Here is a 576,716-nt window from a genome sequence, read left to right on the forward strand (position 1 = left end):
TGGCAGCTCGCTGTGGGAAGTCGCTGGACACATCACAGGTGCTACCGTCACCTCTTGCAGCGTCTGACGCTGCAAATGTAGGGGGAGCACACTCTGGAAAACCATCGGGCATAACAGAGTTGCTACCGTTGCCTCTTAGTCCGTGCTTGGCCGCAGCCACGTCCGCAGAGTGAGTAGATGCGTGCTGAGCTTGTAGCGTACCATCTTCCTCGACGCCATGCTCACTCTTTGACCCCTTTCAAGTGAAGACACGTCGGTGTTTATACACTCTTGGTACGAACGGCCAGCGGAACATCTACTGTTAGAATGATTTCAGTGTTGGCAGCGGTGCCCCTCTGGCGCTCATTTCGACTGCAAAATTATTTATATTGTTGTTAATTGAAAACTAAGAACATTTCTATTTTTTCAGAGTAAAGCTGCATCCTGTTTATGTTCTATAAAATTCTCAGTTACACGACTGTTAAACTTTGACCTCCTGAATTTTTCGAACGGAACCGAGGGTAAGTTGTGACCTCTTTTCTAACTTTTGTACCTTGATCAAATTACAGTATCGTCATGAAAGTTGCTACAGATCCATTATTACGTGTATTAAATATAGTGTTGTCATTTTAGCTTTGTATCTTCATTATAAAGGTTAGTTAATGTAACTCGTTTTTACATTATTTGGTCCGAAAATTGGTTTTTACCTGACAAGTCAAAAAGTAAAAGAGGTAGCTTCGTGAAAACTTCTGCCATATATTTTTACATAAAACAGACTTTAAATGGAAAAGTAAAAGTTCCTAACTTTAATGTTATGTGCTTTTGAAATTTCGTAAAAAGTGGATTTTTTGGGGAAACTAATCAGCAGAACGCATTGAGAGTCAAGTTTCACACTGACATAGTTTTACACCATCTGATCAAGTTTTGTATCGTTATTTAATTTCATTTCAGATTATTGTCTACAGTAATCCTTGGTCTGAGGTGCACGGCATGCACTTGATGCGGCCAGCTCGACCTTGGCCGAGTTATGGGGAGGAAAACCCATCTCTTTCAGTCTAACAAACAATGATCACTCACTCCAGTCTCCTATGCACAGAAATAAAGTGAAGACTGACAATAAAATAATAAGAAACCAGACAGTCTCTCTGATGGCCAACCTATAATTCTCAAACCAGGTACCTCTACAGATGAGTTACCACATTTCATCATGGTTGCTACATCTTGTAGGCCCCTAGTCCGAGAAGCAGGGACTTTCGTCAACTCCATAAGCTGATGAAACACCTGGCACAGAACGTATTCCACAATCATAAGTAAACAGCTGCAAAAACTTGCTTGTGAACAACAAACATATCATCTCCCATTGTAACCATCAATGACCTGCTCATAAACTTTTCAGTCATATTCATTGCTAATAAACAAAAAGAAAAAAACTAAGAATTTCTGACCATAAGCAACACGCGGCACTAATGATACCTAACACAAATATGAATCCATAACTGCCAATACACAAAATTGAAATAACTCACTCGACACTTTCACAGTAGTGAAGATGAATAAATTCTCATTGCTCTTAAGATATGTGTTTTAGAGCGCATGTTTACTTTATATGTGTGTCTTGTTCTTGGTCCATACGACCACCTATAAAAAAATGGAATACTTTCTTAACACACAATATACACAATAAAAGTAAACCTTACATGCTGCATACTGTAGAGAGTTTAGCGATGAAGTACACAAAATAGGATATGTGTATAACCATTTGCATTACAGTACGTAACTTATCTATATGGTAATGAGAAAAAATGTAATTTCAGAATTGGCAAGCAACCAGGTTAAAATAAGAAGAAAATAATTAGATGTCTATAAAGAGATCCATGACATTTCATTAACCTTTAACTCAAAAGGTTATTTTCCAGTAATGTATGGTATGAGGTGCAGCCTCTGGTACCCCTACGTTTAAACTAAGGTTTAAGGCATACATCATTTGAAAATTTTAATTCAATTTATATAACATTTATTTTTACAGTTATTTAAGTCCTGTTTAAACACTCCTTGTTGATTTCATTGCATCAAATAAAGTCTGCAATATTTTCTTCTATCACATAAAATCACAAACTTTTGTGTTGTTTTTTAAATAGTATACCTAAAAAACTGTTAGATAACTGAATTTCACAGTTTGAAAAATTATAGTATCTGTATAGCAAGTAAGTTTTCACATAAAACTAAATTGCAGGGTTTAAATTTGCATATATAAATTGCACTCAATAGGTATAAAAAGGAAGTCTACAGGATTGGCATTCAGTGCTGGGTCTACAATTTTATTTACAACCACTTAGAACACATTTAATTTTACTTAACAGTTAACATATTTTGCTAGAGAAACAGAAAGGTTTTGATCACCATAGGTCTGAAGTTCTTCCTCTGAATGATCCTTTATTTACTTGCAGAATTGAAATCAATGGGTGATACAAAATCATTGTCATTTTCATCTATTTCTTAATGTATACCACTGACAGCTTTCTCCTTCTATCAATAGTTTCATCAAACTATGGAGTGTTAAAAATGATGTGTTCCTGTGAACACATTTTGTGCTGTACTCTAGAATATGGGTATGTAGTCCACAATGCACAGTCTAGGAAACCCATCATGTGTCAACAACCAACAAATAAGGCGATAATGCAACTGCCAATAAAACATTCAGGGGTTAGTGACTTAAGGAGGGTACAAAGGAGTATAGAAGCATTCCACCAGAGCTTACCTTGGAGAGTGAGTTCAAAAATTGTCATGTGGTCTGAGAGACCACACCTCATGAGTTAGGAATTAAAAATGGTTGACTGTAACATTATACTGTAACTATAACTAATTTCTTATACTGAAGTCTATTTTCTGAATATCTATATGCACTACTTTACTGGTGTAACAAACTGGTATAACTTTAGCTAGTATGATTGGTTCGTTGATTCAGGGGAGGGGACCAAATATCTAGGTCATCGATCCCATTGGATTGGGGATGGATGGAGAATGAAGTCGGCCATGTTCTTTCAAAGGAACCATCCTTGAATTTGCCTGAAACGATTTAGGGAAATCACAGAGAACCTAAATAAGGACAGCTGTATGTGCATTTGAACCATTGACCTTGTGTTCTTTGTATGGAGCACAATTTACTTATTACCTCTTTATCTAGATTGTGCACCAGAAGTGACCACAGTTTGCAAATATTCTGGATAGCATCCTAACAGTTCTATGTCACTTAGAATATATCCTATCATATGTTTTCATGACTTGGCATTTTTTAAAAATATTTTACTTTAACTTTGTGGTTTGATGCCCTTTCTGGTGCCACACTCAACAGGATAGCTTCATTCAAGTGCACGGTCTGTCTGTGAATCATGTAAGTATTCTGTGTTATGACTATTTCTGATCTTATTTCCTAAAGCTGAGATTGGAGACCAGTCCAGCAGTTGCCTTTATAAGTGTAGAAAAATGCATAAAAGCCACATTCAGGCTGGCTGATGTACCAGACTAACAGTCGTTAATCCACTACATGAATTTAATCTCAGTCTGGTTCATATTCCTGTCTGTCCAGTTAGTGTTCTTCACACTGTTCTATTTGGGGAAGTTGGCAATTCAGGTAACAGTTAAACTCTTAGAATATAAATAAATAAGCAAATTGAAAACTAAATATGTAAATTGTAATGTTCATCAGAAAGAGATGTATTAATTGTAAGAGTTTTCCTTAAAGGTGAAATATATACAAGCTTACCACAGGTAACTACTTAAGGAAACTTTGGTTTGAAAAATAAATATTGGGTGTAATGAAAGATGATGTATGTAGTTCTAAAGACAGAGCCTAGAGAGGCATAACAAACTATACAGTATCCATATTTATATTTGAAATAAGTTTGAATTACAATGATATGTAAGAAAGTGTTTCTCCATTGTTTTCTGGAGGCAAGTTGTAATTCTAGGTAAGTACCAGTAGTCCAGACCAGAAATATTCTTATGTTCATGGAAAATATTCCTTCCACCTTCAGTATGAATTTTGAGTCACAAGGTAGAGAACAAAGATAGATTCGACTGACTTTACACAGCAGGAAACCACAAGAGCATTTTCAAGATGAATCAACAGTTTGCTCACATGGGAAAGCACACTTAATTCTACAGTTGTGCATTTTGTATCACGTATTCCAAAAGCATGGTATGAAAGTAGTTCATATCACTCCAAGGATAGATTATGTGGGTACAGAAAACATCATAGTTCAGCTATGGGAAAATAATGAAAATGATAACAAACAGAAAATCTTTCAACATATAATACACAATTTTATAATGAAATTAATTTTTCTTTTAAATACAGCATTAGGAAACAAAACCTGTTTCATTTAAATTTCGAACATTTACATAACTGTCAGGGCCTATAAAAATCCATTAGAATTGTTCAGACATTTGCAAGAAACACTATTCACATTTTCACAGTATTTAATGAGTATTTACTACAAATATAAACAAAAGCTTAATGATTAGTAACACAGTAAAACCTTTACGGAAAAGCACATAGACAAAACTTCAATAATGAAGTTATTTGATAAATTCATTTCAGCACAATATACAAGGTATTGTTGCTGCTGTCATGAAATATCCTATGCTGTTTTCCAGAAAAGGTTTAACTCTATTACTTATAATGTACAATATAAGTTTAGAAGAATATATTACTTCAGTCATCAAAGCAACACTAATTCAACTTTGAATTAATGTCCATTGTAGCGGTGAACACAGTTCAGATCAGCACAACAATAAGCCAATTATAATAATCAGCTTCAGTTTCATTGTTTATTTTGTATTTCAACAGGACTGTAAGCTGTAAATGGCCACATTATTTTTTAGTCATGGAACAGCTTTGTACTTCCTCTTCATTTTCACATTTTTGAGTGTCTGTACTGAAGGCTGTACCATTTTCACACATGAACCTGAAATCTAGTACTTGTTGGTTATGGAAACCATGAGAACAATAGTGGAAGATACGACAGTCTAATGGGTCTGGATAGTAGCGATAAAGTTCTTTACTGGAGCACACAAACCTTGAACTGTCATGATTTGATTTTTGATTGGTTTGGGCATTAATAGCAGATAGTGTGTATGTGGGAAACAGAGATTCAGTAGTAACTGTTTCAGATGCATCTTTCAATGACTGTACCTTGGGTGTTATTGTTACATAATCCACATTATTTCCTGATGATGTCGGTGGAATGTCAGTCCCTAATACTTGTTCATCTGACTTTGTTTTCCCTTCACTACCCTTAAATTTTTGGAAAGTAATTTGTTCAAGGGAGTTTGGCTGTTGTAGGTTCTTCTCAGTGTGTTCAGATAGAAATCCAGCAGTTTGAGATACATGTGATAAGTGATCAGTATGTTTATTATGAAACTTGTAACTGACAGGAGACAAGGTTGTATACTGACTTTGCACATGTAAACAGCCAGCATTTCCTTTGCAGCTATCTAAGCCATCAGTCTTTACTCTGAAGTCGTTTTCTAATACAGCCTGCCCAAGAGCAATTTCTGTAGATGGCACCACTGTTATGGATTCTTCAGGATGTGTGGAAGTATCTTGCTGAAAAATTGGCTCTGTCTTTTGTTCCACTTTGAATTCATTCACTGTACCTAAAATTCTTAACATATTTCCTGTGTTCTTTGTTGAGTCTGTTGATGTTATCTCATCTTTATTTGGGATAAGTTCCTTATCTGTTGAAAAGTAATTATCAGATACTGATATAATGGGGTCATTTTCACTTTTTATGAAAGTCTCAGTTGTTGTATGTATCTCATCATTTTGTGTTTTCTTAGTTTTATGCCTGTTGTTCCTAACTCTAGATTTGTGATTGGCACCATCTTTTGATCGAATGACTACTGGGGGAAGCAGAGGAGTTGAGTGTCTTACATGATAGGCTAGGTGTGGCTTGGGTGGGTGAAAAAGGTTAGGAATTTGAAGAGTAGAAGTACCTTGTGAAGTTGTAGTACGAAGCGTTGTATTTTCAGATGAACTGTTTCTTTTGGCTTCCTTACCATCATTTTGTAATGGATTTTGAAACTGGTTATTATTTTCATCAGATTCTTTTATGTGTTTTTCAGTATATTGTGGAAGACTACTTGAATTAAATTGTGCAACATTTTCTGAAACTAAATTTCCAGTGTTTTGATCATCCAGAGTTGTGTTAAGAACCACAGGCAATCCATTTTCTAGTAAGACATTTGGCCCAGAAAACAAGTCCGTATCCATTTTGTGACCATGATCCAATAGTGATGGTAAGGTGATGGAATGGTCTGTCCTCTCTTCATGAAAATTTGTAACTTCAGGAAGTTTAAGATGCTCAATATCTGGAACCTGAGTTTCTGTAACGTCTTTTACATGTTCATAAGAGCTTGTTTCATTAATGGCTTCTGTGCTGTGCTGATGCATGACATTTTCTTTCTTTGCATCACTTATATCTTTTTGTGACCTTTCAGTGGAACCAAAATTCGTATTCAAAACTTCCTTGTACGTCACATTAAGCTGAGCATCATCATCATTTGAATCAGAATCATAATAATCATACTTCTCATCCACAAGTGAAACAGGTTCCTCTAGAGATATTTCTGGACTTTCAGTCACAGGGACACTCTCAGATTTCTTATGTTTGTTATTCTCACCATCATGTTCACTTGTGGCTTTCTGGGAACTGCTTTCCAAGTGTTTATTTTGGGTAATTTCAAGATCCTCTTCTATTTCTACTGCTGGTAAGTTATATTTATCCTCAGAATCACTTGCATTTGCACCTGTGCTAGGTACCTTTGTATAAGATACTGTCAATTCAGTTGTAGAGGAGTTTGATTTTTCAGTAGATGTAAGTGAGTGTGGAATGGAAATTTTAACATCAGGGGAAGATTCACTATCATGAGCCAGACCAGAAGCTGTTGTTTGTTCCATAGGGTAATTAATTATTTCATCTGATTCGTCTTCAATGTCTTCTATGTAGTAATCATAATATTCATATTCGTCATTATAGGGTGCTGATGTTTTATTATTTTTACTGGGGAAATGGGCTAATTGCTCTTCTGCTGAATGTGGTGAGGTTTCTGTATTGTGAGTATGATTAGAACTGCCAACTGTTCCCTCCTTGTTTGTTATGTGTTCCAACTCATCTTTATAGTCACATGTATCATTTTCTGCACAAATTTTCACATTTTCTTGATTATTACTGGACCTGCTAACGGAAGGCAAGGTAGTTATGGTTCCCTTAGAATCTGTATCACTTTTATTGCTATCTGCTATTAGAAGCTCATCTGAAGAAGTATGGGCCAAATCTGTTGTTACTGTGTCAATACTTTCATTATTAGAATGTAAATGTGTACTGTAATCAGCTTCAAACTTACTGGAGTCTTTGTATGCTGTCAAATTTGCATTTTCCTGTTCAGGAGGTACAAGGTCAGCTTCATAACTGTCATCTATATAGTCATAATATTCTTCCTCAGTTTCATTGCTTTCATCAGTAACTTCATGTTTTATTCTTTTGTGAGATGAAGGTGTGGTTGGTGGAAAATCTAGTTTCAGGTCCATTTTCATCCATTTTCTTCTGTTACTTTGCTCAAACTTATTCTCACTGCTTGACGTTTTTGATGGCTTACTGTATCTGAGCAGGGAACCTGCAGCTATTGGTGTACTTGTTGCATTATTCTTGCTTCTGGAACTAAAACTGTGAATTTTTGATGAAATATTTTGCTTTAAATTGTCAGACTCACCACTGGAATAAGTGAATAAGTCTAGTGGTTTCAATATTTGGCTTGTATCCCTTTTGTTATGTGTGTGCTTCCTATTTTGTTTCCTGACAAAGCTGTGCTCAGGTTGTGAGTAGAGTCTGCAGTCAACATCTGCCCAGTTGTCACAGTTTCCCTCACGCTGATTGAAAACTGTTTTGTGTGGGCATACAAATGTGGATACTAGGGTCATGACGCCTTTCACCTTCTGACAGAGATGAAATCCCTGGCATTGTGTTTCCACATCTGCATAAAGGCCTTCTGTGGGCTTGTCTTCACAAGTAAATGAAGTTTCTGGCAAGCTATCTACCATATAGTCTGGACTTCTTGCAGCACCTGTAACATGAGATATTTCAATTTTATTGACTAATTTAACTAGTAAACGTTTCATAGTACTTGAGCTGTGACACGATTTATCCTAATTCTGTGCAGATATTTAACTAGAGTATGTGGTATTTTTCTTCAAAAGCAAAACAGAGAGCCTTGGAATTAAAAATTTGGGTTATGCTTGGTAAAACAAAAGGTGTTATGTTTTCAAGAAGTATAATCTTAGCATATATTTTACTTGTATAATTAGTATGCTTATTATGAAAATGCATTTAGAAAGATCTGTATTCATGCAAGACAACTATACAGTTTTATTAAAATTTTGTATTTACAAAAGATTCGCATTGTATGTAGAGAAAGATACAACACTCTGGAGCATGACAGAAAAAGTTAAAAAACCATAAGTGTCACTTTAAAAGGAAAAGCAACTTAATGTGGTACCGTATTTACAAATTTATGTGAGTTGGAGCAAATGAACTACTCATGCAAAGAATGAATTACCATTATCATTAATTTGGGGCAGATCTAATTCATTTTTCCTGAACTGATGAAATTCAATTTAAAAATTGTAAATGGAAATCACAATATTGTGTACGTTTTACAGTACTGATTTATTTTGCTAATTGATTCTCAGCTTATAAGGCCTTTTACTGACTGCCATCATCAAAAAAGGTAAAACATTCATCAACAACATTGAAAAAGATGTTACACATCAAGAATAAGGTATGAGCACAGAGAAAATGTCATCTTTGACACTGCACTGATAATGCAATTAAAAATATTAAAGTTAAAATGTAAATAAATATAAAAGGAACAAGCCAGAAAAACACTAACACTAAACTTGCAAAAACAGGGCCTATACAACATTTTAAATGAAATTAACAATCCTAATAAAATAAAATTTGTATGTGACAATAATACTTAAGAATAATTTGATGAGGTATTCCATATGGAAGATGATACAGAAATAAAAGAATATATGGAGTACATATACAATTGCAGTAAAATACAGGAAAAATGGAGGAATTGAGTGGAGTAGACAGAACAGAAGCATTGGAAAACTGTGAAGATTAAATCGAGTTTAGAAGAGGTGAAGTACTGAGCAGTGTTTTGTTATTCAATATTAAATCAGGACTGAGAATCAAATGTTTTTTAACTTGCAGGGCTTACAAAAATTAAGTTTTGGCATTTGTTTGCTAATTGGAGAACATGGGACTGTGGCAGATAGCTGTTCCCCTTGCTCAGTACACGCTCAGAAAATGTGGACTCATAATTCTACAACTCCTGCTGCATCCATTTTCAGCCACCGTAGTTGCTGTGTGTCTGCCTGAGTATCACAACCATGACAAATAATTTTGCATACCTCTCTGTTCGCTACTAATTGGATCATATCTTGCAATTTAAAATACACTGACTGGTTGGTTGGTTGGTTGACTGGAGATTAAGGGACTAAACATAAAGGTGATCGGCCCCAAAATACACTGAGGTGTTGCGTTCCTCATATAGTAGGAAATTCTATAATTGCAGGATTTCAGTGTTCTGGTTAAACTCTGTGATTTCTGTCCTAGGTGTGGGGTTGCACACCACTTCCTGCAAACATTGGAGGCAGCAGGAGAGTGAGAGCATATAGGAGGGGTATAATTTTCTATTTTTGCTTTCAGTGCAAGATGTGACCAGCCTGGATAGCCAAGGGCATTAAAGCACCCACTTCTAGGACAGGGGAGGAGTGCTGGCCCTGGATCAAATCTGCCTTGCATATCAATGATTGGGCCCAGTGTGCTGGCTTGCCAGGATGTGGTGTTTAGGTGGTTTTCCCCATCCATCTAGGAAAATGCTGGGCTCATTGCCACATCCCACCTCAGATACATGAGGTGTAAACACTTTATAAAACAATGTCACATTTGACCATGCGATTACAAGACCGTCTGATTACTACACAGGCAGTAGCTTTAAAAGGATTTTGGGAATGACAACCCCACTGTAACAATATCTACATAAGAGTATGGTTGGTTCTCCATGAAACTGGAGAAGAATCATAACAGTCCTGACTCAACATTGGCTGGATAAAGGACACCAGAAAGAAAAAGAATGCAAGATGTAGTCAGTCGGGATAAGGAGTATAGCCTTTGGTTGAGGCAGTACATTTCATTGTGTATAATTCTGCTTTGAAATGTTCTTTGGATATGGAAACAGATAAGAGATGGTGCACCATTGAGTGGAAAGTTGCGTGTTTGTGAGTTACGAGGTGCTGGGAGTGAGAAGGTTTTTCTGTGTCTGTATTTGTAGTTTTCTATAAATTTTGAACAATATGTTTGTGTACTGATGTCAATAGTTAGACTGAGAAAGTTTATGGATTTGTTGCCAATCTCTATCGTGAACTGATTGTCTTCTTGTTGACTGTTTAAGTTACGAAAAAATGTGTTGAGCTGTCTTGTAGTTACTGTCCACATACACAGAACATCATACGTATATCTGAACCAGTGTGTGGTATTTGCACTGAAAGATTTTTTATTCAAAGAAATGTTGTTCAAATTAATGATGAATAGTTCAAGAAAGTATGGACTTAGAGAAGACCTCTTGGGTAAGCCATTTAACTATTTACACAGAGGCCCTTGGAACTGGGAGTAGTAGTGCAGAAGCATGCCTAAGTGGCCAGTTTTATATGTAGTATCTCTTGTTATGTATTAATTTTACTTTGCAGGAACTGCTAATTTAAATTGTTGTATCAATACAATTTTTCCAAGTGTAGCATTAATGTTTTTCTGGTTTGTCCCCTTTCTACTTATTTATAGTTTAACTTTTACATTTTTTATTGCATTATGACTAAACTGTCAAAGAAGATATTTTATCTGTGCTCATACCCATTCTTGATGTGTAACATCTTTTTCAATGTTGTTCATGATTATTATACTTTCTGTGGTGATGGCAGACAGTTAAAATCTGATGCTGACCTTGCAAGCTGAGAAATGGTTAGAAAAATAAATTGATACTGTAGAGCATACACAATATTGACCTTTCAATTTATAATTATGAAGTTGTACTACAAGAAGTGACAGAAGAATCAGTTAACATACCTACTTTTCTGAAATTATAATCAGAACGTTGCCAATCAGGTAAGGAAAAAAGTCTGTGCAAATGATTAAAATGACTCAACAAAAATGATGCGGTGATGTAATGTAAGGTGCAGCAGCTATAACTTGAGCAAAAGGTTCTGTAAAATGATGGAAAGAATCTTAGTTAATAGCAATTCAAATGGTGCAGCGTATTTGATTGGTGTCATGCTATTTTTTGTGTCTGAGTGGATTACCAATTATGGTTCTGATGCAGAGTAAACAATGAAAGTGAACAAGTGCAGGGTTCTAGGTTATTTGAAGGAGTGTTGAAGCCATAATTCAAAGCTCTTGGATTTGAGTCCCCAATAAATAGTAGACGCTCTTAGCATACAGAACATGCATTTGACTTCTTTCAGACAAAAAAGAGGGCTAGTGAGATGGCACAGTGCTTAACACAAAGAAACCATATTCATGAGAACCTCGATTTCTATAGCTATGTGGCTTTTCTAATTTATTTTAACTTTGGAATCTGTACATGCCTTCAAACTATGAGTGAGAGTGAAACTTCATGGCACGTTTTAAAAAAAAGGTGCCAGACCAGCACTCAAACACAGAATTCTGCCATCCAGGCCTAGTAAGGTCACTCGGTAAGAGCACTGGCTGCTAAAGGCACAGTTCTGAGTCTGAGTCCAGGTCTGGTACACATTTCAGTCTCTCAGAAAATTTCCAAGCAGTGAATACTCCACTATTAAGTGAAATATTTATTCTACTGATAGTGTGATTGCTTCTTGATCACATCCATTGCCAATTTTTTTCCTTGATCTCTCTCAAATTTGCAGAGCTTGGTATGTAGTACAGCTAAAAGAGGTAAGAGACATTATATTGTGCATACAGTGATTCAAAATACTGTCTGCCAACTTCACCAACACATGAAGCCTATAGTAGCAGAAAAAAAGGACATAAATTGAAAGAAATAAGAGTCCACAATCCATAATATTTCATACTATTTTGAAGATCCCGAGAAAAATAAGATGAAAGTAGTGGAAAACCATTAGTAATATACTGTTTATGATTTTATGTTGCTCAGCAGGTATTTAACAAAAGTAGCGTCAGCATTTCGCTATGTAGCAGTATGTCAACCACATGAGGGATAGATTTACAAGTCTTTTCGTAAGATACCCAAAAGTGTTGTGGAATATGGTTCTATTTACATTTCCATCACTCCCTCAAGTCTTATTAAGGCAATAAATATATTATATTTACGTTTCAGTTATCATGGTGCAAGCATAATTACAGTACATTTGTTTTTAGTCAAGTCCCGTGTTATTTTGTCCTTCATGTCATAGTCTTGGAGGCATTGTCTATTCTACTTGGAATGGTGCTGCATGCAAGTCTTCAGATTTGGTCACTTACACATAGAAAGTAGCAGCCTCAGTCGACAGTCACTCATTCACTGTTGGTGAGGGTTTTTCTCTGCAATAGGCAATTTTAGCTTACTAAATTTTTATCTTTGGATGTTACAATTTACAAAGAACTTTTGTAAGCAAGGTTATATTTGAATAATCAGTGTTACATGACTGGTTGATTTGTTACATAATTCATGCTTCAACTTTTAGAGGCTTTAGTTTATTGTAGCATACTACTGATGCTATACGATAATTTTTTCAATTTTTGTAAATTATTTGTGTTGCAGTAGACACATAAGGGGATACATTTACAGCAACTTTTATCTTATATTACACTGAAATGCATTATATTGATCTGCTGGTATTTACCTTTGGCTTGTCTCTTTGAACGGCGTACTTTAAGGGGCTCAAATCCAGGTTCATCATTCATATCTGTATAAAAAGGTGAAAATACCATACAATATACAATCCTGTATTTAGTAACAGTTACAAGTTAAATAACATTTATGCACATACAGCTATTACATCTAGATAACCACCACACATTTTAACTTAAGCTCACAGTGAGTATTCCAACTTTTATCAAATTTAAAATAAAGTGGGATGAAGGCAGTCTTCAACATGAGGTAGGTTTGATCATGACAATATTTACTAAGTATTCTTCACTAGACATGGTGTGATGGAACATTCTGAATGAGGAGGCACTGGATTAGAATGTAGAAGGAGAGGGGTACACGTTTCTAGCTACTTAAACTGTTTTTATTTCTAGAAGAAACTTGGCATTCTTAACATTAACTAATGGTTACCAGAGACGAAAGGGACTATAAATGACAGAAAAGATTTTAGCATTGAGAATCAAATTCCCAGCATTCAGATTTGCAATCCAGTATCCACTGAGGCACCTAGCGGCACACATAGCACACTCTCTATTGCCACTGAGCTTGCTGCTGAGCTTTACCTCTCCATCTAACTGATGAACTGATGTTGACAGTGTCCTGGGCTTTCATTCCATGACAGACTGCAGGCAGGACCTTGGTGCAAAATCAGGTGATCATGAACTTTATGCTATGACCCTTGCCAACAAAATAGTTCCTTACATCATCTAGATGCAAACTCGCAACCTCTTTGTTAAAAACCTCTGTACAACTGTGACCTTGGTTACGCAGGTGGGTCATCCCTCTCAAAGTCAGCAAAAAACCCATTTTCTACTGCCACAGCCTATTTTGTAGATTTTGCAGCAGGTGGTGGTCCAGTGGTTGCCACATCTGGGGAATGAGGTGGAGGTTCCAACAACCCATACTCCAATTGACTCAATATTTCAGTTCAAAAAGTACCTTTATGGATTGGTTCATTGTTCTGATGGAGATGGTTTTTCGCCTTTCGCATTGCACACCTCGTATCAGTCATTTTTTCATCCATTTTGCCGCAGTGACTTGTGTAGCACTGATTCCCCTTTGTATCTAAGAAAAGACCGGTAGGCACAGTGCCACTAGCTTTTTGTTTCTGGCATAAAAATTTTCTCCACAGCCAAGGACACTAACGCACGCCTGTGCAGTGATGTTCGACCTGGAGGTAGACAGTTGGAATCCTGGTGGTGCAATAAATGTTTATCGTCACTATTTGACCAGCAAGGGCAGGAGAGGTGGTGGCAAGCAGTTCTCAGTCGTCAGTGTTTGTGCCAATGTGCTGGATTAAATTCCAAACTTCTCCCCAGTGTCTCACGAAGTGAGGATACGGATCATGGTCTGTGATACGTCAGGACTGTGCTATATGCTGGGACCTGGTTTCATCTCATTCTTCTCTCATCGTCATACAACACATGACATCACACCACACTGGGTGATGTTGTGAAATGGAGACAAATTGGAGGACATTATCCATAAGTAGATACGTGGTGAGTAATGTCATATGACACCATAGTCAGAAATGCATTCCAGGTGAGGTACACCTACTTGAAAGTGAAGATAAAAGATCATGGGCAGTAAAAGTTTCAATGGTTGAAAGCACAAGTGAGAGCACACCAGCCAAGCGGGAATGTTCTGCCAGTACTAGTGTTTTACCTGTCAGTGAGCCAGCGCACCATCATGTAATAGCCACTTTACCCTCTGTACCACCAAAGGCATGTCTTCTAGCAAGAGAGCCAGGGTCACTCGCAGGAGGTGCACATCTGCCTCACCTGTTAGGTGTTGTGGATGGATGATTGGTCCCACGAAACAGTCGCCAATACTCACCGCCCACACACTGAGGCTCAACCTGTGTTGATATTTCGCTGCCACCCACTGGTGGGTGTCACGAAGGTTGACAGTACCGCCTCTCGTAAAGGTAGCCTCATCTGTGGATAGGTCCGATGACAGAAATTCCAGCACCACAGTGGCCTGTGTGACGAACCGGCCACAAAGCCATCGTCTCAAAGACAAGTCTATAGATAATACTGTAATTATGGACAACGATCTTCTATTTTCACCTGCAAGTGGGTGTACCTCCCTTGTAACGCTTTTCCAGCCATATGCTCACATGATCTTATTTGTTCTTATCCTCCCAGAGATTGTTTCAGGCAGTTTGTTCTCATTTAGCAAAATCATCCTGTGTACACACACATGTTACAGTCACACACACTCAATAGATACACTGAAGACACAACTCTCATGCAGAATGACAAAAGGGAGGAAGAAACCCCTGTCCAGTTAGGTGGCTCAGTAGCCCCTCGGATTCTCCCAGGCAACAATGCCGTACGTCTGTCTTTTTTCTACAGAGTGAAGTAGTGGACCCACAAGTTACCCCAACAACAAAATAAAGCAGAAAATGAATTTTATTCTTTTTAAAATGGTCCAAAGATTTCTATGAAATTAATTAGGAAATTTGTTTCCACGTCTGATTTAGGTCAACACAGTACAAATGCAGCACTTATTTGACACAAAGCTCTCTTCTACTTAATTACCAGTATAAAATGTCTCGTAATCCTGCTTCTAATATGGCTATGGCGTCAGGTAATCCGCATGTCTTTTATTCGTGATAATATATGGAAGTTATCCACTGACGAGACAATAGTCATGGGATACCTTCTAATATCATGTCGGACTTCCAATAGTCATGGGCTACCTTCTAATATCGTGTCGGACTTCCTTTTGTCTGCGGTAGTGCAGCAACTCGAAGTGGCACGGAATCAACAAGTCACTGCAAGTCCTCTGCAGAAATATTGAGCTATGCTGCCTCTATACTTGTCCATACTTGTGAAGTGTTGCAAGAGCAAGATTTTGTGCTCGAACTGACCTCTCGATTATGTCCCATAAATATTCGACGGGACTCATGTCAGGTGATCTGGGTGGCCAATTGGGCAAACCATTGCTCGAACTGCACAGAATGTTCTTCAAACCAGTCGTGAACAGTTGTAGCTCAGTGACATAGCGCATTGTCTTCCATAAATATTCCATCGATGTTCGGGAACACGGAGTTCACGAATGGCTGCAGTTGGTCTCCAAATAGCCGAACATAACAACTTCAGTTGGACCAGAGGATACAATCTATTCCACGTAAAGGCAGCCCACACCAGTATTGAGCCATTACCAACTTGTACAGTGCCTTATTGACAACTTGGGTCCACGGCTTCGTGGGGTCTGTGCCACACTCGAACCCTACCATCAATTCTTATCAACTGAAATCAGGTCTCATCTACCCAGGCCACGGTTTTCCAGTCGTCTAGGGTCCAACCGATATGGCTACGAGCCAGGAGAGGCGCTGCAGACGATGTCGTTCTGTTAGCACTGCCTCGGGCATGGATGTGTGTGATGTCCTTAGGTTAGTTAGGTTTAAGTAGTTCTAAGTTCTAGGGGACTTATGACCTAAGGTGTTAAGTCCCATAGTGCTCAGAGCCGTTCTGTTAGCAAAGGAACTCGCGTCGGTCGTCTGGTGCTGTAGCCCGTTACGCTAAATTTCGTCGCACTGTCCAAACGGATACGTTCGTCGTACGTCCTACATTGATTTCTACGGTTATTTCACACCGTGTTGCTTGTCTGTTAGCTTTGACAACTCCGTAGCTCTCGGACGTTAAGTGAGAGCAGTCGGCAACTACTTTGTCCGTGTTGAGAGCTAATGCCTGATATTTGGTATTCTCAGCACACTCTTGACATTGCGGATCTTGAAATATTGAATTCCCTAACGATTTTCGAAATAGAATGTCCCATGCGTCCAGCTCCAACTAACATCCTGTGTTCAAAGTGTGTTAATTCCCGTCGTTGTGCCACAATCACGTTTTACACGACTCATCTGAGCTCCGCGAATGAACTGCGCTTTTATTCCTTGTGTACACGATACTACCACCAACTGTATATGTGAATATCACTATCCCGTTACTTTTGTAACCTCAGTGTAATTAAACATTCGCTTCGTGAGCCAGTGTAGGCGGCTGGGTGCCAAACGTTATAGGAATGGTGTTCTGACAGTGGACGTGCAGCATTTGCGTTGCTGGTATGTTAGTGTCATGACCTGCTGTTAGGCGCCGGTACTGGTACGACGACGTAGGGTTGAAACACAGGCATCAGCGTGCATTACAGTTACAGACAGTCAACATGGGTGTGTACAGGTGAGCAGGGCTTTACTCGTAAATCTGTTTTATCAAAACAATAGCAATAGTTCTGCTGCCCTTCGCGAATATCGATGTATTAAGGGAATGTGTTTGAAATCTTATGCGATGTAACTGCTAAGGTCATCAGTCCCTAAGCTCTCACACTACTTAACCTAAATTATCCTAAGGACAATCACACACACCCATGCCCGAGGGAGGACTCGAACCTCCACCGGGTCCAGCCGCACAGTCCATGACTGCAGCGCCTTACGCCGCTCGGCTAATCCCGCGCGGCTCCGATTTACTTCCTCATCGTTGAATCATTCCGAGCTTGTGCTCGGTCCCTAATGACCTTTCCTTCTGAGGACACTTTTTATCGAACAAGTTCAGGTTCACTGATTCGCTACACTCGCCGATGAAAACACGAAATTCCCAAGTACAACTCGACCGCCGCGCTCGGGAACGCACTTTCGAATGGTCTGCAAGCTTTCCGTACCGGAGAAATAGCTTCGTTGGTCGTGAAGGATCACTAGCTCCAGATTTCGGAAATGATACCCACTTGAAAATACAAACTGTGCCTACGACTTGCCACCAAACTCCACGAGGGGCTGCCGGCTGATCGCTCGATTTTGCGAGTTCCAAACCGCACCGCGAAACTTTTCAACATATAGGCCAGTCAGCCAGTCACACACGGGAGCAAAATGTAGACATTCTTATTAACCATTCCCTGCTCCTGCTTACTCAGTGCTTCTTTAAGACGCTGCCTCCTGGCAGAACTTGAAGAACTTTGTTTGCAACTGATGCCGGAAACACTAGCAGTTATGCGGAAATTACAGCCCCTGTAAGCCAAACATGTAGGCTATGGCCGCAGCCCATTTGGGAAGATTAGGAAAAGATCGTCTCATCTGCTCCAGGCTGAAGAAAAAACTCATCCCCGCAAAGTTGGATTCTGGCCCAGGCGACTACAGTATTAAACATGGCAAGCACAGATGGGCGACTAGCAAAAGACATGTTACGATATGTATAAGGGAGTCAAATGAAAACGAGATAGATGGCAAAAAGTAAGTAAACTGTTTATTACTTCAAAAGTAATCGCCGTTAAGTGTTAATATATTTATACGACTGCGAGACCAGACGGAAAATTGTTTGCGGTTGCCAACGGAACCGTGATCGTACCCATGCGTGAACCTCTTCGTCCGAAGCAAATCGGCGGTCACGAACGTATTTCTTCATGGTTTCAAAAATATGGAAATTGAGAGAGATCGGGACTGTATGGAGGATGTGTTAATGCTTCCCAGTGCAACTTCTGAAATGTATCCGAAACAACAGGGCGGGCATTTTTCTGGCAGGTTGTTGTTTCGTTCTGAAGCCCTTACACGTCTTCCATAGAATCCCTATCTCTCCCCGTGAGATTTCCATGCTTTTGAAACCCTGAAGGAAGACGTTTGTTGCCGTCGATTTGCTTCGGACGAAGAGGTTCACGCCTGGGTACGATCACGGTTCCGTAGGCAACCCCAATTTTCCATGAAAACATCGACCATCTCGTCTCACAGTCGGATAAATGTATTAACAGTCATGGTAATTACGTTTGAAATAATAACCAGTTTACTTACTTTTTTGCCGTCTGTCTCGTTTACATTTGACTGACCCTTATAGTAACTATTTCCGTGACAAACTACCTTTGGCTTTTCTAAGAAAGTAATACGGAAGGTAAGAACACTAAAACGTCAAATCTCTTCCAACAATCCACATAATCCTTGCCAAGTTTGTCCACACATTTCACGTACCGGAAAGTCGATTTATATTCGTCCATCATAATAAGCCTAGCGGTTCTAGGCGTGCAGTCCGGAACCGCGCGACTGCTGCGGTCGCAGGTTCGAATTCTGCCTCGGGCACGGATGTGTGTGATGTCCTTAGGTTAGTTTGGTTTAAGTAGTTCTAAGTTCTAGGGGACTGATGACCACAGTAGTTAAGTCCCATAGTGCTCAGAGCCATTTGAGCCATTTGAACCATAATAAGCAGTGCAAGAACCCGGAGTTACCAGCCAGCGGAATAGAAAGCGACAGCTTCTCTTCCGCTAACTGCGGAAGCTGAATGACCCCAGACACACAGAAAAGTGACAGAAAATATTAGTAATGCTACAAATCGGATGAGACCTCTGAATTCACCCACATCATCCTTTCCTTTTTTTCTGTGAGGATAAACTGATAGTGTTACCATTGTGCGACAAAGTATGATTGCAGTGCATCTCATGAATATTGGAGACCTTAATCCCAACAAAACACTGAATGAAAATCAACGCACAGTTTGATGACAATCATTACTACCTTAAGTATATACTAGAAAATTTCTATGACAAATTTTTGCTTTGGTCCAACAGACAATTAACTTTGATATGTTTACGTACCTTCTTGTTGCGTGGGCTGGAAATGGTTGTTGAGGTGGTATAATGACGTGGAAATGCTGCAGTCCACAAATTCGCGTGCTTGACAAGTACGACTCTGCTGGTTAAACCTCGTGCCGGGACCACACATAAACTTGTTATCAGTGATCCTGTGTGAAACATAAAAAGTCTTCTCAGCGCAACGGCACATTTTATCGGCAAAAATGATGCAACACAAAGTTTCCTGGCACCAGAAATTTTAATGTGCACCACACTGTATACGAAATAGTGTATTGTTGTAATGATTAGAGAACAGAATATTTCCACAAGCTAATGTGGACTGAAGTCGAGTGATATTGTACTGTAACACCATAATTAATTCTGTGAATATTTTGCACTGATTAATTCTGTTTAATGTCAAGTATGTATTTTTTTACTATGTAATGTCTTTGACTATTGTAATGAAGTCGAAAGTTGTGTAAAATGTTTTCCCTTTATTATTTAAATTCTTTGTATTACCTGAAGGGAAATGTTCTATAATTATGTGGCTTTTGTGTTGACATGTTAATGTATTTAAATATTAAGATTTTTTAAAAGATGTTTGTTTACAACTATGTAGAAGCTGGTTCATACCTAGGGACTTGCACTGTATAAAATGAAAAGCAATAATATTTCCCATTTGTAAAGGAAGTGAGTTGGCGCGCGCCAAAATATAGTTGGCGCGGACTAAAAGGTGTATGTAGCGCTCAGTGTGAGCGCCAAGTGAGAGAACACAGTCAGTCGGCAGCTAGCCACTGGATAGTTTTGGTCTGAGCAGCAAAAGAGTGAGCTGTGCATGGGCCGGGTGAGGCTTCCAGTTCCTGGATGTAATATGGAAAAGCCTCAGATGTGTGAACGACTATAAAATGGTGCTCTATTAATGGAAAAGACTCTAATGTTGGAGCCGGCCGCTGTGGCCGTGCGGTTCTATGTGCTTCATTCCGGAATCGCGCTGCTGCTACGGTCGCAGGTTCGAATCCTGCCTCGGGCATGGATGTGTTTGATGTCCTTAGGTTAGTTAGGTTTAAATAGTTCTGAGTCTAGAGGACTGATGACCTCAGATGTTAAGTCCCATAGTGCTCAGAGCCATTTGAACCATTTCTAATGTTGGAAATGTCGTAGCCAGGAAGAAGGTAACAGAGCCAATTACATCCAGAGGAGAGACCAGTAGCCGTTATGTACTCGTCGCCGATTTGCGCAATCACTTCGGCAGTTACAAGAGGTCAGAATTTTGTAAAAGTATGAACCAGTACTGTTAAGTGTTGTTTAATTTGCAATAATAAGGTAAATTCTGTGAAATTTGTTTCCGATCCTTGATTTGGTTCCTTTCATGATATCTCTTAGGATCCACTCCACATAAATACTGACATCCGAGTAGCCTGTGTTTTAAAATCTATTGAAAATAAATGGTTGATTATTTGCACAATTCTGAATGCAAAAAAATATCTAGAGATACTGTGGTTCCCATTGAAATTAAGGGAGGAAGTTAGTGTTGCATTTATGAAAACCTCCATAGTGATTGATTTGTTTTATTTCAAAGTGTTTGTGCTTTAAAGATTAACTGCATTAGATTCTGTTAGTGAAAATTACTGGTTGTATAAATGACAATAAGACAGAACGTTGTCTTGAAGTTAGAGTGTAAATGCATTTAATGTCATACTCTAGAACCTGTATGAAAAATCACTGGCATTAACTGTTTTAAAAGCTATGCAAGTTGAGTGAAATTTGTGAAAAAAGTAATGCCTAAATTTGCATCTACCAAATCGTCTCAGAAAAATGTTTTTAGTTTGCTTTAGTGTAATGGTCAGTTTGAGAAACTCCATTTTAGTGTTGCTTAATAAGAATAAACCTACTTCAATAATGAATATACCTATTAATTGCAGTTGAAGTAAATTTTGAGTTTTGTGTGCTTTGTGTAGTAAAAATTGGAAAGACGGTTTGAGGGCCACACCTAAGTCTTTGCCTATAAAAGATAAAGTTACAGTAACTACTTTTATTCATAAAAAGTAGAAATAAGTTTGCTTTATAGTGAGTGTAAAAATCCTGTTGCCGGTGACTTTTAATTACATTTGTACTATATGAAAAACAACTATTGAAACAGAACCATGTCCATGTCCATTTTTGATTTAGTAGTGTCTTTCACAACATTTGATGATGAGATAATTTATATGTGACAAAGTATTACTGTTGAGAAGAGATAAAGTGTCAGTTGTTCCTGTGAGAGCTTGCACATACTATTTGTGACGGCTAGTATTCACTGTATCACTTATCTGATTATAGTACAGTTTCATTGCGCTTCTTTGGGTAAGAAGTAATAGTAGCTTTCCTTTATCATAACTCCGTACAGATTATATAGAAGTAATGTTCCACAGTACTATGCCTAATTAGGCTGGCGACCGTATTTTATTTCATTTAAGTAAACTTGGTTACTTGAAACATTTTCCAAATTTCAACCTTTAGCTTTCTGGTTTCTTCTGTAGCAGTGAATTCAAGTTCGATGATCCAAATCCATTAGGTAACTGGCGGTCAATTTTACTTAAATCCTCGCAGAGGGTAACATTTACTGCATCTTAATACCATATTTGGTAATACTCGTTGTGCTAGCATAACAAACGGCGCAGTATGTGTTATATTTGGCTTCCTTGTGACAGGGCTAAAATCTTAGCGTCACTAGGTAAACTGCATAATGATATAACAAACGCTGTAGTAGTGTTATAGTACTTCTAAGATTGCTCTAAAATGAAATTGAAGTAGTATAAAACGCGCAATGCCCTTAATAACGTCGAGTACTGTAGAGGAAGAACTTAGTGTCGAATTAACACTGAAGTCATTACAGCAAGCAGAACGCTGAAACAATGCATCGAAGCACGAAGTTTGGGTGTGCCTAGAGGTATGGTCGGATAAAACGCAAAGTTGCAAGATCGAATTGATGTTGGGCCAACAAATCTACATGACTGAAACTATAGTCATTACACACAAACATTTTGTGGACTATTATTTGAGGAAAACTGGGAAAATATGTCGGGATACGTTCTTTACCCAACAGTTACGTTGCCTAGTGGAATTTTCATCAGTGAATAGGAACAGATATGAATGGAAGGTCCAATTTTCAAATCTGGACAAATGGCGTGAGCTGAAGACAGTGTAGGTTTCTTCCAGATATACACATTTATTCGTATGTGAGAGTTTGTCTCTTAACTTCGGAATTTCTTAGGTTTGGACTTATAATTTAATCTATACTTACATACTTATAATCTAATCTAAGCCCTATCATTGAATTTTCTTTTTGTTGTTTTACAAAAGCACCGTATGTCGTAAGAAACTGGACAACATCCAGTATGTGATGTATGAATGAAGTTTACCACATAGTTCTTCAACTAAGATGTTTGAGCTGCACATATTCGATTATAAAAACATCTTTAGTTGTTGTATACAGTAATTAATCGCTATGAGGGCAAAACCGTTGAAAAATTATTATTATTATGACCTATGTGCTGCCTCAGCAAGTGAGTTCAGCTTTCTACATAACTAGCGATATTTCATCTAATGAACTGAGAAATGCGATCTATATGAAATGATATGACGACCCGCCCTCGAGTACGAGGGTGGTGTGCTCTTGGGATGAGATGTGTCCTTTGCCCATCGGGTTGCCTCTATGAAGGGGCACGGCAAACGCATGGCATCTTCGTGCCGCTCCCCTATGCCACGGCCCATTCCAAACAAGGGACACTCCCCATCGTACCTTTCTCAGATTTAGTGGTAAGATGGCAAAAACTGAACACAGATGAAGCATGAAAACAGGAAGAAGGTGTACGGAACTGTGAAAAAAAGAAACAAGATATAAACAACGAACGGTCAAAGCTGAAGACGTGCAACACTGAGCGGAGTACAAGAGCTACGGCGTCGTGGTTATGTGGCCAGGGTAATGCGACACATCCGTGTCCAAATCTCCCTCGTGTCCCATTATTTTTTTCACAAAATTATGAACTGTCCTACCGGTCGTTGACGTGTCGGTTCGATTTATTCGTGGTTTATGTGTCGTGGTTTAACGTCCGTTTGCAACAGCGAGATGTAAGAATGGGTCTTATAATGAAGTTGATTCTGCACAACTACTTTTATTAGTAGCCGAAAGGAAGTGGCTCTCGAATGGGAATCGCAAACGTTTGGTGACGAAGCGACAAGTCAGACAAATCCTCCACCGGGAAACACGTCTGGGTGCCATATGCGACATTGGTGACAGTATGTGTGTCATATGATTGAAATTTCTTGACTTATACGTCTGGTGATTGAGTGAGATACGCCTTCTTGCCCGATTTAGGTGTTCGTATGAATATGAATGTGATCACTCCCGAAGAAATGATATAAACATAGTAGTTTGTCACAGAAGCTGCAACATACGAACACAACAGTTTCACGGTCACACACGTTTCCCTGTGTTCTACCAAAACATATGTTTTTAAGGTCTTTGACTTTGCGTTCCGTTTTGGAAGTTTTAACTCTTGAATTCCTTTGCTGTAACATAGTTCACACCCGTTTACTAGTTGTTTTCATTTCTGAGACAGGTCTAAGCGGTATCTCGCCTGCTCTCACTATTCATTCCATTTACTTGCGACGGCAATATACTCTTACCACGTGACTCATATTCTATAACCAGTGTACAGTATGACAATTGACAGGACTACAGGAAAAGAACAGCCACGTCAGTGACGGGACGGACGGTTAGTAATTTAGTGAAAAAAAGGTGGGGCACGAGGGAGATCCGGACACGGATCTTCCACTTGGCAGTCCAACACCGTGTCCACATAATCACGATATTGTGCATCTTGAGCTTGAACAGTTCACTGTTTCTATTTTGCTTCTTTTTTCACAGTTCAGCAGACCTTCCTTCTGTTTTCATGCTCGATTTGTGTACAGTTTCTGACGGGCTATGCACTGGGCAACCTTACTACAAAATCTGAGGGGGGTGCGATGGGAAGTTTCCCTAGTAAACCACCATCCTTCCCCTCCTGCTCCCCCTTTTTGTACTGAATTACTTGGAAGTAAGCAAACCAGAGAGCTTATAAACCAACTGTGTTACAACAAACTCATGTTTAGCTTTCCCACTGCACTCGCGTTCGGGAGGACGACGGTTCGAACCCGCGTCCGGCCATCTTGGTTTATGTTTTCCGCGATTTCCCTAAATCGCTTCAGCAAATGCAGGGGTAGTTCCTTTGTTGGAAGGGCACAGTCGACTTCCTTCCCCATCCTTCCGCAATCCGATGGGACCGATGACCTCGCTGTTTGGTCCCCTCCTCCGAATCAACCAACCAGCCTTTAGCTCTCCCAGTCAGAGATCAATGTTTAGTCATGAGATAATATGCACTGCAGCTTTCCAGTATATACAGGGTGTCCCAGGAGAAATAGCCAGTATTTAGGGATTTGACGGGAACGATCATTCGAAGCATGAAAGTCTAGTAAATATGGACTCTAAAATGCATGTCTTAAGAGCTATTAGCATATTTTGTGTAGTAAAGATGTTTCACATTAGCGAAGATGAACAAGTGCTCATGCTCGTAAGGTACGTACTTCGTAGCCCAAGTGTGCCGGACATATTTTTCTTTGTTTGGACCGTGCAACCACCTTTCAATATATGGAATGCAAAGAGCTTGCACTAGAAGAGATTTGTATCACAATCTCAAAGATGGAGAAGTAGACTTTTTTTGCTTAGAACGATCTTTTCTGGCATATTCATGAATACTGACCGTTCCTTCTGTAACATCCTGTATGAGTCGCGTTGGAATTATACCTTGTTGCCGGCCGCGGTGGTCTAGGCGCTACAGTCCGGAACCGCGCGGCTGCTGCGGTCGCAGGTTCGAATCCTGCCTCGGGCATGGATGTGTGTGATGTCCTTAGGTTAGTTAGGTTTAAGTAGTTCTAAGTTCTAGGGGACTGATGACCACAGATGTTAAGTCCCATAGTGCTCAGAGCCATTAGAACCATTTTTTATACCTTGTTGTCCTGCATACACCAGAATGTCGGTTTTTCAACGTTTGCAGATATATTTCACCTAAATACTTCACTTTCTCAATGTATTGGTTTATTGGATATGTGAGTTTACTGTTCACAGTGTCAACAGCTATCGCTGTCTGTTGTTTGGTCGTGTTTTGTTGGCATGGTGGTGTCTGTATGCATTTTGATATTCGTTTTTTTGTTATGTAGGTGTGTGTGTGTTAACGCCCCCATAAACGATCAAACATTTTGTCAAACTTAATTATGCTTGCCAAACTTAATTATGCTTGCCAAATATTTGACTGTGTACGGTACTGTTTGACGTGGTTATCAACCAAAGCGCGTGTTTGACGTGTTTGAGAGAAATTTTGATTGAAGGAAAGTTTGACAAGATGACGGACGCTGTGTCGATGATCCGTAGCATATGTTTAATGAGAAATTGTTGTAATACTATTTATCTCATTGTATCGTGATTTCCCACAACTATTGAAACTACGATAAAGGTCAAAAACAAAACAGCACTCACTGTTACCAAAATGGTAGACGTATCACATTTTTCCCAGCCACGTATTACGCTGGAAGAGGTTATGAACAAATACCACTATTTCACTCATAAGATACAAGCAGGCGTGCAATGGAACAACTGAAATCGAAATTCTCCGTTTCTTTCACAGACGATGTGGTCCATTTGTCGCCACATTATGACATTTTAATGAATTGTTATTAGAGGAGCAAGCAGAAGGGAATATGGTTCAAATGGCTCTGAGCACTATGGGACTGAACTTCTGAGGTCATCAGTCCCCTAGAACTTAGAACTACTTAAACCTAACTAACCTAAGGACATCGCACACACCCATGCCCGAGGCAGGATTCGAACCTGCAACCGTAGCGGTCGCGCGGCTCCAGACTGTAGCGCCTAGAACCGCTCGGACACCGCAGCCGGCAGAAGGGAATAAAATTTAATTTTCGCACACATGTGTCTTATTTTTCAATGTGAGGGCGAAGTAACTCTAAACAGGTTACCCATTAAACGTTTCACTGTCCACCCGCAGAAAGCTGATGTAATCATGAGATCCTAAATGTAACAGTTCCGTTAAAGGTTTTCATGTGTATATTTCTCTCTCATTTTAAACCATTTCCTGGATCAGCGTCTCGTTTTCGTTTTGTTTAAACACAGTGCCAGAGTAAATGTTAGAAATATTTTACCTGCATTTATGCTCATTCACACTAGTGACAAAATATATCTTACACGAAGAGCGTCTGCATCAAACGTAAGGTTATATTGAGAAACTTGCTTGGCACGAGTACGAGCTTGTTTGACACATCCATCGCTACATAAGAAGCGAATTTGACTAATAAGTTTCCTCTTTTATGACGGCCTTAACAGATTTGTAAAAGTTTCATCGTCCACTCGACGGAAGGTGATGTAATCATCGAGTTCTGACAGTAATATTTCCTTTAGGAGATTTTCATGGCTAAATTTCTCTCTCATTGTTTTCTTCTTCTTCTTCTTCTTCTTTACACACAGCCACACAATGCCAGCTTTGTCTGTTTTTGAGGCCATTCTCACTGCTGTCAAAATACCCACGTACACGAATAGCGTCTGATTGAAAGTGAGGTTAAACTGGCAAACTTCGTTTGTACGTGTACGGGCTTGTTTGACAAATCCGCAGCTGGTCAAGGGCTCGTTTGACAAACAGGTTTGATCGTTTACGGGGGCCTTTATAGTCTGTGTGGTTTGGGGATGCTCTGGGACAAATATATCATTCACTAAGAGATACATATAAACGTTTCATTAATTAATGTAGACCTAATGCTTATACTATCGAAGAAAAAAATAGTTAATTTTTATCACTATGTCATCTCGTGGTCAAAGTTATTTTGCGCCAGTACTACAGCAAGATGCATTTGTATTAGTTATTAAAATTTACAAAATAGTTGCGATTATATTAAAAAATGTATATAATCAGGCACACTAAAATACATGGCAATTACATTAATGCATGTAAATAAATAAAACTGTGTTCAAAAGTGAAAATGTTAAATATTTTTAGTATGTTGTTACACAATTTAAATAAATTGTATGAAATACACCTTTTGTATCTCTATTCCACCGGAGCTGCAATTTATTCTTTCTTGTTATTTTATTTTTCCCGCTACTAATTCTGAGCATGGCTCATTTTCAAGCGATGCCTTTGTTGAAGGAAGCCATTATAAATATGTCCCTATACAAATATACGTTTGCTACTTGTATGGACATCATTTACTTACATTTATGGTTTCATTAATATTATGTATGAACTATGACATTATTTTGCTTTGCCATATTTATAATGCATCTGCACATCTGACATATTATCGATCTATTTTTATTCCAGAGACATATTCTGTGGTTAAATTTTCTTAACTTTGATGAAAGTCCATTTCTACTGAACGCGAAATCGAGGGCTGACTTTTGTCATGAATTTTCTGTGTACTGAGAAGAATTTTGACAAAGTTCTCAATGTATTTTTGATTTATAAGTTAGTTTTGTTCATTTAAAATGTTACGTGGATTTTGTCAAATCCGTCTCCTCTAGAATGTTCATACACTTTCCCTATTCCACTCTGTCTAGAATTCAAAGGTTAGTGCTTATGTGTACCGTAGAGTGTCGTTTTGCTCTAAGAGGCGGGCTACGTGTGGAAAGGTTGTTCACGATTTTGTTTATATGTTCTTTGCATTTTTACTAAATTTTGGTCCTGATAAACCGACACATAGGCTAGGCGTTCGCACTTCGCAAGTGGGAAAGGGGGAGCGGGGTGGGGAGGGGAAGGACAGAGGGGCCACTTGTTCCCCGCCCTGCTGAATCTGGAGTGCAGAATTTTTTTTTTTTTTCGCTACAGCATTCTCATACACTTCTAGGAGTGATTTCCCCTGAACCTCTCGTTTATCCATTTGTAGTACAACGTAATTTGTAACATGACATGTTTCGAAATTGAGCAACACGTTTATCTAAAAAAAAAATAACCATTTTAGAGTCTTTTGTCCTGCCTCCCGTCCCCTCCCCCCCCCCCCCCCCTCGCCCCCGCATTTAAGTTTATACAGGGTGTTACAAAAAGGTACGGCCAAACTTTCAGGAAACATTCCTCACACACTAATAAAGAAAAGATGTTATGTGGACATGTGTCCGGAAACGCTTAATTTCCATGTTAGAGCTCATTTTAGTTTCGTCAGTATGTACTGTACTTCCTCGATTCACCGCCAGTTGGCCCAATTGAAGGAAGGTAATGTTGACTTCGGTGCTTGTGTTGACATGCGACTCACTGCTCTACAGTACTAGCATCAAGCACATCAGTACGTAGCATCAACAGGTTAGTGTTCATCACGAACGTGGTTTTGCAGTCAGTGCAATGTTTACAAATGCGGAGTTGGCAGATGCCCATTTGATGTATGGATTAGCACGGGGCAATAGCCGTGGCGCAGTACGTTTCTATCGAGACAGATATCCAGAACGAAGGTGTCCCGACAGGAAGATGTTCGAAGCAATTGATCGACGTCTTAGGGAGCACGGAACATTCCAGCCTATGACTCGCGACTGGGGAAGACCTAGAACGACGAGGACACCTGCAATAGACGAGGCAATTCTTCGTGCAGTTGACGATAACCCCAATGTCAGCGTCAGAGAAGTTGCTGCTGTACAAGGTAACGTTGACCACGTCACTGTATGGAGAGTGCTACGGGAGAACCAGTTGTTTTCGTACCATGTACAGCGTGTGCAGGCACTATCAGCAGCTGATTGGCCTCCACGGGTACACTTCTGCGAATGGTTCATCCGACAATGTGTCAATCCTCATTTCAGTGCAAATGTTCTCTTTACGGATGAGGCTTCATTCCAACGTGATCAAATTGTAAATTTTCACAATCAACATGTGTGGGCTGACGAGAATCTGCACGCAATTGTGCAATCACGTCATCAACACAGATTTTCTGTGAACGTTTGGGCAGGCATTGTTGGTGATGTCTCGATTGGGCCCCATGTTCTTCCACCTACGCTCAATGGAGCACGTTATCATGATTTCATACGGGATACTCTACCTGTGCTGCTAGAACTTGTGCCTTTACAAGTACGACACAACATGTGGTTCATGCACGATGGAGCTCCTGCACATTTCAGTCGAAGTGTTCGTACGCTTCTCAACAACAGATTCGGTGACCGATGGATTGGTAGAGGCGGACCAATTCCATGGCCTCCACGCTCTCCTGACCACAACCCTCTTGACTTTCATTTATGGGGGCATTTGAAAGCCCTTGTCTACGCAACCCCGGTACCAAATGTAGAGACTCTTCGTGCTCGTATTATGGACGGCTGTGATACAATACACCATTTTCCAGGGCTGCATTAGCGCATCAGGGATTCCATGCGACGGAGGGTGGATGCATGTATCCTCGCTAACGGAGGACATTTTGAACATTTCCTGTAACAAAGTGGTTGAAGTCACGCTGGTACGTTCTGTTGCTGTGTGTTTCCATTCCATGATTAATGTGATTTGAAGAGAAGTAATAAAATGAGCTCTAACATGGAAAGTAAGCGTTTCCGGACACACGTCCACATAACATATTTTCTTTCTTTGTGTGTGAGGAATGTTTCCTGAAAGTTTCGCCGTACCTTTTTGTAACACACTGTATATCCCTGACTGGTTGTAGTTTTGAGTTTTGTCTGCATTACGCTCATTTGTAGTTTATATTCTGTGTGAGAGCTAATTTTGAGATTACTGTTACGAAATGTGTAACTTTTTTTTTGTAAAATATTCCCCAAGTATTCAAACTTAATTATTTTTTGATTCTCCTTCCTTTGTACTTTTGCTAATTTTTTTTTATTTTCATTTGCATACTTGGCCTTAATTCTCTTTCTGTATATTTTATCGACTGTATTAGGATTATAGACATGATTGAATGCTACAGTCTTAATAATTCCAATTCCGTCCCCATGCTTTTTTTTGTGGAAGGGGCTCTAATGATACACTATAGCATGGCATGAAAATATGCAGCTTTGTGTAATGATGGGTGAGACGACACTATACAATCAGTTGAGGCTGGTTTATGAGACATACCCTGTTTATGGATACCATTATCATTAGTTAGTTTCGTGTCTAGGAAGTTTATAAGCTTGTTTATTTCATACTGGACGGCAAATTTGATCATCTTGCGCATTTTATGATTTTTTGGTGGAATTCTCTTATTTCTATTAAAATTAATGAGCATAATATCCACATAGTGTTGGTAGTAACTGAGTTTATCAGCCCATTGGGCCTGTTCTCTGAAAAAAAACCTAGGAGATCTAAGAAAATATTTGGTAGGGTTACTGCTAGGCAGCTTCTCATAGTTAGCCCATCATTCTGCTGTTGTATCTCTCCTTGGAAAGTTAAGTAATTGTTTGGTACTGTTTCTAGGAGACTGATCAGTTCATATAAATCTGGCCGACTGATCTCACCTAATTTTAATATGTTTCTTCTTATGATGTTTATGATTTGCATAACTGGCACATTTGGTGGACTTTGGCATCTAATAGTATACGGGGCAGTCAAATGAAAACCAAACACCCGCTACCATTGGACCATGGAATGGTTGCATTCAAAAATAGCACTACAGTGGGAGACGAGACAATCAACTCCTATTTCACTGAACTCGGTTGGCTACTGAAGGATCCACAACTGGATCCACTCTTGCACTTCCTCGTATGACTGAAAAATGTCCACACACGTCTTTCTTCAGGTTACCAAATATGTAAAAATCGGTTGTTGACAGATCTGGGATATACAGACGATGTTGCAATGTTTCCCAGTTTGTTATGTTACAAATTACGTTGTACTACACTGAAGTGTAGCCTACGTGCGACAGGCAGTTGTAGTGGGACGAAATTAAACGTCACCCATCCACCAAGTCAGCCCAGTTTGCAGGTGACTATAAGTTTAATTTAGTTTTGTTTAGGTGTTTTCTTATTATTTGTAATAAATGTGAATTATCTAAAAGTTTTGTATTTTTTTTATGTGTTTCATGTACGGAGAGATCGGCGCAACGAACGGGGACAGCATCTTCGTTGCCGCGACCAGAGAGGAAATTGCTGGCCGCTATACGTCGCGGGTCGACAGCCAAGGAGCAACAGAAGATCCTGGAACCGAGTTGTTGCGTCGTGTTTCAAAAAAATTAAAAATGAATTTTTATACTCTTTTTGTACAACAATGACGTCATAATGATCTTAACCTTATTGAAAAGTTAGTCACTGTCTGTCAACGCTCAAGTTCACATCTGTATGTGTAGGAAGCTAATAAAATAGTGTATGCTATTAAAATTGAAACACGTGTCTTGAAGATTTATTTATGAAGAATTATGTGAACGGATTAATAATATATTTTGACAAGATTATTGATTCAGACAGCGTTGGCCGAAACTTTGAGTCTAAAAAAAAGTTTATTTAATGTGTGATTCTGATATCGATTAGATCAAGATAACGTGTGTCAATATAATTTCTGAGGAGAAACAAACGAAATTTAAATTCAAAAAAGTTTACGCAAACCAATTGGCCCGAGTGACGTAATTCTATGCATACGACTCAAATGATGTTTTACAGTCTCGTTCAAGAACCATTCTGAGACAATTTAAAAAGAATATGAATCATTTTTGAAGTGGGTTGTAACTGACGTAGGTGACGAAGTCTGCACATGGTCATATACCAAACGAAAACCCAAATACGCGTCGTTACACCACACCGTGGCGACCTTAGAAACAGGACTTGTGTGCAACTAAGGCACACAGGTACGAAACAAAACATCAAGAGTCCTTCGGAAGTCAACGCGAGTTTCTTGGAGCCTTCACCAGCCAGCGGCGACTTCGCGGGTGTGGGCATCTGACGGAGTGCAGCCAAGCAGTACGGTCACGCAGTTGTTCCACGAGAAGGCGCATCTGTTGGGCAGCAGCTGAACGCTGCAAACCTCGACAACCCTTTTTCCCCCTAAACTAATAGGCCCAGTACGTCAGCTGCGGGGCGTTCCTCCGGCTGGTATTAGAGGTGTTGCTGAGGGCTTCGCCTGTCTACGGCGGTGCCGGGCGTGGTTGCAGCCAGCGACGTTTTCGGTGTTCGACTCAGCGTCCTGCCGGTTGCGGAAACGGGGTCGCAGCATCTCAGCGGCTGCATCGACGGCTGTTACATCTGCAGCCCATAGCAGCACACTGATCATCGAGAACTACAAATTACAATATTAGTGTCCGGTGAGTTTGTTTCAAGTTGGAAGTGGAGTGTTGTACATAGGAAGTGTGCTTTTATAGGATTGTTGATTACAAGTCTGCGTGTGTAAATAGTTAATATCTTACAATAATGTCGGGAAGTGAAATGTCAGACGAAGAGCAATCTATGTCCGATAGGAGCATGAGATCCCTTTTTAGGGCGATAGCTAAATTAAAACAATCTAACGGTGATTTCCTAGCTGAATTAAAACAGTCTAACGAAGAATCTACTGCTAGATTAAAAGAGGAATTAAAACAGTCTAACGAAGAATCTATGGCTAGATTAAAACAGTCTAACGAAGAATCTATTGCTAGATTAAAACAGTCTAACGAAGAATCTATGGCTAGATTAAAACAGTCTAACGAAGAATCTATGGCTAGATTAAAACAGTCTAATGAGGAATCTACTGCTAGATTGAAACAGGAACTAAAACAGGAATTAAAACAGTCTAACGAGGAATCTACTGCTAGACTTAAAGGGGAGCTAACAAAATCAACAGACAGGTTGCAGGAATATCTTAATGAAACCAGTCGAGAATTAAGTGATAAAATAGAGTCTTCTAAAGTTGAAATGCAGGAAAAATTAGTAGGACTTAGTAATAAGATTGCTGATAATTGTAAAAGGTTAGAAGAACATATCCAGGAATCGCGCGAGGAAAAAGCAACAGAAACTGTTCGCAGAGAATTATTGAAATCTATTAAAGAGGTCTCTACCAAACCTGTAGAGATTTCTTCAATAGATAATGTAGAATTAGAGACATTAACTCATCAAGTAGAAAAGGACCATACCGAAATCGAAAACATGAAATTTTTAATTACTGAGATATGCAGCAATCTTGAGACTGCCAAAGATAGTAATATTGACGAAGGTACAGAGCGTTCACATCGTGAACACAGTGAAGAATCGATATTAGCTAATCGCGTATCCAATACAGAAATGCGGATACAGGAAATTACGAAACGGTTATCGGAATTAGATAATAACGAGGACATTTCAGGTAGCAGAGGTAATAACATAATCAGAGACAACAGTCGCATCGAATTTGCTAGCACGGATGGCAACAATATGAATAAGGCAGTCACGGCAAGCCAATCCGATGCAACTCCGTCTCTGCCAGCTAAACAAAATCCGACTATTTCTCTCGCAGAATGTCTGGATGACATAACGACAAATTCAAATGTAGCAAGTCGATTTCCTGTATTCAAACCAGGAGGCGAACTGCACCCTAAAATCTTTATAAAAGCTTTTGAAACATCATTATCTCCTAAATGGAGTAATGAAAAACGCATTCAATTTGTAATAGGACATTTAGAAGCAGAAGCTGCGGAATGGGCAGTACTGCATAGAACTGAATTCAGGGATTGGGATGATTTTGTTAAGCAGTTTAAACAAAATTATTGGTCAAGACGAAAACAACAACACTTAACTTTAGAGTTGTTAGCCCCTCCTCCATATTCTAAACGGTGGAGAGGTTATAGGAATTATTTTGAATGGAATTTAAACCGTGCTAAATTAATTGAAAGTCATCTAATACGAGTCCTAAGTAGTAGGTTACCGTATTACATAAAGGAAAGAAAAATGTTATTCTACGAATTATACAAAACCTTAATAATGGGGACGAAACAGTTAACACCCGGGGTGTGTGGTTATATTTTAACGACTTGTTGTATTGGAAAGCACAGAGGGAACACCAGAGATGGAAAATCTGCATTCCGGAAACTGTTGTGGACGAGTTAATTACTTATATTCATGAAGGTTACGGGCATTTTGGAATTCATAAATGTATTAAACATCTAATGAAGTATTATTATTTCAAAAATATGTCACGTATTGTGAGAAGTATTATTAGGGCTTGTGAAACCTGTCAAAAGGTTAAAGTTAATAACAAATCCAAGCGTTATAAATTATATGCTGTAATTCCTCGAGGTTTGTGGGATCTACTATCATTAGATTTTTTCGGCCCTCTGCCTCGGAGTTCAGGAGGATTAACATATGTGTTTGTTGTAATGGAATGTTGGTCCAAACATGTGAAACTGTATACTTTGAAACGAGCGAATACAGCAAGCGTTATACGCTGCCTCACCCGAAATTACTTTGTTAACTGGGGCATTCCTAAACGACTTATGTCTGACAACGGTAGTGCCTTTATTAGTCAAAGATTTCAAGATATGATAAGACAATATGGAATCAAACATATCTTAATTTCGAAATATCACCCTCAAAGTAATTTAGTAGAAAGAGTCATGAAAGAATTAGGACGATTATGTAGAACTTATTGTGCACATAAACATACTCGGTGGGCCAAACTAATGCCTGAATTCGAAAAGATATTAAATGAATTGCCTCACCTAACGACGGGATTATCACCTATAGAAATTTTAGGCAAACGAATTATAGGTGAGCCTTTACTAGCTGCTTTACCTTGGCCACCAGTAAATGAGATACAACAAGATATTCCAGACGAAAAAGTTTGCGAACAGATTGTAAAAAATGCCGAACGGAGAATTAAAAGTTATAATCAACAGGCTATAGAACCCTCATTTCAGGTAGGAGATCTTGTGTTAGTACGATCTCATCCTAAAAGTTCTAAGATCGGTAAGGAATGTAGAAAATTCTTCTTGATCTTTGAAGGTCCATATGTTGTACATAAGATTGTACATCCCAAAGCATTACTTCTTATGGAACCTTCATCAGGTGTAATTAAAGGATTATATAGTGTTGATCAAATGAAACTCTTCATTCCTAAATAAGTTAATATTTAGTATATGTTACACACGGAAGAGCGTTCATAGTTTATTCATGTGGAGTTTTCGTGATAGTTGCGTATTATTTTAAAGAATAGAACAGAAAGCTTAGACAAGTGTCCTACAATAATCTACTGGTACTTCAAAAAGAGAAAGATAACCCAAAGGGGGATTTATATGGAAGAAATTTTGCTCTTAGGTCAAAAGGAATTTTGCATATTTCAAATTTACTCGGATAGTAGGAACCAAAGGGGATGGTTAACAGTTTTAGGGACCATGGGCGTCCAGAGCTATATGGCTCACGAGAACATAGCAGAGTGCCTTTAATAGAGGTTTGCAATAGTGTTAATGTAGAACACACCAAACGGGGCTCTCTCGCTTGTTTCTCCTAAATAAATGGCCATTACCCAACAAGGTGTCCGAAGGTAAAGAAAGCCGTGCCGAGATTCTAAAGAGAGTTTTGCTTGATTTCTTCTTGACCTCAGGCATAAATAAGGTATTAGGGAAGAGAATGACGTAAAGTAAATAGTACTATTAGTTATTGTGAGAAACTTATTAGTAATATACATTCTTGAAAAGAATAACTCTAGTAAATAAATGAAACTGAAATTAATCTATCACAATTTGAACGCTCTGTCCTAATGTACAACGTTAAAGAACGTACTAAATTAGTATTTATTAGCAACTATTAACTGAAGAGGAGCAATCTCCCTATATTCGGTTACGAATTACCATAAGAGCACAATTAAGAGTAAATGACAAATAGTCACAACGGTATCGTGTTAAAAGGATTAAATCTATCTAATAGCAAGGACTTGAGGTTACGTAAAATGTGAGGAAAATGTATTAACAGTTAAATATTGTATATTGAACAGTTTTAATTCCGGTTAAAACCTGACAAACTGAGCTTGTGGGTGGGGTATGTAGTGGGACGAAATTAAACGTCACCCATCCACCAAGTCAGCCCAGTTTGCAGGTGACTATAAGTTTAATTTAGTTTTGTTTAGGTGTTTTCTTATTATTTGTAATAAATGTGAATTATCTAAAAGTTTTGTATTTTTTTTATGTGTTTCATGTACGGAGAGATCGGCGCAACGAACGGGGACAGCATCTTCGTTGCCGCGACCAGAGAGGAAATTGCTGGCCGCTATACGTCGCGGGTCGACAGCCAAGGAGCAACAGAAGATCCTGGAACCGAGTTGTTGCGTCGTGTTTCAAAAAAATTAAAAATGAATTTTTATACTCTTTTTGTACAACAATGACGTCATAATGATCTTAACCTTATTGAAAAGTTAGTCACTGTCTGTCAACGCTCAAGTTCACATCTGTATGTGTAGGAAGCTAATAAAATAGTGTATGCTATTAAAATTGAAACACGTGTCTTGAAGATTTATTTATGAAGAATTATGTGAACGGATTAATAATATATTTTGACAAGATTATTGATTCAGACAGCGTTGGCCGAAACTTTGAGTCTAAAAAAAAGTTTATTTAATGTGTGATTCTGATATCGATTAGATCAAGATAACGTGTGTCAATATAATTTCTGAGGAGAAACAAACGAAATTTAAATTCAAAAAAGTTTACGCAAACCAATTGGCCCGAGTGACGTAATTCTATGCATACGACTCAAATGATGTTTTACAGTCTCGTTCAAGAACCATTCTGAGACAATTTAAAAAGAATATAAATAATTTTTAAGTGGGTTGTAACTGACGTAGGTGACGAAGTCTGCACATGGTCATATATCAAACGAAAACCTAATACGTCGTTACACCACACAGTGTGGTGGCAGGCATCATCGTGCAACAAGACGATTCCATCCGACAGCATTCTTGGGTGTTTTGACTTCATCGCACGTTGCAGTTTCTTCAAAGTGTCTTCGTAGCACTGTGCACTGATTGTGTTTCTACGGTCGAGGAACACGATGAGCAGAGGGCCCCTGCAGTGGAAGAAGGTCATCACGACCTTACCTAACTTGTGTGAATACTCTTGAATTTATTTGTCGTGGGAGATGTGGGATGTTTCCACTATTGGCTCTGCTGTCTGCCATTGCTTTCGAAATAGTGACACCATATAATGTCACGGTGACCTTCTTCTTTGACTACAGGGGCCATCTGCTCGTCGAGTTCCTCTAGGGTGGAACCACAATCGATGCACAGTGCCATGAAGACACTTCGCATAGAAGCGACGTGCCACGAAGTCCAAACGCTCAGGAATGCTCTCAGAAGGAATCAGACTGTTGCACAATAATGTCTACCCCCTCACTGCCAATCAGAGGAAGGCTACACTTCAGCCATACGGTTAGGAAACTCTACAACATCCTCCATACAGTTCGGCTCTTGTACTATGTGATTTTCACATCTTTGGTGACGTGCAGAAAGATGTGTGGAGGTCGGTTTCAGTCGGACAAGGAAGTGCAAGAGTGGCTGGGCCTGTGGATCTGTGTGGCCGACCGCATTCTACTAACTGTCTCGTCTCCCAGTGGGATAAACTTCTTAAACGTGTGTTGCTTACTTGTGAATGGAGCCATTCCGTGGTCGTTTAGTAGCGGGTGTTCGGTTTCAGTTCACAGCCCTTAATAAGATTTTTTCATTTAATGGATTTGTGTATCCTTAATCTGATTTATCTGCCCACAGTGTTCCCAACTGTGTGTCAACATCGACAGTGTATCTTGGTCTTCCCTAGCTATCGGTTAGTGACTTTTATGGTCTATGTCAGATTACAGAGATGGGTTTATTTGTATCGATAAACATAAAATGACAAGTCCGATACGTACTTGCCGTGCCTGCCCTGTGAGCAGATGTGGAACAGCTGACAGTCGGCCTCGATGTCCGCGTAGTAGCCTCCGGGAACCTTGTCTGCGCAGCTGAAGCTCGTCTCGGGCAGTGCTGTCGGCGGCTGCGGCTGCTGTACGGTAGTCGCCTGCTCGTAAGACGTCTCCGACTCGTAAGATGTCCTCGAGTCGTATGACGGAGGACGCGAAGAAGCGCGCCTCTGTGCCGGCTCGACCTGCTGCGACCGGCTCCTCGACCTCTGCCTGCTGGCGGGCGTCGGCTGCTGGACTCTGCCGGCAGGTCTGCGAGAGTCTCCGCTGTACGGGCTGGCCGAGTCGTAGCTCTCTGGCTGCGACTGACCTCTGCCCGACTGCCTGCGAGCGTCCGCACTGTAAGGGCCGGCCGAGTCGTAGCTGTCTGGCTGAGCTTGGCCTCTGCCCGACGGCCTGCGAGAGTCCGCACTGTACGACCTGGCTGAGTCGTAGCTCTCTGGCTGCGCTTGGCCTCTGCCCGACGGCCTGCGAGAGTCCGCACTGTACGGGCCGGCCGAGTCGTAGCTCTCTGGCTGCGCTTGGCCTCTGCCCGACGGCCTGCGAGAGTCCGCACTGTACAGGCCGGCCGAGTCGTAGGTCTCCGGCGGAGCTTGGCCTCCTCTGCCTGACGGCCTGCGAGAGTCCGCACTGTACGGACTGGCAGAGTCGTAGGTCTCTGGCGGCGCCGTGCTCACGTCCGCGTCCACCGTCGTCTGGAGCTCGCTCCTCGCCGTGGCTGTCGCCGCCGCCGCCGCCGCCGCGGGCTCGGGAGCGGGCGACGTCTGTGGCGCGAGCGCTTCCGGCTGTCTGGCCGCGGCCGGCCGCCTGCGGGAGACCTCGGCGAGCACCGCCTGGTAGGGCGAGCGCTGCTCGGCGCACGCGGCCCCGCGCCTGCACGCCGGCGCCCTGGGGGAGGGACTGGGGCTGGGGCTGGGGCTTGGGCTCACCCTGCGGCTGGCGGGGTAGCCCCGGCTGCCCGCCGCAGTCCGCCGTCCACTGAAACCCCCGTCTACTTCGTTCGCCCGGCCGTAAGGTAGCTGCTGCGTGGCCGCGCGGGGTTTGATCGTCGTCTCTGTCGCTAGTGTAGTCGTCTGAACTTCGTTCGGCTGTTCCGTAACGAGAGGCCCGGTGTAAGTTCGCGGCGTCGGCGCCAGCGTCGCCGCCTGTTGCAGCTGGCCGATCCTGGTGCTCCTGAAGAAGGCCTCCGCGGTGGGCAGTGCGTCTTCCTGGGGCCTCCTGCGGCGTTCGTCGGGTCGGCCGCGCGCTTTGGGCCTCTTCTGGAAGTAGACGTCCGCTCGGGGAGCAGCCGCCTCCTGCGGGAACACTTCCGAACCCTCGGGGCTGGGTCCCTCCTCTCCGGATTCTTCCTTCAGAGCGTCCAGCGACGGCCTGAAGCGACCTCTGCCCCCTCTGCCGGTGGCGCGTTTCTGCCTCTGCACCTGCGTAATATCCGTTCGTATATAAATGCTTTTGTCAACATATATAGAAAGTGAATGCCTCGCATCAATTGAAAAAAGAAGAGACTTCGCCACTATTCCGGAGACATAACAATAGTCACAAGAGAATATATGTAACTTTAGTGAAATTATCCTGTACTTAGCTGAGTACCCAGCGTTGCCCAGTTACGCATTTATTCCAATCTTCTATTAGTCCATCTCCCCTTCCATCTCTGTCCATCTCCTTCTCGCCCCACTCTTTGTCCTCTCCTTCTCCCCCTCAGTTCCATCCATCTCATCATCTTTCCTTTCTCTATCCGTTTCCCCTTCCCTTCTCTGTGCCTAAATTCTCCTTACCGTGTCTCTGTCCACCTCCTCTTCTCCCCTATTTGTGTCCATCGCCTCCTCACCCACTCTTTGTCCATCTCCTCCTCACCCCTCTCTTTTTGCATCCAATCCTCTTCCCTTTCCTATCCATTTCCTCCCCCCCTCTCTCCGTTCACCGTCCCCTCCCTCTGCCTGTGTCCATCTCCCCCTTCCCCCTTTCTGTCCATCTCCTCCTCCCCACTTTCTCTCACCATCATCACGTTATCGCCCTGACACCAGTAGCAGACTGGTGTTTCTTACCCCTGGAGTAATTATTTCGAGACAGAAAGTGATATGAGTACTATGTTTGGTCGAAATCGATTTAGGGATTTAGTTTAGAATGATCTTTTAACCTGGAGTTTTGCCAGAGTATGCACATTCAAAAATCACGCAGTAGCAATGAGAATAGTACACCCAGAGGGGCGAAAGATACAAACGTGAAACTTTGCCAATAAGTGCAGTGAGATCCAATACGCACATGATCCAAGTTTGTGCCAGTGCATAAGCCCACAGACCCTGCAGTGGTGCTACAATAGCGCAGGGGGCCCTATTTGAACGGCGCGTAGTGGACGAGTCGTACACGTGACGATCACACTCTGACTTGAGGAGGGCGTTAGCAGGTGCAGAATGCCAGGTACACCTATTAGACGGCGTTTCTCACAGTTAATCCAAATTGGCAGGGGTCTAGTCATCGACATGAAAATCACAGGCTGGTCGGCATGCTGTGTGGCTCACCAGGTCGATCGTTTGGAGTGTTTCATCAGATGATGTAAGGAGCAGTGGACAAGAGATGGCACCCACATGTGACGCCTGGGTTCCGAGCGACTAGGGAAACGACGAGGCAAGACGATCGAAGGACCGTGCAGTAAGCGATCAGCTATCCTACAGTGACTCGCTGTGCGAGCCGATGTGCGGGTACCATTCCTAGACGCTTGCGGGTGCGAATTTTCAATCTAGGCGCTCTTGTTATGTTCTACCGTTAACTCCGAAAAAGCGGCGACTCCATCTACATTGGTGCCAAGCTAGAACGACGCGGACTGCCGCAGATTGGCAAAACGCTGTGTTTTGTGATGAATCCCGATTCGTTTTGGGGACGATGATAACGCATATGAGTGTGGAGGCAGCCTGGTGAACAGTACAGTTCTGCCCACGCTGTCGCAAGCCATATCGCCCACACAGTCGACGTAATGGTCTGGTGGGCCACAGCCTACTGTAGCCGGTCCCCTCTAATTGTGGTACGTAGAACGTTAAAGGGCCAGTGTTGATTACATTCTTCAACCTCGTGTGAGACCTTTTCTACATGGTCTACCAGGGACATTTCTCCGACAGCTCGAGTTGCTCGAAACTTCTTCCACGGCCGGCCCGCTCCCATGAATTGTGCCCTGTAGAGCATGTGTGAGACCAGCTGGAAAACCAGATGATACCGTGTCACTCTTTATACGATTCCGAAGTAGCTGTTCAAGATTTGAGGACCGATCTGCCTGTGGGCGACATCAGACATCTAATCAGCTCGATGCCGGACCATGCAGCGGCACGTATTGCAGCAAAGTGTGGCCCAATGCATTGTTGATGTTGCACTGAATTTGTGTACATGTACTCACTGTATTTGTTTACATGTCACGAGTATGAGTTCAAGTGAATCTCTCATACGTATCATTATGTTTAAAAAGTTCATTTTGATCCGATGCTTCCCTTTTCGTGCACTATTTTCAGTGTTCCTGAGTGTGTATTTCACATATATTTAACAGATTTCATACGTATTTGTAGACATATTTCACCTGTATCATTGGCGAATTTCGCCCTGCAGTTTCGTTTTCACGTATCTCAGTGTTTATGACGTCACATCTCCTGCACTATGTATCGTACAATGATACAAATTTGCAGGTACGTTCAGTGGTAAACGTGAATGCTGTATGAAAACTGTGTTGTGAATAGAGACAGTGATAAAGAAACATTAAATTAAAATGGGATGCCTGACGCGGCAGTTTTACTGCATGAACAGCGAAAATGTAGTAACCATCATAGTTTTTTCCTCTCGTCATTTTGTGGGAGTTTTGAGCTAGAAAAACTTTCGTAAAGGTCTGAAAATATGTATGAAATTTGTTGAAAGTCAGTAAGTGTTCTAAAATGGCTCTGAGCACTATGGGACTCAACTGCTGTGGTCATCAGTCCCCTAGAACTTAGAACTACTTAAACCTATCTAACCTAAGGACATCACACACACCCATGCCCGAGGCAGGATTCGAATCTGCGACCGTAGCAGCAGCGTGGCTCCGGACTGGAGCGCCTAGAACCGCACGGCCACCGCGGGCGGCAGTAAGTGTTCTCATTCTCAAGGTCTGGATGAATAAATTCCAGGGAGCTGTACTCCACTGTCGCCCATTGCCAACCACTCTCGCATTTATTATTCGTAATAGTTTGTTTCCTTTGTCATCAGTAGTATTTCAAAAGAACTTAAGTTCTACAACCCACAATTGACGAATTGCTGAGTGGTTTATCAGATGACGAAACGATCGATCCCGAGCCGTTCTATTGTTAATCATTTTATTATTAAAGTCGAACCTACGTCATTTGGCAACATTGTCCGTTATACACTAAGGAGACAAAATTCGTGGGATAGCGATATGCACATATGCAAATATCTCGTACACAAGGTATAAAGGGTAGTGCGTTGGCGGAGCTGTGATCCGCGTGAAAAGGTTTCCGATGTGGTTATGACGCGACTTCGAACGCGGAATGGTAATTGCAGCTAGACGGCCGGCCGAAGTGACCGAGCGGTTCTAGGCGCTACAGTCTGGAACTGCGCGACCACTACGGTCGCAGGTTCGAATCCTGCCTCGGGCATGGACGTGTGTGATGTCCTTAGGTTAGTTAGGTTTAAGTAGTTCTAAGTTCTAGGCGACTGATGACCTCAGAAGTTAAGTCCCATAGTGCTCAGAGTCATTTGAACCATTTGAGCAGCTAGACGCATGGGACTTTCCATTTCGGCAATCGTTAGGCAATTCGGTATTCCAAGATCCACAATGTCAAGAGTGGGCCGGGAACAGGCATTAGGTTTCACCACGGACAAAGTAGTTGCCGACGGCCTTCACTTAACAACCGAGAGCTACGGAGTTTGCGTAGGGTTGTCAAAGCAAACAGACGAGCAACACTGCGTGAAATGACGCCGTATAAATCAATGTGAGACGTACGAAGAACGTGTCCGTTAGGACAGTGCGGCGAAATTTGGTGTTAATGGCTACAGCAGCAGACGACCGACGCGAGTGCCTTTGCTAACAGTACGAAATCGCCTGCAGCGCCTCTCCTGGCTCGTGGCCATATCGGTTGGACCCTAGACGACTGGAAAACCGTGGCCTGGGTAGATGAGACCTAATTTCAGTTGATAAGAGCTGACGGTAGGGTTCGAGTGTGGCACAGCCGGCACGAAGCGACGGATCCAAGTTGTCAACGAGGTACTGTGCAAGCTGGTAGCTCCATAATGATGTGGGCTGTGCTTACATGGGATGAACTGTATCCTCTGGTCTATATGAACCGATCATTAACTGGAAGTTGTTATGCTCGGCTATTTGAAGACCATTTGCAGCCATTCGCGGACTTCATGTTCCCAAACAACGATGTCATGTCATCGAGCCACAATTCTTCACAGTTGGTTTCAACAACATTCTGGACAATTCGAGAGTACGGTTGGCCAGTTGGCCACCCAGATCGTCCGAAATGAATCCCATCGAACATTTTCAGGACATAATCGATAGGTCAGTTCGTGCACAACATCCAGCACCGGCAACATCTTCGCAACTATGGGCTGCTCTGGAGGGAGCATGGCTCACAAGGGGAGGCCGCCAATTGTGAAATTCAGATTCGATTCATACTGCGCATAATAAAAGCTCATGGCCAGAGGTGTAATGTGGCAAAGCACCAAGATGCACTTCTCAGCCGTTGTCGAGAAAACCGACAGTTAAAAGAAACCGTTGTGGTGAAATACTCTCTACGGTGATTAATGTTCTACAGCGTCGTGGCGCAGCGGTAGGCGCTTGGGTTCGTGATCAGAAGATCGCCAGATCGAATCCCGCGGCATGCAACTTTTTTTATTATTAAGTTTTTTTGTAATTCAAATATATATTTGAATTAAATATATATATATATATATATATATATTTATTTATTTATTTATTTATTCGAATTATTAATTTGAATTACAAAAAACTAATAATAAAAATAAGTTGCATGTCGCGAATTAATGAATTGCTTATGCATGTTGGTGAAGGCGGATCGCTCTCCAATTGTACCGCCTCCATTTTTCCGTTTGTTTAACAGGGTGTACCAAAGCTCTCACGCCCGCACTGATTTTCGACGATGTTATAAGTTGCGCTAGGGACCGCATCTACCTTCTTTCGAAGTTAGCACGCAACTACGCTGTTATGCGGCGGCTCGTTTCGGCCCATTCAATATCTGTCCTTCAAGTGTAACGAGCGAGTAACGGAGTTTATATTTCATACCTGCCACAGCAAATTTGTGTTCGTGGGGTCTCTATTCTAATTCGAACGTTTGACTTACGCTATACGTATTCGTTTCGGAATATCGTTTCTACGTCTTCCGTTAACTATACGTGGTAAACATTATGAAGACAATTAATAACATTTGTGAAATACAACTTTGTTTGCGGAAAACATAATGATGTTCGAAGTCGCCAGTTTTTCCACGACAAACGACTTTCAACAACTTGTTATACGCGTAATTGTTGCAACTGATTGCCGGGAATTATATATATGTGTGTGTGTATTTATATAAACATTTGAATTATAAAAAACAAATACTAAAAAAAAATTGCATGGCGCGAGATTCGATCCGGCGACTTTCGGATTACAAACCCGAGCGTTTACCGCTGCGCCACAACGCTGTAGAAAATTGTAAATCGTAGTGAGTATTTCACCGCAACGGTTTCTTTTTAACTGTCGGTTTTCTCGACAACGGCTGAGAAGTGCATCTTAGTGCTTTGCCACATTACATGTCTGGCCATGAGCTTTCATTATGCACAGTATGAATCGAATCTGAATTTCACAATTGGCGGGCTCCCCTTGTCAGTATTTCTGCACGGGACTTGTTGAGTCCATGTCACATCGTGTTATTGCATTACGACACATTAGGACATCCGTTACCTCAATGTACATTTAACGGAAATACGAGTGTGTATTTGTAAAATAGAACTTTATAATTATCCACATCAGGCAGGTAGGTCATATAGGCAGTATCACAGTAAAGGCAGTCTTGTAGAATCGAACTGCGGTGGTCAGAATTAACTAACTCACGCAAGAAAGAATTAAAAAGTAGATGGTTCCATACTGCAATTAATTTGAAATCCACAATGTAATGTAAAATTAAACAGGACTAGTTCAATTTTTTTTGCATTTAAGGGAAATAGTTGACCTGTTTGGGTTGCTTCGCGATGCGCGGAACGTCCCTGAAGAACGAGTCGAGGGCCTCGTCGTCCGCTTCGTGGTACTCGCCGTACGGGTCGTGCGCCGCCAGTTCCGGCAACTGCCGGCCCGGGGCAGTCGCGTTGTCTGCGGAGAACTGCGGGGGGTTTAGCCCCGTGTTGATCCCGAAGGCGAAATTATTAATAGGCACCCGAGAGTGACCTTCGGCGACGAGGGCGGGCGCCAGCTTGCCGACGACGCCCTTGACGCTGGACACGCTCCTGGTGGAGGACACGATGGCCACGGAGGGCGTGGTGAAGATGTGGTGGGCGGGCTGGTAGTGCACCACGTGCAGCTGCGGAGGCTCGCCCACCGGCGGCGCGCTCGTCGTGTGCACCGACACCGACAGGCTCGCCGGGCTCGAGTACTTGGCCGTCGTCGACGAGAACACGAACTGCTGCGGCTCCACCGACGTCTTCAGCGACTGGAAGGCGTCCGCTGGGTTCAGCACGCCGCTGCTTCCTCCGCCCTGAAACCGAACGGCCGCTTGCGTTCTTCCCTCCTCCTAAACGATACCTAAGCCCCAAAGCCAAACTCTTTGATTCCAGGAAACTTGGCAAGAAATTAAATAATGTGCACACATCGTTCTGCAACGTGTACTACCTTTTCTTGTAGTTGGTCATTAATGACTTATCTTGTAACATTAACGTTCTGTTGTTTCGTCTGAAACGTTACTCACAAACAACTTGAGAAATGAGTCATTGTCTTATTACATATACAGGGTGAAAAGTATTTAAACCGACAAACTCTGGGAGGTTGTAGGGGACATCAAAACAAATATTTTTCCCTGATGTCATTTTTTCATATGAGGATTATTTAAACCGGTGGAGGCCGCATTACGCTCGTCAGTTGTTAGAGGCCGTATTACGATCTTCGTTTATTAGAGGGCGTATTACGCTCTTCAGTTGTGGGCAACTGCTGGCCGCCAGTGTAGTAATGCATTGTCTCTGTTTACTAATTGAGTGATACACCTGGAGTGAGTACACTGATATGGTTGGTGCGTACTACGTAGCGCACCACAGCGGACGAGCTGCACAGCGAGTTTATCAACAACAATATCCTAATCGCCGTATCCCGCATCATACGACCTTTGCTGCTGTCTACAAACGTCTGCGTGAGACCGTGTCAGTTAGCAGATTACCTGGACAGGGTCGCCGTCGCACGGTAAGAACGCTGCAATTTGAGGATGCCGGCCGCTGGTGGCCGAGCGGTTCTGGCGCTACAGTCTGGAGCCGCGCGACCGCTACGGTCGCAGGTTCGAATCCTGCCTCGGGCATGGATGTGTGTGTTGTCCTTAGGTTAGTTAGGTTTAAGTAGTTCTAAGTTCTAGGGGACTTATGACCTCAGCAGTTGAGTCCCATAGTGCTCAGAGCCATTTTTTTGAGGATGCATGTGGAGCGGGATCCTTCAATCAGTGCAGTTCTTCGTTAATGTGTGGGTCGGTGTTGTTGGGGACTGTTTAATTGGGCCGCATCTGCTACCTAGGCCATTAAATGGCAGGCACTACTACAATTTTCTCGCCAGAGCATTGCCAGAATTGCTAGAAGATGTCCCGCTCCCTACAAGACAACGAATGTGGTTCCAACATGACGGGGCGCCGGCACATTTCGGTCGTCGTGTGCGTCGATTCCTGGACCGATGGTTCCCAGAAAGGTGGATTGGCAGAGGTGGTCCTGTACCATGGCCTGCTCGATCCCCAGATATGTCCCCTCTGGACGTTTTTGTGCGGGGCTAGATGCGCAATCCTGTTTAAGCAACTCCTGTTGCATCAGAAGGGGATCTGGTTGCCCGGATAGTAGCAGGAGCAGGAACAATTCAGGACACTCCTGCGGTTTTGCCCGTGTCAGACAGAACATGGTCCGACGGTGTAACCTTTGTTTACGTGTCAATGGAGGCATTTTTGAAAATCTAATGTAATTGAAATTGGGTTGTGTTAATGTGTTATCTCTTGGTCATAAAAAAATGGAAAAATGTTTGTTGGTTTAATTAATTTGCGACCAGAGAAATCTTCCTCTACCGGTTTAAATACTCCTCATAGGAAAAAATGACATTAGGGAAAATATTTGTTTTGATGTCTCCTACAACGTCCCAGAGTTTGTCGGTTTAAATACTTTTCACCCTGTATACTCCGCAAACCATGTCACGGTATAGTGTTCGTCTTATCCATTCTGGACTGTAACTACCCGCTACATGCCAGTGACTACACTGCTAACGAAGTTGTCCGATTTGATGGTGTATCAGTGTGGACAGTCCGAAGTGCCTACAAAGGAATGGTATACCATTTGCAACCGTGTAACACGACGGATAAACAGTGGTCCTAAAAAAAATCGTAACCGACATGGACTGGAGGCGAGTTCCACGTCTTATCAATGGAAATTGGTTTCAAACGCGGCAGGAATTGCTTCTGTTAGTCAAACTGATGATGGTCGATGTAGAGAGGATATAAAATGTAGACTGACAATGGCAAGGAGAGCGTTTCTGAAGAAGAGAAATTTGTTAACATCGAGTATTGATTTAAGTGTCAGGAAGTCGTTTCTGAAAGTATTTGTATGGAGTGTAGCCATGTATCGAAGTGAAAAGTGGACGATAAATAGTTTAGACAAGAAGAGAATAGAAGCTTTCGAAATGTGGTGCTACAGAACAATGCTGAAGATTAGATGGGTAGATCACATAACTACCGAGGAGGTAATGAATTGAATTGGGGAGAAGAGGACTTTGTGGCACAACTCCACTAGAAGAAGGGATCGGTTGGTAGGACATGTTCTGAGGCATCACCAATTTAGTACTGGAGGGTAGCGTGGAGGGTAAAAATCGTAGAGGGAGACCAAGAGATGAATACACTAAGCAGATTCAGAAGGATGTAGGCTCCAGTAGGTACTGGGAGATGAAGAAGCTTGCTCAGGATAAAGTAGCATGGAGAGCTGCATCAAACCAGTCTCAGGACTGAAGATCAAAACAACAACAACAACAGTCAATGTAGCACTTTTTCAACCGGTTTCCGTGAAAAAAATTGCGGAGGGACATTTGAGTAGAGTATCTTGCAGGGGGCCATTCCTGAGAGCGGCACATAAAGGGCCAAACAACACACAAACTGGCCGCTTTTCAAATGGTACGAGGTTTCCAGTACTATGACGACCCAGTGAGGCATTTAACGTGCAATGCACGGTTGCTGCAGTTAAAGTCGGAGAGACCTTCGGTAAAGGTTTTCGTAACATGACTTAGACGCTCTCATTAAGGTCACCATCAACATGAACGAAGATGTTTATTTCAACATTCTTGGTGATCAAGCGTTGACGCTTCGACATTTTCATAAAAATATGCTTGCTTGGGAAGAGTGATAGCAAACAAATTGTAACGCATCGGAGTAGGCAACATCAACTTTTCAGCTCCCAAGACAAAGATGTGGACAAAAGCTGGATAAATTCGGAAGCATTCTGCAATATGCCTTATACCAATATGTACCGAGCAATATTGTGAGTGCTGGTAAAAGTCGGACGTGGTACAATGGCCGTGTTAGAAAGTTGCGTCGAAAGCAAAGTCTAGTTGACAAGTAAAAGCTAATGGAAGTCAAACGAGTGCAAGGAGAGTAATTTGAGAAGCGTTCAGCGAATTCGAAAGCCAAATTTTCACAACGCTAAGAAGTATCGAAATCATCTATTCAGTTACTCAGTGATCATAATGGGACCGAAACGTAAGGTGATGGAGAGAGGGCCGAAATACTGAATTCAGTATTCCGAAATTCTTTTCCGTGGAGGATCATAATACAGTCTCTCCTTTCAATCATCGCACGAATGCCGAAATGACAGATATTGAGATAAGTGATAGCAGAATAGAAAAGCAACAAATATTGCTAAATAGTGGAAAGGCATGGATTCTACAACGATTATGAGGAAGATCTTGCTCCTCTTCAAGCAGTAGCTTGTCGAACGTCACTGGAACTACGAAGGGAACCAAGAGAATGAAGAAAAAGCACAGTTCATTCCCGTTTCCAAGAAGAGTCATCAAGCTGATGCACGTAATTATAGAGCTCGTCGCTAACATCAATCTGTTGGGGAACTGTGAAACATGTTCTGCGCTTACGGATTGTGATGTTTTCTGAAAACGAGAATCTCCTCTATAAAAAGCAACTAGGTTTCCGTAAACAGAGATCTTGCTAAACACAGTTCGTTCTGTTTGTCCACGACATACAGAGCGCCGTAGACAAAGGCGTCCTGATTGATACCGCATTCTTTGATTTCCGGAAGGCATTCTATACAGTTCATTTAATGAAGAAATTACGATCTTCTGAGAATCGGACCAGATTTGTGACTCTATTCAGAACTTTACTAGAGATAGAATTCAATAAGTTATTCTTCTTATTTTTCCTGGCCTTTATCCCGTGTCGGAATGTTAGTGTGGGTTTGGCAGTGTTCGTGGTAGACGGTGACTGGGTGCCCTTCCTGTAGCCCCCACTCCTCCCTTCCCCCGGGACGGAATGTGTGTACCCCATCTGGCTGTGTCTAGTGTTACCTCATGTCAAAGTTTGATAACGTTTTTTTAAGTGTTTGTAAATCGTGTAACTGAGGAGGGACGTGGATACTAGCCGGGCATTCGACTAGTCGTATATGGGAAACTGCCTAAAATGCACACCCAGCCTGGCCGGAAAACTGGCCCTCGTCGTTAATCCATCTGATGGATTCGATCCGGTGGCGGTGCGCCTTTCGGAATCCAGGAATCGGCGTGCTAACACACGTGGCTATGCTGGCGGGTTCAATAAGTTATTTTTAACGTAAAAAAATCTGTAGTACCCCAAGGGAGTTTTACAGGCCCATTACTGTTCATAATATATCACACACTGGCAAGATCAGTCACACAACTCAAAAATACAGTGCTTGGGACAAATCGACTTAAAGAAATCTGTAAAACTTATCCTGATGTGATATAAGATTCCTTTAAATTTCAGGTAAGTAATTTTGCCAGTAAATTCCATTCTAGTCTATATAACAGTAATAACTATCAGCATGTAGTTTTATATTCGTCGAATCTGAGGTGCTATCCGATAATTATTAATTAATTCTTTGAGTTGTGTCACTTTTCTTGATTTTCTAAAAACATTTTTCTTTTTGCTATGAATCCTCACGTAACAATTTTCACTTTTACACCATAAATAATATATGTACCGTAATATAATACGACATTCGAACCTCCATCAGGCAACATTAGCACTTAAGTAAAATAAAAAGTGAAAAGCAAGCTGAAAATGTTGTATTACAAAAATACAAAATGCAAAATTGTAATTTATGAAAATTAATACAGTTTATAAAGGAACATCAATTAGGTACATATTAAGGAACATAATTGACGAAAACACAGAATCATAAATAGACTTGTATGATGTATGAATAGTTCTCGCGGAGAAACGGGATTGAATATGAACTTTCTTTACAACAGAAATTTCCATTCTTTTTTCTTTGTACGCTGCAACGCACGAAATTTCGTAATATTTACGATAGCTGTAATCGTCAAAGCAGTGTCTGTTCCGTCAGACGTATATGCGTGTCTGAAGGACATTGTAATGTAAGATACGGATACTGTTTTAAGCACAGACATTGTAATTATCAATTATATTAAAAATTACATTCATCTTACTACATATATAAAACGTTTCACAACTCAGAATGTGCCACTCTGTTTGTACGACTCGTGCACACCTGCGAGTTGCAACGTTAACAGAGATGGGGCCCCTCCACGCCCGCACCAACGTGGTGACCAAACCAAAAGTTCTACTGTCACCTCCGTCAACATGTTAGTTATCTAGTAAGTGGATCACAGGATGCTGGGCTGTGATGTTATCCGTGCGTCTGAGTAAGACTACGCATTAACACGATCCATCAGGTGATAGGAAGATCTGCAGCTGATAGGCACTTGGTGCAGGGAGTGGCAACTGACCCTTAACATAGACAAATGTAATGTATTGCGAATACATAGAAAGAAGGATTCTTTATTGTATGATTATATGATAGCGGAACAAACACTGACAGCAGTTACCTCTGTAAAATATCTGGGAGTATGCGTGCGGAACGATTTGAAGTGGAATGATCATATAAAATTAATTGTTGGTAAGGCGGGTACCAGGTTGAGATTCATTGGAAGAGTGCTTAGAAAATGTAGTCCATCAACAAAGGAGGTGGCTTACAAAACACTCGTTCGACCTATACTTGAGTATTGCTCATCAGTGTGGGATCCGTACCAGATCGGTCTGACGGAGGAGATAGAGAAGATCCAAAGAAGAGCGGCGCGTTTCGTCACAGGGTTATTTGGTAACCGTGATAGCGTTCCGGAGATGTTTAATAAACTTAAGTGGCAGACTCTGCAAGAGAGGCGCTCTGCATCGCGGTGTAGCTTGCTCGCCAGGTTTCGAGAGGGTGCGTTTCTGGATGAGGCATCGAATATATTGCTTTCCCCTACTTGTACCTCCCGAGGAGATCACGAATGTAAAATTAGATAGATTAGAGCGCGCACGGAGGCTTTCAGACAGTCGTTCTTCCCGCGAACCATACGCGCCTGGAACAGGAAAGGGAGGTAATGACAGTGGCACGTAAAGTGCCCTCCGCCACACACCGTTGGGTGGCTTGAGGAGTATCAATGTAGATGTAGATGTAGATGTAGATAGGTAGTGGACGAACGTTGAAGTGACTATGTTCTTACCGGGGCGAAACATGAAGTAGCCGACAACAAAACTGACAGAATTGTACTATAGTTGGCAAATTGCTAGATAGAGATTTGACGTTTTTCGTCCACGTTGGCGCACATCACATGTATTTTTCGGTGAAAAAAACTAAAAATTGCCGTTTTCTGACTTGTGTCACATTTTTTGCAGGGGTGCGATATGTAAGTGAACTGGTGAATAACGTTTGTAGCTCCACGAGGCTTTTTGCCGACGAATCTGTTGCCTACAGTAAGGTGGCAACGCAACAAGACTGTAGCAAAATACAGGAAGACCTGCGGAGGATCGACGGCCGATGCAGGGACTAGCTGTTGACGCTAAACGTGAAAAAATGTACACATAGGGCCTAAATAGGGCGAGATATCCACTGTTGTTCGATCATGATATTGCTGAAAACTCACTGAAAATAGCAACAACCGTAAAATATCTAGGCGTAACCATGTGGAACGATCTAATGCGGAATGACCAAATACAACTGTAGGAAAACAGATTCCAAGCTGAGATTCATTCGAATAGTCTTAAGGAAATCTAATTCATCTACGAAAAAAATGGCTTACGAAACACTTGTGCGACCGATTCTTGAGTATTGTTCATCAGTCTAGGATTAACAGAAGGGATGCAACGCAAAGCAGCACGTGCCGTCATTTAGTGGGGACGAGAGCGTTATCGAGATGCTCCACAAACTGCAGAGAGGCGTTGTGTAACATGGAGAGATTTGCAGCGTACGTTACAAGAAGAATCGAGCAGTGTAATACGAGGGGCGCTCAGTAAGAAATACTACACACTTTTTTTGAAAGCAGGCTGGTTTTATTCAGGACTCCTAACGGCACATTATTCCGCAGTCTTTTGGCTACAAAACCCTGGGAGGGCCTGTATGCCACTGTACTGGTCGACATCAGAGCCAAGTCTTGCTGAGTCAATAACCTCCCCTTGATACACATATTGCTTCATTGGGCCAAACAGATGGAAGTCGGAAGGTGCAAGATCCCGGCTGTAGGGTGCACGAAGAAGAACAGTCCAATGAATTTTGTGAGCTCCTGGGCAGACTTGTGTGAAGCCTCACGTTGTTATGGAGAAGGGGAAGCTCGTATGCATTTTCGTGGCGACGAATGTGCTGAAGTCGTTTATTCAGTTTTCTGAGGGTAGCACAATACACTTCAGAGTTGATCGTTGCACCACGAGGGAGGACATCGAACAGAATAATCCCTTCAGATTCCCAGAAGTCCGTCGCCACGGCTTTACCAGCTGAGGGTGCGGCTATGAACTTTTTTCTTTGGAGGAGACGTGGTGTTGCGCCACTCCGTGGACTGCCGTTTTGTTTTCGGTTCGAGGTGATGAACCCATGTTTCATCGTCTGATGATGTTCGACAAAAAATTATCACAATCGACCCCGCAACGCGCAAGCAATTCCGCACAGATGGTCCTTTGTTGCTCTTTAAGGTCTTCTGTTAGCCAGCGAGGTACCCAGTGAGCACACATCATTGAGTACCCCAACTGGTGGACGTGTGACAGCACTGCCAACAGAGACGTCCAGTTGTGCAGTGAGGTGTTTTATTGTGTCCTGTCGGTCGCCTCTAATGCGAGTGTCCGCACGTTCCAACATTGCAGGAGTCACAGCTGTGTCCGGCCGGCCGGCACGCGGGAGATCGGACAGGTTTGCATGACCTTGCCGCGAAGATGACAGAGGCCTCGCCCAACGACTCACCGTGCTTTTGCTCACTGACAGGTCTTCGAGGACATTCTGCAAGCGCCTATGAATATCTACGATGCTCTGGCTTTCCGCCAAAAGAAACTCAAAGAACCCACCTCCGTTAAAGACGAAAGCAATTTTGAAACCAATTTCCTTTGATAAAGCGTGGCATTCGTCTCCAATCCATGTCGGTTAGGATTTTTTTAAGATCACTGTTTCTCCGTCGTGTTACATGGTTGCAAATGGTATACCATTCCTTTGTAGGCACCGTGGACTGTCCGCATTGATACACCATCAAATGAGACAGCTTCATTAGTAGTGTAGTAATGGGCATGTACCAGGTGGTTACAGTTAAAGTTCAGCTACACACGGAGGTCCAATAACGGCTGTAATTATCGCACGACAACGAAAATTAGTAGGTATTCTAACGCGTTAACGCAGAAGCGATTTACGCTCGATTAAAAATTAGTTCCGATTTTGGGCACCATGTGCCAATCTGGCGCTGTGAATGCAAGGAAGACGTATAGACACGTATCTGTATGGAATGGATTAGGAACAGGATGTGGGCAGAAAAAGTTAAACAAGTGAGAGAGGCATAATGTTGATTTTATTACACCACCTATCGGAACTTCATGAAGATATAGGGACTGAAGCGGAAATATTCTATGCTGCACCACGACAGATTCCGCATTCTTTAGCCGAAATTGGCCGAGAGAGAAAAGAGTTGTATTATTTATTTAACTTTCCTCGTGTATCATGCCACATACTATGGCTATTTCTTTCAGCCTAAAAACGATCACGAAATGAAGACCACAGTGAACAATTTTTTTTTTTTTTTTTTTTTTTTTTTTTGTAAATAGTCTTCACGGGTTTGCTGCCGGATCACGTTGTGCAAATTCCACAATATTTCCTCGGAGCAACTGTCCGACATCTTCAGGTGGTTCAGCCTTGCTTGTGGATAGGTATGTCGGACAGTTGCTCGGGGGGAAATATTGTGGAATTTGCACAACGTGATCCGGCGGCAAACCCGTGAAGACTATTTACAACACATCCATCAGGAAAGCTTGAAGAGTCACAATTTTTTTTTTTTATTTGCAACGTTTAGCTACACCTCTCAGCTACTTTTGTACCTAGTTGTTGCTTCGACTTGGACATCTGTGGCAGCGTGGTGCCAACTTTCCAATACCCTGGTCGTAGAAGGCAGCCGCCTGTGCTTTCCGCCAGTTCCCTACGCTGGTCTGCGGCTCGTTGTCTGTGCCAAAATGCTGTCCTCATAGCCAGAGGTTCATGTGAGATGAAAATCAGAGGGAGTCGAGTCCAGGCTGTCAAACACTTCCCATCGGAAACTCCGCAGGAACGTCGTTGTTGCACCTGCAGTGTGTGGCCGAGCATTGTCAGGAACAAAGAAACACATGACAGTTATGTTATGTGGGCTGTATGAAATCAGGCGGAGCCTCTCAGCAGCCGCTTCACACTTTGGGTGAGACACTGTAGTTCTAAGCATCTTTAAGTGCTCACTGTGCACCCAGAACTGAAAAGTGCGACATGACGCGATCGACAGGTATACTAGAGATACTGCACAACACATCTGCGCAAAGCTTCATCCGATTGCACCATTCGCGGATGGAGAAGAGAAGGAGGAAACTGACAGTGCTGTCACAGGTATGTCCCACCACACAGCAAAACGTATTTTGCGCATTATACAGAATGTCCCGTAAAAACAGTGACAAACGGTAGGGACAGATTCCTTACACCAAAACAAGAAAAAAAGTTTAGTAAACTTCAGCTCTAAAGTGTATACCTTACAAGTCCTGTGCACCTATGCATTTTAGTGCCCATTTTTACTAGACAGTTATTACTTATTTCTGTACAAGATACCTATCCCTAAAGTTTCTCTTTTTTTGGGGGGGGGGGGGTGGGGGACACCCTGTAATGTGTATGTAGATTAATGTACTGTGGATTTTGCAATATTCCTAGATTATGACAATTTTGTTCTTAAGGTGGCGCCAACTACACCTACGACTACATCCAAATCTACATCTATACCTACACTCCGCAAGCCACCCCGGCGATGGATACTTTGTGTTCCACTGTCACTCCCCCTTTTCCTGTTCCAGTCGTTTATATTTCGCTGTAAGAACGATTACTAGTAAGCCTCTGTACGGGCTCATATCTCTATAACGTCATCTTCATGGTGTTTTCGCGAGACACGTGTAGGAGATAGTTGGTCGACTCTTCTAGCAATGAACACTATCCATATTTTAACTGTTGACCATCCGTGATGCAGAATGCCTCTCCTGGAGCGTCTGCCACTGGAACTGACTGAGTATCTCCGTGATACTTTTGTGCTTACTAAATGAACCTGTAACGAAACGTGCTGCTCTTCTTTGGATTTCGTCTACCAATCCTGTCTGGTGCGAATCCCAGACTGACGAGAAATATTCAAGTATTGGTCGAACGAGTGTTTTGTAAGCTACTTCCTTTGTTGATGTGGGTTGAGGAATATTCAGGAATGCTGTCGCACCTCAATTGGCTCGATAAACCACTCTATATTAATATCAAAGGAAATGGTTCGCGCTGTTTGTAAGAACAGTTGAAACTTAAGTGGCTTCAGTAGGATGTGACATGACTGAAGAAACTCGTGGACTCTCTCGCCGAATTGAGGCGGTTGTTGTGGCTAGAGGTGGTGTGACAGGGTGTTAGCGTGACGTCCCCTAGGGGACTGCAGATGGCGGGGTGCACCTACCTGGACGGTGAGGTGTGGGTGGGGATGTCGGTCCCTGCTGAGGGCGGAGTGCACGCTGAGCAGCGCCGCAGCCACCGACGGCGACGGCGTCGACGAGTAGTGTGTGGAGGCGGGTGTGCGCCCCAGCCCTAGCCCCAGCCCCAGCGACAGCTGCGCCGCCGTCGTCGGCGCCGTCGTCGTCGTCGTCGTCGTCGTCGTCGTCGTGGAGGGCGTACTGCTCACCGTGGGGATCGTCACCGGATCCTCCTCCGTCTCGTGGTAGCTGCGCCGGACACACGGATTTTACTTTAAGCGCGGCCTCACAACCATCGAGAATGTATTAGGTGAAACGTGTTGTATTCTTACACTGCCATTAGGTTACCATCAGCCTGCATAATATAAGAGGTCTAACCGAGGCCGATTCGAGAACTTTTATCCACACAAGCGACTTATCATTTGGCGTCTCCCACCCCCTTGTCCTTCGTACACTTTCAGTTTTCGATACTAATGTGAGACGCACTGTATACAAACGTTCCACTTGGGTACCCCTCTCAACTTAGTGCCTCAAGAGGCCACTGTATTGTATTGTATGTTAACCGGGGACCTAGAAACGACGGAGTGGCTCCGGCCCCGCCGCAGCCGCAGTGGTCCACAACCCCTGGATGGCCACCGCAGTCCACTTCACCCCTCCGCCGCCCCACACCGAACCCAGGGTTATTGTGCGGTTTGGTCCCCAGTGGACCCCCCAGGGAACGTCTCACACCAGACGAGTGTAACCCCTATGTTTGCGTGGTAGAGTAATGGTGGTGTACTCATCCGTGGAGAACTTGTTTGTGCAGCAATCGCCGACATAGTGTAACTGAGGCGGAATAAGGGGAACCAGCACGCATTCGCCGAGGCAGACGGAAAACCAAATAAAAACCATCCACAGACTGGCCGGTTCACCAGACCTCGACACAAATCCGCCGGGCGGATTCGTGCCGGGGACCAGGCGCTCCTTCCCGCCTGGAAAGCCGTGCGTTAGACCGCACGGCAAACCAGGTGGGCTAAGAGGCCATTACTAATTATGATATAATCTGTATAGTTGTGACACCTCTGGCGTCCCTCAGCTTGGCGCCCCAACCGGCGGCCTGGGTCGCTTGGGCCTTAAACCAGCTCTAGTCTAACACAATTAATAGCGAAAATTGACACACGTGGAAGTATACGTTAACATAACACAAAATGTTCTAGTAAACACTGGTCCACAAACGATCCGTTTGCGAGATAACTGAGAATGTGTGGTGACAAGCCAGGGCTGACTTCAGTATGAAATATTGTGCTAGTTAGAACAAATGTGTGGTGTGCATACTGTAAGACCTTCAGTACACACACCGTCAGATTATTTGACCTGTCGCTCTAACGAAGTAGGCGAGTGTCAGCAATATGTCTCGTGGTCTTATCGTGGCGTGTTTATCTTCTGCCATTAGGTCAGACGATAGAAATGCCAGTTGCACACTTAGAGTAGCGGATTGACGGTGACCAACTTTAAACAGAACTTGATTAATTTTCACACACATTTATTATAATAATAACAAGCATAAAAATTACTTAACTTGGTTCTGGGTGCTATTTACAATTGACAATCTGAAGTTCCATTGGTATTGGTACGTTAATCTTATTCTCACATACATCTCTGATACTTGACAGAAGTGTCTATACATTTATCTTCTTGGCTAGGTGCAGGAATATGGTAATCTTGTTAGGCACAGACTGAAACTTGACTATAGACTGGTACAGACAAACGTAGAACTCGTACAGACTGGTACAGACTAATGCAGATTGGTACTGACTAGTGCAGACAAATGCAGACTGACTAATCGGAGGTCTGTACACTCGTTATAATACCTCGCGCGTTCAGATATCACTGCGCAAGTGTGATCCGCGAGGAGAAAAGGTTCTACATTAGCAGCAATCTCATTGGCTGCGTTACATATTAATATGCGGATCGACGGAAGCAAAATTTGGTCCGTCTCTATGGCAGCGCCATCTCGTAGCGCGGAGACGGACGAGCGCTGCGCCTGTGCTGTTGTGCTTAGCGGGGCGCGCTCTAGTGGGAAAGTTGTGTACGCGCTGACTACGCGGAACTATGTACACAACAAAATGTATTTTAAATGTAAACATTTCAGTTAAGTCCCTACATGACTGGGCTCAAATTTCTCCCGTGGCCTACCTTAACGAGAAATACAATGCTGCTTTAGCGTGTTACAGGTTGAAATTTATTGTATATCCGCCTCTGTAGCCGAAACCGCCAACGCACGCCTAGGCGGTGACGCTCGACTCTTCGGTAAATAGACTCAGATCCTGGCGGTGGATGAAATTTTCACTGCCAGTGTTTGGCCGGCAAGGGAGGGAAAGATGGTGGTGTAAAGTTCCTGATCACCAATCTTTGCTCTAGTGACATGGATTAAATTCCACACCTCTCGACAGTGTCTCACGAAGCATGGGCATGCAGAATTGTTAATGGCGATCTGTCTGTCGGATTTTGACGTTAAGCTCGGCGGTGCTATTCGAGAGGAGTAGGCTGTGTGCCGGTACTCCCTTCTCTCATCATCATACAACGCAAACATAACACCACGCTAAAAACGAATTCATTACAATCATCTACACTCCAGAAATATACTTGTGACACTACTCTCACAGCTGGCCAGAGTGGCCGAGCGGTTCTAGCCGCTACAGTCTGGAACCGCGCCACCGCTACGGTCGCAGGTTCGAATCCTGCCTTGGACATGGATGTGTGTGATTTCCTTAGGTTAGTTAGGTTTAAGTAGTTCTAAGTTCTAGGCGACTGACGACCTCAGAAGTTAAGTCGCATAGTGCTCAGAGCCATTTGAACCATTTGAGCCATTCAACGCTGGTTTTGTGAGCTTCCCTGATCACCACAGTCACCAGATTTCAATATACTGAACCTTTGTGGTCTACCTTGGAGAGAAGGATGCTTGATCGCTATCCGCTTCCATCGTGCTTATCTCAACTTGCCACTGTTTTGCAGAAAGAATGGAACAAGATTCCGTTGAAAAGCATAGAGGACCTGCATTTATCTATTCCGAGACTACTGGTAGCTGTTTTGGATGCCAGTGCGTTTCCTACACCGTACTAGTCATGTTGACGTGTTGTGTGTTTGGTGTTTCCTTATTTTTGTCTACCCCTGTACTTTCACCCGTGTATTTGTTAAGATACACCCTGTCTACCAAGCAGTCTCTTCTTAGTGCAAAAGCACAAAAATAGTGATTCTGCGCCAGTGTGTATCTTGTACTGTGACCCGTGTGAAATTTGTGTCTCTTTTGTGGTTGTTACTATTTATCTGCTGCTAAAGTGAACTGAAGACCTGTGGCTAGAGTGACAGCTTCCTAGTGTTTACAGGGAGGGATGGTAGTAAAAGTTTGTTCCTCTACACGCCAATGGCATGCTCAGCACAAGAATTAAAAAATTGTCTAGAATATTTGTTTGACAACACTCTTTGCACACTATCCCTGTGACAACGCTTATTCACAGTGTAAAGTGTAATAATCAACGTTTTTTCTGAATAAACCACCGATGGTACATTTGGTTGTAGAATTCTAATATAGTATATCAGCAAGTTCTCTCGTTTGTACATGATGACTCGTTTATTCTGACACCTTTTAAAACGAAATTTTACAAAAGAACAGGTTTTTTCTGGGTTTCCTTGCTTTCTTTGAACTCCACTTCTCAGTGATACAAGCTTTGAGGATTTCGCAAAGTTGGTACGTATTTGTTTGTACTGACCTTAATACTGCAGAATTCAAATGGTTCAAATGGCTCTAAGCACTATGGTACTTAGCCGGTCGGCGTGGCCGTACGGTTCTAGGCGCTTCAGTCTGGAATCGCGTGACCGCTACGGTCGCAAGTTCGAATCCTGCTTCGGGCATGGATGTGTGTGATGTCCTTAGGTTAGTTAGGTTTAAGTAGTTCTAAGTTCTAGGGGACTGATGACCACAGATGTTAAGTCCCATAGTACTCACAGCCATTTGAACTATAGGACTTAACATCTGAGGTCATGGATCCCCTAGACTTAGAGCTACTTAAACCTAACTAACCTAAGGACATCACACACATCCATGCCCGAGGCAGGATTCGAACGTGCGACCGTAGCAGGCGCGCGGTTGCGGACTGAAGCGCCTAGAACCGCTCGGCCACAGCGGCCGGCGCAGAATTTGCTGCATAATAACACATTTATTCGTATTACCAATGGGATATTATTTGACCACGTTCCATCATCTTTTCCGTCAGCACTGTCTCTTGTTTCTCGTTCTCGTGGTCCGTAAATTTAATGTTAACAGCAAGCCGTCGTGTCTGCTCGCGAAGGCATTCTCCACAGTCGGTTTCTGCGCTTGCACCGCGAGGTGGCTGCACTTATTCACGTGATCAAGTTGGTTCTGACTACAGCTGGGGGCTACGGTTAAGTATTACATTGTAATTTATCCACTCTCAACTTCTTTCGCTGCTCCGTTGCACCATGATGTAGTAAACACAAGTCACTAAGCATTGTTACAGCTTTGACCCATAACACTAGTGATGAGGAGTCGATTAATGTTTCCTGCGTGCTGTCCTGACCAACGAAAAAGTGCATTGGTAATATCTTCAGTTTCCAATGTTTGCTATCTTATACAGTAGTGTCTTTGGTGCGCGCTAGTCAGTTGTTGGTAATCTCATAAATGCAGAATAAGCCAGTACGTAAAATACAAATATCAGTGGAACAAAACTCAATTTGTTTGCTTTTCACACTTCAATATGAAATAGTTTTGCCGAGAAGTAACAGAAGAGTCTATTAACACGAATATATGAAATCATTTTTCCTGAAAGTTCTATTGAGTTCCATCTATGGAAGTCAGATATATGTAGAACATGTCATATGCTCTCAGCGACTTACCAATACTAAGTATAATCTGTTATGCCAGCACCCTTAATCGTACACTTGTGTGAGCGAAGGTGAATATGAAAGTGTTAATGGAGTCGAATTGGTCCTTTGTGAAGTATACATATTGGTTCAATAAAATACAGCCCAGTAAGAAAAATATTTTTATTGAAAAACGTTTAGTTACATCGGTCTTGTACCGATAAACTTGGAAGAGAATGTAACCAATGTTGTCCTTAGTAAACCCGTAAATGCATCAAATACGTGATTCAGTTCCTTGAAGAAAAGTAAGGGAATGATGTTTTTAGGTAATGAAACACATGCAGGATACAGGCTTTCGCATTTCCGCCAATATCAGTCTCGTAACGCGTTATTCTTTGACGCTGCAGTGATTGCGCAATTAACCGTAATGATTAACTATGGGGATTGACTTAAAATTATACTGTTTGTGTGGTATCGATAGCAATGATGCCACGGAATAGTTTCTCAAGTTGGCACTACGAGAGACACAGAGGACAGCGCCCTCTAGCCGGTGCTGTCGAGGTCTACGAGCTCCGCGACTGCTTCGGCCCATTTAATCGGTGCAGCCAGCCAGGACACTTCGCTTCAGCATCACAAAATGGCTCTGAGCACTATGGGACTTAGCAGCTGTGGTCATCAGTCCCTTAGAACTTAGAACTACTTAAACCTAACTAACCTAAGGACATCACACACAGCCATGCCCGAGGCAGGATTCGAACCTGCGACCGTAGCAGTCGCGCGGTTCCGGACTGCGCGCCTAGAACCGCGAGACCACCGCGGCCGGCTCAGCATCGCACCTACGTACAAAGTTATGTAATCGTTTATCACCTTGTTTTTGCACCAGTAAACCACGTTCTTGCAGTACCGACTTGTATTACCTTTTCCCGTTCCTACCCACGCGCCGTTCCCAGGCGGGATACAAAAGTTTGTTTACAGATGACGCATTCCAGAGTTAGAAGTAGTATAGTATGATCTACCTTGAAAGTGGTTGCCTCTTATGTTGGTGATATTCGGATCTAGTTATTAATTTTCACTAATCTGTCGCAAAGAAAGTGTGTGAAAGAATATTTGTTATGGGTTATAATGAGTACTGTATTTTATTGCGGATGAGGACCGCGAATAAATGTGTGTGTTTATGGTTTCAACGCTAGTGTTGAAGAAGTTAACTTCAGAAGAAAATTGTACGTAAGAACCAATGGATGTTTTTAGTTAGCTAGATGAGCAACAAAACAATTTCATAGTAAAGTTTTTGAGAAAGGAAGTTTCAGTTATTGACAAACAGGATTTTCAGGGCTGCATAAAATATTAAGCTGTATGTACTTTTGTTGCATATACTTTTTGCTTCGAAAGTCCAGTGTTGTTTGTTATTCACAGTGACACTTTCTGAAGACACTGTGAACTCCGTATAGGAGCCATGATGCAACTTGCATAACTAATCCATCACGCAGGAACTCCAATGCGACGCGTCACACCTCAAACAAACCCTTTAAGTACGATACTACAGTGCCTGTGTTGTTAAGAAGTTCCTTCGGGCATGCATGCTTGTCCGATGGAACAGGCATTACAGCGACTACAGCCCTCGTGTTATACATGAAATGTATTCGCAGTTGAAGACACGGAGATCCATCAGCTATATAATGGAATGACGACACTGAAAATTTGTGCTGACTGGGACTCGAACCCGTATTTCCCACTTTACGCGAACGGTCGGCTTAACCGCTTTGGTTATCCGTGCACGACTCACGACCAGACCCAAACATCCATAAGTCATCGTTCATGAGTCACGACCTTTACTCGTACAAACATTATGTTGTGTTGGCTGAAGGGCCAACACTGTGTTACTAGTGGAGGCCGGAATGCACGCGTTTTAGCTCACGCAGGCTGGCGTGAGGAGGGAAGGACTATACTGACGTGAGGTCTGGAACATGACAAGGAATTGGAATTCAGAAAGCGGACGTAATTAGTTTGATACTTAACTTTAATCCATTAATGATGAACGTCGCTCTTGACGGTACATGATTCACGGCGCTCGGTCTGCAATCACTGACAGTGGCGACACGCGGGTCCGACGTATACTAACGGACCGCGGCAGATTTAAAGGCTACCACCTAGCAAGTGTGGTGTCTGGCGGTGACACCACACATTATATAATTTCCGTACAGGGAGAATAGTTTAGTTGAACGCCGTTACTATGTATCTCCGAAGGAACATTGCATCGTACCTCTTAACAACGCAGGCACCACAATATCATATTTATCCGCCGAAAACAGGCAGCAGCTTTCATTTAAATGTTCTTCCCCTGTACGGGAATTACACTATGTGTACAAATAGAGGTTGTGACACATGAATGACGACATATGGAATTTTGGGTCTTGTCGCGAATCGTGCATGGATAGCCAATGCGGTTAAGGTCTGGGCTCGAGTCCCGCTCCGGCTCATTCCATTATACAGCTGACGCTGTCCGTATTCGCGAATGAGAATACATTTCATGTAAACCCCTTAAGGTTTTAACTGCATGGTCCTAGGATTTAAGGTTTAGTTTGGACGTTGGTATGTCAATCAGTCAGTTTTGCAATTCCGTCCTTTTGACTATGTTTCACATATTATAGAAGGGCTTTATGTGGCTGACAGGGTTACTCACTTCTCGTGGTTACTTGAAAAACTTCCCATTGAAGCCACGGGCTTTTTCGTGAACTCTTATTTGATATACCAATGTCGTGCTACAAGAGTTTTATCGTTCGCGTATCAGTTTCCGAGCGATAAAAATGGCCGATTTCGAAATTCAATCCGTAATTCCAAAGAAAAAGGGTATATCGAAATTGGTACTACTTACCGACAGTAAAAACTCAGAATGTAGAGGCCGCGGATAAATGCAGAATAAATCAGTGACCCAGACGGGTAATATTTATCGTGTGAACGGAATTGGTATTTGGTTCAAATGGTTCAAATGGCTCTGAGCACTATGGGACTTAACATCTATGGTCATCAGTCCCCTAGAACTTAGAACTACTTAAACCTAACTAACCTAAGGACAGCACACAACACCCAGCCATCACGAGGCAGAGAAAATCCCTGACCCCGCCGGGAATCGAACCCGGGAACCCGAAATTGGTATGTAGCGAAGACACTATGCAGCATAGAGAGCTGCAAGCAGAAAAGGACCTATAGGCTGGATCAAAAGATATTTACAAGTGACCAGAATAGATGATTGTCCCATGCAGATAAATATTTAAAAAATCGAAAAACGGTGTTCTGATGACATTCGTTAGCTCGGAAATTTTTAACTATACGTACGAGTAAGGTTATACATTCGCTAAAAATCCCCCGTAAGGAGCTTGTATGTAGCCTTACCTGAGAGCAGCATTGTTTCCGTACAGCTCGAGGTTGAGGTCGTAGAATCCCTCGGTCTTGCTGCAGTCCACTTCGTCAACGCGTTCGCAGACCCTCGTCTCCTGGTCAAATACGGTGCCGTTGAGGCACAGGAACTTTATGTCGGTTATTTCTCCTGTAATCACACAGCACCATTTTATCATCGTTTTCTGCGAAAGGTCTATAAACATTAACACAAGCTATCTTGTTCCCATCAGATCGCGAGCACAGTTCCACACAAGCAAGCAAGCGGGCAGTGTATTAATAAACTTTCGTTAAGTTATGTCGTACACCCTTTAGGAAAAGCGTTTCCGGCGGAGTCTGATAAAACTGGAACACCGCTTACCTGTGAAAGTAGGTATTAAAAGATTTTCCTCTCAGAAAATTATGAAAAGAATCTGCGTCTTTATCCTCACAGAGCTCTACATCTTTAACCTCACAGATTTTCTGTTGTGGTGCTTGTAGACCAACCTGTACGTTTCCAGCTCTACCGATGGTTTCTGAATAAAGTGGATCGACACATCTGTACTCTCAGGTTTTCATTTCTTCACATGAGGCGTGGTTGAACCTGCCTGCGTATGTGAACTCACAGAACTCTATTCATTATGCGCAGAAAATCCTTCCAAGAACGTTGAACAGTCGTTTCATAATGTTAAAAATGTTCTCTTGGGGAGCAAGTGTAGGCCGTGTCTTGTAATAAGAAGTGAACTATTCCCATAGGCAGTGAATAGAAAAGCCCTGAGATGTAAAACAATGCATTAAGTAGCCTGTGAGCATTTAAGCGCAACTGAAGCTGGATGTTGCATGGCTAGCATTTGAATACTGAAAAATAAGTAATGATTCATTAATAAACTGACCAATAATTAAATAAGTTTTTGCTTCTTGCTTGCAGTGTACAGCAGTGCGCATGAGGATGTCCCTTCAAGCATATAGTCATTGATTCTCAGCATGAAAGATACGCTGGACCATCAAAAATCAACTCATAACTTATGAACATCATTTCCATCTAATGTCTCGGTACGGTGCCAGACCACTCCACAGTACATTAAGTTAGCAGCGACCACGGTAACCGTAGTCGCCGACCTGCCTTTCTGAATGTGAAACCTTATTTTGTGATAAGAGAGAATACTTACTACTAATTTTTCAATACAGCAAGTGGCCTCTGATGTGTAAGAGTATTCATGGGCAATGATTAGAACCAAGAAGTTAAAGCAATATGGCGGCGAAGCAGCATGGCTCTGACTGACAAGTAACAAAGAAATGACTTCGGTTTAAGGGCAAATAATACAGATAATAGTTACAAAATACATAGATATATAGTTGATTTACAAGTCCACATGGGTTCTCAACGCAATGCAACATTCGTGAGTTTCACAGTGAACAACTGGAATACTAAGTGCCGCACGGAGGGGCCGCGCGGTCTGTGGCGCCATGTCACGGATTATGCGGCCCATCTCGCCGGAGGTTCGAGTCCTCCCGCGCGCATGGGTGTGTGTGTTGTTCTTAGCATAAGTTAGTTTAAGTTAGACTGAGTAGTGTGTAAGTCTAGGGACCGATGACCTCAGCAGTTGGGTCCCTTGGGGACTCACGAATATCTGAAAATTTTGAATATTAAATTCTCAGTATACAACGTTTAACAAGACACCAAGTCTTTTATAATTCAGGAGAGGATGATAAATCTGAATCTACAGCTTGACGGATTGAAATTCGTTACTATAATTAGCTCCCAATCAGTCCAAATTGATCAATCTACGAGGATAAATTTCGCCATGCAGAAGAATAGTGTCACAAACCTGAAAGCAGAATAATCTTGAGCAAACTGCGATGAAATTTAGCTATAATTTCCCAAATTTTCAAACCATTTCACCTAAGTTTCTCCACGACAAGTAACTGAAATTACATACAATTTGAATGAAAACAAAATCTGATGTGTAATATTCCTTAAGCTAAAAATAACTTGTTTGTAAGTATTTCAGAAAAATAAGAATAAAGAAAAAAACACTGAGACTACCGCAACTGTGGCGAAACATGTTTGGGTGATAAAACAAAACAATAATTTCTGAACAAAGGTGGACCTATCCTTAATTCATTACTGCTGAAATGACCTCATTCAATATTCAATTTCTTCATCACTGTAGAAATTCCAAGCCAACTCAAACCGACACCAGAGCCAGTCTTCACCTGTACCAGAGCGCTACACGGAACAGAACGGCACAGCATGGCAGAAGGCGTTTAAACAAGGACCAACTCGCAGCTTCGAAACCAGGGAAGCTTCCCATTGGCTTATAGACGAACTGACCTCCCAAAGATGCGAAAGTTTCTCAGTGGATGTGCAAAGAGGTTGATTAAAAAGCTTATTTAGATCAGCCGAAGCTGATTATAACAGAGATACGTGAAGTATTCCAAAGATAACTGTCGCTGTCTACCAACGGTAGGAAACAAATATAGTGGCTAAAAATGAATTTTTCTGGATGAACAGGCAACATTCACAAAATTCGGGCCAGTTTTACGAGGGCTTTTATTTTCGTTTTCGTTTTGTTTTATTTTACAATAAATTTATTTTTAAGTTTTATAAGCCTTCTTGTTCCATTCTCTTTTCTCCTTGAGCCGAAAAACTCACAAGCTCGCAGTTACTCAGATACTGCAAAACGTTTTTTGAAAGCTTAACCATCTGAAAATAAGCTAGACTGCTTGAAACTAATACTGGGGCAATAAATAAATAACATAGAAGGTGATTGTTTGTGGTGTTATTTCTGTTTATACTCCATTTCCGCTGTATATTTCATATGTTTTGTCCTGTCACTAGCTTGGTTTCCTATCAAGTGCGGCCTCTCTCCACATACTTTTATGTCCCATGGAGCGTTAGTGTGACTGATGGTAATGGCATGGAACTAGTCATTTTAAACTCATATTACACATTCATATGAAAATACGGATAGCTGCTGGGCGGAGTGCCCGTGCGGTTTGAGGCGCCACGTCACGGATTGCGTACTTAGTATAATTAAGTGTAAGTAGTGTGTAACTCTAGGGACCCATGTTCTCAGCAGTTTGGTCCTTTAGGAACTCACACACGTTTGAATGTTTATGGATACCTGCTACAAATTAAAACATTTTTCCAAATACACTCCTGGAAATGAAAAAAAGAACACATTGACACCGGTGTGTCAGACCCACCATACTTGCTCCGGACACTGCGAGAGGGCTGTACAAGCAATGATCACACGCACGGCACAGCGGACACACCAGGAACCGCGGTGTTGGCCGTCGAATGGCGCTAGCTGCGCAGCATTTGTGTACCGCCGCCGTCAGTGTCAGCCAGTTTGCCGTGGCATACGGAGCTCCATCGCAGTCTTTAACACTGGTAGCATGCCGCGACAGCGTGGACGTGAACCGTATGTGCAGTTGACGGACTTTGAGCGAGGGCGTATAGTGGGCATGCGGGAGGCCGGGTGGACGTACCACCGAATTGCTCAACGCGTGGGGCGTGAGGTCTCCACAGTACATCGATGTTGTCGCCAGTGGTCGGCGGAAGGTGCACGTGCCCGTCGACCTGGGACCGGACCGCAGCGACGCACGGATGCACGCCAAGACCGTAGGATCCTACGCAGTGCCGTAGGGGACCGCACCGCCACTTCCCAGCAAATTAGGGACACTGTTGCTTCTGGGGTATCGGCGAGGACCATTCGCAACCGTCTCCATGAAGCTGGGCTACGGTCCCGCACACCGTTAGGCCGTCTTCCGCACACGCCCCAACATCGTGCAGCCCGCCTCCAGTGGTGTCGCGACAGGCGTGAATGGAGGGACGAATGGAGACGTGTCGTCTTCAGCAATGAAAGTCGCTTCTGCCTTGGTGCCAATGATGGTCGTATGCGTGTTTGGCGCCGTGCAGGTGAGCGCCACAATCAGGACTGCATACGACCGAGGCACACAGGGCCAACACCCGGCATCATGGTGTGGGGAGCGATCTCCTACACTGGCCGTACACCACTAGTGATCGTCGAGGGGACACTGAATAGTGCACGGTACATCCAAACCGTCATCGAACCCATCGTTCTACCATTCCTAGACCGGCAAGGGAACTTGCTGTTCCAACAGGACAATGCACGTCCGCATGTATCCCGTGCCACCCAACGTGCTCTAGAAGGTGTAAGTCAACTACCCTGGCCAGCAAGATCTCCGGATCTGTCCCCCATTGAGCATGTTTGGGACTGGATGAAGCGTCGTCTCACGCGGTCTGCACGTCCAGCACGAACGCTGGTCCAACTGAGGCGCCAGGTGGAAATGGCATGGCAAGCCGTTCCACAGGACTACATCCAGCATCTCTACGATCGTCTCCATGGGAGAATAGCAGCCTGCATTGCTGCGAAAGGTGGATATACACTGTACTAGTGCCGACATTGTGCATGCTCTGTTGCCTGTGTCTATGTGCCTGTGGTTCTGTCAGTGTGATCATGTGATGTATCTGACCCCAGGAATGTGTCAATAAAGTTTCCCCTTCCTGGGACAATGAATTCACGGTGTTCTTATTTCAATTTCCAGGAGTGTATTTACAGATGTTAATTAGTAATTCCTAATCACTATCTTTTACATATTCCATAAATGGAAATACTTCTACGGAATAAGTTTTGGTGGCAGCATAGAGCAACCCTTTTTGTGCTAAGCGCAACCTTAATGTGAAATAATCGACATCGTTTATTCTTCTGGTACTGTGATCATGTGCATCTTTTGCGTTGCAGTGGATTACGTACATTAAACTTCGTGAGGGAATACATGTACTATGAAGCAGTGTTCAAAACGCGCATTCCTTAAATAAATATCTGCAAGATGTCGTCACCGTGTACCACGTGTTATTCTTACAGTGAGTTTTTGAGGAATGAAAAGTTTGTTTCCTAAAAATGAATTATCCCGTAACATTATTGAATGAAAATAAACAAAATATGTCGACCTAATTATTTGCCCCAGCAAAATATGTCGACCCAATGATTTGTCTCTCACCAAGAATTGCAATGATTGTAAGAGAAAAAGTGGCTGAACTGAGTTGTTTTAAAAGCTCAAAAATATGTTATTTCTTGCTTAAATTCTCATTAATATGGATATTTAAAATTTGTGAAGTTTCCACTCTAGTTTCTATTAAAAGTAGCGGCTGTACCGTAAACTTTAGATAGATAGAAAATTATATAATGTATAACTTACACTGTTTGTCAATATTTACACTTATAAATCCGAACATGGAAGAAAACCATAGAAATTATTGTTTATAAACTATGTCAAATAGAAGAAAAATTATAATAGCATATTTCTCCGAAAATTTACCTGTGATATGATGTATCATATGTGTATAAAAGGTTAAAATTAGGAATTTCAGCAATTTTCGTGTTCAGTAGTTTAACTGACTTCATTGGTGCTTCACCGAGGTTTCCTGGGTGAACAGCAGCATTTTGGTGGGGATTCTGTGTTGGATGTCGTTGGAGGTGGTCCAGCTGTGTTGCTCTGTGTTTCAAGAAAGTTTTATCTGATGAGCGGTGAAATAGCCACTAGTTCACGTGTGTGAATTATTCAGAGTTCCTACTTTCCGACATAGAAATTTTTCGGCGTCTGATGGACTTGTTATTCTTCAAGTCTGTGGATGTCCATCTTTTTAGAGATGGTTGCGGGATCAGGCTGTTCGTTACAGGATGTCAAATTAAATTTCAATATTGCTGATCCCTGTTTTCATCAAAACCGAGATAGCGGATTTCTGCTTGGTATAGCGATCATCTGCCGACCCACCTTATGACAGTTGATCGCTGTAGCAAGCACAAATCTACAAATTTCAGTATTTCTGGCCCCTGTTTTCATCAGAATCGAGATACTATCTTCCTATACGTCGGTCAGAGGACTGAAGATGGCGCAGTAAAACGCTGAAACTGGTAGCCAAATAAAATAAGTTTGGAAACTAGACGACTGAAAGGTATTTAATTTGACATCCTGCTTTTTTTCACATTGCCTGTGATACAAGCCGCACTTAGAAGGTCTCAGTGTGTAGCCATTGTGGAATTTATAATTTGAGATACTGCAGAACTTTAAAGGTTTTCTAAAGCTAACTCACTCAATTAATCGTGGTCTATTCAATCGCCTCCATGATCTTAAGAAACTAGGTCAGGCTCTGAAATTAATTTATTGTGAACTGTGACTTCTATGTTCTTATTGGATATAAACTCGAATTTGTGAAACTTTTAAAAAATATACTTGAGTGTGTACGTGATTTTTACATAGCAAATCCTGCCTGTATTTATATTAAATACGTTTGTGGAACATTGAGTACATGGTCACGAATGTGAGTTGGCACCCCATAACCGAGTCGTAGGCAAACTTGTAAGTTGAACCACATTTACGGGGCCTCATTGAAGTATTTGTGCTGTGTTATGTGCGGGTGAATCATTCCCTGTAGTATCACGTGGGCACTCTGAGTTGATACAGAACTTGTGAACATTTTAGAACTTTGATTTTCGGTGAGTTGATGAGAGAGATTGTATTTTATATCCTCACCCACACCACATATACATTCCATGCAACCCGTACAGTTGCTGTTCCCAGTTCACTGGAGCTCAGTTCGTCGTATTTCTGTTTATGGGGACGTTCAAAGGCATTATTGTACGCCTAACCCATCGATAATATGGAGTATTTAGAGAATTATGTAACCAATGCATGTGAAACAGTTCGAATAGAAACAGGTGACTCTGAAAGTGTGTGTGATTCACTGCGAAGGAGGGTTAAAGAATGTGTCAGGATGCGTGATACGGATAACACATGCAGCACTGCTTATAGTATCTATTTCTATGTAACAGAAAGATGGGAATGAGAGAACAGATTTGCCCATTTCTCAAGAGGTATTCGTTTGTGGACAAACCACTACAGGAGCTTTTGTTTTAGTTTTGACTACTGCTACTTCCTGTAGGAATATATGACATTTTTTCTAAATGTTCTGTGTATATGAGAAACAATAGTGGACTTAAGACTGTGCCTTGTGGAACCCAAAAAGTTATGTCCCTCCAGTCAGAAGAATCTCACCTGCCTGAATTGTTTGAATTATCATGTACAGCTCTCTGCATTGTTTTGGCTAGATATGACATTATCAACTGGTTGGCTATACCATTAATTCCATAAAACCTCAGTTTATCTGGTAGGATACTGTGATTCACACAGTCAGATGCCTTAGATAGGCCACAGAAAATACTAACCGATCCTATTTTGTTATTTAATGCTTGTCAAATATGATGAAAGAACGTTTAAATGACATTTTCAGTTGAGCACCTTGTTTGAATTCCCAACTGTGAATTACTAAATACCTTATTGTTGCTCAGCTAAGATGTTATTATAGAGTACATCACCTTCTCAATAGTGTTGGAAAATGATGTCAGTAGTGAAATGGGTCAGTAGGTATTGATATCTGTCCAACTATCTATCTCATAGAAAGATTTAACGATGATATATTTCAGTCTCTTTGGAAAATGCCCTTAGTTACTGATAAATTACATACAGGGTTTTAAACAAACTTTCGCTACTTGAGACATTCTCCATGAAGAACTAGTGATCGTAGGAAAATGAAATTTTGTGGACACATTTGTAAGGACATGCGGAAGAGAAATAACGAATAAACGACTGAAAGAAACGCATTTTAATTTCCACATGAGGGAGTTCAAATCTGGTGATCTTGGTGGCCACGCAGTTTGGAAGGGTCCACTAATGATTCGGTTTTCTCCAAATGTGTTACGGAGTAACCGAGTGAGCTCACGAGCAATGTGAGATGGGACTCCATTGTGCATGAAAACAGTTTAGATCACAGCACATATCTCCCATAGACCAGGGATCATATGCTGCCGAAGCAGATCGCAGTGATGTGTGCCGTTCACGATGCATATACTTGGATCTTGGGGTCCGAGCTCCTCAAAGAAAAATAGACCAATCATGAACTATACCGTGAAGTCACACCACACAAATACGTGTTCACTATGTAGGGGAACTTCATGAACGTTCGTTGGCGGCGACAATCGTGAGTGTTCACTGCCCCAGTGGGCGTAAAGCGTGCTTCAACACTCATAAAAATGTTTCAAGGACACATATCGTCAACTTCAATCCTTGCAAGAAATGTTAAGAGCAAAGTTTACTACAATATGTGTGTCACGTGGCAAAAGTTGATGAGTAATGGGGAGTTTGTACGATCACAATTTCACAATTGTTCGCAACACATTTCGAACCGTCGACCTTGGGATGCTCAGCTGTCGTGACGCAGCTCGTGCACCGCTTGTAGATGACACATTACGTCCAGCATTCTCAGCCGTGGCAACAACACTTCTTCAGCAATTTGTTGTGCGATTGGTCGTCGGTCCCTCCCGGGAGGAAACCGAATATTAGCCGATCGTTCCAAACTGCGTGTCCACCAAAATCACCAGATTTTAACCCTGTCATGTGGAAACTAAAATGTGCTACTTTCAATGGATTATTCGTTATTGCTCGCCCGCATGGCTTTACAAACGTTTCCACAAAGTTCCAGTGACATAAGGTCACTCGTTTTTCGTGGGGACCCCTTTCAAGGAGAGAAGTTTAATTCTAAGCAGCCTATATTTCTAAAGAGATAGCACTTAATAAATGGGAGCAAGTCTTTAGTGCTCTGTTGGAAAAACCATCAATCCAGATAGCTTCTATTTCTTACTCTCAGAGGGAGAAGTTGGTGAAACATCTGTATGACTGAATTTTGTGTGGCTTGCTTTTCCAACATACTACTTCGATATAAACTTAAGTCTGTTGTCTCAGTTACCGATTTCTGACATAATGTATATGTTACTTGATTTTTAATAATTTTTCTTAGTAATTGCGAGTAGTTTTTGCAGCGTGCAGATACTCTAGGAACATTACTTGTTCTTGCCAACAAATAAATTTCACTTTTCCTTTCATGGGGTACTTTAATCCCTCTGGTGATTCATGGTTTCTTACAAGACTGTTTAATGTTCTTACTGATTAATTTATGAGGAATGCTGCTTTCAAATAATCATATTCCAATACCTCGTGTTAGTAGCTTTTCCAAGACCATCGTGTGCCAAGACACTTGTGTGGGGTGCCGCACAAGACCGAAAACGAAGAAAGAGTCGAGTAGAAATCAATAAGCAAGGAATCGGTGACAAAGTCTGGATCCATTCGTAATGAAGAACCCGTCGGTGTATCCATAATTTACCGATCCGTTTTATTTCGAGGTACTTAAAAATTCAATCAAGAATTAAACCATTAAAGAAATTTCTTATAGAAAAGAAGCTTTATGATAATGACTCCTAACATACTCAGGATCGAAAACCTGGAAGAAAATTTCGACTGCCGTCATTTTGATGGGCGTTAACAACTACTCAAGACGGTATTAACCGTTAAAAACTACTCAAGTTTTAGGCGGTCGTTTTCTTGCTTGTGGGAGGCGTAGAGATACAATGAAAATAGCCGTTCCGACGGTTACAACTGTGTCAGTGTGAGAAACCCCTGCGAGAAAAAGAATGTGCTCAGTTACTATGTCTCATCAACCATGATCCGGCTCCTTGTCCTCCCATGTAGTTGGCAATGGCGCTGTTCTTTGAAGTCGGGAGGCTACAATAGTAAAAGGACTGGGCCGACGCCACGCCAGGCCCATTCTGTTTGCCGCTGCAGCCATCATCACCATTCACGATCGCATCTTGCTGCAGACATTTATCACCACACTCTGTTAGCGGTTTAACTGTTCATTACTTTGAACAGAACATAACAGAGTCGTTGGATTTCACTCACAGTTTCGTTCACTTAGTGAGTATGTTGTGTTTTGACTGTAAACTAACTGAGCCAGCCATGTGGTAAGATTCACCGAAATTCCATCCTCTCTCGCCCACTTTGTCACTTTGATCTGCTTCCCAAGTTTCACATTCTCTTACCGGTTTGGACTTAGCTGCGTGCGTATATCTGTGATTCAGTACTTAGTTTCTGTGTCGTTTGTCATTGTGTAAGGCCAGAGAAGGCTGTCCTCTGCTTAATATTGTTTTGATCCATTCTGATTTCAAAATATATCTCTGTTTTTATTACTCGTTAATCTCTTTTTTATTAGTGTTGCGATATTTTCCCGCCTTTTCCCAGTGTCCAAACAAATCACAGACGACATCAGGTTGCCTTCCATTCTAAAAGTGGGTGCACTCAGCGACTGTACGTGACTTATAAATTGTAGAGTGCAGCAATCAGTCGTCCTTTTTAGATTTTATTATGCAGATCCAGATTCCGGCCAGTAGCTAGCCATTCTCAATGCTCTATTTTTTATTCTCAGTGCATTAAGTCCCTGTTGTTCGGACGTCAGAGTTCTTTGAATACCCCCTGCAAGTAGGAACGTTGCCGACGCCTTACACGGTCAGATACTGGATAGAATACCAATTTCAAATCCCGGGTGACTGTTAGATTTATCTCTCGCACCAACTGGGGCAAATTCTTTTAATTTACTACGCCTGGGATTGTGAAAGCTGTGGAAGACATCTGGGCAAGGTAGTCATTATAAATTTATGATGGAATAGATCAAATTTTATGGCTACATTTGTTTCACTATAAATTTCATCATAGGTCATCTCTTGTAAACTATTCTTAAAAATGTTTGTCCTTGAGTCATTAATTGTTCTAACTGATTTCTACAGAGGGGAATGCATACTATAAGGCACTGTCTTATTTCTCCCAATTAACTGTGCATCATGATCAGAGAGAGCGTTTGCTACTGAGTGTGCAGTTATTTCATTGATTTGATATTCACCAAAGAAAACATTATCAGTATAAGTTTTACCGTCTTTTCTACCCATTTTGGGAAATTAATTACTACGATCAAGTTTTAGGATCCAGATATGGTTTCCATATCATTCTAACAGAATCCTTTAGAAAAACTACACTCTGATTACCGCAAACTATTAACCGCATGTTGTCTGACAGGTAGCATAGTAACGAATCCATATGCTTCGTAAACAGTTCAAAATTTCCCGCTGGCGATCTACGTACAGTTACAGATCAAAGTTAACTATTTTCAGTACTAATTCTCAAGCACCACACATTTCTATATGGTGATCCCTACCAAATCAACTTGATTCTATGTTTCTGAACTTCTTTGTATATGCAACAACTCCTCCTTTTCCTATACTACTTCAACATGAGTAAGACGCTAAAATGCAATCTGTTTTATTCAGCTTCTCTATCCCTGTGATTATCAGGTGTTCAAATAGTCACAGGGCGTCTGTCTGCCCAGAGCTCTCTATTTTTTCTAAAGACATAAGAAAGTCTTCTTCTCTATTGTTCGGTCCTCTAACAATCTGATGAAATAAGCGAACGTTACTTGTCAGTGGATCCTCAGAAGTTTCATGGAGCTCTTCTGTTATTCCAAATAATTTCTTTTGATAAACATGTTGTTAAGTGAAAACAGCACCTAAAGCTGAAACTGGCCAATCGTGTTGTGTCATTAAATTTTTTTTTTGTTTTCACAAAAGTTTACAGTCCCTGTGTGACGATGGTTTTGTAGTTTATCAGCTCAATCTGCAATGACAATTTTGCCCTTCCTCTCGCCTCTTTGTTTTTGTTGTGTGCCTGCTGCTACCGCAATTCGCGTTAGATTTCTGCAGAGTAACACATACTAAGACAAAGAAGGACTCTAGGCGGAAAGCTATGTATGTATGGATAGTGGCCTCGCTGGGAAAGCAGAAGGAACGTCAAGGCCAGTGGCCGCAAAGCACGCTCTATGGGTCGCAGTAAATCGAACTCGTTAAGGTATCAGCTGTGGACTAACGGTGCAAGGATATTTAGTCGGTACTATCTAGCCAAAACAACTATTGAATGTGCGCTGTGTGACATTACCAAAGCCATCGCACAACACACCTACTGGAGAAGACGGCCTACACTTTCAGTGAAATGTACAAGCTTGACAATCTCGAATATGGAGTTGTAATCCCACCGGGCAAAAAATTAGTCCTAGAAGACATCCCGTGCAACACCGCCTCCGCCATAGATAGCGCCCTCAGTTCGGCGAGGAACTGAGTCCACAATGTTGTCAGCTATGTCTGAAGCCACTCACTGATGATTACAGCCCATAGAGCTGTCAGACTGCTTTGATATTGATTCCTACAATTCACCCAGACCTTTGCACGGAATTAAGATCGTGTGATTTAGCAGACCAGCTGTGTGAATGGATAAATCTCAGACTACAAATCCAAAGATCTGCGACTCAATCATCCGAAGTCATAGGATTTTTTTTTTGACCTCTCTTAATGGGAAAAACCAGAATACACCGTGGTTTGCTGGCCATATTAAACTGTAATTTCTCCTGTAACTGGCTGGTATAGTCAGTTCATTATCTGCAGGTGTTCTATCTCCAGTAGTACTGTGCGTAGTAAAGCAACGAGACTTCTGACTGAGGACAGCTTTACGTTTACTTTGCGACAGACGGACGTTTTGATGTCCAACAAGAACTGGAGAGCAGAGCCCTGCAACTATTACTAAACACAAGGTGGCTTTGCGGCAGCTTCGTGGCCTGAGGAATGTTGTCGTGGCATTGTCTAAGACCAGTAAGCTACTTGGAAGGTATTTTTTGCTCGTTGGTCATGAATACATCCTTGGCAGTCACTTTTACCTGGACATGCGGATTGTTTCCCGTGGGAAGACTGGGATCTTTCCAGCCACATAACTATCAGATTTACCAGATCCTATCCTAATGGAGCATCTGTGGAAGCATCTCGATGCAGTGTGAATCAGCCTCCATCCATCCTTCAACAACTGTGGGATGCTCTGCGAGATAGCCGTGAAGACCTATTAGTTGCCGACTGAGCTACTTCCATCCCATGTATCAGCCCTTTCTCTTGTATGTGATAACTTCATAACAGTAATGTGCCTCGTCAGTGCATACATTCGAGAACACAGGAAAAAGTCATGTATAGTCACTGCTGGCCTCCTCCTGTAGTGAGGAGATGCGGCACGATTCCATCAGATTGGTGGCTCTCCGTTCTGTCGTGGACGTTTACGAGGTTGGTTTCCTCGTCTGTCTAATAGATCGCTTTTGGCTGTAGTCAAAAAACAGCTTTGTCAGTCGGTGATCAATCTGTCAGTAGTCAAGTATGGGATTATCTAGCGCCAGCTCCACACACCGCCCCACAAGCCAGCTGGAAAAAATCACAATATTAAAGGTTTGGACCCTACGACGAGAAGGACCTGTACCCACTACCCAGCAGCGAGAAAATTCTGGCCTGTACTCATCGGGATACACGCAAAGGAGGAGTTTTCGAAACAGTGAGAGGGGATCGGGGTCAAAGTTGCCCAAACCTACGCTTTGTCGAGCATAGGTTATCTGAATTATATACCAGTTCTGATGATGACAATAATAATACTAGAATGCTTGTATTGGCGAGGATTTTCATCTCAAGCTTCACGAGTCGCCATCGGGAATTCTTGTGCGATACGTCTACAACATATATTCGATGTCAGCATATTGCCCTTGCCCACATGCACGTAATTGGATATTACACGGATTATTTGCTCAAGTGCTATGTCGCTTCCCAGAAGGACCCTAAGATACTAATGAGTCGTGCAACGTGTTGATACGACACCTGACCTGCGCGCACCCGTGTAAGACACACCATGCGCAGTGGGTAAGGGTCTGAACTCCAATTCGTGAACGGTGGGACTGAAATTCCTGTCTGGTCTTCCAAAATTTGGTTTTCCGTGGTTTTCTTAAACAGCTTAGTGTGAATGCCAGAATGGTTCCTCTGAAAAAGCCACGGCCATTCCATACTCCTCTATTATGAGTTTGTGCTTTGCCTCTCATGACCTCGTCGGCGGCGGGAAGCTAAGCCTTAAGCTTCTTTCTGCGAAGAAATTCGACAGTTAATTGGGAGGTTCTTCATCTTTATACTTGCCCTCACTTCAGGAGCCTTCTGAAATTGTTTCCAATGTCCAATACACAAGAAGCTCACGATTTTGTTAAAGAAAAGACGACACGTTAAGAGACATAGTACAGATCTAAATTGATCACTAGTCCTGCGATAACAATCTTATTACTGTTTTTTGTTCATCGTCAAAAATAAAACTGGCCAATGTAATAAACGCAGGTTAAAATAAGTCAGATGCCTTAATGAATTAATTTCATACCGAGATATCAAAATCATTAGACTAGATATTATTAACTACACTCACTATGAATAGAACATTAACATTTTTGATACTTCGAAACAAACTATAAAAGCTGACATTGGAGTAACGGCCTACCTTGTGACGTTAGATGATATTTCTAATACATCCGCTTCTTATAGCAGATATTGTATTTTATCTTTAAGCAAAAAGAAGAGTATTGCTTAATGTTCCATCGACAACGAAGTCGTTAGTGGCGGAGCGCATGCTCACATTCCAGGAGCTGGAAGTCATTAGAGATGGCGTACATGCTCCTATTCAACAATAAGATACAACTAAATCGGGGGTCTATTTTTCAAGGAAACCACCCCGCCACTTGCCTTAAACGCTTTAAGGAAATCACTATAATACTAATCATGATTGACTGAACGGAGATTTAAATGCAGCAAATCTAGTGTGTTAACCATTGCGTCACCATGCTCGGTTTTTCTCCGTGTAGCGTTTCCTCCCTATGGTCATCAGGCAGATTTAATGAAAACGGAAAGCTGCACTGAACTAAACCTCTCTTTGTGATTTTCAACACAGATTTCTGGCTGAACTGAAGTAGGATGGGAAAGGGTAACGGCGAAGCCTTTTAAAATAACAATCCCTGTAATCATCTCAAGTGATTTATGGAAATCACCCAACAATTTTGAGGCACGACTCTACTTTACGCTTGCCGCGTAACATAGGTGGATATTTTAGTTTCTCCATGTTGCAATCAGAGCGTTGAAGATAAGTCCCTGCAAAGAAAATGCTCCTCCTTGTCAGAACAGGCTACAAAGAGAATCGTTACAAACCAGTATAATCAACTCTGATTGCTAAACGTTGCGGTACTGTTAAATTTATCGTAGATTTATGAGAATATAGAATGCGCGTTGTTTCATTCGTAACTTCTTCAGAATTACTTCAACGAAGCCGTGATAGCGTACAGCCTCAGTAATCTAGATGTGTGATATCACTTCTTTTAATATTCCATTTCTTTTTGACACCCGGGAAGTTAAAATCTAGTCTTCCTTGGAATAATATTACATTGCGATTGTAGAATGAAGGAGAAAATTGGGGTAAGTAGTAAATGGTAATAAGCGTCCAGCGGCTTGCGAGGTATTGCAGCCGTGGTTGCAGAGCCCCGGAAGTCACCTTTTTGGCCGATGGTGCACACGTGGAACATCTGGCATCCCGTCTCCACATCGGCGTAGTAGCCGCCGATCACCTTTCCGTCGCACGAGAAGTTCGTGTCCGGCAAGTTGTCGAAGTCCAGGTACTGAAAAAAGAAACAGCACATATCTCAAGACTCAACAGGTAATGTTCAAAAAAATGTTCAAATGTGTGTGAAATCTTATGGGATTTAACTGCTAAGGTCATCAGTCCCTAAGCTTACACACTACTTAACCTAAATTATCCTAAGGACAAACACACACACACACACACACACACACACACACACACACACACACACACACATGCCCTAGGGAGGACTAGAACCTCCACCGGGACCAGCCGCGCAGTCCTTGACTGCAGCGTCTTAGACCGCTTGGCTAATCCCGCGCGGCAACAGGTAATGCATTCCCTCTTGTGTACATCCGCGATCATCTTCAAAATGGCTGGTGGTATCAGATATATAACCACAACAAGAAAAAGGTTAATATTTTCAGAATGACAAAGAGCACTTTGAGAAAACTGCCTTAAGCATTTGGATAGAAACTGAATAGGTTTACTTCCACGGAAAAGGCGATGGTGAAGCAAGCTGCAGAGGTTGTATCATAGAGATAAGGCACAAAGCAAAATAAAGTTGAATAACATTCGTGGCTGCCGTATCCTTAATAGATTGTTTGGAAATACTTTCCTCCACCTCCCGTTCAGGAACATGAGTGTTGTGGCTGAAGTGTATGTGTGTTCCGTGTAGCTGACTGGACGAGTGCATGTAGAGTTTTAGTGCCGAGTTTGTGTTGACTATGAGTATAGGTGAGAAAGTAGGTATACAGTGAAACCCTCGACCATCCAACGGACGAGTCACCACGTCAGCGTCACATGACCTTATTCCATGAATCGGCGCAGAAAGGCTCGAAATTTAACCCCGTCCATCGGGCAAATTTTTGTCATTAGGTACTGCACGACATCACTTCTTCTCCCCTTGCTATCCAAATGTGAAAATTTCTTGCAGCATCAGGATACAAACTGAGTAACAGCTCTCACCAAAGCTTTCAACCACTCGCTAACAGCTAGTACATTCATGTGTCCTACAACTCAAACTACCAACCCCCATCCCCAACATACGCACACACACACACACACACACACACACACACACACACACACACTCACACACCAAAAAAAGAGAACACCCGAAGAAATAGTTGTATTGAGTGGCGAAAGAACAATAGTACATCACAAAAAAGAAGGAGAAACATTGTGAACAGTGTGAAAAAGGACGGAACTCAAAATTGTGCTTATCTGTCTGTAATAAAGAAGTAGTGCGACCTCCAGACCAAATGAGAGCAAACGCAGATCACAGCAAATCGTAAGTAATTACTTTTTTACATAAAAAATCGCGCTGTGAACTGTTTGATAGTCTAAAAATAACAAAACTGTATCGTTATAGATCCCACTGATAATGCCTTAGAGCAAGAAAAAGGCGAAATACGTCTGGGAAAAGTAAAGTAAGTGGCAGCAGGAAAAGGCGGTTTTATTTACAAAACAAGTATTTGAGTAACGCCGAGAGCTGCCGCACAAGTCTACGATAGCGACCTCGGCTGCGGAGATGGGTAATCAATGGCTTTAAAATGACTGAGATACATCACCCCAAAATTAATATTAGTCTTTTGTATCCAATAATAGTACTACCAACAGTGATTGTTAACGTGTTTCCTTTCCTCTATAATATTTTGTATTAAAGATGATGCGTCGTACTCTGTCATCTATTCGCAACAGTGGAGTGTTTTAACCAACCAATAATCTCCAGGCAGAGCAGGTATTGTCTTCACATCATGCACAGGAAGTTAACCACAGATTTCTCACTTAACTGTCGAAGACGTGCAGCTGACAGATAAATTGAACTGGTTGTCCCTTCTTTCAGTTATATTATTGCAGTTGTAATATTCAAAACTACTTTGCGATATACAACTGTCAGCACACCTATGCTCCGCAAGCCAGGCAATGGACGCTTCCCATACCTCTGCTAAGATCATTGCTCTCAACTCCGTCTTCCAGCCCTCACGGTCTTGTGATGCCGACAGGATTAGTGCACCCCGTTCCAGTTCTCCAGGACCTCCGCCCGGAAGTTAGACATCCTGAGCGCTCAACCAGCGAGCACTGGGAGCAGTATAAACCGTGAAATGCCTAAGAGTAATTATCAGGAGCGACCTAAAGCAGAATGACCACGTAAAGATAATTGCAACAAAATCATATGACATATAGGGATAACTGGAAAAATGTTAAGGGAATGTAATTGATCTACGGAAGAAATGGCTTACGAAACACTTGTTTTACGGACTCTTGAGTACTGCTCAACAGTCTGGGACCGTGTACGATGTCGTATTAATAGAAGGAGATAAAGAAGATCCAATGAAGAGCAGCGCGTGTCGTTATGGGAACGTTTACTAAGTGCGAGAGCATTACTGCGACGCTCAGCGAACTCCAGTGGCAAAAGTAACAAGAAAGATGTAGAGAGAAATTAAGAGAACACGTTTCTAGAAGAGTCGGGCAACCTATTACTTCCTCATATATATATATCGCTAAATGATCACGACGAGAAAATCAGAGAAATTACAGCTCATACGAAGGTTTACAGACAATCACCCTTTCCACACACCATCTTGAATGGGACAGGAAAAGAGGAAAATAATGGTGATACCTTCCACTACACACCGTAAGGAGGCATAGGTTTAAACGCAGATGTAGATGTAGTTGTAAAACAAGGTATAAAACCTAAGAGGCAGGTGCTATTCGTAATGGGATTGGTTACGAGAACGTCGATACCGGAAGTCTTCAATAAGTTTGCTCATGTTCGCAAATGTTCCTGGGTACATTAAGTACCCTCATATGGCGACGGGGGAGAACACGTAATGCATCCAGAAACATTGTCGAACATGAAGCCCTAGCATACGGTTCAGCGTCTTCGATATGTGAGTGTCTCGAAGACAGCAATTTACGGCTGTTTTCTGTTGAGGTATGTTGTACGGCGGGATGGTGTCGCCGTTGAGTTACTGTAGGAAGATACAAGATGACATAAGACAGAACTTCTAGTTGTGTGATGAATGGCAGCTTACTCTAAATGAAGAAAAATGTAAGTTAATGCAGATGAGTAGGAAAAACAATGCTGTAATATTCGAATATAGCGTTAGTAATGCGTTGCTTCACACAGTCGTGTCGATTAAATATCTAGGCGTAACGTTGCAAAGAAATATGAAATAGAATAAGCACGTCAACTTGGTAGCAGGGAACGTGAATGCTTGAATTCGTTTTATTGGGAGAGTTTTTGAAAATCATACTTCATCTATAAAGGCGACGGCGTATAGAGCGCTAGTGTGGCCCATAATTGAGTACTGCTCAAGTGTTCGGGATACCCACCAGGTCGAACTACAGGAAGGCATCGAAGAAATTCAGAGGCGTGCTGCTTGATTTGTTATCGGTGGGTTTCATCAGCACGTAAGTATTGCGGACACACTTCGGGAACTCAGATGGGAATCTCCGGAAGGAAGGCGACGTTCTTTTCGAGGAACACTTCTGAGAAAATTTAGAGAAGCGCCATTTTATGGTGACTGCAGACCGATTCTACTGCCTCCAACGAACATTTCGTGTAAGGACCACGAAGATGACAGGTGTCAGGGCTGGCACGGGGGCTTATAGACAGTCGTTTCTCCCTCGGTCTATTTGCGAGTTGAACAGGAAGGGAAGTGGCTAGCAGTGGTATTTGGTAATGTGCGCCGTGTGCCATAGAATGGCTTGTGAATTTAGATGTAAATGATCGTTTTTTGTAGCTAAGGTATTATGGTGTGGGAACGGCTAATGTTGCATGGGCGTACTGACTTCCAGATCTTTCAACATGTAATACTCAGTGGTTACCGTTATTGTGACACGATACTCCTTCCCATGAGTATCTTTTCAGGGGTGCATTCGGCATTTTTGTGGATGGCAGTGTGCCACTGCATCGAACTGCGCATGTGGAGCAGCTCTTGGACCTGCGAGGGACAAGAATTCAACTCGTGAGCTATGCTGTTGCTCGTGTGCCATAGCTCTCTCGCCTTACTGCACACTTCTCACGGGAAACTGCTAAAACGCTACATTTAGATGGCAATCCAGTCGCACTGCATGCGACTTGATTTCATGTCGTATGTCTCAACAACGTAGATCACAAAGAAAGGAAAAAAACGTGTGTGAAATCTTATGGGACTTAACTGCTAAGTTCATCAGTCCCTAAGCTTACACACTACTTAACCTAAATTATCCTAAGGACAAACACACACACCCATGCCCGAGGGAGGACTCGAACCTCCGCCGGGACCAGCCGCACAGTATTATTTAATTATTTTTTGCGCACTGAAGGCACAGCATAACTTTTGTCTGGTACAAACTGTCGGCATATTGACAGATGCAGACTATTTCGCAGGTTTTTGCTCTCATGTTGCAATGAAATCATGACTTATTTAGTCGAAAACAACCTTTCCGTACATATGTTGATCGAAATACTTTATCACATTTGCAACCTCATAATGGACACGTGGAAACTCTTCCTGAGAAAAGCAAATGGACATCCTGTGTAGTTTAAATGTAAAAGAATTTGTCTTTTAAATGGGAATTACAATCAGTCAGTTCCATATGCATGTTCACAGGGTTACTGTAAAGTGAAACTGCAAAAGTTCTACACAACTCCAAAACAGATGTAAGATTAACAGTGTCCTCCAAACGTTTAGAATACCATCCTTGTAATTCTTTCAAGGTCATAGTGAATTCTTCAAACCTCGCATTTTCCTTAACGCCAGTGAGTTTAGGCAAATGAATGGTGTTTTTATCAGAATTTGTCCCCTCCACAATACGATTCTATTTTTAAATTCATCCGCATCAAATCAGAAATAAATTGTTTCTCGCCTTGCAGTGTCTTACTAGGGCCAGTGTGTTGTCAAGACCACTTAAAATGCGAGCTCTGCAATCCATTCCGGATGTTCTAAATTTCGTATCTGCTCTCCTTGTCCCTTCATAGTTCCCGCAAAGCTAGTTTTAAATCGAAAATTCTTTCCAGGCATGCCCCACGACTTAAACAATGAACTTTGGAGAAGTATATGAAGTCTCCATACTCTTCGTTCATACCCATTGTAAACTGTCGCAATTGACAGTGGAATAATGCTTGCGACTTCGGAAAATTTCCAGAGTTTATTCGTTCCAGCAGTATTCTATGCCTACAAATTAGACACAACGTGCTTCTCGATTTACAGCACGATGCATCCCATCTTTCGATCAGTGCAATTTTTTGCTCTTTCATCGTCAACTAAATCTTTAAATTCTTTCTGCATGGCTTTGTAATGTCATTCCATTGTAAATTTTTGGAACCCAGCTATTATACGACTGTATGCCTATTATGCGATATTGAGACTTCTGTCAGCCCATTCTTTTTTAAAGGCTTGTGACAATAGATCGCTAGACTGCATCTTTTTGTGCAAACAACCGCTGGACCTGTGAACTTCCTTTACTCTACGAACAAATAGCGAAGAGTAAAGTGCTGACTCCACGAAAAAATTGTGCCTACCGAAAAATGCCGCACCGCAATACTAAACGAAATGGCGCGCGAGCAAAGCAGACAGGCCGAGCCTCAGCCCGCACGTCGTGCTCCCCGAGAGAATATTTGGCGAATGGAGTTGCCTGCCCGTTCCCCGAGCACATATGAACGGCTTATTTCAATAGTGGCACAAGTCCATTACTTCCACTTTTCTGTCTATAATGCTTCTGAAATTAATGAGCCAAACAAAGAGAAAGAAAGGTTCATCTCTTGCAAGAAGCCATATGCTTGAATATTTCTGGTATCTCAACTGCAGATTTTTCAGCGCTCATTTAGCTTTAGGACTCTGTATCTCAATATGAACAAAATTGGACTTGTACCACTACTGAAATAAGCCCTTCCTATAGGATTCATTGGGGAGAAGTACTGCAGCTCATCCACACGTACCAACGACCATCCAAAAGCTGTCAGCCGCACTGGTGGAGGAATGGGATGCCCTACCGCTAGAGCCCCTTACCAAACTTGTGGGAACACGATGCTGAGCATGCACTGATGTCTATGGTGATCACACACCCTATTAAGAACTATGCCCCGGCTTTTTTAACATCTAAAAGACCGTCGTAAATCGCGGTGACTTCAGTGTAATTCTTGTCTTTGAATAAACGTGTCATTTCTGTTCGTTTTGTTGTGTATTTCTTTCAATTACCTTTTGTATTATCTTGTAGCTGTCCTTCATATATATGGTGTAAGTGTCATCGAGCTATGTTACTTGGCAGTAAAAGTTATTCTTTCCCGTAAGTTCTGTACACTATTATACATACGTGGATCAGTGGTTGGAGGGGCAGTTTGTATCTCGCCGCTGAAGCCTTCGTTACGCTGATATTCGAATAAAACTGTTACCTCGCTTTTCTGGACCTCAGCTTTAATTTGTTAGTCTGGTTGTGTGTATTGTTGTTATTTATGACGATTCAGGCTTTTTTAATTGATAAAAGTTTGAGTGCGCGTTAGTTGCAATCATAACGTCCGTTGTTTTTTGGCTATCGAATTAGCCTCGATCTTCGTCTTCATATACTACGTGGTTCGTGGCAATAACCTGCCTAGTTTGTAATCAGGCTATGCCAGAAAACGGTCCTGCTTGAATGTGTATGCTGATTTCGGAATATTTTTATTGATACCAATAACGCAGCGTATGCTAGTCGCCAGTATGTCTGTTTACTGTGAGATAATGGTCCTTAGTTGTGGATGATGTCTGTACGTCACTTACTCTTCTGTAGAGCAATATACTCATGTTTCGTAAGAAGCTAGCAGGAATACAGCCGTGACTTCAACTATATATATGTATACTTGTAATTTAGGGAAATGGGTCAGCAGAAGTAGGAAAGATTAGACTTTAATGTCCCATTGGCCACGAGGTCTTTGTAGATGAACCACAGTGTCTGACTGGAAAGATGTTTTCGGTGAATGGAACTGTCCTTTCAATATTGTCATAGATGCATGGCACTGGGTACTCTTACACTATTCCGCATTAAATAACGGTAGGTCTTTTCGTTAGTTGTCACTTATATGAAAAAGTTTGCAACGTATTGTTCGCATGCCATTCAGAAGTTATGGTTTGATAGGTAAAGATCGGTCTAGTAATTCATGTTGCGCTAACTGCACAGCACGCTGTAGTTTTCACATCATGCAGAGGCCATTCATGGAACCGATGAGCATTTTCAGAACACCATTATCGATTGTTCAGCAAGTTCATGTATCACGATAACTGCTATGCATTACCAGATAAAAGGAGAATTGCAGGGTCGTTCTCCTCATAACGCACAGACTGGAGCAGCCAGTTGCAGTACTGACGTAGAGTAAAAAGTCTCTGAATTGGTCAGTCGACGCACTACTGTTACTTTGTAAGATTCCTGATTGAGGTTGTGCACTGTTCCTGTGAGCAGATACTACTCAAATACCAATCTGGAAGTGTTGAACGGATTATCTCGGACTTGTTCTCAAGGCTGTTCCTAAACTGTCTGACCTTACGACACCTGCCGAGGTCCGGGGAAGGGACTGCAGAGTACAGCCTGGTTTCCCAGTACTGGTTCCCAGACACAGCACTTGCGTCGTACGTGGAACACTCTATACCTTATCCTTATAATAAACCTATTTTTATTTTTAAAATTATTTAGGTTGGAGAGAGAAAATTTTTACGATGGGCTCTCCACTTTCGTCCGCGAAGGGCGAACGAAAGAAATAACATAAAACGAAAAAAAAAAAAAAAAACTGTAGCATTGTCCGGCGGCAGCAAACGTTGCATGAGAGATGAAAATCTCGTCGACGCCGAAAAAAGGCATATGGTGAAGATACGGAATCTGGAAAGGGACAAACGTGGCTTATTTGCTACAAAAGTGTCCCCATCTTCAGTGGTAATACATTGGACTTCTGAAAAAAAGAAGATACGACCGATTAGCTGCCCAAATGTGACAAGGAGACCACACAGAAATCGAATTTTTGTAATTTTTTATATTTATGATACGTGAAGTTCAGAATTCAAATAACAGTTTCACAAAGTAATTCAAAACAACTCTAAAAATACTCGAGAACACCAATCTTTAAATTTTCAGATTGTCTTTAGTACTCTTAGGTAAGGTCGCTTTTCCGACTGGTGGCTTCGCTCTCTGTTTAAGTACTCGCCTACCAAGTGGGCGGCCTGGGTTTGGTTCCTGACCGAAGCAAATTTTTAAACAAAGGTCCATGTTCCACGTGCATTTATGTGAAACGTAACATACATAAAGATAAAAAATAATCAGTAGTGGTCGAGACTGGGAATCGCTCGATCGCTAGTTCGACTATACTTTGTCACAGGCAGCAGCAACTGGCCCAGACAGAGACACACGAACAGGGAAATAACCGGTTTTATGACTTTTAAGAGTTCCTAACCAGGAACGAATTTTATAGTATCATCTGTGTTCTTTAATAGTTTAGTTTCTTGAGTTTCTGCGTGTTAATTTAATATCTAATTTCCACAGTTCTCGCGTTTTCGTTTGCGTCGGAAGGTAAACCGATTTTGTGACATATGACTAGTTCCTAATCAGGGGTGAATTACTTAATTTCACCTGAGTGCTTCGGTAGTAAGTTTTTTGAATCTCCATGTATTAATCTAATTTATTCGACGCGCAAGTCGCCGAAGTGGCGTCAAATCGAAAGACTTGCACCAGGTGAACGGTCTACCCGATGGGAGGCCCTAGTCACACGACATTTACATTTATTTTTACATCTAATTTATTAGACACAGTTCCTGCGTTTTCGTCAGTGTCTACAATAGAATTCCTCAGCACGTGCCGACAGTCCGTTTATCAAAATGGTTCAAATGGCTCTGAGCACTATGGGACTCAACTGCTGTGGTCATCAGTCCCCTAGAACTTAGAACTACTTAAACCTAACTAACCTAAGGACATCACACACACCCATGCCCGAGGCAGGATTCGATCCTACGACCGTAGCAGCAACGCGGCTCCGGACTGGAGCGCCTAGAACCGCACGGCCACCGCGGCCGGCGCCGTTTATCTGGGTAGTTTAGTTTTCCAAGGTCTTTAGTATGGATACGGACTGTGAGTATTGTGTGCGGATGCGAGCCGAGTTGGTGACACTTCGCTCTCAGCTTCAGGCTGTGATGGTTTCAGTTACACAGCTTGAGCCTTCAGTGAATGCGCACAACTGTTGTGGGCTGGTCGTGGGGATCCAACGGACGTCCAGCACGTCCGAGTCCTCCAATCGTTCCTCACCAGTGGCCAGCACAATTACTGCTCGCACTGAGGTTGACCCCTCACCTGCGGTCGAGTGGGAAATCGCCTCGGGGCGTAGCAGGCGGCGAAAGACTTCCCAGTGGGCCGCACGTAAGGCCTCCCCGGTTTGTCTGACTAACAGGTTCCAGGTGCTGTCTGTGGCTGACACTGTCGCTGAGCCAGATGCTGTCGCCTGTCCTGTTTCAGAGGAAACCTCTCAGCCTGCAAGACCCTGACAGTCGCAGAGGGTGGAATTATTGATTGTTTGGAGCTCCAACGTTAGGCGTGTAATAGGGTCCCTTAGGAACATGGCTGCCAAGAAGGGTAAGAAAGCCAATGTGCACTCCGTGTGCATACTGGGTGGAGTCATTCCAGATGTGGAACGGGTCCTCCCAGATGCCATGAAGAGCACAGGGTGCAGCTAAATGCAGATGGTAGCTCACGTCGGTACCAATGATGTGTGTCACTTTGGATCAGAAGAGATTCTCCCTGGCTTCGATCGGTTAGCAGAAGTGGTAAAGGCTGCCATTCTTGCTTGTGAGATGAAAGCAGAGCTCACCATTTGCAGCACAGTCCACAGAACCGATTGCGAACCTCTAGTACAGAGCCGAGTGGAGGGTCTGAGTCAGAGACTCAGACCTTTCTGCAACCGTGTAGGTTGCAGATTCCTGGACTTGCGCCAATGGGTGGTTGGGTTTCGGGTTCTGCCGAAAAGGTCGGGAGTCCACTAGACGCGGGAGGCGGCTACACGGGTAGCAGAGGCTGTGTGGCGTGGACTGGGCGGTTTTTTAGGTTAGAGGGTCCTGGGAAAACAAAAAAAGGGCTTCAGTCACAAACGGTGTAGGCCGAACACAGGAAGAGCGTAGATACAGGAACCATTGGTATAACAGTTGTAAACTGTCGTAGCTGTGTTGGGAAAGTACCAGAGCTCCAAGCGCTAATAGAAAACACTGTTTCTCAAATCGTTATAGGCACTGAAATCTGGCTAAAGCCGGAGACAAGCGCAGCCGAAATTTTTGCGAAGAACCTAACGGTGTTCCGAAAGGATAGGCTAAACACTGTTGGCGGTGGCTTGTTTGTTGCTGTTAGAAGTAATTTATCTCGTCGTGAAATTGAAGTAGATAGTTCCTGTGAGTTAGACTGGGCAGAGGTCATTTTTGGAAACCAGAATAAAATAGTACTTGGATCCTATAACCGACCTCCCAAATCAGATGATACAATTGCTGAAAGGTTCAAAGAAATCTTGAGTTTGATTTCCAACACGTACTCGACTCATACGATTATAGTTGGTGGTGACGTTAATTTGCCCTCGATGTGTTGGCGAAAATACATTTTTAATTCCGGAGATACGCATAAAACATCATCCGAAACTGCTAAATGCATTCTCTGAAAATTATTTCGAGCAGTTAGTTCATGAGCCCACGCGAATAGTAAACGGTTGCGAAAACAAATGGTTCAAATGGCTCTGAGCACTATGAGACTTAACTACTGAGGTCATCAGTCCCCTAGAACTTAGAACTACTTAAACCTAACTAACCTAAGAACATCACACACATCCATGCCCGAGGCAGGATTCGAACCTGCGACCGTAGCGGTCGCGCGGTTCCAGACTGTAGCGCCTAGAACCGCTCGGCCACTCCGGCCGGCGGTTATGAAAACATACTTGACCTCTTAGAAACAAATAATCCTGAGTTAATAACGAGCATCCAAACGGATCTGGGATTAGTGAACACAGGGCTGTCGTAGCGAGACTGAATATTGCAACCCCCAAATCCTCCAAAAATAAATGAAAAATATACTTATTCAAAAAAGCAGATAAAAATTCACCTGACGCCATCCTGAGAGACAATCTCCCACCATTCCAAATTAATAATTTACGTGTAGACCAGATGTGGCTTGAATTCAAAGAAATAGTATCGGCAGCAATTGAGAGATTTATACTAAATAAATTAACAAACGATGGAGCTGATCCTCCTTGGTACACAAAACGGGTCAGGACATTGTTGCAGAAACAAGGAAACAAACGTCCCAAATTTAAACAGACGCAAAATCCCCAAGATTTTTGATCTTTTACAGAAGCCTGAAAATTAGCGCGGACTTCAATGCGAGACGCTTGAAATAGTTTCCACAACGAAACTTTGTCTCGAAACCTGACAGAAAATCCAAAGAGATTCTGGTCGTATGTGAAGTACGCTAGCGACAAGACACAATCAATGCATTCTCTGCGTGATAGCCATAGAGACAGTGTTGCCAAAGCAGAGTTACTAAACACAGCCTTCCAAATGCCTTAATAAAAGAAGACGAAGTAAATATTCCAGAATTCAAATCAAGAACAGCTGCCAACGTGAGTAACGTAGAAGTAAATATCCTCGGAGTAGTGAAGCAACTCAAATCACTTAATAAACGCAACTCTTCTGGGCCAGACTGTATACCAATTAGGTCTTTCAGAGTCTGCTGATGCAGTAGTTCCATACTTAACAATCATATACAACCGTTCGCTCGATGAAAGATCCGTACCCAAAGCCTGGAATGTTGCACAGGTCACACCAACATTCAAGAAAGGCGTCAGGAGTAATCCACTAAATTACAGGCCCATATCATTAACGTCGATATGCAGCAGGATTGTGGAACATATATTGTTTTCGAACATTATAAATTACCTTGAAGAAAACGGTCTATTGACACACAGTCAACATGGATTTAGGAAACATCGTTCTTGTGAAACACAACTAGCTCTTTACTCGCGTTAAGTGTTGAGTGCTGTTGACAAGGGATTTCAAATTGATTCCGTATTTTTGGTTTGCCGGAAGGCTTTTGGTACCCTCCGCCCCACACCATTAGGTGGCTTGTGGAGTATGATGTAGATGTAGATATAGATAGGCCCTATGCTGTACCGTATCTATATAAACGATTTGGCAGACTATATGAGCAACCCTCTTAGGTTGTCTGCAGATGACGCTGTGGTTTATCTACTTATAAAGTCATCAGATGATTAAAAAAAATTGCAAAACGATTCAGAAAAGATGGAGCGAAAATTGTGATTTGACCTTCAATAACGAAAAGTGTGAGGTCATCCACATGAGTGCTAAAAGGAACTCGTTAAACTTCGGTTACACGATAAATAAGTCTAATCTAAAAGCCATAAATTGATCTAAATACCTAGGAATTACAATTACGAACAACTTAAATTGGAAGGACCACATAGAAAATGTTGTGGGGAAGGTTAACCAAAGACTGCAGGACAGTTGGAAAATGTAACAGATCTAAGGGGACTGCCTACACTACGCTTGCCCGTTCTCTTTTAGAATACTGCTGCGCGGTGTGGGATCCTTACCAGATAGGGTTGACGGAGTACATCGAAAACGTTCAAAGAAAGGGCAGCACGTTTCCTAGTATCGCGAAATAGCGGAGAGAGTGTCAGTCAAATGATACAGAATTTGGGGTGGACATCATTAAAAGAAAGGCGTTTTTCGTTGCGGCGGAATCTCCTCACGAAATTCCAGTCACCAACTTTCTCCTCCGGATGCGAAAATATTTTGTTGACTCCGACCTACATAGGGAGAAACGATCGCCATGATAAAATAAGGGAAATCAGAGCTCGTACGGAAAGATATAGGTGTTCGTTCTTTCCGCGCTATACGAGATTGGAACAATAGGGAATTGTGAAGGTGGTTCGATGGACCCTCTGCGGGGCACTTAAATGTGATTTGCAGAGATGTAGAAGTAGATGTAGATTTTTTTCGATTCAGTTTGAATTCTTATGTCCTTTAAATATAAAAGTCATGAAATATATACTAATTAAAACATATTTAAATATCTTTGTATGGAAAATGCACGTCGCCTTATTTCTAATTAGATACCACTTACAAAAATCCAAGTTTCATTGCAAATATAATTTCTTCATTATCAATTTTTATTAAAAGATTAATAAACATTATTAAAAAAACGCCACAAAATTAAGTCTTTTCAAATTCATGTATTTTACTCTTCATGGGAATGATTGTAGGAAACACACCTTTGCTTGAAAATCTACCTCACCTGGGAACTGAACTCAGGCCGCTCACGTAGGAGATAGCATTCTGCCACACAACCACACTGCCTGCCGGAAACCTGACCTTAATTAACGGTATTAGAGACGCTCGGAAACCTTTGAAGTCCATTTTCTGGAGAATTTTTGAGAGCTGCATCGACATACTTGGTGTGAGTGGTATTTGAGTTCTGAACTTCACGTACCATAAATATAAAAAACTACAAAAATTCGATTGCCGTGTGGTCTCCTTGTGAAATTCACCTCATCATTGACAGGGTGTTCAATTCTAATTTTCCTTCCTTCCTTTTCCCAGGGTGCTTCACCAGGAGCAAACGCTTTGCGAGACCCGGATTCCTTCCTCTCTCTGGTGACACTCAGCTTCGACTCCGAATCAGCGCGACACGGTGCCACTCCTCCGCAGCTGTTTTACAATAGGGGAATGAGTGTGATTATTCAACACGTTGCTCGAACAACGGTTACCTATTTCTCCCACTCGTGTGATATGTCGCCCACTGATGGAATCTGTAATTACGATAGCTAGTATTTGGTCGGTAAAGGGAGAAGAGATGATGGCTTACAGTTCGTGATAAACTGTGCCCTCATACCTTAGATTAAATTCCAAACATATTCATGGATGAGGATATGTCACACGAATGTTGGCGATCTGCCTTCAGCTCAGTGCTATCCTTGGTGCTATTTGAGAGGAGTAGATACTGTGCCACACAGGGGTTTAATCCTCTCCCTTCCCTTCATCCATAATAACACAAACACAACACTGTACAAGCACTTAACACACACGTGTGGCTTACATGGCAATCCAAAATACTCTTCTTCATACACAGATTTTCCAGTATCGCTTATTGCTGGTTCTGATAGCCGGATTTTCTCTTCCACAAGTGATATTCGCTCACATGTAACAATTCTACCGTTTTTGAAACGTGCTGGGGTTGTTAGATTCCTACTTGGTTTTGAAAATGTCAGCTAATTCGGAAGGAGAGGTTTCTGAGCAGTGTGGGAGGAGAAATAATATCAGACTGAGCGGGAAATAATGCTGGAAGAAGAGTTCAGGTACATGACCATGATAGATAAGCAACCTGCGCTACAATATCTGATATCTGAGCTATTTTCATAGCACAGCCAACAACTATGTTGCAAACTGTACCGACGATGTCACGTGGCGTTGCCAGATTTCTTCCCCTCTCATTCCTCCCCCCCCCCCTCCACTGCCCCCACCCGCGCGCCCTAAAGTCACAATCAAAGACCACAGAAGTAGGCCAATAGCCCTACGTATAAAATGACGGGAAATTAAGAATCCTAGGTTTTCCCCACCCCTGTGATGTAACAGCTTGCTTGTGCTAATACACCAACGTTGCAGACTGTATAGGCATCGACAAAGGATGCCCTCTGATCCTTTAACACTTTAAAATGGTGGGAAAATTAAAAAAAATCAGTTCAAAATGGCGGTATATCCCAGCTTAGAATGGAATGTGATTCAAAACTTAATCCCACTGCCAACGGGACAGAATCTAAACAAATTGCCGCTCAGACCGGAGATGGACTTCACACTCCGGTAGCTGACTGCAACTCGCCTGCAGCCCTGTAGACTGTGAGCGTCGAGTCCCAGGTTTAGAATCGAAGAAGCCATTTATCCTAAATTAAAAATTGCAGGAAAATCAAAATCCAAGTTACACCACTAGTACTTGGTTTATCATGGTGCTGCAGTCACCACCACCACCACTCCTATAGTGTCACAACCCATGTCTCCTAAGTTAAAAGTGGTGGGGAAATCTGAAAATGCAAGGAGCATGTTCTGAAACATAACAGGAAATTTAAAAAATTCGAGATGGACACCTGTGTTAAGTTTAAAATGGGGAGAATTCAAAATTATCATAAGTTTAAAATGGCGTCAGTCGTGTAATGGCTGCCACTTATTTCCTACCACTGCCACCAACCGTTATTTAAACAATTTCAGTTGTCCTGGCGGAAATTAAAAAAAAAAGTCAGATGCGCACTCGGGGTCTGGGGAGAACTTGTGATATGTCTCTGGAGCTGAAATGTCCACGTACTACGTTCTTAAAATTCACCACAAAAAACTAATGTGTGAAAGCTGTGGGGAGAGTAGCTATTAAACAAGAACTAGCAGGTCTTGTTCATAGCCAGCCACCAGCTCCATCAAAACACTTGTATCCAACACGTATCCTCTGCATTTGAGAGCTAAAACGTTAATAGAGAGTGATCAGACGAATTGCAACCATCAAAAGCGTGACAAATTCATATGACGTATAATAACGATATGGTACAAGAGAAGTGGTCAATAGCCTAGTTGTGCACCGAATTTTAAGGAGAAAAACTGTCAGCAGTGCTAGGCACAGCAATCCAGCCCCTTCTGGCGGATGAAAGGCATGATGGACCATTGGCTCATATGGATGAGCACCGTAAATGTGAGCCAGCTCACATGACCTGTCCCAGAAAGTTCCGCCACTCAGGCTAGCGATCTCTCGGTATACGCACCGCAGTTTTATTACCTATGCAGACATCTGTGCCCATTAAGACGCCTCGAATGTTTCTCGTCTTTATATTTTATCTAAGCGTGTAAACTAGCTATGACACAGGTAAAACTTGGAAAAGAATGCAGTGATATAGCTGCTTGGTAGTGTTTTTACAATGAATGTTCTCAAAAAAGAATGAAAAATAAAAAAATGTGACGTTTCAGACAATAGCTTTTACATCTACTTTCATGTAAATATAAAATGATGGAAACTTTACTGCCTCAACAAATGTAGCATGGTTTCTTCCTCTTTTAGCGAAATATTTCCTTTGAGCAGCAAGTACGAAATCTGTTACACACTGTCTGGACTAGGAAGGCAGTGACATTCAAAATCTGCCAGATGCTTACAGGCAAACATTACTTTGCACCCTAGTCACATGACTTCAGAGGCAGTTGAGGCGTGTGAAGGTGTGGCTAATTAATATGCTATCGAGATCAAAGTATAGGTCATCACACATTTATACCATTGTTAGTGTGAGCTAGCGCTTTATATCTAATGCTATTGATGTAACAAGCACATTAAACTCCACTGATCCCTCTGGAAAGTTATAACATAACTTGGAGCAGAAGAGGAATCCCCACTACTTCCTCAGTCAACACTTCTTCACACCAGTAGGTGGGGCTGTCACATGACTGTTCTTGGAACGAACTTACCAATTAAGCCACGCAACGGACATTGCCCCCACTCCAGATGTTTTAACATGACCTCAGAACAAGGCTCTTCCATTTCTGTCAGCACTGAGAATGTGGACTCGAGCCCACATGCATGGCTCAACATTGTTTATCACATCTGGGCTGGCTGATGACACAGAACCTGGGCCAATCGTTGCCACATCTATGACATTGCCTCAACCAGGCCATGAACCAGTGACTGCTGCTTGAGAGTATGACCCTGGAATCCAGCCTCTGGTTAGCTGCCATGCCTCCATCCACCTCCTGCCACCACCATCCACTGCCATGCTGCTTTCTGTCCAAGATACTTGAAAGCATGACAGAGAAATGACGTGGTTCACATTAGTAGGGTGACAATGCCGACATCACCCCAGTCTGCATTATTGCCAAATTAATTGAAGATGGTGAATCCAAGATGGCGGTCATATATGTCGCAACATCACAGTGGTGTCATGGCAGGAAGTTCAAATTTTGGCGGGAAAATAGGTCAATTGGACTAACTCCACTAACCTAATGCCCCCCTTTCCCCTCCCTCCTTCCCCATCTGGAAACTGGTGGGAAAAGCACTCACTTTGTGCTGGGCTGCCAGATAGGATGGATGTAACTCTCTATTTCATATGCATTGCTCCCCTCCCCACATCCAGAAATTGGCGGGAAAAGGACTGTCTGTGCTAGGCTGCTGGATAGCAGGGGCGGCTCCTGTATAGGTTTGCACTACCCTCAAGGAATAATTTTGTTCAACTGTGTTTGCCTTCTGAGCATTCTATACTAGTGGAGAAGTAGCATGCCGTTTATCTCTTTTGAAATGCCTGGGCTCCCAACGCTGAATGCAGTGGAGTTGGACGGAATGTGCCGACAGCGACAGCAGGTTGCACTGTGGCTGCAAACGCGGACTTGGATGTCTCAGAGGGGGTGAGGGGGCAAAGCTTGGCAACACTGTACTCGTATGCGGGCCTTGTGTGTATAAACACCTCACCCAGGCCCCCCTGCCAGCCGCAGGAAGAGGGCCCAAACTCTTCCAAAGGGAAACGGAACTATCGGATCTTCGAACAAAGCAGGATTCTCGCCCCACCTTACCAGTTCAAGTGTAGCTGCGAGCGAACTATTTCCTGTACATTGTGTTAGCTATTTTAGCGTGTGCTACAGTGAATTTTGAGGCTCATGTGACAAGTGAATATGTGAAAAATGACTCAGGTAATTCCATTGCTCTCTGAACCCTTCAGTTCACGGAAGTTTGAAGAAAAGTTAGAAATCAAGAGGCTAGGTAGGCCGACTCCTGCTTTAACAATGTCGCAGACCGTTAAAACTAAAAGTCGCCAATTCAGTAGGAAATTTAACTCTGAATTGTACAACAAACATGAATGGCTGTGTGGTTGTGACATGAAAAATGCGTTATTTGTTTTCTTTGTTTATTATTTGGAGGAGGTCTTTTGTGGTCTAAACACGGGGTCAGTGACATTCAACACCTCCATGACAAAATTAGAAAACACGAACTTTCTTCAGTCCATGTAAATAATGTTTTTAATATGGCAAGTCTAAGCAATGTAAATATAGCTACCCAATTAGACAGTGGGTACAGAAGGTCCGTGGCATTACACAAGCAAAAAGTTACCGATAATAGGTACATACTGAATGTAATTATTAATTTCTGTGGTGCATCGGAACTTGCCCTTAGAGGACATGATGAGACTGAATCATCTTCCAATCCTGGTGTTTTTCGTTCCTTGATTAATTTTAGTGCAGAATTAGACTCCGTATTAAAATCGCATTTAGAGAAAGCTACAGTTTTCAAAGGAACCTCAAAAACCATCCAGAATTAAGTCCTCCAGTGCATGCTCCAAGTCCGCCAAGAGGAAATTAAAAAGGAAATTAAGGGGGCTGAGTTTTTGTCCGTAATAGCTGACAAAAGCAGTGACGTAGCCTGTGTTTTCCAGATGGTTATAGTATATAGGTACATCATTAATGGAAAACCAGTTGAAAGATTTTGGGACTTCATAGCACCAGAAAAGCATCATGCCCAGTCTTTGGCAATGTCCATCATCGAACAGATAAATAATCATTGGGGAATTGTCCACATAAACTAATAGCACAAACATATGATGGTTCAGCAGTCATGAGTGGTTCGTCACGTGGGGTACAGGCTCTTGTTAAGGAACAGTTTCCCAATGCTTCATACAGTCATTGTTATGCCCACCAGTTGAATCTCATTATGCTTAAAGCCGCTTCCATTAATAAAAATGTGCGAATATTCTTCGCTAAACTTCAGGGACTTTGCAACCTCTTTTCAGCATCTCCTCAAAGAACAGCAGTTCTCGACGAAATAGTACGAAAACGACTGCCACGTTCAGTGCCTACTCGTTGGAATTTTCAGTCAAGGAGCGTCAATACCGTTTTCGAATATAGGGAAGATATTATCACGTGCATGAATAATATGAGCCAGGGGGAAAAACTGTCTAACGAGAACACGATCCTGCAAGCCTGCGGCCTAGTAACAATTTTGAAGGATGAAAAGCTCATTTTTTAGCTTTCAATTTTTCATAAAATCATGATCCATGTGGATATTTTGTGTAAGCAGATACAAAAAAGGTATATTGACCCAACTTACGCACAAAATCAGCTGACAGCTTTTGAGAGTGAAATTGCGAACATTAGGGAAGGAGTGAGTGAAAATTCAACAGGTTTGCATGAGTACCATAAAAGAGGGAGAACTGAAGATGGAGCAGCGATGTGTAATCTACTGCCGGAGACAAAGGAAGTATGTGATGTCATAAGTTACGAGGCAAAAGAAAGATTCAAGTTCACAGGACACCTAGTTGCAGCCTCTCTCTTTCTACCAGAGAAATTCGCTACTTACTCTTCCAGTTTTCCAGAAACTTCTTTCAGAGCTGCTATGAATACTATTCTTTTTTGGAATAAAGAAACTTCGAACAGAAATCTCTGTTATTTATGGAAGAGAGGGTTCAAAAGCATGCGTGGAGCTTTGAGCTTCCTGGATTACATAACGGACAATAATCTTTGTGATACACTGAGCGAATCTGTGGAGCTCCTGAAAGCGATAATTCCAATTCCAATGATCACATCAGAAGCAGAACGTTGTTTTTCTTCGCTGAAACGCATCAAAACCTTCTTGTGGAATACTATGGACAAAGAAAGACTATCAGCACTCGCGATGCTCTCTACTGAACGAGACCTCGTTTTAGGAATTGCAGACTTAAATCAAAGAGTGACTGAAAGATTTGCAAATATGAAGGATAGAAGAATAGAGTCCCTGTACAAGTGATCACCACCACATCCAAATTCAGAGATAAAATCGAACGGCGTTAACATCAACCTGCTGAAAAGGTTAGTAAGGCATGCCTACCACTTTTCGAGTACATAGGGCTGCAGTTGATTTTAATTCCTTTTATTCTGCAAAAGTAATACTTTTTTCTGCGTACACCTTTTGGTTTTATTATGAGTAGATGCAGGAGTGACAAGCGAGCGGTCTGTTTATATCAGGCTTTATAAAAACATGAGCAGTGTACTGATTTTCTGTCTTTTGTTGATGTTTTCCTTCGTGAGCAAAGTGCACCACCATCTTCTTTGGTCACGAGCCGCCACTGCTGGATAGGATGGACGTAGGTCTTTCTTTTGTAAGCATTGTTTATTTATACAATTAGGGTTGTCACAGACTGTAGCTTCATCCAGTGTGTTCACCATGAGGTCTGGAGTTCAACTGACCTAGTTTGCAACACAGCCACCAGAGGGCGCTGTCGACCCTGTCCGTCTCCCTTTCCCCCATGACGTAATCCAAGATGGCGGTCTGGGGAAAAAGGGCGAGAAAAGGACTCAGTTTGTGCCTAGCTGCTGGACAGGGAGGACGGACGTAATTGTCTACCATGTTCAATGGATTAGATATCTGTGCTGGAGAAAGAGGAGTTTAACAGGTATATTAGCTGTAATTATGCATCTGAGGAGTGTTTCGATAGCAATGATATTTGGTGAAGTCGAATACACTTCATCAAATAATGAAGATGCAGCAGGATGGGGCTAAGTTATGAGGCTAAGTTACACTTCGCATCTCATGCAGGTAAATGCGCGTGCTGTAACTGTAGATCATTCGATAAAAGTCCAGTCAGTCTTCAGATCTGCAAGAGGTAAGACGTTCATCCACTGCAACGCGCGGCTTCTTCCAATGGGCTCGGAAACTGAGCGCGCCGTGCACACGGCACCACCACCCCGCAGCTGCAGGGCTGCGCGCTAAGCACTCCCTGTCGCGTTGGAAATACGCGCAGCCTTCCTCCTTCCCATCCTCGACACGCGGATACCCTTCGTCGTTGAACACGAACTGCTTTGGGAGTTATTATAGCTGGTGTTCAAGCAATGTGCGGAATACTGTCACATACATAACTTGAAGGTGTCGCAGGAACTAAATGTACCACTGCACAAATAGAGTGAGAGAGCTTTGCAGATGAGGCAAGAATATTTAAATAATTTGCTCTGTAATTACACGTTTTATTCCGAGGAACGATTGACATTTCCGATTTATGGCGGGAGCCGTCCAAACTAGAGGACGGATGGTGTACAGAAATGTAACTGACCTAATCGTGTCGCCAACTAGGTGGCTGAATAGCGAACTAATACTCAGTATGTGTTAGGCAGCGTTCGTGATCCAAGGAAATCTGAAAAAAATCAATATGGGCGTGTTTTTGCGCTGGAAAATTATTCCCTCCCATATAAATTGTCTGGTTGACTGTTTCTACATATTTACCATCTTTATTCTGTTGAGAGAACATCGATTGTGGTACGTGTTGCGTGCATCTAGATGGTGAAAGACAGGTGTAAGAGACTTTTACTGGTTCTCTGGACATGAGAAACACTTTACTTTGTATAGTAGAAGGAACAATGCATACAAAATAAAAGCTTACATCCTTCCTATCTAGCAGCCCAGCACAGACTGAATGCTTCTCCCATCAATTTCCAGATTGGGGAGGGGGGAGGATAGGGGTTAGGCTAGGTTAGTGGAGGTACCCAGCTGACCTATTTTCCCGCCAAAATTTGAAATTCCTGCCATGACGTCACTGAAACGTTACGACATCTATTGCTACCATCTGGGATTCACCATCTTGAATAAATTTGGCAACAATGCAGAGTGGGGTGACGTCGGCATTGTCTCCCTAATAACATTGGCCCTTAGCTTTATCGTTGACAGCCTCTAACATCAATAGAGGATGTAATTAGATTCCAGTGTCTTTGTCGAGACTTGTTTAGTAACTGGTGTTCGATCATTCGTGATTCTCTTAGTACTTACATGTTGATAGCTGGGCTTAGTGTGTGTCTAGAGTGGTGACAATGAAAACAGCGGGTCAGTGAATGTAGAAAGCGTACGTTGATGTATGGCGCAGTTTGTTACAATTTTGCTTTAACCATGGTGACGTATGCAGGATTTTGCTCCAGTTTATCTATGATATGGCAATGTAGGGGCAGTTTGTTACAATTTTGCTCTAACATGTCTATGAATTGTGTACAATTTGTTACAGTTTTGCTGTAACGTGTCAAAATCGGTTCGTATAACAGATTCTTTTAGGATTTCCAATGGAGTGCCAAACAGATGTTTGAAATTCTAAGAAAAATAGGCATAGGCTGTTGGAAAAGATGTGTAATAAACAGTATGAAGAAAAACCTGCAGGGACGCCTTAGAGTTTAAGAGGGAATCCTTGACAGGATAAGGGTGAGACAAAAGTTATACTGTTATGCTATTACACCTATTATGCAGTAGTAACTGCTTTTTTAAGGTTTCTGTACAGTGACTGTAATTCACTGGGTTTGCTCCCATTTTGAACTGTTCTACTATGTACATACGTACTTAGTTGACTGTCAATGGTTAATTTATACTTGAAATGATAGCAGAATGCTTAGGAACATTCATTCTACGAAATTGAAGTTTTCTCTGACGTTTTCGGTTACATCTGGGCAGTGAGACGGGTGCGGTTTTTGTGTAGTTTGAACTTCGTAATAAAAATACAGCCACGTCAAGCTGATGTACGAAACCATTGTTTTAGATGCAGAAATCGGTCGATTTTGAGTCGAAATCAGTCAGTTTTCTGTCGAAGTCATTGAATTTTATGTCTTAAACTGTCAATTTTGTGTCGAAATCAGTAAGTCGTGTGTCGAAATCAGTGGAGTAGGCTGCTGTAAGACCTATAGGGCAGAATACAGGCCTATGACGACATGGCTGTAAGAGTTCTGCACGACAAAGATACCGACAGTGCTGACATGGGGCTGTTAATAATTGCAACGTCATAGCTTTCACAAGTCAGTCATTCATTCACAGTTCCTAGCCGCATCAATGCAGGCCAAAATGTTGCGGTAAAGTTCAACCCAACCATCAGTCTTCCACAGAGTTAAACAGACTGGAGTGGATAACATCCTTGTACATGGGATACTATGATGTGGTAGTATCAGGTGCAATGGTAGCCAGATGGGCTAGTACAATACAGTACTGTTAAGTAGATACCGCTCTAAGTACCCATACGCAATAGTCGCATTATGAGACATGTGACACTGTACATTTATTACACAGTAGGTTGCATAACGGGGTGACACTATGGGGAGGGGGCAGCCACATTCTTGCAGTGAGCGAAAGTAATTTCTGGTTGACTATATCATGGGAAACTTCAACTCTGCGGTAGTTCAAAGCGTCAACTTCTCCTGCTCTAAAGTGCTTAACATCCCACAACTTCTTTGATTGATGACGAGTCCAGCTGTGAAACTTGGTTTGTGATTATTATTAGAGAACTTGGACAATCTTTTTACTGGCATTGGTAGCATGTTCCTTAGAAGAAGGATGTAAATGTACATACGTGCATTACAGAACTGTTTTGTGACAATATTATGGCGGTTAAAACTTATGATCATATGAGCGTTAGTTTGCATATTTAAAGAAGGAAATTTGCATTTAACAGTTATTTACCTCGTAAATTCTCCAAGTTTATTTCTGTGAGACACTATGAATGCAAAAATATCATTTCTCCTTCTCTTTAGCTACAGTGTGACAGCAAAAGCAATGCTGGGCAAAATCGGCAAGGAAGCACTTTAAAATCCAGTGGCCATGCCATATAAAGTGGAACTTACTGACGTTAAAATGAATGTTCTCATGGACCAACTACCTGGAATATTGCAGCAACCTCATGTACACGACTATTGCCGTATAGATCTAGATACAACGCAAGATTCTGATGGCATTTTAACAAAATTGAGACGCGTAATTACCTAACATCAACCCAGAGCTTCTGTGAATTATGAGACTATCAAGGAAACAGGAACGTGGTTATGCAGTCCAGTCTCTTTTACTTCGTGGAAGACTTAACAGCAGACCGATAGCTTTGTTGGACTGAATTTTACGGCAACATTCTGACATGCACTGGTGCCGCTGGGAGCTTTGAATGACTGAACCACGAAAGTTATGCCATTACATCTATTAACAGTCCAGTATTAGCGTTATCGGTATGTGAGTGACAAAGAACATGTACATATCTGTCTCGTTGGATCTGTGATCTGCCCCATAGTTCTCGTGTCACTGATTTCGACACAAAATTCGTTGACTGCAACAAAAAATTCGTTAATTTAGTCACAAAATTGACTGCTTTTCACATTAAATTCAGTGATTTCGAGAAAAAATTGGCTGAGTTCGCCACAAAAATGACTGATTTCTGTAACTAAACACAATATTTTTATACGTCACTTTGTTATGAATGTGTGTGTGTGTGTGTGTGTGTGTGAGTATGTGTGTGTGTGTGTGTGTGTGTGTGTGTGTGTGTGCATGTATGTATTATGAAGTTCAGACTAACCAAAAAGCACACCGGTCTCACTCTCCAGACATAACAGAAAATATCAGGGAAAACCTCAGTTTGCTAGTATGAATGCTCCCCAACCATACCGCCATCACTTTAAAGTTCAAACGAGTAGTTGATAAATGCACTGTATACGTATGAACGTAGTCGAACAGTTTATAATGGAAGCGACCGTGCACAGCATGCAGTCTCTGCAGAGAAACTTCAATAGAAACAGTGTCTACTGCGTAGTAGGGGTGATAGGGTAAGAGTATTCCTTTTGTCTTACCCTTTTTCAATCCGAGGACTTTGCCCTGTAACTTACATTCTTGTGGTTCCCTATAGGTTCTTCTATATGCCGTTTATTACACACTTTTTTCCTATAGCCTCTACCTATTTTCTTAGAGTTTCAAATATCTTTTCGGTACCCAATCAGAAATCCTACCCTCTTAACAGCCAAACGTGTCACTGAATCTCACCGCTACTGCAGGAACACTTTAGGAATATGCTCGAAGGTTATCAAATGTTGGTGGAATTTGCATAAAGCCATATCAAGAAGTATCTCTTAGGCGTGTTTCTCACTGAGACGATAGGACATACAATACGATATCCAGTACAGCTCATGATATTATGCAGAAACAACCTGCGTTGGCGGAGTGCATAGAAACGTAGTTGAAGTGGCTTAACTGGTTCACACTGGGACTTAAGCAATTCTGTCGTATCACCTGGCGCAGCACGGAATGCTAGTTACTAAATGCAACTGTGTCATACGAAAGTCAGGAAGGGAAATTTCAGGCCTGTGATGTGCCTCAAAAATATTGTTTGGTGTAGATGAAGCAAACGTGTATCCAAATCTGTAGTCTGTTTCTAGCCAAAACTTTTACTTTATCCATGAAAAATAAAAAATCACTGTCTTTTGATTCGTGCATGTTGTGCATAATGCAATCCTTCCTTCTTATTCGATTTTGAGGAAATTATTTGGTAAAAAACTGATTTTTTGCATCTTATAATCTGATATCACATCTTGGTTATGAAATAGTCTTCTTTTCGCTATTGACTGTGGTTATTGTGATATTTCGAAATTAAGTAAAACACAGTGTGTATTTTGAAAAGTTGGCGGAAAAAATGTAGTCTCTCGCTAGTTTATGTTTCGTGCATTTTAGGTCCTACAATGCTTTGGACCAAATGTAGTCAACAATCGAAATTGTTTCCAATGCTGGAAAAGGAACCAAATCCTTTCCAGTCTCGAGTAAATATGTGATACATTAGGAGGTTGTCTGAGATGAAGCTGATTGTGATGCGCCACGTGTGTGGCTAGTATCACATGCTCTCTGTCTTGTTCCTTGTCATATCACTCCCGTGGGAACACAAGTGTCACATCATGCGACCTTGATTGCAACCTGTCCTATTGCATATTGCATTATCTTAGTGAGAACCATGTCTTGCAGAAGGGGCTGAACTGAAACTATTTGCTGATGATACAAGCATAATTACTAATCCAGTAAAAGAAACTCCAATTGAAAATGATACAAATAATGTCTTTGGAAAAGTCATTAATTGGTTTTCTGCAAATGGGCTTGCTCTAAACTTTGAAAAAACACAGTGCATCCAATTTTCTGCTGCAAAAAGTACAGTTCCTTCAATAAAGATAACACATCACAGAAGTCAGTAGACAATGTAGAGCATACTAAGTTTTTGGGTGTACATATAGATGAGAATCTTAATTGGAAAATCAATATTTTGGATCTTCTAAAGCGACTAGGTTCAGCAACTTTTGCAATCAGAATAACTGCCAATTTTGAGGATATAGTAATTAGTAAGCTAACATACTTTGCATACGTTTACTCTCTGATGTCATACAGAATAATATTTTGGGGTAACTCAACACTTAGACAAAAAGTATTCACTGCTCAAAATAAAGTGGTTAGAATAATGTGTGGGGTTCATAGTCGCACATCTTGTAGGCATCTTTATTAAAGATTGAGAATTCTTACAACAGCCACAGAGTACATTTACTCACTAATGAAATTTGTTCTCAACAACATGGACCAGTTTAAAAACATCAGTGATAATACCATAAAAAAGAAAGACTTACACTATCCTTTACTCAACCTATCTTTGTCACAAAAGGGGTAAAATATGCTGCTACAAAATTTTTTTGACAAATTACCAGATGAAACAAAATGTCTGACAGACGACAGTAATAGCTTCAAAAATAAATTGAAATCATATCTCCTTGATCCGGCCGCGGTGGCCGAGCGGTTCTAGGCGCTTCAGTCCGGATCCGCGCGACTGCTACGGTCGCAGGTTCGAATCCTGCCTCGGGCATGGATGTGTGTGATGTCCTTAGGTTAGTTAGGTTTAAGTAGTTCTAAGTTCTAGGGGACTGATGACCTCAGATGTTAAGTCCCATAGTGCTCAGAGCCATTTGAACCATTTTTTATCTCCTTGACAACTCCTTCTATACCATATATGAATTCTTGAATAGAAATAAATAAATCTATAAATTACACTCCTGGAAATGGAAAAAAGAAGACATTGACACCGGTGTGTCAGACCCACCATACTTGCTCCGGACACTGCGAAAGGGCTGTACAAGCAATGATCACACGCACGGCACAGCGGACACACCAGGAACCGCGGTGTTGGCCATCGAATGGCGCTAGCTGCGCAGCATTTGTGCACCGCCGCCGTCAGTGTCAGCCAGTTTGCCGTGGCATACGGAGCTCCATCGCAGTCTTTAACACTGGTAGCATGCCGCGACAGCGTGGACGTGAACCGTATGTGCAGTTGACGGACTTTGAGCGAGGGCGTATAGTGGGCATGCGGGAGGCCGGGTGGACGTACCGCCGAATTGCTCAACACGTGGGGCGTGAGGTCTCCACAGTACATCGATGTTGTCGCCAGTGGTCGGCGGAAGGTGCACGTGCCCGTCGACCTGGGACCGGACCGCAGCGACGCACGGATGCACGCCAAGACCGTAGGATCCTACGCAGTGCCGTAGGGGACCGCACCGCCACTTCCCAGCAAATTAGGGACGCTGTTGCTCCTGGGGTATCGGCGAGGACCATTCGCAACCGTCTCCATGAAGCTGGGCTACGGTCCCGCACACCGTTAGGCCGTCTTCCGCTCGCGCCCCAACATCGTGCAGCCCGCCTCCAGTGGTGTCGCGACAGGCGTGAATGGAGGGACGAATGGAGACGTGTCGTCTTCAGCGATGAGAGTCGCTTCTGCTTAATGCCAATGATGTCGTATGCGTGTTTGGCGCCGTGCAGGTGAGCGCCACAATCCGGACTGCATACGACCGAGGCACACAGGGCCAACACCCGGCATCATGGTGTGGGGAGCGATCTCCTACACTGGCCGTACGCCACTGGTGATCGTCGAGGGGACACTGAATAGTGCACGGTACATCCAAACCGTCATCGAACCCATCGTTCTACCATTCCTAGACCGGCAAGGGAACTTGCTGTTCCAACAGGACAATGCACGTCCGCATGTATCCCGTGCCACCCAACGTGCTCTAGAAGGTGTAAGTCAACTACCCTGGCCAGCAAGATCTCCGGATCTGTCCCCCATTGAGCATGTTTGGGACTGGATGAAGCGTCGTCTCACGCGGTCTGCACGTCCAGCACGAACGCTGGTCCAACTGAGGCGCCAGGTGGAAATGGCATGGCAAGCCGTTCCACAGGACTACATCCAGCATCTGTACGATCGTCTCCATGGGAGAATAGCAGCCTGCATTGCTGCGAAAGGTGGATATACACTGTACTAGTGCCGACATTGTGCATGCTCTGTTGCCTGTGGCTATGTGCCTGTGGTTCTGTCAGTGTGATCATGTGATGTATCTGACCCCAGGAATGTGTCAATAAAGTTTCCCCTTCCTGGGACAATGAATTCACGGTGTTCTTATTTCAATTTCCAGGAGTGTAGTATATGCATGTTGTGCCATTCAAGGGAATGGGGTAAATAATAGAAATATTAATCTTTAACCTTGTTTCATATGTGCATTTATTATGCACTTGACACGTTCCACATCATAACGGCTACCGTACCGTTCCATTGATCAATGGAATGGAACACACAACCAAATAACTAACTAACGAACTAACCATAGTGTTAGCGGATGTACTGACAGTTATGGACAGTCACAGGATCGTGTGTATGTCTAAAAGGGAATCAGAAAGTATGCTCCGAAGAAGGAGTCGACAATGGTCAACTGTTGGAAGAAGTTGTGACAAACTGTAGCAGGAAATCTCTAAGACCATTCATTTCATGTTGATACATATACATATTGATAAAAGTCGGTTTTGAGAGTTCTCTATATAGATCTCTATATAGAGCTACTGCGAACACAAACGAAAAACAATACCATTTTTAGTAAATGTAGCTGTATGTAAAGAAGTGTAAATCAAGTTACACTCCCTATTGACACTAGAGTCTGTCAGCGATGAAACCAATTTCTGATGTGAGCTACATAATTTTTCTGCATACTTGTAATCAGCTTTGGTGGAAAACAAGCCATTCAGTACAGGTTTTGTGAGGAACTGCTTAGAAATGCAATGCTAGCCTGAACACTAAATCACTTTCTGCTTATAAGAAGACTGAATCGAGTTCAGTGCATTGTCTGCATCGATATTATTAGAGACATAGCGCTAGCTCACACCAACAAGTCTCTAAATCAGCCGTGGCCTACACTTTGATATTGATAGCACGTTAATAAGCCACGCCTTCTCGCTCCTCGACTGGGCTACAAAGTAAGGTTTGCCAGTAAGCATCCTGTAGATTTTGAATTTCATTATCTTACTAGTTCAGACAGTGTGTATCGTAGATTTTGTACCCGCTATTCTCAGGAAATATTTCGATAAATGAGATGGAAACTGTGATATATCTGTTGAGTCAGTAAAGTTTCCACTGTGTTTTATTTACATGACAGCAGACGTGAAAAACTGTTGTCTGAAACGTCACATTTTGTCGTTTTTCATTCATTTTTGAGAACTTTCATTACAAAAAATTGAGCCGTTACAGCATTACCCTCCTTTTCAGAATTTTTAGGAACTGTAGCTACTATATGCTCTTAGGCAAGGGTGACCAATATTTCAGATCACGGACCAAACCCAGACCCGAGTGCCAAAGCACTGTGCCCGGCCGCCACGTTTTCCCCACCATCACACCAGCCTGTCTGAGTGAGAGGAGGGGGAAGAGGGGAAAACAGCGAACGCGCCGCATTTAAATGGCGTTGCAGTCGCACTGCATGTGACTTGGTTTTATATTTCACATTTCTCAGCATCACAGATCACAAACAAAACAAGTTTTGGGTATTCATTAATTATTTTTGGGAATCTGAAGGCATAATTTTATCTGGCACAAACTGTCAGCATACGGACAGAAGCAGACAATTTCACAGTTTCGCACTCGAGTTGCCATTTAATCGTGACTTATTTATTTTCGCAATCGATGGAAGGTCTTTCACACAAATATGTCGATCGAAATATTGTAGCACTTTTGAAACCTCATTATGGAGACTTAGAAAAGCTATCTGAGGAAAGCAATGTAGAGGTCCTGGACAGTTTTAACATACACTCCTGGAAATGGAAAAAAGAACACATTGACACCGGTGTGTCAGACCCACCATACTTGCTCCGGACACTGCGAGAGGGCTGTACAAGCAATGATCACACGCACGGCACAGCGGACACACCAGGAACCGCGGTGTTGGCCGTCGAATGGCGCTAGCTGCGCAGCATTTGTGCACCGCCGCCGTCAGTGTCAGCCAGTTTGCCGTGGCATACGGAGCTCCATCGCAGTCTTTAACACTGGTAGCATGCCGCGACAGCGTGGACGTGAACCGTATGTGCAGTTGACGGACTTTGAGCGAGGGCGTATAGTGGGCATGCGGGAGGCCGGGTGGACGTACCGCCGAATTGCTCAACACGTGGGGCGTGAGGTCTCCACAGTACATCGATGTTGTCGCCAGTGGTCGGCGGAAGGTTCACGTGCCCGTCGACCTGGGACCGGACCGCAGCGACGCACGGATGCACGCCAAGACCGTAGGATCCTACGCAGTGCCGTAGGGGACCGCACCGCCACTTCCCAGCAAATTAGGGACGCTGTTGCTCCTGGGGTATCGGCGAGGACCATTCGCAACCGTCTCCATGAAGCTGGGCTACGGTCCCGCACACCGTTAGGCCGTCTTCCGCTCACGCCCCAACATCGTGCAGCCCGCCTCCAGTGGTGTCGCGACAGGCGTGAATGGAGGGACGAATGGAGACGTGTCGTCTTCAGCGATGAGAGTCGCTTCTGCCTTGGTGCCAATGATGGTCGTATGCGTGTTTGGCGCCGTGCAGGTGAGCGCCACAATCAGGACTGCATACGACCGAGGCACACAGGGCCAACACCCGGCATCATGGTGTGGGGAGCGATCTCCTACACTGGCCGTACGCCACTGGTGATCGTCGAGGGGACACTGAATAGTGCACGGTACATCCAAACCGTCATCGAACCCATCGTTCTACCATTCCTAGACCGGCAAGGGAACTTGCTGTTCCAACAGGACAATGCACGTCCGCATGTATCCCGTGCCACCCAACGTGCTCTAGAAGGTGTAAGTCAACTACCCTGGCCAGCAAGATCTCCGGATCTGTCCCCCATTGAGCATGTTTGGGACTGGATGAAGCGTCGTCTCACGCGGTCTGCACGTCCAGCACGAACGCTGGTCCAACTGAGGCGCCAGGTGGAAATGGCATGGCAAGCCGTTCCACAGGACTACATCCAGCATCTGTACGATCGTCTCCATGGGAGAATAGCAGCCTGCATTGCTGCGAAAGGTGGATATACACTGTACTAGTGCCGACATTGTGCATGCTCTGTTGCCTGTGGCTATGTGCCTGTGGTTCTGTCAGTGTGATCATGTGATGTATCTGACCCCAGGAATGTGTCAATAAAGTTTCCCCTTCCTGGGACAATGAATTCACGGTGTTCTTATTTCAATTTCCAGGAGTGTATAAAGATTTGTCACCGAAAGTGGAATTATCTTGCAGGTCAATCACTTACATCTGCATATTCAAAGTGACACTAGCAACTGAAACGGCAAACGGCCTCGAAAGCAGCTCGAAAACGAGGTAGAAGGCTGACAATGTCCTCAAAACTATCCTTTTAACTCTTGCAAGACCACAATGAATTTTTGAAACCTCGTGCTTTTTTTAATGCCAATAAGCTTAGGGAACTGGACTCTCTTTGTCAGAATGTGTTCCTTCTACAACGCGATTTTCTTTTTAAAAGTATCCCCGTCAAATCAGAAAGAAGTTACCTTGCAATGTTTTACTGTGAGAATTGTGCAAACAAGTCCACTTAAAATGCGAAGTCTGCAATCCATAGCGGATGTTCTAATTTTCGTTCCTGCACTCCTTTTCCTTCATAAATTCAACACCAGCGAATGAAATTGTCTCTCTGCAGCAGAGTGTGCGCTGATGTGAAATTTCCTGGCAGATTAAATCTGTGTGCCGGACCGAAACTCGAAGTCGGGACCTTTGCCTTTCGCGGGCAAGTGCTCTACCATCTGAGCTACCCAAGCACGACTCGCTCCCCCTCCACCCAGCTTTATTTCCGCCAGTACCTCGTTCCTACCTTTCTGCCAGGAGTGCTAGTTCTGCAAGTTTCGTAGGAGAGCTTCTGTGAAGTTTGGAAGGTAGGACACGAGGTACTGGCGGAAGCAAAGCTGTGAGGAGGCGGCGTGAGTCGTGCTTGGGTAGCTCAGGTGGTAGAGCACTTGCCCACGAAAGGCAAAGCTCCCGAGTTCGAGATTCGATACAGCACGCAGTTTTAAGCTGCCAAGAAGTTTCAACAACAGCGAGTTTTAAATCGAAAAATCGTTCCAGGCACCCCCCCCCCCTCCCCCCGCTCCTGACTTAATCAACGTAGTTTCCAGTAATGTGTGAAGTCGCCATACTCTTCGTTCATTTCTATTTAAAACTGTTGCAGCTGACAATGGAATAATGGATGCGACTTCAGAAACGTACCACCAGTTTCTTCAAGTGCTGCATGCTTGAAAATTTAGCGCAAAGTGCTCCTTGATGTACAGAGGAATTAAACTCGTCTGTAGATCGTTGTAATTTTTTGCTCTTTCATTGTCATCTGAACATTTAAATTCTCTCTGCATGCTACTGTAATGTCTTTTCATAGTAAATAAGCTGTACCCATCGCTTATGCGAATCTCTCTCTTCTGTCATTTCCTTTCATTTTGAAACAAACTGCCGCTAGACCTGTGAACGTCCTTCATATCACGAAAAAATAGCGAAGGGTAAACGGCGCTGACGCTACGATTCTGCTGAAATCAGATCTGTGCCAACCGAAAAATGCCGCACCGCAATGCTAAATGAAATTTCGCTCTGTTTCGGGTACTTATTAGAAGGACCGAGCAAAGCCGAGTGACACACACACACACACACACACACACACACACACATACTGCACAAATGATGTTAGGCATGCTGTCGTAAATTATAAAGACGAGTAGTATTCTGGGCATCTTAATGGGCACATATGTCTCCTCTACCATCTGGTGAGCAAGATGTATGAGACAGGCGAAATACCCTCAGACTTCAAGAAGAATATAATAATTCCAATCCCAAAGAAAGCAGGTGTTGACAGATGTGAAAATTACCGAACTATCAGTTTAATAAGTCACAGCTGCAAAATACTAACGCGAATTCTTTACAGACGAATGGAAAAACTGGTAGAAGCCGACCTCGGGGAAGATCAGTTTGGATTCCGTAGATATGTTGGAACACGTGAGGCAATACTAACCTTACGACTTATCTTAGAAGAAAGATTAAGAAAAGGCAAACCTACGTTTCTAGCATTTGTAGACTTAGAGAAAGCTTTTGACAATGTTAACTGGAATACTCTCTTTCATATTCTGAAGGTGGCAGGTATAAAATACAGGGAGCGAAAGGCTATTTACAATTTGTACAGAAATCAGATGGCAGTTATAAGAGTCGAGGGGCATGAAAGGGAAGCAGTGGTTGGGAAAGGAGTGAGACAGGGTTGTAGCCTCTCCCCGATGTTATTCAATCTGTATATTGAGCAAGCAGTAAAGGAAACAAAAGAAAAGTTCGGAGTAGGTATTAAAATTCATGGAGAAGAAGTAAAAACTTTGAGGTTCGCCGATGACATTGTAATTCTGTCAGAGACAGCAAAGGACTTGGAAGAGCAGTTGAATGGAATGGACAGTGTCTTGAAAGGAGGATATAAGATCAACATCAACAAAAGCAAAACGAGGATAATGGATTGTAGTCAAATTAAATCGGGTGATGCTGAGGGAATTAGATTAGGAAATGAGACACTTAAAGTAGTAAAGGAGTTTTGCTATTTAGGGAGTAAAATAACTGATGATGGTCGAAATAGAGAGGATATAAAATGTAGACTGGAAATGGCAAGGAAATCGTTTCTGAAGAAGAGAAATTTGTTAACATCGAGTATAGATTTAAGTGTCAGAAAGTCGTTTCTGAAAGTATTTGTATGGAGTGTAGCCATGTATTTAAGTGAAACATGGACGATAACTAGTTTGGACAAGAAGTGAATAGAAGCTTTCGAAATGTGGTGCTACAGAAGAATGCTGAAGATAAGGTGGGTAGATCACGTAACTAATGAGGAGGTATTGAATAGGATTGGGGAGAAGAGAAGTTTGTGGCACAACTTGACTAGAAGAAGGGATCGGTTGGTAGGACATGTTTTGAGGCATCAAGGGATCACAAATTTAGCATTGGAGGGCAGCGTGGAGGGTAAAAATCGTAGAGGGAGACCAAGAGATGAATACACTAAGCAGATTCAGAAGGATGTAGGTTGCAGTAGGTACTGGGAGATGAAGAAACTTGCACAGGATAGGGTAGCATGGAGAGCTGCATCAAACCAGTCTCAGGACTGAAGACCACAACAACAACAACAAGTAATTAAACCGTGCTGCACATTCCGAGAGTTCATTAGCCACGAGTTGCATCACCACTAGTGCGTTCGAATAGGTGGCAACTCGCCTGTATGGGCCATGCGAGCTGACTCATATTTACGGTGCTCAGCCACATGAGCAGTTGGACCACCATGCGTCTCATCCATCAGGAGGTGCTGGAGTCAGGCGCTAAGCTCGCCGAAGATTTTCGTCTTGAAATGCATCACATAACTAGGCTGGTGACGGCTTCTCTTGTACCATATTATCCTTTTTCATCACCTGAATCTGTGACGGTTTTAATGGCTGCAATGCATGTGATCGCATTGTATGAGTGTTTTTATGTCTGAAATGCAGAGGATACATGTTGGATACATATATGATTCGTCTACCGTACTGGATCTGGTGGCTGGCCATTAAAAAGACTCGCTAGTGCTCGTTTAATACCTGCCATCTCTCCCACACATTAATCTTCCGTGGGGAATTTTAAAAACATAGTACCTTGACATTTAGGCTCCAATGCCATTGCACAAGTCTTTCTCCGAAGACGAGTGTGCATCTGAGGTTTTTGAGTTTCCCATCGAGACAACCGAAACTACTTAAATAATGATGGGTGGTGGTGGTGGGACATAAGTGTGGGACATTGCACAACTGATGCCTTTTAAACTTAAGAAAGTTTTGAATTTCCGTACTTTTAAACTTAGCACAGGTGTCCATCTTGGATTTTTGAATTTGCGTCCGTTTTTCAACATGGGCTAAAGTATATGTCTGCTTCTTCCATTTTCAAATTTCCTCGCCATTTTAACTTAGGACACATGGGTTGTGACATTAGAGCAGTCGTGGGTGTGACTGCAGCGCTATCATAAATAACGTAATAGTTGTGGAAATCGGAACCACTGTCCGAGATTTTGAATATCCCGCAGTTCTTAGCGTTGGGCAAGTGGGCTCTTGGATTCTGAAATTGGGACTCATTACAGGAGGGTGGCAGGTAGCATGTTACTGGAGAGTAGAAAAAATGGCTCTAAGCACTATGGGACTTAACATCTGAGGTTATCAGTCCCCTAGAACTTAGGACTACTTAAACCTAACTACCTAAGGACATCACACATATCCATGCCCGAGGCAGGATTCGAACCTGCGACCGTAGCAGCCGCGTCGCTCAGGGCTGAACCGCCTAGAAGCGCTCGGCCACAGCGGCCGACCTGGACAGTAGATGCGATCCCTAGTGCGAGTGGCATTTTTTTTAAATCAATAAATGAAATCATTCTAATCATATACCAGTGGCTGTGTCACCATATATGTTTAACCACAAATCATTTTAACCTGAGATTTTACACCCTTTAAAACTAAAGTCAGTTTAGCGTTTTGAATGTCCCAACATTATAAAATGTCAGAGTGGTGGTTTACATTCTTTGTGCCTGCATATAAGTACATTAGCACAAGTCAACTGTGACGTCGGAGTGGTGGGAAAAAGTAAGGATTTTTTTTAATTTCCAGCCATTTCAAACTTAGTGCAACTGGCTTACTTCCACCATCTTCGACTGTGTTATCAGAGGGTTGGTGGGGACTAATTAGAGAATAAATGTGGCAACATAGCATGATATCAGTGGCACAGTTTGCAACATAAATAAAGATTGTTCTACGAAAGTAGGTCAGATCTTTTAGTGCAGGTTGCCTGTGTGCCTAGCCTCCGTACCTGAACTAGCTTTCCCCGAACACTGTTCTGTATTTAACAGAAGAGAAACAGCCGTCGTGATGACTAAACACAAAACCTTGAACAGCTAATGACCATTCATGTAAAACAATGAACGTTCGGAAAATCTGTTTGGTCTTAACGTGAAAATATATCTATTTCCGACGTTCGCTTTTGTCTTCCAGAAGCTGTGGTGTATCTAAAAGTAGTAAGAGTCATACACACGAAACTGATGGAAACTTGATACCTCGTAACAGATCGGACGAAGGCAACCTCTACTAGGGCTTGTTCAGACGATAATTTGCCCCCAAGGTACATCTCATGTGTATGGCGCGACTTAGACCAATATTCCTTTATTGCATTGTGTTCCAGACAGTTTCTTTGTGTCACAGTACGTCATGATATGTGGATTAACTTCCATTAATCTCTAACATCGTCATGATGTCTGCAAAATTTACAAGGACTGGTGTACCAACTTAAGAGATTACGCGTGGCCATGCTGCTTTTATTCTAGTGAGGTATATTCTGATAACTCTGAAGGTTCGTTACGAACCACGGATCACTTACCGATCCTTATGTGTTCATTTGGCTTCTAATACCGTATGACAGCAGGAAATTAAACATACACTGGATCGTTAGGCCTTTTGAAACATCGTTTCAGAGCTAAATTATCCATATCACAGCACGCCCTTACATTTAAATGAATGCTGCATAGTAACAGGCAGTACTATGATTGTGTATTAACGTATTTTTGGGATGCAAATAGGAAACAGACAACACTAGAGTTACTTACCCCTGGCACGACAGCTGATCGGACTTTTCCATGATTTGGACAGAAGGCTAACAGGAGCGCTGTAACACAGACAAACACATATAATTAAACCAGTGCTTCTGCTGTAGAAACGTCATATATAGTTAATACGTTTGACATATTCCAACCTGGTATCTCTGTTTTTGCTGTTTACATGTACAATATGTACCGATTTCAGTGTTGTATGATTTCATCCTCAGACATCAATACAACTGTCTATACCGATGTGTGAAGATGGAGTTACATGGCGAATCGGTAACATATTGTATGCGCAACCAGCAAAAGTAACAACAGGTGATTGAAATATTGCAAACATATATTATTAATAAACGCAGGTGACTGGCCAAGAACTCCGTTTTTGAAAATGGATCGCACATAAAAGCAGTATACAACCTGAAAATAGACAAAAAATTACAATAACACGAAGGAATGGGTCAGAAGACATAAAATTAGTAACTGCATAGGAAAAATGAGTTACATCTTCTAACTTATCATTATCATTACCGGTCATCTAGCGTCTATTACTCAACAAAGTCCTCCTCTAAGTCGTGTTTGGTAGTCTAGTGGTATAGTGCGAGCCTGGAGACTGTGAAGTCGCAAGATCGAATCCCGGAACTTTCCAGTTTGCCTTCGCGCTAACCTTCACCTCTCAGTGATGTGTAGATGTATCACTAACGACGCATGGTTTGGATTCCAAGTTAACTGTAGGTCCACTTCCCCTGGTAGGATTACTGGGATAGGTTAACGGCACTCAAGTTGCTGAAGTGGCGTCCAGTTGAAAGAACTTGGGAACCGGAGAATGAACATTCCTCTAGAGGGACTCCCAGCCAGCCTTGTCATACGACTTTCCTTTACTTCCTCCTCTACAATTTACGGTCTTCAGCTAAACGCTGCAACATGTGTTCTAACGTAATCTAGCCACTTCTCTTATGACAGACAAGTTCCTGCTTCTTCTAGTAGTTTCTCTCCATTGATCATTGAGCTGCCCTCACTCTTTGAATATTTCTAATGTTTAAAGTTGATGTAACGCAACCACAACTCTAAACTGGTAAAACACATTGGTTATAAACTTTCCTTTCCGGATGCATCAGATTGTATTGAAAATCCTATTTAGTTTACAAACAACAGTTGAGGCTTGTGACTCGGAAGCACACTATGAAACACACAGTCTCTGAATAGTTTTCACTTTCAAATTCCACGTCTCATTGTCGCAAGATTAATCTGGTAAAACACATTGGCTGTAAACTTTCCTTTCAGGCACACTGAAATCTGTTGAAACCCCCGTTTAGTGTACCATCAACACTTGAGGCTTGTGACTTGGAAGTACACTGTTGAAGACTCAGTCTTTGAACAGTTTTCGTATTTAAAGTCCACGTCTCACTGTTTCAAGTCTAAACTGGTAAAATACATTTTTTGTAAACTCTCCTTTCTGGACGCATCAAACTGTCTTGAAAAACCTATTTGGTTTACCAGCAGCACTTGTAGCATGTGACCTGGAAGTACACTGTTAACCAGTTGTGGGCTGTTAGCTTCGTTTCTTGTCAATCCAGTCACTGTTTTCAATTGTCCTAAATACAAAAAATTCCTCACCTGGTTTTAATTCCCTTCCAACATATTGACTACATATTATTTTAATCTTGTTGAAATTGATTTTAAAGCCTGTTTCTATCAGCCGTTGATGAACTTTATCTGCACAGTATTGTGTCATCAGTAAAACGAGTGTTCCATTTACGCGTATTCCTCTCTCGTTTTCCCAATTTGAGACTCTAAAGCCTTCCTCTCGAACTGATGAGAATAGCTTTTGTAATATGGCAACTCCTTGTCTGACTTCTAATAAATTTAATAGCAACTATTGCACTGATGGATGTTGTTGTGGTTCTCAGTCCGAAGATGGGTTTCATGCAGTCTTCATGCAACTCTATCCTGTGCAAGCCTCTTCATCTCCGAATAACTACTGCAACTTACCTCCCTCTGAATCTGCTTACTGTATTCACCTGTTGCTCTCCCTCTACGATTTCTATCTTCTCCCTTGCCCCCTCCTCCATTCTCCCCCCCCCCCCCACTTCTCTCCAGTACTAAATTGGTGATCCCTTGATGTCTCAGAATGTGTCCTATCAACTGATCCCTTCTTCTAGTCGGGTAGTACAACAAATTTCTTTGCTCCCCAGTTATATTCAGTACCTCCTCATTAGTTACATGATCTGTCCATCTAATCTTCAGCATTCTTTTGTAGCACAACATTTCGAAAGCTTCTCTTCATATCTACACTGTTTATCGTCCATGTTTCACTTCTATATACGGCTACACTCCATACAAATACTTTCAGAAAAGATCTCCTTACACTTAAATCTATACTCGACATTAGCAAATTTCTCTTCTTCAGCAACGCTTTTTTGCCATTGCCAGTCTGCATTTTATATCCTCTCTACTTCGGCGATCATCAGGTATTTTGCTGCCAAAATAGAAAAACTCGTCTACTATTTTAAGTGTCTCGTTTCCTAATGTCATTCCCTCAGCCTCACCTGATTCAGTTCGGCTACCTTTCATTTTCCTTGTTTTACTTCTGTTGGTGTTGAAGTTAAATCCTCCTTTGAAGAAACAGTCCATTCCGTTCAGCTGCTCTTCCAAGTCCTTATCTGTCTTTGACAGAATTACAATGTCACTGGCAAACTTCAAAGTTTTTATTTCTTCTCCCTGGTCTTTAATTACTACTCCAAATTTTTCTTTTGTTTCCTTTATTGTTTGCTCAGTGTACAGATTGAATAACGAAGGGGATAGATTACAATCCTGTCTCACTCCTTTCGCAACCACTGCATCCCTTTCATGCCCTTCGCCTTATAACTGCCGTCTTGTTTCTCTACGAGCCTTTCGATCTGTGTATTTTGCCCCTGCTACCCCCAGAATTTCAAAGACAGTATTCCAATCAGTACTATAAAACGCTTTCTTTAAGTCTACAAATGTTGTAAACGTAGGTTTGCCTTTCCTTATTCTATCGTCTAAGAGAAGTCAGTATTGCCTCGCGCATTCCTATATTTCTCTAGAACGCAAATTGGTCTTCCCCGAGGAGTTTTTCCGTTCTTCTGTAAGGAATTCGGGTTAGTATTTTGCAACCTAGAATAATTAAACTGATAGTTCGGTAATGTTCACACCTCTCATCACCTGATTTCTTTGGAACTGGAATTAAAACATTCTTCCTAAAGTTTCAGGGTCTTTCGCCTGTCTCATACGTCTTGCACACCAGATAGAACAATTTTGTCGTGGCTAGTTCTCCCAAGACTATCAGTATTTCTAACGGAATGTTGCCTACTCACGGGCCCTGGTTACGACTTACGTCATTCAGTACTCTGTCAAATTCTATCATACTTCCCTTCTCACCTTCATCCAAGTCCTCCTCCATTTCTATAATATTGCTCTCAAGTATATCTCCCTTATAAAGACCCTCTATATACTCCTTCCACCTTTCAGCTGTCTCTTCTTTGCTTAAGACTTATTTTACATTTGAGCTCTTGAAATTCATACGGCTGCTTCGCTTTTCTCCAAAAGTCTCTTTAATTTTCGCGTATGCAGTATCTGTCTTTCCCCTACTGATATAAATTTCTAAATCCTTACATTCCAGCCATTCCTGCTTAGTCATATTGCACTTCCTGTCAGTGTTATTTTTTAGACGCTTGTATTGCCTTTTGCCTGCTTGTTTTGCTACATTTTTATGTTTTCTTCTTTCATCAGCTAAATTCAATATCTCTTGTGTTACCCAAGGATTTTCATTAGGCCTCTTCTTTATACCTATTTGGTCCTCTGCTGCCTTCATTATTTCATCTCTCAAAGACATCCATTCTTTTTCTACTGCATTCTTTTCCCCTGTTCTTGTCAATCGTTCCCTAATGCTCCCTCTGAATCTCTTAACAACCTCTGATTCTTTCAGTTTATCCAGGTGCCATCTCTTTCATTTCCTACCTTTTTGCAGTTTCTTCAGTTTTAATCTACAGTTCACAAACAATAAACTGTGGTCAGGGTCCACATTTGCCCCTGGAAATGTCTTAAAGTTTAAAATCTGGTTCCGAAATCGCTGTCTTACCCTTACATAATCGATCTGAAACCGTACGGTGTCTCAAGATCTATTCCATATATACAACCTTCTTACATAACTCTTAAACTATGTGTTAGCGATGATTAGATTACGCTCTGTGTAAAATTCTACGAGACAGCATCCTCTTTCATTCCTTTCCCCAGTCTATACTCACGCACTATTTTCCCTTCTCTTCCGTTTCCTACTATCGAATCCCACTCCCCCCTGACTATTAAATTTTTGTATGCCTTCACTATCTGAATAATTTCTTTTATCTCATCATACATATCTTCAATCTCGTCGTCTGTGGAGCTGATAGGTATATAAACTTGTACTACTGTAGTGGGTGTGGGCTCCGTGTCTATCTTGGCTACAATAATGCGTTCACTATGCTGTTCATAGTAGCGTACTCGCATTCCTAATTTCTTATCCATTATTAATCAAAAAAATGTTCAAATGTGTGTGAAATCTTATGAGACTTAACTACGAGGGCAGTTCAATAAGTAATGCAACACATTTTTTTTCTCGGCCAATTTTGGTTGAAAAAACCGGAAATTTCTTGTGGAATATTTTCAAACATTCCCGCTTCGTCTCGTATAGTTTCATTGACTTCCGACAGGTGGCAGCGCTGTACGGAGCTGTTAAAATGGCGTCTGTAACGGATGTGCGTTGCAAACAACGGGCAGTGATCGAGTTTCTTTTGGCGGAAAACCAGGGCATCTCAGATATTCATAGGCGCTTGCAGAATGTCTACGGTGATCTGGCAGTGAACAAAAGCACGGTGAGTCGTTGGGCAAAGCGTGTGTCATCATCGCCACAAGGTCAAGCAAGACTGTCTGATCTCCCGCGTGCGGGCCGGCCGTGCACAGCTGTGACTCCTGCAATGGCGGAGCGTGCGAACACACTCGCTCGAGATGATCGACGGATCACCATCAAACAACTCAGTGCTCAACTTGACATCTCTGTTGGTAGTGCTGTCACAATTGTTCACCAGTTGGGATATTCAAAGGTTTGTTCCTGCTGGGTCCCTCGTTGTCTAACCGAACACCATAAAGAGCAAAGGAGAACCATCTGTGCGGAATTGCTTGCTCGTCATGTGGCTGAGGGTGACAATTTCTTGTCAAAGATTGTTACAGGCGATGAAACATGGGTTCATCACTTCGAACCTGAAACAAAACGGCAATCAATGGAGTGGCGCCACACCCACTCCCCTACCAAGAAAAAGTTTAAAGCCATTCCCTCAGCCGGGTAAAGTCATGGTTACAGTCTTCTGGGACGCTGAAGGGGTTATTCTGTTCGATGTCCTTCCCCACGGTCAAACGATCAACTCTGAAGTGTATTGTGCTACTCTTCAGAAATTGAAGAAACGACTTCAGCGTGTTCGTAGGCACAAAAATCTGAACGAACTTCTCCTTCTTCATGACAATGCAAGACCTCACACAAGTCTTCGCACCCGAGAGGAGCTCACAAAACTTCAGTGGACTGTTCTTCCTCATGCACCCTACAGCCCCGATCTCGCACCATCTGATTTCCATATGTTTGGCCCAATGAAGGACGCAATCCATGGGAGGCACTACGCGGATGATGAAGAAGTTATTGATGCAGTACGACGTTGGCTCCGACATCGACCAGTGGAATGGTACCGTGCAGGCATACAGGCCCTCATTTCAAGGTGGCGTAAGGCCGTAGCATTGAATGGAGATTACGTTGAAAAATAGTGTTGTGTAGCTAAAAGATTGGGGAATAACCTGGTGTATTTCAATGCTGAATAAAACAACCCCTGTTTCAGAAAAAAATGTGTTGCATTACTTATTGAACTGCCCTCGTACTAAGGTCATCAGTCCTTAAGCTTACACACCACTTAACCTAAATTATCCTAAGGACAAATTCACACACCCATGCCCGAGGGAGGACTCGAACCTCCTCCGGGAACAGTCGCACAGTCCATGACTGCACCGCCTGAGACCGCTCGGCTAATCCCGCGCGGACATTATCAATCCTGCTCCTGCAGAACCTCTATTTGATTTTGTATTTGTATCCCTGTATTCGCCTGACCAGAAGCCCTCTTTCTTCTGTTATCGAACTTTACTAATTCCCGCTATACGTAACTTTAATCCATCCATTCCCCTTTTCAAGTTTTCTAACCGAGCTGCCTGATTAGGGGATCTGATATTCCACGCTCCGATCCGTAGAACGCCGGTTTTGTTTCTCCTGATAACGACGTCCGCCTGAGTAGTCCCTACCCGGAGATCCGGATGGGAGACTATTTTACCTCCGGAATATTTTACCCAAGAGGATGCCATCATCAGATAACCATACAGTAGAGCAACATGTCCTTGGGAAAAATTACGGCTGTAGTTTCCCCTTGCTTTCAGCCGTTCACAGTACCAGCACAGCAACGCCGTTTAGGTTGATGTCACAAGGTCAGATCAGTCAATCATCCAGACTGTTGCCCCTGCAACTACTGAAAAGGCTGCTGCCCCTCCGTTGTGGTTGTTTCTATGGCACTGCTATCTGTATCGATGAGGCACGCAAGCCTCCCCACCAATGGCGAGGTACGTGATACATAGGCGGCGGGAAGGGGGGGGGGCATTGACCGATATATCCTTCACATAGGGTGAATCAGATGACCAATGATTTTCTTTCTCAGGGATTTTTATAGAGGTTTTGTAGAAACTGAGTGAAAAGCTTTTCCAAAATCATTTAGTTACAAAGTGGTAGTTCATTGTCCTGTTTCCACTTCTATAGTCAGTAACTCCGAAAATATAACGTTTTTTCTTTACACTTCTTAGTAAATTAAGTAAGTACCTTGTACATTAAGGTGAGATGGCTGATAGGTCTACAGTTTTTGAATGTCTTATCTGACAATTTTTTTGTGAAGGCGTTTCTGATTTTGTGGAATTCTCTTCTTTCAGCCTTAGACAACAATTTGTATGTCAAGGCATCATACCGAAGAGGACTGATGTGCATTAGTGAAGTACGATATTCAATGGAAGGGCACTTCCCGTTTACTTGTTGGCATGCTGTTCTGCTCTACACAATTTTAGTCGACGAAACGTTTGTTCAACAAGAAAGCAGTGAGCTCAAGACAGATAACATACAGGGCTATTACAAATGATTGAAGCGATTTCATAAATTCACTGTAGCTCCATTCATTGACATATGGTCACGACGCACTACAGATACGTAGAAAAACTCATAAAGTTTTGTTCGGCTGAAGCCGCACTTCAGGTTTCTGCCGCCAGAGCGCTCGAGAGCGCAGTGAGACAAAATGGCGACAGGAGCCGAGAAAGCGTATGTCGTGCTTGAAATGCACTCACATCAGTCAGTCATAACAGTGCAACGACACTTCAGGACGAAGTTCAACAAAGATCCACCAACTGCTAACTCCATTCGGCGATGGTATGCGCAGTTTAAAGCTTCTGGATGCCTCTGTAAGGGGAAATCAACGGGTCGGCCTGCAGTGAGCGAAGAAGCGGTTGAACGCGTGCGGGCAAGTTTCACGCGTAGCCCGCGGAAGTCGACGAATAAAGCAAGCAGGGAGCTAAACGTACCACAGCCGACGGTTAGGAAAATCTTACGGAAAAGGCTAAAGCAGAAGCCTTACCGTTTACAATTGCTACAAGCCCTGACACCCGATGACAAAGTCAAACGCTTTGAATTTTCGGCGCGGTTGCAACAGCTCATGGAAGAGGATGCGTTCAGTGCGCAACTTGTTTTCAGTGATGAAGCAACATATTTTCTTAATGGTGAAGTGAACAGACACAATGTGCGGATCTGGGCGGTAGAGAATCCTCACGCGTTCGTGTAGCAAATTCGCAATTCACCAAAAGTTAACGTGTTTTGTGCAATCTCACGGTTTAAAGTTTACGGCCCCTTTTTCTTCTGCGAAAAAAACGTTACAGGTCACGTGTATCTGGACATGCTGGAAAATTGGCTAATGCCACAACTGGAGACCGACAGCGTCGACTTCATCTTTCAACAGGATGGTGCTTCACCGCACTTCCATCATGATGTTCGGCATTTCTTAAACAGGAGATTGGAAAATCGATGGATCGGTCGTGGTGGAGATCATGATCAGCAATTCATGTCATGGCCTCCACGCTCTCCCGATTTAACCCCATGCGATTTCTTTCTGTGGGGTTATGTGAAAGATTCAGTGTTTAAACCTCCTCTACCAAGAAACGTGCCAGAACTGCGAGCTCGCATCAACGATGCTTTCGAACTCATTGATGGGGACATGCTGCACCGAGTGTGGGAGGAACTTGATTATCGGCTTGATGTCTGCCGAATCACTAAAGGGGCACATATCGAACATTTGTGAATGCCTAAAAAAACTTTTTGAGTTTTTGTATGTGTGTGCAAAGCATTGGGAAAGTATCTCAAATAATAAAGTTATTGTAGAGCCGGAAATCGCTTCAATCATTTGTAATAATCCTGTATAATAACAGATGTTAACAGCTGCTGCGGAAGATGGCCACACAAACAAACGTATTAGAAAGCACGGTATTTGCTCCGTAGTGAAACAATGTTCCACACTGTGGCAAATATCCGAAGCACACCATATCATAATGCACACCTCCAGTCTTGAAAGGGAGAAAAAGAAAACTGACCGCCTGAAGCATATGTAGCCATCAGATAACCGAGACTTTTTCACAAAAATACTTGCTTCCAGACGGAACGCTTCTAATTGCATTCAATTCGGGAGGCATTTGTGCTTCAGCCTGTCTTTTGGCTGTCTACTGTAGAGGCAAAGAGACGTGTGGTTTAGCACTCATCGTGACAGCTGGACAGGTACATCTTTTTGCTGATTCTCAGAATGGCCACGACTTCTTAGAAGCAGATCTTGGCTTTTCTGCGTCTCAAGCACTTCACCAACCTGACACGAATTCGTATTTCTTATTCAGTAACTGTGCCGGAATTCTTATCTTGCATTGGATACCAAACAAAAGTAGATCTGTGTCGAGGCAGGTACAACATTATCTTTATAGCAGCTCGTTACATACTGAAGTTCTAAGTTGCAGAATGCACTGATTTTGTTATAGAGATTACCCTAAACTTGAAATATTTCCTTAAGGGAGTATGCTCAACTTGTGATGTGATTTTCATTCTCTCCCGCAGATTTATTCTCGACGTTGAAATTGTGTTTGTCTAGAGTGTAGCTTTCATTGTGTGTCAGAAATGAGACTTTGAAATTAATTTTACTGCGGTTATGAAAAATTATTACTGAAGGTTTCAGTTATGGGTATGACGTACTATATTTACAGATTTTTATTTCGAAATGAAGTTCAAAAAAATTGTTCAAATGGCTCTGAGCACTGTGGGACTTAACTTATGAGGTCATCAGTCCCCTAGAACTTAGAACTACTTAAATCTAACTAACCTAAGGACATCACATACATCCATGCCCGAGGCAGGATTCGAACCTGCGACCGTAGCGGTCCGAAATGGATTATTTTAATTGAAAGCCTCATCGTTGACGGAAAGTTGGAGCACCCACACCGGCAAAATCACACAGTTCATCAAACTGATACATAAGAACAAATACTTTCTTTCTTTTGGTTTGTGAAGCTTCGCCTTCTGAAATACACTATGTTTTTCGTTTTTCTTTTCCGCTACTCTGTGAGTTCTTATTTTGAAAATTACATGTAATGATAAATAGGTGTAATATGCAAGATGTCTGTAACGTCTGGTGTCAAGGGAAAGAGTAGGGACAAAACGGCAGAATGAGTATACCTTGCTATATGTTTCATAACAACTCAAAACCAACCTGTATATTGCTAATTAAAAGTACCATTGTTTGCTTTGATGTCAGAAACAAAAACACAAACTGCTGTACTCATGTCTCACATCAACGAATAGTTCAAATGGCTCTGAGCACTATGGGACTTAACTTCTGAGGTCATCAGTCCCCTGGAACTTAGAACTACTTAAACCTGCCTAACCGAAGGACATCACACACATCCATGCCCGAGGCAGGATTCGAACCTGCGACCGCAGCGGTCGCGCGGTTCGAGACTGTAGCGCCTAGAACCGCTCGGCCACACCAGCCGGCTCATCGACGAATGTATTGCTGCAGTCGTCTGTGGGTAGAAACGTTCAAATTAACAGCCACCAGTCTCCATCCGTCTATTGCAGCCCCACTCTCTCAAAAATCCCTTGAGTCTCTTCTTGAAACTCGTTTCTCGTTTCAGATCGCTAGACATTTCGTCGCGTGTCTCAGAGCGCCAAGTTTGGACTTCCGTTACGCCTCTCTCGCTTTTTATCAAGAGATTAAGGAAACACAGGATACTCGTAACTATCCACTCCGCTAAGGCTGATGGTACTGGATATGGTGTTGGTCTGCTGTTCGTGAACTGGTGTTGCTATTGTCAGTTTTCTTAATGGTTGGCTCACGTGGCTACCACTGCTGGGCCACTGGTAACTTCTGGTTGAGGGATGCAGAAGGTAAGTTAGTTTAGTAGTGTTTATCTATTTCAATGATTTGTGAATTTTCCTCCTCTCCCTTCATCGTTTCCAACTCCTGTGAAAGAGAGAGAGAGAGAGAGAGAGAGAGAGAGAGAGAGAGAGAGAGAGAGAAGGTGATAAGTGAAATAAAACACAGCATAAGAGTAAGTGAGTAAGGATTGTGTTTCGGCTGTAGTCTGATTAGACGAATTCAGACTAGATTAATCTCTAATGATTGTACTCTGTTGTATTTTGACAGCGCTCAGACCATCAGCGTGTGACCCGACGCAGCCCAATCTATTCTCCCTCCTTCCCTCCTCCCCCTCTTCTCCTTCATACACGAACATACAATTTTCGCAGATGTTCGAAAACACACATACAACAGTTTTCGGAGCTGTTCTAAAGCACAAACACACACATACACGCACACACATACACGTACGCGAAATAATTTCTTAAGTTGTATGCAATCCAACGACAACTAATGATGTTTCCTAGAAGGTGACACAGTCGTGATGACACATTTTTTAATTATAATGATCAGTAGTGATGACATGAACCAGATGATGACGGCTATCCTTTCCATGTTTTAGAACTGAAGATGCATTGCGCTTTGCACGTAATCGTCACAGAGTACTTATTTGTCACGAAGGTAGAATTGTTGGTTTACGGTGATTATCGGTTTCGGTTTTTCTTCTAGTGAACCATTTGTAGAGGTACAGATGGTGGGAGCTGGCAGTGACCACAGACTTGCACTGTCATCCCGACGGTGAATAAGTAGAGAGGTTCGCCAAGGCGAAGAATATCCGCCATCCGCGACGTTTGGAAGCCGGTGGACGCTATTTCGCGGACGTGTTGCAAGCTGCATTGTATGGAAGAGAGTCAAGGAGTGATGCGCCGCCAGATAGCCCGCTTTCCAAGTTCCGTCACTTCTAAAAGTCTGGCTGTGACGTCACGCCGTGCCTCCGTGTCAACATAGGATATGTGTTTTCTGAAATAGACAATCGAGTCAGTTGAAACGGCCGTGACCGTACGAGCCCACAAGTGTATCATGTAAGAGAGATTTTACGGGTGTTACGTGAAAATAGGTCAACCGTTAGCGATTTAGTTGTTCTGCATCTGCATTTACCTACGTTCTCTGCTAGCCGTTGTAAGTGCGTGGCGGAATGTAATTTATACCTTCACTGAATGATGCTTCTGTAAGAATCCTAAAGTCAGCCTTCGCAGACATTGATAAAGTGATAATTGAATAGACCGAATGTGCTTCACAGCTAACAAATTTATATCCTAATCTCACAAAGCTCATATTCTGGTATTTCAAAGAATCAAAAATGAGCTGATAGCGCCAACAGTAGATACTACTAAAGATACACTTAATGAAACATTCTATTTAAAATGCCTTGGGAGATAGCTGAGCCGGCCGAAGTGGCCGTGCGGTTAAAGGCGCTGCAGTCTGGAACCGCAAGACCGCTACGGTCGCAGGTTCGAATCCTGCCTCGGGCATGGATGTTTGTGATGTCCTTAGGTTAGTTAGGTTTAACTAGTTCTAAGTTCTAGGGGACTAATGACCTCAGCAGTTGAGTCCCATAGTGCTCAGAGCCATTTTTTTTTGAGATAGCTGAATAACAAATCACAACAGAGATAAATTACTCAAGAAGTTGAATTCAGTGTGCTTTGCCCTTAGAATCATGTCTAAAGACAAGATTACAGGCTTATTTAGCATAATTTCACTGGGGCAGGGCTAATAAAGCAAATGAAGTGTTTATTCAGTATCAGGGATCAGTAAGAATACTGTGTAAATTAGATAACCGTAAATTTGGCAGAAACATTTTTATGGAACTTGTAATATTCTTTCACTCATTTCCCAGTACGTTTACTCCTAGAAGGTTTTCTGTTGCTGACAATAAAACTCAGTGTCAGTTGAACAGTTGTGAACACAATTACAATACAAGATAACACAGGATGAAAAATTATTTTCATGTAGATTGCGCTTACTTCTCTAGGGTTTAGGCTGTAGTTATGTGCAGTACTAGAAAGGAATTCGACAGTGTCCCATCTCACATAATGCAAGAAATTGGGAATCTCAACCAATTGAAAAGAAAATCGATAACATATGTAAGTAGCTCTTTGTTCTAAAATTTATCTGAATATCTAGCTTCGAGGTGAGAAATGTTCTGGTACTACATGGTATACAGCAGTTGTAAAGCTGCATGACAATAGGTAAAAAAACCAAAGCTTCGCCACTCTGGCTACAGACGGGCCAAGAGCGACCGACCGATCACAGTGTCGTCCTGAGCGAATGGCGCCATCTGGATGCGGCACTGAGGGACATGGGGTCAGCATACCGCTCTCCCAGCCGTTGTCGGCATTGCTGACCTTGGAGCCGCTACTTCTCGTCCGAGTAGCTCCTCAACTGGCATTACGAGGCTGAGTGGACCCCAGTCCAGGCCTCCCACCGAGGGAAAACCCTGGCGGCAGCTGGACGTGAACTCAGCTCCTCTGCATGGCTGTCATCTACGCTGACCACTCTGTTACAGAGGCGGACATGACCACTAGAATGTGATGTAAATAGGATTCCGTATTTCCAGATATTGGCAAATATTTTCTTTGCACAATACTATTGTAATCAAACTCTTAATATCAAATAAACGGCAACCATCTAACATGACTGAGGAGGAAGTGCATTCTTTTCAGAATAGCTGCTTTCTTTCCAATAAACTCGGTTAAATTTATTTGGCATAAGCACAACAACATTAAGCAATATAGTGATATAATCATTTTGTGCATGTTGCAGTTCTTATTTCCGTAGTTACTAAGAGAAACAAAAGAAGAATTCCGCCTTATGCGAGACACCATTTGTAGTTTTGTGTTCACCCAGACATGTTTCAGCATTTTTTGTCGTATCTTAGTGGATTTATTTGTATATTTTCTTTCTGAAATATTGTTGGTACATGTTAAGCTCTTGTATGGTTTATATGAACTTTCGGCACAAGATATTTACATTTCGAAAATGAGCAATTATTTTCAAATATTTTACAATATTATGCATACAGTGCGGAGTTGAGACATATTACACTGAGTTGAGCCACTCTATTTATCATAGCAAGAATGTAATAAGAACAGCTGCAACATTCACAAGATGATTATTTCTACAGCAAGCCAGGTATTTTCTTCGCAGCCCTTAAAAAAATTCCAGAACACAATCATCAAACTTCAGAAAAAAGTTCAACAAAGTATGTTTCTCCTATAAAGTAATACCCAGCTATGTAACTGTAACTGTAAACAACATATAATTGCAGCACGACAGAAAAAAATATAAAGTCTAAATCATGTGGGTAAAGCAAGAAAACAGAAAAATAAAAAACCTTTTGTTGTTTGCATATGTAGTAGTTTTAAAGCTACCAGTATGAACAAAAAATGGCTCTGAGCACTATGGGACTTAACATCCATGGTCATCAGTCCCCTAGAACCTAGAACCACTTAAACCTAACTAACCTAAGGACATCACACAACACCCAGTCATCACGAGGCAGAGAAAATCCGTGACCTCGCCGGGAATCGAACCCGGGAACCCGGGCGTGGGAGTGAGAACGCTACAGCACGACCCCAGTATAAACAACCGATAGCCTTATATAAGGTATGCCAACAAAAGAATACATCGACTTTATTTCTAAATTTACTATACATCTAAAACCTTTAGGCATATCGTAAATGAACAACGTTGAAGATCTTCATTCAGTTGTGTATGTCTTAACTCTTTTCTGTATGTAAACTAATTTAAAGTATTTGTCAATAATCGCTCTTTTTACAAATGTAAAAGTTCATATAACCCACAGAAGAGCTTAACATGTAACAACAGTTTTTCAGAAACCCACTGAAGATTGCATAATAAGTGCTCAAACGTGTGTGAATGAAAATGAAACCACAAAACGTTGTCTTACAAAAGGTGGAATTCCTCTCCAGCATAGTGGTAGTTATTGTTAATACAGCATATGGATTAAGTTTATATGATTTTGTTGTCTTTTGCTAATGTATACTTTGACTCGCTCTACAACCCTGAAGGCCTTCCTGCCTGATCAGATCTACGAATCACGTTTAATGGCGGATGAATGAATGATTGAATGAATCTCAGTTATTTTGAGCTTACGGTACATACGCGAGTTCACATTGGACCAGAAGAATCGTTCTGCAGTCTCTCGCAAATGTTGCTTGTCTAAATTTCCTCAATTGTTTCACCGGAAGGTCATCTTCTTACCTTCAAGGATTTTCATCTAAGCTAAGCAGTAGTTTCGTAACACTTTCGTAATAATCGAATCGGCTTGTCACAAATCTGGCTGCATGCCTCTCAATTGCTTCGATGTCTTCCTTTTATCCAACGGGGAGAGAATCCCAAACACTAGAGCGGTACTCAAGTTTTGGTCACAGAAGCAGTCTGTACGTCATCGCCTTTATACGTGCAGTACACTTTCCTAGAACTCTTCCAATTAACTGTGGTCCGCCACTCACCTTCCCTACAACTGACCTTATATGAAGGGCTTATTTCAATAGTGGTACAAGTCCACTACCTCCACTTTTATGCCTATAAAGCTTCTGAAATTAATGATCCAAACAAACAGAAAGAAAGGTTCGTCTCTAGCAAGAAGCCATATGCTTCAATATTTCTGGTATCTCAACTGCAGATTTTTCAGCGCTCATTTAAGTTTAGGACTCGGTATCTCAAAATGAGCAAAACTGGATTTGTACCACTATTGAAATAAGGGCTTCATATGCTCGTTCAATTTCATGTCGTTTCGCAACGTTACGCCTAGATATTTAATCGACTTTAGTGAGTCAAGCAGCACACCGTTAATATTATTGCGGGAGTGTTTCTCCTATAGATCCACATTAAACTGTATTTACCCCACAGATAAAGAAAGGTGCAGTTCATCGCATCGTACAGATATTTTGTACAAGTCACCCTGAATCCCTCTGGAACCACATAACGACGATACTTTCGCGTACACTACAGGGTCCTCAACAAACGGTATTAGATTACTGTCTCTGCCATATTGGACGTGTTGTTCTTGTACATGGCGTACAGTAGCAATTCTATTACACTTCCACGGACCCCTCCCGTTTGTAGCAACTTCATGAAAGTACTAAAACTGTGTCCACAAGATGCATCTTTTTGTTCGACTTCGCTCGTGCGCTTCGCGCTTTCAGCAGGACAATGACATGTATTTAACCCGTGCCAGTTTTGTCGAAAATGGGGTACGCGTCCAAGCGTAGGAATCAGATGCGATGTTTCCAGTAACAGGCAAGTGTGATTAGTTTGTCTGCGAGGCGCACATTTATTTTGTATGTTTTTGAGTACAACATCCACCGAGAGTAGAAACAGGCATTCACTGAGCGTTATACGATAAATTGCAAAAAAGTCTTTTTAAACAACGTGTACTCTCTAACTGCTGCGTGAATTACATAGAAATTGATGTCTGCTGCAAGTGATTTCTGTTGTAAGCATCATAGGTTTTGAAAAGGCGAATTTAATCCTATTCCACTTTTCAATGTCCGATAAAACGTTTTGGAGAAATTGCAATAATAACAACTTAGGTTTCATTTTATTTGAACACCAAACGGGTTCTTATATTGTGTGGGAGTTCTTGTTATCATATAGGACTGTCTCGTCCGCCTAATAGGGCTTTCTAGCTTGACACATCTAAGAGAATCTAATTACAAAATCGGCGTAGCTGAGGTAAATTTAATTTAAATCTGACGCCAAACGTGCTTGTCTACATGTCGTTGGACAGCTACGTCAAATGGCATCTAAGGATCATGTACTCTCCGGAAAAATTATTCAGACAAACCTACGTTATGCGGAATTGACCACTAGATGTCACGAGAGATGGAACCGCCAGTATAAAAGGAGGCGGGGAATACTGTGTTGTCAGCTCCAAACCTTCGCCCTTCCCGTAACTACGTCCGTCTGATCGGCTCCTTTCTCTCCCACCGTCCTTCCTACGTCACCATCCCTAACACCGACTCCTACGCCATTTTCCCCTCCGCCGGTGTGCCCCAAGGCTCCGTCCTCTCCCCCCTTCTGTACCATTTGTACACGGCAGACATGCCGCCGCCGTCACCCCCCGTCCACCTCCTCCAGTTTGCCGATGAAACCGCCTTCCTTGCCATTGCCCCCACCCTGCAGCGCTCCCAACACCTTCTCCAATCCCATCTTGACCGGTTCACCGCTTGGTGCAACCAGTGGTTGCTCCAGGTCAATCCCTCCAAAACTCAGGCGATCATTGTAGGCAAAACCGCCCCTTCCTTCCGCCTCCTTCATTTCTATCTCACCATCTATGGCCGTCCTATCGCCCTCACTCCCACCCTTAAGTACCTTGGCGTCACCCTCGACCGTCACCTCTCCTGGACTCCCCATCTCCGGACAATCCAAGCCAAGGCACGCTCCCGACTCCGTCTCCTCAAGCTCCTTTCCGGCCGTACGTGGGGTCTGGACCCCTCCACCATCCTTCACACCTATAAATCCCTCATCCGCCCTATCCTTTGTTACGCCCATCCGGCCTGGATCTCCACCCCCCCTTCCTTTTATACATCCCTCCAAATCCTTGAACGCCATGCTCTCCGCCTAGCCCATCGCATCCGTCTCCCCTACCCCACGCTGATCCTGTATGATCTCGTCCCCTTCCCCCACCTCCTCCTCTTCCTTGAAAGAATACGGATCCTGTACACCTCCTGCAAACTCGATCCTCCTCATCTGCTTGTCTCACCAATCCTCTCCCACCCCCGCCCGCTGCTGCGCCTGTATTCCCACCTCCCACCCGGTCTCCATCTCTCCACCATCCTTACCCTCTCCCAAGTTGGCTTCCGCCAGTTCCCCCTCCCTGATGATGTCCTCCATCCCTTCATCTACCACTCCTATCAACTTTGATCCTCCCCCCCACTTCCTGTGTCGTTTCCTTTAGGCATCCTCCCTCCCTTCTCTTTCCTTCTCCCCCCATCCCCTCCCTCCTCCCCTCTTCCCCTGGGCTTCCCCTCCCCTTCCTCCCTTCCCCCTATCTCCCCTGCCCATGGCATCTCTGCTCTCCCCTCTCCCTCTCCCATTCCCCTTCCTCCTCCTCCTCTCTTGGCAGGTCCCCGGACTCGCACACGCTCAGTGAACATTCGCGCGCCGGAGATCATCGCCATCAGTGTTTCGTGTGTGTGCCTTCGTTTGTGTGTAGTGTTGTTCGCCGTCACGCCACCACCGTTCACGTGCCGTCGCCATCATCCATGTTATGTGCACCGTGTCCCCGAGTGTTAGTGATGTTTCTCGTCCAGCGTGAACGGCTCCATGTTTTTTCGATTTTTAGTGTCGACATTTTTTGCCCACCGTTTTGATTGTCTTCTCTGTGCCACCCTTATGTACCACTTGTTGTCAAACTCAAGGCTGAAGAGCGGCGTATTGTGCTGCTGACAGCCCGCCTTTGTATAAGGGAAAAAAACTGTGTTGTCAATAGAGAAGTAAAACAGCAGAATGGGTCAGTCACGAAAGCTCAGTGACTTCGTACGTCGACTAATCATCGGATGTCACTTGAGTAACAAATCCATGAGGGACATTTCAACCTTTCTGAACCTACCGAAGTCGACTGTTGGTGATGTGGCTGTGAAGGAACAACTACAGCTGAACCAGGACCAGGGAGACCTCATGTAACGATGGACTGTGACCGTCGAGAACTGCAGAGAGCGGTTGTAAAAAAAAAAAAATAAAAAAAATAAAAAATAAAATAAAATAAAAAAAAAAATCAGCCCAAGGAGTCACTCATGAGATTCAAAATGCTGCCAGCAGTCTAGCTACTACAGTGACTATCCCTAGGGAGTAAAAAAGAATGGGATACTTTTGATCAGATAGTGTATATCAGTTACCTACGGTAATAGACCTGCTCCTGTTTCTGGCAACGCATTGACAGAAAGTTGCATGTCACAATTTGAATGGATTCGTAAAACAGGAAATTGAGGTACTAAGATTATTATTTAGCAATGGCCCGTGAACAGCATAATGTACGTGAAATTAATTTCGGAGTACACACTTCCTGTAAAGCTACAAATTCAGCAACTGCTACAAAAAGGGATTCAAAAAAGAAAATGGTCGAAACAATTCAATAAGATTCCATTTATACTGTGAAGTGTTGGAGATGCCCAGCATCTACTCCACCACAAGTCCGCAGCCGCGTGTGCATGGACGTCTAATAACATTACTTCAGTATGACAGCAGCACACGTTGCAGTAATGCGATATTTAAAATGCTCTCAGATCTATTGAACTTGTCTATAGATTAGTTACTATTAGCGTAGCCCACAGCTTTAGCGAGAAAAAGACGAGTGTCGCTACCGCAGGCAAACGTGCAGGTAACGGCCAAGAACAGCGGGTGGCTCTGATGACTGAGTATATGACGGCTTGTAGCTGCTGTCGTGGCTCATTGCTTGCGCTACTACTCTCCGGTAGGGTAGTGTAGTCCACTCAGAGAATCATCACTCTAGCACATGCTCTCAGCACGACAGTCCTTCACATTGCGCTATTGCAATGTGTTGTGGTAGTGCAAATCTTTTTAATAAATTCAATAAAAAATATTGTTGATTTTAACATTCAAAGGTGTACTGTTTCTTACTTTATAAATACACATGTTAAAATACTTTCCTAACACCTGCATGACTAGTCTGCAATTAACACTTAAGTGTGTGGCAGAGGGTTTATAAAACCACAATAAGACCGTTCCACTGTAGAATGGCACGTGGGGAAAATGAACACCTAAATCTTCCTGTGCGAGCTCTGATTTCCTTTATTTTATGAGATCATTTCTCCTAGCGTAGGTGGAAGTCAAGGAAATGTTTTCGCATGCGGAGGAGAAAGTTGGTGACTGAAACTTCGTGAAAAGATCTCGCCACACGAAACTCTCCTAGATTTTAATGACTGACGCCCCAACTCACGTATCGTAATCCGTGACACTCTTTCGTCTATTTCGCTATAACACAAAACAAGCTACCCTCCTTTGAACTTTTTCCGTATATTCTGTCAATTTTATTTGTTAAAGATACCATACTGCATAGCATTACTCGGAAAGAGAACAGACACGCGTAGTGTAGACAGTCTCTTCAGTACATTTGTTGCAATTTCTAAGTGTTCTGTCGATAAAACGCGATCTTTGGTTCACCTTCCCGTCAATATTTTTTATGCGCTGGTTCCAATTTAAGTGATTACTATAAGAGGCAGATGAGAAAATTGTAGGTAAACTGCGTCTTATTTCAAAAATAATCGCTATAATATTTAATACATTAATCCCACTGTGAGACTAGACGGTCGATGTCTTCATGGAAAAATGTTTGAGGTTGTCTACGGAACCATGATTGCACTCTGGCGTGCACCTCTTCGTCCGAAGCAAATCTACAGTCACGAACGTCTTTATTCAGAGCTCCAAAAATATGAAAATCGTTTGGGGAGTGATCGAGACTGTACAGAAGATGTGTAAGGTTTCCCAGGGAAACTTGTGCAGCGTAGTCGAAATAACCTTGGCAACATGTTTGCGGGCATTATCCTGCAACAAAGTGATACCGTCCGTCAACATTCCAGGGCGTTTGTAGTTGATGGCGAGCTTCAATTTTCGCATATTGTCCGCAATACTATTAGCGTAGCCCACAGATTTCATGTTGCCTTCCATTACTACCACAGGTCCCATGGGCGCCCAGGTGAATGCCGCCATAGCACAATAACGGCCTCACCGGACTGCGTGGTGCGTGTTTCGACCATCCGTTCATCAGGATGACGGCGTATCCGGACACGACCATCGACCTGGTACAACAAGAAAAGAGATTACAAGGCCACACATCACGTTTCCATTGACACGCGATCCAATCTCGAAGATCTCTCGTCCACTGCAATCTTAACTTGTGAAATCGTTGAGTCTTAGCAACACGTAACGATAGGGTGCTGGTGAGCCTCAAGTTCAAAAATAAGTGCCGAGCAGTGTGCTCCAAAACACTTGTGCCTTCACCAGGATTCGACTCTGTTGTCAGATACACCACAGACCCTCACCTGTCCCCCTTTACAGAGCAGGCAGGCCTCCGACCTCCACATTTCATCATGAAACGTGGACGTCCAACATCTTGTCGCCCACTCGTGGTTTCACTGCCCTTGAATCACCCGCCATAGATGCTCACGACAGTAGCACCAGACGATCAGCCGATCCACTCCACCATTTCCGACACACTCATTACCAGGCGTCTGGGCATAACAGTCTACCCAATCTCTAAGTCGCTTATCCGATTTCCGACCCGTAATGACGCTAGAATGTCTCCTCGTTCTCCTCTATTCCCCTTACACAATCTATGTGATCAAAAGTATCTGGAGACCTGGCTGAAAATGACTTGCAAGTTGGTGGCGCCCTCCGTCGGTAATGCTGGAATTCAGTATGATGTTGGCCCACCCTTAACCTTGATGACAGCTTCCACTCTCGCAGGCATACGTTCAATCTGGTGCCAGAAGGTTTCTTGGGGAACGGCAGCCCATTCTTCACGGAGTGCTGCACTGAGCAGAGGTATCGATGTCGGTCGGTGATGCCTGGCACGAAGCCGCCGTTCCAAAACATCCCAAAGGTGTTCTATAGAATTGAGGTCAGACCTCTGTGCAGGCCAGATGTTATTGTCGTGTACCCACTCCCCCACAGGCCGTGCACTATGACAGGTGCTCGATCGTGTTGAAAGATGCAATCGCCATCCCCGAATTGGTCTTCAACAGTGGGAAGCAAGAAAGTGCTTAAAAGTCAATGTAGGCCTGTGCTGTGATAGTGCCACGCAAAACAACAAGGGGTGCAAGACCCCTCCCTGAAAATCACGAGCACAGCATAGCACCACCGCCTCCGAATTTTACTGTTGGCACTACACACGCTGGCAGATGACGTTCACCGGGCATTCGCCATATCCACAACCTGCCATCGGATCGCCACATTGTGGACCGTGATTCGTCACTCCACACAACGTTTCTGCACTGTTCAATCGTCCAGTGTTTACGCTCCTTACACCAAGCGAGCCGTCGTTTGGCATATACCGGCGTGATGTGTCGCTTATGAGCAGCCGCTCGACCACAAAATGCAAGTTTTCTCACCTCCTGCCTAACTGTCATAGTACTTGCAGTGGATCCTGTTGCAGTTTGGATAGATGTGTGCCTATTACACATTACAACTCTCTTCAAGTGTCGGCGGTCTCTGTCAGTCAACAGACGAGGTCGGCCTGTACGCTTTTGTGCTGCATGTGTCCCTTCACGTTTCCACTTCCCTATCACATCGGAAACAGTGGACCTAGGGATGTTTAGGAGTGTGGAAATGTCGCGTACAGACGTATGGCACAAGTGATACCCAATCACCTGACCACGTTCTAAGTCCGTGAGTTCCGACAATGCCCAATTCTGCTCTCTCACGATGTCTAATGACTACTGAAGTCGCTGATATGAAGTACCTAGCAGTAGGAGGCAGCACAATGCGCCTAATATGAAAAACGTATGTTTTTGGGGGTGTCCAGATACTTTTGATCACATAGTGTGCCTTCCTTATCCTCAACGCCCCCAGGCGGTATTCAGTCTCCCGTTGGGCAGTGGTCATGACGTTTTGGCTCATCAGTATACGTGTTCCGCAAGCCACCATGACGGAGAATGGAGGAGGGTACCCAGTGTTCAGAATCATTTCCTCCCTTACATTTCATTCCTGCGTGGTACGAGAGAGGACAGCCTACCAACACATCTCAGTACGCCTGTATTTATACTCCGCAAGCCAACTTACTGTGTGTACTTCGTGAACTACTGCCTGTCGTCCCCTCCTTCACTCCCCTTCTTCTGTTCCAGTCGGGAATGGTGAATGGGTAGAGCGACCGTTACTAAAGCCGTCCTCATACGGGGTGAGTAACCAATGTTGTCGTGGAGCTGTCCGAGTTTTGTGACGACAGTTCCTATTACTTCATCTTCAAGAGCCATTGCCTCGCGTGAAACACAATATAAGTTCTGCGTTACTTTGGCAACGTACTACGAAATGTTGAACCAATAAGAGGCAAGAACGCTCTCTACGTCAATAGGAGAACATGCCACACGACATGTGTCTCTGTTGTTCCACTTTAAGCACGCGTCTGATGGGTTTTACATTATGTACATCTACATATACAGTCCGTACGACACGTGGCAGATGGTTCCCTGTACCACTACTAGTCATTTCCTTTCCTGTTCCACTCGCAAAACGAGTGTTAATATGCTTCCGTGCGAGCCCTGTTTTCTCTTATCTTCGTGTTTCTTACACGGAATGTACGCCGGCGGCAGCAGAATCGTTCTGCAGGCAGCTTCAAGTGTCGGTATCTAAATTTTCTCAGTAAAATATGAAATCATCGTGTGGCATTAGTGGCCAGTGATGAATAAGTTGTGATGAGAACAACACAACACCCAGTCCACGAGTGGAGAAAGTCTCCAAACCGGCCTGGAATCGAACCCGGGTCCTCTGCATGATAGGCAGACACGTTACCACTTAGCTAAGCAGGAGGACATTTTCTCAGTAGGGTTCCTCGAAAAGAGCGTCGCCTTTCCTTCAGGGATTTCCACATGAGTTCCCGAAGCATCTCCATAATACTTGTTCTAAGCTACCGGTAACAAATCTACCAGCCCGTCTTTGAACTGTTTTGATGTCTTCCTTTCATCCGACCTGGTGGGGATCCCAAACACTCGAGCAGTACTCAAGAATGGGTCGTACTAGTGTCCTATATGCGGTCTCCTTTACAGACGAACCACACTTCACTGAAATTCTTCTAATAAACCGAAGTCGACCATTCCCTTTCCTTACTATAACCGTTATGCTCGTTCCATTTCATAGCGCTTTGCAAACGTTACGCACAGATAATTAATCGGTGCGACTGTGTCAAGCAGCACATCCATAGTGCTGTATTCGAACATTACGATTTTTACCCCACTCATCTGCGTTAACTTACATTTCTGTACATTTAGAGCTAGCTGCCATTCCTCACACCGAGTAGAAATTTTGTCTAATTCATCTTGCATCCTCCTACAGTCACTCACCGACGACACCTTCCCGTAGACTACATTTTCCTCAGCAAACAACCGCAGAAAGCTACTCATCGCGTACGCCAGACCATTTACTTATACAGAAAATAACAGCGGGTCTCCCACACTTCCCAGGGCCGCTCGTAACGATACAATTGTTCTGATGAAGACTACCCAGTGAGGACAGCACACTTGGTTCTGTTACTTAAGAAGTCTTCGACACACTTACATATATGGAAATTTATTTTGTATACACGTACCTTCGTTAACAGTCTGCAGCGGGGCACCAAATACTTTCCAGAAATCTAGAAATATGGAATCTGTCTGTTGCCCTCCATCCATAGTTGGCAGTATATCATGTTACAAAAGGGCAAGCTGAGCTTCGCAGGAGCGATGCTTTCTACAACAGTGCTGATTCGTGGACAGAAGCTTTTCCGTCTCAAGTAAACTTATTGTATTCGAACTGAGAATATGTCAAGAATTCTGTGGCAAACCGATTTTAAGGATATCGGTCTGTAATATTACCGGTTCGTTCTTTTACCCTTCTTGTATACAGAAGTCACCTTCAGTGTTTTTCAGTTGCTTGTTCTTTGCGCTGGGAGAGAGATTCGCTATAAATGCAAGCCAAGAAGGGGGCCAATTCTGTAGAGTATTCTTCGTAAAACCGAACTGGGATTCCACCCGGCCCCGGAGACTCATTTGTTTACAGCTCTTTCAGTTGCTGCTCTGTGTCAGGGATACCTATTACTACGCTCTCCATACGAGAGTCTGTACGACAGTAAGTTTGTGCAATTCTCCTGCGTGAATGATCCCTTAAACCCGAGATTTAAAACGTCGCCTTCCCTTTTACCGCGCTCTATTGCTAGGGATTGGATAGAAGCCTTAGACCCGCTTAGCGATTTTACGTAGGACCAGTATTTTCTCGGATTCTCTTTCGCTAAGGTATGACGGTGGTAGTTGGATGCTTCGGACATCAGTCTTTTTACAGACGCACGAATCTGAACTAACTTCTGCCTGTCTTCATTTGCGCGTTCCGTTTCGAACCAAGAGTGCAACAGTCTTTGCTTCTCCAGAATTTTTCGAATTTCTTTGTTAAGCCAGGATGGGTCTTTTCGTCGTTAATTCGCTTACTCGGCACATACTTCCCCGAAGTTATATTATAACTTACAGTCTATGAATATATGCCGTTTCTATGCACCAGCGCCGGCCTTGGTGGCCAAGCGGTTCTAGGCGCTTCAGTCCGGAACCGCGCGACTGCTGCGGTCGCAGGTTCGAATCCTGCCTCGGACATGGATGTGTGTGGTGTCCGTAGGTTAGTTACGTTTAAGTAGTTCTAAGTTCTAGGGGACTGATGACCTCAGATGTTAAGTCCCATAGCGCTCAGAGCCATTTTATGCACCAGCACGCTGAGTATCTCTCGAAAACGCGTCGTTATTAGTACGATTTGTTGGATTAAAATGACGAGAAACGTCCTATCGGTTGGTTGAAGAATTTTCGTGTTTAATTATTTCCGTGTTATATCTCGCGTGCTATGAAAGTATGTCGCTTTAAGGCAATAACACATTGAAGATTCATCAAAACCATGTCGTTCTTGGAAGAATATGTTTTAATTGTCGGTTAATAAGATATTGGTGATTAAAGCCTTGAGAATATCATAATTTAAGTGTGTACACGGCAAGTGTCATAACTCAATTTCCCAGAAACTTAGGTCAGTGGAAGAGGGTGTCTCGGCTTATCCGTAGATACTTGATCGTTTCTAAGAAAACGAAGGTCATAGTTTTCGAGGTACTTTATGTGTCGTTTACCGAGGAAACAACTCAACCGAAGCGGTGACACGGTGGCTAGGATCACGATTTCAAAATTCTGCACCCCGTGTTCGAAACTCGATTATTATTTTTATTTTTCATCTATATACGCACGTCCGTAAAAGATTACTTCACAAATTTTTTCCAACGTTGGCAGTATTTGTCTACTAACCGTATGTCTGGTGAATGAATTTAAAAAATTAAATGAATGGAAAAATTATTTGAAACTGTTTCCGGTGAAATTCCTGTAGTGCGTCCCGATTCATAATCGATGCTCGTGCTGTTCGGAATTCCTATGTTTAGAATGGGTACCATCGAAGGGATTGCACCAAATTTTCCAGAAAAATAAATGTGAGAATTAAGACTGAAATATAAGAATATGAGACTTTAAAAAGATTGTAACCCCTGAAAATACCATACACACATGTATTATATAATATATATATGACAATTATTGTGAAACCCAGCTGTAATTTTGCAATTAATATAACCGTCTTGTATCCTCCAACTTTAAACATTCGTGTAGTTACCTTCTACAGAAATGTGTAGCGAAATAAAGAACAAAAGTAAAATAAAATAAATGAAAAAAATAAGGATGTTTCTAACGCGGGGCGCAGAAGTGAAAGACCGTGACGCTAGCTCCTGTTCCACCAGTTGTACTGGTGCATGCGCCCGCTAACAGCCATCTAAATTACACCGAAAACCTTTATGGTCGGTTTCTCAGAAACGATCGAATATCTGCTAATAAGCCGAGACACCTGTTGGCTTGTTTTGGCTCCTCTTCCACAGAGTGAAGTTTTTGGGAAATCGGATTATGGCACTTGTCGTGTTCTCGTTAGCGTACATTGCAAATACTCTCCTGGAAATGGAAAAAAGAACACATTGACACCGGTGTGTCAGACCCACCATACTTGCTCCGGACACTGCGAGAGGGCTGTACAAGCAATGATCACACGCACGGCACAGCGGACACACCAGGAACCGCGGTGTTGGCCGTCGAATGGCGCTAGCTGCGCTGCATTTGTGCACCGCCGCCGTCAGTGTCAGCCAGTTTGCCGTGGCATACGGAGCTCCATCGCAGTCTTTAACACTGGTAGCATGCCGCGACAGCGTGGACGTGAACCGTATGTGCAGTTGACGGACTTTGAGCGAGGGCGTATAGTGGGCATGCGGGAGGCCGGGTGGACGTACCGCCGAATTGCTCAACACGTGGGGCGTGAGGTCTCCACAGTACATCGATGTTGTCGCCAGTGGTCGGCGGAAGGTGCACGTGCCCGTCGACCTGGGACCGGACCGCAGCGACGCACGGATGCACGCCAAGACCGTAGGATCCTACGCAGTGCCGTAGGGGACCGCACCGCCACTTCCCAGCAAATTAGGGACACTGTTGCTCCTGGGGTATCGGCGAGGACCATTCGCAACCGTCTCCATGAAGCTGGGCTACGGTCCCGCACACCGTTAGGCCGTCTTCCGCTCACGCCCCAACATCGTGCAACCCGCCTCCAGTGGTGTCGCGACAGGCGTGAATGGAGGGACGAATGGAGACGTGTCGTCTTCAGCGATGAGAGTCGCTTCTGCCTTGGTGCCAATGATGGTCGTATGCGTGTTTGGCGCCGTGCAGGTGAGCGCCACAATCAGGACTGCATACGACCGAGGCACACAGGGCCAACACCCGGCATCATGGTGTGGGGAGCGATCTCCTACACTGGCCGTACTCCACTGGTGATCGTCGAGGGGACACTGAATAGTGCACGGTACATCCAAACCGTCATCGAACCCATCGTTCTACCATTCCTAGACCGGCAAGGGAACTTGCTGTTCCAACAGGACAATGCACGTCCGCATGTATCCCGTGCCACCCAACGTGCTCTAGAAGGTGTAAGTCAACTACCCTGGCCAGTAAGATCTCCGGATCTGTCCCCCATTGAGCATGTTTGGGACTGGATGAAGCGTCGTCTCACGCGGTCTGCACGTCCAGCACGAACGCTGGTCCAACTGAGGCGCCAGGTGGAAATGGCATGGCAAGCCGTTCCACAGGACTACATCCAGCATCTCTACGATCGTCTCCATGGGAGACTAGCAGCCTGCATTGCTGCGAAAGGTGGATATACACTGTACTAGTGCCGACATTGTGCATGCTCTGTTGCCTGTGTCTATGTGCCTGTGGTTCTGTCAGTGTGATCATGTGATGTATCTGACCCCAGGAATGTGTCAATAAAGTTTCCCCTTCCTGGGACAATGAATTCACGGTGTTCTTATTTCAATTTCCAGGAGTGTAGTTCAAATGGCTCTGAGCACTATTGGACTTAACTTCTGAGGTCATCAGTCACCTAGAACTTAGAACTACTGAAACCTAACTAACCTAAGGACATCACACACATCCATGCCCTTAGCGTACATGGTCATTTGTTGTGCAAGTTCAGCGCAATGTACTTGACAGAGTTGCCGAGCTATGAAACAAGGTTTAAAGGGTGTGTGTCTTGCTATATTCTAGTTTTTTCATCTTCGCGTTTTCTAAAAGATTGTGGGACTTTCTTATTAAATTAATAGAAGTATTTTCTGTAATAATCGTGCGCTCTCTCTCAGGAGTGAGTTTTTCCGATTTCGTGAAGTTTTGTAAGCTGATGTCCTTACTGACTGCATATGCAATTTGACTTTTTTTCTTATTACATATTCATGGATACTGAAATTTTTATTTAAGTACACCACAACCGAAACAACATGACTAATATGTGTGGTAGGGAGGAAACGTGCCTTTTAATAGAGCTAACGTAGGAATTTTAGGCGCGTCCATTTTCATAAACAAGCTGTGTGGTTCGCGAGCCAGATACAGCCGACATCTGCTGGTGGATAGGCCTTCAGTGGCAAATCGCGCTAACGAACACTCCGAATGTGACGCAGGCGCTGTGCCTCGTGACGTTGGATTCTCCGTCCGTGTCAAGTGAACGATTTAAGCCTCTTTGTGAGATACAAACTCTCTAATTTTATTTATTTATTTATTTAACCTGGCAAGATTAGGGCCATCAGACCCTCTCTTACAGCTAACCAGGCATTCTACTTATTTTACATTCATATGTTTTTGTAGGCATGTTAAACTAGATCTAGTACAAATAGTGAAATAAACAATTACAAAGGCACACTTGGAGAAATACATACATATAGAGTTTATATTCGTAGATGATAAGTACTGTTATAATTAGACATTATGAAAGAGACAGGTTTTAAATAGGAGTGCTAGCAGCAGGGAGTATGAGGGAGACTGATCGTGAAAAGGAGGAGAAGAATAGAGACATGTTGGAACATAATTAAGGAAATATAAAGGAAAAGAAGATTGCGTGGCTAATAGAGATAGATGAAGAGGAAGAAGAGAAAGGAGCAAGATAGGAGACACTAGCTTTGCTATTTGATAGAGGAGAGGATTGGTCTTGTACATCAATTTTGTGGAAAACGTTATGAGGATGATAGTAGGAAATGCTTCAACTTCTTCTTAAAAGCAGCAGGGAATTGAATTTTGCGCAAGGTAAGGGGAATTTTGTTCCAGAGGCGGACAGCGGCAACTGAGAAGGAGTTTGCAAAAGTTTTTGTTTTGTGAGTGGGCACAGTTAGGATACCAAATAAGAGTGACCTCGTGTTTCGATTATGACGGCATGACAGGTGTTTAATCTCTGAAGCAAGGTACTGCCGTGCTTGCGCGACGAGGAGTCGGTGAAGTAGACATAGAGAGTGGTAGTCACGCAGTTTGTCCGTCCACAGCCACCCTAACCGGGAGTATGAAGCACTAACATGATCATATCGGCGAATGTTGCAGGTGTAACGCACAAAGGCATTCATGGTTAGTTCTAGCCGTCTTTTGTTTTCACTACTCATGCCTTGTTGAATTACATCACAATAGTGGAGGTCCGGTAGAACGAGTGCTTGCACGAGCTGGCGTTTCAAGTCCTGTGGACATACGTTCCGAAACTTTTTGAGAGCATAGAGACAAGCGGACGTCTTCCGGCACACTGCGACTGTATTCTCCGCCCAGTTGAGATGCTCATCCAAAGTTACACCCAAGTTATTAACTGTTTTCTGATATGGTATTGGAATACTGTCGAGCAGAATAGGAGGCAGCCGTTCGCGGAAAACTGAACTTATTAATTTCTGATGGGCTATTAAGATTACTTGTGTCTTTTTTGCATTTAGTTTAAGCCCCAGGTTTTTCGCCCATGTCACTACTGAAGACAGATCGTCATTCATCTGAGCGATTGCAGTGTTTACATCTTCAGGTCTGACGCTTAGGTAGGGCTGGAGGTCGTCAGCATAGAAATGATATTTGCAGGAGGACAGAACCGACGAAATATCGTTGACATATAAAGAAAACAAAAGTGGTCCTAAGACTGATCCTTGTGGCACTCCCGAGGAGACATGTTTCCAGGAAGATTTTTCATTTACGCAGACAACACATTGCTGTCGTTCTTTTAAGTAGCTTTCAAACCATCTCATTGCACTATCTGAGAAATTAAGCTGTTGCATTTCTCTGAGCAATATGTCAAAATTAACAGTGTCAAAAGATTTGCTGAAGTCTAGTAGCGTCAATATTGTTGCCTTTCGGCTGTCGATGGCATATTTCAGGTCATCAGTTACTTTAATCAGAGCAGTGTTTGTGCTGTGATGTTTACGGAAACCGGATTGAAATTTGTCATGTAGGCTGAATTCATGCAGGTGTTTAGTGATTTGATCATGAATAATATATTCAAGTGCTTTGGAAACAGCAGGCAGTATGCTAATTGGTCGGTAACCACTAGGCAGCTGCACGTTTTCAATCTTAGGGATGGGTCGAATTATGCTTCTTTTCCATGCAGTGGGGTATACTCCGTTCACGAGAGACAAACTAAATATGTCAGTTAAGACAGGTTCTAAGATATTGGCAACATTCTTAATCATGGTTATACTGATACTGTCATTGGCTATCGCGTCAGAGGAGATTCTCATTATTGCTTATCTTGCCTTATTTATTGTTACGTGTTTTAGATGGAAGGTATCGTTGTTAGTTATCCAGTTAGGGGATTCTTGTGGACGGTAATTATCAGCCGTGTGGGTATTCAGAGGTGCACAGAAGAATTCATTTAATTTGTTAGCTGAGACATGAAAAGCAGTTCCCGACTTTGCTTTCCGACCCCCAAGCTACGGAGATTCTTCCATAGAGTCGTGGGTGTCAGATTGCTGCATACAAAGGAGCCAGCGTGCGTGATTTTAGAATTGCGAATACATTGTTTCACTCAGTTCCGCAGCTTTCTATATTCTTCGAAACGCTCGGGTTTCGGATCTGCCTTGAAACGCCTGTGGGTATCATCCCTATTATTCGTCATTTGACGTAATTCAGCTGTCAGCCATGGAGCAGGAGATTTTCCTACACGGCTTGTGCGTACAGGTTCATGTTCGTGATAGAGGGCAGTGAGTTTATCACCAAGTTCATTAATTTTGCCGTGGATTTTAGGTTGTCTGATTATTTGATGCCATGAGATTTCTGAGCAATCGGCTGTTAGAGCGTCAAGGTCAATACGTTTCATGTTCCTACAAGTTACGTAACGCGATTTGATCCTTGGGGGCTGCACAGAGTAGGCCAGGAATATTACATCATGTGCTGAGAGGCCTGGGGCCGAAGTCTGACCAACATCTCTTACTTTGTCAGTCTGTTTCGTTGCGATTACGTCTATAAGAGTATGACTGTGCGCCGTATGGTGTGTAGGTTGTAATGGAAGAGTGTTCATGCTATTGCAACTAAACAATCTTCTTAGGTTTATTGCGGAGGGAGTGTCTCTTAGCAGATGTATGTTGAAGTCGCCCATTACAATGACATGTTCGTATTGACACTGAAGTGAATGTAATTCCGACAGAAAGGAACTAATTTTATCTTCATGACTCATGTCTAGGAGGATAAAATATACTGAATGACTCTTCTAGGAACGTACGATGTTGGAATTTTAACAGGAAACCCTACCGTCATACATAGCACATCTCTTGTAGAATCTACCACTGGAGCGGTTGAGCAGTTCCGTGAGGATTTCGCGCTTGCTAATCCAACTCGTGAAAAAAGTGCCGTTCTCTTTGGACCTTCTCTGTATCCTCTAACAGTCTTATCTAACAAGGGTCCCAGATGGAGAAGCAATACTCAGGGGTAGACTATAGTTTCTGAGAGTACTTCTTATGAATCTCAGTATGACATCTCTCTTTCCTACGATAATTTTTTGTGGTTACTCCACTTTAAGTCGTTCTGTACACATAATTATAGTTATTTAATGGAGAGGACTCTTTCCAATGTTTGTTTGGCAATCCAGTAATCAAGCACTAAAGTGCCTTTCCTCCTATTTGTGAGCAATACGTTACATTTCATTATTTAATACGCAGTCAAATGAAAGCGAGATAGATTGAAAAAAGTTAGTCGACTGTTTATTATTTCAAAAGTAATTGCAATAACTGTTAATACATTTATCCCACTGTGAGACAAGACGGTCAATGCCTGTATGGAAAAATGTTTTCGATTACCTACGGAACCGTTGATTATACACAGGCGTGCATCCCCGTCGTCCGAAGCAAATGTCTTTCATCAGGGATCCAGAAATGTGGGAATCGCATAGGTAGAGGTCGGGACTGTACGGAGGATGTGTTACGGCTTCCCAGTAAAACTTGTGCAGCGTAGTCGAAACAACCTAGGTAACATGGGGGCGGGCCCTTACACATCCTCCATCGAGTACCCATCTCTCTCCATACTATTTTCATACTTTTTGGGTCCTGAAGAAAGAAATTTGTAGCCGTCGATTGGCTTCGGACGAAGAGATACACGCCTGGGCATGGATCTGTAGGCAACTGCAAACATTTTTCCGTGTAGGCGTTGACCGACTTGTCTCACAGTGGGATAAAAGTGTTAATATATACGGTGATTAGTTTTAAAATAATGAACAGTTTCGTTACTTTTTTCCATTTGTCTCGTTTTCATTTGAGTGACTCTGATATTGAGTGTCAACCACTAATCCTTGTACCAAGCTCCGATCATGTGTAGGTGTTCCTGAATTTCGCTACAGTTTCCTAGTGTTGATTCTTCCCCATATATATCAGCACCATTCACAACATTCTTGTGGACCGTCCGACATTATCCACTAGCCCATCAGTGTATTGGCTGTTTTCTCTCTGTATCAAACATTCTTCCCACAAATACATCACATCATTTACTGCCCGATGCTTTCTGCATGGTAGTAACTGCACCACTAAATGGTCTACACCTGCAGTACATATTAACCGTTTTGTGTCCATACGTCCACACTTCAACACACTAATGTGCTGTGCATTAGTGGCTTGCTCTTGCCACATGTACGTGGAGGTATTAACCAGCCTAAAACCATGCTACTCCTAATAGCTACAGTGATTAAACTGCAAATCAATGTAATGTTGTTCAGTACACTGTCCTCAGTCAGGAATAAATACGTCTCTACTTATACTCGTTACACACTGTATATTTCCAACACTATGGTTCAAATGGCGCTGAGCACTATGGGACTTAACTGCTGAGGTCATCAGTCCCCTAGAACTTAGAACTACTTAAACCTAACTAACCTAAGGATACCACACACATCCATGCCCGAGGCAGGATTCGAACCTGCGAACGTAGCGGTCGCGCGGTTCAAGACTGTAGCGCCTAGAACCGCTTGGCCACATCGGCCGGCTTTCCAACAGTAATGGAGTTTTGACGCTCCCCTGGGACTGGCCCGAAGATACATTTACGTAGTAAGATTACTCTCCATGAAGTATGCAAGGAATTCTTCAGTCGAACAACAAGGCTCGTCTCATATTCTGTAAACTTGTACCTTTTTTCATTAAGCCGCAGTATGAAACTGTATAGAACGCCTTCCAGAAACCGAGGAAATGAAGGAAAATTACGGTTTAATCTCCCGTCCACTTGAGGTTGTTAGACGCACAGAACAAGATCGGAATATTTCAAGGACGGGGAAGGAAATCGGCCGTACCATTTTCAATGGAACCATCCTGGCTTTTGGCTGGAGTGATTTAGGGAAATCACTGAGAAATCTGAATCTGGATGGCCGGACACGGATTTAATCCGCCTTTCTCCAGAATACGAGTCTAGTGTACGAGGGTTGCCCAGAAAGTAATGCAGGGCATATTTTTCTCAGCCGAAAACAATGCTACGATTGCGAAATGTTACGTATGTATTATTTTAAGTCTCCTGAGTGAGGGTGCCAAGTTTCCGTCAAAAAATGGTTCAAATGGCTCTGAGCACTATGCGACATAACTTCTGAGGTCATCAGTCGCCTACAACTTAGAACTAATTAAACCTAACTATCCTAAAGACATCACACACATCCATGCCCGAGGCAGGATTCGATCCTGTGACCGTGGCGGCCACGTGGTTCCAGACTGAAGCGCCTAGAACCGCACGGCCACACCGGCCGGTAGTTTCCGTCACTTCCGACAGATATCGTAGATACAGGACAGTTTCAAAATGGCGTCTGTAGGTGATGTACGTTACAAGCAACGTGCCGTCATTGAATTTCTAACTGCACAGAAAGAAACTGTGAGGAATATTCACAAACGCTTGTGCAAAGTGTATGGAGCATCTGCTGTCGACAGAAGAACAGTTAGTCGCTGGGCACAGAGGGTGAGGTCATCAGAAGGTGGTTCGGTGGAGCTCCACGATTTGCAGCAGTCGGGGAGACCATCCACGGCTGTCGAACCTGACATGTTGCAGCGAGCTGATGTTGTCGTTCACGAGGACAGACGCATTAGGACTCGGCAGTTGATGCTGCATCTGTCAGTCAGCAAAGGAAGTGTGGATGCAGTTATCCGCACTCTTGTATAATCAAAAGCGTGTGGAAGATGGGTTCCGCGGTGTCCAACGGTGGATCACAAATCGCACAGAAAGTACACTTGCCTTGATTAGTTGCCACGTTTTTAAGCTGAGGGAAGGCCTTCTTGTCCCGTATTGTGACAGGTGAGGGAACCTGGGTTCACCATTTTGAGCCAAGAATTGCGCCATTCCCACTCCCCACAGAATAAGAAATTCAAAGCAACTACTTCCACCGGTAAGGTCACGATCACCGTATTCTGGGACTGTGAAGGAGTGATTCTCACTGATGTGATGCCAAAAGGCGGCACCATTAATTCAGAAGCATATGTCAACACATTAACAAAATTCAAGACGTTCTTCCGGCGACTTCGGCGCCACAGCAACCCAGGAGATGTTTTGCTGCAACATGATAACGCTCTGAGGACTGCTGAACACATCGCAAAACAGAGTTGGACAGTGTTACCCTACAGCCCTGACCTAGCCCCCTCAGACTACCACTTGTCTGTGCCATTAAAGGGTGCCATTCGTGGAAGACATTTTGAAGACGATGAGGAGGTGATTCACACAGTGAAGCACTGGCTCCGCCAGCAGGACAAGGGTTGCCACCTACATGGCATACACGCCCTTGTTTCGCGCTGGAGGAAGGCCATAAAAAATGGTTCAAATGGCTCTGAGTACTGTGGGACTTAACAGTTGAGGTCATCAGTCCCCTAGAACTTAGAACTACTTAAACCTAACTAACCTAAGGACATCACACACATCCATGCCCGAGACAGGATTCGAACCGGCGACCGTAGCGGTCGCGCGGTTCCAGACTGAAGCGCCTAGAACCGGTCGGCCACTCCGGCCGGCAGGAAGGCCATAAAACGGGACGGAGATTACGTGGAAAAATATGGTGTGTAGATAAAACATCATTTTCTCGTCTGCGTAATTCTTATTATGTTCAATAAAGAACTGTTGAAGAACAAAATGTGGCACATTACTGTCTGGGCTACACTCGTAATAACCACTGCGTGGAAATGAAGGGAAACAGCAACATTTTGGGCGCCGGTATCTACTGCCTTCTGGATTTCGTGGATGAAGAGTGCGAGAATTGCGGAATCCATATTGATCTCTACAGAGAAGTTTTACGATCTCAGAAAAAAAGCCATGATTAGTGAGTTTCAGAATTCTCTACATACGTTAAAGATTCTCTAAAATTATTGTCGTGCTCATTACTCAAGATGTTTATTGGACAATGTGAGATTTAAAATAAAAGTGTGCCAGTTGACATTTAATGACAGTGACTCTTTACCTTCCTTCGTCGGCGGAAAACATAACTGAGAGAAACAATAGTACGGATATGCACCTGCGTTCGTCTGGCAATGCAGTGTCGCGACCGTTAATGTACATCCAGTGTACTCAAGCTATCGCTGCAACGATCTGTACGACAGGGGCTCAGCAAGTACGGGCACAACGCTCATTAGTCGCCCAACTGACTGCTCTTTCCTTCCTGTACGCAACACAGCACAATCTCGCCTGGGAACTCACACTGTCGGTTGTGTTACGTATAGCTTAACCTTTCGCGTGAGACACCGTCATTTAACACTGCTGTTTGGTTTACTTTGTAGCAGGATAGACGTTGTGTCGTTCTTCAGAGTCTTAATTAACTGGCAAATATTTGGGTGTGGTACCTCTAGGATTTATCTAAGGTATACCGATATATAATTTTGTTGACTGAGCCATACGAATGAAATGCGGAACGCGTGCGAGTTGGTGCAATGATTACCGCACTGGGCTCGCACGTCGAAGGAGTCGTGTTAATTCGATTCGCCGACTCGGTTTTCCTAAATCACTTCAGGTAAACGCAGAAAATGGTTCCTTCCACAACCCTACCTCGTGCTCCGCCATTAATGACCCTGTTGTCGACGGGTCGTTAAATTCTGATCTTCCTTCTTCCTCTCGGTAGCAATATCCGAATTAAAAATTCCAACGTCGAGTTCCTCTCTCCTACTACACAAGCCAAGCTTTATATGAGGGAGTGGAGGGGAGGGGGTGCGGGATGTACCTTCAACTGGTTAGAGCATTGCCCTCGAGAGCCAGAGTCTGGTATCGAGACTACATTCGAGAAACAGTTAATCTGTCAGTGAATTCTGTTGCAGAGAACTCTCCATTGCAAAGAGGAAAATCCACGGTCAGCACTAATGACACGAAAGAAAAGCGTAGTAACGTCAGCAGGAGGCTGCAGGAATAAAAGCGTAGTTAGTTCGCTTGTGTGATGAGATTGGCAATACAGTTCACGAATATTTAAAGAAGTTCTTATTTTTTGGTCAGTTATTGAACTCACTGATTTCCGAGCAATCAGTCCATATGCCACTGTTCAGGATCGTGTTAGGTTGAGAGAGACAAGGCTGTTGTGTGTCTCAGAGTCATGACGTCAGCCGCGGAGAGACTGGAATGATTAATAATGCCGAGGAGCAGAGACGCAAATGACGAAAAACAACAGTGGCAGCCGGGCTACGTATCGTCGCGTAAGTAAAGGTTCTGCGAGGACGTGGCGACGACTGTCAGCCTGCTTTACGCTGTCATTTGTAATTCCTGCACGGAGCAGGCGGGAAAGGTTAGCTGGAGCCGACAGCGACCTTCCCAAGGCGCGCCAGCTCGCTGATTCACCGCGGCCTCAAACCCACACGCACCAGTTCTGCACCTAATCGTGGTCCAGCAGGAAGCATTCAAAGCATTCCTTCTACACGGTCGTGACAGTGAAAATGTTCGCAAATGATTTACCTAAGGCGTTCGATTGTGTTAATCGCTACATTATCTTGAAGAAACTTAAAGTCTGTGGCTTGCAAAGTACAATAAGTAAGGGATTCACTTCGTATTTAACTGAAAGGAACAAAAAGAAGCTATATTAGGTTGCTCACGCAGCTTTCATGATGGATCTTTTTTCTGAGTGGGAATAAATTATTACTCGTGTTCCATAGTGACTTCTCCTGTCCTTGCTATGTATAAATGATCTTCCATTTTATATTGATTAAGAAGAGATAGTGCTTTTTTACCGATGATGCACGCGTCACAATAGAGTTGAACACAGGTGTAATAATAGAAGCAAAGATAAATGAAATATTAGTAAAAAAAATTGCCTGGTTCTCGGTGGTTGGTCTGTCATGCAATTCTGAGCAAGTTAGGATAAATCATTGTTAATAGTAATAGAACATGGGGGAAGAAAATATGTAAATCTTAATTTTCGACATTCCTGGCCTTGAATACTGAACAGAATTGGAATTGGAAATTACATTGCCCTAACATCTGAGTGAAGCAGCACTTGCTCTACCCGTTATTGCTGCATTTGATGTTGATACCACCAGAAAGTTGACTTACTTTGCAGGATTTCATTCATTAATGTCTTGTGAGATAATTTTCTGGGGCAATTCCACACTTAGACACAAAGTATTCGTTGCACATAAACGTGCTGCAAGTATAGTAACTAATTTCCCTCCTTGAACCTTATGAAGACAACTATTTAGAAAAGTAGGCCTACTAAATTCAACGAACCTCATGTGAAGTTCGTTACGGTGGCTATTCATTTTGAAAGTAATAGTAACAGTCATAAACGTAACATTGGTAACAAAATTGGCGTGCGATAAACGCAATTTAATCTTACTCTTGCATAGTATGCGACCTTAACTCATATCTGAGCCACGTTCGCTTTGTTGATTACGTTGTATGTTTGCCTCAAATGTAGATACACTTCAATAATGTATGGAAGACCTTAATGCAACACGAGGTCTTAAAATGGTTGGGTTGCACCAACCCATACGAGACATCGGATTTCATCTGCTGTGTACCAATGTTGTCATATGTGACCTCACATCTGAGCAAAATATTAACACGACTTTCAAACTACAGAAAAGAGCCATAAGTATAACAACTAAAAATAGTAATCGAGCTCATTCTACACATCTGTTTAAAAACTGCAGGTTTTTACTACCTTGTATGAGTATATATATGTCAACAACAACATTTTCTACCAAAGAATAAAGCTGTACAAGGAGATCTGAGAGAACTAAAGCGAAGTTATTTTAAAAGGCAGTTAAAAAGTACCTTCTGAGCAACACATTCTATACCGTGAAGGATTACTTAAACAACACAGAGTAGAAATTTGGTAATAAAATGTAGCACAAGTAAACATTTATAACGATAATAAAAAAAATCAATCATTTCACATAAAACTTTCACACTGTTTCTTTCCGTACTTTATTTTTTCTATTCTGGATAACCTTACACCCACCTATGCAATGTATATTACCACATTGTCCTCTTTCTCAGCTCAACATCTTACACATTTAGAGGGATGATTACTCAGGGTTTCAGGCAAGCAAATGGGAAGCTGCGGCACACAAAATGAAAACCAAACATCGTTACTATGGTTCTGATGTCAGGTGATAGTACGTATAATGTTACATTATTAAATAAAGGGTGTATAGAGCGTGCAGTGTGCGCAGTGACTGGGAATGAGAAATGCATGAACAGTGTGGCACTAGCCTTTACATTATTAAATATCTTCTTTGCAAAACAATATTTTACACCAGGGATAAACCGAATTAGGTAGAAGCATTTTTAACAGGGTGACCTTATATTGAGGATGATGGAGTATCCACTCTTAATCCAACGATCCTCTTTTAGGTTTTCCATGGTGTCCGTAGACTACTTCAGGCAAATGCCAAGATGGTTCCTAGTGTAAGAGCACGGCCTCCGCCGTCCTTGTCAAAGTAGACCTGTAAGTATGTAAATGCTTGTGTATGCGAATTACGTTATTTCTGTTGTTCCCAAATTGTAATACCATGACATGGAACATCATGTCAAATACTATTCTAAAAGTGGTATATGGAGATATGAAACTACTGCTATAACTAATAAAAAATAAAACAGAGCACTGACAACATCTATCCTGCATCTAGATTATTTCTTGGGATGTAGCTGAGGTGGCAGACTGATAGTAAAGTAACGCGAGGTCGAGGTTAGATTGAACGGTGACAGTTTGGTAGTGAGCGCAGCCAACAAATGTAATATCATAAGAATAACTGCAGTTCAAGTAATGGCGTTTGTCCTACATATTAGGTTTCAATGAGTGTGTTGTGACTGCCAATTTGATGACGTCGCCGGTCAAAACAGAATGATAGTATCGGAAAGTTCAATATTTCGATTAAAATCAGTTATAGTAAGATTAAAATAATGTACCATAAACACATCGATAAAAAATGAACGAGTTAACAATAAAGTCATAGAGCCACTTGACGACTTATTATCATTACAGTAGTTGAAGGCGAGACTGGATACACTACCAGAGAAATAAACAGAAGAGTAAGAATTGCATGGAGTGGGGTTTTCAAAACTAAGCTTCCCATCAGTATGAAACGAAGAGTTTACAATGAATGTATATTACCAATTTTGACTTATGACCGTCAGATATGAAATTTTAATGTACAAATCATTCAAGAACTTAGTGTTTCTCAGGGAGAAATCTAGAGATGCGTGTTGGGAATTGCTGGGACTGACAGAGAAATAAACAAACTGTGGCCAGGGAACAGACTAGAGTGGAAGATATAATTATGACCGAAATGAAAATCAGAGGATTAGCGGAACATAATGCCGCTAAAAATAAGTGAATGCGGATGATTAGGAGAACCATTCCTGTAATTTTCAAATACAGTATTAGTGGTACGCTGGTTTACTTAGTAACGTCGATTATGTGTCTAGACGTAACACTGTGTAACGACGTGAAGTAGAGCGAGCACATAATGTCGATTGTGGGGAATGTGAATGGCCGACTACTGCTTAGTGGGCAGTTCTGGGAAAGCGTAGTGCACCTGTAAAGAAAGCAAGTACATAACGATTGTGCAATCCATCCTTGAGTACTGCTTGTGTGTACGGAATTGCCACCATATCACATTAAAGGAACACACAGAAGCAGTTGAAAGGCGTTTGTTAACGGTCGGTTCGATTATTACGCGAGTTTTAAAGAAATTCTTCGCGAACTCAGATGGGAATCCTTGGAGGAAAGGTTACAATCTTTCTGCGACACACTGTTGAGTAAGTTTAGAGCAGCAACATTTACGACAGTCCGCAGAACAATTCTACTTCCTCCGATGCAAAGACAAAATAATGGATACTGGGGCTCTTAAATAGATGTACATGAAATCATTTTTCCCTAATTCCATTTTGCCGGCCGAAGTGGCCGTGTGGTTAAAGGCGCTGCAGTCTGGAACCGCAAGACCGCTACGGTCGCAGGTTCGAATCCTGCCTCGGGCATGGATGTTTGTGATGTCCTTAGGTTAGTTAGGTTTAACTAGTTCTACGTTCTAGGGGACTAATGACCTCAGCAGTTGAGTCCCATAGTGCTCAGAGCCATTTGAACCTAATTCCATTTGAGAGAAGAACAAGAAAGAGAATGCCTAGGAGCTGCACAAAGTACACTGCAGCAGCCATTTCACAGTGGGTTGCGGAGTACGTAGGGTGATGTAGATGTAAATGATAGCGATGACGTAACGAGACGTACAGTATTAGGCAGACTACGCGATACAGGGGGACCTGCTAGTCAAATGAGCCCGAGCAGTGGTTGAAACACTGGGCTCGTATTTGATAGGAGCGAGTTTCAAACCACTGACGGTCCACTCAGATGAAATTCATATCAAGTGAATTCCTGGATCGTTTCTTGAAAGAGGTTACGGCTGGATCCTTCGTTCGTTCTTGCCCAATCCGAGCTACTCGCTTTCATCTAGACGGGACGTTGAGCTCCTGCCTCATCCTTTCCGCTGGAGACCTTGGGGGGTCTAAGGTTGCCAGACCCGTTACGTTCACATCACGAGTATGGAGCGAGATGTGGCGAGCATTCGCTGACAGGGTATGGCTAGGAAAGCGGAGAGAGCCCAGTGCGGAGAAAGCTGTCTGCTTTCCGTCCCCCCACACGCCTCGCGCCTCGACTTGCGATGCTCGACCACCGCCACACACAGGACACGTCCTCTCACTGACCGCTGTCTGCCAATTCGACTACTAGCAATGCCGGCGGCTGGCTACTGGCCTACTGTCACAACCTAGAGCACCACAATCGGTCAACAACGTTGAGGCCCAGCTATTGGTGACAATCAGAATTGTTGCTGGCACACGAAAAATGAACAGCAATTCCCTGACTTCACCTCTTATCTAACGTAGCACCATCAGATCTCAGGCGACAACAGGCAGGAATTTCTGTCCAGAGCGATTTAAGCGAGACTGACCACATGTATCGAACCTAAGGAGTGCAGATTCCAGGGACTGATTTATTGGAAGAATGCTAAGGAAATGTAATTGACGAATCGAAGAGATTGCTTAGAATGTGATTCTTCAGTACTTTTCTTCGGTCTAGGACCCTAACACAGTTAGATAAACGGAGGAAATAGAAGGAAAATATTCAAAGAAGAGCTGCACCATTGGTAACGCATTTGTTTCTTCAGCGTGAGAGTGTTACAGAGATCCTCATCTGCTACAGACAGTAGTACACAGACACATTCATGGAAACAGGTTAAGAGAATGTTTTCGTGGCTTGTTCTATTAATTTCTTGAAGGCTTTTTGTTTATTTGCGTTTGTACAGTTTTGTATATGCTTTTAGTAATGTGAATGATGCATGAAGGTGGTCTAAAGTAAATATGTAGATCACTGTTCAACTGATGAACGCTGTAGGAACTAGTGTGAGAACGATGTGATTCTTCAGTTTCTCGCTGCATATTTCTTGCTCGAACAGTCCACTGGTGTACTGCCAGTCCACAGTGCCCAGCGGGCACAATATTTCGGCGATCAGACATGTCGCCATCGTCAGGTGCGCTGATGAACTGAGCTCCTGAGGTTCTTTTTCTTTATTGCAATTTTAAAACCTTTACAGAAAGGTAGGCCGGCAGCGGCCTATCTTTGCTGCTCTTCGGCCACAGATAAAACATACATAAAACAGGAAGACATATAGACAAACATACATGGAGGATAAAAACAGGAGACATACATATTAAAATAAATGAAGGCGTTCACGGACACACTGTTTGTATAAAAGCGTTCAGCACTATTCACAACGGAGACACAGAGTTTCACACATGAACGGAAGAGATCTGAAGGACAGACACTGAGTAACTGACGGGAAGACAAACACTAGCACAGTAGCGACGATCTCTGGCGCTCTTAAAACATACTGTGCACACGAAAAAGCCGGGGGCCTGCCAGAGGGAAGAGGTGAGAGAGGTAAAGGAGAAGGTCATCGGTAGAGAAGTATGGCTGAAAGCCACATTGGATAGAGGAAGGAGGCGGTGCTGGTGGATGCGTCAGGTGAGGATGGAATCCAGGACCTTGCTGAAGACCGAGGTAAGGCTGACGGGGCTCCTGGGGGCAGGCGGCCGTCTTAAATCCCCTCCCCCTGCGAGGCGTTCTCTCGGCGGTCCACGCCCGCGGCCACGTGTTGGCGGTCACTGAGATGCTGGCGTCAGCGTCTGTGGTGGCGTTGGTGTAATTGCCTCGTCTGCCCTGGTCGCCCGTTCGTTTTCTTTGCTGAGCGTCTTTTTAATTAGGCTCAATGCTGGTTCCCATGCCTTGCTGAGGTTATAGACGCAATCTCGCTCTATGAGTGCATCCCTGGTACGAATTTCGATAGCCTCTCTAACGACGCTGTCCCAGTATTTAGATGTCTGTGCTAAGACCCTGGTATGTTCGCAGTCCATTTCACTGAGTAGGAACTGTCTTTTGCCTACCCAATAAAACACTAGCATTATTGGGAAGTGTCGAAGACGATCTCGGTTTGCGGAAGGCCGCCAAATACCAAATTCTGTGTCAGTGTCGGAAGACTTATATTGGACGGACAGTGTGCACAATCAAGAATCGTTTCCGAGAACATCAGAAGCACACTCGACTTAGGTATCCCAACAAGCCGGCGGTCGCAGAGTCCTAAAATCACGAAATGGACTACCAACATACCAGGGTCTTAGCACAGACATCTAAATACTGGGGTCGTGCGGTAGCGTTCTCGCTTCCCGCGCCCGGGTTCCCGGGTTCGATTCCCGGCGGGGTCAGGGATTTTCTCTGCCTCGTGATGACTGGGTGTTGCGTGGTGTCCTTAGGTTAATTAGGTTTAAGTAGTTCTAAGTTCTAGAGGACTGATGACCATAGATGTTAAGTCCCATAGTGCTCAGAGCCTAAATACTGGGACAGCGTCGTTAGAGAGGCTATCGAAATTCGTACCAGCGACGGACTCATCAACCGAGATTGCAGCTATAACCTCAGCAAGGCGTGGGAACCACCACTGAGTCTAATTAAAAAGACGCTCAGCAAAGTAAACGAACGGGCGACCAGGGCGGGCGAGGCAATTACACAGACGCCACCAAAGGCATTGACGCCAGTGTCTCAGCAAACGCCGACGCGCGGCCGCGGGCGCGGACCGCGGAGAGTACGCCTTGCAGGGGGGGGATTTAAGACGGCCGCCCGCCCTCAGGAGCTCAGTTCGTCAGCGCACCTGACGATGGCGACGTGTCTGATAGCCGAAATATTGTGCCTGTTGGACACTATGGACCGGCAGCACACCCGTGAACTGTTCGAGTAGTGTAAGAATGTTTAAAGACAGTGTAAATGCAGACGATGGGGAATTTTGTATCGTAATGTGTTAAGTAAATTTATGGTAAAAGGAAAGCTAATTCGAGTGCAAATGAAAATAGTTAATAACGTAAAGTATAAACAAAATATCAGAATGTTAAATATTTATTTAGGGAAAAAGTACAGTTCAAAAGTGTGTTATTTGTTGATTCGTTCGTCATGAAAAGCGTGGACCAACGCGGGAGAATAATGTTTCTCTATTTGCCTTAAAGAAAACTGGCCAATCAGAACGCAGTATTCTTTGCGTGTCTTTTCTCTTGGAGATACATACACATCAAAAAAAGTTTTGCATCACCCCGGTTCACAGAACTCCTGAAGACAGACGTTGACTGTGGATATTCTATCACAGACACAGTCTCTTTGACTGTGCAGAGATGTCACTGAACACGCCCAGAGATGTAAACACAATGATGCATGAGCAGTGCCTATTAAATGGAGGGGGCTGACAGTCGATCAGTTCCAGTCATTCCACCAGGAAGGAGGTACACAGCTCGTGTTGTCTGTAGTTCAACCATGCCTAGACGGTCAATACCGCAGTTCGATCGTGTCCGCATTGTTACTTCGTGCCAGGAAGGGCTCTCAACAAGGGAAGTGTTCAGTCGTCTCGGAGTGAATCAAAGCGATGTTGTCCGGACATGGAGGAGATACAGAGAGACTGGAACTGTCGATGACATGCCTAACTCTGGCCACCCAAGGGCTACTACTGTAGTGGATGACCTCTACCTTCGGATTATGGCTCGGAGGGAGCCTGACAGCAACGCCACCATGTTGAATAATGCTTTTAGTGCAGCCACAGAACGTCGTGTTACGACTCAAACTGTGCGCAATAGGCTGCATGATGTGCAACTTCACTCCCGACGTCCATGGCGAGGTCCATCTTTGCAACCACGACGTCATGCTGCGCGGTACAGATCGGCCCAACAACATGCCTAATGGACGGCTCAGGATTGGCATCACATTCTCTTCACCAATGAGTGTCGCATATGCCTTCAACCAGAGAATCGTCGGAGATGTGTTTGGAGGCAACCCGGTCACGCTGAACGTCTTAGACACACTGTACAGCGAGTGCAGCAAGGTGGAGATCCCCTGCTGTTTTGGGGTGGCATTATGTGGGGCCGACGTACGCCGCTGGCGGTCATGGAAGGCGGCGTGACGGCTGTACGATACGTGAATGCCATCGTACGACCGATAGTGCGACCATATAGGCAACATATTGGCGAGGCATTCGTCTGCATGGACGACAATTCGTGGCTTCATCGTGGACATCTTGTGAATGACTTCCTTCAGGATAACAACATCGCTCGACTAGAGTGGCCACCATGTTCTCCAGACTAGAACCCTATCGACATGCCTGGGATAGATTGTAAAGGGCTGTTTATGGGCGACGTGTCCCACCAGCCACTCTGAGGGATCTACGCCGAATCGCCGTTGAGGAGTGTAATAATCAGGACCAACAATGCCTTGATGAACTTGTGGATAGTATGCCACGACGAATATAGGCATGCATCAATGCAGGAGGACGTGCTACTGGGTATTATAGGTGCCGATGTGTACAGCAATCTGGACCACCACCTCTGAAGGCCTCACTGTATGGTGGTACAACATGCAGCCTGTGGCTTTCATGAGTAATAAAAGGGGCGGAAATGATGTTTATGGCCGCGGCTAGTGGCCGCGCGGTTAGAGGCGCCATTCACTGAATGCGCGGTCTCTCCCTCCGGAGGTTCGAGTCCTCCCTCGGGTATGGGTGTGTGTGTTATTCTTAGCACAAGTTAGTTTAAGTAGTGTGTAAGTCTAGGGACCGATAACCTCAGCAGTTTGGTCCCATAGGAATTCACACACATTTGAACATTTGATGCCGGCCTTTGTGACCGAGCGGTTCTAGGCGCTTCAGGCTGGAACCGCGCCACCGCTACGGTCGCAGGTTCGAATCCTGCCTCGGGCATGGACGTGTGTGATGTCCTTAGGTTAGTTAGCTTTAAGTAGTTGTAAGTTCTAGGGGACTTATGACCTCAGATGTTAAGTCCTATAGTGCACAAAGCCATTTGAACTATTTTGAACATTTGATGTTTATGTTAATCTCTGTTCCAATTTTCTGTACAGATTCTGGAACTCTCGGAAACGAGGTGATGCATAACTTTTTTTTGATTTGTGTAGAATGCTTACAGCAGTCTAAGGTAGTCGGAGCCCAGCCTTTCAAAGGTACGGTCGTGTGTAGTATGAGCTCGGAAGGAAGTTCTAATTTGCCGGTTTTAGTTGTGCTACATGCTTCAAAAGTGTTTTAAAGTGAAGGCATATTTATTCCGGTGTGTTTTTTAGAAAGTACGGATTTTTAAGTAATTTTGTGTATGAGAAAAGACCGTAATTCCGCGTGGCGTATTGAGCAGATCGGTGACTAAAAACTTGAGTGCATTAGACACCGATAAACTTAATAGTAGGGCGAGCATTTTCATTTAAGAACATTCCGTGCTTAGTAGCGGTTCAGATTTCGGGAAATACGTTACCATAAACTTGCTAACGTGAATGAAAGAGTTTGTGCATGACTGTGTTAAGATTAGCACTAGCTTGGGAGTGAATGTGTACATTATCGACGTTGAGAATATACCGACGTTATGCCAGTATTTCCACTATTCATTTAGAATTAAGACGTTTTGCCGATTCTTAGAATAGTTACGTTGTATGCAGCCTGGTGCGAGTCGCAGTACGGTAGGTTTCTGCTCGACTTTCGTACCGGCGATCCGCTGCAACGAGTTCACAGGTAGGAGCAGATAATGGACGAGTGGAACCGCGCCGCAGCAGGTGGACACGTCTGCCCAGCGTGTCACGAAGGCTTGTTCGAGAGCGCGTGTTAGTCTACGTGAAAAGTAATAAGTAATACGAGTAAGTAATGTGTCAGCCTCACGCTCATATACGTTCAATGTTATTTAAGTATGCGATCGTACTGATATTTTGCAGCTATATATACGCCTCAAAAGCGAAATGAGTGAACCTAAGAAACTGAAAAATTATTATCAATAGAAGTTCATGATTTTCGGTTTACAATTTAATCCTGCCAGTCACGTTGAAACATAGCGGATCTTCTGCAAATGTACTCCACTTTAACATTCTCGGCTTTCAAATACGAAGAAAATAACGTACAGGAGTGGTGTTAATAATGAAATAGCGCTCCGCTGCTTCTTTAATAACACAGTCATTCGTTTCATTCATTTACACTGCATTTCTGAATCACAACATAAAAATCTTTAGAGTAAAGAGGTCTCTGGCACAAGCTAAAGGTTAGAAGTAGCGCACTTTGACATAATGAACAAAGCAAGCTATCAGTGTGACAGCAGTATTTCAAAAAATTCTTACTCACTCCACTGTACAGTACTTCACGCTCGCGCATGAAGGGGAGACTCCACCCTAAAACGTCAATTTTGTACAAAAAAATTTAACGGTTATTTCACATCTTTGAGTGTTTAACCTTATGTCCCAAAACGATTCCACTGTATTCGAATTACATGTACGTCTAAGAAATATTTGAAATGTGGACACTGTCCAAAGGACCATGGTACTCTAACAGCTACAAAAATGATCAAGATATTACTTATATAGGCGTAGGTTTCCGCTGTCATTGTCACAGTCAATAATTTTTTTTTCTGGGTTTGTGACCGCATTGTCGATATGTAAAACTGCCGACGTTTCGGTCACTGTTTCAAGTGATCTTCTTCTGAAGAAGGAAATGGATGTTTGCGCAGTGTCATTTGGTCTAAGTGTTTAAAAAAAAGAAGAGTGAAGAAAGCAGAAGTCCCAACACTCCTGCATTACAGTCTCAGAAGATGATCCACGGATCTAGAGATCAACGACGTATCAAGCAGTCTACAAGACGCTGCCTGGATAAGGAAAAATTCAAGAAAAACGCTGCCCTAGTGTTGAAATTACAGGAAGGAGCCGCCTTAAAGGAGCAGGAAGGTAAAACGTACGGTTCTCGGGAATTTTAACTGGTATGTGTCTTGTAGTAGCATTCATTTTTAATAAAATTATAAAATACATTGTCTCATAAGTTTGTCTTCCTAAGTTCAATGCCAACTTTTTTATACTAAATATTAACCAATGTCAACGAAAGTTTTGCAGAAACTAGCCTATGAATTATTATTGTCGAAAATGTAGTTTGTCTATTTTATTATCATATTTATGTACTGATAATTAAATGTAATTTAAGCTTCAAACTCTACAATAATACTGAAAGTAAATTAATAACATTTCTTATAAAATTATTCACACAGCTATTGAAAAATGTGTTGTGTATGTACCTCAAAATCTGGAATGTGAAATTTGAGGTCTTAGTACCTAAGTTGGTTTCTAAAAATTCCATTCAGAATGATCTTAAAAATTCAAAACTCAGACACCAATGAAGTTCCGGACTTCAAAACTTTGATGCTGCAACGCGTTTACGCGATCGACATGATTTTAAAATTCGGGTGAAATCAGCAAAGTAGAAGAAAAGTTAAACTTTTGGGTGGAATGTCCCCTTACGAGTGAAGAACACCCGATGCGTGCGATATTTAAAAGCTGTATAGCTGTACTTTCAGACAGTAATAACCGCGAACTATTAGAATTATGGCCAAAAATTTCACGCAGTGTCTATTGCTGGGGCTGACGTTTTGCAAGTGTACTTTTTGCACCTTAAAATATGAGGTCAAGTTGGTGATCTTTCCTTGTCTGTATCAGTGTTATCTTAATACCGAAGTTTAATATTGCCCATCCTTGGCGATCAATCAGTTTGTCGGACAACACGACATATTCAGTACTCAGTACCGATTTGGAAGTTACTGTTCAAAGGGCTCTGAGCACTACGGGACTTAACAGCTGAGGTCATCAGTCCCCTAGAACTTAGAACTACTTAAACCTAACTAACCTAAGGACAGCACACACATCCATGACCGAGGCAGAATTCGATCCTGTGACCGTAGCGGTCGCGCGGTTCCAGACTGAAGCGCCCAGAACCGCTCGGCCACCCCGGCCGACAGTTGCTGGAGAGCCTGCGCGCCGTTTTGTTGCATCACGTCAGCGCGGGCCGCTAACTGTGCATACAACCACCGCCTTACGCACCGGTTCTCTGCTACCGCCAGTAGCCGTTGCACAATCTCTGTTCCAGCACAGCGCCGGGTCGGCACGGCGAGGTCAGCCACCAAGGGCCCACCAGCAGCGTCACATCCGCCACGCGACACTGCTTCTGCACCAGTAGTCTCCTGACACGCGAGCGGCCGCAACCTCTTTAAAACGATTGCGGCCAAACGGTCTTGGTTCAAGAAAGTCTGACGACATCCAGAAATAATTTGATTTTTCTAAATTAAAAAGTTGCTTCGAACTGAACAGGCGATGGCGTAAATTGGACAGAGAAATTAAATGGGGAATTTGCTGTCTAATCGTGCACTTGAATTTAATCTACCTTTAATAGTACTGAAGTAGCTAATTTTTCTTAAAAAATATCACCGTAAAAATAAAAATCAAAGGTAATATTTGTCTTCCTCAGGTGGTTCATGTTAGGTGGTTATGAGCTGTAGTGTTCTTCCCTCTAATATTCTGCAACACCATCGTAAAACCATCAAAAATCTATTCCATAGATTTCCATAGCTCATCCTTACCTATATTTTCCTTAATAAGCAAAAATTTATGGTACGTTCCTATGGGACCAAACTGCTGAGGTGATCGGTCCCTAGGCTTACACACTACCTAATCTAACTTAAACTAATTGACGCGGACAACACACACATCCATGCTGGGGTGAGACGCGCGAACCTTGGCAAGGCAACCGAGACCGTGCGGCTACCCCGCGTGGCCCTAAATGAGTAAGCATCAGTTTCTGTCTTTTACATTATGGAATGACTACTTTTCTAAACTCCAGAATGAACCTTTTGCTCTGCAGTCATGTTTGCAAAGATTTGAAATTTCCTCCCACACAGAAACAGTATGTTAGACCAGGACTCGAACCCAGAAACTTGCCGTTCCCGGACAATGCTCTTAACGACTGAGCTATCCAAGCACGAGTTACAACCCGCCCTCACACCTTCATTTCTGCCGGTACCTTCCTCCTGCTTTCCAAACTCCACAGTAGCTCCCCTGCTTATACATTGCTGGACTAACACTCCGAGAGGAAATGATGCTGCAGGGAGATGTGTTAGTCACAATCGAGGGGATTCTATACAGAATGACATTTTTCGTCTACAGCAGAATGTGCGCTGTTTTGAAACTTCCTGGCAGATTAAATACAGCAGAATGTGCGCTGGTTTTAAACTTGCTGGCAGATTAAATTACACCTATAAATAAGTACTCACTAAGCTAGCAGTGACAGAAATCCACGGAGGTGGATGAGGGTATGCGCAGGAGGCTTTCATTTTTGCAGTATTCGCGCAGGTACTACTCCCACATGGGCTGTTTAGCACTCGTTAGTTAGGGAGCGAACTCTGCAGGCGACCGGTGTACCGCACGTATCAATTTCTCACGCCGCTATTCCAGCTGTCTGCCTATAGGCGGCCTTGCTCTGTTGTATTTCCGGGACACGGCTTGTGGACAAATAAAGAAGTAAACCTAGCTTTGTGTAAATCTGGGTATCACCAGTAATGATTCCGTCTATATAGGGTGTCCGGAAATTTCCGTTACAAGCTTGTAGGACTTGTAGAGGGGAGTGAGTACATATTTTGAATAGGGACCCACGTCCAGAAACGGAGCGTTTTCGTTCTACTACGGTTTCAATTGAGATGTTTAACTCATCCACTTCTGCTCAAGGGATTGAATTAGACATGACGCAGTATATTTATTATGTAACAACTCGAAAGAAAACATAGCGAGTCATCCATTTATCACTTAAAAACATTTGTTTGTGTTAACACCTAAATGCTACGTGTTTATATTGTTCCAAAATAAATAGAACCCAGCATATTTTACGTATAGAACAGTACTGATGCATTACATAAGCGGCTCGATGTGGCGCCCACCAACGTTATTACAGTCATTGCACCTACGAAACATGTTCTGGTACACACTCTCCATCCCATCTGGTGTCTCTTCAATGTCTTCTGCAGCGGCCAGAACTCATGCCAGCAGATCTTCCTCTGTCTCTGCAGGAGTCTCGTAGATTTAACTTGGCACACGACCTCCCAATAAGTAGTCTATAGGAGTCAAACCCAATTACACATCTGAAAAGAAACCGTCGTAGAACGGAAACGGTTCGTTTCTGGACGTGGGTTCCAGTTCAAAATATTATACACTCAGTCCCCTCTACAAGTCCTACAAGTTTGTAACACGAATTTCCGAAAGTCCTGTATATAAGTACTCCGGACAAAGGGACTGAAATTGATCGCGTAACGAATGCTATATTCCATAACGAGTTGCAGAGTTATCTGTTACGGCGTAAACGCTATATGTGTGCAATTAAATGTGTGGAAAGTGGAGATGTGACAGAGGAAAACGTAGAAGCTGGAAACTCCAATGACTTGGTTAAAGGAATTCCTATGGGGTAGCATCTTCAGTGGCATCGTCGACGGCGTCCGTCAGGAACACCGAGGCTGGAGTATTAGCGCCACATCCCATAACAGAAGCTTTAGTTGGGACAAATCAGGAAGAATCTTGTCAGGACGTTCGGACGAAAGCCTTCCACTTCCTGGAGACGACAAACTTCGAGAATGGTGGAAATGCCGCCTCTGTGGTTTGGGATCTGCCACAATCCAGTTTGTGCAGTATGCAGGGAATTCTAGCTGTTCGATGAATCCATATGGAAATCCATTGAAACTTAAGCATTTTACGCAGTACCCGTATGTGGCATTTGTAATAAACTGCCTTTAACATGTGTTATGCCTGTTTAAGTTGATATACAGCAACAGACTACTGTTGTAACAGTCTGCCGCCGGGGCTCAGTGGCTGCCGGCACGGTAGCTCAGCGTGTGCGATCAGAGAGCTGGCTGGTCTGAGTGAATGGATCAACAACCAACTTAAACGGATGTCATGTGACGTCCGCTGCGACCAAATACAACGAACAATAACGAACAAAAAGAAAAAAAAAGAAAAAAGTAGTTAGCGTGTCTGGCTGCTATGTGGATATGTGGAGGACTTCGTTCGATTCCCAGTACTGCCAAAAGTTTTTCTTGATTGGAAGACTGGATCACGGTGCACTCAGCCTCGTGATGTCAATTGAAGAGCCACTTGAGTGAGAAGCAGCGGCTCCAAGATCAAGGAAGCTCACGACAGCTAGGAGAGCGGTGTACTAACCCCGTGTCCCTCAGTACCACATCCGAATGACGCCCTTGGCGAAGGACGGTACGGCGGTCGATCGGCCCCGATTGACCCGTTTGCTCCAGAACGCGATTCTTTGCTTTGATTTACTATTGGTGTAGACAATTTTTATAGGCGTGAGTGGTTAGTGGGACTTTATGCACACTCCAAGACCACACAGCGCCACATTGGGAAAATGTTAGTTGTTGTTATCCATTTTAGGATGATGTCATGTAGGAGGTATCCCTGCTTGAGAGAGGTTCTTTTAAAGCAGGAACGTGTTCAGCAAATGGTGAATGGAAATTAGAAGGGGTAGTAAGCCCATTTCATATCAGGAGAAGTACAAGGAAGTATATGATCAAAACCATCCGGACTCCTAAAGTCGACGTTAATATCGGATGTACCAACCCTTCACCTTTATGGCGGCTTGAACTCTGCTTGGGATACTTGCAATGAGGTGTTTGAATGTCTCTGAAGGTGTGGCAGCCCATTCTTCCTCGAGAACCGAAACCAGAAAAAGAAGACGCGGAGGTCTGGAGCCAAGTTGGCGTTCTAGCTCACACCGAAGGTGTCCCATTGTGTTCAGGTCGGAACTCTATGCAGCCCGTTCCATTTCAGGAATGTTATTGTCCGCAAACCATTGCCTCATAGATGTTTCTTTGTGACATGGCGCACTGACGTGCTTATGCAGACGATCATCGTCTCTCAGCTGCTTCTCTACTACACATCGCCGTATAATGTGTCCATATCTTCCCTCATTTAGTGTTTTCTTAAGGGCAATAACAATACGCTAGACACGAAAAACTCACCCATACCGACACACCAACTCCTTTCTCATTCACTGTCTTCACTACACATGGTGGGAGGTAACGGACTCCAGGCATTCGTCCACCTCAAATCTTCCTGTCGTATTGCCAAAGGGTATAACACGATTCATCACTCCAGAAAAACTCGCTTCCAGTCATTCACTGTCCAGTGTTGTAGCATCAAGCGTCGCTTAGCTCTGACTACAGAAATGAGAAAGCTACTCGACCATTTTAACTCCCTGCGCACAGTCATTGTGCTGTCTGGGCTGCTGGTAGCACATTGGAACTCACCAGCGATCCTTCCGCTAATTCCATGCGATTTTGTGCAACCCCATTTCCCAACAATGCTCGACATTCACTGTCCATGAGACAAGAGGGACCATTCCATTCTGCTGTTACTCATTCTCCAGTGACAGTACAATACTCCTCGCCTCCGGATGTCCGGATACTTTTGATCAGATAATTTATATCTTGACACTGACATTATTTGTTGATCAGATCATCAACTACGCAACGAAGAAATACTATGACTGACATATCAAAACACTGTAAAGAGCAAACATTTGACGGCTGCGCTGCAATGTTTGAATTTGAAAGAAAAAAGCTTCTCATTATAGACCTCTACAAATTCCCAGTTCAGGCTAAACGGCTTTCTTCTTCAGGCTTGACACCACGTTAGGCTCGGTTCTTAAGAAGGAATGAGGCTGATTTTGTGTGGGGACTTAAACATAAACTTCCTGACTGATTCTCCAGAGAAAAGAATACTCATGGATTTACTTGAAGCTTACCATCTTTTACAGAAACGGCAGCACGAACATAGCCAATGTCTTCGTAGATTGTTTTCTAGTTGGTGGGCATAGTGTGAGAAAATTAGTAACGAACTTCCAGATCCTGATACAAGACTAGCAAGTAATACTTAAAGGAATCACGGCAATCATATCGCACAGTAGTAAACAAAAGATTTATAGACATGAGTCCAATGAGTCCACTTGCAATGGGAACATTTAATGGCAATCTCGAAGGGCAACTTAGCAAGATGTTTACAATACAGACTACTTCAACGACAAATATAACGCATTCCTTCAAACCTTTATTGCTTTCCTTAATAACTATTTCCCATTTAGAAACTCTGGACATATGCAGTACTAATAAGCAACCGATTTGGATAACTCATAGTATTAGAATATCATGTAGGAGTAAACTGGAGCAGTATCATAATATGAAGGACAGTTCGAGTCAGGTAGGACACAGCACTGCAAAGAGCTGAAACATTGCATTACACAAAGAGAATAGAACGCTCTCAGAACATAGTTAAAACTGTACTGTCAACTGTAAAAGTTTTATCATGGCAGAATGTGGGTCTTCAACATATTACACCTCTCTTGTGTGAAAATTAAATAGTAATCCACCAGAGTTGCACCAAATATTTAATAATCATTTCTTGGCAATAGCCGGGAAATTGAATCAAAATTTTATTGGTACAGGTAAATACGTAGAAGTCTTGAAAACTGGTGTTCCGAGACAACTATTTCAATTGCAGACGCAAGAAACAAACAAAGATGAAATTGGATAAATTACGAGTATTAACCATTAAAAAGGAAAGGCTCCCTTGAGGAAGATGAAATGCCAAATAGGATTATGAAGATCAATGCACCGCACGTTCGTTCTATAATTAGTCACCTGTGTAATGTGTAATTCAGGTGTGGCCAGTTTAAATCGTTTATATACACTCCTGGAAATGGAAAAAAGAACACATTGACACCGGTGTGTCAGACCCACCATACTTGCTCCGGACACTGCGAGAGGGCTGTACAAGCAATAATCACACGCACGGCACAGCGGACACACCAGGAACCGCGGTGTTGGCCGTCGAATGGCGCTAGCTGCGCAGCGTTTGTGCACCGCCGCCGTCAGTGTCAGCCAGTTTGCCGTGGCATACGGAGCTCCATCGCAGTCTTTAACACTGGTAGCATGCCGCGACAGCGTTGACGTGAACCGTATGTGCAGTTGACGGACTTTGAGCGAGGGCGTATAGTGGGCATGCGGGAGGCCGGGTGGACGTACCACCGAATTGCTCAACACGTGGGGCGTGAGGTCTCCACAGTACATCGAAGTTGTCGCCAGTGGTCGGCGGAAGGTGCACGTGCCCGTCGACCTGGGACCGGACCGCAGCGACGCACGGATGCACGCCAAGACCGTAGGATCCTACGCAGTGCCGTAGGGGACCGCACCGCCACTTCCCAGCAAATTAGGGACACTGTTGCTCCTGGGGTATCGGCGAGGACCATTCGCAACCGTCTCCATGAAGCTGGGCTACGCTTCCGCACACCGTTAGGCCGTCTTCCGCTCACGCCCCAACATCGTGCAGCCCGCCTCCAGTAGTGTCGCGACAGGCGTGAATGGAGGGACGAGTGGAGACGTGTCGTCTTCAGCGATGAGAGTCGCTTCTACCTTGGTGCCAATGATGGTCGTATGCGTGTTTGGCGCCGTGCAGGTGAGCGCCACAATCAGGACTGCATACGACCGAGGCACACAGGGCCAACACCCGGCATCATGGTGTGGGGAGCGATCTCCTACACTGGCCGTACACCACTGGTGATCGTCGAGGGGACACTGAATAGTGTACGGTACATCCAAACCGTCATCGAACCCATCGTTCCACCATTCCTAGACCGGCAAGGGAACTTGCTGTTCCAACAGGACAATGCACGTCCGCATGTATCCCGTGCCACCCAACGTGCTCTAGAAGGTGTAAGTCAACTACCCTGGCCAGCAAGATCTCCGGATCTGTCCCCCATTGAGCATGTTTGGAACTGGATGAAGCGTCGTCTCACGCGGTCTGCACGTCCAGCACGAACGCTGGTCCAACTGAGGCGCCAGGTGGAAATGGCATGGCAAGCCGTTCCACAGGACTACATCCAGCATCTCTACGATCGTCTCCATGGGAGAATAGCAGCCTGTATTGCTGCGAAAGGTGGATATACACTGCACTAGTGCCGACATTGTGCATGCTCTGTTGCCTGTGTCTATGTGCCTGTGGTTCTGTCAGTGTGATCATGTGATGTATCTGACCCCAGGAATGTGTCAATAAAGTTTCCCCTTCCTGGGACAATGAATTCACGGTGTTCTTATTTCAATTTCCAGGAGTGTAGATTAGGAACAGCAGAGAGTCAATCACACTTCCTTAGGAAGCGCCAGATATTGCTTCTATTTTTCTCGACGACTCTCCGTCAATTACTAAGAACTGTGTGACCTGTTACTGGTAAATCCTAATTCCTCCCGTTACACTGTTTCGTTCATCCTCCACATTAGTACGTATCAAGGATCCTAATGATTTGTGACAGGTCTAATTACAAACACAAAAGACAATTGCGCTTATTCAACTGTAGTATCCCGCCCTTGTCAATGTTTGAAGCAAGTCGCTGATCATTACACGAAGCGGCAACTTTCTCAAAGATAGACTGGATTTCACAACAGCTTTCTCGTCGTAATAACGCAGCTAGTTCGCGGTAGCGTCTTGAACTGGGGAAGCGAGATGGGACTCCTAGTAACAGGTGCGGGACTCTTTACAGTCGACAGAAAGACAAATAACACTTTCCTAAAATATGGCGCCTTATCAGAAGGGGAGCTGCAGAATTGTGCTGCTGGAGGAGACGAGCCTAACTGGCCTCGCCTCTCAATGTCAGATACACATATTGTACGGGTGTTATTTTAGGAATGCAGCTGAAACCAAAGGCATTAGACATCTGTATATACTTGCTAGCAGTAGAAGTTGTTTTAATTTATTGTGAATACAGTCACAGACCACAAAATTTTTGGTCTGTAACTGGGTTTATAAATAAATAAATATTTCCTGGATCGCTGTGCAATCTAATTGCGTATACGACCCAACTCGTGAATAAAAGCTGAAGTCTCAGAAAGAGGAGTGAGAATGAAACCAAAGTGTACGTGTTATGGGTGATGACAGTCACATGATGTGGGCGACCGCAGTATGACTTTGACGTCAGAGCGGCTCCGAGGTCAGCTGGATGTAACGCCCCGCCATGCTGAAGCCCTTCACCGTTATACCATCTACTGCGGCACAGCAGTACTCAGCATTCAAATTTCGTTTTTTTGATCAAATATATTATCCGAAATCAGTGAACATTAGTGAATTAGCGTCGTACTACAACAACGTGTTCATGAATGAACTACAAACCATAGAAGGAAACCTATTACATCATTACACAGAACGTGTAAAAGTAGTGTCGATTATGAATATCTTAAAAGAAGCAGCCGTTGAATTATTAAGTTCTGAATTTTCAATATCAATTCTAAAAAATGAGCTAAAATACTTTCCGTTCGCTTTGAGTCATTCAGTGATAATGAATGCAGTTGTACAAATGCAATTAATTCTCACTTACAACTTTATTGTAAGCAGAAGAGAAGCCTAGGCTCAGTGATGTGTGACTCTGAATAGCAGCACAAAATGGCGAAGGTATTACCTACCGAGAGCAGAAACCACGAAAGGAGAAAAACATTGTATACTAAACCTTAGAATCACAGAGCAAAACCAAGTACACGCTGTGACTTTGCTAATAACTGGCTACACATTTGACATTTTATGAATGGTTGTTAGACTAAAGATCCGATTCTGTATAGTCTTCCATCTGACATTTTGACTTTCCAAGCGTAAAGTGATAACGCTGTTAAAATATATGATACAGAGAATTACGATAAACCCACGACTACAAAAGGTGACTCGCTAAGCGAGCCACATGTGTGGGAGATAGAAGTGTTGTATATTTAGTTTTACGAGGCATACTAAGTTATTGTCTGACACGACGGCCATATGAAAGAGTTAAATTTCTGCGGATTTACTAGGTTATGGGTTGAACACGAAATTTGCACGGTTGAACGTTATCGGTTTGTAGGCATTCTTTGCCAAACGCAAGACTTTTTTAGCGGGGCATGACTGGAATGTCCCGTAGCCGACATTTTACATAATAGTGCAGCTCCACTGCACAAAGAGCAAGATTAGGGAGTCCAGTGCTTTAATGCAAATGTCATAAGTTACCTTCCCAAAAGAACAGTGAAAAATTTGCTAAATTCAGCGCATGATCGTTATGTTTCTTTCTTCTGTTTCTGTATTCCATTGCAAAGGCACACAACTTATGCTACATTAAACACGTTCTTATTACATTCGTACCTACTGTCCTCCTTCCATTAACGTCTAGAGATTCAGTAGTATATGACCACCTACGTACGGTGACCAAGTGATAAAGCAGTCTGTAAGCTGACCATCTTTAGGCGCAGTCTTTAATTTATATTTATTTTTAAAACACCATTCTAATATTCGTGTTAATTTTAAAATCACTAAGCTACAGTATTTTAATAGTAATTCTGATGATAGCCTTGGATTTTTTAATCTCAACCTGAAGAATAGGAGCAATCAGAAGCTCGTCTTCGAGTTTTAATTTGATAACCTACAAATTCAAAGAAACGAATACAAAGTAAATAAGATTTTGTACATTTACACACATAGTCCGCAAGACACTGTACAGTGGATTCTTTGTACCACTGCTAGTCATTGCATTTCCTGTTCCACGAGCAAACGGATCGGAGGAGAAAGTGATTTTATTTATGACTCAGTACGAGCTCTAATCTCCCTTATTTGTCCTTACGCTACTTGCTCCATATTAACGTTCTGCAATCTGTAGCAAATGTTACGAGGGGATTACAAACAGTAAGTTACTCATGTTGTCCAACGCTAAGACCACTGCGCAACAAGAGAGGCGCATTGTGAGAAGAGAGTACGTGTTCAAGATTTCCTGCAGACACAGTTCTGCTGCGGAACGCTTAACAGGTATATCACAGTACGGAAATGAAATGGTGCGGCAGCTGGAGACGCACCAAAAGATTGAAGTACGCGGGTAGTACGACTGTTGCGGACAAAATGTCTAAATTGCCTACAGATTCATCATGCAGTTCTGACGGTATATGGACCAAACGCAATTTCGCGTCAAGCGGTTGTTGCCATTTGACCAAGAAGCCACAGGTGTGGGTGATGCTGAGATGGAAGGAAGATCTTCGACTTCGAACACAGCACAATGTTCAGGCAACTGAGAAATTGATTCGCAGCAATCGCAGAATTTCCAGCTATGAGGACGTTCATATAGCGGTTCTCGAATGGCTAAGTGACTAAGGAGCAGATTTCTATCGTCGAGGAACTGAACGATTGGTAGAATGTTCCGAGCGTTGTTTGCATAGATTTGGTGCCTATGTTGAAAAATAGTGTCAGGTACCTGTGTCGCGTTGAAACATAATGCAGCATTCAATAGAAGTTCATTGGCCTGCCATAATAATGTGTAAGTTGCTTTCTGATGTGCCCTCGTAGTTCTCTAAATTCAGTCAATAGCGTTTCGCGGGAACAGCGTCTTCTTCCCTTCGAGCTTACCGATCTAAGCGCAGGGTGCATTTCCGTAGTACTCGCGTGTTGATCGAACCTGTAGGTAACAAATCTAGCAGCAAGCCTCTGAATTTCATCTAAGTCTTCCTTTAATTCACATGTAGATCCCAAATAGTCCAGCAGCACTCAAAGAAAAACAATGCGTTGCGCTGTCGAACGCTTTCTGGGAATCTAGGGCTATAGAATCTGCATGTTGACTTGCACCCATCGTTCGAAGAAAATATTGCTGCAATTCTATCAGACCAGCTCTGTGATTGGATTGAACGCTTCCTAGCAAACAGAACACAGTATGTCATTCTTAACGGAGTGAAATCTTCATACATGAAAGTAACTTCGGGCGTACCACAAGGGAGTGCTACTGGACCATTATTTTTCACATTATACATGGGAAGATGCTGTTGTATACAAACAAATCGCAGCGCTATAGAATTGTAGCAAAATGCAGAAAGACCTGTAGTTGCCCTCAACATAAACAAATGTAACTTATTGCGAATACATACACAGAAAGATCTAATAATGAATGTTCACACTATTACAGAAAATCACTGGAAGCCGTCCCCTCCATTAAATATCTAAGAGTACGCTTACGGAGCGATTTATAGCTGGCGTCCACATAAAAGTAATAACGAGTAAGATACAGTAGGAGAATCCTCAGGAAGTGTAATCCATCCACAAAGGATGTAGCGTACAAAACCCATGATTCTTCAATACTTGAATGTTGTCCGTCATTCTTTGGTCCGTACCAGACGGCATCTATAGAGCAAATAGAAAAGATGCAAAGAAGAGCATCATGTTTCGTTACAGGTAAATTTAGCAAACGTGAAAGCGTCACGGAACTGCTCACCCAACCCCACAGATGCGTTCTGCATCACGGTGTGGTTTACTGTTAAAATGATTCTAGAAGGGTCAACCAGTATATTGCTTCCTCCTGCATAACGACCTTGAAGGTAAAATCGGAGAGATTTCCTCGCACATGGAGGCTTACCAATGGTCGTTCTTCCTGCGGACCATTCACGACTGGAACAACAAAGATGGGATGCGACATGGGTACAAAAAGTACCCTCCGACATATACACAAGATGGTTTGCAAAGTATAGATGTATGTATAAATGCAGATTTAGCTGCAGGTCTCGTGTACAAGGTTGTCAGTGAAAGTGACGTTGTGTCACACATTTAACAGCAGCTACCGTGGTGGAAGGTGAAATATTATTGTTAACTGTCAAAGGGATCTTTATAGAATACTTGTAGCGGGCGCCACGAAGCTGTAAGTGAATAATTCCTGGCGCTGCACTCACGGCCTTACGCAGTACGATGATGTTTCGTGATGCGTGTTCACGGGCGTGAAAGAAACGGTCGTTCTACTCGTATCCAGTTGCTATCCTGCTTCCGTATCATAGGATGCTAACGCTGACTATAGTGCTGTGCTGCCTGACCAGAAAGTAACCACTTGGAATAAATACTGACTTCCAGAATTTGTCCATGACTGGGAAAAGCTGTGGTCACTGTTTTTGATCGAAACACTGCGCGACAATGTCCAAAATTAAATTCCAAACTTCTTGGCTGTGCCTCATGGATAAGGCATTACGAGACAGTTGATGGTGATCCGTCTGTTAGGTCGGACTTGCAGCTCGGTGACAGCTGAGAAGAGGAAGCTATTTGTTGGCACCAGGTTTCCAACTCTCCAATGTTCCAGTAACATCACACACAACACACTAGACCAGGCTCATCCCGCTCCGCGGGCGCAAGGCAATGAAGTACAGTGCCCGGTACGCAACCGTGTGGCATAGGAGCCAGGTAGATAGCTGCGGAGCGAGTGAGACCGTAGAGCACTGCTCTGCTCTGGACCGTCACGCGTTCAGATCCAACGTAAAGAAAATAACAGCGGAAGCGCAGCTCTGTAAAAGTGGTCGATGAGCGGTGAAACAAGCAAACCATTTACTGTTTAGGTAACAATTAATGCTCGTGTGCCAGAATTACTACGAAAAGCTTTAGAAAACAGCGTTCATAACAAGAATCGAACTTAGTTGTTTTCTGACCCACAGGTTGATTCTATTAGTACCGTATACGCACACTCGTCGTATGTACAGTAGGCATCTTCAGCAAGATATATCAATTTCTTAAATGAACTAGTGTCATAAATATTCTATTTTAGAAATTATTTTAAGTAAGGAATATAGAGTCTCACGCTTACTGTTAGGAGTTACAAGTAAATATTTTTTGTCGTACTTCGTGCTATAGCTTTTTGTATCCCTTTTCAAGAGTTTAGACATCGGATCCTTAGTTCCCTATTTTGTACGCAATAATTTTAATTGACCAAGTTTGAAAATTTATTAAAAAAATAGAATTAAGGTTATAAAGACATTTAATTCTTACAGTCAACGTTGTTAAAGAAGGCAGTTAACATTTTACACGTTTTTCTTTTTCGCTTATCTTCAAAAGTCTGTTTTCATACTCTTCTTGTAATTTGCAAATGATTTCAACATAATCTGAAAAATCCACATCTTCTTTAACGCTGTTTAATGGGGGGAAGTGTCCACAATGCTTCTCGCGAAACTCTTTTCCCACAAAATAAGTTTTTTTTTTTTGAAATGCTTGAATCGTCTGCACTAAATCAACAACAGAGTGATTTTCGCCTTGGAGTGAAATATTCAAAGTATTTAAATGACCAGTTAGGTCACTGAAAATAGCTAAATTCGCCACCCACTTAGGATCACGAAGTAATTCTTCTGGACGTCACATCATTTCCAAAAAGATGTTGATTTCGTCCCTCAAGGAGAAAAACCGATGACGCACCTTCCCCCTGCTCAGCTATCTTACTTCGGCGTGGTAGGGGATGTCCGGGTATTCCGCTTCGATATCAGCCGGATATTCTTGAAATTGGCGGTGTGTGAGTCCATGTGAGGGAAGATAATTAACCGTGCGAACAACTGTGTCCATAACATTTTATATGTTGACAATCCTCGCACAAAGTGCGTCCTGGTGTATCAGACAATGGACTGCCGCGAATAAGGAACAGCCGACTTTAGCCATTTTTGAGCCTACGCAACCCAGGAATTCAGTGCTTATCCCTCGCAGTGCGGGGACTCAATCCGTTGTTATACTGGTCAGTCGTTCCCATTTTAAACCTATTGACTCGAACACGTTTTCCACGGCTAGAAAAATAGCCAAACCCGAGGTTGTGTCTTTTAATGGTATAAGGTCGAGAAATTCTTCGGTGACACGCAGATTGTCGTCGACGCCCCGAATGAATATGTCCGCAACGTCCGTGGACTCGTCAAGGCGACAGAATATGAAACGAAGTTTGCCGCTCTCTCCATTAATTACTGCTCCATATCTGAGGCCATATATTTGACTCGACGAGCAACAGTTTGACGCGAAAGAGCTATTTTTCCAAATTTTTCCGTGAGGTCTGCTGGACAAATACAAACCGCCGAGTCGACCAGGCGATCCCTGATGAGATTCCCAGCCGCAAAGGGTTTCCCTGCTTTCGGAATTCTCAGTTAGCATTTTTAATTTGAGCGCAAACTTTTACCACTAAACACTTACAACTAATTTTGTACAATCCTGTTTTTAAAACACTTTTATCATTTTAACAATTAATTGTTTCATTCATTGAAACCCAAATAAAAAACTAAAAAAAAGATTGGTTTTTAGGTGCGTTTTCCCCCAGTTCCGCTGAAAAGCGGTCATAGACGCTAGCCAGGACAGCGAAATGTGATCCCAAAATAAATTTTTATCAATTGGAATATTTCCGTTTTAATTAATTGAAAACATAGATCAAACTACAACATATTTTTTCCCATCCATCAAAACACAAATACACAAAAAGGAAGAATGACTCTTAATGACACTCTGCTGTCGGAGAGAGCGTGGTTCAAAATGGTTCAAATGGCTCTGAGCACTATGGGACTCAACTGCTGAGGTCATTAGTCCCCTAGAACGTAGAACTAGTTAAACCTAACTAACCTAAGGACATCACAAACATCCATGCCCGAGGCAGGATTCGAACCTGCGACCGTAGCGGTCTTGCGGTTCCAGACTGCAGCGCCTTTAACCGCACGGCCACTTCGGCCGGCCGAGAGAGCGTGTGTGACGGCTTTTCAGAAAGTGGAAAAAAATAACGCACCTGAAACTTTTTCTTATTTCTGTGCGACGCGATTTAATGCAATCCAAATATAAAATTAACAGAAAAGAAATGTTCCATGTTCCTGACAATCTGATATTCGATAACTGGCACGTTGCTAAGTGACATATCAGATTATAACATATAGTTTTATTTGTCATCTTTATAAATAATGAAGCCGTGCGGGATTAGCCGAGCGGTCTAGGGCGCTGCACTCGTGGACTGTGCGGCTGGTCCCGGCGGAGGTTCGAGTCCTCCCTCGGGCATGGGTGTGTGTGTTTGTCCTTAGCATAATTTAGGTTAAGTAGTGTGTAAGCTTTGGGACTGATGACCTTAGCAGTTAAGTCCCATAAGATTTCACACCCATTTGCACATTTTTGTTCGTATATTTCATTATTTTGTCGATGATGCACTGAACGCCCAGTTCTAATCGCATGCCTTCATTCTTTCGCCTCTGTTTTTTTCATTCGGGCCTATGTTAAGGTCTTTTTTCTCACTCCCACACAGCAAAAATGGGGCAGCAGTTATGTTAGATAACGTAAGTTGAATTTCTTTCCTTACATAGTGGCCGAGCATTCTTTGTACTGTTTGAATGAAAAATCTAAATCTACTACGTTTACTGTAGAGATCCTGGGATTTAGAATACTTCATGTGAAAGCCCAACTGTGAAACATTCAGAGGCTCGGTAAGTGGCTTTATTATCAATGACAACTTATGCTCTGAGAAGATTGCCGCCATGGACGTCCACTGTTTTTGTTTCTCCTTCACACTATATTCTCTCGTAAAACAGTTCAATTTATACAAATCCTCTGGCATACCATCTTCTGAGCTACCTGTTACCTACTAATAATACTGCGTAACGTTATTACTGCATATTATAAAAGTTTCTTTGAATCTATTTACTAACTTTGTGGTGTCTTCGTTTATGTACACCAGTAGCCGTTAAAACCGCAACATCAGGAAGGTCAGCAAGTAATGATATTTTATTTATTGTGCACGCACTGTACAGCAGGAAGCATAACACAGTGCTGCCCACAGACACGTCAATCGGGACTGGCGGACTTCCGCGTCGTCCTCCGCCAGTGGCGTCAGTTGGATGCGGTATGCAGGAGTTGCTGTCAGCACACAGCACTCGCAGGTGTGGTGCCGCTACCACACCGTCAAGTAGCTCCCCAACGGACTCCACCTGGATGACTGAATCTCTAGTATACCTGTCGATGGCGTCATGTCGCCCTTTTCAGTTTGGGTGCACAGTGAGCACTTAAAGATGCTTAGAACTACAGTGTCTCACCCAAAGTGTGAACCGTCTGCTGAGAGGCTCCGCCTGATTTCATACAGCCCACATAACATAACTGTCATGTGTTTCTTTGTTCCTGACAATGCTCGGCCACACACTGCAGGTACAACAACGACGTTCCTGCGGAGTTTCCGATGGGAAGTGTTTGACAGCCTGGACTCGAGTCCCTCTGATTTTCATCTCACATGAACCTCTGGCTATGAGGACAGCATTTTGGCACAGACAACGAGCCGCAGACCAGCGTGAGGAACTGGCGGAAAGCACAGGCGGCTGCCTTCTACGACCAGGGTATTGGAAAGTTGGTACCACGCTGCCACAGATGTCTAAGTCGAAGCAACAACTATGTAAAAAAGTAGCTGAGAGGTGTAGCTAAACGTTGCAAATAAAAAAAAATTGTGACTCTTCAAGCTTTCCCGGCGGATGTGTTGCAAATAGTATTCACGGGTTTGCCGCCGGATCACGTTGTGCAAATTCCACAATATTTCCTCGGAGCAACTGTCCGCCATCTTCAGGTGGTTCAACCTTGCCCGTGGCTAGGTACGACTGACGGTATCCGCACGCCGACGCCCCGTTTTTTGAACACGCGCGCGAAGAATGCTCAGCCGCGGATATCGCGCATGCGCAGTGATTTGCCCTATTCAAACTCCCCCTGCCGAAAATCTCAGAGCAGCTCTGCCGCACGTGCGCTGTAGCTGCGTTTGTCAACATTGCGGCCAGACGTTACTCACCAACGGCCGTACTAGGCCAGTGTTATGACGGGCCTGTAATCGATGAATCTTGATTTTCGCGTGTTGATTTAATAGCAGCCAATGCAGAGTCCCAGGCTGTGCTCAGTTGAAATGCCGTATCCTTGTTGATGAGATATTGTAGAATTTGCACAACGTGACCTGGCGGCAAACCCGTGAAGACTATTTAGAGTGCAGTGCTTGTCTTAATGTGGAAAGGGAGCGGTTTCTCTTACTTCTAAAACGACATGGTGATTGGCTTTCGGGTCAAGAGCTGAAGCATTTCCAAAACGGTTAAGTTTGTAAAATGTTCGCTTACCGCTATGGTTAAATTACACCGTGCATGGCAAAATGGCGCTATCCAAAACCGGCACTGAGGTAACTGTGGTACACCACTGGCCAAAGATTACAGGGGTGAATGATGGCTGTGGAGATGAGAGACTGTTGAGCAACTGATCACCCAGATGAACCAAAGAGCTACGAACAATGTCTCCTCAACGACTGTTCAGTGAACATGGGTGCATATGGCGTGATCAGCACGATTCTGATTCATGGATCCATACTGACTCTATTTCACTGGCGGCGAAGGCGGAATCTGTGCTCCAGTACCACAGTTGGACGTCCACTGAGTGGCGAAAGGTGGCCTTCTCAGATGAATCACGTTTCATGCTGCATCCGCGTGAAACGTCTGACAGGAACAGCCTGCAACAATAGTCGGAGTGGTCCAGGCCTGACACGGGAGCGTTGTGGCCTGGTGGATGTTTTAGTTGCGTTCCCTGGATGATCTCGTCATTCTGGAAGGCACAAAAGATCAACGCAAGTATGCATCTATCCTTGGGGACCAGATTCACCCCTACATGTCGTTTGTTTTCCCTTTGCACGATGGCATCCACCTTCATTTCGTTGACTTACTGCAATATATAAGAAAACGCGCGATTTTTTAGTTGGTTGTCGATCTTTTTGTAAAGTTAGTGGCACAATTTAGAAGAAGTTGTACTTGCAGTTTCATTATGGTCCATTTGTGCAGAGTCTCACACACACTAAACACCACGAGCAGGATAATGCAACGTGTCACACAGCTCGCGGTGTAGTTTTCAACAGCACCAGGATGAGTTTACCGTACTCCTCTGGCCACCAAACTCCCCGGATTTAACACCAATCAAGAATCGATGCGAACATCTCTTTGGGATTGTTCCCACCATGGATCCTAGACCGAGGAACATAGTGCAGCTGGCCACAGCATGGCTCCACATCACTGTCGGTACCTTCCAGCAGCTCGTTTCTCTGTTCCTGTAGGTCCGCCCTGCAAAAGGAGGTTATTCAGGCTTTTGACAGTGCTACGTGGCACTGAGAGACTCCAGGCGACTTCTCGCTGCATTTGTTGTGTACCTCTTGCTTGGTCTACAACGATCTGCATTTATAGTGGTAACGTGGGGATCATTCTACCAATTTTCTTGTCTGTACTTTCATGGTATTGGTACACATACGATATGACTTCGTCACAACGGTAATCTAACGGCGCAGCTGCGTTTTACAGATATTCTGAGATCTCATGTTTTATTTCTCTCGAGACAGTATCTCGGTATCATGTTTCGACAAGATAACACTCGTCCTCACGCGGCGAGGTTCTCAATGAACAGCCTATGTGATACTGAGGTACTCCCTCGCGCAGCAAGATTATCACATCACCAATAGAACTGGTGTGGGACCAGCTCGTACGCCAACTGTGTCTGACTGTCGTATCCAGGATATCGAGAGCCAGTTGTTACTGTTGTGGGTCAACTTATCTTAGGAGGGCATACAACGACTCTACGATCTCCTTCCCAACGACGTCACTGCATGCACGAGACACGAGAGGCTGCAACGAAATTACAAGGAATAGCAGTGTTCTCGCATTGCGAATTTCGTTGTTAAATCGATGTTGTAATCACCGAAATGACAGCTCGTAACCGATCGTCACGCAAAACTTTGTTTCACTTCCTCCTCTGCTGCACGTTTTTGTCAGCGAGAGTGTATGAGAGAGAAGCTTTATAACGAGGCGGGGCCGCGGCCTTGCGTCGCTGGACCGGCCTTATACTTTCGCGTCGCGTGGCTCACAATTCTATACGCAGAATGCGAGCCGAGAGAAACCGGCCTACTGATCCACTTGGAAGCTGGCGCTTTCCTTGCGGACAATTGCTCTCCGCCACTGGCCGGCGGGAGGCCGCCGACACTGCTTTACAACTGCTCCGGTCCTCGCTGCAGCGGCCAGGGATACACACTTTCCACGAACGTAGCCCCTCGCCTCGTAGAATGCCAGCTGGAGGTATTTCTGGTTGCGAGCCCGTGGTTGCCAGATCTCGGTGGCTGCTGACCCGGACGTAGACGGTTCGACTCCGGAAGAGGAAGCAAACCTTCGAGGTCATTCGACTCTGTTAAAGAACATCTGTGAGCTCGCTATACTACGTGGATCCTCAGCTGCTTTTTCCGAGATTGAAACACGCTTCATTCTACTCCATATTCAAGTATTGGGTGATTCAGAGAGGTTGTTAAAGTAGCCAAGGATGACGAATAGGAACTTACAGGTACGTTCACTTATTAAGAAGGAGCACGGCTAACACAAATGAACAAAAAAGAAATGGTACAAATGTCGTCCTACATCACACCCACCTATTTATTGTAGAACCTTAGATCATATTTTGAGTTCCAACATTATTATCTGCTCGGATCAGAATAAACTTCTCCACGGAAATTAGCATGGATTCCGAAAACATTACTCTTCTCACACAATGTCCTCATTACTACGGATAGAAGAAATCAGTTTGATTCGGTGTTTCTAGATTTTTGAAACACTTTCGGATAAGAACCGATGTGGTAGCCTTGTAAGGCAAAAAGTGATCGTATGGTATTATCGTCCAGAAGACCCCATCTGTGAATGTTTGGCCGCCTGGTACAGGCCTTTCTTTACTTGGTCCACTTCGGCGACTTTCGCGTCGATGATGATGAGGTGATGATGGCAACACATACATCTACATCTACATCTACATACATACTCCGCAATCCACCATACGGTGCGTGGCGGAGGGTACCTCGTACCACAACTAGCATCTTCTCTCTCTGTTCCACTCCCAAACAGAACGAGGGAAAAGTGATTGCCTATATGAATCTGTACGAGCCCTAATCTCTCTTATCTTGTCTTTGTGGTTTTTCCGCGAAATGTAAGTTGGCGGCAGTAAAATTATACTGCAGTCAGCCTCAAATGCTGGTTCTCTAAATTTTCTCAGTAGCGATTCACGAAAAGAGCGCCTTCTTTCCTCTAGAGACTCACACCCGAGTTCCTGAAGCATTTCCGTAACACTCGTGTGATGATCAAACCTACCAGTAACAAATCTAGCAGCCCGCCTCTGAATTGCTTCTATGTCCTCCCTCAATCCCACCCAGTCCTAAGCGGACAAAATCGCCTTCTGGGCCGGGAGTCGAAACCGGCCCTGTGATCGAGTCAGCAACGCTACTCGCAAGTCCACGAACGTCTGATCTTATAGAGAAAGTTTCCTGACATGCGGGACGCACTATGCTCTCCTAGATGGAGAGTCAGGGGAGTGTAATAGGACTATTACTGCTCATGCTACGTATTAAAGAATTAGTGGATAGTATTAGTTGTAATCTCAAACCTCTCGGAGACGATGAGTGTTCAGTGAGGAAATTCTATGCCGTCAAGATTGCAGTACAATGCCTGGTGCAAAGACCGGCAACCAGCTATTAACTCATAAAATTCAAAGTTTTACAATTTACCAAATGCACACTCGGTATCCTTTCATTACAGGATTAATGAGTCACGTCTGGAGTAAGTCACGTCATTTGAATTTAACCATTTGCTGAGATACGAAGTGGAACGACCACCTAAGTTCAGTTTCAGGTAAACGAAATAGCGGACTATTATCCATAACTGTTTCTCTACAAAAGAAACTTACAGACGAAACTCTTGTACAACCCATACTCGTCTACCGTTGAAGAGTATGAGAGCCGTATCAGGTCAGATCAAACTAACCGGGAACCTTGAGGTATGCACAGAAGCGCGGTGCGAATTGTCTCAGATTTTCTGGCAGACTGTCGAGAAAAGGTGACGCAGTTTTCGCGAAAAAACTCTTAGAAAACTTTAAGAACCCCCTTTCAGGATAGACAATACGGATGTTCTTTAGCCCCCTACATAGCTATCTCTTAGAGAACGTGCAGATCAAATTAGACCGACAACAGCTCGCACACAGGCGTATAAGCAGTTATTCTTCCTGCGCACTATCTGTAAGGGGAGAGAATCTGTCACGCCCTTCACAGTGATTTGCAGGGTATGGGTCAGCCAAGGATAGAAGTCCGAATAAAAGCACTCCGGAGAGTACACGACCTTGCTTATTCAAATATTTTTATTCTGTTTTACATGGGTGGCCCCGGACCCTAACCACATTTCGCTCCAGCCAGAATTGCTAAAGCTGAATAAAAATGCTTTTAAAATGCGGAGAGTTGACATTTATACCGCCTAACGAGGTCATTTATCTATAAAACTCTGCATTTGAGTACAATAAATACATGAAGGTTAACGAATCTCAAGGCTACATAAGCTGTAGAAACCATACCATATACCTGACAATTGCGGTCAGCAGATTCACAAGAGACGTAAATTGTGTATTATTTGGCAAAAAGTTAAACATTAGTTTGAAACAATATTTGTTAACACACGCAGTACTTACAGCGTCATAGTCTCCAAAATAGAAGTTGCCATATTGTATATTCTTCTTTCATTCGTCATCCAAGTGCAAATGTAGATTTTCAACGAAGAGATCAAAACAAGCGTGATGGAACAGTATGCACACTTCATAAGGCCGACATGTGGACATATTGCATAGCTTCCGATGTATTCGCATTCCGAAGATCCAGTGTCAAAAGCGCAGTTAACACTTTATCCAGATCTTTGCCACGAGCTGCTCCATTCCACTGTGTTTTAGTCACTTAACTGAAACTCCACTTTTGCACTTGGATGACGAATGAAGGAAGAACATGTAACAACAGCTTCTGTTTTGCAGACCATGACTCTGAAGCACTGCATATTTTAACATTTATTGTTTCAAGCTAATGTTTAGCTTTTTGCCAAGAAGTACCTCATTTGCGACTCTTGTGAATCTTCCGGTCACCATAGTCTGTTGCACGGTATTGTTATGCTTCTGTAGTCTTTAAATTTATAAACCTTCAAACCTTGATTCTACAGAAATGCAGATTTTCGCAAATAACTCACGTTGATGGGTGGTAGAATCATACATCTTTAGGATAAATGCTTCGCGGGTTTTTGTATGTAGTATCAAGCATTTAATGACCTCCTCTGTTGTCAAAAATGGTTCAAATGGCTCTGAGCACTATGAGACTCAACTTCTGAGGTCATTAGTCCCCTAGAACTTAGAACTAGTTAAACCTAACTAACCTAATGACATCACACACATCCATGCCCGAGGCAGGATTCGAACCTGCGACCGTAGCGGTCTCGCGGTTCCAGACTGCAGCGCCTAGAAACGCACGGCCACTTCGGCCGGCTCCTCTGTTGTCATCGTCAGATGGTAGAGTATTCAGCTGGTGAAATTGTGCCAGCGTATTTTAGACTTCTCTCTTTTGAGCTAACTGTAAATGAGATATTAAGTTAGTCATCTGTAACTTACGAAACCAAGGAGATACTTAATCGTTAAAAGATGATCAGCACTCCCACCTTTCTTCACCGCTACAACAAATTAAATTGACAGTCCTGGGCAGACGCAGTATTAACTTTAAACAATAAAGCAAAAGGAGACTAAATGAAGTAAAAGACAGTTTTGGTCTCAGGGTTCCTGGAATTTATAGAATTCGCTGTGAGTGCGGTAGCAGTTACATTGGTCAGTCAGCACGATTTCAGAACGATGCCAAACGAGAAGCGTGAGAGCCAGAAAGAGTCAGTAAGTCAATGTAACGACCACAATGTCTGGTCATTTAATACCAAATCAAACGTTGCCCGAGGCGCTTTTAACAATTATATCACTTCAGCTACTTTCGGGTTAGGTGATCACATCACCGTGCACCGAGCTAGACAGCTTAATGAGCATACCTAACAGTTTTTTGCTTCCCCGTACAAGGCATGTTACCATCATAGATCGATCCTCTCCGTCGATATTTGTTATGTTACTCTGGTTCATTTGTGATCTTGCGAAAGTTAATTTTTAACAAATAATGTGGCAATTAAAATTCCTCAGCATGAACAAGGCCAACGGCTTTGCCGCAGTGGTAACACCGATTCCCGTCAGATCACCGAAGTTAAGCGCTGTTGGGCTGGGCTAGCACTTGGATGGGTGACCATCCGGTCTGCCGAGAGCTGTTGGCAAGCGGGGTGCTTTCAGCCCTTGTGAGCAAACTCAGGAGCTACTTAATTGAGAAGCAGCGGGTCCGGTCACGTAAACTGACATACAGCCGGGAGAACGGTGTGCTGACCACATGCCCCTTCATATCTGCATCCAGTGACGCATGTGGGTTGAGGATGACACGGCGGCCGGTCGGTACTGTTGAGCCTTCCACGGTCTGTTCGGACGGGGGGGGGGACGTTACTATGAATAAGGATTCTAGTTCAGTCAGTTTCGTTTTATTATAAGTTTCTAATTAATTATTACTACTCGGAGTTACGCATATTGCCGTCCATTTTGTACGGGAGTACCTACTGTCCGTTATACCTTAAGTACAAAGTCTCTTACAGACAGCAAGTTTCCACGCTTATAGTACGGTTGTCTTGACTATCTGTCACAGCAGAGTGGATAAACTGCCTCTCTTCCAACACTCATAGCTATAGGAATGAATGCAATCCTCTACGGACATCAAATTATGACCCACATCGTGGCATAAACGCTACAACAGCCTCATGAATCAATATACGACTATGTCTGATAAAAAAAAATATCCTCCCGCGTGCGTCTACCCACTGCGATTCTGTCATCAAGAAGCCGCTAAGAGCAGGATGTTCAACAACAACTTTAACCGGGACAGCGGCTATACCCTTAGTAGTGCAATGGAAGCGGGCACTTGATGTTGAACCACTACAGAGAAATAAACTGAGTTATCCACCATCTAACGAAATCAGCATCTCTACCAATGTTCCTCCGACTTCTCTGTTAGCATTTGTAAGTTCAGTAGCCAAGTGACGTCATCATGGCACAGTTCGGTCAACTAAATAAAATACTGTAATGCCTGCAGACAACTCTTGACGGTGACGACAGCAAAAGTCATCGAAAGCTCGATATTACATAAAAAAACTTAAGCGTCAAAAAATCCGTGAAGCATTTATCCAAGATCGTCCCTGTGAGAAACGACGTTCTCATCTGCATCCTCTCCTTTATTTTTCTTTCGTGTTTATTCCCGCCGGCCGGAGTGGCCGTGGGGTTCTAGGCGCTACAGCCTGGAACCGAGCGACCGCTACGGTCGCAGGTTCGAATCCTGCCTCGGGCATGGATGTGTGTGATGTCCTTAGGTTAGTTAGGTTTAATTAGTTCTAAGTTCTAGGCGACTGATGACCTCAGAAGCTAAGTCGCGTAGTGCTCAGAGCCATTTGAACCATTTGTTTATTCCGTATCTAAACGGGGCCAGCATGGTTATTATCGCTTTTGGCGTGGTTAAATTTATAATGTGGCTAGATGCCATTCCTGTCACCTGTCGCCAGCCCTTTACCCCCCCCTCCCCCCCCCCCCCCACCCTCGTCCCGTTACGCAACTTGCGTACCACAATTGCGGCTATTCTGGGGGATACGTTTTTAGATAAATCTGCTATGTTAAAATGATTTTATTCGTTTTTAATCCAGCCTGATTTACCACTACGTAGCAGCTATTCTGGTCGGGCGCGGCACTGCGGTCTCACTGGTGAACCGGCCACAGCCAGCGCGCATAGTGCATCACCGGCGCTAGGCGTGGCGGTACTGCAACAGCCAGCCAGCTCGCCTTGCGAAGGCTAACCTGGTGCTCCCGTACTCGCCGCCCGTTATTAGCCCTTTTTTTCTCAACCTTGAGCGGCGCTGGTGACCACCAGCCTTTAGCTCGACCTCCGGCACATTATATTTAATACGTCCGTCCTTAGGCGCCGCCGGATTCGACGAATGAATGGTTTTAGCGTCCACTTAACGTTCTTCTAAGGCAGCATGTTTGTCGCAGCGGAGGTAACAGAAATTAAGTAGGACACACAATATCAATGGTCAAAAAAAGTATTGTTATCATCACACACACACACACACACACACACACACACACTAATACTGTTCTCGATCATGGGCGTCCACAGAAATTTATCCACTGGGGAGGGAATCGGGGATGAGGTGGTTGGGATATTTAAAGCGCTTTTTTATATAATTCACTATACACTGAAGTGCAAAAGAAACTGGTATAGGCATGCGTATTTAAATACAGAGATATGTAAACAGACAGAATACAGCGCTGCCGTCGGCAGTGAATATCAGGAATCCGGTAAAACATCAAATCTCCGACATCGCTGCGGCTGGGAAAAGGTCCTGCAAGAACGGGACCAACGACTAAAGAGAATCGTTCAACGTGACAGAAGTGCAACCCTTCGACAAATTGTTACAGATTTCAGTGCTGGACCATCAACAAGTGTCAGCGTGCGAACCGTTCAACAAAACATCATCGATATGGGCTTTCGGAGCCGAAGGCCTACTCGTGTACCCTTGATGACTGCACGACACAAAGCGTTATGCCTCGGCTGGGTCCGTCAACACCGACATTGGACTGTTGATGACTGGAAACATGTTGCCTGGTCAGACGAGTCTCGTTTCAAATTGTATCGAGCGGATGGACGTGTACGGATATGGAGACAACCTCGTGAATCCATGGGCTCTGCCTGTCAGCAGAGGAATGTTCAAGCTGGTAGAGGCTCTGTAATGATGTGGGGCCTGTGCAGTTGGAGTGATATGGAACCCTGATACGTCTAGATAAGACTCTGACAGGTGACACGTGCGTAAGCATCCTGCTTGGTCACCTGCATCCATTCATGTCCATTGTGCATTCTGAAGGACTTGGGCAATTCCAGCAGGACAATGCGACACCTCACACATCCACAATTGCTACAGAGTGGCTCCAGTAACACTCTTCTGAGTTTAAAGATTTCCGCTGGCCACCAAAGTCTCCATACATGAACATTGTAGACCATATCTGGGATACCTTGCGACGTGCTGTTCAGAAGAGACGTCTACCCCCTCGTACTCTGACGGATTTATGGACAGCCCTGCAGGATTCATGGTGTCAGTCCCCTCCAGCACAACTTCAGACATTAGTCTGGTATATGCCACGTCATGTTGCGGCACTTCTGCGTGCTCGCGGGGGTCCTACATGATATTAGGCAAGTGTACTAGTTTCTTTGGCTCTTCAGTGTGTAAGTATGCTTATAAGACGACTCATACCCAAGAACTAAATGATCTGTAGTTATCCTCGCGTACCTATAGGTACACAGGAATCATTAGTAGATATTAAGTAAATCTTTTGTAATATTAATATGAGTAGTTATGTTACCATTTCTAAATTAATGTTTGGCATGTCTTATAGGAGTTGTCTGCAAAGTCTTTGTTCAGAGTACTCTTCCAGACTTGTGACAGGTGGTCCTTGACAGTGTGATGGTAATCAAAGGGAAAAACATTGAACATTAACACTAGTTTTTCGAATTTAGTGTCAATTTTTTCGGTTTATTCCTTTTATATTTCTTTAATGTTGAACTTTAACATTTTTATTACATTACCATTACACTGTTGAAGATGAATTTTACTAAGTGTTCGTACTTCACTCTCGATTTGTAACGTCTTTTTCAGTGTTGTTCACAAATATTTTGCGCTCTTTGACGACGATAGTCAGTTAAAGTCTATTGATTGCCTTGTAAGTCGAGAAGTTAACAAAATAAATTCTGTAAATCATTCACTATATTGTGCTTTTCATGTATAATTATGAAGTTGTCCTATGAAGAAGCGACGGGAGAATAAGTAGAACAAGTTGTCATATGAAGAAGCGGCGGGAGAATAAATAGAACAAATATATTAATTTGATCTGAAACGAAAGTGCTACCTAATCTTCTAGTTACACGATAGTGTTCGGATTGTGGTATGAATTCGTGCAGACAGTAAATTGTACGGTGGTGAATGCAAATGACTTACAGTAACAGTAAACACATGTAAAAATGCCTCACAGATGGAAAAATAGCTTTACGCTGTGTGCTAAACGTGAATACAGGTTAGGTGATCCAGAAATTGCTCACAGTGGCGTGACGGAAGCTGCAGGAAAATATTAAAAGTCCGCAGCAGCTTCGACAATGATGTCTATAATGCTCATGGGATATGAACATAACCTTCTTAACGCTGTAACTAGCCTAATCTATCGTTTTACGTACATCATCTACCTAGTGTTACAGTTTGCTGTCTCTGTGTCCTTGTTTGCCCAGTAGTCAATTAAAGAAATATGTGTTTCGCTATCAAGTTATTTTTCTTATAGCTGGGTTGTCCGCCTCTGTAGCCGAGATCGCTAAGTGCCTATTAACACTTTCCGTATACGGCGCGCTGAATCGAACTAGAAAAGTTCGATAAAGCGTATTGCAGTCTATCGAAAACCCTAAATGGTACAGTATGATGAACATCCAAATACTGGAAATTACACGAAAATCATTTCAGAATAAACGAGGAGATGTAGGAATCCCTTTTCTGTGAGACCCAGATCATGTAGGATTGGTTTCCAACGAAAAGGTCGAAAAATTGGTGAAGGTGGCCAGAGTTTCTGGCCTCGTAATGAACGTCAGTGTAACATCCTCATATTTTAAGATCTGCATAAGGAAACTGGCCGAAGAAGAATGGACAAAAGATTGGCGGCTTTGAGTCTGCCGTAAGGATCAATGTTATGCTGCCACCCAACCGGTAGTAATTAGAAGCTCCTCTTAATTTCGAAAACTTTAGGCAAGCAGGAAACAGATAACTGCCCCGGTACGAATGCGCACCAACCATGGTTCAACTCCTTCCCATTCGTATCGGATAGGCACAAAGGCTAACTGTTTCTGCGACTGGCAGAAGAAAGAAGGAGATATAAATCAGGTGCTGTTTACCTGTAGCTCCTTCGAAGCACTCCAAAATCGCTTACTCCCATCCCTTTGTGGATGAGGGTGGCTCTTCCAACAAGTGCTCCTGTTTAATTTTGTCATGAAAACACTAAAATATAAAAAGTCCTCTTTGATTTTATGCCTGACAGTAGCGTGTGTTAATGAAATATGATGTTCTACCGGTGGTTTCACAAACGTTTTAATCTCCAGGGGAATGCTAAATCTCTTCTGTTTTTCATTTCTCTGCTATACACGCCGTAACAAAACGATACCGACAAACTTCCATGGATCATAGAGGGTGTCAAGAGAAAAAAAATTGATGGTGGGAACCCATGTTCCGAAACCTCATCCAAAGACGCTGCAGGACGTCCAACTTACAGAACAAAAGGGTTCACCAAACCTTGTGCTGTAAACGTGGGTTGTAACGTTGACGCCCCTGCCGTGTTGTGACAGGCATGGAAGGTCACAGTTGAGCCTGCAGTTTTCTCTGTAGCGTCATTGGATGACCTTTCCACACACGAATTACTATCCTCAATACACACTTTTGCTGCCCCTCCGACTTTGGTTGTATAGTTTTGTTACATTCTGTATAAGCCATAGTACGAGCTATACGAAAATAAGAAAACGGTCGTTATGGATCGAAAACGGATGAAAAGATGAAAGTAAAGGGGAATCTTGACATATCTCCGAAAACAGCGTGCTTCAGAAAAGGACTGTATCAAATTTCATAAAATGTAAATAAATCATTAAGTTCTGCTGCAAGTAATCGACTATGCAATTTTCTTGTACATTAGACACTCTGCCCAGACTTTCTCTTTACTTTCTAATTTCTTTTATTGTTGTTTGTGGTCCACACGCTTTTAAAACACTGCATATTTCATTTAGTGCTGTGACAGGTTTTTCGTCGTTGCAATAGTCCTTACTTCTGGTGTCAAATAGCCACAGATTTTGTCCGTACTCATGAATTAAATCCTTATGGTATTAAGCCTTCTTTTAACTTCTAAAACACTTGGTCGACGCAACGCGGAGGACAATCTCAGTTATAGGAAAACGTCCTCGACGTTTTGGAAGGAATCACCGGGATTCTCCTCAAACCGAACAAAATCGCCATTAGGATGCCCAGGTTGGAACTTAGACTCTACTTCTTCTGAATACTAATACTCGACCACTGTCAATGGAAAGTTAAACACTAGCCTAAAATCTTCCACGTGAGTATTTAATATGTTTGGGGTATGATAAGAATAGGCCTTGCGTTGAATACGGAGGCTAACGGTTCTACCTGTGTTTGTGTGTTTGACACTATCGCCTAGCTTAACAGGTTTGCGAGGAAATGCTAGCACATTAAATCAATGCTTTCTATTTATCAGTTTTTAGAGCGAGAAGATTCTGTGTCTGTAATCCCTAAATATTCATTTTAAAACCACACTGCAGCCTTCTCCTGTCGCTGCCGACAATCTGTAACGCTGCTTACGTTCCCCTATTTGTTTAACTATATCCCCACCCCCTTCCTCCCACCCTTTTAGTTACCTCATTACTCCGCCACGGAAGACCAGCCTTTAAAAAAGTAAGCTAACAGAATTTTTGTGAACTTCCGCATTCATACTTGCCTTCATTCGTGACATGTAACTTGTCTCGTACAACTGGCGGCAGGATGACATAACGTTACCACCGAAAGGGCACTCGGATACGACGGCTATACTACTTTTTGTTTTAAAACTGCTAAGTAAATGACAAGGCTGCTACCCTTATATGAAAGTCGAGCAGGCAGTTTGCATAAATTATATAGGGTCAATGGTTCCTTACATGGGAAGCAGCGGCTCGGCGTTACATAAGTGAAAAGCTGGTGGCCAGCTAGCCGTGCAGTCGTCGCACATGACTGCCCCGCCCAGCCGATAAGTTTGCAAGCAATGTCCCAGCCGCCAACTGCAACCAGCAGATCATTTAGGCCAGTGACAAGGAACGGCGGGAGACAGTGGGGAAAGTTCTCAGCTCTCATTTCCCACTTGCAACAATAATTTAGCAACATTGCACGTGTACTACGTCTATATCATCTGTGATGTCATGCAGTGTACAAGATAACTAAGCAAAGCTCTCCTCATCCCGAAGGTTAGTTTGTCAACACATTACTTTACTACACATGCTTCTATTGGAGGTGTTGCGAACTTGCCTTCCTTCTACCTTTGAAATGATTGTCAAGTTACCGAGCCAGTTATAGTTGCCCGCCGCAACTTGACATTTTTCACATAAACAATCTTGCAGTATAGTTCCTACACAAACTAGAATCAACTTAAACCAAGGTGGTAATACGCATTCCTATGAGTAGAAAGTGAGCGCATTGTTATGTAAGCAAATTGAGCCTAGGTTTTTCTCATTTTAGTTAAAGCAAACTCATCTACTTTGTCAAGAGAGCCTGAAACATGCCAAAAGTTAGTGTAATGCTTTGGATACAACATCAGACCTCTACCTGAAAAGCCAGGATATCTTAGAACCCGCGGTACATAGGCGGATCAGGGCCCAGAACGTTTGTCGAGCAAGGTGAGGGCCTTCTTCTATGCACGGATGGACCGCTGCTTCCGTAGCGTGCGCATTCATCTTTTTTTTTTTTTTTTAACTACGGCGATTAAAAATGCTGATTATGGCATGGTGGCGGGGTTTCACATTATACTGAAATCTCAGTCAGACATTACGCACATTTCTATGGTTCTAATCATTTGTGTACTGTACACACCCAGCGGTGGCTTGCAGGGCGCAGTTATAGATATGCTGCTGTGGACGTGTTCTGCAGTCGGAAGACTGGATGTTCCAACTGTCTGCTCGCATCCATACTGTTTGCAAGCTTCTCCGTCTCTGCAAAACTATCCATTTAGACGAACCTACTGTAATCAAGCCTTGGCCGCCCTCTATAATTTTATGCCCTCCACTCGCACACACACATTTCCCTCCATTATCAAATTTAGCTATTTCTGATACCTCGCCATGTGTCCTGCCAACCTATCCATTCTGTTTGTCAAGATGCGTGATAAATTTCCTGTCTCCCCGATTCAGTTCACTGCGCTTTCATCAGTTACCCAGTCTACCCGTTCTAGTGGAATCCTGTCCTGCCTATAATTGAAATATTGTTAAATAACTGCTTAAATAAAGTTCAGATACAATTCACAATTCCGTCGGTAGTTCCCAGACATAGAACTGATTAAGATTAATTGCAGGGCACGGTTCCTCGAACTGCTTTCGTCAGCACTGCTAGTTTTAGCAAGGCAACTGCTGAAACAATACTCATCTTTCTCTTTACTTCTGTAGTAATAATAGTAATAGTAGTAGCAGTAGTAGTAGTAGTAGTAGTGGTTGTTGATGAAGTTTTCTCGGATCTTCTGGTGAAGATGGGTAGTATGACACTTCCCGAAACGTCGCGAGATATCAACGCTACCACCCGGCTGGAAACCCGAGAAACCTACAGTCACAGTAGTGGTTGTTGTTGTTGTTACTCATTGTCCTGAAAATAAACGACATACGATTTCGGCGAGAGGTTTCCCGGGTCTTGAAAACGTTTCAGAACAATATGTTAATCTTCTTCTAGCAGTCAGTTCTGCAGCATAATTCCCTAATATTAGTGTCTAATTTCCCAGCCTAGTTCACTCAGCACGACCTGACTTAATTCGACTGCCCTTTAATTCATTTTCGAAATCTCTTCTTCGTACCCTTTACCGCTTGCTCAATAAACAAATTGAATAACATGGAGTATAGGCTACAGCCCTATCTCGACCGCTGCCTCCTTCGATTCTTATAACTGCAGTCTTATTTCTGTACAAGTTGTAGATAACCATTCTCTCGCTGTATTAAATCCCTGCTACCTTCAGAAATTAAAGACAACATTTTCAAAAGCGTTTCCTAAATGCTGTAAATGTATGTTTCACTTTCATCAACCTACCTTCTATGAAGAGTTGTAGGGTTAGTGGTGCTTCGCGTGTTTCGTAATTTCTACAAAACCTAAATTAATAATTTCCCAGGGCGGCTTCTATCAGTCTTTCCATTCTTCTGTTAATAATTCGTGCTAGAACTGTGCAAACATCTCTAATTTTTTGTCTGAAATCACACAAGTATATCTTTATTGGTGTTCTAATCTAATAAAAATTGCTTGAGCGAGTCATGGTGTACCGTTAGAAACTTTAGAATTACGTAAGCGATATGACGATACTAGACAAGTACGAACGAAGTTCAAGGCTGGATATCGGCTTACACTACCGCAGAGTTGAGGCTCAGGGCCATCGACGACTTAGAGTTGCCTTGCCACCTGACAACAAATGGCACGACTCTTTGGTTATAACCAACCACCAGCCACAGTGCACGTCCTGAGATGCATATCCTAGAATGAAGAAAGTTGCGGGATTTATTGAAAGCTTGTCTTCCGTTCTGAGCGATGACCAATGGGCCGTGGACTTCGTATTACGGTTCTGCAACGAGACAAAGCTGTTGGTGGGGGGGGTTTCAACATCAATGTTAAGCAAGAAAACGTTTCATGTTCCCGCAGCCACTGTCAACCAGTTAAAATAACGATGCCTTTTCGTTGTTTTCCCTGTTGTAATGCATGCATTACGGTACGTCACTAGCCCAAAATGTAACATTAATACAGATGTAAGTAAGCTATATGTTGGTCGTACTAATCTATAAGCAAACTAACTTGACGCTAATTTGTCTTTAGATGACATTATGAGAGCCCCTTTGTTGTACTGTAAGATATATTACATAAACAGCTCACAACTACCAGTTTGTTGACTTTTTGTCAGAAATTTTATTGTTTCTTGCCATTAACAGTTTCTAACATTTTTTTCATCGTCAGATGACAGCATTGTCCTTACAGGAAGAACTGTTGAACGCTTTAAATTCCATGGTGCTCTACAGGAAAAACATTTCAAACTAAGAAATTTTCGAAAAGAAAAGAAAATTAGAGGACAAATTCAGGTTGAAATTGTATGATAGACGTATAGCACATGTACTTATAGTGAATGTGTCAAGTTTCTGTACAAATTTTAATTTACCTATCTCTCCGTGGAATTTCTCTCTGCTATCTCCAGAATTTCCACTCGGAATTGTTCATAGAATTTAAGGCTTCTATTTTCTTTTTGTGTTTGGATAAGATAATCTTTTGTACTTTATCTACTTAATCGTCTATGTGCTGTAAAATGTGTGAGAACTGCAAGGGTGAGAGGCTGTGTCCTAGCTGCAGATGCAAGTTGTACATGACATTGTTTAAGTTTTCTTTTTTCTTGTATTGCATTTTTATCTCTGTTTGTAGCTATATATTTTCACATTTTTGCTTAGCAGATGTGGCAGCTTTAGTTTTGCAGTTAACTTTGACATATTTCAGAACTATTTTAAGTGACACACTCTTTGCTGAATTTAATGTTTTCATCAGGTTAATTTTATGTTTCTGGAAAGCATGTATATTTCTCATTACCTGGCGAGGTAAGCTTAATGCAATTTTGTCATATGATGACATGGTTCAGACCAGCACATCTCAAACAAAATAATCTACTACCGAAGATATGTTGATGATACAATCTTGCTTTTGGATGGTACAAACAATGAAATTGATACATTAGCAGCAGATCTAAGCAAAATGCACAAAAATATTAAATTCACAGTTGAACATGAAACTAATAAAAGCATTAACTTTCTTGACCTGAATATTTGCAATAGTAACAATAAACATCAATATAGTATTTACAGAAAACCTACCACCACAGATGTCAGTATTGACAACTCATCTTGCCACATCCGCCAACAAAAAAAGTATATTTCAGAGTGATGGTACACCGGATTAAAAAAGTACCAATGAGTGACACAGAACAGCAAAATGAAATCAATTTGATTAAAACAGTTGCTCATAATAATGGATATAAACCCCTAATAATAGAAAAACTCCACAACAAAATGCAGACAAAAACCACAGATCCACTTCACAGCAATCCACACAACTTGCACTCCAAGGCAAATCAGTGCGCCACAGATGCCAAAAATAAATATGCTACTCTCCCATACACAGGCCCACTATCATACCAAATACCAGACTTATTTAAAAAGAAAAATATCACAATCAGCTTTTCCACAAATAATAAATTACAACAAAAAGTAATCCATGATGTAAATACCTCCAACAGTCCCTACCGTAAATCAGGAATATACAAACTCAAATGTGATACATGCCCAAAATTCTACATTGGACAGAAATTAGATACAAAAAACACATTGATGCTTTAAGGCTTGGCAACTTGAACAAATCTCCATTTGCAGTCCATATTGCTGAAGAAAACCATTCAGTTAGAAACATTGAGAACAACTTAAAAATTTTACATCTAGCAGAAAAAGTAGCCACTATGAATATATTAGAAGATATAGAAATACACACACACAAAAACAGCACCCCAGACTATTTCCTTAATGAAGAAACCGAGTTAGCTAACACCCCTTTCCTGGAAAATTTCCAAAAATTATTTTCCACCCTCCAAAGCAAATAATATTCCTACGCCTATCTGCACATCAAGTAGCAAATTTATATGTTACTATAATTTTCATGATTGGCAAGCGGGGTGCACTCGGCCCTTGTGAGGCAAACTGAGGAGCTACTTGATTGAGATGTAGCGGCTCCGGTCTCGGAAACTGACACACGGCCGGGAGAGCGGTGTGCCGCATGCCCATCCATATCCGTATCCAGTGACGCCTATGATCTGAGGATGACACGGCGGCCGGTCGGTACCGTTGGGCCTTCATGGCCTGTTTGGGAGGAGTTTCTTTATAATTCTCATGATGCTAAATGTAAATAAATAATGTACTGTTTTACCTATACAGTACTAAAAAAATTGAACAACTTTATAATTACTTCTACATCTACATGGATAGTCTGCAAACCACATTTAAGTGCCTGGCAGAGGGTTACGTTAATGTAACAGCATCCGCTCAAAAACTCACAAAATCAGTGTCTTTCTGTACTAGTGTAAAAGTCGTTTCAGTTGCATAAGTGAATATTTCATCTTTTTCCAAACATAGGATACCTTCAAATGTTACGATATATCATAGCATCTTTGACACTCATATGTTTGTAAGCATAGAAATCTTTTCTGTGACAAATCTGAAGTGTTCAGTGAGAAAAATTTACGTGTGCAACGATAAGAATGCAGTGGGAGAGGGAATGCATTCACATCTGTTGGACGAATGTTACGAAAACAAACACTCCAAACCGACGTAAGTCACATCCAATGTAAATCTGTAACGCAGTCATCTGTGTGGCGTGCTTATAATTATGTATTATTTATATTTTAGGACAATTAATCTGTAAAAAGAAGAACCACAGGTTGTAAGGAAAGCATGGAAACCGTCTGAAGATGAATGATAACGATTATAAACCAGTAGCGGTGCCCTTTAAATAAAGGAACTGAAAGTAAACTTGTGGCTGGTTGCTGTCCCATCGCCATCAACATGTAATTGGCTTTCATTTGTACAGTAGTTCACTTTTTCTGCTGTTACCGACATTTTAAAGTAGACACACTTCTAATGAAAATAAACATGCTTCATTTTATTAGAAGTTTCTTTATTCTACGCATTGTCACTGCCATAATTTGTGACTTCACTCTTAGCTGCGCAAACAATTTAGCGGCACATCGGCACACGAAAATCATACAGGTTTCACATATTGTAAGTAAACCTCTAGTTTATTCCTTTTAATTAGGAATGTCAGGAAGTATCCACGGATTTACCCTCCCCCTAACGAAAAAAAAGGATGTTGTATTACACTTCCAAGTTCTAGGTAAAATGTGTCCAACTGTAGAGAACGAAGAACAGCTGCGGTTGGCAATACGTTATACGTCTTCCTTTCAGGTTTTCTGCATCACAAATTTTCCGACGTATTTTCTTCTGAACTGGAACTGATTTTCCTCTTCGTGTCAGGCTGACTTGGTCTTGCAAATTAAGTAGTATGACACTTGTTGAATTTCCTTATCTCATTTCTCCTTTTACGTCAAGTAAGTTAACGCGTATTTGTTTTAAAACATGATACCAGATTACTGCGTATTTAAGTTGACATTCTAATCAAAGGAGAATTCTACCTTGTTGAAGAACGTTACACAAAAAGTAAGTTTATATTAAGTTTCCTCACTGCCAAGGGGATGCTACTGGCATCAGGGCGCTGCTCTAAAGCAAAAAACAAAAGGATTAAATGGTATAACCCTATCCAGGGAGACTTGGATGAAGCTGTTTTCTTTTATTCTCTCATCTTATGGAGGAGGATAGGCTCTTTGAAACCGTCTTGTATGCCCTTCTCAGTCTTTTTTTTTTTTTTTAAACTTTATGGTTTCTCTTATTTTGGTTGGGCTCTCTCCCGACAGGGGATTTATTTGGAGGATGTTGCTGGTGACAGTTCTGTCATTTAACATACAGCCAATGCAAACTAGTGTGCTGTAACAGTATATGTATTAGAGTGAGGCAGGGAGAAACAGTTGTGTCGAGAAATTGTTACTAATACATGTATTATAGTTACCTATGTGTATACATAGTTGGTCATTCACTTAATAGAGAACACTGGTCACTATGTGGCTCTGTCGATGGTGTAGGACTGCTACCAAGCGAACATGTGACCCTCCACTGCTTATCTTAAGTCGTGGCAGTGAAGTAGTGTGTATCTACCACTCGGTTATATAGAAACAGTTCAGGAAGATTAGTCGACGTGGAGTCATGACAGAATGACATCGTGTTTGTTCGTGCTCTTTTCACATCGTGCAACAAGTTGCTCGGTTTATTGGTGTGTTATACGGCAAATTAATAAGGCAATGGGAGAGTAACACTAAGTTCGAATAGCCGGTATTACTCAATCACGCGGAAGTATCAGCAGTCTCCAGCAGGGAAGCGTAAACATTTCAACACCGTTACTTGCTCAGGAAGACAGCAAACTCGACACTCTTGTGTGCAACTGCGTGAGAGCTCAACAGGAAATGATTCGAAGAACACAGACCGAACTGCCTTCATTGTTTTCGTAACGTTATTTAAGAGACACTAGGTAGGACACAACACCGTCTAGCAGGAGTTTGACTAAGTATTACAGATACTGTAACAAATTCATTAAGATAATGATGGAAGTGGAATAAACGACTTAAAATTTGTGCCACAGCCGGGACTCGTTCTCAGGTCTCCTTACTTACTTTTTTATTTATTTTTTAATCCCATTTTTACTGTCGCAGGTTCGAATCCTGCCTCGGGCATGGATGTGTGTGATGTCCTTAGGTTAGTTAGGTTTAGTTAGTTCTAAGTTCTAGGCGACTGATGACCTCAGAAGTTAAGTCGCATAGTGCTGAGAGCCATTTGAACCATTTTAATCCCATTTTGTTCCTTATTGTTCGTTGTATTGTTTCGGGGCGGAAAGCCCATGACCCTTGTTCAAGCTCATAGTTGATGCATTAACTCAGTTTCTTTATTACAGAGAGCAGCCAACTCTCTGACCGAACACACTGAGCTACCGTGCCGGCATGCTTTACTAGGCAGGAATGCTGACCATTACACCACCGCAGCACTATGGTCAACATTGCTGCAGCTCATGCGGAAGTCCTGTACCTCAGGTGATCCTACAGTTCATTCAGCAAATGTAGCGGAACTGAAGGCCTCTGACGAGAGCAGAGGCTTTCCTCGACGACATAAAAACTCCACCCCGCACTGGCTGAGAGCACTCGACCAGCAGGATCGATGGAGTTCATGTCGTTCGCGATTGAGTCTCTGTTATGATATGATAACATATTGTGTGTGAGATTGTTCTAGTGTTGGCCTTACATTTGCTGCTGAGAAGATCAGCGATTCTGTCCTAAAACTCCAGCGTCGCACGAGTATAGCGGCAGGCCAAGTTCAGCATTCAGGACGACAACACAGGATCCGACATCGCGGCCTACCTGAGGGGAAAACACAGACAGTGATGTGGGAGGGATGGATTGAGTACTCCTCGAAACGGAGCTTGAATCAAACACAAATGTCGCACACCGCCATCTCCGAGCAGCGCGCAGATAACCACGCAGTTGGGCGCCCCAGCGGGCGGCAAAACGACGTAGTAGGGTGTCATCGACTTCCGCCCCGAGCTGATGCAGCGCCCTTCAGAGCCGTCAGTCCGCTGTTGCGTTCAGCGGATTTGTCTCCGGATCACGTAAACAACAGCCGTCGCAGAAAATACGGAAACGACTTTTATTCTGAGTAATAACCGCATAGGTCCTCGGCTTGAATCTCGAGAAAACAGTAAGAGGTTTCCAGACCGGCAGTCGGCGACTCCTAAAAATGTATCAGTGAGGGCTATGCTACGTATATGCAAAGAATAGTGGACCAATCCAAGCCATATAAAACGCGTCGCAAAAACAGTGATCGGAAAGAGATCCTAACCGAGACCGGAGGCGACTGTCGCACGTTGTCAGTAACAAAAGGTTTCAAACGCGACACAATGGTACATAAATCTGCACGTCTTCAATCTGCTAAACAGCAAAGAAATTAAACAGTAACTTACTGGACGTATGTCGTGTCTTCCTACATCTGCATCTGCCTGATTACTCTGCATTTCACACTTTATTGCCTGGCAGAGGATTCCTCGAACCACCTTTAGATTATTTCTCTGCCGTTCCACATTCGAACAGTGTGCGAGAGAAACGAACACTTAAACCTTTCCGTGCGAGCTCTTATTTCTCTTATTTTATTTCGATGATAATTCCTTCCTATGTAGATGGGTGTCAACAAAATATTTTCGCATCCAGGGGAGTAACTTTGTGATAGAAATTTCTGATGAGACCTCGACGCAATGAAAAACTCCTTTGTTTTAATGATTGTTCCCAACTCGTGTATCACCTCCGTGACACTTTCTCCCCTATTTCGCTATAGTATAAAACGAGCTGCCCTTCTTTGAACTTTCGACGTCCTCCGTCAATCCTGTCTGGTACGGATCCCAAACCGCTCACTAATATTCCAGAAGTGGACGGACAAGCGTAGTGTACGCAGTCTCTGTAGTAGACCTGTCGCACCTTCTAAATGCTCCACTGGACTCGTATTCGGGAGGACGACGGTTCAATCCCGCGTCCGGCCATCCTGATTTAGGTTTTCCGTGATTTCCCTAAATCGCTCCAGGCCAATGCTGGGATGGTTCCTTTCAAAGGGCACGGCCGATTTCCTTCCCCATCCTTCCCTAATCCGATGAGACCGATGACCTCGCTGTTTGGTCTCTTCCCCCAAAACAACCAACCAACTAAATGCTCCACCAACAAAACGCAGTCTTTGGTTTGCCTTCCCGCAACAATTACTATGCAATCGTTCCAATTTAAGTTACCCGTAATCATAACCTCTAGGTATTTAGTTGGATTGACAGGCTTCAGATTTGTCTGATTTATCGCGTAACTGAAATTTAACGGATTCCTTTTTGTTCTCATGTTGATGACCTAACACTTTTCGTTACTTAGAGTCAATTGTCACTTTTCGCAACATGCAGATGTTTTGCCTAAATCATTTTGAAGTTGGTTTTGATCTGCAGACGACTTTAGAAGACGGTAAATGACAACATCATCCGCAAACAATACCGGGTGATCAAAAAGTCAGTATAAATTTGAAAACTTAATAAACCACGGAATAATGTAGATAGAGAGGTAAAAATTGACACACATGCTTGAAATGACATGGGGTTTTATTAGAACCAAAAAAAAAATGGCTCATTCAAATGGCTCTGAGCACTATGGGACTTAACTGCTGTGGTCATCAGTCCCCTAGAACTTAGAACTACTTAAACCTAGCTAACCTATGGACATCACACACATCCATGCCCCAGGCAGGATTCGAACCTGCAACCGTAGCAGCCACGCGGTTCCGGACTGTAGCGCCTAGAACCGCTCGGCCACTCCGGCCGGTTGTTCACAACATTATTCCTCGACTACAGCTATTGTTGAGGAATGATGGTAGACATATTGAGCGTTTACTGTAAAGAACATCATCTTTGCTTTGTCTTACTTTGTTATGCTAATTATTGCTATTCTTATCAGATGAAGCGCCATCTGTCGGACATTTTTTAAACTTTTGTATTTTTTTGGTTCTAATAAAACCCCATGTCATTCCAAGCATGTGTGTCAATTTGTACCTCTCTATCTACATTATTCCATGATTTATTCAGTTTTCAAATTTATACTGACTTTTTGATCACCCGGTAAAAGAGGGCTGCTCAGCTTGTCTCCTGAATCTTTTATATAGATTAAATCAGCAGGGGGCCATTAACATTTCCCTGGAAAACGGCGCCTCATGGGGTAGCCGCGTGGTCTAGTTGCCTTGCCCCAGTTCGCGCGGCTCCTCCCGTCGGAGGTTCGAGTCCTCCCTCGTGCACGGATATACACTCCTGGAAATGGAAAAAAGAACACATTGACACCGGTGTGTCAGACCCACCATACTTGCTCCGGACACTGCGAGAGGGCTGTACAAGCAATGATCACACGCACGGCACAGCGGACACACCAGAAACCGCGGTGTTGGCCGTCGAATGGCGCTAGCTGCGCAGCATTTGTGCACCGCCGCCGTCAGTGTCAGCCAGTTTGCCGTGGCATACGGAGCTCCATCGCAGTCTTTAACACTGGTAGCATGCCGCGACAGCGTGGACGTGAACCGTATGTGCAGTTGACGGACTTTGAGCGAGGGCGTATAGTGGGCATGCGGGAGGCCGGGTGGACGTACCGCCGAATTGCTCAACACGTGGGGCGTGAGATCTCCACAGTACATCGATGTTGTCGCCAGTGGTCGGCGGAAGGTGCACGTGCCCGTCGATCTCGGACCGGACCGCAGCGACGCACGGATGCACGCCAAGACCGTAGGATCCTACGCAGTGCTGTAGGGGACCGCACCGCCACTTCCCAGCAAATTAGGGACACTGTTGCTCCTGGGGTATCGGCGAGGACCATTCGCAACCGTCTCCATGAAGCTGGGCTACGGTCCCGCACACCGTTAGGCCGTCTTCCGCTCACGCCCCAACATCGTGCAGCCCGCCTCCAGTGGTGTCGCGACAGGCGTGAATGGAGGGACGAATGGAGACGTGTCGTCTTCAGCGATGAGAGTCGCTTCTGCCTTGGTGCCAATGATGGTCGTATGCGTGTTTGGCGCCGTGCAGGTGAGCGCCACAATCAGGACTGCATACGACCGAGGCACACAGGGCCAACACCCGGCATCATGGTGTGGGGAGCGATCTCCTACACTAGCCGTACACCACTGGTGATCGTCGAGGGGACACTGAATAGTTCACGGTACATCCAAACCGTCATCGAACCCATCGTTCTACCATTCCTAGACCGGCAAGGGAACTTGCTGTTCCAACAGGACAATGCACGTCCGCATGTATCCCGTGCCACCCAACGTGCTCTAGAAGGTGTAAGTCAACTACCCTGGCCAGCAAGATCTCCGGATCTGTCCCCCATTGAGCATGTTTGGGACTGGATGAAGCGTCGTCTCACGCGGTCTGCACGTCCAGCACGAACGCTGGTCCAAGTGAGGCGCCAGGTGGAAATGGCATGGCAAGCCGTTCCACAGGACTACATCCAGCATCTCTACGATCGTCTCCATGGGAGAATAGCAGCCTGCATTGCTGCGAAAGGTGGATATACACTGTACTAGTGCCGACATTGTGCATGCTCTGTTGCCTGTGTCTATGTGCCTGTGGTTCTGTCAGTGTGATCATATGATGTATCTGACCCCAGGAATGTGTCAATAAAGTTTCCCCTTCCTGGGACAATGAATTCACGGTGTTCTTATTTCAATTTCCAGGAGTGTATGTGATGTCCTTAGCGTAAGTTAGTTTAAGTTAGATGAAGTAGTGTGTAAGCCTAGGGACTGATGACTCAGCAGTTTGGTCCCACAGGAACTTACCACAAATTTCCAAATTTCCAATTCGGGAAACGGCAGGTACCACATTTGTTTTACTCGATGACTTACCGTAAATTGCTACGAACTGTGATCTTTCTGTGAGAGGAAATCGAGAATCCAATCACACGGCTGAGACGATTCTCCATAGGCACGGAGTTTGATTAGAAACCGCTTGTGTGAACGAGACACACTTTTCCCTCTTTTCAGATGACACAAGTTGTCGAGAGCACCGATACTTCAATCAACGTTTGACCTATAATGTGTGCAGGGTCTAGTTTACGCCAGCGGTAGTTCTGTAATGGTTTTGGGACGTTTCACTCATTAAGGTTCACGTGATCATGAACCAGGATATTTATTTCGACATACTCGATGAAGAAGTGTTCTCTTTTTTGTACATCATCATGATGAGTATGCTGCGGACAGATGTGTTCTCGAAGGTGACTGTAGCTGTGTTCAGAAGGCCTCGCGCATGCATTCATAGCCCGCTAAATCACCCGATCCCAATCCCACAGAACCGAGCGAGGTGGCGCAGTGGTTAGCACACTGGACTCGCATTCGGGAGGACGACGGTTCAATCCCGCGTCCGGCCATTCTGGTTTAGGTTTTCCGTGATTTCCCTAAATCGCTCCAGGCAAATGCCGGGATGGTTCCTCTGGAAGGGCACCGCCGACTTCCTTCCCTAATCCGATGAGACCCATGACCCCGCTGTTTGGTCTCTTCCCCCAAAACCAACCAACCAACCAATCCCACAGTAAATGTCCCTAATTACTTGGAACTGCGGTTCAGACATAGCCGTCAACATCCTCGCAATTTGGTAACTTTACGGAACCCACCCCCCATGAACCATGGACCCTGCCATTGGTGGGGAGGCTTGCGTGCCTCAGCGATACAGATAGCCGAACCGTAGGTGCAACCACAACGGAGGGGTATCTGTTGAGAGGCCAGACAAAGGTGTGGATCCTGAAGAGGGGCAGCAGCCTTTTCAGTAGTTGCAGGGGCAACAGTCTGGATGATTGACTGATCTGGCCTTGTAACACTAACCAAAACGGCCTTGCTGTGCTGGTACTGCGAACGGCTGAAAGCAAGGGGAAACTACAGCCGTAATTTTTCCCGAGGGCATGCAGCTTTACTGTATGGTTAAATGATGATGGCGTCCTCTTGGGTAAAATATTCCGGAGGTAAAATAGTCCCCCATTCGGATCTCCGGGCGGGGACTACTGAAGAGGATGTCGTTGTCAGTAAGAGAAAGAAAACTGGTGTTCTACGGATCGGATCGTGGAATGTCAGATCCCTTAATCGGGCAGGTAAGTTAGAAAATTTAAAAAGGGAAATGGATAGGTTAAAGTTAGATATAGTGGGAATTAGTGAAGTTCGGTGGCAGGAGGAACAAGACTTCTGGTCAGGTGACTATAGGGTTATAAACACAAAATCAAATAGGGGTAATGCAGGAGTAGGTTTAATCATGAATAGGAAAATAGGAATGCGGGTAAGCTACTACAAACAGCATAGTGACCGCATTATTGTGGCCAAGATAGATACGAAGCCCACGCCTACCACAGTAGTACAAGTTCATATGCCAACTAGCTCTGCAGATGACGAAGAAATTGATGAAATGTATGATGAAATAAAAGAAATTATTCAGATAGTGAAGGGAGACGAAAATTTAATAGTCATGGGTGACTGGAATCCGTCAGTAGGAAAAGGGAGAGAAGGAAACGTTGTAGGTGAATATGGATTGGGGGTAAGAAACGAAAAAGGAAGCCGCCTGGTAGAATTTTGCACAGAGCACAACCTAATCATAGCTAACACTTGGTTTAAGAATCATAAAAGAAGATTGTATTTATGGAAGAACCCTGGAGATACTAAAAAGAATCAGATAGATTATATAATAGTAAGACAGAGATTAAGGAACCGGGTATTAAATTGTAAGACATTTCCAGGGGCAGATGTGGACTCTGACCACAATCTGTTGGTTATGAACTGTAGATTAAAACTGAAGAAACTGCAAAAAGGTAGGAATTTAAGGAGATAGGATCTGGATAAGCTGGCTAAACCAGAGGTTGTACAGAGTTTCAGGGAGGGCATATGGGAACAATTGACAAGAATGGGGGAAATAAATACAGTAGAACAAGAATGGGTAGCTTTGAGGGATGAAGTAGTGAAGGCAGCAGAGGATCAAGTAGGTAAAAAGACGAGGGCTAGTAGAAATCCTTGGGTAACAGAAGAAATATTGAACTTAATTGACGAAAGGAGAAAATATAAAAATGCAGTAAATGAAGCAGGCAAAAGGGAATACAAACGTCTCAAATGTGAGATCGATAGGAAGTGCAAAATGGCTAAGCAGGGATGGCTAGAGGACAAATGTAAGGATGTAGAGGCTTATCTCACGAGGGATAAGATAGATACTGCCTACAGGAAAATTAAAGAGACCTTTGGAGAAAAGAGAACCACTTGTATGAATATCAAGAGCTCAGATGGAAACCCAGTTCTAAGCAAAGAAGGGAAAGCAGAAAGCTGGAAGGAGTATATAGAGGGTCTATACAATGGCGATGTACTTGAGGACAATATTTTGGAAATGGAAGAGGATGTAGATGAGGATCAAATGGGAGATACGAAACTGCGTGAAGAGTTTGACAGAGCACTGAAAGACCTGAGTCGAGACAAAGCCCTGGGGGTAGACAACATTCCATTAGAACTACTGACAGCCTTGGGAGAGCCAGTCCTGACAAAACTTTACCATCTGGTGAGCAAGATGTATGAGACAGGCGAAATACCCTCAGACTTCAAGAAGAATATAATAATTCCAATTCCAAAGAAAGCAGGTGTTGACAGATGTGAAAATTACCGAACTATCAGTTTAATAAGTCACGGCTGAAAAATACTAACCCGAATTCTTTACAGACGAATGGAAAAACTAGTAGAAGCCGACCTCTGGGTAGATCAGTTTGGATTCCGTAGAAATATTGGAACACGTGAGGCAATACTGACCCTACGACTTATCTTAGAAGAAAAATTAAGGAAAGGCAAACCTACGTTTCTAGCATTTGTAGACTTAGAGAAAGATTTTGACAATGTTGACTGGAATACTCTCTTTCAAATTCCGAAGGCGGCAGGGGTAAAATACAGGGAGCGAAAAGCTATTTACAATTTGTACAGAAACCAGATGGCAGTTATAAGAGTCGAGGGACATCAAAGGGAAGCAGTGGTTGGGAAGGGAGTGAGACAGGGTTGTAACCTCTCCCCGATGTTATTCAATTTGTATATTGAGCAAGCAGTGAAGGAAACAAAAGAAAAGTTCGGAGTAGGTATTAAAATCCGTGGAGAAGAAATAAAAACTTTGAGGTTTGCCGATGACATTGTAATTCTGTCAGAGACAGCAAAGGACTTGGAAGAGCAGTTGAACGGAATGGACAGTGTCTAGAAAGGAGGATATAAGATGAACATCAACAAAAGCAAAACGAGGATAATGGAATGTAGTCAAATTAAGTCGGGTGATGCTGAAGGAATTAGATTACGAAATGAGACACTTAAAGTAGTAAAGGAGTTCTGCTATTTGGGGAGCAAAATAACTGATGATGGTCGAAGTCGAGAGGATACAAAATGTAGACTGGCAATGGCAAGGAAAGCATTTCTGAGGAAGAGAAATTTGTTAACATCGAGTATAGATTTAAGTGTCAGGAAGTCGTTTCTGAAAGTATTTGTATTGAGTGTAGCAATGTATGGAAGTGAAACATGGACGATAAATAGTTTGGACAAGAAGAGAATAGAAGCTTTCGAAATGTGGTGTTACAGAAGAATGCTGAAGATTAGATGGGTAGATCACATAACTAATGCGGAAGTATTGAATAGGATTGCGGAGAAGAGAAGTTTGTGGCACAATTTGACTAGAAGAATGGATCGGTTGGCAGGACATATTCTGAGGCATCAAGGGATCATCAATTTGGTACTGGAGGGCAGCGTGGAGGGTAAAAATCGTAGGGGGAGACCGAGGGATGAATACACTAAACAGATTCCGAAGGATGTAGGTTGCAGTAGGTACTGGGAGATGAAGGAGCTTGCACAGGATAGAGTAGCATGGAGAGCTGCATCAAACCAGTCTCAGGACTGAAGACCACAACAACAACACGGAACCCAATAGTAAATGGGTGGCTTCAACTTGATAAAGCGTACCTTAAGAAACCTGCTAAGAGTCCTGTGTGTGTGTGTGTGTGTGTGTGTGTGTGTGTGTGTGTGTTGGGGCTTATGGGCGCTCAACATCGAAGTTATCAGCGCCCTGACACACATTAAAGGGAATGAATATGGACAGACCTAATAAAACTGAAGCACACACTCAAAGAAAGTAGGAAAAGAAGGATAACGCTACATAAGAAAGGAAAACCTAAGGAAAGGGAAAACATAGCAACAAGAATGCCACAGGAAATTGTCATTGTCTGGCCACTTACATAAAATATGGGCGAGCTTGTCACACAGTGAGCAAATTAAAATCCTCTCCCCAAAATCTTTGTAAAAACATTTGACATGGCACAGAACTTTAAAACTTTAACCACATTCGTCTGAGTGTTGCCTAAAAGAGATGGCAGGTCCGCTGGCAAGTCAGCCGCGGTCCGCTGGTCAGAAAATAAAACACAATCCAATAAAACGTGGCGCACAGTGACCTGAACGCCACAAGCACCACAAATTGGAGGGTCCTCCCGCCGGAGCAGGAAGCCATGCGTCATAGGGCTGTGGCCTATTCGAAGCCGAGTGAGGAGAACCTCGTCCCGTCGATGGGGCTGAAAGGAAGTACATCACACACGTCGAACCGAGGCCATAATCATTGTTAGAAATGGTATTACAGGATATTAGCAAGATGCACACCGAACAGCCAAAACGTTATGACCATTACCCACTGAGACGTTGGAGCAGCTTGGTGCAGTTGCGGGCACGTGAAGCGGTAACAAAAGTATGTAAGCGGAGCTGGCACCGACGGGAAATCACCCTAGCGAAGATATGGGCTGCGAAGGAGAAATCCATTGAGATAAGCGGCCTTGAGAAACGGAAGATTGTTATTACGCAGAGTATGTGAACAATATCTCGAAAACGACGAAGCTGGCCGAATGTTCACGTGCTACTGTCGCGAGCATCTATAGAAAGAGGTAGGACAGTGAAACTACAATTAGCCGCTATATGGTTAGACGTTCACGACTCTTCACAGAAAGTGGGATTCGGAGTATTGTCTGCTCTGTAAAGTGGGATAGATGGTGATCTGTAACATCTCAGCAAAATGCTGATGCACGCGCAAGTGTTTCGAAGCATACCATTCATCGCACGTTGTTGAACGTGGAGCACCACAGCAGACCAGCCCCCCGTGTTCACATACTGACCCAATGGCATCATCAATTACGATTGCAGTGGGCACGGTACCACCGAGATTCAACCGTCGATCAATGGAAACGTGTCGGCTCGTCTGGTGAATCACATTCTTGCTAAACTGAAGTGATATCAGGTGTTCCCCAGGGAAGCGTCCTGGGACCTCTGCTGTTCCTGACCTATATAAATGACCTGGGTGCCGGCTGGTGTGGCCGTGCGGCTCTAGGCGCTTCAGTCTGGAACCGCGTGACCGTTAAGGTCGCAGGTTCGAATCCTGCCTCGGGCATGGATGTGTGTGATGTCCTTAGGTTAGTTACGTTTAGGTAGTTCTAAGTTCTAGGGGACTGATGACCACAGATGTTAAGTCCCATAGTGCTCAGAGCCATTTGAACCATTTTGACCTGGGTGACAATCTGAGCAGTTCTCTTAGGTTGTTCGCAGATGATGCTGTAATTTACCCTCTAGTAAGGCCATCCGAAGACCAGTATCAGGTGTAAAGCGATTTAGAAAAGATTGCTGTATGGTGTGGCAGTTGACGATAAATAACGAAAAGTGTGTGGATATCCACATGAGTTCCAAAATAAATCCGTTGGAATTCGATTACTCGATAAATAGTACAATTCTCAAGGCTGTCAATTCAACTAAGTACCTGGGTGTAAAAATTACGAACAACTTCAGTCGGAAAGACCACATAGATAATATTGTGGGGAAGGCGAGCCAAAGGTTGCGTTTCACTGGCAGGACACTTAGAAGATGCAACAAGTCCACTAAAGAGACAGCTTGCACTACACTCGTTCGTCCTCTGTTAGAATATTGCTGCGCGGTGTGGGATCCTTACCATGTGGGATTGACGGAGGACATCGAAAGGGTGCAAAAAAGGGCAGCTCGTTTTGTATTATCACGTAATAGGGGAGAGAGTGTGGCAGATATGATGCGCGAGTTGGGATGGAAGTCGTTAAAGCAAAGACGTTTTTCGTCACGGCGAGATCTATTTACGAAATTTCAGTCGCCAAGTTTCTCTTCCGAATGCGAAAATATTTTGTTGAGCCCAACCTACATAGGTAGGAATGATCATCAAAATAAAATAAGAGAAATCAGAGCTCGAACAGAAAGGTTTAGGTGTTCGTTTTTCCCGCGCGCTGTTCGGAAGTGGAATGGTAGAGAGATAGTATGATTGTGGTTCGATGAACCCTCTGCCAAGCACTTAAATGTGAATTGCAGAGTAATCATGTAGATGTAGATGTAGATGAAACAAGGCCGATGGTCGTCTCCACAAACACCGTCATCGAGATGAACGGCGGCTCGACACGTGCAGCGAGCCACGCACGCGGGATGGTGGGAGCAGTATTATGCTGTGGGAGACATTCACCTACGCTTGCATGGGACCTTTGGTAGTAATACGCTGACAGCCTTCATGCTCGATGTCTTCCCCGACGGTGATGTCATCTTTCGGCAGCATAACTGTCCGTGTCTTATAGGCAGAAACGTGCTACGGTGGTTTGAGAAGCATTATACTGAAATCATGTTGATGTCTCGGCGACAATATTCGCCTGATGTAAATCCTATGGAACCCATCTGGGTCGCTATCGGGCACCATCACCTCGTACGCAAATCAGCGGCCTGTTATTTACGCGAATTACATAGCCTGGGCGTAAACATCTAACGCTACATGCCTCCACAAACCTACCAACAAACTGGCGGATTTATGATACGCAGAATCAGTGATGTATTTCGTTCCAAAGACGGGAAAACAAGCTATTAAGAAGGTGATCATAACATTTTGGCTCACCAGTGTTTTCTGGAGGGTGACAATTGTTTTGTCCTATGTTCGTGTTGCAATAAGCGCTATAAGGTCTGCAAATGAAACTACTGAATCAGATTCATTTTGTTCACTATCAAATATGCATTTTGCTCATAGGATTACTTTTAAATTGCTGTTTTAATTTAAACATGGTATACCTACTCTTTCGAGTCAGAGAATAAGGAAACCGTATGTTTGTCAGAAATTAGTAACCAGACAATACCAGTATTCGAAACAGAAGATTTCCATCTTTGCTTAGCACTACCGGACTGGAATAAAACGCAACAAAAACTGTTGCGGTATTATAGATGGGGAGAGGTGTTTCGAGAGGGATGCCATGACTGGTCGATGTTGTAACGACTGGCACTGTTGTTTTGACAGCCGCTCCGCTTTCAGAGACAAAAGAGAAAGGAAGTGTCAATTGGCGCCCCTGGAAGTCATAATGGAGGCTGACTGGGAGATTTTTCCGTCCGTGGTCACGGACAGCGCAGCTTACGGCAACGGGAACTCAAGCGAAAGTCAGCTCTAATGGTGGCAGAGGAAAGTAGTACGGACAGTTCGGAGTGCCCCTTCATAAGGACCAAGTCTCCGAAGCTACTCGGTTCAGTAAATATGACCGAGGCTGTTGCTGTGGCAATTTGTTGCAGTAGGAGCACTATTATATAAAGGTACTAGAAGTGAGTTAGGCCCAACGTTCATTAGGTACTTGAGAAGTCCGCATTTCGGGCTTATGCATAAAAACTGTGGTACTAATCTGACACTTAAGCCCACTCGCGGTCGGTACTCAAACAGGGATCGAACGAGGTGGTATACTGGCAAGACGTAGGACTCGTGTTCTGGAGGACGCTAGTTCAAAACTCGATTGGCCATACAGATTTAGGTTTTTCGCGATTTATCCAACTCGCTTAACGTAAATTCCGGGACGGTTCTTTTGAAAAAGGCAAGGCCCACTTTCTTGCCCATCCTGGGTTGATGTTCCGTCTCTAATGATCTCGTCGTCGACTGGATGTTAAAATCTAGTATTCTTTCTTTTTTGTACTAAAATGATGTAGGATACACCATCAGTATGAGTACCCTTTCTTGTCCAAGTAAAGGGACGGAGGCAAGACGAAGCAGAGCCGCCTTGTCCCTAATCAGATAACTACGAGAACGGATGCCATTCTTCGAATTTCTTCACGGCAATAAGTAATTAGTTCCGTCCCTAAGAAACGCAGTATTTTATTTTACACAGTAAATTTAAAAACTGACTTATGTGCTTTAGACTTTGGCTAGTTGAAGTGAGACATGAGATTTTTACGTGAAGACCATTCAAAAAGTGAAGTTTGCTCAACGAGATCCATGTTCGGATTTTCTTACGAGAGTCAGGAAAACAAATGAATCAGCCAGCAGAAAGAGACGAAGACGTAATTACGACTGTAGGGAAAGTGAACTGGTAACGGGCTCGATTGTATGAATGGTAGATGGACCAGGGAAATATTTTCTGGATTGACGACGTACCGAAAACTAAGCGCAGATCCGACGCAGCGTATCACACGGGATACGAATCGATTAATCGAGGCTTCTTCTCTGTCGGCGGATGTACAGAGAAACCTGCGCAACACAGAAGCCCTACCACCTCGGCTGTATGGATTACCCAAGATCGATAAGAACAACGTTCCACTAAGACCGATTGTTAGTGCTCCTGGCTCACCGACGTCTAAACTGGCAAAACACTTGGTCTCTCTGCTCCAGCCACACGTGGGGAAGACCGACACATACATTAAGGACTCAGGACATTTCATTGACAAGCTGAAGAAACTGAAACTTGGACCAAACGACATCCCGGTCAGCTATGATATTGTTTCTTTGTTTACGAAAGTGCCACTCACTAAAGCTCTGGAGCACATCGGTTCCATTTTCCCGCAAGACATCACAAAGCTCTTCCAGGAATGTCTCACTACGAGCTATTTCACGTGGAATGGCGATTTCTACGAACAGCTGGGAGGCGTCGCTTGGTAGTCTTCTTAGTCCAGTGATGGCCAACTTCTTCATGGAACAATTCGAAGCACAGGCACTGGACTTGGCGACTTGCAAACCTAAGGTGTGGTGCAGATACGTCGATGATACTTTCGTTGTGTGGAGCCATGGTGAAGAACAGGTCCGTGACATCCTAAGACACTTGAACAGCCTTCATGCCAACACAAAATTTACCATGGAAGTAGAAAACGACAAAAAAACTGCCATTTCTAGATGCGCTGGTCACAAGGGACGGCGAAAACCTGGGACACAGCGTGTATCTAAAACCGACACACACGAACCGATACCTGCACAAACTATGAAACCACCACCCGAGCCAGAAAAGAGGCCGCTAATGTGGCCGAGCGGTTCTAGGCGCTTCAGTCTGGCATACACAGCCATGCCCGAGGCAGGATTCGAACCTGCGACCGTAGTGGTCGCGCGGTTCCAGATTGTAGCGCCTAGAACGTACAGAAGTGATAGTAAATGCGTTCTATCTCAGAAACCATTCGGGATAGGACATTCGTCCGTGTGAAGTTTTTGTTCAGAATCACTAATACTATCACCTCTCAAAGCATGTACCTTTCCTCCTGACTCACCCTGTATATAGTCTACAAACCACTGTGAAAAGCAAGACAGAGGGCACTTTCAATTGTATCTTCCGACAGGCGATGAATGTGTTTGGGGCTGGTGTTCCCGTTGACGACCTTGCCATTACTTACTTCGCGTATCCGATGGTCGTGAAACTACGTATTCCAATGGCGTCTACATTTACGTAAGGCCAATGTATACATAATGACTGAAGGTACCTCGTATTAATACCAGATTGCTATAATTAAAGTATGGCTACTCACGGAGGTCCAGGGTAAGCTGTAATTATGATATCTACATCTAAATCTACATGGGTACTCTGAAAATCACGTTTAAGTGCCTGGGAGAGGGTTCATCGAACCACCTTCGCAATTCTCTATTATTCCAATCTCATATAACGCGTGGAAAGAATGAACACCTATATCTTTCCGTGCGAGCTCTGATTTTCCTTATTTTATCAAGGTGATCGTTCCTCCCTATGTAGGTCGGCGTCAACAAAATATTTTCGCATTCGGAGGAGAAAGTTGGTTATTGGAATTTCGTGAGAAGATTCCGTCGCAACGAAAAACGCCTTTCTTTTAATGATTTCCAGCCCAAATCCTGTATCATTTCTGTGACACTCTCTCCCATATTTCGCGATAATACAAAACGTGCTGCCTTTCTTTGAACTTTTTCGATGTACTCTATCAGTCCTATCTGGTAAGGATCCCACACTGCGCAGCAGTATTCTAAAAGAGGACGGACAAGCGTAGTGTAGGCGGTCTCCTTAGTAGGTCTGTTACATTTTCTAAGTGTCCTGCCAATAAAACGCAGTCTCTGGTTAGCCTTCCCCACAACATTGTCTATGTGTTACTTCCAATTTAAGTTGTTCGTAATTGTAATACTTAGGTATTTAGTTGAATTTACGTCTTTTAGATTAGACTGATTTATCGTGTAACCGAAGTTTAACGAGTTCCTTTTCGCACTCATGTAAATGACCTCACACTTTTCGTTATTTAGAGTCAACTGCCACTTTTCGCACCATTCTGATATTTCTTCCAAATCGTTTTGCAGTTTGTTTTGATCTTCTGATGACTTTATTAGTCGATAAACGACAGTGTCATCTGCAATCAACCGAAGACGGCGGCTCAGATTGTCTCCCAAATCGTTTATATAGATAAGGAATAGCAAAGGGCCTATAACACTACCTTGCGGAACGCGAGAAATCACTTCTGTTTTACTCGATGACTTTCCGTCAATTACTACGAACTGTGACCTCTCTGACAGGAAATCACAATCCAATCACGTAACTGAGACGGTATACCATAAGCACGCAATTTAACTACGAGCAGCTTGTGTGGTACAGTGTCAAAAGTCTTCTGGAAATCCAGAGATACGGAATCGACCTGAAATCGCTTGTCAGTAGCACTCAACACTTCATGTGAATAAAGAGCTAGTTGTGTTTCACAGGAACGATGTTTTCTAGATCCATATTGACTGTGTGTCAATATACCGTTTTATTTGTGGTAATTCATAATGTTCTAACACAATATACGTTCTAAAATCCTGCTGCATATCGACGTTAACGATATGGGCCTGTAATTTAGTGGATTAGTCCTACTACCTTTCTTGAATATTGGTGTGACCTATGCAACTTCCCAGTTTTTGGGTACGGATCTTTCGTCGAGCGAACTGTTGTATATTATTGTTAAGTATGGAGCTAATGCATCAGCATACTCCTAAAGGAAGCTAATTGGTATACGGTCTGGACCAGAATACTTGCTTTTGTTAAGTGATTTAAGCTGTTTCACTACTCCGAGGATATTTACTTCTACGTTACTCATGTTGGCAGCTGTTCTCGATTCGAATTCTGGAATATTTACTTCGTCTTCTTTTGTGAAGACATTTCGGAAGGCTGTGTTTAGTAACTCTGCTTTGGCAGCACTGTCTTCGATAGTATCTCCATTGCTATCGCGCAGAGAAGGCATTGATTGTATCTTGCCGCTAACATATTTCACATACGACCAGAATCTCTATGGATTTTCTGCCCGGTTTCGAGACAAAGTTTCGTTGTGGAAACTGTTATAGGCATCTCGCATTGATGTCCGCGCTAAATTTCGAGCTTTTGTAAAAGATAGCCAATCTTGGGGATTTTGCGTCTGTTTAAATTTGGCATGTTTGTTTCGTTGTTCAGATGGTTCAAATGGCTCTGAGCACTATGGGACTTAACAGCTATGGTCATCAGTCCCCTAGAACTTAGAACTACTTAAACCTAACTAACCTAAGGATATCACGCAACACCCAGTCATCACGAGGCAGAGAAAATCCCTGACCCCGCCGGGAATCGAACCCGGGAACCCGGGCGCGAGAAGCGAGAACGCTACCGCACGACCACGAGCAATGTTTCGTTGTTTCTGCAACAGTGTTCTAACCCGTTTTGTGTACCAAGGAGGATCAGCTTCGTCGTTTGTTAATTTATTTGGTATAAATCTCTCAATTGCTGCTGATACTATTTCTCTGAATCCAAGCCACATATGGTCTACACTTATATTATTAATTTGGAATGAGTGGAGTTTGTGTCTCAGGAAGGCGTCAAGTGAATTTTTATCTGCTTTTTTGAATAGGTATATTTTTCGCTTATTTTTCGAAGATTTGGGGATTACAATATTCAATCTCGCTACGACAACCCTGTGTTCACTAATCCCTGGATCGGTTTTGGTGCTCGTTATTAACTCAGGATTATTTGTTGCTAAGAGATCAAGTGTGTTTTCATAACCGTTTACTATTCGCATGGGCTCATGAACTAACGGCTCGAAATAATTGTAAGAGAATGCGTTTAGCACAATTTCGGATAATATTTAATGCGTACCTGCGGAATTAAACATGTATTTTCGCCAACATATCGAGGGTAAATTAGTCACCACCAACTATTATTGTATGAGTCGGGTACGTGTTTGAAATCAAACTCAAGTTTTCTTTGAACCTTTCAGCAACTGTATCATCTGAATTGAGAGGTCGGTAAAAGGATCCAATTATTATTTTATTCTGGTTGCCAACAATGACCTCTGCCCATACTAACTCACAGGAGCTATCTACTTCAATTTCGCGACGAGATAAATTACTTCTAACAGCAACAAATACGCCACCGCCAACCGTGTTTAGTTTATACTTTCGGAACCCCCGTTAGGTTATTCGCAAAAATTTCGGCTGAGCTTATTTCCGGCTTTAGCCAGCTTTCAGTGCCTATAACGATCATATGGTAGCAAAACTTGGTACATATTCTAAGGCGTTGACGCAGAACCGATTCACGATAGGAAAAAATTAGTTCCAATTTTGGCCACCAAATGTAAATCTGGCGCTGTACAGCATCTCGTCGACGACTCTGAATCTCATATTGAACAAATTGTGTAACCAGCGATTAATAATAAAATTACCAGTATGCCTTTCTCACGTGTCTGAGCTTTTTTGCCGACGTCCTATTGCTAACCCATTACAAATGGCAACATTTCTATACGTCCTTCTTTCATTCACAGCGCCAGATTTGCATTTGGTGGCCAAATTTGGAACTAATTTTTTTCCAGTGTAAATCTGTTCCCTATCAACGCATTAGAATATCCATCAAGTTTCGCTGCCTCATGATATACACAGCCCACACTGGACCTCTGTGTGTAGGTGCACTTCTTTTACTTTCCATACGCGTATTGAACGCTGGGAGAATGACTGTCTACATGCCTGTGTACGTGTCCAAATCTCTCTTGTCTTATTCTCATGACTGCTATGCGAGCTATGCGATAGTGGCAGCATAACTGTTGCAAAAAAATGTACAAATGTGTGTGAAATCTTATGGGACTTAGCTGCAAAGGTCATCAGTCCCTAAGCTTGCACACTACTTAACCTAAATTATCCTAAGGACAAACACACACACCGATGCCCGAGGGAGGACTCGAACCTCCGCCGGGATAACTGTTGCACAGTCTTCTTAGAATAGAGGTTCTCCAAATTTACGAAAATGGGTTTGGTGAGAATTCCGTCGTCTTTTTTTCAAAGAATTCGATTAAAGTTTCCCGAGGATTCCCTTTAACATTTCGTATGGGGTGTACTGACCTGTTACAATCCTAGCAGTGTGGCTCTGAATGCGTGCGGCGTCGGATATCGTGCCTATTGTAACAACACTCTGCGTCGCTCTACCTGACCAGCTTCCATCCTACCAATGATTCACCCTGCCAGAGTTTTCACTAAATCAGTTTACTGTGATATTCTTAAATCTTTACCTACACTATAAAAAAAGTTCAAATGTGTGTTAATTCCTAAGGGACCAAACTGCTGAGGTTATCGGTCCCTAGACTTACACGGTACTTAAAGTCACTTATGCTAAGAACAGCACACACATCCATGCCCGAGGGAGGACTGGAACCTCCAGAGGCAGGGACCGCGGAATCCGTGACATGGCGCCTGAGACCGCGCAGCCACTCCGCGCGGCTTATTTAAACTGAAATGAATGCTATTGCCGATTAATGTATTCCAATAACACACTCTAATAACGTCACATATAACAGCTATGTTTCTAGGTGTAGTTGCTTCTCTAGATTGTCGCACAGATGACAAAATGGTAGATATCGAAATAGACGACAGAGGGATAGAGAAACAATTAAAATCGCTCTAAAGAGGAAAGGCCTCTGGACCTGATGGGATACCAGTTCAATTTTACACAAAGTACGCGAAGGAACTTGCCCCCCTTCTTGCAGCGGTGTACCGTAGGTCTCTAGAAGAGCGTAGCGTTCCAAAGGATTGGAAAAGGGCACAGGTCATCCCCGTTTTCAAGAAGGGACGTCGAACAGATGTGCAGAACTATAGACCTATATCTCTAACGTCGATCAGTTCTAGAATTTTGGAACACGTATTGTGTTCGAGTATAATGACTTTTCTGGAGACTAGAAATCTACTCTGTAGGAATCAGCATGGGTTTCGAAAAAGACGGTCATATGAAACCCAGCTCGCGCTATTCGTCCACGAGACTCAGAGGGCCATAGACACGGGTTCACAGGTAGATGCCGTGTTTCTTGACTTCCGCAAGGCGTTCAATACAGTTCCCCACAGTCGTTTAATGAACAAAGTAAGAGCATATGGACTATCAGACCAATTGTGTGATTGGACTGGGGAGTTCCTAGATAACAGGACGCAGCATGTCATTCTCAATGGAGAGAAGTCTTCCGAAGTAAGAGTGATTTCAGGTGTGCCGCAGGGGAGTGTCATAGGACCGTTGCTATTCAAAATATACATAAATGACCTTGTGGATGACATCGGAAGTTCACTGAGGCTTTCTGCAGATGATGCTGTGGTGTATCGAGAGGTTGTAACAATGGAAAATTGTACTGAAATGCAGGAGGATCTGCAGCGAATTGACGCATGGTGCAGGGAATGGCAATTGAATCTCAATGTAGACAAGTGTAATGTGCTGCGAATACACAGAAAAACAGATCCTTTATCATTTAGCTACAAAATAGCAGGTCAGCAACTGGAAGCAGTTAATACCATAAATTATCTGGGAGTACGCATTAGGAGTGATTTAAAATGGAATGATCATATAATGTTGATCGTCGGTAAAGCAGACGCCAGACTGAGATTCATTGGAAGAATCCTAAGGAAATGCAATCCGAAAACAAAGGAAGTAGGTTACAGTACACTTACAGTACACTTGTTCGCCCACTGCTTGAACATTGCTCACCAGTGTGGGATCCGTACCAGACAGGGTTGATAGAAGAGAGAAGATCCAACGGGGAGCAGCGCGCTTCGTTACAGGATCATTTAGTAATCGCGAAAGCGTTACGGAGATGATAGATAAACTCCAGTGGAAGACTCTGCAGGAGAGACGCTCAGTAGCTCGGTACGGGCTTTTGTTAAAGTTTCGAGAACATACCTTCACCGAAGAGTCAAGCAGTATATTGCTCCCTCCTACGTATATCTCGCGAAGAGACCATGAGGATAAAATCAGAGAGATTAGAGCCCACACAGAGGCATACCGACAATCCTTCTTTCCACGAACAATACGAGACTGGAATAGAAGGGAGAACCGATAGAGGTACTCAGGGTACCCTCCGCCACACACCGTCATTACTGTTAAAATTGCATGGAAGGACGTTTCAATAAGAATCAAGCTACATATAACTCCCACTCATACACATCTCGCTTAATGCTCATGGCTGGTTCCTCCCATGCAATATTCGAGAATGAAACCGTAAGTACTCTCCGCACACGTCATAAAAAAAATACGGCTGGGGGAGTATAGATGTAAATGTGAACGTAAGCAGTCGCCTTTGACCCATCGAGATACCTGGCCACGCTCCGTAATCGGATGAGGCTGGAGCTGCTGATCAATTACTATAAACTTGTACCTCCTGTCGTGCTATAGCTAACATGAACAACTAATTCTTGTACGCTTGTCAGTGAATGAGGCAGAGACTTGATAGGGACGAGGCGCCTAACTTTTTCATATCAAATAACTTTTGCGTCGTAAAAAGTATTTTTATTCTCTTTTCAACTATATGAATAGTGGCAAGGATTATAAAACAGAGAACAACGCGTTTTCGCAGCTTAATTAACCCTAGAACACTAAGTGGTCGGGGGGGGGGGGGGGGGGGGGAGTTGCATCGTTACTACATTACTAAATCATCGTAAATTTTACTACTCCATATTTTATTCAAAATAAGTCCAAATTTATAGTTTATGCATTAGTTAATTACAATTATAAGGTCTCCCCCCATGAACCACGAACCTTGCAGTTGGTGAGGAGACTTGCACGCCTCAGCGATACAGATAGCCGTACTGTAGGTGCAACCACAACGGAGGGGTATCTGTTGCCAGACAAACGTCTGGTTCCTGAAGAGAGGTAGTAGCCTTTCAATACTTGCAGGGGCAACACTCTGGATGATTGAGTGGTCTGGCCATGTAACATCAATCAAAATGACGTTGTTGTGCTGGTACTGCGAGCGGCTGAAAGCAAGGGAAATTACAGTCGTAATTTTTCCCGAGAGCATGCAGCTCTACTGTATGGTTAAATGATGATTGCATCCTCGTGGGTAAAATGTTCCTGAGGTAAAATAGTCCCCCATTTGGATCTCCGGGTTATTTATAGAAGTGAAACATGGACGATAAACAGTTTACACAAGGGGAGAATAGAAGTATTTAAAATGTGATGCTACAGAAGAATGCTGAAGATTAGATGGGTAGAACACGTAATTAATTAGGTGGTACTGAATAGAATTGGAGACAAGAGGAGTTCGTAGCACGACATGACTAGAAAAAGGGATCGATTGGTAGTACACATTCTCAGGCATCAAGAGATCACGAATTTAGTACTGGAGGGAAGCTTGGAGGGTAAAAATCGTAGAGGGAGACCAAGAGATGAATACACTAAGCAGATTCAGAAGGATGTAGGTTGCAGGAGTTATTCGGAGGTGAAGAGGCTTCACAGGATAGAGTAGCATAGAGATCTGCATCAGACCAATCTTTGAACTGAAGACCACAACAACAACGTCTCCAATGGTATGTCACATGCAAAATAAGTACAAAGTGTCCTGTTTTACACCCTATACTGATAATACCAGGCTGGCGGGAACCACGAATTGATACCAACTGCAATCGTAAATTTTACGACGGTTTAGTAATCTAGAGTTAATGAACAAGATATGGACGTCAGTTTGTGTAATGGAACTCTGATATTTTTGCAGAATTGTATGAGAAACTCCAGAGCTATGACTCATTTGTAGGCCTGACAAGAAATTACGGAGTAAAAGTCTATCGAATATGGGGAATTCTGCGCTTTTTTGAGGCCTTTAAATGGCACAACGCTAGGAAGTTTACTACACTCTTCAAGGAAATAGCGCCACCAAGGCAAGAGATACGTTATGTTTACGCCACTCTCGATGGAGAGTGGAGACTGAAGTAAACTTCTCGGTAGCGTACCCGTCTGACGCCTACCAGTATATCACAAAAATGTCCATTTCCAGAGTATTTTACGCCACAAGATCTACAAAGGAGTTATATCACTGAATATGTCTCATATAGACCTGATTTCTGGCGCCAAAAACTGCAGAAATCAGCTTAAAGAAATCTAAATTAATGCCTAATCTCAGTGATTAGTAAAATTGCATAAATGCATAAAGACCTTTGACTTTCTTTCATGATCCCCGGGTCACTATTCGTGTAGGTGAAAAGAGATTACAAACTTCTTTAAAGAGTCAAATGTTATTTGCGACGAGAGAGCTGGGCACCTCACCCCTCACCCTGGAACCTGCCCGTTCGGACTCCAGCGTGCCGGAAACTGAGAGTTGCCAAAGAATACTATGCTCCACATGTTGTGAAACGGCAGACCACAGGCCGGGGAGGCTGCCCCACACTAACGTAACGGGACGTCAAGGACATCCTGTGGCCGCCCACGCTACTCGAGCCTCTGTTCCTCGTCCTATTGTAATCAACTTTTGTATATTGTTTCTCAGCAGCTACCACATATTTTTCTCTTTATTTCTGGAAATTCGTAGGCGTATCAACAAATATACCAACTCAGATTCCAGTTAGGGCTGTCCTCTTATCACATACCCAGCTGGCATCAGTGCTCATACTCTCATAGCATCGAGTTGGTATTACCCCACGTCCCGTGCCGCAAACAACTATCACTAGTTTATCGTTACTCTGCAACAACTTCATACGCCTACCCGGTCATCATCGCCTTCAAGCTGCCACCTGTCCGTCCCACTGCCATTATGAATTGTGAAAGCAATTTATAAATTCACAAACTTGTGAAAAGTGGATAGATACGTAAAAAAAGCGTTGTCGGTTGAATGTACCTACATCAGACGTGTTTTGAGCCAGGGCTCGATGATGTGGCCTATCGTGCATACAGAGGTAAAACAGAACCCAGAGGGCATTTAGTTTGCTTGCATATTCTCTTTTTTGGAACGTAAATTGTGGTGACAGACTGATCAGTAGCGCAGCCCAAGGTGCATGTTAGGTTCAAATGCGACAGTCTGGTTGTGGGCTGGCGAAATCATCGCACAGTAACCGTCTTCATCCGGATGTATTAACGAAAAGCCTCAGTAAACATCGTATAGTCTGTTTTCATAGCCGGCCGGGGTGGCCGAGCGGTTCTAGGCGCTACAGTCTGGAACCGCGTGACAGCTACGGTCGCAGGTTCGAATCCTGCCACGGGCATGGATGTGTGTGATGTCCTTGGGTTAGTTAGGTTTAAGTAGTTCTAAGTTCTAGGGGGCTGATGACCTCAGAAGTTAAGTCCATAGTGCTCAGAGCCACTTGAACCAATCAGTTTTCATAACAGTATTAAGACCAGCGATATCGATATAAACTCAGTTTTTAAAAATGAAATTACACTAGTATTTCACTCTTAGATATGAAACAGATCAATTCAACGACATTTCAGTCTTCTAAAAACTGTAAGTAGTTTATGAGATATTAAAGAATTTATAACTTAGGATTTTTCTGTTTGAAACGTCAAAATGATTGATATAGTATGAATACTATTTCTTGGCAATAACCGTGGAAAAATGAAAGGATTGCAGCTCTGCGGAAGGAGCGCATGGAATCACTTCAGTGAATGTGAAAGAAACGTTGGAAGATACTGAAAAACAGAAGCTGGAGCATAGTTTGGCCAAAAATTACAAATTATGACTCCAAATATCTGTACACCGATACAGCATACTTACACCAGTAACATGCGCGGAACACTAAATCCTTACATCATAAACTTGTTTCAGTCACCCCTGATAACAGATGTATTTACGCCAAGTGTTTAGGAAATATTAGCCAGTAGAATATCCAGCCATGTAACATCAGGGAAGTGACAAGTTTTACCACTTTCAAAAACAACTAATGGTTTACCTAATGATATAAAATAAGCTCTCGCTCTGGTTCACACTGAGTCAATGTACACCATAATCTGCAGTCTCAATATTGTTATCCATATTTTAACATAATGACTACTTTTTCTATTTCTTCTCATTTTGTGTTCTGTTTTTTCGTCATCTGTTCATAAGTTTAAAGTATATTATAGTTCCAGAATGAGATTTTTCACTCTGCAGCGGAGTGTGCGCTGATATGAAACTTCCTGGCAGATTAAAACTGTGTGCTCGACCGAGACTCGAGCTCGGGACCTTTGCCTTTCGCGGGCAAGTGCTCTAACAACTTGCCCGCGAAAGGCAAAGGTACCGAGTTCGAGTCTCGGTCGGGCACACAGTTGTAATCTGCCAGGAAGTTTTATATTATAGTTGTTACACTACTGGCCATTAAAATTGCTACACCAAGAAGAAATGCCCAATGATAAACGGGTATTCATTGGACAAATATATTATACTAGAACTGACATGTGATTACATTTTCATGCAGTTTGGGTGCATACATACTGAGAAATCAGTACCCAGAACCTCTGGCCGTAAAAACGGCCTTGATACGGCAGGGCATTGAGTCAAACAGAGCTTGGATGGTGTGTACAGGTACAGCTACCCATGCAGCTTCAACACGATACCACAGTTCATCATGAGTAGTGACTGGTGTATTGTGACGAGCCAGTTGCCCGGCCACCATTGACCAGACGTTTTCAATTGGTGAGAGATCTGGAGAATGTGCTGGGCAGGGCAGCAGTCACACATTTTCTGTATCCAGAAAGGCCCGTACAGGATCTGCAACATGCGGTCGTGCATTATCCTGCTGGAATGTAGGGTTTCGCAGGGATCGAATTAAGGGTAGAGCCACGGGTCCTAATACACCTGAAATGTAACGTCCATTGTTCAAAGTGCCGTCAATACGAACAAAAGGTAATCAATGGCAGCCCATACCATCACGCTGGGTCATACGCCAGTATGGCGATGACGAATACACGCTTCCAATGTGCGTTCACCGCGATGTCACCAAACACGGATGCGACCATCATGATGCTGTAAACAGAACCTGGATTCATCCGAAAAAATCAAGTTTTGCCATTCGTGCACCCAGGTTCATCGCTGAGTACACCATCGCAGGCGCTTCTGCCTTCGATGCAGCGTCAAGGGTAACCGCAGCCATGGTCTCCGAGCTGATAGTCCATGCTGCTGCAAACGTCGTCGAACTGTTCGTGCAGATGGTTGTTGTCTTGCAAACGTCCCCATCTGTTGACTCAGGGATCGAGAAGTGGCTGCACGATCCGTTACAGCCACGCGGAAAAAATGCCTGTCATCTCGACTGCTAGTGGTACGAGGCCGTTGGGATCCAGCACGGCGTTCCGTATTACCCTCCTGAACCCACCGATTCCATATTCTGCTAACAGTCATTGGATCTCGACCAACGCGAGTAGCAATGTCGCGATACGATAAACCGCAATCGCGATAGGCTGCAATCCGACCTTTATCAAAGTCAGAAACGTGTTGGTACGCATTTCTCCTCCTTACACGAGGCATCGCAACAACGTTTTACCAGGCAACGCCGGTCAACTACTGTTTGTGTATGCGAAATCGGTTGGAAACTTTCCTCATGTCAGCACGTTGTAGGTGTTGCCACCGGCGCAAACCTTGTCCGAATGCTCTGAAAAGCTAATCATTTGCATATCACAGCATCTTCTTCCTGTTGGTTAAATTTCGCGTCTGTAGCACATCATCTTCGTGGTGTAGCAATTTTAATGGCCAGTAGTGTATGTAAGTCAGATATAAAGTGACTACGTCATCAGGCCCAGAGGCGCATTCAATGGGGTCTGGCTGTCATGTAATCCTCATTAGGATGCGGTATGCAGGAGCTTGCAGTCACAACACTTCTCTGATAGCTTCCTGGACCTTGGAGCTGCAACTTCTCGGTCACGTAGATCCTCACGAAGCCGAGTGCGCCCCGTTCCAGTTCTCACACCAACGAAAAAGCCTTGGCAATATCAGGACACGACCTGGGCCCTCCACATGACAGACATGCTGACCGCTCAGCTTCAGAGACGAAAAATATGAATTAGTAGCTATTACAATATAAACTACTTATATAATCTGATATATTGTCTTCCCTACCCCCATGAACCATGGACCTTGACGTTGGTGAGTAGGCTTGCGTGCCTCAACGATACAAATGGCCGTACTGTAGGTGCAACCACAACGGCGGGGTATCTGTTGAGAGGCCAGACAAACGTGTGGTTCCTGAAGAGGGGCAGCAGCCTTTTCAGTAGTTGCAGGGGCGACAGTCTGGATGATTGACTGATCTGGCCCTGTAACACTAACCAAAACGGCCTTGCTGTGCTGGTACTGAGAACGGCTGAAAGCAAGGGGAAACTACGGCCGTAATTTTTCCCGAGGGCATGCAGCTTTACTGTATGGTTAAATAATGATGGCGTCCTCTTGGGTAAAATATTCCGGAGGTAAAATAGTCCCCCATTCGGATCTCCGGGAGGGGACTACTCAAGAGGACGTCATTATCAGGAGAAAGAAAACTGGCGTTCTACGGATCGGAGCGTGGAATGTCAGATCCCTTAATCGGGCAGGTAGGTTAGAAAATTTAAAAAGGGAAATGGATAGGTCAAAGTTAGATATAGTGGGAATTAGTGAAGTTCGGTGGCAGGAGGAACAAGACTTTTGGTCAGGTGAATACAGGGTTATAAATACAAAATCAAATAGGGGTAATGCAGGAGTGGGTTTAATAATGAATAAAAAAATAGGAGTGCGGGTAAGCTACTACAAACAGCATAGTGAACGCATTATTGTGGCCAAGATAGACACGAAGCCCATGCCTACTACGGTAGTTCAAGTTTATATGTCAACTGGCTCTGCAGATCACGAAGAAATTGATGAAATGTATGATGAGATAAAAGAAATTATTCAGGTAGTGAAGGGAGACGAAAATTTAATAGTCATGGGCGACTGGAAATCGAGAGTAGGAAAAGGGAGAGAAGGAAACATAGTGGGTGAAAATGGATTGGGGGAGAGAAATGAAAGTGGAAACCGTCTGGTAGAATTTTGCACAGAGCACAACCTACAGAGCATAACTTAACCATAGCTAACACTTGGTTCAAGAATCATGAAAGAAGGTTGTATACATGGAAGAATCCTGGAGATACCAGAAGGTATCAGATAGGCTATATATTGGTAAGACAGAGATTTAGGAACGAGGTTTTAAATTGTAAGACATTTCCAGGGGCAGATGTGGACTCTGACCACAATCTATTGGTTATGAACTGTAGATTAAAACTGAAGAAACTGCAAAAAGGTAGGAATTTAAGGAGATGGGACCTGGATAAACTGAAAGAACCAGAGGTTGTGCAGAGTTTCAGGGAGAGCATAAGGGAACAATTGACAAGAATGGGGGAAATAAATACAGTAGAAGAAGAATCGGTAGCTTTGAGGGATGAAGTAGTGAAGGCAGCAGAGGATCAAGTAGGTAAAAAGACAAGGGCTAGTAGAAATCCTTGGGTAACAGAAGAAATATTGAATTTAATTGATGAAAGGAGAAAATATAAAAATGCAGTAAATGAAGCAGGCAAAAAGGAATACAAACGTCTCAAAAATGAGATCGATAGGAAGTGCAAAATTTCTAAGCAGGGATGGCTAGAGGACAAATGTAAGGATGTAGAGGCTTATCTCACTAGGGGTAAGATAGATACTGCCTACAGGAAAATTAAATATGGATTGAATATCACGAGCTCAGATGGAAACCCAGTTCTAAGCAAAGAAGGGAAAGCAGAAAGGTGAAAGGAGTATATAGAGGGTCTATACAAGGGTGATGTACTTGAAGACAATATTATGGAAATGAAAGAGGATGTAGGTGAAGATGAAATGGGAGATATGATACTGCGAGAAGAGTTTGACAGAGCACTGAAAGACGTGAGTCGAAACAAGGCCACGGGAGTAGACAACATTCCATTCGAACTACTGACGGCCTTGGGAGAGCCAGTGCTGACAAAACTCTACCATCTGGTGAGCAAGATCTGTGAGACAGGCGAAATACCCTCAGACTTCAAGAAGAATATAATAATTCCAATCCCATAGAAAGCAGGTGTTGACAGATGTGAAAATTACCGAACTATCAGTTTAACAAGTCGCAGCTGCATAATACTAACGCGAATTCTTTACAGACGAATGGAAAAACTGGTAGAAGCCGACCTCGGGGAAGATCAGTTTGGATTCCGCAGAAATGTTGGAACACGTGAGGCAATACTGACCCTACGACGATCTTAGAAGAAAGATTAAGGAAAGGCAAACCTACGTTTCTAGCATTTGCAGACTTAGAGAAAGCTTTTGACAATGTTGACTGGAATACTCTCTTTCAAATTCTAATGGTGACAGGGGTAAAATACAGGGAGCGAAAGGCTATTTACAATTTGTACAGAAACCAGATGGCAGTCATAAGAGTCGAGGGGCACGAAAGGGAAGCAGGGGTTGGGAAGGGAGTGAGACAGGGTTGTAGCCTGTCCCCGATGTTATTCAATCTGTATATTGAACAAGCAGTAAAGGAAACAAAAGAAAAATTCAGAGTAGGTATTAAAGTCCATGGAGAAGAAATAAGAACGTTGAGGTTCGCCGATGACATTGTAATTCTGTCAGAGACAGCAAAGGACTTGGAAGAGCAGTTGAACGGAATGGACAGTGTCTTTAAAGGAGGATATAAGATGAACATCAACAAAAGCAAAACCAGGATAATGGAATGTAGTCGAATTAAGTCGGCTGATGCTGAGGGAATTAGATTAGGAAATGAGACACTTAAAGTAGTAAAGGAGTTTTGCTATTTGGGGAGCAAAATAACTGATGATGGTCGAAGTAGAGAGGATATAAAATGTAGACTGGCAATGGCACGGAAAGCATTTCTGAAGAAGAGAAATTTGTTAACATCGAGTATAGATTTGTGTCAGGAAGTCGTTTCTGAAAGTATATGTATGGAATGTAGCCATGTATGAAAGTGAAACATGGACGATAAATAGTTTGCACAAGAAGAGAGTAGAAGCTTTTGAAATGTGGTGCTACAGAAGAATGCTGAAGATTAGATGGGTAGATCACGTAACTAATGAGGAGGTATTGAATAGGATTGGGGAGAAGAGGAGCTTGTGGCACAACTTGACAAGTAGAAGGGACCGGTTGGTAGGACACGTTCTGAGGCATGAAGGCACCACAAATTTAGCATTGGAGGGCAGCGTGGAGGGTAAAAATCGTAGACGGAGACCAAGAGATGAATACACTAAGCAGATTCAGAAGGATGTAGGTTGCGGTAGGTACTGGGAGATGAAGAGGCTTGCACAGGATAGAGTAGCATGGAGAGCTGCATCAAACCAGTCTCAGGACTGAAGACAACAACAACAACAACATATTGTCTTCAATTATCGCGTAAAAATAATACCTGGTCCAGTCACATTGATGTAACCACCGCCTATGTTCGACATCAACGTGGAATAACCAGCCGCAGACGGTGGGGGGCTGCACTAACTGTATATTAAGCCGCGTCCACACTTGCGCGCCACGAACCCCGAGCAGTGGGCGAGCCGCACGCGTGCCGCTCGCCTTTCGTTCGTTGGAATTGTGGGTTGCAACGAACCTCCGGCGATCCACAGGAAACACACGAACATATAAATATTCAGTCTGCAGCCAAGCTGTAAACATACCTACATGATGCGAAAATCTCGGGATTATGGTGATGAGTGGTGCGGCATTATTAATGGGAAGTTTGTCGAAAAACAAAACGAAACGTCGACGTTGGTGGCACACTACACTTTATAAAAAAAGAAATAATGCAGAACTTATGATGGATTTGAAGTCACAACAAATAAGTGGTCAATATAAAAATTTCTGTCGAATGTCACCTTCTGACTTTGAAAATCTGCTGCAGAAGATTGGACCGCTTATGTAGAAAGAGGACACTAATTTTCGCACGGCAATTTCCGCTCAAGACAGATGAGCATTAATATTTGTTGTACATAATTTGTTTACTTCTTGCTTATAATTCGCTGTGTATTTGTCGTAAGATCCTGACCAAATAAGCAATGGTGCGTGTGCATATAAAAAAAAGAACTGATCTACAATTTCTGTTATATATATTTATATTCATGAAATAAAGGCAAATAAAATCAATATGATTAATTCTTTCAGGTTAGCAGTAACACTTCGATTTCTTGCCATCGGAGGTTCGTTTACTAGCTTGCAGAATACTTTCAGGATTTCTAAGCATTCTATTGCACTAATACTACCACAAGTCTGCGCAGCAGTCATCCATGAGTTACGAGGATGTATCAAGGTAACATATTAACACTGATGTTTAACTCTTTTAATTTCGAAAGATCTTTTATTTTTTAAATATTTTTAAAAGTACAAAATTAAACGCATTTTACACAAAATCATCAAAATCCATTAATCTCAAGTTATGTTACACAACTGTTCTGAAGCTATTGACGCAGCAGGAGATGGTTGAGAAGAGATAGGTGTCAAGGAATCAGATGGCGATTTTACGGGAACAGGTACTGGTTGCAAAGTGTGCAAAACGTATTGTTGGGAATGTGTGGGGTGATATACACTTTCTGGAGGGATTTTCCAGTTGTTGGCATGCCTTGCATTTGGAGCAGCCCAATCAAAAAACCCTTTATCGGCTTTCACAAGTACGTCAAACACGGCACGCTGTACAGATTTCTGCGTTTCAGGCGAATATTTCTTCACTTTAGCAGCGACGTACGTAAAAAAGGCATCGATTTCGTCGGACTTATTACACGGCTCTTTCTCCAATTTCTCTACAGCAGTTTGTAAAATGTCAAACGCACTCTTCACCATTGAGTCGTTAGTATCAGTTCGCTTACGCTTAGTAGGTCTGGCAGGAGATGTTGACCCTGTTGGCTCTTGTTGGCTGTCCTTAGAAATGTTGAGTCCTGAGCCGATGTCATCTTCAATTCTAAAAATCTCACCCGTCTCCTGTACATTACAAGTAATAATCAATAGCAACCAGTATTAATTATGTGTTACTGGTATTACGTAACTAACATAAAAATAGGAGCCTATTAAAAAACATTAAATCGTGTCGTTCCCCTCAGACCAATATCGTAGTAGTTTTCCAGTCACCAAAACAATTATCAGTCGTGTTTTACAAATATAATATATAAACTCAACCTCCCCCCCCCCCCTTGGTTAAAGTAAGTTTAAGTATGATTTCTGTTTCAGCTACCTACAACACCTACAGCTTGGGAGGAAGTAAGCAATATATTTGAAACACGTTGGAACCTGGCTCACTGTGTTGGTGCTCTGGACGGGAAACACGTTGTTTTGCAAGCTCCAATGGACTCGGGTACAGAGTGCTTCAATTATAAATCCAGCTTCAGTATTGTTGTTTTTTGCATTAGTGGACGGAAATTGTAAGTTTATGTTTGCTGACGAGGGATGCCAAGGAAGAATTTCGGATGGAGGAATTTTCCAAGGGAGGAAGCTACATAGTATGATGAGTGGGAGCACATTGGGACTTCCGGTAGCGGAACCGCTACGAGGGCGTTCTATTCAAATACCTTATTTCTTTGCAGGTGATAGTGCATTTGCTCTAAGTGAAAACCTCTTGAAGCCCTACTCTGGAGACTTTGCCAAAGGAACTCCTTAAAGAATTTTTAGTTATCGCTTGAGTAGGGCCCGACGGATAGTCGAGAACGCTTTCGGTATATCAAGCTCAGTGCTTCGGGTTCTAAGAAAACCAATGCTTTTGGCACGTGAAAAAGCCGAGGTGAGAGTGATGGCAGTCATTTTGTTACACAATTATCTAAGGACCCATTCGCCAAATTTGTACACTCCTGCTGGCGTTGACCATGAAGAGAATGGAGTTTTAATTGAAGGGTCATGGAGAGTCCAGGGAGAAGATAATATGACGTCTTTGTTACCACTGAGACATGTCCCCCGACGATCCACAAATTATTGTCAAAAAATTAAGGATGAAATAGCAGATTATTGTATGAAAGAAGGATTCGTAGAATGGCAACACAAATATGCTTGAGTACATCAACATTTTCTTGCCGTCGTAAGTCCTTTTCTTGGCACGTCCCTGTCCTCCAAAAACTGGAAAGTTTCATAAGCAAACCACCTGTTTACGTGAAAGTCGTCTCTTCCTGAAATAATAAAATATAGAATGCAATAAAACCCTGTTTAAAAAAATAAAGAACTGTACAGTACTTACGATTGTTATTATAAAAATTTGTATGATGTATGTAAAAAAATCACTTAAAACGAAAATGAAGCTTATTATTTTATAATACCACTCATTTTCTTCATATTTTTCGAATACAAAATTCTTCTAATAATAATAAATGACAGTTGCGATCGGCCACATCCATAAACTTGTCGACTAATTTAATTATCACAATTAAGAGATTTAGGTGCGTAATATCTTATTAGAACACAACTTACCTTTTCCTGTTCACGTGCTGTTTTTCAATTTGCCCTTCTCCCGTCGGTATGAAAACAGCAAAGATATTTTTTTTTCTGTACTGGTCCGCAGGTACATCCATCTCCGCAGATATTTCTCACCAAGCATCTGCTTTCACGTGTTTCCTGTAATGATCTTTATGCTGAGGATCCCAAAGAACGGATTGGTTTCTGTATTCACCAATTAGTTTAATTAAAGTCACTTCCGACCACTCTACATTTAATCGCTGGAAAATCAATCACAAAATCCCTTTATTGAAGCCTGACAATAATCGAAAGATATTAATTAAAGTGTAATATTTTAGTTCAACTTAAAAATCTCTCTTTTCTCATAATATCTTGCTAAACGACAAACCTTTCGCCCTCCCGTCCAAATCTGAACTGCGAACATTCAAAAGTGTTCGTCGGAAAAAACCGACACGAGATGGATCGCGATGCGTCGCGCATGCGCAGCGCGCACGAACAGTCCAAATATGACGAATTCAATGCGCACGAGCGGCGCGCTACTGTGGTCGCACCTTTAAGCTTGTTTGGAGGTCGGGGGGGGGGGGGGGGCGCGGGAAACAGTGCAATCTAATCGTTGTTGTTGTAAACGAAGGGTGGAGCATTTACGAAACAGTTTGTATACCGATTAGGTTCCTCTCACATTACGCTGATACAATAGCTCCCTACTTAGCAATCATATACAACCGCTCGCTCACCGATACATCTGTACCTACAGATTGGAAAATTGCGCAGGTCGCACCAGTGTTTAAGAAGGGTAGTAGGAGTAATCCATCGAACTACTGACCTATACCACTGACGTCGGTTTGCAGTAGGGTTTTGGAGCATATACTGTATTCAAATACACTCCTGGAAATTGAAATAAGAACACCGTGAATTCATTGTCCCAGGAAGGGGAAACTTTATTGACACATTCCTGGGGTCAGATACATCACATGATCACACTGACAGAACCACAGGCACATAGACACAGGCTACAGAGCATGCACAATGTCGGCACTAGTACAGTGTATATCCACCTTTCGCAGCAATGCAGGCTGCTATTCTCCCATGGAGACGATCGTAGAGATGCTGGATGTAGTCCTGTGGAACGGCTTGCCATGCCATTTCCACCTGGCGCCTCAGTTGGACCAGCGTTCGGGCTGGACGTGCAGACCGCGTGAGACGACGCTTCATCCAGTCCCAAACATCCTCAATGGGGGACAGATCCGGAGATCTTGCTGGCCACGGTAGTTGACTTACACCTTCTAGAGCACGTTGGGTGGCACGGGATACATGCGGACGTGCATTGTCCTGTTGGAACAGCAAGTTCCCTTGCCGGTCTAGGAATGGTAGAACGATGGGTTCGATGACGGTTTGGATGTACCGTGCACTATTCAGTGTCCCCTCGACGATCACCAGTGGTGTACGGCCAGTGTAGGAGATCGCTCCCCACACCATGATGCCGGGTGTTGGCCCTGTGTGCCTCGGTCGTATGCAGTCCTGATTGTGGCGCTCACCTGCACGGCGCCAAACACGCATACGACCATCATTGGCACCAAGGCAGAAGCGACTCTCATCGCTGAAGAGGACACGTCTCCATTCGTCCCTCCATCCACGCCTGTCGCGACACCACTGGAGGCGGGCTGCACGATGTTGGGGCGTGAGTGGAAGACGGGCTAACGGTGTGCGGGACCGTAGCCCAGCTTCATGGAGACGGTTGCGAATGGTCCTCGCCGATACCCCAGGAGCAACAGTGTCCCTAATTTGCTGGGAAGTGGCGGTGCGGTCCCCTACGGCACTGCGTAGGATCCTACGGTCTTGGCGTGCATCCGTGCGTCGCTGCGGTCCGGTCCCAGGTCGACGGGCACGTGCACCTTCCGCCGACCACTGGCGACAACATCGATGTGCTGTGGAGACCTCACGCCCCACGTGTTGAGCAATTCGGCGGTACGTCCACCCGGCCTCCCGCATGCCCACTATACGCCCTCGCTCAAAGTCCGTCAACTGCACATACGGTTCACGTCCACGCTGTCGCGGCATGCTACCAATGTTAAAGACTGCGATGGAGCTCCGTATGCCACGGCAAACTGGCTGACACTGACGGCGGCGGTGCACAAATGCTGCGCAGCTAGCGCCATTCGACGGCCAACACCGCGGTTGCTGGTGTGTCCACTGTGCCGTGCGTGTGATCATTGCTTGTACAGCCCTCTCGCAGTGTCCGGAGCAAGTATGGTGGGTCTGACACACCGGTGTCAATGTGTTCTTTTTTCCATTTCCAGAAGTGTATTATGAATCACCTCGAAGGGAACGATCTATTGATACGTAATCAGCATGGTTTCAGATAACATCGTTCTTGTGCAACGCAGCTAGCTCTTTATTCGCACGAAGTAATGGCCGCTATCGACAGGGGATCTCAAGTTGATTCCGTATTTCTAGATTTCCGGAAAGCTTTCGACACCGTTCCTCACAAGCGACTTCTAATCAAGCTGCGGGCCTACGGGGTATCGTCTCAGCTGTGCGACTGGTTTCGTGATTTCCTGTCAGGAAGGTCACAGTTCGTAGTAATAGACGGCAAATCATCGAGTAAAACTGAAGTGATATCAGGTGTTCCCCAGGGAAGCGTCCTGGGACCTCTGCTGTTCCTGACCTATATAAATGACCTGGGTGACAATCTGAGCAGTTCTCTTAGGTTGTTCGCAGATGATACTGTAATTTACCGTCTAGTAAGGTCATCCGAAGACCAGTATCAGTTGCAAAGCGATTTAGAAAAGGTTGCTGTACGGTGTGGCAGGTGGCAATTGACGCTAAATAACGAAAAGTGTGAGGTGATCCACACGAGTTCCAAAAGAAATTCGTTGGAATTCGATTACTCGATAAATAGTGCAATTCTCAAGGCTGTCAATTCAACTAAGTACCTGGGTGTTAAAATTACGAAGAACTTCAGTTGGAAAGACCACATAGATAATATTGTGGGGAAGGCGAGCCAAAGGTTGCGTTTCATTGGCAGGACACTTAGAAGATGCAACAAGTCCACTAAAGAGACAGGTTACACTACACTCGTTCGTCCTCTGTTAGAACATTGCTGCGCGGTGTGGGATCCTTACCAGGTGGGATTGACGGAGGACATCGAAAGGGTGCAAAAAAGGGCAGCTCGTTTTGTATTATGGCGTAATAGGGGAGAGAGTGTGGCAGATATGATACGCGAATTGGGATGGAAGTCATTAAAGCAAAGACGTTTTTCGTCGCGGCGGGATCTAGTTACGAAATTTCAGTCACCAAGTTTCTCTTCCGAATGCGAAAATATTTTGTTGAGCCCAACCTACATAGGTAGGAATGATCATCAAAATAAAATAAGAGAAATCAGAGTTCGAACAGAAAGGTTTAGGTGTTCGTTTTTCCCGCGCGCTGTTCGGGAGTGGAAAGGTAGAGAGATAGTATGATTGTGGTTCGATGAACCCTCTGCCAAGCACTGAAATGTGAATTGCAGAGTAATCATGTAGATGTAGATGTAGATGTAGTTAAGTTTGTAAACTGTTTGCGTGCTGACGAAATGGCGCTGTCCAAAACCGGCGCCCTGGCAGCAGTGGTGCACCTCGAGCCGTAGGTAACAAGGGCTCCGGAGATGTGTACGGGCGAACAGAAGCGCCACTTTTGAGCAACTGACCTCCCAGATAGCCAAGGTGTCTCCCCAACGACATTGCTGCGTATGGGCCTCCACACCCGTGCTGAATGCTGTTCATCAGCAACGAAGGCTGGAATTTGCAACTGAACGTCCACTGAGTGGCGACATGTGGTCTTTTCAGATGAATCACGTTTTATGCTCCATTAGAAAGACGGCCGTTGGTCTGTAGGGCGTGAAATGTCTGGAAGCAGAGGGTCCAGATCGCAGAATTTAGCGCTATGTTCTGGGGAATGTCTTCGTGATATTCCCTGGGTGATCTTGTCGTTCTGGAGGGCACGCTGGATCAACACAAGTATTCATCTGTCCTTCGTGGCCGTGTCCATTAATAAATGTAGTTTTTTTTTCCTCAGCACGACTGTATCTACAATGTAACGTGCCGCACAGCTCGCAGTGTACGTGTGCGGTCTGGAGAGTACCATGACGAGTTTACCACACTCCTCTGGCAAACAAACTCTGCGGATTTAAACCCAGTCGAGAATCTGTGAGACCACATCGATCGAGCAGTTGTCGCCATGGATCCACAGCCAAGAAACCTAGCGCAGCTGGCCACGGCACTGGAATGTGTGTGAAATCTTATGGGACCGAACTGCTAATGTCATCAATCGCTAAGCTTACACACTACTCAACCTAAAGTATCCTAGGGACAAACACACACACCCATGGCTGAGGAAGGACTCGAACCTCCGCCGGGACCAGCCGCACAGTCCATGACTGCAGATCCCCCGACCGCTCGGCTAATCCCGCGCGGCATGAATGTGTTACCTTTTGTAGATGTCTGATTGTATTGAACGGTACTGGAGTTGGATTGGCTCCACGTCCCTGACGGTAGCTTCCAGAACCTCACTGAATCTCTACATGCACGTCTCATAGCGGTTACATTAATGTAACTGGGCAGTATAGTACAAGAGTATATCTACATTGTAAACTGTAAGGTGTACAATCCATTGTTTAAGAGGGGCTGAAAACCCTAATGTGACCAGAGGAAATAAAGGTAATACACAAATAACTCAAACTTTCTCGCAGATTAAAACTGTGCGCCGGATTGGAATTCGAACCTGCGGGCAAGTTCTTTCTTCAAGGAGTACTCGGAGAACTGCGAAGTTTGTAGTGTAGCAGAGAAATACCGCCGAAGGTACAGGTGTAAACGCTGGTCGTGAGTCTTGCTTGTATGGCTCAGCCGGCGCGGTAGCAAGCGCGCCCGGTACGCGAGCTAGCTGGCTACCCTCCGCAACAAAAAAAGTCACTGCAGGTTTCATCGATAGACTTTCAGAGACGTTATGCGACATCCGCACAGGACTGATCTCACCGAAGAAGAAAGATGACGACGAACCAGGCAAGGGAAGAAATGGCGCTAGGGCGTTCGCCCGCGAACGGCCAAGATCCTATGTTCGATTCCAAGTCCGGTACACAGTTAATTGTGTTCAGGGTGGTATGCTGGGAGATTTTGCAACGTATGAGTGATTTTATTCTAAGTTATCATCTGACTTTTGTACATGTATAGTGTAATTCATAATACAGTTCTGCCTTTTTTGCCTACAGTGTGGTCTCTTCTTGGCATATATTTTGGTACCAAAGATTCCTCGATTTAGTGTGCATACTCCATATTGACGTTGCTTATGCTTTACCAAACGAAAACATCAACTCTTTACATTTTAAATGTGTTATAAATTAGAACATAAACTCTTTGCCGGGAACAGTGTTTCATGTTTCGTTGGTGTAGTATTATACGTTTTTAATTTACCACTACGTTTCATCACATTTGACACAACTGGTTACCCCTATTTCTGTAATTGTACTTTGACTTATGGTAACCTGTATATTTATTTCCAAATATACTCACAGTTGCGCAGTCGTGTAAGTAATACGAAGTTACTCCATAAATTCACATTCTCTCTCTTCTTTCTAGTATGTGTGTGAAATCTTATGGGAGTTAACTGCTAAGGTCATCAGCCCCTAAGCTTACACACTACTTAACCTAAATTATCCTAAGGACAAACACACACACCAACGCCCGAGGGAGGACTCGAACCTCCGCCGGGACCAGCCGCACAGCCCATGACTGCAGCGCCTTAGACCGTCTCTTCTTTCTAGTTACTGCAGTTTCCACAAACAGCAGTCTCTTCTACTATCTACTGTCTTCTGCAAGAGAAACTTTGAGAAAATACGTCGCATTCCATTCAGTTTCATAAATTAAATACTTGATGGACATAAAGTGGGTTCAGCTGTCAACAACCCAAAGCGGTAATCCGCACGCCGCGTCTTTACTCGTCACACAACACATGGTAGAGATGCAGCAAACAAGTAACCGAGGCTCGTTACCATTACACTGCTGCAAAATTACACTGTTACTATTTACTTTTGTCTTTAAGAAAATCTGATTTATTCATTCCAGTCTATGGTCACACTATCGATTTCAGACTATTGATTGCGATCATTGTTGATCATCTTCAGGTCTGTAGAAAGAACAAGAAATTTCTCACAATGAAAAGGTAATGATTTACAATACATGAGCTGTTTAAAACATCTCCTAATATACTCAAGCCGAAGTGGCAGCGTCAAAATATATAAACAGAATTAGCTAGACATCGTCGAATAGAACTAATAATATGGTGCGAACTAGGCCGCTGTGCCAACAGAGTCATAATGTGAACGGCGATACTGTTCACAGCAAAGTGGAGTGCAGTTATGTTCAAAAAGAGTTTTTGACATATACCCGTTAGGTGTATTCATATTTGACAAAAATACAGTTAAGTAAAATGCGTACAATTAGGTAAAAAAATATTCCGAAATTACACGGTGTTATAAGTTTTTACATTAATAAATTAAATACATTAAGAAGCGCAAATGATAATAATTTTGTTTGGTCATTAAAAAGGAAATGTGTAAGCGACAATATTTGATGCCAAAAAACTATGGAGGTAACTGTAGATAACAGTAATAATACACCCAAGTATCAAGTTTAAGGAGCTCATAAAATCACATAAAAATAATGAAAACACTGATAAAAAGATGCTAAACGAACAAAACTTGAGAGTGGAGTATGTAATCAGCTATATCTGTTGGCGTAGCTACTGGAATGCGGAAGAGGAGGATACTGACCGGAGGAACACAACCGCCTGAAGGCCCCTCGTACCGCGGCAGTCAGTCACTCACCCTTGTGCCACAGATCAGATAGACAGTGGAATACATTATAAGAAAAAGAAATTGAAAAAACGGTAAAATGTTTTATGAAATTGTTTATCTAAAAGTAAGAACTCCGAGGGTACACAAGTCATGGGATAACTCCTAGCCGGCCGTGGTGACCGAGCGGTTCTAGGCGCTTCAGTCCGGAACCGCGCGACTCCGACGGTCGTAGGTTCGAATCCTGCCTCGGGCACGGATGTGTGTAACGTCCTTATGTTAGTTAGATTTAAGTAGCTCTAAGTTCTAGGGGACTGATGACCTCAGATGTTAAGTCCCATAGTGCTTAGAGCCATTTGAAGCCAAATATTGAGCCATTGCGGACGTGTTGCCAGTTCAGGATTTTGTGCACGTATTGACCTCTCGATTACGTTCTATAAATGTTCGATGGGATTCATGTCGGGTGATCCGGGTAGCCAAATCATTCACTCAGATTGTCTGGAATGTTCTTCAAACCATTCGCGAACGATTGTAGCACGGTGACATGGCACATTATCGTCAATAAAATTTTCATCATTGTTTGGGAAGGTGAAGTCCACGAATGGCTGCAAACACTCTTCAAGTAGCCGAACATAGCAGTTTCCAGCCAATGATAGATTCAATTGGACCAGAGGACCTAATCCATTCAATGTAAACACAACGGAGCCTTACCAGCTTCCACAGTGCCTTGCTGACAACTTGGGTCCACGGCTTCGTGGACTCTGCGCCACACTTGAACCCTCCCATCAGCTCTTGAAAACTGAAATCGGGATTCATCTGACCAGGCCACGCTTTTTCAAACGTATGGGGTCCAACCGATACGGTCACGAGCCCAGCAGAGGCGCTGCAAGCAATTTCGTGCTGTTAGTAAAGGCACTCGTCTCGGTCGTCTTCTGCCGTAGCCCCTTTCGCAGCACTGTACTAACGCATACGTTCGTCGTATGTTCCGCATTGAATTCTGCGGTTATTTCACTCAGTGTTGCTTTTCTGTTAGCACTGACAGCACAAAGCAAACACCGCTTCTTTTGCGGCCGTCGGCCACTGCGGTGTGCGTGGTGAGAGGTAATGCCTGAAATTTGGTATTCTCGGCAGTCGGCACACCCTTGACACTGTGGGTCTTGGAATACCGAATTCCCTAACGATTTCCTAAACGGAATGTCCAATGAATATAGCTCTAACTACCATTCCGTTCAGTGTCTGTTAATTCCCGTCGTGTGGCCATAAAATCGCTCAAAAGAGGAAAGGCCGCTGGATCTGATGGGATACCAGTTCGATTTTACACAGAGTACGCGAAGGAACTTGCCCCCTTCTTGCAGCGGTGTACCGTAGGTCTCTAGAAGAGCGTAGCGTTCCAAAGGATTGGAAAAGGGCACAGGTCATCCCCGTTTTCAAGAAGGGACGTCGAACAGATGTGCAGAACTATAGACCTATATCTCTAACGTCGATCAGTTGTAGAATTTTGGAATACGTATTGTGTTCGAGTATAATGACTTTTCTGGAGACTAGAAATCTACTCTGTAGGAATCAGCATGGGTTTCGAAAAAGACGGTCGTGTGAAACCCAGCTCGCGCTATTCGTCCACGAGACTCAGAGGGCCATAGACACCGGTTCACAGGTAGATGCCGTGTTTCTTGACTTCCGCAAGGCGTTCGATACAGTTCCCCACAGTCGTTTAATGAACAAAGTAAGAGCATATGGACTATCAGACCAATTGTGTGATTGGATTGAAGAGTTCCTAGATAACAGAACGCAGCATGTCATTCTCAATGGAGAGAAGTCTTCCGAAGTAAGAGTGATTTCAGGTGTGCCTCAGGGGAGTGTCATAGGACCGTTGCTATTCACAATATACATAAATGACTTGGTGGATGACAACGGAAGTTCACTGAGGCTTTTTGCAGATGATGCTGTGGTGTATCGAGAGGTTGTAACAATGGAAAATTGTACTGAAATGCAGGAGGATCTGCAGCGAATTGACGCATGGTGCAGGGAATGGCAATTGAATCTCAATGTAGACAAGTGTAATGTGCTGCGAATACATAGAAAGATAGATCCATTATCATTTAGCTACAAAATAGCAGGTCAGCAACTGGAAGCAGTTAATTCCATAAATTATCTGGGAGTACGCATTAGGAGTGATTTAAAATGGAATGATCATATAAAGTTGATCGTCGGTAAAGCAGATGCCAGACTGCGATTCATTGGAAGAATCCTAAAGAAATGCAATCCGAAAGCAAAGGAAGAAGGTTACAGTACGCTTGTTCGCCCACTGCTTGAATACTGCTCAGCAGTGTGGGATCCGTACCAGATAGGGTTGATAGAAGAGATAGAGAAGATCCAACGGAGAGCATCGCGCTTCGTTACAGGATCATTTAGTAATCGCGAAAACGTTACGGAGATGATAGATAAACTCCAGTGGAAGACTCTGCAGGAGAGACGCTCAGTAGCTCGGTACGGGCTTTTGTTAAAGTTTCGAGAACATACCTTCACCGAAGAGTCAAGCAGTATATTGCTCCCTCCTACGTATATCTCGCGAAGAGACCATGAGGATAAAATCAGAGAGATTAGAGCCCACACAGATGCATACCGACAATCCTTCTTTCCACGAACAATACGAGACTGGAATAGAAGGGAGAACCGATAGAGGTACTCAAGGTACCCTCCGCCACACACCGTCAGGCGGCTTGCGGAGTACGGATGTAGATGTAGATGTAGAGATAATCACGTCGACAACCTTTTCACACGAAATACCTGAGTACAAATGGCAGTTCCGTCAGTGCACTGTCTTTTTATAACTTGTGTACGCGATACTACCGCCATCTGTATGTATACATATCGCTATCCCAGACTTTTGTTATCTCAGTGTAAAATGTATTAGCAGGCATCAGAAACATACAATGTGCACTGAAGCGTGTGTATAAGCCACAATAACATAATAATATCCAGAATTCAAAAATGACCATGAGAAAATAAATAACAAAAACAGGTTCATCAGGCAAATAAAAACCAAGTTTATTGAAGAACAAGTCAAATGCGGCAATGATATAGTGTATTAATTGACACTTGTGGTTGTTCTGTGATGGCAGCAACACGGCATGTTGTATCTGTAGACGCGGTGGCAATAAATATGTCTGTCCCTGGTAGTTGAGTGTTCAGCGCGACGGGAATGTCATACCTAACGGGCCAGGTTCGATTCCCGGCTGGGGTGGAGATTTTCTCCGCTCGTGGACTGGTGTTGTGTTGTCCTTATCATCATCATTTCATCCCCATCGACATGCAAGTCGCCGACGTAGCGTCAACTCGGAAGACTTCCACCAAGCGAATGGTCTACCTGACGGGAGGCCCTAGCCACACGACAATAAACACAATCAGACATATACTAAAGGTAAAACATTAATAAGTTTATTTGCGCCTAATAAGTTTATGTGCACCTAATAACTGAGTTATACATAACTTTGCATGAGGTAGGTAATTTCGTGGTACTGAGTAGTGCGATGTAATGGGCGAGTTGTGGCGCCCTGAAAATATTCTGGTGTCGGCGCACGGGGCGCTCGGCAAGCCGCGGCTCGTCCGCAACCGATTGGTGCCGAACATTAGCCGAAGCAACAGGGGTGGCCCCAGCGCGTGGTCCAGAACGACCGCGTGGCTGGGAATTCCATGCTGACGTGGTGTCGAGGACGGTGCTTTGCGTCGATGAAGGAGATTTGTATGCCACAAGTGCCAAAGATGGCGGACTTGGTGAAACCATAATGGCAGACATTTACAGTTCATGTAGAAATTAATAATAACCAGAGGAATCATGATAGCTTAAAAAGAAACATGCATGTGACCATTATTTGCACGACGATTCTGATGGTGTAATCAGATTTTCAATATCTTTATTAGTTTAAAGTTTAGTATCTGACTAAATTATACGAGTAACACCCAGCAACGAATTTCCAAAATCTAAACGGTTCATCCGATTTTGTCGATCGGCGTGTCTTTAGAAAGCTATTAGTGTAAACCTAAATTGGTACGAGTTACAGGCATGTAACTTGAATAGTACATGAGGTATTGGAGGTGAAAGTGGCCAATTACTATTGATCGCGACAGGCCATAAGTACTCCACAGTTACATGACAAAACGATAGCAGCATGCTTACAAATATATTTATTCGTCCATGTCTTTGTTTATATCCGATATATGCTATTTATGAAGAAATTGGTCAAATATTTACTGTGTTTTAGAAAGCACAGAGACGTTAGGTTCAAATGGCTCTGAGAACTATGGGACTTAACTGCTGTGGTCATCAGTCCCCTAGAACTTAGAACTACTTAAACCTAACTAACCTACGGACATCACACACATCCATGCCCGAGGCAGGATTCGAACCTGCTACCGTAGCGGTCGCGCGGTTCCAGACTGTAGCGCCTAGAACCGCTCGGCCACCCCGGCCGGCGAGACGTTAGGCTACTAGCCTACTTTTGCTTGTTATTCCTTTGATATATGTCTATTTAATTTGTTTACCTATTTAATAATGTGGGTTAGAGCGTGTTTATGGTCCAGCCGTAGTAATATTTATTTAATTTCAAGTTATTGAAATGTAAATCCTATATTTCGTATGTGTTTCAATATGTTTGTGAGTGTGCGTTGGCTTGGAGAAATGGCTGGAGCGCGCTAGCCAATCAGAGTGCTCGTTACTACGGTAAGCGACTACTGAACTCAATGGAGAGACTGTATGGAAGTGGGGGAGGAGCATCGGGTCGGACAGGATAGGAGGGGAGCGCTGGACGAGAAGGCGCGACGGACGGTAGCAGGAAATACTTGGGGAGCGTTGGGCAGTTTGCGCGTGGTCGCGGGAGACAGAAATATTTCGTAGTGCCAACTTGTGCACTTGTGAGATTTCCATGGCTTCTGCAGCGAAGACGTAGTATGTGTTTAGAAGTGAATGTCTCGCGAGCTATGTCAATGTTCATAGAAAATTACGTGAAGGAGGAATCTGTTCAGAATGAGATTTTCACTCTGCGGCGGAGTGTGCGCTGATACGAAACTTCCTGGCAGATTAAAACTGTGTGCCGGACTGAGACTCGGACTCGGGACCTTTGCCTTTCGCGGGCAAGTGCTCTACCACTGAGCTACCCAAGCACGACTCACACCCCGACCTCACAGCTTTACTTCCGCCAGTACCTCGTCTCCTACCTTCCAACCTTTACAGAAGCTCTCCTGCGAACCTTGCAGGACTAGCACTCTTGAAAGAAAGGATACTGCGGAGACATGGCTTAGCCACAGCCTGGGGGATGTTTCCAGAATGAGATTTTCACTCTGGAGCGGAGTGTGCGCTGATATGAAACTTCCTGGCAGATTAAAACTGTGTACCGGACCGAGACTCGAACTCAAGACCTTTGCCTTTCACGGGCAAGTGCTCTGCCAACTGAGCTACCCAAGCACGACTCACGACCCGTCCTCACAGCTTTACTTCCGTTTTGGAATGTTAAGAGAATGTGTTTCTGTGGTGCGCATAATTTGTTTACTGTAGCGTCTACCATTGGGGCTCATTCAGTTTTTCTGATGCACTGTTGCGCAGGCTAAAGAAAAAGTGACGAATTGTACATTTCTTCTCTCTGTATTTTTCATGTCTAACATTAAGTGAGATAGTTAAGGGTTTCACATCGTCGAGCAATACTCAAGACTCTCGGTCGTGAGACGGTTATGGATCCCAAACACTCGAGGAGACCTCAAGAATGGGCCGCAAGACTGTACTATACACGGTCTCCTTCACAGATGAACGTTTTCCTAAAATTCTCTAAATAAACCGAAGTCTAACAGTCACCTTCCCTATCACCGTCCTTTCTATTTCATATCACTTTGCAACATTACGCATAGATGTTATATTTAATCGACTCGATTGTGTCAGGCAGCACACTAATAATGCTGTATTCGAACATAACGGGATTGTTTTTCCTACTCATCCGCATTAACTTACATTTTTCTACATTTAGAGCTAGCTATCACTCGTCAGACGAACTAGAAATTTTCTGTGAATCATCTTGTATCCTCTCAATGACAACAGCTTGCCATATACCACACCACTATCAGCAAATAGCCGCAGATTGCTGCTCACCGTGTTGTATAACCATGTCCTTGAGTCTAAACATGTACTTCTACTTCATCTGTTGCACGACGACCTAATGATGATTCGAAATCGAAACTAGTTGAAATGATAAAAATTATTTATGTAAATCTTTCGGGAGTTTAAATGTCTTTTCTGAATAGCAGTTACATTTGGCGAAGGGAAGGTCCCGTTCCCGGCGGAGTTTTTGCGCGTGGGTTATAAATGAGTCAGCTGCCCACAGGGAGGAGCAGTCGTGACCTTTCAAACTCGCACCGGGCGGAGCAGAACGCAAACCAGCCTTGAATGAATCCCACAACCACCGGCACTGTTGCCAAAACGCACCGTTCTCTCATCTCTCTACTAAAACAAGCTCTGCTTACAACTCTGTCCCAATCACGTCTGCCAGTGGAGCTAGTCTTGCTATGAAAAACATGGACACCCTTGATATCCAAAGAACTAATGAAAAGGTCGAAACGATGTTTGCGATAAGTAGTCCACGCAACAGGGAGAGTCTCAGCAACAGTATTTCTTTTAGCAGGATAAACCATCCTTGACGAATAAATAATTGTTTCATCTGGAACACAGAGGAAGTGTAAGACACATATTTTATGAATTAATGTTGGCGAAGACTTTGACATACACACCTTTGTGAAAATTAAACTACACTGCTATAAAGTACCTGAATTCTTTAGAAAATCTATTTCTCTGAAGGTCAACTACGCAAAAAGCTGAATGGACAAAAAACTAGTCACCTGGTGGCTTTGGAACGCTGTAGATGGTACAGAATTGGTACCGTGCACTCGTAAGGCCATCCACCACTGACCGAAGTCATGGCAGTGAAGTGCTGCGTATCTCCCAATAGCGCAATAACCTGCCAGACAGAATGGCGGAATGGAGCTATCCTGTTTGAACCGTTCACCGTGTCACAAGGCATGATGTACCGTTCGCAGACACGTAAAGCGGATTAAGAATGGTGGTCGTAATAACATCATACATAACCGATAGAGACCGGAGACGAGCATCACACCTTGTCAATAACAATCGTTTTCAAACCCGACATGAATTGACACAGCTGTCAGCGAATGAATGTCCCTTGAACCGGTTCCCGAGCGAATATAGTGAAAAGAAGCGCATGCAGTGGACTTTTGGAGTCAGGTATCTCGCAGAACATTGCTCACGTGGGCACATAAGGCTGGACGTCTTTCATGGGTCAAACAAAACAATAGCAGACTGGAGGCGTGTAGTGTGGCTCGGCGAGTCGCGATTTCTCCTCTTTTGAAAAGATGAGACTCGTCGAGTGGACCGATGACCTAGTGAGGCGTCTAACCTGCAGCGTGCGGAGGGTGTAGCTTAAACCGGATGTGGTTCTGTCATTTTCTGTCGTGTTTTTCGTGGACATACTCATTCGGGTTACAGTGAACATTAACCACGACGTTTATTTCAGCATTACACGCTTTCGTTCCTCGTCTGACGAACACATAGGCGCTGTACCGCACCTCGAGTGGTCACTTAAATAATCCAATCTCAATCCTACAGAAAATGTCTGCGATTATTTGGAACAGCGGATGCAGCGGAACAGCCGATATTCTCGTAATTTGTTTGTTCTACGGAATCTAGTCATCAGAGAGTGGCTTCAACTTGATATGTCATACTTGAAAAAGCTTGTGAACTCTCTTCCTCGCCGTATCGCGGCCATTATCGTTACTAGAGGCGATTTACACGATGTAAGCGTCATGTCTCGTGGGACTGACTCATTTTTTCCCGATAAGTACATAAGAAATTGGCGTATTACATCGAAAGAGCAATCAATCGTAAGTTCACGAATTCCATTGGCTGAGGTGTTCCATAGCATGTCTGACCCCTTTTAAGGACATCAGGTTCGCCATTGACTGTAGAAACTATTTATTTCACCATTGCAATTCCGGCCTTTATTTATTTATTTATGCATTTATTTTACCTGGCAAGATTAGGGCCTTCAGGCCCTCTCTTACACCTAACCAGGCATACTCAGATTCAACAAATTTCAGTTTCTACAGAACATTAAGGACATATAACATGTTATACAGTATTAATGTTAAAGAAAAAATAGATATTATAAAAGTAGCACAATGATAATTATAACAATCAAAAAATAATTATAACAATCAAGAATAATAATAATAATAATAATAATAATAATAATAATAATGACTATGTATATGAAAGTAAACATATTTTTCTTTTATGAATGTCAGTCCTATTGCTAGTTGGGAATTTTCTCGTTATATTCTTGCAGCTTGTGAGTTACTCTCATCAAGCAGAGACATAAGACGATAGAATGGGGTGAAAGAGATATAGAAGAGGTAGATAGGTTAGAGGAAGAGAAACAGAATGGTAAAATTCGAAGCTATGATGGAGAGGAGGAAGAAAAAGATGAGAGGGGCACAACAATGGTGGCCATACCGTCCCTAATATGTAAGTCTTGAGTTCCCTATTGAATGTTGAGTGGTTCTGGATAAGACGCAGATCACAGGGGAGCGCGTTCCATAGTCGTATGGCTGAGATGGAGAATGACACGGAGAAAGATTTTGTGTTATGTAAAGGTACAGCCAAGATGCTAGACGTATCCGATCTGGTATTGCGGTTGTGGAATGATGATAGGTGTTTAATGTGAGAAGATAAGTATTGGGGGCACCAGTGGCTAAGAAATCGATGAAGTAAGCACATCGTGTGGAGATCGCGTGCCTTATGTGGGCGTATCCAACCTAGCTGGGAGTATGAAGGACTGATATGATCATACAACCGTATATTGCATACGTATCTAATGCAAGCATTCATCACTAGCTCGAGGCATCTCGAATTTTCACTATTTGTGCCGTGTTGAACTACATCACAGTAGTAAAGATTAGGCAAGACTAGTGTTTGGACTAATTTTTGTTTAACATGGGTTGGAAATATTTTTCTAAATTTTTGAATTGCATGTAGGGAGGAGAGCGATTTCCGGCAAGCTGTGACTATTTGTTCTTCCCAGTTTAGGTGTTCATCCAAGATTGTTCCAAGGTCTTTTACTGTTTTTGGTATGGTAGTTGGGTACCATTGAGCAGTATTTGACGGATTGTTTCGCGAAAGTACCGACTGATTAACTTTGGATGCCATTTTCAAGTGTCGCTGCAAGAGATCTTGCTTCAACACATACGATGTCCCTTAAAAAATTGTACACGGTTGTGATACTCGACCGTGAGAAGTTAATCATGTCTGAATTTGTAACACTGGACACAGTCGTTTCCGCAACAGTGTTCCCGATCTCAAACTGAAATTCTCTACTAATTGTAGGGGGTCGGTAAGTGCAGTGACCGCTGCTGGGTGACGGTTCCGCCTTTGTGGGTGTCAGGATATGCTCAGCTCCCACCTGGAGTATCCTTTCTTCATTTGATAGCGAGGGATCGGTGGACGTTGTGGACAGCTGCGGTGAAACAAACAGCTCTTTATTACTCTCTTAGACTCGGTTATTTGGGTGCGCCCTCGTCTCTGGCACGGCTTGAGGTTGTCTCGTAATATTTTATCTCGGCGAAGCAGGTGAGGCAGGCGTAGCAAACAGCCTGCGGCATACGCGTGCTGCCCGGGAGGCGGCGTGCTGAGCTCGGAGCTGCTTCCACGCAGTCGGTGGTGGTGGTCACGAGGGCAGGCGCCAGCGAAAAGGTAGAGGGCGCTGTCGTGGTGGTGGGACGTCAGGGAGGTGTAGCATGCAATGATGCGTCAGGTGGTACCAGGCAGCTGAGCGGCCACGCCTCAGACCAGGCTACGACAACGAGCTGTCTTGTGGAGACGACGGCGCAGTGCTGGCTGCCAAGGGTCTGGCCCTTTGCTAGATGCTCGTTCCCTAGCTCCGGGCCATTACAGTCTCCCGTTTGTCAAAATCACGTATGTTCATGGATTTCCCCGTGTCGTCGGTAGACTGATTCCCCATTTTCCCCGCTGCAGTTGAATATTTTCTTTACCACGTAACATGCCCAAAACTCCACGAGGCGTCATATAGTCTTGCGGCAGGCAATGATCATTACGGTTTGGTTCATCAATGTGCAAATGCCGTTACGTTATAGATATGCTACTACCTTTTTTGTAAATGTTAAACAACCTCAAGTGTCCAACACGAGAAACCTGTGGAATATTTAAGTACAACTTTAATGTTTTAAAAGTGTGCGTTCAGTATTTTATGTAATTTGAAAATTCTTCTTTATGAGTAATTCCATTGAATCTTTTCCTTTCTCTAACTGGATTTCTAATTCTTTCATTAAAATCCTTGTTTGACTTTTGCTCAGCAGTACCCAAAGATCATTTCTATTTCCAGAGGATTATGATTTTCTCTATCATTACACAGAGTTTCGTGTCACAGTTAAGAATTCCAGGGTTATTTCGTTCAGATTATGTTTCCCAGAAAAACTGTCAATCTCCCTTAGTATAAAACGGTATTACGTATTTATAAAGCAGAGTGTGCGCGTGTATGTCAAGGATCTCCTCTCAAACCCTTGTATCGATTTCAAAAAACGTTGGCACGGAGACAGCAGACCTCATGAGTATCAGCATTTTGATGTTTATAACCTTCTGGTTTCCTCCCAAATCAATCTGCTTTGCCGGCAGCCTAGATGTCGGAGGCAAAAAATGGCTTTTCCGGCCCCAACATGTAGGCTGCCGTGCACCACAGGCATGTTGTGCTGGAGTAGTATCAGCCTGCTGTGTATTGTAGGGGCTACACGAGCCGATGAGCATGGCTGGAGACAGGTTGAGATGGACAGAGAAGGAGACCGAGGGGAAGGAGGAAATTGTCACAGGGATGGGGAAGAAAATATGGTCTGAGAGAGGGGGAGGAGGAGATGAAGAGACAGAGGTGGATGCATGAGGGGTCACCCAGAGGAGGAAGAGGTGTTCACAGAGAGGGGAAGGAGGAGCTGTGTTCAGTTTGTGGGTCTAACGCGAAGCCACATGGTAAAGGCTAATAAATCTCTAAATTTCAAAATGTTTCAGATATCAACACGACAGATATCTGTTCTCAAAGTTAATTGACTGGATACACGCAGAATAGAGAGAGAGATGAAGGAGGAACGTCTTTTGACGCCTTCGTAAAACACCACTAATCGTGTCAGCAGCTTGTCTTTTGGAATTCAGCAGCGAGCACTGTCTGAGATCGAATTGGCGTCAACACTTTCAAATGATACCAAAACAGTCAGCGACAAGCAAAAAAACAAAAATGGCTCTGAGCACTATGGGACTTAACTTCTGAGGTCATCAGACCCCTAGAACTTAGAACTACTTAAACCTAACTAACCTAAGGACAACACACACATCCGTGCCCGAGGCAGGATTCGAACCTGCGACCGTAGTGATCGCGCGGTTCCAGACTGTAGCGCCTAGAACCGCTCGGCCACTCCGGCTGGGAGCCCCAAGCAATGTACGGTCTTTACTATCTATGTAGACAAAGCTCCCAACAGAAATGTGAGTTATGGAGAAGATGAATATTTTTTTATTTTTTAAACAGCGAATGGTTGGCAGCTCCAGTTACAATGTGCATCACGGAGGAAACATGCTGGAATACGTATCCGCATGTAGCTACATTTTCAGCCCAGCAGTATTTAACCGTGTCTGCGTCTGTTTTTGTGTAGTGTTAATATACATTCATAGATTAGAATATGTCAGTTATCCGCATTGTAATCAACACTGTATAAAAGGTGTGCTGAGTGATGAGTACTGGTAGTCGTATTCCTACAAACAATATGCTACAACATCAGGGAATTAGGCGTTGTTTTAGGTAGCAACAGTGGTAGCGTACTACTCGTGTTTATAATATTACCGGAAACGTGTCTTCTGTTCTCACTCCTTTCACCTGTGCGTCACGTGCCCGAGTGCACCCCCCTCCCCCCCCCCCCCCCCTTCCTCCTCACACACACACACACGCAACGCAGATTGTACACACAGTCCACGTGCAAATCGTACACGCATTCATAATTGAGAGTGATAAATGTTGGTCTGTTGGCCGTTGACCCTAGCGCTACAGGTTTGCATATCAGGACGCCGCTTGCAGTTGAATCACTGTATCTGAAAATATTATATTTCCTGGTTAACTATACAAGTAAGTTCGAGAAGCAGAGTTTAGGGTGGAAGACACTACGTTGAAGAACTTCATAGAAGTGCTGATTACGTTTCATCTCGAATAGTTGTAACTGCTGATTATTCAGCTTTTACCCTCATTGATCGTTCATATTTTTGGAAATGTGGTCCACATTATAAAAAACCAACTTCTGTTGCTAGCTACATATGTATTTGGTATCAACAGTGAATGCGCCATTTGTCTGAAGTTAAAGCAAATTGTCCCACATAAGCCATGGACCTTACTGAGGTGGGGTGACTTGCTAGCCTCAACGGCACAGTGCAGTGCAGCAGTCTTTTCTGCGCTTGCAGAGGCAACAGTCTGGAAGACTGGCTGATCTGGCATTGTAACACTTGCTCAATATAGCCTTCCTCTGCTAGTAGTGCGAACGGCTGAAAGCTAGGAGAAACTACAACCATGAGTCGGAGCATGGGATGTAAGGTCCTTTAAGCGGCTAAGTAGGTTAGAGAATATAGAAAGGAAAATGGACAGGCTGAAGTTAAATAGAGTGAGAACTAGTGATGTGTGGTGGTAGTAAGAAGAAAACGTCTGGGCAGCTCAGTACAGGGTTATCAACACAAAATCAAGTAGGGCTAATGCAGGAACAGGCCTAGTACTGAATAATAAAATAGCAATGGAGGTAATCTACTATGAACAGCGTAGTAAACGCATTATCGTTGCCACGATAGACATGAAACCTACACTCACAATAGTAGTTCACGTTTATACGCCAACGAATTCCGCAGACGATGAAGACACTGAAAGAATATATGATAAGATACAGGAAATTATTTAGACAGTTAAGGGAGAGGAAAATTTAATTTTGTTGGATGACTGGAATTCGAGAGTAGTGCAAGGAAGACAAAGAAAAAATGTAGGAGAACATGGACTCGGGGAAATGAATGAAAGAGGAAGCCGCCAGTTAGAATTTAGAACAGAGCATAGTTTAATCATCGTTAACACTTTGTTTAAGAATATTGAAACTAGGTGGTAAGACAGAGATTTAGAAACTATATTTTAACTGTGAGAGGCAGATATAGACTCCGACCATAATTTATTGATTGGAACTGCAGACTGAAACTGAAGGATTGCGAAAAAGTAGGAATTTTAAGAGATGGAACCTGGATAAACTGAAAGAACCGAAGATTATTGATAATTTCAGAAGGAGCATTAACCAAAGCTTGACTGAAACACGGAAAGGTAATAAAGTAGACGACGAGTAGGTAGCTTTGAGAGGTAATATAGTGGAGGCAGCTAAGGACCAAATAGGTAAAAAGAATGGGCCTAGTAGAAATCCTTGGATAGCACAGAAAATATTGAATTTAATTGACAAAAGAAGAGAACATAAAAATACAGCAAATGAAGCAGCCGAAAGGGAATACAGACGTTAGAAAAATGAGACTGACAGAAAATGCAAAATGGCTAGAGGACAAATACAATGATGTAGAAACGTTCATGACTAAGAAAAAGATGTCGCCCATAGGGAAATTGAAGAGACCGCTGGTGAAAAGAGAAGCACCCGAATGAATACCAAGAAATACCAAGAGCTCAGATGGTCAGCCAGTACTAAGCAAAGAAGGGAAAGCCACCGCTGTTAAATATGACATAATGTGTGTTAATAGTTTTCACTGTGTACAATGTCAACCATATTATGCATCTTCGACATTTACTCGTATCCTGTAATACGACAACTGGCCTGTAAGACCACAAATATGTTTCTCTCACAATGGCGTGTCACAGACATGACAGACATATTTTAACATTTCATTATATTCTTGAGAATGACTAAAAAGCCGAAATTATGATTGTGTAAAGTAAACGAACAATTAAGAGTCAAATGGTGGAATTTTATTTCAAAAAATTCCATATGACTGTGGTCCCCTGCGAAGGAAATGTCAAGATCACAGGAAGACATAAGCAGGAACAAGACACCTCGTGTAGTCGACATCCTCTCAGAATTATCGAGATCCTTGGAAGAGCCAGCCATAACAAAGCTATTCCACCTCCTGTGCAAGATGCATGAGATAGAGGAGACACATTCAGACTTCATAAAGAATTACCAAAGAAGGCAGGTCCTGACAGATGTGAATACTAGCAGACCACCAGCTTAATAAGTCACCATTGCAAAATATTGACACAAATTGTTTACAGAAGACTAGAAGACCTGCTAGCGGCCATACAGCTTACCACAGAAGGTAGGTTGGACAAAGGCAAACGCATGCTTGAAGCATTTATGGATTTGGAGAAAGGTTTAGACGATGTTGGCAGGACTACACTCTTCAAAATGTTAAAGATAGCAGGGATGAAATACAGGGAGCGAAAGGTTATTTACAACTTGAACAGAAACTAGACTGTAGTTATAAGTATGATACTGCTGTGCCTGCGTTGTTCAGAAGTACGACGCAATGTTCGTTCGGACATGCATAAGATGCACAATCATCATCTCTATAATGGAAGGACGACAGTGAAAATTTTTGCCGCACTCTTATTCGAACCCTCATCTCCTGCTCAACGCAAGTAATCGTCTTACCATTTTTTATATAACTTTTGTTCGTTGCATTTGTTCGGTGCAGACGTACCAGGACAACCGTTCAAGCTCGTCGCTGACCTCTTCACTCTTTACGTTATATTTCAGAGGGCAGCTAGCCCTCCGACAGACACCAGTCGACTATCCGAGCACGACTCACGGCCAGAGCCAAATATCCATATCACGTTGTAGACACGTGGTTGACGGCGCGTGGTAAGATAATCTAAGATAAAGGACGGGGTGAGGGAGAATACAGATGAAAGCTAAGTGACGCTGCAGTAGTGTAGTATTACATAAAAAAGGAAGATGCATATAGACGTCATATAGCAAAAACCATTAAATACATTCTTGTTGTTGTTGTTGTGGTCTTCAGTCCTGAGACTGGTTCGATGCAGCTCTCCATGCTACCCTATCCTGTGCAAGCTTCTTCATCTCCCAGTACTTACTCCAACCCACATCCTTCTGAATCTGCTTACTGTATTCATCTCTTGGTCTCCCTCTACGATTTTTACCCTCCACGCTGCCCTCCAGTACTAAACTAGTGATCCCTTGATGCCTCAGAACATGTCCTACTAACCGTTCCCTTCTTTTTGTCCAGTTGTGCCACATACTCCTCTTCTCCCCAATTCTATTCAATACTTCCGCATTAGTTATGTGATCTACCCATCTAACCTTCAGCATTCTTTTGTAGCACCACGTTTCGAAAGCTTCTATTCTCTTCTTGTCCAAACTATTTATCGTCCATGTTTCATTTCCATACATGGCTACACTCCATACAAATACTTTCAGAAACGACTTCCTGACACTCAAATCTATACTAGATGTTAACAAATTTCTCTTCTTCAGAAACGCTTTCCTTGCCATTGCCAGTCTACATTTTATATCTTCTCTATTTCGACCATCATCAGTTATTTTGCTCCCCAAATAGCAAAACTCCTTTGCTACTTTAAGTGTCTCATTTCCTAATCTAATTCCCTCAGCATCACCCGACTTAATTCGACTACATTCCATTATCCTCGTTTTGCTTTTGTTGATGTTCATCTTATATCCTCCTTTCAAGACACTGTCCATTCCGTTCAGCTGCTCTTCCAAGTCCTTTGCTGTCTCTGACAGAATTACAATGTCATCGGTGAACCTCAAAGTTTTTATTTCTTCTCCATGGATTTTAATACCTACTCCGAATTTTTCTTTTGTTTCCTTCACTGCTTGCTCAATATACAGATTGAATAACATCGGGGAGAGGCTACAACCCTGTCTCACTCCCTTCCCAACCACTGCTTCCCATTGACGTCCCTCGACTCTTATAACTGCCATCTGGTTTCTATATAAATTGTAAATAACTTTTCGCTCCCTGTATTTTACCCCTGCCGCCTTCAGAATTTGAAAGAGAGTATTCCAGTCAACATTGTCAAAAGCTTTCTCTAAGTCTACAAATGCTAAAAACGTAGGTTTGCCTTTCCTTAATCTATTTTCTAAGATAAGTCATAAGGTCAGTATTGCCTCACGTGTTCCAACATTTCTACGGAATCCAAACTGATCTTCCCCGAGGTCGGCTTCTATGAGTTTTTCCATTCGTCTGTAAAGAATTCGCGTTAGTATTTTGCAACTGTGACTTATTAAACTGACAGTTCAGTAATTTTCACATCTGTCAACACCTGCTTTCTTTGGGATTGGAATTATTATATTCTTCTTGAAGTCTGAGGGTATTCCGTCTGTCTCATAGATCTTGCTCACCAGATGGTAGAGTTTTGTCAGGACTGGCTCTCCCAAGGCCATCAGTAGTTCTAATGGAATGTTGTGTACTCCCGGGGCCTTGTTTCGACTCAGGTCTTTCAGTGCTCTGTCAAACTCTTCACGCAGGATCGTATCTCCCATTTCATCTTCATCTACATCCTCTTCCATTTCCATAATATTGTCCTCAAGTACATCGCCCTTGTATAGACCCTCTATTTACTCCTTTCACCTTTCTGCTTTCCCTTCTTTGCTTAGAACTGGGTTTCCATCTGAGCTCTTGATATTCATACAAGTGGTTCTCTTTTCTCCAAAGGTCTCTTTAATATCATACCCCTAGTGAGATAAGCCTCTACATCCTTACATTTGTCCTCTAGCCATCCCTGCTTAGCCATTTTGCACTTCCTGTCGATGTAATTTTTGAGACGTCTATATTCCTTTTTGCCTGCTTCATTTACTGCATTTTTATATTTTCTCCATTCGTCAATTAAGTTCAATATTTCTTCTGTTACCCAAGGAGTTCTACTAGCCCTCGTCTTTTTACCTACTTGATCCTCTGCTGCCTTCACTACTTCATCCCTCAGAGCTATCCATTCTTCTTCTACTGTACTTCTTTCCCCCATTCCTGTCAATTGTTCCCTTATGGTCTCCCTGAAACTCTGTACAACCTCTGGTTCTTTCAGTTTATCCAGGTCCCATTTCCTTAAATTCCCACCTTTTTGCAGTTTTTTTCAGTTTTAATCTACAGTTCATAACCAAGAGGGTGTGGTCAGAGTCCACATCTGCCCCTGGAAACATCTAACAATTTAAAATCTGGTTCCTAAATTTATGTCTTACCTTTATATAATGTATCTCATACCTTCTAGTATCTCCAGGATTCTTCCATGTATGCAACCTTCTTTCATGATTCTTGAACCAAGTGTTAGCTATGATTAAGTTATGCTCTGTGCAAAACTCTACCACGCTGCTTCCTCTTTCATTTCTTAGCCCCAATCCACATTCACCTACTATGTTTCCTTCGCTCCCTTTTCCTACTCTAGAATTCCAGTCACCCATGATTATTAAATTTTCGTCTCCCTTCGCTACCTGAATAATTTCTTTTATCTCATCATACATTTCATCAATTTCTTCATCATCTGCAGAGCTAGTTGGCATATAAACTTGTACTATTGTAGTAGGCGTGGGCTTCGTGTCTATCATGGCCACAATAATGCGTTTACTATGCTGTTTGTAGTAGCTTACCCGCACTCCTATTTTTTTATTCATTATTAAACCTACTCCTGCATTACCCCTATTTGATTTTGTGTTTATAACCCCCTATTCACCTGACCAAAAGTCTTGTTCCTCCTGCCATCGAACTTCACTAATTCTCACTGTATCTAACTTTAACCTATCCATTTCCATTTTTAAATTTTTTAATCTACCTGCCCGATTAAGGGATCTGACATTCGACGTTCCGATCCGTAGAACGCCAGTTTTCTTTTTCCTGATAACGACATCCTCTTGAGTAGTCCCCACCCGGAGATCCGAATGGGGGACTATTTTACCTCCGGAATATTTTACCCAAGAGGACGCCATCATCATTTATCCGTACAGTAAAGCTGCATGCCCTCGGGAAAAATTACGGCCGTAGTTTCCCCTTGCTTTCAGCCGTTCGCAGTACCAGCATAGCAAGGCAGTTTTGGTTAATGTTGCAAGGCCAGGTCAGTCAATCATCAAGCCTGTTGCCCCTGCAACTACTGAAAAGACTGCTGCCCCTCTTCAGGAACCATACGTTTGTCTGGCCTCTCAACAGATACCCCTCTGTTGTGGTTGCACCTACGGTACGGCTATCTGTGTCGCTGAGGCACGCAAGCCTCCCCACCAACGGCAAGGTCCATGGTTCATGGGGAAGAATTGTTACAATGTATATATAAAAAACCAAAGATTTACAACAAAAATAGAACGTAAATCTAGGGTAAAAGACGTGTGTGTCAAAAGCTGTAAATGACATATATGAGTGCATAATGAAAAACACAATTTTAGTAATAAAGAATAACAACGATAAAAAGCATAAAGAAATAGGTAGTTTTCAACAAGTAAAACATGTGTAATGGAATGCAATAGAATTAAATCTAGTGATGCAGATGGAATCAGATTAGGAAACAAGTGAAGCAGTTTTGCTACTTCAGCGGCAAAAAACTGACGATGGCTGAAATAGAAAGGATATAAAATATAGACTGGCATCAGCCGGAAAAGCAGGTCTGAAAAAGAGGAATTTTTAACATATAGCACCTGTTTAAGTGCTAGGAAGGCTTTTCTGAAAATACTTTCCTGGAATGTTGCCTTAAATGGAAGAGATACGTTGACGGTAAGAATTTCAGACAAGAAGAGAATAGAAGATTTTAAAATGTGTTACTACAGATGAATGCTGAAGATTAGATCGGTAGATCGAATCACAAATGAGTACTGAATCTAATTTGGGAAAAAAGAAATTTGTGACACAAATTGACTAACAGAAGGGATCAGTTGACAGGACAAATCCTGAGACATCAAGGAATTGTTAATTTCATATTGGTGGAAAGTGTTTGGGGTAAAAATTCTAAAGGCAGACCGAGGATCGAAATCAGTAACTAGGTTTAAATCGCTGTAGGTTGCTGTAGCTATGCAAAGATGAAGAAGCTTGTACAAGGTAGACGAATTTACAGAATTACGCAAAATAGGTTTTGGACTTAAGATCTTTACAACAGCAAAAGGAGATCCGGTCCACGGTATGGAAAACCCAGTTCTTCTTCTACCTACATGTTTATCCCTTGCTGTGCTGTCGTCAGTGAATACGATGTTTATTCTGAAATTAATTTTTTTTTTAAATTTATCTAGATTGTACTTAGCTACTGCAGTCCGGTATCGGGTGGAACACATATGAAAATGTAGCTTATTGCAGTATTGTTAACAGCATGTAATTTTCAATAGGCGATTGAGTTTTGTCAAAAACGTTGGAAAGTTGTGATATGTTTTCAGCTACACTTTATCAATCGTAAAAGTAGTCTTTCATACTATACTATATGAGAACTGTACGGGACCGAGTGTGGTGGCGCAGTGGCTAGCACACTGGACTCGCATTCGGGAGGACGACGGTTCAATCCCGCGTCCGGCCATCCTGATTTAGGTTTTCCGTGATTTCCCTAAATCGCTCCAGGCAAATGCCGGGATGGTTCCTTTGAAAGGACACGGCTGACTTCCCACCCTGTACTTCCATAATCCGATGAGATCAATGACCTCGCAGTTTGGTCTCTTCCCCCAAAACACCCCAACCCAACTGTACGGAGACATACATATCCTACTCTGTTACACTTGTAATCCAAGTTTGAGGAGGTGGAGTGAGATAGGAGAAAAGATAAAGAGTGGTACCACTTGCAGTAAGCGTCGTGGCTCAGTGACGAAGACACTGGATTCACATTCTGGACGCCTGATGTAAAACACCCGTCTCGTCATCCAAAGTCACACTTTTCGTGGTTTCTCTGAGTCACTGAAGGCTAAGGCTGGGATATTTTCTTCTGTTTCCAACCCAATCCTATCTCGATACTAGCTTTTACTCCGCCTCCTATCACCTCGTTGTCGACGGGAAGTTAAACCCTAACTTTCACTCCATCCTTCTACTATATCTCATCTCTCAAAATGTTCTCGCTCAAAATGAGACATTATAGAGTCAAGTGACTCAGTCGTTATAATTTATTTTCTTTATTAATTTCAGTGGTTACGGCTTTAGAAAAATATTGGGAGGAGTAATGGTAGACAGATTTTTATTCGTAAAACAGAAACTGTAACCTCGGCGTGACGCGCCGGCGCAGCTTTCGCAGTGGTGTGTCGGCTGTCCACGGTCAGCAGAACCCGTTTGACAGCCGCGCTGCGGCCCAGTTTCACGTGGCCCTCGCACGAACACCTACAGTCTGCGTTGTGGCGCCTAAAAGTTCACCATACGAGGAACAGCCCACATATAACGCACTCTACTAAAGTTCTCACGCTTCTCCGTTGATCAGTTGCAGTGGCTGCAGCGATGCGTTATCGCAAATTGTGAACGTTTCGTTTCTGCGGTGATAAGAAAACACACTTCCACATACCGAGAAGTCACCCGAGGTCATTCTAGTGATCCTGCGGACTCTATGTTTCCGCCTGTAACCGCTAGCGGCGCAATGACGTATCAGTAGCTGTAGAGAACACTCGCTCTCTTGGTCTGAGTACCCGTTATTTTTAAAAAGTTCTTTCGTGTATCTTCTCAAATTGTAATTTGCCGACTTCTTTGTTGAAAACCGTGGCGATCTCTGTGTAGGCTTCTCTTAATTTAATATCCACAGGATACAGGTTTCTTCCAATTGGCATGACACCTGCTACGAATTTTATTTTTGAACATTCGCCCGGCTTTCTGGGGTTGCACATTCTGCTGCCCCGTACATTAAATGTAAGTCCTTCAATAGAATAATGCTCCATTTTCGACACACAGTTATTAATATTGAACATTGGTAGACTCCTATGTGCACACATCGTAGATGATTGTGTGGTACTTTTTGTGAAACATGAACAGTTTATAAACACGTGCCACACACATGTTATTCATTCAACTCCTCGTACCACGTGATATATTCATTTCTTACGATTGGTACCGTAACTCACGATATTCAATTTTCTATACGGTTTGAATAATTTTGACAATATTGGGTCACCCTGTACAGAGACCTGTTGACACGTCTATCCGTGCGGACGTAGCACCCATTAAAGCCCTGTCATGCCACGATACGATACAGCACCTCATCTTTTTTAAAAAGCTAGGAGATGGTTCAATGAAAGATCCACGAACACAAGTGTCTTGCCGGGTCACAGAACTCATCTCAACTCCTTTGCGTCCTCTGGGACGCATGCTAGAGATATGAGCTACTTCTAGCAATTTGCCGAGCCCACGTCACGACGACTCTGCGAGCGCAACCGGCAGTAGGTAGTATGTGTAGTACTTAGTTACTGCACTCTCTATGCATGTGCCATCAGCCGAAACATCATTACGAAATCTCAAAGGATCATGCTCTCATTCCTGAGCCATCTGCATTGTAATGTGCCCCATCAAACACCTGTGAAGAGAAGTTTAATTTCTCCGGCGTGAAGGATTTTACCGGTTTCGATGGCGGCTGACTTTCTCCCGCAGCTTCCGGGGGCCGCACTGCATCGGCTGTTAGCATGGCGCGGAGAACGACGTTAAGCAATGCTGGGCGTGGCTGAGTGACCACCCCACAGCCTCCGGCGCGAAACCGGTAGCTGTGCGTTTCACAACTGCGCTGTCACAGCCAGTGGGTCCTTCGGCGGGGAGTTTTGAACAGCACATTCCGACCACTAATCTTTCATTTTCTGTGGGAGTCCGGTTCAATTTCTATCTAGCTGTTTTTATATGGGCTCTCTGGTCGAGTGTGTGAGCCCTTTCTCGGTTTTGTAATTTTCAGAAAGAAAGATACCAAAGTGTCTAATCCTGATCAGTTTTCCCCTAGTCTGAACGTTCCTTTCCCATCGTCCTTCGTCCTCAAAGCTTCTGTGGCCTCGCTTAAGGTCCGGTTGTACGAACTCGCAGTAACTACCACTTAGTCGCAGGATACGCGACGTACGAGTGCGGAATAACGCCTAATGGGAGTACAAGTCGAGATAAGTTAACTGGAGCTTACCGGACTGTGCTATACAGGTTATGCGGATAATAAATTTGACAGGTAATCAGAAACAGCTATCGAATTAGCCAAAAAAATGGCTCTGAGCACTATGGGACTTAACATCTATGGTCATCAGTCCCCTAGAACTTAGAACTACTTAAACCTAACTAACCTAAGGACATCACACAACACCCAGTCATCACGAGGCAGAGAAAATCCCTGACCCCGCCGGGAATCGAACCCGGGAACCCGGGCGCTCGAATTAGCCAGTATCGGACAATACTGATGAGATTTTACAAAATTGTTTGTCAGAATGAAATGATGTAAGAAAGAGAGGCGTTGGTCCAGTTGTTTCACAGTATGCGCCGGCCGGAGTGGCCGAGCGCTTCTACGCGCTACAGTCTGGAACCGCGCGACCGCTACGGTCGCAGGTTTGAATCCTGCCTCGGGCATGGATGTGTGTGATGTCCTTAGGATAGTTAGGTTTAAGTAGTTCTAAGTTCTAAGGGGCCGGTAACCTCAGAAGTTAAGTCCCATAGTGCTCAGAGCCATTTGAACCATTTTTTTATGTTCCTACAGCGACAGTGCTGTCATAGTAGATGATATTACTCCACCCTCTCCCTTTGCAGGTCACTAGTGTCAGAACAACTTTCTTTCATTTACTGGAAGTATTAAAACGACAGGCTCGTTAATGCTGAAAAGGATCAAAATTGTTTCTCACCTAACATATTTTCATTTCTTTTACTGTTGGAGTAATATTTTGTGAACTATACAGACAGTGTTTTTACTGCTGTTTTGAAGAATGTGCCTTTCAGTTTTGCTCAGAATCAATGTGATGATGGAGTTGTATGACTGACATGGCCTTGCGTACTGAGAAACAGACATTAGTTGTTACAGAGGTTGTCTCGCATAATTTTTCTTTCAGGACTGACTATTCCAAGAGTGATTTGTCTGGGACTCTCAAAGATTTCTTCTGCAGATTTCCTTCTAACTGCTGGAGACTTCCACTGATACTGGCGACTGGACAGCAAGTAGGACTACCTTTAAGTCTTAGAATCCACTATATCCCTTGCCTTTGGAAGCATCAAGTTTTGAAACGTAGTACAAGAAAAGTCTATTAGAGAGGAAAAGAGTTTTTTAATTGAGAATAAATTCATTCTCATCAGTATTTCTTACTATACAAACCAAGTTAAAAAAATTAAGACCTAACGTGGTGAAATTATGGATTAAGCTACATCAGAGATTACAGTATGAAGATCTGTGTTTTGGACTGAGCGGATTACAGTGTGGAGAACGAGGTTCTGAGTAGCTTCGACAGAAGTTCCAAGCAACACAATTTAAGGTGTGAGCTCACAGTTGGGCTTAGCAAACTTGGTGGCACTTCCTTTAGAAATACTACAGGAGAGGATGTCTCTGTTTGTAAATGGGACCGCGGCGTTTCCAGTTCGGAAAGCTATAGGGAGTGCTATTGTACTGAATGCACTCTCGTCTGTCATTTGGAGTGGTCAAGATACTTAAGGACTGAAGCACGTATGAGGGAAGCTAAGCTTAGCAGCTCATATTGATGTAATACTTTAATAGACGCTAGTCTTTTAAAAATATAGTATTTAGTGTCATTCTGATTCGCATTTGAGCGTAATTTATTAAGAAACTCTTTTTATTAATGTCGGTCGATTGATCTAAAAGTTGTATTAAATTGTAATCTATCGTCCATCGTTAGGAAGGAGTGGCGTGAAAGGGAAGAGACGGTAGTGGCAGCCAACAGGAAGCAAGCCAAAAGAAGTAGTGGAGGTAACGCATAGTAAGCTGGTTTTGAGTGTCGAGACGGGAGAGGGGCTTGTTTTGAGACTTTTAAGGGTAGGGAACTCCGTCTCCAGGGTGTGAGTTTTGTGTGATTTGATTTCTGGGCCGCACAGTGCACGTGTTATTTTGCGAGTCCATTTCACATCGTGACAGAATTTTTCTGCGAGTGAGACCATAGAGCTTCGCAGGAGAGCTTCTGTAAAGTTTGGAAGGTAGGAGACGAGGTACTGGCAGAATTGAAGCTGTGGGGACGGGGCGTGAGTCGTGCTTTGGTAGCTCAGATGGTAGAGCACTTGCCCACGAAAGACACAGGTCCCGAGTTCGAGTCTCGGTCCGGCACACAGTTTTAGTCTGCCAGGAAGTTTCATTTCAACGTTCAAGAAATTAGTCGGGAAACATGGGCCTCGGTGACGGTCTGTGGAGAGGATGGCAATGGTGAAACTTGGAATAGGACCAGGTTAAATGATAATAGAGGAACAAAAGTGCATATCAATAATAACAGGGAGTATGTAGTGTTCATTATGCATATAATATTGGGTGACAATCTGCTGTGAGCAAGCTAGAGGCAGTGTAAAAGAAAATTTGAGAGAGAGTGACATAGGGATAAGACAATCAGAAGGTGAATGTGGATAATAAATGTGATATAATTGAATTGTTTGGGGAGAGTGGATGCGATGACGCAAGTTTGAGCGCAGTTTAAATGGGAATTGCTACACTGTGCACTTAAGAGGCATCGAAGCAGAGCGTGTGATACTGCCCACGATAGAAGATGGAATATGCACACAACAGGACAAGAGTATCATTGGTAACGGAGATCACAATGGCGAAATTTTAGGTGTACACAACACCTCTGAAGTAGTAATACTGAGTCATCGAATAATAATGATGTGGTTGTAACTCAGGGGAAAGGGTGCACCAGTGAGATATTTTGTTGTGAAGAATAGTAATCATAGAGTACTAATACAAATTGTGATGAACATGTGACGGATAATGTTGTTGATGAGGATAATGCTATTGATGTGTTCAGGGAGGAAGTAGCAGTTGATATCATTGTAAGTATTGTAGGAGACTACTCAGATAAGATTGTAATAAGTAAAGATTCCGAGGCTGGTGGTACGGTGAAAAGATGACTGGCTGGATGAAGAAGCGAAAACTTTCATCTAGGTGAATGGGAAATGTCATGCAGTATTGAATGAACAGGTGAGCTGTGCGTGGGTGGAGAAGGATGTTTGTGACTTCAGTGTAGATGACTGGGTGACATGTGCTAAGATGAAGTGATGGTTGGTCCCAGAGAAGTTTAATGTAGCGAGGCGTTTAGAGGCAACGAGTGGTTGTGTGGAGGCAGCATTCAAGGAAATATGCAGTGGTGCTGATGAGATACAGCAGCTTAGCAAATATGTATGCATAATGCAAAGGGATGTGTGTCATGATATAGGAGGGCATCTGTCAGAAAATTTACAGCTGGCCATAGAAGTAAACATGAGAAATACGAAGCTTTAGACGACATAGGAAATAGTATTACGGAATTAGCGGAGTCATTTGTGAACGAAATACCAAACTAGTGGGGTTTCATGTATAGAGTGCGAATAAAAACGGCAACTGGTGGTCAAAGTAAAACGATAAGGAAGGAGGTGGCGTTGGAATTTGGTACTAATGATATTGGCTACAATACCAGTTGCTTAGTTATTAATGGATTTTCTATAACCATTATCTTGGGCAAAAATTTCCTCAGCAGTTATTCATGTTATGGAGATTAGAAGAACTGTAGTACAGAATTTGATAAGGATGGCAACAGAAACCGTGTTACCTTTAAAAGATTGCTTCAAGTCAACGACGGTGATAGTGCATATATCACTAGAAATGGAATCAGCCTACATTCAAAAGAAAGATGAAGTGTATGTGGAATGACAATAGAATATATACTGGGTGTCGTAGAAATATGATAAATTTCGAGGGGTTGTAGAAGGTATCTTGAGGAACGAAACGAGGTTACGAACCCGTATCCAGAAACGTCATTCAAAGACCCTACAGAGCCTCAAAGTGAGAGGCGCTGGCGTTTGCCACTAGGCCACCCGCTGGCCAGTAAACCTGACTTTGTACGCTGACGGACCGTAAGCGAAACGTCTCGCAACTGATTGCCACGATCTCCAGTGGTGAAGATGGAGCTGGCTGGTGCCTTCTCCTATGACTGTAATGCGTTGTTGCCTTGGTGGGTGACGGTTGCGGACACGGGTTTCCATTTTCAGTTTATTTTTCTCCTGTGTACCGAAAGACGTAGGAAATTTTAGAGGGCAATATGTGTTGTCACAGAAAGTATTTATGCGTGAGCAGTAAAGCACATGTTTTTTTTGGCCTTTGGTTTTCAATCCTTTAGCCGGGGATGCTTTTGTCTTTTGTGGGCAGTATTTTGGCGGCGGGTGTGCTTCACGGTAGTCGAGATAGTCTCGGCAACAAAGCAGCTACGTTAGTAAAACGCTTTAATTTTGTTCAGGTGCCGATCTCCGGACTTATAATAATTTTGTTGAGTGCAGAATCATCCCTCAACTTTTCACCCAACGTAGAATATTTGACGGTGGTTTCGGTGATTGAAGTTGAACTCTAACTTGAACTTTCTTTGTGGGACTTCAGGCAGCTGAGAACTTTCACTATTTTTCTGTTGTTGGTATTGAGACTCCCATGCGATCAACAGGTATGATTCTTTTTGCAGTCATTGTTTAGGATAATGAACTTTAGTTTTAAGTCGTGAATAGTAGTGAGAAACTGAGCTGTCAGACTTTGAGAGCTTGCTTTAGAATCCCTAAAGAGCTTTCTAACGAACTTCGCAAGCACATGTTGCGTTTACGTTGGTCTTCTGCACTACATATATTATTATTTACGTTGTTTTTATTTGAATCCCCAACGGTGTAAGGCCATCATTCAGAAATGTGTGATTTAATAGCAATGAACATGTACTGAATGTGGAAGATAGTTCTGCTTCGACTACATTATTAATTACACAGGATTAATCCATGCTGTTTGTTTACTTACAAATTACTTCGTTAAGGGCGAACTACAAAACCGCTGGTGCAGTTGCAATGGAACAAGTGCAGAGGCATCAACGAACAACTTCCATGACACTATAGGTAGTCGTAGAGAGCAGAAGTTGCAGGGGAAGATAGGAATATATCCAACAAATAATTTGAGACCGCTGTGTGTAAGTGCTTCTCTAAGATGGAGAGGTAATCGTGGTTGGCCCGATCAAACCAGTCAGAAGACTAATGGCCAAAAATCCTGTTTTCACGTAAGGTGAATTTATACGTTTCAGTAACGGTATCAGACGTGATCATCCACAGTTAAGGTCTGCTAAGAACAAGTTACCCAAATTAAAGATGCTGATACCAGCGTCTTCGAGCATTTATGTTATGTTGTGACAATTACAGTCAGTGGTTATTTTCAGGAAATTTACAAAGTTTTGCATTGCGTTGACCACTCCGTGTTCCTAGGTAAATTAGGAAATTGTCTAATTGGGGCAAGACATTGAGACACGCTGTTGAGCTGTTGCCGGCCGCGGTGGACTAGCGGTTCTAGGCGCTCAGTCCGGAACCGCGCGACTGCTACGGTCGCAGGTTCGAATCCTGCCTCGGGCATGGATGTGTGTGATGTCCTTAGGTTAGTTAGGTTTAAGTAGTTCTAAGTTCTAGGGGACTGATGACCTCAGATGTTAAGTCCCATAGTGCTCAGAGCCATTTGAGCCATTTTTTTTTTTTTTTTTGTTGAGCAGTTACCTTGCACTGTCACATAACAGAAAATAAACTGCCAGCCGACTGAGGCACTGCGCCTTGTGGTACCATATTATTTTCCTGATATACGTTACTGACTTATCTCTACCTGCAGCAGATAACTCGGAAGCACCATTGTTACAGATTGAGGCAAGGAACCGTGTAATAGATCAATTTATGTCCTGGACAGATGGAACTCTTGGCTTGCAGACTGATTTCTGATTACAACAAAACGCAGTATACCGAGGTTCTGATACAAAATTCTGTTCGCACTAACATACAGCTTTGCTAGTGTGGTCAGACAATTAATGAATTCCAAAACATCATACTTCCGGGGGTGAGGTTAGATGGTGATCTTTGAGGGACTATAGGAAGACACAAGAGGGCTTGAATACAATTTTTATTTCGTGTGACGAATGGCTGCTCGGTCCAAATGTGGGAAAACGTAAATGAGTGAGAACAGTATTAGTGATGTGCTCCTTGACACATTCCCGTCAATTAAATATCTAGGCGTAACGTTGCAAAGCGACACGAAATGGAACGAGAGCACGTAATGTCGGGTGTAGGAAAGGTGAATGGTCGACTTCGGTTTATTGGACGGATCCTAGGAAAGTGTAGCTCATGCAGAAGGGAGACCTCATACAGAACACTTGTACAACTCATTCTTGAGAACTGTTCGAGCGTCTGGAATCCCCAATAGGTCGGATTAAAGGAAGTCATCGAAGCAATTGAGAAGCGTGCAGCTAGATTTGTTAGCAGAAGGTTCGACCAACACACGAATGTTGTGGAAAAGCTACTGGAACTCAAATGGTCATCCCTGGAGGGAAGAAGACATTCTTTTCGAGAAAAAACTATTGCGAAGGAGTCGAATCGCGATCCGGTACACCGTTTTAATCTGTCAGGAAGTTTTAGGTTTTAGGTCTGCGTGCACTTCAGTGCAGAGAGAATATTCGTTCTGGAAACAATCTCCCAGGCTATAGCTAAGCCAAATCTCCGCCATATCCTTTCTTCGAGGAGTGCTAGTTCTGCAAGATATGCAGAAGTACTTCTGTCAAGTTTGCCGGCCGAAGTGGCCGTGCGGTTAAAGGCGCTGCAGTCTGAAACCGCAAGACCGCTACGGTCGCAGGTTCGAATCCTGCCTCGGGCATGGATGTTTGTGATGTCCTTAGGTTAGTTAGGTTTAACTAGTTCTAAGTCCTAGGGGACTAATGACCTCAGCAGTTGAGTCCCATAGTGCTCAGAACCATTTGAACCATTTTTTCTGTCAAGTTTGGAAGGTAGGAGGTGAAGTACTGGCGGGAGTAAAGCTGTGAGAACCGGTCATGAGTCGTACTTGGATATTCAGTCGGCAGAGCACTTGTCTGCGGATGGTAAAGGTCTCAGGTTCGAGTCCTTGTGTGGCACGCAGTTTTAATCTGCCATGAAGTTTCACTACTGCGAAAGTTTAGAGAACCGGCATTTGCGACAGACTGCAGCAAGATTCTGCTGCCACCAACCTACATATCGCGTAAGGACTGCTAAGAAAAGGTAAGAGAAATCTCGGATCATACGGAAGCATATGAACAGTCGCTTTTGCCTCGCTCCGTTTGCGAGTGGAGCAGGAAAGGGAATGACTAGCAGTAGTACGAGGTACCCTCTGACATTCACCGCGTGACGGCTTGAGAAATATTTATGTAGATGTAAGGTCTATAGAAAAGCACATGTTCATGAAAGCACATGTTCATGAGCTACCTCTACGATTAGAATAATGCCTACTGCCAGCCCCAGTGATGCACTAAACTGGTTTACTCCACGTACATTCATTCTTCGATGTTTTGTGGGACAATATTTCGAGGTAACTAATTTCACGAAGAAAAAGTATTTTTAGTCCATCGGGGCCAACAACACTGCTAATTTACGAACATAGTGTGCGCTTTTATTTAACGAGCTGATAGTTGTTTACTTGTTACATATATAAAATTAATGATACGGAATGTGTCAACAAAAACAAACATAGAACACTTATATACAACTAAAAAATAAAAAAATAATATTTACATGGCTACATGATGGTCATTAATAGGCTTTTTAATTTAAAAATTATTATCTCTACTCAAGAATTCCTCTATGGTGTAGAAGGAGTTGTTAAGGAGAAAGATCTTTAATCTACATTTGGAAACACGCATTGCCACCGGCTAGGTATGTATCTCTTTAACTAATGCTTGCTGACTGAATACGATTTCTATAATGGTACTACCATCTTGAGCCAGTCGGTTAGGGAAATTTATGACTGATGCCAAATTATAAGAAGCCAAAAGCATCTCTAGATCACTTTTCCCGTCACATTCCGTCTAGGAATTTACATTAAAATTACAGAAAATTAATAATTTCTTCCTCCCGTCTGCAAGCGAGTACAATAATCCATCAAATACTTTCATGAAAATTTCTCAGTTACCCCGGGAAGATACTGAAACAGTCACAAATATTACAATTCCCAACAGTAACTCACACGCACGTGCTTATATATCCTGATCTACACAGAATTTGCGTATTTATGCATTTTTGTATCCCTTTTTATGACTGGGACAATGCCTCCTTTATCCGTATTGCATCTACATGAATAACTGTACAGCTAACTTATAACCACTTGCATTAAGGTTTTATATGCATCTGGTTATATGGTGGTTATACATGTAAATAACATATATTTCTTTTCAACTATTAAGATGAAGTAAACAAATTATATCGCATTTGCTCGTATTTTATTTTTAACCCTCTTACAATTCTGATAAAGCTGTGGGCTTTATATATTGACACCGCAGTACAGTCACTGTATTATGGCATTTGTGGTAGAAAATATGAACTTGCTTCAACGAAACAACTGCATCCATTATTGAACACAAGAGAAAAGGATCACATGTTGCTAACACGTCCATAATTACTGTTGAAAAATGAAAGAAAGAACTTTACAACATACCACTTCAGTAGGCTGCTGTTATAGATGTTAGAGACAATTCTAATGTTTTCTAACACAAGCCGGAGGCTTTTCTCTTGGGAAATTGCTTATATTCCATGGAGGAATCGAGATTTGTTCTCTTATTTGTGCTGTGAGAATGTAATTTACTGAAACGAATGGAACAGTAGCAATACTGTTCTTATGAGTACTTGAAGTCAGCAAGTTTGTGTTACTGTAAAAAATGGTTCAAATGGCTCTGAGCGCTATGGGACTTAACGTATGTGGTCATCAGTACCCTAGAACTTAGAACTACTTAAACCTAACTAACCTAAGGACATCACACACATCCATGCCCGAGGCAGGATTCGAACCTGCGACCGTAGCGGTCACGCGGTTCCAGACTGAAGCGCCTAGAACCGCACGGCCGCACCGGCCGGCTGTGTTACTGTAAATCTGATTAACTAAAGGTATGAAAAACTATGCATTTAAGAAATACATGCTTCTTCAGCCTACCTAGTGACTGTGATATCAATTTCCCATGATTATCTCAAATCGTTTCAGGCGATCGCTGGGATGGTCCGCACTAATAGGCCGTAGCTTGTACCTTCTCCTGTCTTGGAATCATTATCTATCCTGGAGCGCTGGTAACGTTGAAAATCTCTCAAAAGACAACAAGCTGCTGCATGGCTTGGTTTTGTGGTACATACCAAAAAGACGTCTAGCATTTCGTGAAAGGTTTCTTTCTAATTCCGAGAACCTGACATCAAATAATATTCTGACACTGTATTATTCCTCATACTCGCAGATCGCAACCGCACCACACGATAAAAATCGAAGACATAAGATACACATGCACAAAAGTATAGTTAACTTTCCGTGAATAGACAAGAACAGAAACAATTAAGCACAAGACAGCACGTATCGTCAGCCGTTCACTCTATGGAACATTGGATCTATAAATGTAGATACTTGTCACTTGTCTATCAAAGGGAGAATGTTTAAATGAAAGCAATTCATATTGAAACCGCTGGTGGCAGCAACGTGAGGGCCTGAGAAAGGACAACTAGACTCAGCTGTGGCGAAGGTTTAGGAGAGCATATCAGAGAAAGCTGTAGGGTGTTGGTTCCTGATCCACCAAACAAGTTGGCTCAGGGACTTGCACTCGCCCGGACCGGACTTCAGATGTTCGTCTGGCCGTCTATATTTATGCTTTACATAGTTTCTTTAAATCGTTTAAGGCAATATTCGGAATGGTTCCACTCAAAACGGTCACAGACGACTCCCTAGACAATTCGAGCACTTGTACTTGATCTCTAACGAATACAGGGTCGACGGGATGTCAAACTCTAAGCTAGCTTCCTTCCATTCTTAGTTCTTACCCATTTCCTAAAACTTGAAAAACCAACTATATGTTTGCCAAATTATTTCAGTCAGGAAAGGGAATATGGCATCGGCATATTACTGACAACTGCAGCTGAATCATAGAGGTATACATTTCAAACCTGTGACGCAGACGACTTAGGTAATTAGTCGTCTACAGTATTAATAGAATATGATTAAAATTATTGCTGACTATCGGGAGGCAGAAGAGTAACCTATGAAAATGATAATGACGATGGTACATTGACGATGAAGATTCGTGCTCAGCATCATATCGACTACGATGTCATTACAGACAGTGCACAAGATCAGACTGAGAACGAATGGGTATTTCTTCCAACCATCAGTTAGCAACACTTGGAGTATTATTAATTTTCTGTTTTTGTTTCAGTTTCTCGATCTGTTTTACTTATGTAAATTCCTGCAGCCGAAATTACTATATTGTAAAACATCGGAAACAAATTTCCAAATGTGATCATACCACTAATACTGTAAATGTGACAAGATTTTTTTTTAAATACTAGACGACGTGTCTTTAGAAATAGACGATTATTCATAACTACCTCCAGAGTTTCAGAAGATGACTGTGCGAAAACTACCAGATTTACAGGAAGTAGACACATATCAATGCATACACCATCTCTCCAGGTTTTTAACTAATATTGAAAGTGCTCTGTATGGGCACCATTCGTGACACGGCAAACGTCAACATGTGCGTGCAATTCACCGAAGTCGATTCTTCGGTGCCTGGGAATGCAGCCGGCTTTGGGTATCTGTACATTTGGTTGGCTATCTGCACAAGCGAACTAATGTGATACGGCAGTATGGTGCGGATAATTTGTGTACGTGTCCTGAACTCTTTCCTGCAAGTCGTGCGTCCTGCAACTTCGCGACGGTGAGTAGCACGAATCGAAACTTCGAGAAATGTTATATCCACTGATATGTCTCATTTTTATGTACGTCTTTTAGTTTTCTCACAGTCGTCTACCGAAACCCAGGATTTACTTATAAGTAACCCTGTACAAGCGAGCTTCTCGTTCAGGCGTTGAAGGCCAAAGGGATGTCGATCAGCGACCGTGTCAAATCCTGTCGCTTGCTGCGTTATGCGGATGCGGTATGGAGAGGCTCGTAGTGAGTAACTGCTCTCCTGCTCTCCCTGCCAAGGATAAATCCTTGGCAGTACGGGTACTGGAACCCGGGTCTTCCCCATGCCAGCCATCTGCGCTGCCCACTCAGCTACGGAGGTGGACCACTAACGCTGTACAGAAATAGACAAATAAAAGATGTCAATCATGTTGAAGCAGTATGCCAAGGAATGTAGCGTAACGAACCTCTTAGAATCAGTGTGGCAACGGATTTTGATGTTTGGTTTGTGGGGCGCTCTACTGCGCGGTCATCAGTGCCCGTAAAGTGTCCCGATTTTTACACAGTCCAATCTACCCACTGTCACGAAAGATTATGATGATGATGAAATGATGAGGACAACACGAACACCCAGCCTCCGGGCAGAGAAAACCCCCAACACGGCCGGGAATCGAACCCGGTACCCCGTGAACCAGAGGCAGCAACGCTAGCTACTAGACCACTAGCTGCGGACTGGCAACGGATTTTGAACGAAATCTCTAACTTCAGGTGTGAACCCAATAACACGGTTCGGTAAGAGAAGACTGACAGTCAACTGCACCATAGATTTACCGAAAAATGATAGGTTGTCGACAACTGTACGTGGAAAGTCCTCGATCACCGAAGTGAGTTGACGAGTGTTGTTACTATAACTGCATGTGACCGCAACTTCATGAAAGAACGGTAAAAATGGAACTAACCGGCAATTATCCTTCATTAAAATTACAATCATCGAGCTTCATAGCTTCATGTGAATGCGTAGCACTTACTAATGATCGAAAGGATTCTAGACTTGATGACATAATACTCACCAAACTTTTGTCCCTGGAACACCGATACTTTTTCAAAATCTTCTGAGCTTGTCATAGCACTACATTCTACCAAATGATGAATGACATCAAAAATATGTCTACTGAGGACATTCCTAGCCGGCCGAAGTGGCCGTGCGGTTAAAGGCGCTGCAGTCTGGAACCGCAAGACCGCTACGGTCGCAGGTTCGAATCCTGCCTCGGGCATGGATGTTTGTGATGTCCTTAGGTTAGTTAGGTTTAACTAGTTCTAAGTTCTAGGGGACTAATGACCTCAGCAGTTGAGTCCCATAGTGCTCAGAGCCATTTGAACCATTTGACATTCCTAGGAAGTGCGTTGTGTTTAGTGTCGTGTTGTGTAATAGATAATCAGAGAAGCAGCTCAACCTAAGGTTGTAGAAGGATATCACCGTGTCCTTTTCGAAGTAACGATCCCGAAATTTGCCTTGAACGATATAGAAATCACTGGACGGGAATTTGCAGCCTCCCCCCCCCCCCCCCCCCGGTACCCCTCACTTCCCCATTCCACCCCCACCCTGCTACCTTATCGCACTGAATGCGAGGCCAGTGCCTTACCACTGCGACACAGGAAGAATCCGTGGTAAGACGTTGAGGGAGAAGGCAGCTGTAAAGAACGGGACTGTTAATCCTGTGGCGAGCTAGGAGCTAGGCCGCGCGTCTCAAGGTTATGCAGGCTGCGCGGCCGCTGGCGCTGGCGCTTGCGTAACGTTATCTGCCCGCTTTCCATTCCATCTCACTGCTCTCGCCTCCACCGTGACGAACTGTGCCAGCTTTACAGGAAAACCGAACACTACGTGGTCAGCGAGAGCAGCGAACGCCGTGTTTTAATAGTTGGCTGCTATGTCACGTCCGCGCAGTGCTAAGTTACGACACAAGCTCTTCTTTAGAATTTTCGAACGAAAGAAACTGAGTAGTGAGGAATTCAGGGAAACCCAGAAACGAAAAGCAGAAATTCGTTCTTGTTACAGAGAACGTAAAAAGATCTCTCTTACAGGAATGCACTGCAACTGTAAAGGAAACCGTATACAGTACTCCAGCGTTTGGGGTCGTGTACCTGGCGCGACAGCAGACTACGACGAATTCTGCGATATGCTGTCAGGATCGTAACAGATCAGTACAGCCGACTCCAAAGTGTAATATTTACTTTCAGTTAATATATATGGGAATCTTTGGGAGAAATCTACTGCCGCGATTTTATATGCCGCGTAAGGATCATAAGAATAAGGTAAAAGTGATTAGGATGCTTTAATCTGCCGTAATTAATGATTTTCTGTCTTTACACAAAACTAAGTCTATTTAGACTACGCTTAGGTAATGCAGTGTCCTTCGTTGCATACCGATGTCTTATGTTTCACTGCTTGCTTGCATTAATTAAATATAACACTGCAGAAATCAGTATTCATTGGATTTCCAGTTATATGTTTTAAAATGTCGTATTGCAAGTCATTCATAATACAACATTAGCAAGGATCAGGGAGCGACGTTTACAGTACTCATCAAAATAGGCAGTGTTGATTGAGATCCGCAACATGAGCTAAAGCAAATATCAGAACCTATTTTTGCTGTCAATCATTCCAACAACAAACCTCTGAACAGGGTGGCTGCTTTTTGAATACTTATGACTACTGGAATAAACAAGGCTCGTAGTGGATCCCAGAACCATTGGGAAGAACACAGCATTTCCGCTCTGTTGTTCCGGGAGAAAACTCGCCACTGTTTTGTTCCTGCTTATGGAGTGTGTATGTGATGCAAAAGCATACATGGCTCTGTTACAGATTAGTATGTAATTAAAGGATGAGCACACGACATATATCCTAGTATTAGTAGTCGTAGTAGTAGTAATAGTAGTAGTAGTACTTTCATTCATCCTTGGATGAAATTTACAAGAATAGTTGACATTTCATGCTATTAAAAATTAAGAACAGAAAATATAATTAACAAATACCAGTCTTAGATAATTTCAGGTCCAGTTTCACAACACCGGTACAACTAGTAGGCTGCGATCTTATAATGGAACTATTCCGGAATTTCCCTTGAGTCATTTAGGGAAACCACGGAAAACTTAAATCGATATGGCCAAATTAATTCAAGATAGCTTCCTCTATCAAACAGAAACAAGTTGCAGATATTTTTGCCATTTTTTTCTTACATTGCGCACACACTGTAAGTTAAAGAAGTAGGGATCTCAACAATACGAGACCTTGAGACAAAAGATCACGCAGTAGGAGCTACATTCTGGTCACAGATAAAGAAAAAAAAGGATACTCAAATTGGTCCAATCACGTTGGATAAGTGCATGTTTGCAGCGCAATTACGTTTAATTAAGTTTCCATAATGCTATCAATTCTTCAAGGAATACAACCATACTGTTGTAGTGGCCTTTAGTCCGAATATTGGTTTATTGGTTTGAAACAGCTTTCCACGCTATTCGGTCCTGTACAAGCCTTTTCATCTCTGCATAATTACTACTGCCTACATACATTTGATCCTGTTTACTGTAGTCAAGGCATGGCCGCCCTCAGCAAGTTTTATTCCTCACACTTCTCTCCATCATCAAAAAGACGATTTTCTGATGTCTCAGGATGTGCACTATCAATTGAACCCTTATTTGGTCTAGTTGTGGTGTAAATTTCTTTTTTCTCCAGTTGCCTGCAGCGGCTCCTTATTAGATACCCCATCTACCCAGTTAATCTTTAGCATTAGTATGTAGCAGTACAGTTCAAAAGCTTGTATTCTCTTCTTGTCTGAACTGCTTATCGTCCACTTTTCACTTCCAGACAATGCTACATTCCAGACAGATGCCTTCAGAAAACATTTGCTAACACTTAAATCTGTATTCATTTTTAACAACTTCCTCTTCTTCAGAAGAGATATTCTCGCGATTGCCAGTTTCCGTGTTCTACTTTGGCCATCATCAGTTATTTTGATACCCAAACAGCATAACTCATCTACTATTTTCAGTGTCTCACTTCCCAATATAATTCTCCCAGCATCACTTGATTTAATTGGACTGCATACCATCATACTTGTTTTACTTTTGATGATGTTTATCATTAAACGTCTTATCACGGCATTATCCATCCGTTCAACTGCTCTTCCAAGTCCTTTGACGTCTCTACCAGAACTACAATATCACTGGGAAACCCCTGGAGAACCCTCAACTTTAAAATTTTCTTCGAAAATTTGTCCTCGGTTTCTTTTGCTGCTTGCTCAAAAAAAAAAAAAAAAAAAAAAAAAAAAAAAAAAAAAAAAAAAAAAAAAAAAAAAAAAAAAAATTGTTCAAATGGCTCTGAGCACTATGGTACTTAACATCTGAGGTCTGAGGTCCCCTAGAACTTAGAACTGATTAATTCTAACTAACCTAATGACATCACACACATCCATGCCCGAGGCAGAATTCGAACCTGCGACCGTAGCGGTCTCGCGGTTCCAGACTGAAACGCCTAGAACCTCTCGGCCACTACGGCCTGCGCTTGCTCAAAGTACACATTGAATAACATCAACGACAGGCTACAGCCCTGAATCACTACCTTCTTAACTATTGTTTCACCTTGATGCCATTCGATTCGTCTAGGTCTATGACAAGTCAGGAGTCTAAAAAGGAAGCAAAGAAATACATTTTTGATTCAGACCAGTAGAATGGCAAGCCTCTAGTGACAACTGTTCGATTTTGAAGAAATCGGACGATAAATTCGGTAGTTAGGCGATCGTACACGGGCTCCTGGACAGCTTCGAAAAAATCGGCCGTCTTAAATCGACTTGGGTCGTCGGCCGACTCGTGTTGCTGTGAGGCAGAGGATAAAACGAGCCAATGTCGTTTAGCACGAGAGTGCAGTGGCGGTGAGAGGCAGTGTCCGGCCTCGGCTCGCAGAACGCTGGGCGTGGCGCAACGGGACACACCCAGCGTGTCCAGCCATCTGTCACAGATACAATGCACTGCGGTATCCTGGACGGCAAAGACTTGGAATAAACACTAATAAGGTCGGGAGCGCCCCAAGAGAGCAGCTCAAATAGCTCGATATACGAAACTCCACAGGACCTGATAGGGTCCCCATTAGATACTACTGGGTGTATCACAATTAATAGCTTAAACGGACACTGTCGGAAGTACACGACAATAGACGCAAAAATGGTCTAGCGAACATCGGTACATTTGCGAAATAACTGGGCATGTGTGGATACGAGCCGACACCGACTTCAGCACCCATAATTTGTCCCAGTTAGTGCAAATTTACACACTTCTGTTAAACTCTCTGTGGTGTCACCGCCAGACACCACACTTGCTAGGTGGTAGCCTTTAAATCGGCCGCGGTCCGTTAGTATACGGCGGACCCGCGTGTCGCCACTATCAGTGATTGCAGACCGAGCGCCGCCACACGGTAGGTCTAGTCTAGGGAGACTCCCTAGCACTCGCCCCAGTTGTACAGCCGACTTTGCTAGCAATGGTTCACTGACAAATTACGCTCTCATTTGCAGAGACGACAGTTTAGCATAGCCTTCAGCTACGTCATTTGCTACGACCTAGCAAGGCGCCATATTCAGTTACTATGTATCCTGAACAGATAATATTGTGAATCATGTACCGTCAATAGCGACTTTCATCATTAATGGATTAGAGTTAAGTATCAAACTAATTATGCCCGTTTTCTGAATCCTAATTCCTTGTCATGTTCCAGACCTCATGTCAGTGTAGTTCTTCCCCCCTCACGCCAGCCTGCGTGAGCTAAAACGCGTGCATTCCGGCCTCCTCTAGTAATACGGTGTTTGCTCTTCTGCCAACACAACATCCTCATCTAACCGGGCTCAAATTTCACCGATGGCTCACGGCTGGGGGATGCATCGTGAGGCATCGACACATTTTGCTGCTGGTGTAAGAATACATCAGGGTGCCCGAGCGGTTCTAGGCGCTACAGTGTGCAACCGCGCGTTCGAATCCTGCCTTCGCAGGTTCGAATCCTGCCTCCGCGGGTTCGATTCCTGCCTCGGGCATGGATGTGTGTGATGTCCTTATGTTAGTTAGGTTTAAGTAGTTCTAAGTTCTAGGGGACTGATGACCTCAGAAGCCAAGTCCCATAGTGCTCAGAGCCATTTGAAACATTTGAAGTACTGATATATTTGTTGTTAAAAAAGGCCACGGATGAACATTTACCCCAATTTTACGGGGATTTCACTAAAAAAAGTTACAGTTTAAATACATTTTACGGACTAAAACTATACTGCATACTGGAGTCATTGGCGGCTCGTAACCACACATTTGGAATTTGTTTATTGTAATGTTTTTGCTTCTGTTATTATGTATTATTACCTGTGTCAGTGTTCACTGTTAATTGTGATGCGGCCTGTGTACTGAATATACGGAGACACTGGTCCCTCTTCTAGCATCAGTTTACAGTAGGTCGCAGGATTAACGGATCGCGTCTCACAATTGTAAAAACGCGCCGGTCGTGCCAGTCTATAAGACTGTCGTCAATTTCTGGAAGAATTGTGGAACGTATATTGCGCTCATATATCCTGAATTCTTTGGATCAACGCGATTTCCAGTCGCACTCCTCGTGTACAACCCAGCCTGCTCTCTCGATTCGTGAGATCCGACGGTAGGCAGCGGAGCTGAAAATTTGGTAACAAACAAAACTCGGTATGCCGTTCTTAACGGAGAGCTATCGTCGGAAGTGAAGGACTCGTTCTGCCTTCCTCAGGGTGGTGTGATAGGGTGCTGCTGCCCGGTATTTTAGGAGGAATATCAAACATTCAGCATGTGCTAGTATACACCAATTCGAATAAAATTTTCCACATAGCGTGTGCCGAATTTGTACTGGTTATATAGATGCAGCTGTTAGAATGTAACCCAGACAAATTCTCATAGAAGGCGTTGAGCAAAGACAAATGACTTAGTTCAAAGATGATATTCATAAATTCCAACTCCGACTAAATGTACTTTCGAATTCTCTAAACTACTGAACGTGTAGCTCTTCTGAGGTCGGCCGGCCGGAGTGGCCGTGCGGTTCTAGGCGCTGCAGTCTGGAACCGAGCGACCGCTACGGTCGCAGGTTCGAATCCTGCCTCGGGCACGGATGTGTGTGCTGTCCTTAGGTTAGTTCGTTTAATTAGTTCTAAGTTATAGGCGACTGATGACCTCAGAAGTTAAGTCGCAAAGTGCTCAGAGCCATTTTTTCTTCTGGGGTCATCTTGGCGTTCTTTTATGAAAACAGTACCATTCATAATCCGAACGATCAGTTCGCCTCTTATATTTAGATTTTCTCTGTAGACTTCGCCTTCCAACCATCCTCACAGACAAAAATGTAAAGGGTTAGGGTTGGGACATTGGTAGCCAAGAAACGTGACGATTTCTGGCGATTTACATTCCGGGGCATGTTAGCTCTAGATGACATGTCACCTGACGACTAGATGTGCAGGGGACGCTTGCAATAGCCGTTTCCAAGAAATCCTGAACAGCGGGGCCCTGCAATACCAAAATAGGGTCAACCAGCTGATTGTCTATCGTAACACACAACACGTTTATAGAGTAGCGTTTTCAAAAATGTCTCCACAAAGACATGTGGATTTTCGTCGCACCAATGATGTGGGTAACGAGTGTTATTGATACAGAATGCCAATTCAAAACACCTTTCAGCAATCTAAATTTCCAAATTGTTATTTTATTGAGCAACCTGTTTCGGCGATATAGTACTCCATCTTCAGGCCGCCTGACTGATGTGTAGGAAGTTTCTCACTTCTTGTCCAGTCAAAATAGGGGATAGTATTTAATGACTGGTCTCCGTAGGTTGTTGACACAGCGATCACTTCAATCATTACCTGCCGACCAGGGCCCTGTGTTAACGCTATCTGCTAGGAAGTCCTGAAACCTGAAACAAATCTGGTTCGATACTCGGTCAGATACTTATTAGTCACGTAACGAGCAGGCAGCCTTGCAGAAGTATCTGTATAAAACCTAGAAGTTAACATCAATATTTGATTGGATGGACAGCTTGAAGAGTCCCCTTTGAACAATTATACAAGACTGTGCTTAAACTGACACACAATATTTTTAGCGCAACGCAATCTGACTTTCAATAATCCCGACAAAAGAATGGCCCTGACTAACATTAACCTATACCTTTCACAAATCACTTACCTCACAAAAAGCTTCGTTCCTCGAACTACTGCAATTCAGCGAGCGCCACTACTGCCAGCTAAATAAAAGATTCAAACTACGGAAGGCACTAACTACTGATAGGCATAGTTAGCAAATGAAAGATTTTAATAGAGAACAAACAATGTATTTACCTTAATAGTGTTGAAAACTCATAATATACATAGCGGTTCATGACATCCAATCTTACAAATTTCAAAACTCCGCCATCTCTCTCCCCACATCCACCACTGCTGGCGGCTCACCTCCAACTGCGCAACGCTACGCGCTGTTAACATCCAGCTGCCCAACACTACAATGGCAGACAACAATGCAAACTAGCCACAGACTGCACACAGCACAGCCAGTGATTTTCATACAGAGCGCTACGTAACGTTGCCAATAAGAAAACATAAGCAGCCTACTTACAAGCTTCGTGTCTCTCCTGAAGTGTGAGAGATAGAGTTGAGTACTGCACGATACGAGCAGTAGTGGAATGTGGTTCAATTAGAAAGTTACACGGGAGGCTCGAGGTTTCAGAGTGGTCGATCAGCCTTGATTTATAGTATCGCGATTTTACCCGCTTCCTTAGCCGATGTCGCTAACGCACGCTTCTGCTTTGGCGATCAACTCGGAAATAAATCGATTCCAATCCTGGCTGTGTAAAATTTTCACTGCCAGTATTTGGCCGACAAGGGGAGGAGAGGTGGCTGCGTAAAGCTCCTGATCGCCATCATTTGCGACGTCCGCCCCTGGTAGCTGAGTGGTCAGTGCGACGGAATGTCATACCTAACGGCCCCGGTTCGATTCCCGGCTGGGTCGAAGATTTTCTCCGCTCAGGGACTGGGTGTTGTGTTGTCCTTACCATCCTCATTTCATCGACACGCAAGTCACCGGAGTGTCGTCAACTCGAAAGACTTGCACCAGGCGAACGGTCTACCCGACGGAGGTCTAGCCACACGGCATTTCCATTTCCATTTGCACCGATATCCAGGACTAAATTCCAAGCCGCTCTGCAGTGTCTCGTGCGCACATGTAGCACTGTCGGTGGTCACCCGGACGTCGCTTGGCGGCCCCTTGGTGCTCATCGAGAAGGTAGGCTATGTGCCGGCACTGTGTATCACCCACTCACTTTCATCATCATCATCACGATACAACAGAAAAAAAAAACACTACACGTTACACATATCCATTACACTTACCTATTCTCTACAAATACACATACTAAACAACTCTCATATATGCGCAAGGAAAGTCAGCAGTGTGGGCAGAGGAAGAACACCCTTTCCGCTAGGTGGCTGAAACCACCCGTGAAATATCCCAGTCAAAAGTGTCATAAGACATCTAATTTTTAATTATGATTTTCATAATACGCTATGACCGAATGGGGATTAAGTTTGTTACACAATGCTGGGCAGATTCTTTCTCCGAATGGGGAAAATTTGAGCAAGTGTTCTTTATCATTAATTGTGGCATTATAACATAAAATTTTAGGTAAATATTTCTCTTAATTTTCTTGCCTTCTGATAAATAAGCTCTTGGTATGAAGCCGTGGGCAGATAAAACAATGGACAATCGCAATTAGCATTTCGTATAGTGTTAGCAGCAACAATACGCGAATGAGCTGATGACGTGTGCAGAAAAAATGCGGGGCTATCTTGCCTTGTTTCGAAATAAATACTGTAGTACTAAGAAACGCTGCATAGATAGCGTCATTTCCTACTGTCGCAGCTCAAGGAAAATATCTGACGCAATATCTGTTTACTAAAAATCGAAACGCCAAAGTAACCGCCCGGAAGATCTGTGACTTCAGGAGCTCTCAACTAGAAAGTTGTCGTCCGCATGCGCGGGAACACGGTTTCTCTTCTCAATGAAGACACGCTCTCATTGCTGTGTCACCCGAAAAACCAAAAAGTTCTTTCGCTTTCATATCGTTACTACCAGTAGTTTACGATAATAGGTAACGTGTAACAGAAAAATCAAAGCATTTGATCCCGTAGATACAGCTTTGAAATTCCCAAACGATAAGGCAGAAAGATATCAACTATCTAGGAACAACTGCGGTTCAGAGAATAAGAAAACAAATTGCTTCAGCACTACAGTTTTTGTTAGGAATCTGGTTCTATGGAGCAAACGCACACGGGCCTCCTTTTACGTTGGCAGCAGAAACATAACATTGCCCTAATCATAAAATCCCGAAAGTGACAATGATGATAACGATTGCCTTTACTAATGGCATAAGTAAACGAAAGAAACTAGTTGAAGAAGTACCTTCTGTGGTGTCACCGCCAGACACCACACTTGCTAGGTGGTAGCCTTTAAATCGGCCGCGGTCCGTTAGTATACGTCGAACCCGCTTGTCGCCACTATCAGTGATTGCAGACCGAGCGCCGCCACACGGCAGGTCTAGAGAGACTTCCAAGCACTCGCCGAGTTATACAGCCGACTTTGCTAGCGATGGTTCACTGACAAAATACGTTTTCATTTGCCGAGACGATAGTTAGCATAGCCTTCAGCTACGTCATTTGCTACGACCTAGCAAGGCGCCATTATCAGTTGCTATTGATATTGTAAAGAATGTACAGACAAGAGCTACGTTTAACATTAATGGATTAAAGCTAAGTACTCCACCAGCTACATCCTTTTTTGCTAGTCTCATTTCCTTGACCTGTTCCAGACCTCACGCCAGCCTGCGTGAGCTAAAACGCGTGCCTTTCGGCTTCCTCTCATAGTGGGTTGGCTCTCTTGCCAATCCACAACACCTTCAGGTACTTAAATACAAACTATGAAGACGTCAGATCGGTAAAGGTGGACAAAATTACTAGAGATACGAAGAATTGATACAATGACGACAGTTCTGGCAGCTACATATTAGAAGTAAATCAATGATGACAAAAAAGAGCAAGAAATTGTCGTGTGGTTGTTAAGCTTAGTTATCTAAAGGAGCCTTTAAATGGTTATACATTCAAGAAACTGAAGAAATTTCAAAATTAATTCTATTAATGGTGTGGCCCAGAAAATAATCTGCTTACTACAATTCTGATTTTCATCGGAGAAGGAAAATTTCAGCTTTAGAGATGACTAATAAATAAGAGAAAATTTACATGTAATTACCAATTTAACTGAATTGGAAGACTGGAAATGTTACTAAATGGTTGACACGAAATAACAAAGTTCACGGTATTGAATGATTTGTAAATAATGAAATCTGTACCCGGTATAATTTATTGCATAAGCGAGATAAGAAAACTCAAACATGAATGGTCTTGCTTAGAGTGTGAAGACTACAATATCATTACTATATTCGCAACAAGCTATTCAGCGTCCAAAGTTCAAAGCTAGCAGACTAAAATTTTGGGTTTAATCACGGTGTATGCTCAAATTTTTTTTAATGAAAAGCCAGTCTTCATATCGGATACTGAAAGTCCATGAAACTGCCACACTGAATTGCGGTTATTGTATTTTGAAACCACTTAGTCCAAAAAAAGAGAGAAAGAATAAAACATCCTCTGTCCGCCGCCCGTTGTGGCCGCGCGGTTCTAGGCGCTTCAGTCCGAAACCGCACTGCTGCTACGGTCGCAGGTTCGAATCCTGCCTCGGGCATCGATGTGTGAGATGTCCTTAGGTTAGTTAGGTTTAAGTAATTCTAAGTCTAGGGGACTGTTGATCTCAGATGTTAAGTCTCATAGTGCTTAGAGCCATTTGAGCCACCCTCTGTCTTTATATCATAGTTAATAACAGACTGCCTAAATATGTTTAACTATCGAGGTTTGATGAGTTCGTTGCGAGAAATTGTCGCTGAGTGGACCTTGTGATTGATCACTATGATCATTATTAAGTAAATCACTGTTCATTTCCTGAAACGTAAAAGTGATGCACTGAATGAAAGGTGCGATAAAAATATCAACGTTGCCTTACCTGTGGCATCATCTAGAAGCTCTATCATTAAAATTAACCGAAACTGAGACAGTGAGACTCGCTTGAGCTGTTGGGAAATGTGCTGTGTACCATGCAAACGGGAGAAAAACGCAAAGAGGTAGGGGTATGTTAATCGTCGGCTGTTGAAACGTACGCCGAATAAAGGTAGCTTTTAGGGAAATGGCACCAAAGATTGGGGCAGAGTGTAAACAACTGCAGAGTGTGGCACAAGTTGGGACAAACGATGCCTGTCGTCTGGGCTCTGATGTTATCTCCGATCATTCTAGAGACTGGCAGAGAAGGTTGAGAATGACAGCCTTGCTCATGGAGTTGCAACGAAGGTCACTGTCTACAACTTTGTTCCCAGAACAGATCATGGCCCCACGGTTCTAAGTCGAGTGAAAAGCTTCAAAAAGATACTTTGACAAACTACACTGTGACTCCCTAGATTTGCTTAATAGGGCTGAGAACTGTAAGATCCCCGGAAATGATTCAGGTGTGCACTACACATCAACGACTGCTACACAGGTCGTTGACGGTGTGTGAGTTGCACACAAGGCGATTTTTTCGATTAGTCGACTTTTCATCAAGTCCAGATAACGACAGCTGTAGGAGACCCAGAAGTATCAGTGTAAGATCCAATTAAATGCCATCCACAAGCGTGAGAATTAAAATCCAAGTGGTTAAATGCCGAAGCAACCGCGACAAAGTGCCACACTTTGAATCACTTCTAAAATCAATTAGGCTTACATAATACTAGATACAGAAAGCTGGTTAAAACCTAAATTTGACACAAGTGAGATTTTGGGCCAAATTTAAGCGTATATCATTCCAAATCACTCGTTTCCCGCCATGCACTGCTCTTTACACCATTAACTACGTATATGTAGTAGCTGCTCGACCATTGTACCCCATACTGCGCACAGCTGGGTGCAGGTGGCACTTTGAAACTCCCCAGCCATTCCTTATACTGATTTCGACCGATTTTTCATGACCATCCTCCGCAACGCTTTCCGTCAGTACGTGAGGTCAGCCTGATCTTGGTTTACCTCTGGCAGTTCCTTTGCGTTTCCACTTCACAACCACATCACCAACAGTCAACTTCGGCAGATTCAGAAGGATTGGCCGAGTGGTTCTAGGCGCTACAGTCTGGACCGCGCGACCGGATGTGTGTGATGTCCTTAGGTTAGTTAGGTTTAAGTAGTTCTAAGTTCTAGGGGACTGATGACCTCATAAGTTGTCCCATAGTGCTCAGAACCATTTGAACCATTTTTCAGAAGGGTTGAAATGTCGCTGATTGTTTTGTTACTCAGGCGACACACTTTCAAAGTCACTGACCTCTCCTGGCCAACCCATTCCTCTGCTGCCAGTTCTCCACTGACGACACAGTACTGCTCGCCTCCATTTACACTGGCGGGTCTGCCTCTCGTGACTTATATATAGTGATCAACGCCGCATTACATAGGTATGACCAGATGAATTTGATCAGCTAGTATATGTCACAAGTGTGCCTCTTCCAGAGATTACGTGTCAGACATGACACAGCATTAACTTTAAGCAACTTCGCCTGACAAAACTACACAAAGGATTTACAGAGAGAACGTCACTAACGCATAACCTCATCGCCAAACCTTTGTGTCGAATTACCATCACGCATCTTCGTGCCGTTCTAGGAAATGTTTTTACGAAATCTTCTTGCATGTAATTCGGGCTTTACTGTCAGCAGGAGAAGCTCTTATGATGAGCAATTCATTGTTTACACATAGCGCAAAAAACAACTCTATAAACTCGTAACGTTATATAAATGTATCGATGTATCGCAAGTCTTTAAGGCAAAATAAACACACATCTGCTTCAAGAACACTGAATACTGTGATCTAACTCGAACAGCGGTATGAGCTGTAGTAAAAGAAACAGAAAAGAAATGAAATTGAACTATAGAAAACCGCAGCAGGCAGATGGACTCAGAGAGATGAAATAATTGAATAGTAGTATATATAAACGGATAAGAACAGCCAAGGACAGCAGTTTACAAAATGATACAGCCCTCAGATAAATTATTCCCGTTCAATGATAGTTACGTCTGATTCCCAAAGTTATATACCTAATGTTGTAGAGATCATGGCTGAACAAAAAAGTTTTTAATTAATATCAGTAAAAACGCCATAGGACCTTATTTTCGAATCGCAAACTGTACAGAACTCGTGCAACAAAATTTGTCATTTGATGCAAAGAGGTAATAAAAACGTAAACTGAGAGTACATCTCAAGAACATGGTGGGCATTTTGGCTTGTGCAAGAAAATAGAGAATCCCGCCCAAAACAAGAAGAGATCTAGAAGTATGTACGAATTACTTCTGGTATATCACGTCCTATTATCAAGGTAATAACAATTAGGGACGAAAGAAATATTCGTGAAGCAGGCGCTTTCTACGAAAGGAATCCGTCAACGTCTCCAATACTGACCTGTGAGGAGATGGCTTACCGTTATTTTGTAATATAAGAGACGAAAATGTAAGGAAAACTTGGGTTTAACGTCTATTCGGTAGTGAGCTCATTGAACAGGGAACGAGATCGGCTGTGTCCTTTTCAAAGAAACCACTCTGGCATTTCCCTTAAGCGACATAGGGGAACCTAAATATGGAAGGGACTTGGACCGGCGTCTTGTGTCTTACCATTGAGCCACTTCGCCCACTCTCAACTGCTAGGAGTCTCGATGCGATACAATTTGCACTAATCTATGTTTACAGGCAGCGCATGCGATGTTTTTATTGACCAAATCCCTCTGACGACATACTCCCAAAACAAAATAGTTACACACATTACACAAGTCTGCTCTTTTAAACACCTTAGTTCTCTTTTCCACATTTCCTTTCTTCTAGTGTTATTTTTCAACCGATTTTTTAGAATTGTACGACAAATTGTGCCTCACCTTCCAGTTCACTTTGTTCATACGAAAATTCACTTACCTTGACTCATATAGCGAGTATCCGACTGACACATTTGTGAGCATCTACGGTTCTGTTCTCACACTATTAGGATCAACCACCGAATTACGTTGTCTACGTTAGCCAAAAGAGCAAAAATCACTGTTTGTAGCGGCAGACACAGTTCCCAGTCGGCCTGCGGACAGGAAGCTGCCCCCATCTCGCTTCTCTGGTTTGCTTTCTAATTATCGCCCGGAAGTAGGACATAAATCGGTTCGCATTCGTTTTCTGCCACGGGCGGTTGGAAAGTTGTCAAATTCTCGTTTTCCCACGGTATCGCCGCCTCTCGGCTTTCACTTTGGGTCAAAAATGTCTTCAAGTGTCAACTACGAACTACGTCTAATGGAAAGCATATTCTTCATACAGCTGTCAGATAGACAAGACGTGCATGATTTGTAATTATCCGATATGTTTGTCAAATAATTATCAAAAGCTGCAGCGAAAGGAGGCATGCAATAACTGAGCGTCACAGAGAAAAAATACTTTCAGAGACTCGGGAACGTATAGTCGGACAAGATTCAGAGCGAATTCGATTGAATATTGAAGGAAACCGTGCCAGAATGTGACGTGACGGAACGGAAAAAGAATAGACTATAGTCTCCTCTACAGCGATATAATCAGTGGCTGAACATAGACTGCTTCGCACAAGGATGGGGAAAATATTGACCATGACTGATTTTAAGGAGCGATACTGACATTCACCTAAAATGATTTACTGGATTTAAGGCACTGTCTGTAAATTATAAATCCAAAGCTCTTTAGAAACGCGTTGTAATAACGTTACCGGACCTCCAGACGCACAGCACTGTGCAGAATCTTCAGGTAAGATTATCCGTTCTGACTTCTAGAGTACTCTCGTTCGCCTGATTTTACTTAATGTGCCTTCTTTAACGTATAAGCAACTTGCTCAGTTGATTACGTGTCTGGTGTTCGGTTCACAGTACAACATACAATTTGTTTTCTGGCATGTAATATTCTTTCCATAACAGAAAAACTTTTTTATTACATTGGAAAGTTCCAAATTTGAGTTCTACTTATAACTTTCAGTCAGGTTGGTTAGAGTCGATTTTTCGCATTGACAACTGTTTCATTATTGATAGACTACTATAAATGTAAATGTAATATGACGTCATTGGCTAGTCGGACCACTGGAGTGCAGTCACCGAAATCGGAAGCATGTCATCATCCATTACGATTAGGCTCCTATCATAAAGTTTATTTGAATGATTTCGTGACCCCTTCAGCTGCCATTCTCTTTATCTTATGTACTATTGTACAATTTCGACCTTAGGCCATTTTCAAGTGTCTAAAACGCCTCATGTGCAGTCATAGAAACAAGGACCTAAAAGGCATAATATACTACTAAAGAATGAGCAATAAAGTAAGTTGTAATGCCGCTAGCATATCTACAGACATGACCTGTTCCTATGTCAAAATCACAAGCGTCACTAATGTATCCAATGTGCAATGCTTCCATTTTCGATATTCGAAAATGGCCTAAAGTCGAAACTGTACAGTCGTACATGAAATAAACAGAATGGCAGCTGAAGGTATTACGAAATCATTGGAAAAATTCATCGCAGCTTGAGACCCTGTCACACTGAAAATCATAAAGATCAGTTAGTGTGTAACTATTCCTTGTGAATAGCTCTGATGAGAACGCGTAGATTGTAGTTCCATTGTTGTGTTGTGCACGTCGAGAAGATAAAAGACAAAATATGGTGGCCGGACAAAAACTAACCCTCTCAAGTAGCTCCGAAGCAGCCGTACACCTTCACGTCCCCATCAGAGGACAGGTTTTGTGCTGAACTACAGGACTGGTACACTTATTGGTTGTTTCCACTTCTCCTGCCATTGCAAGTAAGAGACTGGTAAAGAAAATTTCTTTCATCGACAGAATTGAAACCATATACTAGCGCGCGTCAGCGACAAACACATACGGAGGTGGCTCAAATGTCGATTGTTGCTGATTGCTTCCAGAACTTTTTCTTGACATGCGAGCAATGTCAAGGAAGGAATATGCGAGTATAATGTTCCGGTGACGACGAGGTAATTACAGAAGTAAAACATGTCCGGAATTTGAAGCATGGGGAAGTAATTCTGTCGTTTCCAGGACGAACTTTTGATTCTGTATCGGAGTGTTCTCTGATATGAAATTTCCTGGCGGATTAAAACTGAAAACAAAGGCAGCCAGTTCGAGTACCGTTCAGGTACACAGTTTTAGGTTGACAGGAAATTTATTAATTCTGTTGCGTCATCTGTTCTTTTTTTTTAAAAAAAAAGTCATCCTAACAGTCTCCTTAATCGATTTAGAGAACCACAGAAAACCTTAACAACGGAGTGCATACGGGATTTGAACTGCCTTCCTTCCGAATGCAAATCGAATGTTTTAATCATTGTGCCAATATGCCTCCGTAGCCAAGGTGGCAAACTCACCCTCGACTCGGAGATAGCCAGTTCTAAACATTCTAAATATTTAGCTGGAACAGAATTTCGTCGCCAACATTTGGCCTGAAAGAAGAGGAAATTCGGCAGCGTACAGTTCATGATTTCCAGATTTTTCTCAAATGTCGTGGATTAATCCTTTCAGACCTGAGTTTTTTCTGGGGAAAGAAAAATGTGGAAATGCTCTTAGGTGATTTCTTAAATGATTTTGGCTGCAAGATTTATACAAAAATATGTACTCTTTTTCAAAACATACTCTATACACTTGAATTCATTTTATGGACTAAAATTACTAATTACGAAATATTCTGTATTGTAATAAATATTAAAATGATCATTCAATAATTACCATGCAAAATAACATTAACAATATTCAGTTATACAGTGGAATATAGTGAATCGACCACATCCCTGCATTCTGGTGGCCACGACCTGCTGCTCACTGCTACGTTGACTTGCTGATATTTTCGTAGTGATTCCCAACAGTTGGCAGCACTTTGGCATGATGAAAAGGCTGAACATTCACAAATGTGTACCTCAGGTTTCGGTCGGGAAAAAGTACTTCTGTTGCAGTTAGGACACAGTAAAAGTTAATGTACACAATTGTAGCGAGAGGATCTGAAAGGGTTAAATAGAAAACCTCTCCTCAGTGTCTCACAGAGTGAGAGGAGGTGACTTTGTTGATGATGGTTTGCCCGTCGGATGGGGACATGAAGCCTGGCGACCCCCTTGAGGGGTATATGGGCGGAGTGGACTGTCCCAGGGCGGTTTTCACCATCTCCTTTTTTTTAAATCACAAACTTCACATCAAATAGCACCAAAAAACAAACACAAACGCACACACACACACACACACACACACACACACACACACACACACACACACACAAACAAACACACACCTATTGCACTTAACTAATATACTTAAAGGAAATCTCTCACACACTGCGAGGAGAGGAGTCATTGTGCGTGGCCTGGAAGAAGAAAAACCTTTCCCATTAGCGCGGTTGAACGCGCCAAGACTGTTTCTTTTACCGCTGCTTTGGAAAAAAATGATCACCAGGGTTCCCAAATAGACTTATTTCAAAGGAATGTGAGTTGTTTTTTAGCTGGAAAGAGAAGATCATGCAAAAATTACTTGGGATCGTTTCACGCACGCCGTATAGACATTATGAACCGTTGTCTACAAGGAAATGAGAAGAAGTGCTAACGAACGTGAGGCTTGCCTGCATCTGAGAAGACTCCAAAAGCAGTCAAGTGTGATTAGGATGAACTGGTGGTACGCAGTTCATGGCACGGCTGCGAGCTGTAAGAAACCTAGCCACGTTCACCCGCCACGGCCGGCTCTGTGTAATTTCATTTCACTGTTTGACAGCATACTCGCACCAAATTATTTGTAATTACGCTGGCGGATATTTTGTCCAGGAGGGGGGGGGGTTGGGGAGACGGGCTTATTCGTCTAATATTTCACGCATTGTTCCTTAGGAGTTTTGCACAGTAGGCTTTGTATTTTAACATGTTCCTCTTTCAGGTTATGTACCTGAGAAACACGAGCGTCTGTTATCAACTGAGTTGTAGCGTCGTCTTGAAGTGGAGTTTCGAGCCTTAGCAAGCCAGAATCATGAAAGTTTTTGGTTGTACATACTGATGAGAACTTAAGTTGAAGAAACAACTGTTCAGCTACTTTTGTACTTCATGTTATTACAATTCTCGAAGAGAGAGAAATCAGTAAGTTTGTTCTCATTCAGTAATGTCATAAGGAACTGTACTCTGGGCTAATCGTAGCGCAGAAGCATGTCATGAGAATAATACTTGGCGCTCACCCTCGATCACCTATGGACAACGGTGTAAGGTGTTAGGTACAAATTTCCTCTCAAGGAATTTTTCGCAAATAATCCATTTGAGATCAGAAGATATAATGACATCCATATTTAGAAGGGTCGATCGAAAAATTGCCGTCTGAGGGCGTTGCTGCAGCTTATGTGCAACGTAGTGCGACTTTGATGCGTGTTTATAAGCACCGACATTTAGGCAAGGGATTAGAGTGCAATTCGTGTCTTTCCGACGTGTGCACTGTAAATGCGGAAACGTGAACTATGGAGACGTTATTACCCTAAATGCGTCCAAACAGGCCCAACGTGCTGTCATTCTTTCCTCGGCTGCCGAAGGACAAACACCGGAAGACATCCATCTGAGAATGGAGAACGTGTTTGGGGCAGCATCTCTACCGAAAACCAATGTTGTGGATTGGTGCGCGAAGTTCCGTGCTGGTCGCCATTCGACACAAGATGCTGATCGATCTGCGAGGCCAGCTTCATCCGTTACAGACAACAACAAGCAGGCAGCTGATGTTGCCATATACTCCTAATCTCTCCCCATGCGATAATCACGCCTTTGGTCCCTTAAAAAAGGTCTTGAAGGGCCGATGATCCCTGTAGGACAAGGATGTGCAGCAGGCAGTCACTGACTTCTTCGTGGAGCACGCCATGGTGTTTTACCAAACGGACATCTTCAATCTGGTGCATCGGTGGAATGACTGCCTCAATGCTCACAACGATTTTGCCTGATTGGCATACCAATTCTGGGCTGTATGGCCTCCGAACGGAAACTTTTTGATCACCTCTTTTAAAATTCTAGAAGAAAAGGTGATCTTCAATACCATTCTTTAAAACTGGTTTTAGTTCAGAAGAGCATGAATAATGTTGCTTCCACAATCTTTGATCACTCACCCAATATTATTAAATATCTTACAGATAGAAAACCTAAATTTCAAAGCCGGCCAGAGTGGCCGTGCGGTTATAGGCGCTACAGTCTGGAACCGCGTGCCCGCTACGGTCGCAGGTTCGAATCCTGCCTCGGGCATGGATGTGTGTGATGTCCTTAGGTTAGTTAGGTTTAAGTAGTTCTAAGTTCTAGGGGACTGATGACCACAGTAGTTAAGTCCCATAGTACACAGAGCAATTTGAACCATTTTTTGAACCTAAATTTCAAAGTCAGATGGAAAGCTCATTCGGGACATTCCTTCAAGTGCATGGGTAATTTTAATTTAGAAAATCGTAGCTTATTTAGTACATAGGTGTTAAATACTTACTTAGGTTAGTGAACTAAATATTGTTTTCTTTGTGTGAATTCGTCTGTAAATTTCAAGAGTGGCGACATAGTCACAGCAAAATCCACAGTTATCCAGGAAATCTTGTCTTTATTCCAATTATGAACCACAATCTCATACAACAAGTAATTAATTTCGGTCTGTGATGAACATCTTCAAGCCTTGAGTACAAACGCTTCTCTATCACATCCAGTCAACATGCGTAAGAATGGTACAATCATTTGTGAATGGTCAAAATGCAGCTATATTTAAATACCAATAAAGTTAATACACTGCCTCACAAGAAGGAGAAGCACCCATAGTTCATAGTTGGATATCATTATAACACCGTACACGTACCCATCATCAGAAGGTATTGTGAATGATGAAGAGTTGAAATTTTCTGTGCGAGGTTAAAGGACCAGCAGAGCGCATACGTGTTCTTTGTGTTTAGCGCTGTTACCACGCCTGGTACACGATATAAGGAGCATGGAAAACGTCAGATGTTGAGTGATCACGGTGAAGGACGCGGAGATGCCACGTACTTCTGTGGGACAGCGTTACCAGTACTTGATGGAGTTTGAGAAGGGACTCAATGGTGTTCTAATGTGCATTGGCCAGAGACTAGCAGCAGCCGGGCTAGGACATTACCGTCCCATACGAAGGCTGCCGTTTAGCTCTACAACATAAGCGGCTGTCTTTGATGTGCTGCCGTGAGCAGGAAGCATGGACTTCTGAAGAATGGCGTTCCATTGTGTTCAGCGTTGAATAATGGTTCTTCACTACATCGGATGAGCATTGTCGCCAAGTCTGGCTGTGACATGGGAAGATTTGCCATTCTTCCATTGTTTACTGTTACTTCTACTGTCATGACGTGACGAGCCATCAGATATGCCTTCAGGTCGCGGTTGGTAGTGATTGATGGAACTCTGACGCCGCAATGGTAGGGCACGGTGACGTGTGTCCTCATGTGTTGCCTGTCACGCGACAGTTTCGTGGTGCCATTTTCCACGAGGACAATGCTCGCCCACACGTGGCAAGTTTCTACATTACCTGCTTGTGTTATGTCGAGGTCCTTCTGTCGCCAGTAAGATCCACATGTCTGTCCCCAATAGAACATGTGTGGAAGGAACCAACTCCGCCGTGAACTCCTTCCAACGTATAAAGAACCACGTACAACAGTCTCTGTTCATCCATGTGGATATGGGACGGTGTCCGGTCAAATACTTACCAACAAAGATCGCCAAACAGCCATATGTTTTGAGAAGTTATTTTATTTAGACAACCTGTTTCGGCATCTCAATAATGCCATCTTCAGGCATGTGTAGACAGTCAGATATATCATTGGAAAATAATTTGTTGGCTGAGTCTTGTTGCACACTGTTTCTAACTTCTGGTAGAGTTTCCGTCCCAAGAGTGATGATTTGGGCAGCCAGAGCGTGGTATTCCATGGGCGCCATGATTATTCTGCAAGCCCGCCTTATTTTCAAGGATTATGTGTGGATTATTGCTGATCAGGTGCATCCCGTGGTACTACGTTTGCTGCTGAATGGTTATGCTGTGTTCCGAGAGGACGGGGCCTCTGTTCACAAATCTCGCACGTCCAGGACTGGGTTTGTGAGCGCGAGGATGAACAATCACGTTCTCCTGGCCACCGCGATCATCAGATCTCAATATTGTGGAGCTCGTGTATTGTGCTTTGGTGGGAAGGATCCGTAATCGCTATCCACCTCCACCATCGTTACCTCAACTTGGCACTGTTTTGCAGGAAGAATGGTAGATTCGCCTGAAAACCCTACAAGACCTATATTTATTAATTCAGAGACGACTGGAAGCTGCTTTGAATGTTAGCGCGTTTCCTACGGCTTAAAGGAATGGCAATCTGCTGTGTTATTAGTGTTTCCATGTTTTTGTTCACTCCCTGTATTCCCTTGCTTTCTTCCGAATTTCAATTGATTTTCCCAGAGAGTTATTGGAGGACCTATAATTTAAGTTGGACATCGAACCACGATGCAACTTAGCAGTTTTCACACACGCAAACCATTGCCAAAGGTGAAAGAAGCGATAAGTTGTACTAAAAGAAGCCGCGCGGGATTAGCCGAGCGGTCTCAGGCGCTGCAGTCATGGAATGTGCGGCTGGTCCCGGCGGAGGTTCGAGTCCTCCGTCGGGCATGGGTGTGTGTGTTTGTCCTTAGCATAATTTAGGTTAACTAGTGTGTAAGCTTAGGGACTGATGACCTTAGCAGTTGAGTCCCATAAGATTTCACACACATTTGAACATCTTACTAAAAGAATTATGAGTCACCAAGGTAGGATATCTTTAGATATTTTACTGTAAAGGTTTCTTATTATTGACAGTTTTCCCTCTGACCCACTTCTGAATAGGCACCACTGACACCAGCGAACATCATAAGCAGCTCCTCCAAGAGATATTGCAGTTCACCAGATCTCCGCGATGAAGATCAAATTTTTTGCCGGGAGGCACCGGAACGCCATGGAGACGCGAATAAGGAAGGCGAAAGGGGCAGTTTCACAGGATGACAGCGCAGCATATTAAATAGTTGTATAAGACCGCAGCCCGAAGAAAATGTCAGCAGAATGCCATCAGATTGCGCAACTTTCTCTCCGCTTCGGCGTTTGAAGCGCCAGGAACCCTCGCCGCCAGGACTCACCGGCCTCAAAACTTGCGCCATACGTTATGCTGCACGCGATGAGTGAAAGATTTACAGCTTCCCCTCTGGCTGTTGCCGAACGAGCAAACGTCAAACGACATTCTTCGTACAATGCTACACATATTTTATTTCGGTGTGATTATTGCCTACCGACACCTAAACATCGTTGCCGTTTACTGTTTCACATTACTTACTACCCACCGTTCTAAGACATGATCGAAGGACGGTACGCTTCTGTGTTTCACTCCATCATTGGATTCCATTATAATGTTCAAACAGGGCGGCCTACTGTGACACGCATAACAGCGTTTGCTGAATGCTGGCCTACACAATTTATCTGTGCTACAGTTAATTAATACAGGTTGCCCGCACAGTGCCGCCATGAGTTCAAAAAATCGTAACTTGAGGGTAGTAAGAGACAGAGCGTCGTAGTTTGCTGCAAAAGAGGTTTAGCAGCCCTCAGTTTTTTTGATATGTCTGAATTTTAATGTGTGGGCCACTTGTCGCTCGTAGAACACCAAGGCAATATTCGAGTTGTGCCCATGTACTGCAGCACCGACAGTTCTGACTGCTTCATTTATTGGTGCTCGAATGGTAGCAACGTCATTGACTTGTGTTTTATCCACGCTATTCTTCATGTAACGCCTCAAAAAGAAATCTAATTGTTTGACATCGGGAGAGTGCAGAGGTCATACGATGGGATCGTCACGACCCACTCACCTCTCAGGAAATGTGTCATTTACCACATCCCTCAAGTTCATACACCAATGTGTGGCAGCAACACTGTGCTTGAAGATGATGGGCGGGTGCAGCCCTTCGGTCTGTGCTAGCAGTAACTGTTCAAGCATGACCAGGTAGACATTCCCCGTAAGGTCTTTCTTTGCGAAGAAAAGTGGGACTAAAACACTATCGTGTATTACGTCAGACCAAATATTAAGCTTCGGGCTACGGCGGATGTGTTCACGTGTGTTGTGTGTGTTTTCGGAGCCCCAAATCCTAATTTTGTGGCAATTCATACGTCCGAAAGCATGGAACTTTGCTTTATCTGAAAACACACACTTTTTCAGGCAGTTATTGACAGCCTCTATGGAGACTGCCATGGAACACGACACTGCATAATGAAGGAGATCGTTTGTCTGCACAGCTTGGACCACTTGAAATTTGTACCTAAAAAGGCAAAATGACCTTTATAACCCTTTACAGATAGCTGATCTTACATCCTACAATTCACGCGATGCACGACAATTGACTTCTGGCGGCTGCGCTAAAATGCAGCTTGCGCTGTCACCACGTGCTTGAAATAGGGAACGAGCGAGTTGCGCAGTGGTTGACACACGAGGACGGCCGTTTAAATCCACGTCCGGTTATCCATATTTAAGTAAATTGCTCCATGGAAATGCCGAGATGATTCCTTTGAAAAGTTTACGGTCGAATTCCTTCCTCATCCTTCCCTAATACGAGTCTGCACTGCGTCTCTAATCGCCTCCCTGCCGACGGGACATTACATTCTGTTCCTCCTTTTTCGTTTTAGAGACAGGGGAACGTCCACTTAGAGAAAGGTCTTTGACACTGGCTGTTTCCTCAAAGTTTTTATACCGCCTCATTATGGTTGTTTTTGCCGGTGGTGCCCTCCCATACTGGCGTCGATAATTCCACAGTGCCGACGTCACAGATTTGGATTCTGCATACCAGATGACACATTGTACCTTCTCATGGCAATTTTGATGTGCTGCAAGTCAATTCTGCAACAAAGGCCGGAGAAAAAAACTTTTAGAGTTGCTAAACGTTTTTCATTAAACCACGATTCCCACATCTCTAATACTCGTAGTTTCCAAATGGTTCAAATGGCGCTGAGCACCATGGGACTTAACATCTGAGGTCATCAGTCCTCTAGAACTTAGAACTACTTAAACCTAACTAACCTAAGGACATCACACACAATCATACCCGAGGCAGGATTCGAACCTGCGACCGTAGCGGTCGTACGGTTCCAGACTGAAGCGTCTAGAACCGCTCGGCCACATCGGCCGGTCCGTAGTTTCCAAGTTGAGATCTTGTGATCTGACAGCGGGACTTCATGGAGAACCTATACTGCAACGTATGAGTCTGGTAGCTCCAAACCTTGTGTGTGACTTACATCCACTCATTTTTCTTTTCATCGCTATTTAACAAAAGGTAGTGTACGTAGCTAAAAACTGAGGAGCGGAAATCGTTGTAACATAATGCTGGTTACTGAAAAAGGCGTGTTTAAGACACTGGACAGATATTCGACAGTGACCTTGACTAAATCGCGAATGTTTAACGCAAACAACATCGAAAATTTCATAACTTACAAAGAGTTGAGACAGGGGCATTGAATATTTTTATATGGCCATAACGTTATTCAGACAGATTTGTTAGATGTGCCTTACTGTCTACATCTCATCAGATGACTCCGAGTAGTGGAAGGAGCGATAATTCTATTTGAACAACGAAATGGTTTACTGTGTGACGTCCCACTCCGTTACCCAGCGAAATGGCGCAGTGTTTAGATACTAGACTCGTATTCGGGAGAATGGCGATTTGAAGCCCCATCTTGCCTTCCAATTTTAGGTTTGCCGTGAGTTTCCTAATCGCTTAACGTAAGTACCTGGATGGTTCCTTTGGAGGAACACGGTCGATTTCCTTCTCCATACATAGCCACTCCGAGCCTGTGCTCCGTCTCGAATGGCCTCGTCGTCGGCGGGCCGTTAAACTTTAATCGTCCTTCTTGTGTCTCGAAACGTCAGGGCAAGAAAATGGTGCAAATGGCTCTGAGCACTATGGGACCAACTGCTGAGGTCATTAGTCCCCTAGAACTTAGAACTAGTAAAACCTAACTAACCTAAGGACATCACAAACGTCCATGTCCGAGGCAGGATTCGAACCTGGGACCGTAGCGGTCTTGTGGTTCCAGACTGCAGCGCCTTTAACCGCACGGCCACTTCGGCCGGCAAACGTCAGGGCACCCCGCATTACGCAATACAGTTATTGTATACGTGTGGATAATAGTTCGTAAATTATCAGTCATTAATTTTTTTCTAATCAGAAATAACATGACGAAGAAAACGTCAAATGAAGATGTCGCACCTGCAAATATGCAGAAAATTGTACACTGTCCAGTCACAGTAATGTGACACCGCCTACGTTCGAAAAAAAAAAGTGTGTGAAATTTTATGGGGCTTAACTGCTAACGTCATCTGTCCCTAAGCTTACACACTATTTACCCTAAATTATCCTAAGGACAAACACACACACCCATGCCCGAGGGAGGACTCGGACCTCCGCCGGGAGCAGCCGCACAGTCCATGACTGCAGCGCCTAAGACCGCTCGGCTAATCCTGCGCGGCCCTACGTTCGACGCCAAGTGCAATAACCACTCACAGACGGCAGCGGTTGCAGTCGAGTGTATACGATGTGAACGTTAATGAAACCGGCAGACTGCTGGGATGGAGGAAAAAAGGTCCTATGAACATGTATCCGGAAATGGACTATGTGAGTGCAACAACTAATCGTCCCGGAACACACTACAGAGGTGCAACCTGCCTACGTCACCATAAATGTTCAAAGTGGCCTCCATGGGATGCGGTACACACGTTCATACGCCGCATCATCGATTGCCCTACATAATCGTACACACTGGACTCGCATTTGGGAGGTCGTCGGTTCAAACCCGTGTCCGGCCATCCTGATCTAGGTTTCACATGATTTCTCTAAACCGCTTCAGGCGAATGCCGGGATGGTTCCTTTGAAAAGGGTACAGCCATCCTTCATTAATCCGATGGGACCGATGACCTCACAGTTTGGGGGCTCCCCCAAACCAACCATAATCGTACTTTGGCTTACACCATGTTGGCGGACCACTTTCCCGTAGCTTGTACTAGGGTTCGTCTCAATATCCTGCAGAACCTGGTCTTCCAAATCTGGTGTACGTACAGTCCGCCGCCTCTCTGCACGTTCGTCTCTCTGAACGGACCCATGACCACATAAACGCCTAGGGATGGCTTGGAACGTTGTATGACGTGGTTGGTGTATGTGAGGGTACTTATTTTGTGATATCCGTGTTGCCTCTCCACCGTTTCCATCTGCTTGGCTGTACACAAATACCATCTCGACTTGTTCGCGACATGAATACCGGACCATTCTTCTGCTTACAGTACGCTGCGTCGATCACACAGCCTGCAACACGCAAGGAACACACGACACGTGGTCGGAGGAACTTTCATTTGTCAGCACCATCTACCGTGGCAACGATTCATTTCCGGACATAAGTTCATCCGACCTTTTCTCCTCCATTTCCAGTCAGAAATCCGTCTCTGCGGTTCACCATGTATAAGGCGTATCGAGAAACGTGGAAAACAGTGCAGTCATTGTCGTAATGTGGAAACGGAGCGATTTATCCAAAAGAGCAAGATCGTTGGTTTTGAGGACAAGGATGGAAGCATTTCCGGAACGGCTTAGTTTGTAAACTGTTCGCGTGCCGCCGTGGTTAAAGTATACCGCGCACGACTGAATGGCAGTATCCAAAACCGGCGCCGAAGCATCTGTGGTGCACCACGGGCGACAGATCATGGGAGTGGACGATGGCTGCGGTCACATGTACGGGCGTATAGACGTGCAATCGGTGAGCAACTGACAGGCCAGATGAACCAATGGGTTATCAACTATATCTCTTCAACGACCGTTCATCGAACATTGCTGCATTTGGCCCTCGCAGCAGGCGCATTGTTCACGGTTCACCCACACACGCTAACTGCTGTTCATCGGCGACGTAGGCTCGAATTTACATGCCAATACCGCAACTGGACGTCCAATGACAGGTGGGCTTCTCATATGAATCACGTTTCATGCTCCATCGGGCAGATGGTCATTGGCGTGTGCTGCATGAAACAACTGAGAGCAAACAGCCTGCAACGATCGTCGTAAAGGTCGACACCGGAGGAGGGAGCATTATGGCCTGGGGAATATTTTCGTGTCATCCTCTGAGCAAACTCGTCATTAGCCGGCCGGTGTGGCCAAGCGGTTCTAGGCGCTTCAGTCTGGAACCGCGTGACCGCTACGGTCGCAGGTTCGAATCCTGCCTCGGGCATGGATGTGTGTGATGTCCTTAGGTTAGTTAGGTTTAAGTAGCTCTCAGTTCTAGGGGACTGATGACCTCGGATGTTAAGTCGCATAGTGCCCAGAGCCATTTGAACTCGTCATTCTAGAAACCACAATGGATCAATACAAACAAGCATCTATCCGTGGGGGCCATGTTCAAAATGGCTCAAATGGCTCTGGGCACTACGGGACTTAACATCTGAGGTCATCAGTCCCCTAGAACTTAGAACTACTTAAACCTAACTAACCTAAGGACATCACACACATCCATGCCCGAGGCAGGATTCGAACCTGGTACCGGAGCGGTCACGCGGCTCCAGACTGAAGCGCCTAGAACCGCTCAGCCACAACGGCCGGTGGGCCATGTTCACCCCTACATTTAGTTTGTTTATCCTCAGCACTATGGCATCTGCCAGCAGAACAATGCAACGTGTCACAAAGCTCGCAGTGCGAGTGCGTGGTTCGAAGAGCACCTGGATGAGTTTACCGTACTCCCCTGGCCACGAAACTCCCAGGATGTAAACCCAGTCGAGAATCTATGGGATCACCTCGATCTGGCTGTTTGTTTCATGGATCCTCAACCGAGCGCAGCTGGCCACGGCACTGGATTCGGCATGGCTCCACATCCTTACACAACCTCATCGATTCTCTTCTTCCAAGTCTCACAGCGGTCCGCGCTGTAAAAGGTGGTTTTCAAATTTCTGACAGGTAGTCACATTAATGTGACTGGACATTGTAGTTTGTATAAAGTGTATTGACTCATTGATTTATTGGCAGGGGAGGGGGGGGGGTTATGGGATTAAACAGCGGGATCATCAGTCGGTATAAAACGTATGTAAAAGGTTGTTTTCGTAATGACAGAAGACGGACAAGCGAAAAATTAGAAAAATAAAGGAACAGAAATCATGGTTGTGAGTCAAAAAACTGCATTCAACCAGCGGGAGGTGACAAACTTCCACAAGCAACCAGGAGGGAAATAGGCTCGCTTTAAAGAGGCATGTTTAGGCGAAATCAGCTGAATTTACAACCGAGAGCTGAGAGTGAGCTATTTTAAGGAAACGGAGTCGGCACGTCGACACGTGATGAACAGGTGACCGTCTTTCTGTATTTTTCGAATTCACATCTGCGCAGGGTCGGCACGGTTATTACGGATTTGGCATCGTTAATTTAAGAGGTTGTCGGATGCCATTCCTGTCGTCATCCCGTTACCTCCTCTCTCTCACCCCGGGACGGGCTGTGTGTACCCTATCTGTCTGTTTATAGTGGGATGTGGAAAACCATCTAAAGACCCATCCAGGCTGGGCGGCACACCGACTGTCGTCGTTAATCCGCCGAGAGGATTCGATTCCCCGTCCCGCAAGTGGCGCTTTAACAAGCACGGCTATCCAGGTGACCGAAGAGGACTATCAGTGCATCGTATGATTTAATGGCGTTCCACGACGAAGAACCGTTACGTCGAATTAGGTACGAATACAAATAAAATTTTGTACGCTATATAGTGTAACACGTTTGAACGCCATCAACCTTTACTTAATGTGGATAGCATAAGTTCACCCTTCTGTGAAAGTGAATAGATAAGAGACATTGTTGTTAATTGTTGTGTTGGCTTTGTAAATGATATATCCCTTTATTTACCTTACTTACTTACTGTTCTAGTGCAGATTTATCCCTTTATTTACCTTACTTACTTACTGTTCTAGTGCAGAGAACACATGCTGTATAAAATTGTCCCAGCATTCAGGAAGGGTAGAAAGCTTGCGCGAGCGCATTGTATTGGATTCCAGCAGCAGTTACGACACAAGTTCCCTGTCGTCAGATCCCTGGCGATAAGGCTTGTCCTTTAGATCAGATGGCTGAAAGTTCGCACCGCATTATTCATAAGATTGGAATCGGCAGATTTTTCAGAATGTTATATAGGAAGTTGCAATACTTCCGTATCTCCTGCATACCAATGGACTACGGACTTCTCAATCCCTGGCACAGGCAAGCATTCATTAGTTGCGCTTCAGGCAACTGTTAATAATTCCTAGTGAACTTATCTTCTCTACTTGATTGGCAGGTTTAACCGAAGTACGTGTAGTATGCCTGAATTGATGGTGCAGAGGTGTGCTGGGTAGTTCTCTTCTTTTTTCATGTCTACTAGCAGTGCATAGCAAGTGTCAAAGCATCAAGAACTTGTGCCAATTTTAAATTGGGTGAAGAAAATACTTCCGGTGAGATATGCGCATCGCTTTATTTTCACTCGTAAATACCTCTGAGGACACGAATCACAAGAAACAGCTTTGAAATCTGTGGTAAACGAAAGTAACCAAGTACTATTCATCAGTCTCGGATCCTTACTAAGTAGAATTAATAGAAGGGATACAGCATATCAAACGAGGAGCGGCGCGTTTCGCGAAAGGATCGTTTACTCGGCGATAGAGTGTTAGTGAGATGCTCATACGGAACTGTACCACAGTAATATTCCTAGGCGCCATTCGTGAGTGGAACGGGAAAAGACAGTAGGACCGCACACCATAAGGTGGTTTGTGGAGTACAGATGTAGAGCTGACTGAATGGATATACACTGACATCGCAACCTATTCTCAACTGAATGGAGAAGAGCTATGGCGCTATCTGCTTGTGAGAATTATGAACTTTGATAAATGTGCATCTGGTTCCATTTATTCTTGGACAATTTTAGCTGGCGCTTGAAAGAATTTGGGAAACGAGGAAGCTCAATGGTTCTTGGCATTGATGTCTGAACAGTTAATAACTGATTTCCTGTACACGAAGATTTGGTTTCGTGTCCGGTCCTGTTGACAGGGAAGGAACCTGTGAGTAGCTGGAACGTCCTCTATCTTCGATGAGGCCACATTGATGTATTCATGAGCAATGATTAGGAAAAAGTTCTTTAACATATTCAATGTATAAAATTTTCATTTCTTACATTTCCGTGTAAATATTCCCCTTATTACGGAAATTTATAACACCATATAGTCTCACCTAAAAATTTGTCTAATTTATACTGACATTACGTTTTTGCAATCCGAGTCCCCATTTCATTAAACTGCTCCCGATTCCAGTACTTCTCGTACTTGGTGTGTGCATACTTATTTTGTTGTTGATAGTAATGACGGAGGAGGATTTCTTCGGTACCGTTAATTGGTAGAGATACGACAGTAATGGCTTCACACGACAATGTGTGTACTAACGTGATATAATCGGCGAACGAAAAGGGGTGTAAAAGAGGAATGAGTATGTAAAAACAGAAACAATCAAACACCGAGCAGTTATGGAAGGTATGCACAGCCATCTATAAACAAAACTGTCATAAACGGACATAGAAACCCAGACACATCGTAGAATACACGACGCACACTAGTGTGGAAGGAAAGAATAGCACGAAATTTGTGGCTCAGACAACAGAGACGATGCATGCAGTTTTTTTAATCTTAAAGGAGCTGTAAAAGTTCTGATGTTCTCCTAAAATAAAAACGCTAACATTATAAGTCTCGTATCGATGGACTTTCAAGATGGGACGAGTAATCACGTCAAAAATGTGACACTGGACTCGGGTAAACGAAGAGGGCAGTGCAAATTACCGTTGAGATTTAAATCTTTCGTGGTTTCCGTATATAATTTAAGATAAATGCCGAGATAGTTCTGAAGTGGTCATGGCCGACTTCATTCCCCCATCATTTCCCTATCCAAACTTTGACTCCTTTTCTAATGACCTGGTCGCCGTCGGGATTTAAATCCTGAACTTTCTCCCTCTTTTGAGAAGTCAAGAACTCACCTTCGGTACTTGATGATTAATGCACCTTACATTTATCAACATCACAATGGAACTGTTTGCGATCTGCGGTTGTCTTGCGAAGTTGACAAACCTTCACACGACTTATGCTGCAATTACTTTTTGTTACACACAAGTTCTTCAAAAGATTCATCCTGTTTCACAAGACTGCGTATTTTACAGGAATGAAGATAGAAACATGGGATGAATCTTAAAAGACTACGAGGGGCGTTCAGTAAGTAATGCAACACATTTTTTTCCTGAAAGCAGGTTGGTTATATCCATGATCCCAATACACCACATTATTCCCCACTCCTTTGGCTACAAAACCTTATTTTTCAACATAACCTCCATTCAGTAAGACCTTACTGGGAGAGCCTGTGTGCTCTATTGAGACCACTCCATTGGTCGATGTCGTAGCCAACGCCTTGCTGCATCACTAACCTCACCAACATCCACGTACTGCTTCCCGCGAATTGCATTCTTGATTGCGCTTAACAGGTGGAAGACGGAAGGTGCGAGATCCAGGCACACACCTTTGAGTAGCCAACTGGTGGATGAGTGTGCCAGCACTACCAACAGAAACGTCCAGTTGTGCAGCGAGGTGTTTGACTGTGATCCGTCCATCATCTCGAATGAGGGTGTGTGCGTATTCCAACATTGTAGGAGTCAGAGCTGCGTGCGGCCGGCCAGGACGTGGGTGACCGGAGAGCTTGCGTGACCTTGTTGCGATGATGACAGACGCCTCGCCAACGACTCACCGTGCTTTTGTTCATTGTCACTCCGTAGACATTCTGGAAGCGCCTATGAACATCTGCGATGCTCTGGTTGTTCGATAAAAGAATGTCTATGACACTTCTCTGCTTGGAACACATCTCCGTCACAGACGCCATTTTGAAGGCTATGGCGCCACCACCTATCGATACTTCGTGAAACTACAGCGGCTGAAGTGGGAATATTACACCATGTCTCACAACAAATTTCCGCATTTTTAGCCGAGGGAAAAGTAGTGTTGTATTGCTTATTGAACGCCTCTCGAGTAAAGATTTTGTTTTGAAAAGAACCAACGGTACTTGTAAGTTAATATCTCTTATATGTTTGCACAGACAGTCTTTTGGTACTTTCTATAATTACGTTCCAGATCAAAATTTTCAATTACCTTTCACAAATGGTCAATGAGGCCTCCACCGGAAAACGCACGACAGTCATGCAGCCGATTGTCAAATTCGGCCACTCTTTTGTCTGGAGTTCCTGCAGTCAGTGCTGTTGCTATGGGGCGTCACACTTCCCCCAAGTTGGTATAAGGCGACGCACATATAAATCCCGGCTATAAATGTATCACACGTACCGTGAGATGAGGCGATTTTGGGCGCGAATGGTGCAGTGGGTGAACCGTGCACCTCTACACTGCAGTGTCGTACTCAGTACGGAAATCACGGTGTACAGGCGTAACAGAATTGCACCATTTGAAAAGGGGAGCGTAAAACTCCTTTTGCTGCTGTGTTGTCGCCACCTCGATCCGACGCTCTTTGGAATATGAACGAACGAGCGAGGTAGCTACGCGACGATGATGATGATGATGATGATGATGTTTGGTTTGTGGGGAGCTCAACTGCACGGTTATCAGCACCCGTACAAATTCCCAAACTTTGCTCAGTCCAGTCTCGCCACTTTCATGAAGGATGATGAAATGATGAGGATAACACAAACACCCAGTCATCTCGAGGTGGATGAAAATCCCTGACCCCATCGAGAATCGAACCCGGGACCCCGTGCTCGGGAAGTGAGAACGTGACCGCGAGACCCCGAGTTGCTGACAACTAGCTACGCGAGGGAGAGTCCTGGAGGGGACCACAGAAATCGACAAAATATTCGATTGTTTTTGTAATTTTTGATGGCAAAATAGTCTAATTGTTAAAGGATACCTAGTGCTCAAGGATAGAAAGAAAAAAAAAGAAAGTATGAACCGGCCCTGCTGCCGACTGACAGTTTTGGTTTCCATGAGAAAGTTAAACCTCAAATTTCTGTATACGTTCATGCGGAACAGAGTCTTGTGAATCGGGATGAATCATTTTGAAAGACCATGCACTTCGACCCGGCGTGGTTCGGGAGCAATCACCTGACCACGTTGAAGTCCGTGAGTTCAACGGAGCGCCCCATTCTGCTGTCTCACGATGTCTAATGACTACTGAATTCGCTGATATGGAGTACCTGGCAGTAGATGGTAGCACAATGCACCTAATATGAAAGCCATATGTTTTTCGGGGTGACCGGATACTTTTGATTACATAGTGTATGCCGAGCTGTCTGCCGCACAAGTAAGTTCCACATGCAGATTTAATGATGACTGGGTCCACAGCCATCGTGAAATTTTTAAATGAAGTCATTCCGCTTTAGGCTGTTAAAACAGTATTTATTGGGATTGTAATTCCGACAGGTGGTCATTTTAAAGCATTCTGAGAGCAGTCAGTCATCAAATATAACACACGTAATTATGAAATTGACAAACGTTGAAAGTGAAAATTTCAAAGCTTCTTACGTGGGATGTTGAAACCCACTCAATAATATAAAGCTGTGACACTATGCCTAAGAGCAGGTGTGTGTGGTGGTGTGAATTCGCCAGCTTTCTAGCGAGTATGATATATAGAACAGCAGATTAATTCACACAACCATGTGCAACTACTCTTACACAGCATGTCACAGCTTTATATTATTGAGTGGTTACGACATCCCATATAAGTAGATTTGAAATTTTCACTTTCAGCGTTTGTCATTTTCATAGTTACTTGTATTATATTTGACGACTAATTGCTATCAGAATGTTTGAAAATGACCACGTGTCGAAATTTCTATCGCAATAAATGAAGTGTTAACATCCCGTACAGCGGAATGACATCATTTAAAAATATCCGTATGGCTCTGATAAACTGCCATCCCACTGTGCCATAGATTCCCAATATGCTTTACTTAATTGTGTTTTGCCTTCACACATTACCTCACCACCACATTTATTAGGTTTGCATACAGTGATTCTGTTGACAGACGACGGAAATTGATTTTGGAATCAAATTTACTTTATATTGTCTCTCGTTTGCAAAAATGTCTCTTGCCTATTGTAAAACTGGTTGAAAGGTTTTCACTTGATCTTCCAGCTAGTGATACGCGAGCTGTAGTGCTGAGTTTTGGGGGTATTCCGTACCAGGCTACTGTGACGCGGAGTTTGCACCACGTGGTGCCGCTGTCAATGCCAGCACAGCTGCGCAAGTTTTCTAAAAAAGGATGCAGCAGACGGCAATAAAAAAAACGCCGTAAGTCCTTGAAGACAGAGTGAAGTACACGGGAATCGGCGAGACGGCGAGAAATAAATAACTGCGACTGCCGAGAAGTTCATTTTCGCAAGAAGGCTGCAGAATCGAGTGTCCGTTAACAGTTAACGGAACTGCTGACTGTAACTGCTGTAGTGTGGGAAAGAGAATCTTAGGCCGATATCTCAAACTTTAGAGAACATCTGACAAAGCGAACCGACATTTGACTCATCCCTAAATTAATTCAAAGCCACTTTTCGGAATAAGTTTTCGAGTTGTACGACAGAGATGTGAGAAACGCTTTATTGTTTGTCCCAGATACTGGCTCTTTAAAGAACGTACAGCAATCTTTCTAAGACTCTCATGTAAGATCCTCGGGCATCTCTCGTATTGACTACACAGACCAGCTGGAGGACAACCCATTATTTCTACTCAAGTGACGTGATGATAGATAAACGATATGCATCTTAAGAGCACGAGATTATTAAGGTTAGGAGACGAGAGTGACATTCAGAGGCAAAAGAAAGAAGACCGAAAGGATTTATGTTGCAGAAATAATAGGCTTGCCAAAAACAGTTTCACTATAAACGAATGACGATCCACAATGATGAGGAACAACGTACAGTACAAGAATAATTGTCACCCGATCGTTTTAAGGCACAAACGACACAAGGCGCTGCTTGGAGCACAAAGCTGAGAAGGGAGCCAGCTGCCCACAGCAAAGACTTCTGAACAGAACTTCGCTCGAAGAGGCTTCGGACGGCCCAGCGGTACCCGGCTGACCGCCGTGTCATTCTCAGCCGACAGGCATCATTGAATGCGGATATGAACGGGCATCTGGTCGGCATACCGCTTTCCCGCACGTTTTCAGTTTTCGCGAGCGGAGCATCTACTTCTCAATCCAGTAGCTCCTCAATTGGCCTCACAAGGGCTGAGTAGACCCCGCTTGCATACGGCGCTCGACCGACCCGGGCGGTCACCCATCCAAGTACTAGCCAAGCACGACAGCGCTTCATTTCTTCGGTGATCTGACGGGAACGGATGTTACCGCTGAGGCAAGGCAGTTGGCACGATTCTGTACAGCGCGTATCACAATTAGTAGCAGCCGCTTGGGGCGCCAAGCTGCAAGATTTATATACTGCGCTTATCACAGTTAGCAGCGAAAGATGACGCGGTTGAAAGTGTATGAGGGAATCTACATCTACATCTACATCTATACTCCGCGAGCCACCTTACGGTGTGTGGCGGAGGGTACTTATTGTACCACTATCTGATCCCCCCTTCCCTGTTCCATTCACGAATTGTGCGTGGGAAGAACGACTGCTTGTAAGTCTCCGTATTTGCTCTAATTTCTCGGATCTTTTCGTTGTGATCATTACGCGAGATATATGTGGGCGGTAGTAATATGTTGCCCATCTCTTCCCGGAATGTGCTCTCTCGTAATTTCGATAATAAACCCCTCCGTATTGCGTAACGCCTTTCTTGAAGTGTCCGCCACTGGAGCTTGTTCAGCATCTTCGTAACGCTCTCGCGCTGACTAAATGTCCCCATGACGAATCGCGCTGCTTTTCGCTATCTCTTCTATTAATCCAACCTGGTAAGGGTCCCATACTGATGAGCAATACTCAAGAATCGGACGAACAAGCGTTTTGTAAGCTACTTCTTTCGTCGATGAGTCACATTTTCTTAGAATTCTTCCTATGAATCTCAACCTGGCGCCTGCTTTTCCCACTATTTGTTTTATGTGATCATTCCACTTCAGATCGCTCCGGATAGTAACTCCTAAGTATTTTACGGTCGTTACCGCTTCCAATGATTTACCACCTATGGCATAATCGTACTGGAATGGATTTCTGCCCCTATGTATGCGCATTATATTACATTTATCTACGTTTAGGGAAAGCTGCCAGCTGTCGCACCATGCATTAATCCTCTGCAGGTCCTCCTGGAGTACGTACGAGTCTTCTGATGTTGCTACTTTCTTGTAGACAACCGTGTCATCTGCAAATAGCCTCACGGAGCTACCGATGTTGTCAACTAAGTCATTTATGTATATTGTAAACAATAAAGGTCCTATCACGCTTCCCTGCGGTACTCCCGAAATTACCTCTACATCTGCAGATTTTGAACCGTTAAGAATGACATGTTGTGTTTTTTCTTCTAGGAAATCCTGAATCCAATCACAAACCTGGTCCGATATTCCGTAAGCTCGTATTTTTTTCACTAAACGTAAGTGCGGAACCGTATCAAATGCCTTCCTGAAGTCCAGGAATACGGCATCAATCTGCTCGCCAGTGTCTACGGCACTGTGAATTTCTTGGGCAAATAGGACGAGCTGAGTTTCACATGATCTCTGTTTGCGGAATCCATGTTGGTTATGATGAAGGAGATTTGTATTATCTAAGAACGTCATAATACGAGAACACAAAACATGTTCCATTATTCTACAACAGATTGACGTAAGCGAAATAGGCCTATAATTATTCGCATCTGATTTATGACCCTTCTTGAAAATGGGAACGACCTGCGCTTTCTTCCAGTCGCTAGGTACTTTACGTTCTTCCAGCGATCTAAGATAAATTGCTGATAGAAAGGGGGCAAGTTCTTTAGCATAATCACTGTAGAATCTTAAGGGTATCTCGTCTGGTCCGGATGCTTTTCCGCTACTAAGTGATAGCAGTTGTTTTTCAATTCCGATATCGTTTATTTCAATATTTTCCATTTTGGCGTCCGTGCGACGGCTGAAGTCAGGGACCGTGTTACGATTTTCCGCAGTGAAACAGTTTCGGAACACTGAATTCAGTATTTCTGCCTTTCTTCGGTCGTCCTCTGTTTCGGTGCCATCGTGGTCAACGAGTGACTGAATAGGGGATTTAGATCCGCTTACCGATTTTACATATGACCAAAACTTTTTAGGGTTCTTGTTTAGATTTTTTGCCAATGTTTTATGTTCGAATTCGTTGAATGCTTCTCTCATTGCTCTCTTTACGCTCTTTTTCGCTTCGTTCAGCTTTTCCTTATCAGCTATGATTCGACTACTCTTAAACCTATGATGAAGCTTTCTTTGTTTCCGTAGTACCTTTCGTACATGATTGTTATACCACGGTGGATCTTTCCCCTCGCTTTGGACCTTAGTCGGTACGAACTTATCTAAGGCGTACTGGACGATGTTTCTGAATTTTTTCCATTTTTGTTCCACATCCGCTTCCTCAGAAATGAACGTTTGATGGTGGTCACTCAGATATTCTGCGATTTGTGCCCTATCACTCTTGTTAAGCAAATATATTTTCCTTCCTTTCTTGGCATTTCTTATTACACTTGTAGTCATTGATGCAACCACTGACTTATGATCACTGATACCCTCTTCTACATTCACGGAGTCGAAAAGTTCCGGTCTATTTGTTGCTATGAGGTCTAAAACGTTAGCTTCACGAGTTGGTTCTCTAACTATCTGCTCGAAGTAATTCTCGGACAAGGCAGTCAGGATAATGTCACAAGAGTCTCTGTCCCTGGCTCCAGTTCTGATTGTGTGACTATCCCATTCTATACCTGGTAGATTGAAGTCTCCCCCTATTACAATAGTATGATCACGAAACTTCTTCACGACGTTCTGCAGGTTCTCTCTGAGGCGCTCAACTACTACGGTTGCTGATGCAGGTGGTCTATAGAAGCATCCGACTATCATATCTGACCCACCTTTGATACTTAACTTAACCCAGATTATTTCACATTCGCATTCGCTAATAACTTCACTGGATATTATTGAATTCTTTACTGCTATAAATACTCCTCCACCATTGGCGTTTATCCTATCCTTGCGGTATATATTCCATTCTGTGTCTAGGATTTCGTTACTGTTCACTTCCGGTTTTAACCAACTCTCCGTTCCTAATACTATATGCGCACTATTTCCTTCAATAAGAGATACTAATTCAGGAACCTTGCCCTGGATACTCCTGCAGTTTACCAATATTACGTTAACTTTTCCTGTTTTTGGTCTCTGAGGACGGACGTTCTTTATCAACGATGATAATGTCCTCTCTGGTAAGCCGTCAGGTATTTTATCGTTTCGCCCAAGGGGGGGGGTCCCTCTAACCTAAAAAAACCCCCGTGTGCACGCCACACGTACTCTGCTACCCTAGTAGCTGCTTCCGGTGTGTAGTGGAGGGAGAGGGAGGCGCCTAATGGTAGAGGTAAATGGTGTGGAAAATTTTTTTCGAATCGGCCCTGAATCGTCTTTATGTATGAAAATGGAAAAGCTACCGTAGAATAAGAAAACAAATTTTAATGTCATCCCCTTTGACTCTGCGACTCTGCTTCCCTGGTGGAGGGATAAGAATTCTTTCGAATAGCAGCGATCTATGTTTTATTGAAAAGAACTCTTTCAGTGAATTTAACATCTTGAATGTATGATTTTATTGCTTGGCTTGTGTTCTGGCTTTCTGCCAGTGTAATCAGTTAATCATGTAGTTTTGCAAGATCCCTAAACACCGCGAGATTTCCTCTGTGTCGGTTAGACTGTCAGTGAGAGAGCACCTTGTGTTGCTGCAGCTAAGAAGGCGAGTACACCACTCGCTTGTTACATATTTTTACGAGCTTCCAACAGGAGTGACTTATTTATTTACAGATACCTGTCTAGTTACTAGATTGTTTTTGCAATTTCTTGCGTGTTCAGGTGCTTACTGGGCAATAGCTTTTATTTTAATAACAGTGCAGCGTATCGTACCGCCGTTGCTATCGATCCTTATATCGACCCTCAGATTGTACAGGCTTTTGTTTGTTTCGGTTAGTGCGGCTCAGTCTCGTTTCGACCGTTAGTGAGAAAGCACTTCGAATTCCTGCTGCTAATAAACCGAGTACACTGTTCGTTTGTTGTATATTTTTACGAACTTTACACGGGAGCGACTGCAGTAATGGATAAGAACTGTGATTGCTGTGTACAGATGCGAGCTGAGTTGGCGACCCTTCGGGCACAACTCCAGGCTGTGTTGGCTTCCGTCACACAGCTTGAAGCTGCTGCCAACGGGCATCACTGTGGGGGGTCGGACGCGGGGATGTGAGAGACATCGAGCACGTCCCACGTATCCCCCGTTCGGTCCACTGCTGTGGCCGCCCGGGTACTGCCTGAACTGAGGTTGACCCCTCACCTGTGGTCGAGTGGGAGATCACTCCTTAGTCTGGCAGGCAGCGAAAAACTTTCTGAGGGGCCGATCGTAGGGCCTGAAGAGTTCGTTTGACAAACAGGTTTCGGGCGTTATCTGTAGCTGACGATGTGTCTGAGCCAGATGCAGTCGTCCACCATGTTCCAGAGGAAGTTTCTCGGCCCGCAAGGTCTGGGAGCTCCAACGTTAGGCGCGTAATGGGGCCCTTAGGAACATGGCCGCCAAGCCTCTGACCACTATGGGGCTCTGAGCACTATGGAACTTAACTGCTGAGGTTATCAGTCGCCTAGAACTTAGAACTACTTAAACCTAACTAACCTAAGGACAACACACACATCCATGCCCGAGGCAGGATTCGAACCTGCGACCATAGCGGTCGCGCGGCTCCAGACTGTAGCGCCCAGAACTGCTCGGCCACCCCAGCCGGCCCCAAGGAGGGGAAGGAAGCCACTGTACACACCGTGTGCATACTGGGGGAGTCATTCTGGATGTCGAAAGGCTGCTTCCAGATGCCATGAAGAATACAGGGTGCAGCCAACTGCAGGTGGTGGCTCATGGCGGTACCAATGATGTATGTCGCTTCGGTTCTGAGGAGATTCACTCTGGTTTTGGGCGGCTAGCGGAAATGGTAGACTGCTTGCGAGATTAAGGCGGAGCTCACCATCTGCAGCATCGTCGATAGAACCGACTGCGATCCTTTGGTGCAGAACCGAGTGGATGGTCTGAATCAGAGGCTCAGGCGGTTCTGTGACCGTGTAGGCTGAAGATTCCTTGACTTGCGCCATCGGGTGGTGTGTTTCCAGGTTCCACTTAATAGGCCAGGCGTCCACTACACACAGGAAGCGGCTACACGGGTAGCGGGGGCTGTGTGGAAGGGACTGGGAGGTTTTTTAGGTTAGAGGGTCTCAGGGAACCACAGAAAGGGCGTCCGTCTAGAAGGGGGCAGGTAAAACACAGTAAGTTAGTTGTGGAAAAGATCGGTATTGTAGCTATAAATTGTCGTACCTGTGTTGGGAAAGGACCAGAGCTCCAAGCCCTAATAGAAAGCACTGAAGCTCAAATAATTATAGGTACAGAAAGCTGGTTAAAGCCGGAAATAAGTTCAGCAGAAAATTTTTCAGACGATCTAACAGTGTTCAGAGAGGATATATTAAATACAATTGGTGGTGGAGTATTTATTGATGTCAGAAGTAGTTTGCCTCGTAGTGAAATTAAAGTAGATAGTTCCTTCGAAATAGTATGGGTAGATGTTACACTTCACAATCGTACTAAACTATTAATTCGATCGTTCTACCGACCTCTCGATTCAGAAGATATAGTTGCTGAACAGTGCAAAGCAAACTTGAGTCTCATTTCAAATAGGTACCCCACTCATACAATTATAGTCGGTGGTGACTTCAATCTACCCTCGATATGCTGGAAAAATTTTACGTTTAAAGCCGGCAGCAGGCATAAAGCGTCATACGAAATTGTACTGAATGTTTTCTCAGAAAATTATTTTGAAAAATTAGTTTATGAGCCCACTCGAAGCGTAAATTGTTGCGAAAGCATACTTGACCTCTTAGCAACAAATAATCCCGGACAAATAGTGAGTATCGTGACGAATACAGGGATTAGCGACCACAAGGCAATAGCTGCTAGGCTGAATACCGTAACTCCTACAACCATCAAAAAGAAACGCAATGTATATCTATTTAAAAAAGCTCATAAAAATGCTCTCAACACCGTTTTAAGAGACAGTCTGCTCTCTTTCCGATCTGATCATGTAAGCTTAAAAAAGTTGTGGAATGATTTCAAAGAGATAGTATCGACAGCATTTAGGAGATATACAGGGTGTAAATTTTAAGTTGACAAACCGGAATAACTCAAAAAATATGCTTCACACTAAAAAATGTGTAGAATCCAAAGTTGGAAGTGGAATGGTCATTAAATCAAAGGTTGGTTGGAGAAGCATTGCCAGAAGTGGAGTGTGTCGAACCCCGGAACTCTGGCCCTGTGGTGGGCTTCCGTCGTTTCTCCCGCGCCAGCGCGATGTCGTCACCGAACCCGGGACGTTGCGACAGTCCGATCGGCTGACATTCCTTCTCGTCACTTGCCTTCTCACGCGACACCGCCGCACTTCCGACCTTATAGCGTTGCAACTTGGAGCGGGAAACCACCGTTCCGGAATGCCGATCCACTGGCTCGGAACTGTGAGCGGCGTTGTTGTCGTCGTCGTGGTCTTCCCTCCAAACCCTGATTTGATGCTGCTACCCCAGCTAGTGTACCCGGTGCAAATCTCTTCATCTCTAAATAACTACTGCAGCCTGCATCCGTTTAAACCCCTTCGCTGTAATCGAACCTTCGTTCCTCTACACTTTCTACTCCCACACACTTCCCTCCATTACCAAATCGGCTATTCCATGACGGCTTAGGAATTGTCCTGTCCATACGGCTCTTCTTTTAGTCACGCTGTGCCATAAATTTCTTTTTTTCACTATCTCTTCATTAGTTATCCGATATACCCGTCTAACCTTCAACATCCTCCTGTATGACCAAATTGCAAAAGCTTCTATTCTCTTCTCGTTTGATCTGTTTGTCGTCCGCTGTTTACTTCCGAACAAGGCTGCCCATTAGACAATTACCTTCAGAACAGGCTTTCTGGCATTTCCGTTTGTATTCATTGTTAACATATTTCTCCCTTTCGCCGGCCGCGGTGGTCTCGCGGTTCTAGGCGCTCAGTCCGGAACCGCGGGACTGCTACGGTCGCAGGTTCGAATCCTGCCTCGGGCATGGATGTGTGTGATGTCCTTAGGTTAGTTAGGTTTAAGTAGTTCTAAGTTCAAGGGGACTGATGACCACAGCTGTTAAGTCCCATAGTGCTCAGAGCCATTTGAACCATTTCTCCCTTTCAGAAATACTTCTATTGCTTTTGCAGCAATTCGCTTCCTCTCTATATCGGCCATCATCAGTTATTTTGCTGCCCAAACAACAAAACGCATATTTTTTAGTGACAATGTTTTGTTTCCCAATGTAATTCCCTCAACATTGTCACCTAACAAGGTGGCACAGTGGTTAGCACACTGGACTCACATACGGCGGACGATGGCTGAAATCCACGTTCGGCCATCCAGATTTAGATTTTCCGTGATTTCCCGAAATCGCCCCAGGCAAATGCCAGTATGGTTCCTATGAAATGGCACGTCCGATTCCGTTCCCCATCCTCAACACAATCTGGATTTGTGCTCCGTCTCTAATAACCGCTATGTCGACGGGACCTTAAATCCTAATCTTCCTTCCTTCAGCATCGTCTGATTTAATTTTACTGGATGTCATTATCTTTGATTTATTTTTGTTGATGTACATCTTGTTGTCTATTTTCAACTTAAGTAAAACAAGTGAAAACGAATTTATTCGAGTTAAATAAGCTGATTCTGAGGGAACTGTTAAGCAATGAGACACGAAAAGCAGCAGATGAATTGAGAACGATACTTCTGTTTCTACGCTATGCGCAGTACCATAAAGTGTGTGCTAGGGAGTGCTTCATTTCACACTGTATATACGGTCGCAGAAACAAAACAGGCCCGGAAAATGTGCATAAGCCTGGCGTGAAATAATTTTATCCTATATACTGGGAGAAATTTAAGAGACAGCAGACACTGTTTTATTAAGGTACACCGTACGATGCTTTGCGGAGGGTACGTTGTACCATGACTAGTCATTTCCTTTCTTGTTCCACAACTATCTACACGCCTCCTTACGAGCCCTAATTTCTCTTATCTTCGTGGTCCTCGTGGGAAATGTATGTTGGTGTCAGCAAAATCGTTCTACAGTCAGCTTCAAATGCCGGTTCTCCAAATGTTCTCGGTAATATTCTGCGAAAAGAACGTCGTCGTCTACCTTCCCAGGGTTAACGAAGCATTTCCGTAATACTCGCGTGTTTGTCAGACCTACCGGCAACAAATCTTGCGCCTCGCCTCTGAATTGCTTCGATATCTCCCTTCAGTTGGATCTGGTGCGGATTCCAAACACTCGAGCAGTACTCAAGCACGGATCTCATTAGTGTTGTATACGCGGACACCCTTTTACTTGAACCACACTTTGCTAAAGTTTTCCCAATAAACCGAAGCGGACATTCGCCTTCCCTACTACCGTTCTTATGTCCACACCCAATTTCCGGCCTATACGCCCATCTTCAGATGGGTGGATTCACACATTAGGCACGTCGTCTGTTGTTGCACTCCCTGACATACAATTACTAGATCGTTAAGGTCACGTTCGCTCAATGTAAATGGATGTATTTTGTTACGAAGGCTAAATGTATAGTCTTCTTGGAAATATTGTTGGTAGCAGGCAGGAGAAGTTAATACTTAATGTGTCGTCTTACATGTATTCTGGTTTTTCACTAGGATACTTTCTTTGCATTAGACAGTATTTAAAATGTTGTCAATAATAACCGTATCAATGTATATTATACGGTAAATTTATATTCTCGTGTTTCCGTTAATACCTCCTGTGCACAATCGTGTAGATCAGTTATTAATATCTTTGTGCCTGTTCTCTAAAGAAACTGTCTGGCTGGTATAAAGACAATACTGTCATACAACTTATAGAGCACATGTCCGACGACTGTGTGCCTTAGAACTGTGAGTAAACAATTATGAAATGTCGAAGACGCAAGCAGTATACGTGCAATGAATCTCTATATGGTGTTTGATGTTCCAAGCAATTCTTCACTACAAACTTGGCAAAAAAAGTTACTGATTGGAGAATTGCTCTCTACGGAAGATACTGGCAACGGCTTTCGCCGTAGTTGATACAGCTTTGAGCGGAGTTTATCAAACTGGAGAAACGTGTAGCAACTCTGCCTGAGCAACGGCGGCAACAGCGTTTCCACTTTATTCTGCTGTAGCACTTCCAGAGCGTGGGGATTATCTTCGAACTTGTTCCACAGTGAAAAATACAGAAAGAGAGAGAGATCAGATGATCATGGAAGCCAGGAGATTTTACTGCTTTTTCTAACAACTGTCTCCTTACCGACTTCATTAACTCGCGCCAAAGTCGAATTTTCGATATGAGCTATTGCTCCACATCAGTGAATGTATCCATACAGTTTATCTTGAGTCACGTCTTGGATTTCGGGTCAATTTTATTCTGTCCTTCCTATATGAACGTTTTTTCCCCTGCACACTTCCTCTGTCCACCCGCAACTGAACTAAGTGGAACTCAAGAAAAGTGATTCAGGTCCGTGTAGCCTCGAAAGCATCATTCTCCGCCCTACTTACAGGCGTGGATCGAGTAGTGAATTCTTACATTGATTTATCAACGTTAATCACGAAGAAACCGACAGGGCCATACAAGAATCTCAATATCGTGAAGAGCCAAGTTTGACTCTATAACTAAAATATACCGTATACCAAAGATTAACATGTACTTAAAGAAAAATTTTTAAAAAAATGCGCTGAAAGCAGAGGATGAGTGCAGTAGTATTGATAAACAAGTTTCAAATGGTTCAAATGGCTCTGAGCGCTATGCGACTTAACTTCTGAGGTCATCAGTCGCCTAGAACTTAGAACTAATTAAACCTAACTAACCTAAGGACATCACACACATCCATGCCCGAGGCAGGATTCGAACCTGCGACCGTAGCGGTCGCTCGGCTCCAGACTGTAGCGCCTAGAACCGCACGGCCACTCCGGCCGGCAATCAAGTTTCACATTCTCAGATTAAAGAAGACACCAGTCTAGAAAAACTTACGAATAAATGTCATGAGAGAAATGCACCATGGAGATGAGGATATATATACCTTCTCAGTAACTGTTACAGTTACAGTGATGTGTAACGTAAACAGTGAACTGAAAGTGAACTGTAAGATGTCCACCTGGCTGCCAGATGAGAAAAAGCAGTTTGCTTAAATGCAATGAATTAGAAGTTACCTGACACGCACTGAAGATGCCTTGCAAAAAAAGGCGAACGCGTCTGGGTGCATAAACAAAAATAAAAATTTCGATGTGCAGCACGCAAAAAAGGCATTTTCTTTGAAACAACTGCAATTTGAACCTATGTTTGTACACATTGAATGATGTTCACCTTCCTCTTCCTTAAAATATTTTGCCGGGTGGGGTGGCCGAGCGGTTCTACGCGCGTCAGTCTGGAACCGCGAGACCGCTACGGTCGCAGGTTCGAATCCTGCCTCGGGCATGGATGTGTGTGATGTCCTTAGGTTAGTTAGGTTTAAGTAGTTCTAAGTTCTAGGGGACTGATGACCTCAGATGTTAAGTCCCATAGTGCTCAGAGCCTTAAAATATTTTCCTTTGTAGAAGCGTGCTATACGCCGTTCCAACAAAATAGCTTCTCAGAAGTTTAAGAAAATCATAATTATTTATGAATCGTTTCTAACTGTATTATCTACGGAAATTATCGAGTAACTTGTAGAAGCTGATCGCAGAGAAGGTCAGTTTGTGTTCCAGAGAAATGTAGGAACAAGGTAAGCAATACTGGCTCTACGATTTACCTTAGTCTGTAGGTTGTTGAAAAGCAAAGCACACTTGTAGCAATTATAGATTTAAGAAAGCTTTTGATTATGTTGACTCGAATACGCTCTTTGAAATTCTGAAGTTATCACACATAAAATACAGGCGTCGAAAGACTGTCTATGACATCCAAAAACAAGACTGCAGCTCTGAGACGCGTAGGACACGATAGGTAAGGAATAATAGAGGCGTAATATTCCCCATGAAACTCAATCTGTACACAGAGCAAGAAGCAAAGGAAACAGAGGAGAAATTAGGAGAAGGAATTAAAGTGATGTTAGAAGAAATGTAAGCTTTACAGTTTTCCAGTAACATTTTAATTATGTCAAAGACGGCAAAGGATTTGGAAGAACAGAATGAATAGAGTCCAGAAAACAGGAGATAAGACGAAAAGCATCAAAAGTAAAAGCATGATAATGGAATGTAGTCAGAATGCGCTGGAGAAATTAGATTAGGAAATCTGACACCAAAAGTAGTGTGTGAGTTTTATTACTTGGGCAGCAAAATAACTGACGTTGGCCGAAGTAAATAGAATATAAAACAGCAAGAAAAGTGTTTTCGAAGAGAATTTCTTAACATCGAATGTAAATTTAAGCCTTAGAAAGTCTGCTTCCGATAATAGACTGCCTAACAAAAAAGCAGAGCACCCAGAAGGGAAGCAGGAACTGCCGGTCGGAGTGGCCGTGCGGTTCTAGGCGCTACAGTCTGGAGCCGCTACGGTCGCGGGTTCGAATCCTGCCTCGGGCATGGATGTGTATGATGTCCTTAAGTTAGTTAGGTTTAATTAGTTCTACGTTCTAGGCGACTGATGACCTCAGAAGTTAAGTCGCACAGTGCTCAGAGCCATTTGAACCATTTTTGAAGCAGGAACTGAAGTCAAACTTCCCAGTCTGAGAAGGTATGTAATACTGTTTCAGTGATCACATATCGAGTCAAATTCACAGAGGACTTGGAGGTAGGAGCCCTCTTAGCACCCCCTCTGGCCTGGATGCATGCACCTGTGACAAGCCGGCACACAACTGTTGTAACTGATCCGTTATACCCTGGGACAGAACTGACGTTCGAGCTTGTCCCACACATGTTCTATCGGGGATAGCTCTGGCCACTGGAGTACCTCCATATCACGCAGACAGTGCACGGATAAAGTGTCACGTGAGAACAAGTGTTGTACTGATGAAATATGGCACCATGATACTGTAACATCAGATGTAACGCAACAGAGATGGACAAAACCGTTTTTTCAGGAATTGGATCAGAACTGCTCGCTCACTAAAATGAATTAGATCGCTCATGGCTCACTACTCGTTTACTAAAATAAACGAAAGGAAGATGCCCAGCTTTTTTAATTCAAGATCAAGTTACCTTTATTTTTATCTTATTTTGATCTGTTTTGAAATAACATACAAAGATGATTACTAACTTTTCGTTACATCCCTCTAGTTTTAAAATTTTCGAAGAGTCCTATATTTCGTCTCTTTTTAAGTTGGAAAACTATAAAAATAAAACTTACTCCTGTTACTTTTCGTGATTATATAGAAAACAAAATGTAATATAAAAAGTACAACACAAGCGAAATTAATTTTGTACATTCCGAAATTATCTGTTGATGTCGTTTACAATCAACTTGACAATACAAGTGTTCAAGAGGAAGGAACTAATCAGTGTTATGATTTACAAACAAATTTCGACCAGTTTTACTCGAACCGAGTCAGTTTCTTTTCTCAATGCATATCCGTCCTCATTTTGGAAAGCTATACTTACAACGCACAGACGTAGCTGGAACACACAATATTTTCGGAACCAACTGGTGAAGCACTAGGTACAGAAGTTATGTGGTTTCCCACAAGTGTAAGGGATAGCTGCTTCTAGGCAAATACACCTCAGATAAATATTAGTCTAGTTTGACGATCGCTACAGTTCCTGGATTGTGGCTTCCTTGGAGCTGACTGATGATATCATCAAACCCGTTCCAAACTGAAGAATTCGCACCCGCTATGGCATTATGGCATTATATTCTCTACAGACGAATGGAAAAACTGGTAGAAGCTGACCTCGGGGAAGATCAGTTTGGATTCCGTAGAAATATCCGAACACGTGAGGCAATACTGACCCTACGACTTATCTTAGAGGCTAGATTAAGGAAAGGCAAACCTACGTTTCTAGCATTTGTAGACTTAGAGAAAGCTTTTGACAATGTTGACTGGAATACTCTCTTTCAAATTCTGAAGGTGGCATGGGCAAAATACAGGGAGCAAAAGGCTATTTACAATTTGTACAGAAACCAGATGGCAGTTATAAGAGTCGAGGGGCATGAAAGGGAAGCAGTGGTTGGGAAGGGAGTGAGACAGGGTTGTAGCCTCTCCCCGATGTTATTCAATCTGTATTTTCGGAGTAGGTATTAAAATCCACGGGGAAGAAATAAAAACTTTAAGGTTATCCGATGACATTGTAATTCTGTCAGAGACAGCAAAGGACTTGGAAGAGCAGTTGAACGGAATGGACAGTGTCATGAAAGGAGGGTATAAGATGAACATCACCAAAAGCAAAACGAGGGTAATGGAATGTAGTCGAATTAAGTTGGGTGATGCTGAGGGAATTAGATTAGGAAATGAGACACTTGAAGTAGTAAAGGAGTTTTACTATTTGGGGAACAAAATAACTGATGATGGTCGAAGTAGAGAGGATATAAAATGTAGACTGGCAATGGCAAGGAAAGCGTTTCTGAAGAAGAGAAATTTGTTAACATCGAGTATAGATTTAAGTGTCAGGAAGTCGTTTCTGAAAGTATTTGTACAGAGCGTAGCCATGTATGGAAGTGAAACATGGACGATAACTAGTTTGGACGAGAAGAGAATAGAAGCTTTCGAAATGTGGTGCTACAGAAGAATGCTGAAGATTAGATGGGTAGATCATATAACTAATGAGAAGGTATTGAATAGGATTGGGGAGAAGAGAAGTTTGTGGTGCAACTTGACTAGAAGAATGGTTCGGTTGGTAGGACATGTTCTGAGGCATCAAGGGATCACCAATTTAGTATTGGAAGGCAGCGTGGAGGGTAAAAATCGTAGAGGGAGACCAAGAGATGAATACACTAAACAGATTCAGAAGGATGTAGGTTGCAGTAGGTACTGGGAGATGAAGAAGCTTGCACAGGACAGAGTAGCATGGAGAGCTGCATCAAACCAGTCTCAGGACTGAAGACCACAACAACAACAACAACATGGCATTAATTTGTTAATGATTGTTCTTTTTTAATTTTATTCTATTTCAGCGAAGCAAATCTACTCTTTTTGAAAAATATATCTATTCGTCTGACCTAGCCGACAGTTCTCTGTTCTGACTTTTGTATTGAATATTGCACAACAAGGTTTATAGAATGTGCAGAGAATTTTTGACGCATTGTCCATTATTAAGGCAGTGATTTCAAACTTGACATTATATTTTATGATCATAGCCTTTACCCAGTTTGACATTTCTGTAGTGTGTCTTTCTTCAGATTGGTAGCATTCAAGAAGATATGACTTTGGGCTTTCTCATCTGTAAAATGTCGCGTGAGTGCATAGAAACTAATATTGTTTATAGTTGTGCGCCTGTCCTTGCCTTTGCAGCGGTCAAATCATTTTTAATTTTATGAGATAAATTGACTTTAGAGATTTAGAGTTTGACAATGGTTTTCGAATTTGTAAATTATAATTTGGACAAATATATTTATGATATTTTAAATGCTGTGTCAATAATGTCCTAATTTTATTTAGTAAGATCAGCTTTAAACCATTGGCAAATTTACTGCTGTGTTGTTGCAAACGAAAATTGGGTGAAGGTGAGGGCATCGTAAAAGAAAATACGTCAGTATCTGAGCAGGAGCCAAATGAAAATTATGGGCTGCGTACAGACTGAGACTCACTATGACCTTTTTTTTGTGAGAGACAATTTCTCGAATGTCTGCAGAAGAATCATCCGTTTATTGCGATATCGATCAGATTCCTGTCCCACACCGTTCCAGAGGTGCCGTTGGTTGCCTTGACTTCAGGTGACTCGTCAGGTTTGATAAGGAGCTAGAAGAACAGTAAGTTATCTGTTGGCAGTAGCGGCACTTTCTTTTTTTATCCAGTTTTGGAGCATGGTAACATATATCACTTGCTGTTCTTCTAGGAGAAAGGCTACATAGTGGACTTATATCTTACAGCATTGAAAAATACATCTTAATAGAAAAATTAAACTGTCTGCTATTAAGATACACTTATTTAAATAAAAAATAAATAAATGAAACAAAATGTACAAATGGTGTAGTCTGTAACCTATACATGCAATAAAACATATATAAAATTTAAAAATACATACAATTACTTTGGATTGGATTGTTTCTGGGAAGAGACCAAGCATCGAGGACATCGGTCTCATCGGATTAGGGAAGGACGGGGAAGGAAGTCGGCCGTGCCCTTTCAGAGGAACCATCCCGGCATTTACCTGGAGTGATTTAGGGAAATCAGGGAAGCCCTAAATCAGGATGGCCGGACGCGGAATTCAACCGTCGTCCTCCCGCATACAATTACTGTTATAATAAACAATACCCACAGTGAGCTGAACTCGAATGGAGAATACTGTGTGAAAAAGGGGTAAGGTGGAAGGCACTTGAGTCATCCTGTGACAACTCTGTTTGGAGGCAGGAGCAGAAGAGCGGCTGGCAAGCAGTGGACGAACAATGGAGGGTACGTGGGATGGCAGGGGTGAGCGAACTGGCAAGTGTTGAGTGGCTTGAGGGAGTTGGTTAGTCTGTGAGCCACTTCACAGGGGTAGGGGAGCAGAGCAAAGTTAGTGCCGCTCTCGTCAATGATGCTCATCCAGAACTGTGGTTCCTCCTTGAACACAAAGCGATACCATTCATCCGCAGTCCATGCTTCCTAGTCAGGGCACAATTCCAAGTGGGAGTCAGTTCCTTCCAGCTCGCTAGCTCCAAAGTGGGCTTCAACTTTTCTCTTGCAAGCTGCCTTTTAAAATCAAGAGCGGAAATAAAAGGTGAGAAATTGTTTTCTGCGTTATTGCCCCATTCTAAGAACTGACATCTCTTCACTTTCTATTCTTTCGTGGTTGACAAAACCTGCCCGCATCAATGTGGTATAGAAATACAATCTAAAACAAAAAAAGAAAAAAGAAGACATACCAGCAAGAAATTATCCAAATGGGACAGAGACCAGCAGATGTGATGTACGTGTACAGGCAAACAGATGATTACAATTTCAGAAAAATTGGACTATTTATTCAAGAGAAAGTACTTCACAAATTCAGAAATTCAGCAGCGCATTGGTCCACCTCTGGCCCTTAATGCAAGCAGTTATGCGGCTTGATATTCGTTGACAGAGTTGTTGGATGCCCTCCTGAGGGGTATGCTGCCAGATTTTGTCCAATTGGCAAATTTGATCGTGAAAATCATGAGTTGGTTGGAGAGCTACCTTGCTGGTCAAGGTAGGGTTTATCAAACACGAAGACAAGCGACAGAATCTCTAGTCGTGTGCAGGCGGGCGTTATCTTGTTTAACTGTAAGTCCAGCGCTGCTTGCCATGACGGGCAACAAAACTGGGCGCAGGATATCGTGGAAGTGCCGCAGTGCTGTAAAGAACCAGAAATGGCAGCCCTGGTTGTCAGGGCGTTGGCGGGCGACAGTCGGGTTTGTATCCCACCGCTGTTCGGGGCGTCTCCACATATGTCTTCAACCTGGAATCTCACTGACTGGAGCGGAAGTGTCTGCAGTGATGAGTTCCGCTTCGAACTGAGCCCCAGTGATCAGAGAAGCACCCTCCCAGCACAGTGGTACGTCGACAATATTCTACGCCCGTTTTGTTATTCTTCATGGCAAGCCATCCTGGGCTTACAGTTCAGCAAGATAATGCCCTCCTGCAGACGGCTAGAGTTTCTACTGTTTATCTTTCGTGCTTGCCAAACTCTACTTTTTCCTCGCACTAACTTAAATACATCACTGTGGAGACATTTCGAATCCAAAGAGCTACAGCTCCTTTTTCCCGAGTGAAAACGCAGGATGTCTGTGACATACATTTGTGCCGGCAGCATTCGCTTCAATCATTACCAGCCGTGACCTTAAGTCATACCTGATGATTCTCAGAGGTGTGTGCCTCTCTAGATCAATGGAAGCTATTCCTAGGTCGGCGCCACTCTCGTCAACGAAGGTCGTCCATGGTAATACAGAACTGTGATTCATCATTGAGCATAATGCAATGCCATTCGTATGCTTCCTGATCGTGGCATAATTCAAAATGCAGCTGTTTCCTTTGTGGCAGTTTATGTATAGGACAATAATTCCCTAGTCTAGCTGCTACTAGACTCCAGTCAATGGGTTGGGATCAAAGAGAACATTTCAGGAATTCCATTACTTGTTCTCAGATGGCAAGAGCAGATGTGAAGATGTTACTATGTCCTTGGTGCACAACACGGCTATCCTCCGTTGTTCAAAATGGCTCTGAGCACTATGGGACTCAACTGCTGTGGTCATAAGTCCCCTAGAACTTAGAACTACTTAAACCTACCTAACCTAAGGACAGCACACAACACCCAGCCATCACGAGGTAGAGAAAATCCCTGACCCCACCGGGAATCGAACCCGGGCGTGGGAAGCGAGAACGCTACCGCACGACCACGAGATGCGGGCTATCCTCCGTTGTGGTGGTCGACTGGAACCTTGGCGAAGAGTATGCCTGACCTTTCGTTACCATGCAGTCCAATATGAGGGCACCGTCACATACGAAAGCCCCAGAAATTTGGATATTGCATGATTCGTTCAGCCGGCCAAATGGACACCCACAATGAGGGATTTTCAAACGTTGATAGGTGCTGGTAAGAAGAAGAGTACATGGCATCTCCATGGCATTCACAACAATCACTTAACATCTGACGCTGTTCGCGCCCCTTATATTCCCTACCAGATCTGGTAACAACACCAAACATTAACAACACTAATTCAGTCTGGTGTCCATTCTACAATACACAGATTATAGGAACTCTAATCGTTTACATACGAACCGATGTTGAGAACGTGTACTCGTACTAGCTTACAGTCAAGTTGGACCATGTCTTCTGGATGCTTCACTTTTTGTCACACAGTGGACGATAAACATCGCAGGCGGGAAGAGAATAGAAACCTTGGAGTATGGCGATAAAGAATGATGCTTAAGAACAGAATGATAGATTGATTAACTAGTTAGGAGGTTTCGCATCGAAATGAGGGCAAAGTGCATTATGGAAGAACTTCACTAATTGAATGGATTGGTTGATACTATACGTCCAGTGGGTCAGAAGAATAGTTAATTAGTAACGAAAGGAAGTATGGGGCTATACATTCTAGAGGGAAACCAAGGCTGGCCAACAGTATGCGTATTCGAGTAGATATATGCTGAGCAGTGCAATGAAAACGAGATATGGAAAAAAGTAAGTAATTATTTATTGTTTCCAAATTAATCGCTATAACTGTAAATACACTTACCCCACTGTGAGACAAAACGGTCATTGCCTTCACCAAAAAAATGTTTGTGGTTGCCCATGGAACCGTTATGTACCCAAGCGTGCCCTTCTTTGTCTGACGCAAATCGACAACCACGAATGTCTTTCTTCAGCACTCCGAAAATATGAAAATCGCACGAGGAGGGATTGTGGCTGTGTAAGGGCTTCCCAGGGAAACTCCCGGAGCGTTGTCGAAACACTCTTCCAACATAATGCCCGCCCACATGCTCCCAAGATTGTTTCGAGTATGCTACAGAAGTTTCACTGGGAATCCCTTACACGTTCTCCATACAGTCCCGATCTCTCTCCACGCGATTTCCATATTTTTGGAGCCCTGGAGAAAGACATTCATGGCCGTCGATTAGCTTCGGATGAAGCGCGTGGCAGGGTACAATAATGTTTCCGGAGGCAACCACAAAATTTTTTCCATGAAGGCATTGACCGTCTTGGCTCACAGTGCGACAACTGTATTAATAGTTCTAGCGATTACTTTTGAAATAACAAACAGTTTACTTACCTTTTTCCATCTGTCTCGTTTTCATCTGACTGCCCCCTATAGAATGCACTAGTGCAGAGACGAAGAAACTTCCACAGGATAGACTAGCGCGGTGAGCTGTCTTCGGACTGAAGACCACAAAGCAACATCAAGTACTTTTTCTCATGCAGTATTTTGACGACTGACATAGCCGTGTTCTTCAGAAAAGGAAAGGAGTGTGTTCCCACAGCCGCATGCTGCTTCCCCGCTTCCGTTGTGCGTACAAGAAAAGAAGGCCGACGTACCGGAAGAATGAGGGACCGAGGAACAGTTTTTCGATAGGTAATAACGCGGCACGCGGAGAAAGCTGAGATGGTAGCCATTAACTTGTCGCCGGGATCAGCAGCGCCTCATTTCCGCGTCATTCAGCAACTTCGAGCATCCGGTGCACAAAATAAAGACAAAAGAATGAAACCACTTCTGCCCGTGTTTGCGCAGCTTCCAAGGAGTGAAAAAACATTTCGTAATCACCAAATGAGAAAGACAACGTAAGATCTTGCAGATATGTGGCAGCGCGCAACGGCAGTCTGAGAACGGTATCACGAAATTCCTATTCTGTTTTCAGGAAAGAAATAGCTATCGAACAGGGCAGTACAACGAGAAAAACAAATCTGTCGATCTCATTCTCAGTACTGCTATACATTGACGATTCCTCCTTTACACTGTTGTACAGCAGACCTCTATGATGAATTCTGTGAACTAATGTTGAAATTAGAAATTTCTTAGCAATTTTCTTCTTTAAGCGCTTCTTAAATTGCGAGAGGACTGCAATGTTGACTGAAGATTTGTTTGTGGTGTCCTACCGTTTCATTTTTGCAATCGACTATCTTAAAAGAACAGTAATGTGGCAACCTGTGAGATTCACAGCATAATTTGAAACTTAAAGATTAAATATTTAATGTGGACAAGACAAACAGTATTATATTTCAACATGGATCAGTGGTTAAGACAATGGTTTCACGCATTGAGAGGATCAGGTGTAACGCTCATGGAAAAGGAATATATTTGCTACGATATGTAGTGCTTAATATTACTTTTGCAGATCTGTTAACGAACTAGAATAGAGTCTTTGAAATTATGAGAGCAGCTGGGAATTTATGAGGGTTGCTGGGTAATAAGGACAGCGAAAGGGTACCTTCAACTTGTACAGAAAGCAGACTGCCGTTAAAAGGGACGAAGGTCATGAAACGGGAGCAAGAGTTGAGAAGGAAATGAGACACGAATGTAGAGTGTCACCAACGTTATTCCAACTGTACACTGGGTAAGCAGCAAAGGAAAGCAAGGAGATATTTGGAAAGGCAATTATTGTTCAACAAGAATATATGAATACTTAAGATTTGCCAATGGCATTGTACTTCTGTTAGCACAGCAAAGAACTTGGAAGATCAGTTGAACAGAATCGCTTCTGTCTTGAAACATAGTGTACTGAACACATTTATTGAAACTGAAACAATGTTTGTTACCCTCGGGTGGCTCCTATTTGGCATTTTTTTTAAAAATTCTGAGTGTTCTTGGACCAGCCTCCACTTTAGTTTCGTTCCACATAAAAATGAGTTGTGTGAAATTTGTCTCGGTAGGATCAGGGGAAGGGATGCGTCAGGGCCTTTGAAACGTCCCCTCAGAAAAATTATTGAATTACTGTGTTGATAAATCTCTTACATTATTCGATTTTCAAACAGCTGAGCAGAACTGAACGTACTCGGACATTTCTCTCTTTACTTATTCTGATCAACACTAAACTGAGACACACAGTATTTTTAGCGCAACGCAATCTGACTTTCAAAAATCCCTACAAAAGAATGGCCCTGACTAACATTAACCTATACGTTTCACAAATCACTTACCTCACAAAAATCTTCGTTACTCGAACTACTGCAATACAGCGAGCGCCACTACTGCCAGCTAAATAAAAGATTCAAACTACTGAAGGCACTAACTATTGATAGGCATAGTTAGCAAATGAAAGATTTTGATAGAGAACAAACAATGTATTTACCTTAATAGTGTTCAAAAATCATAATATATATATATATATATATATATATATAGCAGTTCATGACATCCATTCTTACAAATGTACTGTTTCTGATGGACACACGTCCAGATCATCCGCTCTCAAAAATCCGCCATCTCACTTCCCCACATCCACCACTGCTGGCGGCTCACCTCCAATTGCAAAACGCTACGCGTTGTTAACAGCCAACTGCCCAACACTACCATAGCCAACAACAATGCAAACCAGCCACAGACTGCACACAGCAGAGCCAGTGATTTTCAAACAGAGCGCTACGTGGCGTTACCAATATAAAAACCTAAACAGCCCACTTACACCTTCAAACTCGGAAAATACATGAAAATAAAACCATTAATTTTGCATAATATTACTTTTTGAGTGCAAATTATTTCATTAGCCAATTTAATCACCAACTGAGTTGGTCTTCAACAACGAAATCGGGCACATTAGTGCCCTATAACGTGGCATTAGCTGAAAAAAAAGACTATTACTGCATGCAGTAGATTTTCTGGTTTTAATTCCGACGCTCACACGTCATGTGCTTGCTTTAAGATTGCCTGTTCCGTCCTTTAATAACAGGATAATTGTACTACACATCGACACCTACTGCACTTGAAAATGGCCTGCAGGGCCGAAATTGTCCAGTCGTGCAAGATTTAATAAACCGAATACTCGTGGAAAACAGCCGAAATAAAGTAATCAGCACAAAAATTAGCAACAATATAATAAGAAATATCTGTCACCCGTGAAGCCATAGAATGTTGATCTAAATCAACATGCACATCAGTCTCTACTACATTCGCTCAATCATATTCAGCCACATTATCTGGCTGATACAAATATTCACACACTTCACTTTCGTCTGATGTGGAAGATTCACTTTCTAACTTGCTATCTATTCTATAAATTTCATTAGTAACTATATCATTAAAACTGATGAATTCACCTGAATTACATCCTATTTACGATTTTGGCTTTTTTTCTGCACCAGTAACTCCCTTAACAATACATCTTCAACTGTCTGGATGGTACTTGAACAGTAGTTCAAAATGGGAAATTCTGCATCTACATCTACATCTACATCTACATCCATACTCCGCAAGCCACCTGACGGTGTGTGGCGGAGGGTACTTTGAGTAGCTCTATCGGTTCTCCCATCTACTCCAGTCTCGTATTGTTCGTGGAAAGAAAGATTGTAGGTATGCCTCCGTGTGGGCTCTAATCTCTCTGATTTTGTCCTCAAGTTCAAAGCATAGCAAGCCCTCGCTTATTACCCCTATGAATTCAGCACCTCTGGACATGCAGCTGATAACCTTTGTGGCATAAAGCCGGCAAACAATAGGGTTATCCGTTTGGTGAAAGACGAGGTGAGTGGGTCATGGATTGTGGAGTTTATGGGCCTCCGACCCAATATGAGTGAATGTATCACAGTATCAGGTGCCATTTCAGACAGGCGTGCCGGCCCCTGGGACTCTCATGTCTGAATGTTAGTTGGTGTGTCTGCATGGTGACTGTGCAGATGATGTTCCTCCTCCACGTAATGTGCGACAGGAAGATTTTCAGTCGAGAAGACATGCTGTACATACTGCGAAGCAACTGAACTTCGGAATGATAATAAGCGGGACATGTGTGAGGATGGAACGGAAACCTTGCTACATTCACAGTACCCTTTGGAGTGAAGGGGAGTGTGGATTTATTTATTTTGTGTACGTGCGTGTGTGAGTGAGTGTGTGTGTGTGTGTGTGTGTGTGTGTGTGTGTGTGTGTGTGTAAAAATGGGACGGAAATCGATAGATGTGACGTATATGTCCAGACAAACAAACAAACAATGATTACAATTTCAGAAAAATTTGATTATTTATTCAAGAGAAAGAGCTTCGCAAATTGAGAAAGTCAATAAGAGGTTGGTCAACCTCTGGCCCTTACACAAGCAGTTATTCGGCCTGGAATTGATTGAAAAAGTTGTTGGTTGTCCTCCTGAGGGATATTGCACCAAATTGTGTAAAACTGGCATGTTAGATCGTCAAAATCCCGAGATGGTTGGAGTACCCTGCCCATAAAGCTCTAAATGTTCTCAATTGGGGAGAGCTCCGGCAACCATGCTGGCCAAGATAAGGTTTGGCAAGCACAAAGGCAAGCAGAAGAAACCCTCGCCGTGTGCGAGCGGGCTCTATCTTGCTGAACTTTAAGCCTAAGATGGCTTGCCATGAAGGGCAACAAAACGGGGCGTACAATGTCGTCGACGATCCGCTGTGCTGTAACGGTGCCGCGGATGACAACCAAAGGGGTCCTACTACGAAAAGCATGACATATCTCAGGTGGCCATCCAAGAACTCAGTCAGTCAACGCCAAGCCGAGTAACTGCATAAGGGCCAGAGATGGACCAACGTGTCATTGGCTTGTTCACTTTGTGTAGCTTTTTCTCTTGAATAAATCATCAAAATTTTCTAAAATTGTAATCATCTGTTTGTCTGTACATGTATATCACATCTGCAGATATCTGTCTCATTCGGATAATTCCTTCTTTGCGCGTCAGTTTATTTGTCTTCCAGCGTATATTTATTATTTGAGCGCTATGTCTGTATGCATTAGCTGTTATACAGCTGAGCTAATTTATATAGGTATATTGATATTGGATCTCCTCTTGTACCTGTTACATTACTGAAGCAAAATGAGGATATTAGTACAGTTTTGCTTTTCCTGATAGTGATAATGAAAGTCATCAATGTCGAGTATTTTTCTGTGTACAAAAATAACGCAAAGAGATTGGCATTGCTACGTATGGAGCTGCTAAGTCTCAGTGAGACTGCTTTCTCAAGTATAAAGAAAACATGTATGGTTCAATAATAAACACACATGATACGATGTAAATAAGTTTTATTACCACAAATATTTTTGGTACAATGCTTTTATACGGAAATACAAATATTATATATATAATTTTCCTTACGTCTTACAATATGGATTAAATAACTGATTTCTGTATGCAGTGAACTCTGCTTGTATGGAATTCAAAACAATGGGAGCAACAGTAGATTTAGGCATTCCGTCTGTGAATTCTACTCGTATGGATTTAATATCTACAGAAGTAATAGTAGCACCCTTCGGTACAGCACACATACATGCATTTATACATTGGTCTAACTCCACATGTACAATGTGTTCACACGCATAGCTCACAACATCATTGAATAGTGTCTTCACATATGGTTGCCGGTTGCCACCAACTCAGTCTGTCTACTGACATCCATAAGGCACTGTATAGAACACGCAAGTTCAAAACATTTGAATGATGTAAATAAATGCACTGCAAAAATTCCCCAGATGTTAACTTCAGTGTTGTATCTCTGTTAATGTCGATGATTGAGTCTCTGTTTACCAAAGATGTTGATGTCTGGAGGCGGATGAGATGTGCTAGACTCCATCGTCATCATACGATCAATATATTGCATCTTGCTACGTCGAAGGTCCCACTCCATGCCAGTAAACTGCACTTTAGTACTATGTTGAACACTCTCAATTTCCATTTTATTTCTCAGTCACTGTCAGGTGCTACGCCTACATTGACATGTTTTGACCCACGTGCTGTCTGTAATGGCAAACAAAAGCATTCTGAAAGGAAATAGCGATATGAGTAAGACTGATGGGCAGTATATACACACGAACAACTCCTCCACGGAAAAGATGGAGGCAGTGCAACACCGAAGGGTGGCCGCAGGGGGCAGAGCATCGCGGGGCAACCGCGGGGCGGGATATAGGAATTGTAATTGTAGAACATATTATGTGTTGTTGCGGAATTTCACTTAAGTCAGGTGGAATTTACGAAAATTCGACAAAGTGAGTGTCGAACCTTGAACTTTCTGGTCCTGATGCTAAGGGCAAATGTGCTGTTTATGGGTGTATGGCCTTGTGGCGTCATAGAGCAACATGGGTGTGACCTTGGGCAATGTTCGTTCGCCCACTTTCTTTGTTGTTTTATGAAAACAGGTGAACGGAATGTGTAGAACTTGTCTCGACTTGTCGAAACGTCGTGCTTGTGGGGTGTCCCAGAAATTCACTCTACAGCTCAAGTTCAAAGAGTCTGCTGTCAACATAGGAAACGTAAACCAGTAACATCAAAAAGCTGATAACTGTGACAATGGCTGTAGTTGTCTATTTGATGACTGTCGACAATCTGACCGCCCAATACAAAGCGGTCGATCGGCAACATATCCTGGTACACATGGGTAATCCAATCTCATCCATGCCCATTCATCGCTGAAAAAGCCTAGAATAGTGCAAACTACAAACAACTGCCATAAAAAAAGATCTGTTGGGCTTAACTGCCTTGACTTTCGTCATTGCCTGTTTGCTATTATCCACATGAGCTGACGACTATTGTACACTGATCAGCCAGAACATTCTGACCATATACCAAATTGCCGGTATGCCCATCATTGGCACTGATAACGATGGCGACGCGTCGTGGCGTGGAAGCAGTGAGACCTTGGTAGGTCGCTAGAGTGAGTTGGCACCACATCTGCGTACACGAGTCACCTGATTCCCGTAAATTCCGAGGTGGAAGCGATGGGGTCTGACGCCACATTCAGTCACATCCCAGAGGTGATCGGGATCGGATCCGACGAGCTGGCGGGCCTGCACATCAAGTGGAACTCGCCAGTGTCTTCCTCGAACCACTCCATCACACTCATGGCCCTGTAACATGGCGCATTATCGTGTTGTAAAATGCCACTGCCGTCGGGAAACATGATCGGGGGTGTACGTGGTCTGTAACCAGTGTACGACAGTCCTTGGCCGTCATGGTGCCTTGCACAAGCTCCACTGGACCTATGGCTGTCCATGTGAATGTTCCCCTGAGCTCAAAGGAGCCACCGCCAACTTGTCTCCGTCCCGCAGTTCAAGTGTTAATGAGCTCTACTCCCGGAAGACGATGCATTCGCGCCCTCCCATTGTCATGATGAAGAAGGTATCGGCGTTCATCAGACCACGCAATGCTCAGCCACAGCGCCAACTTTCAATACCAGTGGTTATGTGCCAAGTTTAGTCGTAGTTGCCGAGGTCGTGGTGTTAACATTGAGACATGCTTGAGTCGTCGACTGCGGAGGCCCATCATTAGGAGTGTTCGGTGGACAGTGTGTTCAGACACACTTGTACTTTGCACAGCTTTAAAGTCTGATGTTAGTTCTGCCACAGTTCGTCGCCTGTCCTGTTTTACCAGTCTGCCCAGCCTACAACGTCCGACACCTGCAACGAGGGATGGCCGCCCAATCTCATGACGTCTGAACGTGGTTTCACCACGTGTTGAAGACTCCACAGCACTTCTCGAACACCCGACAAGTCGTGCAGTTCCCGAAATGCTCGTGCCGAGCCTCCAGGTCATCACAATCTGTCCTCGGTCAAACTCAGATAGATCGCGCGCCTTCCCCATTGCACAAAGACAGCAAGTTCACTGATACTACATGCACAGCGTGTATGTCTGACTAGCAGTCATTTCTATACAGGTGACGCCGGCCGAAGTGGCCGTGCGGTTAAAGGCGCTGCAGTCTGGAACCGCAAGACCGCTACGGTCGCAGGTTCGAATCCTGCCTCGGGCATGGATGTTTGTGATGTCCTTAGGTTAGTTAGGTTTAACTAGTTCTAAGTTCTAGGGGACTAATGACCTCAGCAGTTGAGTCCCATAGTGCTCAGAGCCATTTGAACCAAAAGAAGGCCGCTGCAACCGAGGCCGAAACGTTGGTTTTTCTCCAGCAGCAGTAATTTTACACATTGATTCAGAAATGGCTCTGAGCACTATGCGACTGAACTTCTGAGGTCATCAGGCGCCTAGAACTTAGAACTAACTAAACCTAACTAACCTAAGGACGTCACACACATCCATGCCCGATGCAGAATTCGAACCCGCGACCGTAGCGGTCGCTCGGCTCCAGACTGTAGCGCCTAGAACCCACGGCCACTCCAGCCGGCTTTTACACATTACGACGCGGTATCATACCCAGAAAACTTTTATGTCGACTGGCCGCGGAAGCTTACGCAATTGTACATGCAATATTAGTTGCAGAAGACTTTAACCTGCCGAGTATGTCTATGGATTCATTGCGGGGGCTACAGACAGACAGTCATGCGCAATACTTTAGGATACGCTTTCTGAAAACAATCTTCACCAGCTAACTCGGCAGCCCACATGCCATGGACATATCTTAGACCTTGTAGCTACAAATAGGTTGGACCTTATCGACAATAGAAACGAGGATTAGCGATCGTGATGTCAGCATAGCAACTATGATTACGGAAGTTAATAAATCAGTCAAAAAGGCTAGGAGAATGTTTCTGCTAGATAGAGCAGATAAGCAGTTATTAGTATCTCACTTAGCTAGTGAATTGGCGTCATTTAGTTCCAGTAAGATGGGTGTAGAGGAATTATGGGCAAAGTTTAGGCAGATTATAAATCGTGGTCTGGAGGAGGAGGTGCCTAGTAAGTGGATAAAGGATGGAAAAGACCCACCATGTTTTAATGAGCAAATTGGGTGGATGCTGATGAAGCACTCTCTGTTCAAAAGGGAATGCACAACTGACGACAAGGAAAGGTTAGTAGAGATTCGTGTGTCTGAGAAAAGATCTATGCGCGAAGCATTCAACTACTACCACCGTGACACCTTAGCAAAAGATCTGGCACTAAACCGAATAAAATTCTGGTCTTACGTAAAATCGCTGAGCGGGTCTAAGTCTTCCATCTAGTCCACTGTCCACCAGTCTCGTGTGGCGGTTGAAGATGGCAAAATGTAAGCCGAAGTCTTAAATTTCACATTCAAGAAATCGTTCATACATGAGAATCGTACAAACATACCGTCCTTTGACCATCGGACAGATTCCCGTATGGGCGACACAATAATAAGCATACCTAGCGTAGAGAAACAGCTGAAAGATTTCAAAGCAAATAAATCACCAGGTCCGGGCTGAATCCCAGTTCGATTTAAAATGGCACCTTACCTAGCTTGTATTTATCGTGAATCTCTCACCCAGCACCAAGTCCCAAGTGACTAGAAAAAAGTGCAGGTGACGCCAGTATATAAGAAAGGTAAAAGAACGGACCCGCAAAATTACAGACTAATCTCCCTAACTTCTGTTTGCTGCAGAGTCCCTGGACATATTCCCACTTCGAATATAATAAACTTCCTTGAGACTGAGGAACTTATGTCCACTAATCAGCATGGTTTTAGAAAGCATTGCTTGTGCAAAACTCAGCTTGCCGCCGGCCGGAGTGGCCGTGCGGCTCTAGGCGCTACAGTCTGGAACCGAGCGACCGCTACGGTCGCAGGTTCGAATCCTGCCTCGGGCATGGATGTGTGTGATGTCCTTAGGTTAGTTAGGTTTCAGTAGTTCTAAGTTCTAGGCGACTGATGACCTCAGAAGTTAAGTCGCATAGTGCTCAGAGCCATTTGAACCAGCCAACTCAGCTTGCCCTTTTCTCACATGGTATATGCAAGCTATGGATTAAGGACAACAGGCAGATTCCCCATTTCTAGATTACCGGAAAACATTTGACGTGGTGCCACTCCGCAGGCTGTTAACGAAGGTACGAGCATATGGAATAAGTTCTCGGATATATTAGTGGCTCGACGACTTCTTAATTATTCAAGAGCCGGTATGTTGTCCTCGACGACGAGTGTTCATCACAGACAAGGGTATCGTCAGGAGTGCCCCAGGGAAGTGTGATGGGACAGCTGTTGTTCCCATATATATGATTTGGCTGACAGGATGGACAGCAACCTGCGGTTGTTTGCTGATGATGGCGTGGTGTACGGTAAGATGTCGAAGGTGAGTGACAATAGCAAGATACAATACGATTTAGACAAAATTTCCAGTTGGTGTGACAAATGGCAACTAGCCCTAAATGTGGAAAAATGTAAGTTAATGCAGATGAGTAGGAAGACCAGACCTGCAACGTTCGCATGCGGTATTACTAGCGTCCTGTTTGACACAGTCAAGTCATTTAAATATCTGGGCATGCCATTGCAAAGCAATATGAGGCGGAACCGTGTTAGGAAAGGCGAATGGTCGATTTGGGTTTATTGGGAAACTTTTAGGAAAGAGTGGTTCACCTGTAAAGGAGACCGCATATAGGAAGCTGGTGCGACCTATTCTTGAGGACTGCTCTTGTGCTTGCGATTCGTACCTGATCGGATTGAAAGAAGACACTGAAGCAGTTCAGAGGTGGGCTGTTAGATTCACTACCGGTAGGTTTGAGCAATGCGTAAGTGTTGCGGAGATGCTTCGGGAACTCAAATGGAAATCCGTGGAGGGAAGGCGACGCTCTTTCCGAGAAACGCTATTGAGAACATTTAGAGAACCAGCATTTGAAGCTGATTGCCGAACGATTCTACTGCTGCCAACACATATTGCGCGTAAGGACCACTAAGAGAAGATACGAGGAATTAGGGTTCATACGGAGGCACATAGATAGTCGTTTTTTCCTCGCTCTATTTGCGAGTGGAACAGGAAAGGAAATGACAAGTAGTGGTACAGGGTACCCTCCGCCACGCGCCGTACGATGGCTTGCGGAGTATCTATGTAGATGCAGATGTAAATTTTCAGGTGCAAGAGTGCATGAATCAATTTACATCCACAACATAAATCATCTGATTGATAGCGCGAAGAAAGTGGTCAAAAATAAGAACGGTTTGTATGAGGACTCAGATTACGAAAGTAGATACTCTCGGCGATAAGAAAAAAGTCTCTCGTATACGAAACATCCATCCATCAACATGCAGGTATAAGGTTTAGTCCGTAGATGCGTGTGAAAACACCCAAAAGCTGGCAGAAGATAATAAAGTAAATTTCATATCGATGTCTGCTTACTGTTAGTCCTTCCTCAGAAAATTGTTAGTTGCGACATTAACCTCGTCCTTCATTTCGAGACGCGAGTAGTACGAAACAGTAAATGTGTGTGGTCTGCGAGTCACACAAAAGAGACGAGTGGAAGGCCCAGAAGAAGGTCCCTGATTATCAGAAGAAAATAAAGAAATGTCAGTATTGAGCCTTGGACACCTGCGACGCTTAGTTCGAGTAATTCCCTGCACTGTCTAGCTTTTGAAACAACTGTGAGTAATATACCAAACTCAAAGCTTTGTTTAAATCAATTCAGAAGTAAATGACTTGTGAATGAAGAACTTAAGAATGTGGTCGGTAAAGTTAAAGAGTGAATTACGAGCTGACACAACAGATCGAGTAATTAAATTACGAAAGTTATTACTTCCATTGGAACAATTAAATACGCTGAATGCTATGTTTCTTAGGCTTGTGTATGTACTGTCGTAAGTATCTGTTCCTTTTAAAACTATGTCAGCAGCGTCTTGCTGAAAGTCTCTGAAATTTCAATATATGTGTACCACTTAAAAAAATGTTTCGGAGACACATGTGATCATGTATGTATCAACAGAAGTTTATTGTAACAAAGGTAAAGTTTATCTAATTACGCGTTCCTTTGAGACAAGGAAACCTGAGTTACGTCAGAGCAGGCGCACTGCAAATCAGGCACAACTATTTCTGCGGTAGACCGAAAACAATTCTCATGTCCCCTAACGTAAATTATTCGATGAACCGCTGACAATTCCCGAAGAGTTCCATCGTCCATGTTCGCTGATCGAATTACCTACACATCTCAGAGTAAGTCACAATATCAGTTAAATAAATTTACTCTGTACCTCCTACGTGATTCATTAACATGACCAGTCCACCACTCAAACTACTGTCAATCTATAAACAAATGAATTCTGCTATTCTATTACATCACGCTATTGTGCATGTGCTGTGGACCGCATGTAAATTCGGTGCAGCTAAGCAAGAGCTGATCAGTGAAATCTTGTTTGTCACAATCAGATTAATATTAAAGAAAATGTAAAAGTTATAAGTGTCAGTACACTTCAAATATTATAACTTTTCAAGCAATTGTTCCAGAGAAAAGGCGTTATCGTCAAAAATTCTGTCCTTCTATTCTCTTCGTTTGACTATTAAATTTTTGTCTGCCACCTGTTGTCATCTAGCCCCTGAATATGAATATTCTCCACCATCCACTATACTCTCCAGAGCTCAGATTGTAAGCCATTTCTCGCTTCCAGAACACTGATTCCCAAAGGTACCGTCCAGCCCTCGCTCTTGTTCCCAGAGTACTAAAATCCACCACCTCCGTAAGGAAACGGCACACGCTAGAATCCGTCAACTTGCAATACCCCCGCTAAACTTGTCTGCAAATGTAGTGCAACAACAAGTTTAGTAGCACTGTTCTGCACTCACCTTAAAATAAGTTAATCCACTCATGAGACTTTATTGAATGGTGAAATTATGTGTGATCTTCATCGAGAAACTGTCAACAACACGCCTTCTAGCCTACATTTAGTATGATAAAATGGATCCAAGTGTCCCTATAAATGTACCAATAATTCTGTATATGAAATTACGCTCCAAATACGACAGAAAAGCAATAAAACTGATTAAATAAAATAATGAACTGATACAAGAAACTATGTCTCTCAGAGAATTGATAATAAATTTGCTTTCCTTGCTTGGAGGCATGGTTTGGAATATCCATTTTAAATGCTCCTGGCATCTGATTAAAGACAGTTATGAAAATGCTTTATGAACTCGTCGCACCAAGACCTAATGAAATACTGCACAGCACAACTTGCTCTATGTAACTCGCTGACTTTTTATTCCCTCTTTAGCCCGTTTCATGTATGTCATGCGAACCTGTCGAGAAACTCGCCCATCCAAGCACCTTGTCAAGCAGCCAGCTGTGCTATACGTTGCCTCCACTCTTGCACGCCAAGCCTCACTAACACTATCATGCAATCAAACCAAAGAAATCCCTCATCAGTAACTGAAACTCCACGCCTCGCGGCTTCTCATTGGACAATATTATAAAAACCCTCGCCTGGTTTGCCAAGCTTATCACGTGAAGCACACAGAACTGATGACTCAAAACTATTCGTAGTGACATATTCGCCCATGACCACAACTCCATGTGTCTTTAAAAACAACAACTTAAGCAAAGAATCTATTTACCTTGTGTCTGGTTTTGAACAGACACAAACTAAATACATTTTGAGTCGTACATAACCTATCAAAACATGGTATTCCGTATTTAAACTATTTATCAGCACATAATTTCAGTTTAGCTATGTTCTTGAGCTAGGGAATTACACGCATCAAAAAACGTTTAGCATCACCTCGGTTCAGAGAGTTCCGGAACCCGTACAGAAAATTGGAGTAGATATCAACATAAACATCATTTCCGACCTTTTACACACTGCATGTTGCACCACTATACAGCGAGACCTTCGGAGGTGGTGGTCCATATTGCTATACACATCGGTACCTCTGATACCCAGTAGCACGTCCTCCTGCATTGATGCATGCCTGTATTCGTCGTGGCATACTATCCAGAAGTTCATCGAGGCACTGTTGGTCCAGATTGTCCCTCTCCTCAACGGCGATTCTGCGTAGATGCCTCAGAGTGGTTGGTGGGTCACGTCGCCCATAAACAGCCCTTTTCAACCTATCCCAGGCATATTCGATAGTGTTCATGTCTGAAGAACATGCTGGCCACTCTAGCCGAGTGACATCGTTATCCTCAAGGAAGTCATTCACAAGATGTGCACGATGGGGGCGCGAATTGTCGTCCGTGAAGACAAATGCCTCGGCTGTATGCTGCCGATATGGTTACACTATCGGTCGGGGGATGGCATTTACGTATCTAACAGCCGTTACGGCGCCTTCCATGACCATCAGTGGCGTACGTCGACCCCACATAATGCCACCTCAAAACAATAGGGAACCTCCACCTTGCTGCACTCGCTGGACAGTGTCTAAGGCGTTCAGCCTGACCGGGTTGCCTCCAAATACGTCTCCGACGATTATCTGGTTGAAGGCATGTGCGACACTCGTCGGTGAAGAGAACGTGATGCCAATCCTGAGCGGTCCATTCGGCATGTTGTCGGGCCTATCCGTACCGCGCTGCATGGTGTCGTGGTTGCAAAGATGGACCTCGCCATGGACGTCGGGAGTGAAGTTGTGCATCATGCAGCCTTTTGCGCACAGTTTGAGTCGTAACACGACGTCCTGTGGCCGCACGAAAAGCATTATTCAACATGGTGGCGTTGCTGTCAGGGTTCCTCCGAGCCATAATCTGTAGGCAGCGGTCATCCACTGTAGTAGTAGCCCTTGGGTTGCCTGAGCGAGACATGTCATCGACACTTCCTGTCTCTCTGTATCTCCTCCATGTCCGAATAACATCGCTTTGGTTCACTCCGAGACGCCTGGACACTTCCCTCGTTGAGAGCCCTTACTGGCACAAAGTAACAATGCGAGCGCTATCGAACCGCGGTATTGACCGTCTACGCCTGGTTGAACTACAGACAACATGAGCCGTGTACCTCCTTCCTGGTGGAATGACTGGAACTGATCGGCTGTCGGACCCCCTACGTCTATTAGGCGCTGCTCACGCATGGTTGTTTACGTCTTTGGGCGGGTTTAGTGACATCTCTGAACAGTCAAAGGCACTGTGTCTGTGATATAATACCCACAGTCTACGTCTGTCTTCATGAGTTCTGGGAACAGAGTCGATGCAAAACTTTTTTGATGTGTGTAGTTCATCAATGTTCCCACGATTCCCGTTTTACCTGACAGTTGTCTTGGTAAGATGTCTGGCTACCAGAATTAACCTGTCCCACTTCATAATAATAATTACTGGGTTGCAATAACTTTTCCTTCTCCGCACCATTATGCCGCAGTCTTCCAACGTCGACCTGACAGCGTCCCTATCTTATAAAGCTGTCAAATATGGCTTCACTTTTATAGGATTATGTGGAATAATTTTTAATTTGACATAAAAGTTTTCTGCGTTTCCCGAGACTTCTGCAGGCTCAGAAGAAGACCATTGTGAGCACAGCCGAAACATTGGTTTTTCCGGTATATTTTTTTCCATTATGAATCTGTATCATGCTCAGTAAACTTTCACGTCAACTGATTTTGACCTCGGAAGCCAAAGCAATTATAAATTTTTAATTTGTAATAAAAATCTCTCGAGATGCCTGGTTTATCGGAAAAGATCTCTTTGTACTTGCATAGTAAATTTAGCAATTCGCGTTTCCCCTCAACATGCGGATGTTAAATTTCGTCGACTTTCTCTCCAAACTGATCGATGATACATTGTTCACTCTCTGTGTATATGTCTCGGATAATGTGTGCCATTAAATCCTTCCCCTGTAGGACCTCTTTGAACGGCACGTGTCTCCTGTTTGCCCCCTGGTTAAACTCTATTGTCGTATGCTTACAGTTGATGCATCACGAGTACTCACACAGAAAGTCCATGCTCAGGACAATATTTACGGACAAATTCTGCACTTGTAAACAACTCATTGCTAATTTATTGTCATACGCCTCAAATTCTAAAATAAACTCTTTATTCACTGGCTTATTGTAAGTTGTTGTGACTGTCTTTATTCTAACATCTCCGATAGGTACCTCAACTAAATCAGCGTTTCTGACTGCATCTAAAAATTCCGCTACTACTGCCGATAACTGACTCCCACTTTCCAGCAAAGCACTGCTTCCTATGTCTCCAAATTTTATATTAATTATTGGCTGTACCCTTTCCGCTGATGTCCTCTTACATTCAACTTCTTCTCATAAATGTAAGAGAGGGCCTGATGGCCCTAATCTTGCCAGGTTAAATAAATAAATAAATAAATAAATAAATAAAAATGTCCAACGATTTCTCTACATACATTTTTTTTCTATAATAAACGCTCCCTCACTGGGTGGCTCTGCATACTTACCTCCACTAAAAATCTTACTGAATGCTTTCCTTATTCCAACATGACTTCCTAGTCCATCCCACCCTCTTGTCACTCAAGATTTCTTCACTTTCCATTCCTCAGGCATCAACACTTTATTTACTTTACCGTAGGAAACCCAAACAGCTACACCATAATCATCTTCATATTTCTCCATTCAATCACTACTAATATCACCGTCGAGGACAACAGAAGCTTCATACAGAAAGATATGCATTGCACATTTTCCGTCAAATAACACGGTTCGGAAACATCTCTAACGACGCGTCACTTAGATGGCTGGCACCACCCTCCCTGTATAGTTAGAATAATTCATCTCTCAGTGACATTAACTTTCGTATCACTTTTTCACGAAGGCTCAACAAACTCATAGTCGACATCCTCATCACGGGTGCGACCATCATAAACGTCCCACGAATTAATCTCACAATTGTCATTTCTCAACGACTCATTTACATCGCAACACATTGATACTTCATTGCCATCGTTCACTGATTCATTAATATGTGTGGCGCAGTGGTTAGTGCACTGCGCTCGTATTCGGGAGGACGACGGTTCAATCCCACTTCCGGCCATCTTGATTAAGGTTTTCGGTGATTTCCCTAAATCACTTCAGGCAAATGTCGGGATGATTCCTTTAAAGAGGACGGCCTACTTCCTTCCCTAATCCGATGCGACCGATGACCTCGCTGTTTGATCTCCCTCTCCAAATCAACCCATGCCCATTAATATGTATCACGTCCTTTATTTGCAACGAAGGAATTCCACTGATCAAGAACTACTCATGCTTCCCATCTCGCGTCGATACTTTGGTAGTTTAGAAGTTCATTATCAGATGGATCTGCTTATTCTACCTCCAAAATGTATCTAATGAAGTTCTCTCGGACGTGGTGAAATCAAAAAATGCGCTCGCATTTTGTTATGGCAATGCTTGCACATGACCAAAATTATATTTTCCAAATTTAATTTTTGAATAGTCACCCATTCCTACATTAAAATGACCATTATAACTAGATATAAAATCGACTATACATTATTTTCCTTCACCAGAAAAGTACCACACATTCCGAAGCTGAGAAATCTGATTTGTCATGTACATTCCTGCCCGATGCGTTTCCCCATCGCTGTTTATGCTGCGTAGCTCCGAAATTTGACCCGTGCGTATAGCTCTCTTTCCCCCTTTATTTTCTTTTCTAGTTCATTGGATCGCTGACGCTCAGTTCTCCCGGGTTTGATTCGCGGCGGGGTCAGGGATTTTCTCTGCCTCGATATGACTGGGTGTTGTGTGTCTTTCATCATCATTTCATCCTCATTAATTCGCAAGTCGCCGTAGTAACGTTGAGGTACTTGTGGAGCGGCGGCCGAACCGCCCCGCGAGGGGTCTTCCGGCCACCAATGCCATACGCTCATTATTATTAGTTCTACCTCTACTGCTTCAATTTTTGCCGTTAAGCTAGACTCTACCCCTAAAATTCTCTCATGGATGCTCTGAAGCAATTTTGTATGACTTTCTAACTCATTCGTTAATTCTAATCTCATTTTCGCAGTTTCATCACTCATCTCCCCCACTTATTTACTCATGCTACTTTTCATTTGCCTTAATTTACTATTTGATCCTGCCAAAGAACTCATTGTTATTGCCCATGGATGCAATATTTCCCCATCCCCAAATAATTTGAAAATTTCCTGATTACTCATAGATTCTTGGTGCTGTCAGCCGTGGCTAGCGAGATTGAAAAACAACGCTCAAGTACAATAGCACAACCGCTCACTTAACTATGATTTAGAACGTCGCCCACCGCAGATGCTCGTGTTGCTGCCTCCGCATGCTCCCCATATCGTGAAGTCGCTTGTCGCTGCCGTTGCCGCCTCGGCGAAAACCACATTGCTAGAGCCACTGCCGCCGATAGTTACTCCATCGCCGCTGCATCGGAACCATGTCATTGAAGCACCGCGGTTCGATGGTTACCACTATCGTACTGATTACCGTAATCGCACCTAATCTGTCCCATAACTGTATTCACAGGTCTGCTTACCTAGCAATCTATTTCAATAAACGAATACCGGCCGAGAACCCAAATTACGAACTGACACACCGGATCGAGCAACAAAATTACGGAATTTATTAATTCCGGCTGAACAGTTAAATATGCTGAATACTATGTCTGTTCGGGGTATTTGCACGCTACCGCTTTTTATGGATACATCTGCAGCGTCTTGCTGAAGGTCTCTGAAATTTCACTAGATCTGGACAAGTTCAAAAAATGATTTCGGCGACACATCGTATCATTAATGTTTCAACAAAAATTTTTATTGTGTAAAATGAAGGTGCAGCCTAATTACGTGTTTCTTTGAATCATGATGTATATCAGAGCGTGAGCATCGCAAATAGGCACGAATCCTTCCGTAGAGTTCCATTGTCCAAGTTCACTGATCAAATCACTGACACGTCTCAGCGTAACTATAAATATCAATAAAATTTAATAGCTCTATAATTCATTAACGTAGCCGACCCGCCGCTTATGCTATTGTTGAACACCTGCCGGCTACTAAACAAAACTCAAACACAACTTCAGCAAAATCGAACCACAGACCGTTCCTACCGCACTCCGTCCCACCACCGAGCTTCCGCTCTAACCGCCCGTGCCCACCACTAACTGAGCGCCTATCTTCCTGTTCTTCTGTCGACTCCTCTCCCTGGCCTCTGACGTCACAAATAGACGTGATAACGTGTCTCATAAGTACTATGTAAGTGGTTAAAATTGTTCATAATTTGTTACTATAATATATGGCGTCCAATACGCGCTAATGAAACAAGAAAATTAAACCTAAGTGGTGGAGTCTACGATTAGTGGTACCCGAGATACATGCTACTAAACATTGCTCTTAAACTGCATAATTTATAGCACAAAAGAATTGGGCGTAAATGGGAAGGTAGTCATAAGGGTTTGGTATTGTTGCGAAAGAAACTGTCTCATGTTTTTCAACATATATTTTATTACTTCACACTGTCTCACTTGTGCCGGGTATCGAATGTAAATTCTGTGCAGCTAAATTGATTGTCCTTAAGAAGTCATCTAATTTGTCATAAAGAGATTAATATTAATGAAGATATAAATTTTATAGGATAACTTCAAAAATAATTGTTCCAGAGTAAAAGCTTTGTCGTAAATAATTATGTCCTTTTACTCTCATCATATTCCTGTCTTTGACATTTGTTGTTATCCAGTCCCTCAATGTGAATATTCTCCGCCACCCGCTAAGATCTCGCGAGCTCCGAACGGAAGTATTTCCTACTTCCAGAATATTGGTCTCCAAAAGTTTTTCTCTGATGTCATTAGTGCGCACGCCGGACGACAGTTTCCAGCTTACTAAAATTCGCCATTTCTGTAGGGAAACGGCCCATACGAAAATCCGCCAACTCACAGCATCATTACCAGATCTGTTTTTACGACATCGAAACATATGTTGTGTCAACGAACCAATCGTATTGAGAAAGTCTGACAATTAAATGCAGGGGGCCTCCTCTGTTATCTTCCACGTAGCGGCAAGGATAGAAGTAGGACACCAATTGTTAACGTCGTGAATCTCTCCTACGCTTCGGAACGGAAGTTAAATAAGGGCCTTTGCGTACCACAATCTGTAAAAACGGAACCCTTATGCGATCACTAAAGATAAGTTTCCGGCGGTTAATTCCGTCACTGATGTAAACTCCCGAAAATACTTATGTCACTGAGGTTAAACAGCTCCGTGTTGAAACCTCCCTCGCGCACCATTCTTTTTCTCCTCTAAATTATGAACTGAGCATCCGGTCATTGATTTGTCTGTTCAGTGTATACAGACTTGTGTCTGTGTCGTGGTTTAACGTGAGTTTGCAACAGCGAGGTGTAAGGAAGGGATATATAGACGTACGTACCTCCTATTTCTTCTAGACTAGTACAACGTGTTACGAGTCGCGTTCCGTTTTGAAAGTTTTGACTCTTGAATTCCTTTGTTGTAAGGTAGTTCACACTCGTTTGTTTGTTGTTTTCATTTCTGTAAGACGTCTATGCAGCATCTCGCCTGCTCTCACTGTCCATCACATTAACTTGCGACGGTAATATATTCTTACCACATCACTCATATGCTGTAACCAATGTATAGTAAGACAATTGCTAAGACTACAGAAGGAGAACAGACACGTCAATGACCGGACAGAAAGTTCAGAATTTCATGAAAAAAGTGGTATGTGTGATATTTGAACACGGATCACGGATCTCCCGCTTTGGCGTTCAACTCCGTGATTCTCAGAGTTTGCTCGATGTTGCACTTCTTATGCTTGGACTGTTCACTGTTTCTATTTTGCTTCTTTTCCACAGTGCAGTACACATTCATCCTGTTTTCTCTGCTAAGTTTTTGACGGGCTACCCATTAGGCTATTCGACCGCTAAATCTGAGAGTGGTGCGATGGAGACTATCCTTTGTTAAGGTGGACAGATGATTTTAGATAAAATTTTAAGTTACGATATCTTTTCTTTTTTTTTCGTGTTCCGATTTCGATGAAACAAAGGCTGTATGTTGCCCCAAGCTACGCTTAAGTTACCTGCGAAAACCTCGTGAAAATTTTATTATTAGTACAGACACAGTAGGTATTGATTAGACAGTCAGGAATACCACCAACTCGAACAAGTGCGCAGAATTCCTTGCTTCATTGATTTACAGTACTTTCTACACAACTACCGGGATATTCCGTTCTGTAACCAGAAAAATGTTTGAAGAGCTGACTGAATTGTTGGAGAGGCTTTGAACTGCTGAAGGCTTGGAGTTCCCCTGTGTTTGTGATTCAGCCAGAATCGACAACCGCGGCGGCGTGACGCGTGCTTGGCGTTGCTTCACTTCGCGAGAATACCAAAACGCGCATGGCTGACTGAACCAAACTCAGTCCAGTGTGTTTCTTTACGTGGCCAAAGTAGTGTAATAAGAGAGTATTACGTCGTTATACTAACAACAACGTACTTAGCAAAGACATGCTACGAATGTGTTACACGTGCTGAGAAAAGCGACAACAGTTCTGCGGTCGTCCCTAATATGTAACCATAACTCCCACGTCACTGGACTATGACCTACAAATTTGTCGCCTTATTTTGTGCTTTCACTGCGTGTGGAGAATAATTCAGTTTTTCGGTTTACAAAATTCGTCTTGAACATGCAGCCTACACGGTAAGGCAGAACATATTTCACAACGAATATCGCAGTATAATTTGAACATGCAGCTTTCTGTGGTTAAGCAAGGGCCCTTTAAATGTGTTTCTGTAACTATTACAACCCAGTTATTGTGTTGTTTTTGTCATCAGCACCAGAGTTGGTTTGATACAGCACGTAAATACTATCGCTAGCCGATTAGACTCTTCAGCTCAGCAAAATGCTGCGATCTCAGATCATATCGAGACGATTCTTTCCTTTTCCCATCGCTTCGGGTATCCTCTTTTTGTCTCATAGCTCCTAAATAACTTTGTTTCTTAACCTAAAACAAACACATCTTTGAGAAGAGTGAGTAAGAAAAAGAGTGACGGAATTTATAAGTTCGTTACTTTCTGATTACGTGCAAGTATTACACATATGAACCACGCTGATGATTATCCCCGTTCTAATTCCGTTGTTTCAGGGAGTTGCTACAATACATTTATGAAAGAAAGGGAACAAAGGAGGAGATGAAGTAAGGCTAAGTGTCAAATTTATGAGCTCAACTAGCATCACAGGCACACGTAATGGAAACTTTAGCGTCAAGTCGTTCGTTCAGTCATCGCAGGTGTGGTTTAGTGGTAAAGCGCGTGCGTGGAACCCTAAAGGTCGCGGGATCTAATCCTACAAAGACCACCGAATATTTCGGTCTGCCTTTGACATAGCCTTCATCTCACAGCAATGCGAACATTTGCCAGGAACGACATGTGGTTCACATTCCCTGTTAATCTGTAGATTCTTCTTCCTCAGTAGCATGCACTGGCGTAGTTTGTGAATACCTAAGTCACGTCCAACAGAAAAAAGCTCATCATGCCGTTCGACCACATGAAATTATTATTACTCATCATAGAACATCGTTCGTGTATCTATATGACCTCAAACGTTACACGTTTATGTTTGTAACAGTATTACACAGAAGGTGTAATCAGTATTTGCAGCCAATTATGAGTCCTTAGTAGTAGTAGTAGTTGTTTATATGTTCGTGTATGGTTTTACAATGATATTTGAAATTTCGTGATATAAAAATTAAAGAACAAAAAGCTAAATTCTTGTATACAGACATGTACTTGCTCAAAGGCTTAGTTGAAGAAGAAGGTGGCAGGTAGTTGGCCGTGGTCCTACAATGAGAACCATCTTGCTATTTGCCATTTGCCTCAAGTGATTCTAGTACAGTCAGGAAATCTGAATCAGGATGGCCCAATAGGGATTAAATTCACCATCTTTCAGAATCCAAGACCAGTGTGTTATTTTAAATAGGGCAGCCTAGTTTCGTTTATTACTTGTGTACAATACTGTTTTGTTTATACATTCATGAGTGAAAATATTGTTTACACCTTCTGTGTAATACTGTTACAAACACAAACTTGTAATGTTTGAGGTCGAACAGTTACACGATCGATGTTCTATGATGAATGTATTTTGTTTATACATTCTTGCAAAGAGGTTATTCCGTTATGTGGAAAGCTAGTGCTACACTGTCAATTCATTTCTAAACACTAATAACTGCACGCACTACACACACTATATATACATTGTCAGCTGTCATTAGAACCTTGACTATGATATTTGATTCCATTTCGCAACTTCTGATTAGTTTGCCTGAAAAAATGAGTCAGTACCCCACAATTATAAGTGAGATGCTGAGGTCAGAAAGAAGATAAGATGCGGAAACTTACTAGCAGATTAAAATCGGAACTCGAACCCAAGACCTTTCTTTATCTTTTGTGGGCAAATGCTCCACCGACTGAGCTACCCGAGCACAACGGACGACCTCTCTGCACAGCTATAATTCCGGCAGTACCTCATCTCCACCTTTCAAGCTTCACAGAAGTTCTCCTGCGAAACCTGCGGGACTAACACTCTTGGAAAAATGGGATCTGTGGAGGCACGAATTAGCCACAGCCTTGTGATTCGTTTACTGAGTGAATTTTTCTGTGAAGTTTGGTTAATAGGAGGTGCGGTACTGGTGGAAGTAAAGCTGTGGGGCGGGGTCCTGAGTCGTGCTTGTGTATCTCAGTCGGCAGAGCACTTAGCCGCTGTGTCCGAGTTCCAGTCTGCCACACTGTTTTCATCTGCCAGTAAGTTTCATATCAGAGCACTCTCCGCTGCAGAGTGAGAAATTCATTCTGGAGATAAAATGTTAGCATAATCCATTACAGAGCTTTGGTGTAAGATTTGTCAGAGAAGAAAAAGTAACACTATAATGAGAAATTGTTTTGCAAGATGACACAGGGGTTTTATTATAATGTAGCTGTGTTCCATTCTTTTACCAAACCCTGTCCTGTGTTATCTGATTAATCCTTTACTATACAGAAGGTACCGGTTAACTGGTAATTTTAACCGCTTTTGAAAGGGAGATTTTTAGTAATCTCGTTATCCGTAATAGGCAATTTACTGTATAATTTTATTCCTTAGCCGAAAACGGTGTTTTCAGATTATGTTTATTGTTTCATGGTAAATGCACGTTTGGTCAAGACCACGTTGCATGGCCATGGAACGAACTGTTCATACAGCAAGTATCGAGGTTTTCCTCATGCGCATATCTGATTGGTAAATGTACGAGCACTTTCTTGGTGTAGTTAAAATCTCCGTTGTCTTGAAGAGATTTTGTCAGTGAGCCCTACTACTATTTTGCTTATGCCCCTTTTCTGTAGTTTGAACATTTTTTAATACTATGTGCATTTGTTCCCCACACGAAAATTCCACACTTAAGTACTGAGTGTGCTTTTGAATAGTATGTAACTAAAGACACTGGCTGTCACACACTGATCAAAGAACGTTAGCACCTAACATGCGAACGATGCTCTGTTTGCAAGCGTCTTTGTGTTATACGTCCGCAGCTCCACAGCGGTGCCTTTATTCGATTCTTCGTCCCTTATACTGCTCTCACCTTGTCGTCAGCTTGTTTTCCTCCGTCGTAACACACTTAAAGAAAACCATGAATGAATGCAAATTTGGGAGACGCATAGAATACTGTTGTGTACTCGCAGCCCCAAACCAGCAGTGAATGCTTGTGTAAACATAAACCTCAGCGCTAGGCCAAGCTCAGTAATGAAGAGCCGTCAGATGAACGTGAAAGGAATAGGCCGTATGCCTTGTCGCATCACAGGGAGCAATAACAGCGTGTGAGAGACGTGCGTGGGACAGACACAGAAGGAAGTTCAGGTCTGAAGCTCTCTCGCAGGTTACTGCTTCCACGATTTGCCTCGAGAACTCGCTTCTTTGGAACCTTCCCGGAAGGGTGGAAGCAAACGAAGCTAGTGGCCGGCCGAAGTGGCCGTGCGGTTAAAGGCGCTGCAGTCTGGAACCGCAAGACCGCTACGGTCGCGGGTTCGAATCCTGCCTCGGGCATGGATGTTTGTGATGTCCTTAGGTTAGTTAGGTTTAACTAGTTCTAAGTTCTAGGGGACTAATGACCTCAGCAGTTGAGTCCCATAGTGCTCAGAGCCATTTGAACCATTTTGAACGAAGCTAGTGTCTGTACAGGAGGATAGTAATGATCTTGGCTCGGCGAAGTTTTACCTGCTTATCAGCCTGCTACCTGCACTATAGAATACATTAGGATCTCACAAGTACCAGGGACACATACGATAGTCGGTATTCTTGGAACGATTGTCACTTATTTATTGGTACTGGAGACGTCTACAGTTGACAGGTAGTTTTAACATTCGAAAATTCGGGTGACTCCATAATAGTCCTACTGTATTTTTGTGAGTGTAGACAGTTACAAGTGGTACAAAGTGTGTCACACGTTATTTCCTGTTGTTATGAATAGTACCAAGTGGTGAGATGTAGTAATAATGTTCGTAAAAGCTGCGAATAAAAAACCAAACAGCAGGGGATCTGGTGAGTCGAGTGATACCGAGTTCCACAAAACCAGCGGACTTCACGAAGGACGTAGAATATTCCAAGAAGAAATGTACAAAGAATGCCAAGCGCTGTGCTGTGACTTGAGTTTCACTCGGGCTGGTCAAATACCAGCAGAGGGTCCAGTTTGTTTAGGCCTTGGAACTCGCCAAAGATTATATAGACATCATGTTATGATTTCATGTCTTTTATATTTCTGACATGATTTCATGTTTTTTTTTATATTTTGTCCCTTTTACTTTATATTAGGATGAAAAATATCATGAGGTCTGTTTATGTACTTCAAGCGTCATACTATGGAAATAGGATGGTGAATTATTCGACTTGTTGGGAACAATGGAACACGTCGTTTAATTTGATAGCCTCAGTGTTAAAACAATGGTGTATTACAATCTACCACTTCTGCTTATCCTTCCTTTTCTTCTTCTTCTTCACTACACACTACCGGTTTTGTCCAGAGAATTTTTTCCGATTTTCTGAGATCCTACCACATCTCTTCGCCATTTTAATCTATATCCTTGCATTATCTTTAGTTTGGGGATTCCTCCGTTGTCCGTTCTATTGGTATGTTATTTCTATTTATTCTTATTTTCTTCTATTTTCGTTGCCGTTTTTATAATATTTCCTTCTGTTCGTATGATGTTCACGATTAATTATCCTCCCCACCACAGAGTATGCTTAGCTTTTTCATCTCATTTCTGGTATTTGGTCTCTCTGTTAAGGAGAATCAAGTCTCATTCCCTTATGTCAGAATCGGTAAATTTTTATTGTTATATGTTTATTCGTCTTGTTATTCAGCGTTTTGCTGATAGTCCCAATATATCTGTGCGAAAAGTTGCACCGTTATTTCTGTACTTCTGCCGATGCTACAACTTAAATCAATCCCTAAGTAATAAAAGTGCGGCATCTTTTCATAAGGCATGTAAAGGGCATCTATGTATGATCGCCAGGAAATTCACCTTGGAAAGCTATCATTTTCTATTTTGGAGCGTCGCACTCGCTTGCAATATGCTCTAATTTGTACACGCGCTCTTGGAGAATATATAACAGTAATTACCTCAAAACTGGTTCAAATGGCTCTGAGCACTATGGGACTTTACATCTGAGGTCATCAATCCCCTAGAACTTAGAACTACTTAAACCTAACTAACCTAAGGACATCACACTCATCCATGCCCGAGGCAGGATTCAAACCTGAGACTGTAGCGGTCGAGCTGTTCCAGACTGAAGCGCCTAGAATCACTAGGCCACTCCGGCCGGCACAGTAATTACTGTTTCAATTTACTACTGTATCCTCACTTATTTTTACTCCAGGATTTACCCCTTTCTGCCATTCATTCAGTATGCAAAAAATAATGGGTGACATATTGCAGCTTTATCATAGTGTATGTTTCCATTCAAATTTGATGTCCGTAGGACTTCCGTGTTTACGATGCATTTACTGCGTAAGATGGTGGGGACATCTTGCAGTATTCATTGCCCCACAGTTTAGTTCTACTGCGTACTTCAAAAAACCTTTTCAAAATCTATATTGTAATATACGTTTCTAAATTACATTCTGCACGTCTCCTTGATATGTGTACTCGACATGTATTCGACTAGTGGACAGAAAGCGAGGCCTGCTAGTGAACCGTCGCCGTCGATTGTGTAAGAGGAAGAGATGGCCGGCAGACACTTTCTCCTCTGCAGGAAGTCACGAGCCGCATCGCTCCATCTCCCTACCCAAACAGAGCAAATCAACGGCCGACTACAATCCACGCAATTCTATTCTTTATCTGTGAACGTTATGGAGCATGTGTGAAGGGGATTCACGAAGCAAAACACTGTGGCAAGGGCTTTTATGGGAAATGTTTGTATCACATCCACTGATACTCTGGTTTCATTGTTATTTGTCGGAACGCCTTCATTACGAGAGCTACTCATAAAACTTAACTATCTCCTCGAATACCTGAAGATATGTAATTAATTTTAGTGTGTTTGCAGGTACATTCCGCACGCAGTACCTTAGTAAGCTGACAGAGGAGCCAAAAGAAAATGGCATTTCCACTTTATCAGTGGGCTGGGCCGTTTTGTTTTGTCGTATCTAGCGGCGTGCTGCGGGATTCCAATGTGTACCTCTACGGTACCTGCAAATAAATAAAAAAATATTTCATACTTAATTTTTTTCGAGATGATACTTAGACCTTTATTAATAGTCCTCGTACAGTTCCCACGAGTGCCCTCTCTTTGGATCCCTGAAGAAGGAAGCTATTTCCAGTTCACACGGGCGCTCATGGAGTAACTGTAAAGCTGTCCTCACACTGGACGTGAAAGCCAACGTGGACGTGGATCTGTACAAGTTTTCTGACGTCACAACATGGTATTTCATGTTATGGAGAAATTATAAGCGTGAAAGGCAGAATCATACGCATCACATTTTTGCAACACGGAGAGGAACGTGGCAAGTGAGATGCAAGATCGGTTGCTACGTCACAAGCACAACTTGGGGGGCGCCATATTGGATTACGTCGTTTCCAGTTCCAGTCCACATTTAATGAAATTTGTAACTTAAGTGTTATGAATATATGCTGTTTTAAAACTCCGCACACTGGGGATCTCTCGATAACGCGTTGTTTTCCGTACGTTTTGTTTTAATAAAGTGACGGTAAACGAGATATCGGCGGCTAGAGATTTTTCCTGTTTGACGCATTTCGTGTTATGACTTATTTACTGTGATTGTATACCACTTCATGGCACCGGTGTACTGAAAATTTATCAAAACCGCTACGTTTTTGGTGCGATCTGATATAATTGTCAGGTAATGACATACCGGCGTTCAAAGCCTTAAGCTGTAGACTGCAATAACGTCGCCGGCCGGAGTGGCCGTGCGGTTCTAGGCGCTACAGTCTGGAGCCGAGCGACCGCTACGGTCGCAGGTTCGAATCCTGCCTCGGGCATGGATGTGTGTGATGTCCTTAGGTTAGTTAGGTTTAATTAGTTCTAAGTTCTAGGCGACTGATGACCTCAGAAGTTAAGTCGCATAGTGTTCAGAGCCATTTGAACCATTCTTTGCAATAACGTCGGTGAACGGTGGTGTAGGGCATAGACAGGTTAACTGTGAACTAAAAAGTTGTGAGTTTGCATCTTAGTTTCTGCAAGTAGCTTGATGCTATCTAATATATTGTGGGGCTTTCTCATCAACTTAACAGAAATATGTTCTGGAATATTTGATGTTGTGTATGAGTTCTCTCCGTTCAAGAGTGAGTTTGTGTGATTTTAAGAACCTGCCATGAAACAGACAAATAAATTGCAAGATTGCTTTCGTTGTCACTGGTCGCTCCTCTAGCAAGTCAGTACAACGCGTATTAAACACAGACCAATATGTTTAAGACACGAACAAAGTAGGAAATTTGTGTTTTAATAGATACAGCGAAGTAGGAGCGGTGTTTGTGTAGTGTTAAATGTAACAATTACCACAATAACCATTGATGAACCGAGACGCTTTCCCGCTGCCGCAAATCACGTTGAAGAGCACGTTCCTTGTGATGTACTGTTTCGATTCTGGGCGTCCAATAACCACATTGGAAATCACGTCTGGTGTGCATTACTTTGAGAAAAAGGATCCGCGTAAAGACGGCATTTAGGAGTGACACCGATTTTTTTTCCTGTAGAAACATCCATACCTCTTTATTTTACAGCTGGAACAAATATTAGCACAATCGTGGAGACTGTAAGATAGACGCCATGCAGCGAATATAAGGTATTTAAGTTAAATCGCCTTGAGACAAATGCAACAGTGTTAAACTTTGGCCAGAATTTTCTTTTAACATTACCTATGTGGTCTTTTTTGGATTATAATTTCGCTTAATTACCGTAAGATTTTAATTGGTTGAAATGCAGCTATATATGCCAACAATGGGTGATGAGGACTCTCAACTCAAAGAAATTATTAATAACTGGAGTTTTTTGCCTTATTGTAGAATAAAATACGATAACTGTGACTGCTACCAAATTTAAACAAAAGTTTATATTCACCCTCTCCCATAAAAAAGTAAATTCAGTTGAACTCTCGGTTACACGCTAAACGCGAAACAGTCAAAACAAGTTTCCAGGTTATAATCTGGCAAAAGCTTTTAATGTAATAGCTTATTTAATTACTCTACGTCTTTTCACTGTAATCGGAAAGTTCAACATGGTCGCGAGTGGAAGCCAGAGGCCATACCAACCCATATCAACGCTAATCCCTCAACTTTGAATATGTGGTGTGTGTGGTCTCCCCCTTGATTCCAGCTGCAGAATGAGAATTATGACATTAATTCTTGTATCACGTCAATCAGACCTTCTTAAGTGTGATCTCTCTGTCGACTTTATACAAGCGAGGTAAATACAACGAATAACAAGATAGTATTGTTTGCAGAACATTCCATCAAATTCATCTTAAGTAAGCACTGCAAAAAGTTAACTGTCACATTTCAACAGTGAGTAAGATTCAAAACACTTTTCGAAAGCATTTCTGTAAACAGACACGTTGTTGAGGATGTTATGTTTGTGCCTACTTTCGTTACGTTCGACCAAAGATTACCATAAAACTAATCGGTTACTTGACATTTGTGGACTTTATGGACGTACCCATTCTATACCAAACAATCATTGAGCCTTAACAAGCAGAACAAAGGCTACACTATTGCACTGGGTAGTGGGATATTTGCTTCCATAAATTAGAAACGCGTTGATAATCTGCTTTACAGATGGCAAGAGTTTCCACTGAGCAGCTGTTATCGTGTTTAAGAACTGAAGTCCGCATAGTCTGTCGCCACCATACATGATAATCACAATCTATTTGTTTACGATCTCTGAACATAGCTAAGTAAATTGTAAGCTGGGCGTTTGTATGTTCCGATGTTCTATTGCCGGTGAAATTCTATTTCCGAAGAGAATAAACTATGATATCTTATTATGAATAAATTTTCTCTTGAAACCAAGCATTCAATTTGCAATAATGTTACACGGTTTCGTATGAATTTGTCGTCAACCATTTAGTTTATGACCATACGAAAGTAAAACAAATCCGGTCGCAGTTTCGTGTTGTTGCAATCATACAAAATCATACATCCTAGTTGTCCAAGCTGCTTGCTTTATTAATACCTCTGGTCATTATAGCAGGTTCTGTGCCAGTCATTCAGAGGCGAAGGGAATTCTTTTAGGTGTATTTCGGGAAACGAGAGGGTGACTTATAATATTACAAGATGATCACTTACCTGTAAAGAAGACGAAGCGCATAGTTGCATTGGTTAGGAGGCGGTGTTGCTCTCCAACCTGTAACACACCAAAATAGAAACTTAATACTTCTCATCCTATCATAGCAGTGCTAACATTGACAAGATCCTCCTTTCTACTACTAATGACCTATAACGCAAACAGAAGTATTTTCCGTGCTGCTATGGCACTGTCCCAGAAAGCTAAAACAAATTCTAGATGTCAGAGAGAGAGAGATAGAGAGAGAGAGAGAGAGAGAGAGAGCTGGCCGGAGTGGCCTTGCGGTTCTAGGCGCTACAGTCTGGAACCGAGCGACCGCTACGGTCGCAGGTTCGAATCCTGCCTCGGGCATGGATGTGTGTGATGTCCTTAGGTTAGTTAGGTTTAATTAGTTCTAAGTTCTAGGCGACTGATGACCTCAGAAGTTAAGTCGCATAGTGCTCAGAGCCATTTGAACCATTAGAGAGAGAGAGAGAGAGAGAGAGAGAGAGAGAGTATTGGGGCTGCATGTTTGGGGTCCACACCTAGTAACGTCTTCTAATCCTTGTGGGAAACAACGAAAAGGCAAACGGTACCTGCAACCAATTACATCTTCCTTTCTCACACAGCAAATAAGGTCGCTCAAAGTAATACCGAGTTCTGTGGCGTCAAATACCAGATGGCTCAGGGAACAGACTGGAACGAAATTAATGAAATCGTAATTAAAATTAAATGTTGTTGGGTAGTACACGCAGCCAGATAAATGGGTGATAGATGAACTAAGTTAGTTCTTTTCTCGACTACAAGAGACAATGAACGGCTGAGACAACATCCTGATGGAAGAAGGTGGCTACATTACATCAGACGCAACTCAAGCATAAAGTGTGTTGTTTATAAAATTAGTGCATATAGTATTATGATTGTATTTTATACTGACTTTTCACTTTATCTCACGCAACAAAAAATATGTCGTAGTAGCAGAAGTTGGGATGCCCGATCAGAAGTAACAAATACACTATGTGATCAAAAGTCTGGCTGAAAATGACTTAAAAGTTCGTGGCGCCCTCCATCGGTAATGCTGGAATTCAGTATGGTGTTGGCCAACCCTTAGCCTTGATGACAGCTTCCACTCTCGCAGGCATACGTTCAATCAGGTGCTGGAATGTTTCTTGGGGAATGGCAGCCCACTCTTGACACAGTGGTGCACTGAGGAGAGGTATCGATGTCGGTCGGTGAGGGCTGACACAAAGTCGGCGTTACAAAATATCCCAAAGGTGTTCTATAGGATTCAGGTCAGGACTCTGTGCAGGCCAGTCCATTACAGGGAAGTTATTGTCGTGTAACCACTCTGCCACAAGCCGTGCATTATGAACAGGTGCTCGATCGTGTTGAAAGATGCAATCGCCATCCCCGAATTGCTCTTCAACAGTGGGAAGCAAGAAGGTACTTAAAACATCAATGTAGGTCTGTTCTGTGATAGGTCCACGCAAAACAACACGGGGTGCAAGCCCCCTCCATGAAAAACACGACCACACCATAACACCACCGCCTCCGAATTTTACTGTTGACACTACACACGCTGGCAGATGACGTTCACCGGGCATTCGCCATACCCACACCCTGCTATCGGATGGCCACATCGTGTACCGTGATTAGTCACTCCACACAACGTTTTTCCACTATTCACTTGTCCAATGTTTACGCTCCGTACACCAAGCGAGACGTCGTTTGGCATTAACCGGCGTGATGTGTGGCTTATGAGTAGCCGCTAGACCATGAAATCCAAGTTTTCTCACCTCTCGCCTAACTGGCATAGTACTTGCAGTGGATCCTGATGTAGCTTGGAATTCCTGTTTGATGGTCTGGATAGATGTCTGTCTGTTACACATTACGACTCTCTTCAACTGTCGTCGGTCTCTGTCAGTCAACAGACGAGGTCGGCCTGTACGCTTTTGTGCTGTACGTGTCCCTTCACGTTTCTACTTCACTATCACATCGGAAACAATGGACCTAGAGATGTTTAGGAGTGTGGAAATCTCGCGTGCAGACGTATGAAACAAGTAACACACAATCACCTGACCACGTTCGAAGTCCGTGAGATTCTCAGAGCACCCCGTTCTGCTCTCTCATGATCTCTAATGACTACTGAGGTCAACCGCGTGACCGCTACGGTTGCAGGTTCGAATCCTGCCTAGGGCATGCATGTGTGCGATGTCCTTAGGTTGGTTAGGTTTAAGTAGTTCTAAGTTCTAGGGGACTGATGACCTCAGATGTTAAGTCCCATAGTGTTCGGAGCCATTTGAACTACTGAGGTCGCTGATACGGAGTACCTGGCAGTAGGTGGCAGTACAATGCACCTAACATGAAAAACTTATGTTTTTGGAGGTGTCCGGATACTTTTGATCACATAGTGTAGCTCCAAGGCCCTGAATTTCCCCACGTAAAGCAAACACAAGAATAAGTAAGTAAAATGGTTTTATTAGAGAGAACATAAATTCATTTTGTTGTCAAATTACGAAACTATATTTCCACAGTGTTACGGATTATTCTTATAACATCAAAGACCAAATGACGTCTGCGGCTGCGTGATGAAAGTGCTATGCATTAACCGCCACGGTGTTCAGCCGCGGCACCCAATTTCTTTTTCTTCTCCAAAAAAACTTGATCGCCAGCACTTTCACTGAGCTCTGTGAATATAGCACCGGCCATCATTGCAACAGCTTTACGAAGCGTGAAAACATCTGGAATCCACTCATCTTGTCACATTCCCCTTACTCCAGCATATCTTTCTGGGTTTTATGTTATACAAAGTGGCCTAGCCTTCACTTTCAGCCGAGTTCTGTGCAATCAAGAGTTTACAATCATACAACAAACATGTGCCCCTGTTCACTTATCAGGATGATGCAAATAGTTTTGCTTGCTAGAAGACAGAAGATATCGCTAGCACCACTCTTAAATTAGTCCAGCAGCGCGGCGTACGGCATGCAGAGTGGCGTAGTGGTAAATATTGTTGCGTGCGTACTGCAGGTCGTCATTCCAAACCCGACCACCACCAGCAATTATTTAATATTTATCATTTCTGGAAAATTCTTCAAAATGTTCAAATGTGTGTGAAATCTTATGGGATTTAACTGCTAAGGTCATCAGTCCCTAAGCCCACACACTACTTAACCTAAATTATCCTAAGGACAAACACACACACACCCATTCCCGAGGGAGGACTCGAACCTCCGCCTGGACCAGCCGCACAGTCCATGACTGCAGCGCCTCAGACCGCTCGGCTAATCCCGCGCGGCCGAAAGTTCTTGGAATATTCTATGTTTCTAATGTTTTTATATTCTGGAATATTCAATTTTTGTAAAAATATCAGCATTCTGGAATGTTCAACGTCTGTACCTATAAGTAGCTGCCCTCTCTGCCCATGAGGAGCCGCCCGAAGTGGCCGTGCGGTTAAAGGCGCTGCAGTCTGGAACCGCAAGACCGCTACGGTCGCAGGTTCGAATTCTGCCTCGGGCATGGATGTTTGTGATGTCCTTAGGTTAGTTAGGTTTAACTAGTTCTAAGTTCTAGGGGACTAATGACCTCAGCGGTTGAGTCCCATAGTGCTCAGAACCATTTGAACCATTTTTTTGCCCATGAGGTCAGTTCTGTTCTGGCTGTTACAGTGGTGTCAGTAATAAAGATGCTTTCGGTTCTGAGTGCTGTACTTTATTGACCGCCTTTGTATTTGAGCTTGATTGTGTTTTCGTTGTGACATTGTTTGGCGGAGACGCCGGGTACTTCAAAATATCTACATTATCGTGCCTCCAATTAGGCAACGTATAAGCAGTCACCTACACAGCCAGGAACCGGAATGAAAGCAGTAAATCGATCCCACGGTGCGTATATTCAGGAGACCAATGGATTCCAAGTCAGCATTAAGACAGCTGCACTTAAGGCATCCATCAATGTTTTCCGAAGACGCTGGTCCGGATCGGATGAAATGACTGCAAGGATTCGACCGAGCCGCCATTTGCAACAGGTGTGATGATATGATGTGTTTGGGAAACGTGTACTTTTACTTGGACAGCAAAGCCTAGCAGTGATTAGAGAAAAACGGAGGGAAGCTCAATAGCTGTAACAAATTCCAGGTTGAACTGAAGAAAACGTTCGGCGAAAATCAGCTACAAGTCTTCTTAGTAGAAGAACAATAGAAGAACTGGGCCCAGGGTCATGGAGGAAAAACAGAACCTTACATAGAGAATGTTTTGGCCATATGTCGCATCGTGAATCCTACCATGACAGATGCCTAAAAAATCTCGCACTTGATGAAAGGGGTCGCAAAAGACATGTACCAAGCTGGTAAGAATGGCACAACGACAGAGGAATTCATCAAGTGGCGCTCACAACAGAAAAATAATCGGACGAAAGAGGTATAACTGACCGCCGCATGTGGTCCAAACGGCAGTTGGAAGACCACCGTGCTCTCGCCACTCTCATAAGCAAGATTGTAAGAGAAGAGATACATCAGTGTATGGCAGCCAGAAAGGTCAGATCGAGTACACACGACTCAGCAGCCATGAATGTCAACCCGAAGCGTCAGAAGGTGATAGAGAATGTCGAAGAATGGATGTATCGATATCTAGCACGAAACTCAGCCACTAATCGAAGGTGTCATGGAAAATGGATTTGTTCAACTTGGACTTAAGTCGCAACCGTCAAGTAATGACCCCCTATCTGACCAACGCATGCGAAATCAAGTACTCCACCAAGTACAACGCCCCACAGTAGAACAGACATTTCGAGGACGGAGGACAACACGCCGGTGTGTTTTCACTGTGGACGCCATGGACACCGAGTACGCTGCTGCAAACAAGCAGAGCGAGTTTCTGACTACTACAACAACGCCAGACGTCATCCATCACATTAGTTCTATTCACGTCAGTCAACTGCAAAAGATTGTAGACAATCTGCGGGACGAATCCCATCGCCGTACCCTGGACGAGGTAGCTCTCCAACAGGCCTTAGCTGTCCCACGTCGCTGTACAGAGGTACCAGCCGTTCGCCTAGTAGCCGACTTTAGGAAAACTGAACTGGGCGACGATCTATGGAGGTGATGCCGCCACAAATGCAAAATTCTTCATGGTCGACAGTCACCAAGATGTCAGGAAATCTTATTGGCGTCACCGTCAACGGCCAACCCGTCCTGATGCAGGGCGATTCAGGGGTTGCCTTTTGTGTAATGTATTGCAACAATAACTATCAATGAAACAACACAGCCCTTCGAATTTGCCGTTTTAACAGAATGTATCTTAATGTTATTCTCGAATAGGACTTCTTGTAAGCATCTCAAGCTGTCATAGACTGTGGAAGATCAGAGCTCTATTTTGCGAAGCTACTCCAACAAACATACATATCAAAGATTTCTCTGGGTGACTGTCGTTGAAGATACCCTCGATTATTTGGATTAAAGCATTTCTCAACTACGAACATGCAGTCAGGCTACTGGCAGATCTAGGTTGACGGGGCTGACAGGGAAAACATTGCCTTCATAACTCCTGGCGGCCTTTGTGTATTACCCCGTTTGGACTGTGTTATCATCGAGACGAGTTCCAGTCTTCAGTCGAGATGCTCAATAAAACTGTGTAGCTTTTGTCGACTGCAAAATCTACTCAGGCTCACGGAGGAAATCTACATGCCAGCGAGCACCATAAGCATCGTAGGTGGTCAAGGAGAACATTGCATTGTTGACTGTCACGAGCAGCCACATTTCACCATAAAAGTTCGAGCTTAGGGCAGCCGAACCAGTCCAGGAAGGATAGCTTAGCGCCATTGATGAATAATCGTGCTTCGCTAACACTATTGACAACGCAAGTAAGGAAGCTACTATCGAACTGCCAGTAGGACCTGGCCTGGCTCACCAACAACGTCGGCGAGTGATAGTCATTCCGCGCCAATTTTCGGATGCTTTCAAATCCAGAGTGGAGAAACGATAGATCAAGCGGCCTATAGTGAAATATCTTATCAGCACTGGGAATCATCCACCAATTAGTCGCCGGCCGGAGTGGCCGTGCGGTTCTAGGCGCTACAGTCTGGAACCGAGCGACCGCTACGGTCGCAGGTTCGAATCCTGCCTCGGGCATGGATGTGTGTGATGTCCTTAGGTCAATTAGGTTTAATTAGTTCTGAGTTCTAGTCGACTGATGACCTCCGAAGTTAAGTCACATAGTGCTCAGAGCCATTTGAGCCATTTTGAACCAATTAGTCAGTGCTCGCTCACGAAGAGTCTCGCAAGCTGAAAGACAGATAATCCGAATGGAAGCAGAGAAAGCTGCTGCAATACAGCGCTGAATCTTGGTATCATTATTTGTCAGAGTGAAATTTAACACTCCTCCACAAAATACAGAAGGGCCACGCAAAAACACTTGTCCATTGGTGTGAGCTTGGGCGCGCCAGAGATTATCCTGGGCGAGCTGGCCCCTGGAAGAGCTCCCTACGGCCACCGACGAGTGTCGCACATGCCTTCAACCAGACAATCATCGGAGACGTACCCTGCTGTTTTGGGGTGGCATTATGTGGGGTCGGCGTACGGCGCTGGTGGTCATGAAAGGCGCCGAACTCTCGGAACTGAGTTGACGCAAAACTTATTTTGATGTGTGTACTTTGAAAATCTGAAATTTAAGTTGTGATATGAAGTGGTGGTGACACCTAGGATTTATTTTGAGATTTTTTATATTTTTCATCTTGCTTAGTGTGGGGCTATTAGTTTTTTGACAGTAACACATTCACAATCGAAGCTTGATTATTGAAAGGATTTATATTTAAAAGGGAAAGATAATTGACTTCCAGTAGCTGAAAATAAATTTTAGTTCCCGTGTTATCATTTACTCACAACTATCTTTCAATAACTGGTTTAGAAAGGAAAGAATTTAAAAGGAAAGCTAAAGTTATAGTTCTGTCATTTAGTAAGTAGCGGGAAGCACGCTCAAGTCAGCAATTAGATCTAGACAGTTGAACTGAGAATAGTTAAACCAAAGAGGGTCATTTTCAAAGACTAGCGCCTTATGGTTGAAAACATTAAAACAATTCCGTAAGAGGTTGGTACTGAATGCTAGGGTTGGCGAGACTATTTCTAATAGGTTTACCGAAGGAATGAACTGATATGTACCTGAAGATTATATTAAACATTCATGAGTAGCGAAACAAATAACCAACGGTGGTGCCTGAAGAAGTTCAGTTGCGTTGTCTTAACAACAGTTTGTATTTCTGGAATCGGATGTCGGAATATATTACGAAGATACTTTAATTCTGAAGTTTCTCAACTCTTTAGGTACGTGTAAGTAATTGATGGTATATCAATGTTAAAATCTTAACTGTCAATATACTGAAGGTCGTATTTTAATAGGAAAAAAGATATTTTAGATATTTAGTGGAATACTGCTGCGTGCTAACTTACGTACCCATACGATACTTACATTGAGTGAATTCTTCAAAACAAACAAAACACCGTCCGAATAGGCCTTGATGGCCCAATGGTACTGACCGGCCGCCGTGTCATCCTCATCTTTAGGTGTCACCGGATCCCAATACGGAGGGGCACACCGCTCTGGCGGCCGTATGTTTTCGTGACCGGTGTCACTACTTCTCAGTCAAGTAGCTCCTCAATTGGCTTCACAAGCGCTGAGTGCACCCAGCTTGCCACCCGCGCGGTCTCAGGCTCCTTGCCATGGTTCACAGTTCACGCGCTTCCCCCTGTCGGGGGTTCGAGTCCTGACTCGGGCATGAGTGTTTGTATTGTCCTTAGCGTAAGTTAAAGTTAGATTAAGTAGTGTGCAAGCCTAGGGACCGATGACCGCAGAAGTTTGGTGCCATAGGAACTTACCACACCAGCTTGCCAATAGCACTAGGCAGATCCTGATGGTCACCCATCCAAATGCCAGCCAAGCCCAACATCGCTTAACTTCGGTGATCTGAGGGGAACCGGTGTTACCACTGCGGTAAGGCCATTGGCGATTGAGTTCTTCACAAAAGAAAAATATAGATACTCAAGAGTCTCACTAATTTAAATGATACAACTTAATATCAGTTACTACGCTACGGCTGAAGAGTAATTCAAAGTATATTAAAGTATCTGACGATCATTATAGTCAAGCAGACGCTTCATAAGTAGTGAGTTGGCTTGTGCACTCGCTTCATTATATGTTGATGGTTTTTTCGCGAAGAAGCTGAAACCAAATAAGATCCATTTAACCAAGGGTGTGTTATAGTGCTAGGAGGTAGAATTACAAATTCGATCAAGCGTACGATTACTTATTGGTCACATCGTTGCTAGTACAGTGTTCTAGGAGTCCGTGTTTTGAAAGGTTGAATAGAATCTTATTGCGCCTCTCCACGAGTAATTATCAGTTTTATTTCATTTATATTTTTCTCGTTTACTAGGACGGGGTGTTACCTGAACGTTTTAACAGGATTCATTACGTGGCGTGGATGCTCGTAGGTTGCAATTCCGGCACAGTGGAACATTATTATTCTTACAAAAAATCTTAGTATGGCATCTGCTTTTCTTTTAATCAGTGCAGTGCGGTCGTTCCAGTTTAGATCGCTCCTGACACATATTTCCATACATTTCGCGGTTGTTCCTTTTTATACTGATCGATTATAATCAAACAATAATTGGATTTTGTGAGTAACTGTACGCAATACGTCACATTTATTTGTGTTTGGAGTCAACTGTCAGTCGCTGCACCAAGCGCTGAACCTCTGTAGGTTTACCTGAATTTCGCCACACTTTTCTGACATTGCAACGCTCCTTTATACAGTAGCATTATCCGCGAACATCAAGAAACTTCCAACGTTATCTACTAGAACATTTAAATACTGCATTTTTTAAAAAAAAAAGTCCCATAATCTTACGGGAGTTATTACTTCTCAAAAATAGAAAAAAATCGTATCAACATCGTAAAGAGTGAACTTGAGTCGCATTATTGAACGCGAGAAATGGCAGACACGACAATCTTCTATGATTTAGCCAACAGCATTAATCGAAGATGTGTGTCATGTACACTGAACGACTTTCTCAGTGCCGCATTTCACCTAAAAATTGTGTCCAGCAGCTGTTCCTGTGATTTTAAGACACGGATAATTTGCAACAAGGACAATGGATAGCCACAGAACTCACACATTTGGCACGTATCCCCTACCAGCATGCCAGACTACAGTTGTGCCATTGAATTCTAAGGCAGAACGAGGAAGTTCAACAGTTCACAACTTATTTTTTATTTACGTATGAAGCGGAATACACGGAGTTAACCACAGTAATCACGAGTGGCTAGATTCAAATCCTAGAGCGACCATGGAAGCAAGGCATCAGATTCGCTTTAGTATCAATGTGTGGGCAGGAATTGTGGGTGACAAATCATAGGGCCATATACTTCACCGGAGAAAGCAGTATGTGCGATTTGTCAACCATTTTTACTTGACGAATTAATGGCACTTCTGGAAAACATTTCCCTTTCAAAAAAACGACGGATATCTGTTATGTGCAACGGAACACACTTTCTACACCTCTTACGTCAGTTACAAATGTTTAATGAGTGAAGAATTGGTCGAGGACGTCCAGTAGAATGGTTTACCTCTTCACCTGACCTTAATTCCTTTGATTTCTGGCTATGGAGACATTTAAAACCATTGGTGTATTGCGCACCTACGGACAACGGGCACACGTTTCTGGAACGTGTATGTCGTGCATGTGACCGAACCCGAAGGCAGATAAGTGCGTTCCCACAAGTCCGTAATTCTCTGAGAACAAGAACTAAAAGATGTGTATGAATATCACTAATGTCGCTCCGCAACAACTTTGGCATTGTAATTTGTAGGGGAGACGCGTTTGTGATGTAATTAAGAGGCAGAAATCAGTATTTTGGAAACGACAGAAATTATTGTGCGGTCTGTTGAGATCTTGGTAGCAGAGAAGCAAGCAAAAGTTAGTCGCGACCTTTGAACTTGGCGCAAACCGGACCTACCTCCTAGAACCACGTACGTTACTGTTTCCTGTACAACGCCAGTTTCTCTTCCCAAGATTAAAACTATTTCACAGTAAAGTACAAACGGCCGCGATTCCTTTCTTTCTTTTGTGTAGTCATTTTCAAGGTCTTCGATTAAAAATTAAGATGCTCGGGAATTAAATCGCCACTTCTTATTTAGGTATCTCTGACAGCAGTGAATTCCTGATGACAATGTTCACAGTAAGGCGTTTCATTTTGTGTCATATTCCATGCAGAAGCTAATATTAGCTTCGTGTGTCTCAATAGCGGAGTCCCGTGAGGTCTCGAAGCACAGTAAATAAAGGCGTACAAGCAGCCTTTCACACCAGACAAGGATAATAAGGAGGCATCTGTGGAGAGTGGGGGAAAGAAGAAACGCTCGAACAACCCATTCATTCACTCATTACCGTCTCAGTCACTTTCTCGAACAGTGGTAACTCATACTGCAAACAACAGAAAGCACTAAGACTAGTGCCAAAACATGACGGTACATGAAAGAACATGAAAGCGTGTTAATGAATGAGAAACACGGAAATGTAGCACAGTGAAGGATTTAACCTTCGGTAGAGACGAATATCAGGTAAAGATCTACATCTACATCCATACTCCGCAAGCCACCTGACGGTGTGTGGCGGAGGGTACCCTGAGTACCTCTATCAGTTGTCCCTTCTATTCCAGGCTCGTATTGTTCGTGGAAAGAAAGATTGTCGGTATCCTCTGTGTGGGCTCTAATCTCTCTGATTTTATCCTCATGGTCTCTTCGCAAGATATACGTAGGAGGGAGCAATATACTGCTTGACTCCTCGGTGAAGGTATGTTCTCGAAACTTCAACAAAAGCCCGTACCGGGCTACTGAGCGTCTCTCCTGCAGAGTCTTCCACTGGAGTTTATCTACCATCTCCGTAACGCTTTCGCGATTACTAAATGGTCCTGTAACGAAGCGCGCTGCTCTCCGTTGGGTCTTCTCTCTTCTATCAACCCTGTCTGGTACGGATCCCACACTGGTGAGCAATGTTCAAGCAGTGGGCGAATAAGTGTACTGTAACCTACTTCCTTTGTTTTCGGATTGCATTTCCTTAGGATTCTTCCAATGAATCTCAGTCTGGCATCTGCTTTACCGACGATCAACTTTATATGATCATTCCATTTTAAATCACTCCTAATGCGTACTCCCAGATAATTTATGGAATTAACTGCTTCCAGTTGCTGACCTGCTATATTGTAGCTAAATGATAAGGGATCTTTCTTTCTATGTATTCGCAGCACATTACACTTGTCTACATTGAGATTCAATTGCCATTCACTGCACCATGCGTCAATTCGTCGCAAATCCTCCTGCATTTCAGTACAATTTTCCATTGTTACAACCTCTCGGTATACGACAGCATCATCCGCAAAAAGCCTCAGTGAACTTCCGATGTTATCCACAAGGTCATTTATGTATATTGTGAATAGCAACGGTCCTACGACACTCACCTGCGGCACACCAGAAAGCACTCCCACTTCGGATGACTTCTCTACATTGTGAATGACATGCTGCGTTCTGTTATCTAGGAACTCTTCAATCCAATCACACAATTGGTCTGATAGTCCATATTTTCTTACTTTGTTCATTAGACGACTGTGGGGAACTCTATCGAACGCCTTGCGGAAGTCAAGAAACACGGCATCTACCTGGGAACCCGTGTCAATGGGTCTCTGAGTCTCGTGGACGAATAGCGAGAGCTGGGTTTCACACGATCGTCTTTTTCGAAACCAATGCTGATTCCTACAGAGTAGATTCCTAGTCCCCAGAAAAGTCATTATACTCGAACATAATACGTGTTCCAAAATTCTACAACTGATCGACGTCAGAGATATAGGCCCATAGTTCTGCACATCTGTTCGACGTCCCTTCTTGAGAACGGGGATGACCTGTGCCCTTTTCCAATCCTTTGGGACGCTACGCTCTTCTAGAGACCTACGGTACACCGCTGCAAGAAGGGGGGCAAGTTCCTTCGCGTACTCTGTGTAAACTCGAACTGGTATCCCATCAGGTCCAGCGGCCTTTCCTCTTTTGAGCGATTTTAATTGTTTCTCTATTCCTCTGTCATCTATTTCGATATTTACCATTTTGTCATCTGTGCGACAATCTAGAGAAGGAACTACAGTTCAGTCTTCCTCTGTGAAACAGCTTTGGAAAAAGATATTTAGTATTTCGGCCTTTAGCCTGTTATCCTCTGTTTCTGTACCATGCATTTGAGAGGCTGGTCAGTACGGAAATTTGTGAGAGTGAGATTTACAAACATTTAACAGCGTTGTGGGCAGGCTGCAAGAAAATGTAATGGGAAGAAGAAAGATTTTCTGTATGAGAGGCATAATTCGTTATAAGTACTTATTTTTAGCACGTAGATACATATCTCCACGAAGAAGTATAAAATACAACATGCAAAATCCGATAGCAGCGTTTTGATGTCAGGAGTAATTCAGCTACTAATCGTAAACAACGGGTTTTCTGTCGACTAAACAGAAATAAAGAATCTGTGCACTTCACTAATAATTTCTTGATTTTGTTGACGTGGCGTAGTCTTAACACTGCCAAAAGAAATATATACAATAGATTAACTGAAAAATTATAAAATACAGTTTCTACATCATATGATAAATGTGAAATAAATCACATCTGAAGCTATCGGCTACCACAAAACAAATTGCAATTCATTTATTGGCAGTGGCTGCCTCAGTAGATGAAACAATGTCGTCAATACAACTCACTGGCGAACTATGGAGGTATCCCTATCGCTAAAATGCACAACATCGACATCCACTCATAATCTAGTATCTACTGCAGCAAATAGTGGACTACAGTTCATTGGTTAACGTTTACTTATTTATTTAATTTTATTTGATTTATTTATTTAACCTGATCAGATTAGGAGCTTGAAGCCCTCTCTTACACCAGACCTGGGTTTCGCGCATACACTGATGAACCATAACATTATAATCACCTGTTTAACACCTTGTTTGTCCGTCACTGAGTCTGTGTATCAGGGACCTTACAGTTTGTCGGTAGGTTAGTTGAGGTATGTGGAATTAGATGTCTACGCACAGGTCATGTAATTCGCGTAAATAACGTGCGGCTGGTTTGCGTACGCGGTGATGGCGTCCGATAGCGACCCACGTAAGTCCCGTAGGATTTATATCAGGCGAATTTGGTCGCCGAGTCATCAGCGTGAGTTCACTATAAAGCTCCTCAAACCACTGTATCCCGGTTCTGGCTCCAAGACACGGACAATTATACTGCTGAAAGATGACATTGCTGTCGGCGAAGACATCAAACATGGAGGGATGAAATGGTTCGCAGCTGTCAGTGTGTTTTCGATTACTACCACAGGTCCCATGCAAGCGCAGAAGAATGTCTTCCATAGCATAATACTGCTCCCACCAGCCAGCGTCCGTGGCGCGCTGCACGTTTCGAGCAGCCGTTCACCTCGCTGACAGGGTTCACCCGAAGAGCCGACACGTTTCCATTGACTGACGGTCTAATCCTGGTGGTCCTGTACCCACTGCAATCGTAATCGACGATGGCGTTGGATCAACATGTGAACTCGAAGGGGTGGTCTGCTGCAGAGCTCCGTGTTCAACAATGTACGATGAACACATCTGCCTGCATCAGCGTTGTGCTCTTTCTGTAGAGATGCCACAGATCACCATCTATCCAGTTTTACAGAGCAGACAAGCTTCCAAACCCCACGTTCTGTGAATAGTCGTGGACGTCCAACCATTTAGCACCTGGTGGTAGTTTCACTGTCCTTCTACCTCTTTCCGTAGATGCTCACAACAGTAGCACGTGAACACTCGACCAACTTCACCGTTTTCGAGATATTCGTTCACAGGCTCTGCTAATAATAATCTGCTCTTTGTCAAAATCGCTTATCTCAATGGGATTTCTCCACTTGCAGCCCATATCTTCGCTAGGGTAATTCCCCGTCCGTGTCTGCTACGCATACATACTTTTGTTTTCCGCGTCACGTGCCCTCAACGGCACTAGGCAGCATTTAATGTCGCGGCGGGCAGTGGTCATGTTTTGGCTTATCAGGGTCTGGTCTTTTTGTTCGGCTATAACAACCTATCGAATGTGAGACGATTTACCTGTCTGCTCTTCCTCTTCATCAACATTTCGTCTCGAGCAGTGAAAAATTCTACGCGGGCTCAGAAAGTTCTATGAAGAAATTTCAGGAAATAAGAGACAGCAAAGGACTTGGAAGAGCAGTTGAACGGAATGGATAGTGTCTTGAAAGGAGGATATAAGATGAACATCAACAAAAGTAAAACGACGATAATGGAATGTAGTCGAATTAAGTTGGGTGATGCTGAGGGAATTAGATTAGTAAATCAGACACTTAAAGTAGTAAAGGAGTTTTGCTATTTGGGGAGCAAAATAACTGATGATGGTCGAAGTAGAGAGGATATAAAATGTAGACTGGCAATTGCAAGGAAAGCGTTTCTGAAGAAGAGAAATTTGTTAACATCCAGTATAGATTTAAGTGTCAGGAAATCGTTTCTGAAAGTATTTGTATGGTGTGTAGCCATTTATGGAAGTGAAACATGGACGATAAATAGTTTGGACAAAAAGAGAATAGAAGCATTTGAAATGTGGTACTACAGAAGAATGCTGAAGATTAGGTGGGTAGATCACATAACTAATGAGGAGGTATTGAATAGGATTGGGGAAAAGAGAAATTTGTGGCACAACTTGACTAGAAGAAGGGATCGGGTGGTAGGACATGTTCTGAGGCATCAAGGGATCACCAATTTAGTATTGGAGAGCAGCGTGGAGGGTAAAAATCGTAGAGGGAGAGCAAGAGATGAATACACTAAGCACATTCAGAAGGATGTAGGTAACAGTAGTTACTGGGAGATGAAGAAGCTTGCACAGGATAGAGTAGCATGGAGAGCTGCATCAAACCAGTCTCAGGACTGAAGACCACAACAACAACAACAATTAAAAAAAAAAATGGTTCAAATGGCTCTGAGCACTATGGGACTTAACATCTATGGTCATCAGTCCTATAGAACTTAGAACTACTTAAACCTAACTAACCTAAGGACAGCACACAACACCCAGTCATCACGAGGCAGAGAAAATCCCTGACCCCGCCGGGAATTGAACCCGGGAACCCGGGCGCGGGAAGCGAGAACGCTACCGCACGACCACGAGCTGCGGACAACAACAATTCAAAATTATTGTTAACAAATCACCAATCTTCAACACATATCAATCTACACGCATTTTTTCTATACAGTACTCTTGTTAATAATAGTTCCCAACATAAATTTCTATAGCAGAGCTAGGAATGTGCAGGTTTAATGTACTTACTTACTGTGTGCCCAGCTCCTGAAAACAAGTGAGAAAGCTGCATCTTCTTGAGGTTACCATTCTAATGAAATTTTTAGAAACCTATTGAGGCAGATTCTGTCACAGTTTATCTTTACTTAATTTTATTTAATTCGTTATTGTTACGTATATAGCCTGAACGTTATGTTTTCGTTTGCACTTCCGTCAACTGACTAGGTTGACGCGTACAAATTTCGGGAGATGATTCCTACAATACCGTATGTGCACTTTAGCAGATGGTGCATTGGCCATATAGAACTGGCACTGTGTCTGTATGGTGATTCTCACACTCATCTCCACGAGTAGCCGACACCTTCATACCTTAAGTCCCCTGTTGCAACTTTTTCTCGTCAGTTTCCTAGGCAGATCCATAATTAAACACTGACTACATGAAGTGATTGAGGTTATTAAAAAGTTATTGTTGATGCATTCTCACGATTTTCACGACAGTAATAGAAGTTAAACGAGCTACCACAAAATAAACAGTAAGCTGTCTAGGAGCTTTAATCCAGTCTCAGAGGCTAGCTAGCAATTTTGCAGTCTTTAACATTTGTTGTAGGCTGTAAAATTAAGGTTGCTGCCACTGCACCAATCAATCGTGATTAATCTCAAAATCCATATTATCTTTCAATACCACCGACCTTGATCCAGAACTCTGAAGGGTGCGGTAAAGTACATACAACGAAGACTAGAGCGCTTCGTGACTTGATAGTTTAGTAAGCGCTAGAATATTATGGAGGTGCTCAACAAATGCCAATGTCGGACCACTTGAGAGAGGCGTTCGCCACCAAGGAGAGGTGTCTCTTACGAATCACCATAAGAAAAAATCCAGAGGCGTCAAGTCTGGCTAACGAGCCGGCCACGACACATCTCCTCCGCGTCCAATCCAACGATTTGGGAATTCTCTCTGCAACTCATTTCCAGCCATCAGCGAAAAATGTGCCGGACACCCATCGTGTTGATACCACAATCTAAAAAATGGTTCAAATGGCTCTGAGCACTATGGGACTTAACATCTAAGGTCATCAGTCCCCTAGAACTTAGAACTACTTAAACCTAACTAACCTAAGAACATCACACACATCCATGCCCGAGGCAGGATTCGAACCTGCGACCGTAGCGGTCACGCGGTTCCAGACTGTAGCGCCTAGAACCTCACGGCCACACCGGCCGGCCGATACCGCAATCTGTTCCTTGTTCCTAAATATATTTCTTCCAATAGTAGACTTAATATTTCATGCCGGGGTTTGGTGTACTTCCTACCATTAACATTTCCTTCGATGAAATAGGGGCCTATAATTCTGTCCTCCAGAATCCCACACCATGCATTCACCGACCATAGTTTTTGGTGTGCAACTTTCCGCAGCCGACACGGATTTTCAGTAGCCCAATAATGCATGTTACGCAAATTAACATTTCCATGGTTAGTGAATGTAGCCTCGTCAGTAAAGAAAACCAAATTTATAAATGTGTCATCCCTCTGAATCTGAAGTTGAGCCCATCGGCAGAATTCAATACGACGCATACAACTCGTACCAGTTAATTCTTGGCGGAGACTGATATGGTAAGGATGATATTTATGGCGATGCAGAACACGAACAACACTACTCTGATTTGTGCCAGGTTCCCTTGCGATTTGACGCGAACTAACACAGGGATCTCGAACCACAGTGGCAAGAGTACCAAATTCCGTTCCCTCGATAGTAACTTCCTTTGCAGGATGTGTTTGCGATGCGTTAAAGGTCCAGTTGTTCTCCATTTATCATACGCATATTTAAATGTACGGCGTGTAGGATGAGTACGTTGAGGATATCTTTCAGCGTATAAGTCTCTAGCTCTCACTGAATTTCGTTGGCATTCTCCGTAAATGAGAAGCATTTCGACTTGTTCTTCAAAGGAATAGATCAATGACATTCACTTGATTCGACGATACTAGTCTTACCAATCCTATTAGTGTTGTATTGCGAAACCGTCGAATGGTGTTTGCATGACAATTGCACGTTTACTATTCGCACGATATAAGAGAGACAATTTTCACAGCATGTGCTTTGATAAGTGCCGATTTGATAAGCAATACCACTCAATCAATGATATGAAGATTTCAGCACTGCATTGATACCAATGGTCATCACTTTGAACACCTTCTGTAAATGGACGTTCATGCCACCTTTGTGGCCTTCGTTGGCCTCCAAAGACCTTACTGTTACACATCATTGGATTCGTCTCGATAGGCACTATCAGAAAATAAGTACCAAACTATAGCATCCCATAAAAAAACACAAAGTTGACCTCCATATCTCTGACGCGACCCCACCCAGCAACAAAAAGCCAACGTCATATTATGGCCCCTGTTGTCCCATGCAACATTTTTCCCACAATCTTTTCAGCTACTATCGTACTTTCGGAGTTATTCTAAGTAGCAATAGTTAGTGATTCACTGTGTCTATTATTGGAAAAAGAAGTATATGGCTCTGAGCACTATGGGACTCAACTGCTGAGGTCATTAGTCCGCTAGAACTTAGAACTAGCTAAACCTAACTAACCTAAGGACATCACAAACATCCATGCCCGAGGCAGGATTCGAACCTGCGACCGTAGTGAAAGAAGTATAAAAGTAGTTGTTTGTCAATGCTTTCGTTAGAGGGAGAGCAGTGGGACATGAGGCAGGAAATGTGCCATTCTCGTCACTGTATACATTGTAAGGCACAAGTGGCAGGTGTAGCATGTAAGACGTAGTAAAGGTTAAGTACAATGTACCGGTAATGGGGACGAAGGACCCGCGCAATAAATAGCGCCAGGTCATGAAGTGTCCACAACATAACGAAGGTATGCTGGTGGCTCATTGAACAGAAAACTTTCTATTCACATTTAACTTTTTTCCTATAACACAAAATACTCCTTATGCAGTGACATGACAATCGACGGGACTACAAAAATCGGAAAGAGAAACTTCATTGTGGTGACGTTAAATCTGAATGGTATAACTTATGTAAAGGGAAACATTATGTGTAAATCTATTCTTAGTCGTTGAGGCGCCTTAACTCAGCAGATACCTGGAAAAACGTTGATTACTGAAAGGCAGTGATTATAAATACAGGTATATTTTTACCTTATTTCAGAAATACTGCTCGTTATCCTTATTGGAAACTTCTTTCATAAATTAGATTTCAAATCTTCTTTTTTCGAAGAGGGAAAAGGAAATGTAAAAGTTACGCTTCCATAACAGATGAATTTCTTGTTTTACTGCTTCCTCCATTTGCATTTTCGTAGTATGTCTTTTTTAGCTATATTTAACTTTTTCCCACGAACAGACACTCTCTGCTATGATAAGACGATTGAAAAGAAATTTTGAAATCAATTTTTCGTGTCTCTGATGTGGCTGGGGTGTATGATATATAACCGGTAGTCTTTAAGTGTAGATGTTTGATGTGTCGTTGGGTGTATAGGGCCCCCTCTGCCAGGTATAGCTGTCATTTTTCGGTTCTGGGAACAGGCAGGTCGTCAGTTACCTGTTACTTCCACAGTTATTCTTAATACATGTACTTTTTCCCGAGTCCAGTTCCTAATTCGTACCTTACTGTGGCACATCAGAAGACGGTGTACGCTTTTTAACAATTGGCATTAGTTACAATAAGGGCTTAGTTCCACATTAATCTCCTTCTAGTGGGAATAATTTCATTGATCGTATCACAAGCTACCCAGTCATTGAACCAGTGGGATACTCGAAGTAACACATTAATGTTTCAGGAAGACAAATACGTTTGTTATGGTCGCACGTTTCCATATATAAATCAAGACTGAATTATTGTTAGTTTCCCTGTTAGTATGTAATTTGTCGCTCAGGTCGTTAGAGGTGTTCATTTTTCAGTAAAATACGGTGATAGACAAAAACACGATGATGTCTGGTCCAAGTGCAAGGGAACGGCGAAATATGACTGAGGTTCGGCATCAGTCACCATAGCCTGGTTCTCAGCAGCCCAGGGGTCAGAGGAGACGGGTAGTGCGAGCCGCTGAGTCCTGTGAAACTTGTTCAAACGTGTGTGAACGGCTGGAGAAACTGTGACAGCCAACGTGTCCTTTAATGAAATTTGTAAGGCACACCTGTCATGCCGCAGCCGCCTGGCGCTGCTTTCTAGCACAGCGTCGCCGTTTCAATTTTCTGTTCTTGCTTCTCAGAAGAAACGACGCCTCACATTTTTCCCCGATTTCTTTAATTTACATTTTCTCAGAGACAGCAAATTTCCTGGAATAGTAATGAACTGACTTTACACTAAGACCGGAGCTACTCTTCTCTGCAATCACATAAGCTTTTCAACGCGTAAGAAATGTGTAGGGGTTAGACAAAAATAAACATGCCCAATACGGTGTAGGAAACCCGTTGACATTCAAAATAACTTCTAGTCGGCTCGGAATGGATAAATACAAATCCTTTATGGCTGTGTATGGAATCTTGCACCATTCTTTCATCAAAATATTTGCTAATTCAGGTACCGATTATTAAGGTGGATAGCGATCACACACCTATCTCTAAAAAGCAGACCACAAAGACTCAATAATGTTGATATCTGGTGACTGTCGTGGCAAGAAGAGCTGCGAAATTCATCCTCGTGCTCACTAAACCGGTGTTGGACGTGAACAGGGACCCTGTCGTTTAGGAACGCAGCATCACAACTGGAGAACAAAAATGGTGCCACGGGACAGACCTGATCATCCAAGATAACCGGTTACATAAAGCTTAACAGAGATGCGACCATGCAGAGTAAACGCCAGTCCGAAATAATCACTGAATCGCCGCCATGTTTCAATCTTGGGACATAAACTCGGCAAGGAGTTGGAAATATTGTCAATCAAGACTAATCCGACCAAATGACTTTCTTCCATTGCTCCATAGTTCCGATTTTATTGTTTCGGCACCACTCTTTGCTCTTACGGCCATTTGCATCAATGGCGAGTGGTTTTGGAATTCCATATCGCTCTGGTATTCACTGCTTATGGAGCTCCATTCGTGTTGTTTCGGTGCTGACAGAGTTAGAAAGTGCGACATTCTGTTCTGCAGTGACTTTTACAGCTATCGTCATCTAATTTTTCGTCACAGTCCTCTTCAATGACCGTCTGTCACGATCACTCAGCACACACAGGAACAGCTCTCATCACCCACGAGTTAGCTAAATTAGTTATTGACGTTGTTGCCATTAGTGAAGCCAGACTATCAGGAGAAGGATACGTCACTGAGACTAATTCAGGGTACACCATCTCCTAGAAAGGAAAGGATGGTGGAGAACCACGCATCCATGATTGCGAATTTGCAATAAAAACAACAGTAGTGGAAGGACATAGATTAACACCTGTTTCTGTCAATGAAATAATTAGGACTTTTCGAAATCCTCGTTCTGGAGACTATTTTGTCAACCTCGTCTCTGCATATGCTCCCACTTTAGACAGGTATGAAGATACAAAGAATCAGTTCTGTCATAAACTCCACAATGTTCTCGTCAAGATACGTACTAAAGGTAAACTCTTGTTACCTGGGGATTTCAATGACAGAGTGGGAAGAGGCAACTGCTTTTTGGGAAACATCATGGGTGATCAAGCTGTCGGAAACTGTAGTGCAAATGGGCTGCCATTTCTTGGTATTTCTGCTTAGCATGAGCTTTTTATCATCAGTACACATTTTCTTTTACCTGTTCGTTATAAGACTACATTGATGCATACACGCTCCAACAAACACTGATATCTTATTGACTAGAAACACGTTCTAGTCATGAACATCGATTATCAAATGAGCGGAACATCGTCGATTGCTTGACTGATTACAAACGACTAGTTGGTCATCTGAGAATTCTAGCACATCGTAAAAGGCGATCCTACTTCTGAAATACAGGAGAAAATCCGACATTAACAGTCTGCATGTTAAAACTGCTCGCTCTTTCTTGCAAGACACGCTTTTAGATCTAATTCAGAAAACGCCAACTAACACAACAGATGTTGAACAGGAACGGAACGCTTTAAAAAATAAGAACCTCATAAGTATGAAGCGGGAGTTTACCTATCTCTTGCCTAAGATCCATCCTTCGTGGGAAAGGAAACATATTTTCAGGAGGAGATGTGTCAAACTAAAATACGCATGATCAAGAACAAGTGGTGACAACAAAAAGCCAAGGAATTCCAAAGTCCGCCAGATGCTAGTGACTTGTGTAGTTTTCGAGCTGGAATAAAAGTGATATACAGGGTTATTACAAATGATTGAAGCGATTTCATAAATTCACTGTAGCTCCATTCATTGACATATGGTCACGACACACTACAGATACGTAGAAAAACTCATAAAGTTTTGTTCGGCTGAAGCCGCACTTCAGGTTTCTGCCGCCAGAGCGCTCGAGAGCGCAGTGAGACAAAATGGCGACAGGAGCCGAGAAAGCGTATGTCGTGCTTGAAATGCACTCACATCAGTCAGTCATAACAGTGCATCGACACTTCAGGACGTAGCTCAACAAAGATCCACCAACTGCTAACTCCATTCAGCGATGGTATGCGCAGTTTAAAGCTTCTGGATGCCTCTGTAAGGGGAAATCAACTGGTTGGCCTGCAGTGCGCGAAGAAACGGTTGAACGCGTGCGGGCAATTTTCATGCGTAGCCCGCGGAAGTCGACGATTAAAGCAAGCAGGGAGTTAAACGTACCACAGCCGACGGTTTGGAAAATCTTACGGAAAAGGCTAAATGAGAAGCATTTCTTAAACAGGAGATTGGAAAACCGATGGATCAGTCGTGGTGGAGATCATGATCAACAATTCATGTCATGGCCTCCACGCTCTCCCGACTTAACCCCATGCGATTCTTTCTGTGGGGTTATGTGAAAGATTCAGTGTTTAAACCTCCTCTACCAAGAAACGTGCCAGAACTGCGAGCTCGCATCGACGATGCTTTCGAACTCATTGATGGGGATATGCTGCGCCGAGTGTGGGAGGAACCTGATTATCGGCTTGATGTCTACCGAACCACTAAAGGGGCACATATCGAACATTTGTGAATGCCTAAAAAAACTTTTTGAGTTTTTGTATGTGTGTGCAAAGCATTGTGAAAATATCTCAAATAATAAAGTTATTCTAGAGCTGTGAAATCGCTTCAATCATTTGTAATAACCCTGTATGGAGCTGTTGGTTCCTGACCAGGAACCCTGAAACCAGTCGGCAGTGTCACCATCCACACTCATAGTCACGACATTTTGAGTCGCTGGAAAGAGCACTTTAGCTCATTCTTTACCAGTAGCTCTACTGCTGTTGACGACACTGTCAAACATGTCCCGCAACATCCAGCACACGCTCGGAAGGCAGTTCCACCGATATTTCACAAATTTAGCAAGGCTGTAGGTAGTATGAAATCGATACACACACCCGGATCTGACGACAATCCCCTGGAGACCATTGAAAGTGATGGGTTGTCCCTAAAAACCAGACTCTTCTCCCTGTTTCTTCTAATGTGGGGAAGCCGTAAGATACTAGCGGACATGAGGAAATTCACAACTGTCATCTTCAGAAAAGGTGACCGAAGCATCTGTGGTAATTACTCTGGCATTCCCTTGCTCCTCGTGGCTAGTGAAATTTTTACTAAAATTCTGTTGGATTGCCTCCAGACTCTTTCCGAGACTGTACTTTCTGAATCCCAATGCGGATTTCACCCTTCCATAGACATTATTGATATGATATTCTAAGCGCCACAATTGCAAAAGAAGTGCAGGGAGCAACATAAATCTGTACTATTATCGTTCTATGACTTAGAAAAGGACTTTGATAAGCTGCCCAAAGAAACTATATGGAAGGGTTGAAATGGTTCGGCTGCCCTGAACACTTTGTTGGCCTGATTCAAGCCCACCATGTTGAAATTTCTGGCAAGTGCTATATCAGAATGAAACATCTGAGAAATTCCGTGTTACTAATGGGCTCAAACATGGACGTGTCCTCTGGCCAATATTGTTTGCGCTGTACCTAGCAGTCACTTTTTTTAATACATCGTCTGCAAACAATTCAGGTGTAGAACTTAAAAGCAGATTTGACTGAGAAATATTTAATAAGACCAGACTCCATTCTAAAAGGTTCACAGGTCTCACTGAACTTCACAAGTCTCACTGAACTGAAATATTAAGGCGACAATACTTCTCCAACTCACACACCAACAGTATTGCAACTGTCTGTAAATTGTTTCAGGAGTGCGTATGAACGGTTTGACCTGAAAATCCACATCCTGAAGTAAAGAGGGCTCACACAACCAGCTCCTGTAATTGATTTCCTAAATGAAATCACACAGCCGCTCCTGTAATTGATTTCCCCAATTTCAATATTTCTATTTTCAGCTCACATTTGGAAGAAGCAGATCACTGCCTCTATCTAGGAAGTATGGTATCAACTAATTGCTCACCGGAAAAGGACGTGGAGGACAGAATACGTGCCGCCTATGCTTCTTTTGGAAGTCTCACACAGAGGATCTTCCTAAGTAAAGATCTAGTACTCTGCACCAAACTGATAGTGTATCCAGGAGTTATGTTTACATCCTGCTGCATGGCTGCGAAACCTGGACGCTATTAACCGTAATCTTAAGAAAGTAGAACGCTTCATCTAACGTAAGCTTAGATATCTTATGAACATACAATGGGATGAATGGGATGACTTCACATAAAGGACAACTGTTCTTGAGACGTCTAAGACTTATAGTATAGAGGCCACCTCCATTGGTGACCGACTCAGATGGATATGTCATTTCCAGTCGATGAGAAGCGGCAGATTTCCACGATAAGTTTCTTATAGTGAAGTGAGCTCAGGTAGAAGGCCACACGGTGCTCTTCGGAAGCGCTGTAAGGATCAATTCAAGAAGAACATTAAGAGTAGATTTCCCCACCATGTTATAGTTCTGGGTGGAGATTTTAATTTGCCGGATATAGACTGGGAGACTCAAACGTTCATAACGGGTGGCAGGGACAAAGAATCCAGTGAAACTTTTTTAAGTGCTTTATCTGAAAACTACCTTGAGCAGTTAAACAGAGAACCGACTCGTGGCGATAACATATTAGACCTTCTGGTGACAAACAGACCCGAACTATTTGAAACAGTTTACACAGAACAGGGAATCAGCGATCATAAAGCGGTTACGGCATCGATGATTTCAGCCGTAAATAGAAATATTAAAAAGGGTAGGAAGATTTTTCTGTTTAGCAAAAGTGACAAAAAGCAGATTTCAGAGTACCTGATGGTTCAACACAAAAGTTTTGTCTCAAGTACAGATAGTGTTGAGGATCAGTGGACAAAGTTCAAAACCATCGTACATTATGCGTTAGATGAGTATGTGCCAAGCAAAATCGTAAGAGATGGAAAAGAGCCACCGTGGTACAACAACCGAGTTAGAAAACTGCTGCGGAAGCAAAGGGAACTTCACAGCAAACATAAACATAGCCAAAGCCTTGCAGACAAACAAAAATTGCGCGAAGCGAAATGTAGTGTGAGGAGGGCTATGCGAGAGGCGTTCAATGAATTCGAAAGTAAAGTTCTATGTACTGACTTGACAGAAATTCCTGATAAATTTTGGTCTTATGCCAGAGCGGTAGGTGGATCAAAACAAAATGTCCAGACACTCTGTGACCAAAATGGTACTGAAACAGAGGATGACAGACTAAAGGCCGAAATACTAAATGTCTTTTTCCAAATTTGTTTCACAGAGGAAGACTGCACTGTAGTTCCTTCTCTAGATTGTCGCACAGGTGACAAAATGGTAGATATCGAAATAGACGACAGAGGGATTGAGAAACAATTAAAATCGCTCAAAAGAGGAAAGGCCTCTGGACCTGATGGGATACCAGTTCGATTTTACACAGAGCACGCGAAGGAACTTGCCCCCCTTCTTGCAGCGGTGTACCGTAGGTCTCTAGAAGAGCGTAGCGTTCCAAAGGATTGGAAAAGGGCACAATCATCCCCGTTTTCAAGAAGGGACGTCGAACAGATGTGCAGAACTATGGACCTATATCTCTAACGTCGATCAGTTGTAGAATTTTGGAACACGTATTATGTTCGAGTATAATGACTTTTCTGGAGACTAGGAATCTACTCTGGAGGAATCAGCATGGGTTTCGAAAAAGACGATCGTGTGAAACCCAGCTCGCGCTATTCGTCCACGAGACTCAGAGACCCATTGACACGGGTTCCCAGGTAGATGCCGTGTTTCTTGACTTCCGCAAGGAGTTCGATACAGTTCCGCACAGTCGTTTAATGAACAAAGTAAGAGCATATGGACTATCAGACCAATTGTGTGATTGGATTGAGGAGTTCCTAGATTACAGAACGCAGCATGTCATTCTCAATGGAGAGAAGTCTTCCGAAGTAAGAGTGATTTCAGGTGTGCCGTAGTGGAGTGTCATAGGACCGTTTCTATTCACAATATACATAAATGACCTGGTGGATGACATCGGAAGTTCACTGAGGCTTTTTGCAGATAAAGCTGTGGTGTATCGAGAGGTTGTAACAACGGAAAATTGTACTGAAATGCAGGAGGATCTGCGGCGAATTGACGAATGGTGCAGGGAATGGCAATTGAATCTCAATGTAGACAAGTGTAATGTGCTGCGAATACATAGAAAGATAGATCCCTTATCATTTAGCTACAAAATAGCAGGTCAGCTACTGGAAGCAGTTAATTCCATAAATTATCTGGGAGTACGCATTAGGAGTGATTTAAAATGGAATGATCATATAAAGTTGATCGTCGGTAAAGCAGATGCCAGACTGAGATTCATTGGAAGAATCCTAAGGAAATGCAATCCGAAAACAAAGGAAGTAGGTTACAGTACGCTTGTTCGCCCACTGCTTGAATACTGCTCAGCAGTGTGGGATCCGTACCAGATAGGGTTAATAGAAGAGATAGAGAAGATCCAACGGAGAGCAGCGCGCTTCGTTACAGGATCATTTAGTATTCGCGAAAACGTTACGGACATGATAGATAAACTCCAGTGGAAGACTGTAAGAGAGACGCTCAGTAGCTCGGTACGGGTTTTTGTTAAAGTTTCGAGAACATACTGTCACCGAAGAGTCAAGCAGTATATTGCTCCCTCCTACGTATATCTCGCGAAGAGACCATGAGGATAAAATCAGAGAGATTAGAGCCCACACAGAGGCATACCGACAATTCTTCTTTCCACGAACAATACGAGACTGGAATAGAAGGGAGAACCGATAGAGGTACTCAAGGTACCTTCCGCCACACACCGTCAGGTGGCTTGCGGAGTATGGATGTAGATGTAGATGTAGAGTATAAACAGTCATCCTAATGACAGAAGATCGCACTCACTGTCAGACATCTACTTCAGCTTTTATTTTACATTTGGGCAGGAACGTCGTAAACTGGGGAATGAGAAACGTCAGAGACGCGAACTTCGCCAGCTGCAGCCACGTCCTTCGCCCTCGTGCAATCTATGTGGCCTCATCTTTGAAGCGATAATTGGTCTGCTAAGCCATCAAAGGCGTCTCCACACCGGAAATACGATGCAGTAAAGGAAATACAGGAGACAAATGAAATCTGCGCTACGATTATCAGCCGATGACGACGACGATGAGGAGACGGTGGTCTTCACGCCGAAGACTGGTTGCATACGGCTCTCGACGCTAGTCTACGCTGCGCAAGAATCGTCATATCTGTATAATAACTGCCACCTACATCTAGTTGAACCTGCTTGCTGCAGTCAAATCTTGGTCTCCCTCTACGCTTTTAAACACACCATCCCCCTCGAAGCACACACGCTACCCTAATTAAAAATATATGATTCCTTGATGCCGTGATTCCTATCAACCGAACTCTTCTTTTAATTTAGTTGTGCTATAAATATATTTTCTCACCAGTTTAATTCAGAACCTCATCATTAGTTCTCCGATCCACTCATCTAATCTTCAGCAGTTTTTTTTTTTTTTTTTTTTTGTAGCAACAAATTTCAAAAGCTTTTGTTCTCTCCTTGGTTGGTTGGTTGACTTGTGGTAGGGGACCAAACAGCAAGGTCATCTGTCCCATCGGGTCTGGGAAGGATGGGGAAGAAAGTCGGCCGTGCCCTTTTAAAGGAACCATCCCGGCTTCGAACCCTCGTCCTCCCGAACGGGAGTCCAGTGTGTTAACCACTGCGCCACCTCGCTCGGTGTTCTCTCCTTGTTTCAACTATTTACCATCTGCGGCTCACTTCTGTATAAGGCTACACTCCAGAATAATATCTTCAGAAAAGACTTCTTAACGATTAAATTCGATGCTAACAGATTTCTGTTTTTCAGAAACGCTTTTCTTGCAATTGGCAATCTGCATTTTATACCCTATTTACTTCCGCCGTCCACAATTACTTTACTGCCTAAATAACAAATCTCGACTACTACTTTTAGTATTTCATTTTGTGATCTAATTCACTCAGAATCATCTTATGTAATTCAACTGTATTCCAACGCCCTTGTTTTACTTTCTTTACATTCTTCTTACAACCACTTCTCAAGACACTATCCACTCGGTTCATCTTTGTCGTCGTCAAATATTACATTTTTTATTTCTTCTCTTGGAACTTTAATTCCTTTTCCTGATATCTCCTTGATTTCTTTCGTAGCTTGCTCGATGTACGTATTAAATAACCTTGGGGTTAGACTGCAGTCTTGTCTCACTTCCTTCTCAACTACTGCTTCCCTTTCATGTCCTTCGACTCTTATTGCTACAGCCTGGTTTCTGTACAGTATAAAGATAATTTTTTTATCTCTCTGTTTTATCATTATTACCTTCAGGATTTCCAATAGTTTATTGTAGACAACACTGTAAAAGTCTTTCTCTAAATCTACAAATACTGTAAAGGTAGGGTGATGTTTCTTCATCCCATCTATTAAGTTAAGCTGTAGGGTCAGCATTACCTTGCTTGTTCTTACATTTCTCCAGAACCCAAATTGATCCTCCTCACGGTCAATTTCTAGCACTTTCTCCATTGTTCTACAAATAATTATTCGTGTAAGCATTTTGCAAACATAACTATTAAACTAATGGTTGGGTAACATTCGCACGTGTCAGAACCTGTTTCCTGAAGTCTAAGGGTAACTCATACATCTTGCATATCAGGTGAAGCAGTAGGCCTTGTCTTTTTACGTATTTGATCCTCTGCTAGCTTCACCATTTCATCCCTCCAAGCTACCCATTCGTCTTCTGTTGAATTCCTTTCCACTGTTTCAATTAATCTTTGTCTAACGCTCTCTCTGAAATGCTCAACTATAGTTCGTTGCTATAATTTATCCAGGTCCAGTTTTCTTAATTTCCTGCCATAGTGGGATTTCTTCATTTTCCCTGCAGTTCGATTTTATCTGCCAATCTTCTTAATTTTCTAATTTTGTGGAATTTCTTCAGTATCTGCTGTTCATAAAAAATTATGGTCAGATACTCATCTTGCCGTAGAAACGTTTTGTAATTCAAAAAACAGTTTTGAAATCTCTATCTCACCATCATAGCTGCCCATACATATTCTTCATTCTCCGATGGATTTTTCCTGGTATTTGTTCTTCGGCAGCCAAGAAAAGAATATCAGCACGTCGGTCCTGTTTGAGTGCATTTGGTAACAACGTCGCCATAGTTCATGTTTCCACATTTTCCGAACGCACGTCGGAAAGACACGAATGCCACCCTAATCCCTCGCCCTCATGTCGGTGCTTATACGATGTCGCACTGCGTTGCACATACGCTGCAGCAACGCCCTCAAACGGAAACTTTTTGATCGCTCCTTATGCTTTCGAATTCCAGTCCTCCATAACAATTAAATTTTATCTCTCTTAAATATCTGAATGGTCTATTGTATCGCATCCTACGTGTCACCACTAAATATTTAAACGTCTATTTGCCAAAGCCTGTTAGAAAGTCTATACACAATTCGAGATTGAAAAAGAGCCACCCACAAGTACTCTGCGCCACAACTTCCTTGTAACACGAGTAGTGAATTTCATTTTGTCAGACACCATACGATACTCATGAAAATTAGTTTTATTACATGATAAACTGTAATACTGTGTAAAGATACATCTCCTATTATGTCCTAGGAAACCACAACCTCTATATTACAGCGCATCGTAGAGTCTCTGAAAGAATAACTTATAAATAGCACCGAACCGTTAACCACGCCACTGAAAACAACGATATTCGGTTGTGAAATTGATTTGGAGCTACTGAAAGCACGCCGTATGAAACATATCATAAGTCTGGAAAGAGTGAGAAGCCGAATTTCTTACAATATTACAAGTAATCTAGAAGTAAGGAGTACTCGCAATAAATACTTGATTTGCAGATCGTCAACTACTATTCGTTGTAACTATTGCAAAAAATGTAAGATAGTGATTCAATATTCCATTTTTTTTTTTACAAATAACTGTACAGTTTGAGGAGTTAATCACATTTTCAAGACGAGGAAACAAAATTGGTATACTAATGACTGCATCTTAAGAATGGTATCACAATAGTAGACTGGAATACGCTTTGATATATTCATACAACTTTTCGCTTTTAATGTTCTGTAAAAGACCTTCCACTAACGAAAAGATTCTTGATCTAACTAAAGTACTACATTCGTCACGCCAGGTAGAAACTAAACGATCTGGACTTTATTGTGGGTTAAGTGCGGCTGACAATGATTGAGAATTTATATTATTGACCGAGAAACAAGTAAGAAAAGTGATCTTATCGCACAAAAGAGAAGAAGAATGTGACACATGAGGAAAGCAAAAGATTTTGAGTTTCGAACCACAAGACAGACTGAATCGGCGGAAGATGGTAATCGGGGTACGGTGCCTGTTTGCTAGTGTTACTTCGCTGTGGCAAGAGGACGCAGCGCCTAGTGGCCAACTGCTTCCTTGCGTCCAACTCTCGAGGGGCACGCGTTAAGCGCAGTTTTAACTAACAATTTTTGTCTTTTGCGGCCAAAAATGGTGGTACATAATAAAATTTACGCTGTAAAGTAATCGCTGATATATTTCGTATCAGCATAGTGACCTCTATACAATTCTAACGATATGTTTATCATGTACTCTGTGTCTTGCACTATGTGTGCATTCACTTACTTCCCGTTTGCCGCCATACTAGAACACGTATTTCAACTTGTATCTCACCCCGATAGCTGGACCCGCATCTCGTGGTCGTGCGGTAGCGTTCTCGCTTCCCACGCCCGGGTTCCCGGGTTCGATTCCCGGCGGGGTCAGGGATTTTCTCTGCCTCGTGATGGCTGGGTGTTGTGTGCTGTCCTTAGGTTAGTTAGGTTTAAGTAGTTCTAAGTTCTAGGGGACTGATGACCATAGATGTTCAGTCCCATAGTGCTCAGAGCCATTTGAACCGATAGCTGGGTAAGACCCCAATTTTTCTTTAGGGTAAGTTGAACACTCATATTACCTTTCTGCACATCATTTATTTGGACAAGATGCCTAGAAATTACGGAAAAGCATCCTAATGGAACCAACATTCCTGGTGGATCTGACAACTCAGAACTAAAAACTCCAAAGGATTCTGTAAGAGGAGAAATCGCATCTACCTCGTTTGCACCGACTGCACAGATACCAACTTTGCAAACACCAAAGAAAAAAGGAAGAAAACCGTATCACTGTTGACAGATCAGGAAACTCTACGAAGTTTGAAAGCAGCGCGACCGGGAAGAGTGACACCAAAAAGAAGTCCTCCAGCAAACAAACGATGGAGAAAGTAGAATCGACTGCTGAAGACAATAACTGTTTCGTGTGTAAAAGAAACTCCAAAGAAAAAAATCGGACCGCAAGGGGACTGAATTCAGTGTATTGACTGTAAGAAGTGGCTTCATAATATATCCACAGATGAAGCAAATACGTGTAATGACTCTGCTGTGAAACAGTAAATATCAGCCGTAGGACGATCGCTAATTGCAATACTAACTTTTATTTCATATTACTTGACAGTAAAATATCTAATAGAATTGGTGACGGTATGGAATTTATTTTACCGTTTAACCCTGATTTTCGGGGTTATGTGACTAGTAGTACAACCTATAAAAACGTTACTACGTAACACTAAAGGTATCATCTTATTATATAGATCGATTTTCAGTTTGAAGAAACCTCGCAAAACAAGCGTGATTAATTTTGTTTTGAAAATCTCATAATTTCATGTAGAAGCAAAAATTATGGATCCTCTCCCGACGTAGTATATTTTACTGACACGTGGTACGAAGTTTTCGGTCGATTCATTCCGGCAGTCGTATTACAAAGGTAAAAATGAAATATTCAGAATGGTGACATAGTGTGAACGAGTAAATCAGACATGTACAGGGCTTTACCCCCTTTGGATATCGCCATTTCTTCATCGTTCCTTTCTTTTTTTCAAAATTTGACTTATCTACAATATATGCGTAAAATTAATAAACATCAGAGATGTTATTCATCGCATTGCAGGAAAGGCTTCGAGCACTTAAGGTTCAATAAGTTCTGCTTGTGGTGTGCGCCTCGGTAGAAAGGTCTTTTACTTCGAGTGTCAGTTTATGCGATTTCTTGAGGCGAATAATCTAACTTTGAAAAACTTCAAAACCTTCTGAATCTATATCTTCAGCTATATCTCAAGTCCACAGACGCAGGAAACTGTCGCAAATGTTAAGCGATTTTTTATGGCTATAGAAACAGACGGCCACATCGGCCTGGAACTTCGCTTCCCAGTGCATATAATTTACATGTAGAACGATCAAAACTCAATTTAATTATAACTGTACTGACACGTTTATTACCAAACCCGTGCAACCAATACACCATAGCTTTAGGGACTTCAGTTGTTCGCCGCATATGTCTCAAGTGTTTCGACGTTCATGTAAATATTTAATCGCCGTTTCGCACATGAGGCAACAGTCGCACGTCTTTTGTGTTCTCAATTTGAATCTCTGCAGCAAGAATTTACAGGGTTCTCCATTACCTGCGCTGCGAGTTTGAATCCAATATTTTTCAGAACGTTACTTCAAACAATTATGGAAGATGAAAAGAAAGAAAACCGATAAGAAATCCAATGTCCACTTTCGTTTCAAAACAAATTTGCATTCGCACAAGACATACATCACCAACTCAAGGCGTTATGGTATGCGATGCTTTTGGGTGCAACCACAAATCACAGTTGGTGCGTGTCCAGTGCGCTGCGACCAGTGTGACCTACGTGGATGACATCCTGTGCCCCATAGCCATATCTTTTCTGCACAACATCCCAGACGCCATTTTTCAGCAAGTCAATGCACGACCACATGTTGCTGTTCGAACATGGGCCTTCGTGGTGTCAGAGGCTGTCAGCCTTTTGTCCTTTCCCACATGATCATCAGACTTGTTGTCAGTCGAAGATGTGTGGGATATGATGAAACGACGGGTGTAGCGCTGTGACCCAGTGCCAACCACCACTGATGAACTGTAGCACCAGGTGAATGCAGCATGGATTGCTATACCACAGGAGCCATTCGCACCCGATGCGGGTCGATGCCATCACGCGTGGAACAAGTTACCAGGGCCCATGGCGGAACCTGTACCTACTAGGCGAAATAACACTCGCTGAACTGATGTAACTGAAATGCTAATCATTCCTGCAGAACGTACTGATGTACGTGTCCTGCGAATACGAACGCTCTATCTCCAGTCGTTCAAGGTGTTCTGTTTTTTTTTCTGAACATGAGTGTAATAAGGGCCTCTTTGTCTAAAGTTTTACAAAGGGGTAGCTAATTGAATACAGCTTGGAGCATCAGAGTGGAAATGCAATGTATCAAACCATGTTGAAAACGTAGAACATTACAGAAAAAAAACTCTTCGGTAGTCGCAGTGTATTGTCGCTAATGCAAGAAGGTCATTGTGATAGATCCGTTCAGTCCAATCTTCGGAAAAATTGTAATAATTAAAAAAAAGGAATATTATAACTAAACGATCCATTGACTTCGAGGACATTACAGATGAAGCACAAGCTGAGACTGTGGAAGGAAATTTGACGTGTCCTTTTCATAGGAACCTTCCCAGCACAATTTATCTTACGTGATTTAGAGACATCATGAAAAACCTAAATATAAATGGAAGGACGGGGATTTGAACCGGCGTTCTTCGGAAAGCGAATTCAGTTTGTTAACCAGTGCGCCACTTCACTCGGTTACGTTTTAGGAAGTGTTTCCGCTGCTCAACGATCATTTTACTTGTTACTGAGCGCTAAATGACAGAAAGAGCTGTACAGAGTGGGTTATGAAACAATGGCGTACATTGTGGGAAACTGCAGCGCGTCTCGTGCTACGTTGGCGAGGCGTTTTATCTCAGATTTCCGACGTCCGGTTTCTTTCTGTACTTGCCTGTAATAGTTATGTCGCACATTGAGTTATTGATAGCTGGCTGATCCGCATTGCTGTATAGCCGTTGATTTTCCCCGTTGAATTGTGAACCCAAGGCAGTAGCGTTGTCCGGTTTCAGTCAGAAGTTGCTTATTGTTCTTCTCGTTACGACAGGCTTTCGGCATCTTCCGTGCATTTCTCTTCCTCTTTTACCACTTTCTGAACGTGGGGGTATTTGCTAGAGTTTAGCAAACACTCTCTACAGCTCCATCACGTGAGCTGTTCCACAACATTCTTCTTACAAGTTGATTCGTAAATCCTGAATAGATATTCTGTGCATAGTGTCTGTCACACAGTGAACCTCAAACAAAAATTCGCTTTTCTCATGTTTGTATGTCAATCAATGGCAATGTAATAGAATTTCATAATATCGTTGCATGTGAAGGGAATTCGTGAGAGTTGCTCTACGCCTGCGTAGACCAGGAGGAAAGAGATGCAAATCTACACAATTTGCCCGTGTTGTAAGTAGAAAATTTTCACAATAGGCGTCATTCTAATTGGAAGAAATTTGTCGACGACAATAGAAACTTACAAACAACAGAGTCATTGAAACTTCCTGGCAGATGTCATATCAGCGCACACTCCGCTGCAGAGTGAAAATCTCATTCTGGAAACAGAGTCATTCATTCTGTAGGGTGCTGGCCAAAGGTCGCGAAGAAGAAGGGTTCGCTCTGTACAATTTGAGATGTTGTCGGATCGCGTGGGAGAAACTTGATCAGTAAGCCATCTTCCCCACAACGTGCACAGAATACATTGCGTAGAGTATTGGTGGAGCAGTATCATAAGAAAACGTTTGCAAACTATGGTGCAAAATTAATTTATGCCAAATGTTCCGTCCTCTCAATGAATTATCCAGTGCAATTCAGTAGTACTGAATTTCTTACAGTTTTTGTTTCTCACGGCTAAGACCTTCTTTAACGTGATGGTGTTTCCAACTGCCGGCCACTGTGGCCGAGCGGTTCTAGGCGCTTCAGTCTGGAGCCGCGCGACCACTACGCTCGCAGGTTCGAATCCTGCCTCGGGCGTGGATGTGTGATGTCAGGTTAGTTAGGTTTAAGCGGTTCTAAGTTCTAGGGGACTGATGACCGCAGATGTTAAGTCCCATAGTGCTCAGAGCCATTTGAACCATTCTTTTGTTTCCAACTGCCCCAAGTCTTATTTCTGGAGTGATGAAAATCCATAATCCACGGATCACCCAAAACGATTTTCTATGATTTTGCTGTCTCGAATAGAACATTGATGAGCGGTGACATGCTCACCTTGAATGATACAGCGACGTATATAGTACATAAGGAAATTAATTGAAAGCAGCGTAACGAAACACGAAAATATTCATAGAAACAACGATTCCACGAAAAGAGAGCCATGACGACGTGGGCGGAGCGGGGAAAGGGACAGAAAATAACCGGTATGAGAGCTTAGATTTATAATTTCAACTAATATTTTGCTGTGGATCCATTTTTATGCTGGAATTTTTAATTACATTTTCAGCTCGTCCTATTTTGGCTTCTGAAGAATAATTTTAAACTTCCTGTTCCTGGCTGTTACAGTCAGCGACACCCAGCTGCCAAGCCCCCCCTCTCCCCCCACCCCTTAGCTGTTGGTACTGCAGCCGTGATGACAGTATGATAACAAGGGCCACGAGTATTCATCAGAGTTTTATTATGCGTGACGATGCCAACCGTGGCTATAAACTTTGTTCGTTTCCTTTACTATGTATAAGGAGCCAGGTATGTTGTTTGTTAGATGCTTCTCATATAATATGAATCAACATCACTAATTATACTGTTGTAACCTATATAATGCTCTTACTTTTAAATATGCACGTTCTTTTTTAAATAAACCTGATGGTGATCATAACGATCGAAACGGTTATTGAACCAAATAAAACAAAACTGCGATCACATATTGTTTGGATTTCCACATGATAGACCATTACATGTTTTCATCAGTGTTGAATGGTGCACATTGGCTGATGTTCTCTTGAGCTCTGCAGAGAGTGCCAGTGCCCGGGACTGATGATCTCGTAGTTTAGTCCTTTAACCCCCAATCAACACCTGTGTCTTGTCAAATTGAAGGCGCCCCTTCCAACAAAGTGCTCCTTTTTTATTGTTATGAACACACTCAAACATACAGAGACCTTTTTTTTATTTGTATGACGTACTAACGCGTGTATATGAAACTTGGTGTACTGTTTGTGGTTGCACGGAAACTTTTACCTTCCGGTGTATGCTCCGTTGAGTGGCCGCGCGTTTAGAGGTGCCATGTCACGGACTGCGCGGCTCCTCCTGCCGGAGGTTCGAGTCCTTCCTCGGGCAAGGGTGTGTGTGTTGTTCTTAGCATAAATCAGTTTAAGTAGTGTGTCAGTCTAGGGACCGATGACCTCAGCAGTTTCGTCCCTTAGGAATTCACCCACACATAAACATAAAACTCAGTTGACATCCTTTTTATATTCTATTTTGTCTAAGACTAATATCGTGCCAAACTTCAGCAGCTCGTGGGCTAGTGGTTAGCAGCGCTGGCTGTAGATCCATAGTCTCGGGTTTGATTCCCGGCCGAGCTGAAGATCTTTTTCGCTCAGGGACTCGGTGTTTGTGTTGTCCTAATCACTTCATGTGCTCTTCATCTCAAACACACGCAAGTTGCCGAAGTGACGTCAAATAGGAAGACTTGCACCAGGCGGCAGAACAATATTGTCGTATGATCATTATATTTCATTTATCATGCCATAAGTCTTAAGTTGTAAGTATTATGTCTGTGTGGAGACTTTAAAATATTCGTAAATCATTTTTCAAGTTATTTATATTGTAATTTCTCTGTATCTTTGAGTTTACATTTGTACCAACGTGTTTATAACAGGGTTCAATAAACACAAGCCAAATTAATAAAAAATATTGTGTGTTGTCCTCTAGAAGAAGTCGTTTCGCCGGCCGGAGTGGCCGAGAGGTTCTAGGCGCTACAGTCTGGAACCGCGTGACTGCTACGGTCGCAGGTTCGAATCCTGCCTCGGCATCGATGTGTGTGATGTCCTTAGGTCATTTAGGTTTAAGTAGTTCTAACATCTAGGGGACTGATGACCTCAGAAGTTAAGTACCATAGTGCTCAGAGCCATTTGAACTTTTTTTTTTTTTTTTTTAAGTCGTTTCAATACAACGATGCACCGTTCAGCTACTGAATTAACGTCCATGAACACGTAGACCACAGATATTATCAGTGTCGAATGTTTTTCTATGGAATTTTGTGAAGTCGATGAGTATGGTTCAGATGGTTCAAATGACTCTGAGCACTATGGGACTGAACATCTGAGGTCATGTCTCCTAGAACTTAGAACTAATTAAACCTAACTAACCTAAGGACGTCACACACATCCATGCCCGAAGCAGGATTCGAACCTGCGACCATAGCGGTCGCGCGGTTCCTGACTGAAGCGCCTAGAACCGCTCGGCCACACCGGCCGGCCGCTGAGTATGACCCGCAAAAGAAACTAAAGATGAACCGACTGGTAGGATTCTAGCTGCCTATGTCATTGCAAAACAGCAAACGTAATGCGCCATTCTCATGTCATCACTTCGGAAAGTTTGTACGAAGTGTAAGTTGCTTATGTCACTAAAATAGTACACAGTTTACAATCCTGTATTATTTAAACCTTTAAAGCTTAGGATACAATATATTATTTAATGTATCAGTCTAAGAGTCAAAACTACAAGGCTTCGAATGAGGCAAAGACTAAATGAGTTAATTAACGAGATTCTACGTAGAAAAAGTTGTAAGCGTAACGTAGACCACGTGGTAGAAATGACTTCATTCAAGAGCTGCAGCGAAGATGTACAGCGGCCGATGCCTGGTCAAATTTCAACGATTACTGTGGCAAAGGAAAGTATTGCAACATCAAGCACAAGCAGTTTAATGTCTTAGAATAGCTTGTATTAGACACGGACTATTTAAATGCAATAAAGAGAACTGTAGGAGTAATGAAGAAGCTATGTGCAAAGTTGTCTTAAAGGGAAAATCCAGAAAGGTCTTTACTCGACACAGACACCAGATTATGCCGAATGTTTACATGGTTACTTTACTGCTTTTTTTTTAGTAGTCTTATTACCTGGCAGAGCTTTACCGTCCGCTAGAGCGGTAAATTACTCTAAGGGCAGTTACGATGATGGAGGGCACAACTGTCTTCTAGAAAGCGACTACGTGAGCCAAATGCCTGTACGAGTCTCACAACAGAGACACGCCTGTGACTCCGAATCAGATTACCAATAGGGAAAGCATGAGACTTGCTGATAGTGTTCTGGTCTCTTCGCATCTTGTTCCTCTAACGCAATTAGAGAATACATATATAATGAAATTCCTTACACACCTTTGATATAAATGCTCAGTATATATTTTCTTGAGTAGCATACAATATATTTTCAATCTCTTTCTTCCTGTAATCTCGATAGCCAGATTACAATTATTCCATGCGCCTATTCTGCACGGAGAAAATCCTAGAAGTCCTCTCAACACACCAGAGAGAATATTACAAAGAGTAACTATGCGCTCATGGAATAGTAATAGTACTGCATTACTTTGCGCACCGATTCTGCGATTATACAGATGGTCAAGCAGGAAACGTAATTCACTCATAGAATTGTGCAGGGTTAATTAGTAGAATATAAAGAGATATTACATCCTATAGCTATACGTACATCTACATACATACCCTACAAGCACATCATTTCAAAAGCTTCTATTTTCTTTATGTCTGAACTACTTTTCGTCCACGTTTCACTTCCACACAAGGATACACTACAGACAAATCTGTTCAAAAGAACTTCTGGAATCTATGTTGGTTTTTATAATGCGCGACCTAACACATGTTCCATCATGTGGCATCAGCAGTATGCCACTGTAATTATGCGCATCTGTGCCATGTCCCTTCTTGAAAACAAGAAATGTCTGCGCTTTCTCCCAACCATCTGGCTGCCTTCGCTCACCAGCGACCTACACTAAACTGCTGCTTGAATGAGAGGAAGTGCTCTCTCTCGAAAGTTATCTGAGTCGTACACAAAAACCATAAAATTACTCAATACCGGCACGGAAAGGACTGCAACGTAACGATGAAAGAGAAAAACATTCTTTGTGGTTTTTGTTATCGCCTTCATTATGTAGATGTCTGAGTAAAAGCTAACGTGCTCGCTTTGTAGTTACATTTCCTGTTCGAGTTTTACCGAAATTCGTAAAAGAAGCCACACTCGATACTTGAAACAAAGTGGCAATATTATTTCCAGAAAAAAGTCAAACTTTTCAGTTTTACTCGGATGTAAAACTTACTTCACGGTGTGCTTACCAGTGTTCTCTTAACCACCGAGCCAGGTAGCAGAATGAGGGCAGCGTGTTTAAGACTGAACAGAGAGGCAAAAAAATGGTTAAAAAGTTATTTCCACCAAAGAGGTTCCTCCCTCATCAGCGTTATTTCAGTAAACAGAGGAAGAAAAGGAACAAAAGGCAGTTGCTGAGCTCGAGAACTCACTGTCAATGGAAACCATTAGTCTAGGAATGTATTTTGTAGACTGGAAATTAAACTTGTACCCAAAAGAAAAAAAGAAATGTCGGGGTGTGATGTTGGTGAATCACTTTTGTTTTTAAAAGATCCCTCTATCTTTGAAGTGGTCGTTTTTTCTTGTACTTTCTGTTTACAGGTGCCGCCAAATTATGACAATAATGGCAGGCTGGTTATCTTAAGTTAAAAATAAATATTATGCTACCTAAAGAAAAAAATTGTCACCGGATGCTCGTACTATACGTAGTTGGAGAGGAAACCATTTCGTAAGTGTAACAGTGCGGCCTGTGTACCATTAGTTTTACAGTACCTATGGAGCGGTGCCAACCAAATCATTCTTTGGCCCACTAATAATGATGATGAAAATATCACGTATGCCATTTGTCATTCAAGACATAAGTAGTTTGATTCAGGGTTCACAAAAATAAGTGTCGAAAGGCACATGGTAGATCCTAGAGAATAATCAGAGTGATGTGCGCTTTGTTGTCCAATAATGAAGCGAATCTTCTCTCAGCGAAGAACACGGAACAGTGTACGATGAGTAAAACCGTCAAAACATTCTGACGAGTGTAAGTAACCAACTTATGTCTGGATCACAATAAAAAGGGTTATTATACTAGTTAATTACTCGTTGATACTGTTTTCGTAGGTTTTCATTGCCATGTAAACACTGAATTCATCAACGTCAGGTAACAGATGTAGCAAATTGGGAAGACTAATTTAATTTATTTTTAAGCCTATTCATTTATGTAACAAAAAATAGGACATTAAGGAGCCTATGTAGAATGCGAAATCTCAAAAAACTAAACTCCTAATCGATTCAGAAAAGCAATGCATGTTGTGGGCCATGGAAAAAAACTACGCTGTGAAGCAGTAAACAGTTCTGCCTGATAGTTTGTTGCGTAACCGCTGCAATATGGAATCGGACTCATTCAAACTGACTCACGCCCGGTACTCACAGCTTTACTTCTGCCAGTACCTCGTCTCCTACCTTCCAAACTTTACAGAAGCTCTCCTGCGAACCTTGCAGAACTAGCACTCCTGAAAGAAATGATATTGCGGAGACATGGCTTAGCCACAGCCTTGGGGGATGTTTCCAGAATGAGATTTTCACTCTGCAGCGGAGTGTGCGCTGATATGAAACTTCCTGGCAGATTAAAACTGTGTGCCCGACCGAGACTCGAACTCGGGACCTTTGCCTTTCGCGGGCAAGTGCTCTACCAACTGAGCTACCGAAGCACGACTCACGCCCGGTACTCACAGGCTTTACTTCTGCCAGTACCTCGTCTCCTACCTTCCAAACTTTATAGAAGCTCTCCTGCGAACCTTGCAGAACTAGCACTCTAAAATTAGAGTTACTGTATCATATGAGATCTACAAGAAACACGCCAATTATAAGTGAAGATACTTTCTTGGTCTAAGTGTCCCTTGCCCTAACTACCTGAGCAATCACTCAGCTCAACGCAGTGTTAAGGCGACACCTTTCCTAGCGGACTTCATCATCTGTAGGCAGATGGGACCAGCCTGCCGTCTCTGAAATTATGATGCGTGGGCCGGAAAAGAACTGAGGTTCCGTGATCCAAGCCACCATCCCGGTGCAGTGGTTGCTAGGTTAACTGATCCTGCGTTGCCAGGGCTCCCTACAAGTCTGCTAAACGGCGCCTTGTCAAAATAGTACCGAGGCGAGCAAGTATAAATAATAGGCACACCCGTCTTCGAATGTTGCCTACACCTAGAAGTGCGGCGCCCCCCTCCCCCCCCCCCTTCCCCTTGCGGGGCCGCCAGCATTACCACCCGCGCCGCCCCTGCCAGTCATCCCGCACGCTATTTGTTCGTTTCTTTCGTCAGTCGACTCGACTGAATCAAGTTATCGAGTAGTTGTACTTTCCTATGTAGCATACGCGTTCGCGCCATCGTATTCTATACGTTTCTGTCTGGCACATAGATAGCTAACACAAACCTACGAGGAAAGTCACGGCCATTCTAGTGACCTCGATACGTTCGAAAAAGTCGCGAGTATTCCACTTTTTTCTTGTACAGAGAACCTTAGATACGTAGCGTTATAAATACGGACTATTCGCCGAATAGGAAGTTAGTTTACACTCAGAAGCAGAAAGTCCCAAGGGATGTCTACAGGTCGCCGTGTCATCCCCTGCCATATGGGTGCGGCATGGAGGGTCATGTGGTCAGCTCACGGTTCTCCTGACCGTTTTGCAGACTTTCCAGACTGTAGAGCCGCTACAATTCGGTCAAGTAGCTCTTCAATTGGCATCACGAGGCTAAGTGCACCCTGCACCAGTCTCCCCACCAAGGAAAAGTCCTTTTCAGTTCCGGGAAACGAACAACGGGTTTTCCGCATGGCAGCCGTCTACGCTGACCACTCAGCCACGGAGGCGGACACTGACTGGAGTTCCAGTCGCATATCGTATTCCAGTCGCATATCGTGTGGGACGAGAAATGCTCTTATATGCGCTCCTATCTCTTTTCTGTTATTTTAATTATTCCTACGCGAGGTATACATCTCTGGAAGTGGAATTGTTCCAGTCTCCTCTAAATTTACGAAGCAGGATTTCAAGAGGTTGCGTTTTCTTCGAAAGATTGCCGTTTGATTTGCTCGCGAATCTCTGTTACACTTCGTTTGGGCTATACTGCCCTAACAGTAAGTCCCTCAATTCATTCAATGTCCGGTGTTATGTCTACTTGATAAGCTCTCCAAACTTGTCAAACGTGTCCGAACGGTACACTATTGTGTCTCACCGAACTAACTGATCTCCATCGTGACGGGAGACTGCAGGCGTAATAGCAAATTAATGGCCTCCCCGCTGTAGGCGGAAGTTTAAGTCACAGATTAGTTATTCAATTTTTACCTAGGTAAGGTCTCATCTATGGCAACTACAGTAGCTCTTAAATATCTTCTATACAAGGAATGTAAAAAACGGAGCAAATTTTATTTCTTAACTACGATATGGTTTAGTTATGCAGCAGTGGTACATAGATAGCTAACCCCATACCTATGAGAAAAGTCGCGGCGATTCTAGTGACATCGATACGTTATTCTGCCTGGCATTTGTTCGAGATAAGTTGCGAATATTCTACTGTTTTCTTGTACAGAGAACCTTCGATACGTTGCATTATAAATATGGACTATTTGCCAAATAGAATTCATCAATTAAGGAAGAGAACCACAATTGTAACTTTTTTATATCATAAGAAGGCATTGTCTTGTATATGTGTATAACCAGTTTAAATAAAACTTTCTTAAACTTTGCATGTGACTTAATTATTTTTTATTACGGTGAAAGTTAAAGTAGCTCGAGATATCTTTAGCGCCCCCTGCTTGAAGTTTTTCTGTATCCGCCACTGTGACTGCCATCGATCCGATGTGGGTGATCTAGTCTCGTCTACAACACGCCGCTGTCTTTGCCAGCCGCCATTCCTTGGGCTATGCCGCAGGGGAGTGAACTGGCGCCGTTCGGCTGGGGCCTCGTGCAGGCTCACATCGGCCTACTCTTGGGGTCCCTCCGAGAGGTCTTTGGTTCGCAGTCCAGACGTGGGTACCTCCTGCACCTGACCTACTACCGGGCCATCAACGCAACGCTCTTGATAGGGGTCCCGGGTTCGTGGTACGGCGCGCCACGCCTCTCTGCTGCCGCCTGGCTGTCACTGCCGCGTCAGCATGTGACGCAGCGCCACTGGCACACGGTCACAGCACGTCACCGCACGGCTCTGCCGCCGCCACAAGCTGCCGCGTGTTGGCGGGGGCGCCCACTGCCGTCCAGGGTCAACGGCGCCGTCAAAAACGGCCGTAAGAATTCTACTGTACAAAATACGGGTGATGGGGAAAAATACTGAAAAACCAAACACACTGCACATTAGCGTGTCTAGTACAGTGTAGAAAACCCGCGGGGATTCGAAACAGCTTCCAATCGTCTCGGAAGGAATAAACAAACGTTCTGCACGGTTTACAAGGGTATTTTATACCATTCTTCGTGCAAAATAGTGCCAAGATCATGCAGCGATGTTGGGGGTGGGTACCGATCACACATCCTTATCTCCAGAGTAGAGCAGAAAGGCCCAATAATACAGGGTGAGTCAAAAGTCGTTGGACACCTTCATAAGTTGGAAGATTAAAGGGAAAATTGAAATGTGATCATGGGAACATAGGTTTGATGTGGGGCCGCAACTTTTGGAGTGAATGTCATTCATGGCCGCCATCTTGAAATCCGCCATTTTGGTTCAAGTCATTTTTTTTTAATGGGAAGGGGGGTGTATGACACATTAAATTACACTCGCTTGAGCTCTGGAATTTAGTGGTGTAATTTTTTTGTCTATCTTGTACAATTTAGAGGTTATTAATGTTCAAAGTTGCGAAATTTACCTTCATACCGACTGCTACAACACATGTTCTACGTGTTGTCCATCCCGTGCAATGCACAGCTGTCCCGCCGCAACCACATTAATGACCTCTAAACTGCACAAGATAGACAAAAACAAATTACACCACTCAATTCCAGAGCTCAAACGAGTCTTATTTGATGTGTCATACACCCCCCTTCCCATTTTTTAAAAAAAATGACTTGAATCCAAAATGGTGGACTTCATGATGGCGGCCATGAATGGCATTCACTCCAAAAGTCGCGGCCCCACGTCAAACCTATGTTCCCATCATCACATTTCAATTTTCCCTTTAACTTTCCAACTTATGAAGGTGTCCAATGACTTTTGACTCGCCCTGTATTGAGCTCTGCCGAATGTGGTGGCCAAGGGAAATGCGAAAATTAATCCTCGTTCTCACAAAACCAGGTCTGAACGGTGCGAGTTGTTTGAACAGCAGCCCTGTCGTCTTTAAACACACATCAAAATTGGGGAACAAACATTGTACCGTGGGATGGACCTGATCAGCCAGAATGGCCACATAATCTTAATGCGACCTTGCGGAGTAACGATGGGGCCCGTGAGATACAACGATATGGCTGCACAAATATTCAACGAACACCCGCCATTTAATCTTGGGATGTAAACTCGGCCCAAAGTTTAAAACGCTGTACAACAAGACTCATCCGACCAAACGAATTTCTCCAATTGCTCCTCAGTCTCGGTTTTATGGCATCGGCACCACGTTTTACTGTTAAACGCATCTGCATAACTGGTAAGCGTGTTTGGATTTCCAGCTCGCTTTGCAATTCCCTACTTCTGGAGCTCCTTTCGTATTGTTTTGATGCTGACTGGGTCCGTGAGTGCTGTATTCAGTTCTGCAGTGACTTTTGCAGCTGTGGTCTTCTTATTTTTCGCCACAATCGTCTTCAGTGACCTTCTGTCACGATCACTCAACAAACTCTTTCGTTCGCGTTGTGACTGAGGGGATGATGTTTTCCCGCTTTCTCTGTATGCGATATAAATCTTCGATTTGGTACCGCTTGAAACACGAAACACTTCCTCTCCACCATACGAACAACAAAAATTTGATCGCATTGGAATTCCCTCGGACCCGACATAATGCACTCACAATTACACAGACCACGACAGACAGATAGGATGTATTGAGGACATTTCAGAGGCACCGTTCGTAGCAAAATGCAAAAACGCAGCCTGCAGGCTTTGCTGCATCTGCGTTTACCTTCAAGAATGCGTTTCACGCGGTGTTTCCATATTTCTGTCCAACCCCTGTACGTTGTTGTTACTACTACTCTTACGATTGCACGACAGCTGCGGAACTGCTTCTCCGCAGCTACTGCTCTGCAAACCAGCTTAAGACGACTTTGTGACAGTTTGCAGTGTCAATAACGCTTGAACCATCCTTGAACAGTTATAACACTATGAGATAAACTGACAGTTTCACTTTTTTTCTCTCTTTCCCATTCCCCTCATAAAAACTGCCCCAGCGTCTAAGATCTGCATAGAAGAAGCCCACTGCATAACAGAATGCGCTCGGTGAACATACAGCATAACTTCCCTCCAAAAAGAATCTCTCTTGCATTAGATAGTTCCCACGCTCGTGAATTAAATTCCTGTTGTTGTCACGTACGGTTGTTAATCCATCTTGACATTCGACTATTCGAGTACGTGAATTAAATTATGGTCGAAGAGCAGACTTGAAAGAATGACCCCAAATGGATCATCTCAAATGTCGCAACAACTGGCCCTCGTCACTTTGAGGGAAACTATATCTGCCCTACATGACGCCTTTATCATTTATCCTGAAGCATTACACGAGGTTAGCCTAACAAAGACAATGCATTTGTACAAAATTTATTTCTCGGATGCAGTAACGGACCGACTCATCTAAATACATTACGTGTTCTTCTTGTATTGTGCTCTTAGCACTGGTGAAGTCTCCTCTTTGCATTTGCGTGGGTTAGAAGGTATATGACAGTATCAGCAAAAGCACGCCCTGCGATATGGAACAGTAAAATTACACCCTTCAGACAACATAGGAGTTCTGTGTCGAATGTTGTATACATGCAGTTCAGGTCCTCCTGTTGTAATTTTCAGTGTTCTCGAGACGCATATGAAGCTCAGGAGTCACTTTCGTGGCAGGGAAAAAAGTAACGCCGCGATCAGATCCAGAGGAGATAAAAAGATAAAGTTGTACGACCTCGTTAACTGGGAAATCCTCGAGGCGTTGTTCAGCCACGTAATTTGAATGGCTTTCCTTCCCTGCACACAGTGGCATCTCTCTTTCGCATGGCATGAACGTTGGATCTCTCAAATGTAGGTGACTGCGAGGAGTGTGTGAGAAAGTTGGTGTCATGTTTGAGTTTCTGGTGAGGATGACATAGAGAGAGAGAGAGAGAGAGAGAGAGAGAGAGAGACGGAACACCGACTAAATATTGGCGATGAAAATTTCATCCACCACCAGGACTCGAACCGGGTACCACCGAGCCGTGTGCCAGCATACAAGGGTGCGTCTGCGGCCTCCCCTACGGACGCAGAATTTTGGACAGCGCTCTACATAATCATTACTGGCACTTGGTTTTAGAATCATAAAGAAAGTTGTAACTGTGGAAGAGACCTGGAGACACCGGAATGTTTCACACAGATTATGTAACGGTAAGAGAGATTTCGATACTAGATTTTGAACTGAGAAACATTTCCAGGGGTATATGAGGACTCTGTGGAGTTTCTTCTGTTTGCCTGCAATTCGTAAACAATTAATTCTGGCCAAATGTAAGCAATTATTGAAATGGGACCTCGGTAAGTTCAAGGAACCAGAGGTTTCTGAGAGTTTCAGAGGGAATATTAGGCAACGATTGATCGAAACAAAGGAAAGAAATACAATGGGAGACGAATGGGTAACTCTGAGTGATGAAAAATTCGAGGTAACAGACAATCAAATAGGTAAAAAGATAACGTCCAATAAAAATCCCAGGATAATGAATTGAACTTATAAAAGGTGAAAATATAAAAATGGAGCGAGTACAGCTAGTAAAAAGGAGTACTAACGTCTAAAACATTGAGATTAAAAGGAAGTGCTAAATAAACGAGGTAGGAACGGCTGGTGCAGAAATGCAAAGCTGTAGAAAAATTCAAAACTGTGGGAAAGATAGATTCCACATTTAGCAAAACTGTAGAAGCCTTGGATAAAAGGGAAGCAGCTGTATGATTGTCAAGATCTCAGGAAGTAGATGAACATGAGCTGGAACATACGATACTGCGTGAAGAATTTGATAGAGGACTGAAAGACCTAAGTCGAAACAAGTTTACTGGGGTACACGACAGTCCCTGATAATTGCTGAGATACTTCGGAGAACCAGTCATGGTAAAACTATTCAACGCACTATGCAAAGAATATGCAATGCAAAAACTCCTCAGTCTTCAAAACAATTTATTATTGTAGGTACAGACAGGTGTAGATACTATTGAACTTACAGTTACGGTTACAAAACACTGACACGAATTATTTACAGGAGAATGGAAAGATTGGAAGAAGGTGACCTCAGGAAAAATCCTAGAGAAATGTGGGAAGACGCGAGAGGTGAAACTCACGTTATGACTAGTCTTTGAACATAGCCACCACAATAGTAATGTCGGTTGCCGCCCATTACCGAAGTCAAGCAGCGTTGGGCCCGACTAGTACTTGGATGTGTGATCTTTCGGTGCCGTTCGTTGTAGGGACATGGAAGTCGCTGAAGTGGCGTCCAGTTGATGGACTGACACCAGGCCGGGCTGACACACCACACTTATTTATTTATCTTGGCAGATGGGTTGAAGAAGGGCAAACCTACGTTTATAACATTCGTAGATTTAGAGAAAGCTTTCGATAACGTCGAATGGAATACATTCTTCGAAAGTCTGAAGGTATCAGGAATGAAATACGGGATCCGAAAATTTATTTGCAGTTTGTGCAGAAACCAGACTGCAGTTATAAAAGTCAAAGGACACGAAACGAAAGTGAAGTTTTAATGTGCACATTTAGCAAGTTGTTAAGGATAAACGGTTAATTCGGAATGCGAATTTAAGTTCAGGGAAGAGAAATTAAAATTTTGATGTTTGTAGATTACAATGTAACCCTAACAGAGACAGCAAAGGACTTGAAAGAGCTGTGGAATGGAATAGACTGTGTCTTGAAAATACGTTATAAAATGATCATAAACAAAATCAAAACAAGCGTAATTGAATAGTCTAATTCAGACGATCCTGAGGGCTGTACATTAAGAAATGATACACTAAAGGTGGTAGGGGAGTTTTGTTATTTGCGGAACAAAGTGACGATGGTCAGAGTAGAGATGATGTAAAATGTAGGCTGGCAATAGCAAGAAAAGCAGTTATGAATGTAGGTTGCCATAATTATGCAGAAATGAAGATGCATGCATAGGATAGACTAGCGTAGAGATGTACAGCTAAACGTTGTTCGGACTGAGGACCACACCAACAACATCTCCATCAATTAGGTGAAGATTCTGTTGCGTTTAACAAATGACGTTATCTATATAGATTTTCGACCGTAGTAACGGATGCTCCAATAAAGCGAGCAACAGTAATTACCAGCGTTATAAACCTTTTAGAGGTCAGTATGACGGTAGATCAACGCAGCTGAGTGACATTACAGTATGTTTGTAGCAGGGTGCCTTTTGTCACGCAAGTCCTGAACCGCTTACCGTAGCCTTGTCTTGCTGTCGGCCGTTTCCCAAGCTGTGAAACATTATTATCTTCGATCGTGCACTGTTATTTCTGCGGTAATCGTTTGTCCTACTGGCTATTAATTCTGACTTCTTACTTGTTGTGATTATGGGTCCAACTTCCGCAATCACCAGTAAAACTCAAAGTAATAACACGGACTTCTAACTATAACTCATTTCAGCAATTGACCTTACGATAAGAAAAAGTCGTTATATGAGTGACTAACCTACCTTTCCCGTGGTCTAGTTCACTGCAGGTGACTTCTCACTGCTACATTCTGACTTCTGCATTCTGTCGCAAATGAGTAATTGTACTCTGTACGTAGTTGTGGTGAGTAAACTTTAAGCCGGTATGGTAATATGTCTCTGTCGTCACGAATGAGAACGAAAACGGTAGTAAAGTTGGAGGAACAAAAAACACAAATATGAATCCATATTTGCTTAAAGCCATGCCATCGAGAGCAACTTCTTTGGATAGGGAGGCAAAAATCGAGGTTTTATATAGGATCTTGGTGGACAGAATACACTTTCAAATAAAATGCTCTTACAATCGTAACTAAACTCGTTAACGTCTGCAGCCCTAAGTTAATTCGACATATATTCTGTTAACTTTGTAAGAAAACCAGTTATTACAGAGGTCAGTCAGGCTGTATGGCAATTATACAAGGAAACTGAATTTAAATTTTACAAACCCAAAACCCATGTTTGAAATGTGCTACACGTACATTAACGGTACTTCGCTTTCACTGTCACTAACAGAGATCATTCTTGTACTGACGATAGCAGTATTATATTTCTGCCCAAGAACTTGAATGTGATATATCCAAAAAAGACTTCCACTTGCCCTCAGATCTAAGAACATAAAATGGTCTATTTCACTCATTATTCGCCTTCTACTTTTACAAGAGTTTCGTGTCATAAACTGCATGCATTGCGTTTGGCTCCAATGAAACGTACATGCCGATGTTAGTGACTACCCTCTTAGCTACATCGTTTATACGTGTTATTTTCCGCGTCTTTCAGAATAACACGTGTGTCGTCTGTAAAGAGAAAAATGTTTGATTCATGTGTCTGTTTAGTGGTATTGACATATATCAAGGAAAGCAAAGGAGACGGAACGTATCCATGTGGCACTCCGCACTTTAAATAACCCCTGTCAGATTGAAAGAAAAGAAGGAAATTAAAGAAACTGAAGGAAAGAATTCAAAACCCTAACATGGACGGCCAAAACTTGAACTCCACTCTGTCCTGATGCCTGGGCTATGAGCTACATCTTCTGGATTATCCATCGAGACGGAAGAGAACGACTATTTCTGCGACTTGGAGGTTCCCCTCGACGGAGCAACTGTTGTGAAACGAAAGCTTGCTCTGTGATTATTTTTATATTTTATTTGACCATTGCACGTTTCACGTGGTAATTTAAAGTGAATTCGACGCAGTTACTCCTGATGTTTGATGCAGCTTAAAGATCTGAAGTGGTGTAATATACAGCTGTTGGCATATTTTTGTATGGAGAAAATATTGACATTGTAATAAATGGTATTTTCATAGGACGGTTTACTAAATCTTCTGAAACCGTCGTATTTACACAAAAGTACTGACGTCGAGACCTTATTAACAAAGTACAGGTAGTTGAATGTATGACGACTTCAAAAGTATACGCTATTACGGTTACTTTTTTTTTGATAGCTGGGTGTTTAATTAATGTGGTAAATCAAATAACAGGCATCGAGATGGTCTCCTAGGTGCATAACAAATCGGCAGAGGCCATATGGAAGTGTAACAGAAATGTTCGAGAATTTAAATTGTAATCCTTGGAAGAAAGACGAAGTAAGTCTCACGAAACAGTATTAGAAAAATGTGGATGTAGTTCATGTTTTCAAGGAACACACCTAGAAAACAAAATATCCCGATTTTATATTAAATTTCGTATGTTTAGTGTCCCTCCTGATAAGCGTACTTAATAATGCAACGAAAAATGTGCACAAAAGAAATATTGCCCCTAAACTTGTAATAGCGCTTGGTTCGCAGTGCCACCTAACTTTCAAGAACCCTGTTCGTTAAATTTTGCGGTAAGGTTACATTGTTTGTTTTGACTGCTGCGTTGTGGCTGCCTTCGATCAAGATATTTAGAATTTAATTATTAGAGAACATAATATATCTAGTGATTTGGCTTTTTTAAAAGAGGGAACATATGGCAGTTTTTAAAGAAAGGACACTGTTACGTTTATCAAACGAACATCATTGTCTCACCAAATAAAAGCTGGCAATCTATCAAAAGTATCCATTCCTTTCATTGCTGTCGGGTGATTTAAACCATAGTTCGATAGGTTTATTCCTTTATGAAATGGCGAGTGTGACCAGGGTACAATGAAACACGAATACATGCAACTGTTTGTTTTTAGGCTCGAGCAAGGCAGGAACGTCTGTAACAAAGAGAAACTAAACGATATTACTCACTAGCAAGTTATTGCATCCCTTGTGTGCCGCACGTCAGAGCCAGTCATTTTTCACTATCCTCTTACTTCGCGAACAGTCATTTTGCGGTTTACAGTTTTAAATCACCACAAAGGCGCAGGCCTTATGCTGAGTGAAAGGCAGCACTCCTCGCTGGCTTCTGTTGGCAGTAATGAGAAGTTGTACGTAAACGATTATGTATCTCCACCAGACATATGGCCTTCATGTATTGTGTAATCGAAAGCTCGTAAAGCGAACTGAAATCGTAATTACAAAAGTACTACGCATTTAACGTTGCTCACTTTTCTAATTTTAGACGTAATGTTCGGGGAAACAATTACCGACAAAGTTTATCTGCATATTGTGAAAACCGCTATTTGTTTTTGTTATAAAGCATTACCGATCTGGACGTACATGGTGCGTCAGAAAAGTTTGGTGAATGGTCTCAGAAAATAAAACAAACAAAAGTTACAAACAAAATAGCTTTGCTGGCCTTCAAAGTAAAAACTATTAGCTACAGCACACTTCCGACATCGGTTGTATGACTGTTGCAAATTGTCATCAAACACATCTTGTGGAATCGTTAGAAGCACCGTAGTCACGTGTTGTTGGATATCCGCTTCGTTATTGGAGATGCGAGCTTGTGCTTCCAATTCGATCCAGAGAGCAAGCGACCGTCAACAGCGTGGTGCTCATCGTCTTCCCTGCCGCCTTCCAACACCGCTCGGCAGACTGGGATGGTTGCCCATCTAAGTTCAAATGGTTCAAATGGCTCTAAGCACTATGGGACTTAACATCTGAGGTCATCAGTCCCCTAGACTTAGAACTACTTAAACCTAACTAACCTAAAGACATCACACACATCCATTCCCGAGGCAGGATTCGAACCGGCGACCGTAGCAGCAGCGCGGTTCCGGACTGAAGCGCCTAGAACCGCTCGGCCACAGAGACCGCCCCCCATAGCCCGCCAGCCGCCGATGTTACCAGTGCGGTAAGGCTGCTGGTTTTCCGACATTAGCTACTGGACTATTTATACAGCGTATATAACAGCAGCGGCCAAGTAACACTTCCTCGAAACACTCCCGAAATTGCTTTCTCATGTGTCATCTGTCGATTTCCTTCCGTTGAGAATGACGTGCTACTTATGCCAGGAAGTCACAGATACTCAGTATACTCATATCTTGCTCACTGTATTGAATTACTTCCGAAAGTCAAGGAACACGGGATCGACCTGGCGCAGTTTTCTGCTGCACTCTGGATCTCATCGACGAACAAAGCGATCTGAGTTTCATACGTGACCTGCGTTCTTCAAAAAACATTTCATGAATTCTTCGGTTCCACTCAAATAATCCATAATCCATCAAGAGAGACGAACTTTTCAGTCTTAAGCCCACAATTAAAACTGACAAATTGTATTCTCTCTGCCGGCCGGGTGGCCGAGCGGTTCTAGGCGCTTCAGTCTGGAACCGCGCAACCGCTACGGTCGCAGGTTCGAATCCTGCCCCGGGCATGGATGTTAGTGATGTCCTTAGTTTATTTAGGTTTAAGTAGTTCTAAGTCTAGGGGACTGATGACCTCAGATGTTAAGTCCCATAGTGCTCAGAGCCATTTGAGCCATTTGTATTCTCTCTCTTATCAAAAATAAATACATAGCTGAACTACGTAATTAGAAACAGTTGCCAAGTGCGAAACACAGTATTCCTCCTGCTTCTAAGGACGGAATACTTCGGATTGCGATATAATAGAAATAATGACAGTCTGAGCGACAGTCAAGTTCTGAATGAGACGAGATCTCAATGAATACGATTCTGTTCAAATCATTGAGACCACGAGGTTGCGACTTTCCATTTCCGAGGCCACGATGGAGTACCGTATAAAATGGCTTCGTAAAGTTGCTACTTTACCGTTCAGATATCGTGGTCAACAACGTGACGATGATAGGGGCGTCGTCGAGTAGTTAATCTACCATTAGGTAGATAGGTGGCCACATCGCCTACCCAGGGCTATGCGGTCGCCGATGTCACAGATTGACACTACAATTTCTCACCGCTGTACATAATCGGACACAGAGATGAACACCGCCACCTGACGTCTAGGCACGATAATTAGTCATCTGGACAGAACAGTTACTGGACATGTAGGTAGAGGGCGATGGCAGGGTATGAAAGAACATTTGGTAGTATATCCCTCCTGACGACTTAGGCGCCGCGCGGAGTGGCCGTACGGTTTGAGGCGCCATGTCACGGATTGCGCGGCCACTTCCGCTGCAGGTTCGAGTCCTCCATCAGGCAGGGGTGTGTGTCTTGTTCGTAGCATAAGTTAGTTAAAGCTGTGTGAAAGTCTAGGGACCGATGACCTCAGCAGTTCGGTTCCTTAGAAATTCACACAAACACGATTTAGGCAGTTTCAAACACGTGTTAGTATCCTATAACCAGAATACATCTGTCATAGAGCTTCACAGTTGAACAACAGACTGGCTACGTGCCAGACAACGTGTAGCCGTTTGTACACTTACAATACCACTCAGAATATCTCTATGTATTGCGTCAGCCGAGCAAACCCAAAAGCGCTTTAGACAAGTTGGACGAATACTTGCCAGGCTTCAAGTTATTTACTGACCGTTGATGCTTATTGCGCGCGTTTGGGGCACGTGTGCGTGTCTTGCATTTTTACTACTAATCTCCGCAATTTGAGGACGATCTTAGGCTAACATGGCTTGAAAATGGTTCAAATGGCTCTGAGCACTATGGGACTTAACATTTGAGGTCATCAGTCCCCTAGAACTTAGAACTACTTAAACCTAACTAACCTAAGGACATCACACACATCCATGCCCGAGGCAGGATTCAAACCTGCGACCATAGCAGCAGCGCGGTTCCGGACTGAAGCGCCTACAACCGCTCGGCCACAGCGGTAACATGGCTTCCACAGTCGCCTGCAATACATACCGTGAAGACTTGTCGCCATCATCAGAAGAAACAGTATCCTACCCGCTAAAATGACCGCTTGTGTATGGACTTCGCTTATTCAAATGTTGTTCAACGCTGTCGAGTGTTTGAATGTTGTAGGTGCAGGCTTATTCAGATGCACTGTCGTCAACGTCAACGTCCTCCACACTACTATTCCATACGACATCTTCCACTTTTCATCGATTACCTCCTCGAATCGAACACTACGACGAATGTTCGTTGTCAACGCAAGACAACCATCTAGAAGACAAATACATCTTTATAGGTACTTCATCGGTACATTTAATCGCTATTGTGTATTTAACAGACAAGTAGTCTGTAGTGATGTAGGATTACCACCGACGTTAGCTTCGAGCTATGTTCACGAATACACTACAGCAGATAAAAGACTTTCCCCTTCTCTGTGTAAATCGTCGACTCTTCGTTTATTTATTCCAGAAGGCAAGTGTACAAACGCTCTCTACTGGAGTTCGGTGCCGCACTACACGGTGTCGTAGAGAGACACTCCACTCATATTCGGACATAGCTTACTACTGGCTGATGAAGAAAAAACACATATTGTCATAGTGAAGCGGCCATAGCTATTGCAAAAGTTTTAAGACAAATTTAAAAACACATGAATTGTACAGGGTGTTTCAAAAATGACCGGTATATTTGAAACGGCAATACAAACTAAACGAGCAGCGATAGAAATACACCGTTTGTTGCAATATGCTTGGAACAACAGTACATTTTCAGGCAGACAAACTTTCGAAATTACAGTAGTTACAATTGTCAACAACAGATGGCGCTGCGGTCTGGGAAACTCTATAGTACGATATTTTCCACATATCCACCATGCGTAGCAATAATATGGCGTAGTCTCTGAATGAAATTACCCGAAACCTTTGACAACGTGTCTGGCGGAATGGCTTCACATGCAGATGAGATGTACTGCTTCAGCTGTTCAATTGTTTCTGGATTCTGGCGGTACACCTGGTCTTTCAAGTGTCCCCACAGAAAGAGGTCACAGGGGTTCATGTCTGGCGAATAGGGAGGCCAATCCACGCCGCCTCCTGTATGTTTCGGATAGCCCAAAGCAATCACACGATCATCGAAATATTCATTCAGGAAATTAAAGACGTCGACCGTGCGATGTGGCCGGGCGCCATCTTGCATAAACCACGAGGTGTTCGCAGTGTCGTCTAAGGCAGTTTGCACCGCCACAAATTCACGAAGAATGTCCAGATAGCGTGATGCAGTAATCGTTTCGGATCTGATCTGATCTGAAAAATGGGCCAATGATTCCCAGACCAGTACTTTTTGAGGATGCAGGGACGATGGGACTGCAACATGGGGCTTTTCGGTTCCCCATATGCGCCAGTTCTGTTTATTGACGAAGCCGTCCAGGTAAAATAAGCTTCGTCAGTAAACCAAATGCTGCCCACATGCATATCGCCGTCATCAATGGTTCAAATGGCTCTAAGCACTATGCGACTTAACTACTAAGGTCAACAGTCGCCTAGAACTTAGAACTAATTAAACCTAACTAACCTAAGGACATCACACACATCCATGCCCGAGGCAGGATTCGAACCTGCGACCGTTGCGGTCGCTCGGCTCCAGACTGTAGCGCCCAGAACCGCACGGCCACTCTGGCCGGCTGCCGTCATCAATCCTGTGCACTATATCGTTAGCGAATGTCTCTCGTGCAGCAATGGTAGCGGCGCTGAGGGGTTGCCGTATTTGAATTTTGTATGGATAGAGGTGTAAACTCTGGCGCATGAGACGATACGTGGACGTTGGCGTCATTTGGACCGCAGCTGCAACACGGCGAACGGAAACCCGAGGCCTCTGTTGGATCACCTGCTGCACTAGCTGCGCGTTGCCCTCTGTGGTTGCCGTACGCGGTCGCCCTACCTTTCCAGCACGTTCATCCGTCACGTTCCCAGTCCGTTGAAATTTTTCAAACAGATCCTTTATTGTATCGCCCTTCGGTCCTTTGGTTACATTAAACCTCCGTTGAAAACTTCGTCTTGTTGCAACAACACTGTGTTCTAGGCGGTGGAATTCCAACACCAGAAAAATCCTCTGTTCTAAGGAATAAACCATGCTGTCCACAGCACACTTGCACGTTGTGAACAGCACACGCTTACAGCAGAAAGACGACGTACAGAATGGCGCACCCACAGACTGCGTTGTCTTCTATATCTTTCACATCACTTGCAGCGCCATCTGTTGTTGAAAATTGTAACTACTGTAATTTCGAAAGTTTGTCCGCCTGAAAATGTACTGTTGTCCCAAGCATATTGCAACAAACGGTGTATGTATATCGCTACTCGTTTAGTTTTTATTGCCGTTTCAAATATACCGGTCATTTTTGAAACACCCTGTATGTTCCTGCGATAAGGATTTTTGTAGCTTAAAACAAAGTACGTACTACATCCACGCCATGGACAATGCCATCAGATCATTATTAAAGACATTCGCTCCGAAAGCCACTGAGTGCAGTTTAAAAAAATGTTTCTCGCGAAGGCGTGAAGTCCCAAGGGATGTCTACCGGTCGCCGTGTGGCATGGAGGGTCATGTGGTCAGCTCACGGCTCGCCTGACCGTTTCGCAGACTTTCCAGACTGTAGAGCCGCTACAATTCGATGAAGTAGCTCTTCAGTTGGCATCAGGAGGCTAAGTGCACCCTGCAACAGTCCCCCTCTCAAGGAAAAGTTCTTTGCAGTTCCGGGAAACGAACAACGGGTTTTCCGCATGGCAGCCATCTACGCTGACCACTCAGCCACGGAGGCGGACACTGACTGGAGTTCTAGTATAGAACTTTCCTCCCGTATTCCAGTCGCATATCGTGTGGGACGAGAAATGCTCTTATATGCGCTCCTATCTCTTTTCTGTTATTTTCATTATTCCTACGCGAGGTATACATCTCTGGAAGTGGAATTGTTCCAGTCTCCTCTAAATTTACGAAGCAGGATTTCAAGAGGTCGCGTTTTCTTCGAAATATTGCCGTTTGATTTGCTCGAGAATCTCTGTTACACTTCGTTTGGGCTATACTGTCCTAATAGTAAGTCCCTCAATTCATTCAATGTCCGGTGTTATGTCTACTTGATAAGCTCTCCAAACTTGTCAAACGTGTCCGAACGGTACACTATTGTGTCTCACCGAACTAACTGATCTCCATCGTGACGGGAGACTGCAGGCGTAACAGCAAATTAATGGCCTCCCCGCTGTAGGCGGAAGTTTAAGTCACAGATTAGTTATTCAATTTTTACCCACGCCGGCCGAGGTGGCCGAGCTGTTCTAGGCGCTTCAGTCTGGAACCACCGCTACGGTCGCAGGTTCTAATCCTGCCTCGGGCATGGATGTGTGTGATGTCCTTAGGTTAGTTAGATTTAAGTAGGTCTAAGTTCTAAAGGACTGATGACCTCAGAAGTTAAGTCTCATAGTGCACAGAGCCATTTGAACCATTTTTTACTACGTAAGGTCTCACCTATGGCAACTACAGTAGCTCTTAAATATCTAGTATACAAGGAATGTAAAAAACGGAGCAAATTTTGTTTCGTAACTACGATGTGGTTTAGTTATGGACCAGTGGTACCAAGCAAATCATAAATAAACAGAAGAAAAATATGTGCAAAATGACGATGAATTGTGAACTTATCTTCTGTATAACGTAACGACTAAAGCGTGACAAGGTGGCGCAACGTGCAACTGGAATGTGCGTAAAACCCGCTCAGCCACAGAAAAACTACTCATTATACTTGTGGATGAATGAGGGGCACAGCGAAATCACTGTAGGTTGCCGGTGCTGGCAGTAACGATCACTAATTGTGTTGCCGAACCGGCTCAGGCAGCCCTTCTTCGTACTAGTTCTCAGCTGCCACTTCGTGCAACAAAATCCGCTGCGGTGGTTCTAGAAGGCACTTCAAAACCTGCCTTGAGAAACACTGTCGTAGGAGGCATTTATTAGCGTGATGCAAGGTGTAGCTTCAGCAGACGAGAGGAACCACAAAATTTCCTGTCTCGAGTAAAAAATTAAATCTTCTGTAAAAAAAATTATGAGAATTTCCTATCATAATAGTTCGTGCCGAGCCTCAGAACAAATTTCGAAAGTAAGTCTGAACATTGAAACTGAAGGATTAGAAGGAAGATGGCATAGAGAAGGACATCTGACCGTTGGCACACAGCTCAACAGCAGATTGAGCGGAAAGGGGACAGGTTAGCGTACCGTGGTCTGTTAAGAAATCAGTGCTGCATTCACAGTAAGTACTTTACGAAACAATAGAAAACTGGTGACTGTATGATCTTACAGGCGTTAGAAGCCTGTTACTTTCAGCTATAGGTCTACACACTCGGTCAGGTCACATAAATGCGACCGTCTGAATAACCACCTTTGCAACGCGGACTTGCAGGAAGAGAGTCAAATGAGATTCTGAAAGGAACCGACAGGGATGTGGAGCCATACCAACTCCAGTGCTGCTGCCAATTGCAGTAGGTTTCTCTTAAGTTAATGATTCAGGGTGCGAACAGCCCGATCGCCGTGGCCCACAGATTTTCGGCTGGATTTAAATCCGAGAAGTTTTGTAAGCAGGGGAGTACGGTAAACTCATCCAGGTACTGTTTAAGCCACGCATGAACACTGCGAGCTGTGTGACACGTTGCATAACCTGCTGGTAGGTGCTGTCGTGCTGAGGAAAGAACAAACTCCACGTATGTCTAGACGAGGTCCCCAAGATTAGAAGCGTACTTGTGTTGATCCATTGCGCCTTCCAGGATGAAGAGGTCACCAAGCAAATGCCACGAAACCAATCCCCAGACAATAACCCTCTCACCCTGTTTGCTCTCAGACGTTTTACGCCGTACACGCCAACGGCCATCCATCCGATGGAGCACAAATCGTGATCCATCTGAGAAGGCCGCCTGTCGCCAGTTGCGCTACTGGCGTGCAAATTCCAGTCTTCGTCGCCGACCGACAGCAGTCAGCATGGGTGCATGAACCTGGCGTCTGCTGCGGAGGCCGATATGCATCAACGTTTGCTGAACAGTCGTTGAGGAGACACTGTTAGTAGCCCCGTGGTTCATCTGGGAATCAGTTGATCAACAGCTCCACGTCTGTTCGCAAGTTCGAGGTGAATTCAAGTTCTAAGGCCTCCGATTTTTTTTCTAATTAACTACTCACCCGAAATCGATGAAACTGGCGTTACTTCTCGACGTAATCGCCCTGAAGACGTAAAAATTTTTCACAATGCTGACGCCATGATTCCATGGCAGCGGCGAAGGCTTCTTTAGGAGTCTGTTTTGACCACTGGAAAATCGCAGAGGCAATAGCAGCACGGCTGGTGAATGTGCGGGCACGGAGAGTGTCTTTCATTGTTGGAAAGAGCCAAAAGTCACTAGGACCCAGGTCAGGTGAGTAGGGAGCATGAGGAATCACTTCAAAGTTGTTATCACGAAGAAACTGTTGCGTAACGTTAGCTCGATGTGCGGGTGCGTTGTCTTGGTGAAACAGCACACGCGCAGCCCTTCCCAGACGTTTTTGTTGCAGTGCAGGAAGGAATTTGTTCTTCAAAACATTTTCGTAGGATGCACCTGTTACCGTAGTGCCCTTTGGAACGCAATGGGCAAGGATTACGCCCTCGCTGTCCCAGAACATGGACACCATCATTTTTTCAGCACTGGCGGTTACCCGAAAATTTTTTGGTGGCGGTGAATCTGTGTGCTTCCATTGAGCTGACTGGCGCTTTGTTTCTGGATTGAGAAATGGCATCCACGTCTCATCCATTGTCACAACCGACGAAAAGAAAGTCCCATTCATGCTGTCGTTGCACGTCAACATTGCTTGGTAACATGCCACACAGGCAGCCCTGTGGTCGTCCGTCAGCATTCGTGGCACCCACCTGCATGACACTTTTCGCATTTTCAGGTCGTCGTGCAGGATTGTGTGCACAGAACCCACAGGAATGCCATCTCTGGAGGCGATCTGTTCAACAGTCATTCGGCGATCCCCCAAAACAATTCTCTCCACTTTCTCGATCATGTGGTCAGACCAGCTTGCGCGAGCCCGAGGTTGTTTTGGTTAGTTGTCACATGATGTTCTGCCTTCATTAAACTGTCGCACCCACGAACGCACTTTCGACACATCCATAACTCCATCACCACATGTATCCTTCAACTGTCGATGAATTTCAATTGGTTTCACACCACGCAAATTCAGAAAGCGAATGATTGCACGTTGTTCAAGTAAGGAAAACGTCGCCATTTTAAGTATTTAAAACAGTTCCCATTCTCGCCGCTGGCGGTAAAATTCCATCTGCCGTACGGTGCTGCCATCTCTGGGACGTATTGACAATGAACGCGGCCTTATTTTAAAACAATGCGCATGTTTATATCTCTTTCCAGTCCGGAGAAAAAAAATCGGAGGCCTTTGAACTTGAATTCACCTCGTACACATCTCCGCGGCCGTCATACACTGCGAGCTGTGTGACACGTTGCATAACCTGCTGGTAGGTGCTGTCGTGCTGAGGAAAGAACAAACTCCACGTATGTCTAGACGAGGTCCCCAAGATTAGAAGCGTACTTGTGTTGATCCATTGCGCCTTCCAGGATGACGAGGTCACCAAGCAAATGCCACGAAACCAATCCCCAGACCATAACCCTCTCACCCTGTTTGCTCTCAGACGTTTTACGCCGTACACGCCAACGGCCATCCATCCGATGGAGCACAAACCGTGATCCATCTGAGAAGGCCGCCTGTCGCCAGTTGCGCTACTGGCGTGCAAATTCCAGCCTTCGTCGCTGGCCGACAGCAGTCAGCATGAGTGCATGAACCTGGCGTCTGCTGCGGAGGCCGATATGCATCAACGTTTGTTGAACAGTCGTTGAGGAGACACTGTTAGTAGCCCCGTGGTTCATCTGGGAATCAGTCGATCAACAGCTCCACGTCTGTTCGCAAGTACATGCACCTCTGTCATCTATGGCTCACGGTGGCCACAGTTGTCTGAGCGCGGTTTTGGATATCGCCATTTTGCCGTGCCGTGCACGGTGTTGTTCAACTACGGCGGCACGCGAACTGTTTACAAACTTAGCCGTTTCGGAAATGCTTACACCCTTCACCCGAAAACCAATGATCGTGTCCTTTTCGACTTCAAATAAATCGCTCAGTTTCCGCATTACGAAGACGACTGCACTGTTTTCCGCGTCCCACGACACGATTTATATATCGTCCACTGCTAGTGCTGCCACCTGTCGTCTGTAAGTGGTTATTGCACGACGACGTCGAACACAGGCTCTGATCACATTGATGTGAATAGACAATGTACCAGGGGTATTCGGAAAGTAAGTTCCGATCGGCAGCGAAATGCAGACCACCGTGAAAATCAAAAATGTTTTATTTGCAACAGTTAGTTATAACTTCCAGCTGCTTGTCTACATAGTCGCCACTCCGACTTAGACGTATGTCGTACAGTTGTACCGATGTTCCAGTACCCGCGTCCTAGAAGGCAGCCTCCAGTGCTTTCCGCCAATTCTCTAAGCTATGCCAAAATGTAGTCGTCATAACCAGCGGTTCATGTGGGCAGAAATGAAACTCATAGTGAGCCAACTACGGGCTGTATTGTGGGTGATCAAACGCTTCCCATCGAAATCGCCGCACGAGCATCTTAATCGGCCCTGCACAATGCGGCTGAGAATTGTCTTGAACCCTGCCTCGGGCATGGATGTGTGAGATGTCCTTAGGTTAGTTAGGTTTAAGTAGTTCTAAGTTCTAGGGCACTAATGACCTCAGATGTTAAGTCCCATAGTGCTCAGAGCCATTTTGATCGTGTCTACAAGGAATGGAGAACAATGGTCTTAAAAGATACCAACTGACTGGGGCCACAGACGAGTGTCACGTCTTGTCTGTGACGATCGGTTTCTAACCCAACAGGAATTTCTGCTGCCTTTGAATGAAGGTCCATCTCAAACAATATTTGAGTGAACATTGCGAAAGGATCTGCATTTAATGGACTTTGTAGCAGGGTATCTCGCAAGAGCTGCAGGGCTTATCAACACAGAAACGAACTGACTGGAGGCGTGCAGTGCTGAAAGATAGTCTCAGTCTTGCTTCTTTTTAAACTACGTGAGTCGTAGAGTGCGCCGCTGGTCCAACGAGGCATTTAACCCCCAGTGTGTGGAAAGTGTAGTTCAGGCTGGGGGTGGTCCTGTGACGTTTTGGAGTGTTTTTCGTGCCGTGACCCGGGCCCATTCTTTTAGGGTGGCGTGAACATGAACCACGATGTTTATTTCAACATCTCTCGCTAACTAAGTGTTGCCCTTATCTCTACATCGTCGTGATGTGCAGTGGACGCTCCCATCTTCCAAGATGACAACAGTCATGTTCACAGGCTGAACACATACGTTCAAGAATCCTTTCGTACCTCGACTGGCCCTCTTAATCACCCGATTCTAACCCAGAGAAAATTTCTATTACGTGAAATGTGGCGATCAAAATTCCAACAATTTGTCTTCAGAAGTATTTAGTACACCTGAAACAATTTTTGGACTCTCTTTCTTGCCGAACTGAGGCGAAGCTAGAGGCAATGTTACCGGTATTAACCTGATGTCTTCTGGGGTTGACAAATTTTTTATCCGGTGAGCTTATATGCTCTGCAAACCACTGTGTACTGGATGTTGGTGTGGTGGTCAGTCCCTTTCCCGTTCCTCTTGAAAACGGAGTGAGGGTAAAGTGATTACCTCTATGCCTCTGAAACCTCTCTTACTTTGTTCTTGTGGACCTCACGCTAGATGAAAGATGGAAGCAGTAGAAACGTTCTTGAGTCTGTCTCTAATGCTGATTCTCTAAACAAGCTCAACAGCATTTAGTAAAAACGTCGTCTTCTTTCCATCACGAATTCCCATCCATGTTTCCGAATCTTTTCGCTAACTAGGAATGGTGCAAAGTATCCTCCCATGCCCAATGCATGGCTTTGTGGACTACGTATGTAGACGCTGAATTCTGATTATCTACTTGCGGCTGTGCATCTCTGTGTTTTAATGTTGCTTGCAGTGACATTTATTCTTCTTGGTGTTGTAATTGTCATGAACGATAGTATTCTATCACGATAATTTTCTGCTCGAAGATCCAAAAACTTTGCAGTGGGTTAATGACTCTTTGTACTTTAAGTAACGTACAGTTTACGAATCAGAGGTCTGGTAGGCGTTTTCCTGGACGTACTTAATTAGGAACAAGACTCAGACAAGTGCTACAGAAATTGTGATTAATTAATATTGACTCTCTTTCCTAGTGTTTATCTCGTCCACAGGGTCAGTAGTACACTGCCGGAAAGAAATTAGTACACTCTTTTATGGGTTTCCAATTCAATAAAGATTTATTGTTGCAGCAGTTCATATGGAGCGCATGAAATGATTACATTTACAGATCAGTAGCACAAGCGGTTCTGAGGTACCAAGTATCGATTCATGCTGAAAAATCTCATACCGTCCTGGGGTACGTTATGTCACGTCTGCTCGACTTGTTCACGTAGTTCTGTAACAGTTGTTGGTTGGCCAGTTGCTCGAGTCACTGTTTGTCCCATCATAACCTACACGTGCTCGACTGGAGACAAGTCTGGAGGTCGTGCTGGACAGGGAAGTTGCTACACGTCTTGCATAGCACGAGAGGTATCCTGTTGAAACAATACATCACCATCCTGTTGCAAGAACAGCAAAAGAACGGGTCTAGCAACATTCGGCACGTACCGTCTGCTGTTAGCGTCCTCTCCATAAACACCAAAGTTGGACGAGAGTTGTAGCTTGTCGCACCCCAGACCATAAGACCTAGGGTGAGGCTAATGCACTCTAAAAGACAGCACTCACCAGCCCCACGTTACACGCACAAACGACCGTCTGCTGTAAGCAGGCGGAATATCCTTTCATCGCGGAAGACCACGGCGCACTATTCCATCTTCCAAGTCATCTTCTGACAGCACCAGTCGAGACGTGATCGTGGATGCTGTGGTGTGAGTGGAAGATGGGCTAGAGGTGTACGTGCGTCCGTAGTCCCTCTGCTAATAACCGGTTCATAACAGTTTGTGTTGACACATCTAGGCTCACAAGCACTCTTATCTGTGCTGTGGTAGCTGTACGATCTGCCACTGCTGCCCTTACAGTACGATGATACTGGCGGGCGCCTGTGATAGGTGGACATCCAGAACCTCGTCTATGGGTGTGAGAATGTTCCCATGACCACTGATACTAGCATCGTTGCACAACTGACGCAACACGTCGAGCTTGTTGGCAGTTCTCCGAAAGCACCATCCTGGCACCTAGAATGCCACTTTCTCATCCCCTTCAAACTCGTACGAGTGCGTCCTTTGCACCATACTGAGCTTTCTGGCTATGAGCAGTCCTATTAAATGGTAGACACTATGGCACCATGCCATCTGTTGGCGGACGACGTTGAAACCATTATCGGTACATCTGCTATCTCAAAGGGAGCATATTCCATCATCGGATCAAAATCAAAGCCGTCTTTCTAGGTGTACTAATTTTTATTTTCCAGCGGAGTGTATCTGTAGCGGTTCTAGCCATTTTTTGATCACCTGCCCTTAGTCAGTGCTGCAGTCACTGGCGGTAGCAGGAAATTAAAAAAATCTTAGACGTCGAGTTGTGGGAATGACAAAAATCCAAGATACTGCTGGTAGGAAATTAAGAAACGCAAACTGATGACAAACATAAAAAAATTAAAAATATTTGAAAATTTCAGGTGGCACAACTAGCTGACTTGTGCAAGCAGCCATTATAGTTCCACGTTCAAAAATATCTGCACCATTTGAAATTTGTGCCATGTTGAAAAGTATCTGAGTGACACTGATTTTTTGCACTATGTTCAAAAATATCTAAACAATCTGAATATTTTGCATCATACTCAAAATTATCAGAATTACCCGAAATTTGTGCCATGTTCAAAAATATCGCAGGTTCGAATCCTGCCTCGGGCATGGATGTGTGTGATGTCATTAGGTTAGTTAGGTTTAAGTAATTCTAAGTTCTAGGGGACTGATGACCTCAGATGTTAAGTCCCATAGTGCTCAGAGCCATATCAGAACAATTTTCAATTTGTAACATGTTTATAAGTATCTTAAGGATATAATTTTTTTGCACCAGTTCAGAAGTATCTAAACGATCTGAATTTTTCACCATGTTGAAAAGTCTCTGACACTCTGCTTTTTTTGTGCCATCTTCAAAAGTATTTATGCAGAAAATAACGCAAAGCGTGTAATGTGCGCTATTTCCACATCTAAGATACATAAACTTAATTGTCAGTAAAACGTACACACACACAATGTTTATGCCATAAATTTACATGTTAAACAGTATTAGTGAACGTCTAGTGTTCAGTCTCTGTATCATTCTTGGGACAAAGGACCCTCCAATTAAATATTTCCACATCTAAATTGTTGTACAAAACACTTTTTTTGTTCACCCCTGCGCAATAGAAGAAGATGACAAATGTGTGCAGTGCAAGATAAAGTTACTACCAAAGCACCGGGTTACTGTAATCTATGACTGTCTTTGAAAATGTGTAACTGAGAGCACAGCAATACGAATTTATATCACCACTGGTCAGTACGCTATTTCATCGAACTGTCATGTAGTTTCAACTGTGTGATGCATGATTTACCGTTATCAGCAGAATATGACAAATTTTTTAAGCTGCAAGATTAAATTAACACCTCAGCGTAATGTTTGAAAGACTTTGATACCGGGTTTTGGGGATGAGATTTTAATCAATCTAAATATGGGATAACATTGTTTATTTTATTATAAATATAAAAATTATTCTCATTGATAAATGCACTTTAAGCTGAGAGTTATATCACTAGTAATGCCCATGTATATTTTGTAATAGTACAGAACCAGTTCTTATGTATTTTGGTTTCTTTAAGCGGAAGTTTACTATCTTTGGCCAGAAAAGAGCATTTTTTTTGAGAATTTTTTTCTCGGGATGTGTTATAGATATCAATGTAAAATTTCGTCAAAACGTTTACTGAAATTTCCGCTACAAACTGGAATTTTTTCGTCCGGAAATATCGAAGACGAAAGGCGGAAATGCCGTCGGAACGAAACAAAATTTCGATGCAGACCTCTACGCCCGGTATGTCACAGGCCAGCCGGCTAGTCTGAAATCAAAATTGAGCTGACGTTAGCGAAGTATATAAGATTCTTTAGGTGTTGTACCTCGGTTAAGTTATTTGGACCATAGGAAACAAAATGGCGGCCATTTGAAGAAAATAGAGTTTTTTCATCGAGTTTTCGATTTCGTCGGCCAAATAAAAATATTTATAGTTGATGGATCGGAATAAAAGTGGTACAACTCCTATATCATTTAGTTAGCTTCGTCAGAAACAAAAAATCGTGCCAATCGGTTCAGTAGATTTGAAGTTACCATACCGCGCAATAAAAAAAATGTCATTTCGAGAAAAACGCGTTTGAAGTTTTGACTACATATAAATGCAATATTATGCAACGTACGTTCACTCTGCTATTCCGGGTCCATAAATTAGTCCGTCGTCTTCCTCATAGAGGGCGTTCTGCTCGATCTGGGCCATCCTGCGCTGCTCCAGAGTCGCTCGTACAGCCGGTTACAAGCGGTTTTCAGCCGCTTGAATCCGGTGGTCGACCGAATGCTTGGCGAACTGCGTCGAATAGAGTCCCAGGGTGACGTTCATCGTTGTCATGGTCTTCGGAATTGTTGAATACCCTTCGTTGAAGCTGTCCACTGCCAGGAAAGTCGCAATCTCCACAGTCTTCGCACCAGAATGCAAATGCTTGGGGGCTAACTTCCAAACACAAGATTTCAAACTTTCATTTGAATTTTGTGTGTTTCCTCCCAAGCACCGTTACAATAACTCGTCCTCCGAAAGAAAAAAACTGGTGCTTGAAAAAAGGCCGATTTCAGGTAGATGCACTTTTTTGTTCATCCGCGGATAACAAACATTTCCCTTCCGTATTCGGAAAAACCGTTTCGGGGGTGGATTCTAAACCCTTTTATGGATCCAAAAATGCAATTTAAAAAAATCGATTTTTTGAACCAAGAGATAGTAAACATCCCATCAATGTGTGGTATAAAGATCGAATTAAGCTCATCGACTAACCTTCTATCTCAAATATTGCGTCATAACTCATGATTGCCTGCCGGGATGGCCAAGCGGTTAAAGGCGCTACAGTACGGAACCGCGCGACCGCTACGGTCGCAGGTTCGAATCCTGCCTCGGGCATGGATGTGTGTGATGTCCTTAGGTTAGTTAGATTTAAGTAGTTCTAAGTTCTAGGCAACTGGTGACCTTAGAAGTTAAGTCCCATAGTGCTCAGAGCCATTTGAACCATTTAACTCATGATTTGATAGATATTCAATGTATATGCACTATGTTAAAAACCTGAAGATGACAGCAACGTCTGTCAAAACCGGCTGTTTGTCAATAAAGAAATTTTTATGTGATCTTGGATTTAGAAAGCTTTTACCAAGTAAAACAGATCGCTCATTCTGATTTTTCAGCATGGGAAAATTCAATGAAATTTTTCATGTTTGTTTAGGATAATATTCTCTTTTAGGCCTAAGACCACAGTAACTGCTTTCATCCAGTAGATGACAGTAATTCAGACTGTCTATTTTTTTGTGTACTTGCCTGGTTTGTATATTATTTTAGTCAACAAGTGTTCTATGCAGTTACAGGCTAGGGTAGGTTCATTTGGGATTAAATGTCAACTACCTGCTTAGGATGTCACTTTTTAGAGACATGCGTTTTGTAACAATTTAGACACAGAAATGGCATTTTGGGCTCTCAATCTGAGAATCCAAAGTCACCTGTTTTGTTGGATATCTAATGCGTGGAAATAACATTGACATAAGCATTGTGTTGCAGATAAAGTTGACACATTTTTGCAAACGCTTTAGACATTGAAACATCATTATGACATTTGACAAGCAACATATGTTTTATAGAACAATTTGGACGTGGAATTATTTAATTGGAGTTCCATTGTCCCAAGTATGCTACAGAGCTCGAACTAAGGACATTCACCAATGCCTTTAATGTCTAAGTTTATGACATAAACATTGTACTTGTTTGTGTTGCTGAAACGAATCTTATGTGTTTTATATGTGTAAATACTTCAAGTTACTCCCTTTATGTAATTTTCTGCATAAATGCTTTTGAATATGGCACAAAAAATTCAGATTATTCGTATACCTTTGAACATAGTGAAAAATTCAGATCATGCAGACACTTTTCAGCATATTTTTCGTTCGACTGGGCCTGTATCATAGTACCAATCATAACATGACACTCTGGAAAGAAAAGGTCCAGACTAGTTGCAAGGAGTTTAATATTATTTACAACAGCTGTTTGAAATTTATTGTCGTCCTCAAGTAACCTGCGAGTACAACTTTGACGAGTCTATCTACATATGTGATGGTTGTCCATGTGAATAAGTATACACTGAAATTTTTATGTCTAGTTTGATTTGACGTCCATATTGCCTCTGTAGTAAACAGTCTGTCTAATTTGTAGTGATTACATGACATGTTGTAATTATAAATGTATGGAATACATTTTGACGCGTATTTGTAAGTTTTGTTTACTATAAAACTCTGTTTGACATTTATTTGACAATTCATTTAGTGATGCTATACATTCATAAAGTACAATTAGTTAAGCAACAATAATGTTATATTTCACTGATTGGATTTTGCTGTGAATTATATCCCTGGTCTGTGTATGTTTTCATGTCTGTGTGTACTATCCCTTTTCATGGTCCGGTATGTCAATAAAGTGTTCCAGACAATATTTATGTTTAAAGTCTTTGTGTCCATTTAGCATTTCATGTGGATAGTCTCTCATATGTATATATATATCTTCAATTGTTCAAGTGTATTCATAGCGAGTCCTTTGATATTCTGTGTAGTATCTGTAATGCAGTTTCAACTTTCTCAACTGTGTGGTGTTGGTTTGCTAGATGTGAAAAGGAGCTAGGTTGATCACTGTTTATGGTGTGTGTCGAATTTAAATCAAACTAGATGTAAGTATTAATGTATAATTCGAATGTATAATTGTTTTCATGGGCAACCGCGATGTATGTTGATAGTCTCACAATTGTTGTATTCACAGCTAATTTTTGAATGGCAATAAAGCCGAAACAGCTGTCACAAAGAATATTGAACTAATTGCAGCTAGACTGGACCTCGTTTTTTCAAACACTTTTAAGCATGATGCCAAATACTCAGTTTTCTCGGATATTGTTGTACATAGTGCAAAAAATTCATGGCATTACGATACTTCTGAAAATGGCATAAATTTCAGATCGTTCATATATTTTTGAACATGGAATCATAATTGCTGTTAGCACAAGTGAGCTACTTCCGCCATCTCGGATGCCTTCTGTCTTCGAATAGTGTGAGATTTTTGGTCGTATTTTATACGTTTGTGCAGCGTATTTGTTGACACAGAGATTGGTGACCAGGACAGCATTTGCCTAAAAGAACGTCGAACACTATCTTAAATTCACATTCAGGCTGGCTGATGCTAACAACCAGTAGTTACTCTGCCACGCGGCTTGATTGGGATCTAGCTCACCTCCCAGTTTCGATAGCTAGTGCGTTGCGCATTAAACTATACGAGCAGATTGATAATGACGAGTGTAAAATGAGGCAGCCAACCGTTATTAGAACAATCTGAGAATTATGGAAGTGTATGTGGTTATCCGCACAGAAAATGTTACCTTTACATACAATAAGGTACGGTAACTGCGTCACGTAGTGGAACCGTGTGAGTAGCGCATCGTCTGGATTATGATGTCAACAAGAGCGGTCGTTGTTTGACTTTGTATAAGGAGAGGAGACATTACACATTTCCTTACCAACTACAACATCACGAGCTCTCGCAACAAAGGAATGTTTGTGGATAGGTAATGGTACGATTTACTGATAAAACGAGTTCTTCCATGTTCAGAGTGAGAGTCAATCTGTAACTGTGTGATGACAGCAGTGAACAAAAACACATCTCCAGTTGCATCAGTCTTCATTTTAGTTTTCCTGTCAGTTTCGAGCCTTGTAAGAATCATTATCAAGTGACAACATTTAAAACGTACGATGATTAGATAACATCCCTCACCAGGGTCGACCTTCGTCTCGTCAGTCTGACATGTTGTTGCTACTACAGCTCTATTTTTCATCTTTGTAATTACGAAATCGGAACCACCGAGGGAGAAAGTTAACACCATTACGCGGGTATCCCATCGGAGCTTGCAGAACGCCATGATAATCACAAATAAAAAACACATTATCGAGGTTATACAACAATTGTTATTTTCCACGAACCTATTTTCGGAGTCTTTGGTCGACGTGTGATGGTTGTTATTTCTGAATATGAAATCAATTTAGAACGTACAGAGGTATTAAGTAATAACCATGGATAAGGTATTTCCAAACAAAAATGTGTGTTAGATACAGAAGAAGCCCACAGATTGGTAGCTTACACGGATATCGCAGGAGAGAAACTCGCAATCTCCGGCTGCGGAACCAGTCACAGGAAGCAGCCAAGTGGTGAAAGCTGTTGGCTCTACTCTGAACTCCGAATCGTTGCTGATGTTCCTTCGTATCTTCCATATTCGGTTTGTATTTCGTTTATCCAACAGGTCACATGAGAACATTGCACTTAATAAAGCGTCGTAAATATAGTTACACCAGGCGCAAATGAAGACCTCTTCTTTCAACAATGTTAAGAGCAAGTTGGTTGTTTTGAGAAATTGCGCCGTAAAATTTCAATAAAACCTCATAACTAAGTTATTTGAAGGACATGCACTGTGACACTTTTATTCAGAAAAGTCATTGTGTTCAAATATTTCTAGAGGAGAAACGTATTTTCAAAATTGTAAATTCTGTCCAAACTTTTATTCTTAAATATACATCAGGGGATTTTATCATTGTGTTCTTGGAAACTGAATGCACTTAACATCGTTTACCATTGACTTACCATTGTTTTATTGGTGGGCCAGTTAACGAAGCATTACTTTAAACCCTCTATGAAATGCAAATTTTGAAGTTCCGAATTGTTTCGGTTTATAATACTAAGCTATGCCTTATAATTTTTTGCAGTAATGAAGTATAAAAAGCTCAGAATCAGTCTATGATTCAGGACAATATGAAATCAGTTTTATTGTCGCCTTACTTTATCACATAAATAATATTAAGGACGGCCCTTAGCATTTCTGCCATCATACTGTCATTCAAATTCATATAAACTATGCTAAGGGACACAGCTTGCCAACAGTTACTTACTTAAATATTTATTCACATTTACCTGATTAGCAACAACTTTTGAAGCGCATTTGCGTTCACGAACATATTCAGGATCTTCATGAGTGGCAGTAATTTACATCCTCGGATTTGCACAAACAGTCCCTGGTCCCTGAAAAGCAGTTTCCTGGTTCCTGACACGAACACTGCACTTGTCACTACTACTGGCAGCCATGTTTTCGGCACTTCCACTGTTTACATGCACGCATGCTATTTCACGGTTTATCGTGGAACTGTCATCTAATATGAGCAAGACACTTCACATACCATGTATTACCTGCAATAACTCTCCCTTAACATGTCTACAGCCGAGGTCTTCAGACGCCAGAGTAACATAACAGCTCACGAAACTTCAAGACTTCCAGTTGGAGAGCATGCAGAAGCTTATCACCAGCAGCTCACAGTTTGTACACATATTGTGCCTATCGTATAGTTGAACGGTATTCGTACTTGCTTCTGTGTAGAAGTGAAGAGTAGCTTTTTATGTACGTATTTTTAGTAGTGTTATTTATATTATTGTAAGACTTTGCGTACTTTTCGATTGTTAGTGTAGAGCGAGTTAACCTTGTGCGTACTTTTCTGTTACTATAAGTGCTGCTGTCAATTTATTTACGTAATTTCTGGAGCCGTACGGAGTGGTAGCGCAGTTAGAGGCGCCTCGTCACGAATCGCGCAGCTCCTCCGTCGGAGGTTCGAGTCCTCCCTCGGGCATGGGTGTATGTGTTGTCCTTAGCGTCTCTTAGGAATTCACACACATTTGAACATTTGAACTTAATTTCTGCGGTCGTTGTGGTCTGCTTCTTCTTTCTCAATTAGTTGGGTTGGGGTTGGGTTGTTTGGGGAAGGAGACCAGACAGCGAGGTCATCGGTCTCATTGGATTAGGCAAGGAAGGGGAAGGAAGTCGGCCGTGCCCTTTCAAAGGAACCATCCCGGCATTTGCCTGGAGTGATTTAGGGAAATCACGGAAAACCTAAATCAGGATGGCCGGACGCGGAATTGAACCGTCGTCATCCCGAATGCGAGTCCAGTGTCTAACCACTGCGCCACCTCACTCGGTTTTCTCAATTAGTATCTGAGTAATTGGTTAGTACATTCTTTCGTGCTTTTATATAGTTTTACATAGTAGGGAATGGATAGGGACTGTGCTTGTCGTGTGCTGACACAAGATGAATTGGTGTTGTTCGGTAACATTTGACAACAGCGTTGGCCACGGTCGACAGGCTTCAGTCTGCTGCCATAAGCTGCGAAGTCGTTACTCGGATATCTCTGATGCCGCTGTCTTTGCGTGTTCCGGTGCGCATCACCTGAAAAGTTTATCCTGACTCAAGGGTAAGTGGCGGACTGTGGAGGGTTCGCGCAACTTTGGGTGGAAGGCGATACTAGAAACTGCTGCCATCTTACGCCTTAGCAAATGGTGCGATCTGATGCCCGCTGCTGACAACACATGTGAGCCAGCGGGGGAAGCCTGCTTTGTTGGTCCAGTGACCGCTCTTCTGCCTAATTTCACAGAGAGTGGCATTTTTGGTCACTGGTAGCGACAAAGTTAGGTCGATAATGGAGCTCCTCAGGGAAATATCTGGCAGGATGGGGAAAAAGGCCAGAGTGCAGTCGATATGTTTGGGCTAGGTCTCGTCCGACATGTGGAGGAGGCTCTGCCGGCGGCTACTGAACGCACTGGGAACAACCGGCTGCAAGTAGTGTCACTGGAAACAGAACTACTGTAAAACACTTGGGAGGAATCGTCCAAAGCGGCCTAAAGTGAAAAGACGATATAAAACAAACAACATGGAAATCAGATGCAGATTCATGGGGATAATTTTAAGGAAATGTAATTCAATCACGAAAGAAGTGGATTGGAAAACACTCTTTCGACCAATCCTTGAGCATTTTTCAACAATCTGGCCCCTTACCAAGCAGTACCAATAGAAAAGACAGGGAAGATCCATCGAAGAGCGGCGTGTTTCGTCACGAGATCATTTACTCGGGGCGAGATCGTCAGAGAGATGCTCAGACTCCGCTGGCGGACGCTACGAGAGAGGTGTTGTGGATCACGGAGAGGTTTGTTGAAATTTAGGCAAATCTGCAGTAGTCAAACACAGTCCCATGAACAAGCGTCCAATTATGTTTGCCGGCCGGAGTGGCCGAGCGGTTCTAGGCGATACAGTCTGGAACCGCGCGACCGCTGCAGTCGCAGGTTCGAATCGTGCCTCGGTCGTGGATGTGTGTGATGTCCTTAGGTTAGTTAGGTTTAAGTAGTTCTAAGCTATAGGGGACTGATGACCTCCGAAGTTAAGTCCCATAGTGCTCAGAGCCATTTGAACCATTTTAACCAATTATGTTTGATAAAACAGAAATATTACTCCGTGCATCCACCTACTAGGATTCTTCCATCAAGGAAGCAGTTATCAGAATGTCCAACAAAAAGTTTAAAGGGGACAGCGGCTATACTCTGCACCCTTAATGGTCAACGGGAAAGAGCACTTGATGCTGAAAGGCGACAGAGAAATAAGCTGAGTCATCCACCATCTAATGTAGACAACATCGCTACCAATGTTTAGATAGTTTGACATTATCTCCGGTACCATATGGAAGTTTCGTGACTTCATGACGGCTGCATGACAGAAGTAGACAAAGTAAACAAAGGACCGCACGGCCTACGGATGAATCCTGATGATGGCGACGGAAGGAGAAATCTCACGCGGTAAGGACTCCGTGAAGCATTTGTTCAACGTAATACTTCGTCCCACATATGTCTCGCGAAATGATCGCAACGAGAAAATCCGAGAAATTAGATGTCATACGGAGCTTTACAGGGAATCATTCTGCGCACATGCCAATCGTAAAGCGGACAGGAAAGGTGAGAAAAGATAGTGGTAACGGAAGTGCCCTCCGCCACGCACTGTAAGGTGAACTGCGCAGTATGGATGTAGATGCAAATCCGTTAGATTAAGTGCGCTGGCGACTGTAAGGTTGCAGTTTGAGTATTCAAATATGAGCCTGTCCATGAGTGGCAGCAGCAGCAGCTCCGGCCACAAAGCGTTGTCTGTGCGTGCGTGCGTGTGTGTGTGTGTGTTTGTGTGTGTGTGTGTGTGTGTGTGTGTGTGTGTGTGTGTGTGTGTGAGTGTATTTGTGTGTGTGCGTGTATACGCGAAGGGGGAGGGGTCATCCGTGAACCCGTTTCTTTCACTGCGCTATGAGAGCGGTATGGTTCTTTTCCTATCTTCTCACTTTGCTTGTTCGATGCCTATTACACTTGTGTTCCGTTTGGTGGCAAAATTAGAATTCAGCAGAAATTACTCGTGCTTCCGGTTTATTAGCAGCTTATCTGCCATAGCGATGGGCAGAATCGAGAGCTTCAAGGAATCAACGACTGTGTTCTTGAGAACAAAAACTGATAGAATTTACTTCGGAGAACTACACTGAATCTCCAAAGAAAATTTTATGGTCATGCGTATTCAAATACAGAGATATGTAAACAGGCAGAGAAAGGCGCTGCTGTCGTCAGCTCCCACATAAGACAACAAGTGTCCGGCGCAGTTGTTCGATCGGTTACTGCTGCTACAACGGCAGGTTATCAAGATTTAAGTGAGTTTGACGCAGTGTTGCAGTCGGCGCACGAGCGATGAGACACAGCATCTCCAAGGTAGCGATGGAGATTTTTCCTTACGGCCATTTCACGAGAGTACCGTGAATATCAGGAATCCGATATCGCTGCGGCCGGTAAAAGATCCTGCAAGAACGGGAGCAAAGACGACTGAAGAGAATCGTTCAACGTGACAGAAGTGCAACCCTTCAGCTGATTGCTGCAGATTTCAATGCTGGGCCATCAACAAGTGTCAGCGTGTGAACCATTCAATGAAACATCCATCGATATCGGCTTTCGGAGCCGTAGGCCCGCTCGTGTACCCTTGATAACTGCACGACACAAAGCTTTACACCTCGCCTGGGCCAGTCAACACCGACATTCGACTGTTGATGACTGGAAACATGTTGCCTGGTCGGACGAGTCTCGTTTCAAATTGTATCGAGCTAATGGACGTGTACAAATATGGAGTCAACCTTGTGAATCCATGGACCCTGCACGTCAGCAGGGGACTGTTCAAGCAGGTGGAGGCGTAACGGTGTGGGGCGCGTGCAGTTGGAGTGATATGGCATTCCTGATACGTCTATATATGACTCTGACACGTGACACGTACGTAAGCATCCTGTCTGATCACCTGTTTCCATTCATGTCCATTGTACATTCCGACGTCGGACGTGGGCAATTCCAGCAGGATAATGCGACACCCGACACGTCCAGAATTGCTACAGTGTGTCTCCACGAACACTCCCCTGAGTTTAAACACTTCTACTGGCCACCAGACTCCCCAGACATGAACATTATTGAGCAAATCTGAAATGCCTTGCAAAGTTCTGTTCAGAAGAGATTCCACCCCTCGTACTCTTACGGATTTAGGGACAGCCCTGCAGGATTCATGGTGTCAGTTCCCTCCTGCACTACTTGTTGCGGCACTTCTGCGTACTCGCGGGGGCCCTACACGATCTTAGGAGGGTGTAAGTTTCTTCGGCTCTTCAGTGTAAATACTTTTACGAGTACAGTTTACGTGCTAGTTACACCGGAAGCTGCAGCTACGCAGTCGGCTGTGTAGTGATTAGCTACTCGGTTCTCTGAGTCCTTGGGTATGGTATATCCTATCATCTGCTAAGCCTCTACAGAAAGTAGTTTTACATAAACGGGGTAACTGAAACTAGTTTTAGGATAACATTTAAATTTTGAGAATAGTGCTTTATTTTTTTTTTCTTTTCACGCTTTCTCAAGCGATGTTAAGGAAACAAAACGTTAAAATAACGATTTTTCGATTTTGCTGATTGTAGTGGCAGATCACCGCTTCGTAACGAACTGATTGTCTTTCCGTTGTTTGTCATAGTTTTACGATGCCCTGACATGAAGTAAGTCTTATTACGTTAGCGGCTACAGTCTACCTCTGTGACTAAACTTCGACGTTGTTTATGGGCAGTCCTGTTATAGTTCATGTTCATTTACAGTTAATGTTCATTACACATCTAAAGTTTACCCCTATTTATTTCTGGAGAAAATAATCGTAAAATTATTTTTTTGTTGCAGCAGAGATTAAAATTTTTTTTAAAGTTTAGTTCTAGAATCAAGGTGAAAATTAAAAGCTGTTGGCCGAATTTCCGTAGTAAGGGGAAAGCTGATAGTAAACGAAGAGAACAACGAACAAGCGTTCTCATTCTGATCTCGACTGCTGCTGACACGAAGCTTGAAATTGTGTTTCTTCTTCTTGGATGTAGTGTTCGAATATTCGACGTCAGTGGTCGAGAAAATTTTCTAATCGAGAACTTGGCGGTGGTCGGAATGCCCGACAGTAGGCTACCGTCTCTGGTAGGCTTCAGTTGTAACAGAGTTGCACCGAGAACGGAGAAAGCTATCGACAGTCCCCTTGCATAGCGATTCTCCCGATTTCACTTCAAATGACAACACTACAATGGCCGCCCTTATTTGACACTATTCTACGATGGTTATAGTATGTTCAATACTTGTCAGCTGGTTCTGCGTTACCAAGTAGCACACTGGACTCACTTTTTGGACGCTCCCAGTCCACCTATCCAGAATTTCGCGACTTCCGAGTGATTACCTTGAGGAGACGCGATCGATTTCTTCCCATCTCTGCTCAAACCAAGCTTGCGCTTCGTCTCTAATGACTTGGTCATCAACGGAACATTAAAACTGCATCTTCCTTTTTCATTTGATTCTGCTTTAATTTTTCAGGACAAATCCTTGTGCAGTTTATAGACACTACGTTAGACAACGACGTGATAAACCTATGGTGTCAAGGGTTAAAACCATACTGCCTGCAGGTGGAGTGAGGAAACATTTCGATACATAGTGTTCTGGAGCACCACACGCAGTGAATTAGACGCTTTTATATAACTGAGAATACAAGCTGCGATAGAAATGCCTTTCCAGCCAGCGAAAAATCTTAAATTCAAAGCCTTGTCGCACACAAGAAAGATAAAGATCTGCAGTACCATCATTCGTCCAATTTTTATTTACTCTTCTGAAACATGAACAGAAAGGAAGGTAGATATAAGATTCTATATATCTTACAAACAAGAGTAATGTGGAACGTCTGCGGAGACGAATGAAGACCACGGACAAACCAAGTTTATGATACGATGGTTGGACTTCGGACTGCTAAAAAAAAAATATAATAAATAAAAAAATGCTGCTCCAGTGAGCTGGTCATATTGCAGGGTTGTCTGTAAATGCAGTTCCCAGAGCTGTGATGCATGGCAACAGTAAATTGGGGGGAAGGGGGGGAGAGGTTGGGTTCTGGTGCAAATCGCATTGTTGCCAAATTTCTGATGATGTCATCAATGTCAGCATGCATTGGTGCCATACTTACTTACTTCCTCCTCCCACCCAAAGCCCTCTGACGTCACGGTGGACCTAGGCCAATTGCTCTAAGTATAAAATGATGGGAAATTCAAATACATAAGACGGCTGACCTTAGCACAGTGATATGGCCTCGCAATTCAATATGCTAATCCAGGGTGACTGACCTGAGGATACTGGCACAGTCTTCATGGTTTTCAGGTCACCAGTGCCATGTATAGAATCCAAGACTATTGTAAATTTGCCTCGCGTGTTTGTAATGGAAGTTTTAAAAGCTGCCGTCCTTCCTGATTGCACATCTAACTTTCCTTTTTGTCTAAGGATACTGAAGATTTTATCAATATGTACTATAAGGGATGATCAAAAAGCTTCCGTCTAAGGGCGTTGCTGAAGCGTATATGCAATGTAGCGCGACTCTGATGTGACCAACATGTAGGTACTGGATTAGTGTGGATTCGTGTCTTTCCGACGTGGGTGCTGTATACGTGGACGCGTGAACAAAGACGAGGTTTCTACCGAGTGCGTTCAGACAGAACCAACGTGGTGTTATTCTTTTCTTGGCTACCGAAAGACAAACGGCGATAGACATCCATCGGAGAGTGAAGAGCGTGTTTGGGGCAGCACGTCTGTTGAAAACCATCATTGTGGAGTGGTGCACCAAGTTCATGATAACGCACATCTCCATATCGCGAATGTAACGCTGAAATTACGTCAACTCAAGTGGGTGACACTCGAGCACTCACCCAATAGTGTCGATCTGTCCCCGTGCTAATATCACGCCTTCGGTCCGTTAAACAAGGTCTTGAAGGCTCGACAATTCCTGACGCAGGGGATGTGCAGCAAGCAGTAATGGACTTCTCCTTGCATCAGGACTCGGCGTTTTACCAAATGAGTATCTTCAATCGGTGGGATGATTGCCTCAATGCTCTCTGCAGTTTTGCTTGATTGACATACCTGTTCTGGACAGTACGGCCTTCGAACGTAAACTTTTTGATCGTTCTTACACAAAGAGGGCAACATGGCTAGGCTACGAGGAAGAGAGGAAATGTGTGTTTTAACAGAACTAACGTAGCAATTTTACGTGGGTTAATTTTCGGAAACAAACTGTGTGATTGTCGAAACAGATACAGCCGACAACTGCCACTGGGGAGCTCATGATGAGGAGCACACTCCTTGTGCTACAGCAACCCGTTTCTAAGCCTGCACCAACTATGATGGAAGCCACGTCTGGCGTGCTTCAAGATGAGAAACGCATCCCGTTTGAGGACGTCTTAGGGCTTACTTTGTAATCTTGGTCTCCTACATAAGTATTCGTTTAATTCATTTTCGTTCTGTGCAACTCTCTCTGTTATTAATTTCACACCTAATTCCGCCCTCATATAGATGTTTGTAAATTTATGTTCTCTGTTGAAAAATTTTATGTATCTGCCTAACTTCATTTCTGATGCTTCCAGTAGCCTAAAAATTTGTCTTTCTTGGAGTGCAAGATGTATCTTTTATTATTTATGCCTTTATCATCTTCATAGGCTAAGTCGCAGCCTAGGTACTGAAAATAAGTCCCCTATTCCAGTGGTTTATCATAGACATAGTTTTTTTTATCTCAATGGTCCCCTCCCAAGCGAGCCACTACTTTAATTTTAGTTGTTGAACTCTTTAACTTTTGTGCAGAGATCTGGACCTCCGTGGTGGCCAAGCGGTTAAAGGCGCTACAGTCTGGAACCGCGCGGCCGCTACGGTCGCAGGTTCGAATCCTGCCTCGGGCATGGATGTGTGTGATGTCCTTAGGTTAGTTAGGTTTACGTAGTTCTAAGTTCTAGGGGACTGATGACCTTAGAAGTTAAGTCCCATAGTGCTCAGAGCCATTTGAACCATTTTTGATCTGGACCTATAGCTTATATACTGTCCACTGCACTTTCTTGAATAGATACGTAATCGTCAGTATACAGTAATTTTTTATTTAACCAGTTTTTTATTTATGGTCCACCAGATACGATAAGCTAAAAACTGTACCTCCTGCGCATAATTATGACAAGTATCTGAGTACAGCCGTACAGCAAACACTGCTCCGGGCCGTCTGCCCTGGCACCTTCAATATCTCCTCTGAGATATTGGCAAGACCCAAATGCTTCTTCACTAATACATTCCTTCAGACACTTCTAGAAACATCTCTCGACACGTCTTTGTCGTTTAAATTTTCCGATGAGTGCGACTAGTCAACACTGGATCTTCTAGAACATCTTGATATAGTTTCTGCTAACCTTATGACATTGCACTTATTGTAAAATGTACACTAAGAATTACAACTGTATTGTATGGACGTATCAACAAATTTGTAAATCGAACACATGCGCACAACAGACATACTTTCCTTAAAGTTCGATTAAGGCGACCTTAAAGTACAGCAGTAATCAATCCGAAGATTGTTTTTGAACACCGCAGTACTTTACTAGACATGGCCCCGTTGGAGGTGATATGCCATAGCCTTCCCTCAGCCTTTGTACAGACTTATCCATTCAGTTATACGAGACATAAAGTTTAACGTGCATTCTGTAGCACGGAGCTACTTGGCATTTTATTACTGTTAAAATCAGTAGCCACATTTCCTGTTAAGCAGTGACTGCAACAGCGTTATTTTCAATGTACTTAGCGATTCTGTTGCCAAATGTTGTCACTGTGTGATAACTCACGTTTTAACTTTAAAAGTAGACCACTGTTTCCCAAAGACGGGGTTTGAAGCTGCCAAGCTACCCAGGAAAGTTTTCCAAATGTCTGCAAAACTGATGTCTTCCGCTGAATGACTGTGTCAGCAACATAGTAGTGTTTTCTTACTTGGTAAATCACACGTAAGAACTCACAAGCAACAACTGAAGTGTTCGGCGGCAGAAAGTGATAACCCACAAGAGCGTATTTTCAGACATCGCGTATTGTATGTTTGATTAAATTAAAAAACATGAACTCAAACTGAGTAAGATTAAGGCTATTATGTAGTAGACGTATCCTCATAGTGGCACACAAGGAACAGCTCGCTACCAGTTTGTGGTGCATTTAAAAACAAAATAGATAAAGTAATCACATTAATCCTTTCCGAATTTAGGATTCTGCCGACCCCTTCAAGGCAAGATGGATAAACTATAGCGGTTCTGGAATACAGATTCCCGTAACGTAATACATAACGAATGTGTGTAGAACCTCTTTGTACTCCTCACGCTGACTAATGATTAACATTTCGCTAACTATGAGTCGTTTGTCCCTGATCAACGAACAGGGTTCAGCCGATCAGTAGAGCCCGAAACTCGTTTTCAGCGAGCTGTTCGCGAAACCGGTTCTCAGCATACGATACTAGTCTTCTGACCTATGCCATCCATTTCTGAACCTGCCTCGTTTTGGAACTGACCCATAACCTATTTTGCATCAGAGAGAAACTGGAATACAGTGGTCGTTTCTAGAAAGTAATAAGTCGCTACTATACTTGGCCATTATCAAAACATTGAATTTTTTGCACTTTTCCCACTACAGAACTTTACTGCATTTAGTTTTCCTTGTTTCTCTGACTTTCATATCTGAGTACAGGCAGTTAAGGCTAATGGTTTAATTTGGAAATTATACAGTCCCTTCCTCGCATTAACCTCTGCATCCTACATGCCTGACTCACTTTCAAATACGAAACGTCTATGAAATCTTCCACTAACCATTTTCTAATCCCGGGTTTTAGAAAGTTATCGTTCTGAGTGATGTCATACGCCAACGTTACCGCTTTATTTCTCGCCGTCACATTAGTTTATTACCCAGTAACATCTTTCTGTCACTTTTCCTCTCAAGAAAAAGGACATTATCATCAGTAAAACCTAATTTCATCATTATTTACTCGAATTTACAGTCTCATAAATTTATCTAACATGTGAGCTCGGACTTCTGAAAACTTTGAACTTTGTTTCCTAAAACAAATTTCTTCTTTTTTTTCTTTTTTTTAAAAAAAAAAAAAGATTGGAATTTAACGTCCCTACGACATCGAGACCACTAGAGATTTACTGCTGCACCTTCAACATAGTATTTCAACTGAAGTATGGAATGAGATTCACTTAGATGAGAAGCAAGAACTTACCCCTTCACTTAGACATATTGTACTGTCTTCAGTGGCTCCTGGATTTCCACCACTAAGAACGCTCTGTTTCAACATTTTCTGTATAATAAAATATATTCCTAATACTGAGTCTCCTTTAAATAATTACATTTCAGAGACATCATTGTTACAACTCATTTGCCGAACTCAGGAAAGAATAACTTTTCTAGCTATGGCAGATATACATGTATATAGCCGAATTTGGAGCTTAAGTGCACATTTTTTTTAAATTTTCAGTGTAAATGTTGTTATTAACATATTCAGACCTCCAAATACATTTGTATGATGTAACATATGTGCCGTGATGAAATGCAAAGGAAGAAACCGTATTTTCCTCGAAGTGTTTCCTTCAAATTATTTTATGATCACTCAGACAAGAACATAAGAAACGAGCTTTAAAATCCTGACTTCGAAGTTATTTTTGTGTATTAAATTTGTGTGGTTAATCATTATTACACCAAGGGTAGAGTACGATCCGCATCCATAGCTGAGTGCTCAGCGTAGCTCACTGGCATAAGAGCTCGATAACCGGCGCTGCCAAGCATTTTTTCCTTCGTTCTAGGACTGGAACGGGGTGCATTCATTCTCGTGAGATGCTACATTCTACACTTAAGGCACTGTGTGTTACATAACACGCCATCGTTCCGCCCTCTTGTTCCTCATTGTTAGCATTTCTCTCTCTCTCAGTAGTAACAACCTTATAGGTTGTAACTTTTATTCTAACAGATGCTAAATAACTTGTGAACTTGATACTTAATATTTCTTCTTGTCACTGAACACGCTATCCTCCCGATGACACTAAACACATTTTCCTCCCGATTTCAGCGCTTAATATTTCTTTTAGGTTACATTGTACATCTGGAATGCAAAATATACCTCAATTATAGAGTAGAATTTGGGCTCTTGCCATTGCTATGATTGCGGTACTGCCCTTCCTGCTCACCTACAGCCCCATGATTGGCTTCGATTAATCGATATTCAAACTGACTGCTTGATTCACGTCTCCTGGTAGTATCGAGTCAGATGCTTCGAAGCCGAACGGTATGGCATCGCCTTCATTGACTGCCATTTATTAGCGGAACCGGTTGGCAGAGAGCTGTAACATCACAAGTTCTTCCAGGTACAAACAGTTCAATAAATTACGAATTAATAACAAGTATATATCCTTAATACTGCCGCTTGACAAGTGACTCGTTAGCTACACCCGTCAGTAATGAAGCCTTTCATAATGAAGAACCGATTCAGTGTTAATAAAAGCAGAGAAAGCAGTCCGATGTGATTTAGCTGAAAGATTCATTCTCTAATTTTCCCCATGTAATGTTTAGAGACGCCGGAGAATCTAAATCAGGGATGGGTGAAAGGGCGTACTGAAATTAAGTCCTCTCGAAATCGCATCCAACTGTTTCTTCACCATGATATCTTGGGCGGTTTGTTTATCTTGTATTTATAACTGTTAACACTGGATACAGAGTTTAGCTGGAAGTATTTGGTACCATGGATGCAACTTTCCTCATCTTGCGTGTGAAGATCAGAGAAAACGTCTGTGTGAGACAAGTGTTTCTACTTAAAAAATAAAAATCTCAGTAAGACAGAAAATTTTCTTCATTAAAATTACGAGTCTTGAATGAGATGTCATAAAAGATATGAATAATTTCGAAAAACCGTAACAGAAAGAAACTGTCAAATGTACTGACGGCAGCATGTGCCAAACATTGCTATTTAAACGAACATAAACCAGTTCTGACACATCAATGACGTAATTGAAAAGCGAATAATGGCAAGATGTGCACATCTTGTGCGAACAGCGCACAGCAACTGACGGTGCTCTTCGAATTCTACTGATCAACAACGGCAGTGTAGACTAAGATTGGGAGAGACTACGGACTTGAATTATGGCATGTAAAGAATCCTTTTGTTAAACTGACATGTTCTGCATCATTACGAACCGTCGTATTCATGATCCGCCGAAGAGGTATTAAGCTAATGTAACTTTATCTTATCAGTGATACTCAGAATATAAAAAGTTGCAGAGCATTCGAATAAATTTCTCACCTTGACGAATATCGACTGAAATTGCCTCAAACGATGCTCGGTGCTACCTATGAAAGGTTCATTCCCAGTTCTTGGCCAGTCCGTATTTGTGTCGCTAATAATCTCATTGACGATAAACTGTAAAAACACTCTCTTCTTTGTTCTTCTTTCCTTCCACGCGTGTTTATGATTATCCTGCCCAAAAAGTAATCAATCATCAATCCCTCGGATGACCTGAACAGAATAATGCTTTACTAGGTATGGGCCTTTTGTGGCATGTGAACAGCTTCTTCCAGCCAATCGAAGGCGGTCTGCAACATAATATAAAAACTGAATCGCATTTTAAGCGGGAATTTTTCACACACTTAAGACTATGTAAGAGGGGACCGAATCTCCAACCTCTAGACGCTTACCTCGTCAACCATTGATTCCATTTTCAGATTGTTGTTTTTGTGCGTTCAGTCAGGAGACTGGTTTGATGCAGCTCTCAATGCTGATCTATCCTGAATAACTGCCACAACCTACAGCCATTTGAACCTGTTTACTACATTCAAGCCTCCCTCTCCCTCTACAAATTCTACCCCCCACAGTTCCTTTCAGGCCGGCCGTTGTGGCCGAGCGGTTCTAGGCGCTACAGTTTGGAACCGCGCGACCGCTGCGGTCGCAGGTTCGAATCCTGCCTCGGGCATGAATGTGTGTGATGTCCTTAAGTTAGTTAGGTTTAAGTAGTTCTAAGTTCTAAGGGACTGATGACCTCAGAAGTTAAGTCCCATAGTGCTCAGAGCCATTTGAACCATTTGAAGTTCCTTTCATTAGTTGATGTCTCAGGATGTGTCCTGTCAACCGACCCCTTCTTTTAGTCAAGTTGTGCCATAAATTTCTTTTTTTCCTCAATTCCATTCCGTGCCTTCTCATTTCTTATTCGATATACCCATCTTATCTTCAGTATTATTCTACAGCAACACATTTGAAAAGCATCTGTTCTCTTCTTGTCTGAACAGCATATCGTCCACGTTTTACTTCTATACTAGGCTACACTACAGACAAACACCTTCAGAAAAGAATTCCTAATGCATAAATTTGTATCAGATGTTAACAAATTCCTCTTTTTTCAGAAATGCTTTTCTCGCAATTGCCACTCTGCGTTTTATATCATCCTTACTTCGGCTATCATCAGTTATTTTGCTGCCCGAACAATAAAACTTTTCCACTACTTTTAGCCTCTTATTATCCAATTTAATTCCCACAGCATGTCAAAATTTAACTCTTCTACATTTCATTATCTTTATTTTACTTTCATTGATGTTCACCTGATAATCTCTTTCAAGACGCTATCCATTGCGTTCAACTGCACTCCCCAACCCTTAGCCGGCAGCCCTCAAAGTTTTTGTTTATTTTTCCTGGACATTAATTCTTTCTAAATTTCTCCTTGGTTTCCTTCACAGCTTGCTCAGTGTCAGACTGAATAACATTGTGGATAAACTACAACCCGATCTCAATCCCTTCTCACCTATGGCTTCCCTTCCACGTCCTTCGGCTCCAGTAACTGCAGTCTGGTTTCTGTGCAAATTGCAAATAACCATTCGGTGTCCGTATTTTATCATTGCTATCATACAAATTTCAGCATTGTCAAAAGCTTTCTCCAGACCTACAGATGCTATAAACATACGTTTGCCTTTGTGCAACCTTTCTTCTAGGATAAGTTATACGGTCAGTATTGCCTCACGAGTTAATAAATTTCTCCGGAACCCAAAATGATCTTCTCCGAGATCAGCTTCTACCAGTTTTTCCAGTCTTCTGTAAATAAGTCGTGTAAATATTTTGCAATAATTACTTATCAAACTAATAGTTTGGTAGTATTCACACCTATCAGCACCTGCCTTCTTTGGAATTGGAATTACTGCGTTTTTCCTGAAGTCTGAAGGTATCCTCTCTGTCTCGCACAGCCGGCCGAAGTGGCCGTGCGGTTAAAGGCGCTGCAGTCTGGAACCGCAAGACCGCTACGGTCGCAGGTTCGAATCCTGCCTCGGGCATGGATGTTTGTGATGTCCTTAGGTTAGTTAGGTTTAACTAGTTCTAAGTTCTAGGGGACTAATGACCGCAGCAGTTGAGTCTCATAGTGCTCAGAGCCATTTGAACCATTTTGTCTCGCACATCTTGCACAGCATGTGGAAAAATTTTGTCATGGCTCTCTCTCCCAAGGATCTTAACATTCTATGGGAATGTCGTCTGCACAAGGGACTTGTTCCTTCGTGGGTCATTCGGTGTTCTGTCAAATTTTTCTCGCGGTATAGAATCTTCTGTCTTATTCTCACCTCCTTACTATTCTCTTTCTCTAATATGGTCCTCAAGTTTATTTTCCCATAGAGACCCTCTATCTTTCAGCTTTCCCTTATTTTCTTATTTCTGCGTGCCACATGAGCTCTTGATATTCATACGGTTACTTCAAACATTCAGTTAACATTGTCACAAGATTTCTCTAAATCTACGAATGCTATAAACGTATGTTTGCCTTTCTTCATTCTATATCCTAAGATAAGTACTTTGGTCATTATTACCTCGCATGTTTATACATTTCTTTAGAACCCAAAGTGATCTTTCCCACGGCCGGCCTCTGCCAGTTTTCTCATTCTTCTGTAAATAATCGTTTCAATATTTTCTTTAAAATTGGAATTATTACATACTTTCGGTAGTCTGAAAATATTTCGCCTGTCTCATATATCCCGCACACCAGATGGAATTATTTTGATACGGCTGGCTCCCCAACGGATCTCAGTAATTCTAAGGGAACGTTATCCATTCCAAGAGTCTCGTTTCCACTTAGGTCTCTCAGCGCTCTGTCAAATCTTCTCGCAGAATCGCATTTCTCATCTCATCTTCACCCACTTCCGCTTCTCTTTCTAACTAAAGGTTGTCCCCTTATGTACCCCCTATACATTCCTTCCACCTTTCAGCTTTCCCTTCCTTACTTAGTACTGGCTTACCATCCGAACGCTTGGCATTAATACAGCTGCTTCTCTTTTCTCCAAATGTCTCTTTAATTTTCCTATAGGAGGCATCAGTCTTTCCTCTAGCCTATTCTGCTTGGGCATTTTGTACTTCTTGTCAATCTCATTTTTAGACGTCTGTATTCCCTGTTGCCTGCTTAATTGGCTGCATTTTTATATTTTCTCCTTTCTTCATTTACTCCTACATACATCTCCTATTTTATCTCGGGAATTGTACTAAGCCCTGTATTTTTAGGTATGTGACGCTGTGCTGCCTTCACTATTTCATCTCTCAAAGCTACTCATTAGTCATCTACTGTATTCCTGTCCCTTGTTTCATTCCAACGATGCCTAACGCTCCCTGTGAAACTCTCTCAAACCGCTGGTTCTTTCAGATTCTACAGGTAAATTACTATCCTTTTGCAATTTCTTCAGTTTTACTCATCAGTTCAAAACCAATGATTATGGTCAGAACCCAAAACTACTCCTGTAAATGGCTTACTGTTTAAAATCTGGTTTAGAAACCTCTGTCTTACAATTACACAATCAATCTGAAACCTTCCAGTGTCCTCAGGTATCTTCTACATACACTATCTTCTTGTATGACTCTGAAAACAACTGTGAGTGAAGATTAAATTATGCTCTGTGCACAGTTCTACCAGACGGAATCCTCTTTAATTCTTTTCACCGTATCCACGTTCACCTACAAAATTCGTGTGCAAAACTTAAGGACGAAAGTAACTTTCGCATTATGTGTCACTGCCATGAAATATACATTGATTCAACTTGTTAGTAGGGTGCGTGATTTAAAAGGTTTAATTGTAAACCTTTTACATCACGCACCCTACAATTAAACCAACCACGTTTCGTAGATCCTATACTAGAAGGTAGGAAGTTTTTAACCAACCGTCGACGATGAAGTCGTTAGGGACGAAGCACTAGCTCGAATTGGAGAAAAATAGGGAAGGAAGTAAGCCGTGCATTTGCAGTGGAATCGTTCCAGCATTTATCTTCAGGAAATCACAGGGAAAAGTAAATTTATCTGGTTTGATGGTGATATGAACTGCAGTCAGTAAGTCGTTCATACCAATAAATTGATTAGGTGGCCAAAGCCCTTCGTAGTTTAATTGCTCTATTCACAGAATTTTACAGACAGAAATTTTTATACTCTCACTACTAAAGAGAACGTAGAGAAACTGACAGACAAAATTGAGGGGCAACTCGTTCTACGTGTAGTCTCTAACTACTTTCACTGTCAAGTCATGGCGGAGAAGTTATTACAAAATCTTAGGAAGTTCTGTTCCTATGTAAAGTCAATGTACGAATCCAGAACATCCTTCTACTCTGTCTTGTATCACGTTGCGGTCGAACTTGAAGACAGCAGACTTAAAGCCAACATACATACTGAAAAACGCATTCCTTCCCTGAACTTAACATCTCATAACTTCATTAATGTAACAAAACAATCCACTTGAAAATGTGAACAGAAAATCCTCGAAACACGTTGTAGAATAAATAAAAAATAGCAATTGTGACTATGTAGACCGCCTAAGCGAATAGTGAATATATATGTGTGTGTGTGTGTTGTTAATTATTCTTTGTCTTTCCTTCTCAAGAGATGACAAAAGCATGAATTGGGAAGCATAACACTTACTGTTCTATTTTTCATCTGCCCAACTCCATAGTTCTCCTTCCGACCCACAAAATTAAGAAATTTTACACTTAAAGTCAGGCATACATGTCACTTGTTTGAGCTGTACACAGTGTTTGTTAGTTTCAATTTGAGTTAGTGTAATCATAGGATCAACTTAAAAGGCCGGCCGCGGTGGCCGAGCGGCTCTAGGCGCTTCAGTCCGGAACCGCGCGACTGCTACGGTCGCAGGTTCGAATCCTGCCTCGGGCATGGATGTTAGTGATGTCCTTAGGTTAGTTAGGTTTAAGTAGTTCTAAGTTCTAGGGGACTGATGACCTCAGATGTTAAGTTCCATAGTGCTCAGAGCCATTTGAACCATTTTTATCAACTTAAAATCCAGTATGAATGCTATCAAATAATATTCGAAAACGTTTGGAAGTTTCGATATGAGAGAATGTATGCATTTGTAGAAGTCATCAGCAGTGAATAGGATGAGAGGGTGGTGGCTTTGTTGTGAAGAACTGGGAGGATGTTTGCGCGCTGCGCTATCATTAGGCTGCTGTTTTCGAGGCAACGGCGCCTCTTGGTGCAGCGAAAGGAAAGGGACGGAAGACAAGGGTACGATTCGTGGTGGGCGCTGTTTTTCTCCTACCACTGTTGTCGAGCTCTCGTGAAGGACGTTTTCTCATTTTGTCGAAAGTAAGAGTAGATCCGACGGCCATTGCTTCCATTCCTTACATAATATGTTTGTTAGCACCAGTCATGGCCACCGACTCCGCTCTTACTATTCAACACAGCTAAATCACTTTTGTTACATATTCTCATACTCACACTACTGAAAATAATCGAGGAAACAGAGGAGTCGAACTACGTTTAATCATATTTCCTTATTATGGAATTCTTCTTTACCCTTTCTGCACAGAGGTCATTACAAAACTCTGTAGCGTGTTCTTCTGCACAGATGTTTTACTAAGTACGTTTTTGTTATGAACTCTCTGTTGATAACTTATTCCACCCAGTCATCTGATCAGTTTTTGTAGTCGTATTCTGCATATTTAAATGTTATATTTGTTTGTATTGTTTATCTTCGGCACGCAAGCAAGCACGCACACACACACACACACACACACACACACACACAGTATTGATTGCACTTTTGATCTACAAACACAGGCGGCCTTTAGAGTCAATTTGCATCTGTCCCCAATAGACGCTGACATTGTTTTGTGACATATATGAGGTTAGCATGGTGGAGCAAGCGTTTGGGAGGACGACGATTCAAATCCGGGTCCGGCCATCCAGATTTGCGTTTTTCGTGATTTCCCTAAATCCCAGGCAAATACTGGAAAGATTCCTTTGAAAGGGCACGACCGATGTCCTTTCCCATCCCTGAAAGCTCCGAGCTTGTGCTTCGCCTTCAGTGACCTCGATGTCGGCGGCACATCAAACACTAATCTTCCTCCTTTCTTTAGAAATGGAGCAGACACTCGTTTGGACAAGGATGATGAAGCTTTTGCGCCATCTTACTCGGTAATATTAACATCAACTATCAGGTACTGAATTACTGCATTAAATTCAATCCCAGAAAACTTTTCGTCGTCTGCATTCATCTAGAAGGGAGAAATGATGTGAGTAGCTTGTACCAACTTCCTTACAACTCTTGGGACGTGTGCACTTTTTTTATGTGCAGTACACTCTGGAAATTTCATTTCCATTTATTGAATGATATTTGTGTACTGCAGTGATTTTGTAAACATCAAAAACGTATTTAGTTCACTACAGCAGCTCCCACCTAACTTATTTCACAAACACTTCAACATATCTGTGCAAAATATACAGGAAGTGATAGTAGACGAAGGAACGTATGGTTAAATATTCTTCAATTCGTAATGTATAAATATATCGAAATAATTTTTTTCCCATATGGGACGACGTACTTTTTATGTTATCCGAGTGCTCCTGAGAAGAGGAATACAGTAATAAAACATTTTAATGGATGTAGTAAAGCGTTTCACAAAAACAGACGAGTAATGCGTTGCATGGAGAGGACCAAGGTCCCCATTTAAACACACAAGTTAAGTATTTCTGTTTGCCTTGGCCTTCAAAGTTAGCGTATGTTCCGTAACATTTTGCAAAAAGTTTCAGTCGAGAAGTTAACAAGGGTCGCTCTTTTCGAGAGCCATCAATAGCTATTTGGAAAAAAATATTATTGCACTAAAATATAACATTTATAACTTCGAACGACAGCTAATGAATATTTCATGAAACAACAATAATGCTTGCCTTGCTCTGTACGCACCAGCTAACCAAGTACAAGTAAGTGCCCTTCTTTCCCATCAGACCTTCCTTATCTCCCAAAGTCATTACTGCATAGTCTGTCTGAGTTTCTCTCCCTCAGAAAATGCTACGTCAGAAAAATATCACTTTTAGACATCCATAAACACGTCTTTAATCTTCTACCGTCATTGTTATTATTATCATCATCATCATTATTATTATCATTAGTAGTAGTAGTAGTAGTGGTACTAGTAGTATTGTTATCAGTTCTTAGTCAATATTTCATTAAACGGCATTAGGTATATTAAATTCTTGTTTAGAACATTTTTTAATTATATTACTAAAATTTTGTTACTATTTATCACGTTAAAAATACTGTCTATCTGTATGTAACTACGATGCAAAAAAATACTGTATGTGTAAAACCTTTGTCCGAAGTAAGAGAGGGTATTAAGGCTCTAAACCGATCAGGCTGAATAAATGAAATGGTCCGCAGCTCGTGGTCGTGCGGTAGCGTTCTCGCTTCCCGCGCCCGGGTTCGATTCCCGGCGGGGTCAGGGATTTTCTCTGCCTCGTGATGACTGGGTGTTGTGTGATGTCCTTAGGTTAGTTAGGTTTAAGTAGTTCTAAGTTCCAGGGGACTGATGACCAAAGATGTTAAGTCCCATAGCGCTCAGAGCCATTTGAACCATTTGAATAAATGAAATAAACAGTTGAATAGAACAATTCGGGTCAACCACATTAAAATGCTTATCGCGTTAAAATCTGATCTTATTAAAACTGACGGATGAACAAGGTTTCCATCTCCAGACACAATCCATGACAAGAATGAAATGATTTGTTGAGATATTCCGATTCTTGTGATAGAGTGTGCCTAAATATTGATGAGCTTGAGCTGACGTATTCGCTTAAATTGTTAAATTATAACTGCGACCTCACGTCCATCGGACTACTGATAAAATTGAACATATGCTCATTAGCAATTGAATCATAGGGAGCTCTGTTGGAAACACGACGAAACGAAAGTTCTGTTGTGATGTGACTGCGACGTCGTCAGATCACTTATTGTCCGTCGAAGAGACAGTTCGAGTGCAAGTAGGAGAAGACATTTGGCAGCCCGTCGGTGGAATCAGATTTTCACATTTTAAAGCAGTGACGTCAGTACCTCGATTCGGGAAAATTCCCCTCGCAAGAGTCAGCTGCCGTGGGCAACACGATGTTAATGACCTACGCTAATGAGGACCACGTTACAGCTAATCACTCTCAAAGCCAGAGTTGGGAATCAACAGTCGCAACTTTTCGCTGATGATACAGTTATATATAACAAATAACAGTCTGAAACAATGTGTACAGGTCTTAAGTCAGAACTTGAGAAGATTTCAAAGTAGTGCAAAGACTTTCAACTCGCTTTAAATGTTCAAAAATGTAAAACTCCGCACTTCAAAAAACGAAAAAAAGTAGTATCGTATTACTATAATATCAGTGAGTCACAACTGGAATCGGACAACTCATATAATTACCTGTGTGAACTTTGTAGGGGCATGAAATGGAAGAATCGCATATACTCAGTCGCGGATAAGGCAGGTAGACTTCGGTTTGACCGGCAGGAGAGTGTACAGAGACGTTGAAAAAACTAAACTGGCAGACTCTTGAAGATAGACGTAAACTAGACCGATCTAAGCGCTACAGTCTGGAACCGTGTGACCGCTACGGTTCGAATCCTGCCTCAGGCATGGATGTGTGTGGTGTCCTTAGGTTAGTTAGGTTTGAGTAGTTCTAAGTTCTAGGCGACTGATGACCACAGTAGTTGAGTCCCATAGTGCTCAGAGCCATTTGAACCATTTTGAAACTAGACCGAGAAAGCCTACTTCCAAATTAAACGATGACTCTAGGAGCATACTACAAACTGCTATATATCGCTCCTCTAGGGATGGTGAAGACAAGATTAAATTAATTACGGCACACACAGCGGCATTTAAAGAGTCATTCCTCCTGCGTTCTGCACCTGAAAGAGCACTAGTAACTTGTCCGCCGGCACGTACCCTCTGCCATGCACTTCACAGCGGTTTGTAGAGTATGGATGTAGATGTGAGCAATAACAACGACGTCCTCGCTGTGGACTGCAGAAACCACTGCCATCCATCTTCTCACCGCACATCAGCACGACTGCAGAAACACCTGGGCCCATGTGTCTGTTGAGGATCCGTGGCGCAAACACACCGATCGAGGTGATCCCGCACATTCTCGATTGGCTTTAAATCCGGGGAGTTTAGAGGCCAGGGTAGTACGGTAAACTCATTCTGGCGCTCCTCGAACCGCTCGTGTACTCTGCGAGCTGTGTGACACGTTGCATTGCCCTGCTGGTAGTTCTATCGTAGTGAGGAAAAACAAACTGCATATAGGGGTGGATATGGTTCCCAAGAATAAATGCATACTTCTGTTGATCCACTGTGCCTTCCAGAATCTACGAAATGCCACGAAAACATTCCCCAGATCGTAAGGTTCCCTCCTTTCTTTGCTTTCAGACGTTTCCCGCCCTACACTGCAACAGCCATCTGTTCGATGGAACATTACACGTGATCCATCTGGAAAGGCCACCTGTCGCGTCCACTTGCGGTACGGATGTGCAGATTCTAGCCTTGGTCGCCAATGAACAGGAATCAACATGAGCGCATGAACCAGGCGCCTGGACAGCAACATTCGCTGGTCAGTCTATGAGGAGATACTGTGGGTAACCACTCGGTTCATCTGGGTGGTCAGCTGCTCAACAGTTGCACTTCTGTTCGCAAGTACACATTTCCGTAACAGCCTATAGAGCACCACAGTTTTCTCGGGGCCGATTTCGGATAGCGCCATTTTGTCATGCGGCACGCGAGCAGTTTGCAAACTTTGCCGTTTCGCAAATGCTTCCACCCTTGGTCCAACAGCCAATGGTCATGCCATTTTTGACGTCAGATAAATCGCTTCGTTTCCACATTACAACAAATGGCTCTGAGAACTATGGGACTTAACTTCTGAGGTCATCAGTCCCCTAGAACTTAGAACTACTTAAACCTAACTAACCTAAGGACATCACACACATCCATGCCCGAGGCAGGATTCGAGCCTGCAACCGTAGCGGACTCGCGGTTCCAGACTGAAGCGCCTAGAACCACTCGGCCACACCGCCCGGCTCCACATTACAACAACGCTTTATATACCCACTACTGTTAGGGCTGCCAACTGCCGTCTGTGTGTGGTTATTGCACGTTGACGTCGAACATAGGCGGTGGTCACTTTAACGTGACTGGATCGTGTAGTTACACGCCGTTGAAGTGTATAGTAGGTCGAAAATCAAATGACCCTATGCACAGCATTTGCCAGTCGGACACCGCTCAAGCAGATGACGGAGCTATTAAAGTGTGGGCGATCCCTGATACGTTTGTCATCACCGCTCATCCCTAATGGTGATGACAGCTTAGCAGTGACAATGGGTTTCTTTTACTGACTGTTGGTGGTTAAAGCAACCGTTCTCAAATCCTTTTAAAAAAGGTTTTATTTTATTGTCACGACCAATTCCATGACCATCTTCAGATGGCTGCACTTGTCTACTACAGTATATATTAGTCAACAGCACGTCGTTCGCTCCTGCGCTGCATAAGAATATTTACTTACTTAGCGCCTCTTTATATAATTATATTGTGATGTGCTACAATTGACAGCATACGAGGGCGTGCTGAAAAGTAATGCCTCCGAATTTTATATGTTAAAATTCGTATTGATTTTTAAATAAAATGAACTTTATTAACATTCTACATATTTATTCTTCATGTCTACATGTTTATTTAGTGAACATAGTCACTCTGACGACGAATAGATTTCTCTCAATGAGAGAGCAGTTTGTTGATACCGTCATTGTAGAATGTTTGACTTTGTCGACGGAGCCACAACCTCAACTCTGCTTAAACCGCTTCATCACTATCAAACTGAAGTCCTCGTAGATGTTCTTTAAGTTTTTAAAAAGATGAAAATCGGATGGGGCCAATTCGTAACTGTATGTGGGTTGATCCATGACGGTGAGCCGTAGGCGTCGGATTGTTGCAGATGTCGCAGCGCTCCTGTGTGGTCTGGCAATATCATGCTGAAGAAAAGAGTGCTCCATGTGTCGACGAACTCTTCCAATTCGTATAATTTTAATGTCGTGTGACGAGGGCCTCCCGTCGGGTAGACCGTTCGCCGGGTGCAGGTCTTTCGATTTGACGCCACTTCGGCGACTTGCTCGTCGATGGGGATGAAATGACGATGATTAGGACAACACAACACCCAGTTCCTGAGCGGAGAAAATCTCCGACCCAGCCGGGAATCGAACCCGGGCCCTTAGGATTGACATTCTGTCGCGCTGACCAAACAGCTACCGGGGGCGGACTCCCAATTCGTGCTTTCAGTTTTTTGAGGATCTCGCAGTACCTTGCCTTTAGGCACGAACTCAAAATGCACCACTTTTTTAGCGTCCCAGAACGGTGTTAGCATGACTTTTCCCACTGATGGCATTGTCTCGAACTTTTTTTTGGCGTCGGTGATCTTTTGTGGCGGAACTCCGTCGACACGTTCTTGGTTTCGGGGTGAAAATGGTGAACCCAGCTTTCATCACCTGTCAAAATGTTGTTAAGGAACCCATCAACCTCACGCTCAAAACGCAAAAGAAATCGCCGCCAGCTTTTCAGTCTCTTCTGTTTCATGCCAGGAGTGAGTATTCGAGTCACCCACCGTTCACACAGTCTTCTGTGCCGCAGTTCTGCAGTGATGGCCTGTACATGCTCTCGTGAGATGCCACATGTATCTGAGAGCTGTGGCTGTGTTATCCGACGACATTCTCTGATTCGTTCAGCAACCCGATTCCTACGAGTCTCGCCGGCTGCCGTAGGCGGTCATCCACTCCGAGTTCTGTCACGAACGTTGAGGTTAGCACCACCGTTTCCCTCATTACGAGTACGAACAACCCAGCGTCGCACATCAAATCAAATGTGTGTCAAATCTTATGGGACTTAACTGCTAAGGTCATCAGTCCCTAAACTTACACACCACTTAACGTAAATTATCCTAAGGACAAACACACACGCCCATGCCCGAGGGAGGACTCGAACCTCCGCCGGAACCAGCCACACAGTCTATGACTGCAGCGCCTAAGACCGCTCGGCTAATCCCGCGCGGCCGCGCATCACTGATGTGGATATAATCGTCACCGTACACAGCTTTCATTCTCCTATGGATTTCAATTGGAGGTATTTCCTCTGCGGTTAGAAAGTCCATTACAGCACGCTGTTTCTCACGCACCGACGAAAATATGTTGCACACTACCATGTTACACGCTACGCTTCAGAGCCCTCTCCTGGCAGAGGGGTGCAACCTGCGTCAACGAACAGGGTAGGTCAACCTTGTAATATGCATGACATGTAATACGCCAACCGTTAGTGAGAACAGATTAAAGTACTCGGAGCATTACTTTTCAGCAGGCCTTAGTACAAAGTGAATCAAATACTTGCTGTAGTGTTGGCAGAAGAGCCAACACTGTGTTTCTAGAGGAGGCCGAAATGCACGCGTTTAATTACACGCTGACTGGCGTGAGGTCTGGAACAGGACAATATCTTGAGAATTGCAAATAAAGTACGTAGATGATGTAATGCTTAACTTTAATCCACAATTGTAGAACATCTCTCTTGATGATACATGCTTCACATAATAAATATCAATTGAATACGGCGCCTTGCCAGGTCGTAGCAAATGACGTAGCTGAAGGCTATGCTAACTATCGTCTCGGCAAATGAGAGCGTATCGGTCAGTGTAGCTTCGCTAGCAAAGTCGGCTGTACAACTGGGGCGAGTGCCAGGACGTCTCGCTAGACCTGCCGTGTGGTGGCGCTCGTTCTGCTATCACTGACAGTGGCGACACGCGGGTCCGCCATGTACTAACGGACCGCGGCCGATTTAAAGGCTACTACCTAGCAAGTGTGGTGTCTGGCGGTGACACCACACTTGCAATTAAATTTGTACCATTGATCGTCGTTTCGCCTCTTTTTCCTCGTTATACATTTCTGTTAAGATGTACACACATATCACACAGTCAGCTGTTGTTGCCAGAATTGATAACCTGTATACTATCGGTAAATTTCGCACCATGCATATCCCGAAACATCTAAAATTTGGTGCTATCTTCTTCCTACCGTCTTGTACACCCGCTATACTTATTGGTGTTACAGTATTAATGGCGAGCAGCGTAAAACGTTGCACAATGCATTTCACACTAGTGTGGTTTTCGAGACAAAATTAATTAAAAGAGCGTTACATTTCCATATTAAAATCGCTCTATTTTCGAAATTTAATAATCTGAAAGAGGTGAAAGTGAAAGAAGGAAGGCTAGGATTTAACGACCCATCGACAGGGAGACCATTAACCACGGGGCACAGCTCATACGACGGATGTAAATCTGCAGTGTCCTTTTCGAAGGAACCACCCTGGTGTTCGCCTTAAGCAAATTAGGGAGACCCTGAAAACATTAATATGCTGGTGGATTTGAATAGCCGCCCACCCACTGGTCGGTGTTACTGTGTGACTGTTACAGAATTAGGTTGTGGCGAGGCAGCGAGCACTTTCCTCAGAATCCAGCTTAGCAGCCGAACAACTTTCTCCGGAACTTGACCGCTCCTTTCCGGACCCTTGTCCTCTGAGCGCCGGCTGCGCTTCAGGCCGCAGCATCTGTTGCAGGGGAAACACCCCGTGGTCATTATCATTGTTTTCGTGTCTACACTGAGCTCAGTTTTGTTCACGATATATTTTTTTCACGTTTTTAGCGAACCAGAATTTTTACTGGCCACCGCTTAAGCGTTTCTGGAACTGAAAATAAGTTCTTATTCAGTTATTCATTTCCAGTTTTTCATTTATTTGACAGAACTTGTAGATGCTCCGAGTATTAATTTTACTTTCGATTTACGATTTAAATCAGTTCGTGGGTGACGTTTCTTTTCTCCTCTAGTCAGCCCCACGTCACTTACCACGGTTTTCCCTTCTGATATTGATGTATTAGTATGAGAAATTGCAAGCTGCACTGTGGTTAAACTGCAGATTTTCCTATAACTGCTGCTTAAGTCAGATCAAAGGCAACGGCATACCACCTATAATAGGGCCAAGCTTAAGAAAACACTGCGACGTTCAAATCAACCTTCGGTTTGATAACTGTTTTGCTATTCTTTGTGCTCTCCTCATTTTGAAGAGTAATATACCATCCCTCTTGTTTTAATCCCTCCTTTGACTCCTCATATTTTGAAGGAGCGGTATTCGAAACCCGTCGAATCACTCTGATGTTCCCAGAATGAAATTTTCACTCTGCAGCGGAGTGGGCGCTGATATGAAACATTCTGGCAGATTAAAACTGTGAAAATTTCATTCTGATAACAGCCCCCAGACTGTGGCTAGGCTGTCTCCACAATATCCCTTCTTCAGAAGTGTTTGTCTTGCAAGGTTCGTAGGAGAACTTATGTGTAGTTGGGAAGATAGGTGGCAAGGTTCTGGCGGAAGTAAAGGTGTGAGATTCGTGCCGCCCCCGGTAGCTGAGTGGTCAGCGCGACAGACTGTCAATCCAAAGGGCCCGGGTTCGATTCCCGGCTGGGTTGGAGATTTTCTCCGCTCAGAGACTGGATGTTGTGTTGTCATTTCATCCCTATCGACGCGCAAGTCGCCAAAGTGGCGTCAATTCGAAAGACTTGCACCAGGCGAGCGGTCTACCCGACGGGAGGCCCTCGTCACACGACATTTCAGTCGATAGAGCACTTGCCCAAGGAAGGCAAAGGTCTCGGCTTCTAGTCTCGGTCCGGTGCACAGTTTTAATCTGCCAGGAACTTTCACCCTGATGTTATTTTTCTGAAGTGGTTTCCGTACAACGGTGTGTTGATTTCTTGAAAAAGGCCACAGACGATTCCTTTTGTCAACCCTTTCTAATTTAAGCCAGTGCCCCGTCTCTGATTGCCTTTATGTCGACGGTACGTTAAACCCTAATTCTCCATTTCTTCTCCATCCTGCTTTAATTATAAAATATTGTTATTTATTCTCACGAAGTATGTTCCATTCTGCTTTTGTTTCATTTCCTTGTATATATTATCTGTTTAATACCGCTTTATATGGCATTAAGCGAGTCCAATACTGAGCACTACTATACAGTTATCTCTTATAGCGCTGCTCAACTGATAACACCTCTCCATCTTTACTTCCTGAAAATCACAATAATTTATCAATTTTGAGCCACCATCATTATTTGCACCGTATTGCGATCACGAATCGCATCAAAAATTACCATTTCATATCAGAGGGAAAATTGCTGAAAGCTGGTTTCATTGCTCAGTGCTCGTATTCAACCCAGCGGCGCTGGCGATGATAAGTTAAGTGGGTGGTTCTTACTTTCATAATCTTTTGTTAGAATGCAAGTGGAAAAGGGATGCTGGTTTTCTAATCTATTTCACTTTTCATGTTTCGTGAACAAGACATATGAGACGCATTTAAGAACGCACTTTACGAAGACGTAGGTAAAAGTTTACAGTTACCAGTCTCAATATTGTTTGTATATTAATTTCGTTGCAATGTCGATAACGTGTGGGCGGCGGTTCGTAAATGAAGTCTCGTTCTTGTAATTGGGTAGTTTCTTTATGTGTGCCTAAATACGTTCATCTACAACATGATAGATATAACTATGTCGTTTTATTGCGGCAATTTAATTCAGTTTCTTTATTTATCGAGTGTAGAATTTGTGGTGAAATATTACGTCTTTAAAGAAATAACATTACGTTTTTGGAATATGAAGGAAAGTTCAAGATAAATCGCGGTAATTTCTTAGGTATTTAAAATGTTTTGTAGGATTCGTGCCGTGCAGTCATTAGAAGTTGTTTAAATGGCGTTGTCTTCAAACAGCTGCACGTACGCTACAAAATTTTACGTCTCTCACTTAACATGTTTCGAACGCAAATCTAGTTTCAACAGTCGTCATTAGCTTGGTGAAGTCTGGTCGCAAATATGTGCCTTTAACAGTCTAATGCTAAGGACAAGTCGGCTTCAGTCCGGAACCGCGCTGCTGCTACGGTCGCAGGTTCGAATCCTGCCTCGGGCATGGATGTGTGTGATGTCCTTAGGTTAGTTAGGTTTAAGTAGTTCTAAGTTCTAGGGGACTGATAGCCTCAGAAGTTAATTCCCATCGTGCTTAGAGCCATTTGAACCATATTTGCTAAGGACAGGCACCGTATTCGTCAATATATTACACGCAAGGAAAAAGTGGGTACTAGTCAAGATAATATTAAGGCAAGACAGGTACAAAAACAAAATATGTATTCGTATATTTGAAGCTGTAACCTATTCATAAGACATGGTGTATGTATTTTGTTTTCTTGAAGATGGTGACATTTATACAATTTCTGTTTGTTTGCTCGACGACGATTACAAAATGTCAAACTTGCCACTGAATGCAAAAGATACATGCACATTAACCGGAACATTTCATTTCGTAATGTGGTTGGTAGTCGTGTTTTATGTCCATATAGGATACCCTTGCTTAACTTTACAACTAACTTTACTATGTTATGAACACGATTCGCGGAAAACACAATGATGAGAAGGTTACAGAAAACAGCCGCGAAAGAAGCCTGTAGTGTAGCTATTGGTTCCCTCAACAGTAAAACTGTGAACAGGCAGCGGATGATGAATGCTCCTGCTCGAACTAAAGCTATTTGGGCGTGGACACGTAAATTCAATTCGACATATAGCGTTAGTTCTCCATGTCGTGGCCGACTGCTCGAAGTGAAGAAACCATTAAGCATGGTATGCTACCCACACTTCTACCAACTCAGTCGGACCCAATATAGATAATCTCTATCTGACAAGAAACAAATGTAGTCCACGAAGTGAAGAGTGCAGTTGTTCGATAACGATTTTTGTCACAGAAGGAATAACTTATTTGTCCCTCTTTTCTACGAACAATACGAATATGGTAAAAGAACCTAAAAGCTTATTGTTCTATATGAGCCAAAATTTATCTAATTTTAGCAAATTGGTCATTACATAGACGTATGTTGGAGGAAGTAGAATTTTTTTGACCCATTTCCTGTTGTTCCTATCATCTAGTTTAATTACAGCGTACCTAGCAGAGGACGAAAACTGAATTTCTGAACTACGGTATGTTGATGATTTTAACTTATGGACCGTCTGACAGCAACTGAATAAAACACAATTTTAGTGAACAGAAACCAAAACATTGCATTAAAAAAAGCATTCAGTGCATAGTGCTGTGGAATGCAGAAAAAACAGCAAATTGGCGCTCATAGGAAGAAGAACAAGACCAAAAGTGCAGCCGGAGCGTAATATGTAAGAAACTGTCTACGCAACCTGCCACTGATGATGCCTTGCAGAAAATAAAGGCGAAACGCGTATGGCACTAAAATTGTGTTTTATTCAGTTGCTGTCAGACAGTCCATAAGTTAAAATCATCAACATACCGTAGTATTACGCGCAACTGAGGAGGACAGGACCAAAAAATTGAAGATGTGAATTTCTGAATCTTAATTTGAACAGTCGTGTTTAAATATTAAGTCTGAAACTATTCTGCTAGCACAATCATTTATTATTATCCGATTTTGTCAACACGGTGAAGGGTGGTTATCAGTGGCTGGGTAGTATTATTAGTAAAAATAGAGTACGATTTTATTGTGGGGTTCAGTGACCTTGTGAGGAGATTGAGGAGGAGGAGGAGATCTTACAAGAAAAGTCGTTTAAAAATCTTAACCAAGGAAATTAATGGGTGAGGAATTATTTTATTACATGCACTTAGGTCATAGGTGTAGTAAGCAAAAAAGTACACCAACATTTTGGTGGCTTGGACTGGCCAGAAAACTTAAGAATGAATGAAGAAACATTTCTACTCATTGCACGGAACTAGTGAATGTTTTGTGAGCAGTCTTTGATTGGATACAAGAGCTTTTGCCACCAAAGTAAAGTCGATATAGCAGATATTTAGAATATAGGATTGTTGTTAAACAATTAGATTTCCCTCATTCAGCAAAAGACAAAACAAACAACACACCAAGAAGGAATTACCTGAATGGCATAGGAATAGGTAGATGTGATGTACAATGAAACAAATAATTACAATTTCAGAAAAATTGGATGATTTTGTCAAGAGAAAAAGCTTCACAAACTGAGCATGTCAATAACGCGTTGGTCTCTGACCCTTCTACAATCAGTTATTCAGCTTGGCAGTCATTGACAGAGTCTTTGGATGTCCTCCTGAGGGATGTCATGCCAAATTCTATCCAATTGGTGCTTTAAATCGTCAGAATCCCTTACTGGTTGCGGGTCCCTGTCCATAATGCTCCAAACGTTCTCGATTGGAGAGAGATCCGTCGACCTTGCTGGCCGAGAACAGACAGCGTTTGGCAAGCAAAACGACAAGCAGTATCGCCGTATGCTGGCGGACATTACCTTGCTGAAATGTAACCCCAGGATGACTTGCTACGAGGGGCAAGAAAACGGGGCGCAGGATTTCGTCGACGTACCGCTGTGCTCTAGGGGTGCCGCGGTTGACAGCCCGAGGGGTCCTGCTATGAAAAGAAATGCCACCCCAGACCATCACTGCTAGCTGTTGGGCCGTATGGCGGACGACAGTGAGATTTGGTTAACGGGTCTCAGTTCAAAGCGGGACTCATCACTGAAGATAGTTTAACTCCAGTCAGTGGGACGTGTCTGGAGACAGCAGTGGGATACCAACCTGACCGTTGCCCGACATACGGTCCAAAAACCAGGAGTTATGGCTGGGATGCCATTTCTTTTCATAGCAGGGCCCCTTGGGTTGTCATTCGTGACGCCCTTACAGCACATCGGCACGTTGACGGTATTCTGCGCCCCGTTTTGTTGCCCTTCGTGGAATGCCATCCTAGGCTTACATTTCGGCAAGATAATGCCCGCCCGCATACGGTGAGAGTTTCTACTGCTTGTCTTTGTGCTTGCCAAACCCTACAGCCAGCAACGTCTCAGGACCTCTCCCCAATTGCGAACGTTTAGAGCATTATGGGCAGGGACCTGCAACCAGCTGGGGCTTCTGATGATCTAACGCACCAACTGGACAGAATTTGGACGGTTTCCCTCAGGAGGACATCCAACAGCTCTGTCAATCAATCAATGCCATGCTTGCAAAAGAGCCAGAGGTAGACCAGCGCGTTACTGACTTGCTCAATTTGTGAAGCTCTTTCTCGTGAATAAATCATCCAATTTTTCTGAAGTTGTAATCATTTGTTTGTCTGTACATGCACATCATGCACATCACATCTACAGATTTCCGTCCCATTTGTGTAATTCCTTCGTGCTGTGCCATTTTTGCTTTTCGTCTCAGCGTGAACGTCATCATTTGTATATCTGTTTCTATCTAATGACGTTAAAATGTGGCTCTGTTCAACTGAGTAACGGAAATTAACAACTCCCCGCTTTTGATTTCTTACAATTGGAAACCACGGTCTCAATAAAACGAAGATGACCAACATCATTTCGGGTAACACTGTTAAGGTAGAATAACTGTTTTCATTTCAAAAAGGTAACGCAAGACAGTATGCTTCGTGCGCTGTCGTGAGCTTCCTCGATAAGAGGGTCTTTGAGTGTTGCCCTGACCGGCACGATCGCCAGACCCATCAGCCATTAAAAACATTCAGTCCTGGGCTACCGGAGTACTGGGACACCACCAGTCGTCAACTATTACGATTGACGAATTGTGGTAGGGTGCTGAAGCAGCAGCCAACGACGCACCTGTGTCTGTTATCCAAACTCATATAGACCCAGCCGGGGAAGAGTCGTTGTTGCTGTTAGAGATGATAGATGTCTTTGCTGATAATGCATCCTTTAACCCCCAAACATGTACAAGTTCAATCATTTTTTGCTTCCTACTATACTGATATCCACAATAAGTAAAATTTGTTATTTCCCATATGCTCGTGTTGGAAGGACATGTCTCGATCAGAAGCTTCCATTCACTTGCCATAAATTCGCTTCGTCCGCATTAACCAATATTTTAAAAATCAAATAGACACCTGACAGTCTAATCACGGTTCGAATGCGATAGAATATTTACATGGGGCGAATACCGATAGTGGGAGCTGAAGTCTAGATGCGAAACCAGAGACTTGGGTTTCCAGCGTGGATATTGGTGTGGCACCAATTTCTCGTTTTTCCTTCTTTGCTAGTACACGTGTCGATGATGTTACATGGTCATGACCGAACAGAGACGGTATTCAGAAACCGGTTTACGGTAAGGAGCCCGCGTAAACGTAGTGCACATCGCAGTCCTTCCCCAAAAAATGCGACTGTGTATTACTCCAAGAATATCATATGGCATTTTCTGAGTAATTAAACTAGGAGGAAAATCTCATACACGCTTCATTTCTAAGCAACGACTGCGTTCTTTTTGATTTTGCTTCACTGGTACTCGCGCGAATACAAACTGTTCGCAATCCAATATTAAGAGAATCGGCACAGCACACGCTTGCTCTTTAAAGCGGATTGCGGTTGTCCGCCGTATGATGAGGATGCGAGAAGAACCGGTTTGCCGCGGCGGATTTAGCTGGAGCCGTTACTTCACAGAAATGCGAAAGACAGGGCAGCGGCCACAAGGCCGGCACACAACGCCTGCACTGACCCACTAACATGGCGCAGCTTTAAAATTTACCCAGGGACGCGCCACTCCTGCTCACTTTGTTCTCAACCTTAAAATTACCGTTTATTCCAAGCATCTCACGTCCCGAGCCTTACGTCGCGCTTAACAGAACACCGCCTTACATCGGCTGCTAGCTACTCGTTTTGAGCTAATTGTCTGCGGGGAAGTCACTATTCGCGTCCGTGTGTGCTTGAACAGTAATTGCATTTTGAGAATTCTGCCCCGGGCAAAACAGAATTTCTCGTCTTTCTTTCTTTGCTCACACACGTGTCGGTGATGTTACATGGTCATCATCAGTAGGTTTCCCTTTACTCAACTTAAAAACTCATTACATTCTTCATGTCTCTATCTGTCCTGTGCAGCACAGCCGGCGTTTTAAGACAGATTGTCATCTGCAGGTTTGTTGTTGCCAGTGGTGGTTTTCATGTTGTTACCAGCCTTTCAACTGTATTCGCAAAACGTAAGGGAGACCGGGGCTCGCTTAGACACGGGTCACGTTTACGCAGAGCACTTTTCACAGAAACCATTCCGGCTGGAGCGGTAACGACTATGGAAGATTAGTACTACCATCTACAGAGGGCTCTCACAAAGTTCACGGCTCTAGTTGAAAGGACGTCTTAGTTCAAAGAACATGTTTGTGTTTTGTGCAAGGTGAGTAAAATTTGTTGCTAAAATATCGAAGCTCTTAGGGAACATTCCTTTTACAATTCAGAATAGATAAATATATGTTAGTTTACAAAAGATTATTCTACTTTACGAGGCACATTTGTATAATCTGAAAGTCAGAAATTTAGCACTGTAGTTTCGAAACTAATTCAAACATGGTGATGGCTCAAGTTTCGCACTATTTTGCATTGCCATCCTAACTGATACCCCACTCAACGAAACTTTAAGACAACAGCAGTTGGAAACGCAACCTAAAAAAACGAAGGCACAGGAGAATAAGAGATGGAAATCAGTAGAAAAGGTATTTGTACCTCATGAATCTCGAGGAGAAAGCAAGGACTGATAGGAGCAACAAATTTCTAGAAGCAAGAACACGGAAAATTGTGATTAGGTCACCTCCTGACGTGATCGTTGAGCGTTCGGCCCAAAAGCAGGATTTCACACGGGAAATCTCCATGCTCTCCTGTCTTCTGCTATCCTCTTCAGGTCTATGTAATTTCCGCTTCTCTTTATGACGTGTATCAGCTTGAATCTTATCTTTCTTCTCAGTCTACTGTCACAAAGCAGTCCTTCCAAGGCGCCTGTTAGCAATCACTCCCGTCTCAACCAAAGTTCCATCCAGCTCTTCTTCCTTTCTCTTATAACCTGCAGCAGTCTGACGAAGAGGATGAAAACTGCCTTTGTATTTCCTGCTTGACACGACATAACCAATCGAAAAGAAATCAGGAGTGGGTTCAGTGCCTTTGATGTAAAAGGTGGGATCACGACGATTGTGCCAGGAAACAATATATTTTATGTGCATAAATTGGAGTTAACATTCAAACTTCTATGTAGGCCACATTGTGCTGACGGGTGGAAGTTCGCCAAAACATTTGTTTTCTGCCAGTATAATGTTTGCAATATACTATTTTAAGTCCGTAATTTTGTTTACTATAAATAAAAAACAATATTTTGAAAATTTTAGTGCTGTATTTTGTTTGGTCATTATTATGCCGTTTAATATGCGCAAACGTGCCCGCATAGGTGCATAAACTTGCACCATACCCGGGGCACGCTTATGCACTCGACTTGAGCCTATATAAAATTATTTTGCACTCTTACGTGTAATGTTAAGTTGGAAGTATTACATACCAAGTTATAATTTAACACCAGTTCTATAAGACTAAATAAATCTAAAAAAAAAAGGAAATCCACATAATCGTGCCCCGGCCTCTCCTACTCTTTCAATGTTAACGGTGCGTTCATCTGAATGTATCGTCACTGAAACAGTACGTAGACGTATGAACAAGCTGCAACTGGCGAAATGGTGACAATCATCAAAACTAAAGAACAACATCAAAAATTGGTAGAGTGCTGAAGCACTATCACGTTCGAGTCCAGACACCGGGATTCATGACAACTCATCTAGGACTTTGCAGAACATTGCACGTCTCCAGTGAATTTCCTTTTCTTTTGCTCAGCCACAAAATGTGTTACTTCTCTACATTTCCCAGATTTTCATTGGTTGTGTAATGGTCTGCGACCAGTTGCTGTGTCTGTGTTTGTCATGGTGACCTTTTAGTTACAAGTTATCAGCCACTCATCGCTATCATTTCGGTTGTTTTTTATTTATTTTTTATTTTTTTGCTGTCTTAGCGATACCTTTCCTCTGCTAGAAAAAAAAGCGTGTATCACTTACAAGAACATAGAGATCGTGGCCAAACGATATATGGAACTCTTGTAACGAAACAAATAAAGTCTCGTCATAAACTATATGCTGACATTGTAAGGTAAATCTATTCAGCATTCGCTTTTACAAAGATGGAAAAAGCTCTAAAGTTACATTAAGTCTACCCGTACGATTCGATAGTTCTGAATCAGAATCCATATGGCGTCTCACGACTTGAGGAAGTGTTGAGCTAAAATCCACGTCTAATCGACCGTGTCAATTTCTAAATAAAGTAAGCCGGCAACGACAGCTCCTCAGAGGCAGGGAAATCGAACGGAGCAGCTGCGGTTAACGTCGCCATTTAATGCTCTGTTTGCAATTTCGAAGACGTGTTACTGAAACGTGCGGTTAACAGTGACGAATCCACAGGTTGTCCAGCTTCCAATAGATCGGCGGGAATATGAAAGGAAGAAAGCGGAAGCAGCGTTTAACGTCTTTTCCACTCATAGCAGACCGGGGACAAGCTCCGATTGGACGAGAAAATCAGCTGCTATCTTTCCGCAGGAAACACGCCGACATCTTCCTGAGTCGATTTAGAGAAACCATCTTGATTCAGGCTTTAAGTGTTCTTCCTCTGCCACATCATGATAATTGTGCCGTAGACAGGTCTCGGTCAATTAATTTTCCAGGAATCCCCAGCTGTGTCTGTGACCCATCTACAATGACATCGTCGTCAATGGGATGTTAATTTCTTCCTGTCTTCCCACTCTAAGGAGATGGTTTTGCTTGCCATGGGTTGTAAGGGATACTACTATCGATAACAATATGAATCATCGCTTTTTCGCTGAGCGCGCCTTTTCCCGGCAGGGGCACTGTATTGTACCGTTCTGTATTGTATTGCTGTTACATTCAACAATGCCCAAAGCGCTAGCGGCCACGCGCCAGAATGTGAGGTGCGAGCCGTTTGGGTTTCGCGTGCAGCTGAGCAGCACCAAAAAATTACTTTCATTTTGAACGGTTTCCTAATAGCAAGAAATACGAGCTTGGAAGTTTTCCGTCGATTGCTTAGGCAATACTGAACAACAATTACGTTTATTCGCGGAGGCTGTGCGCAATTGCACACGAAATCAATGGACAAAACTGTATCGTCATTCTTAGTCAGTAGCATCCGTTGGCGGAAAAACAATATTTGAAAAGTTATAAAGGCTACCGTTGACAGTTATAGAGTGATAAATTACTATTGATAAATAGTACAGCAACGGTAAACTTCATTGTGGAAGTGGAACAAAAATTTAACTGTTAAAACTAGAATGGCGATTCTATGAAGTGTGTTACTTACGAACTCAGTACATGAAGTAAAATGGTATGTACTGTTATCCTTTTCACAGCGTCATTTTTCCACCAAATATGAGAAACATTAATATTCGAAAAGAGCCCCGTGTTTTCGTTTTAGGCAAAACAGTCAGATCTTGCGTGAAGCATGTTCTCTCTGTTAACCAACACTCACCCAGGCCTGATCACCGCAAATTATACTACTGCAATTAATCGTGAGAAAAAAAATAGAGGGGAAGCGAGATTATATGTCCCACATACATACCTGGAGTTTACGGTTCAAATGGCTCTGAGCACTATGGGACTTAACTTCTGAGGTCATCAGTCCCCTAGAACTTAGAACTACTTAAACCTAACTAACCTAAGGGCATCACACACATCCATGCCCGAGGCAGGATTCGAACCTGCGACCGTACCGATCGCGCGGTTCCAGACTGTAGCGCCTAGAACCGCTCGGCCACCCCGGCCGGCTGGAGTTTACGGACATGGGCTCGGAAACGCGTTATTTCCCTGTTACAGCTCATTTTCTACTCGTGTTCATAATCACATTAATCGTGGGAAATACACAGAACAGAACATACCAAAATTAAAAGAAATGTTTTCTTACATAAAATGTTCAAAATCCCCTCTTGGCTGCGTTTGTTCAGAATATAAAACAAGTTGTAATTCGTAGGTTCAGCGCCAGTGTTTGTTGTTCCAATTGAGCGAATGCAATACTGACATGCGACTAACTGCATTGGATGTGCTGACATGCGGCTAACATCATTGCTCTACTAGCATCAAGCACGTAGCATCAACTGTTTAATGTTCGTCTCGTACTTAGTTTCTGGTACAGTGCTATGGAAGTGTACTCAAATGCGGATTTGGCAGACGCCCATTTGCTGCACGAATTGGAAGGTGATAATGGCCGTAGTGATCAACGTTTGTGTGGGGGAGAGATTTCGAGAAAGACGATGCGTGGAAAGGAGGACGTATGAAGTAATTGATCGACGTCTTAGGGAACGTGGGACGTTTCAGCCTACTACTCGAGACTGGGGGACGGCTAGAAAGAGGAGAACACCTCAGCTGCAGAAGGAACTTCTTTATGCGGTTGACGAAAACCTTGGTTCAGCGCAAGACAATTAACTGCAACAAGTAATGTTGGCCACATGACTGTCTGGAGAGTGCTACATGAGAACCTCTTGATCCGCACCATGTGTAGAAACTCAGCTTTAACATGGAAATAAAGCGTTTCTGGACCCATGTCCATATAACATACTTTCCTCCTCTGTGAGTGGGGAATGTTCCTTGGAAGTTTGGCCATACCTTTCTGTTACACTCTGTATACGGCTGCAATAGCCCCGCCAGATATCCGGAAAAATATCGCAGCAGACATCTAATATACAAAAGCGTATCACATCTAGGGGAAACAAACAGAAAAGTAGCGACTTAAATCTAGAAAGAGCGTTCTACAACTGCCTGTGAAGTCAAGACCACACTCAAAAGAGTGAGGGAACAAAAATGAACTGTGCGTTTTTGCTACCCCTTGAGACGACAGGCTAGTTGGCGACGTGGAGGACGAATCGAGGACATGCAGATCTATTGACCGAATCAGATTGCGAGCGGCTGGAACGAAAGACAACTTAATAAAATAAGGACTGCTTCCAGCTGATAGCAACAATGCGGCGAAACGCAAACTGCAGCACATCTCCCACAATGTCTCCTGGACCTAACAGGCTCAGCTAGGGACCTTATAAGAGGAACCTGTCGTTCATCGAAAAATGCCTAGCTTTATGTCGTCTAAAAAATCGGTTTTGTTTGTTTATTAGCGGTATGTCTAAGATAGCCTTATAACTTATTTGTCGAACTGTGTTAGTATACTATATACTGAAGTTAAATGAATACAGTAGTCGATCCTTTGCCAATGAAGCTAAATGAAGCTACTAAATTTCGATGACTAATGGAATTTGTTGGTCATTTTCTGATACTTTTGCGTAACAGAAAATAATATGTCCACTCAATTACTTTAGAAAACAAAGGTAAACACCAAAAATTAAACTCCTCAGAGAAAACCAATCAGGCAGGTTTATAACTACAATAATTTTCTATAATTGCTATTACGTTCTTCATTTCCTATCAGAACAACGTCCAGTTTTGCGAACAGCAAATTTAATTTAATTTTCTATCTCTCCTTATACGCAACAGGCATGTACTAGCGTTTATGAAAATTGCAACACCAAGAACTAAACATACAATTGAAATGCACTTTATAGCATTGATGAGGCAATGATAACACACAAATGATTATGATTACAGTACAGTACTTGATCTCCTTCTAAACGTTGTGGCATGCGATCAGAGGCCTCTTATGAGTTCTTGAGAAATTTCCCTCTACAGAAATCAAATTATTTCACAAAACATGAACAGTGGCTGTCAGAAGACATGTTTTAGATGGGTGACATTCTGGCGAATGCGCATGACAGGGAACTAGTTGAACCTGTCGTTCATCGAAGAAGGCTTATGATTTCTTTGTCAAACGTGGCCGAGCACTGTTCTGCTAAAATATGGTATGTGAAGTTACGTGAAAGTGGAGCAGTACAACGAGCTCTAAAACCTCTGAGATGCAATGGTTGAGGTTCATAGCACCCAAAATAGTCAGAAGTTGATATCATACGATGTAGCATTCTGTGTCTCAAATCATCACACGTGTCATCTTGTCACAATGCTGCACAGCTGTGCAGGTATGTAGATTGCGGTTGGCACTGTAGAATGTAAGTCTAATACCGCTGTCACTGTGGGACAGATTGAAGTGTTACTTGGAAAACACTACGATCAACCTACAAAGGACGCGTCTACGTGACAGTTAAGCGAGTAGTGTATTTGCCAGAAGCCCAGTTCGCAACAGAGGGCGTAGAACAGTCGACGCAGGCATGTCCATATTCAGTGTCGAGTACTGCGGACTAAGCTGCACGATCTGTTAAACCCTTTACTAAAGACCGGTTCACGTCTCATGCGCAGTGTTTAGAGGGCAGCACGTGTTGCAGTGTACCGCCAGATGGCCAGAAGACCACACAAGGGACGCGGCGTCTGCTGTTCAAGCACCTTGATGGTAAAGCAAGGTAGGCCTGAGGAAGCACTGCCTCAACGCCAGACAAGGGAAGCCAAGCCCGAGAGCAGACCTGATGGAGGCAGGCAAGCCTCAGCGAGCCAGGGATCTAACCACTCTCTGTCCGGACGACGACTCGGCGTGAAAGACCACAATCTCCTCACCTCGTCATAAGCAGAAAGTCCCGCCGCTCCAGGTGGGCGATGTGGTGGTCTGTGAGTCCGCTGCCAAGGTTAACGCTATGGAGCACGCGTCTGCAGAAAATTTCACGTCTATCGACGTCCCAGACACTGACGACCGTATCCAGCAGGTGGCCGAGCTCCTACCAATATTCCTGACTGAGTCATCGATAGCGTCACAGCAGACGAAGTACAGGTGCAACTTCAGACAAGGAAAGTTGGTGGTTCCGACCTGTTAACGAACCTGATGCTGCGGAAGATGCCAGAACATCTTGAAGCGCATTAGATTGTGGGTGCAATAGCACCATTCAAACCGGAATCTTTCCAACAGTGAGAAAGCACGTCGAGGTAGTAGCAATACCTTAGGCTGGTAAGGATCTTCGCCCCCTCAAGAATTATCGACCTGCAGTGTCGAAGGTTTTCGAGAGGCTGTACACAAACGCCATGTGGAAGCTGCTCGCCTACTCCCTGAGAAGAAGAAATGCCGCAGTCCATCAGCTTCTGAGACTAATCGAAGAAGTGAAAGAGACACTCGAGCGACGGGAATACTTCGGGTTAGCGTTTCTGGACGTATCGAGTGTATTCGACTGCGTACAGAGCAAGGGCCTGTTGTACAAAATCATTGTGCATAGGATTCCAGCCTCGCAGATGGGTTTACTGAAATCCTACTCAGAAGAGAAATCCTTCCCTGTCAGGAAAACGGACGGCCTGTCCACAGAGCGCTGGATTCTGGTGGGAGTCCCACGAGGTTCGGAACTCAGTCCCTCGTTGTATACTCTGTATAAAGCAGATTTGCCATCGTGGCCACTCGTGCAGCTCGCTCTGCAGACCGATGACACGGCGCTATACACACGCACGACGAGTTTTCAGCTTCTGCAGCGGAGACTCCAGACCACCTGAGACGACCTGGGATCATGGGATGGAGATTGGCCTTCAGTGCAATGAAGAGCCAAGCATTCCTCGTAGCGATACTTCCAATTCCCGTGGACTTGAGGCAATTAGGCGTACTAGGCGGACCTGTACAATAGGGAAGATGACCAAGAACCTGGCTATCACCCTCTACAGGCGTCTTACGTGGTACCAACACGTCGAAGAACTGAGGGGAAAAGCTGTGAGGCAGCTACGCTAGCTATATTTGCTGTTAAACCTGACGTACACACTCTCATAAGACCTCATTGTCAAAGTTGTTATCGGTAAGACGCTACTGCACCCAATTTTGTAGTGTGGAAGGTCAGCCGACACCCATATCGACCGCCTGAAAATCGTGCTCTCGAACTCCGTTTGGACCTATGTCGCGATTTTCCGGACGCGGAACCTCATCAGGTAGGCAGAACACCTTACCTGCGGGAGAGGTTTGGTCGATCAGCAAGTGGTTTCTACGAGAAATGTAGAACGTCGCATAACCGACAAATGCGCAACCTGAGCACCAGGGTATAGAGCCACACCTGCCGGCGGAATAACATGGTGCTGTAACATTCTAATGTAGATTTTCTTCCGTTTTTTTTTTTCAGATGCTCACAAGAAAGGACATTCGGAGAAGGAAAGAATAACTGAAACGGACACCTAACGACGCAAGGAGCAGTAAGTAGGGCTAAGCCTTCATCGAAGATCGGGAGAAGAGTACCTCCTGTAAAGACGATTGAGTCGTTGTGCGGATATGATGGCGGCTATCCTTTGCTGTGGCTACGTGACATGTTCCAGTGCTTGCATGCGACACTCGTCTATTTATTGGTTCCACACCGTATTCACAGTCGGCACACTGGTTTCCCAATACCTCTTCTCGTTGGTCATGTTTTCTTTTCTTTTTTCAAACTCGACATTCCGGCCCTGGTGATAATCAGATACTGATCGACTGCTCTGTTATCTTCTGCCAATGGGGTCATTTGGGTGCAGTACAGAGGGATATTGTGTCAGCACACCGCTCTCCCAGACGTTGTCAGCTTTCCAGCAGCCGCTACATCCAATTCAAGTAGCTCTTCAATTTGCTTCACAAGGATGAGTGCTCCCAGCAGTGCCAGGAACAGAACCAGGATCCTCCTCGTGGCAGTAAGCTACGGAGATGGACTACTGGCTGTCCAAATAGTCCAAAATCTATCCTGAAAATGCTTAGCTCTCACAGTCGTGTTGTGCTCCATGTAAACGTTCTACAGCATTTGAATCGCGACTGGGTATCAGGTAGCTAACTGCTTTGTAAAATGTTCGTTAAAGTGAAGGAAGTGACGTTTTGTTGCGTGAAGGAAAAGAAGAAGTGTTTGAATGACCGATAAATTAGACATTTCCTTTATTCGGTTGAAGAGAATCTCATGTTAGTGTTATCAGATTGGAAGATACATGATGATATATTTGTTGAATTAACAAAATCGAACTGCTTGTCAACAGCTCTGTATCTCGCACAAGGCGAAACGTAAAGATGTGGACAACCCAAAGGCTAGTTTGAACACCACAGTGCTTTATTAGGCATGATCCTGTTGCTGGTGATATCTCCACGACTTTTTCCGATCTTTGAACTGACTTACCCAACCAGCTATTGGCGGACATACAGTTTAACATAGACTGCAAACCGTAGAGTAGCTCGGTATTTGTGCGCAGCTCGTGGTCGTTCTCGCTTCCCGCGCCCGGGTTCCCGCGTTCGATTCCCGGCGGGGTCAGGGATTTTCTCTGCCTCGTGATGACTGGGTGTTGTGCGATGTCCTTAGGTTAGTTAGGTTTAAGTAGTTCTAAGTTCTAGGGGACTGATGACCACAGATGTTAAGTCCCATAGTGCTCAGAGCCATTTGAACTTTGAACCTCGGTATTTTTCATATTAACAAATAATTTCCAGAGGGGATAAAAGTAATAAGTGATTGAAAAAAATTCTAGGACGAACTGGGAATCGAACCCTGGACTATGGGATTTGTAGTGTGTCATCCAGCTACACTTGTGGTTAACTTGTAAACTATGTAGCCACTCTTTCTTTCAGCCTGCCGCACACAATGGTTACTGGTGACGTTAATCCTGTACGCAGCAGCAGGAATGTCTCGAAAACATTCATTCCGAGACTCCAAAATGTTGGAATACAATAATGATTTACCAATAATCACTTCCCACTGTTTTAGGCAACGCACGTGATCCAGGTGGGTGTAACCAAACAGTTTGGCACGCATTAACTGCAGTTGATAAGATTTTTAAAAAAAATTCTTGAAAAATCTCCTTTTTATTCTTAAGAGCTTATTGAGATCTGTCGTATGGAAATATTAAGAAGTTACTGATTACCTCACCTCATCGCGCTGATGAAATTGGAACTACGTATTTAAAGACACCATTCATGTAGAACAACTGAAACACTGAAAACCGATATTTGACTGGGCTTGCAAACTGTATTCATGCGTAAGATGTAATCTCGATAGCGAAAACAGGTTTCCGAAATTCGATTTTGATCATCCGCAAGTTGTGTCGCATTTAAACGCAATATGCCTTGCACAAACCAAAATGTCACGAAATGACCAACACGAACATTATGTAACATAGGCAGGCGGTTTGATGTTGGATCCACGATGTAGCTTAGTTTGAGGCTTTTCACTCAGTAAGCTCGACGTAACACGGACACATCAGAGGCCACTGCTTGGTCCACGTGGTACCACATCTGTTTCCTGTCTTAATCCCTTATTACAGTTTTATTCATCTGCCGATAACTGATTGTCGTAGGTGACTGTCTCTAGGTACTGAAGTTTTCACAAACGTGAGTGTGCAATTATTCGGTTAAGCTAATAAACACTTTTAACAGGTGTTTTAGCATCAAAAAGAACAACTATTTGCAAAATACAAGGACCTGAATTCCCATAATTTATGCAAGCACGGTTGCTGTGAGAGTTTCAGAACCAAACGATTATTACTGAACATACAGTTTACTTTACAAGCTTACAATACTAATGATGATTCACTTTAGATATTAGTTGAATCTGTAATGGTCACTAGACCTGGTAATCCGTACTCTCACTTTCCTTAATTCGTTCCTTACTCCGCCATCTTCTTCTTCTGCTTCTTCTTCCTATGGTTATTATTATTATGGTCATTACTGTGCTATAAAGACGTAATTACCCTGGAGGAGAGAGACTACAGTTAAGAATATTATCGTGAAAACCAGCTATAACATACGTGAATAAAACCAGACATCCGGAATTGACCAAAGACTCTTCATCTGACAGAAACAAAAAGCTTCACAGAATAAAATAACGCACTGAAAAATAGTTAAAAGAATAAATCGGCACTATGAATAAAAAAGAAAGAAACCGTTGACAGACAGAGCAAAATCGAGCATCTGCACACAAGGCGATACATGCAGACTGTGCAGCATCTCTTTTCGACTGTCGGCTAGATGCTGCGATGTATGTAAATATATGGAAATCACTGAGCACCACTCTACAGGATTTGTCTGGGTGAGAGTGCAAAAACTGGACGCCTACTAGGGCCGGGGTTCTAGCCTACTGCCCGCAACACTCGCCAAGCTGCCGGTACTCGGAAGAAGATATTGGCGCATGAAATTTCGCTGTAGGATATAAACATTCGTTGCTTTGCTCTGTGAACGTTTACAGTACGGCAGGTCTTGTCGTGGGGAAAGCCTCGTCAGAGAGGTCCACCGCACGAGCGTCTTGGGAAGTGATTCCAGTGGTGGTTTCCCGTTGCCTTCCACTGATGATGGTGAATTGATAATGAGGACAACACAACACCCAGTGCTTGAGCGGAAAAAACCTCCAACCCAGCCGGGAATCGAATCCGGGCCCCATGGCGTGATATTCCGCCGCGCTGACCACTGAGCTATCGGGGCGGACAACAGGGGAAAATTCTAGATTCTGAAAGTATTGTAAACAAGCATTTTCATTATTGTGGAGGTCTGAAACCGGTAACAGTAATAAAACTTAGCTGTGGCTCAGAAAAATTTGCTATAAACGTAATTATAATGTATCCGTATTTCCTTCTTGCGACTGGACTAGATCGTCCTTTTTCATACGTAAATTTGTTACCAACACTGAAGTGCACAAATTTAATTAATTACTAACCAAACGAAATTTAACTCGAAGATGTAACGTTTATCTGAAGAACCATAAATCCACTACAGTGCAGTAAAGAAATTTTTGAACAGAGTTCCAGTGAATGTGTATGTCGAAGAGCTTCCCTCGGAAGACTCATTGAAAATAGTTCCCACAGCAAGAAAACAATCTGACGATACGTTACAAAGAGAGCACTTCATCGCACTTCTAAATATTCATTAAGTATGCCTTCCCGAGGATCGATACAAGATTAAGAACATTTGAAAATTCTGTGTACCTCCTCAGCATGAGAGCTCCGTAATCCCAGTTAAATAACTTCATACAGCAAAACAAGGCAGATTTCAGATACGTCATGACTGCCAATATGTGTGTGCTGCGTGCTTCAGTGCTTCAGCCAGCGTATTGTTGCGGCATGACGCTGCCCCTCTCAGCCACATGTTAATGTATTCCCAGGACGCATCATCTGACAAATCAACATTAAATTCGTCGCCCGTCATCCGCTGTTCTCGCAACGTCTCTCATATAATTGCACAGTGGTTGAAACACCGTATTCGTGATCTGGAGGATCCTGCTGTAAATCGACGTACTGTCATCCTGAAACATTTTTGTCGAATTCCGGATGACTCCTGAAATCGGTGTTTGTCGCGCAGTAATCTTATCCAACTAAGGTGGTGCTCAATCTTTAAAGACGTTGATGTCAACAAAATATTCTTCAAATCTTATGTCCTTTTTTATCTCTCTCTAGGTATTGCCATTAACCTCATTTTTCACTCCAAACTACATTTGTCACTGTCATCTCAACTCAGAGACATACAACGGACTGCAGAGGTTTGATGTAGCACATTATGGTCATTAACATGATTTTCTGAAACATGCACCAGAGAGTTCTGACGTGTTTGAAGAGGAAACGTGACGGCGTAACTAAAGCAGAGACATAAAAATGAGTAACGCACTACAGCACCAAATAATGCAATAATGCACTGCCAGAGACTTGTGTCTACTGACCGTAGTGTGGTTAGCGTAGCAGCTTTCTCCGCACCTATAATACGTAGACAACTCAACACAGATTATTTGGGCCAACGACAACGTGGATGCAGACGCACGCGTTATGTGCACTCACAGCGCTTACCAGTCTTTATTATTTGAGATTGGGAAAGCTAAGATTACACAATCAGCGTCTCTCGAAAACCATTTCAGGACTATACAGCTATTTCGCACACAAACAGTAAACATTTCGTTTTACTCGTGTGAAATTAGGGCATCAATCAGTGTTTGTTTCCTTCAGTACTGCGTCGGAAAGAACGTATGTGAAACTTTAATTTTTATTGTCTTATATCTTTTAACGTGGTGAAAGAGAAGTATGGTGAAAGCCTGATACGATCGTATATCTGTCACTTTCGTTTGGTGTTTATTTAACGTATTGAATGAAAGACCTGAACAAAAGAAAGGCAAACAATTTACGCGATCCTTTATTTCTGCATAGCTGAGTTACTAAGTCTAAACTGTCATATTGTTGAAAAAGAGGTATGGCATACAATGTTATTATTGTCATAAAATCTAAAAACTTAAATATTTTAGAATATATATCTCGATACATACGTTAAGCGAAAAGAGTAAATTGAAGTTTAGGGACGAAGTAGAGACTTTAGTGTGGTACTCACCAGGATTTTCTTTATAGCAGGTCAGACTCAATGTGGAAAAAAACGCGAGAAAATTTTACGAGCTCCCACTCCGAAAGGAAAAGAAAGACGGATCGGATCGCCGGTTTGCCTTCAGCTTTCTGGCCACGAGCTATGCGAGTACAATATTGCGTGTGCCAGAAGCCGAGCGAGCTTTCCAAATGAAACAGTTACCGATCGCGAGGGCTTCGCTTATGTTGCCAGTTCCAAGCTAGTACATTACTGGCGCTCGTAAGCGACAGCCACAGCCTGTACCTACCTTGTCGCTCTCGAAATTGCGTCTCCCGGCGCCAGCGAGAAGAATCACTCGAAGGGAACGGCGTGTCAGAAGGACCGAGGGCTCCCGCAGGTGGCTGGCAGTCGCCGACTCGCCATGGCTAGAATTGCATAAGCAGAGCAGCACCCAACACCGCAGCTACCGTTAGGCTTTCACTGCGCAAGGCGACGCGCGGAGCGCAACTGTCTGCCTTCGAGACCACGACTCAGTCACGGAAAGCGAAAGGGGGAGGAGGAGGGGGCAGGTAAAAGGTGAAAGACGCGCCGCGGTGGGGACTGGGGAGCGCCTCGCCGCCTCCGCCTCCGCCTCCGCCTCCGCGACCGCGACAAAATCGCCATCCCGCCCACGACTAAATTATACCGACACCTCCTGCTTTCTGACGGCTATGCTCCGGAAGCGGCGGAGGGTACTGTTGGTACAAGGTATCTCTTTTCCTTTGCTCTCTTCCACACTGATCAGCGAGAACATTGTGACCGCCGACCTATTATAGATACAAACCCGTCCAGGCGATAGCAGTGTCACATGGCCAGGATTGACTGCTAATCAGACAAACGCCCGGTGTATGTAGTATCAATGAGGGTGCTGTCCGTGTGTAGAACAGGAAAGGAGCACGATCTATGTGAGTTTCACCGAGGGCAGATTGTGATAGCCTGGAAGCTCGGCACGAGCATTTCGGAAGCCCCACGACATGCCGGATGTTCGAGAAGTGCTGTGGTGATTGTATTCAACATGTGGCGAAGCCAGGTGAAACCACATCCGGACCTCGTGGCGTTGGGCAGCCACCCCTCATTACAGATATCGGATGTAGTAGGCTGAGCAGATTCGTGAAACTGGACAGGTGCCGAACTGTGGCAGAACTAACATCAGACTTTAATACTGGGCAGAGAATACACAGTGCACCGAACACTCCTAACGATGGGCCTCCACAGCCGACGACCCATACATGTTCAACTGTTAACACCACGACATCGGCTCTACGACTAAAATGAGCACTAGACGTTGCCAATATGGCAGAGCGTTGCATCTTCCGATACATCCCGATACCTTCTTCATCAATGCGATGCGAGGGTGCTCGTTTAGTTAGTTACACTGGATCTGTCGCAACCGTTGCTATATACGATCGAAGAACAGTCAATGTCAAATGATATACAAAAATTTGTCACAAGTCATAAGTGGAATCAGGAAAAAATAACCGAAAACGTCGCATCATTCTTCATCATGACAATGCTAGCTCTCACACAATGTATTATTTGACGGAGAAAAACAGGAAGCTGACGTCTCACTGCCCGTATTCACTCGATTTATCGCCTAACAACCTCTTCTCGTTCTCTTGGGCAACTATTTCCATCACCTCAAGGAGCTGTTGAATCGTTCCAAAAGCGTGTTTTCCAAATACCAAATTTAAAATGCGAACATTATGAGAAAGCAAACCATCAACAGGAAGAAAATGTTTTTCTCGAACTGTTTTTGTAAAAATTCGAAACACGAACCTCGTACTCACGTGTAGAAGTAATAGAGCGACACAAAATACCCTTCGTCACACACCATAAAGTGCGGCTCTTAACGGAACGAAATCGACAGCCGTAGAGGTAATTTTGGGGAGTATCCTGATGAAGTGTGATAGGATCGTTACTGTTTATAATATACAGTGTGAACCTGTACTGCACCTTCAAAAATCCGGAGGTTGTTCGTGGACATTTTCTGAGTAATTTGGTACAAGGAAACTCTGCTCTCCTGTAGCTTGTTGCAGAGTAAAGGTGTAGTTATGATTTGCTCTGCTTTGTTACCAGAATTATCCTTGTTTCTGTGAAAATACTTTCACAACAGTGAAAAAGTTTGTAATACGCAATCACCAAAACGTAGTAACACGTATGGATCCGGTTATTGGTATGCGACTATGTACAGATCCAAAACTACCGTGATGTAACTGCCGTCGCTGCAGCAACAGCTAAGCATTGCGTTTGTCTTGCCGCTCTTCTACTGAATCCTGTGAACTCATACAAGGGATGCATATCGACAAATTCTTTATCTGTTATTTCCATTCTAATGCGAATCTCTATTGACGTACAACCAACACTACCGAAAACAAACAACCCCGAGACAGAACCGAGCAGAACTCAATGGAAGCTTGTACACCCAGAAAAAATTTGTGGAAGTTCCTATGGGACCAAACTGCTGAGGTCATCTTCCTAGGCTTACACACTACTTAATCTAACTTAAACTTTCATACGCTAAGGACAACACACACACACACACACACACACACACACGCACACGCACGCACACACACATGCCCGAGGGAGGACTCGAACCTCCGACGTGGGGAGCCGCGTGAACCGGCTGTGGATCCAGACTAAAGTACACATTCCTGTTTTCCATATCACGTACAGTTAGTGAATGGAACAAGTTTATTTCAAAACAAGACACACAGTGCATACCGTCGGAATTTGCACTGTTGAGTAGATATTTTCAGTGCAGTAGCGATACAAAGTGTAAGAAATCAAACGAAATGTAATTATACTGTGACGGGCCACCGGGGACAAGTGTTCCTTTGTACCAAAATACATAGTAAATATTTCAGAACATACTCCGAAATTTTATCGATAGAGTTCTGGTCCATGTTGCATACAGAATTGTGTCCAAAACGCTAGGACGAAAGTAATTTTCTTATGATGTGTCACTGCCAAGTAACATAGCTCAATAAAACATGGAGCATACATAGAACGAACTCACAGTATATTACACAAGGTAACTGAAAGAAACAGGCAATGAAACGAACAGAAGTGCCACTTTTATTCAAAGACAATAATTACACTGAATTCGTACCGATTTATGATGTGTGTGTGTGTGTGTGTTGTCCTTAGCGTATGAAAGTTTAAGTTAGATTAAGTAGTGTGTAAGCCTAGGAACCGATGATCTCAGCAGTTTGGTCCCATAGGAACTTCCACAAATTTTTTCTGGGTGTACAAGCTTCCATTGAGTTCTGCTCGGTTCTGTCTCGGGGTTGTTTGTTTTCGGCAGTGTTGGTTGTACGTCAATAGAGATTCGCATTAGAATGGAAATAACAGATAAAGAATTTGTCGGTATGCATTCCTTGTATGGGTTCACAGAATTCAATAGAAGAGCGGCAAGACAAACGCAATGCTTAGCTGTTGCTGCAGCGACGGCAGTTACATCACGGTAGTTTTGGATCTGTACATAGTCGCATACCAATAACCTGATCCATACGTGTCACTACGTTTTGGTGATTGCGTATTACAGACTTTTTCACTGTTGTGAAAGTATTTTCACAGAAACAAGGATAATTCTGGTAACAAAGCAGAGCAAATCATAACTACACCTTTACTCTGCATCAAGCTACAGGAGAGCACAGTTTCCTTGTGCCAAAATACTCAGAAAATGTCCATGAACAACCTCCGGATTTTTGAAGTTGCAGTTCCGGTTCACACTGTATATCATAAACAGTAACGATCCTATCACACTGCATCAGGATACTCCCCAAAATTACCTCTACGGCTGTCGATTTCATTCCGTTAAGAGCCGCACTTTATGGTGTGTGGGGAAGGGTATTTTCTACTTTTACATCCATACTCCGCAAGCCACCTGACGGCGTGTGTGGCTCTATTACTTCTACACGTGAGTACGAGGTACGTGTTCCGATTTTTTACAAAAACAATTCGAGAAAAACATTTTCTTCCAGTTGATGGTTTACTTTCTCATAATGTTCGGGTTTTAAATTTGGTATCTCGAAAGCACGCTTTTGGAACGATTCAACAGCTCCTTGAGTTGATGGAAATAGTTGCCCAAGAGAACGAAAAGAGGTCGTTAGGCGATAAATCGAGTGAATACGGGCAGTGAGACGTCAGCTTCCTGTTTTTCTCCGTCAAATAATACATTGTGTGAGAGCTAGCATTGTCATGATGAAGCGGGATGAAAGCCGAGCTCACCATCTGCAGCATCGTCGACAGGACTGACTGCGGACCTTTGGTACAGAGCCGAGTGGAGGGTCTGAATCAGAGGCTGAGACGGTTCTGCGACCGTGTGGGCTGCAGATTCCTCGACTTGCGCCGTAGGGTGGTGGGGTTTCGGGTTCCGCTGGATAGGTCAGGAGTCCACTACACGCAGCAAGTGGCTACACGGGTAGCAGGGGTTGTGCGGCGTGGACTGGGCGGTTTTTTAGGTTAGATGGCCTCGGGCAAGTACAGAAAGGGCAGCAGCCTCAAAGGGTGCGGGGCAAAGTCAGGACATGCGGGGGCCAAGCAGCAATCGGTATTGTAATTGTAAGCTGTCGAAGCTGCATTGGTAAAGTACCGGAACGTCAAGCGCTGATAGAAAGCACCGAAGCTGAAATCGTTATAGGTACAGAAAGCTGGCTGAAGCCAGAGATAAATTCTGCCGAAATTTTTACAAAGGCACAGACGGTGTTTAGAAAGGATAGATTGCATGCAACCGGTGGTGGCGTGTTTGTCGCTGTTAGTAGTAGTTTATCCTGTAGTGAAGTAGACGTGGATAGTTCCTGTGAATTATTATGGGTGGAGGTTACACTCAACAACCGAGCTAGGTTAATAGTTGGCTCCTTTTACCATCCTCCCGACTCAGCAGCATTAGTGGCAGAACAACTGAGAGAAAATTTGGAATACATTTCACATAAATTTTCTCAGCATGTTATAGTCTTAGGTGGAGATTTCAATTTACCAGATATAGACTGGGACACTCAGATGTTTAGGACGAGTGATTGGGACAGAGCATCGAGTGACATTATACTGAGTGCACTATCCGAAAATTACCTCGAGCAAGTAAACAGAGAACCGACTCGTGGAGATAACATCTTGGACCTACTGATAACAAACAGATCCGAACTTTTCGACTCTGTAAGCGCAGAACAGGGAATCAGTGATCATAAAGCCGTTGCAGCATCCCTGAATATGGAAGTTAATAGGAATATAAAAAAAGGGAGGAAGGTTTATCTGTTTAGCAAGAGTAATAGGAGGCAGATTTCAGACTACCTAACAGATCAAAACGAAAATTTCTGTTCCGACACTGACAGTGTTGAGTGTTTATGGAAAAAGTTCAAGGCAATCGTAAAATGCGTTTTAGACAGGTACGTGCCGAGTAAAACTGTGAGGGACGGGAAAAACCCACCGTGGTTCAACAACAAAGTTAGGAAACTACTGCGAAAGCAAAGAGAGCTTCACTCCAAGTGTAAACGCAGCCAAAACCTCTCAGATAAACAGAAGCTAAACGATGTCAAAGTTAGCGTAAGGAGGGCTATGCGTGAAGTGTTCAGTGAATTCGAAAGTAAAATTCTATGTACCAACTTGACAGAAAATCCTAGGAAGTTCTGGTCTTACGTTAAATCAGTAAGTGGCTCGAAACAGCATATCCAGACACTCCGGGATGATGATGGCATTGAAACAGAGGATGACACGCGTAAAGCTCAAATACTAAACACCTTTTTCCAAAGCTGTTTCACAGAGGAAGACCGTACTGCAGTTCCTTCTCTAAATTCCCGCACAAACGAAAAAATGGCTGACATCGAAATAAGTGTCCAAGGAATAGAAAAGGAACTGGAATCACTCAACAGAGGAAAGTCCACTGGACCTGACGGGATACCAATTCGATTCTACACAGAGTACGCGAAAAAACTTGCCCTCCTTCTAACACCAGTGTACCGCAAGTCTCTAGAGGAACGGAAGGTTCCAAGTGATTGGAAAAGAGCACAGGTAGCCCCAGTCTTCAAGAAGGGTCGTCGAGCAGATGCGCAAAACTATAGACCTATATCTCTGACGTCGATCTGCTGTAGAATTTTAGAACATGTTTTTTGCCCGCGTATCATGTCATTTCTGGAAACCCAGAATCTACTCTGTAGGAATCAACATGGATGCCGGAAACAGCGATCGTGTGAGACACATCTCGCTTTATTTGTTCATGAGACCCAGAAAATATTAGATACAGGCTCCCAGGTAGATGCCATTTTCCTTGACTTCCGGAAGGCGTTCGATACAGTTCCGCACTGTCGCCTGATAAACAAAGTAAGAGCCTACGGAATATCAGACCAGCTGTGTGGCTGGATTGAAGAGTTTTTAGCAAACAGAACACAGCATGTTGTTATCAATGGAGAGACGTCTACAGACGTTAAAGTAACCTCTGGCGTGCCACAGGGGAGTGTTATGGGACCATTGCTTTTCACAATATATATAAATGACCTAGTAGATAGTGTCGGAAGTTCCATGCGGCTTTTCGCGGATGCAGAGAAGTTGCAGCACTAGAAAATTGTAGCGAAATGCAGGAAGATCTGCAGTGGACAGGCACTTGGTGCAGGGAGTGGCAACTGACCCTTAACATAGACAAATGTAATGTATTGCGAATACATAGAAAGAAGGATCCTTTATTGTATGATTATATGATAGCGGAACAAACACTGGTAGCAGTTACTTCCGTAAAATATCTGGGAGTATGCGTGCGGAACGATTTGAAGTGGAATGATCATATAAAATTAATTGTTGGTAAGGCGGGTACCAGGTTGAGATTCATTGGGAGAGTCCTCAGAAAATGTAGTCCATCAACAAAGGAGGTGGCTTACAAAACACTCGTTCGACCTATACTTGAGTATTGCTCATCAGTGTGGGATCCGTACCAGATCGGGTTGACGGAGGAGATAGAGAAGATCCAAAGAAGAGCGGCGCGTTTCGTAACAGGGTTATTTGGTAACCGTGATAGCATTACGGAGATGTTTAGCAAACTCAAGTGGCAGACCCTGCAAGAGAGGTGCTCTGCATCGCGGTGTAGCTTGCTCGCCAGGTTTCGAGAGGGTGCGTTTCTGGATGAGGTATCGAATATATTGTTTCCCCCTACTTATACCTCCCGAGGAGATCACGAATGTAAAATTAGAGAGATTCGAGCGCGCACGGAGGCTTTCAGACAGTCGTTCTTCCCGCGAACCATACGCGACTGGAACAGAAAAGGGAGGTAATGACAGTGGCACGTAAAGTGCTCTCCGCCACACACCGTTGGGTGGCTTGCGGAGTATAAATGTAGATGTAGATGTAGACGTTTTCGGTTTTTTTTTCTGATTCCACTTATGACTTGTGACAAATTTTTGTATAGCATTCGACATTGACTGTTCTTCGATCTTCCCTAGCAACGGTTGCGACAGATCTAGTGTAACAAACTAAAAGAGCGATCTTTTTTGTGCTCCGCTAATGAGTCCCATTAGTCGTTTTGACTTCGTTATATCTCGCGTAGCGAGACGATAGCTCCCTGAGAAACGCTCGGGATCAGCACAGTGTACCACGACGCGTGCCACCCGCCAAAGGCACCGGCTGTCGGCCGAACTGGCGAGCAGGGAATCTGAAGGCACGGTCGGGGACGGGCGTGGAAACTGCAAGAACGCGAAGAACTTGACACTCGTGCGAAGAAAGCGCAGGCCGAGTAAATGAGTCCGCGTGGTCGAATCGGCGAACCTGCGCCTCCGGAGGCACAGCTCGATGTACGCGACACTGGCGCCGCATTCAGCGAAGCTGCGTATCGTAAGACCCTCATCTTACGTAGCTGAGACTGGCGGGCATGTAGGGTATCATTGCCGACACGCGGCAACCTTCAAATGACAGAGGTTAGGGTGTGAGGGGAGGGGGTGTGAGGTGGAGGGAGGTGAGGGGGACGCTAACCATTCGAGGTCTGAACAAAATGGGGGACCATTCGGTATCAAGCTCCGCTGCCCCATGTTTTGCTCCCAGAGAATAGACATCTTTCGAGGTCCGTGCTCTGTAGTGAGAAGATCACAGCTCCAAAAAGCAGGAGAAGACTGAAAATAAATATTTTTATTAATAATATTAATTAGGGGCACCACCTGTTCTCAGACAATTTGCTCTGGATTATTTATCAAAAAAGTTGTTACTGTTATAATGAAGCCTCGTATACATCCAAGTAAGTGAACTGTGTAAAAAATGACTTTATTGTTAACATACATTCGCGCCCACAGATTCTCAGGCTATTCTGTGCAACAGCACTGCAATATACGACAATGACTTCCTGCTATCTCCACTCGTCAGACTGATACCATGGCATATATCACCTATTAAGGTGATGTTAAATTCATGTGGTAGTAAACGTTTGCTCATAGGTTTATACTCAACATCGTTGTGATGACTGAAAATGTAATGCTTTCACACAGCAGATGATATGTATTGTGCGAGATTTTCTCGAATATATGTGAGAGTCAAACACCTTCTGTGACAGCAAAATGTATGTGTTGACGACTTCCTGAAAAATGGTTACTTGTTAGCAACTAGAATACTGAGGAGTGCGCTCACATTTAGAAACCTATTGTGTGGTAGCCTAGCCTTTCAGAGTGCTGTGAATACGTCTATGCACTTATATAACGTTTTAGAGAATATTTTTGCCAAGAATTTTTATGAGTGTGGTACCTATGTGTGGAACATCATCACCGCTTGATGTAGGTAAAAAAATACATGTATACTGTATACACTACAATGCCAGATGATAGTATATAAAAATATAAATGCATGTCACCAATCTTCAGTGCAATTTTTTAAATGACGTAAAAAACGGTTATAATATAGTTTTTGTGTGACATCATTGGATATTCATGATATTGCAAACTCCAATTGCTGAGAGGATGTGTAAATACACAGATTGTTGAAGTAACAACTTGAAGTAGCCAGCAGTAATATCTAGATGAACTCACAAAAATTCTAGAGACTATGTGGCAGAAGAGTCTTGTAACTCTCAGCGTCTGGTGTTAGTAAAATACAGTTTTATAGCGGTATCATATTAATACAAGATGTGTCCACCATCATACATATGACTAATAGATCTGAATGCTGACATCTGCGGCCCACTGCCCTACCTCTGAGAGAGTCACGGAAGATTGAGAGAGTTCACAAACCTCGTGAAAAGATATGGAGTTTGTTATTTATTCAGAGGGAGTTGTCCAAATGTGCAGAATAAACACTAGGCATAGTCGTATATATAGGAGAGACATGATGTCACACACACACTCAGAAATAAAAAAGCATTATACAGATGAAGTAATGTGAATGTCCTACAGAGATTGTTGGGCAATAGACCGCCCCACTCGAATATCAGCACAAGTGGTGCTGTTTAAGGGTATCCTAAGGCTTTCACATCAGTGGCAGCGGATTGTAACACAAAGCTGGTGACTACTGTGAAGGACAGTAAAACTATGAAAGATGTATCTATTTGGTATAAACTGTAAACAAATAGCTGCCACTATTGAAGTTCCAAAAGTAATAGTCTTGCCGGCATTTTGTCTTGTCTGAATGTCAGGGCTTTTGATCAACAAGCCTTGGAACGTTTGTTAAGGTCGCAGCTCATGCTTGGGTCACTTAATCGGGAAATTTTCGTGAGTTTTTGTGTGCACATATCATATGCACAGTCTTGTGTCTTTCTTCACATTCCATTTAATACAGAATGCAGTGACCTGAATCCATCTCTGGAGTAGGCATCCATAAACACATGTGTCTTACAAATACGATTTTTATACTTATTTCCTAATTTTCAGGGAGTTTACAATATTATTTATTTTTGAATATGAGTTGTGGTTCTGGAGGGTGCGTCAAGTGGTCTAACTCGATGTTTATCCATCGCTATGCTAGAAATGCTGTATAGTTTGTCTACAAGTAATGCCTGAGATACTTCCATTCACCAAGAATAACTTGCATGAGGTTCACATAATCACTACCGTGTTAGTTCAACGATATGGCAAGTTGCAGAACTCCCACTGTTTATAAGAGAACGACGCCTATTCAATGTTCTCAATAGGTTTGAAGTCTCAGTCATGGTAAGAACAGTGTTCTGTGTGCAGTTGTGAGTGCTTAATGTCAAAGCTAAGTGGATTGAATGTGGGAAAGTTGTTGATGTTTTCCTAACCAGGGACGCAGGTGTGTGTGTGTGTGTGTGTGTGTGTGTGTGTGTGGGCGCGCTTGGCGGCAGTGTGTTGAAAGAAATGCCATAGCTGGGCAAGTGACGAGTAAGAATGCACGATCAATTAGGTTGAACATGCTGTGTGGTTTTCCAAGAGTTTATTCGTAATTCTTGCGAAGGGTGGAAATTTTATGAATAATACTTTTGAGACGAGAGATGCAAGAAATTACTACAGCGTTATTCTTTCCATGGAGACATGTTGCTGCACGCATTAAATGTGGACCTCCCATTTTCTCGTGTGCTGTGTACCAGAGACCAGTTTTCAATTACAGCCAGGACGTAGCCAGGATTTTGTCAAAGAGGGGCCCAATTTATAAACTGGCTGACGTTTTTATTTGCATTGAAAACATGTTAATTTATTTTTTCATTTTATGTACTGTCACACAGAAAATTATCCGAACGACCGGAATTGCGTTTCGACTGATGTGCATGCAGCTCACATAACATAGCTGTCTCGCAGGTCCTCTAATCTCTTTGCAGTACAGTCGTTTGTTTAGTGTCCTGCGGTCGGCATGAAAGAACTAACGATCAAGTATGAACACACTTTAACTAAGACGCCTTCTTAGGGTACACTAATTTCCAAACGCAAGAACAACAAGAAGCACAACAATTCTTATGGTGGAAAAAGTCAGATAAGAGTATATGACAATTAAAAGAAATAATAACCAAAATACTACGCTACACAATTACAAAGTGGCGTTCCGACCAACAAAATACAACTTTCTGGTAAAGGCTACGACGAGTGTCTAGTAGGCTAGAGCCGGCGTAGGCATTGGCCGGAGCTGTCCTAGCTGTAGGTAGCTACACACTGCCGGTCTGACTCTGCTGGCGTGGTTATAACACAGACTCAGCAGAGTGCTACACGTAGTCACGTTAGTTCCAATTGGTGCATCTCTGTCACATGGGTATTCACGAAGTAGTGCCCTGTTTATGCGGAAACGTTGTTGATGTTTACATCCACTGGCGATGTTTTGATCTGGACTCTTGAAGGGAGGTCGGCAGCCCACTTCGCTTGTCTGTTGCGTGGGCCCTCTGACTGATAAGGGGCTGTTACGACAGTTTGACTATGCAAAATGGATACTACAAGGGATCACTAGAGAACACAATTCTTTCAAGTAATCAGTCCACCCGTAAATCAGCGCCACAATATTGTAAATACTAGGAAAGGTGTCATTAGAGATGACACAGTCCTTAACACTTGTAAACTCAATTTTATTACAGTAAGTGACATTTCAAAATCATTACGGCACCAAGTAAGATTATGAGTTTGCTAACTCCATCACATAAGCCATTCCAGCACACATTAGGGAAAAAACAAGAGAGTTTGACACTATATCTGGACTCCTCAAGCTTATGAGGGAAAGTACCAGAGCTCCAAACGCTAATAGAAAGCACTGATGCTCAAATCGTTATAAGCACTGAAAGCTGGCTAAAGCCGAATATAAGCTCATCCGAAATTTTTGCGAAGAACCTAACGGTGTTCCGAAAAGATAGGCTAAACATGGTTGGCGGTGGCCTGTTTGTTGCTATTAGAAGTAGTTTAACTTTTCGCGAAATTGAAGTAGATACTTCCTGTGAGTTAGTATGGGCAGAGGTCATTGTTGGCAACTGGAATAAAATAATAATTGGATCCTTTTACTGATCTCCCAGTTCAGATGATACAGTTGCTGAAAGGTTCAAAGAAAACTTTTGAGTTTGGTTTCAAACACGTACCCGATTCATACGATAATAGTTGGTGGTGACTTTAATTTACCTTCGATATGTTGGCGAAAATACATGTTTAATTCCGGAGGTACGCATAAAATATCATCCTATATTGCGCTAAACGCATTCTCTGAAAATTATTTCGAGCTCTTAGTTCATGTGCCTAGGCGAATAGTATACGGTTGTGAAAATACACTTGACCTCTTAGCAACAAATAATCCTGAGTTAATTACCAGCATCAAAACTGATGTAGGGATTAGTGAACACAGGCCTGTCGTAGCGAGATTGAATATTGTAATCCCCAAATCCTCGAAAAATAAGGGAAAAATATACCTATTCTAAAAATCAGATAAAAATTCACTTGACGCCTTCCTGAGAGACAATCTCCACTCATTTTGAATTAATAATATAAGTGTAGACCAGATGTGGCTTAAATTCAAAGAAATAGTATCGGCAGCAATTGAGAGGTTTATACCAAATGCCGGCCGTAGTGGCCGTGCGGTTCTAGGCGCTACAGCCTGGAGCCGAGCGACCGCTACGGTCGCAGGTTCGAATCCTGCCTCGGGCATGGATGCGTGTGATGTCCTTAGGTTAGTTAGGTTTAAGTAGTTCTAAGTCCTAGGCGACTGACGACCTCAGAAGTTTAAGTCGCATAGTGCTCAGAGCCATTTGAACCATTTTTTATATCAAGTAACCTAACAAACGAAGGAGCTGATCCTCCTTGCTACACAAAATGAGATAGAACACTGTCGCAGAAACAACGAAACAAATATGCCAAATTTAAACAGACGCAAAATCCCCAAGATTGGCGATCCTTTACAGAAGCTCGAAACTTAGCGCGGAGTTAAACGCGAGACGCCTATAACAGCTATAACAGTTTCCACAACGAAACTTTGTCTCGAAACCTAGCAGAAAATCCAAAGAGATTCTGGTCGCATGTGAAGTAATTTAGCGGCAAGAAACAATAAATGCCTTCTCTGCGGGATAACAATGGAGATACTATCGAAGACAGTGCTGCCGTTCCCGGGTTCGATTCCCGGCGGGGTCAGGGATTTTCTCTGCCTCGTGATGACTGGGTGTTGTGTGCTGTCCTTAGGTTAGTTAGGTTTAAGTAGTTCTAAGTTCTAGGGGACTAATGACCTTAGATGTTCAGTCCCATAGTGCTCAGAGCCATTTGAACCATTTTGAACAGTGCTGCCAAACCAGACTTAGTAAACACAGCCTTCCGAAACGCCTTCACAAAAGAAGATGAAGTAAATATTCCAGAATTCGAATGGAGAACAGCTGCCAACATGTGTAACGTAGAAGTAAATATCCTCGAAGTAGTGAAGCAACTCAAATCACTTAATAAAAGCAATCTTCTGATCCAGACTGTATACCAATTAGGTTCCTTTCGGAGTATGCTGATGCATTAGCTCCATACTTAACAATCATACACAACCGTTCGCTCGACGAAAGATCCTGACCCAAAGACTGGAAGATTGCACAGGTCACACCAATATTCAAGAAAGATAGTAGGAGTAATCCATTAAATTACAGGCCGATATCGTTAACGTCGATATGCAGTAGGATTTTAGAACGTATATTGTGTTCGAACATTATGAATTACCTCGAAGGAAACGGTCTATTGACACACAGTCAACATGGGTTTAGAAGACATCGTTCCTGTGAAACACAACTAGCTCTTTATTCACATGAAGTGTTGAGTGCTATTGACAAGGGATTTCAGATCGATTCCGTATTCCTGGATTTCCGGAAGGCTTTTGACACTGTACCGCACAAGCGGCTCGTAGTAAAATTGCGTGCTTATGGAATGTCGTCTCAGTTATGTGACTGGATTTGCGATTTCCTGTCATAGAGGTCACAGTTCGTAGTAACTGACGGAAAGTCATCGAGTAAAACAGAACTGATTTCAGGCGTTCCCCAATGTAGTGTTATAGGCCCTTTGCTGTCCTTATCTATATAAACGGCTTGGGAGACAATCTGAGCAGCCGTCTTCGGTTGTTTGCAGATAACTCTGTCGTTTATCGACTAATAAAGTCATCAGAAGACCAAAACAAAGTGCAAAACGATTTAGAGAGATATCTGAATGGTGCGAAAAGTGGCAGTTGATCCTAAATAACGGAAAGTGTGAGGTCATCCACATGAGCACTAAAAGGAACTTGTTAAACTTTGGTTACACGATAAATCAGTCTAATCTAAAAGCCGTAAATTCAACTAAATACCTAGGTATTACAATTACGAACAACATAAATTGGAAAGAACACATTGAGAATGTTGTGGGAAGGCTAACCAAAGGCTGCGTTTTATTGGCAGGACACTTAGAAAATGTAACAGATCTACTAAGGAGACTGCCCACACTACGCTTGTCTGTCCTCTTTTAGAATACTGCTGCGCGTTGTGGGACCCTTACCAGGTAGGACTGACGGAGTACATCGAAAAAGTTCAAAGAAATGCAGCACGTTTTGTATCATCGCGAAATATGGGAGAAAGTTTCACAGAAATGACACGGGATTTGGGCTGGAAATCATTAGAAGAAAGGCGGTTTTCGTTGCGATGGAATCTTCCCACGAAATTCCAATCACCTACTTTCTCCCCCGAATGCGAAAATATTTTGTTGACACCGTCCTACATAGGGCGGAACGATCACCACGATAAAATAAGGGAAATCAGAGCTTGTACGGAAAGATATAGGTGTTCATTCTTTCCGCGCGCTATACGAGATTGGAATAATAGAGAATTGTGAAGGTGGTTCGATGAACCCTCTGCCAGGCACTTAAATGTGATTTGCAGAGTATCCATGTAGATGTAGATGTAGATAATAATTCGAAGTACTTTTACTCTTTAAAAGGTTTTCACACACCAGTGAAACGTCCTTCAATACGAGTGGTTTGTTATAAACTGGATGTTGAAGTAAGCAGTTAAAAAACAACGTGATTAATAGCCGCAGGTGCCCTATGGAAACCTCAGAATTGGCACTGTCTCTCTGCACTCATGGATGAGCAGTTATTTGTGCACATGTTTGATCTTTAAACGACATAACGAACTTTTTTGTTCTGGTTCTGTATTGAAACCAAACACGTATAGCCATTCTACCTAAGCAAACCTTTCGTGTCTGACCGAGACTCGATGATACCAACGTTCGACATTGGTACTCACAATCGTAGTAGAACAAAGTTCATGTACCCTCACTAACCTTACCCCCTCCCCTCCTCCTCCCTTCCCCTCCCCTAGAAAATGGTGGGAAGTTCAAATTCAAGCAGGACAATGCACACCACGTCTACCTCCACTGTTGTTGTGGTCTTCAGTCCAGAGACTTGGTTTGATGCAGCTCTCCATGCTACTCTATCCTGTGCAAGCTTCTTCATCTCCCAATACCTACTGCAACCTACATTCTTCTGAATCTGTTTAGTGTATTTTTCTCTTGGTCTCCCTGTGCGATTTTTACCGTCCACGCTGACCTCCAATACCAAATTGGTGATCCCTTGATGCCTCACAATATGTCCTACCAACCGATCCCTTCTCCTAGTCAAGTTGTGCCACAAATTTCTCTTCTCCCCAATTCTGTTCAATACCTTCTCATTAATTATGTGATCTACTTTCTAATCTTCAGCATTCTTCTGTAGCACCATATTTCGAAAGCCTCTATTCTCTTCTTGTCGAAACTATTTATTGTCCATATTTCACTTCCATACATGGCTACACTCCATACAAATACTTCCAGAAACGACTTCCTGACATTTAAATCTATACTCGATGTTAACAAATTTCTCTTCTTCAGAAACGCTTTCGTTGCCATTGCCAGTCTACATTTTACATCCCCTCTACTTCGACCATCAGCAGTTATTTTGCTCCCCAAATAGCAAAACTCATTTACTACTTTAAAATTCTCATTTCCTAATCTAATGCCCTCAACATCACCCGATTTAATTCGACTACATTCCATTATCCTTATTTTGCTTTTGTTGATGTTCATCTTATATCCCCCTTTCAATACACAGTCCATTCCGTTTAGCTGCTCTTCCAGGTCATTTGCTGTCTCTGACAGAATTACAATGTCATAGGCGGACCTCAGTGTTTTTATTTCTTCTCCATGGATTTTAATTCCTACTCCGAATTTTTCTTTTGTTTCCTTTACTGCTTGCTCAGTATACAGATTGAATAACATCAGGGATAGGCTACAACCCTGTGTCACACCCTTCCCAACCACTGCTTCCCTTCCATGCCCCTCGACTCTTATCGACTCCTATAACTGTCATCTGGTTTCTGTACAAGTTGTAAATAGCCTTTCGCTCCCTATATTTTACCCCTGCTACCTTCAGAATTTGAAAGAGAGTGTTCCAGTCAACATTGTCAAAAGCTTTCTCTAAGTCTACAAATGCAAGAAACGTAGGTTTGCCTTTCCTTAATCTATTTTCTAAGATAAGTCGTAGGGTCTGTATTACCTCATGTGTTCCCAGTTCCCACATTTCTACGTAATCCAACTGATCTTCCCCGAGGTCGGCTTTACCAGTTTTTCCATTCGTCTGTAAAGAATTCGTGTTAGTATTTTGCATCCGTGACTTATGAAACCGATAGTTCGGCAATTTTCACATCTGTCAACACCTGATTTCTTTGGGATTGGAATTATTATATTCTTATTGAAGTCTGAGGGTATTTCGCCTGTCTCATAGATCTTGCTCACCAGATGGTAGAGTTTTGTCAGGGCTGGCTCTCCCAAGGCTGTCAGTAGTTCTAACGGAATGTGGTCTACTCCCAGGGCCTTGTTTCGACTTAGGTCTTTCTGTGCTCTGTCAAACTCTTCATACAGTATCATATCTCCCATTTCATCTTCATCTACATCCTCTTCCGTTTCCATAATATTGTCCTCAAAACCTCGCCCTTGTATAGACCCTCTATATACTCCTTCCACCTTTCTGCTTTCCCTTCTTTGCTTAGAACTAGGTTTCCATCTGGGCTCTTGATATTCATGCAAGTGGTTCCCTTTTCACCAAAAGTCTCTTTAATTTTCCTGTAGGCAATATCTATCTTTCCCCTAGTGATATACGGCTCTACATCCTTACATTTGTCCTCTAGCCATCCCCGCTTAGCCATTTTGCACTTCCTGTCGATTTCATTTTTGAGACGTTTGTATTCCTTTTTGCTTGCTTCATTTACTGAATTTTTGAATTTTCTCCTTTCATCAATTAAATTCAATATCTCTTCTGTTACCCAAGGATTTCTATTGGCCCTCGTCTTTTTACCTACTTCATCCTCTGCTACCTTCACTATCACTATTTCATTTCTCAAAGCTACTCATTCTTCTTCTACGGTATTTCTTTCCCCCATTGTTGTCAACCATTCCCTAATCCTCTCCCTAAAACTCTCTACAACCCCTGGTTCTGTCAGTTTATCCAAGTCCCATCTCTTTAAATTCCCACCTTTTTGCAGTTTCTCCAGTTTTAATCTACAGTTCATAAACAATAGATTGGGGTCAGAGTCCACATCTGCCACTAGAAATGTCTTACAATTTAAAACCTGGTTCTTAAATCTCTGTCCTACCTTTATATAATCCATCTGAAACCTTCCAGTATCTCCAGGCTTCTACCATGTGTACAACCTTCTTTCATGATTCTTGAACCAAGTGTTAGCTATGATTAAGTTATCCTCTATGCAAAATTCTACCATGCGGCTTCCTATTTCATTCCTTACCCCCATTCCATATTCGCCTACTACATATCCTTCTCTTCCTTTTCCTACTATCGAATTCCATTCACCCATGACTATTAAATTTTCGTCTCCCTTCACTATCTGAATAATTTCTTTTGTCTCATCATACATTTCATCAATCTCTTCATCATCTGTGGAGCTAGTTGGCATAAAAACTTGTTCTACTGTGGTAGGCGTGGGCTTTGTATCTATCTTGGCCACAATAATGCGTTCACTATGCTGTTTGTAGTAGCTTACCCGCACTCCTATTTTTTTATTCATTATTAAACCTACTCCTGCATTACCCCTATTTGTCTTTGTATTTATAACCCTGTATTCACGTGGCCAGAAATCTTGTTCCTCCTGCCACCGAACTTCACTAATTCCCACTATATCTAACTTTAACCTATCCATTTCCCTTTTTAAATTTCTAACCTACCTGCCTGATTAAGGGCTGTGACATTCCACACTCCGACCCGTAGAACGCCAGTTTTCTTTCCCCTGATAACAATGTCCTTAGTAGTCCCCGCCTGGAGATCCGAATGGGGGATTATTTTACCTCCGGAATATTTTACCCAAGAGGACATCATCATCATTTAACCATACAGTAAAGTTGCATGCCCTTGGGAAAAATTACAGCTGTCGTTTACCCTTGCTTTCAGCCGTTCACAGTACCAGCACAGCAAGGCAGTTTTGATTAGTGTTACAAGGCCAGATCAGTCAATCATCCAGACTGTTGCACTTGCAACTACTGAAAATGCTGCTGTCCCTCTTCACCACTAACCTTAGAAAATGGCGGGAAAAAAGGTCACTTGGGCTACCTCCACTAACCTAAGTCATCTGACGGCCACCTCTTCCTAGGAATTGGTGGGAAAAGGACTCAGACTGTGCTAGGTAGGATGGATGTAAGTCTTTATTTTGCAGGCAGTCTTTATTGAAACAATTTGAGGCAATACCTAGATCTAGTGTGTTCACCACGAGGTCTGGAGTCCAACTGACATAGTACACAGCACTGCCACCAGAGGGCGCTGTCAGGTCACTGCCAACAGTAGGTGAAAGTCGCGACTACAGGTGGAGTTCTTCGAGTGTTATTCTGACGTCACATGTCTATGTAAATAAGAAGCAAGACACCCCCTGGGGCGTGCGCGCACGTTCACCATTGCTGACGCGAAACCTCTCTACCTATGGATACTGACATCACAGTTCGCGCTATAGACATCTGTTCCAATGCTTCCCAGAATAGCACAGGGCGCATTGTTCCTACCGGTCCTAGTGGGACACGTGGTCACGCACGTGCTTACCCACCCACCACACCTACCTTCTGGCCCAGCACTGGCCTAATTGCCAAGCGAGAGATGTCTGCGTAGTGACTCACCCGTACAGGCGCAATTAAATGTTTTCAATGTTATACTAATGGCTCATGTCTATGTAAATAACAGCTAAGCGCCCCTCAGGATGCAGTATAGAAATCTTCTGCATGCTTTCAGAAATTGTTAACGAAAATAGCCCAGAATAGCACCGAATGCTTTCTCCCTCGCGATCCTAATGGGGCAGCCTGTCCATTACTTATCAGTCCCAGAGGACACTACCGCCATAAACGCAGCCCCTGACAGCTGCCGTGGAAGAGTGGGTCATGATCACATGGATGCAACTGACATAAAATCGATATAATTGCGAAAAATGATGGGGGGTATGTATAAATTGACTGAATATAAACCAAAATGTGGGGAAATTGAGGAAGTACTTGCGTATCTTTTGGTTAGTGCAGAGCAATTTGTACATGGGAACAAGCATGCAGCATCAAGAAGAATCCGAGAAAATGTCGACTTGGAAGCGAAAGGAACCAGAGAAGCAGTAATTTCTTTTCCATCAAGGCAGCATTATACACTACTGGCCATTAAAATTGCTACACCAAGAAGAAATGCAGATGATAAACGGGTATTCATTGGACAAATACATTATTCTAGAACTGACATGTGATTACATTTTCACGCAATTTGGGTGCATAGATCCTGAGAAATCAGTACCCAGAACAACCACCTCTGGCTGTAATAAGGGCCTTGATACGCCTGGCCATTGAGTCAAACAGAGCTTGGATGGCGTGTACGGGTACAGCTGCCCATGCAGCTTCAACACGATACCACAGTTCATCAAGAGTAGTGACCGGCGTATTGTGATGAGCCAGTTGCTCGGCCACCATTGACCAGACGTTTTCAATTGGTGAGAGATCTGGAGAATGTGCTGGCCAGGGCAGCAGTCAAACATTTTCTGTATCCAGAAAGGCCCGTACAGGACCTGCAACATGTGGTCGTGCATTATCCTGCTGAAATGTAGGGTTTCGCAGGGATCGAATGAAGGGTAGAGCCACGGGTCGTAACACATCTGAAATGTAACGTCCACTGTTCGGTGCCTGCCGTTTAAGGTCTGCGACAAGATGGCTGTTTGCGAGCATGTGGGGGGGACGGAATGCTCGCTTGCTTAGCGTGGTTCTCCGCGAGCAGCTGTTGTTTGTTGGGCCTAGCACTCGAGTGTAACAGAAAACTGCATTGGTGTGGTTCTCGTCACCTGGTTAAGGCCGTAATTTTCATATACTTTTATTATATTTCATGATCATTACTTATTACGGGGTTGGTACTTGTAGCCAACATTTTGTGATTTGGAATAACTTGGTGCGTTTAAATTGCAAATTTCCTAATTCCACTAATATTGCTTGGGATATAGATTTTGAACTGTGTTGTGTATGCACTTAAAAGGACTGTTGTGAGTGAAAAGCACACTTGAGTGTGTAATGTTTTTCAGTTCCATTGTTATTTATATTGCGTGATTTGTTGGATTTTGTAGAGAGTGGAACTTTAATTTGTGTGATTCTGTTTTGTAGAATGTTTTTCGTGGCAGCATTTGAGAATCATTTGTTACAAGAAGTTGCTAGCTCTGAATTGCCACCTCGTTAATCAACCATTTATTGACAGATGTGTTTGTCTGTCTGTACCAAGTAGGAGGCAGCAACTGTAGCTTGTTAATATAAAAAACTGTTATGCAGAAATTTGAATGGAAAAAAGCAGTTGTCTTTATTATAAACTTGTTTTATAGTATGTTGGAAGATCATTCTTTTGAGCTGTGTTTATTCTGTATCAGTCAAATTTAGGTATCACACAGCTCTCAGAAATGACTATTGAGCTCGTAATAGACTGTATGTGTGAAATAATTCGTCTGGTTTTGTGAGTGACGTATTAAATTATTTATTTGTAAGTTGTTTTGAAGATCTGCATTTTTTGTGTTTTCACCTTATGTTGAACCAAAAGAGTATTCTTGAGGTCTTGGTGACTGCACATGATATACGGTATACCTTTTACTAACAGTGACTTTATGTAATGTTTCAGAGTGGGGCTGCATGTTCTTCTGGAGAAAGTTTTAAAAAAAATTTCTATTGCTAAAATTTCCTTTAAACTGTTAATTGTATTAACTTGGGTGTATTGTTAAATAATTTGTACCAACAAGACTTGGACCAAATAAATGTGCCTACACCTTCCCCATCCCGGTGATGTTGCCAAACACGGATGCGATCGTCATGATGCTGTAAACAGAACCTGGATTCATCCGAAAAAATGGCGTTTTGCCATTCGTGCACCCAGGTCCGTCGTTAAGTACACCATCGCAGGCGCTCCTGTCTGTCATGCAGCGTCAAGGGCAATCGCAGCCATGGTCTCCGAGCTGATAGTCCATGCTGCTGCAAACGTCGTCGACCTGTTCGTGCAGATGGTTGTTGTCTTGCAAACGTCCCCTTCTGTTGACTCAGGGATCGAGACATGGCTGCACGATCCGTTACAGCCATGCGGATAAGATGCCTGTCATCTTGACTGCTAGTGATACGAGGCCGTTGGGATCCAGCACGGAGTTCCGTATTACCCTCCTGAACCCACCGATTCCATATTCTGCTAACAGTCATTGGATCTCGACCAACGCGAGCAGCAATGTTGCGATACGATAAAACGCAATCGCGATAGGCTACAATCCGACCTTTATCAAAGTCGGAAACATGATGGTACGCATTTCTTCTCTTTACACGAGGCATCACAACAACGTTTCATCAGGCAACGCCAGTCAACTGCTGTGTGTGTGTGAGAAATCGTTTGGAAACTTTCCTCGTGTCAGCACGTTGTAGGTGTCGCCACCAGCGCCAACCTTGTGTGAATGCTCTGAAAAGCTAATCATTTGCATATCACAGCATCTTCTTCCTGTCAGTTAAATTTCGCGTCTGTAGCACGTCATCTTCGTGGTGTAGCAATTTTAATGGCCAGTAGTGTACTATATGTCTATTGAGAAACCAGTGATACACATGAGTTCACTACTGCATTTGACGCTTTTGAGGAAGACAGAGAACCATCCGCCTCTAAACTTACAGGCATCTGCGTTAAAGGATGACTGAAAGTGGACGGGGTGATCGATTGAGATGGAGCTGTAACGATGTACGATTTAATAGTAGACTGATGATGCATTTCAGAGAGGGAGAAGTTGCTGTAGGTCAGTTTTTCCACTGTTCTGTCAGGATGCATCAGTCACGTCACATAGCGTGCGTTCTATTCGTACAGCCATGTGCTCTGTATGTGGTTTAAAGCACTGTCTACTTGCGATCGTTAATGGTAAACCTGTCGGTCATCAGAGGAGTTCCATCTCATGTGTGATGAAGCGTGACACATTCCTCGAAACGAACTATGATTTATGCGATGTAATCCATCCCCCCGTCGCATCTTGGGTGTAAAATCAAGACTTCAGTTTCATAACTAAGTTAGCAATAGGTGTTTGTAAGACACTGATAACCCTGTGTATACATTTGCATGACAGATGTGCTGTTTACAGAGTTAGTGGCGCAATTACTTGTAATTTTCACATGTCGGACGCTGCTGCTATGCTTTTATCTGTTTGCTTGTAAGAGGTATTCCCCATTGCTAACCATAGTTTTATGTAGGTCTGATGTCTGCATAGTATAATTTCTGAAGCGTGATCGGATGTGAATAGTGGACGCTATACATCTCTGGAAAGTTATATTGTGCTCATATCACACAGAGCGAATGTTTTCAGGAAGTAGTTTTGTCGTTTTACAGTTCAATAACATAGTTTATCGTAGAGAAACCGGGAAGAAGGACGTATGTCACACACTTGAAATATATTTCTTACATTGGAATATTAACAGCACTGTATTCCATGTGACCGATAGGTCGGAAACGCAAGCGATCTAACATTATAGCCCGTTTTAAGTGCAGAACGTTGTAACCTTAGGAGTGCGTGTGTTTATGTTCTCTCTTACCAATACCTTCCAGGTACTGATCCAAGCCTCTGGAATAATACTTTAAAATTGATAGCTTGGTTGATTTACATAAAAATACTTCGAACTCTCTCTGTCTGGAGCTCCATCGCGCAAAAAAAATCTCCCGTTTCTTGTTCTTCTTCACTGTCTGCTATTATATCTCACCACTTTCAAATCTGTTGGTATACATCGATAAGGAATGCTCGTCTCCTCGACATGGGCGCACCTCGAGAAATCTTGTGCACTTGGATGGGCGAGGACTCGGCAAGCTCCATTCATTCACAAGACGTGTAATGTAGCGGTCAACTTCTGCTCGATTGCAGATTAAATAGGTAATGGTGCTGTGGGGCGGGTTGGTCAACGACAGTGTGAGGGAGTCTTTCAGTCTCTAATTTCACCCTAAGACTGCGAGAATGCTCTGTGACTACCATCAGCACAGAGACAGATCGTAAATTAAGCACTATGGTCGAAGGGTTAGAAATATGTAGTACACTGTCTGATATACTTTGATGATGGATGTGTTCGAGAATTAACAATGCATGGACATACTGCATAGTCATCTATCCACATTCACAATGATACTTGCGAAGTGGGGAGGGGTTGGTTTAGCCATGAGACTGAATTGGGAAACATGCTGTTACATCATTGACCAGTGTTGAAATTACTGTAAAATTGGTTAAATTGTTCACACAGTCAACTTTAATGCTTATTATTTCAGTACATCGGGGGTGTCTTTTCCATCCCATCCATACACTGGCACACTGTTGGTTACCACATAATGATTGACTGAAATCGCTTGTTTGAGTTGGAGAAAGAGTTTTGATGGAGGAACAACACCTTCTGGGGACAGATAGCACCGAAACAGTGATCGCATACATGACTGCAATATGAGGAATCAGTCGAAATGGAATGCGGAGTCATCAACTATTCCGTCACTGTGACAGATGAATTTAAGTGTAAAGGTCGTCAGTCACTTTCGGACAGCAGTTTGGAAACTGTCCACAACTCTTCCAGTTTCCTTATGTTGTAACTGTCTTTTATTTAAAATCATCCAGTGTGTGCAGCGTGTTATGATAGCCAGAGTAACAAGATGATTTACATTGTGCGACATCTAGTTTTCTGTGAGAGGCAATGGATCAGAATATGTTAATGTAAGTTTAGAAACTGACACAGACCTCGAAGCCGTGATGGAAATACAAAATGTATGGCAGTGTACAAAGCATCTTAAGCAGAAAAAAACAATGTTTCAAACAACGACACAGGGTCACAGGGAGCGTCTATTGCGACTTACAGTATGGTCAGCAGGATACGATCAGCCTCCTACAGTACAGGTGATGAAACTTTAAACTGTTCTGTGCAGTGGATCGATACCTGTATATTTAATAGGATCATTACATGTGCTGGATGCCGGTATGCACACGGTATTTGTTTTCGATATATGGGAGGAGAGAGATGCAGTAAAAATCTTATCAAGTTCTCTATCAGATGAAGTTAATGGAGCTTTGCCCGGCCAGTTGGCCGTGCATTGTAACGTCTGGCGGATTTGTGTCGAGGTCAGGTGAGCCGGCCAGTCTGTGGGTGGTTTTTAGGCGGTTTTCCATCTGCCTCGGTGAATGCGGGCTGGTTCCCCTTATTCCGCCTTAGCTACACTATGTCGGTATGTCGGCGATTGCTGCGCAAACAAGTTATCCACGTACGACGTGTACACCACCATTACTCTACCACGCAAAGATAGGGGTTACACTCGTCTGGTGTGAGATGTTCCCTTGGGGGGGGGGGGGGGTCCACCGGGGGCCAAACCACACAATAACCCTGGGTTCGGTGTGGGGCAGCGGAGGGGTGGGGGTGAAGTGGATTGCAGTAGTCGTCGTGGGGTTGCGGACCACCGCGGCTGCGGCGGGGACGGAGCCTCTCCGTCGTTTCTAGGTCCCCAGTTAACATAACATAACATAACATAGTGGAGCTTTTATAGTTCGTAATTTTTCTCTGGTGGATGGAATAGAATAACAATGATAGAATGTTGGGGTGATAGATGTAAATGCGCTGTGAGGGATGTGGATCTATAGTACCTGCTTTTAGTTTGGAGAAGCGCCACAATGCAGTAGCAAAATCCACGTCCTTCCCCCAGTTCCTGTACTGTCTTTTATACTACCTTGAGTTTCAGGAGTAGGCTATGTTTCCGTCAAAAGATCAAAACATTGTTCTGTCGCAGTAACTCAGCTTCGCCTGTTTCTACCCGGGTTGGAGAAGGTGGTAGATATAGTTTTCCTCTGAGTTACATTGGAACGATCACGTGCGGAAAGCTGCAGGGATGGTAACGCAGAATCTGAGGGGGCAAGTGCAAGATGCATAGGGGTACCTAAAACGAGGCGGGAATTTTACTGTAGCAGATAGGTTCGAGAAAGGTGACTTGTTTCGAAACACGAGAGTGCCACAAATATGATTCACTTGTGGCTGTAATCATTAAAAGACTTCTCCATAGGATCCAATGCATGTATGTGGCCGAATGGAAAGACTTGATTCCAAATCATAGACATCGTTTCTACAGAAAGTGTAGCACTAGATCTCTGAAAAGCTAGTGTACATTTCTTATGACCTCAATCTTCACATCATCTACTACTGTTTGTGATCCTTCTCAATCAGTGATCGCTTATAACTCAGTGGATATATTACAGAACCTCTAAGATGGCATCGAGACAGAATACGTTACAAATACTGGAGAAATATCTAGCAGTGGTGGGGTGAGGAAGTTGCAAATACCGGTTTCATACCATATTCCTTAGCCGAATCGCTTTCAAAATTCAGCAATTTTATGACGGGCTTGCATCGTGGGCTACGTGATGGTCTGATGGTATACACTCCGGCGGTCACCGTCTATATTCAGTGTCACGGTATTTGTCTGGAAAAAAGCACGTGATTCATAGGTAATGCCATACGTGGATTTATAAAGCCAGTATAGCTTTTAACATGGATACTTGTATGCACCTGTAGAACCAAGGCCGCTTGTGATGGCAATATGGTTGTGTTTTTTAACATCTGGCGGTTTGTAAGACGATTAAACCTCTCTTTCTAAGGCGTGGTGGTAGCACTCACAAGAAAAACTTATGAGACATGTCCACCCACCGTTGATTTTCGGTCAGCATTATTTCGAATAGCCAGCGATCAGTTGTTGACGAAGTATTATACTTAGTAATAGGGGTGCGTGATAGGTTCCACTTGAGCATCAGGCTTATAAAGTATGTGTTTGTGTTCCGACATGTGCAAAGAAAGTGACTATGTCCATTTGCAAGGAATGTATGGATTTGACGTCGAGTACTGTGATAGCAAAGGGAAGAGTACGTCAAGACATAAGAATGTTACTGATATTTCTATTTCCAGAGCCACAGCTGTCAACAGGGTGTATTTCCGAAACTTCGCTCATTGTAGAATGTCATTCAACTGAGACCGCAATCGTAGCATTTAGTTGTGAGAACAGGGATAAAATATGTATGTAACTGATTTCTTAGGATGATGATTCTACCTATGTGTTCTTGGCGTGCAGCGCTGGTGACCTGTGCGGGGATGATTCACGTTTCCCATTAACGGTAGGAGCTGTCCGAATGGAGAGGCCTGTTGGAGTGTAGGAATGTAGATGACATAACCGTGTTGTCCTCTAGACGACCGAATAGCGAACTAATACATAGTATGTGTTGGATAGCTTTCGTGGTCACGTGGAAATTTGAGAAGATTGAATATGGAGGTGTGTATGCGCTGGACCGTTGTTCCCTCCCATGTAAATTGTTCGGTTGACTGCTTCTGCACATTTCGCGTCTTTATTTAGTCGAGGGAAGATCGATTGTAGTGTGTGCATCTAGCATGTGGAAGACAGGTGGAAGACATGTTTGCTGGTTCTCTAGACATGAGGAACACCTTGTACATTAGAGGGATGATCTGGAATCTGCCACACCACCAACCTCGGTATTCGCGAGTGGAAATATCAGTTTTCTCTATTTTTTTCGAGTTTCCACGTAAATGTCTTCGCAGACGTGACAAGCTTCTAGTTAGTCAGTGGTTTACAGCACGCCCCACCTAGCTAAAATTTCGGGTTTTTGGAGAAATAATTTGCAGTCTGTATCTTCGGAATTATGTTGCACGAGCGATCGGTAGGATACTGCTGTGTGACAAGTACCGCGAAAATGGTATGATACTATGGCAAACCATGCGAAAATACATGTGTTGTAATCCCAGAGTCTGGAGCTGGGTGTAGAAAAAGCAAGCAAGCAAGCAGGTCCAGACCAGAAACAGTAACGAGTTTGTGCCGAGGGGGAACGAGCCCTAACTTGTAGAACAGTTCTTAGAGTGACTTCGGTCAACTGAGGGCGCTCTGGTCTCCCGTCAGGGGTGGATGACCGCCGACCTTGCAGGGAAATATCAAGTGTTGCGAGGAGTGTCTACAGCGCTGTCTGTCTTTGCTGTATACAGGGTGATCCATTGATAGTGACCGGGCCAAATATCTCACGAAATAAGCATCAAACGAAAAAACTACAGAAAACGAAACTCGCCTAGCTTGAAGGGGGAAACCAGATGGCGCTATGGCTGGCCCGCTAGATGGCGCTGGCATAGGTCAAACGGATATCTACTGCGTTTTTTAAAAATAGGAACCACCATTTTTATTACATATTCGTGTAGTACGTAAAGAAATATGAATGTTTTAGTTGGACCACTTTTTTCGCTTTGTGATAGATGGCGCTGTAATAGTCACAAACGTATAAGTACGTGGTATCACGTAACATTCCGCCAATGCGGACGGTATTTGCTTCGTGATACATTACCTGTGTTAAAATGGACCGTTTACCAATTGCGGAAAAGGTCGATATCGTGTTGATGTATGGCTATTGTGATCAAAATGCCCAACAGGCGTGTGCTATGTATGCTGCTCGGTATCCTGGGCGACATCATCCAAGTGTCAGGCAGCAGTAGCCGACCGAGACAGACGCAGCAACAGGGAAGTAAACAGCTTTTGTCATTTACGAGTTCCTAACCAGGAGCGATTTTTATTATATCATCTGTGCGCTTTAATAGTTCAGTTTCTTGTGTTTCTGCGTGTAAATTTAATATCTAATAGCTACAGTTGTCGCGTTTTTGTTTTCGTCGGAAAGTAAACCGATTTTGTGACACATTAAAAGTTCCTAGTCAAGGGCAAATCATTTAGTTTCACCTGAGTGCTTCGGTAGATAGGTTTTTGAATATCTGCGTATTACTAGACACAGTTCGTGCGTTTTCGTCAGGGTCTAAAGTAGAGTTGCACAGCACGTGCCGATAGCCCATTTATCTGCATAGTTCAGTTTTTCACGGCCTTTAGTATGGACAGGGACTGCGATTGTTGTGTGCGGATGCGAGCCGAGTTGGTGACACTTCGCTCTCAGCTTCAGGCTGTGATGGCTTCGGTTACACAGCTTCAGGCTGCAGTGGATGGGCACCACTGTTGTGGGCCGGCCGTGGAGATCCAGTGGACGTCCAACACGTCAGAATCCTCCGATCGGTCTTCACTGGTGGCCAACCGAGTTCGAAGCAGGCGGCGAAAGACTTCCCAGGCGGCAGCACGTAAGGCCTCCCCGGTTTGTCTGACAAACAGGTTCCAGGTGCTGTCTGTGGCTGACACTGTCGCTGAGCCAAATGCTGTCACCTGTCCTGTTTCAGAGGAAACCTCTCAGCCTGAGGTTCGGGGCAATCGCAGAGGGTGGGATTATTGATAGTTGGGAGCTCCAACATTAGGGGCGTTATGGGGCCCCTTAGGGGCTTAGCCGACAAGGAGGGTAAGAAATCCAATGTGCACTCCGTGTGCATACCGGGTGCAGTCATTCCAGATGTGGAAAGGGTCCTCCCGGATGCCATGAAGAGCACAGGGAGCAGCCAACTGCAGGTGGTGGTTCACGTCGGTACCAATGATGTGTGTCACTTTGGATCAGAGGAGATTCTCTCTGGTTTCGAGCGGCTAACAGAAGTGGTAAAGGCTGCCAGTCTTGCTTACAATATGAAAGCAGAGTTGACCATTTGCAGCATAGTCGACAGGACTGACTACGGACCTCTCGTACAGAGCCGAGTGAAGGGTCTGAATCAGAGGCTCAGACGGTTCTGCAATCGTGTAGGATCCAGATTCCTCGACTTGTGCCAAAGGGTGGTTGGGTTTCGGGTTCCGCTAAATAGGTCAGGTGTCCACTACACGCAGGAGGCAGCTACACGGGTAGCAGGAGCTATGTGGCGTGGACTGGGCGGTTTTTTAGGTTAGAGAGTCTCGGGAAAACACAAGAAGGGCTTCAGTCACAAAGAGTGCAGGCTGAACACAGGAAAAACGTAGGTACAGGTACCACTGGTATGACAGTTGTAAATTGTCGTAGCTGTGTTGGGAAAGTTCCAGAGCTCCAAGCGCTAATAGAAAGCACTGATGCTCAAATCGTTATAGGCAATGAAAGCTGGCTAAAGCCGGATATAAGCTCAGCTGAAATTTTTGCGAAGAACCTAACGGTGTTCCGAAAGGATAGGCTAAACACAGTTCAAATGGTTCAAATGGCTCTAAGCACTATGAGACTTAACATCTGAGGTCATCAGTCCCCTAGACTTAGGACTACTTAAACCTAACTAACCTAAGGACATCACACACATCCATGCCCAAGGTAGGATTCGAACCTGCGACCGTAGCGGTCGCGCGGTTCCAGAGTGTAGCGTGTAGAACCGCTCGGCCCAACGGCTAAACACAGTTGGCAGTGGCGTGTTTGTTGATGTCAGAAGTAGTATAAATTGTCGTGAAATTGAAGTAGATACTTCCTGTGAGTTAGTATGGGCAGAGGTCATTGTTGGCAACCAGAATAAAATAATAATTGTATCCTTTTACCGACCTCCCAATTCAGATGATACGGTTACTGAAAGGTTCAAAGAAAACTTGAGTCTGATTTCAAACATGTACACGACTCATTCACCAATAGTTGGTGGTGACTTTAATTTACCCTCGATATGTTGGCGAAAATACATGTTTAATTCCGGAGGTACGCATAAAATATCATCCGAAATTTTGCATTCTCTGATAATTATTTCGAGCAGTTAGTTCATGAGCCCACGCGAATAGTAAACAGTTCTGAAAACACACTTGACCTCTTAGCAACAAATAATGCAGAGTTAATAACGAGCATCAAAATCGATTCAGGGATTAGTGAACACAGGGATGTCGTAGCGAGAGTGATTACTGTAATTCCCATATCCTCGAAACATAAGCGAAAAGTATACCTATTGAAAAGGCAGATAAAAATTCACTTGACGCCTTCCTGAGAGACAATCTCCACTTATTCCAAATTAATAATGTAAGTGTAGACCAGATGTGGCCCTAATTCAAAGAAATAGTATCGGCAGCAATTGAGAGATTTATACCACATAAACTAACAAACGACAGAGATGATCCTCTTTGGTACACGAAACGGGTTAGAACACTGTAGCAGAAACAACGAAACAAACATGCCAAATTTAAACAGACGCAAAATCCCCAAGATTGGGGATCCTTTACAGAAGCTCCAAGCTTAACGCGGAGTTCAATGCGAGACGCCTATAACAGTTCCCACAACGAAACTTTGTCTCGAAACCTGGTAGAAAATCCAAAGAGATTGTGGTCGTATGTGAAGTATGTTAGCGGCAAGAAACAATCAATGCCTTCTCTGTGCGATTACACTGGAGATACTGTCTAAGACAGTGCTGCCAAAGCAGATTTTTCTAAACACTGCCTTTCGAAACGCCTTCACAAAAGAAGATGAAGTAAATATTCCAAAATTCGAATCGAGAACAGCTGTCAACTTGAGTAACGTAGAAGTAAATGTCCTCGGAGTAGTGAAGCAACTCAAATCACTTAATAAAAGCAATCTTCTGGTCCAGACTGTATATCATTTAGGTTCCTTTCGGAGTATGCTGATGCAATAGCTCCATACTTAACAATCATATACAACAGTTCGCTCGACGAAAGATCCATACCCAAAGACTGGAAAGTTGCACAGGTCACACCAATATTCAAGAATGGTAGTAGGAGTAATCCACTAAATTACAGGCTCATATCGTTAACATCGATATGCAGCAGGATTTTAGAACATATATTGTGCTCTAGCATTATGAATTACCTCGAAGGAAACGGTCTATTGACACACAGTCAACATGGGTTTAGAAAACATCGTTCCTGTGAAACACAACTAGCTCTTTATTTACATGAAGTGCTGAGTGCTATTGACAAGGGATTTCAGATCGATTGCGTATTCCTGGATTTCCGGAAGGCTTTTGACACTGTCCCACACATGCGGCTCGTAGTAAAATTGCGTGCTTATGGAACATCGTCTCAGTTATGTGACTGGATTTGTGATTTCCTATCAGAGAGGTCACAGCGCTTTAGGCAGCGCTGGCCTGTGTCCAGCGGTGGCTTGCAGCAGTGTCAACATGCAAGCGCCCTTGGAGCGTCTGTGCTCTGCAAATTGGCCTTCGCTCCCATATGGTCACGTCAGCAATGGTGCCTAGGCCATTACGTATTTCGAGATGAATTTCTCAAGTATCAAGTATGAAAGGGATGCCACCACCTCAGTAGGATGCCGCAAATTAAGAGAAAATACCCCATATATGTGAAGAATATCGAATTCATTAATTTGCATAAATTTTTTTATATCAACTTGGTGTTAGCAGTACAATATTTAAGGGGAGGGTGTGTGTGTGTGAGTGAGTGACGTGGAGCAGAACAGAGGGTTGAGTGCAGTACAATAGGTTAATTTGCATAATTTTTATGAAAAATACAGTACAATAGTTTAAGGGGATGGGTGACAAAGAAGAATGCGCCAGAAATGGCGTTCAAAAGCATGTGAAATTCGAAAAGTGTTCCAGAAAATGGTGGGAGGACATAACTAATTACTTAATTTGGTATCAAAGGCGGTGCAATAGTTTAAGGAAATGGGGGTGACATGGAAAACCACTTGACAGACAAATGCCCAAACATTAGGTTAAGATACCCAGAGTACAGTGCAGCATATTAGGTTATGCAACATGTTTGCCCCATGTAATTGCTTCTTGCAACACCAACATGTTTCCAAACAGCAGAGAATGATGAGCAAGAGAAATCAAACCCCCAAAAACTGAATTTTTTATAAATAAACAATATACCCTTGAATTTCCTGTTATGAGATCCTTCCTCTCCACCAGTTTCCATATATTCCATAAACTACCTTGAATCCTCTAAATTATTGAAATAAACAATATTCCATACACAGCAACCGATTTCCCTGAAAATGATCGATCAACTGAGTCTTTTTCCCGCCAATTTCCGGGAGGGAGGGTGGGAGGGGAGGGAGAATTACTGGAGGGTAGTGGTTAATTAATTGATCAATTTAATTAAGTAGTCAATCAAATTGGTAAGAGTGAGAGGGGGTCTATTCTAATAACTCAGACCTGAAAGTGTACCTGTAGCAGCGAGGGGTAGAGGGGGTTTTGGGAGCGGCAGGGGGCAGGGTGAACAATAGGTTAAGTGCCTGTTAATCAAAAGGAAGGATCCTTTTAGCAGAACAATAGGTTCAGTACCTGCCAATCAAAGGAGAACAATAGGTTTGCCCCTGAGTGCATACCTGCCCCTGATGCAGGCAACCCACACTAACAAAATGTGCCACAACATAGCTTGTCCCCCTACTCACGCACAGGTAGAGATGGAGAAAATAATTAGGTGAAGAAGCCCACAACGACAACTGAGACAGCGCTGTCCGAAGCAGTTAATGTGGCAAAGTTAGAGTTGTCACAAAATAATGACTGCCAGGAAGTTTCAAATAACGAATTCATCTGAAAACTTTGTGCTTCTACTCCCCAGCAGCTAAATGCAATGGTAGTGGAGGACGGAAACTGGCCACAGTACTGAGTTACTGTATTGTCAGGGAGGAATTGTTTATAACAAATGACTGTTTTGTTCTCCCTCAAAGAAGAGGAAAATTCGTTTCTCTTATCACTGTTTTTAAAAAAGAAGAAAAAAGAAAAGCAGAGCTTACATAAAAACTGGGCTGTCTATTCACTCTATTCAGTCGGTCAATAAATTCTTGACTTTAATTTATTTTACGACATTTGTTCAAAAAGACTGAGACAAACACAGCACATGACGTCGGTCCCGATGAAGGTATCAAAGAGAAAGTATTTAGTTCTTTTACGTAGAGAAAAAGCGTCAAATTAATTTGTGTTCTTTTTATTTACATGCAGGAAGGACGCCAATAGCGACGAAAGAATTTTCTTTTAATGCCAAGCAGAAATCATAGTAAATAAAGGAAAAAAGTGGTGCAAGAGCGGCGGTGTAGCCATAATACTGACAGCGTTTTGTGTTTCCGTTCCACTCCATGATAACAACTGCTTCTCCTTTGACGTTAGCAGGAGCTGGAACCGAAGATGCGCATCATAAATTCACTAGTTTAATTTCCAACGGGATTTTGAGGCCGCATTTTCTGTCATTTCTTATGGTTTCCTGCATAGCAGCATTTCTTGATTGAGAACTCCACGTTATTCGTAGCTTACGAAGTCTCCCCGAGGATGTTACGCTTTGCAATCGATACTACGTTGTTGTCTCTTCCTTTCTGTGCCTGCTTTTCGTGGACAGTGCCATTGACATCATATTACATCGATTCCAACATGGCATGACCTTTTGAAACATGAGCAAACCACAGTAAAATATTTGAGCCGAAACAGACTAAAATTCAGCACATAATGAAGAGCCCAATGCATCAGCTTTAATGGAGTTTGACACTTCCGCGAAACACAGTTTTGCAATGCCTCAGAGCACATCTTCACAAAAGCTTGTACTTTACGCTTATTCCACAACCTGTAAAATGGTATTACAACGCAGATCAGCGGAGTACAGACACTTCCGCAGTGTATCCGTAGAACAATCTTCCGCCAGGAAACTTGTTGATATCGTGGTCGCCTTAGCATACAACAACCCAGCCAGGGATGAAGTGCGAATCACACACTGACGCTATAGCCACAACACGTCGGCCGACTCGGGTCACAACGATCACTCCTTTTTTTTTGTGGGGAGTTGAAAGACAGCTTCACCAGTGGTTCACGGCCTTGCTGTCTTGGTGGATGGTAAAACTGTTCTATTCGACAATGATGTCGTTCCAAAGACGTCATTGGAGTGCACGTTGAAGGTGTGGCGGTAGGACTTGAAGTCCCATACCACCTTCCGACGGTGGAAGTTCAGGTTGCAGGCAAGAGGTAACATAACTACTAACGACATTAGGTATCAGCATTGGTGGTTTACGATGGTCGACACCCACCTAGTGACCGAGTCAACACTAACGCTTTATGAGTAGCCGTACCTCACTTCCTGCTTCGCGCTCGCCAGCGATGTACCATGACTCACAGGAGGAAGCGGTGCCAACCTCAAGTGGCGTGCCAATCATGGCACATATTATACATAATTATATTCTCAAATCTACAATTTTAACTTTCGATTGAATTGCTTGTAATTTTTAAGGGATACAAACCTCTTTTGACACTTTCTCCTTGTACAACCATGTATTTCTGTCTCTGACTTGTCTGAGACCAAGTCAGAATTCCTTCAGCACATCAAAGCATCCCAAGGTCCTGAAATTAATCTCAAATTAAGTATCATTTCATTAAAATGCTTCGATTTTCTTAAGTGATCAAGGACTTCTTGTTAAATTATTGTTTCAACAGTCAACTTGAAACGATAGCAACCAAATTTATCTATAAAACAAAACAGAATACACGAATACTATGACCTACAGTTTTGGCATCTTAACATTGATTCACACATTGATTTAAATTAGACTTGCAATGTATGTGACGTCACAAATGAGTTTGCGTTTATCCTTGATAATATGTTTATACAGCCTTTGATTCTAGTAAGCTCCTCTGTGATGTACAACATGCATTATCACTTATACTACGTTTATTCCAAATACATTAGAGGTGTCACTTGTGCGGCTGGACTCAATGTTCCAAGGACACTACGAATAAGACATTTTGCTGTAGAGCAGATTTCTTGCAAAAAAATTTGAAGACATGATATATCGCCATTCGACAAGTGAGCTATATTTTTGCATGGATACATAGTACAAAATGACGATCGCTAGCTACCTTCCAATGTAAAATATCGCTGAACTACCCATACCCCCGAAATCTTACGCGAACTAACATTATAACTAAGTACTGTGTGCCCAATAAATAAATAACTATTTCGAAAATCAAGATAAGTACTGTTACAAAAATAAAGAAATAATTATTTTTTATAATTGTTTTCGCAGCTGAAACATTACAGCTTGAAGATAATCATAGGACGCTTTAATTGCTACAGTGTAGCAAGAGCGCAGATGGATTATAGACGATGGGGGGGGGGGGGGGGGGAGGGGAGAGTGATGGCGGCGGGGATGCGGGGGGCAGTCGGCTGGAAAAAATCTTTCGAACGAACTACAGAATGTGCTGTCAATGCATACCCCTTCCGCTCTCCGCAAACGCCTCCCCATTGTTTTGTATCGGCACTGGTTTGCGTAAATGCGAACCGCCCCGGCGACCAAATTGGACGATATTTTGCTGTTTGGTTACTAATGTCAGTATGCAACTTTCACTATTTGGCCGATATTTTTGTTGATCTGCATGTTTTTGGGAGGACAAAGGCAAAACCAAGTGTATTTTTATGCACTGATTTTAATTTAATGTTATTTGTAGTTATGTTTACCGCTCCGCAGCCTTGTGAAATACTGAAATATTGCATCCCGAAAGTTCTACCAGTCTCCAAGTAACAACTCCAGTACTAACAATGAACTGCTATAAATAGGTAATTAGACTATTATAGTAGCGCTTCCACATTTTTAGCTTGCCATAACGCTAGTGGACGAATCAAAATTGATTTTACTCTTCCTCCTTGTTACAAACTTCTCTATCATTAGAAACCGTCACTACAGCACGCTGAACAAAAGGAATAACGGCAGCACTTACATTAAATTCAACTGCAAGTAAGAACTGAACTGGTTAACAAAACAACAACTGAGCTCAAGTGAAGACAACAATGTACAGTAGTTAGTCTTAGCTAAAGTAGGGATGGGCGGCAGCTGATAGTGCTATCGCTATATAGATAATTTAAGTCTATCGATGGCGTTGACTGTCGACAGTGCGTATCCCTCTTTCGTCACATGATTGAAAATATCTTTCAGTTTCACTACACGGCAACTAGGTGGTGTGTGATTTCATTTAGATCGCAGGGGAAGTCAGAACCTCATGAACTGACATTTCGGCTTGTCTTTGCTGGAACAATGCTGAAGTGGTGATAATTAATAAAGGGCAAGACAAAGTTCCGATGATAGAAAATTCCTATAGACCAGTTTGTCTTTTGAACATTGTCGGCAAGATACTTGAAAAATTATTATGTAAGAGATTACAAGATCGTAGTCTGCTATATGGAATGAGGATTGGCTTCTGTCTCGAGTTCTTCGGCTGACGTTCGTCTGACGATTTTACTGACGTTTCACCAGCACGAGTGGCTGGCATTGTCAAAGCTTCACCCTCCATTGCCGGTGGTGAGCTGGAGCCGAGCTCGCGGCCGCAGACTATATGTAACTGGCGCCCAACGTGCGAGGGCTTCTCCGCGGCCATTTCCGGTGCGGTTCTCCTCTTGCTACCTGCGACGGTCGTTCGCTGCAGTACGGGAAGCCAGGATCCGTTTAACTTAAGGCTTTCCTCTTTCTTGTTGAAGCTATTCGCGTGTTTTTGTATTTCTAACGCTTCTCTGAACAAGCGGGTGTGACAATGCTTCTCTACAGCCAGAACTTCCATGTGGGCGAATTTTATTACGTGGTCGGTCTCACTCAGTGCGTGCCCTGCCACGACCTATTTCTCCACCTGCCCCAACCTGCAATGTCGTTTATGTTCTTTGATCCTGGTGTTGACTGATCGTCCAGACACAAGTGGCCACGAAAGCCTTTTGTGTGGAATGAGGAGTTTAGAAGAGGCAGATCAACTGAAGAAGCAGTTAATAAGGTTATCTAGCTAACGACAGATACTCATTTCACTTAGCTTTATCGAAGACGATCGATATTGCCGGCGCTTTCGGTAACCTATGGTGGTCGTTTTTCTTCAGTCACCTTAGAGAGATGAGGTGTCCAGAAGCACTTAAAACTGCTTGAGAGACTAATGCTGTGGGGGACACCACTCTTTAATATGCCTAGGAAAGGAAACAATGAAGACAATAACGAAAGTCTGTCCGCAGGGATGAGTGTGTGATCTAGAATTGTGGGATGTAGCATTGGAGCCCATACTAGAGAAGTTACATGACAGCGGTAACGTTATCGGATTGATAGCATTTGCAGATGACGTGTTGTTTCTTGTATGTGGTGACTCTAGAAGAAATATAGAAGACAAATGTAATACACCACCTATCGAATTTGAAGGATGATGTCGAAGCATCTGATTGTCACTAGCACCTCACAAAATTACGTAACTCCAGCTGAAAGGAAAACTGAAGTAATATGTTTTGTAGGTTCTAGCTCACTAGCACACTCACAAACTCATTTCCGCATTTTCTAAATAGCTCAACCATTTTTTTTAAAATTCAGTATATTTAAATAACTCAACCGATTTTAGAGCTTTAGCTAAATACCTAAATTTTCAATAATTCAACCAATTTTAAATAATTACCTCATTATCCTAGATCACCAACCGATTACTAAGTTATTTATTTCATTTCACATTGTGCTCATAAGAAAATAAATTTAATGCCTCATTTCCCTATGTGATCATAAGAAAATGATTTAAAATGAATTAGTTAACAAAGGTAAATTATATTAAAAACTTCACATCAGGAGTTCTATATCATGAAATTCATTATTTCTATTTCTACATTTCTTCATTTCCTTATATTTCAATTTCATTTGTCCTTTTCTAATTACTTCAAAATCCCAGTCATCAATTAATTTAGAATATCTATTTGGTAAAGTATCCTTAAAATCATTATTGAGCTCATGGTAATGTATCTATTCTATTTTCCAAGACATATCTTTTAGTGTCATGTGGACTCAAAGCTTCTTGTTTATTTCAACTGAATAGATTTCATGTTTCTCACTTCAAATCAAGTCTTCTGTATTATTTTCTTTTGTTAAACAAACAATTTTTGTAATCTTCTAAACTTATACTGTTTTTAACAACACATTTCTTAACTCCTTTAGATTTTTTTCTCTATTTTGTCACCAACTTTATAAACATACATTTTTCTTTAAAAACAACAAAATTCTACCATTATTTTTCTATTACATTCGTCCTTCATTTTTCCAACAACTTTCTTGTTTACGTGTGGAATACCATAAATATTATCTGCTGGATAGTCACTTGTATCAAATTTATCAGTAATTGATTTCATGTCTTTGTAGAAACCTTCAGTTCTAATATTGTAAATGTAACTATCTGTATCTTGATAACAGAACTCAATATTTTCTCTATATTTTGATTTCATAACTCTGCAGTGAAAATCATAAATCAGTTCTTTAGAGAGATCAAGTATACTAATTCCAACATAGATAGGTTTAATAAATGTAATTTTTGTTTTATTCATATGGATAGCAGCAAGATTTTCATTAAATATAGTTCTGCATTAAAAGTTTCGTTTAGCTACGAGTTTATCACAAATATTTCCATCTGAAACTAATTTTATACCCACCCTGTTTCTTATATTTTCCATCGTTTTACCAAACACAGAATTGTTCATCAATTTGTAGAAATCTTTCACAAAATCATTTGAAGCTTTAGTCCTCATCTGTGTGTTCAGATCTACATATTTCTTTATCCAATCAGATTGTTTAAATTTTAAAACTTTATGTATTTTTGTGAGTTTCATCCCAAGAGACAAATATTGTTTAAGATTTTTGTAATCAACTACATAATTATGTTTTTCATTCAAAGTAATTATCAATTTGCTTTCATTTGTCCCTGGCACAATTTTTTCTTCAGGAGCTAATGGAAAATCTTTGTGTAAATCATGTAATTCTTTTGGATAATCTAGACGTATTTCAAATATATATCCATCTCGACAAGTGTTTGAAATTTCACTTATTTTGTACAATCAAAATTATTTGGTTCATCCCATTCAAATCCACCATATGATAAATATTGACTCATAGCATAACCATACACACTCTTTGCGTCTAAATATGCTAAACAATTCGATATATTTTAATTATCAAAATCTTTCAAATATTTATTACTTGCTTCTACATATCTCTTAAAACATTGCGGTTTCCACCTCTTATACCTTTTTCAACCATCGGAATCACATCATAATGATGTAGTAAATCAAGTGTTTGTTTAGTAATTTTCAACATAGCATCCCAAGATAAAGCTAGTGCTGTAAAATACCAAGATGGGTCTAATTCATATGCTTTTATACAAGTTTTTCCAAAATTTTCAAACACATCAGCCAATAACAAAACATCTGTTTTGAGATACAAATCATGATATAGACCAAGATTTTTAATGTTAATTGTTTTCCAAACCATTTTTGCATCTTCATAATCTTTGTCACTTGTCACAATCATTCAATTTATTGTAAAATTCTTCTTTTGGTGGTAATTGTGTTTCTTCAAATATTTTCCAAGAATCCATGTAATCATACAGATATAAACCTTTTATGATCACTAGCTTCAATAATTCTGTTGAGAAAAAATTCCTAACGTTGGTCATTTGATTCTTTTTCAAATTTGATGAAAGTTTGTCAAGTGATGAAGCCATAAACTTAAATGTTCAACAAACCTCATTTTCGAATTTTTTGTACTCTTGCCAAAACTAAAATATCTATTTTCATTATGTGGGATTAGTTCTGTCTCTCTATTATTGTAACCAAGTTCTTTCACAAAGAGGTGAGAATCATAACCAGATAAATTATGTAAATAAAAAGGTACAAAATCAGGATGCTATAGTTTCTAATTACATTTATTGCACAATGCAGCAATGTTTTTACATGTTAGATGGTCATGATTACGAACTTTTCTGTTATTTCTTGTATAATGACATTTACATTGTGTGCAAACTTTAGATTTGTTATGTCTTGATTGTTCTTCAGGTGTAAGTCGTTTCATTTCTTCAATTTCAGAATAAATTCTTCCAATATCTTCAACTTCTTGCTTCATGTATTCTATAAATTTTTTATGACAATTCGGTCATGTATAAACAAGAGGACCATCATAATTTCCGTATATTTACTTGGTGAAGTAGCAAAATCCGCGGGGTTTATGTTTTTTTTATATTTCATTCTATCTGATTTTTCTAGATTTGGTTGACAATTGTCCATCATTAAAAGTAAACTTTCAAAATCAGTTTAAATTACAAATGGAACTTTCTGTGTGTATTGATAAATTTTAAAATATACACATGATCCTTTATATGGCATTTCAACTTTTAATGGTTTCTTAGTCAAACAATTTGATGTGTGATTATTTAATTTTTCTTTACTATTGAAATGGAGTAAACATGATCACAAATAAATTTTACTTCTTCATGTTTAGTGATTTGACTCTAGACAAGCTGAGATAAATTTGTTATGTAACAATAGTGTGAATTAGGTTCTTTCATGAAATGAAAGAGATTTACATGTTTTTTCTCTTACTTTTCGTAATTTTTAATGGACACACTTGATATTCTCCATGAAATGTATATACATTGATAGATACATTAGTTCAACTTCCTATTTTTGGAATATGATCAACCACGGCAGGAAACTCAATAGTTTCAAGTTTTGGATCAAGATCAAGACCAACATTTTTGTATTTCGTTACTCTTTCAGAATTTTTATCTATAGGATACAAATCTGATTATATAGCTACAGAAAACTTTTTGATCATCATTTTTTACATTGATGCAAGGTTTTTTCTTTTTTATTTCTGCAGTTAGTTCAACATAAGATAATCCTCTAAGTGGAACATATTTGTTAATTCGTAGTCATAAACCAATGATTTTATTTAATGTCCATCCTGATCTATGTACCTGAAAATTAGATATTTTTGCTAAAATATCTCGCTTCCATCTCTCAAATTTCTTACTAAAATCTTTCTCTGTCATAATTGTGTAGTTTTGTGTTTGATGTCCAAATTCTTGAACTTTATCATTTGTCTGCAATTTGTACTCACAAAATAAAATTAAATTTATCTTCAAACCATGATGAACTCCCAAATTGTCTTTCACAATTTTTAGAATTTTCATCATCACTGAAGACAATAAATTATCAGGTTTGAGTGAATCTATACTATTTTCAAAATCTATAGTTTGTAATCTGTTTGCATATGCTTTATCAACTAAGTAATCTCTAATTGTTTTTCTGTCTTCTGGTTTCTCAATAAATCACTGTAAAAAGGAAATAATACTTTTTTTGGTTCTAGCCTTTTGTTTCGAAAACACATTTGTAGAAAATGGAAGTAATTTTTCAATGGTTTATCTCCTTTAGATTCTTTTTTCGAAAACACATCTGTGGAAAACTGAAATATTTTTTCAATGGTTTATCTTCTTTAGTATGAAAAACATCATCATCATTTTCAATTTTATGATATGGTACTTGTTTCCAAGGAATTTCACTCACTGTAGGTGTAGAATTCATCTTTACATAATTTTAATAACCTTGTAAATGATTTATTTTGGAATATTCACCAAGTTGAGCAATACTGAATTGTTCCATTTGCTTATAAACTTCAGCAGCTGTGTATCTTTCCATTTTGCTCTTCTGTTTATACGAAAAAAAATCGTTAGATTTAAAAACAAATTTTTTTTCATAAATAGATGGTTAGGATAATTAATTAATAGATGGATAAGAATAATTATTTACTAGATGGATACGGATTATTATTTAATAGATAATTAATCATAAAGGATTCTTTTTAATAGATAATAAATAATTAAGTTCAAGATGCTTCCTGTGCTTCAGCTTTCTTATTCATAACATAATCTAAAGTACACTTCTTACATTTATTGCTACAGTTACATTCATATGAAGGATTTATGAAAAACCGCTTAAATCTTTAGTCTCTTGACAAGCTTTATATTTTTTTGTAGATGTTTGATCTGTGACAACTTCTTTGTTATTCATCGAAAATAATATTTTTGAATGCTCTTCATTCGGAGTTCGATGTAAATATTCTTTGTAATAATATTTACCAACACTTTTTCCACATACACAAGGAATTCGACTTTCATTGTAATTTCTTACATGATACTTATTTATAAATGGTCTGTACATAGTTCTATAACCATCTTTTGTGTTTTTCTGCAAAGTAAAATTATCAACTGACTTCTCCATATCATAATATTTGGAAAATTTGGTGTTATAGTAAACTCTTGTTGAACTTGCTCTATTTATATGGGAAAAAATTTAGTAGATTTTTGAAAAGTAAAATTTCTACTTTTTGCAATTTAAATATAAAAATAATGACCATAATATGCTGCTTCATCTTGAGCAGCCATTAAAGCGTAAATGTCAATTATTTCAGCTTCATCAGCTCTTGTTGGCGTTTTGTTTTTAATAATCGTTCTACAAAGTGGACAATTTTCTTTCCCTTTAGCCACTCATCAATACTATCTTAATGAAAAATATGGTTGCAGTTTGTCTTGACAAATTGGTGGTTATTTGCATCACTTAAACAAATAAGACAATTAATGTTTTCAGATTGTTCAATTAGTTAAGAAGTTTCTTTTTATTCAGTTTGTATTTCGTTTAGGTTTACCATTTATAAGAAGTAATTTTTATTAGATTTATAAAAAAAATTGAACCATTATTAATTTTCATCAACGAATCATTTAGTTATAGGTTCAAAATTACGAGCTGCAGAACAATTTTAAAAAATGAGTTAGTAAAATTATGGTAAATACAAACTACAAATTTCAAGTACTATTCATTTTTGCAAAATTAATGAACATATTTTCTTAATAAATGGAGTTGATTGTAGATCTATTCCACAACAAGCTTACATACAACAATAAGCAAGTGTTTTTGATTACTGATGAAAAAACTAATCTGTGGTTTAAATCAAAAGATGTTTGTAACATATTGACATACAAAGATAACATAAATGCTATAAAGCTACATGTTGATGATGAAACATATAATTGGACATGATGTGTCACCACCTCGAACTTTTTATGAAAAACATAGTATTTTTATCACAAAATATGTTCTTTATTACTTAGTTATGAGTTCTAAATTACCAACTTCAAAATAATTTAAAAGATGGGTTGTGCATGAAGTTTTACAATCAAATAGAAAACATAGAGAATATAAAATTGAAACTTTATACAAAGATCAAATAAAAAACAAAGATTTTTGTATACAAAATCTACAAACATTGCATAAATTAAATATATAAATAATACAACTAAAAGATGATAGAATTAAAATAAAAGAAAGAAAAAATTAAAATAAAAGATGCTCAAATGCAAAATTTGAGAGAAACAGTTGTTACTTGTTCAGAAATAATAAATAAAAGGAATGAAAAAATAAAGATTTACTACCACATGTTGTTCCTCAAACAATTAATGAAAAATTAAGACCAACATTCACTCTTTTTAAATTATTTGATGATTAATGTGAATATGATTATTATGTGATTAGAACTCAGAGAAAAATTTACGAAGACAGCTATATAAAATTGAAGATCGTCATCCTAACTGTGAACATTTGTTAAGACTTTATACCAAAGGATGAAAGAAAACTTAGCCATTGTTTGCTCTCGAAGTTATTTTAATCTTTTGGGTAACTACCAACAAGAAGAGCTGATTAGTGCTATTAAATATGGGCATGAAAAATTCGAAACATATGATTTATAAAATTACTTTATGTTTATTTAGCCAGCTGTTGTGTGAATTATCAAAACCTAACCATTTAACATAAATGTTATCGTCTTTCTTTTTCAAAACTTATTCAGCTAAGTATACATCTGCATATTTTGTATTCTACAGTTCCTGTTAATAAGAATTTACTTTTACTTCTTTGCCATTTGAGTGTCTCAATTTATATGTGATTGGATTAGAATGAATGACGTCTTGAATTTCAAAAATTTCTGTTAATTAGTTAGCTAGATATTCTTTTTCGAAAATACCTTCAGGTTTACTAATTCCCACTTTATCACTTTTCTTAAATTTCGCTTATTCATTAGATACAATGTTACCTATTTTTAAATTTTTCTCAATAACTTCTATTGGCTTCATTTTTATAGTTGAATGTATTGTGTTATTGTGTTCATCGATTAGATATTTAACTAAATCGAACAATTTATAATTTCCTTAAAGAGCAAATTTCTTCCACATCTTCCCTTTAAATGTTCTGTTGAATCGTTCAACAACAGATAATTTTAATTCTGAAAAATTTGAATAATGATTAATGTTGTATTTCTTCATCAATTCTTGAAAATCTTTATTGTAAAATTCTTTGCCATTATATATTTGTAAATTTTCTGACTTCTAACTATGTAAATTTTTTCAAATGCGTCAATTACATTTTACTTGTTTTACCTTCAACAGGAACAGACCATGCAAATTTAGAAAAGACATCAATGATTGTCAATAAATATTTATGTCCTTTGTTTATTTTTAAAATTCCTTTGCAATTACCAGAATTCATTTCAACTAGATCAGCTTTGCCATAAATCATCTATGCCATGAAAACCAATTTGTCTTCTTATGAAATTTTTCCTAATTGGTTTATGTAATTCATTAATTATTTCTTCACAAATATTATTTAGACCATCACCAACTACAAATTTTTTTTGATGAATATGCTCTGTTTTGATTTATTTTTCATACAAAGACCTTCAGTTCTTTGGCTTCCAAATTTTTGTTGCTATCTGTGTGGATTATGTGTTTCAGTAAATTATTACACTTCATACAATAAATGTGATAGTCTTTAAAAAATAAATAAGAATTGTGATTGGGGTGAAGAGCTGAGTGCAAAGCACGTTTTTCCATCTACAAATAAAAAATTTATATACATTAATAATTTAAATTATTTCACCAAATACAATTATATTTACAATGGCTGGAACAGCTTTAACAGAATCTTCCAATAACACAGTTAAAAAATTAGATTTATGTAACATTATGAATGGATTATAATTATTTATTTGGTATAGCTTATCAGCCAAACTTAATGTAATTTCAAAATCATCAAAGTTCAAGTCTCTATTTATATTCTTACCACAATTCTTACAACAATAATTCTTTTAACCATGAAATTGTATTCGAAATTGTGCATTTTTTGCTCACCTCCTGTCAAGAAAGTAAATTTGGTTATTTCTTTATCATATACTTTATCTTTAAGATTACTTAACTCATTTAAGTGTGGAGTTAAATCTGTTTTTGAGAAATAATCTGATAATAAACTTACCTCAAAATCTTTCTTGGAATAATAATTTTGAAACATAGTTAGCAAATTCACATATTGTTCTTTAGTTTCTAAAAGTATAGTTTCCAAATATCTTTTGCTAACTGCATCCAAATCATCAAGTGGATTGCTGATATTAACAATTCTTCTATTTTTAAAATCAATATAATATTTAGCTATATTAAAAATGCCACTTAATTATATCTCAATTTGTTTAATTACATTGGCTATCTCTGGGACTGTTGATGATTGAAATTGCTTAAGCATACTTTCTATTTCTTCAGTCAAATAGGGGTAATGAAGGAGTAGGTTTAATAATGAATACAAAATAGCAATGCGGGTAAGCTACTACAACCAGCATAGTGAACCCATTATTGTGGCCAAGATAGACATGAACCTCATGCCTACTACAGTAGTACAAGTTTATATGCCAACTAGCTCTGCAGATGACGAAGAAATTGAAGAAATGTACGACCAAATAAAAGAAATTATTCAGATAGTGAAGGGAGACGAACATTTAATAGTCATGGGTGACTGTAATTCGGTAGTAGGAAAAGGGAGAGAAGGAAACGTAGTAGGTGAATATGGATTGGGGCTAAGAAATGAAAGAGGAAGCCGCCTGGTAGAATTTTGCACAGAGCACAAATTAATCATAGCTAACACTTGGTTCAAGAATCATAAAAGAAGGTTGTATACATGGAAAAATCCTGGAGATACTAGAAGGTATCATATAAATTACATAATGGTAAGACAGAGATTTAGGAACCAGGTTTTAAATGTAAGACATTTCCAGGCACAGATTTGGACTCTGACCACAATGTATTGTTTATGAACTGTAGATTAAAACTGAAGAAACTGCAAAAAGGTCGGAATTTAAGAAGATGGGACCTGGATAAACTGACTAAACCAGAGATTTTACAGAGTTTCAGGGAGAGCGTAATGGAACAAATGGCAGGAATGGGGGAAAGAAATGCAGTAGAAGAAGAATGGGTAGCTTTGAGGGATGAAGTAGTGAAGGCAGCAGACGATCAAGTAGGCAAGAAGACGAGGGCTAGAAGAAATCCTTGGGTAACAGAAGAAATATTGAATTTAATTGATGAAAGGAGAAAATATAAAAATGCAGTAAATGACGCAGGCAAAAAGGAATACAATCGTCTCAAAAATGAGATCGACAGGAAGTGTATAATTGCTAAGCAGGGATGGCTCGAGGATAAATGTAAGGATGTAGAAGCTTATCTCACTAGGGGTAAGATAGATACTGTCTACATGAAATTAAGGAGACCTTTGGAGGAAAGAGAACTACTTGCATGAATATCAAGAGCTCAGATGGAAACCTAGTTCTAAGCAAAGAAGGAAAAGCAGAAAGGTGGACGGAGTATATAGAGGGTCTATACAAGGGCGATGTACTTGAGGACAATATTATGGAAATGGAAGAGGATGTAGATGAAGATGAAATGGGAGATACGATACTGCGTGAAGAGTTTGACAGAGCACTGAAAGACCTGAGTCGAAACAAGGCCCCGGGAGTAGACAACATTCCATTGGAACTACTGACGGCCTTGGGAGAGCCAGTCCTGACAAAACTCTACCATCTGGTGAGCAAGATGTATGAGACAGGCGAAATACCCTCAGACTTCAAGAAGAATATAATAATTCCAACCCCAAAGAAAGCAGGTGTTGACAGATGTGAAAATTACCGAACTATCAGTTTAATAAGTCACGGCTGCATAACACTAACGCGAATTCTTTACAGACGAATGGAAAAACTAGTAGAAGCCGACGTAGGGGAATATTAGTTTGGTTTCCGTAGAAATATTGGAACACGTTAGGCAAAACTGACCCTAGGATTTATGTTAGAAGCTAGATTAAGGAAAGACAAACCTACGTTTCTAGCATTTGTAGACTTAGAGAAAGCTTTTGGCAGTGTTGAGTGGAATACTCTCTTTCAAATTCTGAAGGTGGCAGGGGTAAAATACAGGGAGTGAAAGGCTATTTACATTTTGTATAGAAACCAAATGGCAGTTATAAGAGTTGAGGGGCATGAAAGGGAAGCAGTGGTTGGGAAGGGAGTGAGACAGGGTTGTAGCCTCTCCCTGATGTTATTCAATCTGTATATTGAGCAAGCAGTGAAGGAAACAAAAGAAAAATTCGGAGTAGGCATTATAATCCATGGAGAAGAAATATAAACTTTGAGGTTCGCCAATGACATTGTAATTCTGTCAGAGACAACAAAGGACTTGGAAGAGCAGTTGAATGGAATGGATAGTGTCTTGAAAGGAGGATATAAGACGAACATCAACAAAAGCAAAACGAGGATAATGGGATGTAGTCGAATTAAATCTGGTGATGCTGAGGGCATTAGATTAGGAAATGAGATGTTTAAAGTAGTAAATGAGTTTTGCTATTTGGGGAGTAAAATAACTGCTGATGGTTGAAGTAGAGAAGATATAAAATGTAGACTGGCAATGGCAACGAATGCGTTTCTGAAGAAGAGAAATTTGTTAACATCAAGTATAGATTTAAGTGTCAGGAAGTCGTTTCTGAAAGTATTAGCATGGAGTGTAGCCATGTATGGAAGTGAAACGTGGACGATAACTAGTTTGGACGAGAAGAGAATAGAAGCTTTGGAAACGTGGTGCTACAGAAGAATGCTGAAGATTAGATGGGTAGATCATATAACTAATGAGGCGGTATTGAATAGAATTGGGGAGAAGGGAAATTTCTGGCACAACTTGACTAGAACAAGGGATCGGTTGGTAGGACATGTTCTGAGGCATCAAGGGATCACCAATTTAGTATTGGAGGGCAGCGTGGAGGGTAAAAATCGTAGAGAGAGACCAAGAGATGAATACACCAAGCAGATTCAGAAGGATGTAGGTTGCAGTAGGTACTGGGAGATGAAGAAGCTTGCACAGGATAGAGTCTCAGGGCTGAAGACCACAACAACAACAACATTTTCTATTTTTGGTCAGTTTCACTATTGATTTTTCTATTTTTGGATCAATTTGACTTTTGAATTTTTCTATTTTTGGATCAATTTCTCTTTTGGTTTTTTCTAGATGTAACGCTGGTGTGCTAAGCTTTTCAGTTTGTTTACTTAGATGTATCTTATTTCCAAAAATGTCCATTTATTAAATCTAAAATATCATTAAAATTATAATTCTCACATAACAACTTTAAAACAAATATACACAGATGACCACAAATTACTTCATCAAATGTTTGTATTCTCTCACTACTGTAGTATAGTTCATTTGTTCCCAAATAGTTAACTAGTAGTTTTGGTATATTACCACCAAATGGATCAAAAACAAATGTTTCGACATTATTTTTATAGTAACAAATCCAATTGTTCCAAAAATGATCAGACATATCTAAATTAACTGTTACACATTCAATTTTGATGGTTTATTTGGTAATTCATCAATCATGTATACACCATGGAAGGTTTTAATTTTCCATTGTTTAGAAAGTTTTTCTATATCAAAATCTGATAATGGATTGTTAGATTTTTCAATCAACTCTTCCAAAACTTTTGGTTTTCTTTAGTCCAACACCTACTTTTTTCCTCAATGCTTGTTTATATCTTTTTTGTTCTTCTTTGTCACTTTTCCTCTTATCTAATACTACATTTGCAATTGTTGCAGATCCTCCAGCTAGTGAACTAATTGCTAAATATGGTAACGCAGCTAATAATAAAGGAAGAAACCCAACATCATATTGTGTTAATCCTTTTCCTTCTTTCCTTTTTGTTAGATATTCAATAATTTTTGTCACAAGAGGAATACATTATGTAACAAGTAAATCTCCACCAACTTCCTTAACTTTTTTCTCTTTTGAAAATCTGCAAAAAATGGTTCAATTGCATTTAATTGATCATTATTCAACTTTAATTTAATTGATTTTGGTTTAGTCTTGCCACTAGGTGCCAAAGTACAATCAATCGAAAAGTTATCCATTTATATAGATTAAAAATTTATGTAGATTTGTATATAGAATAAAAATTTATAAGGATTTTTATCTAAATTAAAATTTATAAGGATTTTTATATAAATTAAAAATTTTTGAAGATTTTTGTAACCCCAACCATTTTCATCAAGATCTAAACCCGTACCTAATTTTCGTTTTCTATACATTATTCCTCTAATAGTTGTTGCTGCAACTTTTCCTCCAAATGATGCATCACTTGCATGCATTCTTTCTTTTGCATCTAATTGAAGTTGTTTATTTGCTTCATATCTTGATTGTAAATCTTTATGATCTCTGTATATGATATCACATTGTTTACAGGCTTTGTCTAATGGATTTATTCCTTCATCTCCTCTAGCTAATCTTTCTTCTAATTTCGTTCCTGGACCACAAAATCGATAACTAGGAAGATGCATTTCAAATGGCAATCAGTTAATCAAATTCTTTACTAATCTTTTTCCATGTTTATCACTTTTCCAAAATGTGTGAGGGAGACTATTCAAAAATCTAATCAAATATGTAATTCCTGTTGGATTGTTGATTATGAAATCATTAAATTTATTTGTTTACATTTGTGCTATGCTAACTTTTTCATTGTGATAATTTTCATTTCCAACTAATTCTTCACCATGAATTACAGCTAATCTATCGATTAATATGAATCTTGAGTTTCTCCCGGCGTATTTGATAATCAAAATATCCACAGGTGTACTGCCGGTCTACAGTGTGCAACGGGCACAATATTTCGGTGGTCATACATGTCGCCATCATCAGGTGAACTGACGGACTGAGCTCCTGTGAACGTGCTGGCACGGAGGTCCGTACGCTATGGCTGCTCAGAGGGAACTGGGTTCGGTCACGGCGGCGGCCGATTTAAATACCCTCCGCCCGCGGCGCGCTCCCTCCGCTGTCCGCGCCCCGCGCCACGGTCGCGCGGTGGAACAGATTGCGACGGCGTTTGAGATGACGTCGGAGTGATGGCTCTGTCCGCCGTGGTCGTCACAACTATACGTTTGCTCGATTTACTCTTGATTAACCCAGTCGCTGGTTCCCAAGCCTTGCTAAGATTACAGCCACAGTCACGGTTTATGAGGTCGTCATTGGTGCGAATTTCGATGGCCTCTCTAACAACGCTGTCCCAGTATCTCGACGTCTGTACCAGAATCCTCGTGCGTTCATACTCCATAGCGTGATTTTCTGACAAACAATGTTCGGCGACCGCCGACTTGCTCGGATACATCAGTCGAGTGTGCCTCTGGTGTTCACGTCATCGATCCTCGACGGTACGCATCGTCTGACCAAAATACGACTTGCCACATTGACACAGAATCTGGTACACGCCGGCCTTCCTCAAACCGAGGTCATCTTTGGCGCTCCCCATATGTGCACGAGTTTTATTCGGAGGACAAAACACAGTTCCGACCCAGTGTTTCTTCAAAATGCGGGCGATTTTCCCCGAAAGTGCGTCTGTATATGGAATAAACGCAGTGCCTACCTCCTCCCTCGTGATTTCATCCATCTCCACAGGTTGTACTGTAGTGGTTGGGCGGAGAGCACGTTGAATCTGCCACTCTGAGTACCCATTTTTTCGAAATACAGTTCTCAGATGTTCCAATTCCTGGGGTAGACTCTCTGCGTCAGAGATAGTGCGCGCCCTATGTACTAGAGTTTTAAGTACCCAATTCCTCTGTGAAGGGTGGTGGCAGCTGTCTGCGTGCAAATACAGATCAGTGTGCGTTGTCTTCCGTTACACCCCATGACCTAGGGTGCCGTCAGCCCTTGTCTTGACCAAGACGTGAAGGAAAGGTAATGTACCCTCCGTTTCAGTCTCCATAGTGAATTTGATGTTGAGGTGTATGGAATTTAGATGTCAAGGAGTTTATCCATACCATGTGGCCAGATGACGAACGTGTCGTCCACGTAACGGAAAAAGCAAGTATGTTTCCATTCGGATGACGACAGGGCTTCCTCCTCGAAGTTTTCCATGTACAAATTCGCTAGCATCGGTGAGAGTGGGCTACCCATGGCGACTCCGTCCGTTTGTTTGTAGTATTCTCCATTAAAAAGAAAATACGTGGAAGTCAAGACATGCCTAAAAAGTTCAGTGGTCTTCTCGTCAAACTTCTGACTAATCAATTCTAGTGACTCTCGCAGTGGTACCCTCGTAAACAAGGAAACGACGTCAAAACTCACCATGATATCTGACTCATCCAACCTGAGGCAATCAAGGCGTTTAACAAAATCCACGGAATTACGGATGTGATGAGGGCATTTACCCACATAAGAATGTTCCCGTCAGGTATTTGGCCAACAAATATGTAGGTGCCCTGATGTTGCTGATAATGGGGCGTAATGGTACCCCCTCTTTTTGAACCTTTGGGAGTCCATATAGCCTAGGCGGTACCGGACCTTGGGGTAAAAATTTCTTAGCGTCACCCTCCGGTAAATCTGCGTCCTTGAGAAGTGACCTCGTCTTCTTCTATTTGGCCAACAAATATGTAGGTGCCCTGATGTTGCTGACAATGGGGCGTAATGGTACCCCCTCTTTTTGAACCTTTGGGAGTCCATATAGCCTAGGCGGTACCGGACCTTGGGGTAAAAATTTCTTAGCGTCACCCTCCGGTAAATCTGCGTCCTTGAGAAGTAACCTCGTCTTCTTCTCCACCTTCTTTGTAGAGTCAACGCTGATCTTCCGGTAGGAATCGTCATTTAGCAGGCTACATCTACATCTACATTTATACTCCGCAAGCCACCCAACGGTGTGTGGCGGAGGGCACTTTACGTGCCACTGTCATTACCTCCTTCCAGTCGCGTATGGTTCGCGGGAAGAACGACTGTCTGAAAGCCTCCGTGCGCGCTCTAATCTCTCTAATTTTACATTCGTGATCTCCTCGGGAGGTATAAGTAGGAGGAAGCAATATATTCGATACCTCATCCAGAAATACACCCTCTCGAAACCTGGCGAGCAAGCTACATCACTATGCAGAGCGCCTCTCTTGCAGAGTCTGCCACTTGAGTTTGTTAAACATCTCCGTAACGCTATCACGGTTACCAAATAACCCTGTTACGAAACGCGCCGCTCTTCTTTGGATCTTCTCTATCTCCTCCGTCAACCCGATCTGGTACGGATCCCACACTGATGAGCAATACTCAAGTATAGGTCGAACGAGTGTTTTGTAAGCCAGTTTTCTAATGCAGCAACTTCTCTGTATACTACAGGCTCTGCATCTTATCAGTGAAGTCCTTTGTCAGCCGGTAAGACAACAATTTCAGAGCGCTCCTTCAGATCACGAATGACCGCCCTCTCTTTACTGGTGATATTTGACTTCATCGGCTTGGATTTCGTCAACTCACGTCAAGTTTTACGACGTATTTCCTTAGCTGATTCAGGCGGAAGTCGAGCTGCAACCTGTTCAACAGCATTAACCATATCTGCGACCAGAGTGAACTTGAGGGTTGGAGCGAAGTTGAGACCTTTCTGCAAAACCGAGACCGCATCATCACTCAACACCATGCCACTCAAATTGATGACAGTCTTGCACGGAACCTGCTGAGGTGGTTTGTCAAGGAGACGTAAGAACTTAGCTGTTTGACATCCCATTGCCTCCTTATGGGGGGATCAGTTGCAACCCTGGTGGCACCATCAATCCAATCCCAGGAAAAAGAAGTGAAATTACTAGCCAGTTGCAAATGTAGTTTGAGTAATTCCTGTGAGATAAACTCAAGGCTCCGGCGGGTGAATTGCACTCTCCATGTACCAATGTGAGGCTGGCTCGTTTCTTGATTCTCTCAGCTGCTAAATATTTCAACTTAGTGATAAGTCATCGGTTCTGAGAAAACGATTAACTATTACAATACGAGATAGTTGTAAGTCTTATTTTTTGTTCCCAATCTGTTTTACTCATTTATTAATAATTTTTTTCAGTAGTAAGTGAGTAGATTATTTCAACTTAGTGATACGTCATCTGTTCTGAGAAAACAATTAACTGTTCCAATTCGAGATAATTATACTAATGTTTCACTAGTCGGTTTTAATTCAACTTTTTTAAGTCCAAATATTACATCGAAAAATAATAAATTTTATTTAGATAGGGAGAATAGAAATTCCTGTAGGTCAATATAGTTTGAAACGTTTTTTTAAATTATTCATTCGAGGAAGACAAATATTCACATTAAAGCAGATGAAATTGTAAACAGAATTTTTATTGAAAGTGATGCAAAATTGTATATGGATATAGCAGATGGTATTGGAAATTTGCTTGGTTTTAGTAATCTAGTTGTTGAGGCCAAAGAAAAAGTTGTGGCTGAACATGTTCCTAAAATTATTCCATTCTAGTTAATCAATATAAATTTCAATCTTGCTGATGGAATGTTTGTAATGCTTAATGATCATTTTCACAGAGAAACTAATATTATTACTTCATTCAAACCTAATGCAGAATTTGGTGGGCCAATAATTCATGAACTAAATTATCCTGTAAATATTCCTATTTTTGATCCAATTGAAGACTTAGATATTACTATAACTGTTGAAAATGATAATGAAATTGACTTTAACGGTGCTACAGTGACAGTTGTTATAGAAATGTCTTAATAAATATTTTCCTTAATAAATCAGCGATAGCTAAAGCAATCATTTACTTCGTCAGAAATAAAATTGAGAGCTATAAATTTTGCTCATTCCCTGTGAATGAAAAAACTAAAAATACTTTAAATTCTCCCAACAAAGATACAGTAATTGAAATTAATAATGGAGATGGATGGCTTCAGCCAAATCATGCACAACTGCACATAAATTTTAGTATTATTGGAAATGATGGTGTATATTATCCAACTTATGATGGAAAATCCTATAAAAAAAGTAATCGATAATTATTTAGCAAAATTGTTTGACTTTATAATGATATAGAAAGGAAATAACATTTTATCTAGAATTGAACATCCTTTTATTTCCTCATCTGTTTAATTATATCTAACTTCATCTGTTGCTGAGAAAATAAGTTTAAAGGGACATATTCTTAACACCGGAAAAATAAATCGTAAGAGACCTGATGCACTTTATCCATTGTCAATACTTGGTGGATTTTTTAAGGATTACAAAGAAATTATGTTTGAAGGAGATTTAACTATAATTTTTACACACATTTCATCTTCTGGAGATGACAGTCTGTTAAAAATTATGCTGGAATTGAAATAAAAGATTCTCTTCCAAAAGAAGGAAAAATTGTTGTTAAATTTATGGAGATTCGTGTTCCTGTTGTTAAATATGAACCAAATCACAAACTTGAACAACGAAAAAATATTCTGAAAAATCCTAAAATTCCTATCTCTTTTTATGAACTTCAGACAGAAGAAGTTTGATGGATTATCTGATAAGAAGAGCTTTGAACTTGATATTACAAATTACTATAACTCATCAGAATTTGATATGCCATATTTTGTGTTTGTTGCATTTCAGAGAGATTGTAAAAATAATCAATAGTTGATTCATCATTATTCGATCATGTTAAACTACAGAATATATATTTGAAAAATGGTAGAAACGAAATTTTTCCTCAGGAAACGTGGAATATTAATCCACCAAATAACTTTCTTAAAGCATACAACACATTTCTTGATTTTAAACGAATTACATTACTAAAATCAGATATTGATATTAGTCCATTTAGTTTCATAACGAATTATTCGATTTATGTAATCAATATGACTCATAGAAAGAATGTTGTAGCTACACAAAAAACTACTATGAAACTTTGTGCCACTTTTAATGATAAAATTCCGAATGATACACTATGGTAAGAAGAATCTTACATATGATGCACAAACACAGATGATTTACTGAAAATTTTTAATTATGTAAATGAATAGAAAATAAAAAAAAGTTATAGAAGTTTTAACTTCTTGTTTACATTTCCTTTCGAAATATTTTCGAAAATAAAAAACTGAAATTTTTAAAATAATTTACTTTTGTTAACTAATTCATTTTCACTTATTTTCTTATGATCACATAGGGAAATGAGCCATTAAATTTATTTTCTTACAAGCACAATGTGAAATGAAATAATGAACTTAGAAATCAGATGGTTATCTAGGATAGTGAGGTAATTACTAAAAATTGGTTGAATTATTGAAAAAAATAGATATTCAGCTAAAGTTCTAAAATCGGTTGAGTTATTTAAATATACTGAATTTTAAAAAATCGGCTGAGTTACATAGAAAATGCGGAATTGAGTTAGAGAGTGAGCTAGTGAGCTAGAACCTACAAAACATATCTACTAACTGATAATAAGCCATAAAATAATGTTAATGGTGTAACTATTAGGGAAGTTCTGAAATGAGACATATAGGTGCATTCCTGGTTTTACATCGTATCTTTGCACATCATGTAGAGGAGCAGGCAGGAAAGGAACAAACGTGATGAACGAAATTATAACCATTGTAAAACAGGCAATTTCGGCTTCCCTCCAAAACAATCAGAACATATCACCAACCTATTATTTGCATCAGTTTTAGAATATGGTGCGAGCGTTTGGGCTCATAGAGTGCAGCCACCCTGATTGGTGAGAAGTGTTCAACAAGGAGTGCTGTTAAGGTTAACAGACACCTACTGCACTACCCTGGATGCTAGGAAAATGCCCAGTGGACTTGAAAATTAAGAAAAGGGGTCCTTTATCGGTTACAGAAAGGCAATCAAATGGAAGCAGGAAGGATATTTGGAACTGAGGCCAAAACGAAACAGTTAATTAAAGATCGCGTGTTTCAACTGCGACTAAATGAATAGAGCAGGAGAACATACGAATTTCTCCTTAACATTAGGGAGAGACTAAAAACTAGATTGCTTAGCCCGTCAAGCGGTTTAATTCATTACTTAACAGATCATCGCCCGTATGCTACGTATCTATACAAAACTTTAAGGTAAATGAACGAAAGCTGCGCCTGCGAAAGTGAGGGCACGTCAGAACTCACCTTGTGCGACTGCGTGCTCCAAGACACGCTGGGTAATGGCCATCAGACACTAATTATGTTGGATCCCAAACCAGCACTGAGTAACTAGTCAACATGGCGCATATTGGACGATGCTTCAGGCCCAGTATCCTGGAAGACCAAGGAAGATACGACGAGGTATTCAGCCACAGATCAGTGTGAAGCTGTCTGGCTAGACAACAAATTCAACAGACAGACAGAAGATATCCAAGGTTGCCGACCACTGAGTGAAATGGTTTTCCAAGACTTTACATTGCGTTGGTGCAAGTGATTAAGGAAGTGCGGATTTTAAGATGCTACAGTGAATCGTGGAACTGCTTGTTATAGTGAAAATGCTACTGACATGCTGCTGTACGCCATATGCTCAAGGAATCCAGCAGACAATGGCTGTTGGCTGGGGTAGTATGAGGGTGTATCCAGTAGCGGAAACTACCATCTACAGGTTAAATGCAACAAAACAAATTAACAAAATCAGAACAGATTCCGTAGTGTTAACAGGAGTGTTAGTAGTTGGGTAATTGGTTATGGTCTTATTGTAGTTTCGTGGTAGTAGAAGTTGTATTAGCTTTTTGGGGTTTTTAGATTTTTATTGTAGTTTCGTATTAGTAGAAGTAGTCGTTGTATTAGCATAGAGTTTTATTTTTTATTAAGTACTATAAATAAATAAATACTACATAAATTTGATGTTATCCAAAAATATTATTTAATGGCCTTTTTTAGCTTTTCACACAATTGCCTGTAATTGTGAAGAATAAATAACTAAACACGGCATTAGCAAGCAAGAAAATTCATAACAGTGTTCAGTGTCAATGCAAGACTCATTCTTTACGTTAATATTACTTTACCCACTTTTTTTTTCGTCTCATGAAAAGCTAACTCTTCCGACCGTTGTAAGGTCTGCAGAACCTTCAATCGCTACTTCTAAAATGGCTCTGAGCACTATGGGACTTAACATCTAAGGTCATCAGTCCCCTAGAACTTAGAACTATTTAAACCTAACTAATCTAAGGACATCACACACATCCATGCCCGAGGCAGGATTCGAATCTGCGACCGTACCGGTCGTTCGATTCCAAACTGAAGCGTCTAGAACCGCTGGGCCACACCGGCCGGCACTATTTCTAATTCAGGGTGATAGCCTACTGACCTCACGAGCTGTGTACGTGCAGCTCCAGTTTGGCAATACCGGGAATCGAACCCAGTCTGGCAATACCGGGAATCGAACCTGTGTTCTCCACATGGCTGTTAGACATGCTGATCGCTCAGCTACGGAGCCAGACAGACAGGAAAATGAAAAAAGAAATTAGAGAAGTAGTCACCCAGGACTTCCCCAATATAGAGGGACATCGAAAAAGAAGAAGTTAACTGAGACATTGGCCTATGATTGCGAATCTTGGATAGCGAGAAAGAGAGAAAAAATAAGACCCAAACAGCAGAAATGAAATATATCCCTAAAATAGAAAATATGAAATCTGGATCTACATCTGTACTCCGGAAGTAACATCATGGCGGGTGTATGGAGGGTTTTTCTTGTAGCACTATTAGTTCTCCGCTATCTTATCTGTAGGTTTTCCGTATGAGCTCTAATTTCTTAGGTTTTATTGTCGTGGTATATTAGAGTGATTGGACTTGAAAGACAGTCATTCAGATACATTCAAATGCAAATCTTCATGATAAATCTGTCTATGAGCAACAGCGGAAGTCGTTTGGACTTGTTCAAATGGTTCAAATGGCTCTGAGCACTATGGGACTCAACTGCTGAGGTCATTAGTCCCCTAGAACTTGGAACTAGTTAAACCTAACTAACCTAAGGACATCACAAACATCCATGCCCGAGGCAGGATTCGAACCTGCGACCGTAGCGGTCTTGTGGTTCCAGACTGAAGCGCCTTTAACCGCACGGCCAGTTTGGACTTGTCCAGTGAATGTCGGAAGATAGGCTATCGAGGATAAGGAAGGAGATATTATAGGATGCGGACGTCCGGACGAAGATGACCAAAAAATCATGATACAGTGGATGAGAAGGAAAGGAGATGTATCAGGAAAAGTGCCAGAAAGCACAAATGTAGAGAGGAAGAGACTCAACTCCCTTATATGATCTACAACGTGAATTACCTAGGACCGGATACAGTAAGTACATAAGCTCATTTGCGCGGTTCTGGCGCTGCAGTTTGGAACCGCGAGACCGCTACGGTCGCAGGTTCGAATCCTGCCTCGGGCATGGATGTGTTTGATGTCCTTAGGTTAGTTAGGTTTAACTAGTTCTAAGTTCTAGGGGACTAATGACCTCAGCAGTTGAGTCCCTGAGTCCCATAGTGCTCAGAGCCATTTGAACCATAAGCTCATTTGACAATTTTTGTAGTGTCTACGAAAGCATTCTGAGGTGAAGAGGTTAGCACAGGAAAGAAATTCGTGGCGGGCCGCATCAAACCAGTCAGTAGACTGATGACAAAAAAAAAAAAAAAAAAAAAAAAAAAAATGAAAGCATAAAATGCTCTTTCGATTAAATACCTATCACACAAAGGTTCCATAGCTCAGGCTTGGAGTCATCATCTGTAAGTTCGTAAAAATTTCGAGGGTGCGAGATTCTAAATAACTTGGGTAAAAGGTGTATGGTTCAACTAAACAGAGTCTATCACATCCAAAATAAGTGGTAAATGGCTATCAAGTCCACATGTAGTGCCAGAACTATTAATGGGACAAGTTAACTACTGTTTTTACTACAAGATTTCACACGAAAGTAGCCAGAAGTTTACCGGTACAAACCGAATGATTTGCACGCTCTTTACAGCCACTGACGTACAGCGTTTCGGGAGTTACTAGATCAAGTCGTTCTGTGTTCTTCTTAAAAAGAAGTGCTCGCCCAAATGTTCTGATATGGTCACGAAACACGCCACGCGGAGTTTGTAACACGACAAGGGAGTTCACAAGCAAGTAACTTCCAAACTATAATGCTTAAAATGTTCAACATTGTAATGGTTTCGCAATTGCGATAAAAGAACCGACGGAAAGTAAGATATTCTTCATCTTAACAAAAGTACTAGGGGGTACTAGGGGGTCGAGAAAGGCTAAAAATAAATTTTCTGCGTTTCAGGAGATATGATATACTTTTGTGAATCATAGTTTGCAGTATTATAGCCCGTGAGAGTATTTGACGGTAGATGAAACATTACTAAGTTTCCGCGGTCGGTGTCCCTTTAGAATGTTTATACCATCGAAAGTACGGTCCGAAAATAGTTTCATTGTGTGACACCAGAACGTTCTATTTCATTTCAGATATCCCGTATATTGGAAAAGAGCAAACAAAGAACAAGGATAATTTATCCATACCAACCCAGTATGTTCTTAGACTTACAGACTCAGTGACAAGGAGCAATCGGAATGCGACAACTGGTTCACTTCATATGAGCTGGCTGAGAAATTGTCTGAGCGAAAACTTACGTTAGTCGGTACACTACGTAAAAGTAAGTGTTGTCACCAGCCCCGAATGGAACCGTAAAGTTCGTCTACCAAGACAACAAAATGTTTTCTTTCACACCTGCAAAAAATAAGAAAAGATATCCTAATGTCAACCATGCACCACTGTGAAACAATAAGCGATGAATCAAGCAAGCCAGAGATTGTTGAATTCTATAACTTAACAAAAGGTGGAGTGGACGTGTTGGACAAACTTTGCAAAGGGAAGACTACTAAACGAAAGCCGGCCGCGGTGGTCTAGCGGTTCTAGGCGCTCAGTCCGGAACCGCGGGACTGCTACGGTCGCAGGTTCGAATCCTGCCTCGGGCATGGATGTGTGTGATGTCCTTAGGTTAGTCAGGTTTATGTAGTTCTAAGTTCTAGGGGATTGATGACCACAGATGTTAAGTCCCATAGTGCTCAGAGAAATTTGAACCATTTGAACTAAACGAAAAACCCGAAGGTGGCCATTGACATACTTCTTCGGAGTGTTAGACATCGCAGCTGTGAATAGTTCCATATTATTCAAATATAATACGAACCAAGATTCATTTACAGTACGTGCACGGGCCACGTTCCAAAAAAATCTACTGTTGCGTTTGACCACACCCCTGATGGAAAAAAGAATGCCCAACCCATGTATTTCGAGAGCTTTTCGTATGAAAATTGCCAAGGTGCTAGAAAAAGAAGAAGATTAAGCCACTACCACACACTATCAGAATTTGTATACAAAACGACGAAGATGTAACTTGTGTCATCCTTCGAAAGACATAAAGGGAAAAGAATTTTGTGTCAAATGCAATTCATGTGTATGTGGTGAGCATAAAAGGGTATTGTGTATTAGGTGTGCGACTGATGATTCTATTGAGTAAAAAGATATATGAGATGACTTTCTATTTCTGGTAAAATTTCATTTTTACTTTATATCATAATGTGTTTCGTCAAAATACAGGAATTGTGTTTCATTTTGTGTAGGCTCTTTGATTTGGATTTGACGGCCACTAAGAGCTAATGGTTTTCTGTTATGTCTACAAAAAGGATTTCTGTCCTGTAGCATACTATCAATAAACTATATTCTTCAATAATAATACTTACTGTGTACCTATACGCACACAAACCTCATCAAAGGTGGAGCTGGTTGGATTCACCCGACCGTATCATCTATTTCGTCTCCAATCACCGTCCCGTTTGAGGGTTAAGTGTTTTAGGTAAAATTTTATACCTCTGAAAGTACTGAAGATAATGAGCTGAGATTTTTGCAGTACTGTTGTAGCATCAATACAGGTCTGTATATGGAGCACGGAAGAGATCGAATAAAATTTAATACAATTTCTTCAGATTCATAGGGAGTGTGCATAACGGGATCGATCGCACGGTGAGCTTGCTCCTGGGTCCAGCGGTCACAGCGTCAGCTGCGCTGATGTGGAAATAAAGAACCTTCTCCATACCCGATGATACAGTGAGCACTGTAGCATACGGTTATTTCCGAGAGGGCAAATTTAGTCAGCAGCTTTGTGCACAACAGGGAAGCGATTTAAAGTTGATTTTTTTAGTAACCTACTGGTTGCAAATGTCATGAGTTTCGCCACCTGCCAAACTCGGAGGAAACGCCAGAGTGCATTTTTCCTCCAAAGAGTAGTTGGTCTCGTGCTAGTAACACAACTCACGTAATTCTAAACATGCTGAAATTCCCAATCAGTGCAGTACTGTGTTCGACATCTATGTTAAAACCAAACGTCAGCCAGTCGCCTCTGTATCAGTGAGGTCATCACGGAAACATGTGCTCTCAGGAGTTCCCTGGAAATCAGTCTTTGATCCACCCTTTTCTCGTTGTATATCAATTATATTTCAACTATGCTGCATTTTTGTAACTACCACATACATGATGATGAGATTTAGTTGTATCTAAGAACAATACTGATAATGGCGTGACCCCGGGTGTGTGTACTGTTAGCGCGGCACAACACGGGGCCTCCCGTCCATCAGCACGGCCAGCTACACTGCGCCGCTCGCGGGCAAGTAAACACGTTTCAAACCAGGCACCCACTACGAAACTGAAATCATGTCCGAACTGCTTTCGTGCCCACCCACAGGACAGTTGCCCATCCCGACAAGCACAGTGTTATTTTTGTAATAAGAAAGGACATGTGCAAGCTGTGTGTAGTAAGAGAACTCTTTCCTGATGGCCTTGGTTGCGCCACAGACTTTGCAGCGCATGTTGTAGTTAAAGACAATGCCATGCCTATTTTCCGGCGCGCGCGCCCGGTACCGCACTGCGCGACGCCGTAGCTTCTGAATTTTAGCATTTGCAAGACTTTGGTGTCATTGAACCTGTTTCTGCTTCGCCATGGGCTTCGCCTATTGTGTGTGTGAAGAAACCAAACGGTCGTCTCCGTATTTGTGCTGACTTTAAGTCTACAGTAAATCCCCAGACAGTGGTAGCTACGTTTCCCTTACCGCATCCTGAAGACATTTTTGATAAGCTTGGTGCGGGCAAATTCTTTTCCACGATTGACTTGCGGGACGCATACTTTCAGATTCCGCTCGACGAACAGTCGCAGCTAAGACCCACCTTGGATTGTTCAAATTTCGCCGCCTTCCGTTCGGTTATGCTTCGGCTCCTGCTATTTTTCAGTCTTATTTTCAGCAGTTGTGTGACACTGTCCCTGGTTGTTTGAATTATCTGGACGATGTAATCGTATCAGGTCGTACCCCTGACGAACATTTGCAGAATATGTGTGCCTTATTTACTGCACTTTTACAGGCAGGACTAAAGTGTAACAGAGACCAGGGCAAATTTTTTCAAACTGAGTTTCAGTATTTAGGACATATGATTAACGGACAGGGTATCCACCCCTCGCCGTCACATCTCAATACGGTTAGAGACTTGCCAGCGCCCAGGAACTTGAAAGAACTTCACTCTGTCTTGGGCAAAATTTCATAATATATTCGGTTTATACCAAATGCAACGCAGATTGCAGGGCCTTTGCGTCGCCCTCGGCGTAAGAACGTTCCTTTTGTTTGGTTTTCGGAACGTGACGCAGCTTTCCACAAGCTCAAATCTGCTTTGCTAAGTGATCGCTGTATGATTCCTTTCGATACCTCCAAACCGGTTGTTTTGGCTGTCGATGCATCTTCGCACGGCATCGGAGCGGTTCTCTCGCACCGCATTAATTCTGTCGATCGCCCGATCGCTTTTGCGTCTAAGTTGCTCAGTTCTGCCCAGCAAAACTATTCTCAAATCGAGAAACAATCTTTAGCTATTGTATATGGAGTGACAAAGTTTCATGATTTTTTGTACGGTCGCAAGTTCTATTTGGTCACCGACCATAAGCCTTTGACGTCGCTGTTTCACCCGTCGAAGCCAGTTCCGGCCCGTATGGCACAGAAGTTGCAACGTTGGTCTTTGTTTTTGTCTAACTACATTTACGAAATCTTGTTTCGGCCTACGGCCCAGCATGGCAATGCCGATGCTTTGTCTCGTCTGCCTATCGGTACTGACGAAGTGTTCGATTCTTCCGAACTGTCCTGCATGTTTATTGATTCGCAAGATAAGGAATTAGCTGATGGTTTTCCAGTGGATTTTTGTTGCATTGCTTCCGCGACAGCTGCCGATGCTTCTTTGCAGATTCTTTTGCGGTATCTTCATACTCAATGGCCTCAATCTGCTACGCAGATTCGTGATCCACCTGTTCGACGTTACTTTGCGCAACGTCACAACTTGTCTGTACTCCACGGTGTTATATTGTTACGAACTGACAATGACCAGTCTAGTGTGGTTGTACCTCGTTCGTTGCAGTCGGAAATCCTTCGATTACTGCACGCTTCGTCACTGCACTTGGGTCGCCATTGATAGACAGTCCGCCCACGGTAGCTGAGCGGTCAGCGCGACCGAATGTCAATCCTAAGGGCCCGGGTTCGATTCCCGGCTGGGTCAGAGATTTTCTTCCCTCAGGGACTGGGTGTTGTGCTGTCCTAATCATCATCAGTTCATCCCCATCGACGCGCAGGTCGCCGAAGTGGCGTCAACTCGAAAGACCTGCACCAGGCGAACGGTCTTCCCGACGGGAGGCCCTAGCCACACGACATTTTATTTCATTGATAGACAAATTGAGAATTTGCTTGGTAACTGTCGCTCTTGCGTGGAGCAGCAATCTGCTCCCCGCCAGCGCTTCTTTGCGTGGCCAACTACTGCGCCTTGGCAGCGCGTTCATATTGATTTTGCGGGTTCTTTCTGGTTGACAGTTACTGGTGCGTACAGCAACATTCCTTTTGTTGTACCTATGTCTTCCACTACATGTTCCAGTACTATTCGGGCTTTGACGTCTATTTTTTGCATTGAGGGCCTTCCTGAAGTTATTGTCTCCGACAATGGCCCACAATTTGTGTCCTCAGAGTTTGAAGCGTTCTGTGCTGCTAACGGCATTCGCCATCTGACCTCAGCCCCGTTCCAACCCCAGTCGAATGGCGAAGCTGAACACTTTCTGTGTACATTTAAGTCACAGATAAGCAAGTTGTGCGCCACGCACTCTCGCGAGCGTGCACTGTGGACTTTCCTTGCTTCCTATCGCTCTCAGCCGCGTGGCACCCGTTCCCCAGCGGAACTGCTACACGGCCGCGCCCATCGGTCGCTCCTGCAGCTATTGCACCCGCCGCCGCGCGATCCCGCTGGCTTGGCGCCGCACGATTTGGTGTTCTATCGCGTTTTCTCTGGCAGGCAGCGCTGGGAGCAGGGGCACATTCTTCGCCTGCTTGGCCGCGCCTTATTTCTCATTGCTGGTCCCTCCGTCACTGTCAAGCGACACCGGAACCAGATTCGTTTGAGCCATCCTCGGTTTTCTGCCGCTGGTTGTTTTCTGGCAGAATTGGAGGCTTTGCGGCTTCCGCCGCCTCAGCCCACGACTCCACCGACGGCGCCTCCGCCGCTCGCGCCTCCGCCGGTGCGCCTGCAGCCGTCGCCGCTGCCGGACCGGTCATCTCCACCGGACAGGCGCCTCTCGCCGCAGCAACGACCCCACCTTCGGCAGCCGTCACTGCCGCCGCTCCGTGTTGCTCCGCGGTGCCGGTACTGAAGGACGCTGAGGCTGCCGTCACGCTGCCGCCGTCGCCTATGGAGGTCGTTGCTTCGCCTCCTCATCCGAGCATACCCAGTGGCGGTGCGTGGCCTGGGCAAGTTTTCCAAGGGGCGTTTTCCTCAACCCCTCGCGAGCAATTCGGGGTCGCCGATGGACAGCGTGCCCCGGCAGTTCCGCTGTCCGCCCCCTCAGCTGCGCCGCCCCTGGGTCCCTCCACCTGCCGTCGGCAGCCATACTCGACGACGGTGCGTCGTTTCAGGGGGGAGGGACGTGTTATCCATAGCTAGGATGCCACGGCGTACCTGCCAGTTAAGTTGGCACTACGACAGACAACGACAGCGCCCTCTAGCAGGAGCTGTTCAGCTCTACGAGCATAACTGGAGTTTCAGCCCATTTCATCAAGAGCAGACGGTCTGGACACTTCGCTTCAGCTTCGCTCTACATACGACGGGTCTCAGCATCGCACCTCATTGCAAGTTATGTAACCATGTCTTAACTTGTTTTTTGCACCAGTAAACCACTCTTACGTATTTTTCCTACTCCTACCCACGCGCCGCCTTCCAGGCGGGATATAATACCCGCTAACTAGGACCACATCACGACAGGAGTGGCCTCTACAAGAAAATATAAGCGCCACGCCTGTCAGCCTCTGGGAGTAATCGGACAGAAGACGAACGATAGAAGAGACGCCTAGATGAGCAGAGATATTGACGGTAGCAGTGACTTAGGAGCGAGTGCGAATGCTTACCTGCACATTGTATATAGTGAAGGACACTGACTGTTAGAATGTCGCCCATCGTTTGCGACAACTCGTTGCAAATCCAAAGTTAAGTATTATCAATCTTATTTATTGTAATAAAAGCTATTAATGTGATTTGCTTGAATTGTTGTACAGCTATCTAAGAAGGCAACATTGTTTAGGCACCCTGTAAGAGACGTGTGGACACGACTCCAGGGTATTTAGTTTTTATCTCTAAATACATTGTTCAGAATTACCTTTGTAGTAAAAAACCGTATTCCTTCAACTTAACTGTTAATACTGTGTTTCTATATTGACTTTAATAATTCAACCTATGAACCTAGGATTTACTAAGTGTGGGAGGCAAATATGACAAAATCATATTTTCTTTGAAACATGGTTATTCTTCAGTAGACTTTTTTTTCTTTGCCCTTGAACTTTATGGGGATACTAAGATACAACCTAATGTATAGCTGCAGCTTCTCGTTTTTTGTCAGTTATTTTTTACAGTGTTACATGAACATGATGCCTGTTTCAATCAGATAATTTACGATGTTTAGTTTAGTAACCAAGCATAGATGTAGAACATTGAGCTTTTCATTTACAGGTTACTGTGAAGAATCTGTCTTAAGGAACTTATCACTGAGTTCAAATTGTTTAAATATACTATTATTTTGACAGAAACGAACAATTCTGTCCTGCTCGTGGTAGTTTTTGTGATTTTATTAATTCATGCCATCATGACAGAAACTAATGTTTTAACAGAAAATCCATTCAATGCGAGTTTTATGGACAACTTTTTCCTGCTGCTTCCTGTAGTAAGTTAAACAACAGGAAAGTGCATTAAATTAGCAAGTAGCATATTGATGAGAGTTCTGGACCAAAGAGCATTTTGGAGTAAAAATTCCATGTTGCAAACCAAGAACCTAATTTTGCACTATTTCCCAACCAAAAAATCTCAATTACCAAACTATGTTAATCTTTATTGAATTCGATAATAAAATAACTCACTTTATTGTTGGTTAAAAAAAAAGTTTGTAGATTAATTAGTTCCCAAAAAAAGTCAACACAATGGAAGAGTTTATCTTTGTGATAGAAGTTTAAGATGTTTTCATTTGCAAGAAAAATGAGAAATTCATGAAAACAATTGTAAAGAACATAAAGAAGTAAAAATAAAAATGCCTGAAATGGTCAAAAAATTTTATTCCATAATTATAATAATTCATTAAGGGTTCCTTTTGTAATTTATCCAGATTAAGAATGTTTATTAAAAGACATTCAAATTTGTCAACCAAATCCTGAAAAATCTGATTTTAACAAGTATGAAAAACATTTACCAATTTCACCCTGTTACTGTGTTCAATATTCTAATGCAAATCATAAAAATCAAGTTACTTATACTAGCAAAGAGGCCACAAAAAATCGTTGAAATGTTAAAAGTAATATCTAAAGAAAATGCTAGAATATGTAATCGAAATATTCCAATGAATCTGACTAAAGATATAATTTTTAAAAATTGAGAAACTTGTTTTATTGTAGAAAAAAGTAAAAGATCATTGTCATTTAGTAAGAAAATATCGAGTAGTTGCACACGAAGATTGTAATGTTAATTAGCAAAATCTGTAAATTTATTCCAGTTCATATCAGTACTTTAACAATTCATGATGTCCATTTGTTTATCAAAGAATTAGCAACAGATAATAAAGATGTTGAGGCAATTCCAAACAATGAACAAAAACGAATACCTTTTAGAAAACATGTTCAAGGTGGATTAAAGTTAAGATTTTTAGATACATTTAAATTGATGGCTTCAAATATTGATAAATTACCTTCCAATATCACAAAAGAATAATTTAGAGAAACACCAAAATATTCTGAAAGTGAACGATTAGATGTAATAATTAAAAAAGGAGTTTACCCTTATAAATACATGGATTCTGAAGAAAAATTGCAAGGAACTAATTACCTTAAAACTATGCTTTTATTTGACACTTAATAAACCTAATATTAATGATGAAGATTATAAAAGAGCAAAAATAGTTTTGAAATAATTCAATATTAAACATTTAGATGAATATTCAAAATTATATAATAACTCTGACATTTTAATTTTAACACATATCTTCGAAAGTTTTAGAGATATATGAATTAAATCTTATAAGCTTGATTAATCTTGGTATTTTACTGCAGCTTCTTTATCTTGGGATTCCATGTTACAAACGCCAAAAGTTAAATTAGATTTGTTACATGATTGTGATATGATTTTATTTTTTGAAAAGGGAAGTCAGGGTGGAATTTGTCTCAGTATTAAAAAATATGCAAAAGCAAATAATAAATACATGAAAAATTTTAATTCAGCAAAACAATCAAATTATATTGCATATTTAGACGCAAATAATTTATATGGTTGTGCAATGCCTTTACTTTGACCATTTAAAAAGTTTCAGTTCTCAGAAAAATACTTAAGATTCTAGATGATTAAGATATGTTTATATTTTAGAAGTACATTTAGAATATCCAAAAAATTACATTATTTACATAAAGATTCACCATTTGCACTAAAAGGGAAAAATAAATTATTATCAACTTTAAATATTAAAGAAATATGTTTTTGACTATAGAAATCTTAAATAATACATAAATCTGGAATTAAAAGTAAAGAAAATTCATAGAATCTTATCATTTGAACAATCAGATTGATTGAAGTATTATATAAATTTTATTACAACAATGAGAAAAAAGGCAGCTAACGATTTTGAAAAAGATTGCTACAAGCTAATGAATAATTCAATATTTGGGTTCACTGTGCAAAATACTAGAAGTAGACAAAACATTAAAATAGTATCAGATGCAAGAGAATATACGTAATACGCTGCAAAACCAAATTATGAACATACTGCAGTATTTTCAGAAAATTTAGTTCCAGTTTATATGAAGAAAATAAAAATGAAGTTCAATATACTAATTTATATTGGAATGAGTATTCTGGATAGTTCAAAATTAAAAATATGATTTTCATTATAATGTTATGAAACCAAAGTACAGTGAAAATATTAATTAATGTTGTATGGATAATGATTTTTCCATTTGCAATTTAAGAACTGATGATTTCTATAAAGATATGAAATCAATGATTTATTATTCTAATACACGTAATTATCCAAAAGATAATATTTATGGACTTCCACAATAATGAACTGTATTCTGTCGAATGCATGGACAAAGTGTTCTGTTGTAAAAAATGAAATGATGTTCAACAATTATAAAAAACTTTATTAAACACAATAAAACTAAATAGAACAATGAATTTGATTAGATCATTCAAACAAGATTTATATACAGATGAATGTAATAAAATTGTTTTAAGTTCTGATGATGATAAACGTGTTGCATTACAAAATGGACTTGATACACTACCATACGCTCATTACACATTATGTCCAAATAAAATAAAATATGATGAAAAAATGACATCTCACAAGAATTAAACATTTGCAGAGAAGATAAAACAAATATAAAAAATTTATATTTTTTGAGTATTTACTTAAGATTTTGCAATTTTTAACATCTCACCAAACAAAATTTACAAAGAAATTTTCCACAGAATGTAAACCTTTTTGATAATCTCTTTTATTATTTTTTTGATATTGAAAAGCTAATTTCTCATCTTTTGAATGATCACAGTTAGGAATATATTTAGTAGAATTTTTAATTTCCTTTACACATTTTTCATAAATAAATGATTTAATATGCCAATTCTGAAGAAGTCCTTTTTGTTTCTTTCTTGTACAATCATTACAACCTGATTTTGAATCCAAATTCTGTCTTATTTTAATTTCTTTTCTGAATTTGTTTTTCTTGTTTGGACAATGGACAAATCGTTTTATTTTTGCTTTCCATTTATAAGGAAAAATTTACTGAAATTAAAAAACCAGAATGTAATAATTTTTATTATATAAAATGATGATCTAAAAACGTGGATCTAAAAATAATAAATTTATTTATAGTAAAAACAAGTTTTAATAATCATTGATGAAAAAATTATCATTGGTTTCATACAGATCAATTTCATTATATTTTAGGATGTAAACGTTCTCAAGAAGCTATAAAACAACACTATTGAAAAACATACAAAAAGTTTCATAGCGACATTTCACTGCTATATAAAACTATTCATCATCATACAAATTTTGTTATTGAACCTGGTTTGTATTCTTTAGTTATGAATTCAAAATTACAATTTGCAGAAAATTTTCAAGATTGATTTTATGAAGTAGTTTTACCATCCATTTGAAAACATAGTGTCAATAATGAAAGAGAAAGTAACTCACTTGGAAAATTGAAATTAAATGTAAGATGGAATAATAAACAAAAGAAATAAAGAAATAGATACATTTTTGCCACATGTTGTCCCTGAATTAAATGATGAAAATTTAAGATGTACCTTTATTATTTTAGGAATACATGGTTTTAATTATAGATATGATATTTGAAAACTATTTAAAAATGCACAAAACAGACATTTAAATTATTACGAATTTTTAAGAATTAGTTATGTACCATATTCACCAAATTTATATCAACAAATGAAAGAAAATTTAAGAGTTGTTTGCCACGAAAATTATTTCATTACTTTGGTTGAGTATTCATGAGAACAATGCTATGAAGATATAAATAAACCAGCAAACTTCTCTTACAAAATAAAACTAAATTTCCAAGTACTTTTTCAGATTTTAAATAACATTCATTAAATTTTTATGTTCATCTAATAAACAAAATTCATTAAAACCATGTAATTCCTTCAACTTAAATTTTAAATACTCAATTGATTATGACATTAAATCAATTTTGTTAACATTTATTTGAATATCAAAATAATCTCTATCGTTTTTAATGAAACAGTAAGCATTATCAATATTATATTAATACCAAACGTGTTCAAATTTTCTGTAACACTCTCCATCTATACATAATTTTTTTAACATTTAAAAAATTACATTAGTTTCATTTATCTTAATGTTGTGGGAATTATGAAGACCTATCCATTTAACATATACTTTACTACCTTTCTTATTTAAAACTTTTCAACAAGTTAAACACATGGAAAATTATTTTCAGTCATTTGCCCATAAAAATTTCGTTTTATTTGTGCGTCATCTAAATCTTTCAGTTTATATGTGATTGGATTAGAATGAATGACATCTTGACCAATTTGCTGCGTATCGTTATGAGAAATTCGTTTCAATTTACTTATTCTTACTTTATCACCCATTAAATGTTTAGGTTCAGTATCTAACAAAGTTGTTACAAAGTTTCTTTATTTACATCTTTCGGTTTCATTTTTATCTTAGAATGTTTTGTGTTGTTATGAGGCCTATTTAGAAAATAGGGAACGATTTGGGATTTACAAAAACTAAGTACAAGAAGTACAATTTATTATATACATGTGAAACAGTGACTGACATACTACTTTTCCACATAGTCACCAAAGACATAGAGGCACTTATCATAGTGGTGGACGGGCTTTGAAAGACCTTTGTCATAAAATTCTGCCTCCTGAGACTTCAGCCAGTGAGTCATGCCTGCATGGAGTTCTGCATCATCATCAAAGCACTGTGTTGCAAGCCAGTTCTTCATCTTGGGAAGCAAGTGGAAGTCGATTGGTGCAAGATCGGGGCTGTAGGGCAGATGAGGGAAAATTTTCCATTTGAATGAATTAAGAAGTTCTTTAGTGCGGTTTGCCGTATGCGGTCAGGCATTGTTGTGCAAAAACAAAATTTTGGACGTCAGCTTTCCTCGGCGTTTGTTTTGGACTGCTCTTCTAAGGCTGTGCACAGTTTGACAAAACTGGGCAGAATTTATGGTTGCTCGATGTTCGAGAAAACCAATAAGAAGCACACCTTGCCTACACCAAAATATTATTTTCCTTGCTGACAAGATTTGCAAAAAAGTTCTTGGTTTTTTTGGGAGGGGGGCACATTGTGTGCCCCCACTACATGGACTGTAATTTTGTCTCGCAATTGACGTGTTCCACACAAGTCTCATCACCGATTACGATTCGACCCAGTAAGGAATCATCATGTTTGTGGTAGGCCTCCAGAAATGTCAAAGTTGCCCAATTTGCTGTTCTCTATGATGCTCTGTAACCATTTTGGGCACCCATCGTGCACAAAATTTGTGGTACCCTAGCTTTTGAGTGACAATTTCAAACAACAAAGTCCATGAAACTTGTGGAAAGGAGAGCATAAGATCTGTTATTGTGAAGCGATGGTTTTCACGAATCGTTTCATCAAATTCAGGGACAAGAACGTTAGTCACGACGCTCTGGCGTCCACTCTTCTCTTCGTCATGAACGTTGTTTCGGCCATTTTAAAACTAAATGCACCTTTTCCAGATGGAACATTCACTCATTGCGTTGTTTCCGTACACTTCGCACAGTTCACAATACATTTTTATAGGTTTTAGGTTTTTTGCCAACAAAAACCGCGTCACAGACCACACCTCACAACTGATGGGATTTTCGATTTCATCAAACATTTCAAATTGGGGTGTCGCAGAGATGCACAGAGACGTTCCCTCTGTCACGGATGGATGCTGACTGAGCTGCCAAGCATGCACATACCAATATACACTGCCCGCCAGTGGCTTCAGACGGAAACGTTCCCTACTCGTATATTCATCAATAATTTTAGAAACTGAGTCAACCCATTTATAATTTCCTTGAAGAGCTAATTTCTTCCACATAAGTCGAATAATGAATAATGTCAAATACTTTAATAATTCTTGAAATTCTTGATTATAAAATTCTTTACCATTATCAGTTTGTAAATTTTTTGGTTTTCTAAAGTTGAATATTTTTTCGAAAGAATCAGCTTCTGGCACTCCACTCCTTTCTTTTTTGTCAGACATCAACAGAAACGCCTGTGAGTGCGTAAATGTCTAGACAATAAATCACTGGGGTAAGGAGTGGCCCCTTATTCTATGACAGAGCACATCAGTGTTTAAGCTGTACCCAAATTGGTTTCAATGTAGAATTATTGTCAAGGAAATACACGAACTTACACAGGTCGTAATGTGATAATGTTAGGACAGTTGATAAGATAACGCATTTCGTCCTGAGTAATCGAAATAACTCTAAACACAACAATGTCAATTTCTTACCAGAAGTTTCTTTACAAAAGTGTTCTTACTACTACATCGTGAAGTTGGCCAATATTACGACAAATCATCTGATTCTGGTTATAAGTTTGGTACTATCTAGGATGACAATCAAGTCAATGGAGGATGGTTAAAAAATTTTTAAATTTGTGGTAAGCTCTTATGGGATCAAACTGCTGTGGTCATCAGTCCCTAAGCTTACACACTACATAATCTAACTTAAAGTAACTTACGCTAAGGACAACACAAACACCCATGCCCAAGGGGAGGATGCTTATTTTTTTGTGATGAGCTGAGCAAAAGATTACTCAAGGTTGCTTGAGTTCACAGTGGACGCAACCTGGTGAACCAACAAGTTTACACTTCTGCTCACAGTGTTCACCTCAGCTGCGATTAGCTGTTGGCTGCAAGTCTGCTCTCGTCCTCTGAAATTCCTATAAAAGTTAATCAAAACCTTTGCTGATTTTATCAGCAGAAACTCTCCTATGTTTCTGTTTAGATGAGAAAACATGCACTCACCCCTAGTCTTGAAATATGGCGATAAGCACGCACATGGCTGGAGCAGTATGCATATTACAATGCCCTCTCAGTTCTTGCAAGAACAATTAACCATGTGACTGGTTCGTTTCTCTGCTGCTGGAGCTCAACGATGCTACAGCTAATATCTAGCTGAATGTTAGCCGCGGTGAATGCAGTGTTCACACAAAATTCCTCCTCTGCATAGTTATGTGCCCCATTCTGTACTTAATCCCAGTTTAGAGGAGAGTCCCCAAAATTGTCGGTCTTGTCTCTCTCGCAGCCAAACTGTCCCCCACCTGGGTCTTTTCATACTCCATGTCATAGCTTTTTCTGACCAATGGGAGCGTTCCTCTTATTCTGTGGAAACTCTCTCTGCCAATGGTAAAGGGCCTACCATTAAACTGCATTGAACTTTCGGCACTTTACTCCTTCCTAGGTCGTGTCAGCCAATCAGACATTTTGTGCCTGCTCCAGACGCCTAAAAGATACATATGTATGCAGTTCACATGGTCGACTGCATCACTGATTTGTTCATATCCATCTGGAAATTCCCCACTGCAGTTTTCTCGTACTTTTTTCTGTACCACTGCTGTGGCCCACTACTTGCCCTCCTGGATGAGTTGCCTAGCCCATTCATTGTCTGTCGCCACAGGTCGCTTTAAAGAGCTTTCAGGTGTACTCTGCCCATGACGCGCCCAGGACGTCACCCCTCTCATTTGAGTCTTAAATGAAACGTTTCCTCCAGCAGGTTGTTTCACCTCTTGCTCACTGACATTCAGGATATAGGTTTAGTCTGTTAATACCGTCGATTGTACTCTTTTATAGGCAACTCATTTTCAGCGAAGTATGTCAGGTGACATATTCACCTTCCTATTACAATGTATAAAAACTCTCATGTGAGGTGCAAAATTGACCTTCATTTGATCTGTCACCTTACAAGCTCAATTTTTACCTCCTTTATCTTTAACTAGAATAGCCCAAGCAAATATTAAAGAAACATTAATAACAGTTAATAAATATTTATATCCATTACTTATTTTTGAACTTCTTATCAGATTACCTGAATACATTTCAACTAAATCAGATTGCCATAAATCATCGATTCAAAGAGAGATTAAATTTTTTCTTTCAAACGTTTTCTCATTGGTTAATGTACTTCATTAATAATTTGTTCACGATTATTTAGATCTTCACCTACAAAATTATTTTAAATGATTTACTTTTTTAGTTTAACAAATATCTACAATGCTTCATTTTCCATTTTTAGTTGTTACCCTATGAGGATTGAGTGTTTCATTTAACTTTTTGCACTTCAAACAGAAAATGTGATTATCATTCTTCATTTGTAAAGAATAAAAAAACTTAATTATTTCAACTAATACAATTATCTTTACATCAACTGGAACAGTTTTAACAGAATCTTTTAATATAACAGTTAGAAAATTTCATTTGCAAACTGTTTTTACTCCTAGAATTTCAGGAGTTATTTTATAAAGTTTGACAACAACACTCATCGAAATATAAAATTCAGCAATTATTAAATCTCTGTTTATGTTTTCACCACCAACAACTTTTCTAAAAATAAAATCATATTCACTGAAATTGTACTATTTCTTGACCTCCAGTCATAAAAGTAAATTCGCATACTTTATAATGAAGTTTTTTTACTCATTGAAGTATGGACTCAAATCTATCCCGGAAATAACATTTTTAATTTGCTTTGTTGTAAAGTAATTACTTAGTTCTTCTTTATTAAAATAATTGAGTCATGTTAGAATACTTGTATATTCAGGGATTGAAACAACATTTGCTAACACATTCTGCAAATAGTGTTTGTTAATTACATCTTTTGTATATATTGGATCATTTACATTTGCAAATTTTTCTGTATTTAAAACCAATGTAAGTTCTTATTACTTTATAAATAGTATTTAATTCTTTTTGAAGTTGTTTGGTTACATTATTTATGGTTGGATCTATTGGTAATCGAAAATCTTTCATTTTTGATGGAAAATCTTCACATTTTAAATTAATTAATTATTAATTTTTGGTTCTAAAGCTTGAAACCCTTTTATTTTATCGAAATAGTTTATGAGTTTATTTTAAAAAATGTCCAGTTAGTATATTTAAAATATCATTAAACTGGTAATTCATGTATGATTAAAAACAAACAAATGACCACAAATTACTCACCGAAATTTTGTATTCTCTCGAGATTGTAGTAAATATTTTTTTCCCAAATAGTTAATTAGTTCTATCGGAATATTTCCTCCATATGAATGAAAAACCAATTTTATATCTTTATCTTTATAACAACAATTCCAATGGGTTCAAACAAGTGTCTGAATTAACCATTCCACATTCTAAATTTTTGTTTCGTTAGGCAATTAATCAATCTTAAAAATATTTAATTGTTATTTGTTTAAGAAATTCTTCCATTTCGAAATCGGATGAAGGATTATTAAATTTTTTTATTATTTCTTTGAAATTTTCTTACTTATTTTCCTTTCTCATCCATTGCTAAATTATGTCTTTTTTCTTCATGCAATTATCTATCACCTTTTCTTCTTATTTATAAATGCATTTGCAATTGCTGCAGTTATGCCACAAGTGAACCCATTCTTGCTCAATGAGGTACTGCAGCTAATAATAATGGTAAAAATCCACCTTTGTGTTTCTTTTTTGATACGTATTCCACCATCTTTTCCACAAAAAGAATAGTTAATGAAACAAGTAAATTTCCACCAGTTGTATTTTCTTTCTTCCTTTTTTGAACGTCGGTTAAAAATGGTTACATAATATTTAATTTTCCATTATTGTGTTTAAGTTTAAATGATTTTGGTTTCGTTTTACCACAAGGTAACAAAGTATAATCAGTTGATATGTTCTTCATTTATACAGACTAAAAAATAATAAAGAATTTTTATAAGCCCCATCCATTTTTATAAATATTTAACCCATTCGTAATTTTCGTTTTCCATACAATATCCCTCTAATTGCAGTTGCAACAATTTTTCTCCTAATGAAGAATTACTTCCATGCCTCTTTCTTTTGCAAATAATTGAAGTTTTTTATCAACTTCATGTTTTCTTTCTAAATCTTTATTATCTCTAAGAAAATGTGACTCATCGACGAAAGAAGTAGCTTACAAAACGCTTGTTCGTCCGATTCTTGAGTATTGCTCATCAGTATGGGACCCTTACCAGGTTGGATTAATAGAAGAGATAGACATGATCCAGCGAAAAGCAGCGCGATTCGTCATGGGGACATTTAGTCAGCGTGAGAGCGTTACGGAGATGCTGAACAAGCTCCAGTGGCGGACACTTCAAGAAAGGCGTTACGCAATATGGAGAGGTTTATTATCGAAATTACGAGAGAGCACATTCCGGGAAGAGATGGGCAACATATTACTACCGCCCACATATATCTCGCGTAATGATCACAACGAAAAGATCCGAGAAATTAGAGCAAATACGGAGACTTACAAGCAGTCGTTCTTCCCACGCACAATTCGTGAATGGAACAGGGAAGGGGGGATCAGATAGTGGTACAATAAGTACCCTCCGCCACACACCGTAAGGTGGCTCGCGGAGTATAGATGTAGATGTAGATGTAGAAATATCATATTATCTACATTTTTCATCCTTTATCATTTCTGGATAATGTATCGTCTATTTTGTTCCTGGGTCACAATAATTATAACCAGATAAATGTATTTCAAATGGAAGGGGTCAAGGTGGTTGGTAGAGGTAGCACCTTTGCTTGGGGTTGACTCAGTACTGGTCCTCACCACCCCAGGGATGAGCTGAGGAGGTATGCAAGACCTTTGCCTCTGAGAAAGCTACGTCCAAGACCATCCGCGCGTGGCGAAGAGCCACATCCTACACGAGGTGACCCTGTTAACGCAGAACACGGCGGATCTATAGGAGAAAACCTTGAGAAAAAATCTCACATTCCAAATCCTCAATGCGTCTGTACTTAAGTCGAGCGGCAGTGAGGTCAGCGTCTGTCCATCTAGTAGGTGCGGCTGGATTATATGCTCCAGGAACTGACAATCCCAGTGGAGACACTGGACCAAAACTTACAAGCTATCATGATTCGTGAGAGTAATGACAGAATTACCCCAGGTGGTAACCAATCCACTCGTCGACAGACGACGACTGGGTGTTCGGATTCTGGGGAACCCGGGCCATCACGATCAGAGTTCTCATGCAAACTTCGTCCCAAGGTTCCCATGTACATTGGTACCTTTAACATTCAGACCCTAATTCAACCTGGAAAATTACACAACTTAGTAACAGAGCTAGACCAACAAAAAATTAAGATCTTAGCGTTACAAGAAACTAGATTCACGGATGAAAATACAATAGACTATGGAAACTATCGCATCTTCAAGAGCAAGACTGACAAACGAATTGCCAATGGTACGCCACTCCTGGGCATGGCATTTGCGGTGCAGAGAAATATATTAGGCTCAATTAGAGAGGTCTCTTCCATAAATAATCGCCTCATGACCATGCGTATCCAGAGCGCCACCAAGAAATACACATTGATAAATGTTCATGCACCCACAAAAATTCTGGACTAAACTTGAAGATGTCATGGCCAAAATTCCCCGGGATGATATCAAAATCTTAATGGGAGATTTCAATGCACAAATTGGCAGAGAGAAAGAGCACCAAAAAACTGTAGGAAAATATCCAGCACACAGATTCACCAACAGAAACGGACTGAGATTTATTGAACTATGCCAACAAAATAATCTAAAAATAATGTCTACATCTTTGAGAAAAAACCTAGAAAACAAAAGTCCTGGAGGTCCCCCATACAAGAGATCGGCGAATATCAGATTGACCACATTGCCATCTCCTATTTCGTACAGAAAGAGATCCATGATGTCCAAGTCCGCAGAGGGGCGAACATTGACTCAGACCACTACTTAACACGCATTAAAATGAAATTCACCCCAAAAAAATTCTATCCGAAGAAAACACACATGATGAAATTTGACACACGAACAATCAAAGAAACCAATCTGAAGGAGGAGTGGGAAAAGGAACCAGCTGACTCTTGGGTTAAATTTCGAACAAAAATTACAAAGAAGGCAAAAGAACTGATCCCATTGAAAAAGAACACAAAACACCCCTGGTGGGACTCTGGATGTGAAAAAGCGCTGGAAGAAAGAAAGAAAGCCTTTCTGAAGTATAACAGTAAAAAATCCCCAGAAAATCTAGATCACTTCCACAACACCAGAAGACAAGTGGGAAAAACAATCAGACAAGTCAAGAGGAAGTACCTCAAGGAACAGTGTGAGTCTATTGAAGAAAATTTCCGTAACTATAATGTACGAGACTTCTATAAGACCTTTGCTGGGAGAATCAATGGGTACGGCTCACGAAATCCATGTTTCAGAAAACCAGATGGAAAACTAGCGCTCACAAATCGGGAAAATTGTGAGGAGCTGGCGAGATACTTTTCCGGACCCCTCAATTGCCCTGAACCTTCTTCAAGATTCCCTCAAGAAACTGCTGTCTACACAAATCCAGAATCCCCACCACCTACACTAGAGGAGGTCCAAAGACATATTCATAGATAGAAAAACAACAAGGCATCCGGAGAAGATAATATCACTGCAGAACTACTTAAAAATCTTGGACCAAATTCCCTCAAAGAACTCACTCAAATCATCACAGACATTTGGCAGACAGAAAAACTACCAGAAGATTGGAAATGCGCCCTAATTCATCCACTGCATAAAAAGGGAGACATGGCAGATATAAACAACTATCGAGGAATCTCCCTTCTCCAAGTCACTTATAAAATCCTCTCAGCTTGTCTTCTTCAACGAACACAAGAACAACTCGAACACAGTATTGGTGAATACCAAGCTGGCTTTCGCCCTCACCGATCCTGTGCAGAACAAATTTTCAATTTGAAGACAACACTAAAATACAAAGCAGTCAGAAACAGTCCGATCATTTGTTCCAAAGGCTTATGATTCAATCGATAGGCAATCTCTCTTTATTATCCTTGAGGAGCTAGGACTCGATCCGAAAACCCTAAACCTTATCAAAGAAACGCTCACAAACACAACTTCTAAGATAAAATTCCTGGGTGAAATATCAGAGCCCTTCCTGATCAAAACCGGCGTCAGAGAAGGTGACGGCTTGTCTCCACTCCTCTTCAACGTTGTCTTAGACAAAGTCATCCGAGAATGGGAAAAAGAACTGAAGAATCAAAATTACTGGAAGCCTATACAACTAGGAAGATCGAAAGACGGTATTAAAATTTCATGCTTGGCATTTGCAGATGACGTGGCCATTCTAGCAGAAAACGAGACCACAGCAATTAAACAGATAGACTTTCTCAAAGAATGCGCCGAAAAAGTTGGGCTACAAATTTCCTTCCAAAAAACCAAATTCATCTGCTCAAAATTTGAAACTCAAAAACTGACTACAAAATATGGACAAATTGAGAGAGTTCCATTCTTTAAATACTTAGGCGAGGTCCTAGAACCCACAGGGGGAGAGAAAACTGCACAAAAAGTTCGACTGCAAAAACTGAAAAGAGCATACTGGAAAACCCACAACATCTACAATAAAAAGTGTCTCTCCATTCACTCAAAAATACGACACTACAATACAGTAATCAAGCCCGAAGCACTATATGCCAGCGAAACACTCACAATCCATAGAAAAGGCGACCTGGAAGGCATCCTGTAAGAGGAACGCAAAATTATCAGAAAGATTCTTGGCTCAAAAAGAACTGAAGATGGATACAGGTTACAGTCTCGGAAAACTACAGAAAAATTATCTAACCTCGCTGCAGACATCCGGAAAAGAAGACTTAAATTTTACGGTCATATCCACAGACTCCCAACACCTAGGCTCTCCCACAAAATTTTAATATACATTGAAAAATTGGAAATCATATCCTGGAAAAAAGAAACCAAAACAGATCTAGCAAATGCACAAATAAATTCTTCAGAAGTTATAAACAGAAATGTATACAGGCAAAAAATCAATAGTTGGAAAGTACAACCCGAGAATGAAGTTTGCAAGAGACAGGGGACAAAATGGACAGAGGAAAGAAAGAGAATTCATGGGGAAAGAATGAGAGAAGTTAGGAGAATTAAAAAATTTAATCGGAAAAGCTTTGCGTGATCCGTATGGGTCCAATCGCACATAATAATAATAATATTTCAAATGGAAATTTGTTAATTGAAGAATTAACTAATCCTTCTCCATACTTTCACTTTTCCAAAATATGTGTGGTAAATTATTCAAAAACCTGATTAAATAAGGAATTCGTTTTGGATAGTGAATAACAAAATAACTAAATTTATTTGTTGACATTTGTGTGATTCCAACTATTCCATTATGAGAATATTTGTTTCCAGCTAATTCTTCACCATGAATTACTGTTCATCTACCAATTAAATCTCTAACATCATTCATCCAAACATATTCCATTTTTTTCTGAATATTTTTTTACTGATCTTTCACCAACTTTTTTCTAATGAATCATTAAGGTTTCGTTCTGAAAAAGTAAGAAAATATCCTCCAACAATTATATTTATCAAATAAAAATGTTTCCCTTATGTGATTTTATTCTATTGGGATAACTTTCATTATACACAGTATTTGAATCGAGTAAAATTCTTGAATTGTTTTGTAAATCAGGAGAATCAAATTCTGTACCTAAATCGTCCATAGTTATTTGTTTTCCAGTTAAAAGTTTCATTAATCTATGTGTTCCTTTATAATCTTTTTCACCATGTTTTAATTTATCCCCATCTAATTTTACTGGTAATTTTATAACATAAATAAATTGACAAACAGGGCTACATCCAAAAGCATTATCATCACTATGATTAACAAATTGCAACATTTTTCTCTCTCATATTTATTTTTTAAAATCCTCTTCTTCTAATTTCTTTAATAACTCTGTGACAAATTATTTATTGTTGTATGACTTAATGTATAATCGCTATTTAATTGTTTAATTGATGAGTATCATTAAATTCTTCTAAATAATTTCGATTATAAGGAACCATTTGTTTTTCAACTTCTCTATTTTCTTCAATTCCTATTAAACCTTTTTCTCCTAATCATTCTGTTCCTTACTTAACTCTTTCAACTGTATCGATAATTGATTCATCGCTTTCAAGTTTTTCATATTCTGTTCTTGCTTGTTTCTCCCATTTCTTGAACTCCTTCTTCAATTGTTCTTTTACTTTTCTATTCTCTTTGGTTTTTTAATAATTTCATGACCATATCTTTCAAACATTTATTAAGATTAAAAAATACAATAATTTTATTTTATGTTTAAAGTTTATGTTTATCATTTACATTCAACAATTATGTATAATGTTTATGTACAATGATTATGTTTAATGTTTACATTCAATGCTTATGTTGTAGAATTATGATGAATGTGTAAGTTCAACATTTAAAATATTCTTAAACTTTGCTGAATATTCACCTTCATTAATTTTTCTGTCATATCTGTCATAATAAAACCATATTACCTGTATGCCAACATTTACTTCATATTTCTTTAAATTTGTAAAACTTTAAATCACCACCAACAAGTTGATGTTACAAATATTCTTTAAATTTCTATCACCTATTATAAATTTTTTTAAAAGACAACCTATTCCTTTATACTTTCCTCCAGTAAAATATTCTCTATCTATATCTGTATTTTCACAAATAAAATCATCCATAAATAAAACTGAATTGTTTTCGCATTCATTTAACAGAATAATGTCATCATTATTTTCAATGAAAATAAGAATTTATTTTATTAATTTTATCTTCACTTTTATCACATCTTTTTATAAATTCTTGATTTTTGGTTAACATAAACCTATTTAATAAACATACATATGATTAATTTTTTTCAATTTTACCATGCAGTTGGTAAAATATAATTAGCAATCATTAATGCAGATTTTCACAACCAGTTGGTCCTGTAATTTCACATTGAATAGAATTTGATAAAAGTTTACCATGTTCTTTTTTTAATTCCTTTCTAGAATTCCTATTTTTGGTTCCCATTCTGTAATATATTTATATGATTCTTTTAATATATAATGAGTAGATGATTTCAGTTGAGTGATAATTTTATTACCACATTTAAATCAACTTCTGAATTGGTGGTTCAGTAATTTATAAACTAAATCACTGTATAAACATTCTAATTATTGATAAAGTTCAAATTTAGAAATAAATATAGCTGATGAAGCTGATTATTTAATTGACTTTAATGTTTCTTAAGTAACAGTATGTTTGAAAATGAATTAATAAATTTTCCCTTAATAAATCATGAACCAAATTGAGAGTTATCAATTTCCTCATTTCCCATTATTGAGAAAACAAACAATGATTTGAATCTCCCTAACAAGGAAACCAAAATTAATGTCAATATTGGTGATGGTTGGATTCATCCTAATTGTTGAGAACTTTATATGACTTTTGATGTTATTCAAATAGATGGAACTGATTTTTCAATATACAATGATAAATTAAACATTAAACTAATTGTTAAATAAATTTTAAAATTGCTTGATTTTTTTCTTGAATCCAACATCTTTTTATTTCTTCTTCAGCTTTTATTCGATTAGCTTCTTCTCTTTCAACTGAATTAAATATGGAACAATAGAAAAATTTAAACTAAAAAAATAAAGTTCTTTATCCATTAGAAATACTTCATAAATTTTGTAAAGATTGTAAAGAAATTTTGTTTCAAGGTGATTCAACTGTAAATTTTTCTTAGAGTTCAAGGAAAGATCAAGAAGATTCTATTCTATTTGTTGGCCTACTGCAAATGATAATACTATACTTCCAAAAGAAGGTAAAGTGTTGTAAAAATTGTGGATACTTGTTTCTTGGTATTAAATATGAGCCAGAGTTTTCACTTGAACTTGCCCAAAGAAGACTTAAAAATCCAAAAAATCCAATTTATTTGGTCAAATGTCAAACAATTGAATTTCCTATTTACAGGGAGAAAGAATTTTGAACTAGATATTACTAATTATTATAATCCTATAGAATTTTATATGCCTTACTTTTCCACACTTATCGAAAAAATAATGAATTACTTGATTCTTCTTTACCCAATCATTTTAAATTACAAAATATCTGTGTTAAAAATGGAAGAAATAAAGTTTTCCCTCAATAATTATAGAATCTTGATCCACCAAATAACTTCTTTTGGAGATATTAAAAGAATAGCCCAATTACATAAGGATGTAATTGTAACTCCATTGAATTTCATTCAAAATTATCCAATCTATGTAATAAATATGTATAGAAGAATCAATGTTTTACCAATGAAATTGTGTGCATTCAGTAATGAAAATATTGCAAATGATACAAATGCATATGTTATTATGTATGGTACAAAGGAGTTAGCTTATGATTCACACGATATAATACTTACTAAAAATTTCTAATTACGTAAATGAATAAAAAAATTAATGAAATTTTAACTTCATTTTTTTATTTCCCTTTGAAATATTTTCAGAAAACTAGAGAAGATAAGATACAAAAACTTTTGATTTTGAAAAATTAAAATGTTCTCCAAACGTTTTCCACATGTTTGGAAAATGTTTTAATTTATGATTCATTAAATTTTTTCTACACAGATAAAAATGAACATGAATGGTAACATTTTAGATCTACTAACTGAGCCTAATAATTATACTAATGGTTGTTCAGAAGTGTTCACTAGATTATCAGGACTTAAAAAACGTAAATACTGTGTTACTTCAAAAGCTGAAATTTTACCAACTTAAATTGGTGATGAACGTTTATTACTATTAGACATTAAATATAACATTATTCCTCCAGATTGTCAAGCAATATGTTCACAAATGATGATGATAAATTAGGCAAAATTGTGTGCTTCTATTTTATTTATGATGTTAAGAAAACAACTAAAGGTTGACCTATTCATGTTACTGAATTTGTATAAATTTTAAATTTTTTTTGTTTTTCTTTACATAAATTAAAATTTCCTTTGCTCTAACATCTAAATTTTTTAAATAACCAAATTTTATTGTACATTTTTGTTTTGGTTGTATTTATATTGAATTTGGTTGGGGAATATTGCGAAATTAGATTCTCTGTTTGCAACATAGAATTTTTACTCCAAAATGCTCTTCAGTCTAGAACTCACATCGATATAATACATTAGCAACATTTAACAAGTAGTTTATGTTTTCTTTGTTTTATTTTGGAATACATTTGTGTGTAAAAGTTATCTTTTAACTACATTAATTTATTGATTTATCGATTTTCATATTCATTTCACTCTCGTCTCTTAATGACTCCCGGTAATCACTCAGAAAATTGCTTTCTCAAACAAGTGATGACTGATTCTGTGCGTGCACCTTGGAGCACTTTTCAACTTCTGATTATTGTGAAGATATTCAAAGCACTAACATGTGCTATGTCCCCAAGTTTTTGATAAAGAAAACTTTGTTTTGTTTGTGTTTCAAATAAATTTTAAGTTTCCGCCTGGTAAGGCACTTCAATGTGTAGTTAATGTGCAAACTGACAAATTTTAAAATTAATGTGTGTGTGTGTGTGTGTGTGTGTGTGTGTGTGTGTGTGTGTGTGTGTGTGTGTGTGTGTGTAGTAAATGAACTGTAAACCTAGTATTTGCACTTTCTTTGACTACTAGATTACCCTAGAAGTGAATGACGATTTGTGTTGGTTGTCTGCACTGGGTCATAAACTTGTCTCATAACCCATGCTTCTGTTCAGTTTGTCCTGACCTCTCTCTCCCCTGCTTGCTGTCAGTGGCTTGCACACCACTCAACTAAAGTGATGCTTTCTGAGAACACATTCACCTAAGGAAATGGAAGTGAACAATCTGCCTACGAGCAGTATTCAATGATTGAGACAACTCTTTTCTTTTCTAAAAGCAGACTGGTTTTATTCAGAATTCTATGACACCATATTATTCCCCTATCGTTCAACATAATCTTTGTTTAATGCGACGACCTTACGCCACCTTATTGAGTGGGCCTGAATATCTGCATGATACCACTCCACTGGTAGACGTTGGACCCAGCGTCTTGCTGCATCAGTAACCTCCCCATCATTCACGAACTGTTTCCTGCGAACTGCATTATTCATTGGACCAAAGAGATGGAATTTCCTCTTTATGGTCTCTTAGACAGCGGGGAAACCAATGGACACATCTTTTTGTATCCCAGCTGGTGGATGAGTTTGTCAACACTACCAACAGAGATGTCTAAGTGAACAGTGGGTTGTCTGATTGTGATCTGTCCACCTTGAATGAATCTGTCATGAGCACACACCTTTGAGAATCCCAGCTGTTGGATGAGTGTGTCAGCCCTACCAACAGAGACATCTAGTTGAACAGTGAGGTGTTTGATAGTGATCTGTTGATCACCTCAAATGAGTGTGTCAGCACATTCTAACTAACTGTGTGGCTGGCTGGCATGCGAAAGAGTGGACGGGTTTGCGAGACCTTGTTGTGGTGACGACAGAAGCCTCGCCCAAAGGATCACTATGCTTTTGTTCGCTTCCAAGACTCTGTAAACATTCTGAAAAGCGCCTATAAATATCTGTGATACTCCAGTTTTCTGCCAAAAGAAACTCAATGACGGTTCTCTGGTTGGAACACACCTTCGTTGCTGTTCGTTTTGAGGCCTACTTGTAGGGTTGCCACCTATCAGAACTTCATGAAACTATATGGGCTGAAGAAGGTATATTCCACGGTGTTCCACAACAAATTCCACATTTTTTCAACATAAATTGAACGAAAATAGAGTGTTGCATTACTTATTGAAAGCCCCTAATACATGAGGTAATCAATTAATTTACCACATAGAAGCAATACTGGTGCTTACTTGATATTGTTTTCTGAAAATTTATCAAAAATTACATAGCATGCACTTATATAAAAGAGGAATGGTGGAAGATTAACAGTAAACGGTTCCCAAAAACAAACAATCACCAGTGGATTAGTTCCCAAAGATGGAAAAGTTTTCCCATCTTTAGTAACAACTATTCAGCAATGTACAATTGTGATCAAAATTTTTTGTGTAATTCTGCCCAACTATTTAAATGTTGTACAGAGTACTCTATAACTGTAGCATATCTATCAATAACTCTGGAAAAAGTCTCCTGGAAAACTATTCACAATTGTCATCCTTTTTCTTTTGCAAATTTGGCACTTAATTATTTTACAAGATTGGAATTTTCTTGAGTACTACGTTTCTTTGGTGAAATTATGCAGAACTATACAAATTTTGTACAGCAAACTCTAGAACAATACCATATCTGTCAAGAACTGTGAAAAAGGTATATATTTCGAAAGACAGGTGCCAACTTCACATGACTACATGGGGCAATGGCACTGTTGTGGCCACACATCAGGGATTCACTCTCAGAAACCTCACTTCAGAACACGCCAAGTAGGCCCAGGGGACCACAAGAGGGTGCCCCAATTCTTGAGGAAACCTTTGCTGCCATACGTGACAGTGACAACATGTAGCCCAGAATCCATTTCCTTTCACGTGAACCTTTCAGCGACCACCCAACATTTGTACTGCCCACTTAATATATGAAATAATGTACATAAACTGCTACCAGTCGTGTTAAATAAGCTCCTGGGAATTCTCAGCGACTGTACTTACTTTCATTTCCTGAAAGGAGGTACAGCAATCAATCGCAACTAGTGTTTATTGAAATATATCTAAATTTCGGTCACTCAGTGAACATCTTCAGTGCCAAATGTAATACATGAACCAATTAGAATACAATAGCCTACACGTTAACACCAAAGTACAGCTGTATAATGCCATTATTTGGCATAGTCCTTCTTGAATAGTGGTGCAAAACAGGTATCACTTCACTTTATTAGTGCAGCTTGCATTCATTCAGGGGAAACTTGATTGATTTATACCCTCTCGCCTTATCCTATTGTTCTGCTAAGTGGATTATGACTCCCTGGGGATAATCTGTTCCTCTGAGAAACCCCCCCCCTCCCTCCCTCCCCTCCATCTTCCCCTCCTCAGCCCTTCTCACCCACTCCCTCTGGGAACTCCAATCACTGATACAAGAACACTTTTGATATCAAATTATTTTACTAATTAATTAAATCGATCAATTAATTAACCCTTCCCTGTCTATGAAATCTCCCAGCACTCCCCCACCCCTCCCCCACCTTGAAAATGGTGGGCCTGTGCTGGAGATAAAGGACTCACGACAGGAAATTTAATTATATAGCAAATGATATACTGTTTATTTATAAAATTCGATTCACAAGCATTGGACCTCTCTTTTATTTGGTGGGAAAAGCTCACATCCTGCAACAACATGATCTCATGTAATTTCACTGCTGTATATAGGAGGTGCTGTCTTGTTGCGAAATTTTCGCATGTGTGCTCTCCTTAACATGTAGGGATCAACTGAGCTAGAGCACAATGCCACTACCACCAGAGGACGTACCGCTCCCCCACCCATCACCCCCTCCCTCCACAACTGTATCAGAAAAAAATTAGAGGGAAGAAGACTCACTCTGTGCTGGAGATGAAACATCTCATGACACTAAATTCAAATAATATATTGAAGCATATTCATTATTTAATTAGTTTGAGGGCGCAAGGGTTGCCCCACATAGGTAGAGCTCACGTCTGCACAAACTAACGTTGCTTCCCACGACGTACTAACTATAACCACCGAGGAACGGAGTACAGTGCGGTATTGTAGCCACTGTTTGGGGTTTCCCACGTATGTGTCTATCTCCCGGGTGCCGCCACGAAGGTCAAAACCGCCCAGTGTCCTAATTGCAGATCACGTTACTAAATAGCACCGACTACAGACTGTATATGGCCTCTTTTGATCTCACGGTCCCCAAACAGAGCATCAAATGGCGGCGTTCTGTTGATCGGGAATTCCAAACTCACATCCTGTCTTTGTCTTCTACTAGAAGCCACCTCCTATTTGTCTCTATGAACCAGCGTCTCCAAACACACAGATGGACGTTCTCATCTCTCCTCAGCGTACTGCGTTTGTATTGGCTAATGCTGGAGGCAATGGTAGAGCTGACGCAATTTCGATATAAAAAATTGAGTCAAATAATCCTTTTGCACAACCCTATCAAAATATTTGTTTAACTATTTATAGGAGTCAAATAGATCACTTAAAACACTCACTTCCACGTTATGATGATCCATCATAAAACATATTTTTAACGTTTGAATATGACACGCAAGTATTATGCAAATCAAGGAATGAGATTTCAGCCAGAAGTAGATCGTAGCCTAAATATATCCAAGGTCTTGTATCCGACGACTTTTGAGGACACAAACACCCTCCCACGCCACAACATTTCCACTAAACACATCTGGTGAAAAAATCCTACCGATCACGCAAACTCGTGATCGCAGAGAGTGCCGTCTGCCGACCACAGGGTAGCCCCGACCGCTCCAGTCGAGAGAGACCCGCATCCTTGCCAGCCATGCTGGCAGCTACATACCCATACCCCGGCATCCACACACCCACAGTATCGAACACTCAGAGGTTAGAGCGACTGTCAACAAGCAGTCAACCGATAAATTTACATTGGGGGAATAATCGTCCAGCACAAATACCCATTATACTGAATCTTCTCATGCAACACACACGTCCGCTTCTGCCGCCGCTCATCCAGCACATTGGTCACTTTGTCAGCCCCAGCTGTCGTGAGCAAGATCAGACAGGCTGGTGTATTTTTTGTCCTAAAGCTAGACACAGGCTGACGCCGAGGCCTCATGACCACTCCTACCGCCAGCCGCATTACACTGCAAAACACACAGCTGCAGCTTGAATGTCTACAGTAGTTCTAACCAATTCTACCCCAGCATAGACTCTCCAGTTCAAAAAGTCCACTTTACACAATTCGAAATAGTGATATTATTGACCATACACCTCGAATTTCTCATACAAAATGTAGATTTCTCCCTTTTATACGAGTTATTTTCGAAGACATAGGAAACGCGTTTTCACATCGTTCAAGTATCGTTACTTGAGAAAATCCTGTAACAGTATGGCATAAGTTATGTTTGCTCTAAGTATTCTCTCCTCAGGTAAAAGATCTGCTCTAATCAGCTTAATATATGTTACGTCCTGCATCACAGGACTACAATATTAAGCTCATTTATAGCTCATGATGGAGTGGTAAGATCTACTACCTCTGTCACAGAATACCTCCTCACGTTCGAACTCCCTTAAACTAACCAAATGCTTCGCCAAATACGAAGTCTCTTAAGGTAATAGCACAGAGAACTTGTAAGTATTACGTTTATACTGTGTTTTCCTCTATAAATTCGGTAATACATCTGATTTTATTACGATGGTCGTCTCTCTTTTTGTAGGTGGGAGAGTGAATTTTCGTTAAAAGATATGGCTGTTCGCTCACCAGTTAGCTGAAATCCCCGCAGGTAAGACGATGTTCTTTTCGAGGAACACTACTGAGGATCGAAATCAGAAGCTGACCGCAGAAGGATTCTACCGCCAGCAACATATCTTTTGCTTAAGGAATACGCTATTAAAAACACAATCACAGTGACTATGTTACTATCACCCAAGCGGTATTGGTTTTACAGGCAAGCACAAGAGTCGCTGACAATATTAATGTTAAATACTATACATGCTTTATACATCCAGGTACGCTATTGCTTCCGAATGAAATGATCTTCCACACAATTAATGTAATGTTGAACATAGATGGTGATTGTCGAGTGTAGATTAACAGAATGAAAGTGTGGGTGCATGTCGCCAGTGGTGTAAGCTCATAATGAATTCGCCAAGCGAGGTGGTGCAGCGCTTAGCACACTGGACTCGCATTCAGGAGGACGACAGTTCAATCCCGCGTCCTGCCACCCTGATTTAGGTTTTCCGTGATTTCCCTAAATCGCTCCACGCAAATGCCAGGATGATTCCTTTGAAAGGTCACGGCCGACATCCTTCCCCATCCTTCCCTAATTCGGTGAGTCTGATGAACTTGCTGTCTGGTCTCCTCCCCCAAAACAATCCAACCCCCAACCCATAATGAAATCACCCTTGTCACGAATTTAGAAAGTGATTCGGCTACGGAACATGGTATTAAGTCGATGTTTGCAACTCTCTCTTGCCGCTGCTAGATATTTTCACCGCTAACACACGGTATTTGTAACGCATTCTATCTCAATACCATGTAGACAGTGTAACAGAGGTTTTGCGCTATATCCACGGGGTTGTAGGCGAGGGAGGATGATGGTTGATTGACAATGATCATATACAGCAGATGGCGTGCTATGTGAGGAATTCCTTAAAAAATGAAGAAATCTACAAAATCCCATGACCAATACACTGGCGTTTCAGATCTATAGTGTTACGCTTTCTGCTAGGAATTCTGTCAGCGATTTGGAATCAAGTATCTCCATTCAACCGAATACTTGCGTTGGATCGTATAGAGATGTCTTTTAATGATTACAACCACTTGTGAATCATATTTGTGGCACACTCATATCTCTAAACAAGTCACCTTTTTCGAACCTATCTGCTAAGGACCGCACACTGCAAAACTCCAACGCGGTTTTGGACAGCCCCTCTGCATCTTCTAACTCTTCCTGTCTCTGCTCACCTTCTCTGCAGCTTTGTCCATGTTATCATTCCAATATAAGTCAAAACTGAGCGGAAGTCAGGGAGCGTTATACCGAAGATGCTCTGCATCGCATGGAGAAATAGGGTGAGTTGAGTTAACGCAACAGGACTGTATTTTGACCACTCAGTGGAAATAATAAAATGTTGTCATAGCTCCAAAAACCATGTACAAAGTGTAAGACCATCGCCAAAAGAAGCTCTCTCCTTCAACACAAGGTATTAGAAAAGACAACATGAGCAATTACGGCGGTGTTTCTTATTGAAAGAAAAGTAAGACTCCACATCATATGGGAACTGGAAGAAGGTTGTGGATTTTGCTTTGCTACTGTATTGCAGTGTGTCTCCAAACTACATACAGGTACTGCATGCTGAAGGAGTTCTGCATCCCTCAGGGTGCATTCATGTCTGTCATCAAACATGCTCTCTATCCTTGTTATTTTGTACCATCCAACAGAGAAAAACTACGAACTATAAAAACTCCACTAACGTTACCCACTAGAGAACTCGGTAAGATTTTACCACGTCGGTGTCTTCCGATATATTGAAAACAAATACCGTCTGCACGCTGCCATTGAACATATGTGGCGATCCTATTAAATACACACGTATTGGTCCACTGGAGCAAATGGCCAGTGATCGAAGTCGCCTGCACAGATCAGTGTAAGGTTTCTTCACCCGTATTGCAGCAGGGCCATATCCCAAAGACTATCATTCGCAAGAGTGGATCCCTGTGTTGCTCTTTCATAAACAGTTTGATACAATGTTTTTTTTTCTGTAACACATCCGAGCAGGGTATGAGTATGGCTTTGTACTCCGCCATACAGTTCGTTTTTCCACCAAGACTTCAAGGTCTGTCAGGCGCTGAACCGACATTAACATGTTTCGATTCACTGGTTCTAACAGAAAGCACTACATGGTGTAAACTATGCAGCTTCCGCAACACACAGGACGGATGAAATAAAGGAGGTGGTGTTTCTTATTGACAAAAATTTTGAAGACATCACAACATATGGAAACTGGAAGAGTTTGCGGCATTGCGGAACGTTTCCAAACGGCTTGCCAAGGGTTGTGACCTCTACATTTGAACTCATCTTTCACAGTGACGGGGGTAGCTGACGTGAGCTGTTCCAGAGGTGTATAGAGGTCACTGTTCACACCCAGTTACTGTTCAGGAGTTATACTATGCTGGCATCTGTAAAATGATCGTCAGCGACGGAAAATGCATCTTACAGGGAAACAGACAAACGTACAGTAGCTGCAGTACCTCATAAACACCTGTCACTAACTTAGAATAACTGCAGTTATGAAACTGAAGACTCGATTTATGTCCAAGATGTGGTAGAGAAATGGAGTACTTCACATACATCTTCATTTGTCTAGAGGAGGGTGTACAAATAGGTTTTCCATGGATTGACGTGATTCATAGCACATGCGTTGCAAGCCCTCTGCTGACTATATTATAGAGAAGTTTGCTGTTAACGATTGCAGGTAGATAGCGCTCTAAGTCACACACAGTACACGCATCTGTATAAGAGTCGATCGCAAGTTATACCACACAACTGATGCCCCCGGGAGAACAACAGAGAAAAATGGTCAAATCGGTGATAAACGACCTACAGCAGCATCTCCCTCTCTTTAGACTGTATCATCAGCCTACCATTAAATCACACCTCGTTACAACCCTCTCAACCGATCACTTCATCTACTTTCTATCATACTTTAACACAGATATATGCCAGTTTAGAGGCAGATGGTTCTCTTTTCCAAGAAAACATCAAAGACAACATAAACTTGCATGTACACTATTACCTCAATAGACATACATTAGAATGTTGTTAAAAGCCATACAGCAACTGTTTGTAAGGCATTTTTTTTTTTTTTTTTTTTTGCTGACAAGGTATGGTTGTGATTGGTGGGGAGTGCAGAGAAGCACATTGTAAATACTGTTTATTAGGGTTTAAAACACATACACAGTCTTGCACAGGGTCAAACACGCGATCAAGTCTTCAGTTGTATACTGCAGTCCCCCAGCTGGTAATGTTACACTCTTAGCTAAGGACGCTTTATAAAAATCTATAACTTTGGAGTACAACTGGGTTTGTGATCCGACATATACAAGTTTATTAGTCTACACTTGGGGGTCATCCACGTTAAACATTCTATTCCAGCTGCCTTATCCCTGTCGATGGAAAATAACCGTTTACCTGGTTAGTTGTACTTCCATGTCAACTTTTTCTCGTATTTCTCTTGTTGTCGCAGACTCATTCCCATGTACAAGAATTTTACTGCACCAAGGAGAAGACGTGCCAGTACGCCCTTATTCCCCTTCAATTTCCCTGTATTTTGGCGTACCTTAGCTGAATTTATACGTATTTTGCATCGGTTTTCGTAATTTTGTCGATTTTATGACACTTCTGTCCTTGTGATCATGATATGACTTTTCGCCATGTATTCTAAAACTGCTTGTAAATGCAGTACAGCTGTCAACACCTAGTGGAAATGCACTGTTTCTCTGGTCAGACAGTATATTATAGCACTTTACTTGAATGAACCAAGTCACTTCCAACCACATTTTCTACAGCAGTTGCAATGCAGTTACTCTGTTTTCTGTATGTCTGTGTCTGTCCATTTTCGAACTGTATCCGAGATGTAGCGTATTGTGGATCTGCCTCTGAACATCACTCCGGACTTAATACGTGGTGGAACACCCTTCAAACCCTATCCTGGACTAGACATATTGTACACTTGCCTCTGAAAATGGCTCCGGATATAGCGCATGGCATATCCACACTAAAAACTAACTTGGGTCTTCTCCACCATCTTGTCGAGACCTGCACTGACCTCTGGATCTGCAGCAGGAACACCCTCCAGCGTGTCCGAACCTGTAGTGACCAAATAGGACCCTGCAACGCACGTTGCCCCCATGCTGGAGCAGGACAAGGATGCTGTTATTGTCTGTCCCGACGCCTCGAATCCTGATGGTGGTCCTCAACAACGAGATGTAAATAATGCTGGTCAGCGACATATGACCCGTCCCACCAGAACATCCATGTGATAGTGCCGAGGCAGAGTGCAGATGCTGTGAATATGAAGGTACCAAGTGTGCCCATGCTTTTCAGTTCTACATACGCTTTAACTCCTAGTGGAACGAATCATGTAAATGTGGGTATAGAAGCACATCATGACTGGGGCTTGCATTCAAGGATAGAAACTGAAAATGCATCGAAGGGTATTAAAGTGCTATTTCTAAGTTCGACTGGGACGAAATATATCGTGCAGAGCTCGACATCAATCTGTAGATGACCAGTGTTATCTAACTCGTATCCCACCAGACATTCGCCTTACTGGTGCGACGCTATCTGTCATAAGAGTATATGATGATTCCGCACAATCTGTGAAATCGAGTGATATGTGTGTTCGCCTACGGCACGCCACAGTTATGAACTTACCCGATATGGATATTGCGTTATGCCTTGCTTTCGAGAGACCCATCGGTGGTTGCCAAGCATAGAATCTGCATACAGCAATGTAAACTTTCTATGTGTGCTTATGGTACATGTTGATGATTTGGAACATTATCTTTGTTTCTGCATCAGCGCATAACAGAAAGAGAAGTAAGTTAAATGTATGTGTGAAAAGCCAGTGTGAGATGTCCATTGGTTTTATTGCATGTCAGAAAACTTTATTTGGGATATGTTGTACAGGTGTGGAGAGGGTAAAGAAAGAGTCTGATAATTGTTTTGAAATATTGCATCCGATGTATGATATTTAAATAATAATTTGTATATATAATCTGAAACTATGTTTGTTTTTTATTTCATAGCTCTCTCATTATAGTCCAAGTATTACAATTAATAATGTTATTATTTTCAATGCTGCACCTATATCATGTAGCAGGCAATTTCCTCAAATACCTCCTCCCCAGTCATTGTGAAATTGATGATGAAGTTACTGTTCATGCGTATATATATATATATATACAGTTGAATTCTCTGTGCAGCCATTGTAGCTCAGTTGCTTAAGTGACGGAGTTATAGTGGCTACACATATTACATATTATCTGCATCCTTTCAAATCCATGTGTACTTTCTGCATATGCCCAATACTTGTTGGTACCTGATGTAGTTGGTATCAAGGCCAGATGGGTGAAACATCCTCGTGAAAAGGACTTTGTTGCAGGTGACTGGTCCTGTGAACATGTAAAAGACGAGCTGAAGAAGAAGAAGACTAAAATACTCTTTCCTGATAATACATGAGCAATTATTGTAAGTCCATCCAGTTGTGACAAGACTAATGTTCTCGTGACGCTGCTGACATATAGATGGATTCCGATTTGCACATGTTTGTATTTTTTCAAAAACACTGTTTCAACCCAAGCATCAGCTCTGACAGGAGATATTGCATCGTGTAAAAGGCGTTACGTATACGACATTCACTGAAAGCAGTGATATCCCCCCACCTGATAAAGTAAAGCCAAACACTGTGCTCATATTTGACGATGTTGCTGTGGAAAACGAAGATCACTTTCGAAAATATTTCTGTTTTGGTCGTCATATGAGTGCTGGCGTATTTTATCTAAGCCAAACATATTCCAGAATCCCTAAACAGTTTCTTAGGGATAACTCAAACTCATTATAACCTTGAAACAAGACAATCTGAATTTATAACACATTTACCAAGCACATGTAGGACCTGTCCATGTCGTTCAATAATTTTTCAAAGATATGTGCTCATAGACACAATCATTCAACTATGGGTTTCTCGTTATTGATAAAACAAGAAAACTGAATGATGGTAGGTATATGCGAACCTTCCAAGACAGACCCTGGTAAGACAGGTGAGTTCATCAGTATACGCTGCACCATGGACAAATTCACGCACATGTCTGGCTCTCAACCCGAGAGAATGGGTGTACATAGACGGAACATTCGCTTGTACGTGAGTGCGAAAATTCGGATTTTCGGGCATAAGGTTGGAGGCATACACAGGGAGCTTTGGACGTATTACCAGACTCTTCTGAGAATGGTCAGCGCATTAAATAGGTTATTTAATGAAATCCGTAAGGAAGGAACCGACCTAATTGAAATGGTTGAAGCTATTGAGCCTAACGCTGCTGATAAGCCTGATTAGTAGACATCGAGATGTCAACGAAGCAGAAAGTCATTCAGGCACGGAAAGCCATTCGTGAGGGCACGAGGATCGACAGCAAACACTAAGAGAAACCTTTAAGTCGGTTACTGAAACTCTCAGGCGGCTCTTAGCAAAAACAAAACCACACGGTAACTGTGGTGTTGCCATTGGCGAATTCATTAACCATCAAGCCTCTGGCCAGATAGAGACAACATCCAGCGTCAGCAGGGGGAAACCGTACATGCTGGGCATGCAGCCTACAAATGTAATTGACGACTCAATACAGATTGGTGATAGGCAGTTTGAGAGAACCCCTGGCTTAATGAACTTTAGTCTCCTAAGACCGACGAAAAAACCCATAAATAATTCCGTCAGTAATAGGGAAATGTACCGTGAAATACTGCATTTGACTGATGTACATAAGATCGGAAAAAGGCAGAGGAACAAGAAACATAAATTCATTAAAAACCCAATACTCGATGGTAAAAACAACAACAGCAGCAGCGGTGATGGTATTGAAACTGAGCATAAAGCAGTGAACAATCGAATCCCGCAGTATTTATATTATGACGACCCTAGCGAGGTAATAGGTCGACTACGTCTGCTCATGGCATAAGCTGCTGCAGGTAATACAGCTCATTCGAATGAGGTTGTCTCACAAACTCCGAGTAGAGAGAGAGAGAGGTATCGTCGGATAGGTGTGGAAATAGTAGTTCGAGAACTGTACAAAACATACCCCCGTAGGCATGTTATGATTAAAAGCTTGGATGAGTTATGATAGGCTGATCTTGTAGATATACGGGCTGTTTCTGTACCGAAGAGTTGCAGAAAAGCTCAGAACCGGATGCGTTTCTCATGGAGAGAGTCATAAGACGTCGAGGAAATAGAGTGCTAGTCAAATGGCTTGGTTTTCTTGCAGCACAAAACAGTTGGTTTGATGCTAACGATTTGCTATATAATGGGGTGTGCAGTCAACAACAACCGCAGTAGCATAACGTGCATGCTAGGAGATGCATTAGAGGAGGAGGTGGTGGTATTCAAAACAAACTGCCAGTGGAATTACACATTCTCGGATATAACCACTGTGGACCTGGAAGAAAGCTTCAAAAACGCTTGGCACGAGATGATAAGGGGATTAATCTGCTGGACGAAGCATGTATGGAACACGACATCATCATGCAAATCAAGATCGGATTTTAGCTGAAAAGGCTAAGGCGATACGCAGGAGAAAGGATATGGGTTATCGGTATAGGTCAAGGCATTGCAGCATTTGCAGTTGATAAAACCATGCGTGGAAAAATTAAGTTGGGTTTAGGAGTGATGAATTTCAAGCGAATTACGGAAGTTGCATGTTGTGCACTAAACAAGAAGAAAAAGAATTTGAAGCAAAGGTGTTTGAAGAACTGTACCTTACATAGACGTGTTGTTGTTGTTGCCTTCAGTCCTGAGACTGGTTTGATGCAGCTCTCCATGCTACTCTATCCTGTGCAAGCTTCTTCATCCCCCAGTACCTACTGCAACCTACATCCTTCTGAATCTGCTTAGTGTATTCATCTCTTGGTCTCCCTCTACGATTTTTACCCTCCACGCTGCCCTCCAATGCTAAATTTGTGATCCCTTGATGCCTTAGAACATGTCCTACCAACCGGTCCCTTCCTCTTGTCAAGTTGTGCCACAAACTCCTCTTCTCCCCAATTCTATTCAATACCTCCTCATTAGTTATGTGATCTACCCATCTAATCTTCAGCATTCTTCTGTAGCACCACATTTCGAAAGCTTCTATTCTCTTCTTGTCCAATCTATTTATCGTCCATTGTTCACTTCCAT

The 576,716-nt window shown here is 42.4% G+C and overlaps 1 protein-coding gene and 2 pseudogenes across 1 annotated transcript; 1 reads left to right on the forward strand and 2 right to left on the reverse strand.

Annotated features, from left to right (window-relative positions):
- Positions 1 to 2,216: 2,216 nt before the first annotated feature.
- Positions 2,217 to 479,265, reverse strand: LOC126469684 (uncharacterized). Its single transcript, XM_050096837.1, has 11 exons — positions 479,120 to 479,265; positions 360,912 to 360,969; positions 117,170 to 117,228; positions 80,344 to 80,467; positions 65,020 to 65,173; positions 56,757 to 57,018; positions 45,565 to 46,083; positions 38,309 to 39,777; positions 19,522 to 19,667; positions 12,923 to 12,985; positions 2,217 to 8,103 (listed from the first exon to the last, which is right to left on the reverse strand). Exons 2-11 carry the CDS (start codon positions 360,931 to 360,933, stop codon positions 4,853 to 4,855), a joined length of 6,069 nt encoding a protein of 2,022 aa, XP_049952794.1. The 5' UTR covers positions 360,934 to 360,969; positions 479,120 to 479,265; the 3' UTR covers positions 2,217 to 4,852.
- Positions 188,942 to 189,059, forward strand: LOC126471919 (5S ribosomal RNA; annotated as a pseudogene).
- On the reverse strand, positions 368,760 to 368,878 carry LOC126472004 (5S ribosomal RNA; annotated as a pseudogene).
- Positions 479,266 to 576,716: the final 97,451 nt, after the last annotated feature.

The sequence above is a fragment of the Schistocerca serialis genome, chromosome 3 (assembly GCF_023864345.2).
Source record: "Schistocerca serialis cubense isolate TAMUIC-IGC-003099 chromosome 3, iqSchSeri2.2, whole genome shotgun sequence".
NCBI classification, from domain to species: Eukaryota; Metazoa; Arthropoda; class Insecta; order Orthoptera; family Acrididae; genus Schistocerca; species Schistocerca serialis.

Coding starts and splice junctions, on each gene's coding strand:
- LOC126469684 (XM_050096837.1), bottom strand. CDS start 360,933: ATGCGCTTCGTCTTCTTTACAG. Junction 57,019..65,019: donor GGAAACAATGCTGCTCTCAG/GTAAGGCTACAT, acceptor TGTCCGGCGCAG/CTACCACGAGACGGAGGAGG. Junction 12,986..19,521: donor CCAGCCCACGCAACAAGAAG/GTACGTAAACAT, acceptor CTTTTTATACAG/ATATGAATGATGAACCTGGA.